General features: G+C 45.7%; 2 protein-coding genes and 1 long non-coding RNA gene across 9 annotated transcripts; 2 read left to right on the forward strand and 1 right to left on the reverse strand.

Annotated features, from left to right (window-relative positions):
* Positions 1 to 20,202: 20,202 nt before the first annotated feature.
* LOC115097028 lies at positions 20,203 to 77,915 on the reverse strand. Of its 3 annotated transcripts, XM_029612442.1 has the most exons (3): positions 77,806 to 77,820; positions 25,158 to 25,297; positions 20,203 to 21,726 (listed from the first exon to the last, which is right to left on the reverse strand). In XM_029612442.1, the coding sequence occupies exon 3, from the start codon at positions 21,681 to 21,683 to the stop codon at positions 20,775 to 20,777; it is 909 nt and encodes a 302-aa protein (XP_029468302.1). In that variant the 5' UTR covers positions 21,684 to 21,726; positions 25,158 to 25,297; positions 77,806 to 77,820; the 3' UTR covers positions 20,203 to 20,774. The 3 variants fall into 3 exon arrangements, with proteins under 3 accessions (XP_029468302.1, XP_029468303.1, XP_029468301.1); XM_029612443.1 differs by lacking the exons at positions 25,158 to 25,297; positions 77,806 to 77,820 and adding an exon at positions 77,895 to 77,915; XM_029612441.1 differs by lacking the exon at positions 25,158 to 25,297 and having other exon boundaries at positions 77,806 to 77,879.
* LOC115097029 lies at positions 34,528 to 48,802 on the forward strand. 2 transcript variants are annotated; one of them, XR_003858191.1, is made up of 3 exons: positions 34,528 to 34,646; positions 42,144 to 42,236; positions 48,333 to 48,802. It is a non-coding gene; the product is annotated as an uncharacterized LOC115097029 (long non-coding RNA). The 2 variants fall into 2 exon arrangements; XR_003858192.1 differs by lacking the exon at positions 34,528 to 34,646 and adding an exon at positions 41,943 to 42,007.
* Positions 77,916 to 78,707: 792 nt separating the features above from the next.
* On the forward strand, positions 78,708 to 362,314 carry MYBL2 (MYB proto-oncogene like 2). Of its 4 annotated transcripts, none has more exons than XM_029612436.1 (14): positions 78,831 to 79,593; positions 81,605 to 81,698; positions 96,873 to 96,944; positions 114,903 to 114,995; positions 121,275 to 121,495; positions 161,648 to 161,804; positions 192,193 to 192,468; positions 224,022 to 224,435; positions 252,572 to 252,711; positions 264,829 to 264,928; positions 303,937 to 304,050; positions 332,104 to 332,220; positions 343,143 to 343,289; positions 361,380 to 362,314. In XM_029612436.1, the coding sequence occupies exons 1-14, from the start codon at positions 79,574 to 79,576 to the stop codon at positions 361,506 to 361,508; spliced, it is 2,094 nt and encodes a 697-aa protein (XP_029468296.1). In that variant the 5' UTR covers positions 78,831 to 79,573; the 3' UTR covers positions 361,509 to 362,314. The 4 variants fall into 4 exon arrangements, with proteins under 4 accessions (XP_029468300.1, XP_029468297.1, XP_029468296.1 ...); XM_029612438.1 differs by lacking the exon at positions 78,831 to 79,593 and adding an exon at positions 105,999 to 106,102 and having other exon boundaries at positions 81,633 to 81,698; XM_029612440.1 differs by lacking the exon at positions 332,104 to 332,220 and having other exon boundaries at positions 78,708 to 79,593.
* The last annotated feature ends 214,402 nt before the right edge of the window (positions 362,315 to 576,716 follow it).

The raw sequence follows: 576,716 nt of genomic DNA on the forward strand, positions 1-576,716 counted from the left end.
TGAAGTTTTACTTCACAAATGATTTCCCTACACGGGTCTCCCTTCACGTACATTTTCATCAACACTCTGTGAGTACTATTCTGTGTTCTCCGGTCGGTTCCCCCAGGTTACCAATCGTTTTGCGGCCCTCTTTTTTCTCTCCCTTTGCCTATCATATTCGGTCAGCCCCATGATGCCCGCGGGTGTCCTTGCTGCGATATTCCACTGGTCCATCAGGGCTAGAGGAATCAGGGCAACCATGGTTCCCATTGATGCTATGGAGGTCACCGTTGATACCTCCATTGATGCCTCAGTGTCCTCGACTAACGAAAACACTCTATACTTCGAGACCTCAACCAGAGCCCCCGTGTAAACCTTAGGTGAAAAACAATGCCAGGAGCAGTAGAGGCACGGTGACCGTCCATCACCAATGTCATCCAGGACAGCGGTAGCACCTTCTTCGGTGCTGGAGAATGACCGGGCCGAGCACCATGGGAACAGTCACCAGCACAGTGACTGTTCGTCACCGACGCCATTCATGACATTGATGGCATCTTCCTCGGTGCTGGAGAATGACCAGGCTGAGCACCGAGGGAAACATAGTCACTGCCACGGTAAACGCCCATCACAGACACCATCCTGGACAACGGTGGCAGCTTCCTCAGTGCTGGAGAATGACCGGGCTGAGCATCAAGGGAAACATCGTCGCAGGCATAGACAGGGTTCCACGTTCGGTTCCGGCACCGATACCACATCGGCATCGATGTCCATCGAGCCAGTTGCGAAGCGGGCCCGGGTACAAGAGTCTCCATGCTCCTCTGCACCTGAGGCACAGAGGAGTTCCCCACCAACACTGGTGCCAGGCACTGAGCCACCATAGATGCATGTGGAAATGCCAGTAACGCCTAGCCTGCCTCCCCCTGTAGCTGCGTTACCTATACCAACTCCAGGGAGGAGCTGGACATCCTCGTCCGCCAGGCTGTCCTCTATGCCTTCCGGAATCTACAACCTCAAATTGACGCCGGCCCCCATACCGGCGTCTACACCGGAGCCATCGATATTCGCACCATTGCGGCACTGCCTTCGCTGCCCTCATCGGTACCCTAACGCCAGCCTAAGTCATTGACACAGACTCATCCGTCTGAGCCTCCACAGGCTCTTATACCTATCCCAGGATCCTTGAAGGGTGATGGGGACTCTAATCCCATCGAGACCTAAACCAACCTTCTCTCGGAGCCTTCTCCACCAGAAGAGTGGAGAAGATCCCTCCAAATGACATCCATTTCGACCTGGTCAATAAAGAGGACCAGAAGTTTTCGGGAGGGTCTAGGTCGTAAAATCTTTTGGGGATCCATGTTAGTGTCACATATTGCTATTTACCAGCTATGTTTGACACAGCACCAAGGGAACCTCACTCCCATCAACATGAAGTTCAAACAACATGTGATTGCTTCGAAACGTCCTCCCATTGCCAGCAACAGGACTCAGTGCTAGATGGTGAACCTGGCTTAAGGCCCCTGATTTACAGCCCGAAGTCCAAGATAAACTAGCTCATCTGCCATGCACTGCAGATCATCTCTTCATGCACAAGGTCCAGCAGACAGTGGCTCAATTGCAAGACCACCGTGAGACCCTGCGACAGCTCTCTACGTTTCTTGCAAATCCTCCCTCCTCGGCTAGAAAACCAGCGAAGAGGGATGCTAGAAGGACCTTTTACCACTCACACGAGTATTATCCAGCTCCCGCTTGAGACCAACGAGTCCACTTCAAAAAGCACGTACACGTCAACAACTGATATCCAGATCACACCAGTTCTGCCAGTCGGGCAGGCTTCTGGATTTTGAAACTTTGCCAGAGAACAGAACAGTCCATCCTACTGAGGACCAGGGCTAGGGACACCGTTCTCCAGACACAAGGCAGAGGATTTTAATCCCGCTATTTCCTACTTCCAGGGAAAACAGGCCACCTCCTCCCATCCTGGACCTCCGAAATCTCAACAAATTTCTTCAGAAAGAAAAGTTCAAAATGGTGTCTCGGCACCATGCTTCCCTTACTACAACAAGGAGGTTGACTATTCTCATGACCTTCAATATGCTTCATAGTGAGTCAACAGCATTTTCAATACCAAGTTCTGCCATTCGAACTAGCTTCGACACTTCGTGTATTACACCAAATGCCTAGCAGTGATTGCCTCTTATGTATGAAAAAACAACATTCACGTGTTTCCTTACCTGGGCAATTGCCTAATAAGGAGTCAATCCAAACAAGGAGCTCTAAATTCTCTAAGACTCACTATAAATCTAAATTTGCTGGGATTTCTGATCAACTACCATAAATCCCATATGGATCCGTCTCACCTCCTTGCCTCAATCAGAGCAGATCTGGGCACTACAGTCCAAAAGGCCTTCCTGCCCAACAACCATGCAGACATCCTATCAAACTGTCCACATCTCTATGCACATGCAACATAGCCTCAGCCCATCAGTTTATGTATTTATTTATTTGTTTTTGTATACCGACATTCGATCGAGATATTTATTTATTTATTTATTTATTTATTTAGATTTTTTATATACCGGCATTCGAGACAGCAGTCACATCATGCTGGTTCACATAAAACAGGGGTGCAAAGTAAACATAACAATAACAAAGTGCTGAAAAGGCAGTTACATATAACAAGGTGATAAGAACTTGGCTTAGAGGAAGAGAAAGGACAGGTTATTAATTTACACAAGTAAACGATAGGAGATATCACATCGGTTCACATAAAACAACAGTAAACAAGACATAGGCTGCATATTTTTATAGTGTAACTTATAATTAGTTCATTGTTAACTGTTCTAATACAAGTGCCAAGGAAAGTTGGTAGCTTGCATATTGGAAACATAACTTAGGAATGGAATACATTCATAGCTTTGGAACAGATTACAGAGAGCTGTTTTAACAGGGTGCAAGGCAACTTGGAAGAAAAGGGATTAATGCATGAAAACTGGGTGCAGATAAACTAGAACCGTGAAATGTAAGATTGGCTGGGGTGGGGTGAAGGGGAAGGGGGGGGGGGGGGGGAGACAGGGAGATCAGGGGAAATGTGAGTTGAATTTGAAAAAATTCTTCCCATTGCTGGGTGACATGGCTCCCATGGTCCACGTCACTCCTATGGCCAGATTAGCCATGGGAAAAACTCAGTGCACTTTAAAATTCAATGGCTCTAAACCATTTAACCGCTTTTGTCCCTGATCCATGTCACTGATCCAGTAACCAATTCCTTGGCCTCGGTGGCATCTGACTTGGGTTGGGGAGCTCATATTAACAACCTCCAAACCCAAGATGTGTAGACTCCGCTCGATGAACAGTCTCACATCAACTTCCTAGAGCTTTGAGCCATACGTTATGCCCTTTATGCCTTCAGACACTGCCTCTCACACAAAACTGTATGGATACAGACAGACAACATAGTGGCAATGTGGTACTCGAACAAGCAGGGATGCACAGGCTCTTATCAGCTCTGCCTGGGCCCGTGCACACTCCATGCACCTCCAGGCCACTTATCTAACAGGCATACCGAACATACTAGCAGACCATCTCAATCAATGTCTCCATCCCCACGAGTGATCTCTGAATCCATGTGTAGCGAGCAAAATCTTCTAGCGCTGAGGTCAACCAACCAATAGACCTCTTTGCATCCAAATTGGACCACAAAGTGGACAGATTCTGCTCCCTACACAGGCAACGAAATGCGTTAGCCATGGACTCCTTTGCTCACCCCTTGAACAAAGGTTTCCTATATACGTCTCCTCCAATACCGCTCACAGCCAAAAAACTCTTGTGAAGCTACAGCACAACGGGTTTAATGATTCTCATACCCTCGTACTGACCTCAACAAGTATACTTTCCCATAATTCTCGACCTATCAATCCAGGAACCAATTCGCCTGTCCACAGCTCAATCTCATAACACACAATCACGGCAATTTATACTATCCGAACCTTCAAAATCTTTTCACTAATGTTTTTCAGGTACTTGTAGTTTCACGAAAACCTTCCACACGTAAGTCTTACCATTCGAAATGGACAGGATTTACCAAATGGTGTACACAAAAAGGTATTGCCCCCTTTTCCTACCCCACTCCATCTCTATTAGGCTATATAGGGTACCTTTCGGATTCGGGTCTCCGGACATCCTCTGCACAGGTACACATCCATGCCATTTCAGCGTACCACCAAGGAGTAGGGGTTGCCCTGATAAGACTCAACCCCTAATGAGTCTGCTTATGATGGGCTTTCTTCAACTTAAGCCTCGTCTACCATCACCGGTTACGGAATGGGACCTAAATGTAGTGCTCACAAGGCTCATGCGTTCCCCATTTGAGCCTTTGCATTCCTATGACATTAAAAATTCTAACATGGAAAATTCTTTTCCTCGTAGCCATTACATCTGCTCAAAGGGTCAGTAAGTTACAAGCCCTTGTTGCATACTCACCCTACACTAGGTTCCTCCGTGACCGAGTGGTCCTCCATACTCACACTGAATTTCTTCCTAAGGTGGACACAGTCTCTCCTCTTACTCAGTCTATAGTCTGCCCACTCTTTTCCTAAGGCCTCACTCTCACCAGGGCAAGAGGTTTCTGCACACCTTGGACTATACGCGTGCACTTGTATTCTATCTAGACCGCATTGCAGTCCATAGGAAATCCACCCAACTCTTTTTGTTTTTTTTGACAAAAACAAGCTGGGAGTTACAGTGGGCAAACAAACTCTCTCCAACTCTAGCCATAGCAGACTGTTTGGAATTCTGCTATGAAAAAGCAGGCCTTCCTCTCCAGGGGTGAGTGAAGGCAGATTGTCCATGGCAACGTCAGTTGCACACTATCGTTCAGTATCAAATGCTGACATCTTTTAAGCTGCGACATGGAGCTCTTCATACATTCGCAGTCCACTACTGCTTAGATAAGGACGGCCGACAAGATTCTGCCTTTGGACAATCTGTCTTGAAAAACTTTTTTTTTCCAGTTTAATGCCCAACTCCTTCCACAACCACCTGCTGTGATTTCAGGCTGCCTCATCATTGCCATTAGCACCCCAATTATTGTGCCTGTTGCACGAGTTGTCTGCTATTGGCCTCTTGCAATATGAGTCAGCCTGTAGCTTGCTAATCACCCATATGTGAGGACTACCATCCTGCTTATCCTGGGAGAAAGCAGAGTTTCTTACCTGTAACAGGTATTCTCCCAGGACAGCAGGATGTAGTCCTCACGAAACTCACCCGCCACCCTGCGGAGTTGGGTTCGCTTACGTTTTATTTTATTTTTCACTCACACTTTTTTGCTACAAACGAGACTGAAGGGAGACCCCTGTGGACACGGGGATCATGGCATGCTCCGTAATAGGGCTCCGCCTAATGATGTCACCCATATATGAGGACTACATCCTGCTGTCCTGGGAGAACATCTGTTACAAGTAAGAAACTCTGCTTTTTGGTGCAAAGATGTGTAGATTTGGGGTTATGTGGTCACCTTTTGGGATGGATAACCTTTTTTTTTTTTTTTGCCAAAAAAAAGTTGATAGAGGTACATGTGAATGCTAATAGTTCAGGGCCTTATAGTACGGGTTGTGGAGTGCCACAGGTGTCTCCTTTGTCCCCTCTTGATTTATTTTTTTTTTTTTTGTTTTTAACACAGCCCTTAGGATGAGTTATTAATGAGTTGGCTTTAAGGATTAAATTTATGCTGATGAAGTCCAAATTGTCTGCCCATTGGAGAAGGAACCTAGGTCAGTATTGGGTAAAATGCAAGAAGGGCTGAGGTCGTTTGGTGTTTGGATGAGAGAAAATAGTTTGGTGTTGAATAAGAACAAGATGGAATGGATGGTTTTTAGTGTAGTTGAGCCAAAGAGAGTTTTAATGATGAGGGTGGGGGAGGAGTATCATGCCCCTACTTCAGAGGTTAGGAATTTGGGGGATTCAATATGATACTAACTTTTCTTTCGAACCTCACATTTCTGATGGTGAGGAGAATATTTTTTTAAATTGAGGTAGTTGAAGAAAATTAGAAGTGGGCTGAGCACTGAGGCTGTTCAAACTGTTACATAAGTGTTAGTTACTCCATTGTTTGACTATTGTAATGAGATTTTGTTAGGAGTAACTATGATAAATCTACACCAGTTACATGTTATGCAGAATATGGCAGAAGGCTGGTGTTTCAATGCCTAAGAAATAGTGCAACTCCCTTACTAGCTAAAATTACATTGGTTGCCTATTAGGGAAAGGATGTTTAAGGTTATGACACTGAGGGCAGAGAAATTAATCTTGTACAGTTACAGAGAAATATGCCAGTACAAAAGTTATGTGCAGCAGGTGAAAAGGGAGAGTTCTCCTAGGACAAGCAGGATGATAGTCCTTACACATAGGTGACATTGATGGATGGAGCCCGGCCTGGAACTTAATGACAAAGATTCTAGAACTTTCAAACATGTCCTACTGAGCATGTAGAGCTGTAGTCATCACTCTGCCCCCTAGCCAGAGTCCCTCAGTCTTTTTCTCGAGGAGCCGTGTGGTTGCGGAAGCCATGGGCTCACAGTATTCAGCTTTGCTGTCTGCTCACAGTTCTTGTATGTGATTTTTCTAGAGCTGCTGCTGTTTTCTTTCCTTTTCCTTAAGATTCCTCTTCTTTCTGTCTGTCTGCTGGGTGTTTGGTGAGCTTTCCCCTGTGCAGCCTGGCAGTATTATTTAAAAAAAAAAAAAAGGGGGGGGGGGCGGAGACTGCTTCTGCAGTTTTGTATCTGTCCTCTCCTTTTTCTCCCTTTCCCCAGTGCTGACAGGACTGATTATACAGTCTGTCTGATCCATGTAGCCCTGAGTTCTACGCATGCTGGAATTCCATGTTCCCTGTACGTACCAGGATCAGTCCAGACGGTGGGTTATGTCCCACGTCCAGCAGATGGAGTCAGAACAAAAGCTGCCGCAGCGCTCGTTCCTGCCTACCCTAACAGCTGGTCATGCCGCGCGCGGCGGCCTGTTCCTCTTGTGGCCAGCAGGGAAGCCGGCTCTCGGAGGGACTCTGTTTGTCCTGCCTTCCAGCGGAGGAAGGCAAGACTCAGCCTGGGAACGGCACAGGAGACCGGAGTGAGGAGAGCGCGTTTTGGCAGCGGCGGGAACGGCAGCCATTTTGTTTTCTGATGAAGAAGCCGGCTTGTCAGAGGATGAGGCAGGGGGCTCGCGCTCAGCGCTCCCTCCCGTTTTGGCCCCCCTGGCGGAGCAGGAGGGAAGACAACCGACTGGAGACTTCCCGGTCGGTTTTCCCCCGGGACTGCCTGCTTTTTCGCCGGAGTTTGTGGTGCTGATGCACCGGGCCTTCCTGCAAAGCAGCCAGCCTCTGGGATCGCCCTTGGGCCCTACACCCGCTAAACCGCCACGACTGGACGCCTCTTTGGGGGGACCTTCGGCGCTGAGGCTGGGACAGCCTCTAGGGACGACACAGGCATCCTCCAGGGCTCTCGTGGGGTCTGCACATAAGCCCGGAGGGGGACCCTTCTCAGGATTCGACCGGGGAGGATCCCAATGTGTCTGCCCAGGTGGAGGGCGATGACCCACAGGTTCTCCGCATATTTCAAGCTGAGGAGTTGGATGGACTCATCCCATATATTCTTCAAGAGATGGACATTGATCCTCCCCCGGAGCCGTCGGTCCCAGATCCTAAGGTGAGAAAGGGGGATCTCCTCCTGGCAGGGCTTCGGCCTCTGGCCAAGGCTTTTCCCACCCATCCCAGTTTCTTGCAGTTGATTTCCAGGGAATGGGATTCTCCGGAGGCTTCTCTCAAGGTCAGCAGGGCTATGGAAAAGCTCTATCCTCTCCCTATGGAGTTCCTCAAATTGCTTAAGGTCCCGGCAGTCATGAAGAATACTACCATCCCAGTTACGGGCGGCACTGCCTTGAAGGACCTTCAGGACAGGAAGCTGGAGGTCTATCTAAAGAGGATATTCGAGGTCTCCGCGCTCGGAGTCCGAGCGGCTATCCGTACTGCTGTAGCGCAGAGAACGGGACTGCGTTGGGTCCAACAACTGCTCACCTCGCAGGATCTTCCGGATACCGAGGCTCAGCAGGCAGACAGGTTGGAGTCTGTGCTGGCTTATGGAGCGGATGCCCTATATGACCTTCTCCGGATCTTGTCTCGTTCTATGGTGGCAGCCCGTCGCCTTCTGTGGCTCCGCAACTGGTCGGCGGACTCTTCTTCCAAAGCACGCCTGGGATCCTTGCCTTTCAAGGGCAAGTTCCTCTTCGGGGAGGATTTGGACCAAATTATCAAGTCTCTCAACGAGAATGCGGTTCATAAACTCCCGGAGGACAGGCCCCGCTCTACCAGGTCATTCAGCTTCTCTAGAAACCGGCCTCGGAACCAGCGGCGGGCACGAACTAACAGCCAGCAACAAGCGCCTCTGTATCCTTCCTCTCGCTCTCAGACCTGGAACCGGCCCTTTCGCGGGCGTAGGCCCGGCAAGGAGCCGCCGGATCCTCACTCTTCCGCGAAGCCAGCTCAATGATGCCAGGCGGACCCACGAGCCAACCCCAAGGGTGGGGGGTCGTCTCGCTCTTTTTTACAAGGAGTGGGTCCGCATCACATCGGATCAGTGGGTCCTGGACATCCTAAAGAACGGTTACGCATTGGATTTTGTCCACGCTCCCAGGGACAAGTTCCTCTTCTCCCCATGCGGGTCTCCCCTCAAACAAGGAGCTGTTCGACAGACCCTCGATCGTCTGCTGGCCTTAGGGGCAATAAGGCCGGTGGCCGCCTCCGATTTGGGTTGAGGTCATTACTTAATCTATTTCGTGGTGCCCAAGAAGGAGGGCAACTTCCGACCCATTCTGGACCTCAAGACCATCAACAGAGCTCTGCGGGTCCCGCGTTTTCGCATGGAAACTCTCCGCTCGGTCTTGGCTGCGGTTCACCAGGGGGAGTTCCTTGCATCGCTGGATCTGACTGAGGCATATCTTCATATCCCGATTCATCCGTATTACCAGAAATTTCTACGCTTCAAGATTCTGGGACAACACTTCCAGTTCCGGGCGCTACCCTTCGGCCTCGCCACGGCCCCACGCATCTTCACAAAGGTGATGGTGGTAGTCGCGGCGGCTCTCCGCCAAGAAGGGATTTTAGTTCACCCATACCTGGACGACTGGCTCATTCGGGCAAAGTCTCAACAGCAGGGGATGCAGGCCGTGAACCGGGTGGTTTTTCTCAGACGGTCACTGGGCTGGATCATCAATTACAACAAGAGCCATCTCACACCCTCACAGACGCTGAATTTTCTGGGTGCTCACTTCAACACGAAGGTAGGCAAGGTGTTCCTATGGCCGGAGCGCGCACAGGCGTTGTGCAAGCAGATTTGGCGATTCTCATCCCTCCCGGAACCCACAGCCTGGGATTACCTTCAGGTACTAGGGACCATGGCCTCCACGATCGACCTGGTACCGTGGGCCTTCACTCATCTTCGGCCCCTCTAGAAGGCATTGCTGTCCCGGGTGGAAGCCGGTTTCAAGGGATTACCAAGCAGTACTGCCGATCCCGGCGGCGGCTCGCCTCAGTCTCCATTGGTGGTTATACCCTCGCCACTTGGCTCGGGGAGTGTCCCTAGAAACACCGGACTGGGTAGTGGTCACCACGGACGCCAGCCTCACCGGATGGGGGGCTGTCTGCCACTTGAGCTCCATCCAAGGCACATGGACAAAGGAACAGAGACAGTGGCCCATCAATCGCCTGGAGACCAGGGCAGTTCGTCTAGCCCTGCAGGGATTCCTCCCGTTGGTTTGCCAAAGGGCGGTCAGGATTCTGTTGGACAACGCAACAATGGTGTCTTACATCAATCGCCAGGGAGGCACGAGGAGTCGCCTCGTCGCTTGGGAGGCGGAGAAGTTGATGCATTGGGCGGAGCTCAATTTGCTCCGCTTATCTGCCTCTCACATAGCAGGCGTCGACAATGTGCAGGTGGACTTTCTCAGCCGCCAGCGTCTGGATCCCGGGGAGTGGGAGCTCTCCAGGGCCGCAATGCGCCTGATAGAACAGCGATGGGGAAGCCCCGCATGGACCTCGTGGCCACAGCAGCAAACGCAAAGGCACCACGCTTCTTCAGTTGCAGGAGGGAACACGGCGCCGAAGGCGTCGATGTGCTTGTCCTGCCATGGCCTCAGCAGGTTCTCCTGTATGTCTTCCCACCGTGGCCTCTGGTGGGGAAGGTGCTTCGGCGGATAGAGACTCATCCAGAGCCGGTAATCCTGGTGGCACCAGAGTGGCCTCGCCGTCCATGGTTCGGGGATCTTCTACACCTTGCTCGCGAAGGACCGATTCGCCTCGGTCACCTCCCGAGGCTTCTCAGACAGGGTCCCATATTTTTCGAGGCGGCAGATCGCTTCTGTCTTGCGGCCTGGCTTTTGAGAGGTGCAGATTAAGGCGGCGGGGGTACCAGGAGGCGGTGATTTCCACTCTCTTACGAGCTCGAAAGACGTCCACCTCTGTTACTTACGTAAGGGTGTGGAAGGTTTTTGAGGATTGGTGCGTCTTGCGCTCCGTTGTCCCGGGTAGCGCCTCGGTCACTCAGATTCTTGCCTTCTTGCAGTCTGGTCTGGAGATGGGACTCGCATACAACTCCATTAGGGTACAGGTGGCTGCCTTGGGAGCACTTCTCCACAATGGTAAGGATTCGCTGCTCTCGTTGCATTCGGATATTGTCCGCTTCCTCAAGGGGGGTACGGCAGCTGAAGCCCCCGACCAGGCCACCCTGTCCTTCTTGGAGTCTCAACTTGGTACTCAGGGTGCTTGGTGACTCGCCCTTCGAGCCTTTGCGGATGGCCACCATCAAGGATCTTACTCTTAAGTCTATTTTTCTGGTGGCTATTAGTTCAGCGCACCGCATTTCGGAACTCCAGGCGCTGTCCTGTAGGGAACCTTATCTACGTTTCACGGACAGCGGGGTGTCTTTACGCACGGTGCCTTCCTTTCTACCGAAGGTAGTCTCGTCTTTCCATCTCAACCAGTCGGTTGAACTGCCTTCCTTCTAGTCGGAGGACTCTTAGACAACTGCGATCCTTGGACGTCAAGAGATGCCTGATGCAATATTTGGCATCCACCAATGATTTCCGGCTCTCGGACCATTTGTTTGTCCTTTGGTCGGGACCTAGGAAGGGTCGTATGGCTTCCAAGGCCACCATCGCCCGCTGGCTGAAGGGTGCGATTATTTCAGCGTACCTGACGGCCGGTAGACAACCACCGCTGACGATTAAGGCCCATTCTCTGAGGGCTCAAGCGGCGTCATGGGCCGAGAGTACGTCTGTGTCTGCGCAGGAGATCTATAGGGCGGCTACCTGGAAGTCACTACATACTTTTTCCAAGCACTATCGTCTGGACGTCCGTGCTCCCGTGTTCGGGTCCGTCGGAGATAGTGTCATTCGAGCAGGGCTTTCCTCGGCCCACCCGTCGTAGGGAAGCTTTGTTACATCCCACCGTCTGGACTGATCCTGGTATGTACAGGGAAAAGAAAATTCCTCACCTGCTAATTTTCGTTCCTGTAGTACCAAGGATCAGTCCAGACACCCTCCCTAGTTATTGGGGGGATTCTTTGTTTGGGAACGCCTCTGCTCGTCAACTCTATTCTTTCTGTCTCTTCCTCTGACATTCCCTGGTGCCCCAGGGGATGATTGAGGTTAAGGTTTGGTTTGCAAGTTCCGTTTTAAGTGGGTCAGCGCAGTTCAATTGTTAATTACAGTTTTGAACATTTACGTTTCTTGATCCCTCCCGTCTCTTCTCTTCTTGGCTTTGTAAGTCTTGTTACTGAGGATTGTAGTACCGGGAGTGAGGTCATATAGGACCTCCCCTCGAGCTTTTGTTCTGACTCCATCTGCTGGACGGGGGCCATAACCCACCGTCTGGACTGATCCTTGGTACTACAGGAACGAAAATTAGCAGGTGAGGAATTATTTTCTTTTGTTTCACTGACAGATATTAATGGATTTGGACAGAGGAGGGATGTGGACCATGCCATTCCTGGGGGTGAGAGCTCTGGATGAAGTAGCCTCCCCTTGGGAGAGAGGGTGAGCAGGAGCCTGGGCCAGCAGCGTGTTGCCACACTTCAGTGCCATGTCTAGTAATGGTTGCTAGTGCACATCTGTGATCAGCGCACTGTTTGTATGACATATCAGTGTCGGGACCTGTTATGCGCCAAACACACTTATGACACTTCTCCATGGGCACAAGTCAAGAATACTTAGATTGTGTAGAAATTATAATTTTTTATTGAGCAATATATATATATTCTTGGCAGATGTTGGATGCTATTTCTCTGACAAACTGACTAACCAACATCTCATTTGTATACATGAACTGATCCTTGTTTTACAGATAAAATACAATACAGTACTAGGTCAGAAATTCTTAAGTTGTGTGACCACCTGAAGTATCATTTACATAGGCTGTTATGTCAATAGCACGACAGAGTATCCCTACATTACCCTGATCAGTTCTCCAAGTTGGGGCCCATTTACCATCACTCTTTAGATAATCCTTTGTTCTGTTAAAATCTTGCTGCTCAGGGCAATTGTTACATCTTAGGCTGTGTGTGCTGTGTTTACAGATGCCCCTGTAATGACATTCTAACCAGAGGTTCTGAACCTTGCCTTCTGCTCTATAATTAGGCATCACAAATTGTCACCAGCTTCAACTGCTGTCCAGGTGTCCTTGGAATTCCTTCAGGTCAGGCTCAATAGGACATTTAAAGTTCACCTGGCCAGAAAAGCTAAGATAGCAGAGGATTCTGGGTCAGTTGCAGTCTCCCTGTTGAGCTCAAGCACACATATCAGACCGGGTCAGGGACCAGGCCCACCATTGTGCACCATGGTCATCCTTGACACATAGAGGTTCATGACTGCCCACAATGCCCTAAGGCCTCCTGTGCCATCAGTGGAAGTGGAGTCTTGCTGTATTGGCCTGAGCATCAAGGTGGCAAAGTAGCAGCACAAATAGACTCTGCCATTGATGCCTCTAGGTGGTACTGTCCTCGATACCTCAATGCCATAGACTATGCGGTGCTCTCACCGCCCACTGTGCCCAACACCCACAGGGCCCTCCATCCCATCAAGGTGTGTGCATGGTCACCCTCTAGGCGATTGAGGTTGAAACAGTGGAAGGCCCTTGATACCGGAGAGGTGCGTACCCTTGCTGCCGTGGCCACCTACTAGGTCATTGCGGTGCGTGGCCTCTATGCCAGTGCACAATTTTATTTTTTATTTAACATTTCTTTTATACCGATATCCGTTCGCACATCGTATCGGTTCACAGTGAACAAAAAACCATTGGGCAGTGCCCGTACATATAACAGATAACATAATATAATATGATGAACTAGGCAACATATAAATAATTTTTGGGAGAAGCCCTTATATATAACAGGCATCAATGGGTAGATGCTATGGAATATAACTATAACTATATACATGATAGTGCAAAGTACAAAATCAGCAGACATAAAGGCGTTCATACCAAGATATCAGTATAACATTCATGACCTCAATGCCCTTGCGATGTGGTGCTGCCCCAAAAGATGCCTTAGAGGCCATCAAGGTGCAGGGTTACCTTGGAGGCCCTAGCATCACCGATAGCTCTCATTAACACAGACTACATGGAGCACCACTCACCAGGCACTGGGTTCACCACTGAATGCCCTGGTCATTCTTGAGGCTATTGACCGCCAGGGTTCTTGGAAGCCCCCATGTGACCCTGCAGCTCTTGGGTAGCAGGGGTTTTTGGCCTTGAACAGATCGAGCACAGGGGTTGCTAGCTACTCGAGGCACCATGCTATGCTGGGGCATTCAAGTGTAGTGGTCCCATGCCCACGAGGGTCCTTGGTTCTGTCCTCCAAGAGACACTGAAGAAATGTTTTGTCTCTTCGTGGGCTACAGCTGTTGAACCTTGGCTGCCGATGAGCTCTGCTTTGGAAGCCGCACTGGGATGAGTACAATCAGTGTTAATGGGTACTAATAGGACTCATCAGCCTTAATACTTGCAAGGTCATCAAGCTTGTTGCATCAACGCCCTCAGACATAAGTGAGCAGAGGGGAACAGTTGATGGCACTGGTGGTCATTGGTTTTTTTCTGGATCTGTGTGTGGGCTGTAGATGTCCATACCAGTGGTCCATAGATACCTTCAGGCACTGGAGTTTCCATCATGGCCACCGGGCAGTCTGTGTCCACAGGCTCCTGTAGAGCCAAGAATGGTGCTAGATGCTGAACTGATTGGGGTACGCGCATACCCCCCGAAAACCTACCCCAAACCCCCCCCCCCCTGCGCGCGCCGAGCCTATTTTGTATAGGCTTGGCAGCGCGCGTAAGTCCCAGGGCTTGCATGGAGGGGCATGTCGGGGGGCGTGCCGCGAGTGACGCAGCATTTCGGGGGCGGGCCGCGAGTGACGCAGCATTTCGGGGGCGGGCCGCGAGTGACGCTGCGCCACAGGCGTGGTTTCAGCCCAGGGGCATTCCGGGGGCATGGCCGCAGCCTCCGAACCAGCCCCCGGACTGGAACTCGGAGTGCGGCAGCCGGCCCGCGCAAAGTTACACCTGCTTCCAGCAGGAGTAACTTTGCCGACAAAGGTAGGGGGGAGGTTTAGATGGGGGGGGGGGGGGGGGGGGGGGCGGCGAGGGAACTGAGGCAGGCTGCGCGGCTCGGCGCACGCAGGCTGCCGATTTTGGGCAGCCTTGCGCGTGCCGACCCCGGATTTTAATGGATACGGGCGGCTATGTGCGTATCTATTGAAATCCTGCATACTCTTGTTCGCGCCTGGTGCGTGAAGAAAAGTACGCGTGTGCGCAGATTTATAAAATCTGCCTCACAATGCTTTGGTCAAGCACTGTCAAAACCTTGAGCGCAGAGTAGTTATGTTTCCTTGTTGTGGGTTTGCATTGGCGAAAGCACCATGGGCCCTACGGGCACTGTCACTGCTCTAAGCATCAGTGGCTACAATCGGAGGCTGCAGGACATGATCACAGAACCTCATGGGCACCTTGCTGCTTTCATTCCCTGTGGGAATCTAAAGGGGAACCAAATCAGTACCAGAAAAAAATAGGAAGGATAAAGGTAGAATTCCCTCACATAAGTGAAACACCACAATAAGGGAAAAATTCTATACCATATAAAGAAATAATAAAAGCATTAATGAAAACTTTACAAACAGTTTACAATAACTGTCAAATTTATAAATATCCTACAATTACATCACTGGAAGTGTCATCCCAATATACCCAATTTAAAAAGAAGCTGTAACCCCCACACACCCATCATTCATACCACCCTGCACTCCCATATAAAAACATAACAGGAATACAAACATGAATACTTAAACATCAGCAAATATTGAGAAATAGGGTAATGTCCACTAAACTAGGATCTTCTCTACTTAGTGAATAATAATTATAAAAGAAATCTACTACCACAAATGTTTCAAAAGACGAAGTCTTCAATTCTTCCACCTTCTATAAAAGTCCATAGCTGATATACATTTGCCTGCTTTTTAATAACAACAACCCTCGTAACATCAGATGTTCCTGTTCCAGACAAAGAATTCTCTATTTCACCCTCGCATACAGGGCTTCTTCAGGGGAAATAAGATTCTCACCCCAATATTTTAATAGAAGGTGATATCACCTTCTAACATCAAAAAATAAAAAATTCATTTAGTGGATATTACCCCATTTCTTGGTGTTTTCTGACATTCTCCAATATTAGTTTGTATTCCTGTTATTTGTTGGTTTTATAGAGGAGTGTGGGATGGTATGAATGATAGATGTGTGGGGGTTATAGCTTCTTTTTAAATTGGGTATAGTGGGATGACACTTCCAGTGATGTAATTATAGGATATTTATCAATTGTATTATATATATATATATATTGTTTGTTTTTTTGACAAAGTTATTGTAAATTGTAAACTATTTTTATTTATTACTTTGTATGGAATCTAAGGAAACAAGTCCCAAAACAGTTTTGAGGGCCCGCTTCTCAAAGCGTCATCAGATACTGGAGGGGGCAATGCCATAGACTGCCACCCTCCACATATCTAACACAAATAAAGGATTCCCTTCTTTGACTCTTCATTTTACTATCATGCTTTGGCTATACAAGATTGTCCTCAGTTTTGTTCCTTTTTGACCTGGGGACACAGTCATCACACTGTTCTTCACTTGGCTGGGATTTACTGTGACATTGGGTCACAGCATGCGTGGTTGGGAAAGGCTAGGTATCGACTCAGAGTGCCTCAGACAATGGTAGATGGCATTCTCCATCTGTGCAGTCCTCAGCCATGCCAGGGTTCTGCCATCATCCCATTCTGGTCTCAGCCTCCTCATCAGTTCAGCACCACACGGTGCTGAGGAGCACTGGCAGGGAGGTGTCATCACACACTTTGTGCTTTGACATGGGGCAGCATGAGGCCAACGACTCTGGCATGTAATGCTCTCTCCTTGCTGTGGCATGGGATTCTACCCACAGGCATGGGATCACAGGTGTGCCACCAGCTGTAGATTGGGATACTACTGCATAAGTACCACTCCCACTGCTTTTACAGTAGAGGGCTCATTCTTTCAGTTGCTCTCTGCTGGCTGGGTGTCTGTGTGTGTTTTTCCCTATGGGCAGACTCAACAGGTTGTGTTCTGCAGCCACAGGACTGACCTAGGATGGCGTTCCTGGTCGGACCCTGAAGGGAGTAGACAGCGGGAGAGTAGTTCGGGAGTCCTCTCCTCCCTCAGCAGAGGAATGTGTCTTGACCTCTCCTTTGTCCAAAACCCCTTTTTTTTTTGGGGGGGGGGGGGGGGGGGGAGGGGGGCACCCCTGAGGCTCTGTCCTTGCAGGTTTTTCTCTGAACCAGGGCCTCTATTCTTGGAATTGGTGTATCTCCTTGGAGACCAGAGTCAGGGAATGGCAGCGGTAGTCATTGAACCATTTTTGGCTGGGGCCCCTCTGTGGATTACAGTATGACCTTCCCCATCTGAGGCTGGCTTGGTCGCTTCAGCACCTCAGTGATCAGTGATTGTGCCTCAACTCTCCTCTGGAGAGTTGAAAGGTCTCTCGCGATCTGGTGGCCCAGATCCCATTGCTTCCCTCTACCCTCTGGAAGGAGAGATTTGACTGGGTTCCCGGGCAACACATATGGGTTCCCCTTCGGATGCCTGACACTGCAACCCTTCGAGGAGTGTCCCTTGTTTCTCTGTTCCTGAAGGAATGGCACTGCACTGGCTGGCATTCGCTCTTGATGTCTCACCAGCCCCAAGAACAGGTCGAATGAAAGCACTCTCCCTCAGTCATTCTAAGACGCAGCAGGTCTATTCACAAGGGAGCCTGTCCAGTGTTGCTTCGCGGTGTTCAGGAGTCACTTTCATACCTGCTGGCCTTTGTGGGATTCTTTTCTTATGGGCCACTATCACCAGTCATTCTTGGGTGCGGGGCCTTCCTCTGTGATAAAGAGTTCTAGTCCATCAAATGTGTGAGCATGCCTTTCACCATATCCATGGCTGAGGGAGTTCGGGGATGATTACCCCACAACAGAGGCACTGCTCTTTGCTCACGGTAGCATGCAAGCTATTCTTCCCCTTTTTCAGGATCACCTTCTTTGTGGACAGGGGAGTCCTGGGACATGCAACAATTGTCCATTGCTGGACTGCATGCTCCCTTGGGGGGGGGGGGGGGGCACGGAGTATATGCATTCATGGCTGGGGTAGTAATACCTTAGCCAGGTGCTTGGCAATCTGTTCTGAGATGGCCCTGGGTTTATGGGCCAGAAATAAAGTCCTGTTCTACCAGGGTTTGCACATGCGATTCCAACTGGAGTTTTCGGATTTCTCTCCTGAGGCATTCACTCTCAATTTCTGCTGTTCCAAGCAGGCTGAGGTCTCTGTCTCGGTGGATAACTCCCTGCTGGATTCAGCAGTGAGTTGTTCGCTTGGGGATGATAAAACAACTTGGTGACTTGGCTTGCCCTGGCAGTCCACCGGTCTGCCTCCTTGTGTTCTTTGCTCCTTCAGACTTCTGTTTGTATTGTCAGGGGGAGGGGAGGACAAGCCAAGGTACTCATAGGGGCGGATTTTCAGAGCCCTGCTCGCTGGTAAGCCTATTTTACATAGGCCTACCGGCGCGCGCAGAGCCCCGGGACTCGCGTAAGTCCCGGGGTTTTCGGAGGGGGCGTGTCGGGGGGCGGGCCCGAATCACGCGGCGTTTTTGGGGCGTGTCGGGAGCGTTCCGGGGGCGGGCCCGGGGGCGTGGCTGTGGCCCGGGGCGGCCCAGGGGCGTGGCCGCACCCTCCAGACCCGCCTCCGGACCCGCCCCCAGGTCGCGTCCCGGCGCGCAGGAGGCCCGCTGACGCTCGGGGATTTACGCCTCCCTCTGAGCGTTCCCTCAGAGCGGCCTCGGAGGGAACGGGGGTAGGCTGCGCGGCTCGGCGCACGCCGGCTATACAAAATCGATAGCCTTGCGCGTGCCGATCCAGGTTTTTAGCAGATACGCGCGGCTCCGCGCGTATCTACTAAAATCCAGCGTACTTTTGTTTGCGCCTGGAGTGCAAACAAAAGTAGGCCTATTCGCGGAGTATGAAAATCCGCCCCTTAGTATATAGCTGCAGGGAAGGATGCACCAAGTTTTTTCATATATATTCTCATGCTCTGGCCAATACTGCTTTTTACACAGGCAGCTAGGTCTGATGCATCGGCACACAATGTCTGTCCCAGGCCCTGCCATGGTTTGCTGTTTGTTTTTCCAAGCGTTACTTGGGTTTCTTCTTCCCATTATGCCTACCAGCCAAACCTGGGCGCTCTTCTGCAGAAATAGTTTGTCCTTTGGATGTCGGTGGACCACAGTTTCTCTGCGGCGGGTGGGGGGGGCTCTTGTGCCCCAGTTTGTTTTTCAGTTATCTTAACACAGACAGAAACTGCGATCTTCATACAAGAGTCTTTTTCTTGTCTACATCTCTGGGTTCTTCCTGTATCCAGGAGGATCTAGACCTACTGTTGTCAGGGTTTACTTATTAGGAACCCTGCTTGTACAGTTTTCCATGATGCAGAGTTTGCTTCTGCTTGCATTTGCATCACTCCTGCTACGCAGAAGGTTTTGTGCCTCAGGCTTTTCTATGATTTTCTTTGTAGAACTCAACTCTTCTCCAGCTGGTGGGTCTACTGCCTCACAGGCAAAGGAGAGAGGTAGTGCTTCAGTACTGTTTGGTTTCCTGCTTTGTCCTGTTCAGGCAGCCTATAGCTATTAGCTAGGGCTTCACCCATGTGTGATGACTACTATCCTGCTTGTGCTAAGAGAGTTGTTTACCTGTAAAAGGTCTTCTCCTAGGACAGCAGAAAGTTGGATCAATAAGCCCCTGAGGCAGCTTGAGTGAAACGTGATATCATGTTGGGTTGTGCCAAACAGGGGAAATCTCTTTTTTACATAAATATTTAAAAATCTAAAAGTCAAAAAAATAGCTCAAATATTATAGAAACATAGAAATGATGGCAGAAGACGACCAAACGGCCTATCCAGTCTGCCCAGCAAGCTTTCACACTTATTTTTTGCATACTTATCTGTTACTCTGACCGCTGAGGTCAGGGCCCTTATTGGTAACTTTTTGGTTCTAATTTTCCTTCCACCCCTGCTATTGATGTAGAGAGCAGTGCTGGAGCTGCATCAAAGTGAAGTATCAAGCCTAATTGGTTAGGGGTAGTAACCGCCACAACAAGCAAGCTACTCCCACGCTTGTTTGTGAATGCAAATCCTTTGTCCCACATTTCTTCTTGCTGTTGAAGCATAGAGCAAATGTTGGACTGGTGATTAAAGTGTGCCCAAGAGTGGCGAGAACACTGATAGCCTGAAAAATGTGCTTCAGTATCCGCTGTGTAGTATGATGGTCCCTAGCAAAAATTAAATTGTTTGCTCTATCAAAATATTTTGAAATATATTATACTGATGTTTGTTTTTCATAGAAGATAGTATATCAGATTTTATCAAGGAAGACAAACCAATTAATGGTAGGCATAGTCTGAGTAAGCCTTGGTTTGGATTGAGGGGAGGTAAGAAGTTGGGAATGTTACATTTGAATCCTATACCGAAGTAAAATGTGTAAAAAAAAAAAAAAATTACTGGTTAGAAAAGAGCTTCATTGATGACCTTCATGTGTATGAACTACATGAACAATACCATTAAAAACAAGTGAAAAAAATGATCATATTGAAATGCCAGATGCTTTATTTATAAAAAGTAAAAATATAAACAATTAGGGGTAATCACAAAAATATAAGTAGTATTCAAACATTCTAGAAAAGGCATGACAGATTTCAGCAAGTGAGTTGTTACAGGCTACTACAAATTTTAAAATTACAAATATTAATGGCCTTCACAACAGTCCAAATATCTTCACATTTATCTCAAGTTTTTTTTTTTTAACCTATTCTCACTATTTCTGAGTGGTACCCTATTGTGTTTTTATGAATGTAAACCATATATTGCTTTACATAAATATAACATTTATTATGAGTTGTAATAAGAAACAGCAGCTTTCCCAATTAAAGTTGGAATAAGAGTCAAGAGGTCTACTGCAATAGCCCAAGGTAAGCAGACAGGCAATTTTTTTTTTTTTTTAATTTCCCTCCATTAATAAATTGTACAGCTTAACAATGGATGGTCCATGCTGTTCAGAAATTCATCTCTTTCCAGTCAAAAAAAGAAGTCCAGCAGTCCCACAAAAACTAGAAGTGCCAATAAATGTTAACTGAATAATGAAGTGGTTACTGAAATTCAGAGCTGCCCCTGCTTTTGGCCTGCCCCACTCTTTTGCAGCTTTGAGGGTTTGTCACGCCATCTGTCATCTGGAGAAGCTATGGCAAAATCAAATGGTTTGATCATGTGAGATCCAACCAGCAAGGATGTGGCCGACTCTGACTTGCTCAGCTGCTTTTCATAACTGAAAGACTCAAAAGCAAGATCACAATTTTTTCTGGGCTTTACACCAGTCCATGGATAACACATGGCAGCAGCTAATGAAGACATTTCCAATGCCTTAGCTTTATTGTACTCCACAGAGCAAGTTGGTGATCGCATTTCTTCTATGCTAGCCTCAAGAGATAAAGTGTTATCCAAAGCGGATGTAATTTCAGAAATCTCCCATATGAGTGGAGCTGGCTTTAGCAGTCCAGAAAGATCAATCAGGGCTGCAGAACTCTCCAGAGACTTGGAAGCCTGGGTTTCCATTAGTTTGGGGTTCTTCTCTTCCTTGCATGGTGTGGAAATTTTATTGTCACCAAACAAGTCAACCACTGAATTTTTTAATCTGCTGTTATGTTCAGAAGCAAGTGATGATAGATCAAAAATATGAGGGGCTAAAGCAACAGGAGTCTTGCAGAGTGAAGCAAGAGAATAGTTACTCACAGCCTGGCTGGGCATGTCACCTCCATTCGAGCTAGTGAACAGAGAAGACTCAGATGCTTTCAAGATAGGTTGAGAGGTGCTTTTTAAGATGTTTGAGTCTAGATTACTGTCCCAGGATTCTGTTTTAGGGGTGTTTGCTACTATATGGAAACTATCCAGTGAGGAGTTGTCGACACTAGAAATGCCAGCTACGAAGCCATTTTCCATGATATCTGTTATTGGCAAGTCTGATTTGGAAACTGAAATTCCAGGACTACTGCTGTTCCAGCGGGAGGTCATATTGCTGTGATGTAAGAGGACTTTCCAAGAGCTTTAGCAGTACCTGCGAACAGAAACATTTATTCAGTTTTTACAGTTGGGTAGATGGCCAATTCATTGTGTTCACCTATCTTATATCAGCCTACTATAAGAAAGTTTGATAGCAAAACATTAAGACTAGTATATGCTCCCAGGTTTAGCCTACTAAAAGTGCAACAGTAGTAAATTGCTGCTTTGCATTAATCTGCAGAACCAAGACGTCTCCTCTACCATTGTGCCTAAGTCCTTGTTTGGAAGCAGTGAAGGGACCTAGTTTTGTAGGGTACTTTAACTTGTTTTGACAGGTTGGCTTAGCTAATTGGCATTTACTGCTGTTAGGCCCCTCACTTCCCTTCCTTCTCACCCAGTGCTCACTTCTGGTCTAAGTTCCATCCCCTTGAACCACCTATCACTGTGAAATCACAGGAAGTTGTCATAGCCATGCCCCTAATCATACAACTATACACGTTTCTAATGGTGGACATCAAAGCTCTTTTTTTTTTTTTTTTAAACCAAGATGGCACCTGCTGTATGGCAGCAGAAATTACATCATGGTTGAACATGTGGATCCCTAAAGCTAGAGAATAGGGATGAAGAAATGAGTGCATGGGAGTAACTGGCTAGTGTCAGTTACTACCCTTAACCAATAAGCCTTCATATACTGTTGATGCAATGCCATCATTGCTCTCTGCTTCAACAGTAGGGGAAAATAGGAAAAGGGGAATTTGACTCAGACAGCAAGCAACAAGGATATTGAATTTGGCAGTTTGGGAAAATAAACATAGGGGTAACTTGCTGATGTGGGTGTTACTACTCTCAAATAATAAGCCTGAAACTCTTGATGCAAATCTAACATTGCTGTCTGATTCTACGGCAGAAGGTATCGGGGAATTGGACTCAAACAGCAAGCAACAAGTGCCCTGACTGACAGTCTGAGAAACTGATAAGTATGGGTGTGACCTGTGTGGCGCGGCAGAAACTGGGCAGACTGGATGGACTGTTGGTCCTTTTCTGCCATCATTTCTATGTTTCTATGTGCAGTAAGATCACCGTGAAGCATATGGAGAAACAGGAAATCACATCTGCTCATGGTCAGCAGTGATGATTCCTGTGAGATCATTAAACATGGCTGCCTCCACATGATCCACAGTGATGTTACTGCACATGCTCAACCGTGATATTTCCCATACAGCAGGCACCATCCTGGTAAAATGTATTTCTGGTTCCAGTATGTGTCAAAGACAAATAGAAATGATGTCATCAAAATGACAGCTAGAGGCAGGGAAAGGTTTAGACTGAAGTTTGCACCGATTGGCTAAGCCAACCTGTCAAAAGAAATTTGACAAGTATTCTAACCCTTATACTACTACTGACTACTAAGATGTTGGGTCATTTTTCATGCCTCAACAGCAGACTAGACTATGAAGGCTCTGTACCCTCATACAACCTTCCAAAAGCCATCCAGTTCAATAGTTTAATGTTTAAAAAATGTATCCAGTAGCTTGTCAGGACACCAAAATCTTACATGAGGAGGAAAGATTTCACATGTTAATGAATCTGGCATGCTAGATGAAGTGTGCATATTATTATGGTAGTAATGGGCAATTTCTCCATGCAGGTTTCTAATGGGGATCCTCCAAAATTAATGGATATTCATAGCAGAAAAAACAGATTTAGAAACCATCTCACACAGCATTTCAATATTGCTTTCTTCTCTTTATTAGAAAAAAAAAAAAAGGTTCATGCACTGCTGTACAGATAAGAACCCATTCTCTAGAGTTTATAATCTAATCAAGGTTTAGTGAGATCCAAGAATTAAATTTAAAATCTCAAAAACGGTAGGTTAATAGGTGGTATTTAAGAGAGGGATCATTTTATGTAGCATACCTAAAGTGAAATCTTACACAAAAAAAAAAAAATCTATATAAGAGAAACCAGAAGACAGGATGGGTGGGAGTCTGGGTTAGGCTAGCAAAATTAACCATTTTCCCCATCAATAAGCAGGCTGAATTAGTTATGCTCTCTGGGATATCCTCCAGCGGCTCTGGGCAGAGCTTTGGCTCTGTGTGACCTTTCCCGCGTAATGCCATCTTCCTTTAGTCTTTTTCTTCCGCGCTGCAGGCTGCACATGGAGCTACTCTCCTCATCTTCCTTTGATTTGTCATTGGGTTTTTTTCAAACAGCATTTTTCAGTCCTAGCATAGCCTCAAAGGCACCAGGCTTCAAATACTGTCAATGCGGTAGGATTATGTCCATCACGGATTTCAGGAAGAGGGCCTTCCAAGCAGGTTTGTTGAATGCAAAAATTCAACAGCATCAGTTTTACATAACCCAATATCTCTATGAGAGTTTGCAGCCCCTCAAGCCTCACCCGACTCTTCCTTAGCCTTTCTCCAATCTGGAAGAGGGTTTGCATCATCTACTTTGTACAGTATACAAAGCTTTCGAGACATCTGCCTGTATGTCAGTGGTGGCAATAGTGACCTTAGGAATAGCCTGGTTAAGAGCTAGTGCTATCTGGGAGGATATGCACAAGAAATTGTTAGACTCCCATGTAAGGGCGACAATTTATTCGGGGACAAGCTGCGAAAGATTGTCTCCCAGTTGAAGGTGCAGAACGTGGTGGTGCTGTCCAACAGAGCAGCAACTCTCTGCCATAAAGTATTACCAGAACTACAGGAAGGGCTATTACCAAAGGCGCCCCTTCAGACCATATCCAACAGAGTAGGCAGCAGCCACAACCACCACAGCCCAAGATTAGGTCAAGGGGCAAATGCCAAAGTGGCAGTCACAGAACAATAACTCCAAACCACAACAGGGTTTTTAAGGGTAATGGGCCACATCTACCATCATTAGTGGGCAGCAGGATATCGCAGTTGTACAACTCATGGGAAGTATTCACCTTGGATCGTTGGGTGTTAAATATCATCCATAAGGGATGCAGACTGAACTTCAGGACGGGCCCAACCCCTTCCACACCTTATCCCTCCCTGTCAGGCCTGCATACACGTGCTTGTGCTTCAAGAGGAAGTAATCACCCTCCTTTGACAGCGGGCAGTTCAACTGGTGCCTTCGCACCAGCAAAACAAAAGGTTTTACTCCCAATACTTTCTCATTCCAAATAAATCGGGGAGGGGGGGGGGGGGGTCTCGATCCAATTTTAGAGCTGTGGGCTCAAGTTCATTTGGAAAAAAACTTCAAAATGACATCCCTCAAGTCAATCCTATCTTTCTTGCAACACGATTGGATGTTGCTTGCTGGATCTCAAGAATGCTTACTCCCAACATCCCAATTCACCGTTCTTCATGATACTACTTATGTTTTCAAGACTATGTGCCATTACCAATACAAGATGCTTCCCTTTGGGCTGTTGTCCGCACCAAGGATCTTCACAAAAAGTGTTTAGCGGTAGCAGTGGCCCAATTGAGACAGAAAGGAATCCAATTATTCCCTTACCTGGATGATTGGCTCCTGGTTGCAGCAAAGCCAGCCACTCTCCGAGCACACCTGGGAGACAAGTTGCTTGGAGGGGCTGGGATTAGTCATCAGTTATGAGAAATCCAGCCTTCAGCCACCACAAAAAGCCAGGATAGATACTGTCGTGGGGAAAGCATGCTTAGTTTCAATGATTTTTATTGTGCACAAGAAAGAAAAGTGAGTCCTTTGACGTATGGACACTTATGCGACCCAGGAAATGAATCAGATACAGCCATTGTAGACAACACTTAACGCCTTCCCTATGATCTCACAATTCCCTTCCCTCCCCCCCCCCCTTTTTATCACCTATCATCCCTTCCCCACCCCCCAGCTTGTATAATGTCCATGTACAGGTAAGAAGAGTCCAAAGACCTGCTGGGTCGCAAAGCCATCCCTTAGAACCAGCAATTCCAAAAGGGGTAATGCATCGCAATCAATCATTTAAGATCAAGCTCCTGGAGTGGTGTGGTAAAGTCTGTATATAAGATTCCCAAATCCACAAGAATTTATAGCAGTGTAAAGGAGAAGTCTTGGAAGCCAAATTTGTCATCTGCATCAATCGAAGGGCATGCCTCCACATCCAAAAGAACGGTGCATCAGTGCACCATTATAGCAAAATGAGTATTTTCCCCACAAAACAGGCTTTCTGAACAAAATACACAAGCTTCTACCCCCTGGATCAATAAGGAAGAAATGCAACAAAATAAAAATACCTTTGGAGAGAGGGGGATAGGGACATCCAAGAGGTCTACCAGGTAAGTTGCAATTCAAGCCCAGTAATGCCGGATTGGATGGCATGCCCAGAATATGCGGGAAAGAGTACTGAGGGGCTCAGTACATTTCTCTCAGTGGTCTGTTTCCCTTAAATGAGCTTTGAACATAAGATGTGGGGACAGATACGCTCTCTGAAGGAACTTATATTGCATTTCCCTGTAGTACATTACATGTTACCTTTGATATCTGTTTAAAACAAGATTGAAGTATGACAGGTGTAATTGCAAACACACTATCTTTAGTCCATCTCTCCGCCAGAACTGCACTAGTATCTACATACATAATTCTTTTTAAAGCTTTATGGGCCATATCCAGATATAACATTTGCTGGTTTTCCAACAATAACGCTGTGTTCACAGCCCCAAATACAGCAGGTCGTTTAGAATCAAGCGGTAAGGATTTGACATAATGCTGTAATTGTAGGTAGGGGAATACATGGGAGGCTCACAAGCTATAGAGGTCTTTCAGTTGGAGGAAAGTGAGAAGTGCCCCCGCTCCATCCATAACAGTTACGACCGCGACCTACAGGTCCTGATAGGGGTGCGGCCACTAGCGCATAGGAGAGCGTGAGCCCCTGAACCATGGCACAAGTCAGAGAGGAGCCCCGAGTCACACCATGGGAGGTGAGCGCATGCAAGCACAAGCAGAGCAGGAACAAAGCAGGACTGGAACTAAAGCAAGGAACTCTGAACAGGCACCAAGCAGGATCAGCCCTCCGCTGGACCCACACGCACTAGCAATGCTGGGTCTCCTTGGTGCGTGTGGTCTCAGGAGTAGCCCTCCGGCCACTTGAAAGCCCTTTCAGACCCGCTACTTCGGAATGACGAGTGCATGAGACCAGACAAAGGGCAGGAACAAGATGAAGACTCGGAACGACTCCAACAAGGATTCAGGTTACTCAGAAGACCTCAGGCAAGGTTTCAGGACTCAGGAGAAAGTACTGGGTGAGAACTGCATCGCAGCGTGCCCTACACAGCTGCGGACCATGCTAAAGCGGAGCAGGTTCTGGCAGAGTCTTGGGCATGGACAAAAGCAGGCAAGGAATTCCGAAGACCGGGACAGGATTCAAGATTCTGAACTTGGAACATTAAAAATAAGGGTCTTCCGGAGACTTGCACTGCAGACGAGAAGAAGGCCTTGTACTATGAAGTGCCCTACACAGCCCCCCATGGGCTGGTCACGGACCACAACTGTGGCACGCCAGGAAAGGTAGATGCAGGAAACTGGGAACTGGTTGCAGAGGCGAAGACAAAGACATCAGGAACACGGAACAGGCGACGAAGGAGCTCCAAAAAGGACAAGACCAGGAACATCAGAACGAGGAGACCAGGAACACAGAACAAAGAGCCATCTAGACAAGTGAAGACCATGGAAGACCTGGACCAGCAAGGAAGAACATGGACAACCATGAAGTCCAGTCCGAAGGCCCTGAGGAATAGGAAATGAGCCCTTTTATAGGGCTGGAGCAGGAAGTTGAAGAATGAATGAAGACTTCTGGTGAGGCTGCAGGCTTTTCAAATAGATGGAAGAGGTGCATGCCAGTGCCTAGAGGAAGGCCCAGAGAGGAACAGGACCATGGCATCCCTGATACGCAGATGGAGGAGCAGGTCCAGATGGTGGCACTAGGCCATGAAGAGGAATCAGCGGCAGCAGCAGCCTCTGGCTGCTTGAAGGGGTCCTGGTGGCATCTTCCCCGCCACGAGGGTGGCAACAAGAGTGGCTCCCATGCCACAGAAGGGCAGGACTAAAGGCGGCCTCCTGCCGTGAAGGTGGAAAGCAGTGACGGCGGCACTCTAGGCCATAAAGAACAAGTGACAGCTGCGGCCTCTGGCAGTGGCGGTGACTCACAAGCCGCGAAGGACAAAACATCAGTGGCCCCTCCTGCTGCGAAGAAATGGCTTCGGCGGCCAGGCTGCGGGAAGCAGCAGCAGCGGTAAGTGAGAGGCCTGTTCACGGGATGGGGTCCGCGAGTAGGATCGTAACACATGGCCTAATTGGGTAATGCCCTGCTGGGCCCAAACATAGAAAGCAGCAGTTTGGGAGCCAGGTGTGAACTGAGGATTGCCCTGAATAGGGAGAAGGTAGGCACATAGCGACGGGAGCTGCAAAATTTTACCCACCGTTTCCATGCTTGCCTCATTGGCTCCAGTAAGATATTTTGTCTAAGTGCTTCCGGAAAATTGGCCAACGGCACTTGTAGTATAAATCATAAATCTAAAGGGGCCACCAAAGCCTGGTCAGTGTTAACATTTATGTACGTGGAGGACCCCCAAGAGCCATTCCCGCACTATGCATTAGTTACTGGCTAGGTTGTAAAGAGCCGGGGAAAGCGTTCTTACTAGACAACAGGGCTCAAACCCTTTGCAGCCTAGTGGCACAACTGAAGGGTTGTGTACAACCCTCAGCACACCAGATCCTGACCCTCCTGAGTCACATAGCAGCAGAAATATGTGTGGTCCCTTGAACCCGTCTGCACATGCGCTGTCTATAATGGGGCCTGAAGGCACAGTGGACCCAGTTCTCACAGCCACCGTCCAAGAAGATAAACTTGACCAGGGCTATGTGAAGAACATTGCATGGTGGTTGCAACCGGCAGCTCTTACCATAGAAGCCTTGTTCCACAGCCCAGCGCATCAATTGGTTCAGATTACAGATGCATCAACCAAGGGGTGGGGGGCCCATCTGAGGCACGTAAAGACACAGGGGTTGTAGTCCACATCAGAGAGGACTCAGCAAATAGGCCTGCTGGGACTCAGAGCGATAAAGAATGAATGCCTTTCACACGTTTTGCAACTTCCTGTGGGGAAAGAACATGGTACACACAGACAACTAGGTGGCCATGTTCTACATAAACATGAAAGGCGGGTCAGGTTCCTGGATCCTGTGCATGGATGCAGTTCAGATCATGGAATGGGTAGAGGAGCGATCCATCTCCCTCCAGGTGACCTATCTCCCGAGCATGGTAAACACCAAAGTCGACAAACTAAGTAGGATTTTTCATCCTCATGAATGGGCTCTGAACCAGGAGGCGGCGAACAAGCTCTTTGCAAAGAGGGGTCTCCCATACATAGACCTCTTTGCGATGATATGCAACCTGCAGGTTCAGGCATTCTGCTCAGTCTACCCCAGCCAGGAGCGATTCGCACAGGATGCGTTCCTCGTAACATGGTCAGGGGGACTACTACTACTACTACACTTACCCTCAGATACCGCTGATTTCCAGGACAAACTAGAGATGCATTGTGGATGTCAAAACCTCATCCTTATTGTTCCAGCTTGGCCCAGACAACCTTTATATGCCTATCTAGTTCAGCTATCCATTGTTGTGTCGCCCACTGAGATCTTCTGACTCAGGAAGAAGGCACACTTCACCCTATACACTCCTTGCTGCTTGGAGGTTGAAAGGAGAGCATTAAACCACCTACACTTATCAGAGGTCCAGGACATTTTAATCTTATCAAGGAAGATTTCCACTAGGAAGAACTATCAAGGCAAGCGGCAACATTACTCATCTTGGTGTCAACACAAGGAAATAGACCCTGAATCATTGCTGAAGTATCTGCATACCCTGTACTAGTCGAGGCTGGTGATGGCATCCTTACGTGTCCATGCAAGTGCTATTGCAGCGTATCACCCATGCAATGGGCTTCTTATTTCTAACCATCTTCTGGTTTCCTGCTTCATGAAAGGATCTTGAGGTTGAGGCTGCCCATAACCAAACCTCCAATTCCATGGGACCTCAACCTGGTTTTGGAACAGCTCATGCTCCCTTCCTTTGAAACACTGGATAGTAGCTACATGGAATGCCTGACATCGAAGGTAATCTTCCTGGTTGCAGTAACTTCGGCAAGAAGGCACTAGTTCACTACTTCCCATAGTTTCACCACAACAAGGTTGCCTTCCGAACACATCCCTCTTTTACCTAAAGCTTTCCACTTGAATCCAATCACATTGCCAACGTTCTTCCTAAAGCCACATAAGAATGAGAGGGAAATCCTTATTCACACTTTGGACTGTAAAAGAGCTTTAAGTTTACTATAAATGACAAATGACAAACTCATTCAGAGAATAGGACTTCTCAACTTTTCATGTGTCCAAAAGAGATCTGTCAAATTGGATCTCTCAGTGCATTCACTTTTGTTATTCGAAGTGAGCAGCAAGCCTTTCTGGCACACCAAAGGCACAAAGTAAGGGCCATAGCGACTTCAGTGGCGCATCTCTGCAAAGTACCATTGTTGGACATTTCATAAAGTAGCCACGTGGTCATCTCTGCATACTTTCACATCACACTACTGTCTTGACCAGCAAGCATCTTCAGACACAGCACTGGGCTCGGCCGTGTTTTAGTCAAGATAGTGAGACTGTCCACACCAGGTTGAGTGCATGGGGAAATATCCAGGACTACAGGAAACTGTTGCTCCCTACCTCTGAGTCTTCAAGTGTGTGGGACACAACCCTGAGCTGGGGACTCCCAGACCGCATGGCTAATTCAGCCTACTTATCAACAGGAAAAACAAACAAACAAAGTTTGCTTACTGTAAATTGTGTTTTCAGTAGATAGTAGGATGAATTAGCCATGCTGACCCACCTGCCTCCCTGGACAGCCTCTTGATCTTCGCTCCACTGGATGAGCTTGGTTATGGACTAAAGGAAGATGCAGGAAAGGCTACGCAGTAACACAGAGCCAAAGCTCTGATTTTTCAGAAACCTCTGCCAGGGCCGCCAGAGGATGTTCCAGACAGCATGGCCAATTCAACCTGCTATCTACAGAAAACACCATTTATAGTAAGCAAACTTGCTTTTTCCACTTCCTTTTCTGAAAAGTTAAAACAAAACAAAAAATAACCAGACTTCAAGCTGAAATTAGCAGATTAACATTCCTGCAGAAATTCCAGTGGAATTGGTGCTATGCATTGAGTATGTTTCATGTTCCTCTCCCTCCTTCAATTTACTTGGATCTGCCTCATCCCTTTCCCCTCAGCACTCCCCCCGGAAAAAAAAAATTCTGCTCCATTCCCTTAGATCTCCAGCTTCACCCAGAATCTCAAAATGGTGCTGGCTGTTGCTATTTTGGGACAGAACTGGCAGGGCAGGAACAATTGGAGATTATCCTATCTACAAGTCCAAGGGACAGGAACAAACTGTTTGGGGCAGAAAAGGCCACCATATTTTGGAAGTGAAACAAACAAAAACAAGTATAGATTTAAAAATAAAAAGCACATCCCTAATGTTCAGGGAGGGTCAGCAAGGATGCCACATTAGCATTGATCACTATAGAGAGGTGGTTAAATAAATCACATGTTTAAGGGTAAAGCTGAGAAAGATTAAGCCTCTGCTTTGTCATCAGTCCATTTAAACACAAGAACTGGTGTAAGCATCCCCAAACTATTTAACCAAAGACATTTGGAACCATAACAAAAAAAAATCCAGAAGTGTCATCATATACCCTGCTCCAGCTGAAGTTTAACTATTTAAGTGTTTTAAACCAGGACTAAGATATGGAGTATTTCCAGCTATTCCTAGTCAGAAAAAACCCCCACTGTTTTCAGCTTGATATTAAGATTGTTCTACAAGTCAGAAATTAAAACCTCAACCAACAAGGTTAAAAAAAAACAAACAAGTTTGAGGCAATTGTCTGACCTTCCTTTCTATATGGAAATTCCTTTCCATTGTGTGGCCATGTAACACCAAGCATGAGCATTAACATATAGGTGCCAGCTCAATGGGTGTTATAGGGCGGGGGGGGGGGGGGGGGGGTGCACTGTCCAGGGAAGGGGAATGTGTTAAAGTTCCCCTTGTTTTTAAAACTGGCATCCTATGTAACAGCTTGCAGAAATAAAAGTCGAAACAAGTTGTAGGTACTGCTCAGTTCCATAAAAAGATGATCTTATTTGGGACTAGCTTTTTGAAATCTCCGCATCCTTCATTAGAAGGAATTAGTGCATGGGTCTAACTTGCTGGTGCGGGAGTTACTACTCTTAACAGAAGGTATGGGGGATTATGACCCTTAACCAATAAGCTTTGATGCAAGTGCAACATTGTTCTCCGCTTCAATGGCAAGGGGAAAGAGGGAATTGGATTCAGATAGCAGCCAACTAGGGCCCCAACTTTTACAGGCTGGGGAACTGATAAGCAAGGGGATAAACTCGCATGGAGCGGCTGTTGCTACCCTCAACATAAGGCATGGGATTACAACCCTTAACCAATATGCCTCAGTTCCTGTGATGCAACTGCAACATCACTGGCCACTTTGACGGCAAGGGGTGGGAAGAGGTATTGGATTCAGACGACAACCAACACAGGCCCTGACTTTTATGGTCTGGGCAGGCTGATACACAGACATAAGGGAAAAAGCACAGGACTAATTCTATGCCCAAGTCCATAAACCAAGCAGCACTGTCTGAGTTTAAGAAGGCTCATCACCCAGTAACTTGCACAGCAGATACTACCAGAAGAAGCTTGCTAAGCAGACTGGATAGACCATTTTTGGTCCTTTTTTTGCCATCGTTACTATGTTATGTGACGTTAATGCAAAATGGAGGACCTTTATTTCTACATGTCCAAGCAGACTAGAATAGCCACATGACCAGTAGCTCTTCTTCAGGGGTATGCAGTTGCCACACATTCTAGATATTTTGACCTTTGGTTTCTTTTCCTCTCTTTTTCCTTTTCTTTCAGAAATTATCCTCACCTTTTCTTGCTTCTTACATTCCCCCCAGCCCAGCAACTGTCTCCTCCAGAGACATAGTGTGCCTGTGGCTAATGTCACAGAGGCCATAGGCACTGTTACCGAAGGATACCATTGAGAGCAGCACAGCTCCTCCAGAATTGGCAGCAGGGCTGGGGGGGGGGGGGGGGGGCCCTTAGGAGGAAGAGCAACAGTATGCCCCACAGAAGGAGCCAAAAGACTAGAGGTTGGGTCAGTCCCTACAGGCTGAAGTCAATCCATTGGCTGTGGGGGCTGAAGGAGACTACTGCTGCTTCAAAAGGGGGAAGTGAGAGAGCTGACAATCTCAGGGCATTTGGAAATCAAAGGTTCCCAGAGTATAGAGAATGGGGGATTTTTTTTTTTTTTTAAGTCTTTAATAATTTTAATTGGGCATTATTTGATGTGTGTTATACAAATTTTCTGAACACAAATTTTCCCATGCGGTTTAGTTATTGAATGTTATTCTATTATTTAGGTTTGAATTTTTATTGGTATGGTTTTACTAATTAATTTTGTCTGAGGAATGGTAATATTTGTTTTTGCACCATTGCAGTTTCCCGTAGGCCTAATACATATGGGTTACAAGTATCGTACTTTTTTGTAGAATTTTCTGGTTGGCTCCACGGCAGTGCATGTAAATATAATATACATATTGTATGTTATATTTGCCTCAAAACACTATTGAATATTCTTTTTCGTGTAAAATGAATTCTAAAAATGCATACTTTTTAAATGTGCGTGGGAAGGGTGTGATTGGGGGGGGGGGGGGGGGAAGAGAGAGAGTACAAGGCTGTAAGGTTTACCTATGGCATCTAAACTCCTTGCACCAGCCTTGGGCATTACTGTACAAACATTTTAACAGAGTTTCCCCAACTCATTGTGTTGTGTAATGAGTGAGGGTGCAGTTTCTCTCTTGGCCATAGCAGCCAGATTGCTTGGCTGTGGCTCTTCTTTCCTCAGAACCCCAGGTATGCTGTCTCCCCACCAAAAACACTTAACTACAGGAGCTTCACCAGTGGCAGGCCAGGCCCTTCCCTCCTCCCCCCCCCCCCCCACCCCAATGGCAGTAGCTTTGATTTTGATTTTTTTTTTTTTAATATGTAAAAGTTTTTTTGTCAATCAACGCAAAACAGTAATATAAAACATTAGCATAAATAACAATGTATAACTCAGAACAATGAGTTGTCTTTGGTAGTAACAATCTACATCGAAATGCAGCAATACATACAGAACCAAGATTGACCAATTTTTGGTATAAGTACATTCACCCCATCCCATTCTACCCACCCCCCACCCTCCTATAGATTTGATTTTAAAGTTACCATCCTAAAAACAGCTGTAGGTGGGATACAATACAAAAATAGTGCACACGCCTTTTTCAGTACCTTACATAAGTGTCAATCAATATAGGATAAGCAATAACACAAATATGGGACCATTGTGTATTGTATAAATTAAAAACCTACACCTAAATCAAGAGGTCAGGGATAAACAAAAGCCAAGACAACTAAATATTCAAAGTAAAAAAAAAAAAAAAAGTCTTCTCTCCCCCAACAAGAGTTCTCTCTCCTTTTGTTTATCCTTGGCATAATCATCTTCCCTCTCTGTGTTTTTCTACCCCTCCACCCCTAGTACATCTATCAGTTTTATTCCCAGTGCAATTACTGCCTTCCCAGGCAACCTATCATCCTCCTGCTGGCGCAATCAATTTTTTCCTCTCTCTCCAATCTATTATCCTCCTCCCTCCCTCATCCCCCAGCATAATTTAAAAAGTTGTTTGTTACCGGCGCATTTCAAAAGGTAAAGGCAGTTTGCAAAGTTAAAACATACAATCTATTTTCTCTTTCCCTCAAGTTGGCAGGAGTCAGCAAACAGCACCGCTTATCTACTACTGCCTTGCCTGTGAAGTCAGAAGAGCATGGGACCCTAGAGTCTTATCAGACCTACTGTTGCCACGTGATTCCAAGCAGAAGAGAAGGCAACAGGTAAAAAGCATTGCTTGCCAATTCCTGCCATCAGGGGATTGTTTTCATTCTCCTATTCCCTGCTCAAAGATGTTGTTGAGTTCAGCAGTGGCTCTGGCCTGTCCTTCCTCTTATTCCTGTAGGTGGCTTTGCCCTTGCCCCACTCTTCTGTGGCAAAGAATTTGCCAGCACAGGAAGGGCTTAACAGTGCTAAAGGAGAGGGAGGTGAAAGAAGCTATTTTAGCCAAAAGATCTTCATTAAAAAATTGGAAGAAGGATCCAACAGAAGAAAATAGGATAATGCATAAGCATTGGCAAATTAAATGTAAGATCTTGATAAGACAGGCTAGGAGCCTGGACTTCTTCTCCAAGAACTTATCTAAACCTTTTTTGAACCCACCTACACTAACTGCACCAACCACATCCTCTGGCAACAAATTCCAGAGCTCTGCTGTGCGTTGAGTGAAAAAGAATTTTATCCTATTAGTTTTAAATGTGCTACTTGCTAACTTCATGGAATGCCCCCTAGTCCTATTATTCGAAAGTGTAAATAATCAAGTCACATCTATTCGTTCAAGACCGCTCATGATCTTAAAGACCTCTATCATATCCCCCCTCAGCCGTCTCTTCTCCAAGCTGAAAAGTCCTAACCCCTTTAGTCTTTCCTCATAAGGGAGCTGTTCCATTCCCCTTATTTTGGTAGCCCTTCTCTGTACCTTCTCCATCGCAATTATATCTTTTTTGAGATGCAGCGACCAGAATCGTACACAGTATTCAAGGTGCGGTCTCACCATGGAGCGATACAGAGGCATTATATTTTCCATTCCCTTTCTAATAATTCCCAACAATCTGCTTTTTTTGACTGCCGCAGCACACTGAACAGACGATTTCAATGTGTTATCCATTATGACACCTAGATCTCTTTCTTGGGTTGTACCACCTAATATGGAACCCAACATTGTGTAATTATAGCATGGGTTATTTTTCCCTATATGCATCACCTTGCACTTATCCACATTAAATTTCATCTGCCATTTGGATGCCCAATTTTCCAGTCTCACAAGGTCTTCCTGCAATTTATCACAATCTGCTTGTGATTTAACTACTCTGAACAATTTTGTGTCATCTGCAAATTTGATTCTCTCACTTGTATTTCTTTCCAGATCATTTATAAATATATTGAAAAGTAAGGGTCCCAATACAGATCCCTGAGGCACTCCACTGTCTACTCCCTTCCACTGAGAAAATTGTCCATTTAATTCTACTCTGTTTCCTGTCTTTTAGCCAGTTTGCAATCCACAAAAGGACATCACCACCTATCCCATGACTTTTTACTTTTCCTAGAAGTCTCTCATGAGGAACTTTGTCAAACGCCTTCTGAAAATCCAAGTATACTACATCTACCGGTTCACCTTTAGCCACATGTTTATTAACTCCTTCAAAAAAGTGAAGCAGATTTGTGAGGCAAGACTTGCCCTGGGTAAAGCCATGCTGACTTTGTTCCATTAAACCATGTCTTTCTATATGTTCTGTGATTTTGATGCTTAGAACACTTTCCACTATTTTTCCTGGCACTGAAGTCAGGCTAACTGGTCTGTAGTTTCCCGGATTGCCCTGGAGCCCTTTTTAAATATTGAGGTTACATTTGCTATCCTCCAGTCTTCAGGTACAATGGATGATTTTAATGATAGGTTACAAATTTTTACTAATAGGTCTGAAATTTCATTTTTGTGTTCCTTCAGAACTCTGGGGTGTATACCATCTGGTCCAGGTGATTCACTACTCTTCAGTTTGTCAATCAGGTCTACCGTGATTTGATTCAGTCCATCTGAATCATTAGGTTCCATATTAGGTGCTACAACCCAAGAAAGATCTAAGAGTCATAGTGGATAATACATTGACGTAGTCAGTTCAGTGTGCTGCGGCAGTCGAAAAAGCAAACAGAATATTGGGAATTATTAGAAAGGGAATAGTGAAAACAGAAAATGTCATAATGCCTTGAATACTGTGTACAATTCTGGTCACTGCATCTCAAAAAAGATATAATTGCGATGGAGAAGGGCTAGCAAAATGATAAGGGGAATGGAACAGCTCCCCTATGAGGAAAGACTAAAGAGGTTAGGACTTTTCAGCTTGGAGAAGAGACGGCTGAGGGGGGGGGGGGGGGAATGTGATAGAGGTCTTTAAGATCATGAGCGGTCCTGAATGAGTAGAGGTGAATTGGTTACTTACTCTTTCAGATAACAGAAAGACTAGGGGGCACTCCATGAAATTAGCATGTGGCACATTTAAAACTAATCTGAGAAAGTTCTTTTTCAGTCAACGTACAATTAAACTCTGGAATTTGTTGCCAGAGGATGTGGTTAGTGCAGTTAGTATAGCTGTGTTTAAAAAAGGATTGGATAAGTTCTTGAAGGAGAAGTCCATTACCTGCTATTAATTAAGTTGACTTAGAAAATAGCCACTGCTATTGCTAGCAACGGTAACATGGAATAGACTTAGTTTTTGGGCACTTGCCAGGTTCTTAGGGCCTGGATTGGCCACTGTTGGAAACAGGATGCTGGGCTTGATGGACCCTTGGTCTGACCCAGTATGGCATGTTCTTATGTTCATGGGACCATTGGTGCAGCAGGCATCTTCTCCTGGCCATGCAAGGAAGATCAAGGCCCTCTCAACTGACTTGGGGGCTTTAAAACCTGGACCTAGCAGCATGCAGCCAAAGCTGTGCACCAAGGAGGCACACCCCTGGCAGAAGATTAAGATCACAAGCAAGGACATCAAGATTGTGATTTCTATTGCAAGCCTTACTTCTATATTTTAGGGAGCCTTTAACATAGAAACATAGAAATGATGGCAGAAAAGGACCAAATGATCCACTCAGTCTGCCAAGTAAGCTTATGCCACTTATCTGCTGCACTGTCCAAGTTACCCTCATGCTTATCAGTTTACTAGCAGGGCTGGCGCATTCTATTAGGTGAACTAGGAAGTTGCCTTGGGTGCCGACCATTAGGGGGTGCTGAAGAGCAGCCATGGAGGGCCACAGGCGGAGCCTATCCCGCTCGCAGCAAAGAAGAGTAGAGATTTGGCGGGCTGTGGCTGCTCACGGCCCAGAAAAGCACACACTCTGCAGGTATGAATGAGGTAGGAGTCTGGGCAGGCACAAGGTTCACCTAGGGTGCCTAAACCTTGCACCAGCCTTGTTTACCAGACCATAAAAGTCAGGGTCCTCGGATTCTGTTTGAATCCAATTTCCCTTATCCGTTGCAGTGAAAGCGGACAGCAATGTTGGAATTGCATCAAAATATCATGCTTAGTGATTAAGGGTAGTACGTGATGCATCAGCTAATTACCAAAATATTTATTTGTTCCCCAAACCTTAAATAATCTGGGCCTTGTTGGTTGCTGTCTGAATCCAATTCCCCTTTTCTCATTGTTGTTGAAACAGAGTAATGATGGCATTACATTAATAGTATTAAGGCTTAATTGTTAAGAGTAGCAACTGCCACACCAGCAAGTAACCCCTATGCACTCTCTTTCCAACCTCTAGCCTTTAGGGAGCCACAGTGTTTATCCAACTTTTCCGAAAGGACATTCCAGGCATTCACCAGCCTCTCCGTGAAGAAATATTTCCTGACATTGATTCTGAGTCATCCTCCCTGGAGTTTCATTTCATGAATCCTAGTTCTATTGCTCTCTTTCCAACAGAAAATGTTTGACTATTGTGCATCATTAAAATCTTTCAGATATCTGAAGGTCTGCATCATAGCTCCCCTGCACCTCTTTTCTTCCAGGGTGTACAGATTCAGATCCTTCAGCCTCTCCTAAGTCTTCCAATGCAGACTCCTCACGATTTTGGTCACGCTATCCTTTTTGAGATACGGGCACTAGTACTGAATGCAGTATTCCAGGTGAGGCTTCACCAAGGGCATTATCACCTCTTTTCTTACTGGTTATTCCTCTGTGCAGCCCAGTATTCTTTTGGCTTTAGCTATCGCCTTGTGTCATTGCTTTTCCATCTTCAGATCAGACACTATCAAACCAAGTTCCCTCTCCCAGTCCACACACAGTCTTCCACCGCCCATCACAAAAGATCTTTTGGATTGCTGCACTCCAGATGCATGACTCTGTACTTCTTGGCATTTAATCCCAGCTGCTAAATCTTTGACCATTCTTCCAGTTTTCTTAAATCACTTTTCATTCTCTCTACTCCTACAGATGTGTCCACTCTTTGCGGATGATACTAAGATCTGCAACAGAGACAAAATTTTACCTTCTATCCCTTCCGCCAGGTCGCTCAAAGATATTGAACAGAATCTGTCCCAAAACCGAACCCTGTGGCACTCACAGATCTTTTTCTTCAGAGTAGGTTCCATTTACCATTACACACTGTCTCGTCAGTCAACCAGTTTGCGATCCACGCTACTACCTTGGCACCCACTTGTTTTGTTCATGAGTCTATGTAGGACTGTATCAAAAGTTTTACTAAAATCCAAGTTACATAGAGCCTCTTCCTTTATCCAATTCTCTAGTCATCCAATCAAAAAAAAAATCAGGATTTGTCTGACAGGATCTTCCTCTGGTAAATCCATGTTGCCTCAGGTTGAGCAACCCACTGGATTGTAGATGGTTCAATATCCTTTACTTCAACAGAGCGAGCCTCCATTAAATTTTCCCACCACAGAGGGGAGGCTAACCAGCCTGTAGTTTCCAGCCTCCTCTCTGCTCCCACTCTTGTGAAGCGGGACCACCACCCTCTTCTCCAATCTTGCAGCACCACTCCCATTTCTAGGGATCTATTGAACAGGACCTTCAGCGGACCTGCCAGCACATCTCTGAGCTCCTTCAGTATCCTGGGATGTACCTTATCCGGCCCCCATGGCCTTGCCCAGCTCTTCCCATACATTATCTTCTGTAAATGGAGGTTTGTCTACTCCATCCCTATCCACAGTCTTGTCAACTAGTGACGGCCTTTCTCCAAGGTCTTCTTTAGTGAATACCAAAAAAGTATTTGTTTAATATTTTGGCCATTTCTTAGTCTCTCTCCACACATTGATCTTTGTCACAATCTATAGGACACCTAAGAAAGGATGAATCCATAGTGATCAGATCTGCTGATAAGGGTGGAGCTATTGTTTTAATGGATAAGATAGCATATGAGGAGGCAGCGAATCGAAAGAATTTGAGGCCCCTGGGTGTAATTTACAATTGCAGATTAGGGACATTCTGGAGGAGGGGCTCCGTGACAAATTTATTACAGTGAAGGAATTCAGGTATCTGAATTGGTCATAGTTTACTACACCCTATATATACTTTGTTCCAAAAACACATAAAAGTCCATGATTGACCCTCCAGGGAGACCTATTGTCTCAGGCATTGGATCTTTGTTTGAACCATTAGCTAAATTCATCGATAGATTGCTTCAACCTTTGGTTAAGAAGATTACATCATTTATTTATTTATTTATTTAGAAACTTTTATATACCGGTATTTGTGGGGACATCATACCGGTTCACATAATAACTGCAAGGTTGGAAAGTACATTTCAACAGGGATAGTAACTGGGCGCGGGGATAACCAATAGGCAGAATGAACGTTCATACGTTCGCGATTCCATGGATTTCATAAATCAACTGGATTCTATTCCTTTAGTTGAATCATCTTGGTGGCTGGCAACTGCTGATATTGCGCATTGTACACTAATATCCCTCAATCTAGGGCTCTTGATGTAGTTTATCAAAATGTTGGGTGTACTGGATTTCTCTCAGCAGAGAAAATGCATATGGCAAAGACAGCTGTAACATTTCTATTTTTCATTTCAGGGTAAGCTTTATAAACAAGTATAAGGAATCCCTATGGGCTCCCCTCTAGCACCCTCGGTGGCTTGTCTTTATGTTGCGATGTTAGAGGAGAGACATATAAATCCATCTTTGTCCTTTCAACTGGTTGCATTTTGGAAGAGATATAGACAATTTATTCTGATAGTTTTGAGCAGTTAACTCAATTTTTTGAATGGTTAAATTCAAGAGATCCACATTTGAAGTTTACTATGCAATATAGTACTAGCCATTTATCCTTTTTGGATTTGTTGGTATATAAAAATAATGGCCGTCTGTGTATACTAAGCCAACTGATAAAAATTCGTTACTCCACTTTGAGAATTTTCATCCTCGAAAATTAAGAGAAGATAATACCTATTGGTCAATTTTTAAGGTATAGACGTATTTGCACAACCATAGGTGATAAGTTTCAGTCTAAAATGCTTAATCAGAAATGTAAATCTCGGGGTTACCCTTATGAAGTGTTTAAGACATGCTTATAAGCAGCATTTATATGCCAATAGGGATAGCTGTTAATACCTACTCAGCGCAACCCCATGAATCGTGTTATATGTAGTATTCCATATTCAACCAGAGCCTTTTTGGTTAAATAAGTTATTTTAAAACATTGGCCTGTTCTGTTCTAAGTTCATTATCTGGCTTAACTGAACCCCCCCCCCCCAATCTTTGCGATGAAAAAGGGTAAGAATCTACAAAATTTATTAACAGTTATTTCTCCTCTAACCAGAGTACCTGAGAATAACAGAGGTCAGTTCAGATGTTCGGGATGTTCGGTGTATTGTAATGTTTTTGAAATACGTACATTGTCATTCTCAAATTGGGAAGCCATTCATACTTAAAAGGGTACTACACATGTAATATGATAGGGATTGTATATAGTATTTTATTCCACTGTAATCTTATATATATATATTTATATATATATATATATATATTTATTGACTATAACAAAAGAGAGGTGCACCTGAGAATAGCCACTGCCATTAGCAATGGTTACATGGAATAGACTTAGTTTTTGGGTACTTGCCAGGTTCTTATGGCCTGGATTGGCCACTGTTGGAAACAGGATGCTGGGCTTGATGGACCCTTGGTCTGACCCAGTATGGCATTTTCTTATGTTTCTTAGAGCATAAGAGTAGGTTGAGGACTGGGAAAGATGGTGTTCCTTTGGTAGAACATTAGAAAACATGTGCACATACAGTAGATCTTAGATTTTATGTATTATGCCAAGCACAACAGAGTAATAGGAGTAATGTGCAGTATTTGAGGCAGCTAGAACAGTTCAACTTTAGGTGGAATACGGTATCTCCGTGGGGGTTAAAGACATTGAGTAGAAGGCATTCTAATTGAAAGAAGTGTGATTGGGTGGTTTTGGAAACATCGTAGTGATGGGGTGAGGTAGATTAGAGCTGATTGGACAGTCTTGAGCATGCGGGTGGAGTCTTCAAAGTGACTGAGAGTTGAAGGTTTTTAAACATAGCCGCGGTGCTTCTTGTTTTAGTCGACCGATGGTGGTCATCCCGGTTGCAGCTTGTATGCTCCCAGGTCCGTGGGGTTTGAGGAAATATGAAGAGGCGGTTTATGCTTTAGTGGTGGTGTTTTTGATTGGAGTGTAGGTGAAGCTATACAGTGATGTTTAATAGTTTTTCAAATAGCTTTCACATTGTTTTTTCTTTCATAGAATGAGGCTGGCGGACAGTTTTTGAAAGTGAAGAATGTAGGATAAAGCGTGATTTAGAGTTGTGAAGATTTCAACGAGGACAGAGTTAAAACGGTAAGAAGCATGACAGTACGATGGTGATTGCTGTTTTATTACATCAACAAGGTAGTGGGTTTAAAAATATTTTAGGAATTTACAGAATTAAGATAGTGTTTAGTATGATTAGTTCCTTAATGCTATGTAGTTTGTCTTTCAGTGAGTATGAGGTTGGATTGAAGAGGCGATGCAGTTATCTAGTGAAATATAGTTTGTGGTGGAACAACTGTAACGAACAGGTTTTTTTAAGATTAAGCCCCTTTTGGGGTGAAACAAAGGCCCTTGTCAGGTAAAGGCCAAAGTGATTGAATTAAGAATAGAGTTGAGACACAGTCAACTAGATCCACCGAAGTTGGGAAATTGAATGCATATATTTATTTTGTATGTGCAGGATTGCATGGCTTACTGTAAATGAGCTGAATTCAATATGTTTTGAACTGATATATGTCTCATTGATTCTAACTACGTTTAAGAGGAATTATTTTAGCATGATGTCTTATAAATGTGAATGGGCATGTGTGTGAATAAGTATGTATGAGATTGTAATTGTGTAGTTTACATGGGGTGTGGGTTTTTTCAAAAGAAAATTAGTATATGTATGGACATTATAATATTGACAATTGTGTTTATGTATAAGATTTTATAAGGATTGTATTCTAAGATTTGCATATTTGTATCTTGTTTGCAATAAAAATGTGTATCTAATAACTTTGGTTTAGGATTAAATTGATACCCCTGTCCATGCTGGATGACATATTCAGTAATAGTAATGCCATTTTAGGTGGAATCTGAAGGGAAGTTGTGTCAAATGTGCGATGAGATTCCCCGACTGATATTTTGGCAGTGTTACTAGGAAGGAAGTCTCTGGTGTTTTAATGTTTATTTGCAGAGTTCTGAAATTCAGCCACCTCTGATTAAGTCACCATTAGTAACTGCTATTACTGGCTTTGAAAATGCTTTGAGTAAAAGAATTGCTAGTATTTCACATTCATTAACCAAGTTACATACTCTAGTAGAAACCCAGGCAGAAATAGGAGAGACTGACTGCTGTTGAGCCTAGTCAAAGATAAGTGGGGCTACCAGGTTGCCTTGATTGAGAATAAATATATGAAACATCATAACTTAGAAACATTGGAAAAATCAGTGTAAGAGCTGTAATTTGCTTATGTTAAACTAGTAAAAACCCATCCAAGGATGTGCAAATAATGTGATTTGTAGACGTGCAGAATATAATTTCCATACAAAAATAGAGAGGGGGTAGAGCTGGAAAGTACGAGGAGGAAGGGGTGGAGCTCAATTTGCATACCAGCAATGCAGGCACAACACAACTTTCCTCTTTATTATAGTTAGATTTTCCAAAGTTTCCAGTGATTTCACTTTCAGATATACTTGGAAGATACTATATGGAGAATTTGAAAGTTTCTTCAGAATCTATTCCAGTATTATTTTGTTCCTTCAGGGGGAATCTCTGGATCCAGTAGTCTCACAAAAGAGTGGAACTGTCAGATAGCCTTCAGTCTTATTGACTTTCAAGATTCCTAATAAGTTTTCTTTTCTAGGTCCACTTTGTTGGTTGTGTGACCCAGCTTTGCCCAGCACTGAAGTGTAATTTCCATCAGGGAGGGTTGTTTTTTTTTTCCCCCATTTTTTAATCTTCCCCTTGCCCTATCCCCATATTTTTGTGGGATGTGTCTGGAGATTATAAATGTCTCCTGGAGTATGTGATCAGGAGGTGGTCCCCCAGGTGAACTGACCAGGAGCAAAGGAATTAGATTTTGGAAATTGAAGATTTTGCTGTTTTTTTGGATTTGAACTGGTTCCTAAAGAAAGGGAACCCCCTAGTGTCTGGATTCTACAACTTTGTTGCCTTTGCTTATAGTTAATAGCAGGGGTGAAGAGTATGAAGAATTTTTAGATCTGACATTGCAGAGGAAGGAAGCTTTTGGCATGGTCTGTTTTGAAGACTGGTGTTTTGAAATAAGGGGTTTCTCCAGCTGTTTTCAGCCTTTGCATGCTGGCATTACACAGAGGACTACCCTTCCCTCTGATGGGAAGGGATGTGGATGCTGGTGCATGGGTAAGAAGAACATCTAGGATGAGTGTCATGGGCAAAGACTATGAGTTTTTCTAACTGATTTTTCTGAGGCCGTTTCTCATGTTTTCTATTCTAGCTTGCATTTAGATTTTCAAACTTAAGTAAACTTTTTGGTGAACACCATTGCTGGACTCTGATTTTTCACCAGGGGACCATTAATAGATTGAGTGAAGGAAGTAAGCTTTGTTTTGGTCTCCTTTCATCTGCTGGAGGTATCCCCTGCCCAGTGGATTAGGATTTAATGACTGCAGACATGACCACACCCAGGGGTCCAGGAAGTTAAGCCTCCCCCCTGCTGGATAGTCCCCAGCATCAGCCAGTAAGCCTCCTGGGGGTCCTGCTACTGTAGTTTATACATTTGAGCCAACAAATCACATCCCCTTAAGATTTGTTTTGTAGCAAACAGGATATGGTTTTGGAAGTCAGAAGATATCTGAAAACATAGCTAAGAACATGAGTTACCATACTGGGTCCATCAAGCCCAGCATCCTTTTTCCAAAATGATCAATCCAGCTCACAAGTATCGTGCCAGATCCCAAACAATAAATAGATCCCAAATGTGTCTAAGGCCACGCAAGGCCTAAGTTGTTTCTAATTAAAAAGACAAACAAAACAGGCGATTTCATTAGGGACATCTTAATATTTCCCTGCAAGATGGAAAAAGTTTGCAGGCAAGAATTTTTTTATTTTTTTTTTTAATTAACTGACCAATTAAATTTGTTTCTCTGGGTTAAGGCTACTTCCAGTTATGTAGGTGAAGTTTAGAATAGAACAAATTGCCTAATAAAAGGTAAGGATTTGAGGGTTGTGCTTGAATAATTCCTTCTAATTTGCACTGTATTGTGCCCCTCCTTTTTGTGGTCAAATTTAAAATGATAAAGGGGAAAATGCATTCAATCTCTAAAAATTTTGTTTTTGAGATCTCTCCATAACAAAATGTTTCATTCACAAAAATAAATGTATATATGTGGCACACTTTGGGTCAGCCACTAGATGGCTCTAGGTCCCTGCTTAGAAACTACATCCCTGTGAGCCTTCCATCCTCTTTAGCCCCTCCCAACCAGAAAGGCTGAGGCTTCCAAACCCAGCCTATGACTGCAGCTAGTTTAGTAGCCTGTGTGGTCTTTTGAGAGTCTCATAACAGTGAGGATGCAATTTTTATGCCCCTTCAGGAAGTTTACTTTGGAGATTTCTCTTTGTGCACGCCCTGCCAGAGGATCTCATATTTTTTGCACAGAGATAGATTTTTGCCAGATTCCCTCTAGGAACTCCCATATGAGGCTGAAGACCTGTGCGCCTCGCTCGGCTTCTTAGGTGAGACAAGTACCAGTGACAGTACCTACTGCGTGAGATTTTTGATGGCCAAGATGTATCCTCATTTTTCAGAAGGGACATTTGCATAAGTCTTGCACCCGTTGGAAAAGGCTTTCCCAAACACAAAGGACAAGGGTTGAAGACCTGAGAGTCCTAATCTACTCCCTATATGGGGCAAGCACCAGTGACCGTAACCTCCTATACCAAAACAACCCTAACTGCCAGCACTCAAATAGTAACAACCTTATCTATGAAAAGGTAACACTGCACATATTACATCAGGCCCTAGAACACCAATACTCTTCCTATTAGGAAAACAGAACAAATCAGACTACTATAGATCACTACAGATAAGCTATATGGTAGCAGAATACCTCACCTTGGTCACACATGGAAAACTAATACAGAATAAAGAGACCAGAAAGTATAAATAGAAACATGCAGAGAACTGAACTGGAACCCACAAGCCAGCCTCGATAAGCAGAGCAACAATGGAAAACCAGAAACATAACCATTCCTCTTAAAACATTACATAAAAATCAAGAACTATAAGTCATAATAGTAAAATCATAGTCATAATGAATAAATATTTCAAACCATTTAAATAGAATATCCAAAATTTCTCAAACACCAATAACATATTTCAAAACATCTGATGAATAAAAAAAAAATCCAATAATTAAAATGTTCTAATATTTCCCAAAAACACAAAATATTTCAAAAACAGTAGAAATCAAAATTACACATACCTGGGATCTTTTGATTTCTAGTCACCTTGAGATTGTTGTGGATTGGGGAAGTAGGGCCACACAAACACCCCCCATCTTATATACATGCCTTTGCTCTCACAAATACTTGCTCTCTTTCCCTCACAGACATTGTATGTGTGTGGAGTATGCCTGTGAGAACCTATGTGCGATACATAGGCTCTCACAGGTGCACACACATAGGCAATGCATGCACACAAGCTCTGACACTCATACACACCTTTCTCCAGGCCACAGTGGGATGAGCTCCAGCACGGCCCCGCAGGCTACTTTTTCTTTCGCCCCACCACCAGCTTTTCTGTGAAGGGGGGGGGGGGGGGGCAGGAGCCAGAAAGCCATGTGCATGCTTTCATTTTTGTCCACTGGCGGGTTGAGCTCTGCCGGTGGACCTACAGCCTCTCCTGCTGCCACCACTGCGCTCCCAGGTGTGCGGCCCTGTGCAAATGCATGGTGTGCACACTGTCAATGCCAGGCCTGACTGCATCTGTCTCTTCCTTCCCTACTGAAATACTTATTATCCATTAACATTAGTTAGAAAGTGTATCATGCATACATATATGCATATTTTTGTCCTCCATGGCTCTGGAGGAAAAGCAGTTTGGAGCTGCTCCAGAGCCAAGGTTCCTGAACAGTCTGGAGCTGGAGTAGAGTGTCTCTTGACTCTGGAGCCAGACTAGTTTTTTTTTTCCCCTCAATATTTTCCTGGAGGTACTCTTATCCACTCAGGTTTTCAGGATTGCCACAGAGAATATGTTTGAGATGAAGATTTCAATACCCTGGGTCTAGAATGTATGCAAGTCTCTCTCATGCATATTCTGAAGTCCTGACTCATTAGATGTGCCTCAAGGAGAGGGTTGGGAAACACTGTTCTAGAGAACTGGAGCCACTCCAAAGCTGAACAGGCAAACCTAGAGCATTTCCAACCCTATGCCACTGCTTGCAGTGTCCTAGCACCACCTACTGTACGTATTCAAATTAAAATCAACTTTTTTCAACTGAAAGGAAGTTGCCAGACACTCTTGGTCAGGGGGACAAACTTTTCCAGATGAAAAAGGCTTATACTGTTTAAAATAAATAAAAAGTGTTGATGGGATAAGATGTCAAGAGTGTTATGTTAAGTATTTAAAAGCTTGTAAAACACAAGGAACAAACACAGCACACATTAATATAAATGCCTAATGTGAGTAAACATTAAACAAACAAACATTCAAAAAAGTATATTTGTGTGATTTTTATACATTTGAGGCATCAAACTTGGAGCTTCAAAGTTTGTTTTTTTTTTTTTTTTATGTTTTATTAAATTTTGAAATCATCATGACATTACATCATCAAATCATAATACGGATATCCAGGATTATCATAATATAAAATACTTCAGATATTACTAACAACAATATAATTTTCTATAACCTGGAAATCCTAATTACCATGCAATAGCAGAAATCCAAATATTCATATAAGGAGCTAAATCGAGAAAAATTATCAAAATATAAGAAATTGAGAGTGTATGCTTCTCATTCAAAATGACAACTTACTTAAACACCTTTATTCTCAGTCATCTTTTTTGCTTCCAAAAAGGACTTCAATCCCTCTGGCTCAAAGTATATATATCTGGCATTTTCATATCTAACTAGACATTTACATGGGTATCTGACCACTAATTGAGCACCTACTTGTTCGGCAAGGGTTCTCAATTCTAAAAATTGTTTTCGTCTAATTTGGGTCGCTCTAGTAATGTCAGGAAAAATCCAGATTTGATGTTCTTGGAATTTTACTTCTCTATTCCTAAGGAACAGTCGTAAAATATTGTCCCTATCAGAGGGAAATGCTTCAAAGTTTTTAACTGATTAAGTATTCCACCCCGTGTCATCATATGCCAATCTTTTAAATGCTGCTTTTAAATATTGTTCACTTTCTTCTTGTCAATCTTCGGTGCAGGTCTCCTGATGAAGAATTTTCGAAACATCGATGTTGGGACTTGCAGTGCAGTCAAGTCGTCAAGTCCCTCATATGGAAGGATGCCGCTGAAATTTGCTGTGAAATCTTTTGAACTGACTTTAAAGAAGATTGAAGTTAAAGCCATTTTCTCATTGACTGACATGTGGGGCATCTCAAATTACATTTTATTATAGTGTTCAAAAAAATCTCTTGAATGTAAAAGCAACATTTAAAAGACTGGCATATGACAAGGGATGGAATAATTCATCAGTTAAAACTATTGATGGAGCTCCAAGTTTGATGCTTCAAAACTTTATTTAAAAAAAAAAAGTCATACAAAATATTTTTTTTGTTTTTCAAATGTTTAATGTTCACTCTGTTTTTCACATTAAGTATTTAAAAGCCTACATAATGTGGCATGTAGAGCCTGGACAATTTTTAAGTACTTGATAACTGTGGGATTAGTGACAAAAGCACTGTTAGTTAAATTGTAATTTTGTAAACTAAAGTTTGTTCAGATCTGAACATTCTCAGCATTGTCTCAATTTAAACTTTTTACATGATTTTTTAAAAAAATTCCTTATTTACTTCTGTCTTTTGATGTTAGACAAACGGCCGGATTTTAAATCAGCTATGCGCTTAGAAATGGCCACTTGCGAGGGCTGTGCGCTGCACGCATTTTAAACAGGGTCCAATCATGCGCATAAGTGCTGGGCCCTGACAAATGGGTGGGCCCGACCAGGACATTTCTCGCTGTCCCAGCGCGTGCAAGTTACTTCAGGTTGGGCCCAGGCTTTCTCAATGTGCAGTGGCATGAGACACAGTGGGGCGCAGGTGTCCCCACAGTTACTGAACATAAAGGACCAGTTAAAGACAAAAGGTGGTTTAACTGGAACAAGAACATACAGCAGATCAGTGGAGGAGCCCCTTGTCTGATTGCGCTCACACCTATGGAGAAGCACATCATCCAATGGCTGGGACCATGTGTTTGAGGGTATGGTTAAGCAGCTGGACACCACGTGAGTTGGAGCCACCAAGTTCTTGTTATGTCTGTCGGTTCCCGACGCCCTCTCTCCGCCCTCCTTACCTCTTTGTAGACTCCCTCTTCACCCGTGGGAAGATTGGCTGCCGAGGCGTCCTTCTGCAGAAGTCCTCCGGCGTCCCCAGACCAGCTAGACGCTGCAACCCGCCATGTTTCCTGGAGGCCTAGGGGCGCACGCGCGGCCCTGACTGAAGTACCAGTGATGGCGCGAACCTCGGGGCATTCCCCTGAGATGATGTCACCCACGACGGATATATAAGGTCCTAGAATTTGCTAACACATTGAGATAGCAAGGAATGGAATGGACTCGCTTCGGATTCCAAGCTACTCTGCTTCTTCGGGGGCCTCGCTCTCTCCTTTGTTTTTCAGGAGACAATCTGGAACCGGTACTCGCTCCTCGAGGGCCCTTGTTCCCAGACTTGCTCTGTATTCTCTTCTGCCTGGAAGTCCTCACTGCCAACTACATCAGTGAGTTACCATCGCTCTTCTCAGAGCTTTCCCTGGAACCAGGTACTCGCTCAGAGGGCCTATTCATTCCAGCTCCTGGGCTTCTATGAGACCATTGTGTGAGTGTTCTATCAAGGTTCCTTACCTCATCTCTGTATACCCTGCCTACTCACCATATTCAGTTTCTCAACAGCTCAGCCATCCAGGGATCGCCGTTCCAGTACCTGAGGGACTACGGCCCTGCCGGGAACTCCAGCTCACTACTGTCACCTCTGGTGGTTTCTTATATGGTTTAATAAAAGATCTAATGTGTGTGTCTCCAAACGCAGAGCCTGACCGGTGGTCCCTCTCAGGATCTTTCCCCGGGGGCGTGGGCATCTGCCACCAGCCCAAGGATCCACCCACAAATATCCCTATCTGTTTGCTAACTCCCTAACAGCTCTTCACCTGTAAATAGCAAAGCTGCTACAGTTGTGCACATCATTTGGCATAAAATGCTCACATTGATTGCCAAACAGTCCATGTGTGTACCTCTTGATTTTGGTACTTATCTTTGTTGCCACAGCTCTGGTCCAAAACTTTGCTGGTCCCAGCCATCAAGCCCCAGGGACCAGCAGTGCAACAGTACTTTTCAATGCCCTTTGCTTTTGGACACAGACAGTTCAGTGAGGAGCAGCAGCAGCCTCCTCAGCACAGCAACATCCTGCAAGCTCTTGGCTCAGTAAGCCCACCGAATGTGAGCTTAAACCTGTCAAGCTTCATTGTGGAACCCAGTCTGCAGTGGCACACAGTTGAGCTAGCATAAAAACTCGCTCCAGTACACCACATGGCCGCAGACACTTGAGTCAGAGCATCCCACCAGCCCTTTCATGCCACTTCTGGAGGCAAAATCCTCCACTCCGGCCACAACGAGCACAGCACCAGCACAAACCCCTGCACCGATAAAGGCCTCAATGCACAAGCAGCTCGACCAACTGGAAAGGTCCACCTCCAAATATGGGCCGAGCTAGTGCACCTGAAGAGGGCTGTGAACAGGCAGACCCAGGCCTTGCATGACCAGTTAACAGTCCACACAAGCTCTCTACACATTGCCTCAATAAATAACCTCACCAGCATCCTCACCCAGATTCTACAAAGAATGCCAGAGCCTTCACCTGTGACATTCCCAGCATTCCAAGACACCAAACCAAGTAGTAGTCCCCAGCCCAAGAGACGACCCGGTAAAGGCCCCTCAAAGACATGCCACAGCATGGCAAAGGGCCATGACTGTTCACAACTCCTACCCTGTAACGCCTAAAAATGTTGAGATTACTTACCTGATAATCTCCTTTTCCTTAGTGTAGACAGATGGACTCAGAACAAGTGGGTATAGTATGCTCGTGCTAGCAGTTGGAGACTGATCTGACGTCAGCACGGGTACATATACCCCCACAGGAAGTGAAGCAACTCAGTAATCTTCCTTGCAAAAGCTGTTATGGATATATGTGTACTGACCGATCGATGAAGTAGTGAAACAGGATTCCCCTGACCGATTGATAGTAGCTGGAGACCGCCAGCGTTCCCAACCGGAAGACGTCGACACCTGGTAGAGTGGACGCACTCATGTAAGAAGTGATAAGGCTTACCTTGAATCGGTGAAACCCCTGTATACCGGCAGCCGGGCGGGATGCTGAGTCCATCTGTCTACACTAAGGAAAAGGAGATTATCAGGTAAGTAATCTCAACATTTCCTAGCGTGTAGCCAGATGGACTCAGAACAAGTGGGATGTACAAAAGCTACTCCCGAACTGGGCGGGAGGCTGCCTGAGGACCGCGTAGGACTGCCCTCGCAAATGCTGTGTCCTCCCTGGCCTGGACATCCAGACTGTAAAATCTGGAAAAGGTATGGAGGGAGGACCATGTCGCCGCCTTACATATCTCCGCGGGCGACAGCATCCTAGATTCTGCCCAAGAGGCTGCCTGCGCTCTGGTAGAATGAGCCTTGACCTGCAGAGGCGGTGACTTCCCGGCCTCCAGGTAGGCCGCTCTGATAACTTCTTTGATCCAGCGGGCGATGGTGGGCCGTGAGGCCGCTTCTCCTTGTTTCTTCCCGCTGTGAAGGACGAACAGATGGTCCGTCTTTCGTACTGCTTCTGTCTTTTCCAAGTATCTGGGCAGCAATCTGCCGATGTCGAGATGGCGTAGCACACGCCCTTCTTCTGATTTCTTCAAACCCGCTGTGGTTGGCAAAGATATGGTTTGATTGAGGTGAAATTGTGAGACTACTTTAGGTAAGAAAGAGGGAACCGTGCGAAGATTGATAGCCTCTGGAATGATTCTCAGAAAGGGATCACGGCAGGACAGCGCTTGTAGCTCCGAGATGCGGCGTGCTGAACACACAGCCAGCAAGAACACCATCTTCAAAGTTAGAGAACGGAGAGACAGGCCCCGGAGGGGTCTGAAGGTGGATCCCGCAAGGAAATCCAAAACTATGTTGAGGTTCCACAGGGGCACTGGCCACTTCAGTGGCGGACGAATGTGCTCGACTCCTTTCAGGAAGCAGGAAACATCTGGGTGCGTGGCGATGGTCTTGCCATCCCTCCTGGGACCGTAGCAAGACAGCGCAGCCACCTGAACCTTGATGGAGCTTAGGGAGAGACCCTTCTGAAGCCCATCCTGCAGGAAATCCAGAACAATAGGGATTGTGGTCGCATGTGGATTGGTGCCATGAATGTCGCACCAGGCTTCAAATACTCTTCAGATCCTGATGTAGGTGAGGGATGTGGAAAACTTGCGAGCTCGGAGGAGTGTATCTATCACCGGCTCAGAGTAACCTCTTTTCTTCAGCCTAGCCCTCTCAATGGCCAGACCGTAAGAGAGAATTGAGCCGGATCCACGTGGAGGATGGGACCTTGACGAAGCAGGTCCCTGAGCGGAGGCAGGGGAAGAGGCTCCCCTGTCAGTTGTCTTCTCATGTCCGCGTACCAGGGTCTTCTTGGCCAGTCTGGTGCCACTAGAAGAACTAGGCCCCTGTGCCTCTGAATCTTGTGTATAAGGGCGCCCAGCAGGGGCCACGGAGGAAAGGCGTATAGCAGGGTCCCTGGAGGCCATGGCTGAACCAGGGCGTCGATCCCGTGAGAGAACGGATCTCGCTTGAAGCTGAAGTATCTGGGTACTTGAGCATTGGACCTGTCCGCTAGTAGGTCCATGTCCGGAGTCCCCCACTGATCCACAATCATCTGGAAGGCTATGGGGGACAGCTGCCATTATCCCGGATTTAGGCTTTCCCTGCTGAGGAAGTCTGCCACTGTGTTGTCCCTTCCGGCAATGTAGACGGCGGAAATGACCTGGAGATTCGCCTCTGCCCAAGCCATCAGTGGGGCTATCTCTAGGGACACCTGTTGGCTTCTGGTTCCGCCCTGTCGGTTGATGTATGCCACCATGGTGGCGTTGTTGGACATCACTCTGACTGCTCTGTTCCTCAGCCTGTGAGCAAATCACAGGCAGGCTAACCGGACTGCCCGTGCCTCTAGACGGTTGATGTTCCACCCAGACTCTTCTCTGTTCCACCGCCTTGGGCGGTGAGCTCTTCGCAGTGTGCTCCCCATCCACTCAGGCTGGCATCTGTGGTGAGCAGAGTCCACGTGGGGGAGGACATCTTCGACCCCCTGCTCGTGTGGTTGGACTGTAACCACCACCGTAGCTGGGTCCGCAGTCTGGCTGGTAGAGGTAGATGCACGGAGTAATTCCGAAAGCGTGGGCTCCATCGAGAGAGGAGGGAGCGTTGTAGTGGTCTCATATGGGCCCGCGCCCAGGGTACCACTTCCAGGGTGGATGCCATGAGACCGAGAACCTGCAGATAATCCCAAGCTATGGGCCGGCTGGCTCCCATCAAGGACCGTAGACGTGTCTGGAGTTTTAATCTTCTCTTGGTGGTGAGACTGACTTTGTCTGCCTGGGTGTCGAACTGGACTCCCAGGTATTCCAGTGATTGGGAAGGCTGTAGGCAACTCTTGCTTAGGTTGACTACCCATCCCAGGCTTTCCAGAAGGGCGATCACTCTGTTGGTTGCCCGATGGCTCTCCTCTCGGGATTTCGCCCTGATCAGCCAATCGTCTAGGGAGGGATGGACAAGGATTCTTTCCCGTCTGAGCGCCGCTGCTACCACTACGATCACCTTGGTGAAGGTCCGCGGTGCTGTGGCTAACCTGAAGGGCAAAGCCCGGAATTGGAAGTGTCGTCCCAGAACCTTGAAGCGTAGGTAACGCTGATGATCCTGATGGATCGGGATATGCAGGTAGGCTTCTGACAAGTCTAAGGCCGTGAGGAACTCCCCTGGCTGTACTGAGGTCTTGACTGAGCGCAGAGTTTCCAAGTGAAACCTCGGGACCCTTAAGTATCGGTTGACTGACTTGAGGTCTAATACGGGCCGGAAAGTGCCCTCTTTCTTGGGTACCATGAAATAAATGGAATTGTGCCCAGAATCCATTTCCCATGCAGGTACTGGGATTATGGCTTTCAAGGACAGGAGCCTCGCCAGGGTAACTTCTAATGCCTCCTTCTTGTGGATTGGACACGGAGACTCCACAAACCTGTCTGGAGGGGTGTGATGGAAGTCCAGATAATAGCCCTCTCGGATGATGGCGAGGACCCACTGGTCCGACGTAATCGCGACCCATCTGGGGTAGAAGAGGGTTAACCTGCCCCCTATGGCTCTGTCCCCCGGATGGATCGGCTGATTCTCATTGTGAGGCGCGGCCGGGACCTGACCCCGAGCCGGCTCCAGTCTTGCGCTGCTTGGTCCAAAAGGACTGGTTCCTGGCCTGAGGACGAGGTGCCTGGTAGCAACTCCTATAGGGAGTGAAGCGTTGGGAGCTTCTACCTCTGGAAGGCCTCGGAAAGATGCGCTGGTTCCTCTTGGACCTGTCTTCTGGTAGTCGAGGTACTGGAGAGGCGCCCCATGTGCTGGCCAGTTTATCTAGGTCGCTGCCGAACAGGAGAGAACCCTTGAACGGCATTCTAGTGAGACGTGTCTTAGAAGGAGCATCAGCTGACCAATTCTGTATCCAGAGCTGCCTCCTGGCTGCTACTGAGGATGAGACCCCCTTGGCTGTAGTACGGACTAGGTCGGAGGCGGCATCCATAAGGAACGAAAGAGCTGACTCCATGTCTGCTGCCGGAGCATTGTTCCGGACCTGTGACAAACAGGAACGCATCACCACTGTGCAGCAGGTTGCGATTCGCAGAGACAGAGCTGCCACCTCAAAGGTTTGTTTCAGGATGGTGTCCAGGCGTCGGTCATGAGCCTCCTTGAGGCCCGCCCCTCCCTCCACCGGAATGGTAGTGCGCTTGACCACAGCGCTAACCAAGGCGTCCACCTTAGGGCACGCCAGCATATCCTCGATTGCCGGGTCCAGGAGGTACATGCCGGACAGGGCCCGACCCCCTTTGAACGAGGCCTCCGGCGCATTCCACTCCAAATCTATCAGTTGTTGCGCTGCTTGCAGGAAGGGGAAATGGCGGGCTGTGGGACGAAGACCCTCCAGCAGGGGGTTCTGCGTAGATGCCTCCATGGTGCTGGGGCCTGGAATAGCCAACTCCGTCAGGCACTGAGAAACCAGGTCGGAGAGATCTTCCTTGGGAAAGAACCGCCTCATAGTTCGATATGGCTCTATCCCCGAGGGAAGGTCCCCCTCCTCGGGGGGGGTCGGACTCGTCCTCCGAGACATCAGGGTCCGCATGAGCCGGACTGCCCGGAGGCGTGCGCCAGCGATAAGGGCGAGAAGGTTCGGAGGCAGGGTCAGCCGGAGCAGCAGCAGGTCCAGGACGGGAAGCCGACTGCATCTGTACAAAGGCGTGGATCCCCTTAAATAAGTCCACCCAGGAAATGGAAGCGGTCTCCAGCCGTCGGGGTACCAGGTCCCCCCAGATTCCTGGCTGTTCTAGATGGCCCGCTAGGTCCGGTGTGGCCCCTGGGGAACTGTCTGTAAACCTCGGTTGAGACTGGTCCTGGCCTGAGGCTCCCACGGCCTCCTCACATTGGGCACAAAGGGAGTCTGGCTCCTCGCTCTGCGTGGCTCTAAGCTGGCACGCTGAGCACAGGCCAAGAGCTTTCACGCCAGACTCAGGAGGTGCCACCTCTGGAGACGCCGGGGCGTTTAAGTGTTCCATCGCGTCTTCCGAATGTAGGGTGCCGGCGCTTATGCTGTCAGCGATATGCGCTCAATAATATGAGCCCAATAACAATATGCGCTCAATAATATGCGCACAGCAATATGCGCACAATAACAAACAATATGCGCTCAATAATATGCGTACAGCAATATGCTCAATAACATACGCTTAGCAATATATATGCTGCGTTGCGCGCCTATCCACAGGCGCCTATCCGTGGGCGCTCAATACCTGAACAAGGCAGACAAAAATGGCGACCTCCACGGCACGCCGCATGCAGACAACGCCGCCGATCCTCGTACCTCGGAGACCAAAAGTAAGAGATGTACGCCTTACCTGATCCTCGGCGCTTCCCGGCTGTAACCCGGGCAGTCTCCGGCTGCGGGGGGAGAGGGGAAATGCCTTCACCGCCGCGCTCGAGGAAGTGCACCCGCTGCCTCTAAGCCGCCGAACTCGTCTCGCTCGGGGCCAAGTCCACTCCGGGACCGAGGCGCCTCTCAGCCAGGCCCAAGCCCTTCTCGCTTGGGGGCTAGATCCCTGCCGCAAACCGGCCACTGGACAGAGGCTCTTACCTCCGAGGGACCATGGAAATCACCTCGGGAAACTCGACTGGGGGAGGGACCCGAGGGTATCACCGCAGGAGTGCGGGGCTAGTCTTCTGAGATTTTGGAAAGTAGAAAGTAGTATTGGAAAACACGCTCAGCGAGCGTGCAGGCACTCCAAACTGCTTTGGAGATGGAAATTACTGAGTTGCTTCACTTCCTGTGGGGGTATATGTACCCGTGCTGATGTCAGATCCGTCTCCAACTGCTAGCACGAGCACACTATACCCACTTGTTCTGAGTCCATCTGGCTACACGCTAGGAAACAAGACTTGTTGAACAAGCCTGGCCAGACTTCTGGAGAGAGTTCCTGTGCCGACTAGATGGAGATTGTCTGTCTGCTAGTGTTGTTCTGCTACTTCTAATGCCCTCCCCATACTCCGGCCTCCTTGATGCCATCTCCAGTCACAGTGCAGCTGCTGCCTTTTTGCTCCTGTCTCCATGCTTTGCTCTACAGTCCTGGTCCTCCTGCCTACTATTTATCCTTTGCTGCCTTGGCCCTTAGGCTGTCCCTCCCCCCCATTTTGAGTGCACTTTTCTAACATGGACTGTCTGGGGATCTTTTGGTTATCATCATGTAGCTATGCTGTTATCAGCTCTAACATTAGAGCTGTACTGTAGCTATTGCAGTGCTACTTCCACTTTCTATGTTCTTCGCTGTAATCATGATTGTGAAAAGGATAATATGCTAATGCAGTATATGTAATGTTGCCATTTAACAATATATGTAGCAATCTGCACTCAATATGCTTTTCATTTCAGTTAGAAAGCAGAGTTGCTTACCTGTAACAGGCGTTCTCACAAGACAGCAGGATGTTAAGTCCTCACATATGGGTGACATCATCAGGATGGAGCCCAATCACGGAACACTTTTGTCAGAGTTTCTAGAACTTTGACTGGCACTACTGGGCATGCCCAGCATAGCACTAATCCTGCAACCAGCAGGGGTCCCCCTTCAGTCTCATATATAGCAAGAAGTACGTGCAAAAAATAAAATAAATCATAAGCGAACCCAACTCCACGGGGTGGCGGGTGGGTTTTGTGAGGACTAACATCTTGCTGTCCTGTGAGAACACCTGTTACAGGTAAGCAACTCTGCTTTCTCACAGGAGAAGCAGGATAGTAGTCCTCATATATGGGTGAATAGCGAGCTGAGGGTGCCAGAGCAATGCACCAAATGCACCCAAAGACGTGCAACAGGCACAACAACAGGGGTGGATTTGGGTAGGAGGGCATCCTGAAAACCCTGAACGGGTTGCTGGAAGGATGTTGGGAAGTTAAGCTGAGAATAAGTTGCGTAGAACAGACTGGCCAAAAATGGAATCTTGCCTGCCAGCCTTGTCTAGGCAATAATGGGCTGCGAATGTATGGAGAGAACTCCATGTAGCAGCACCGAATGGAGGTGCGCCACTGAGGTCACCATGGCCCTGATAGAATGTACTTTTACACTTTCTTGTAGCGGAAGGCCTGCTTGCTGGAAACAAAAAGCAATACTATCTGCCAGCCAGGAAGAAAGGGTCTGCTTGCCCACCAGATTACCCAATTTGTTTTTATTGGAAGAAACAAATAGTTGAGTGGCTTTCCTGTGGCTGATGTGCACGTTTGCAGTCCAAGGAATGCAGAGCTGTTCTCCTGGGTGTGAGTGGGGCCTGGGAAAGAAAGTAGGTAATATGATGGATTGATTGATTGAAGTGAAACTCAATACTATTTTTGGTAAAAACTTAGGGTGGGTGCGGAGCACTACCCCGTCATGCAGAATTTTAGTGTAAGGCGGTTAGGTGACCAAGGCCTGTAATTCACTAACTCTGCAAGCAGATGTTATAGCGAGAAGAAAAAGTACTTTCCACGTGAGATAGTGGAGATTGCAGGAGTGGAGAGATTCAAACGGAGGCTTCATGAGTCATCTTAAAACCACGTTAAGTCCCAAGCGGGGGCCGGAGGGTGCAGTGGAAGTTTTAGGTGGAGTAAGCCCCTCATGAAGCGTGTTACTAAGGGTTGTATTGAGATAGAGACATCTTTCCAGTTATGGAAAGCAGCTACTGCACTGACATGGACCCTAATGGAGGAAGTCTGTATGCCAGACTGACAGGTGCCAGAGATAGTCCAGGAACTTCACAATGGTACAAGTGAAGGGGTCTATGGACATGGACATGCACCAGACCGCAAACCTCTTCCATTTAGAATGATTAGACTGTCTTGTGGAAGGCTTTCAGGAAGCTATGAGTACTTGGGACACAGACTCCGAAAGGTTAAGGGGGGTCGGAGTGTTAGCCTTTCAACATCCAGGCTAACAGGAACAGGGCCGGGAGGTTGGGATGGCAAAGGTGACTGCTGTTTTGAGTTTCCAGCAGTGGGTCTGCCCCCAGACGAATGTGCTGGCATACTGAGAGGTCTTTGAGGATTGGAAACCAGACTTGGCATGGCCAGTGAGGGGCTATAAGAATCATTAAGCCCTTGTCCTTGCATAACTTCACGAGAGTCCTGGGAATGAGTGGAAGTGGAGGGTATGCGTAGAGTAGACCGCTGGAGCACGAGAGGGTGAAAGCATCCCTCGGCAGTGAGTGGTGGCTGCGAGTGAGTGAGCAGAAGTTCTCTACTTTGTTGTTGTGGATGGACGCAAAGATGTGCGGATAACCCCAGCGTTGAAAGATTGTGTTCGCTACTGTGTGGTTTAGAAACCATTCGTGCGGATGAAAGGTGCAACTCAACTTGTCCGCGCCTGCCCAATAGGTCGCTTTGGAGGTACATCGAGTGGGAAAGAGCTCACGTCCATATCTGTGCAGCTTCTTGACATAGAAGGTAGGAGTCCATTCCCCCTTGTTTGTTGATGTACCACATTGCCACCTGGTTGTCGGTCTAGTTAAGGATGGTTTTGTTGGATAGGCAATCCTGAAAAACCTTGGCATATCTGATTGCCTGGAACTTCGGGCATATCTGATTGCCCGAAGTTCCAGGAAATTTATCTGATATTTGGATTCCTCTGCAGACCAAGTTCCCTGGGTCTGCAGGTGGTCAACAGGCACACCCCACCCTAGGTTGAAGGCGTCAGTCATCAACGTAATTTGAGGCTCTGGAACCTGGAAGGGGAGACCTCGTAGGATATTGGAGTGTTGCATCCACCAGACCAGCGAGAGGCGGAGCTGTTTGGTGATGTGGACAATGTTGGACATTGGATGGTAAGACTGAGTCCACTGGGACTTTAGGGTCCACTGTGTTACTCTCATGGCTAGACGGGCCATTGGAGTAACATGTACAGACGATGCCATGTGACCTAGCAAAGTGAGGAAGTGACTAGCAGTTGTGTATCTCCAAGCCTGGAGTTGCTGTGCCAGGGTCGTGAGAGAGTGTGAGCTCTGTCTTGAGGGAGAAAGGCTTTTGCCTGTATGGTATCCAAGTCTGCCCCATGAAGGAGAGAATTTGAGATGGAACGAGCTTGGACTTGGAATAGTTGACCAGAAACCCGAGAGACAGAAGGGTGTGGAGGGTTACATGTAAGGAGGCTAGTGCATCCTTTTGGGTTGGAGCCCTTATTAACCAATCATTGAGATAAGAGTAGACATGGATCTTCTGACCCCTGAGGTAGGCAGTGACCACTAGAGATGTGAATCGGTTCGGATTCCGGTTCACATCGTGTTTTTTTTTCGTCCGGCCCAATCGTGGTTTTTTTTATCAGCTGCGTCCGAGCCGATAAACAAAAAACCCACCTGACCCTTTAAAACTAATCCCTTAGCTTCCCCCACCCTCCCGACCCCCCCAAAAACATTTTACAGGTACCTGGTGGTCCAGTGGGGGTCCCGGGAGTTATCTCCCGCTCTCAGGCCGTCAGCTGCCACTAATAAATATGGCGCCGATGGCCTTTGCCCTTACCATGTGACAGGGTATCCGTGCCATTGGCCGGCCCTGTCACATGGCGCGGAGTAAAGAACAAACATTTCTAAGCGATGGATCCAAGTTCACAAATTTACAAGTTTCTAAAGTTTTTGCATTTGATGGTTCATTGCAAGGAGACACAGCCTCGCCCCATTTACTTGTAATGGCCAGCCCTACTTACGTACGGGTTGAGGAGGACGTTGCCACAATTCTTTCATTGGCGGAAGCCTGTTGGGTGTAGAGGCCATGATACTAAGTGGAGACTGGACCTTTTTAAATGCTGGTCTCTCTCTTACACACCTTTGGAAGTTCTATGCGCTGGCCAGGAGGTCACTGTAGGTGAGGGGCAGCTTCCACTAATTCCAAACTTGTTCATTTATTCAGAACCCGATGTTGGGCTGTTGCTACTGCTTCCTGGGGTTTAACTGCCTAGGTTTACTGAGACTCTGGTGGGGTGAGGACACCTGACCTAGGACCATGCCACAGCGATGGAAGGGGAGTGGGGCCAGAGGAAGGGGGGGACTCTAGTACCTAGTGATTGGGACAGGGCCTGTCCTGAGCCTCATGGAGCAATGAGGGTTGTTACTGTTGAGGATATGATGTGTGTGGCTGCTTGGTGTGGTAGTGGATGTGTGTGGTAGTGGGGGGCAGGGCCATCTTGGGTTGGACTCCAGTTTCCGGTAAAACATGGGACACTGTCTGAAATTTACCCCCAGGGCCTAGGCTGGGAGACCTCGGGGGCACTGTGGCGTGTGTAGCGCAGGGCCTTAGCAAGCTCCGATTAGTGACTATATTGCTGCTCCTATATTATGGCACAAGTTAAAATGGTTACCTTGAATGTGGGTGGCATCCATTCCCTGATCAAGCAGACCAAATTATACACCATGTTTAAACGCATGAAAGCACAGGTGGCATTCCTACAGGAAACCCACCTAGGGGACAGGGAGCACGCAAAGCTACAAAGATTGGGTGGGTCAATCCTACTACTCCTCCTATAACAGACGGCAGAGGGGTTTGCCATCCTTATTCATAAAAACTTGCCGTTTCAGCTTGCGCGTACCTGTCGGGATGAGGAAGGCTGTACGTTATAGCGGCAGGCACACTGTATCAGCAAAAAATTGTTTTTTGTAATGTCTACATCCCTAATGTATACTTATGGGTTTTTTCACTTCCCTGATAAATGTTCTAGCTGATTTTTCCGATTATAGTTTAATGATGGGCGGCGATTTTAACATATCCGCGAACAGACACCTGGGCAATACCCCACCCAAACTTCCCACTAGGAATGATAGTACTGAGGGGATTAACCTGCTGTGCCAGGAATTACATTTGATAGATGCCTGGCGGGTACTCCATCCTCAGGACCGGGATTGTACCTGTTTTTCCCCATCCTCACCATATGTATTCTAGGCTGGACTATTTGTTGGTCTCGGATCAGTGCTTCTCTAAGGTCAAAGACGCTAACATTGGGACCATTTCCCTGTCAGACCACGCTCCTGTGACGATGGTCCTTCAGTGGGGCCCAACCTCCGTTCTCCTGGTACATGTGGCCAGATCTTTATATGGATAAGGAGTTCCATAGGTATTTTACAGGCATGCTGGAAGGAATATGTTGTGCATAATATGACTTCAGAGGTATCCCCCACGACGGTGTGGGATGCTGGGAAGGCGGTCATAACTTACGTAGCCAAGAGAAAAATCGGCAATGTAATGCAGAAATCTTAAGACTTACTGAGGTCCTTAAATCTGCACAAAGTGCCCATTTCTCTCAGTACCATCTCAGTTATCCAACAACCTCTATTTAAGCCTCGTTCATTATATAGTTTATTTAATTGTATTCACTGTTTTCCTATAAGTTCTATGTAAAGCCTCTGTTTTGCTGATTTTGAAGTTATAATGTAAACCGAACTGATGTTATCCTACGAAGTCCGGTATATAAAAACCACAAATAAATAAATATAAGGGACATGTCAGTTGATGCTAAAGCTCACGTAGACTAGGCTCAGGAGGCTCTGAATAGCCTATTATATCAGCGAGCATCCAAATCCCTCAAATACTATCAGTACCAACTATATAAGTATGGCAACCAAGCCAGCCCGCTTATGTCTCACTTGGTCCGGCCTAGAGGTCAACGGGCATCCGTGGTGGGCATTTGGGACAGACACGGGACACACCAGACCGTGCCTGATGAGATTGCGGCAAGGTTCTTTCAGTATTATGCATCCCTGTATGATACAAAGCCAATGAGTAAGGAGACAGCGGAAACGCTGTTTTGTGGGCTCCCATGGCCTCGCCTTACACAAAAGATCAGCTGGCTATAGTAAACCGCCCTATTATTACTCAGGAAATTTATGCCATAATTCAGAAATTGAAGCTGAGTAAAGCAGCTGGGCAGGATGAGTTTGGGTCGGAATATTATAAAAATTTTACATTTCGGAGTATTAACCCCCTGCAGTCCTATTATGGGGACTTACTGTGCACTAATACCCTACCAGCAGTCTCCAATCAATCTGTTATTGTGGTTCTCCCTAAACTGGGTAAGGACCCTCTGGAGGTAGGGTTCTATCGCCCTATCTCATTGCTATATGTGGATATTAAAATCCTTGCCTCAGTCCTAGCCGCCAGTTTAACCACTATTTTACCATGTCTTATTCATGAGGACCAAACTGGGTTCGTAGCGGGACGCCAAGGGGTGCGGAATGTACGACGTCTGTTGGCAGCTCTTAGCTACCAGGCCGAAGCACTGATCCTCAGCCTAGACACTGAAAAGGCTTTTCATTCTCTCTCATGGGAGTATATGCTTGGGTGCTACAGCAGTATGGTTTCTCGGGTGTCTATTTGCAATGGTTGCGAACCCTTTACAGCAACCCGAGCGCTACCATCTTGCTTAATGGACTACCTATGAGGGCTTTTTCTATCCATTGTGGAATCAGACAGGGTTGCCCCCTTTCCCTCTTGTTGTTTGTCTTGGCGCCCCTGGCCATATTCCTTAGACAGGAGCGGGCTATTAGTGGGATTAGTGTGGGTGGCCATCCTCTCAAAATGGCTCTGTTCGCCGATGACCTCTTGCTATTCATTGGATAGCCATGTACTAGCGTGCCCGCTATTGTTACTCTGTTTGACTGCTTTCATATGGTTTGCAGGTCTCAAAATTAGCTATGCCAAATCGGAGGCCCTATCTTTAAACGCCCAACTTCAGATACGTGAGGTGGGCCATTCCCTTTCTGGTGGGCACTGGGCAAACAAACATTTAGGGGTCTGGATCCCGCAGGACTTGAAGCATTTATACACTTTAAATATCTCTCCCTGCATTGCCAAGTTACAAACACAATTAACTTTATAGAAGCCATTGCCGCTCTCACTTTTTGGCAGATGCGCACTGGTTAAGATGGTACTGGTGCCCAAACTTCTTTACCTTATGCATATGATCCCCTGTTGGTTGACATCCGGCACCTGCGCTCCAGCATACAACACTTTTTTATGGCGGGGAAATGTGCACGGCTTGCTTATATGATAATTGTTGCAACAGTTGCTGCCCGACGGCTTTCACTCCACCTACCTTTCCTGCGACTCCTCCTGCTCTTGATGGACACCTGGCTGCTCGGCGTCCGGTCTGCTGTCCTCCTCCGGCGTCCCCGGACCGGCTTGGGTGCTGCCTCCTCCATGCTCTCCAGGTACCTTAGGGCGCTCATGCCGCTCGGCCCTCATTCTTAGTTCCTCATTGGCACGTTCCTCAGGGGCATCCCCCTGTGATGACGTTACGCTGCCCAGATATTTAAGCCTACTGTTTATTGGTAGCCGTTGAGTTAGCAAGGGTAATCTTATGGATGGGATTCGCTCTCCATACCCAGCTACTCTGCCTTCTAACTTCCATTGGACTCTTTCTACTAACGGGGTACCCGCTCCTCGGGGGCCTCTTTGCTTCTTTCAAGTCGCTGTCAGGTAACCGATATTCGCTCCTCGAGGGCCCATGTTGCCTGACCCACTGCCTGCATTTATCTCCTTGGAGGAATTCGCTACAGACACTATCAGTGAGTACTACTATCATCTACTCCTCAGAGCTGTCTCCCTGGAACCAGGTACTAGCTCCTTGAGGGCCTGCCCCCGTTCCAGTGCCATCTCTTACATGGAACTGCTGTGTGAGTACTTTGCCAACAAGTCTCTACCTCCAGGGATCTGGTACTTGCTCCTCGAGGGCCAGCTCTCCTTATCTCGGGGCTTCTCCATACTTGGGACTCCGTGAATGTTCCATTGTACTCACTTTTCTCCACTACACCACTGCTACTGGAGAAACCGCTGTTCCAGCGCTCTGGGGAATACTAGCCCAGCAGGGCTACATCTTCTACTCACTACTGCCACCTCTGGTGGCTTCTCAAACTGTCTAAAGAACTATCTGTGTTTGTGTGACAAGAGCTGAGCCTGACCTGTGGCCCCTCACGGGACTTCCCCCTGTGGGCGTGGTCAGCTGCCACACTGTCCAAGGGTCCACCCAAACCTCACTAACTATAACAATAATGGAGCACCCAGGGCTTAATATGCAAGACTTCCGGCTTTACAATGTAGCCAACTCCGGTTTGTAGGAGAGTGGCTTACGGGGTCCTATCATTACTGTGATGCGGGGATGCTGGATTGCATGTTGACCCCTGGCTCCCCACTGAATCTTATCCAATTGCGAGTGGAACAGCACCATACTGCAAGCTATCCCAGAATGTTGTTATATCCCTATATAAGAGCCTGGTGATGGGTGCACAAGCTGAACAACTTGCCAGGAGCTCAGTTCCTGTTAATCCCCTTTTTGAATAATGTAGAATTTCTACCGGGCAGAGATAGCAGTCCGGTGTTTCAGTCTTGGGCAGAGAATGGGGTACTCTTTGCTTTTCATTTGTACGATCCTGAGTCCCAATTACTGCTGGACTTTGATACACTGGCACGAACCTTTCAATTACCAACGAAACAATTTTATGCCTTCCTTCAAGCCAGTCATTACTTATGTTCTTTCGCCTGGACACTTGCTACTGTGGAAGCTGAGATGAAATTTGCCAGTGCCATTTTGACACCGCCTGCTTGGCAAACACTATTACGGGCTGGAAAAACTTGGGCCAGCTGTTTGGCAGCTTGGTTTAAGGATCTCTATAAATTGCTGCCTGATTTATGCCTCCGGGAAATACAGTTTAAAATTCTGCATTGCCTCTATTACGACGATGTCTGCAGTTTTAAATGTGGCTGACTGTCACCTTCATGCACAAAATGTGGTACTGTGGATGGCACACTGCTCCACTGGCTGGTTGAATGTCCACTACTCCAGTCCTTTTGGCAGGCGGTTCTAGCAGTGGTGGGATCTTGTATTGGAGTTTCTCTCAACGCAGCAAGACGTGTGTTATTAACAAGCGTATCGCCTAGGCTTCTGCCTGGCAGCCAATCCAAGGCCAAATTTGAGCATGTGGCTATCATGATGGCTTGTCGGACTATCCTGGCCGTCTGGACGGAGCTGTTGGCAATACCCACGGTCGATGCCTGGTTTGGCAGAATGGCTTCCTTTGCACAGTTGGAAAGACTGGATTTTTTTGGCTGGCAAGAGACAGCCGGACAAAATCTACTGTACCTGCTGGATACTTGTTTCAATGCCTTCCCTAAGGCTCTTCAGGATGGACTGAGACTTAATGGGTACACGCTGCACTGGTCCTCCAAAGGGGGGGGGGGGGGGAAGGGGAGTGGGGAGGTTAAGGTGTAAATGATGGTTGACTGTGGTGTGCTTGTGCTGTTACTGGGATGGGGGCTTTTGGTGGAAATGGAAAAAAAATCAGGGATTGGTGGTATTGTGGGGTCTATCCTTGGACATGTTACTATGGTTGTAAAGATTCAATGTACTCTGTTCCTTAGGTTGAATGTTCAGCATTTTTGTCTGTCATTTCCCTGTTAATAAAGAGTATTTTGACAAAAAAAAATAAATCCTGAGAATAGTCTGTCCACGGTTGGTAGGGCTGATCCCCAGCCCCCATGGGATCCTCAGATGGGAGAAACTGTGCTATTCCTGCTGGATCAGGCTGAGGCACCGATGGAACTGACAGCATCGATGGTGGCACTGACAGAGGACAATGCAGCATCAATGGAGGAATCTGTGACAGGACTCCTGACGGCCCGGGAGTGGGGTCCGGCCTCGGTGCGTCTTCATCTTCCGATGACAAAGGAATCGGAGTGGGATATACAGGTGTCTTCGGTCCCACCGGTGGAAGGGCACTGATCAAGGAGTCCAAGCTATCTAGTAATGGGTGCGAGGGCCGTGGGTATCGGGTCGGCTGGAATCAAGTGCAGGCGTCGATTGAGGCTGGAAGCCATGTAGTGCTTTTATGATGGCCTCTTGGACCATCCGGTCCAATTCCTCACGGAAGCCTGGGGTGTGTAACCCCAGCTCTGAGGTAGGCGGCAGCGTGGTGTGGCCGGAGGGTCCACCGATAAAAAGTGAAGTTGCAGCTCCCCGCTCCAATGACCTGGTCTCGGAGGAGGATGGGTGCTTCTCTGGATGGGTTTTTTTTTTTTTTTTTTTACTGGGAGGCTTTATCAACAGAGGCCTTGCCTGGATCGGCAGACTGAGCCTTATGATGGCAGTGCCGTCGTTTTTCCTCGATGTTCCCCTCAGTCCATCTCTGGTGCAGAGGACGAAGAAGTGGATGATTTTGGAGCAGTCGGCGTCAGGTGAGAAGCACCGGAATCCAGTCGCTGCAGAGGGGTCGATGGCGCTGGCTCAGACGACATTGAGGCCTTTGATGGAGTACGTAGTTTCACCTGGAAAAGAAAGAAACTCCATCTTTTCTGAGCGGGCCTTACGGCCCTTCGGTGTCATCTGGGCACATTTGGTGCAAGTTAGGACATCATGGTCCACCCCCAAACACAACACACAAACCCTATGCGAGTCGATGATGGACATTGTCAGAGGTCAATCGGGGCACCGACGAAAACCCGACGCCATGGCTCCGACAAAACTTTAGCTGCGGTGCGATCGATGGCCAGTAGGCCCAGAAGGGAAAACCCGACGGGAACAGACCACAATGGAAGGTAAAGCCTTACCTTCACGACCACGGATATGGAATCGATAGGGGGACCCCTGATTGGGTAGAATTTTTTGAAATTTGGAAAGTTCTGTGAGGAAAATTCCTGTCAGGAATCTCTAGAGAGCTCCTTAACCGCGTGGCTACTGCTGCACGGAAAAAAAAAAAAAAAAGACTGAAGGGGGACCCCTGCTGGTTGCAGGGTTAGTGCTATGCTGGGCATGCCCCGTAGTGCCAGTCAAAGTTCTAGAAACTTTGACAAGAGTGTTCCGTGATTGGGCTCCATCCTGATGTCGTCACCCATATGTGAGGACTACCATCCTGCTTGTCCTGTGAGAATATCATGTGCAGTTCCATATCTTGTTCTTGCAGAATGTGATTACCAAAGATGTTGACTTGCTTTCAATCTTTTGACATTTGTGGTGTAATAAAGTGTTAACAGATTTTAAAAGAATACTTTCTGCTTGTTTGTTTTTATTGTGTGCTTTTTCTTTTAAAGGGTTCACTAGGTCAAAGGTTTGGGATCCACATAACCTTGCATTCTAGAGAGCCAGTGGCCATTCCAAGTAGACACTTTTCTGGCAGGCAAGCCTATATAGCCTACTGCATACAACCAAATGCTCATTGTATGCGCCCATGGAAAACAGCAAGAGCTAAACAGGAAGCTCCTTACTGTGGAGCTTCAGTTGCCTTCTCTAGAGAATATACTCTTAGCTAACTTTTGGGAACATGGGTATGCATGTGAGATGGGCACAAGCTAGCTAGTGTTCCCTCACATGCAGTCTGGTGGAATAGGTGTAGAAATGTTTGGCTAGAAGTGCAGTAGCTATGTCATCTCTCTGTTGGGGATCATTCGATTGTCTAGCTTTGCAAAGGTCATAGTGCACCTATTACAAGCCATTGGCCTGTAACATTGTGAAGATATATTACCTCTGACCAAACAATGGCCCTTCTCTCTGGCTCTGGTACCAAATGCTATCTTGACCCAACTCTTCATTCAGAGGGCTACTTGAAAAGGACAGAGCACTAGGTCTGTTTTTATCTCTAGATAGCATAAATGTGCAGCTGCAGAAGTCTAGGACAGAGTACACAGTGTACATGTAAAACCTATGTGATGTTAAGGGCAAGTTACACTCACTCATCATTCCACAAGATTTTACACTGAGGCCATTACTTGGGTCCTCATGCCACCTAAGAGGCAATCTGGACAAAACTCTTTTTAGGTTCCACACTAAACAAGATGTCTTCTACTGCTGTTGCTTGGGAGCAGACAAACCTCGCATGCCAGGCTAGTTTAGGGGAAGCAGCCAGTCTGCTCTTGGGCTATCGGGTTTGTCTAACCTACACTACTCCCTCAACTCCTCCTCTGTTGTCACACAGCTGCTGTCACAGTGCTAGAGCAGCCAGCAAATATACAGAAGTGCATAAGGCACAGGCTGTGTAGAGGACAAGTGAGGTGGGAAAATCAGCTGCTAAACCTGTCCTCTAAATAAACTGCAGAAGTGTGCCACCACTTCTATGTAGGCACACAAAATATATTGAGCTACATATGGCAGCATCTTTGTAGGCATGATCTGCCAATGTATACATCTGGCAGAGTAAGGCGCAAAAGATGTGGCAGCCAGCATCTGTTCTGCAGAGAGGAGGATAAATAGGCCACAGTCTCAAAAAAAGGAAGCTCTAATAGGAGTGCTAGTACTCAAGAACCCCCTCCCATACCAAAGGGGGAAAAAAAAAAAAAAGACAGCAAACACTCTCTGGCAGCTGAAGCTCTTGGAGCCATGCACACCCCTAAACAGGACAATTAGGCCCACTCCAAGTACTAGGTGGAAGAGCATCAGGGTTTGGGGGGTAGAAGGGGTTATCTACTCATCCAGAAATGTGACACACCATACCTGAGATCTGACACTGTCAAGTTTCACATCCTCCTCTTTCAGCACAAGGAATAAACAGTGTGAGCCCATTTTCTCATCCAATGATACAGTTGTATCTCTGAGGCACCCGTTGTAAACAGTGGAAGCACAGGATCATTTGCGTCAAAAGAGTCTGTGCAAAATAGATGCACACAGACTGCTACTCTGGGGTATGCATAGGTTGACAATGGAGGGAACAATGAGGTCAACATCACCTCCAAACTCAGATGTAGACCAAGACTAACACAGCAAGTCACTCATCGTGTTGGCCCTTTTTTTGGGACAGGTTACCTCTAGTTTGTTCACCTACACATGGCCAACGAGTATGTTCCTAGCATATCCGAAATCCCCTCCCCATCATTGATGTCTGTGGCTGCCTGGTTCCTAACTGATAATGAGGGAGTCAGAGTGCAAACTAGGCACAGAAGATTAGGCACACTTGTCAGCATGACAGCCATCTGTGAGAAGCATATATGATGAGCAATTTGTCAGAGGTAGTGACATGTGCCCCGTAAGCACTATGATGGCAGGAAATACTTGTCTTGCAAGAGGCCAACACAAAGTGCATAAGCCATCATGCCAACCACATGACACCTCTGGGAGCAGTTGCTCCATACATTCAGTACAGTGACATATTTTCAAATGAGATAGCTTGTAGAGCCCAGAGGTCATCAGCTGACAACAGCTTCTCTAGCCTTTATGCTATCAGCTCTGTAAAAGTGACAAATACCACATGAGATACAGTCTATAGGGCAGCAACTTTTACAGCTTGGCCACAAGTCCTGGCAGCCATAAGAACATACCATACTGGGTCAGACCAAGGGTCCATCAAGCCCAGCATCTGTTTCCAACAGTGGCCAATCCAGGCTATAAGTACCTGGCAGGTACCCAAAAACTAAGTCTACCCCATGCTATGGATGCTAGTAATAGCAGTGACTATTTTCTAAGTCAACTTGATTAATAGCGGGTAATGGATTTCTCCTCCAAGAACTTATCCAAACCTTTTTTTAAACCCAGCTACACTAACCATATCCCCTGGCAACAAATTCCAGAGTTTAATTGTACGTTGAGTGAAAAAGAATTCTCTCAGATTAGTTTTAAATGTGCTATATGCTAACTTCATGGAGTGCCCCCTAGTCCTATTATCCGAAGGAGTAAATAACCGATTCACATCTACTCATTCAAGACCTCTCATGATTTTAAAGACCTCTATCACATCCCCCCTCAGCTGTCTCTTCTCCAAACTGAACAGTCCTAACCTCTAGTCTTTCCTCATAGGGGCTGTTCCATCCCTTTTATCATTTTGGTCACCCTGTGGATCAACAAGGGCCTCCAAGCCCCAGAAACATGGTGACTGACCATGGAAACTGCCCATTCTGCAAGCTATTCGGCCCAGGAGTCCTCAGCCTATGTGCTTCAAGGGTGGCCGGACAGCATAAGGACTATAGCTGATACTATTGCAACAAGCAACTAATCTGCATATTTTCCAGGTACATAAATTAAGCAGCATCACATGACTAGCTCTGAGCTAGACCAGCCAAGAGCCTTGCAGCACCGTGACATCTCCATATTTGACAGAGGCTACCTGTGATGGGTCAAGTGAGGCAAATAGCTTCTAACACACCTTTGCGGTGGAGACATGTGGGTGCTCTTAGAGTGATTAGAAACAAACATAATGTGACGTTGATATTGCTGAGATGACTTGCAAAAGCAAGTGAAGGCATAACACCATCTGATTCCAAATCCTGCCTTCACACAGTTTGACCAGCATCTTTGTCTAGCCTCCCCAAGAAGCTAAGCTAACCAACATGACATCAATGGCCAAGGCCCTGACCATCTGGACATGACAGTTGACAACTTGTCTAGGTAGGTGTAACAAGGTGCATGCAACCACAAATAGGTATGCTAGCTTAGAATGACCTGTGAGCCTTTTGGAAACGCCACATTGTTTCACAGGTGCATTACTAAAGGCTGGAACCGAAGGCCTGCTAGAGAAGAACTCTGCCTCAGTGGTTTTAGAGCCAGTGCTGACATCGGTGCTGTCAGCAGTGCCTTTGCAGGTCCATATGACAGCGCATCACAGGTAGAGGGGCATTCTTCTCGTGCACATGGTTGTCAATGGGAAGAGACTGTAAAATGGCAACTCTGCGATCGATACCTTAAACTGTCTACCTGTAGCTTTAGGCTGTGCCTTTAAACTTCTAAGCTAATTGTAATTTATAGGATTTCTAAAGCTGTTGCTGTCCATGTTCAAGGCCCAGCTGGAGTCCCATCATACCTACGTCACTATCTCACCCACATGCGAGGGCTAGGACAGGGTCCTAGGGATAGGACCACCAAGCCAAACACCACAAGCTAGGCCAAGCTATGTACGCTGTGTTAGCAGACCTTCAAGAACTCTTGCGACAGTGGTAATACAGCAGAGTCTGGAGGCAGGAAAACAGAGGTGAGGTCCACTTACAATGTTTTTTAAACTGCAATGAGAGTGGCTGCAGCGGACATTGGCACCCGCAAGATGGCCTGGCTCCATGCCTCAGATCTTTGGCCGGAGGTACAAGAAAAGCTGGCAGATCTACCCTGTATGGGTGAGAATCTCTTCGGAGATAAGGTCAGGGACGCGGTGGCCCAATTGAAGGACCACCATGAGACCCTCCAATATCTGTTGGCTAGTGCTTCTGACCTGCCATACTTGGTCAGAAAATCCTTGCAACAATGCTCAAGGAAGTCCTATTGCTAGAGGGGGAAAAAAAATACTCCCCTGCCTCATGTGCCTGCACACCCCACACTGGTTCCAGCAGTCGTTCCCATCAGCAGCAGTCCCCCCAGGCCTCAGCCAGTCCCCCAGCAGAGCCCACCATGGGGTTTTGACTGGGAGTGAAAGAGTGTGAGTCAGATTGCCATACCCTCGGCATCCAGTATCATTTTGCGTACTGCTGGCCCCACGTTACATTGGACCAGTGGGTTCTCACTATTGCTCGCAGAGGGTACTGGCTGAACTTCAGGGATGTCCCTGCGGACTCTTCCCCCCCCCCCCCCCATGTCCTTCATCTGCTCTTCAGGAAATACTTTTGACAGAGCCCAATTGCTGGAGCGGTAGAACCTGTTCCCCTCCGCCAGCAGGGCAGAGGGTTCTACTCTCGGTATTTCCTGATACCTGGGGGCCTATGCCCTATTCTCGACCTGAGAGCCTTGAACAAATTCCTTCAAAGAGAAAGGTTCAAGATGGTCTCTTTGGGTACCCTGATCCCACTCCTAAGAGGAGGCTGGCTCTGCTCCCTCTACCTGAAAGATGCCTACACCCACAATGCACTCTTCCCAGGTCACAAGAAGAATCTTCACTTGTGGTGGAAAAGGATCACTTCCAGTATAGAATGTCGCCATTCGGCCTTGTGTCAGCCCTCTGGGTCTTCACCAAGTACCTGGCAGTAGTGGGGGTGCACCTCCTACATCAGGGGGTGCACGTACTTGGATGACTGGCTGGTTAAAAGCACGACCCAGCAGGGGGCGCTTCAATCCTTACATCTAACCATCCAGGTGCTGCAATCTCTGGGGTTTGTCATCAATTACCCCAAGTCCCACCTCAGCCTATCGCCACACCTGGGCTTCATTGGGGCCAGACTGGACATGGTTCAGGTCAAGGAGATTCTGCCCTACAAATCGAATGCTTGCCCCGTCATTGCTGGCAAGCTTGGTCTGCAGCCGTCCACAGGTTTCTGCTCATCTGCTGCTTCGCCTTTGGATCACATGGCTGCATCTGACCATGTCAGCTGTTTGGCCCGCCTGTGCATGCACAGGGCACAATGGACCTTGCGGTCACAATAGCAGCAGGCATCCCAGGACATCAGAGCACGTGACAAACATGCCACCTCTCCAGGTCTCCCTGTCCTGCTGGGAGGATCTATCCAACGTGGAGCAGGGGTTCCTTTCCAGTTTCCCTGTCTCAGGTGATGCTTACCACTAATGCCTCCCCCTGGGTTGGGGGGGGGCATATGTGGATGATCTCCACATGCAAGGTCAGTGGATGGCTCAGGAATCTGTCAGATCAACTTCTTGGCGCTTAGTGCGATTCGCTACGCCCTTTGGGTGTTTCAAGACTGTTTGTCTAGATCAGGACTACCTTGTGCGACAGTCAGGTAGCCGCAGCAATGTGATACATCAAGTAGGAAGGCACTGGGTTGTTCCTCCTGTCAAGAGGTGGTGCAGATTTGGTCCTGGGCTCTGTTGCAAAGCATAATCCTGAGAGCAGAGAGTCTAGCTGGAGCAGAGAATGTGGTGGCGGACCATCTGAGTCAAACGTTCCAGCCATACGAGTGGTTGCTGGATCCAAGTGTGGCAGCCCAGATCTTCCACCAGTGGGGATCTCTACCTCCCCCTACAACTACAAGGTGAGCAAATTCTGCTCCCTGTTCAGGACAGATTGACTTCAGCCCGACACCTTTGCCCGACTTTGGAGCACGGGTCTCCTGTAGGCATAACATCCTCTTCCGCTGGTCATGAAGTCTCTTGAAGCTCCAGCAGGACCAGGGGACCATGATTCTTGTGGCCCCTTACTGGCCCAGCCTGCTCCTTCGGGACCTGTGGTCAGAGAACCCATCTGGGGGACCTCTCCAGATCTGATCACACAGGATCAGGGTAGACTGCGCCATCCAAACCTCCAGGCATTAGCCTTCCCCGCCTGGATGTTGAACACCTAGTCTTGCAGCCCCTGGACTGCTCTGACGACATGTCTCAGGTGTTGGTAGATTCCAGGAAGCCTTCCACCAGAAGTCTTGACTGAAGTGGAGAAGGTTCTCCATCTGTTTCGAGGGTCATGGCTCCAGAAGGAGTGTATAAATCAATATTAAAGTGTCTGGCACTTAATATTAATTCACTCCTTCACTTATTGCCCATTGGTCTTTTTCACTGATGTTTGTCAATGAAAGGACCAATCTCCTTTCAGAAGGCTGTCCTGGGAAAGGGGATTGGTCCTTTCATTGACAAACATCAGTGAAAAAGACCAATGGGCAATAAGTGAAGGAGTGAATTAATATTAAGTGCCCGACACTTTAATATTGATTTATTAACTCCTTCTGGAGCCAATAGTCAAGGAGAATGGATGCTGAATTTATCTGAGTCCATTTTCCTAACCCCTGCATGTGCGCTGATTAGGAAAACAGGACGCTGATAAATTCAGCATCTGTTTTCTTAACTGGCGGACAGCCACCAACAGCAGACCTCTCTCTGGCTCCTGCTGTCAAGGAGGCGTTAGGGGTGCGCAATCGCCCCTAACGCCTCTGACAGCACGAGCCCTAATTTAAATATTGCATCGCGCCCCCAGGAGAGGTGCCTGGGGGTGCATTATGAAAGCGGGTGCTGAACACACAGCGCACGCGTTCTGCACAACATTTCTGCATCAGCCCCCCCAGTGTGGTCAAGTAAATCCATTCCTTAAATTCCACTGTTAACACTGGCTGGGCAAGGGAGTTGCAGGAGAAACAAAAATATTAAAAAGAGATAGAAGAAAATTGCCAGCAGCCAAACCACTGGGTTTAGTCCCTTCATCCAGCAGTTGGAGGTAGAGTTGTTTTTTTGACGACATCACATGTAGGTCATGCTTGGAACAAGATATGGCCAGTATACTACTGTGAAAGTTTAAATTTAAACTACAGCAAATATCAAACACAAATTTTAAATCTAAAATTTGTCCTAATCTCAACAAAAACACACAAACGTAAGACGTATACTTTGAGATAAATTGTCAACTCACATTATGAGAAGCACGTTTAACTAAAAAAAAAAAAGTCTACTCTTTAAAATCTTTGGAAGAACAAAAAAAATCTCCATACACCACAAGGAGAGGGAATGTAAAAAAAAAAAAAAAAAAAAAAAGGGCCTGGGTCCAATTAGTGTTGAAAGGAAAAAAAAGTTTACTTCAGTTTGAATATAAGAATCCATACCAGACTTGAAAAGATAAGGAACATAAAAAAAGAGACTGTTAGGAAAGTTATTTCTTTGTTGTTCTCCTCCCTACTGTGCCAGCTTCCATATCCAACAGCCTTTCCCCCTGACAAAAATAGTCTTCAGAATCAAATCCTAATGAACTTCTAAAGAGCTCATCTCGTCACCCGTGCCTTCTACTGGTAGCTAGGGCAAAACAACTTCAATGACCAAGCCCCTCCCTTCCTTCAGGAACTGGTCAAGATCCCAAAACACAAGGCAGCAAATCTCTTTCCTCCTGGTCAAGCTACCTGAAGGATAGTAAAGACTAAAACACCTCACCTCTAGGGAAGGGACACTAACCAACTCCTCCTCTTACCTACTTGCCTGCCCTTTAAATTTCTGAGCATGCTTCACAGACATTTATAACCCACAAAAAGGTGGGGGATACAGCCAGGTGAGAACTCCAAAAATACACCCCAATGCCCATAATGTAAAAACCTATAGTGCCAGGCAAAGCCGGGTCATGCGAGAGATCAAAAAGATATTCTGGATGACTAAATAAATAGCTATATATTAAAGAGTACACTTTGAACTTTATTCCAAAAGTTAAAGGTAACCAATGACATCCTAGAAAAAAAAATTATATATATATATATATATATATATATATATATATATATATATATATATATATAAGCCTTTGTGACGTTAACAGCATTTGTTAGATGCTTGACAAAATCAAGATGACATGACAAAGAGCACAGCAGCCATTTCCATGACACCCATTGATAGTTTTTCTTCAAGAGGTCAGCTAACAAGGTTTCCCATGCTTGATTACTGCAGTTATAGTCATCCTCCAAGGAGGTATATGAACATTATTGAACAAACAAACAAAGTTAGTACTTTATAGTCTATATCATTAACAGACTAACTGATGGCTCCCTCCCCTGAGGAATCTCATAGGTAGGTGGGAGAAACAGGTAGTCTAGTGGTTATAAATAGATTGGTAACCTGAAGACCAGAGTTCTAATCCTACTTCACCCACTAATCTTGGACACCACTGGTATTTACTTAAGACCTTAAGAATCTGAGGCATGTAAGTTTGTTATAAACCAGGATTTAGAACGCTATCAAGTTTTTGGTTAATCCAGAATTGCTTGAAGCAGTCTATGACATCATCAATAACATTCCAACACAAAGTTATCAGGTTCTTAAACTCAATATGTTGTAACTGTTTGCATTATTAAACTTTGTAACTCATTTTAAGTGTCCCCACAGAAGGGCAAGTAATAGATTATAATAAAGTGAAATAATGGCTCCATTTTGAAATATGTACACATTTTTATCGAACAAAAAGTGAAATTAACACATAATTCATTCCCTCCCTCAAACATATGATTATCATCCCTACAAAGCCTTAATGATCCACTTCACATAGTTCTGAGCTACTGCTATTTTGTTCCTATTTGGCCCACCCAGTCTAAAAAAATCTAGTTCTTGAGTTTCCATATATTTAGGGCCAGATATATTATTTATTTAAGGCTTTTTCTATACCGAATTTCTTGATATAGATCAAATCAACTCGGTTTACATCGAACAAAGTTTAAACGATAACATAGCCAATAAATATATTAATATGAAACATATTGGCAGAGTCAAAAGTTACATTGAAACAAGGGCGAGCAACTGGGGATTGGAAAAGAAGAGGGGAGAAACAATATTTTACAAACAATAGGATACTATATACAGAGAGTGACGTGGTTAGTGTAGCTTTTCCCTCCCATTTGTATCCATTAGGAAAGCATTTAGTACATAAGGCCCTTGGCATTGCTAAAAATCAGATTTAGATACTTAGGGATTTTTAATAAGGATTTAATACTCCATTGGGACATTGCAAAGTAAAAGCATGGAACCTATTCTAAATGCTTTAACATTCTGAAATACAAGCAAAAACAAAATAAACCATCATTTGTAAAATAATTTAATGCTGAAAAAAATCTGTAGAAAAAGTTAATGGACTTTCTTAAAATGTTGTACAAAGTCCTAAACAGGATACTTTGATAAAGTATAACACATATTCAAAATTAGAAATTGACATTGAAACATAAAAGTCTTCCTTATAGTTCATAGAACAGAATAATAAATATTTATACATTTGTTTACATAAGAGGGAAATCTTGACCTCTCACTGAAATCTTTTGGAATAAAGTCATTCTTGGAGAAAAATGAATAAAAAGCAGCACCTTCCTTAGCCAAGAAGAAAGAATACTGGAAACTATTTAGAATAAGATACTAGAGTTAAGCGCTATTCTTTTATGTTTGTAAGAAATTTAAGTCTTAGACATATGATGGTTCATAAATCCTCATGAGTCGTTTACTAAAGCTGCAAAACCTATCATATAGTATTATAATTAAATACTAACTATGCCAGTTATATACTACTCAAGTTACACATATTTAGAGAACCACAACATAGCTTACTTCCACTGCAAATCTTTTCTTTCCTCAAAAAAAAAAAAGCTATCTCCAATACAGGTGCCTCTGCTTTTATAGCACTGATTAGTACTTGCCTCTCTTGTGGTTAATCCAATTAATACCAATGCTGGAGAGCGAGCGAGCATTTCATTGCTGCATCAATGAAACAACAAAATAAATTGAAGTTAATAAAGGAATAATGCTCCCTTGTTTTTACAAGGTTATAAATTGCTACATTTTCCAATAAAATGTGTGTACAGTATTCTGTTGCTACAGAATAGGATGCATGGTATAGTTAAATAATAAAGCCTTTGATTTATTCACAGTCGTGCAACTTGCTTTTCTGAAATCCCTTCTAAAGTGTCATTAGTGTAAGCTGTATCATAAAACAATCCACCATGATTCACATGGATCTTATACCAATTCTTAGATTTAAATACTATTTTTGTCAAGACACTATGGGCATTTATCTTCATAAGGGTCTGGTCTGACCGTTCAATGGCAGTGTTTGAATGCTTCCATAGGGAGAACCACTATTTGATTTCTGAACCTAGCTTGTTCCTTCAGCTGCTCAGGGCCGAGGATTTTGCAAGAACAGCATTCATAGAGCCCCGGCCACCCGGGAAAGGGGCACCAAAGAAGTCTGGGCACGTGCAGATAATCGATGTTCCCAAGTCTGCCTTCGGCTATCCTGCCTGAAGACGTGAAGGAAATAGAGAACAGCCGGTTGGGAAAACGAGCAGACTACTGGGGCCTTGCTATCTTTATATTCAATTATTACCCTCCTAAGGGTTGATTGATTACTAATGAAACATTTGAAAAGCAGCAGGAACACATCACATGAAGTTTAATATCTACATAATAATTTTGATTGCTGGTTATATGGTTCCTGTGGTCTGCAGATTCTGCTGCCTGCAGCTTTGCTTTTTTCCAGGCCGGCACAAAAATAATTCTAGAAGCAAAACCTTTCTCGGGGGGGGGACTACATTCCCCAGAAGTCTTAGCACTCTCGTAAAGGGAAACTGATAAACGCTGTTGTACGTTTAGGACGTCATCAAACGTCGTCCTCAGTTGCGCAAATCGGGGGTCTTTGTAAGCACTATCGCGCGCTCGGGAACGAACGATCTCGTTTTACTACAGCGCGCCCGATAGCGATGCGCCCTGAGCGGGTCCCGTGCCTGCCCCTCCCACACCCCCGGGATCCCTAGTAGGACCCCGGGGGAGGGGTTTGAGAAGAAAGAGATTCCCGAGCACCGCTGACTAACAGCCCAGAGAAGAAGACGGAGCTCGAGCGTCCTTGGCTCGCGCTTTCTTTCTCTTCTCTGCCCAGCCGTTGCTTTTTGACCCGCTGTTGTTGCGCGCGCACGCACGCACACGCGCTTGGCTCGCGCTTCTGTTTTTTCTCCTCTCCGCCCACGCCCGGCTCGCGCTGCTGCTCACACACATCTACCCCTCCCCCATCCTCTTTCTGAGCTGTGTTGCGCGCGCATGCTCAGGAGCTCCAGGGGAAGCCGGGAGAAGTTGGCGCGAGATAGAAAAAAAAATAAGACTTGTACTTTTCAACCGCGCAAAAGAAGAGAAGGGGTGCACGGGAGGAGGGAGCAACCCTGCCCGCCAAACTCCTAAAAAACAACAACAAAAAAAAATCTGGCGTCGTCTTTCCAGTCCCGAATCCCTGCAAGGGCCCTATGTTTTGCAAGTAGGCTACCCCCTTTCTCCTTTCCAGCTCGGCAACCGCCTTTATTAGCAGCAAAAACAGCTGGGCAGGAGGAGGATGGCTCGGCGCACCCGATGGTGAGTTACAGTCACCCCTTAAAACTTAAGGTCTTTAGAAAAATACAGCACCTTTGGTGCCTTAACATATATTTGGCGCTATGGTAGACGGAAGCTATTTTATTATATATGTTTTGGTGTAGAGCGGACAAAAATGATTAAGGAGAATAAGCCATTTTTTTTTCTCCTCACGTTTTGGTGTCGCTGGTAAATAACTTGTGGAATCATTCAGGGTCTTTATTATTATTATTTAATATAAACTTCATGCATCTATTACTTAAAGTTGCAGTGATTAATACAACTAGTTTATTATGTTTCAAAGTACATGGCTGATTAGCGCATACTGGTTTATGTACTTCAAGATATATACTTTTCATCTCCGTTTTGTGTGATATTTCAGAGTCTGCACATATAGTTTAGAAGTAACTTATAATTCTGGTTGTCTGCCCTTTGACTCTTAGGACATTGTAACTATTGTAAATGTATATTTAATTTCATGATCTACAGTCTGTTTTTATAATACTCTAGGGCTTAATGTGAGAATTGTAGAAATGTTGAGTTGCTTGTAATTTTGGAGCACACTGTCTCAAGGAAAACAAGAACTCATTGGCTTTTTTTTCTTTAAATGTCAGGATTGTTAAATAGTGTACAATTGAACTGAGTCTTTTTACAATCAGGGTGAAGGTGACATTCAAAAGTTTTGTTTTAGACTTGGCTCATTGTTAATGTGGATCATAGAATGCTAGAAGTTGAGTATTACACTGTTTTATTCAATTTTTATTAGTTTCCTGATTAAAGCTGGTATTTGGCATTTGTGGCCGTTTTCCTTCTTTTGTGCTTTTACTATATGTGTGTGCCTAGTAGTTAAGAAGAAAATAAATTGTCATACTGGGTCAGACCAAGGGTCCATCAAGCCCAGCATCCTGATTCCAACAGTGGCAAAACCAGGCTACAAGAACCTGGCAAGTACCCAAACACTGAGAAGATCCCATGCTACTGAAGCTAGTATCAGCAGAGGCCATTTCCTAAGTCAACTTGATTAATAGCAGTTATTGGACTTCTCCACCAAGAACTTATCCAAACCTTTTTTTAAATCCAGCTACACTAAGGGGTAGATTTTAGAAAAGTACGCCTGCGCGTACTTTTGTTCGTGCACCAGGAGCAAACAAAAGTACGCCGGATTTTATAAGATACGCGCGTAGCTTATAAAATCCAGGGTCTGCGCATGCAAGGGGGTGCATTTTGGGCACCTTGCGCGCGCCGAGCCCTGCGTGCGCTGCCCGTTCCCTTCCCCTACCTAACCCACCCCCCACAGCCCTATCTACACCCCTCCCTACCTTTTTCGTGAAAGTTACGCCTGCACCGGTTGGCCGCCGCGCAATTCCCCGGCCCGGGAGCGATTTCGGAGGCCTCTGTCACGCCCCCGAAATGCAACCACGTCCCCCAGAATACCCCCCGGAATGCCCTGAATGTCAAGCCGCCCCCCGACACGCCCCCCCCAGCAAAGCCTCGGGGCTTGCACGCACCGCCGAGCCTATGCAAAATAGGCTCGGCGCCAGGGGGGGGGGGGTTTAAAGGGTTACGTGCGTAACTTATGCGCGTAACCCTTTTAAAATCTACCCCTAACTGTACTAACTATATCCTTTGGCAACAAATTCCAGAGTTTAATTTTGCGCTGAGTGTGAAAGAATTTACTTTGATTAGTTTTAAATGTACTACTTGCTAACTTCATGGAGTGGCCCCTAGTCTTTCTATTATCTGAAAGTGTAAATAACCGATTTACATCTACCTGTTCTAGATATCTCGTGATTTTAAAGACCTCTATCATATCCCCCCCTCAGCTGTTTCTTCTCCAAGCTAATCAACCCTAACCTCTTTAGCCTTTCCTCATAGGGGAGCTGTTCCCTTAGTTACTTTTTTGTCATCTTTTGCTTTATCTTTCTATGGTCCTCCCCCCTTTTTTTTTTGTCCTGTGCGTTTGCAGCCATTCTTGTTTTCTTGCATGAAAATACTTTCATCATTATTATTTCAGTGAAGACCCAGAAGAGCTTCATTACCAGGACACAGACTCGGATGTTACAGATCAACGAGAGAATAGAGTAAAAGTGAAGTGGACCCCGGAAGAGGTATGTCATTCAGGAGTTCTGCTTGGGTGTGTTGCTAGGCCTCTAGAGATGGAAACCCTGGGGCATCCGGAAGAAATAGAATAATCTTACAAATGTTATGAGGGCAATTTAATTTGCCCATCTAAAAATTGCTGTCCGCAATGGCTAAAAAGTATGCACAAGGTTCACAGTGCATGTACTTTTTTTTTTTTTAACTCCTTTATTTATCAATTTCAATTTATACAAACACAGCAAACTGTTTTTCACAAAAGAACATCATCAGTCATAAACCCCCTCCCTTCCCCCAAAAGTAACTGAACTAGGTCCATCTGGAGTTGTACCTGCTGATCATCATACAATTATGCTTCGAGAGTAAGAGATCAGCTGTTTCTCAGCTGTTCTGGAATCAGTGATTGGGAAGTCCATATTCAACGCAATGCTAATAGGTTGTTCCTGGCTTTATGATTTAAAGACATCAAATATGGTTGCCAGACGCCCATAGAGTGTGCATAAGACCTGGATGAGGTGCGATGGGCCGTTAGGATCTCAAATGTGGCCATTCTGTGGAGATGAATCCTCCAATACATAATGGAAGGTATGTCGGGCACAGTCCAATGTTCTAGAATAGATTTCTTGGCCAGTAAAAAAGCTTTTTGCAGGAGCAGCCACTGAGCATCCGTTATTGGGTGAGTAAGTTCTTCTCGCATGTCGAAGAGACATAGCATTGGGTTCAGCGGGACAATATAATTCAACAAACGACTAATGTACGCTAAAACATCTTCCCAATACCCCACAAGTCGTGTACAATCCCAGAATAAATGATACAAGGTATATAAAAGCCTTAAATAAATAAATAAATATAAAGTATCCGGTACCAGATCACATTTTGTACATTTTTCTGAGGACAACAGTTTCATCCTGAAAGCCCAGGTTGTGGGTTTGTATAATCTATGGTAAAACTTGAACAGTGTTTCCCGAAATAACGTATGTTCAGAAAACTCGTTAAGATCTTTAAAACAGTGATGGAGCACAGAAGGCGTGATGGGTCGGCCTGTCTCTAGGGACCAACTCTCGGTGAGCTGCGGGAATACCTGTAACATCTGCCTTTCATGCAGTGCTTTAACAATACCGTAATAGCATAGGATAGAGATTTCCTCACCGGAGGTTCAAAATACATTTGCAATCTATCTGATAGCAGGGACGCAATTTGGGGTAGTATTTCTTTATCAAAGAAGTGCCGAATTTGGAGGTATGCAAAAAAATCCCTGTGGGGTATGCTATACACCCTATGTACATCTTCAAATGGCCTCATCGTAACCCTTTCATCTTGTACTAGCTGTCGAATATGTCTTATTCCCTTGCCGGCCCACTCAGAATACCAAAGTATCTATCCCAGGAAGGAACCTCGGGTGACCTGCTATGGACGTATATGGAGATACTGTCCAGGAAATCCGTAACCTGTGGCATAGCCATCGCCAGGCAGATCTGCAGGCCGACACTATAAGATTGATTTGAATAAAGTGAGGGAGTTGACTATTGGTGACATGCAACAAATTCCCCACCTGGAGTGGTGCATACCAGCTTTGCAGGAAATTGACAGGTGAAAAGTTCTTGAGACCTGTTAACCATTCATATACATGCCATAAGAGACATGCCATATTATACAGCCCTAAGTTAGGGCACCCTATTCCACCCTTCCTCCATTGGAGTTGCAATTTAGATAATGCCAATCTGGCCCTTTTATTTGCCACAGAAAATGTCGCAAGGCCTTTTCCAATTCTGCAAGATGTCCCTTACCAATGTGGATGGGGAGCATTTGCAGAATTTACAACCAGCGAGGGAGTTCTATCATTTTAAACAATTGGATCCATCCATTAAGGGATAAAGGTAGGGATGACCAATCTTTTAGCCTTTGCTTCGTTTTCTTCAGTAACGGTAAAATGTTACATTCATATAAGGATTGACAATCTACTGGAATTAGTACCCCTAAATATCTCATCTCTTTTGTGATCCATCACAATGGGAAAGCCCCAGGCCATTCCCCTTTTAACGTTCCTAGGACATCCAATGCTTCTGATTTGTCCCTATTGATTTTGAGACCAGAGAATTTCCCAAAATGAGTCTGAATATCCATAACCGAACAGGATCTAACAGGAATACCAAAATGTCGTCCGCGAATGCGGCAATCGTAAAATTGTTCTCCCCTTTAGCAAACCCTTATATATCTGGTGACTCAGCTATCCTTCTTAATGGGTCCATGGAGAGAATATAAAGGAGTGGGGACAGGGGGCAACCTTGCCTCGTACCCTTTTGTAATTCAAAATCCTCCAATACACCTCCATTTGCCACTATGGTGGAGCAAGGGTTTTGATATAAAAAGGAAATTCCCTGAATATAGGTCTCATCAAAGCCATAACGGCGTAGAACTGAAAACAGGTATTGCCAGGAGACCCTATCAAAGGCTTTTTCTGCATCAAAGCCCACTACTAACGCTTGTGTCTGGATGAATTTATAGTGCGCCATGGCAGTCCACAGCTGGGTTATATGTTTACTGGCTGTGCGTCCAGGGACAAATCCTACTTGATTTTGAGAAATAAGACTAGACAGAATTGTGTTTAACCTGGTGGCTAATATTTTAGCATATAATTTGAGATCGTAGTTTAACAGGGAAATGGGGCGATATGACGCTGGTGAGGTGGGATCTTTGCCGCCTTAGGGTAGTACCGTAATAAATGAGCGCTTAGTAGCTTGGGGGAATGCCCCTTGCTGTTTTGCCGCTTGATAAAAGTCCTGCAGAGACTGAGAGAGCTCTATCTTGAGTATTTTATAATAATTTGCATTAAATCCATCAGGCCCTGGTGCTTTATGGAATTGACTAGACCTTATTCCCTCTTATATTTCCCAACATGTGATGGCCTATTTAGTCTCTTCACCTGTTCTGGCGTCACCCTCGGTAGGTTCAAATTTTGGAAGAAAGCCTCTTCTGCGGCTTTGGCCCCTTCCACTCCCTCTGTGGCATATAAGTTAACATAGAAGTCCTGCAGGATATGGCAAATTTCCTCAGTAGAGGTCTGTCGTTTCCCATCCTCCGCAGTCAAGGCTTCAATGTAGTTATGCCCACGTTTAGTCCTCACTAAGTTGGCCAACAATTTGCCTGCTTTGTTCCCAAATCTGTATAGTTTATGGGAGGTGTTAAGTAAAGCCGTAGTGATTTTTTTATGCAGATGACTATTTAGGGCACTCAGGGCTTCTCTGTACGCTGTCCGATTGATTACTGACGAGACTGCCACATAGCGTGCTTTCACCTTTTGAAATTCCCTTTCTAGCTCTAGTATCCTCATATTGAGGAACTTGTTCCTCCTTATTTGGAATGTGATGATTTCACCTCAATACAGCTTTCCCTGCCTCCCAATATAGCAGCGGGTTGTCTTTTGCCATCTTATTATGGTCATCATATTCTTGCCGTTTGTCTTTGAGGAATTTCTGAAATTCAATATCATCTGTGAGATGACTGGGAAACTGCCATCGCTTAACCACTCTACCCCCTATTTTCCTTATATCTATCCATATCATGGCATGATCAGAGCATTCCACAGGGCCAATCACTGCCCCACTAATGCAAGAAATGTTTGTGGCACTTGTGAGTAGATAATCAATCCGGGACATGGAATCATGTGCTCTAGCTATATGCATGTAAGATCTATCTTCGGGATGCAAGATCCTCCATACGTTGAGGAGCCGTAAATGGTTGCATAGGTAAGAGATCCCCTTGTTGAGTCCCAGAGGTACACACTGGGTGTTTGTGCCTGTCTATCTACAGTGGGGTCCACTACACAGTTAGTCTCCCGCCAAGTACAAGGTTCCTATAGAGTGTTCAGCCAACACATGCATAAGAGTTTCAAAGAAAATATGAGAATATACATTAGGTGCATAAATACTGCCAATAGTGACCTTTTCCCCGAACAGCCATCCAGTGATTATGATGTAACGACCAGCTTTGGCTGCATGTGTGGGGATATGTTCAAAAGCCACCCCTTTGCCTACCAAAATGGCAACCCCCCCCCCCCCCCCCACCTTTCTGCCGACTGCGGAGGAATAATAGAACTGGTCAACCCAGTCTCTCGCTAACTTGCTATGTTCTTTGTCACTTAAATGCGTTTCCTGCAAGCATGTGATTTTGGTTTTATGTCGTCTAAAGGATGCCAGTACTTTAGATTTCTTAATAGGCAAGCCCAAGCCCGCCACATTCCATGAAAGCATGCGTGTCACCTCAGCCATACTTTATCCAAAACTTTAGATTTTGTAAACCAATGATACCTAGCCAAGGTGTGAGACTCCAGATTTCCCCCCAGCCTAGGGAATTCAGGATTCCTCCAATATGTACATTCATAAGTTCCCAGTGTCAATGTCTTACTCCCTTCTGCATTATTCTCCAGACGTTCCCCCTGGCCACCCAGCTTCTCATGCCAGGTTGTTTCCCAGTATTCCCACACCCCTCCAACAAAAATAGGAGGATGAGAAGCCACATTATGATCCGTTCCGGAGTCCCCCCCTTATTTCTGCATAAATTGAAAAACATATAGTGACCCCTCGCTCAAAACTTGATAATCAAAGAGATACTCAGGTATATGCCAAACCCAGGAGTAAGGATAATATGCAGCAAACCATCCCTGAGTCCAGGCATCGCGTAGATCTCGCCAGACCTACAGGGTGTTCACAAAGTCTTGGGCAGCAGCTACGTGTCAAAGGTCTGCCAGGCCCCCTGATGTTCCACTCGTAGTCTGGCAGGGTATTGCAGATTGAACCTCAATTGTCTGTTGTGGAGATCTGCACAGATGGAGGAGTAGGCCTTCCTATTTTGAGATACTAGAGTGGAATAGTCCTGGAATATCAGAATTTTTTTCCCATCGTATGTGAGTGAGGAGGCTTTCCTGTAGGCTTGCATTATCGCAGCCTTGTGGGCAAAATTGAGATATTTAGCTATGACCACATGTTCTGGACATGTTGGCAGCTCGAGCTCCCAGACTGTGTGCCCTCTCAACATAGCACTGTCCCAGTAGTTGATGTAGGTCTAATTCTTTGAGGAGCCATCCTTCCAGTAATTATTTTAATTCTTGATCAGACACAGTCTCTGGGAAGCTGACAAAACACAGATTACTCCTTCTGAACCTGTTTTCCAGGTCATCTACTTTGGTTTCCAAGAATTCTACCTGCTTTTCCAGCCACCCCTGTTGTGATTGTAAAGCCTGGGTGTCCATCTCCACGATAGCAATTCTGTGCTGGGTCTCCTCCACCTGCTGTTTAATGGCAGTCAGGGTTTCATTGCCGGCTGCAATTTGTTGTGAAAGCTCGGCGAATTTCCCTTACAGTGCCGCAGCAACGGCGCGGGACACCTCCTCTACCAGCGCGCCATGATTGTCTGCTGCTGCTGCACGAGGGCTCGGAGGCCCGTCCGCCATTTTGCTCTCAGCCGACTTGCTTCCTGCTTTCTTCTCGCATTGCGGTTTGCAGGCCATTCCGTCCCTGCTGCAATCGAGGAAATCCTCTATATGAGTTTGGGTCACCACGAGTGGATTTTCCAGAGCCAGACACCAAGGTTAGTGGGTTTGAGCAAGGGTTTTCTGAGCGGGCTCCGGGAGCAAGTCTGACAAGCATGTCACTCGCTCATCGGGTCACGAGATCTCGTACATGTACTTTTAAAGGTGTAGTCCTTTTAGATGTGTTTATGATGCAGGTAGGAAAATTGTGTGTGTACATGACATTTGCAGAAGCACGTGCACTATCTTGGCTGCTCACATAAAAGAAAAGGTGGATTTAAAATCAGATAAAAGATGCACATTAAAACTGTTTGAAAATTGCCCCATAGGCATAAATATTTATTTATTTAAAACAGATTTGCCGCCCTTCCTACGTTCAGAGCAGGGTACAGTGTAAAGCGTATACAGATAAATAAGGGGGGGGAAGAGGTAAATGCGTATATCTTAGGATGGAGAAGGAAATCACAAGCATTTATGGAGTGGGATCATTAGGGAAAGGGGGTAGAAGTTCATTTAAAGAAGGGGGTAGGGGGATAGGATAAGAGTATTAAGTAGTGTTTAAACTTTGGGATCCATGATTTTTTTTTTTATTTTTAAATTTTATTTATTTTCAATTGATTTATATTCCGCTTTTGAACCACTTCAAAGTGGATTATGTTCAGGTACTGAAGGTATTTCCCTGTCCTCAGAGGGCTGGACTTTGTTGTTTCATAGAGACATATTGCAGTGAAAATCATGACTTAGAGGTGTCCATATTTCCTTTAGAAAAGAAGGCAAGAGCTGCTGGGTTGATCAAATGCAATGACTTTCTGGTGACCAGTGTGACAAAAGCCAGTGGAATGTTCAGGAGCAGAAAAAGTTGTTATACTGTTGGTAGAGATGTCATCTGGAGTATTATGTGATTCAAAGTAGTAGAAACGAAACATAAGAATGTGAGGAACTGCAAGAGGACATTGCCAGATCTAAATGGCAGATAAAATTTTATATGGACAGCTGCAATGTGATCCATATGGGGAAAAATAATTCTAATTATGGGTACTTAATGTGGGCCCCATATTTAGTCATAACCCAGAAAAAGGGTCTTGGAGTTGTGGACAATATGTGGAAATCTTCAGTTCAGTATGGCATTGGTCAACAAAGCAAATAGAATGTTAGGAATTCAGAAAGGAATGGAAAATAAAACTGAGAATATCATAATGCCTCTACTAACCGCACCTTGAATATTGTGTGCTGTTCTGGTTGTACCATCTTAAGAAAGATATAGTGGAACTAAAAAAGGTACAGAGGGGGGCAACAAAAATGAAAAAGGGCATGGAATGGCCTCTTTATGAAGAAAAACTAAACAGGTTAGGGCTTTTCAGCTTGGATTAGAGGCGACTGAGAAGGGGATACAGAGATATCTGTAAAATCATGAGTGGGGGTGGGACAGGTAAATAGGGGTTATTTATGCTTTCAAATAGGATTAGGGGGACCTTCATAAAACTAGCAGGTAGCAAATTTAAAACAAATTGGAGAGAGTATTTTTTCACTGAATATATAATCAGCCTGCGGAATTTGTTGCCAGAGGGTGTGGTGAGGACATCTAGCATGACTAGGTTTAAAATGTATTTGGACAAGTTCCTGGAGGAAAAGTCCATAAACAATTAGCCAGGTGGATTCTGGGAAAGCCTCCACTTGCCCTGAGAGAGAGGGCAACAAGGAATGAGATCTACTTTTTGTGATCTGCTGGGTACTTCTGATGATCTAGATTGGCCTCTGTCGGAGACAGGATGATTTTATTTATTTATTTAACAGTTTTTTATACCGACCTTCATAGTAAATAACCATATCGGATCGGTTTACATTTAACAAGGGAATAACTGGAGTAACAATTCAATTAAACCATAGATAACAATAGCTAAGAATAAGTCAAAGTTACAATCAACAGGGAATAAAGAACTTGGAAGCTTGCAACAAGCTGGAAAGAAGATAAGGCAGGTAATAAATATAAAGTGATGCAATAGTGCGTACGGGTATAAAGCTTAAAGGTGCTTTAACCTGGAAGTGTCAGCGTCCATTGATTCGTGGATGTAAAAGCAGTCCGGTTAAGAGTGAAGGGTAACTAGTGATTGTCTGGTGGATCAGAGAAGGCTTGGTGAAGGAGCCACGTTTTAAGTCTTTTTCTGAAAGTTAAAAGGCAGGGTTCCAATCTGAGGTTTGATGGGATGCTGTTCCAGATAGATGGGCCTGCTATCGAAAAAGCTCTGTCTTTGGTCGTAGAGAGGCGTGTGGCTTTAGTAGGGGGACATTTCAGAGTGCCTTTGTGAATATCTCTAGTTGGTCTGTTAGAGGTGTGGAGTTTGAATGGGATTTCCAGGTCGAGTTGAAGTTGATGATGGATGGTTTTGTGTGTTATGGTGTTATGATGTGTGATGTGTGTTATGGTGTGTTATGATGTGTGTTATGATGGGTTCAGTGGATCTTGGTCTCACCCAGCATGGCACATCTTATGTTCTTATGCTCAGGTTTGGTGTCTGGTACTCTGGTTGGACATAGAGGAAATAATTCAGAGAAGGTTTACTAAAATGACTGGGTCTCTATCATAGACCCTGTGAGATGAGACTTGACCTAAGAGGTCAGAGCTGGGGATAAAGAGGGGGTAGATATGATAGATACATTCAAATATACTAAGGTCAAAAGGCAATCTGTATTTTTTTTTTTATTTTTTGTGAAAAGGATCATTTATTTATTTATTTATTTCGGATTTTTATATACCGACATTCTCAATACAAGTATCGAATCATGATATTAGGCTGGGGGGGTATGGCAGGGGTGAGGAACCTCCAGCCCATTTCTGAATTTAATTTGGCTCACAGCAAGACCTTGGAAATAGATGATAGTGACAGGAGCTCCTGCTCTGGTTCTTCCTGCTCTAACTTGCTCCTTCACGCTCCCTGGAAACAGATGAATTGCATCCCCTGCCCCCTCACCTTGAAAGCCACTGGTCACTAACGCAGCCTGTCATCTACAAAAGGCTCCTTAAGCCTGGGGTAGAATTAGGACATGTTTAATCATAGTGTTACGCTTTGGCACCTCACTTGCCCCGACGCCACCGGACCTGTTTCTTGGACACACTGCAAATGCCACTCAGCGTGGCATGGGATGCCGCCAGCCATCGCGCCTCGCGACTTCTTTAGGCATGAGCGTGCCCGCCCAACGGCTCTATTCTTAAAGGGTATGCAGCAGGAACTCGCCATGGCACCTTCTGATATCACTGGCTCCTTGCTACTTAAGGTTCTTTCCGAGGAGCTGCAGATGCCTCAGCAATGTGTGTTGTCCCTGGTCATTCCTGTGCTTCAGCCTGTTTCAGCCTTGCTCAGCTTGTCTTGTACAGCCTTGCCCTGCACAACCTGTCTCATCCAGTGTCGCTTATGTGTCTTTGTCCATCTGTGGCCTGATCTCCTTGTGTTGACCACCTTGCTTTGGACCTGACCACAATTGCCTGCCGCCTGGACCCGATTTCTTGCCTTGTACCTGACTGCTTGCTTGCCGCTTGTCCTGAACCTTGGCCCGTTCCCGATATTTCCAGTCTTCTGCCTGTCTGACCTCAGCATGCCCTTGGATTCTTGCACTCTTACTGCCCTAGACCCACCTAAGTCTTGCCAGCCATCAGAACCCAAGGGCTCAACTTGCGGAGGAGGCAGCTGGTATAGATGAAGCTCTAGTCTGTCCCGCTTCAGGGTGCATTAGCCAGCTGTCAGTGTAGATCTTGTCAATTATGCCACTCATTACACACACAAAAGGTCTGGGTGCATGGAACAACCTCCCAGGGATGTAGTGATACCTTGACAAAACAGTATTGGCATTCAAACAACATTGGAAAAGCTCAGAAGAGTCTTAGTGCTGGTGTAGTGAGCATGGATCTGGTGATCAAGTAGGGTCTACAGTAGATGGGCCTAGGGGTATGGATTTTCCATCATACTCTCTTTCTATCTTTAATGAGTGATATTGCTTAATGGACCCTTCCCTGTACGTACCTGGATCAATCCAGACCCTGGGGTTATGTCACTAATCCAGCAGAGGGAGACCGAGAGAGATTCTCCTGACTCTGACGTATACCCTGGGGTGCCACCTGCAGTCCGTCAGTATATCTCTGTCTCCCAGCAGTCTGTGGTAGTTTTTTTCTTGTTAGTTTGTTTAGGAATTCTTTTTAGTAAGGTTGCTAGGTCTTTTTTTTGAGACTGTTACCTTTTTTTTTTTTTTTTTTTTTTTAAAATCTTAAAGGAAGTTCAGCAGTCTAGCAGCTGCTTCACTGCCTCCTAGGAGGTCGAGAGGTCCTGAAGGGATTATCCCTCCTGGTTCTGAGGTTGCCGGAGTTGGGGAGGTTATTTACCCAACAACCACTCCGGGTCAGGGTGATACCGGGGGGCCTGGCTCACTCACCCTATTTGGAGCAGCTCCCGGGGTCTGCGGCATTTTGTCAGGTAAAAAAAAAAAAAAATTATTTTTCTGCCGGCAGCTTTTTTGTGGTTTGTTTCGCTCATTCAGTGCTCGGCGTCACTGTAGGTTTTCCTTTTCATTTTGGGGTATATTTTATTCTTTTTTCTTCGCGCTGTTTTTCAATTTTTCTCTCGATGCTGCGCGTGCATGGCTCTCAAGGGAGAGGCTCTGCTCTGCTTGTCTCCCCGGTGGGGAAGGCCTGTCTATTTCGGCTGCGAAGGATGCTAGTCGGCCGGCTCGTGCGGCCCCGAAGCCTCTGCATGGCTGCTCCCCTACTCTGGACCCGTTTTGCTGCAGTGCAGGTACAGAAGCTTTGCCGAGTACCTTGCGAGCAGCGACACAGTAGGCCATACAGGGAGCATCGGATCCGCCTCCCTTGTCACTGCAGCCAGCAGTTCCTGGTGGGGACAAGCCGCGCGAAGATGCAGCAGGCTTAGATGAGGAGAACCTCGAGGAGGTTGCAAATTCCTCCTTTTCAGGGGATTTTATCAGGTTTCTCCATAAGGCCTACAAATCCAAGAAGGAGCGAAGGAAGTGTAGAGAGAGCTCCTCTGGGCAGGTTCCGAAGGTTCGCTCCTCCAAACATTCGAGATCAAGCGGTTTTTGCTCTGATCCAGCTCCAAAGCGTCCTCTTCGCTCAGGGCCGACTCATTCCATGATTTCTACTTCGATGACTCTGAACAGGACCCATTGGATATCCCGGACAAGTCCCTGCCGGATGTGAATCTCGGAGGGGATCCTGGTCAGAGCAATAGTTCTGCCCCTCTCATAGCGGACAGGGATGATCCCAAAGTGGTCCGCCTTTTTAGGAGGGAGGAGCTTAGTCCTTTTATTCTGGCGATTTTACTGGAATTGGGTCTTGAGGCTCCGAAGAAGGACTCTCGGATGGGTGATATCGATCCAGTGTTGCTGGGACTTAGGGGTCAAACGACGTCTTTTACTTTCCATCTTTCTGTCACTGACCTCTTGTACCGGGAGTGGGACACTCCTGAATTAGGTCTTAAGGTAGGACGGGCAATGGACAAAGCTATATACATTACCAGAGGAGGCCTTGGAGGTTTTGAAGCTTCCCAAGGTAGATGTCGCAGTGTCAGCAGTAACTAAGAGGACTACTATCCCAGTGATGGGAGCTACGGCCCTTAAAGAGCTACAGGATTGTAAAATGGAGGTACAGCTCAAGCGAACGTTTGAGGTTTTTGCACTAGGTGTGCGGGCGGCTATGTGTAGCAGCTTGGCTTTGCGAGCAGGGCTGCGTTGGGTGCAGTCGTTGCAAAACAATTCTTCCTTCTCTGACGAGGAGGTAGCATAAGCTGGCCGATTGGAGGCTACTGTTGCCTATAGCGCAGATGCTTTATATGATCTTCTCTGGACTTCGGCTCGCTCCATGGTGTCGTCATTGTCAGCTCGCAGGCTCCTCTGGTTGATGAATTGGTTGGTGGACTCATCCTCAAAGGCTCAGTTGGGAGCTTTGCCCTTTAAGGGAAAATTACTCTTTGGGAAGGACTTGGAAGATATGATATTGTCCTTAGGAGAGAATAAGATTCACAAATTACCGGAGGATTGTCCTAGAGCTCGAAGTTCCTTCTCATCCCGCTTTCGTTTTCGGTCTGGTCGAAGATTCCGTTCTTCTCGTCCATCGGCTCCACCTGCAAAGCAGTCTTCGGGCAGGCAACAGAATTAGCCTCAGTCCTTTTGTTCGGTGGCTTCGCAACCGGTTTCTGGTTTCACCATGTTCTTACCTGGAAAAACATTGGGCAGTAAAATACACTCTGCAGCGTTTGAACGATCTTGGAGCTATTGTTCCAGTTCCTCGACCAGAACAGCGGAGAGGTTGTTGCTCAATTTACTTTGTCATTCCAAAAAAGGAGGGAGCTTTTCGTCCCATTCTCGACCTCAAAAGAGTAAACCGTTGTCTATGGATTCCCAAGTTTCGAATTGAAACTTTCAGATCAGTCATTGCCTCGGTACACAAGGGAGAGTTTCTGGCGTCTCTGGACCTCACCGAGGCTTATCTTTACATCGGCATTCGCTCAGATCATCAGAAGTTTCTTAGATTTTGCATTCTAGGACAGCATTATCAATTCAGGGCTCTCACGTTCGGGTTAGCCATAGCTCCCAGAACATTTACCAAGGTAATGGTTGTGGTGGCAGCACAACTTAGGAAGGAAGGTCTTTTTGTCCATCCGTACCTGGACGACTGGCTAATTCGAGCGAAGTCGGAGTCTCTTTGTCGCTCAACGGTCAGCAGAGTCATCGACCTCTTGCAAAATCCCTAGGTTGGGTGATCAATGAGTACAAGAGCCACCTAGTTCCTTTGCAGTCGCTGGAATTTCTGGGCACACTGTTCGATACTCTTCGCGAGAGAGTGTTCCTACCAGAACATCGCCTTCTCAAGTGCAAATCCGAGACTTATTGTCTATTCCTATTTCATGTGTACGGGATTATTTGAGAGTCCTCTGTTCAATGACATCCACTCTGGAGTTGGTTCCCTGGGCCTTTGCACATATGAGATCACTACAGTCTGCATTGCTTTCCCGCTGGAATCCGGTTTCAGAACAATACCACCTTCCCCTTCCAGTGAAGGCTCGATCCAGTCTGGATTGGTGGTTACAATTGTACAATCTACGGCGGGGAGTTCCTCTAGAGATTCCAGAGTGGACTGTAATCACCATGGATGCCAGTCTTTCAGGCTGGGGAGCGGTATGTCAGAAAACATCTGTTCAAGGACAGTGGTCCAGCGAAGAAGCATGGTGGTCGATCAATCGGTTAGAGATCAAGGCGGTACGATTGGCGTTGCAGGCTCTTCAACCTCTCCTTTGCGGGAAGTCTGTGTGGATTCTCTCTGACAATGCGACCACAGTAGCGTACATCAACTGCCGGGGAGGAACTCGAAGCCATCTCGTGGCGCGGGAAGCATGACAACTGATCACCTGGGCGGAACAACATCTGCTCAGCATCGTAGCTTCTCACATCACCGGAGTGTACAACGTCCAAGCCGACTTCCTCAGTCGTCGTCATCTCGACCCAGGGGAGTGGGAACTGTGCGAAGAAGCTTTTCAGATGATATGCAACAGGTGGTCCAGACCGGCAATGGATCTCATGGCAACATTCCAGAATTCCAAAGCCTTTCGGTTCTTCATCCGCATGAGGGAACGAGGAGCAGAAGGAGTAGACGCTCTAGTGTTTCTTGGCCACAGGACGTTCTTCTGTGTTTCCATCCTGGCCTCTGATCGGCAGGGTCCTGTGTCGGATAGAGGTACAATGAGTCGACGTTGTTTTAGTGGCACCGGAGTGGCCATACCGTCCGTGGTTCGTGGATTTGATCAGTCTGGCGCTGGATGGTCCTCTACGATTTCGGGATGTACTGTGCCTCTTGTCTCAGCAGGGTCCCGTTTGTTTGGAAGAGGTCGAACGCTTCTATCTAGTGGCATGGCTTTTGAGAGGCGCCGGTTAAAGAACAAAAGTTATTCCTATGCTGTGGTGGCTACTTTATTGCGTTCTCGTAAGCCTTCCGCATCATTGGCGCATGTGAGAGTGTGGAGCACCAATTAGATCCGGCGCAGGCTTCGATATCTGATATTTTGTCTTTTTTACAAGTTGGCTTAGCGAAAGGTTTGTCCTGCAGTTCATTATGAGTCCAAGTTGCAGGCCTTGGATGCTTTCGAGGCAAGGTACGTGGCGTATCTTCGGCGCATCCGGATGTGGCGCGTTTTCTCTGAGGCGCAAAGTATCTACGTCCTCCGTTCAGGAACCCTTGTCCTGCATGGAGTTTGAATTTGGTTCTCAGGGCTCTGTGTACGGTACCTTTTGAACCCCTCAAACATACGACTTTGAAAGATCTTGCGTTGAAGGTGGTTTTTCTTGTGGCCATTTCCTCGGCTCGTAGAATTTCGGAGTTACAGGCTGTCTCTTGCAGAAAGTCTTTTCTTAGGATTTCTGATACAGGAGTTTCCTTGAGAACTGTGCCTTCTTTTTTACCCAAAGTTGTTTCTTCTTTTCATCTAAATCAGTCGGTAGAGCTTCTGGCTTTTCCTTGTTTAGATCGTACGGATCCTTCATGTAAGGATCTCAAGAAACTGGATGTGCGACGTGTGCTGTTGTGTTATTTTGAAGTTACCAACAGTTTTCGAATATCAGATCATTTATTTGTTCTGTGGAGTGGTCCTCGTAAGAGTCATAAAGTTTCCAGGGCTACGATTGCTCGCTGGTTAAAGAAGAACATATGGTCAGCTTATCTTCTGGCTCGTTGGGATCTTCTGGAAGGTTTGAGGGCTCATTCCACTAGGTCGCAAGCTACGTCATGGGTGGAGTGTCAACAGCCGACGGCGTGAGTGCAGTAGATGGCTCCCTGACCCCCGCTGGACCACCAGAGAGTTTTGGCAAGTCTTAGGAGGGTGGGGGGTTGTAGTTAATTACATTTTAGCCGGGAAACAAATAAGAATGGAACTCATGAACGGATCGGGGGCCCCCATTGCCGAATGCCCCCTGATGAATACCAAATGTAACGTATGCGGTCCCTCTGCACATCCCTATTATAGAGTTAAGTTAGCCAGTTAGTTTTATTCTTTAGATTTCTGCTTTGATATCGTTCAATACTGACGGACTGCAGGTGGCACCCCAGGGTATACGTCAGAGTTAGTAGAATCTTTCTCTGTCTCCCTCTGCTGGATTGGTGACATAACCCCAGGGTCTGGACTGATCCATGGTTCTACAGGAATGAAAATTAGCAGGTAAGAACCAATTTTCCTTTATATGTCACCAGAATACTATTGAGGAGAGGAAACTAGGAATAAAAAATTGATTTATTACTGGGACCAGTTTACAAAGTCTTTCTGCAGTGGTTAGAATCTTTAGAGCACAGATTTTTAAACAAGCCTGTTCTATGTAATTTTTGTCATTTGCTATGATGTAATTTGTAGGTACCGTAAGTGCTAATGACAGTCTGGGCAAATTCACATTCACATTCCTGCTCACTTTTAAACACTAGTCAATTAGGTTAGGGTTTTTTCCCCCCATTCACTGCTCTCTCTAACAAATTATTTGGCCTCCTAACCCATTTGTTGTAAAGATGGATCACATTTGTGTTGTTTTTTTTCTCTAAAGCCTTTTATTGCAAAAATACTACTCCTTCATGCCCTGAAAATGCCAATGCTGTTCTGTCCCTGTTTTCGCTCTGCAGGATGAACGATTGAAAACACTGGTGAATCAATTTGGACAAAACGAATGGAAGCTGATAGCTAGTCTTTTTCCTGTATGTATATATTATTTTACTAGTCTGTTTTTTATCCAAATACAAAACAGCATAACTTCATAATACTGTATTGAGCCTTAGAATCCTAGCTGTTGAATGTACCCTTCTTCCATCTGTTCTTTCCTTTTAAAGTACATTCAGGACAGGGTTTCCACATGCATGCAGATGAATTGGTGAATTCTGATTTTCACAACAGAGGGAGGAGATCATTAGGGTCATCCTTTGTGCATGTGCTGTTTTTTGAGAATTTTGCTGTTATTACATAATTTGATTGAAATTAAATATCAGTCCTTCATATTGAATTTTTAATTAAACCACCAACTTTCTGGCTATTGTTTATGGCGATTTCCACAGGAAGTTAAGCAAAACTTTGGAATGCCATTTTATGCTCCCTGGGTAATAGGAATTCTTGCTGATTCCTGTGAATGTAGCCATGGCAAATGCCAAGATTGGCACTTGGTGCCATAAACTGAAACAGGATGTGCCCTTATATCCCCATTATCAACTGGATGGAAATAAAAGTTCTGCCTCTTCATTTCATCTTTGACAGCTCATTCTGTGCCCCTTATAAAGTTGCATGCCCCTGTCACACAATCCATGTTCCTGAATCTACCCAGATCAGGCCAGACCATTGGGTTATTCATCCCTTTCAGCAAATGGAATCAGAGAACAAAACTTTGAGGCACTGCTACTTAACTGAGAGTGCCACCTGCAAGACCTCAGTATTTCTCTGACTCCAGCAGATGGCAGAGATGTACCTGCAGGCTGTTAGTTTAAAAAAAAAAAATTTTAAATAGTAGTTCTAGGTTCCAGATCACGGACGCTCCTTGAGGTGTTGGGCATCTTCGTGGGCCAACCCTCAGGTGGAGCCAGTCCGATAGCCAGGGGCCGAGGCACCCTCTCAACCTTCTTCCTCTGGACAGGGAAGTACCTGCTTAATAAAATTTCTTTAAGTTCCTTGTTTAAAAAAAACAACAACAAAAAACAGTAACATAAAAGTAGCAGAAGAGCAGAGCTTAGCAGGAACTTTGGGGAGGGCCTAGTCAGCGGGAGCTGTCAGCCAGGGCCGGGAAGTGCAGAACTGAGTGTTGGTCGCCTGGCTGTTAACCCGGGAGGGAACCGCAGTGCCTCGTTCCTTGTGTAGTCCTGTGCTCTGGTGGGGCCGACTGGACTCTGTCAGCATTCCTGGGAGCTCCCTGGTGGGGATTGCATCCATTCCCAGCGACAACTCGGTGGACCGAGTCCGATGTGCGTCGCCACACGGGAGGCCTAGCGGGGGAGCACCGCAGGGCGTGATCAGGAGACATGGCGCCAAAAACTAAAATGGCCACCTGCCATGTATGTGGCATGGCGGCACTGGGTCTGAACTCGTGTTCCCTCTGCCCAGTGTGCGTTTCAGGCAGGAAGGCCCTTCAAGCCAGCAAAAATGTCAGCAGGGTCTGTTCCTGTTGCCTCCAGGGAGGCACTGCAGGAGACCACAGGGCGGTCGGGTGATTCTCCCCCCGCTCTTTCCCCAGTCAGGCAGGATGCCTCAGAAGGGAGGGTGAGGCGGCTGACAGTTCCCCAGGATCGGGGAAGATGAATCGCCTCCACTTCTCCTAACCTGGTTAGGAGAAGTGGAGGAAGAAGGGCAGGGGTTTGTCCACGGACTCTCGTGGCTAAAAAAGTCTAAAGTGGCTGCTCAGGGGACTGGCGATTTATTCTTCAGTGCCTGGGTTTGTGCCATGCGGCTGCAGAGGCTGGTCCCAGAGACGGTGAGGACTCGGATCAGTTGCAATTGGACCCCCTCGATGCAGGAGCTGTCTCGGATGCGCTGCCAACCCCCGATGTAGATGGGGCAAAAGATGACCCTGGTCATGACGAGTTCCCAGCCCCAGAGGGAGACGATCTGCAGGTAGTGCGACTGTTTAAAAGGGATGAATTGCGCCTCCTCATCCCGCAGGTGCTAGAGGAATTAGGAGTGAAGGTCACTCAGGAAGAGTCGGATGATTATGGTGTTAACCCAGTCCTGGATGGGCTGAAGAGACCCACTAGTGCTTTTCCGTTGCCCAAGAAGATCCGAAAGCTGGTGATCCAGGAGTGGGACTCCCCGGATGCTGGCCTGAAGGTGGGCAGAGTGATGGCCAAGCTTTACTCCTTAATGGAGGACTCCTTGGAATTGTTGAGGATCCCAAAAGTGGACACAGCCATCTCAGTGCTAACCAAGAAGATGATACCGGTGTCCGGGGCAGTGGCCCTGAAGGATGTCCAGGGTTGTAAGCTGGAGGTGCAACTCAACGGATATTTGAGGTCTCAGCATTGAGTCTTTGGGCAGTTGTCTGTGCCAGTTTAATGCAAAGGGCCTGTCTCTGTTGGGTTCAGAAGGACCTGATGCCAACTTCAGTGGCAGATGGTGGCATGTTGCAGGCCGTGCATCTGGAAGCAGGCATAATCTACGTGGCAGATGCTTTGTTCTATTTGGTGCGTACGTCGGCTTGCTGCATGGTCTCCTCGGTAGCGGCTCATAGGCTGCTGTGGTTACGTAACTGGTCAGCCAATTTATCGTCCAAGGTCCAGCTCTGTAATCTTCCCTTTTAAGGGGAAGCTGTTATTTAGTGAAGACCTGGATCAGTTGATGAAGGTCCTGGGGGAGTCCAAGGGGAAATAGATTGCCAGAGGACAGGAAGCCCAGTAAGAAGGTGTTTCCTTCTCGGGCTCGTTTTCAGGATTCCCGTCTGTTTTGTTCCGGCAAGTCCTCATCTGTTTCAGTCTCGAAACAGGGCGGCAGGCACCAACAGTCTTTTCGTGAAGTACACAGGTCGGGCAGAGATAGCGTCAGGCAGGGCACTGGGAGTGGAAAATCAGCCCAATGAAGCCAGTGGTCCCGTCAACTCCATAGAAGCTGTAGGAGGCAGATTGTCTAGCTTCTATGAGGAGTGGGAAAAGATACCTCTGGACCATTGGGTGCTGGAGGTGATACGAGAGGACTACACTCTAGATTTTTTGTGCCCACCTCAGGATGCCTTTGTGGAGTCCCACATGGCCTCACGTGACAGGTGGGAGGCAGTGTTGGGGACACTGCAAAGGCTGCTTGCTCTATAGGCCATTCTTCCTGTCCCTCTGGAGGAGCAGGGTCAGGGAAGGTATTCCATTTACTTTGTGGTGCCGAAAAAGGAGGGCTCCTTTGGCCCATTCTTGATTTGCAGAAGGTGAATTGGTTCCTTTGGGTTCCGCATGGAGACGCTGTGTACCATGATGGCAGCGGTTCACAAAGGAGAATTTCTCGCTTTCCTAGACCTAACTGAAGAGTACCTGCACATCTCCATTTGGCAGGAACATCAGATTTTTCTTTGCTTCAAAGTGTTGAGTCCATATTTTCAGTTCAGAGCCCTCCCGTTCGGCTTGGCAACAGTGCCCCATATATTCACCAAGGTGATGGTGGCTGCAGCTCTTCGCCAGGAGGGAATTTTAGTCCACCCGTATCTGGACAATTGGTTGGTTCAAGCGAAGTCCAGGGAGGAATGCGAGAAGTCCATCCGAAAAGTGATGGCCACCTTACAGTCTTTCGGTTGGGTTATCAATGTGCAGAAGAGTCAGTTGGAGCCAACTCAGTCGCTGGTTTACTTAGGGGCCCATTTCGACACTCAGCGAGGTAGGGTTTTCCTGGCAGCGGACCAGGTGTCGAAGTTGCAGGCTCCGATAAAGCGTCTTCTATTCTGGAGGTGCCCAAAGTGTGGGATTGTTTGCAGGTCCTGGGGTCCATGGCATCCATGTTGGACTTGGTCCAGTGGGCGTTCGAGCACATGAGACCACTGTAATGTGTGCTGTTGTCCAGGTGGAGTCCCTGCTTGGAAGAGTTTAATCTTCCCTTGCCTCTGCTTCGGGAGTCCAGGTCCAGTCTCTCGTGGTGGATGTCTCGTCTCAGTTTAGAGAAGGGGATGGATCTGGAGCCTCCGGACTGGATGGTGGTCTTCACAGACGCAAGCCTCTCTGGCTGGGAAGCGGTGTACTTGGGCCGGTCGGCGCAAGGTCTGTGGTGACTGGAGGAGAAGTTTTGGTCGATCAGTTGTTTCAAGACTAGGGCAGTCTGTCAAGCCCTGGAGGTTCTTCTCTCCCTGGTCCGGGCAACATGACGGCTGTGGCATACATCAATCGGCAGGGTGGCACAAAGAGTCATGCAGTGGCATTGGAGACCTGGAGATTATTTGCCTGGGTGGAGTGTCATCTCGAAGGCCTAGCCGCTTCACAATTAGCAGGAGTAGAAAATGTGCAGGCGGACTTCCTCAGCAGGCTACAATTGGATCCTGGGGAGTGGGAATTGTCCCCGAATGTGTGGAACCACATCTGTGCAAGGTGGGGCACTCCCCAATTGGATCTGATGATGACGTAGCTCAACTCCAAGATGGAGAGATTCTTCAGTCGCTGAAAGGAACTCTGTTCGGTGAGCCTCGATACTCTGGTGTGCCCTTGGCCGACGGGAATTCTTCTGTATGTCTTTCCTCCTTGGCCCCTCATAAGTTGGGTTCTTGGGCGCATAGAATCACATCCTGGGACAGTGGTTCTAGTGGCACCGGGGTGGCCGCGGAGACCGTGGTTCGCAGATCTGGTGTGACTTGCGGTGGAAGGTCCTCTCAGTCTGACTCATCTTCCAGACCTGTTGCGTCACGGTCCCATATTTTTGGATCGGGAGGATTGCTTTTGTCTCGCAGCTTGGTTTTTGAGAGGCAGAGACTTCGATTTGAAGGGCTACTCCGAACAGATCATCTCCACTCTTCTTCAGTCCAGAAGACCTGCTACCTCTATGGCGTATATTAGGGTCTGGAAACTGAAGTTTGGTGTCTTCATCTTTGTCTAGATCCTCTGGCGGTGGAGGTGTCGCATGTGCTGGATTTCCTGCAGCAGGGGTTGTCCAAGGGTTTGGCTTACAACTCACTTCGTGTGCAGGTGGCTGCCGTGAGTACGCTTAGAGGCAGGTTTCAGGGTAGGACTCTGTTCATCCGGATGTGGTAAGGTTCCTCAAGGGGGCTAAGCTGTTGCATCCTCTGGTGTGAAAGATCTGCCCGGATTGGAGTCTCAACCTAGTATTTTGTGTCTTTTGCAGACCCCACTTTGAACCCTTGAGAAGGGCTACCCTGAAGGATTTGATTCTGAAAGTAGTCTCTTTGGTAGCTATTTGTTCAGTTTGAAGGTTTTCGAAAGCTCAGGCTCTGTCATGCAGGGATCTGTTTTTGCAGATTTCTGGGAATGGAATCTCATTGGGAACCGTGCCTTCCTTTGTTCCTAAGGTGGTGTTTGCCTTTCATGTTAATCAGACGGTAGATCTTCTAGGTTTTCCAGAGTAGTTGAAAAATTCTCGGGATAGAGAAATACATCTTCTGGATGTGTGGCAGACACTACTTCGTTATTTGGAGTTACTAATGCTTTTCATTGCTCAGATCTTCTTTTGTCCTCTTCAGTGGACTGAATTGGACACAGCCTCTAAGGCTACCATATCTCGTTGGCTTAGGGAGACCATTTGTTCGGCTTGCATTTGTAAGGAACGACAAATTCCTGTCTGTTTGCGGGCACATTCCACTAGGTCGCAGGCTGCTTCCTGGGCTGTGTGTCAACTTCTGTTGCCACAGGAGATTTGTAGGGCAGTGTGTGGTCCTCAATTCATACCTCTTACAAGGCATTGTCTGGATGTTAGGGCGTGGGGAGAGTGTCCTGCGAGCGGGTCTTTCGGGGGCCCGCCCGGTTTAGGGGTGCTTGGGTACATCCCACTGGTCTGGACTGATCTGGGTATGTTCAGGAAAGGAAAATTGGTTTTTACCTGCTAATTTTCGTTCCTGTAGTACCACAGATCAGTCCAGAGGCCCTCCCGTTTGATGCCGAAAGATTGATTTTCTGCCAAGTTTTGCTGCTTAGTAGAGAATTTTGCTGTTTAATAAATAATTTTTCTCTTAGAGGGCAGTTACGGATTCCCCTCCTTGTCTTGTTTGGTTCTTGATGAACAAGGTTTATTTTTCAGGGGTATCCAACCTTTAGTTCCCTGTGTTTGTGTGAAGGGGTTTCTAAAGTATCTTGGCTTGGGTACAGGTCAATACTGAGGTCCTGCAGGTGGCACTCAGTTAAGTAGCAATGCCTCAAAGTTTTGTTCTCTGACTCCATCTGCTGGAAGGGTTGAATAACCCACTGGTCTGGACTGATCTGTGATATTACAGGAACGAAAATTAGCAGATAGGAACCAATTTTCCTTTATGAAGATACAACACTGTCACCCTTGATTGATTGATTGCAATCTCAAGCCATAGGGATGGCCTCATAGTTCAGGCTGTAGCGCTGTTTAGTGTGATGCACGAGACCCAAGCTAAAGTCTCCTACATAGCAGGGACTTGTCTCGGACACAAAATCGTAGGATGTGGCTGTTAGGCTCATCTAGTTGGCCCATTTCTTTTGTAGTACCAGTCTCTGGCTTTATCTCTATGTCCTCATGTTCTGTATTTATTTTTGGCCTCCACTACCTACACTGGTAATCTATTCACCTCTCCTTCTATGTGAAGAAATATTTTGTTTTGTTAACTCCAAGCTACACGCTTTGAGCCTCCTTATGACCTCTCTTTCTAGAACTTCCTTTGCAAAGAAAAACGTTTGCTGCTTGTGCATTATTTATACTGTTTGAATTGGAATGTCTATCTTACCCCCTTACCCTCTTCTCTTTATGGCTTGCATGAGCCTAGGGAGAGAGGAAAGATTTCCATTGCAGCAATTCCCTTTAGCCAAAGAGCAATGGAGAGGGTTAGTCTTAAAGGAGACTTCTCTTCGTGTTCGTAAGGGTTTCATTGTCACCTGGGCATGCTATGTAGGGAGAGGGGAGGTATGTTATAAAGAAAGAAAAATAGGCATAGCAGGGGGTATTATCTTAATTCTATTAATTTTATTAATCTCTAGAATTTATCAATTTTAAAATGTCTACTTCTAAAAATGTCAGTTGCCAGGAGCATTAGAGGTTCATGGAGAATTTTTCTGAAAATTGCAGAACTTTTTTTTTTGTCCGAGATTAGACATTAGCAGTTATGGTTATTGTATTTGCTCACATCCTCTGCAGGCATATATATGACAGAGTATCACTCCTTATCTTATTTACCCTTAGCTGGGAAGTATAGCCATGTCAATTTTCTGCTTATGTATTCTTCCTTTCAGACACTTCAAAGCGGATTACATTCAGGTACTGTAGGTATTTCCCTGTACCCAGAGGGCTCACAATCTGTACCTGAGGCAATGGAGTAGCAACAGGATTTGAACACTGGCTTCCCTGCTTTGCAGCCTGCTGCTCTAACACTAAGCTACTTCTCCACTCCCTCATTATCTGCAGATATTCCAAGGTCATGCTGTCCATTTTTTACTCCTTTTTTTTTATTGATCCTACCATATCTCCCTGGGAGCTGAAAACAGATATACTGCTGCTCTGTACAGGTCAACTTTGCTGTCTCCCCTTTTTGACTGTTATCATTCTATGATTCCATACCCAAACCAACATCCAAGCATAGCATTTCTGAGTAGATAAGCATAAGGGAGTCCATACTTAAACCAATATCCAAGCCTCCCATTTCCTTTATCCTGCCTCTTACCCTCCCCTGCTCTTACCAGTACCCTCTATATCCATCCCACGCATGCTTAAATACTGTCATCAGTTCTAGTTACCACCACTTCTGCTATTAGGCCATTTCAGTCATTCACCATAATCTAGTGTTAAAAAACAAAAAAAAACAAACAGCCTCTTATTTCCATCCATTCTCTCTAACTTTACAGTATGACCCTCCTGCCCTGGAATTTTCTTTCCATGAAAAATGCCATCATCTTGCAGTTTTATTAAAACCTGCTAAATATCTAAATATCTCTTACTTCCCCTTTCTCCTACCAGCAAGTATATACCCTGGGTTCCCTAAGTCTGTTTGTGCATGGTCTGTATCATAAGTTACATTTCCCTTCTGTAGCACCTTCAGTGTTTCTACAAAGGTATGACCTCAAAGCTGAATACAGTACTCGGTGAAGTCGCACCAGTGACCCATACACCTGCAATGCCATCTGCCTTTCCCACTGGCAGCAGCTCTCTCCATCAACCAAACCTACTGCTAGCTTTCCCTGTTGCTCTGTTACACTAATTGGCAACCTCCAGTTCATCTTAGCTTTATGATTTCTAGATCTTTCTTTGTTTAACAGTTCTTATGGAGCTTTGCACCCCAGATGCATAATGCTACAACTTCTTGATCATTACAAAGCCTCTGGATTCCTAATTGCTCCACAGATCAAGACATCTTTAGTGTTTCTATATTTCTAGTACACACCTATTATGCAAATCTGTGTCTGTAAACAGTCATGTTCTTCCCACAAGTACATTTGCAGTGTTGCTGTCCTTGTGGTTGTGTCACTGTGCATTGGGCTGTGTGACTGTCATGAATACTACCTTCATAGTCTTTGAAGGATAGCAGAATTTGTCATCTAGTTATCTTTTGTATAAACCTTTAGTGTTAAGGGGTGTTTGTCTGAGCACTACTATGTACAATTGGCTGCAAGTTTCTAATGAATATAACATATAGTTAAAAAGAGAATGGTATTTCTAGAAACATATTGACGGGTCATTTATATTTCCATGTAGTAATAACCCCTTAAGTTTCCCCCTTATGTCACTTTGAAAATGAGATTCCTCTTCAGCTAGCCAGGCCAGTCCAAAGTACTGGTTATGCACACCGACCAGCAGATGGAGACAGAGATGTTCAACTTCTGTCATTCTTTATAGAATCCTGTGCTGATTTCAGCCTGCCAATGTTCTCTGTCTCCAGCAGATGGTGGGAGTGAGCTGAGGACTGGTTAGTTTGGATTAGAAAAGGCACAAATTGTAAATTGAGTTGTGTGGCTCCTGTTGGTGAAAGTTTTTCACTCCCTCTCTGAGCAGAACCCTGGACTTAGGGGGCTTCCAGATTTCTGGCACTAGGGGTTTTGGCAGTTGTTTTCCTGCCCTCCCTCTCCCTTATTCTTTTTTCTTTCTCCTCCCCTCTCTCTTTGGTTGATTTAAAAATAAAAAATTTAAAAAAGGCCTAATGAGTGCTGCTGATAAAGTGGAAAAAAAAAGAATCTGGAGGGAGGCTCGGAGGCAGTGCCGCAACAGAGCTGATTCTCCATCAAAAGCTTCTCAGCAGGTGAGTGTTTAAACGAAGATTTACTGATCTGATTCTCTAAAGAGGTGGCTGAAAAAATAAAGGCAAAAAGATCAGTGTTCAAAAAGTACAATGGAACACAAAAAGATGCTCACAGGGAAATATATCTGGTGAAGATGAAACAGACCAGAAAAGTACGGTAATCAGGATGGCGAAACCTTGAGTGGAAGAAAGGATAGCCAAAAGTTAAAGTGAGGTAACAAAACATTTTTCAGCTATATCAGAGAAAGGAGTAAGGCCTGAGGTGGTATTTTGTAAGATTGAATTGAGACAAAAGGTCATTGTGTGGAGAAAGATGAGGACAAAGCAGAAACATTAAACAAACTCTTCATTTGGGTGTTCACTAAAGAAGACCTTGGGAAAGGACCATTGCTGATTGATAAGATCACTTACGGGCGTGGGGTACATACCACTCCTTTTATGGAAGATACTGTTTTTTGATGGAAATAGTGAAACTGGAAGTGGCCAATGTCACGGGGCCAGATGAGATGCATCCAAAGTTAGTGAAAGAGTTCAGAAAGGTGTTGGCAGGTCTGCTGAAAGACCTGTGAAATAGATTTAGCCTTACTTCAGTGGTGGAAAAACTTATAGAGATGCTTATTTATTTAAAAGTTTTTTATATACCGCACAAATGGATAAAATATATCTGTCTAGGCGGTTTACAAATGTTCAAAACTCATGCATAATTTTAAAAACAAAGACACAAACATTTATAAACAAAACAAAGATTTAGTACAGTGCATGGATTATGGAATATTATTATAGATGGAAAGCTTGGATGAATAGATGAGTTTTCAGTGATTTTTTAAATTCTCTGCGATTAGAAGTCAATCGGATACACTCTGGTAAAGAGTTCCATAATGTTGGACCTGCAACTGAAAAAACGCGTTTTCGGGTTAATGATAAGCTAACAGATTTTACAGAAGGAATTTCTAACATGCATTTGTCAATGGAACGTAATTGGATGGTTTATAAATTCGTAACAATGAGCATAACCAGATTGAATCAGAATTGTATATTAAGTTGTGTATAGTGGATAAAATTTCTGAAGGAGATGATAGTGAACTGTCTGCAATGAAGTGGGTTGCATAATCTGAGAAAACATAGTTTTATCAAGAGAAGATAATGTCTGACAAATCTGACTTTTTTTGATTGGGTGACTAGAGAATTAGACAAGAATAGCACTTGAGGTAATCTGTCTAAATTTCAGCAGAGTCTTTGATACTGTCCCACATAGGAGACTTATGAACAAATTGAAAAGCCTGAGAGTGGGTCCCAAAGTGGTGGAATGGATCAGAAATTGGTTGACTGACAGACAGTGAGTGGTTGTAAATGGAACCTACTTTAGGGAAGAGTTCAGTATCCTTGTGAAAGATGTTGCTGGAGGGTTAGAAGGAAAGGTTTTTTTTTTTTTTTTTGTGGATAGCGCGAAGATCTTTAACAAGGTGGTTGTGCATGAAGAAGTAGTGTGAATGAAAAGATCTAAAAATTTGAAAAGTGATCGCAGGTTTGGCAGTTGGGATTCAGTGCCAAGAAGTACAGAGTCACGCATTTGGGGTGCAGAAATCCAAAGGAGCTGTGCCTGATGGGGTGTGAAAGTTTGATGTGCACGGGCTAGGAAAGAGACCTCAGGGTGATGGTGTCTGCTTCACAGCCTTTAGATCATCAATGTGATAAGGTGGTGGCTAAAGCCAGAGAGATGTTGGGGTGCATAGAGAGAGGCAAAACTAGCAGGAAAAAGGATGTGATAATGCTCCTGTACAGGTTTTTGGTGAAGCTTTATCTGGCATATTGTGTTTAGTTCTGGAAACCATATCTCAAAAACGGATAGAGACATGAGGGAAGCGGTTCAGAGAGACAACTAAAATGGTGTGAGATCTGCACCAAAACAGTTATGAGATGAGATTGAAGTGCCTAAATATATATATGCTGGAGGAGAGACGGGATATGATACATTCTTCTAAATACCTGAGATTAATAATGCACAGCAATCAAACCTTTATTGTTGGAAAGAAAATTGTAGAACAAGGGGTCATAATATGAAGCTCTACAGGGGTTGATTCAGGACCAACATCAGGAAGGATTTCTTCATGGAAAAGGGTGGTGGCCAGATGCATGGAATACCCTCCTGGAAGAGAGAGTGAGGCCAAGGACAATAATGGATTCAAAAGGGCATGGGGTAAACATAGAGGATTCCTAGTGGCTAAATGATAGAGAGGAAGAAAAGGGTAATTTGCATTGACTGGAGCAACCTTCATAGAGCAACATTTACTGTAAGAATAAAATAGAAAAAAAAAAATTTCTGTGCAAATTGGATGGACCACTTGGGTCTTTTTCTTCTGTCAATTATTATGACTTATTACCTTGGGGCTGTTCTTTGCTTTTGGGGAGGGCCTTCTCTCTCTCCCCCCCCCCCCCCCTCCCCATGGCGTCCTCAAAGCATGTGAAGGAATTTGCGTTGTGTGCTTTTTGCAGTACTGGCTGGCAAGCAGTGAGATGGGGGTTCACCACAGCAGGAGGCAATCTGTGCCATTAATGCAGAGAGGAGAGAAGAATGGCACAGGCAGACTACTTTGTCAGGGGGGCCCCATGGCGTCTGGGCAGACATCAGCCGATTTCTGCTGGTGTACTTGCAGCAAGAGCGGTAGCCATTTTGGCAATGCTGCTTGTTGAAAGTGATTGCAGCCTGTTTTGTTTAATCCCCACGGCACAGGAATCAGTGGAAAATTACTCTGGAACCTCAGGAGCTTTGGGCCTTAAAGGACCAGTGTTGTTACCTGATATGAATTCTTCCTCTTCCTGGGCTTCTCTTTTGGCAGAGTTTTTAAAATGTCTCCATCAGATATATTGTATGGGGCAGGATTCAGCCTCAGACCCCTCGGCAATGCTGTCTTCCCCGCAAGTGCCTGACTCTGGGGGAACTAGCAGAGAGAGAGGGAGAAGAGATGAGGGAGAGGCTTGAGATAAATCCTCCAGATTGGATATGTCATTACTGGACCTTAGGTATTTGACGTCATGGAACAGTGAGTCAAACCTGGAAGAGGGGGAATGCCCTCGAGAGGAGTTGTATGGAGCTGCGATGCTCAGGCTCTTTTATAGAGATGCACTGATGGATTGATTTCTCAATCCTTGTAAGTCCTGAGTATTGCAGAGGATAAATGGCAGGAAGCTCCAGGGACTTTAGAAGATCCTATCATGGGTAGTGTTAGGAAGCCTATGAAATCTTTTTTCCCTTGCACAAGTCTGTAAAGGATCTGATAGATAGGCAGTGGGATTCCCTGTGGCTAATTTTAAGGGTGCTTGGTCTCTGGCAAAAATATATCCTTTTGGTTCTTCATGAACAAGCAAGGATAGTTTCCAAAGGTGAATGCTCTGGTTTGTGCGGTGACCAAAAGAACCACTATTCCAGTGGAAGCAATAGCAGCCCTTAGACACCCAGGATAAGGAAGATTTAGTAGGTGCTGAAGCAGGTCTTTGAAACCTCCAGCATGGCATTGCAGGTGGCAGCATGTCCCTATTTTGTGGCTAGGGCCAGACCAGGTTGCACATGATACAAGTCTTCAGGAAATTGGCTTGGTCCTTAAAGACATGGCTTGGCTAGAACCAGGGGCCATGTATATGGTGGATGCCTTTTTTGATTTGGCCAGTACTAAGGCCAAATGGCATATAACATTGCAGCTGACTCCATTTCTAAGACTAATTTGAAGTTTTTATTTGGAGAAGCTGGCTAAATTCTCGGTGACTCGAGGATAAACCAAAGGGTGCCTTCTGGCAGTCTAGGTCTTGAAATTGTTTTCATGTTTTTCGGAAAGGGCAAGCAGTATCGATACCCTGGCAGCAAAAAAAGCAAGTCATATAGTAGGTTCCAGTCCTTTTGGTCTTCAAGAGAGGAAGAAAAAATAAAGGTTTAGGGGCACATGCTGTCTCCCGAGGCTCTTTGTGAGAGTTTTAGGACCTGTTTCTGCTGCTAAAGATAGACAGTTGATCATCTTTTTACCAGAGATGAGTCCAGATAATTATTACCTTAGTTTGCTAGCACTAGAGATTATTTCAGCTACTGAAAGGGTGATGTAGTTGTTGCAAGATCTAGGATGGGTAGTTAACCTGTTCAAGAGCAGCTTACAGCCATATTAGACATTTGAGTATTTATGAGTGTTTTTTTGACACAGGTCAGGTGCTTCTCAGATCAATGCATATGGAAGCTTCAAGAGAAGGTTCACAATTTTGAGGATGGTAAGGAGGTAGTCTGTATGGAGTTATCTGCAGCTCTTGGAGTCCATGGTGGCTGTGTTGGATTTGGTCCCTTGGGTATGGGCTCATATGAGCTCCTTTATCCCGGTGGGATCTTCAGTCTCAGAATTATCAGCTGAGGCTTTGTTTTGGAACAGAGCTGGATCCACCTGAGCTGATGGTTGAATCTTGAGAATTTAGAGATAGGAGTGAAGCTTGAGTCTCCTCCATGGGTTACTGACATCAGACACTAGTCTTTCACACTAGGGAGCTCACTGTCTGGGTCAAATTGTGCAGGGAACATGGTTGGTAGAGGAGTTGTCATGGTCTCTACTTGATTTATGGACAAAGGCAATATGATTGGCTCCTCTCGTATGGAATCAGGCAGTGAGAATCATTTTGGGCAGTGGGACAGCATTGGTGTTCATGAATTGGCACAGTGGAACCAAGAGTCCTTGAGTAACAGCTGTACTGGAATGGGCAGAGAAGAATGTGCAAGCTCTCTTGGCTCTACACACAGCAGGACCAGAGAATGTTATGGTTGAGAAAATCCACCTGAACATCTTGGATCCTGGGGACTAGTCTATCAGCAGAGGCCTTTTTTTTTTTTTCTCAAATAGTTGCTTGGTGGGAGCATCCAGTGATGGACTTGATGGCTTCCAACAGGAATGTCAAGGTGAGTAGATTTTACAGCATAAGAAGAGGGGCTTATTTATTTTGTGTTAAAAGATTTATAGCCTGTGTCTTTCCTGTGGAGTACATGGTTGTTTTCAAAATACCACCTTCATAAAAATATTTAGATGGGTTGGTTCAGACTTGGCCACAAGTCGGTGGCCTTTGTTTTTCCATTCTGGCCGCCGGTAAGCAGAATAGTTCAGAGGATCACCAGACATTGAGGTCTAGTGATCCTGATGGCACTCAACTGGTCGAGGTGTCTGTGATTATGCAGATCTAGACAGGTTGTTGGGCAGAGGACCACTGCGGTTGCCACAGAGCAAGGCTTGTTGTCCCGAGGACTAGTGGATCATGAAGATATGACTTGATTTTTGTTGTATGGTTTGGCCCTTGAGAGGAAGTATAGTGGTGATAGGTTTCTCCCAGTCTGTGGGGCAAATGTGTAAGGTCAGTTGTGGGGTTTGAACTGCTGATCCTTGAGGTGGTGGACAGGAACTCTGTGGAGAGAGCTGTCCTACCTAATGAGATATTGGGGGAGCTGGAGTGTTAGCCTAGCCCACAATACTTGGGAAGATGTGCTCAACCAGGCTTCCACTAGCTACTGGTAAACAGACCCTGTTCACCCAGCTGCTTTTAAGTGCTAGCCAGCAGAAAGAGCTCTGCTGGCACAATGTCTCCCGAAGATTTTCTTTAGTCTGAGCAAGGCTGTGCTGAAGCATAGTGAGCTGGATTGGGTCTCTTCTATCAACTTACCTGGTAAGGGAGACTGCATTTGTTGTTTTCCCCTGCAAGACATAAGTTAGGGAACATATGTGTTGGTTTGACCTTTCTTATTTTGCAATAAAGCACCACTTTAAAGCGCAGCTATTTTGTTATCTTTTAGACTCTGACAAAATACTCCTGAGTTCCTGAAAGTGTTCCATGTGCTTGGCATATCCGAGAATTTGAAAGGTTTTTGAAGGTTTGTGTTTGGATATGGAGCTGTTGGCAAAAAGGACTTCTTCAGTTCCTTCAAGATGGTTCAGATAAGGGTTTGGCTTTCAAAGTGATTATCCCCTTGTACTGGTCCTTGGTGAGGTCTCACCTGGAGTACTGTGTTCAGTTCTGGAGACCGTATCTACAAAGAGACAAAGACAAGATGGAAGCGGTACAGAGAAGGGTGACCAGGAAGGTGGAGGGTCTTCATCGGATGACGTACGAGGAGAGATTGAAGAATCTAAATATGTACTCCCTGGAGGAAAGGAGGAGCAGGGGTGATATGATTCAGACTTTCAGATACTTGAAAAACTTTAATGATCCAAAGACAACGACAAACCTTTTCCATCAGAAAAAAATCAGCAGAACCAGAGGTCACGAGCTGAGGCTCCAGGGAGGAAGACTAAGAACCAATGTCAGGAAGTATTTCTTCACGGAAAGGGTGGTGGATGCCTGGAATGCCCTTCCGGAGGAAGTGGTGAAGTCTAAAACTGTGAAGGACTTCAAAGGGGCGTGGGATAAACACTGTGGATCCATCAAGTCTAGAGGGCGTGAATAAAGAGGAGGCAGCAAAACACTGCACGAAGCAGCAGTAGCCACATAGGCATTCACAGAGCGGGATGCCAGTGGTTGGTGTTCCACCTTCACGGAGCGGAAGGATGGAGGGCTGCCATCTCCAAATAAAAACAAACAAAAAACCAACAAAAAAAAACCAAACAAAAAACAGGGGTGGGTAAGAGTATGGGGCAGGGGTGTGGCCTGCTTGTTACAGCGGTTGCTACCCCTAATTGAGCTGGATGTTCACTTGGATGCAGATACGGCGCTGCTCTCTACATTGGTGGTGGGGTGGAAGGGAATTAGGGCTGGAGGGTACTGGAAGCCAATAGTAACAGGTGGGAGAGAGAAAAAGGGGAAAAAAATGGATAAAGTGCATAGCTTGCTGGGCAGACTGGATGGGCCGTTTGGTCTTCTTCTGCCGTCATTTCTATGTTTCTAATTCTCTGGGGTTTGGATTCTATGCAGACATGTTTCCTCTTTCCTTAGAGGAGTGAAGCATATCACACCTGTAAGGGATGTAGTCCCATTTTGGAGTTTGACTCTTGTTCTCATCTCTCTGGTGGGCTCTTCCTTCAAGCTTCTCAAGAAGATTCCCATTAAGCTACTTATTATCAAGACGTGTTCATACTGGCTATGAATTCAATGGGATGAGTGTCTGAGTTGCAAGCTCTGTTGTGAAGGGGTCGTTTCTGGTATTTTCCAATGAAATGGTTATGATTTGAACAGAATCTTCTTTTCTTCAAAGGTATTCTTGTCGTTTCATCTTAATCAGATAGTGTTCCTTCCTATTCATAGGCAGAGCTGGGGGTCTGAATACCCTGAATTGTATAGATTAGATGTAAGAAGAATGCTATTGAGATAACCGGTACTCTCAAATGATTTCAGGAGGTCAGATCATCTTTGTTCTTTACAGGGGTCCTAGAAAAGGAGAGGCGGTTTCTAAGGCAACCTTAGCATGCTGGGTGAAAGAAGCTATACCAGCAGGTTACGTTGCTGGAGATCATTCTGTGCCCAGACAGTTGAAAGTATATGCCACCAAAGCTCAGGTGGTCTAGTAAGTGGAGCTCCGTCTGGTTTTGCCAATGGAGATATGTAAGGCAGCAACTTAATCTTCTTTGCATTCCTTTTCAAGACAATATAGGCTGGATGTCTGGGCCAGAGAAGAGGCTTCTTTTGGCTCAGAAGTGCTGAGAGAAGATTTGATAGTGACCTATCCTTTGTAGAGATAACTTAGATAAATTCTGTATGTCTAAACTGATTTGGCTAGATGACTAGGAAGCTTAAATTTACACTTATTTGATAAATTTCCTTTCCTTGAGTCCAGCCAGACCAGTCCAGAGCCTACCCAAATCTGTCAAACCACAGAATTCCTTTCTTGCAAATTGCAGAGAATGTTCATGTGGCAGTTGCATATGATTGCCTGGAAAGGGTTTTTTTTTTGTTCTTATAGTATTCACTTCAGTGTTTTAATTCAAATTCTTTCTTCCTGGAAGTCTCCCTGGTTTGGAGGGAGAGAGAGTTTGTGGATACTTATCTAACTTGTTAGAGAATTCTGGCAGGTTAAAGTCAGCACAGGATCCTATAAGGCAGTGGTTCCCAACCCTGTCCTGGGGGCCCACCAGCCAGTCGGGTTTTCAGGATATCCACAATGAATATGCATGACAGAAAATGTGCACAACATGCATATTCATTGTGGATATCCTGAAAACCCGACTGGCTGGTGGGGCCCCCAGGACAGAGTTGGGGACCACTGCTATAAGGGATGTTATATTCTCATGAAACATAGGTATATAAAAATTAATAAAAAATAAATATCAGTGAAGCTGTAAGTCTGTCTCCATCTTCTGGTCCGTGTGCATAACCCATACATCTAGACTAGTCTGGCTGAACTCAAGGAAAGGAAATTATCAGTTAAGTGTAAATTTCTCTTGTTTATATTGCCTGTAATGCCCTTTGCATGTTGTCTTTGTGATTTCTCACTTGGCTCAGTTTCCCTGCTGAATTAGTTTACTGCATAGAAGAAATAAATATCATACTCAGGATGGCTTTTAGTGATGTCTGACATCAGATGCAGAAAGACACACAAATTCTTCTGAATAAGCACCATCTCTTATGTGTTTTGTACTGTACTGTGTCGAATAGTGCTGCAGGAGTGGTTTTTTCCTTTGTCCAGTTAATTGTAAGGATAGGAAAAGTATTTGAATGTGTAAACTGAGTAGACGTTTATAGAAGTCATGGAACAGCACCAGGCAAATGGGTCTTGATTTTAAAAAGAATCTGAATTTTAGCATTGGCTCATTGCCTATTGGTCAAGTTCTAACCTGAAACTTATCTTCCATCCTAGAACCGTAGTGATCAGCAGTGCCAGCATCGGTGGCTGAGGGTCTTACACCCTGACTTAGTGAAGGGACCTTGGACCAAAGAGGAAGATCAAAGGGTGACTGATTCTCGCATTTTTTTAAATTTCTGTATCCTTAACTTTAGGGTAATGAAGGAATTTCATGCCTCCGTGTAAAAATGTTTTTCCTGTAGATACATAATTTGGCGTAAACCCTAGTACAGATGACCCATATGTGTTCTGCATATTTGTTAGCTTTTGACTTGGTCTGTATAAGAAAATTAGGACTTACCTCTGTTAATTTTCGTTCCTGTAGTACCAAGGATCAGTCCAGACTCCTGGGTTTTGCCTCCGTACTAGCAGATGGAGACAGAGCAAAACTTGTCAGGCTCTGCATAAATACCAGGGTGCCACCCACAGCCTGCCAGTATTACATAATGTCAAAGCAGAACAACTCCCACTGCAAACTAACTATATACAGGAAGTAAAACCAGGGAACTCTTGGGTCACTAACCCCAACGAAAAAAACTTGACCCGCAAACTCGTGGAAAGGAATCTCCCAGCACCAAAAACTCCAGAGCAGCCTTAGGAACAGCAGACTCTCCGAACCTAATGCAGAAGGGGCGGGACTCTGGACTGATCCTTGGTACTACAGGAATGAAAATTAACAGAGGTAAGACCTAATTTTCTTTTCCCTGTACGTATCGGATCAGTCCAGACTCCTGGGATGTTCCAGACTCCTGGGATGTACCAGAGCTTAACTACTTGGATGGGACCCGGAGAGGCCCGCTCTCAAAATGCCTGCTCCGAAATTGACCTCTCTAGGATCCTGCACATCCAGTCAATAGTGATGGGCAAACGTATGCAACGACTTCCAAGTCGCAGCCCTGCAGATCTCCTGAGCGGAAATGTGATGACACTCCGCCCAGGAGGCCGCCTGGACACGAGTGGAATGCGCCTTCAATCCCAAAGGCACAGGACGACCCCCTAGAATGTATGCAGAATTAATGGCCTCCTTCAACCACTGTGAAATAGTGACCTTGGAAGCCATATTTCCCTTTTTTGGGACCCTTCCAGAGGACGAAAAGATGGTCTGACAGCCGAAAAGCATTCGTCACCTCCAAATAGCGTAAGAGAACCCTACGCACGTCCAACTTCTTCAGTTCCTTGGAATGGGGGTCCGAACTGTCAAGATCAGAAAACGATGGAAGCTCCACCGACTGGTTCAAATGAAAAGCAGAAACCACTTTTGGAAGAAAGGAGGGAACCGTACGAATGCTAACACCGGACTCAGAAATCCGCAAAAAAGGTTCCCGGCAGGACAACGCCTGAAGCTCAGAAACCCGTCTAGCTGACGAGATTGCAACCAAAAACACTACCTTCAGCGTAAGATCCTTCAATGTCGCCATCTTCAGTGGCTTGAACGGTGGCGCACACAAAGCCCTGAGAACTAAGTTTAGATTCCAGGATGGACAGGGGCAAGTCTGGGGGGGGGGCGCAGATGCTTCGCCCCCTTCAGAAACCGGGCAACATCAGGGTGTGATGCCAGTGTCCCTCCTTCCACTAAACCACGCAAACAACCGAGAGCGGCCACCTGTACCCGTAGTGAGCTACAGGACAGACCTTTGGCCAAGCCATCTTGCAGAAAGGCTAAAATATTAGAAACCGACGCCCACTTGGCTCGAATTGCGTGCGACACACACCACGATTCAAAAACTTTCCACACTTGTACATATGACAACGAAGTTGACGACTTGCGAGATCTAAGAAGGGTGGAAACCACAGCGTCCGAATAACCCCTGACTTTTAAACGGCGCCTCTCAAATGCCATGCCGCTAGACAGAAGCAATCTACCTGATCGAAACAGACAGGTCCCTGATGGAGAAGATTCGGGAACGCCAGGAAATGCAGAGGTTCCTCCACTGCCAGATTGACGAGGTCCGCAAACCACGGACGACGAGGCCACTCGGGGGCCACCAGAATTACCTCTGAGGGATGATTCTCTATGCGGCGAAGCACCTTGCCTATTAGGGGCCAGGGAGGAACAACATACAGCAGGACCAACGTCGGCCAGGGAAGCGCCAAGGCATCCACCCCCTCCGCCCCCCCGTTCCCTTCGGGCAAAGAAGCGTAGGGTCTTGGTATTTTGGAATGTCACCATCAGATCCATGGACGGCGTTCCCCCCCCCCCCCCCCCCCCCCCCGCAGATCATTTGGAATGCCCTGTCTGCAAGCTCCCACTCCCAGGGATCGAGCTGATGCCGACTCAAGAAGTCTGCGTGAATGTTGTCTACGCCCGCTATGTGCGACGCGGCAATGCTGAGAAGATGTCGTTCCGCCCACTGAATGAGCAGTCGAGCCTCGAACGCCACAGGACGACTCTGGGTCCCCCCCTGACGATTGATATAAGCCACTGTGGTCGCATTGTCGGAGAGTATCCGAACCGACTTTCCCTGCACCAGGGGGAGGAAGGCCTATAGCGCCAGACGCACCACCCGGGTTTCCAAGTGCTTGATCGACCAACGAGACTTGGTCCGGGACCATCTCCCCTGAACATACTTTCGCAGGCATTCCGCCCCCCCAACCGGAAAGGTTCGCGTCCATGGTAACCACCGTCCAATCCGGGGCCAAGAGTGAGACCCCCCCCGAAGGAGATTGTCCACTCATAACCACCAGCCCAGGCTGGAGCGGGCTATTGCTGTCAGGGGTAGAGGGAGATGAAATTGCTCGGATACCGGGCTCCAGCGAGAGAGCAACGCCGCTTGTAAGGGTTGCATATGCGCAAAAGACCAAGGAACCAGTTCCAACGTCGAGGCCATGGAACCTATCAACTGCAGATAGTCCCAAACCGTCGGTGGCATCATCTGCAGTAAGGCCCTGACCTGGCCTTGCAATTTGAGACTGCGCTCGACGGAGAGAAAAACCTTCCCCTGCCGCATGTCGGATAACGCTCCCAAAATCTCCAGAGACTGGGAGGGGCTGAGGTGACTCTTGGCCATGTTGACGACCCAGCCGAGAGAATGTAATAATTGTAGAACCCGTTGGATCGCTGACCAACAAAGCGACTCGGATTTTGCCCGGATCAACCAATCGTCCATGTACGGATGGGCTAACAACCCCTCCCGACGCATCTGCGCTGCTACCACCACCATTATCTTGGTGAAAGTTCTGGGTGCTGTTGCGAGACCGGCAACGCTTGAAACTGGTAATGCTGTCCCAGGGCATAGAAGCGGAGATGTTTCTGATGCTCCTTCCGGATCCCGATGTGTAAATACGCCTCCGTGAGGTTCAGAGATGCCAGAAACTCCCCCGGTCGCAAGGACGCAATCACAGACCGCAGCGTCTCCATACAGAAACGAGGAATCCGCAGACATTTGTTGACTCTTTTTAGATCTAGGATGGGCCGAAAGGATCCGTCTTTCTTTGGAATGACGAAGTATATGGAGTAATGTTCTCTTCGTTGCTCCGAGGCGGGCACTGGGAAGATAGCCCTCAGCTCCAACAGCGGGACCAACATCTGACTGACTGCCCACTGCTTGTCTGCATGACCGCACGGGGAGGGAAAGAATCTCGGAAGAGGTGGACGAAAAAAATCTAACTCGTAACCGTGATTTATCACAGATAGCACCCATTGGTCTGTTGTGATTGTGGCCCATTCCTCATAAAAGAGAGACAACCTGCCCCCTACCTTCGGCGCGGAGGGATGGACCAGCTGCACATCATTGTGCCGACTTACCACCGGGGGTCAAAGAAGCGGCAGCGGGTCTACCAAAACGCCTACCGCGAAAGGACTGAGACTGCTGCCTACTCCCCCCCCCCCCCCCCCGCACAAAAGGAGGAGGGAGTGGTACTAGGGCGAGCGGGGCGAGGCTTCCTATTCCCCCGAAACCTGGACCGGGTCTGAAAGGATCCCCTGGATCGCGACCTGTCCTCCGGGAGCCGGTATCCTTTATTGTCGCCCAGCAAACTGGATCATGTCATCCAATTCCTTTCCGAACAGGAGCTTGCCCTTAAAGGGCAATGAGCCCAGTCGCAACTTGGAGGCCCTGTCCGCGGCCCAGTTGCACAATCACAACAGGCGCAATCACAACAGGCGCCTGGCCGAGACTGCCGAAACCATGGAACGAGCCGAAGTCCTTAGAAGATCGTATAGGGCATCCGCGCTATAGGCCACGACCACCTCGAGGCGTCCCGCCTGTTTGGCTTCATCCTCCGAAAGCCCCTCGTTAGCATAAGAACATAAGAAAATGCCATACTGGGTCAGACCAAGGGTCCATCAAGCCCAGCATCCTGTTTCCAACAGTGGCCAATCCAGGTCACAAGAAGCTGTTGCACCCAACGGAGACCAGCCTGTAATGCACAGTTACTGCAAATCACGGCTCGAGCCCCCAGGGCGGACACTTCGAAGGTCTTCTTAAGCTGTAGCTCCAATTTTTGATCCTGAAGATCTTTCAGCGCTGTGGTCCCTGTGACTGGGATGATAGTCCTCTTTGTTACCGCTGACACCGCAGCGTCCACCTTCGGCACCCGAAGGATCTCCAGCGCCTCCTTGGGCAAGGGATAAAGCTTATCCATAGCCTTAGTGACCTTCAGGCCCACCTTCGGGGTATCCCATTCCCGGAAGAGGAGGTCCGTAGCCGAGAAATGAAAAGGGAAAGTTGTGGGGGGGCCACTCAGACCCAACAACACTGGATCCATGGAGCCCAAACGGGACTCCTCAGGAGCTGCCGAAATGCCCAGCTCACTCAAAATGGCTGGGATGAGCGGCGCCAGCTCGTCCCTGCAGAACAGGCGGATTACCCTCGGATCATCATCGTCCGCAGCCTGGCCCTGCCGGGACGCCCCCTGAAGCGATGTGCCCTTTCCCTCTACCCCCCTCGGGGGTGGTGAAGGCTCGTCCAGCGCTTCTTGATCCGTAGAATCAGGGGAAGAATCCGTGACATCCCGGGGGGAAACGCTCGCAAAGGATGCTTCGCCCTGGGCTGTCCCACTCCGGCCTTGACTGAAGCTTTTCCCTCGGGGGGGGGGGGGCCCGGGCCACGGGGCCCCCTGACTGTAGGGAGCGACGCTTATGGGCTTTGCGGGCCTTGAAAGCCAGATGCATTGCCAGGATGAACTCAGATGAAAAAGAACCGCAGGAACCCACCGAATCTGTGTCTGTGCCATCCCCCTGTCCACCCGCTGCTGCCCCCGTCGGGGAACCAGACCGCAAAACCGGCCTCTGCGGGGAGAGGGAGGGCGGAGAATTCCTGGGATTCGCCGTGGCCAAGATCACGAGGGGAGCCGGGGCCAAGATGGCGGGTTTTCCCGCGATTTTTGGTAAGCGCTGGGGAAGGGAAGAGGGACCCTCCCCGACCCCGATCGCTAAGGTCCGCCGGGGGGCAGGCCGAACACAGTCTATCCCGCGAGAGGTGCGAGCCGCCGGCTTAGCAGGCCATGCCATGTGGCATGCCCGGCTCCAACGCTACCAGATGCCGCAGAGAAAACGAAAAAATTCACCCGGTGAGAAAAGCACGGGAACAGGAAGGAGAGGAGCCGACCGTCACCGCACAAAGTGCTGAGAGTCACCGAACGACGCAGCCGCAAGGATCAAAACAAAAGAACACTTTTTTTTTTTTTTTTACCTCTGAGCTGTCCCTCGCAGAGTTCTGAAGCGGCCTGGTTGGGGTGAGTGAGCCGGGCTCCCCGGTATCACCCCGGCTGGGCTGAAAGGTAAGCAGGGTCCTTGACCCTTAGCCTCAGCAGTCTACTCAACCGGGGGGGAATGGTCCCCTCAGGACCTGACAACCCCCTGGGAGGACAGGCAGGCACACTTCCTTCTCCTCGCCTAAAGTCTTCTCAATAATAAAAATTCTCCCTTTTTTTTTTTTTTAAAGAAACTTAATTGAAAAAAGATCTAACTAACTACCAACTAGGGCTCAACCAGAATACAATCAAATTTTAAACCCAATCAGGCTGTGGGCCATGCATCCGCACCATCTGCTGGAGACAGAAATACTGGCAGGCTGTGGGTGGCACCCTGGTATTTATGCAGAGCCTGACAAGTTTTGCTCTGTCTCCATCTGCTGGTGCGGAGGCAAAACCTAGGAGTCTGGACTGATCCGGTACATACAGGGAAAAACAGTTAAAATAGTAATGACAAAATTGGTCAACCAAATGATATTATTTCATTTAATAGGATTATCTTCACAAATTAGCTAATTTGTGGATTCTACTTTTTAAGCACTCTTGTTCTAAAACTGTATCTGAAAAGTTTAAACAAAAATAGATGGCCTGCTTTGAGTTATACCATGGAGGACCAAAGAAAAATAACAAGATAAATACATTCATTTGTGCATTTTTATTTATCTCCCTTCCGGTATTTAAATTACATCATAGGTCATTGAATTGGTTAAAAAATATGGCACAAAGCATTGGACCCTGATTGCTAAGCACCTGAAAGGGCGGGTGGGAAAGCAGTGTCGGGAGCGCTGGCACAATCACCTGAACCCAGAGGTCAAGAAATCCTCGTGGACAGAGGAGGAAGATCGGATTATTTATGCTGCACACAAAGTCTTAGGAAACCGCTGGGCTGAGATTGCCAAGTTACTGCCAGGAAGGTAAGAAAAGGAGCCAGTGTATGATACTGACAAGCTTAGGAGCTTAAACTGAATGTAAGAATTCCCATGCTGAGTCAGACCAAGGTAGATTTGAGTCCAGTATCTTGTCTCCAACATTGGTCAGTCTGGGACACAAGTAGCTGGCAGATCCCCAATAGTTGATCTGTTTCTTGTATTTGACTCGCAGGGATAAGTGCTGGCCTTCCCAAGTCTACCTGGCTAATAGCTTGTTTATGGACTTTTCCTTCAGGAATTTTTCTATCCCTCTTTTGAACCCCACTGTTAGTTACCTTGACCAGATCCTCTGGTAACAGATTCCATAGCTTTATCGTGTGCTAAAATATTTCCTACGATTGTTTTAGATCTCCCGGTTGCTAGTGTCATGGAGTGTCCCTTAGTTTTAGTGTTGTATGAAATTGCTCATGACATCAACTTCTGTCTGAACGTGATTTAAACAGGAATGTTCATGGTCAAAGTACAAGGTGTTGACTAACCAGCCAGTTGGATATAACCCTCTGGCTGGGCAAAATGTTTTAGACCCAAGGAGACTGAGCTAAATTAGTAGATGGTTGGTTGCTTCTGCTGGGAGCATTCACCTTGTACCAAAACACACTTTGCTGCCAGTATCTTCTCCTTTTTGTATAATACAGCTAGCTTGCTGACGTCACATCTGCTGCTTCAGCAGCAGCATTCCCTCTTAAAATAAGGAAATTGTTTGCTTGGGCATAAAATGTTTTGTTCTATCAGTGTCTTTTTTTTGTCTCAATTTATTTTCTTACTGATATTTTATTCTTCTGTATTGGATTTTGGATTTACTCACCTTCAAAGCTCATGCTGAAAGCAAGTTATAGTTTGGGTACACTAGTGTGGGTTCCTTCCCCAAAGGGCTTACAGTCTGTGTTTGATACCAGAAGCAGTAGAGGGTTAACTGACTTGTTCAAGGTCTCAAGGCATGTCAGTGAAATAAGATTTGAAACCTAGCTTCCCAGGTTCTCAGCCTGCTGGTCTAACCATTAGGCTACTTTTTTTCTTTTAATTTCTGTTCATTAATAATTGTGTACTTTTTATGCCTTCTGTCTTTTAAAATATCCTTTATTAACTCAGTTTATTTCTCTACTGTTCATATGTAGAATGTTAGCAATGTGATGCCTTTGATGCATAATGGTACTTGTAGCTAACTTGGAGGAGCGTTTCGCTGATATCGCTTCAGGAATGAAATAGAAATTGGATTCCACTTCATCTTGCTACACCAGTCCAATTGATACAGGTGGGATATGCCCCACTACTAGCAGATGGAGGTAGAAAGCATTGTTATCCCAGGACAAGCAGGATGCTAGTCCTCGCATATGGGTGACGTCATTGATGGAGCCCTATTGCGGAAAACTTTCTGTCAAAGTTTCTAGAAACTTTTGACTGGCACTCTGAGCCCACTGAGCATGCCCAGCATGCCATGATATTCTCAGCCACAGGGGTCTCCCTTCAGTCTTCGTTTTTCCGCGCTGCTGTTGGCATCGCGGAGCAGGAGCCTGTGTGAGTTTTCTCACAGTTTGTCTGACTAAAAATCAGATTTAAAAAGCATTTATTCTCTCCCACATCGGGGTCTCTTGTGTTACTACTGGCTGGTGAGTAAATTTAGTCTCTTCTCATGAGAGGCTTCTATGAAAACTAAAAAGTCATGGGATAGGAGGCGATGTCCTTTCGTGGATTACAAACTGGTTAAAAGACAGGAAACAGAGAGTAGGATTAAATGGTCAATTTTCTCAGTGGAAAAGGTTAAACAGTGGAGTGTCTCAGGGATCTGTACTTGGACCGGTGCTTTTCAATATATATATAAATGGTCTGGAAAGGAATACGACGAGTGAGGTTATCAAATTTGCGGATGATACAAAATTATTCAGAGTAGTTAAATCACAAGCAGACTGTGATACATTACAGGAGGACCTTGCAAGACTGGAAGATTGGGCATCCAAATGGCAGATGAAATTTAATGTGGACAAGTGCAAGGTGTTGCATATAGGGAAAAATAACCCTTGCTGTAGTTACACGATGTTAGGTTCCATATTAGGAGCTACCACCCAGGAAAAAGATCTAGGCATCATAGTGGATAATACTTTAAAATCATCGGCTCAGTGTGCTGCAGCAGTCAAAAAAGCAAATAGAATGTTAGGAATTATTAGGAAGGGAATGTTTAATAGAACGGAAAATGTCTCTGTATCGCTCCATGGTGAGACCGCACCTTGAATACTGTGTACAATTCTGGTTGCCGCATCTCAAAGATATAGTTGCGATGGAGAAGGTACAGAGAAGGGCAGCCAAAATGATAAAGGGGATGGAACAGCTCCCCTATGAGGAAAGGCTGAAGAGGTTAGGGCTGTTCAGCTTGGAGAAGAGATGGCTGAGGGGGGAGATATGATAGAGGTCTTTAAGATCATGAGAGGTCTTGAACGAGTAGATGTGACTCGGTTATTTACACTTTTGAATAATAGAAGGACTAGGGGGCATTCCATGAAGTTAGCAAGTAGCACATTTAAGACTAATCGGAGAAAATTCTTTTTCACTCGACGCACAATAAAGCTCTGGAATTTGTTGCCAGAGGATGTGGTTAGAGCAGTTAGTGTAGCTGGGTTCAAAAAAGGTTTGGATAAGTTCTTGGAGGAGAAGTCCATTAATGGCTATTAATTAATTATACTTAGGGAATAGCCACTGCTATTAATTTCATCAGTAGCATGGGTTCTTCTTAGTGTTTGGGTAATTGCCAGGTTCTTGTGGCCTGGTTTTGGCCTCTGTTGGAAACAGGATGCTGGGCGTGCTGGACCCTTGGTCTGACCTAGCATGGCAATTTCTTATGTTCTTATGTTCTTTTTTTACTCTTTGGAGTAAAAATAATTTTCTCTCATTTTCATCGGCTGTCAGCGAAAATATGGCCACGGGATTTAAAAAATGTCCCAACTGTAATCGGACAATGTCCATTACAGATCCACACCTCGTGTGTGTCCTTTGCTTAGGTCAAACACACAACGTAACAACCTGTCCCAAGTGTGCTGAAATGACCGCGATGGGTAGAAAGGCCCGCCAAGAAAAGATGGAGCATTTATTCCAACTTTTGCCTTCCCCGTCTACGTAGTTGTCTCCGGCCGGAGTTTCGAAGCATTTAATACTCAAAAAGCATCGTCCAGAAGGCTCGGGGGATCGTTCATCACCGACCCCATCCGTAGCATCGACGAGGTCAGCGGCGGAACATTGACCAAAGCATCGCCATCGGCACTGACAACCATCGATCCCGGAGGTTCTTCTCTCCCCAGAGAAATCGACCGCGAAACGGCCTCAACTCCAAGAAACACAGACGCCTTCGATGCCGAGGCCTTCACCGCCTATCGATGCACCGATCATCGAACCTCCACAGGGTCACGTGTAGCTGCTTTGCTTGCACCAGCTATCACGGAGGAATTGACTGATTTTATCCGTCAAGCGGTGCTCCAAGTATTAAAGGACCAGCAACTGCCGGTGCCATCACAGATGCTGACGCTCCCGCCGATAGTGGAGCCTGCACCGAAGTCTGCACAGACACCGAGGTGGCCATCGATGCTGATGCCCGGCCCGATACTGGAACCAATTCCATCGATGCCAATGCCACCTGGGGCTCCAGGACAGCCGGAATTAGCTTGTTCCAGCTTTTGATGAACAGGTTCGATGCAATAGTCGGTGCCCTACCATCGATTCCGTCCAAGCCACAAGATGATGTCCCTGGAAGGATACCATTAGATGATCCATAGCCAGGTCCTTCAGGGCTTTCTCGACCACCAAGGTCTTCTCCCACGTCTCCATGTCAAGACGACCCGTACGATTCCTGGGAAGAAAGACATACATACAGATACTTCTTCTGAAGGGTTTATGTCTGATCCTTCTCCTCCAGAAGAACGAAAGAAATCTCCACCGGAGGATTTATCCTTTACAAATTTTGTCAAGGATATGGCAGACACCATACCATTCACTTTGGTATCAGAGGAGGAAACAAGACAGCAGACACTGGAAGTCCTTCAATTCGTGGACCCTCCAAAAGAAGTCTTGGTTATACCTGTCCACGAAGTTCTCCTAGACTTACAGCACAGACTCTGGGAACATCCATAAATAAGAGAGTGGACACCACTTATTTGGTACAATCTGTCCCCGGATACCAGAAATTGCAACTGCCACATCAATCAGTTGTTGTGGAGTCTGCACAAAAGAAATCTAAACGAATAAGACCTCATTCCTCCACTCCTCTAGGCAAGGATCGCAGATTCCTGGACTCCTTGGGCAGGAAAATCTATCAATGGGCCATGCTAAATGCAAGGATTGTGTCATATCAGTTATATATGACGCAATACCAGAGAAACCTGTGGAAACAGATGCAAGATCTCTCAAATTCGTTACCACAGTAGTATCAAGAAGCAGCTCAAACAATAATACATAAAGGACTTGAAGCTGGCAAGCATGAAGTTTGAGCCGCTTATGACAATTTTGAAACTGCTTCCAGAGTAGTGGCCTCCGGCATAAGTGCACATCGCTGGGCATGGTTTAAGGTCCTCGGTCCTCAGGCCTGAGGTCCAAGAAAAATTGGTTGATTTGCCATGCGTAGGGGACAACCTCTTTGGCTCTAAGGTGCAGGATGCTGTAGCCTAGTTAAAGGAACATATAGAAACCCTGCGTCAACTGTCGTCAGTTCCGCAGGATTCTGCTGCATCTTCATCTCGGCGCCCTCCTAGGAAGGAATCTCGAAGGCCTTTCTATAAGCAGAGGCGTTACTACCCTCCAGCATCAAGGGGCAGATCTTCACGTCCGCAGCAAAGATCTCAGCCCAGGCAACTTAGAGCTGCTAGGCCTCAACCTCCACCGCAGACGGGACCGGCTGCAGGCTTTTTAGGCCATCACCAGAGACCAAAACCATCTCCACAACCGGAGTTACCAGTAGGAGGCAGAGTTTCCTCCTTTTACAACCATTGGGTACAGATAACAACAGACCAATGGGTACTCTCCATAATATCTCAAGGTTACCAACACAATTTTGTCTCAATTCCAAGAGATTCTCTTCCAAAACATATTCCATTAAGAGAAAATCACATAATTCATCTACAAGCAGAATTATCCACCCTTCTGAGAACCAGGGCTGTAGAACCGGTGCCCCAGACTCAGCAGGGCAGAGGATTCTACTCCCGTTATTTCCTCATTCCAAAGAAAACCGGAGGCCTACGTCCCATCCTAGACCTCAGAAATCTCAACAAATTTCTGAAGAAAGAAAAGTTCAGGATGGTTTCTTTAGGCACCATGCTTCCACTTCTACAAACAGGAGATTGGCTTTGTTCTCTGGATCTACAAGTCGCTTACGCTCACATTCCAATATTCCCTTCTCATCGCAAATATCTGCGCTTCCTGGTGGGTCATCAGCATTTCCAGTACAGAGTACTACCATTCGGACTCGCTTTAGCTCACAAGGAAAGTGTCCACATCTTCCCTTATCTGGACGACTGGCTAATCAGGAGTCACTCTCCTGATTAGAAACCCCTAAGCAGCCAAAATATACATATTCTAACCTGTATTGTTATTATGTTCTCAGCTATTTGCCTCCTTCTAGTCTTTTTTCCAGCTACCTATGCTTCCAAGTTTATCCTCCTTGTTGATTGTAACTTTGCTCCTTCTGTTAAATGATTATTTATTATTTATTGTTAAAGTTCCTCCCTCTTCTTTGTAAACCGACTTGATATGGTTATTACCATGAAGGTCGGTATAGAAAAATGTTAAATAAAATAAAAATAAATAAACAAGGAGCAATAACTTCTCTCAATCGAACAATTGCTCTACTTCACTCTATGGGATTTCTCATCAATTATCAAAAGTCCCATCTCATTCCGTCTCACCTGCTTCAATTCATCGGAGCAGAACTGAACACCATCCTCTCAAAAGCCTTTCTACCCGACGATCGGGCAGAGACACTTTCCCTATTGGCAAACTCGCTACACTCAAAGAAACAAGCAACAGCTCATCAGTTTCTGACCTTACTAGGTCACATGGCCTCCACAGTTCATGTCACTCCTATGGCAAGATTAGCCATGAGAATAACCCAATGGACTTTAAGATCACAATGGATCCAAGCCATGTGGCCCAGTTTTGTAGGGGGTGAGGCTTCTTAGTCTTCCTTTGCGGTTGCCGGTGCCCTCATGGAGCCTTAATCTGGTTCTAGAATTTTGGCAAATTCCACTTTTTGGCCACTGCGTAGCCTCTCCTTGAGGTTAAAGTCTTGAAGACGGCATTTCTTGTGGTGAATTGTTCCACGCATCTGGTCCAAGCCGCGGGTTTTCTGGCTGGGAACAGTTCCTGAAGGGTGACTCTGGGGGCAGTCCAGCTTCTGACTTCCATTTTTTTTTTTTTTTGCCGAAAGTGGCTTCAGATTTCATTTGAACCAATCAATTTCACTGCCGGTGCTGGATAGGAGAAGAGATGTGGATGAATATAGTCTGTGATATATTGGAGGTTATTAAAACCTCTCAGGAAGGCTGACTGCCTGTTTGTTTTCCACAGTGGAGGTAAACAGAGTGAGTCAGCATAGCGGGCTTCATTAGCCCGTTGGGTTAAGAAGGTTATCACGGTCGTGTATGTGGATGCTGAGTAGCCTTTGCCTAAACAGGTTAGGGCTCATTCCACTAGAGTTCAGGCAATATCATGGGTGGAGCTTCGATTTTGTTGTCTTCTGTCGAAATTTGCCGAGCTGTGATGTATTTCTCCTTACACACTTTTTCCAGGAATTACTGACTGGCTGTGCAGGCCTGGAAGGACACTGCCTTTGTGTGTGGGTGATGCTGGTTGGACTGTGGGTACCCTCCTGCCCTGTTCGATAGTAGCTTTGGTACATCCCACTGGTCGTGGATTAACCTGTCCGAATGCTGAGAAATGAGAAATTATTATTTTAAGATAATTTCGTTTTCTCTCAGACAGATTAATCCACGTTCACATCCTTGGCTGCCGGTTTGTGGTTCTATGGTCCTCCTGAGTGGCTGCGTGTCTGGGGCTAACTGGTAAAGTGTCAGTTTTAGTCCCTAGATTAGTGATGTTTACCCTCTTTGTCTGAGCTTAGTGTTTTCTGTTGACTGAGTACTTGAGTAATTGTCTGTCTGTTAAAAGTTATAATCAAGTGTTAGTTTGTCCACAGTTGGCTTTTGCAGAGAATATTAGTTGGCTGATATCTGTGCTCGGGTATATATACCATGATGTCAACTTTGCTCCATCTCCATTTGCTGGTAGAGGTGCATAACCCACTGGTTGTGGATTAACCTATCTTCTCTAGAGCAGTGGTTCTCAACTTTTTTTCTGTCGGGACACACCTGTCAGATGGTTCTCACATGCATGACACAGTGACCCATGATAGTCATGGGGCTAGATGTAAAAGTACAGTTTGCATCCATGGGAACCCCCCTGACCCACAATAATGGATGTAAAGCAGAATTATGACATTCCCCGTACAACTCACCCTACAAAAAAGATATTCTTGTTCTGGTGTCATCTCAGTAACAGCAACTCAAACTCCTTCTACTTCCAGGCTCAATAGCCCTACTTATGAAAAGACAGCAGTTTACCACCAATGCATGTCCTCTTGAGAAAACACAACAAATAAGACTGATACAAACATTTACATGCTAGTAAAATATCTCATCTCGGTAACAGGCACAGAACCGAACTAACATACTCCCAGGATCTGTAGTAATGCACATAAACTAATCCGCACACAGTTACACCTGTATTCTGGAATACACTCAAATAGGAGCAACCCTATCTATGAAAAGGCAACACTACAAATATTAAATCAGGCCCTAAAAACCAATACACCTTTTATTAGGAAAACAGAACTAGCAAGCAGCTATAGATCCCCACACAGAAATAATTGTAAAACTATACTAATAAGCAGAATAAATGTTACAAAACAGGTATGAGCAGAATAACATCCAACAATTAAAAACTATTACAAATTCTCCAAACACCAATAAAATATTTCAAAAAAGCAGACATCACATAATATTAAATAATTTAAATGGCAGTCAATCAAGAAAAATAAACTTAAAAAGCCACCTTTACTTACCCCCTCCAGCAGCTCTCCTACTCCTCTTCCATGCAGGCCGTAGCACACACCAGAAGCAGCAGTAGTAGCTAAGCTCTATACTCATGGTCCTCTTCCTTAGGGCCCATGTCTCTCACACACACACACACACACACACACACCATACCAGTCATGCCCTCATGACCAGTTTCTGTCTCTCACATACCAATCATCTCCCAGACAGACAGACAGACACATACACACACACGTCACCTTCCTGAACAGTTTCTCTCATGCCATACACACACACACAGGCTTCCCACCCCCGTGTTCTACTTACATATACGGGCTTCTCACTCTTATAATCACTTTCTCTGCCACACACACACACTCACACTCACACTCACTCACACTTGTTCTCTCCACATGCACAGGCTTCTCATTCCCATAATCACTTTCTTTCTCTCACACAAACACACACCAGTCACCTGATGTCTCTCATGCATGTGCATATACAGGCTTCTCACTCCCATGCTCACTCTCTTCACATGCACAGGCTTCTCATTCCCATAAACACTTTCACTCTGTTACACATTAAACACACACCAGTCTCTCTCTCATTTCCATGCTTGCTCTCCACGTGCACAGGCTTCTCATTCCCTGAATCACATTCTTTCTCACATTCACACACACCAGTCTCTTTCTCTCACACCACCATCACCTTACCAACCAGTCCTTCGCTCATGCTAGCGCACACACAGGCTTCCCACTCCCATGCTTTCTTTCACACACACCCCCACAACACCAGGCTTCTTACTCCCATGCTTTCTCACATACTCAGATTTCTTTCTCACTCTCTCTCACACACCTCCCTGACCAATGTCATACACACACATCAGCTCTCTGACCAGTTTCTCTCAATCAAATACATTCCCTCACTTACAAACAGGCTGGTTGGCTGCTTCTCTCTCTTTCTCTCATTCACTTCCTTCCCCCCCCCCCCCCCAGCACAAATGGTAGCTGCAGCAGCCTCCTCCAGCCCCCGCAGGCCAAGAAAGAAGAATCCCATCGACCGCAGGAGGCTCATGCTGCTGTCTCCTTTCCCGATTACCAGCTGCTTCAATTACATGGGGGCCGATGCTGCTGCTGCCGCTGCTACTTGTCCACGCGGCACGGCTCTTTCTCCTTCCCGCGCACCGCACTGTGTATCACTTCCTGTTCCGGATCACGGGGAGGGGGGGTAGGTGTGGGAAGAAGAAAAGGCCAGCCGAAGGTGCCACAGCTTCTTCTTGCACTGCTGCAGTTCCCACTGGGCTTGAATGTGCTGATAGCCCGGCGGCAACGGCAGTGGGAGAGACCGGGAGCACGCGACACACCTGCCGAGAAGCGCTGCTCTAGAGAAAAGGAAATTATCAAGTAAGTAGTAATTTCCCTGTATGTACCCGGATCAGTCCAGACTGTGGGTTGAGCCTCCTTTCCAGCAGGTGGAGACAGACTAAAACTTGAAGGATGCCCTATATCAGGACAGAGCCTATCCTCTAACCCTTCAGTATTCGTCTGTCTCCAGCAGGTGTAGCATCTCCCCTTCGGTTCTCTGCTGTAGGCTAGTCAGCCTTTTCTTCTGTCTTTTGCTAGGCTCAAGCAAGTATTTCTTTTGGTTCTCGCTTGTTTAAAAAAAAACAAACAAAAAAAACAGAGAAAGGGAAGTTTGTCTTTCTTTAGTGATTTTTCCTTTTTCTGTGTGGGAGACGGTTCCGTCTCCCACACAGGCTCTCGGGGTCTCGTTCCCCCCTCTGGCTGCCGAGAGGGTTTTTGAACCCGCTGCTGCGCTCAGTAAAAAAAAAAAAAAAAGGAACAGTTTTAAACTTTAAACTTTAAATAAGTTGCAGGTACTCACCTACCTCTAACTTATTTGCAGCAGTTGACCAGCATTTTTTAATTTTTCTGGTCTTAGCAGGCCTAGAACCGGCAGCCAGACAGGCAGGAGGCAGCAGGTTTCCCTCCTGCTCTCTCCGGCCCTGCAGGCTGTCAATCAAAGCTTTTTTTTCTACTTTTCTTTCTTCAGCCGCGGCTCTGCTCTTCCCCGGCAGGCAGCCTGCCTCTTTTCTGCAGCCCCCTTCGAGTTTTTTTCGAAGGGGCTTTTCTATGCCTCCCTGCCGGGTGGGGAAGGTCCCTCCTCGGCAGGGATGGAAAATTTAGCTTGGGGATCGAGTCCCCAGAGCTTGGCTAGGCCTTTCCCGGGTCGGGTAAGCCCGGGAACGGCCGCCATCTTGGATTTTTTAACGGCTCCGTTTTCGGAGCTCCCTGGGGCTGGGGGGGGGGCCGATTTTTTTGCAGCTACCCCCCCCCCCCCCGATTTGAGCCCCCAGCCCCCCAGGAAGGGTTTCTTGCCACCCCCTCGTCTCCCCCTTCCCCTCCCCCACCCGGGATTTTTGGGGTCATTTTTTTTTGTTTTTTCCCTCCTCCGTAAATTCCCTTTAGTGGGCATACAGGAGGAGGTGGAAGGTCCCCCCCGGGACAAATCATTAAAAAAAAGAAAAAAAATAATTAATTAATTACATTAGTAACTAAAATTCCCTGCTCTGTGCTGTTGCTAGTTCGGCCGGCTGCTGAGCCCACGGGGTCACTTGAGGTGCGGGTGGTCCCAGAGGTGCCCCCTCCCTGTCCCCCGACGGATCCAGGTACTCCCGGATCCTATAACCAACCCGGGTGCGTTAGCTAATCTTCCTGGTGCCGCCTCTTGTCCATGGATGTGGCCTCGGTCCGGGCGGGATCCTGGTTTTGTCAGTCGCCTTTTTCCTTCCTTCCTGCCCAAACAGTTGTGCCTGCGGTTTTGCAGGCTCCCCAGTCGGGCTGTGCCTTGAACAAGCTCCCCTCTAGGTGGCATGCTTTGTTTGGAAAAAGAAACAAAAACCCCATAATGACTCCGTGGACTCCTCCTGCGGTCGCTTTTCAGGAGGGTTTTTCTGGTTTTTCAAGCGGCCCCGGTCTGCCTGCTGACCATGGTTCGCGAGGCTCCTTTGAAGCGCACTCTGATGTTTTAGCGCCGTGGATGTATTCCACTATTTGCTGCAGTTCCTGCTGTGCGCAGGTCTCTTATGGAGTCATCGGCAAGATTCCTCTGTGCCTGGGATCTCCCGTGGCCAGCGGCCGCGCATTCGACCCTTCGCCGCCTCTAGCCGGAGGCGCTTGCCTCGGAGATGTCCACCACACGGCTCCTGTAGCTGCGCCACTGGTCGGCTGCTCTGGCCTCCTCCGCCCGGTGGGGTACGTTGCCATTCAGAGGTAAAGCTGTTCCTTGTCCAGGACCTTGAGAGACTTTGGATTCCTTAGGGGATGGTAGAGGCCATCAGCTGTCGGTGGCCCGTCTGCAAACATCCTGGTCCTTTATACCCTCTAGTCCATGCTTTGGGGACCAGAGTTGGTATACCCTACGTGGGCACGGTGTCTCCTCAGGGGGGTTTGTCTTTTGTGATCGCAGTTTTTTTGTCGCAGCATTCTGTTGGGTGCCTTCTTTTGCGCGAGGGTTAGCCCACGCGCTCAATCCTTACGCCTGCACATACTCTGGAGTATCTTTGCCTCGTTTCTCGGTCCCCTTCTGAGGTGGTTGCCTCTCCCTCTTCTCCGCGGACTGGGTCAGGCTCCAGTCGGACTAGGGGGTCCTCGACGTTCTCAGACACGGGCACGTCTTCGCCTTCCTCGTGTTTGGCGGGATCCTTTTTTTCTGTTTCCCTTGGTGGTCGGTCCCTGCGACATACGGTGCAGCTAACCCCCGCCAAGCTCCTGTGTCTGGGCACGGAGGCCCCACTGCCAGCCAATGTACCTCCCGCAGGCCACTATCCTATTTTCTTCGTTCACTCTTGGACCTCACAAGAGTCCCCGGGCTCTCAGTTCCCGCTTCTCCACATGCGCTCCCTGTGAGCATACTCATGCCGTCCTCCCCCCGGGGCATTCCTCGGCCCACTCGTTTCTCTCAGTGGCATAATCCATTTTCCGTTTCTTCGTGGCTGCCATAGTCTGTTCGTGTCCTCCGCCGGGACTTCGAGTTCTGGACGCTTCCCTTTGATCTCGCGACGGAACCTTGCATTTTCACCAATGTCTAGGTGTTGATGACGGCAGCTCTCCGCTGGGCAGGACTCCTCGTCTACTCTTATCTAGGCGTCAGGGTCAAGGCGGAGGTTCTTGTTGGCGGGCGGTGTATCACTGGTTAGCTTTCTTTGTGTCCCTGGGGTGGATCCTGTATTTCTCTTAGAGCAATCTTCAGCCCTTCCCGGAGTTAGAGTACCTTGAGACTCCGCTTCGTCACCTGGGTAGGCAAGGTCTTCTTGCTTTGTGTGCGGGCTCTCAAGTTGTTTGGCCGGTCTCAGAGTCTGCCCTGGCTCCCTTCCTTGATGGCTTGTGTCTGCCTGTAGATCTCGCGCTCCTCGGCTCCCTCGCCCTTGTCCCTTGGGTCCTTGCTCCAATACGACTGTTCTAGTTAACATTGCTGTCCCGTTGGCAGCCACTGGCAGAACAGTCTCACACAGTTCTCCCGTTCTTGGGCTCTACCGTTGCCGTCTCGCAGGGGTGGATTCCCCTGCTTTTTCTTTTGCTACCGGGCCTACCTCTCCAAGTTCCCCAGTGGACGTTAGTGCCCACGGATGCTAGTCTTTCGGGCTGAGGAGTAGGCGGCCACTCCTAGTATGCCCAGGGGACCTGGCCAGCGTCTCTGTCTCGCTGGCACATTACGGAGTCTTGGGTGATGTTCCTGGCTCTTCTGGAGTTTCTTCTCTCATACGTGGCAAGACGCTATGGGTCTTGCCCGACAACTCCACCTCTGTGGCTTGTTTCCATCGCCCAGGGGGTGCTCGCAGTCCGTGGGTGGCCCTGGACACCAGCTTTCTCTTAGCCTGGGCAAAGCGACACCTACAGTGCCCGGCAGCCTCCCACTCCGCGGGCTAGGGAAACGTTCAGGTTGCTCTCTCCGTCGTCAGTCACTAGATCCCGGGGAGTGGGGACTCTTGGCTCAACCATGGTTTCCTCATCGACAGGTGGCCCCTTCCCACCTGGGCCTCATGGCGACTCTTCTCAATACCATGGTAGATTGGTTTTTCCGCTGGAGGGACCATGGCTCGGCAGGCGTAGTTGCCTTGGCTCTCCCTTGGCCGGCGGTACGTCTTTTTCTACTTCCCCCCCCCCCCCTTCCCCCCGAGTTCTCTGGTCGGGAAAGTTCTTGGACGGATGGTTCTCCACCGGTGTCCCATGGTTTTGGTAGCGTCCGAGGGGCCGTTTCAGGCCTTGGCTCACAGTTTTTTCTCAACCTAGCGACGGTCGGACCCCTGCGGCCACACCATCTTCCTCGGCTCCTTAGACAGGGCCCTGTATTTTTTCGACCAGGCTGTTCACGCTTGTCTAGCGCCCTGCCTTTTTGAACGGCGATGTCTCCGGTGTGAGTGTTTTCGGAGTAGGCCATCTTTGCCTTCCTTCGGGCCCGGAGACGGTCGACTCTCCGGCGTATGTGCGCATTTGGAACGTGTTTGAGTTTGTGCGAAGTCGGGTTTTTCGGCGTACTCCGCGCCAATCTCCTTATTCTTTTCTTCTCTGAGGCAGTCTCTCCGAGGATCCTTCTTTCGTTCTCGGCGCGTACCAGTCTACCCCCTCGCCTTTCTCCTGGGTCGAGTGGAAGGTCGTCCCTGTGCGGCCACCCGTTTGCGACTTGGACTTTTCATGGGCGTTAGGTATCTACATCCACCTTCTCGCCCACTTGTCCGTCGTAAACTTTTCACTCAATTGTGCGGACCCTTCTGTACGGCCCTGTTCGACCCTCTCCGTCTGGCTTTTGGTTTTATCTCCTCTGCTCGTCAGATCCAAGTGCTGTCCTGGCGCGATCCCTTTTCGCGATTTTCTGACTTCAGGGTAGCCCTCGTACGGGTCCTTCCTTTTTCGTGAAGTTTCATCTAACTTCTTTGTTCTTCGGTCGGCGGAGCTCCCCGCTTTCTCCTGCGTCTGGTGACGGTCCCCCTTATCTTGGTGCCATACGGGTCTCCGTTACCCCGCTTCCATACGAGTTCTCTTGCTCTATTTCCTGGTTCCCAATGGCTTTTCGTGCGTCTGTCCATCTTTCTGTTTCCTTGAATGGGTCCAATCTGGGTAAGCTGGCCTCTGAGTCCACTATAGCGAGCTAGTTGCAGGAAGTGATCTCTCGGTTGTTCTTTGTCATGGCCTGGCGGTTCCCCGAGGGTCTTCCGACTCATTCTTTGTGTTCTCGAGCTCCTTCTTGGGCGAACATTCTTTTGTTCTCTCCGTGGACGATTTGCACAGTTCATACTTGTGCGTCCTTATCTTTTTTTGCTCGACACTATTGCCTAGATGTGTAAGCTCTGCTTCGATTCTTTGGGGCTACCAGTGCTTTGAGTGGGACTGTCTTGATCCCACCCATTTTAGGGAAGCTTTGGTACATCCCACAGTCTGGACTGATCCGGGTACGTACAGGGAAAGGAAAATTAGTTCTTACCTGTTAATTTTCGTTCCTGTAGTACCATGGATCAGTCCAGACGCCCTTCCCTGTTTGTCTTTTTCTGTCCTCTCGAAGCTGTTGTTTTCTTGCAGTTCTGCAGAGTCTATCTCGTTTTTGTACAGAAATACTGAGCAAAAACACCGGAAGCCTTGGTTGTTCTCATGCCAAGAATATGCAAGAGCGGGTAGTTAGACCATGTTACTTACATTTTTCTACAGTTGCTCCATTTGAGCTTTATGGTTACTTGCTTGATCCTACTTGGTCTTCTTGTTTTCTGCTTTGACATACGTTATACTGAAGGGTTAGAGGATAGGCTCTGTCCTGATATAGGGCATCCTTCAAGTTTTAGTCTGTCTCCACCTGCTGGAAAGGAGGCTCAACCCACAGTCTGGACTGATCCGTGGTACTACAGGAACGAAAATTAACAGGTAAGAACTAATTTTCCTTTCTCATTTGTGCAATTTGGTGGTTAGGGCTCTCTTGCGCTGGATTCAGCAACTTGCAGAAAGCAACAAGACAGGCATGGAATCGGCTACGGCCTTTTTGGCAAGCTTACTGTATGACTTACTGAGGAGTTCTTCCAGATCAGTGGATTTATGTGTTGCTGTCAGGTGCCTGATGTGGCTTTGTAACTTGGTGGTGGATTCCTGATCTAAGTCTCACTTGAGGAAGTTTCCTTACAAGGGTACGCTGCTCTTTGGTGAAGATCTGGAACAATTGATTAAGAACCTTGGTGAGCCAAAGCCTCAAAGCTTCTAGAGGATAAAGGACTGTCCTTTTATAGGCCCATCGGAAGTTGAACACAGTCTGGGAGCCCAGGTGATATTGATCTAGTAGACAATTGTTTTTCGGGGCTCGAGAGGCAAGAACTAGTCCTATTGAGGATTTTGAAAGACAAGACCTGACATGTCTGTAGCTTCTGGTTATGGCTGCATCTCACAATGAGATGCAGTAGGTTCACTCTCTGGTAACTCCTGTGGGTGGTTGCCTTCAATGTTTTTACCAGGAGTGGGCTCGAACAACTCCAGACTAGGGTGTAGATGTGATTTCCTGGGGTTATGCCCTAGAACTATCTATCCCCATTTCCGACTTCTTTATGGTTTCTCCCTGCCCGTCAATGGCCAAGCAGTGGGTGGTTAGCAAGATTCTGGTATGCCTCTAGCTTTTGGGAGTGATCATCCTGGTTCCAGTTCTGGAACCAGAATGATTGGTACTTAATTTATTTTGCGGTTCCATGGAAGGATGGTTCTTTCCACCCTATCCTGGGTCTCAAAGGGGGGGAACTACATTCTGCGAATCACATCTCCACATGGAAACTCTGTGCTCTGTTTTCATAGTGGTATGCTACTCTCTGGATTTATTGGAGGCTTACCTTCATATTCCCATCATGCAGGCAGACCAGAGGTATCTTTGCTTTGCAACCTGCAGGAACCTTTTCTGTTTTTGGGTGCTCCCTTTCATTCTGGCAATGGCACCACAGGTTTTCACCAAAATTATGATGGTTGTGGCGGCATTTCTGAGACAAAAAGGGATTTTGGTCCAGTCATATCAGGATGACTAGTTGACCAGAGTGAACTCTTTCCAGGAAGCTGTTCATGTGGCCAGCTGGGTGGTCGAGGTCTTTAGAAGGCTTAGGCTCTGTGATCAGTTTTGCAAAAGGCAACCTTCATCCTTCTCAGTCTCTGGAAGACCTCTAAGCGCACTTTAATATTCAGTTGGGCTGGGCTTTTCTTTCATAAGAAAGAGTGAACAGAGGTTAATCTCTGAAGGCTTGGTGCTTCTCCACCTCTTCCAGGGAGGTCAGCCTAATGGATTCTAGTCACGACAGATGCAAGCCTGACTGTTTGGGTGGCTCATTGTTTGGATCAGATGGCTCAGGGATGCTGGTCTCAAGAGGAGGCATCCTGTTCGATAGACTGGAGACCAGGGCAATCAGGCTGGTTCTGTGCCATTTTCTGCCCATTCTACGAGGCAAGGTAGTCAGAGTGCTTTACAATAATGCGACGATGGTAGCATATATGAACAGACACGAAGGTACCAGAATTCTGGGAATCCCGGAGGAGACAGACCTGTACTTTCCGTGGGTAGAAGAAAATTTTGAGGTGTTGACAGCCCACATTGCAGGTGAATAGGTCAGGAGAATATGCAGGCAGGCAGACTGCTTCAGCAGAAATCTTCTGGATCTTAGTGAGTGGGAGCTCGGCAGGGAAGGCTTTCCACCTCTATAAACTGCTTGGTGGAGGCCCCCTCACATGGATCTAATGGCAATTCACAGGACTGCTAAGGTTCATCAGTTTCTCTGCTATTGAAAGGAGTCTAGGCCATCGGTGGCAGAGTAGCTTAATGTTTAGAGCAGCAGGCTTGCGACCAGGGAAACCAGGGTTCAAATCCTGCTGCTGCTTCGTCTGATCTTAGACAAGTCACTTCGCCCTCCATTGCCTCAAGTACAAACTTGACTGTGAGCCCTCTGAGGTCAGAAAAATATCTACAGTACCTGAACATAATCTGTCTTGAAGTGAAAAAATATAAATCAAAATAAAAACAAATATTTATTTTATTTTTAGGTTTTTACTATACCGATATTCAAGACAAGTCTTATCGTGCCGGTTCACATCGAACATGGGGAAAACCAACGATATATGAGAGAGTTACAATAAACAAGGGTGATGAATTCAGGATAATTAAGATAGTAGAATAGCTTAACATAGGACTGAAACAGAGTTAACAATGAAATAAATCAATAACTTAGTGTGAGTACGGAAATTGCAATCAATCAAATCTTAAGCGAGTTATTAAATCAAATAACATGGCGTGGAGAAGGAATTGGAATCCGAACTAAAGGGAATGGTGAAAAAGGCGGGCAAGGGAGGAGGAGATCGAGACGAGATCAAGGGGGATCGGGGAACAGAGGCAGGGTGGTGACCATTATTACAGGATTACATCATGAATACCGCAGGAATAATGAAGGTTCTTGATATCTTAATGGATTACAGCCATGAATACCGCAGGAATAATAGCCATTGATGCCTTGATTCCCAGGACAACTTCTGTACATCTTCTGCCCCTCATTGGCAGAGTTCTCTGCAGATTGGAGCTGGGAAAGCAACTGCATCATCCTAGTGAATCCAGATTAGTCTCAAAGACCTTTGTACACTGATTTGATGCAACAACAGATGAATGCCCTCTGTGTCTGCCGACTGCTCTAGGTCTCTTGGTGCAAGGTCCGATTGTCATGGGGGACCCAACTTTGTTTTATCTTATGGCATGGCTCTTGAGAGGAAAAGTCTCATGAAGGACTACTCTGCTGAAGGCTCGAAAGACTTCTAACTTTTTAATCTATATCCAGGTCTGGCACATATTTGAGGTCTTGTGTGAACAAGCAATTGGTATCTCCCTGGTGCTCTATTCCCTCTTCTAGCCTTTTATAGTGAGGCTTAGAAAATGGGTTGACCCTACATTTTTAAAGGTACAGGTAGCAATCTTGTCTTGTTACAGGGATACACTGGCTGGCGCCTCAGTAGTGGCCCATCTGATGTCTCTATTTTTTTTTTTTGGAAAATACCAAAAATATTAATAGCACCATATAATCTATTTATTTATTTATTTGCAGATTTTTCTATACCGACATTCGTTTAGTAACATCACATTGGTTTACATTTAACATAAAGGTTAGCAATGGCGCTTTACATTTGAAAAAATGAGATAAGTAGAATAATAAACAAGCTAGTTAATACAACATAAAGAACAATTGGGATACTTAGGGATTTATCAAATATCAACTTAAAGAACTTTTTTTTTTATACAAGGAATTATCAGATTTATTCCTCTTACCGGGTGACTACATATAACGTATTGAAGAATTATTTAATGAAGAAAAATTGCTCCAAAGAGTTTTTTTTTTTATTTTTTATGGCGGGAAGAAAGGTTTCATATAATTGTATTGTAACCCCAACCGGGTGATCTCAGTGTTATAATCATAAACGATCCTCCTCCATCCTATTTTGGATTATGTGTATAACATGCACCAATAGTGAAAAACATTTCCTTTTTTCTTTTTTTAAAAAAACAAGCTTGTTACCAACAACAGTAAAAATGTTTCTCACAGGACAAGCAGGATGGTAGTCCTCACATATGGGTGACATCATCAGGATGGAGCCCAATCACGGAAAACTTCTTTCAAAGTTTCCAGAACTTTGACTGGCCCCTACTGGGCATGCCCAGCATGGCACTAACCCTGCAGCCAGCAGGGGTCCCCCTTCAGTCTTCTTTTTTCTGCACAGCAGTAGCCTTGTGGTTTAGGAGCTCTGAACACATTCCTGACAGGAATGTTTCCTCACGGACTTATTTAAAATATCTTTGCCCCACAGGGGTCCCTCCTCTAACTTTCTCTGGCCGCGGTACTCCGGTAAGTTTTTTCGCCGTTTTTCGTTGATTACCTTCGAGTTTGGCTCTCGTGGCCTACTGGCCGTCGACTGTACAGCGGCTCGATTTTTTGTATGGCCATGGCGTCGGGTTTTCGTCTGTGCCCGGATTGTACTCGCACCATGTCGATCACAGACCCTCATAGAGTCTGAGTAATGTGCTTAGGCTGTGAGCATGATGTCCTGACTTGCACCAAATGTGCCCTCATGACACCAAAAGGTCGCAAAGCCAGAATGGAGAAGATAGGACTCCTCTTCCGTGCTCATACCACGATGCCGTCCATCGCATCGACATCATCAGAACCATCGAAGTCGCACCAACATCGACAACCGTTCGGTGACCGCCCGCCATCAACTCCCGTTTCTCCCCTCAAGATCGAGGGGATCGAAGGGAGAAACATTGCCATCGGCATTGTAAGTCTCGGACCGTCGAGGGAGCGAAATCATCGACCTCACCACCGTCCGAGCCACCATCGAAGAAGCCTCGTCCAGGAATGGCACCGACCACTCCTGCGACCGGGACATCGAGGCAACCCTCACCCGATCGGGGTTTGGGAGTCGCGATTCCGCCTGTAAAGGTGGTCCCTCCGACTGTGCCTCAGCCTCCCTCTTCCGTCACGGAGCTGGAGCTGATTGCCCCAGGTCTCCGGGAAGAACTGGACCGGCTGGTCCAGGAGGCCATCGACAAGGCGATGCAATGGCTCCAGGTCCCTCCGGCACAGACATCGGTACCGAGAGTGGAACCGGTCACTGACCCGATTCCGGCAGCGCTGGCACCACTGCTATCCCGGATGGAGGCGCTCATGACTGCCCTTCCACCAGTGATTCCCGGGTCTCCGATGGCTCCGGTGCGCTCCCCGATGACAGCCTCATCAGGAGGAGAAATACCGTTTCGCATCCCTCCTTCGGGAGTTCTGCCTCAGCCATCGATGCCATGTCGTCCCTCGCCACTGATTCATTCATTGGGAGCGATACGCACATCTGCGCCATCGATGCCTTCGATACCGGCACTGATGCCTTCCAAGCCGTCCACGGTGCCCCCGGTGATTCCTTTGATTTTCTCGGAGCCTCAACCGGGGCCTTTGGGTATCCAACCCCCTTCTCGTCCTACAGGTCAGCCTACTGATCCTTATGACACCTGGGGTGATGATACTTCCTCAGACACCGATGACTTACCTTCACCTCCCTCTCCTACTGAAAGTAGAAAGCGTTCTCCTCCAGAGGACCTCTCTTTCATTAATTTTGTGTAGGAAATGTCAGAATTGGTCCTTTCCAACTTCAGACGGAGCAAGATGATAGGCACCAGATGATGGAGCTTCTCCAATTCCTGGATGCCCCTAAGGTGATCACTTCTATTCCCATTCATCAAGTTCTTCTTGACCTTCTCAAAAAGAACTGGGAAAATCCTGGATCTATTGCCCCAGTACACAGAAAGGCTGACACTACTTATCTGGTACAGTCAGCCCCTGGCTTTCAAAAATCTCAGCTTGACCACCACTCAGTTGTGGTGGAATCAGCTCAAAAGAAATCAGAAAGGACAAAACCACACTTCTACCCCTCCTGTCAAAGAACACAAGTTCCTCGACAATGTTGGTCGTCGAGTGTTCCAAGGGGCCATGCTTATTTCCAGGATTGCTTCTTACCAGCTGTATATGACCCAATACAACAGGTCATTTTCAAGCAAATACAGGACTTCTCTGAAACCCTGCCTGACCAATTCCAAGAACATCTTCAAACCCTTGTTCACAAGGTTTGAAGGTCCCGAGTTACGAGGCCTTATCAGAAATCTCAGCCCCACCAGGCCCGAAAGCAAAAGCCACAAGCAGCTCCCCAGCCGGGGCCTGCTTCAGGTTTTTGATGTTCCCTTGGAGAGCAGCAGCCTGATCCCTCTGCCAGCCATACCAGTGGGAGGTCGATTGTGCCATTTTCACAGCATGTGGCAATCAATCACAACCGACCAATGGGTGCTAGCAATCATTGTTCAGGGTTACCACCTGAATTTTCTTGCTCTTCCACCGGATTCACCACCTCTACAAGCATGGAGAGTAAACGACCACTCTCTCCCTCTTGAGCAGGAGGTTTCCCTTCTTCTCTGGTTAAGAGCAATAGAACCCGTCCCTCTTTCAAAACAAGGCCTAGGGTTCTATTCCCGGTACTTTTTGATCCCCCCCAAAATCTGGGGGGCTTCGTCCAATTCTAGAGCTACGTGCCCTCAACAAGTACCTCCAGCGGGAAAAGTTCAAGATGGTAACCTTGGGCTCGCTTCTACCTATTCTACAAAGAGGAGACTGGCTCTGCTCTCTGGACCTCCAGGATGCGTACACCCACATTACAATAGCTTCAGCTCACATGTTCACGTCTACCCCTATCTAGACGACTGGTTAATCAGGGCCCCAACCCAGCAAGCCGCTCGATCGTCCCTGGATTTGACCCTACACACTCCAATTTCTCTAGGATTTCTCGTCAATTACGAGAAATCCTATTTAATCCCATCTCAAACCTTGTCATTCATTGGGGCAGACTTGGACACCTTACAGGCAAAAGCCTTTCTACCTCATCAATGAGTACAAACCCTCGTTTCTCTCGCTCACCAGTTGCAGTCTCAGCACACAGCAACAGCTCGACAATTCCTTGTCCTTCTCGGACACATGGCGTCCTCAGTCCATCTCACACCAATGGCCTGCCTGGCCATGAGTCACGCATTGGACTCTGAGGTCACAATGGATTCAAGCGACTCAGCCTCTGTCAACCATTGTTCACATCACCGACGCACTCCGTCTGTCTCTCACCAGGTGGAAAGATCGGAACCATCTCCTCCAGGGACTGCCTTTTCATCTGCCAGATCCTCAACTCATTCTCACCACCGATGCTTCCAACCTCGGCTGGGGAGCTCATGTGAACGATCTGCAGTCACAAGGATTTTGGTCTCCGGAGGAAGCCAAACACCAGATAAATTTCCTGGAGCTTCGAGCGATGCAATATGCTCTCAGAGCTTTTCAGGATTCTCTATCAAATCACGTTATCCTGATTCAGACGGACAACCAGGTGGCCATGTGGTACATCAACAAGCAGGGAGGCACAGGCTCCTTCCTTCTGTGTCAGGAAGCTGCCAGATTTGGGCGGAAGCGCTCTCCCGCTCGATATACCTCAGGGCCACCTACTTGCCGGGAGTACACAATGTCTTGGCAGACAAACTGAGTCGTGTATTCCAACCACACGAGTGGTCGCTCAACCCCTCGGTAGCGACCTCTCTTTTCCAGCAATGGGGTTATCCCCAAATAGACCTCTTTGTGTCCCCTCAGAACCACTAAGTGGACAATTACTGCTCCCTCATTCGGAGCGAGCGCTCTCAGCCCAGAGATGCATTCTCCCTCTCGTGGGCAACCGGTCTGCTCTATGCATTCCCTCCACTTACTCTTCTCTCGAAGACTCTCGTGAAGCTCCGTCAGGACAAAGGAACCATGATCCTGATAGCACCTCACTGGCCACGCCAAGTGTGGTTTCCCATTCTCCAGGATCTCTCTATCCGCAGGCACATTCCCTTGGGAATGTACCTGCTACTGATCACTCAGAACGACGGATGTCTACGCCATCCCAATCTTCAGGCCTGGTCCCTGACGGCATGGATGTTGAAAGGTTAATCCTTCAACCACTTAACCTTTCAGATTCGGTTTCTCGTGTCCTGATTGCTTCACGGAAGCCTTCCACAAGAAAGTCTTATTCCTATAAATGGAAAAGGTATACATCATGGTGTTCTTCGCAATCCCTTGATCCTTTTTCCTGTCCAATCCCAAGGTTTTTGGACTATCTCTGGCATTTATTGGAATCAGGTCTAAAGACCTCTTCCATCAGAATGCATGTCAGTGCGGTAGCCGCCTTCCATAAAGGTGTCGGGGATGTCCCTATATCAGTACAACCCATCGTAACTCGTTTTCTTAAAGGCTTACTCCATATCAAGCCACCTTTACGTCCTCCGGCCCCTTCTTGGGACCTTAATCTGGTTCTCGGGCGGCTCATGAAACCACCCTTTGAACCTCTTCACTCCTGTGACCTAAAATATCTCACATGGAAAGTGATTTTCCTTTTAGCTATCACTTCAGCTCTCAGGGTTAGTGAGTTACAGGCCCTAGTTACCTATCCGCATTACACTAAACTCCTGCAGGACCGGGCGGTACTCCGCACTCACCCTAACTTTTTACCTAAGGTAGTGTCGGAATTTCACATTAATCAATCCATCATACTACCTACCTTCTTTCCCAGGCCCCATTCCAATCCAGGGGAACAGGCTCTGCATACCCTTGACTGTAAATGGGCTTTAGCGTTCTACCTAGACCGTACAGTTGCCCACAGGAAGAGCACTCAGTTATTCGTCTCTTTCCATCCCAACAAACTAGGGCAACCTGTGTGTAAGCTGACTCTCTCCTCCTGGTTGGCGGACTGCATATCTTTTTGCTATCAGCAAGCAGGCATTCCTTTCCAAGACCGTGTTAAAGCACACTCTGTGAGGGCTATGGTGACTTCAGTAGCACACCTACGATCGGTGCCGCTTCCTGACATTTGCAGGGCTGCCACCTGGAGCTCACTCCACACTTTCGCAGCTCATTATTGCTTGGATAAGACTGGAAGACAGGATTCCATCTTCGGCCAATCTGTCCTGCGTAACCTTTTTCCAACGTGACGTACCAACACCCTTTTTCCAACGTGACGTACCAACACCCTTCCGCCTGCCCGGTGGGGTTCAGGATATCCTCTACCAAATTTCACCCCAGTTGTTGTGCCTGTTGCACGCCGTTGGGTACATTTGGTGCATGTTCGGACATCCTCAGCTCGGTACTCACCCATATGTGAGGACTACCATCCTGCTTGTCCTGTGAGGAAGCAAATGTTGCTTACCTGTAACAGGTGTTCTCACAGGACAGCAGGATGTTAGTCCTCACGAAACCTGCCTGCCGCCCCGCGGTGTTGGGTTCGTAACGTTTTGTTGTTTTATTTTTTCGGCACTACCTGTAGCTATCAAATAAGACTGAAGGGGGACCCCTGCTGGTTGCAGGGTTAGTGCCATGCTGGGCATGCCCAGTAGGGGCCAGTCAAAGTACTGGAAACTTTGACAGAAGTTTTCCGTGATTGGGCTCCATCCTGATGATGTCACCCATATGTGAGGACTAACATCCTGCTGTCCTGTGAGAACACCTGTTACAGGTAAGCAACATTTGCTATATTGTCTCGACTTATCTGATATCAGATGATGACCCGACGTGGCTACGTTTCAGATCCAATGCCGGATCTTTCCTCAGGGGGTGTTTCCTTATAAATTCATCGTCTGATAATCAATTTTACATACATTTGTATAAACAGTTGTTAGTCCAAATTCGAATCGGCTCACAGCCTTCTGCGTGAGTTAAAGACTCTGCCCAACTAAACGCTGATCTATACTGGCTGGTTTTAAACCTTGGTGCAGAATTGCTGTGCTTCCAATCCAAAACCACGTTGCTGTAAACGTCAGTACATATTCATCAAATCAACGAACCCCAATCGAGTTCCTCATTTAAACCTTGCGGAGCTTGTGTCTGTAGTGTAAAAATCCAGTATGCGTCGTGCCTATTGAGTAAAGCTCCCCGATTGCCGCCTCTTGGCGATAGTTGTACATGATCTGTGACAGTCCACTTTAAATCAGAAAATATTTGCCCATTTTGAACACAATGTGCGACAATCTGTGCAGTCAGCGTTGCTGTGTTTAATTTAGACTTGTGTTCATTCAATCTTGTTTTGATCTTACGAGTGGTCCTGCCTACGTACACTTTGGATCAGGTACAGATGATGGCATAGACCACATACTCAGAATTGCACATGGTGCTGGATTTTCGAGACACTTTATATCCAGTACATGGATCAGTCCAGTCGGACCCGTCTATGCTATTCTGACAATGTGGACATTGGCCACATTGATGGCCACCTACTAAGGTCTGTGCAAAGAGACATGGTTGTGCGTGAATAAGTTTTTATCTCTGATGTTAACGCCACGAGTAGTGACAATAAAAGGAGGTTCTATGAAAATATCTTGAAGTGCTAAAACTTGCCAATGTTGGCGAATCGATGATGCATTTATAGTAGTAGCCACTGACTGCTTCAAGACACAGACAAGTTAAGAACATAAGAAAATGCCATAATGGGTCAGACCAAGGGTCCATCAAGCCCAGCATCCTGTTTCCAGCAGTGGCCAATCCAGGCCATAAGAACCTGGCAAGTACCCAAAAACTGTCTATTCCATGTTACCATTGCTAATGGCAGTGGCTATTCTCTAAGTCAGTGGTTCTCAACCTTTTTTCGGCCGGGACACACCTGACAGATGGGTCTCACATGCGTGACACACTGAACATGTGACCATCATGGGACAAAATGTAAATATTCATTCTGCATCCTCAGGAACTCCCTCGACCCCCAAAAATGGGTGCAGAGCAGAACTAGGGCATTACCCATACAGCTCACCATACAAAAAAAGATATTCTGGATCTGATGACATCTCAGTAAAAGCAAAACAAACTCTTTTTACTGGCAGGCACAATACCCCTCCTTATGAAAAGACAGTAATTTACCACTATAAATATTTAACCAGGCCCTAAACACTAATACACCTCCTATTGGGAAAACAGAGCAAGCCAAGCTGCTATAGATACCCACTTAGAAATAATTGTAAAGCTATTCTAATAAATGTTACCAATCAGATGATGAACAGAATAACATCCGACAATTAAAAACTCATAAAAATTATTAAAAATTGTCTAAATATCAAAATATTTCAAAACAGCAGACATCAGATAACACCCAATAATTAAAATGGCAATCAATCAAGAAAAATAAACTTAAAAAGCTGCCTTTACTTACCCTCTCCAGCAACTCTCCTACTCCTTTCCCTTGCAGGCCAATAGCACTCGCCAGAAGCAGCAGTGGCTGCTGAAGCTCTGTCCTCACAGTCCTCTTCCTTAGGGCCCACAACCAGTCACAACCAGTCTCTGTCTCACACAGACCAGTAACCTCCCTAACTAGTATCTCTTCCTCACACACACACCAGTCACCTCCCTGACCAGTCTCTCTCAATCACACACATGCAAGCTCACACATACTCTGTCACTTACAACCACACACACTGCCACTTATGCACCCATTGAATCACACACACAAGCTCTCACTCATGCACCCAGGCACCCATTCTACCACACACACACACACACTACCACTCATGCAACCAGGCATGCATTCCAACACACACACACACAAAGCTGCCACTCACCAGCCAGGCATGCATTCCAACACACACACACACACACAAAGCTGCTACTCACCACCCAGGCACCCATTCTACCACAGGAACACAAGCTCTCACTCATGCAATCAGGCATGCATTCTAACACACATACACAGCTGACACTCACGCACCCAGGCATGCATTCCAACACACACACACACACACACACACACAAAGCTGCCACTCATGCACCCAGGCATGCATTCCAACACACACATACATAAAGCTGTCACTCACGCACCCAGGCATGCATTCTAACACACACACACAAAGCTCCCACTCATGCACCCAGGCACCCATTCTACCACACACACACAAGCTCTCACTCACGCACCCAGGCACCCATTCTACCACAGGCACACAAGCTCTCACTCATGCACCCAGGCACCCATTCTAAAACACACACACACACACACACACACACAAGCTCTCACTCATGCACCCATTCTACAACAGGCACACAAGCTGTCACTCATGCACCCAGGCACCCATTCTACCACACACACACAAGCTCTCACTCACGCACCCAGGCACCCATTCTACCACAAGCACACAAGCTCACATGGAGCCTCTTCTCATTGTTTGGCCTCCACTTCTCAGCCACCTCTGGCCTGACCTCCCGCAGTACGCAACGTCTCTCCAGCCGCCTCCCGCAGTGTGCAGGGTCTCTCCGCTCTTCAGCCGCCGGCAGCGGCGCACAGCGTCTCTTCGTTCTTCGGCCCCGCCGCCGGCAACGTGCAGGTCTCTGCGCTCTTCAGCCACCGGCAGCGGCGCGCAGCATCTCTTTGTTCTTCGGCCCCGCCGCTGGTGACGCACAGGTCTCTTTGCTCTTCAGCTGCCGGCGGCGCGCAGCGTCTCTTCGTTCTTCGGCCCCGCTGACGTCGGCGCGCAGGTCTTTACATTCTTCGGCCCCGCTGACGTCGGCGCGCAGGTCTTTTCATTCTTCGGCCCCGCTGGCGTTGGCGCGCAGCGTCTCTTCATTCTTCGGCTCCGCTGACGTCGGCGCGCAGGTCTTTTCATTCTTCGGCCCCGCTGATGTCGGCGCGCAGGTCTTTTCATTCTTCGGCCCCGCTGGCGTTGGCGCGCAGCGTCTCTTCATTCTTCGGACCCGCCCCTAGGGAGAAGGGAAGCACAAGCGGGGCAGTGGAACACCGGGAGCCGCGACACACCTGCCGGAGCTTGGCGACACACTAGTGTGTCGCGACACACCGGTTGAGAACCACTGCTCTAAGTGAACTTAATAGCAGGTAATGGACTTCTACTCCAAGAACTTATCCAATCCTTTTTTAAACACCGCTATACTAACTGCACTAACAACATCCTCTGGCAACAAATTCCAGAGTTTAATTGTGCGTTGAGTAAAAAAGAACTTTCTCCGATTAGTTTTAAATGTGCCACATGCTAACTTCATGGAGTGCCCCCTAGTCTTTTTACTATCCGAAAGAGTAAATAACCGATTCACATCTACCCATTCTAGACCTCTCATAATTTTAAACATCTCTAGCATATCCCCCCTCAGCCGTCTCTTCTCCAAGCTGAAAAGTCCTAATCTCTTTAGTCTTTCCTCATAGGGGAGCTGTTCCATTCCCCTTATCATTTTGCTAGCCCTTCTATGTACCTTCTCCATCGCAATTATATCTTTTTTGAGATGCGGCGACCAGAATTGTACACAGTATTCAAGGTGCAGTCTCACCATGGAGCGATACCGAGGCATTATGACATTTTCCGTTTTATTCACCATTCCCTTTCTAATAATTCCCAACATTCTGTTTGCTTTTTTGACTGCCGCAGCACACTGAACCAATTTCAATGTGTTATCCACTATGACGCCTAGATCTCTTTCTTGGGTTGTAGCACCTAATATGGAACCCAACATTGTGTAATTATAGCATGGGTTATTTTTCCCTATATGCATCACCTTGCACTTATCCACATTAAATTTCATCTGCCATTTGGATGCCCAATTTTCCAGTCTCACAAGGTCTTCCTGCAATTTATCACAATCTGCTTGTGATTTAACTACTCTGAACAATTTTGTGTCATCTGCAAATTTGATTATCTCACTCGTCATATTTCTTTCCAGATCATTTATAAATATATTGAAAAGTAAGGGTCCCAATACAGATCCCTGACGCACTCCACTGTCCACTCCCTTCCACTGAGAAAATTGTCCATTTAATCCTAATCTCTGTTTCCTGTCTTTTGGCCAGTTTGCAATCCATGAAAGGACATCGCCACCTATCCCATGACTTTTTACTTTTCCTAGAAGCCTCTCATGAGGAACTTTGTCAAACGCCTTCTGAAAATCCAAGTATACTACATCTACCGGTTCACCTTTATCCACGTGTTTATTAATTCCTTCAAAAAAGTGAAGCAGATTTGTGAGGCAAGACTTGCCCTGGGTAAAGCCATGCTCACTTTGTGATTTTGATGTTTAGAACACTTTCCACTATTTTTCCTGGCACTGAAGTCAGGCTAACCGGTCTGTAGTTTCCTGGATCTCCCCTGGAGCCCTTTTTAAATATTGGGGTTACATTTGCTATCCTCCAGTCTTCAGGTACAATGGATAATTTTAATGATAGGTTACAAATTTTTACTAATAGGTCTGAAATTTCATTTTTTAGTTCCTTCAGAACTCTGGGGTGTATACTATCCGGTCCAGGTGATTTACTACTCTTCAGTTTGTCAATCAGGCCTACCATATCTTCTAGGTTCACCGTGATTTGATTCAGTCCATCTGAATAATTACTCATGAAAACCTTCTCCATTACGGGTACCTCCCCAACATCCTCTTCTAAACACCAAAGCAAAGAAATCATTTAATCTTTCTGCGTTGGCCTTATCTTCTCTAAGTGCCCCTTTAACCCCTCGATCATCTAACGGTCCAACTGACTCCCTCACAGGCTTTCTGCTTTGGATATATTTTAAAAAGTTTTTACTGTGAGTTTTTGCCTCTATAGCCAACTTCTTTTCAAATTCTCTCTTAGCCTGACTTATCAATGTCTTACATTTAGCTTGCCAACGTTTATGCTTTATCCTATTTTCTTCTGTTGGATCCTTCTTCCAATTTTTGAATGAAGACCTTTTAGCTAAAATAGCTTCTTTCACCTCCCCTTTTAACCATGCCGGTAATCGTTTTGCCGCCTTTCCACCTTTCTTAATGTGTGGAATACATCTAGACTGTGCTTCTAGAATGTTATTTTTTAACAATGACCACGCCTCTTGGACATTTTTTACTTTTGTAGCTGCTCCTTTCAGTTTTTTTCTAACAATTTTTCTCATTTTATCAAAGTTTCCCTTTTGAAAGTTTAGCACGAGAGCCTTGGATTTGCACACTGTTCCTCTTCCAGTCATTAAATCAAATTTGATCATATTATGATCACTATTGCCAAGCGGCTCCACCACCATTACCTCTCTCACCAAGTCCTGTGCTCCACTGAGAATTAGATCTAAAATTGCTCCCTCTCTCGTCGGTTCCTGAACCAATTGCTCCATAAAGCTATCATTTATTCCATCCAGGAACGTTATCTCTCTAGTGTGTCCCGATGATACATTTACCCAGTCAATATTGGGGTAATTGAAGTCTCAAAACCAATACGCTACAAGCTACAATTTTTCATTTTTGTGCATTTATTTGTTTATGACTGTGGGACCATCATAACACCCGCGGTTTGTCGGCAGTAAGCCTGAGTCTAAACCGCAACGGGTCACATTTAATCATCGGTCCTTTGAAGTCCTACTTTTATTATTAACCAACGAGTTTTTTTTCTTCTTTTTTATATTTTTATAAGATAAATGTGAGACGGTACTTCCCTTACTTGCCGATAGCGCTGCCGCGCTTTAGAGATCAAGTTGTTCAGGAGGATGTATTTATCCGTGAAGATGGCGTTACCATGCTTCGGGTCCAGAAGACACTTATGTAGTCCAGTCCGACGTACGTTTCGCACCAAGCTGCTTCAGGGACTGTTGTAGTATCTGAAATCTATTTTCCTGAACTTTGAAAGTGAGAGGTTTAAATTCCGTCGTTTTCACACGGTACTGAATACCTTTTAAGAGTACAGTTAAAACAGGAAATATGGTCATTTTTACCACAATGCATGAATACTTTGTCTGATTTCGCACAATTACATTACTGTATATATATATATATATATATATATATATATATATATGTATGCACATCCCTAAATGGATTTAAAAGCTGGAGCTTCAAAGCTCCAACTTACCACATTCTGCCGCCTGATCCTCTTGTCGGCGTTCTGCTGAGTTGCCGCGAGATCTGAGCTGATCATATGCAATTCACCATACTGCACCTGTGTGTTTGATTTGGCAGACGAGTGGATTCACATGAAGTGAATCCACTCTATTTCCTTATTGAGGCCCCGAGGGGTCATTGTTTGTAATTGGAAAATTCAGCGCTGTTCACACTGTCGGAGCTGCTTAATCCTATCCCCTTTTCTCCAATGCATTTTAATCACCTCTGAGATGGTCCATTTGATTTCAGAGAACACATGATTGTGATCTTTAAAATGTGCTACAAGTGGTTCCTCAATTCGGCCCGTGTTTAGGCAACATTTGTGTTCTGTCAATCTGGTTCGAAACGGGCGCTTGGTCATGCCCACGTAAATAAGTGGGCATGGACAGAATATAGCGTACACTACAAATGAAGTTCTGCACGTCGCTTGAGGCAAGGACACCGTCCGTCCGGATGGTAAATTAATAGTTGTCTGTGATGATTTTAGAGCACAATGAGCACAATTGTGCAAGTATTAACATTGTCAGTAATCCGCGGAGGGTCATAAAAGCTGGAATGCACCACTTGGTCTTTAATGTTTCTACCCCGGGTGTATGCAATACGGATAGGTTCTTTGAATAATGGGTGGATTTCCTGCAGGATTGCCCAATGTCTTCTAATGGCTTTACTGATAAGTGGTGAGGCCAGTGGTGAGGCCTTGGTTATGAAGTGGTGCTTCATAACCAAGGTCTGCAGGTTCAAATCCTCATGTTTTGGTAAAAATAAAAAGTCCCGATTTGAATAAAGGGCTCGTCGATAAGCTTTTTTAACACTGGATGGGGGATATCCTCGTTGTAGGAATCTTTCTGCCAAATCTTGAGCTTGTTTTTTAAACTCAGAGTTATCCGTGATACATCACACATGCTCCTTTTGAAAGCCCACCTTCTATGACTGCATCTATTGTCAAACTCAAGTCAAAATGGAGTCCACCACCTCCAGGAGATGCAGCCATCAACACGTTTCACACGTTGGTGATGCACGATGTTGAAAACATTGAATAATCACGACCCCACTCTTACTTTAACCTCACCCGAGAGGAGTCACAAGCATTACACCGGTTACAAAACAGGCGTGATATCGTAATAAAGCCGGCAGATAAGGGAGGTGCAGTCGTTGTTATGAGCGCAACATCATATTTACAAGAAGCACAACGTCAACTTTCAAATACAGCATTCTATCAGACACTAGACATGGATCCAGCAGACAGCATTCAAGCCGAAGTCACTCAAATTGTTGAACATGGGCGTCAACAGGGGTTCCTTACTAATAGTGAATGTGAGTTTTTGATTAACAAACACCCTAGAATCCCAGTACTATATATTGTACCAAAAATCCACAAGAACCTACAAAATCCTCCTGGGAGACCAATCGTCTCGGCCAAGGAGTCGATATTGGAACCAGTTTCAATCTTTCTGGATAAAATATTACAGCCCTTCGTATCACAAGCACCGTCATACGTCAAAGATACATCACACATGCTTCAATTTTTGTCTACCATTTCCTTAACTAGTAATATTCTCCTAGTCACCATGGATATAGAGTCACTATACACAGTGATTCCTCAAGAAGAATTACTTACAGTCATATCTGCTGTATTGAAAAATCGCCCTCAACCACAACGCATACCGACCTCATTTATCATTGAGCTTTTACATCTAGCATTGAGCCATAATTATTTTATGTTCCAAGAAAAATTCTTTTTACAAATTCGGGGAACAGCCATGGGGGCAGCAATGGCACCAAACGTGGCTAATCTGTTTGTCACAACGTTTGAGAAACAACATATACAGCAGAATCAGTGGTCGTCAAATTTGAAACATTGGAAGAGATACATAGACGACGTGTTCATTGTATGGGAAGGATCTCAGGCAGCCCTCTTAGAATTTCATTCCTGGCTCAACAATTTGGATTCATGTCTTCAATTCACTATAAACTTTCACCATCACCAAGTGTCATATTTAGATATTCTCGTCACCAGAGATGGAGATTCAGTTACCACCACCCTGTATTGCAAACCCAATGATCGGAACAATCTGTTAAGATTTGACAGCTTTCACCCTAGCACATTCAAATTAAATCTCCCAGTGGGTCAATTCAGGCGTATACGATGCATATGCACGGATAACTCTGAGTTTAAAAAACAAGCTCAAGATTTGGCAGAAAGATTCCTACAACGAGGATATCCCCCATCCAGTGTTAAAAAAAAGCTTATCGATGAGCCCTTTATTCAAAGCGGGACTTTTTATTTTTACCAAAACAACATGAGGATTTGAACCTGCAGACCTTGGTTATGAAGCACACACTGGCCTCACCACTTATCAGTAAAGCCATTAGAAGACCTTGGGCAATCCTGCAGGAAATCCACCCATTATTCAAAGAACCTATCCGTAATGCATACACCCGGGGTAGAAACATTAAAGACCAAGTGGTGCATTCCAGCTTTTATGACCCTCCGCGGATTACTGACAATGTTAATACTTGCACCAATTGTGCTCATTGTGCTCTAAAATCATCACAGACAACTAGTAATTTATCATCCGGACGGACGGTGTCCTTGCCTCAAGCGACGTGCAGAACTTCATTTGTAGTGTACGCTATATTCTGTCCATGCCCACTTATTTACGTGGGCATGACCAGGCGCCCGTTTCGAACCAGATTGACAGACACACATGTTGCCTAAACATGGGCCGAATTGAGGAACCACTTGTAGCACATTTTAAAGATCACAATCATGGGTTCTCTGAAATCAAATGGACTATCTTAGAGGTGATTAAAACGCATTGGAGAAAAGGGGATAGGATTAAGCAGCTCCGACAGTGTGAACAGCGCTGGATTTTCCAATTACAAACAGTGACCCCTCGTGGCCTCAATAAGGAAATAGAGTGGATTCACTTCATGTGAATCCACTCGTCTGTCAAATCAAACACACAGGTGCAGTATGGTGAATTGCATATAATCAGCTCAGATTTCTCAGCAACTCAGCAGAACGCTGACAAGAGGATCAGGCGGCAGAATGTGGTAAGTTGGAGCTTTGAAGCTCCAGCTTTTAAATCCATTTAGGGATGTGCATATATATATACAGTAATGTAATTGTGCGAAATCAGACATAAAGTATTCATGCATTGTGGTAAAAATGACCATATTTCCTGTTTTAACTGTACTCTTAAAAGGTATTCAGTACCGTGTGAAAACGACGGAATTTAAACCTCTCACTTTCAAAGTTCAGGAAAATAGATTTCAGATACTACAACAGTCCCTGAAGCAGCTTGGTGCGAAACGTACGTCGGACTGGACTACATAAGTGTCTTCTGGACCCGAAGCATGGTAACGCCATCTTCACGGATAAATACATCCTCCTGAACAACTTGATCTCTAAAGCGCGGCAGCGCTATTGGCAAGTAAGGGAAGTACCGTCTCACATTTCTTATAAAAATATAAAAAAGAAGAAGAAAACTCTGTTAATAATAAAAGTAGGACTTCAAAGGACCGATGATTAAATGTGACCCGTTGCGGTTTAGACTCAGGCTTACTGCCGACAAACCGCGGGTGTTATGATGGTCCCACAGTCATAAACAAATAAATGCACAAAAATGAAAAATTGTAGCTTGTAACGTATTGGTTTTGAGATAGTGTGGCTCGTTGCACTTTGATAATTAACTGTTCATTCTATTGTGGTAATTGAAGTCTCCCATTATTACCGCACTACCAATTTGGTTAGCTTCCCTAATTTCTCTTAGCATTTCACTGTCCATCTCACCATCTTGACCAGGTGGACGGTAGTATACCCCTATCACTATAATCTTCCCCGACACACAAAGGATTTCTACCCATAAAGATTCAATTTTGTATTTAGTCTCATGCAGGATGTTTATCATGTTGGACTTTATGCCATCCTGGACATAAAGCACCACACCTCCTCCCGGGTGCTCTTCTCTGTCATTGCGATATAGCACTGTCCCATTGGTTATCCTCTTTCCACCATGTCTCTGAGATGCCAATTAAGTCTGTCATCATTCACTGCTATACATTCTAATTCTCCCATCTAACTTCTTAGACTTCTGGCATTAGCATATAAACATTTCAAAGTTTGTTTTTGGTTTGTATTTTCATTCTGCTTTTTAATTGATAGGGATAAGTTAGAATTTTTTAGCTCTGGTGAGTTTTTAGTTACAGGCACTTGGACTATTTTTCTGATTATTGGAACCTCACTGTCCGGATGCCCTAATTCTAATGCATCATTAGTATCCTTTGAAGATACCTCTCTCCGAACCATGCACTGATGAGCGACTGTCTGCTTTCCCCTTTGTTCTAGTTTAAAAGCTGCTCTATCTCCTTTTTAAAGGTTAGCGCCAGCAGTCTGGTTCCACCCTGGTTAAGGTGGAGCCCATCCCTGCACCAAGGTTTAAAACCAGCCAGCATAGATCAGCATTTAGTTGGGCAGAGTCTTTGACTCGCACAGAAGGCTGCGAGCCGATTCGAATTTGGACTAACAACTGTTTATACAAATTTCTGGAAAATTGATATACCGACGATGAATTTATAAGGAAACACCCCCTGAGGAAAGATCTGGCACTGGATCTGAAACGTGGCTGCGTCGGGTCATCATCTGATATCAGATAAGTCAGGACAATATACATTTTTACTGTTGTTGGTAACAAGCTTGTTTTTTTAAAAAAAAGAGAAAAAAGGAAATGTTTTTCACTATTGGTGCATGTTATACACATAATCAAAAATAGGATGGAGGAGGATCGTTTATGATTATAACACTGTGAGATCACCCGGTTGGGGTTACAATACAATTATATGAAACCTTCCTTCCCTCTATTTTTTTCGGAACATTAAGATATTGGATCCTCCTTTCAGGCCTTTGGTTCCCCCGTGGGACCTGAATCTGGTGCTGAGGGCCTTAGTGGTACCTCCTTTTGAGCTTTCGAGACATGTGACTTTTAAGGATTTCTCCATTAAGGTGGCTTCTCTTATAGCTATCTGCTCCGCTCGCCTTATTTCATAACTTCAGGCTCTGCCCTGATGGGCTCCCTTCCTGATCATTTCCTTGGATCTGGTTATTTTCCATCTGGTGCCTGTCTTTCTTCCAAAAGTGGTCTCCCTGCCTTCCATGTCAACCAGTCTTTTTCTCTCTTGGCTTTTTTGTGCGAGGACTGTTGGAGTGAATATAGATGCTTGGATATCAGCAGGGTGGTTCTGCGGTCTCTAGCTGTGACTAATGCCTTCGCAAGTTGGACAAATAGTTCATTTTGTTTGGGGGGAGACGACACAAGGGTGAGGCAGCTTCCAAAGCTACACTAGCTTGCTGGATCAAGAAAGTGATTGATTGCATTGGCCTACATGCTCAGTGGTAGAAAACCTCCTGAACTGGTTCATGTGAACTCTACAAGGGCGCAGTCTTCCTTATGGGCGAAGCAGTTGCAGTGTGCCTATGAACATTTTATAGGGTAGTGTCTTGGTCATTCTTGCATACCTTTTTATGAAGCACTGCAGGCTGGATGTCTTGACTAGGGAGGGCACAGCTTTCAGAGCTGGAGTTCTCAAAGTGGCCCTTATTTCACTCCTTGTTTAGTGCAGCTTTGGTACTTCCCACTTATATTAACTGGATTGGTGGTGCAGGATGATGTGGAAAGAGAAATATGCTTACCTGTTAATTTTTTTTCAATTAGTCCTGCTACAACCAGTCCAGGATCCTACCAGGAAGTATGGCCGCCTTATTTTAGATATTTTAGACTTTGGGTTGTTAGCTGTTGACTCCTTTCTGTTCTTCCCTTGTGGAGGGTTTATTTTTTCTACGCAGTTATGAGGCAAATATGGAGAATGGTGAGGATTTTATTTTTAATTTGGTTTTATTTCTTGAGTTCTTTAAAGTCTAGAAACTTGCTATCGCCTGTCCACATCCTAGGTAAGTTAAACTCGGCAGCAACACCGAAGGTGGTGGAGGGCCTACCTGGATGCAGCAACATCTGGCCTGTATACAGACACCAGGGGCAGCAGGGAATCACGCTGCAGGCGCTCCACCCCCCTGTGAAATGAGGAAGCCGGGAAGTTGCCAGTGCCAGGGAGACAAATCCGCCCACCATCCCAGGCAAGTTAAACCCGGCAGCAACACCGAAGGTAGCGGAGGGCCTACCTGGAAGCAGCAACATCCGGCCCATCACTGACACTAAGGGCAGTGGGGAATCATGCTGCAGGCACTCTTCATCACTCCTCCCCCCCCCCCCCCCCTGCAAAATGAGGAAGCCGGGAAGTCGTTGGTGCCAGGTAGGCAAATCCGCCTACTACTTGCCCACCATTCCAGGCAAGTTAAACTTGGCAGCGACACTGAAGGCGTACGACAAAGGAGCTTTTTCTCCTTCATGTGCAAACCTAAAGTGATTTATACCGTTACTTACTGACCCCTGGCTGGCTCTACTACCATAATGGAACAAATATACCATATCGATCTCACATGAGGACAAGGTCTATATGGAGAGCTAGGAAGGAAAGCTTGAAAAAAGAAACATAGGAATACTAAAGATGATCCTCTCCACAGTAAGTGACAACTCCTCCTCACTCTCTTCCTGCTTCGTTTACTATGCTCCTATTGAATGCTCAATCTCTATCCAAAAAAAAAAAATCCTACTAATTAACGATCTACTAGTGCAGTGGTTCTCAACCTTTTTTCTGTAGGGACACACCTGACAGATGGTTCTCGCATACGTGACAAGCTGAACACATGACTGTCATGGGGCTAAATGTAAAAGTACAGTTTGCATCCACAGGAACCCCCCAACCCACAATAATGGATGTAAAGCAGAATTACGACATTCCCCGTACAACTCTCCCTACAAAAAAATATTCTGGTTCCCTTGTCATCTCAGTAACAGCAACCCAAACTCCTTCTACTACCAGGCTCAATGGTCCTACTTATGAAAATCCACACACACAGATGAAGAGTAGACAAAGTATACAGTCCCAATACTTCAGTAAAGTTATTCAAGCAGAAAGTCTTTTCTTGTTTTATAATTTTATAAATGACTGCTCCACAGACTCAATACTGTATATACAAGTTGTCAATCAGGTCCCCCTACACGGACCGTGTTTCGCTTAATGCTGCATTGGGAGGGACTAACGCAGTGTGTAATTTCAACCACTACAAATAAACGAAAAAATGCATCTTACAAAAGGCATAACATGGGGCTGTAATTAAAGGGCAAAGATAACAATTAGTGCTGGGACACATACCTTACACATAGTCCAGATTCAGTTCTATGGAGAGCAAGCAGTGCAATCAGAGACGCTAATTTAAAGAGCTGTATTTTGGCGTGAAACGGAGCGCCAATGAGAACGCACCAACACAGACATACAGCAGCCAATCAGGGAGCATCAAGGAACTTTCACAGTACAGTCAAATAAAACGAAACCCTTCTATTTCGTTGTTCAGTCCCTTTGGAGTTAAACAATCCAATTTGTAGATCTACTTGTTCCCTATGTAATAAAATTTCTGCAAAATTGCCCCCCCGTGGAGGGGGAGGAATAACATCAATAACAAGAAATTTTAAATCAGATTCTGTATGTGCATGGGAAATCCAATGTGGAACCAATGGTGCTGTTTCTCGACCGGTCCGGATGTTGGACCGGTGTTCAATAATTCTAGTATATACAGACCTAGAGGTTTTGCCCACATACAATTTGGGGCAGGGGCAAATAATCACATAAATGATCCCTCGTGAAGCACAAGTTGTGGAAAAATTTAGATTACAAAAAAATTAAGAGATGGGATGTTGAAAAGTAATGCTAGGAAGAGCATGTGGACATACCGAACAATGTCCACAAGGCAAAAAACCGGAATGAATAGTAGTGTTAAGGGGACTAATATCAGTAAGTTGGGAATGTACTACTATATCTCTGAGATTGCAGCCTCGGTGAAAAGTGACCCGTAAAGGAAAATTAAGACAATCGTGTAATGTCAAAATGGGCCAATGACGTTTAATAATGGTTGTGAGGTCACGGGTATGGGTAGAGAAGGGTAAGATACAATATATCCAACCATCAGAGGACAGAGTTTGGGGAATAAACAAAAAATCAAGGTTAACAAAAAGTGCACGTTATGAAAAGACAGCAGGAACACAACTAGATGAGAATCTAATAATGAAAATGCACATCAGTAAACAATTCAAATCCAGTTACGCCAAGTTATGCATATTACATCGGCTGAAACCATTATTAACAATGGAAGACTTCCATACAGTATTGCAAACTCTAATCTTCTCAGACCTAAAATACTGCAAATCATTACTACTAGGTCTTCCAGCGTGTCACTTAAAACCACTACAGCTATTATAGAATGCTGCAGCAAGACTCCTATTAGGATCCAGGAAATATGATCACATTACACCCTCACTGATCTCACTGCATTGGTTACCAGTACAATCCAGAATTTATTATAAAGTACTAACAATAATTTTCAACATCATTCCAATTACACCTGCTTGTTAGGAGTGACACTACAACCTTACACACCTCAACGAACACTAAGATCCCAAAATAAAGGACTATTGACTATTCCAACAATAAGGAGCATTCATCTGACGCAAATAAGAGATTGCATGTTTTCTGTAGCTGGCCCAAAGCTATGGAATTGTGTGCCAGAGATGTTATGTATTTTATATGAAAGAGATTTACAAGTGAGCTAAAAACATAGTTATTCATAAACGCTTATAAATTAAATTAAAAAAACACCAGAAAATAGAGCCTGAAAGACAATAATCAAACCTGAAAACAAATCTAATGAGAGATTATATGATGTGAAAATTCTTATTTCAATTCCCTGTATTCCCTGCAACATTATTAGTTTAGTTATTAATATGTAATAGAAAATTCACTAGATAGTATTCCTATGCAGGCATTAATATCTATCGCCGTAACCAATCATTGTTTGTCGAATTTAACTATGAATGTCACTTTGTAAACAGTTGTGATTTATACATATAGCAACACTATATAAAATGTCTAAATAAATACATTTATATTAGCCTGTTTCAGGGCTTTGTCAAATACTGGATTTCCACCAAGCAGCACCACCTCTAATTATTGGTGATGTCATGCTGAGTAAAAACAATGCTCTCTGCCTCCATATGCTGATAGGGGGGCATAACCCACCTATTTAGACTGGACTGGTGTAGCAGGCATAATTAACTAACAAAGTGAGAATTTCTCTATAATGTGAGAATCTTAATGATATATTTATCAAGGGAATTATCTAAAAACAAAATTGACACTGCTTTAAAACTGAATAGTCATGTTAATTGTTTACAGCAATGGCAGAACTGAAATTTGAACTTGTGCTTTCCTGAGTATGTGTGTGTATGTGTGTGTATATATATATATATATATATATATATATATATATATGTAGAATATATTCATGTAATTGAGAGAGAATAGGGATCTTTTATTTTTAAGGATAGACAGTCTACCTACCTTGTCTAGATGAACAAGTGGGAGTAATTTCAGGTCCTGTTTGATGCCTACATCTAAGTACTGTTTTAGTTCTTGTAACTTGTTTCTGCCTCCTTCTAACAGGACGGACAATGCTGTAAAAAACCACTGGAACTCAACTATTAAAAGGAAAGTAGAGACAGGAGGGTACCTGAATGAGACAAAAGATGCCAAGCCTCTGTGTCTGCTGTTTGAGATGGAGGGCAAAGATGATTCCAATTACCAAGCATTAGAAGATCCGGTATTGTACCACATTGCTGAATTTATTGCTAAACTTCCAAAGTCAAATTGGGAAAAAAGAGCTTATTCTGGGCTTGAGGCTTCCTTCATATGTGTAGTGTGAGCAAGTTCCACAGGCTATTGTGTGACTGAGATATTGTTTTAATGGTATTGCATATGTTCTTCCTCCAGCCTGGGCACTGTCCAGGGCAATGACTTGTTGGGACCTACAGAGCATCAAACTGCTCCTCTTTGCTGGACAAATCATAAAGTACTAGATCAGTATCTGACAAGAACAGCTTCTCTATTTTGGGGCAGGGGATTGTAAGTCTGATCCTTTACCTCCCAGATTGCTAGCATCTGGTAAATAGGCTCTTGCTTCTTTCCTGGAATCCAGAATTGCCCATCATACTAAGCCTGAGGCTACAACCTGTGTGTGTGTTCTCTTTTTCCAAGTCCTGGAATTGCAAGTCCTCTCCATTGTATATAAGATGAGGCAGAACTGATCCATGAGATCCCCTTATAATGGCACCTATGAGAGAAAAAAGGCATTTTCCATTTCATCCTGCTATACCAGTCCAGACAGGTGGGTTTTATCCCCTTACCTGCAGATGAAGGGGAGAGTACATAGCTTTCTTAATGACATGATCACCACTACATAGAGGTGGTGCAGCACGGAGAAACCCAGTATGTTCTGCTTCCAGCAGATGGTATGATAGATGGTGGTGCAACAGGATTTTGCTTTTGGCCTGTCTCCTGCTTGGAGGGATTTGTGCATTGGCTATTTTTTTTACCTTGGACCAGGCACCTGGTTTCAGCCAGAGTAGCAAGCCCCTTGAAGGTTCCCATTTCTAGAAGGGACTTGGTAGAGCTCAGGAGGGAGGTTCTTACATCTAATGGCACTTAAAAAAGATTGTTGGACTAGCAAGCTTCAAGGTTTGGAAGAAGATCTGGTATTGTACCACACTACCACCAACCAACCTACTCCTGGACTGTTTATGAGGAACTCTTTGGGGGGGGGAAAAAAAAAAAAAGTAAGCGACAAACTGGAGCACTGCTAAAGCATAGGGGTGATTTGAATGACCTATTTCTAGCTCAGGTAAGTGTTTGGAGGATGGGGCCAGGTATCTTTACCATGTCTCAATACCAAGACTTGCTATTGCAGCAGCAATTTGTACTGGTGCATGAAATGGGCGTACTGCAGCTGGAACTGTGGGGCCTGTGACTGCAAGCGATCTGTGGCTGCTATGGGACTCTTTTGCACTGCTTGCATAAAGAATGGGAAGGTCCCTGGAGAGTATTCTACAGCCTCTGGGTAGGCATTGGGTGCTTCTTCTAGTGTGGGGAAGGAGTCTCTCGCAGAATCATGATCAGGGGAAGCCTTTCAGTTGCCGGGGTTAGTGGGGAAACTCTGCCATCTGAGGCCTTTCCCCTGCAGCCATTTCTGCTTCTCATAAGGTGTTTCTCAGAAATGCCCCAAGATTTTGGGGATTCGATTATTAGGAATGTAGATAGCTGGGTGGCGGGTGGGCGTGAGGATCGCCTGGTAACATGCCTACCTGGTGCGAAGGTGGCGGACCTCACGCGTCACCTAGATAGGATTTTAGACAGTGCTGGGGAGGAGCCGGCTGTCGTGGTACACGTGGGCACCAACGACATAGGAAAATGTGGGAGGGAGGTTCTGGAAGCCAAATTTAGGCTCTTAGGTAGAAAGATTAAATCCAGAACCTCCAGGGTAGCATTCTCTGAAATGCTCCCTGTTCCACGCGCAGGTCACCAGAGGCAGGCAGAGCTCCGGAGTCTCAATGCGTGGATGAGATGATGGTGCAAGGAAGAAGGATTCAGTTTTGTTAGGAACTGGGGAACCTTTTGGGGAAGGGGGAGTCTCTTCCGAAGGGATGGGCTCCACCTTAACCAGGGTGGAACCAGACTGCTGGCGCTAACCTTTAAAAAGGAGATAGAGCAGCTTTTAAACTAGAACAAAGGGGAAAGCCGACAGTCGCTCAGCAGCGCATGGTTCGGAGAGATGTATCTTTAAAGGATACTAATGATGCATTAGAATTAGGGCATCCCGACAGTGAGGTTCCAATAATTAGAAAAGTAGTCCAAGTGCCTGTAACTAAAAACTCACCTGAGTTAAAAAATTCTAACTTATCCCTATCAATTAAAAAGCAGAATAAAAATACAAACAAAAAACAAACTTTGAAATGTTTGTATGCTAATGCCAGAAGTCTAAGAAGTAAGATGGGAGAATTAGAATGTATAGCAGTAAATGATGACATAGACTTAATTGGCATCTCAGAGACATGGTGGAAAGAGGATAACCAATGGGACAGTGCTATACCGGGGTACAAATTATATCGCAATGACAGAGAGGAGCATGCGGGAGGAGGTGTGGCGCTTTATGTCCGGGATGGCATAGAGTCCAACAGGATAAACATCCTGCATGAGACTGAATACAAAATTGAATCTTTATGGGTAGAAATCCCTTGTGTATCAGGGAAGACTACAGTGATAGGGGTATACTACCGTCCACCTGGTCAAGATGGTGAGATGGACAGTGAAATGCTAAGAGAAATTAGGGAAGCTAACCAAATTGGTAGTGCAGTAATAATGGGAGACTTCAATTACCCCAATATAGACTGGGTAAATGTATCATCGGGTCACGCTAGAGAGATAACGTTCCTGGATGGAATAAATGATAGCTTTATGGAGCAATTGGTTCAGGAACCGACGAGAGAGGGAGCAATTTTAGATCTAATTCTCAGTGGAGCACAGGACTTGGTGAGAGAGGTAACGGTGGTGGGGCCGCTTGGCAATAGTGATCATAATATGATCAAATTTGATTTAATGACTGGAAAAGGAACAGTGTGCAAATCCAAGGCTCTCGTGCTAAACTTTCAAAAGGGAAACTTTGATAAAATGAGAAAAATTGTTAGAAAAAAACTGAAAGGAGCAGCTACAAAAGTAAAAAAATGTCCAAGAGGCGTGGTCATTGTTAAAAAATACCATTCTAGAAGCACAGTCCAGATGTATTCCACACATTAAGAAAGGTGGAAAGAAGGCAAAACGATTACCGGCATGGTTAAAAGGGGAGGTGAAAGAAGCTATTTTAGCCAAAAGATCTTCATTCAAAAATTGGAAGAAGGATCCAACAGAAGAAAATAGGATAAAGCATAAACATTGGCAAGTTAAATGTAAGACATTGATAAGACAGGCTAAGAGAGAATTTGAAAAGAAGTTGGCTGTAGAGGCAAAAACTCACAGTAAAAACTTTTTTAAATATATCCGAAGCAGAAAGCCTGTGAGGGAGTCAGTTGGACCGTTAGATGATCGAGGGGTTAAAGGGGCACTTAGAGAAGATAAGGCCATCGCGGAAAGATTAAATGATTTCTTTGCTTCGGTGTTTACTGAAGAGGATGTTGGGGAGGTACCCGTAATGGAGAAGGTTTTCATGGGTAATGATTCAGATGGACTGAATCAAATCACGGTGAACCTAGAAGATGTGGTAGGCCTGATTGACAAACTGAAGAGTAATAAATCACCTGGACCGGATGGTATACACCCCAGAGTTCTGAAGGAACTAAAAAATGAAATTTCAGACCTATTAGTAAAAATTTGTAACTTATCATTAAAATCATCCATTGTACCTGAAGACTGGAGGATAGCAAATGTAACCCCAATATTTAAAAAGGGCTCCAGGGGCGATCCGGGAAACTACAGACCGGTTAGCCTGACTTCAGTGCCAGGAAAAATAGTGGAAAGTGTTCTAAACATCAAAATCACAGAACATATAGAAAGACATGGTTTAATGGAACAAAGTCAGCATGGCTTTACCCAGGGCAAGTCTTGCCTCACAAATCTGCTTCACTTTTTTGAAGGAGTTAATAAACATGTGGATAAAGGTGAACCGGTAGATATAGTATACTTGGATTTTCAGAAGGCGTTTGACAAAGTTCCTCATGAGAGGCTTCTAGGAAAAGTAAAAAGTTATGGGATAGGTGGCGATGTCCTTTCGTGGATTGCAAACTGGCTAAAAGACAGGAAACAGAGAGTAGGATTAAATGGGCAATTTTCTCAGTGGAAGGGAGTGGACAGTGGAGTGCCTCAGGGATCTGTATTGGGACCCTTACTGTTCAATATATTTATAAATGATCTGGAAAGAAATACGACGAGTGAGATAATCAAATTTGCAGATGACACAAAATTGTTCAGAGTAGTTAAATCACAAGCAGATTGTGATAAATTGCAGGAAGACCTTGTGAGACTGGAAAATTGGGCATCTAAATGGCAGATGAAGTTTAATGTGGATAAGTGCAAGGTGATGCATATAGGGAAAAATAACCCATGCTATAATTACACGATGTTGGGTTCCATATTAGGTGCTACAACCCAAGAAAGAGATCTAGGTGTCATAGTGGATAACACATTGAAATCGTCGGTTCAGTGTGCTGCGGCAGTCAAAAAAGCAAAGAGAATGTTGGGAATTATTAGAAAAGGAATGATGAATAAAACGGAAAATGTCATAATGCCTCTGTATCGCTCCATGGTGAGACCGCACCTTGAATACTGTGTACAATTCTGGTCGCCACATCTCAAAAAAGATATAATTGCGATGGAGAAGGTACAGAGAAGGGCTACCAAAATGATAAGGGGAATGGAACAACTCCCCTATGAGGAAAGACTAAAGAGGTTAGGACTTTTCAGCTTGGAGAAGAGACGACTGAGGGGGGATATGATAGAGGTGTTTAAAATCATGAGAGGTCTAGAACGGGTAGATGTGAATCGGTTATTTACTCTTTCGGATAGTAGAAAGACTAGGGGACACTCCATGAAGTTAGCATGGGGCACATTTAAAACTAATCGGAGAAAGTTCTTTTTTACTCAACGCACAATTAAACTCTGGAATTTGTTGCCAGAGAATGTGGTTCGTGCAGTTAGTATAGCTGTGTTTAAAAAAGGATTGGATAAGTTCTTGGAGGAGAAGTCCATTACCTGCTATTAAGTTCACTTAGAGAATAGCCACTGCCATTAGCAATGGTTACATGGAATAGACTTAGTTTTTGGGTACTTGCCAGGTTCTTATGGCCTGGATTGGCTACTGTTGGAAACAGGATGCTGGGCTTGATGGACCCTTGGTCTGACCCAGTATGGCATTTTCTTATGTTCTTGCCAGGTTCTTATGGCCTGGATTGGCCACTGTTGGAAACAGGATGCTGGGCTTGATGGACCCTTGGTCTGACCCAGTATGGCATTTTCTTATGTTCTTATGTTCTTATGTTCCCTGGTGTTGATTCCTGTAGGAAGATCATCTATTTTAGCTGCTTGGGGTGGGGACATGCATTTTTCCAAGGAATTCTCACCTGAATTTTTTTTATTTACTATGTCGGGCCTTCTGTGCCATTCAGAAGCCTGGAGGTACAGGTCAACCATCTCCATTGGGTCCCCCCTTCAGGGCGCAGCCTGGGTAATCAGGTTGTGTTCGGATTTTCAGTTGAGCAATCCCGAAGCGGCACAGGAGTTTCCTGAGGACCAGCTGGATTCATTCAGCTATGATTCTCTGGAGAAGGGCAAGGTTGCTTCAGATAGAGAAGACAATTCTATTATCACCATTTTTTGCATAGAGTTGGAATATTGGCCCGCATTCATCAAGTAGTTTCTTCACTTAGAATTGCAGCTCCCGATGTTGAGAGTCCCTAGACTGGGATCACAATACTGAGAATGTAAGTTGACTAAGGCATTCCCTCTTCATTCTGAGGTGGAAAAAATAGTACTTTTGGAATGGGAGGCTCCAGAGAGTGGCTTCCAAGGGAGTAAAGCATATGGTCAAGTTGTATCCCCTCCCACAGGTGAGGATTCAGCATCTGTTTCAGATGCCATGGGTGGATACCTCAGTCACTGTTGTTACTAGGAGGACCACTCTCCCTGGGGAACCTAGTGCTTCATTTAAGGATCCACAGGATAGGAAGATTAAACTTCCTTTGAAACACATTTTTTTTTCTGCAGCTCTGGCAATCCATGTCTTGGATCTACTGTAGTATGGTCACTCAAGCATTGTTGCAATGGATTCAGCAACTTCTGGAGAGAGATGAGGCAGCCCAAATGGAGTGAGCTGCAGCGTTTTTGGCTCATGCCCTTTATGATCTCCTCAAGGTCCCTAGCCTTAGGGATAGTGGTGAGGCGAATCTGCAGACCCGTGGTTCAAATCTAGGCTGGCTAAGGTTCTTTTTAAGGGATGGTTATTGTTTGAAGAAGATCTAGAACAGCAAGTGAAGAATCTTGGCGTTCTTTAGGTAGTTCAGCTTTAGAAAGAGCTTATCAGCCTGGTAGAGGTTGTTGATATTTTCGTGATTCCAGATGCTATAGACCTGGCAAGCAGATATAATTTTATTCTTTCTGGCCTCTGGGCAGGGCTCGGAGTGTCGTCTTTTTTTTTTGTTTGTTACAAAAAAGCCAAGACCTGACCTGCCTTCTTCCACAAGAGCTGGTTGTATTTTCCAGTGAAGTGCTGTGGGTTCATGCTCTAGTTCTCTCTGTAGGAGGTTGCTTGCAGCAGTTTTACCAGGAGTGGATCCACATATATCATAACAGTGGACTTTTGACATAATCTACATTGGATATTCTCTGGAACTTGCCACTCCATTTCCCGATGCCTTCAATGTTATCCCCGTGTTCTTCCGCTCCAAGAGAGATGCAATCCAGGCCATTTTTGAAAGACTTCAGCTGCTAAAGGCTATAGTTCTGGTTCCTCACTCTGACCAGGGTTGCGGACAATACTCAATTTCATGGTTCCCAAGAAGGATGGGACGTTCAGACCTATCCTATATCTGAAGGCTGTCAACAAAGGCCTTTGTATTTCACATTTGGAATGGAAACTCTTTGCTCCATCCTAGTGGAGTGAGGAAAGGCGAGTTTCTATCATCCCTGGATTTGAGGCATATTTTCAGATTCCAGTCAAGCCAGAAGATAAAACATCTACATTTCTGCATTCTTCAGCAGCATTTTCAGTTCCCTGTACTTACCGGATCAGTTCAGACTCCTGGATTTTGCATCCCCTCCAGCAACTGGAGAGAGAGAAAGATTTGAATGACTCTGCCTTATATACCAGGCTGCCACCCACAGTCTATCAGTATTATTCTGTCTCTTGCAGATGGTAGGGGGGTAACACTCACAGTCTGTTCTGATTCTTTAAAATAAATAAATAAATAAAATAAAAAATAGTGACAGAGATTATTTGGTTGGTATGTTCTTTTGATTAGATTTATTTCCTTAAAAAAAAAAAAAAGACACGTTGAAGGTGCCTTGAGGTCTCTTGCCTCCCAGGGGGTTGGTAGGTCCTGAGGGGACTATCCCCCCTGGTCGAGAGGACAGCTGTGGCTCAGGGTCGAGGGCCCTACTGAACCCATAGGGCTGCCCAGCTTGGGGTGATACCGGGGAGCCCGGATCACTCACCCCCAGCCAGACCATTTCAGGACCCGATCGCACGGACAGCTGAGCAGGTTTTGCAAATTTATTCACCACGGCGGTCAGGGAACCTTGTGCTCAGTTTAAAAAAAAAAAAAAAATTCTTAACTTCTTTTTGTAGTTTCCGTTGGCTCCCTAATGCCGCGCGGTCAGTCGTGTCGAGTGTGCAGCTCCAGGTGCGTGTGCCTCTCCAGGGATGGGCTATGCTCAGCCTGCGTCTCTGGAGGTGAAGGAACGTCGGAGGCTCTCAGGGGGGTAGTTCTTCGCTGGCAGTCGAGTTCGGGGCTTTGCCGACGTTGGTTTCTCGGTTCTTGCTGCTGAGGGCGGGAAAAGCTGCCATTTTGAGCTCTGGCTCAGCAATGGCTCAGATTGCGGTGGGAGAAGGGAATTCCCTGCCCCCCCCCCTATCTCTTCAGCAGCCAGTTCCGTGGTCGGTCTCCCCTGCAAGGCCAGATGCTGCAGGGCGAGATGTAGATGCTGACACGGATACAGCTTCAGATTCTTCTGCATGTTCTTCGGATTTTATCCTAGTGATGCAAGAGCTTTTAAAGCAAAAAAGGCAGGTAAGAAGTCCGCTTCTCACCCCGGGAACTTCTCGGGGTCACTCCACAGGGAGAATAAGAGACCCCAGTCGCTGGACCTAGGGGGGTCTTTAAAAGGGAAGCATCCTTTGCGGTCCCTGCCACACCGGGATGATAAGGATACTTCTTCGGATACCCCGGACCAGGAGGATCAGGATATGCCGACCCAGCCCCCGAGAGGTGTGGAGGGTGACGGCGATCAGCAGCTGGGAGCTACTCGGCAGACCCACATCATCGAGGGCGATGATCCAAAGGTGGTCCGCCTGTTCAGAAGGGATGAATTTGGCCCCCTCATTCCTGCCATTTTGGGGGAATTGAGGCGCCCCCTAAAGAATCTAGATTAGGATCTATGGATCCAGTCTTATTGGGCCTGAGGGGTCCTCCTACTGCTTTTCCGTTCCATTTCTCGGCTACGGACCTGCTTTTCTGGGAATGGGATACCCCAGACTTGGGGTTAAAGGTTATGAAAGCGATGGATAAGCTTTATCCTCTTCTGGAGGAGGCTTTGGAGATCCTGCGCGTACCGTAAGTGGATGCGGCAGTTTCGGTGGTTACAAAGAAAACCACTATTCCAGTGACTGGATCCACGGCCCTTAAGGACCTACAGGATCGAAGGCTGGAGTTGCAGCTTAAGAAGATTTTCGAGGTCTCTGCCCTGGTGGTCCGGGCAGCGATGTGTAGCAATTTTGCTTTAAGAGCCGGACTCCGCTGGGTGCAACAGCTCCAAGCCAATGAGGGACTTTCGGAAGAGGAAGCTAGGCAGGCAAGTCGCCTGGAGGCGGTGGTGGCTTATAGTGCGGATGCACTTCATGATCTTTTATGGACCTCCGCTCGCTCCATGGTCTTGGCAGTGTCGGCCCGAAGGTGGTTATGGTTGCGGAATTGGTCTGCGGATGTGTCTTCCAAATCCCAGTTGGGTTCTTTACCTTTTAAAGGCAAGCTGTTATTTTGAAAAAAACTTGAAGACATGATTCAGTCCTCGGGCGAAGTCCAAAGACCTGTGTCTGGCAGCGATCCGCCGTGTGCTGCAACTGTTGGAGTTTCTCGGCTGGGTGGTAAACAGAGCCAAAAGTCACTTAAGCCCCTCCCAATCCTTGGAATTGTTGGGAGCTTTGTTCGACACACGTCAGGGGAACGTTTTTCTAACGTCGGACCAAATTACAGGGACAAGTGAGGATTCTGCTGGCAAAACAGCCTCCGCGAGTCTGGGATTACTTGCAAGTCCTAGGATCCATGACATCGACTCTGGAATTGGTTCCATGGGCATTCGCTCACAATGCGGCCTTTACAATCCGCATTGCTTTCCCACTGGAGTCCAGTTTCTGAACAGTTTTATCGCCTCCTGCCGTTAATGGAGTCCACTCGGTCTAGTCTGGATTGGTGGCTGTGCTCGGACAATCTGGGCCGTGGGGTTCCCTTGGTGATTCCAGAATCCGGTTGGGGAGCAGTTTGTTTGCGGAAGTTGGTCCAGGGACTATGGTCTCCGGAGGAGTCTCAGTGGTCGATCAATCGTCTGGAGACCAAAGCAGTTCGTCTGGTGCTGGAGGCCTTCCTCCCTCTGGATCAGGGGAAGGCGGTCCGGGTGCTGTCCGACAATGCGACCACGGTGGCCTACATCAATCATCAGGAGGATACAATGAATCACCTGGTGGCGTTGGAAACTCGCCTGTTGGTTAGTTGGGCAGAACAAAACCTTGTAAGCATAGCCGCGTCCCACATAGCAGGGGTCGACAACGTGCACGCGGACTTTCTGAGTCGAAATCAGCTCGATCCCGGAGAGTGGGAATTGGCGGACAGAGCTTTTCAGCTCATTTGTGACAAATGGGGCACACCCTCAATGGATCTCATGGCGACATTCAAGAATACCAAGGCCTTGCGCTTCTTTGCGTGTCACAGGGACACCAATGCAGAGGGCGTGGACGCTCTTGTCCTACCATGGCCAACGACTGTTCTGCTTTATGTGTTTCCTCCGTGGCCTCTTATCGGCAAGGTGCTCCGGCGAATAGAGAACCACCCGGCAGATGTAATCCTGGTGGCTCCCGAATGGCCTTGCCGTCCATGGTTTGCGGATCTTGTCAATCTCGCAATGGAGGGACCCGTTGTGGTTTCCACACCTTCCGAATCTGCTACGTCAGGGGCTCGTTTGTTTCGACCAGGTAGATTGTTTTTGTCTAGCGGCATGGTGTTTGAGAGGCAGTGTCTAAAGAACAAAGGTTACTCAGATGCGGTAGTGACTACTTTGCTGAGATCGCACAAAGCCTCGACTTCTCTATCTTATGTGCAGGTCTGGAAGGTTTTTGAGTCATGGTGCGTTGAGCGTAGTATTGTTCCCATCCGGTCGTCCGTGTCCGACATTCTAGGTTTCCTTCAGGCAGGGTTTGCTAAGGACTTGTCCTGCAGTTCTTTGAGGGTCCAGGTGGCAGCTTTAGGCTGCTTACGAGGGAACATATGGGGAGTGGCTTTGGCTGCGCATCCTGATGTTTCTCGCTTCCTTAGAGGAGCAAAACATTTACGCCCGCCAGTGACTTCTCCATGTCCGTCCTGGAATTTAAATGTAGTTTTTACGGCCTTATGCGTGCCGCTTTTGAGCCTTTGAAGAGGGCAACCCTGAAGGACCTCACTTTGAAAGTGGTGTTCCTGGTGGCAATTTCTTCTGCGTGTCTGGTCTCCGAACTGCAGGCGTTGTCATGCTGGGAACCCTTTTTGAGAATTTCTGATTCAGGGGTTACTTTGCAGATGGTTCCATCTTTTCTTCCAAAGGTGATTTCTTCCTTTCATGTGATTCAGACTGTGGAACTCCCGTCTTTTGCTGATATGGATAGGTCGGATCCCCTTTCGAGGGATTTGAGAAAATTGGATGTTCGCAGGGCTTTGTTGCGATATCTGGACATGACTAACGATTTTAGAGTCTCTGATCATCTTTGTCCTCTGGAGTGGTCCAAAGCGGGGTAATATGAAGTCAAAGACCACGATAGCCCGGTGGCTGAAAGAGGCAATAAGTTCTGTGTATTTGCTTCCTGGTCGGCCTTTACCAGTGGGGCTTAAGGTGCATTCCACCCGTTCCCAGGTGGCTTCCTGGGCAGAGTGTCAACAGATTTCCCTGCAAGAGATTTGCAGGGTGGTTACCTGGAAATCTTAGCATACTTTTGCGAGACATTACAGACTGGATGTCCAGGATTCGAGGGAAGGAAATTTCGGAGCCGGTGTGTTGTGAGCGGGCCTCTCCGGATTCCATCCCCGGTAAGTAACAGCTCTGGTACATCCCAACAGTCTGGACTGATCCGGTACGTACAGGGAAAAGAAAATTAGTTCTTACCTGAATTTTCGTTCCTGTAGTACCAAGGATCAGTTCAGAGTCCCGCCTGCTTAGTGCATAAAGGTAATGGAGAGTCCGCTACGTTTCATTTGCTCTGCAGAGGCTTCTGTTTTTACCGTTTTTAACGGGTCTGGTTCATAGTTGGGGTCAGTGATCCATATTAAGTTTTCGGTTCATGTACATAGTTAGCTTGAGTTAGTCATTCTGCTTTGACATTGCGTAATACTGGCAGACTGTGGGTGGCACACTGGTATTTAAGGCAGAGTCATTCAAATCTTTCTCTCTCCATCTGCTGGAGGGGAGGCAAAACCCAGGAGTCTGGACTGATCCTTGGTGCTACAAGAACGAAAAATTATCAGGTAACTAATTTTCTTTTTTAGCCCTTCTTTTCAGGTTTGACCACTGCTCTGCAAACATTTAGAACATCATGGTAGTAGTGACAGCCTTCTGAGGAAAGAGGGTATCATGATTCATCCTTACCTAGATGATTGGCTGATTAGAGCCAAGTCCTATTAGGAAAGACTCCAAACATCCGACAGAGTGGTCCAGGTTTTAGAACTCTTGGACTCTGTAGTCTTGCAAAGAGCAAATGTTTTCCTTTTCAGACCTTGGAATATTTGGGCGCCATATTCGACATGGAGATGGGATGCGTATTTCTAATCTTGGAGAGAATAACCAAGTTCGTGTGCCAAGTTCAGGAGCTCGTGACTCAGAGGACCTTGAGAGTGTTGGGCTATCTACAGCTTCTCGGCTCCATGGTAGCCATATTGGACTTAGTACCTTGGGCCAAGGCCCACGTGAGGCCCCTTCAGTGTTTGCTAATGTCCTGCTGGTCTCCCCATTCTCAGGAGTATGAGTGTCATCTCTCAACAAAAATCGGTGCAGGGCAGTTTTTTTTTTTTTGTGGGCGACTCTACAGAATCTTTTTAGGGAGTGTGAATATGGATTCTATCTCACAACAGATGTGAACCTGACAAGTGGGGGGGGGGGGGGGGGGCATATTGTCTAGATCAGGTTGCTCAAGGTTTGTAGTATCAGAAGGAGGCAGCTTGGTCCATCAACAGATTGGAGACCAGAATAAGGTTGGTCTTTTATCAGTTTCTTTCGCCAATTCAGCCTATATTATAGTAACATAATAAAGAACGGCAGATAAAGACCAAATGATCCATCCAGTCTGCCTAGCAAGTTGCTTATGTTAGTAACTGCCACTCTGTGCAGATTACCCCCATGCCTCCTGTTAAGGACAGTAGCATTGCAGGCCATGAGAATGTTCAGGCCAATTTTCTAAGCAGAAATCATCTGAATACCAGCAAAAGGGAGTTAAGTTGGGATGCCTTTCAACAGATCATGCTTCAATGGGTCTGCCTCACATGGATTTGATGGCAACTCACAAGATTGTCAAGATGCATTGGTTTTTCAGCAGTGTCAAAGATTTTGGAACCAAAAGAATAGATTCCCTCATTCAGCCTTGACTGATAATGGATGTGCTGTACATATTCCCACCTTGGCCATTGATAGGCAGTATCGTGCAGAGGATAGAATTGGTGAGGATTCCCAATCTGGTGGCTCCGGATGGCCGAGGAGGCCATGGTTTGCGGATTTTATGAAGTTGCAAATAGATATCCTCTCTAACTCTCAGTAGCACAGTCTCCTGGTTCAGGAACCAATCTCCATGGAGGATCCTGCACCATTTTCTTACGGTTTAGCTCTTGAAAGGTCATGACTGAGAAAAAAGGTTACTTTCCTTCTGTTTTTACTCTTTTGAAAGCTTTTAAGTCTTCAACCTCCTTGGCCTATGTTTGGGTCTAGCATCCAAGCTTTTTATAAGGAAGAAGTAATTTTCTTCTTGGGCAAATATCCCTTCTGTTTTAGCTTTCCTTCAGAAGGTTCTGAATAAGGACTTAGCTTTAAATTTTCTTAAAGATTCAAGTAACCACCATCTCTTGTTTTCAGGAGTAGAGTCCAAGGAATCTCAATTGCTGCTCATTTGGTTGTAGCCCGTTTTTTCTTCGAGGTGTGAAGAGACTTCATTCACAATTTCGACCAGTGGTGCCTCTGTGGGATCTCAACTTGGTACTGAAGGCTCTAGTGGCATCTCTCTTTAAACCTCTGAAATATTGTTTGATTAAGGACTTATTATTGAAGACAGTTTTTGGGTTTTTTGGTTGTTTTTTTGGTAGCTATATGCTCTGCCAGTTGTATTTTGGAAATTCTCAGACTATTTCCTGTAGAGATCCTTTTTTGATCTTTGTGTCCGATTCAGTGTCCATTCATACTATATATTCCTTCCTTCTTAAAGTCATATTGGTATTTCTCCTCACCTCAACCAGTGTGTCTTTACCAGCATTTTCTTAGGAGGAGTGTCGGGGCAGGAATAAGTTGCTAAGATTGTTGGATGTTTGCCGAGTTCTCCTTAGATATCTGGAGGTCCCACATGCCTGTCCATTCTGTGGAAAGGTGCTTGTTCTATTTGTCGGACTGTAGAAATGAAATAGCTTCTAAAGCAGTGATGGCCAACCTTTTGAGCTCAGTGTGTCAAAATTCATAAAAAAACCGAGCATAACTCGGGTGGTGTGTCACTTCTAGAAAAATCCATAATTTTGTGATATTTGTAGCTCTAATCAACAAAGTTATAATTTTAATATATATACTGTATTTATTAATAAAGCAAAAACAAATAATTCTTTACCTTACCTGCTTAGTGACTTTTTTGTTGCTGAATTTCATTGGCTAAATCTTCAATTGAAGGTTGGTATTTCGTACACTTCAAGTCCAAGCAAGCGTTACAAACTTCATCTGTCAGTCGGTTTCTTTTATTGGCTCCCATTCATGTTCACAACACTCCCTCCCCATCTCCCAGGCATGCACACATTCATTCTCAGACACACAGACCCCCAGGCAGGCACCCATGCATTCACACACATACACCCCCAGGCAGAGTCCCATTCATACACATTCACACACTAAAGGTAGACCCCCCCTCTCTTTCTTTTGCCAGCAACCTCAGAACCTCTCTCATTCCTCTGCTGCCACTGTCATTGATGCCACATGGCTATTGCGGAGGTGCCGATTGCTGCTACTGACACTGAAGTCCATTCTGCTGCCTCCTCTGTGCAGGCCCCGTGGGCTTCCACTTTCTCCATGCTGATCTCGTACATTGTGAGATCCGTTGAGAAAGTGCTATTCTTGCACATTCCCAAAGAGTACATGTGCCAATCACTAAAAAGTACATTTTTTTTTTTTTTGCCTTTGCTGTCTGATCTTAGTTTTCTAATTGGTTGGTTACAGGCTTTTTTTTCACCTTCCCTTTCTTATTTTTTTGCCAATTCCTTTTATATTGTCTTTTTTTCTGTTTCTTTTTTCTCCATCTTCTTCCCTCAAACACACAGTCAGGTTCTCATTCTCACATGCATTTCTCTTTCTCACACACACAGGCTCTCACTGGCACATGCTCTCTCTCATACAATCATTCATACACACAGGTTCTCACTGGCACATGCTCTCTCTCATACAATCATTCATACACACAGGCTCTCACTGGCACATGCTCTCTCTCATACAATCATTCATACACACAGGCTCTCACTGGCACATGCTCTCTCTCATACAATCATTCATACACACAGGCTCTCACTGGCACATGCTCTCTCTCTCTCACACACTCACACACACACACACACACACACAGGCTCTCACATGCTGTCTCTGCAAACATTCAGGTCCTCTCTCTCAACTCACCTCATACACGCACACACACACACTCTACGGGCCCTCAGCCTCTCTCTCACCTCTGGGCCTCCTCTTCGCGGGTCGCCGCAGGATGGGCTCTGCAGCGGCCCTGATCTTCTCGGGCCGCGGCAGCCCTGCTACCGGGCCTCTTCCTCTTCTTGGGCCGCTGCGACTTGGGATTCGCAGCGACCCGCGGCGGCTCCTCCTCTTCTGCACGCGCTGATTCGCTTCCTCCTTCCTGCCCACGCGGCTCCGGCAACGTTTACTTCCGGGGCCGCACAGGCAGGAAGGAGGAGCATCAGCGCGTTGTCTTGAGCCTCATCGCTGCGACGCATGAGCCTCCCTGCGCCCGGGGGCATTGGTGGAGGGTAGGGGGAAACTAAAAAACACATTTAAAGGCTCGGCGCAGCTGAAAAAGAAAAGGCTCGGCGCAGCCGATAAAAAAAAAAAAAAAATTCCTGATAGTCCTCGAAACGCTGCGCGTGTCAGCCAAAACGGCTCAGCGTGTCACCTCTGACACGCGTGTCATAGGTTAGCCATCACTGTTCTAAAGCTTCTCTAGCTTTAGCAGACACCTCCAAGCTAAAACTGCACCTCAAATCAAAAGCACTTACTGACCTTTGATATCGTCCAGTTGCCTCGACAGTCTATAGTGATTGAGTCTGCTATGAAAAAATAAAAAGATATGGATTCTCACATGTTTTCCAGGAAAAGACCACAAAATAACAGATAGCATTGCACTTTGAAAAATGTTCTTGCCAAAGTTATCTGCTTGCATTGCTATCCACCAGTTTTATATGGTGCAATATATCCATGACTTGCATTAAAAAATGGAAGTATTTCCTACTTGCCACTGAGCAAGGCAACTACTATCCACAGCCACTCCTAGGTGCAGAAGAGAGAATTTGTCATCTGCTTCGATCAGTCTACAAATCTTTCAATTCCATTTCACATGCCTCCTCAGCCTCCATGGAGTTGACACATTGCATGGCTTTGAGCAAGTAGCATCTGCGAGGACATCCCATGGAAAAACTAGCAAACCTCCCATGCTTGACCCCCAATCTATTCAGCAAGAAGCTCCAGGAGATGGTCGTTCACTGCCACATTTGGTCCTTTATCTGCAGTCTCTCTTAAAAGCTCTCCTTGGTGTGGTATTGCTTCTACCTGTATAAATGACCATACTTCCACAGGAGGCCATACAGGTCTTTTCAACAGTATTGTCTGCTGTCCTTTTTGGCCCAATTTCAACGAATACTTCTGGCCAGGCCTTGACAAAAGGAACTCCTGTTGACCAAAAACTGTATAAAAGGTCCACTCCAAACTGGGCCTGTTTTTGATCCCTCAAAACAATCTGTTCCTGAACTTCCCAGTAGGGGGAAGAATCAAACATTTTTTAGAAGAGTAGTGTCAGATCACCAGGGACCCCTGGGTTTTCCAAATTGTGCAATCTGAGTTCTAGTTGCATTTATCCTGGCTACCTTCCCTACCGCATTGTTCAGTGCTCCATTTTGATCTCTCATATCTACCGCAGCTCCCTTGGAAATCCCGTCACTACTCCAACAAGTGATAGAACCAGTCCCAGCAACTCAACATATGTGGGGGTTTCTATTCCTGATATTTCCTTATCTCCAAGAAAATTTGGGGCATTGCAGCTGTTCTGGATGTAATTCAGAATTAACTCTCAACACTATCCTTCCTTATATAAAGGACGACGAATGGATGTGTGCCTTGGATCTAAAGGATGCATACACTCACATACCCATCAACCTTTTACATTGGCACTTCTGCTTTCAGGTGGCTCTTTCCCACTATCAGTACAAAGTACTTCTGTTAGGCCTCTCCTCAGCCCAGAGGTCTTTTATGAAATGCGTCACGGTACTGGCAGCTCATCTCCATTACCTGGGAATACAAGCCTTCCCATAGCTGTATGATTGGTTCATCACAGTGAAATCGCGAGAGAGAGCACAGCTAGGAGAGCACTTCCATCATAGATCTTCTACACTACTTAAGTTTTCTGGTCAGCTTTGGGAAATCAAACATAGAGCCCACTCATAGATTCAGGTTCATTGGAGTTTGGATAAACTCACTGCAGGAAAGAGTATTCCTGCCTTCCGACTGAGCGAACACCATGATTTTGCTCATTTTCAACCTTCTCTCTTCTCTATCTTGTTAGCCTGAAGATGCCTTATAGTCTTATGCCACTTATCTGTTGGGTGTCTCAAGCATGCTGATGGATCACCTCGAGTGTTTCAACCACACAGGTGGTCTGTACAGCAATCAGTAGCCGACAAACTCTAAAGCTTATAAGGTGTTTTGCATCACAACAGAACATGAAACTAAATCAATTTTGCTCAGTTCTGCCAAGTGATCATAGACTAGCTTAAGACATTTTCATCTTCAAATGGGGCAAAGCCTCATGGTACACTTTTTCCACCATTACTGTTTATCGTAAGTTCAGTGCGAAAGGTTCTTCTGGACCGCACTTAGCTGATCCTCATGGCCCCCATGTGGCCCAGATAGATCTGGTATGCATATCTTGTGCAGCTTTCCAGCAGTCCTCCCACAAATCTGGGAACAGATCCTGCTTTGATATCTCAGGAAGACAGGACATTGTATCATCCTAACCTTTCAGTTCTCAACCTTGTAGCTTGATGTTGAGCGCTCAGTGATCACAGATCTCCACTTACCTACAGAGATTGTGAACATGCTAGTCTCATTTAGAAAGTCTTTTAATAAGGAGAAATTATGCCTTCAAATGGAATAGGTATTCTAAATGGTGTCAACAAAATGCTTTAGATCAATTTTTTGGGAACCTAAGCATCTGCTGAAATAGTTGCTCCACCTTTCTCACTCAGGTCTCGTTACCTCTTCTGTATATGGTAAGATGCTATAGTGCTGAGGTGCAAGTGCACCTCAGCACTATAGCATCTTACCATATACAATTAGATGGCAAACCAATCTCTACTCATCCACTGATCTCATTTCATAAAGGGCCTATGGCATGTCTAGCCCCAGTACAAAAGCCACCTGTTCTGTGAGACGTGAATGTGATCCTTTCCCAACTAATGAAGCTTCCTTTTGAGTCACCGGAGTCAGCATCTCTAAAGTACTTGACATGGAAGATGGTGCTCCTCGTTGTAATAACTTATGCTAGAAGAATCAGAAAACTCCAAGCCCTTGTCCACTATCCTCCATACATGTAGTTCTTCCACAATGGGGTGTTTCTTCTTAAATGCTCGAAGTGTCTGCTGAAGGTAGTCTCTGCTTTCCATCTTGATCAATCTATTGTATTGCCTACCTTTTTTTTCCTAGGCTCCATGCACATGAAGGCAAAAAAGCCCTCTGAACTGCAGGAGGACCGTGGCATATTACAAGAAACAAACTCAACTGTATTGTAAAACTTACAAACTGTTCATCTCATACGACCCCCAAGAAGCTAAGAGTAGCAGTCACCAAGCGTACCTTGTCTAACTGGCTGGATGAATGCATTCAGCATTGCTACACCTTAGCAGGATTGCATGTCACAGACTCTGTGAAAGTCACCAAGTGACAGCCATGGCTGGTTCCATTGCCCATCTTCAAGAAGTACCTTTTGAAGATATCTGCAAAGCTGCAACTTGGCCTTCCATTCGTACCTTTACGTCGCACTACTGTCTTGATAATCTCTCAAAGTCTGACACTAAATTTGGCTGAGCAATTTTGCAAAATCTGTTCTTGCTGTAGTCCAACCTCCACAATGTGGGTTGAGGTTCATATCAAGTAAGCAGTCCAGTCCACTGAAACCCTCAGTTTGGGACTTATTAGATGTTCAACCTGCTTATCGATTGAATAAAGCAAGTTTCCTAGAATCTAGACAGACAGATTCAGGACCAGTGGGTTATGTACCTCTACCAGCAGATGGAGACAGAGCAAACTGACGGCACATTATATATATATATATATATATACTCCTGCAGTGACAGCCAACCAGTATTCTCGGTGGACATGCATTTCCCTACTGGGGATTGCTAAAAAATTTAGAGGAGAATTAATTCCCCCCCCCCCCCAAGTTGAGAAAGCTTGAGGTGATTTCCATGGACCCTCAGATGAGTGCCTTGGTCTGGTAGCTGGTTCTTAGCTGGTGTGGACTTAAATGAATTAAGCAGCTGAAAGGCAGCGGATACAGGAAACCAAGCGTGGCGGTGACTGTATATGTCTTCTCCCCCCGCAGCCGGATACTCTCTATACTCTGCCGAGAAGGCTGAGCTCAGGTAAGTGGTGTTTTTTTTTTTTTTTAAGTCAAAGGATAGAGGGGTTGTTGTAGGACTTCCTCCATACTTGGCGCGCCACTCCGATCCCACTCCCGAGGGGGCTAAGGGAACTGGGCAGCCTGGCAGGTTGAGCAGCCGGGGTGGGCTAAGCCCCATGTGCGCCATGTAGTAAACTGTGGCTACATTTTTTGTGTGCTTATTTTTTCTGCGCAATTGGCTGCCCTCTACAGGACCGTTGGTGCATGCAAGTGAGTCTTTGTGCCCCCAGTTTCTTTTGGGCAAACTGTATTTGCGCACATATCTGGATCTCAAAGGAGTCAACCATCATTTGCGGGTGACTCATTTTTACATGGAATCATTGCATTCTGTGATAATGGCTGTGCAGTCAGGAGAATTTCTGACTTCCTTGGATCTGTCTGAAGCATACCTCTATATTCCCATCTGATTGGAGCACCAACATTTTCTGCGTTTTGCGGAGTTTGGGTGCTCTTATCAGTTTTGGGCCCTGCCTTATGGTTTAGCCACCACTCCACCACTCCCAGAACTTTTTCCAAGGTTGTGGTGGTGATGGCAGCAGAGTTGAGAGAGGATGGGATCCTAGTAAACCTGTATTTGGTGACTGGCTGATTCGCGCCAAGTCTCTGGAAGAGAGCTGCCTGGTGAACAGCAAGGTGATCTCCCTGTTGCAGGAGCTCAGTTGGGAAGCAGTCTTCACCCATCTCAGTCATTGGAGTATCTGGGTGTTGGGTTCGACATGAGGCAAGGCAAAGTTTTCCTGCCAGAAGCTCGTATTCAGAAGTTGATGACACAGCTGTGTTTCTTGGTGAACACTATTTGCCCATCAGAATGGGCCTATCTACAGGTACTCTGTTTGGTGGCAACCCTGGAAGTGGTGCCGTGGGCAAGGGCTCATATGAGTCGTCTTCAGCACTCCCTGCTGTCTAGTTGGAACCCGCAGTCTCAGGACTATTTGATTCAGCTCCACCTGTTGATGGAAGTCTGTTCTCATCTCCAGTGGTGGTGTTAAGTGGATCATCTGAGTGAGGGAGTTTCCCTGACATCACCGGACTGGTTGGTACTCACGGCAGATGCGAGCCTCCAGGGTTGGGGAGCTCACTATCAGGAACGAACTGCACAAGGGTGCTGGAATACAGAAGAGTGTCTCTGGAACATCAATCGGCTGGAAGCCTGGGTGGTCCGTTTGGTGTGCTCGCAGTTCAGTGGCAGGCTGCAGGGTCAAGTGGTCCAAGCAGTGTCTGACAATGCAATGAGAGTAGCTTACATCAATCAGCAGGGAGGAACCAAGAGTCAGCAAGTGTCACAGGAGGTAGACCAACTTATGGAATGGGCAGAAGTGCATGTTCAGGAAATCTTGTCCTCACACATTGCAGGAAAAGACCATTTTAGAGCAGACTTTCTCAGCAGGGAGAGTGTGGATCCATGAGAATGGGTATTGTCTGACAAGGCATTTCAGCTGAAAGTGGATTGCTGGGGCCTTCCATTTCTACAAGTGTTGGCGACTTCTTGCAATGCGAAGGTTCCTCGATTCTTCAGTTGCAGGAGAGATCCAAAGTCCTTAGGTATCGAAGCACTTGTGCGGATCTGGCCGGAGGACAAGCTGCTGTATGCCTTCCTCCGTGGCCCCTGTTGGCCAGAATAGTTCAGAGGGTCAAAGGCTGCAGTGGGATGGTTCTTTTGGTAGCACCAGATTGGCCCAGGAGACCATGATATGCAGATCTGGAAAGGCTCCTGGTAGACTACCCCCCCCCCCCCCCCTTCTGGCTCTCAGGAATCTGTTGCAGCAGGGACCTGTCCTTCTTCATGAAGATCTGACTCTGTTTTGTCTTACAGTATGGCCCTTGAGAGGACTCGCTTGTTGAAGCGTGGATATTCTACTGCAGCAATTGCCACCTTGCTACGAGATCGAAAGCTCTCCACTTCCTTAGCCTATGTGTGGGTTTGGTGATTGTTTGAGGCTTGGTGTGAAGATTGAGGAGTTCTTCCTCGTTCAGTTAGGATCCCGCTGATTTTGGACTTTTTGCAGGATGGGTTGAATAAAGGGTTGGCCCTTAATTCCTTGAAGGGTACAGGTAGCGGCTCTTGCCTGTTTTAGAGGCCAGGTGAATGGTAAATCCTTCAGCTCATCTTGATGTGGTCTGTTTCTTGAAGGGAGTGAAACATCTTCGTCCTCCCTTGCGGTTACCGGTACCCTTGTGGAGTCTTAATCTGGTGTTGGATTTCTTGGTGGGTCCTACATTTCGACCGTTGCGTAGCCTTTCATTGTAGTTACTGACCTTGAAAATGGTGTTTCAGGTGGCGATATGTTCTGCACGTTGAATTTCTGAGCTGCAGGCCTTGTCTTGTCAGGAGCCATTCCTTCAGGTGACTCCAGGGGTGTTAAAGCTGCGTACTGTTCCTTCCTTCTTGCTTAAAAGTGGTCTCAGAATTTCACTTTAATCAGTCCATTTCCTTGCCGACTCTGGATAAAGAAAGAAATGTGGAGGAATATCGCCTGTTGCATCCCTTGGATGTCATGAGAAATGTTGTGAGGTATCTGGAGGTTTCTAAACCTTTCCGAAAGAAGGATTGCCTGTTTGTCCTTCATGGTGGAGGTGTAGGGTGAGCCGGCTTCACGTGCTACAATAGCTCGCTGGATTAAGGAGGTAGTCATGGCCACGTATGTGGCCACTGAAAAGCCATTGCTTAGTCAGGTTAGGGCTCAGGCAGTGTCATGGGCGGAGGTTAGATTGTTGTCTCCCGTCGACATTTGCCAGGATGCAATGTAGTCCTCCTTACACACCTTTTCCAGGTATTATCGTCTGTGCAGGCACGGATGGACTCTGCCTTTGCACCTGTGGTTTTCACTGGGCTGCGGGCAGTTTCCCATCCTATTCAGGAGTAGCTTGGGTACATCCCACTGGTCCTGAATCCATCTGTCTAGATTAAGGAAAAATGAAATCATCAGGTAAGTAGTAATTTCTCATTTGCTTACTCTAAGCTCTACTGGCTTGGAGCCATGAGTGTTTGGTGCTGCCAAATGGCGTCACCGGCATCTAATGGATAATTCATCCTGCTAGCTACAGAAAACACAGTTTTTATGTTAAGCAAATTGACTTTACCTGTTAATTTTCTTTCCATGAATCTTGCTATACCAGTCCAGGATCCTCCCAGTAAGCTTGGCCACGAAAGGAGTGTTTTATCTCGTACATAATTGCTGCAGAGAATATTTCCTCATCTGTCCCGTTCTTTCTCCTAGGACAAGCAGGATGGTAGTCCTCACACATGGGTCACATCATCGGATGGAGCCTGGCATGGAGAACTTGTATCAAAATTTCTGGAATTTTGACTGTGCATACTGAGCATGCCCAGCATGCCATATACTACGTGTCCACGCGGGGTCCCTCTTCAGTATTTATTTTTCTGTGGAGCTTTCACCTTGCAGTTGAGCAACTCTGCTTTCTCTTAACTTTTTCATTTTCCCTCTTCTAATATATGTGTTCCTATTTGAGTTTAGGATCGCGACAGGTATTATGGGCTACAAGGATCTTCTCTTCCGATTTTGAAGTGTTGACAGTTTGAATTCTTTTTCTTGCATTAATGTTTTTGATTAGTGCGTTGTCATAGATATACTGGGTTTCTCTGTGCTGCATCACCTCTATAGTGGTGGTATCATCATTGAGAAAACTGTACTCTGCTTCCTTCTGCTGGTAGGGGAACATAACATACCTGTTGACTGATTTAGCAGGATTCATGGAAACAAAAATAACAGATAATCCAAAATGTTTCCTTTAAAATCAAATTTAGGATTGTAGGTTGTTCATTGTTGTTCACTCACTTGATAGCTCTATGTTGTGAGAGAAGTTAATGAACTTTTTAGCAAAAGAGCCTTAGTGTTTCATAAGGAATAAATTGTTATGAAGATCTCTCAAATAAAAAAAAAATTAAAAAACTGTGCAGAAACATAGTAGCCTATAAGGAATCTGAAATATCTAGCATCACCCTGGTACATTACAGAGAAAAAGCCCTTTGATTTAGTTTTTGAAGTTATTTTATAATTAGTTACAGCTCAGTAGTGGGTCTTAAATGTATGTTTGGAACTACTGGCTTGGAGGAGGCCCTAGCAGACTATTAAAATAATTCTTATGATATGGTTTAATAGTAGAGGATAATATCTCTTGAACTCTTGCATTTCCCATTTTATAGCCAGATTCCATAAGAACATAAGAAATTGCCATGCTGGGTCAGACCAAGGGTCCATCAAGCCCAGCATCCTGTTTCCAACAGAGGCCAAACCAGGCCACAAGAACCTGGCAATTATCCAAACACTAAGAAAATCCTATGCTACTGATGCAATTAATAGCAGTGGCTATTCCCTAAGTAAACTTGATTAATAGCTGTTAATGGACTTCTCCTCGAAGAACTTATCCAAACCTTTTTTGAACCCAGCTACACTAACTGCACTAACCACATCCTCTGGCAACAAATTCCAGAGCTTTATTGTATGTTGAGTGAAAAAGAATTTTCTTCGATTAGTCTTAAATGTGCTACTTGCTAATTTCATGGAATGCCCCCTAGTCCTTCTATTATTCGAAAGTGTAAATAACAGAGTCACATCTACTCGTTCAAGACCTCTCATGATCTTAAAGACCTCTATCATATCCCCAGTTCTTTACTGGAGCCAAGCACTTTAATTAAAATTAAACAATGAAGTACATTTTCACTTTTCATTATGATTAACTTTAAAATTTCCTTAGTTGTAGCAGAATCCTCTGTGCTTCTCCAAAGTGCAAAAACGGGAAGGTGGATCAGTGTTCAAGTCTAACATTAGTGATCTAAATCTGGTGAGCAGAGCAATATGGGATTTATTGGGTTCTCTAAATAGTGGTATTAATGAGAAGCACCAGTAAAACATGTATAAGGTAGAGGATGATAGTAGAGCCCAGATGCAGATTGTGGTCACTGGGAAGTCAAAGGTCAAACTGAGCCAGATCTCACAAGAATCAAGTGCATATCCATTCCACCTCAGGATGAGCACAAATTCTGATTTTACCAAGAGCTTGATTTAGTATAAGTTTGAAAATAAAGTAGTTTGGTTTTTTTTTTTTGGCAATTACAAATGTAATATGACTTGGGATGAATGAAGATGAATTATAGGAAGATTAGTTCTTATCTGCTAATTTTTGTTTTTGTAGTACCACAGATCAATCCAGACTCCTGGGTTTTGCCTTCCCTCCAAAAGATGGAGACAGAGAAAGTTTTACTGACACAGCCATTTAACCTGAGATGCCACCTGCAATTACAGTATTAATCTGTACCCAAGCCAGAAATGAAAGAAACAAGACCAACAGCTTTAATAACTAATCCCCTTGAATGAGCAGAGGGAAGAGGAAAAATTGAATTGAAAACTGTGCCCACACATAAACCTTGTGTAGGATTAACAAAAAAAACCAACCTGTGCCATTCTTCAGAGTAACTACACAAAAACTGATCGTTGGACTCTCCAAATCTCCCTTTCCACAGTGGGCTGGACTGATGTGTGGTACTACAGGACAGGAACAAAAATTAGCAGATGATAACCAATTTTCCTTTCCCTGTACGAACCTAGATCAGTCCAGACTCCTGAGATGTACCAAAGCTTCCCTAAACAGGGTGTGACTCTGAGAGTCCTGCTCGAAGCACACTTTCATCAAAGCTCAGGGCCTCTGGCGCCTGGACATCCAAACAATAATGCTTGTCGAAAGTATGCAAGTACTTCCAAGTAGCCGCTCTACAGATCTCCTGTGGTGAGATTTGCTGGCACTCTGCCCAGGAGGCTGCCTGAGAATGGGTAGATGCGCCTGAAGCCCCTCTGGAACAGGGCGACCTTGACATATATATACCCAGAGCTAACTGCCTCTTTCAACCACTCACAATTGTGGTTCTTGAAGCCTTATGACCCTTTTTGGCACCACACTAGAGCACAAAAAGATGATCTGACAAACGGAAGCTGTTCGTAACTTCCAGGTACCACAACAAAGCACACTTTATATCTAACCGTTGTAACTCCTTAGCTTGAGGAGACATAGTACTCTGATTCAGGAAGGACGGGAGTTTTTATTGACTGGTTTAAATGGAATGACGACACCACCTTCGGCAGAAAGGAAGGAACCGTTCTCAAGGACACATCCTCATTCAAAATTCTCAAAAAGGGCTTCCTGCACAATAGTGCCTGATGCTCGGAGATTCAGCGTGCTGAACAGATTACCACCAGGAGAACCACTTTCAAGGTGAGATCCTTCATATTCTCTCATCTCAGAGGTTCAAATGGAAGCCCCTATGTTAGGACTCCAGGAAGGGCAAGGCTTCCGAACTGGAGGGCGCAAATGCTTCGCTCCCTGAAGAAAACGCACGTCGTCTGGGTGAGCTGCCTGAGAAACTCCATGAACCTTACCACGAAGGCAGCCTAAAGCCACCACCTTAACTCAGAGGGAAATAAAAGATAAACCTTTGACCCAAATCCTCCTGCAAAAAGGCCAGGAAATGTACCACCGAAGCTTGCATGGGAGCCACCTTCTGCTCGGAACACCAGGCCTCAAACAGTCTCCAGACTCTCACATAGGCCAGGGACTTGGAAGTCTTTCTAGATTGCAAAAGGATAGCAATGACTCCTTCTGAATAACCTTTATCTCTCAAACGCTGCCTCTCAAAAGCCAAGCCGCTAGACAAAAGCAATCTGCCTGGTCGAAACAAACGGGACCTTGGTGTAGAAGGTTTGACAGATGAGCTAGCTGTTGGTCCATCCACTGTTAGGTTGACCAGGTCCACAAACCATGGACACTGTGGCCACTCTGGAGCAATGAGGATCACTTTGCTTGGATGATTCTCTATGCGTCTTACGATCTTGCCTACTAATGGCCACGGAGAGAACACATACAGAAGGATGTCCGCTGGCCAAGGCAGAACCAGGGCATCCACCCCCTCCGCTCCTCTTTCTCTTTGCTGGCTGAAGAAACATGGAGCCTTGGCATTGTGGAAGGTCGCCATCAAATCCATGCACTGCGTGCCCGATCTCCAACTGACGAGGCACAACACTTCCTCTGACAGCTCCCACTCTCCGGGGTCCTGCTGTTGCCGGCTCAAAGTCCACTTGCATGTTGTCTGTGCCCGCTATGTGGGAGGCTGCCAATCGCTCCAGATGATCTGCCCGAGCGATAGAGTCTGGGCTTCCCAAGCTACAGTTCGACTCTTGGTGCCCTCCTGTCGGTTGATATACGCCGCTATAGTCGCATTTTCCGACAAGACCCTCACTTGCCTTCCCCTCACCAGGAGTAGAAACACCTACAGGACCAAGAACACAGCTCTTGTCTCTAGACGATTGATGGACATCGAGGCTTTCTCTGCCAACCACAGTCCTTGCACCGACTGGTTGTGACACACCACTCCCCAGCCGCGGAGACTGGCATCTGTGTTGACAATCATCCAGACTGGAATGTCTAGGTCTGCACCCTGTTGTAATGTGTCCAGGAGAAGCCACTAGGAAAGACTGGATCGAGCACACTCCGAGAGGGGTAGAGAAAGCTGAAGCTGCTCTGACAGCGGGTCCCAGCGAAACAGTAAAGCTGACTGTAGAGGCCTCATATGAGCAAACACTCACGGAACCAGTTCCAAGGTGGAAGCCATAGACCCGAGAACTTGTAAGAAATCCCAGACCTTGGGTACCCATGATTTCAACAACCTGCAAACTTGAGCTTGCAACTTGGAAATCCACTCCTCTGTAAGGAATACCTTCCCCACCCTCATCTCGAAATACGCCCCCAGGAATTCCAAACTCTGGAAAGGGACAAGATGACTCTTGGATAGATTGAATATCCATCCCAACAACCGCAGGTGCCAGAGTACGAAGTCCACTGCCTGCCACAAAGGGTTTCCGATTTCGCCTGAATCAGCCAGTCTAAATAGGGGTGAACCAGGATCCCATCCCTCCAGAGAGCTGCAGCCACCATGACCATTACCTTAGTGTAAAGGCTCTGGGTGCGGTTGCCAGGCCGAAAGGCAGGGCACAAAACTGAAAATGTTCTTCCAGAATCATGAATCTCATGATCTGGCAGAATCCCTATGTGCAAGTATGCCTCTGTTAAGTCCAGAGACGCTAGGTACTCCCCCTTGTGCACCAAGGCAATCACAAACCGCAGGGTTTCCATTCAGAACTGAGGAACCTTCAGGGCCACGTTCACCTTTTTTAAATCGAGGATTGGCGGAATGTGCCCTCCTTTTTGGGAACTATGAAATAAATGGAATAACGACCTGTCTCCCACTCCTCTAGGGGGACAAGAACAATGGCTCCCAGCTTGCGCAGGCGACACATGGTCTCTCAGGCCACCAATTTCTTTTCTTTGTAAGTGCACAGGGAGACCAAAAATCGATCTTTTAGTGGCTGAGCAAATTCTAAAGCGTAACCGTGCCTTATCTCGCTTAAGACCCTCTGGTCAGACGTGATCTTGGTTCACTCCTCGTAGAACAGAGCCAGTCAGCCCCCAATCACCAGAACCGAGGAGTTAGACCAGCCTCGCACATTGGGCTGATCTGGCTCCCCCTCCACCCTGAGAGAAGCCAGCCCTGCTAGATCTATGCCCCCGAAAGGACTGGTTCCAGGACGACTGTCCACTCAAGATCTGCCTCTGCGTACTTTCAGACGCTCTGGATGGCCGAAAACGTTGACTCCCTCTAAAGCGGATATGAAACGGAAAGGAATTTTTACATTTCGGCTTATCTTCAGGCAATTTGAGGACCTTATTCTCACCAAAAGACTTGATCATCTCCTCCAAGTCCTTGCCAAAGAGCAACTTCCCTTTACAAGGTAAGGCTCCCAACTGAGCCTTGGACGAAACGTTGGCCAACCAATTCCGCAACCAGAGGAGTCGCCAGGCCGAGACCACCAATGCCAGTGTCCTGGAGGAGGTCCTGAGAAGATCTTACAAGGCATCAGCACTATAAACCACAACTGCTTCCAGCCACTCTGCCTGTTGGGTCTCAGATTCAGACAAGGACCTGTCCAACTGCAACTGCTGTACCCAGCGCAAGCCTGCCGTCAACATAAAACTGCTACACATAGCAGCCCAAACACCAATTTTCTCGATGTATACCTCCAACTTCCTATCCTTAAGAGCCGCAGATCCAGTAACCGGAATTGTTGTCGACTTAGTGACCGCCGGAACAGACGCATCAACCTTTGGGACTTTCAGAAGTTCCAGGGTATCCTCAGGCAAAGGATACAGTTTATCCATGGCTCTGCTGACCTTTAGGCCTGTATCAAGAGTATCCCACTTCCTAAACACAAACGTGCTGACGTACTTGCGAAATGGAAAGGACCTCACTGGACCCCTGAGGCCAACGATGACTGGGTCCACTGATCTCAATTTGGAGTACTCTCGCGGAACTTCTATAAGAGTTCCTCCAGAACTGCGGGTATCAGGGGACTTAGCTCCTCCTTGTGGAACAACCGTACTGCTTTCGGGCCATCGCTGTTGACGGATGGTTTCTTCGATCCTGATCCGTCAAACCCAGATCCGATCCCAGAGGGTCCTTCACTGACGGGTCATCCGCTCCTAAAATATTGGAGGAGCTGTCTGAGGTGGGCGGCAGCATCGTAGTCTTCAGGAGCTGCCTGACCCTTGTGGCCCTCTCCTCCTCAAAGGGCCTGGATCTCTTGGCTGGCAGTACGGTGGCCCCTTTCTCTTACTCAGGGTGGCTGCGTGGACCTCCGAGCCTTATAGGCTTTGTGCAACAGCACAAAATCTGAAGAAAAAGAGGAGGAGGAGGAAGCATCACACATGTTCTTGGGGTCCTCCTCACTTACTGAAGGGACCCCATCGGTGCCTTGACCTCCCATGGAGGCCACTACTACCAGAGATAATGGGGGAGGAAAATCCCCCTCCCCGCTCCGCGCAGCCACCCTGCTGCCATTCCCACACTTAGCGGTAAGGGACTGTCGGTGGGCTGCCGTGCCAGCGAGAGCCTCCCAGCCTCATGGCGCCTGGCCTACTTCACTGCCACCGTGCTCCCCTAAGTGCCCTCCCCAATAGAGAGGCACTGGGAGCATTTACCATCGTGCACGTGTCCCTGCAGGCTGCACAGGTCATGCCATGCCACACGGCATGAAAAATGGCACTGGGCAGTAAGCTCAAAAGCTTCTGGAGGAACAGGGAGAAAGACAGAGCCCCTCGAACAATTGAGTAGGGCTGAGCCAACGGCGAGCCATCCCACAGCCGCCCACGACTGCACAAGCTGCCTGTCCGGGCTTTAAAGGGATTCATGTGCTTTTATTTTTTCCAATAAAAACTTTAACAAATAGGGAGGCATTTATTTCTTTTCTCAGAGAATGGCTGCAGGCTCAGTCCCTCCCCCAAGACGAGTGACCCGGGACCCCCAGTTTTCAGCCCAGTCTGATACTCAAGGAGCGAGCTTAAAAAAGGGTCGCTGACCCCCTGCTCTTCTTCTTAAACCAGAGGAGATGGTCCTACCAGGCCCTAACAACCCCCTGGGAGGCTGAAATCCATAGTCCAATCCTTTTTTTTTTTTTTTTAACTCAGACTGCAAGCTTTGCACCTCCACCATCTGCTGGAGATAGAAATACCGAAGGACTGCAGGTGGCATCTCAGGTTAAGTGTCAATAAAACTTTCTCTGTCTCCAACTGCTGGAGGGGAGGCAAAACCCAGGAATCTGAACTGATCTGGATACGTACAGGGAAAGAAAATTTTGTCAAATAAAAATAGGAAGAAAGGAATAGGTTACACTTTTTTATTCTTGGGCTCTGACAGTACTCTGCCATCCTTTTCTCTCTTACTTTAACTTCCTGCATTTCCCTTCATCAGACCTAATTAGCAGACTTGAGAGCTAATTTGCCTTTCTTTTTTTTTTTTTTATTCTGTCTGCATGGTTCACATTACTGTCTTAGTTGAAGTTTGCATGTTCATTAGTATCCTTTTGTAGTCATTTAGTTCTGACATGTAATCCAAGAGAAATCTCAAAGAAATGTTTATAAGAGAATGTGTGTTGTATTCATTGATTTCACTTTTTATATTTTTAAATAGAAGAACATTTTAACCAATTGGCCAAGCAGTGCCCTGGAAGTGAATATGGCAGCACTTGAGGATGATATCAGTGGCTTCCAAGAGCTGCCTCCAGAGGAACTGACAATAAAGGCAGAACAGGAGAGTGAAGATGAGTCATCTGAGACACTAGAGGCTCCAGTGGTAGCAGCAGCATCAGAAGGTACCTCCCCAGAAAAGTGGGTGGTGGAGTATGTAAACTTCCTGGGTCCATCCTCAACCCCAGCTTTTACAGAAGCACTGGACCTAATAGAGTCTGTAAGTATCAGAGTGATATCCATCCCTTATTTCCTCTATCTCTCTCTCAAAAGCATTAACAAAACAAAACAACCATTGTATAAGAAGTCTTTTATTTCGAGAAGACCTTTTGCTAGCCATTAGGCCCTCCTCAATGAACCATTGTACAGAGTCTGGTGTATCTTGTATTTTCTCTCACATACAGGACAAAGTACCACAGCAACCTGCAATGGCTGAAAGTAGGTTATGCCTCTTTGAACAGCTCATTCTTTATTGTCCCACCAGATCAGTCCAGAACTGCATGGATTTGCCTGCCTATCAGCAGATGGAGAAAGACAACAGATTTGCTGATGACACTCCACAATAGTGCACTATGATGCTTTCAGCACTTCAGTATTTCTCTCTCCAGCGAATGGTAGATGGGTAAATCCTGCAGCCTGGAAGTCTTGGGGACAAATTGCTGCTAGGAAGTTTCTGGTTTTTGTGGTGCACTTCAGTGAAGTAGTGATAAATGGGTTTGGTGGCCCTTTCTTTGGGGGACTGATAGTCGTACTATCTCTTTTCCTCTCCTGCCCTGCCTGATTGCTGGCTTCCTATGTCCCCTTGTCATGTGTGGAAAGTTGAGTCTGGTCCCTGGGGGGACAAAGAAAGCCACAATCAGGGATCAGCAGAGGAGACTGTCCTTTGTCTTTTAGGGAGGTATTGATTTGAATTTGTTTTCATTGAGGGCAATAAAGTTTTTAAAGAAAAGGATATTCCAGATGTATTCCACACATTAAGAAAGGTGGAAGGAAGGCAAAATGATTACTGGCATAGTTAAAAGGTGAGATGAAAGAGGCTATTTTAGCTAAAAGATCTTCCCTTGTACGTACCCGGATCAGTCCAGACTCCTGGGTTTGGCCCCCCATCCAGCAGATGGAGACAGAAGTTTAACAACAGACTCCGCCTTAACTGGGCTGGTGCCACCTACAGTCTGGCAGTATTCTGTCTCCAGCAGGTGGAAGACGGGCCAAACCTACAGTCTGAGTTAGGGCCTAGCGTAGTTAGTCAGGGTTAGGCAAACTTTAAAAAAAAAAAAAAAAAAGATAAAGTAAAAGAAATAAAGCAGGAACAGAGACTGACCACAGTGTGTTCCTGCAGGTCAAGGTCTCCCGCCTCCCAGGGGGTTGAGAGGTCCGGAGGGGACCATCCTCCCTGGTTTCAGAGGCAGTGGGTGTTGAGGGTTGAGGACCCATCATCAACACATACCGCTACTGGGGGTGACCCCGGGAAGCCCAGCTCACTCCCCCCGGTAGGTTCAGGACCCAGAGGCGCCGACAGGTACGTTAAAAAAAAAAAAAAAAAGTCATTGTTTTGTTTGTGCACAGTTTGCCTCCGAGAGCCGCTCCGATCGCGAGGGGGGTGGTTTTAGACCGTCTCGCCGCGTTTTCGGGGTGCGGGGGTTAATTTTTTGTCCCTACCATGCTGCGTTGAGCCGCGTGTCGGGTCTGCGGCATGGTGTGCGTGCGCGCCTGTCAAGGGAAAACTTGTGCGCCGCGTGTGTCTCCGGCGGCGAAGGTGCCTCGGCGGCTCCGAAGGGAGTCCTGATTTGGGTCCAGTCCGTTATGGGCGCATTTGGGCAGCTACCCGATGCGATCCCTGCCCCGTTCCTGGACAGCGTGGGAACGGGCGCCATTTAAATGCCTCAGTCAGGGACCCTGCCTCCGGGCGCCATTTTGTCTCCCTCCCCGGCAGCGCCAGCATTGCAGAGGGAGGAAGTTTTACCTCTCCGTTTGTCCCTGAAGCACGGAGTCCCTGAGGGGGACAGGTCCGCGGTTGGAGGCAGGCCACAGGCTGACCCGGATGTTGCAGGGGCTGGAGATGATTCTTCGTCAGAGTCTTCTTTTTATTCTGATTTCGTGCTCCTTATGCATAAGGCATTTAGGGCCCGCAAGGCAGCAAAGAAGAGACCTATTTTGGGGAATTCACAGCCCGGTCCTTCCAAGCGGGCCCGGACTCCGCAGGATGCGGATTCCTTCCCGGTCCAGTGCCCGAAGCCCTTGAGAGCACAGGTGGTTGTCACAGATTCCTCCCCTTCAGAGTCAGAGGACCAGGAAGAGCTGGAGGGGACCTCTCAGCCCCCGAGGGGGGTGGAGGGAGACGCAGGGTGACAACAAGCAGTGCTGAAGGGAGCCCATGGGACGGATAGGGATGATCCAAAGGTAGTCCAACTTTTTCGCAGGGATGAGCTAGGACCACTTATCTTGGCTATCCTGGGGGAACTAGGTATTCAGCATCCGCAGGAGGAGTCTCGCCTGGGCACTACAGACCCTGTGGTATTGGGGCTCCGGGGCCCTCCTACCACTTTCCCTTTTCATTTCTCAGCCACAGACTTAGTTTTTAAGGAGTGGGACACTCCGGATTTGGGACTGAAGGTGGTGAAGGCCATGGATAAGCTTTATCCCGTACCTGAGGAGGCTTTGGAACTTTTGAGGGTTCTGAAGGTGGATTCAGCCATGACGGCAGTCACTAAGAAGATCACCATTCCGGTCACTGGGGGGCATGGTCCTGAAGGACCTGCAGGATCGTAAGCTGGAAGTCCAACTGAAAAGGATATTTGAAGTCTCCACCCTAGGGATTTGGGCGGCGAAATGTAGTAATTTTTCGTTGCGAGCAGGTCTCCGTTGGGTTCAACAACTCCTGGCCAGCGAGTCCTTATCCCAGGAAGAAGCCCTACAGCGGGTCGTCTGGAGGTGGTCATTGCCTACAGTGCGGATGCCTTTCATGACTTGCTTCGCACATCGGCCAGAACCATGGTGTCAGCGGTATCCGCTCGGCGTCTCTTGTGGCTTCGGAACTGGGCCACCCTATGTAGATCTAATGGTAACGTTCAGGAACACCAAGCCGCCCCGCTTCTTTGCCCGCCGCAGGGAACCGTGTGCAGAGGGCGTGGACGTGCTGGTTCTCCCATGGCCAGTGGGCGTCCTTCTGTATGTGTTTCCTCCTTGGCCTCTCATCGGCCGCACTCTTTGCAGAATAGAAGTGCATCCATCGGAGGTCATTCTCGTCGCTCCCGAGTGTCCAAGACGTCCGTGGTTCGTTGAACAGATCAATCTGGCCATCGACATCCCCTTGAGGTTTCCGGATCTACCTGACATTCTACATCTGGGCCCGGTTTATTTCAATCAGGTCGAATGCTTTTGTCTATTGGCATGGCTTTTGAGAGGCAACGTCTGAAGTCCCAGGGGTATTCAGATGCGGTGGTTTCCACGATGTTACAATCCCGTAAAGTTTCCACCTCCTTGTCTTATGTCAGGGTCTGGAAGGTTTTTGATGCTTGGTGTCTCGCTAGAGGTGTTGTCTACCCGAGCAGGGGTCTCGGATGTCTTGGATTTTCTCCAGGATGGTTTATCGAAGGGCTTGTCCTGTGTTCTTTGCGAGTGCAAGTGGCCGCGATTAGTTCCTTGCGTGGTAACATACATGGACTAAGCCTAGCGGCGCACCTGGATGTCTCCCGATTTTTACGTGGGGTGAAGCATTTGAAACCTGTCCGGGAACCGTGTCCGTCTTGGAATTTGATTCTTAAAGCCTTGGGTGCAGCACCCTTCAAACCTTTGCGTAGGGTTATTTTGAAAGATCTCACCTTGAAGGTAGTATTTCTGGTGGTGATTGCCTCAGCTCGTCGGCTGTCAGAGCTCCAAGCGTTGTCGTGTAGGGAACCCTTCTTGCGGATTTCTGATTCGAGTGTTTCCTTACGTACGGTTCCATCCTTTCTACCCGAGGTGGTATCTTCTTTCCACTTGAATCAGTCAGTGGAACTGCCAGCCTTCTCGGACGGGTCGGACCCCGATTATAAGGATTTACGGACCTTGGATGTTCGGGCTTTGCTTCGTTACCTGGGTTACTATTGAGTTTTGGGTGTCCGATCATCTTTTCGTACTCTGGAATGGACCTCGTCGAGGTAATATGGCTTCTAAGACCACGATAGCTCGTTTGTTGAAGGAGGCCATAAACTCTGCTTACTTGTTAAGTGGGCGACCATTACCGGTGGGCCTTCGGGCTCACTCTACTCGATCTCAAGCTGCCTCCTGGGCGGAAAGTCATCAGGTGTCTCCCGAGGAAATTTGTCGAGCGGCTACGTGGAAGTTGCTCCACACCTTTGCTAGACATTACCATTTGGATGTTCAGGCGTCAGGGACGGGGACATTTGGAGCAGGGGTACTGCGTGCGGGCCTCTCTGGATCCCATCCCAAGTAGATGAAGCTCTGGTGCATCCCAGGAGTCTGGACTGATCCGGGTACGTACAGGGAAAGGAAAATTAGTATCCTTTCTTGATAATTTTCATTCCTGTAGTACCACGGATCAGTCCAGAGTCCCGCCCTCTTTAGGGTCTTATCAGTTTGGAGAGTCCTCGCTATTGTATTCCTGTCTAGTTTTTTGCAGACCGATTGCGTTATTCTGCAGCCCATGGGTGCTGATCCCATCTGGGGGGTCCATGAGCCAATTTTTCCGGTTGTTCGGTTTCTGTATATAGTTTGGGGTGTTTTTTTATAATCCATTCTGCTTTGACATTTAGTAATACTGCCAGACTGTAGGTGGCACCAGCCCAGTTAAGGCGGAGTTTGTTGTTAAACTTCTGTCTCCATCTGCTGGAGGGGGCGCCAAACCAGGGAGTCTGGACTGATCCGTGATGCTACAGGAACGAAAATTATCAGGTAAGGATACTAATTTTCCTTACATTCAAAAATTTGAACAAGGATTCAACAAAAAACCCCCAAAAAAACAGGATAAAGCATAAGCGTTGGCAAGTTAAATGTAAGACAGTGATAAGACAGGCTAAGAGAGAATTTGAAAAGAAGTTGGCCGTAGAGGCAAAAACTCACAATAAAATCTTTTAAAAATATATCCAAAGTAGAAAGCCTGTGAGGGAGACAGTTGGACCGTTAGATGATCAAGGGGGTTAAAGGGGCACTTAGAGAAGATAAGGTCATCGCGGAAAGATTAAACTATTTCCTTGCTTCGGTGTTTACCAAAGAGGATATTGGGGAGATGCCTCTTCCGGAGAAGGTTTTCATGAGTAATGATTCAGATGAACTGAACCAAATCACGGTGAACCTAGAAGATGTGGTAGGCCTGATTGAGAAACTAAAGAGTAGTAAATCACCTGGAACAGATGGTATTCGCAACCAGATGACACCCAAAGGGTGTCGGGCGCGCCTCAATAAGCTGGAGAAACGTTTCGGGGCCCCGAACTATACTCCCTGTGCATCTGTTCCATTGATGCCCAGGGATCGCGGGGAGCCGATCGATACGCTTCCCCTAGCAGTCCCTCTTGCTAGTACTTCCAAGGATCGAGGAGACTGGGATAGATCCTCTATGATCTCCATGGTCTCGAGGACATTGGGATCTTCAGCTTCCTCGACACTTGAGAAAGACCGGGCCGAGCATCGAAGGAGATCTTGCAAGCATCGCCACCAGTCACCATCAACGCATGGTTCCGAAGCGGCATCAGCAGCAGCCGAGCCACCATCGAAGTGGCACCGGCCATCGGAGGCCCCATCCTCCGATGCTTCCGGTAGCCCTAGGCGTTCCCCACTGACACCGGTGCTGGGCACCATGCTACCTCAGAGAGCCAGTGTCGCCTTATCCCCCTCCATCAGTTCTGGCCACTACTGACTTTCAGGAGAGCTACTGGTGCCACCGGCCCCCATGCCAGTGCCCGAGCCTCCGCCATTGATGTTAGCACCACTGCTAGAGCGTCTGGACATCCTCTTGTGCGCCCTTCCATCGCAGCCAGTGCCCAAAGGACCTTCAGTTCCCCAGTGGCCACCGCAGTAAGATGCACCCCGGGAACAGCAGACCGGCAGGGAGCTGAAGCTCTGCCGGCAGAAGATGATACATGGCATCAAAGTTAGTACAGGCCATTTCCTTCTCATTTGTTTAGATATATTAGATGTTTCATGCATTTGATCTGCACCACCATACTGATTGGGCTGAGTTGGGAGAAGGAGGAGGGGACGGTGCGCGAGAGGGAGAGACGCTACATTCGTTCTAGGGGGAGCTCCGTACAGAGCCCGTCATGGGGACAGATTTTTTTTTCTTATTTTCCTCCTCTAAATCCTAGGTGCGTCTTATGGTCAGGGGCGTCTTATGGACTGCAAAATACGATAGTTGCAATGGAGAAGGTACAGAGAAGGGCGACCAAAATGATAAGGGGAATGGAACAGTTCCCCTATGAGGAAAGACTAAAGAGGCTAGGACTTTTCAGCTTGGAGAAGAGACGGCTGAGGGGGGATATGATAGAGGTGTTTAAAATTATGAGAAGTCTAGAACAGGTAGATGTGAATCAGTTATTTACTCTTTCAGATAATAGACTAGGGGGCACTCCATGAAGTTAGCATGTGGCACATTTAAAACTAATCGGAGAAAGTTCTTTTTCACTCAACACACAATTAAACTCTGGAATTTGTTGCCAGAGGATGTGGTTAGTTCAGTTAGTGTAGCTGTGTTTAAAAAAGGATTGGATAAGTTCTTGGAGGAGAAGTCCATTACCCGCTATTAATTAAGTTGACTTAGAAAATAGCCACTGCTATTACTAGCAACAGTAACATGGAATAGACTTAGTTTTTGGGTACTTGCCAGGTTCTTATGGCCTGGATTGGCCACTGTTGGAAACAGGATGCTGGGCTTGATGGACCCTTGGTCTGACCCAGTATGGCATGTTCTTATGTAGAGCTAGATGCCCTTCTTGTGGCAGGCACGGTGGAACCGATCCCTCACCATCAACAGGGCCGAGGGTTCTGTTCAAGTTTTTTCCTCATTCCGAAAAGGAATGGTGGCTTGCGCCCCATCCTCGACCTCAGGGGGATGAACAAGTTTATAGTAAGAGAAAAGTTCAAGATGGTCTCTCTGGGCACGCTGATCTCGCTCCTCAGAATAAGAGGCTGGCTTTTCTCCTTCAATCTCAAGGAGGCTTACACACACATTGCAATTGTCACCAGCCATCGCAAGTACTTCCACTTTGTGGTGGGGAAAGTACATTTTCAGTACAAAGTGCTGCCCTTTGGGCTTGCATCGACACCCCCCCCCCCCCCCATGTTTTTACCAAATGCTTAGCGGTGGTGGCCGCCTACCCCAGGTGTCACTCAGTGCATGTGTTCCCCTACCTGGAACCTTGCATGCTCTGACCTTGATGATGCAGACAGTGGGGTTCGTCATAAACCTCCCCGAGTCTCATCTCTGTCTGTCTCCCCAGTTAGACTTCATAGGTGCCAGGCTGGACACTGCAAGTGAAAGCTTTTTTGCCCTGAAACTGGGCGATCGTCATTGCCTTGCTGGCCACCCTTGTCCAACAGTCAGAAGGTGCCAGCTCGCCTTCTGCTCTGCCTGCTGGGCCACATGGCAGCCTCTGTCCATGTGACCCCTCTGGCTTGCCTCCACATGAGGAATGCCCAATGGCCCCTACAGACCCATTGGCAGCAGGTTTCTCAGGATATTGAGGCGCCCGTCTTGGACTCAGGCTCTCTCAGAATGTCTCTTTCCTGGTGGGAAGATCTCTCCAACCTGGAAAGGGGTCTTCCCTTCCAGCCCCCTCCGCCTCAGGTGATTCTAGCTACAGATGCCTCCCCTCATGGCTGGGGGGCCCACGTGGACTGTATCCACATGCAAGGTCTATGGACTGCCTCCGAAGCCCACTGCCAGATAAACTTCCTGGAGCTTCGGGCAATCCAATATGCCCTATGGGTGTTCAGGGATAGGTTGTCGTCCAAGGAAGTCCTGATTCGGACAGACAACCAAGTTGCAATGTGGTATATTTATTTTATTTATTTAAACATTTCTTGTATACCGCTTATACATGATATGGTCTAAGCAGTTTACAAATTAAAATCACATACTTAATTCAAGGTGAGAAACATAAAACAATAGTAAATACAATTAAATTTAAAGTAGATTAAAATTTAAAAAACAAGGGGGCGCTATTGAGCAGCGCTAGCTAATGGCCGCATAGGGGTTGAGCTCCCTCCCCAAAGCTTGTAATTTGCTCCATATTGCGCAGATATCCGAGAATTTTGGTGATTAAATCCTACAAGTCGGTGGTGGAAAGGGTCGGGATGATGACCAAGAAAAGAGCGGCTGACCTCCGTCAATTCACGTTCAGTAAATCGCAGGAAGAACTGCCTTCCGAGGACGACAAGCAAGCCTTGCAGCCCCGGTCTGAAGTAATGGCAGAGACCGAACTGGATTCCGGCTCCGCGGCGGCGGGAGACCGAGCACCGGGAGGCTTGCACCCGGACATACCTACCAGGTCTGAAATACGTTCATGGTTTTGCGAAATCCGGGCGGATATAAAATCTTACAAGGCTGACCTTATTGAGCGCTTGGTGGAGCTGCGTGAGGATCTAAATGCGGTGGGGCGCCAGGTGGACGATCTAGACGTGCATGCTGACAATCAGAGTGCACATTTGGATACGCTCACTGATGCCGCGAAACAATCGACTACCAAGATTGAGGCTATGGAGGAGAAGCTGGAGGACCTCGAAAATAGGTCCCGCCGCTCTAACTTGCGCATACGTGGAGTGCCGGAGACTGATACCTACAAGGATAGCGAACACACGGCGGCGGCCATTTGCAAAGCCCTTATTCGAGAGCATGGAGTCCCCGTGGGGGATTCTCCTATCGAACCGGACTTTGTGCTTGAACGCGTGCATCGCGCCCTAGGGCAAAGAAGGGATAACCAACCGCGGGACCTTGTCCTCAAATTCCTCAACTTTAAGCATAAGGAAGAAATTATGTCCCTGGCGCGTGCACATCCCGGCTGGGCCTGGCAGGGCCTATCAGTCACTTTTTACAATGATTTGGCGCCAACCACGCTTCAAAAACGTTTTCAGCTTCGGGACGCTACGGCAGTTCTTCGGCAGGCGGAGATAAAGTATCGGTGGACTTTCCCTTTCGCGTTATTATACCAGCATAATGGGATCACATACAAGGTTAAGTCATTGCAGGACGCCGCTCAAGCATTCAAGGAGGCAGGGCTGTCGTTTTCGTTTTCCACGGAAGGCTTACCCAGCAAAAAAGCAGCGATCGACGCCACGCCACGTTGGAGGAGACCCGGGGTTGGCAAGGGTCAGCTCCGGCGGCAGGCTTCCTCAGTCAGCGCTGACCCGGCAGACAAGGGCTGATGAATTTTGGCTACTCAGTGGATAAGGATTGTATGTTTGTGGGCCATTAGTGCCTGCCCACATTGGACGCTGGCACACAGGTTTGGTTGAATGTTGCTGGTTGCCTGTTGTGGTATCCTTTACTGCTTTTTTGGCAGCCCAAGTTGGGCTTCTCGGATTCCTGTTTTTAGCACCTTTTACAGTTTTTTCTGGACTACAGTTGTTGATTTAACTGGGCTTGGGGGGGGGGGACCCTTTGTGGGTCACTGGTGTTGCTACTTGGTACCCCCTGGGTAGGGGCTCGCTGAGCGCTGAGCGGGCCTGTTTCGAGTTATACCCACTAGAGGTAGAGTGTCCTATGACCATGTGTTACACTCAGCACCTTTGTTAGCATTTGTTAGTACAGGATTGGGATCCCATCACAGCTCCTTTTCTTTTCTATTATACCATGGTTATCCTGTTGGGTCGGGGGCTGATTCTTAGCTGGACTTTCTCCTTTATTGCCCCTAATGGTTAAACTACTATCCCTAAATGTCAAGGGGCTAAATACTTGCAGGAAACGCTATCTGCTTCGGAAGGAACTGCGTCTCCAAAAGGCAGACATAGTATATGTGCAGGAGACACACCTCAAACCACGATATGGCCGCCTTTTGGACCACAGTGCTTATCCCCATGTGTTTCACGCAGGTTGCGGTGCCGGTTCAAAGTATACGGGCACGGGGATCTTACTTTCCGCCTCCCTAGTGTATGAATATATTTCTCATGTTGCGGACCCGGCAGGCCGCTATCTCCTGTTGAAGATTAAATTGGGTCCTCAAGTGTACACCCTCTTATCTGTTTACGCTCCCAATAAGGACTGTGGTCCATTCATGGCTTCCCTCCATAGTTTGCTTTCGGAACATGCTGAAGGTGCTCTCCTAGGTGGCGATTTTAATGTTTCTTTGCAACAGGGCTTAGATACTTCGAACCCCTGCAGTGTTCCATCCCGGACATACCGGAGGCAGCTTAAATCCCTGATAGCTGATTGGTCTCTTGTAGACGTGTGGAGACACCGCTATCCTTCCTCACGCTCCTATACATTTTATTCCTCCCCTCACGATAGCTACTCCCGCATTGATTATTTCCTGGTGGATAAGCAGCTAAGCAATAGGGTACGCAAAGTGGATATTGATGCTATTTCCTGGTCGGACCATGCCCCTATTACCTTAGACCTGGATGTGAGTGATGAGGACCAAGGGGTTAGCTTCTGGAGGTTAAATGAATCCCTCTTACAGGATGAGGCTTTCCTACGGGGGTTGGAACCGCAGCTACTTGAATATTTCTCTTTAAACACCACCCCGGAGGTTAGCCCAGCACTGGTGTGGGAGTGCTCCAAGGCTTTTGCCCGGGGGCTTTTGATATCTAGAGCAGCGGCCTGCAAGCGGCGGCGCCAGCAAGAGAGGGTGGCGCTGTTAACTCGACTTCAAACACTCACGAGGGAACATATGCAAACGTTATCCCCTCGGTGCTATCAAAAATTATTAGAGGTCAAATCGGACCTCTCTAAATTGGACAACGCCCAATGGCTGCATGCCATGGAGATTACTAAACAGGTTTATTTTGAGGGCGGGGATAAGGCGGGTCGCTTGTTGGCTCGTAGCCTGAAGGCCAGGTTGGCTCACAATTCTATCACTAAAATCAAATCTGCCCAGGGACAGATGCAGACAGCTTCTCGGGACATACGGGAGGCATTCACCGATTTTTACGGTCGGTTATATGCCGCTGATGCGGCTATTTGCCCGAATAGCATAGCGGCATATCTGCAGGATATATCTTTGCCTAGTTTAACCCCCCAGCAGCAGTCGTCCCTGGAGGCACCCATTACAGTAGCGGAGGTTCTGGCAGTTATCAAAACTCTTAAGCCTGGTAAGGCTCCGGGTTTGGATGGGCTGTCCGGGGTTTACTATAAAAAATGTGCGAATACTGTGGCTGAACCCTTCGTACATTTCTTTAACAGCTTACGGGATGGGGGGGTCTCTGGCCCATCAGGCGAATGTGGCGGGCATAACTGTATTGGCTAAGCCGGGCAGGGATCCCACGCAATGCGCGTCTTATCGGCCCATCTCCCTTATCAATGTGGACCTTAAGATTTTGGCCCGTATACTGGCGCTCCGGCTTAATGCCTGTCTCCCCTCTCTTGTCCATAATGACCAAGTGGGATTTGTCCCCCATCGTATGGCGGCTGATAACCTGCGGAAGGTATTGGACTTAATGTGGTGGGTACAAAAAGAACAGATCCCTGCAGTTTTGCTTTCCTTAGACGCTGAAAAAGCGTTCGATCTGGTCCACTGGCCCTTTTTATTCCACACTTTGCAACGTATGGCATTTGGACCCTACTTTTTACAGTGGATACAAAAATTATACGACCAACCTAGAGCCCGGGTTAAGGTAAATCGTGGTTATGGGAAAGCCTTTGAGATTCACAGAGGCACCCGACAGGGATGTCCTCTGTCCCCTCTTTTATTTGCACTTTATTTAGAACCCCTCACCACTAGAATCCGTGCCTCTAGGGGTATTCAAGGGGTTGAGTTGGGGTCCGCCCACTACAAACTCTCCTTATTTGCGGACGATGTGCTGCTTATACTGACCGACCCGGTGTCGTCACTTTCTGAGGTCACGAGAGAGTTGGATCGGTTCAGTGTTGTTTCTGGTCTAAAAGTTAACTTGGATAAGTCTGAGTTGCTAAACGTCAATCTGCCTCCACGGACGGTGCAACAGATTAAGGATAGATATCCATTTAAGTGGGCTCGTTCTCATATAAAATATCTTGGTATTCGCATCTCATCCCAAATCTCTGACTTATTTCGGCTGAATTATCAATTGCTAGATGACAAAACTACTATTGATATGAGCCGGTGGAATAGGGGCCCATACTCCTGGTTAGGCAGAATTGCCATTGTTAAAATGAATATCCTACCTAAATTTCTTTACCTATTCGCGTCCCTGCCGGTGTATCTTCCTACCCGCCTATTTCGCCGATGGCAGCGCAAGATTTTTTACTTCATCTGGCGCAGGCGACCCCCGCGATTTTCCCGAGACCTTATGTATCTCCCCAAACAACAGGGTGGTCTGGGGGTCCCGAACATGTTGTGGTATTACCAAGCAGCCCAGCTCAAACCTTTGTTGGATATTAACCGCTCTCACCATCCCAAACAGTGGGCACAGTTGGAACAGGCCATGGTGGGTCCTATGGTTCTCGCCTCATTGTTTTGGTTGCCAAGGGTCGACTGGAGGCCCACTCGCTGCATTCCTTGGGCTCTTGACACCACATTGCGTGTTTGGGGCCAAGCACGCAAGCAGTTAGTAGGGGACTTTACTTATTTTTATCAGTCCTCACTAGCCTATACTACTCGTTTTAGCCCGGGACACACCTCCCCATTGTTTCACTTCTGGAGGGAGCGAGGTATTTTCACTATAGGGCATTTTTTCTCCCAAGGGGCTCTCATCCCTTCCGCACAATTAGCGCTAACTTATACTCTACCGCCTCTAAATGCTATGGCCTATATGCAGATTATTCACTTTATCCGATCCCTGCAGCGATTGAGCACTCTCAGGCCGGGCCGCTCTATGTTTGAATCATATTTTTTGTATAGTAATGTTCTCCGAGGTGCCATCTCCAAGCTGTATCAACTATTCTTCCAGCAGGGTGTTACACAGTGTACTTTTGTTAAGAGGTGGGAGATGGATTTACATCTACAGCTAGAGCCACGTGTCTGGGGGGATGCTCTGCACCAAGCTAGACATTGCTCGATATCGGCCAAATTACAGGAAAATTGTTTTAAAATGATGTACCGTTGGTACCTCACCCCCGACAAGCTATGTAAATTTTATGCCCATCTTGGGGATGAGTGCTGGCGCTCCTGCGGCGCTCGTGGGATATACCTGCATATATGGTGGGAATGCCCTAAACTTACTCCACTATGGCGTGAACTTTTTGATTGGTTACAGACCCTTCTTGATACTGTTATCGTCCTAGATGTCAAGGTGGCGTTATTAAATATCTTCCCGGACACCATGCCCCGGAAATATCAGAAGTTTTGTGCGGCTCGGTCTCTGATAGCTTCCCATTGGAAATCCGAGGCTTTGCCATCACTCCGGGAGATTATAGATAAACTTCACTATTTCTATCGTATGGCCCACCTAACGGCTATTAAGCACCGCCGTATACCTGCTTTTCAGGCCGCCTGGAAACCTTTTTGTGATTCCATTACAGCGGCACCTTAACACCCCAGCTGCTAGTCGAGCTCTGTCGCATTGCTATGTTGCTTTCCTGGCGCAGTGAATCCTTTGTAAGGTGTGTTCAAGTGTAGTTTCCTGTATAACTCTATACCGAACTCTATATTAGACCCTTGAAATGTGTTCTGTAATGTGTTCTGGTCTGTTATCCTGTACTTCAAGTTATTTCCTGTACACGCTCTCTGTTTTCGTGCTGTTTCTCCTGTACACATATGATACTCTACTTTGGGGGGGGGGTGTTGGGGGGGGATGGGTGGGATTGGGCGTGACTTCATCTGGAAGGCAAGCTGTGACATAGTCACCTGTTTTATAGCATTTGTTTTTGCTGTACGATGCTTTTATTGCCTATATAATAAAAATTGTCAAATTCAAAAAAAAATAAATTTAAAAAACAAAACAAACATGTCATGAGACAAGGAGCATAGCATGAGCGGAGTAGTAATATTAATCTATATAGGTTACATTGAAGGCCATGCAACAAAGATATGTTTTTTCAATTTTTTCTTGAATTCCTTTCGGTTGGATATGGTTCTGAGAGAGGTCGGGAGATAATTCCAAAGTAGAGGATCTGCCACTGAGAGAGCACGTTTCCTATCGTTTCCAGTCTTGCAATTTTAACTGTTGGAACCTCGAGTAGATTTTTTATTTTTTATTTTTTTTTGCAAAATCATTTTTATTGCAAAGACATGCATTTCCACAAGAAAATTGATACCAACAAGAGAACAATCAGTACAGTGGTTATGCAAGTCTCCTTTTAAGTAAGCAGAGTTTTAGAGAAAGCGGTTTTTCATGAAAACTCCTCTGGTTGCCAGCGAAAGGCCTGCAGGTAGCAGCAAGCTTGGAGGTAAGCAAAGAAGAACTTACGTGGCAACTTGTAATTTTCAACCATACTCGCATATTGTAGCACTTGAGGGGCGGCGTCTTCAAAATAGTGGAAGGCATACATAAGGCCATGACGAGCCCAGGGCTTGAATATCCCATTTGTGCTGGTACCAGGCTAAAAATCAGTTACCCACCAGAGGGGTAAACAACGAAAACAAGCCTGGCAGTTGGTAGAGACGACGTAGCCATTGCCAGGCCTTTCGGCATGGATAGAAAAAACATTTGGGAATGGCTAGTGATTGTACCTTGGCCGCAGGGGCCTGAACTACATATAAAGGGGACCAGGGCAAAGTCATACAGGTTAACATCCCCTCTTCGCAGTAAATATATTCATTAAGAATCCATTCCCCAATAAAGCGCAGCTGACATGCGACGTTGTAAGCTCGGAAGTCAGGCAGGCCCAACCCTCCCTGAGCTTTAGGGTGCACCAGAGTTTGATATTTAATCCGGGCACGCTTACCCGCCCATAAAAATTTGATCAGCCCCCCCCCCCCCTGCAGTTTTTTAAGATCTTAAATCTTGAGCCAAAGAGGGAGCATGTGCAACTTGTATAGCAATTTAGGAACAATCATCATTTTGATTAAAGCACAACGCCCAGAGAAAGTGAGGGGAAGAGACTGCCAAGCCTGCAACTGTCGCCCCAAAGTAGCCAAGATTTCACATATATTTAACTCATAGAGCTTACCCAATTCTCTTGGGCTCCAAACCCCTAAGTATTTCAGCTTCCTAGGTGCCCACGTAAAAGGAAAGGAGCCTGGCCACGTCATAGGGAGCTGTGGATGTAGGGCCAATGTCTCGGACTTGGAAAGATTTATGCAAAGGCCCGCTATGTCTCGGAACTGTGTGAAAATCGAGAGTATAACTGGCACACTCTGGGCTGGCCTACGAATAACAAATTGTCATGCGCAAACATAGCAATTTTAACAGGGTGGCCACTCAAACTAATCCCCCAAAATCCTTTTTCCCGCCGGTGCTTTTCAGCTAGTGGCTCAATTGCTAATACAAATAGCAGGGGGAAAAGTGGACATCCCTGCCGTACACCACATTGTAGGGGAAATGAGACCGACATGGCGCCGTTAAGAATTCTAGCACTAGGAATTGTTGTATAGGACTTGTAACCACACAACAAACTCCCCAGCAATCCCATATTGCTGGTGCACCCAAAACATATAATCCCAGGATAGAGAATCAAAAGCCTTTTCGGCATCAAAACTAAAAATAAGGGCTTCCTCCTGCGAGTGGTAATTAAGAGTGGCAATGAGCCTTCTCACATTTTGCACCCCCTGGCGACAAGGGACAAAGCCGGTCTGATCTGAATGCACCAAGGTAGGCAAGATAGTATTGAGCTGGGCTGCCAGGACTGCTGCAAGGAATTTTATGTCCACATTAATGAGAGAGATGGGCCTGTAAGATCCCACATCTTGTAAATCCAACCCCTTCTTTGGCAATAAGATGATACTTGAGCAGTTTTCGTCTGGCGGGAGGCGTTGAATCTGGATTAAAGAATTATAATAGGATACTAGACTAGGCAATAATGGGAACTTTAGGGTTTTGTAAAACTCATTGCTTAGCCCATCAGGACCAGCCGCCTTATTCTTTTTCAAAAATTTCAGAGTCCACTATGCGGGTATTTAATACAGAAAGATTGTCACCAAGTAGTTGTGGCCAATTAAATTTTTGAAAAAAAAAACCTCCGACTCTGGCCGAGGGTGAGGTTTAGAATTGTATAATTTCTTGTAATATGCCACAAAACTGGCTTCAATGTCTTGCTGATGAGTATGATAAGCGCCATCACTACCCTTAACCCCAGTAATAAAGGATTTTGTTCTGCAAGGTCTAACTAAATTCGCAAGGAGTTTGCCCGGAGCATTCCCATGTTTAAACAGCTGATATTTAAAATATCTTAAGGATTTCGATGCTTTTTGATGCAAAGCAGTGTTTAGGGCTTGATGTAGACGGTCTGCCTCTTGCTTGTTTGCTGTGGTGGAGTCCCGAACATAATTAATCTGCGTGCGCTTTAACCCTGAGGTGAGACGCAGAATTTCTGCATTTCTCTGCTTATTACGTGTGGCAACGTAAGCTATAATTTTCCCCCTCATTACTGCTTTTCCAGCGAGCCATAGCGTGTGTGGGGCAATGTCTGGCGTATTATTAAATTTAATATATTCTTCCCAGCCCTCTTTAATGTACTCCTGAAAGCGCGCATCAGAATCCAAATCTGGGGGCATTTGCCAGGAAAAAGCCCATGTCATTGAGGTAGACGACCTGAAGGTGGTCCCCCTGTTTAGGAAGAAGGAACTCAGACCTCTTATTCCCGCTATTTTAGGGGAATTGGGTATCGAGGCTCTGCAGGAAGAATCTCAGTTAGGATATACTGATCTGGTGGTGTTGGGCCTGAGGGGCCCTCCTACTTCTTTTATTTATTTGCTTTTTTATACCGACATTCAATTCAAAATATCACATCGGTTTACATTGAAACAAATTGTCATCAAATACTATTGAGGACATAATACAGTAAAACAGTTCAAAAACATAACAAATGGAACTAAGAAACATCGTAAAAAAAAAATTAAAAAACCCCTATAGATTAAAAATAGATCTATATAAAGCAATAACCTATCATTGTCACACAAATTTCAATATATCGCAAAAATAAAAGGAAAAAACCATAGATAAGGGGATGTAATCTATTGTATTTGTTGGGGGAAAGCTTTGATAAAAAGCCATGTGTTGAGATTTTTTCTAAAGGTAGGTGTAGAAGGGTCGGTCCTTAATGGCGATGGTAGGGAGTTCCATAGAGTAGGACCAATTATAGAAGGGGCCCGGTTTATAGTAGCTGTTTTGAGAATTTTTTTGCTGGTGGGAATAGTGAGTAACCCAGTGTCTGTTGAACAAAGCTTTCTAGTAGAAATACAGTTACTGACCTACTGTTCAGGGAATGGGACACCCCTGATTTGGGGTTGAAAGTCACGAAGGCAATGGACAAGCTATATCCTCTGCCGGAGGATGCTTTGGATCTTCTTCGAGTTTCCAAGGTGGATGCAGCGGTATCAGCAGTCACTAAAAAGACCACTATCCCAGTTGCTGGGTCGACGGCCCTCAAGAATTTACAGGACCGAAAGCTGGAGCTTCAGCTCAAAAAGATCTTCGAGGTCTCAGCTTTTGGAGTCCGAGCAGCGAGGTGTAGCAGTTTTTCTTTGAGAGCTGGCCTTCGCTGGGTGCAACAACTACAGGCCAATGAATCGCTGTCGGACGGGGAAGCTCTTCAGGCGGGGCGTCTTGAGGCTGCGATCACTTATAGTGCGGATGCCCTATATGATTTGTTGAGGATGTATGCCAGGTCCATGGTTTCCGCTGTCTCTGCGCACAGGTTACTTTGGTTAAGAAACTGGTTGGCTGATGTTTCATCCAAAGCCCAGCTAGGTTCTCTGCCGTTTAAGGGCAAATTACTTTTTGGTAAGGACCTAGAGGATATGATTCAGTCCCTGGGAGAAAATAAGGTTCACCGGCTGCAGGAAGATAGGCCTAGGCTGAGCGGTTCTTTTTCTTCTAGATCTGGCTACCATGGAAGTCGGAGGTCTCGAGACCCCCGGTCTTCCGCTTCCTCTTTTAGACAAAATCCTAACAGATAGCAGTCCTGGTCTCAGTACTTTCGTGGGTGACGCTTCAGTAGACCGTGTAACACCCAGTCTGCACAAGGAGGTAAACCTCCACAATGATAGGCGGCCGGTCTATTCCTCTGTTCCGGTTGTAAAGGGCAGACTTTGTTTTACGAGGAGTGGACCAAACTTACGTCGGACCAATGGATTTAGATTTTGCACGTCTCCTCCAGCACCAGTTCCTGGTCTTCCCATGCGGATATGCAGCAAAGCATTGAGCAGTAAAGGAAACGTTGCAGCGTCTTCTCAACTTCGGCGCGATTACGCCTGTTCCTCCGGCGGAACAGCGAAAGGGCCATTTACTTTGTGGTAGCAAAAAAAGAAGGGGCTTTCCTGCCCATTCTCGATTTAAAGCGGGTCAACAGATGTCTTCGGATCCCCCGCTTCCGCATGGAGACGTTGCGGTCCGTCATTGCTTCATTTCAAAAGGGGGAGTTTCTAGCATCCCTAGATCTGACGGAAGCATATTTATACATCTGAGTCCGGGCGGCCCACCAGAAGTTCTTGAGGTTTTCCATACTAGGACGGCATTATCAGTTTTAAGCTCTACCTTTCGGCCTTGCTACCGCACCCAGGACATTCATCAAGGTAGTGGTAGCAGCTTAGTTGCGGAAGGAAGGATTATTGGTGCATCCATACTTGGACGATTGGCTAATTCGAGCGAAATTGGAGTCGCTTTGCCGTTCGGCTGTCCACCGTGTACTTCAATTATTACAAGCGCTCGGGTGGGTTGTCAACCTTGTCTAATTCCCTCGCAGTCATTGGAGTACATGGGGGCTCTGTTCAACACGCAACAGGGGAGAGTGTTCCTCACTACAGAATGCATTGTCAAGCTTCAAGGCCAGATTCAAGTCTTGTTGTTCAAGCATCCCCTGCGAGTTTGGGATTACTTGCGGGTCCTAGGCTCCATGACATCTACTCTGGAATTGGTTCCGTGGGCTTTTGCTCATATGCGTCCTTTACAGCCAGCCTTGCTTTCTCTCTGGAACCCAGTCTCTGAACAATTTCATCTACACCTACCTCTGACAGATCCGGTGCAGTCCAGTCTGGATTGGTGGTTACTCCAGGATAACTTGAGACGCAGGGTTTCCCCAGTGGACCGAGGTTACCACGGATGCCAGCCTTTCCGGTTTGGGAGCGGTTTTTCTGGGGAAGTCCGTGCAGGGTCAATGGTCCTGAGAAGAATCTCTATGGTCTATCAATCATCTGGAGACCAGAGTGGTGCGCTTAGCATTACAAGCCTTCCTTTCCCTCCTCCAGGGGAAATCGGTCAGGGTGCTGTCGAACAACGCGACCACGGTTGCTTACATCAATCGACAAGGAGGGACCAAAAGTCAGCCAGTGGCAGTGGAGACTCGACAGTTAATCAGCTGGGCGGAGCAGAACCTGGTCAGCATAGCGGCGTCTTACATAGCCAGGGCCAATAATGTTCTCGTAGATTTTCTCAGTCGTTACTATCTCGATCCCGGAGAGTGGGAGCTACCCTACGAAGCCTTTCAGGTCATTTGTGACAGGTGGGGCACACCCAGCATGGATCTCATGGCGACGTTCAAGAATGCCAAGGCCCCACGCTTCTTTGCTTGCCGCAGAGAGATAGGAGTGGAGGGGGTAGATGTCCCAGATCTTCCCTGGCCAACAAACGTCCTGCTTTGTGTTTCCACCTTTGCCTCTGACAAAGTGCTCAGGCGAATAGAACTACACCCAGTGAACGTGATCCTCGTAGCTCCAGAGTGGCCGCGGCGTCCATGGTTTGCAGATCTGGTCAACCTGACTGTGGCGCAGGGTCTTTGTGGTTTCGGGATCTCCCGAACCTTCTACATCAGGTCTGTTTCGACCAGGCCAATCGCTTTTGTCTAGTGGCATGGCTTTTGAGAGGCAGCGTCTGAAGGGCAAAAGTGGTTCTGAGGCGTAGTGACCACACTTTTGAGATCTCGTAAAACGTCCATTTCCCTGTCTTATGTCTGGGTATGGAAAGTCTTCGAATCTTGGTGCGTAGAGCGAAAGGTTGTTTCTACCCGGGCGTCCGTGTTGGATATTTTGTTTGCAAGCCGGATTAGCCAAGTTCTTATCCTGTAGTTCCTTGAGAGTGTAGGTGGCAGCCCTTGGATGTTTACGCGGTACCATACAGGGGTAGCGTTGGCTGCGCATCCGGATGTGGCTCAATTCCTTCGGGAAGCAAAGCACTTACGTCCGCCGGTAACTTAGTCCTCACAGCTTTGGGAGCTGCGCCCTTTGAGCCTTTGAAGAGAGCGACGTTGAAAGACCTCACACTAAAGGTGGTTTTTCTAGTGGCTATTTCATCGGCTCGTAGGGTATCCGAGCTTCAGGCGTTATCCTGCAGGGAGCCCTTCTTAAGGATTTCAGATTCTGGAGTATCCTTGCGAACGGTTCCTTCATTCCTTCCAAAGGTAGTTTCCTCTTTTCATTTGAATCAATCAGTGGGGCTTGTCCAAAGTGGTATAGTGAAATTGAAAGGTGGTAATGATCAATGTGTGGAGACAGACGAAGAAATGGCAGAAATATTAAACGAATACTTCAGCTCTGTGTTCACTAAAGAAGACCTTGGAGAAGGACCATCTCTACACAACAAGAAACTGGAGGGAAGTGGAATAGATGAAAATCCTTTTACAGTAGAAAATGTGTGGGAAGAGCTAAAGAACCTGAAAGTGGACAAAGCCATGGGGCCTGATGGGATTCATCCAAGGATATTGAGGGAGCTCAGAGATGTTCTGGCGGGTCCGCTGTGTGACCTGTTCAATAGATCCCTAGAAACGGGAGTGGTGCCGAGAGACTGGAGAAGAGCGGTGGTGGTCCCGCTTCACAAGAGTGGGAACAGGGAGGAGGCTGGCAACTACAGGCCGGTTAGCCTCACTTCGGTGGTGGGAAAAGTAATGGAGTCTCTGCTGAAAGAGAGAATAGTGAACTATCTACAGTCCGGAGAATTGATGGACCAGAGGCAACATGGATTCACCAGGGGAAGATCCTGTCAGACAAATCTGATTGACTTTTTTGACTGGGTAACCAAGGAATTGGACCAAGGAAGAGCGCTCTATGTCATATACTTGGATTTCAGCAAAGCTTTTGATACGGTTCCGCACAGGAGACTGGTGAATAAAACGAGAAGCTTGGGAGTGAGTGACAAGGTGGTGACCTGGATTGCAAATTGGTTGACGGACAGAAGACAATGTGTGACGGTAAACGGAACCTTCTCTGAAGAGAGAGCGGTTTTAAGTGGTGTACCGCAAGGATCGGTGTTGGGACCGGTCCTGTTCAATATCTTTGTGAGCGACATTGCGGACGGGATAGAAGGTAAGGTTTGTCTTTTTGCAGATGACACTAAGATCTGCAACAGAGTGGACACGCCGGAAGGAGTGGAGAGAATGAGACGGGATCTAAGGAAACTGGAAGAGTGGTCGAAGATATGGCAGCTGAGATTCAATGCCAAGAAGTGCAAAGTCATGCATATGGGGAGCGGAAATCCAAATGAACTGTATTCGATGGGGGGGGAAAGGCTGACGTGCACGGAGCAGGAGAGGGACCTTGGGGTGATAGTGTCTAATGATATGAAGTCTGCGAAACAATGCGACAAGGCGATAGCAAAAGCCAGAAGAATGCTGGGCTGCATAGAGAGAGGAATATCGAGTAAGAAAAGGGAAGTGATTATTCCCTTATACAGGTCCTTGGTGAGGCCTCACCTGGAGTACTGTGTTCAGTTCTGGAGACCGTATCTACAAAAAGACAAAGACAAGATGGAAGCGGTACAGAGAAGGGCGACCAGGAAGGTGGAGGATCTTCATCGCATGACGTACGAGGAGAGATTGAAGAATCTAAATATGTACACCCTGGAGGAAAGGAGGAGCAGAGGTGATATGATACAGACTTTCAGATACTTGAAAGGTTTTAATGATCCAAAGGCAACGACAAACCTTTACCATAAGAAAAAAATCAGCAGAACCAGGGGTCACGATTTGAAGCTCCAGGGAGGAAGATTCAGAACCAATGTCAGGAAGTATTTCTTCACGGAGAGGGTGGTGGATGCCTGGAATGCCCTTCCGGAGGAAGTGGTGAAGACCAGAACTGTGAAGGACTTCAAAGGGGCGTGGGATAAACACTGTGGATCCATAAAGTCAAGAGGCCGCCAATGAAGAGTGGGTGACTCGCCAGAATGATGGCTACTGCCTGGAGACAATACCCTTATTCAATAAACATACACATGGTTACTGTGACTCCAACATCACTCTAAGCTTCAACAGCAAGAGGAAATGTGGAAAAAAGGATTTGCACTCACAAAGACAGGAGTAGCTGGCTTGTTACGGCGGTTACTACCCCAAACCAAATATCCAAATTACTACCTCCACCTTCCTCTATTCCTGATGCCTTTCAACTAGCTTGATCACTCCATTCTTATACTTCACTTCAATGCATATCCAGCATAGTTCTCTGCTTCAACAGCAGGGGAAAAGAAAAACTGTTACTTCACACATCCAGCAGAGCTCTCTGCTTAAACGGCAGGGGAGAAGAAAAAAGGATTCACACTCACAAAGCGGGGAGTAGCTGGCTTGTTACGGCGGTTACTACCCCAAACCAAATGTGCCTGATACTTCACTTTCAATGCATATCCAGCATAGCTCTCTGCTTCAACGGCAGGGGAGAAGAAAAAAACTGATACCTCACGCATATCCAGCATAGCTCCCTGCTTCAACGGCAGGGGAGAAGATAAACAACCAATAAGGGCTGTATAACATAATCTGGGTAAAAACAAATAAGCATGGGTGTAGCTTGCTTATTGCGGCGGTTACTACCCCTACTACCTCTAACTACTCAAGCTAGATATTTCACTTGGATGCAGCTCCATCACCGCTCTCTACATTAATGGTGGGGGTGGAAGGGAATTAGAACCAAGAGCTAAGAGAAACAGATAAGTATGAGAGAAGAAATGAGGGAAGCTTGCTGGGCAGACTGGATGGGCCATTTGGTCTTCTTCTGCCGTCATTTCTATGTTTCTATGTTTTCAGAGCTGGACTGGTCGGATCCCCTTTCTAAGGACGTAAGGAAGTTAGATGTTCGCAGGGCTTTGCTGCGTTATCTGGAAGTTACGAAGAGTTTTCGTGTCTCGGATCATCTTTTTGTGCTCTGGAGTGGTCCAAAGCGAGGTAATATGGCTTCTAAGACCACAATTTCCTGATGGCTGAAAGAGGCTATAAATTCCACGTACTTGCTGCGTGGAAGACCCTTGCCGGTTGGACTTCGGGCACATTCTACCCACTCGCAGGTGACTTCCTGGGCAGAATGCCAACAGATTTCACCCCAAGAGAATTGCAGAGCGGCTACATGGAAGTCTTTACATGCCTGTGCGAGGCATTACAGGTTGGACGTCCAGGCCCCGGGTTTGGGAGGATATGGAGAAGGTATGCTGAGAGCCGGCCTCTCCATATCCCATCCCAGGTAAGAAAAGCTCTGGTACATCCCAGGAGTCTGGACTGATCCGGGTATGTACAGGGAAAGGAAAATTGGTTCTTACCTGATAATTGTCGTTCCTGTAATACCACGGATCAGTCCAGAGTCCCGTCTGCTTGGCGCACAGAGGTAATGGAGAGTCCGCTCGTTCAGCATTTGTTTATTTCTGCTCTGCAGATCAGTTTTGTTCACCATATTCAACGGGTTCTTTTCCCATTTGGGGTTAGTGATCCAGTTCAAGTTACGTGTTGGTTGTAAATAGTTTAGCTTTGTTTTGAACCATTCTGCTTTGTTACTGAGTAATACTGACAGACTGTGAGTGGCACCTTAGGATATAAGGCAGAGGCTGTCAAAACTTCTCTGTCTCCATCTGCTGGAGGGGAGGCAAAACCCAGGAGTCTGGACTGATCCGTGGTACTACAGGAACGAAAATTATCAGGTAAGAACCAATTTTCCTTTCTTCAAGAGGGTGTGCTTCCGTCTGCCATACTAAATAAAGTTGACAACAGATGCCTCCACGAAGCATTAAAAAGCATATGTTGCTCCTGTCAACACTTGGTCTCCCCAAAAAGGTCAATATCAAATCAATCTATTCCAGTTGTAAACCATAAGAAACGCATTGTGGGTGTTCACACACCATGTTTAGAGCAAGAGCATCCTCATTCAGATAGAAGACCAGGTAGTCATGTTTTATGTGAACAATCACAGGGGAATGGGAAAATGGCTCCTATGCCAGGAGGTGCAGACAAGAATTCATCCCGACTGCAGGCCTTCTATCTTCTAGAGATCTCAAACTTGCTCGCAGATCCGGCTCGGCATAGTATTTCGTCCACAAGAGTGGTCTCTGGAACAATCTGTAGCAGACAAAATCTTCAGATTATAGGGTCAGCCAGCAGTGGACCTGTTCACCTCAGAGGAGAACAGAAAGGTAAATCCAATTCTGCTCACTTCTTCCAAGTGAGCTAAGAAAAACTCAGGATGTTTTCCTCTTCAACTGGGGGCCAAGCCTCATGTATGCTTTTCCACTGATATCGCTTTTGTCCAGAATTTGTGCAAAAAGTTCTTCAGGATCTTGCTAGACTGATCCTCATTGCTCTAGTCTGGCCCAAACAAGCATGGTATGATTATCTCATGCATCTTTCCAGCTGTCCTCCCATCCCGCTGGGATCAGATCTGAAGCTATTAATTCAAGAGTGTGGAACTCTTTATCATCCCAACCTTGTTGCCTTCAACTTAACAGCCTGGCGGTTGTGTGCTTGATTATAGTAGATCTCGACCTACCTACAGATTGTCTATCTCCTGACTATCTAGAAAACTATTAACTAGGCACAGCTACACCTTTTAAGTGCAGTAGTGGTGTCTACATAACACATTTGACCCTTTCTCATGTCAGCCTCTGCATCTGTTACATTACTCTCTTCATCTTTCAAACTCAGATCTTGCCACATCTTCGGTGAGAGTGCACCTCAGTGCCATAGCAGCCTATTGATGTGGACAGTACAAAGATATCTACTCATCTACTAATATCTTGATTCATGAAAGAACTGGTAAATGCCAAACCCTCAATTCAAAAACTACCTGTACTGTGGAATCTTAATGTCTGGAATTTGCTTCACTAAAGGTTTTGACTTTTTCTTGTTGCCATCGCTTCGACAAGAAGGGTCCGTAAACTCCAGGTTCTTGTTCATTATCCTCCTGATCTGCAGTTCTTTCATAACAGGGTGGTTCTCCACACTCTCTCCCAAATTTCTGCCAAAGGTGGTCTCCCCTTTTCACATCAGCCAATCCATCATATTACCTATGTTTTTCTTAAGGCTGTATGCTCATAATGGTGAAAAAGCTCTTCATGCTTTAGACCAGTGGTTCTCAACCGGTGTGTCGCGACACACCAGTGTGTCGCCAAGCTCCGGCAGGTGTGTCGCGGCTCCCGGTGTTCCACTGCCCCGCTTGTGCTTTTCTTCTCCCTAGGGGCGGGGCCGAAGAATGAAGAGACGCTGCGCGCCAACGCCAGCGGGGCCGAAGAACAAAAAGACCTGCGCGCCGACGTCAGCGGGGCCGAAGAACGAAGAGACGCTGCGCGCCAACGCCAGCGGGGCCAAAGAACGAAAAGACCTGCGCGCCGACGTCAGCGGGGCCGAAGAACGAAAAGACCTGCGCGCCGACGTCAGCGGGGCCGAAGAACGAAGAGACGCTGCGCGCCAACGCCAGCGGGGCCGAAGAACGAAAAGACCTGCGCGCCGCCGGCAGCTGAAGAGCAGAGAGACCTGTGCGTCACCAGCGGCGGGGCCGAAGAACAAAGAGATGCTGCGCGCCGCTGCCGGTGGCTGAAGAGTGCAGAGTCCTGCACGTTGCCGGCGGCAGGGCCAAAGAACGAAGAGACGCTGTGCGCCGCTGCCGGCGGCTGAAGAGCGAGAGACCCTGCACACTGCAGGAGGCGGCTGGAGAGACGTTGCGTACCGCGGGAGGTCTGGCCAGAGGTGGCTGAGAAGTGGAGGCCAAACAATGAGAAGAGGCTCCATGTGAGCTTGTGTGCTTGTGGTAGAATGGGTGCCTGGGTGCATGAGTGAGAGCTTGTGTACCTGTTGTAGAATGGGTGCATGAGTAAGAGCTTGTGTGTGTGTGTGTGTTAGAATGGGTGCCTGGGTGCATGAGTAAGAGCTTGTATGTGTGTGTGTTAGAATGGGTGCCTGGGTGCATGAGTGACAGCTTGTGTGCCTGTTGTAGAATGGGTGCATGAGTAAGAGCTTGTGTGTGTGTGTGTGTGGTAGAATGGGTGCCTGGGTGCATGAGTGACAGCTTGTGTGCCTGTTGTAGAATGGGTGCATGAGTGAGAGCTTGTGTGTGTGTGTGTGTGTGTGGTAGAATGGGTGCCTGGGTGCATGAGTAAGAGCTTGTGTGTGTGTATGTTAGAATGGGTGCCTGGGTGCATGAGTGAGAGCTTGTGTGCCTTTGGTAGAATGGGTGCCTGGGTGCATGAGTGGGAGCTTTGTGTGTGTGTGTTAGAATGCATGCCTGGGAGCGTGAGTGGCAGCTTTATGTATGTGTGTGTTGGAATGCATGCCTGGGTGCGTGAGTGGCAGCTTTGTGTGTGTGTGTTGGAATGCATGCCTGGGTGCGTGAGTGGCAGCTGTGTATGTGTGTTAGAATGCATGCCTGATTGCATGAGTGAGAGCTTGTGTGCCTGTGGTAGAGTGGGTGCCTGGGTGGTGAGTGGCAGCTTTGTGTGTGTGTGTGTTGGAATGCATGCCTGGGTGCGTGAGTGGCAGCTTTGTGTGTGTGTGTATGTTAGAATGCATGCCTGGTTGCATGAGTGGTTGTGTGTGTGTGTGGTAGAATGGGTGCCTGGGTGCATGAGTGAGAGCTTGTGTGTGTGGGGTACAATGGGTGCATGAGTGGCAGTGTGTGTGTGTATGTGGTAGAATGGGTGCTTGGGTGCATGAGTGAGAGCTTGTGTGTGTGGTACAATGGGTGCATAAGTGGCAGTGTGTGTGGTTGTAAGTGACAGAGTATGTGTGAGCTTGTATGTAAGTGACAGCATGTGTGTGATTGAGAGAGACTGGTCAGGGAGGTGACTGGTGTGTGTGTGTGTGTGAGAAACAGAGACTGGTCAGGGAGGTGACTGGTGTGTGTGTGTGAGGAAGAGATACTACCGTGTTTCCCCGAATATAAGACAGCGTCTTACTTTCTTTTTACCCCCAAAAGTCCCACTATGTCTTACTTTCAGGGTATGTCTTATATTGGAAAAAAAACCTGAGTGTTCAAAAAAAAATTATTTTTAAATACCTGTCGGAGGGCCGCGTGGGTCCAGGCGGTTGGCGGCGGGAGCCGGGTGGTCGCGTGTTAAATCTAGGCCGCGGGCGGGTGGGCGCTTGTTCCAGGCGGCGGCGGGGGGGGGGCGGGTGGACGCGCGTTAGTTCGAGACGGCCGGCGGGCGGTCGCGTGTTAAATCTAGGCCGGGTCGCACAGGCGTGCATTCATTCACTGCCGGTGGGGGCTGCCTCGGCAGGGGTCGCCTGTGCGACCCCTGCGATTCGGCGCTGGGGGCTGCCGGTGGGGGCTGCGGCAGTGAATGAATTCATTCATCCAGGCGGAGGAGCCGGCTGCTTTCGCCGCTGCCGGTTGCTTTCGGCTGCCGGCTGCTTTCGGTGCTCAAGGCAGTCACATGCTGTGACGTCACAGCATGTGACTGCCTTGAGCGCCGAAAGCAGCCGGCAGCGGCGAAAGCAGCCGGCTCCTCCGCCTGGATGAATGAATTCATTCACTGCCGCAGCCCCCACCGGCAGCCCCCAGCGCCGAATCGCAGGGGTCGCACAGGCGCTGTGGGCCTGTGCGCGCATTCATTCACTGCCGCAGCCCCCACCGGCAGTGAATGAATGCGCGCCTGTGCGACCCGGCCTAGATTTAACACGCGACCACCCGCCGGCCGTCTCGAACTAACGCGCGTCCACCCGCCCCCCCCCCCCCCCCCCCCCCCCGCCGCCGCCGCCTGAAACAAGCGCCCACCCGCCCGCAGCCTAGATTTAACACGCGACCACCCGGCTCCCGCCGCCAGCCGCCTGGACCCACGCGGCCCTCCGACAGGTATTTAAAAATAATTTTTTTTTGAAATGACAGGTACGTCTTACTTTCGGGGGATGTGTTACATTAGCCGATCCCCCTAAAATTCCCACTACGTCTTACTATCAGGGGTGTCTTACTATCGGGGAAACACGGTAGTTAGGGAAGTTACTGGTCTGTGTGAGACAGAGACTGGTTGTGACTGGTTGTGGGCCCTAAGGAAGAGGACTGTGAGGACGGAGCTTCAGCAGCCACTGCTGCTTCTGGTGAGTGCTATTGGCCTGCAAGGGAAAGGAGTAGGAGAGTTGCTGGAGAGGGTAAGTAAAGGCAGCTTTTTAAGTTTATTTTTCTTGATTGATTGCCATTTTAATTATTGGGTGTTATGTGATGTGTCTGCTGTTTTGAAATATTTTGATATTTAGACAATTTTTATGAGTTTTTAATTGTTGGATGTTATTCTGTTCATCAGCTGTTTTGTAACATTTATTAGTATAGTTTTACAATTATTTCTAAGTGGGTATCTATAGCAGCTTGGCTTGCTCTGTTTTCCCAATAGGAGGTGTATTAGTGTTTAGGGCCTGGTTAATTACTGTCTTTTCATAAGGAGGGGTATTGTGCTTGCCAGTAAAGAGAGTTTGCTTTGCTTTTACTGAGATGTCATCAGATCCAGAATATCTTTTTTTTGTATGGTGAGCTGTACGGGTAATGCCCTAGTTCTGCTCTGCACCCATTTTTGGGGGTCGACGTGGTTCCTGAGGATGCAGAATGTATTTTTACATTTTGTCCCGTGATGGTCACATGTTCAGTGTGTCACGCATGTGAGAACCATCTGTCAGGTGTGTCCCGGCCGAAAAAAGGTTGAGAACCACTGCTTTAGACTGTAAATGGGCTTTGGCATACTACAAAAGAATAACACAGCCCCATCATCAAATCAATCAACTTTTTGTATCTTACAACTCAAACCATCTGGGAGCTGAGGTCACCAAGCTAACCTTATCTAATTGATTAGCTGAATGCATCTAACACTGCTATCATTTAGCAGGATTACTAATCGGAGATTCGGTTAAAGCTCAATTAAAGAGCTATGGCCGCCGCTGTAGCTCTTCTTCATTGAGGACATCTGCAAAGCTACAACATGGTCTTTTGTTCATACATTTACATCCACTACTGTCTGGGTAGCCTATCGAGTGCTGACAAATTCGGACAGGCAGTTTTGCTTAACCTGTTTTCTCTTAGTGAGAAACCTGATCCCCAGTTTCCATGGTGGGGATTGGATTGTTTACTAAGTAAATACTGCGCCTCGTTAACAGCTGTTAACGCGATTTGCGAATGCAAATTAGTCATTTGGTATTCAGGGGGCGGAGTCGGGGCGGAGCATATGTAAAGCGGGAACCTGTGTATCGTGTGCGGCGAAACAGCCGCAGTGTTAGCGCGGCTGCTATCGCGGCTAATAACTACAACTCCAACCTCGCGTTATGGACTGCGTTACAGGCCTGAAAAGGATTACTGCCATCCACGATAGTCCCAGACAGCCTGTTTCAGGCTCCGAGAGAGAGAGAGAGAGAGCCTTACTATAGTGCCTATGCCCTACATAGGTATTTTAACCCCTATAGGAGGGCCACCTACTAACTTGGGGTGGGGATTAGGTATGAGCGTCGGGGGTTGGGGGCCACTTTCGCATTCCACATGAGACCTACGGACAGAACAGTGGTCTCTAGTGCAGATTTGCTGGCTGTCGGAGTGAGGACGCTCACTCCAAGAAGTGGTTTGGGCAACGTTCTCTCTACCTAGCTTGATGGACACTCTACCTGGGCAACAACATGCTAGGTGGAGAGAATGTTGGCCAAATCTCCGCTTGGAGTGAGCGTCCTCACTCCGGCCTATAGGGGTTAAAATACCTCTCTCTCTCTCTCTCTCTCTCTCTCTCTCTCTCTCTCTCTGCTCCTGAAACAGGCTGTCTGGGACTATCGTGCACTGCGATAAAAGAAACCGGCAATTATCGTGCACCGCGATAAAAGACTGAAAGAATCATTGTGCAGTGGGAAAACATCGCGTGCGGCGCTAATGTTTTCGCGAATGGCGAAACCATCGCCGCACACGATGTTTCCCCACTGCACGAAAGAAGCCTCATTTGCATTGGTAACGCCCCCTAATGCGTTACCAATGCGATATTGGAAAATAAGGCCCTTACTTTGCTACTGCCTATATGAAATGGCTCATTCATCCTGCTTATCAACGGAAAAAGCAAGTTTGCTTATTGTAAATGGTGTTTTCTATAGATAGCAGGATAAATTAGCCATTAAATACTTTCCCTTCTTCCTGGAGAGTCAACTACATAGCTAGATTTAACAATGGTACTGACCGAGGAGGCTCATGAGGAAATGCCCATGTGGGAATTTCTGCACAAGCTCAGTAGAGCTCAAAACTCTTCTGTCTTAGAGAGACAAGTTCATTTAGTGCTGCTGAATCTTGTCATCCACATGCAATAGCTAATTCATCCTGCTAACTACAGAAAATATCATTTATGGTAAGCAAACTAGCTTTTCTTTAGTTTACAGCAATTGGAGAAATCGGGAATATATCTGAGGCCAGGAGCCGGCTTCTGAATAATCAGGGTCATTTTTGTCAAGGGAGGTCTTAAAGGATCTGCAACACGCATTTTTCATGGGGCAGAATTTGGTTCTTGGGCTGTTGTCCTCCTAGTCTTCTGATCAGGCATCAGGGCAGTCTGGTTCTGGTCAGAAGAGACCCAGAAAGGGGGAGGAGGAATATTTTGAGACTGCATCTGGACTGGTCTGGCTAGATGATAAGGAAGGAGAAATTTACTCTTACCTGATAATTTCTTATCCTTGAATCCAGCCAGATCAGCTAGAATCTTCCCTGACTGCCAACTTGTATTCTACTGTATGGCTATAGTGTCTCTTGCTTTTTAAGTGGCTCACATTGACAGATGTGTTGGTGGGGGCCAAGATTGGCTTTCACTTTTCAGGTAAGTAATTTTGTATGATTTTGCCGATCAGGTTCTTTTATCTATCTTGTTATGCTTTTCTGATTATTCCTTGGAAGCCCTTTGGTTCTGGGCCGGGACTTACCTACTTTCTTTTTAACTTGTCATATAGAATAATAGCTGGCTAAGCACAGCATGGAATTTTATAAGGGCTGATGTCAACAAGCCTGTTCTCTCTTCATCTGCTAGTTGGAAAGCATAACCCACATATCTGGACTGGTCTGCCTGGATTCAAGGAAAGGAAATTATCCAGTAAGAGTATATTTCTCCTCAGGAATGAGGAAAGACCTTTCAACGACATTCTTTCGGATTTACTGCTGCTTTAAACTGTATTGTTGGAAGTCAAGAAACTTCTGTTACTATGTCTAAATTTGTCATGCTTTGAATATTAAAATAGTCATTCTTGGTGTTAAAGAAGATGGTGAAAGATATGTGGAATTTGGTTTTGTCATTTTGCCTTTTGGTTTTAAATGTAATATTAAAAATTTAAGCTACAGCTCTATTCACAGTAGCACTCTTAAAGTTCTGAAAATCCCACCTGAGTATGCATCTTCGTTTCACTATTAGTGATGTTACACTTTTTTTTCTTTTTTGGGTAAGGATCCAGATGGCTGGTGTGACCTGACAAACTTTGACCTGCCAGAGGACCCAGCAGGTGGTAATAGCAATAGCAGCAGCAGCAGCAGTAGTAGTAGCAACAGCAGTCACAGCCCGATCTGCTTGAGCCCTGTCAAGCCACCACCTTTGCTGCCCAGTGTGACAGAGTACCGTTTGGATGGGCACATCATTTCTGACCTGATCAAAAGCAGCAAGGGGGAGCTGATTCCCATCTCGCACTGCACGGACATGAACTTTGGCACACCACCCTCCATGCTAAAGCGGCAGAAAAGGAAGATTGCACTCTCGCCAGTCACAGAGAACAGCACTAACTGCAGCTTTTCGCTCATTGAATCCAGCAACAGCATGACACCTAAAGGCACACCAGTGAAAGCGCTACCATTCTCTCCATCCCAGGTACAGTGCCAAACTTGCTGTGTCCGATGGCAAAGGAACTGGTTAATTGATTGGAGTGGCACAGGCATGCAGGGCCTTCCACCTCTAGGTTACCAATTCTGAACTGAGGAAGATCAGTAATAACTTAAAAGCAAATTTATAAAAAAAATATTTAGAGAAGCACCTGGACCCAGTGCCACAGAAGCTTACTGGTTTGTGCACAGGTGTGAACTTAAGGTAAAGATGTGAAAAATTGATTAATAAAACCTTTATTTAATAAGTGAGAGCTCTATGCACCATACTGCAAGTAAGATATATTTGGTAATTTGCCATAGGTTTCTTGTGACATAGTAACTGTGCCCAAAAAAGTAGGTGAAAAACCGTATACAAGTCTGCGTGTGCTGGTATCATAAATGCCTGCGGGTTGACACTCAGCAGGGCTCAAAGCCTTAAGCCAAGTGAAAAGCCAGTTCCCAATCTAATCATATAGCAGCTTAAGTTTGAAATTTTTGAGAGATTATTTTTAGTTATGTAATTAAAAACTGGACCAGTTTTAAATCCTCCCTTCTACATGTAAGTAGACTAGCCTGGGGTGTTTATCCACTTTGTAGTATGTTAGATACTAATAGTATCTAATTAGATAAAGTATCTTTGCAATATGTTAGTATCTAACACTGCAAAGTGGATAAACAAGCCAGGCTGTTCCTCTTACATGTAGTTGGGAGGGTTTAAGATGTTCCAGTTCTTAATTGCATAACTAAAAAAAGTTTTTCAAAAATTTTGAACTTAAGCTGGTAAATGATTAGATTGGAACATGGCTTTTCACTTGGATTGAGGCTTTTGAGTCCTGTTGAGTGTCAACCCATAGGCATTTATGATACCAGCACAAACAGACTTGTATAAGGTTTTTCACCTACCTTTTTGGGCACATCAACATTTGTAGATGCGGTGGTTTGGGGTATTTATGGTTGCTTAGCCTTGACATTAGCAGCTGATAGAATATATGGCACTCAATGTTTGGAGCAGCAGATGGTATTGTAGTGACCCCACAGTCAGTTGAGTTTTCAGGATATTTTCGTTTCATTTACTACTTATATACTGCAAAATCAGAATCCTGCCCAATGTGGTATTCAACAGTATAAAAACCATAATCCAGCATAAATACATTTCCCTGTATGTATCCGGAACAGTCTAGACAGTGGGTTAAGCCTCCTGTCCAGCAGATGGAGCCAGAGAAAAACTGAAAGGGCATCCCATATAAGGACAGCGCTCACCCTGCACCCTTCAGTATTTCTCTGGTTCCAGCAGATGCAGACGGATGAACCTTCGGTTCCCTCTTCTTAGTGATATTTATTTATTTCTTCTTGCAAAGTCTTCTGTTTTCTCTTCGCTGGGTCAAGCAAGTATTTCTAAAAAAAAAAATATATATACATACATACATACATACATACAGGAACAGTAAATTTTCTTTTCTCTGGGGACACTTCTGACTCCAGGCTCTTGTAGAGACCTAGGGGGGGGGTTCCCCTTGAGTAATTCAGCCTAGGTCTCTTTCCCAGTAGCCTAATTCCCTGCCTAGGGGTGATACTGATGGTCCAGTCACTCCCCCTCTTTTGCACTGGTGACTCTGAGATGTGATTATTCTTCGGGTCCTTTGCAGAGATGTTTTAATTCCTCTGCTGTGGCACAAACCCTTCAGCCTGTTTAGCTGTTTCTCAAAAGAAAAAGAGACAGCAGAATTTTTTACTTTCAGTGTAAAAGTTGGAATAAGGCAGTTCTTCACGGCTCTGGGCCGTCTGCCAGGGAAAGCAGTGACTCGAGGCCATTCAGTCGGCTTCCCCGCTTCGCAGCAATCAGGCTCAGCTGTTTCACACACAACTGACTTCCCGATGCAGTGGTCAGCGTTTTGTCTTGCCTGTGGGAAGCCTGTCTCACGGCTCTCGCGCGACGGGCTCTGCTTGCCCGGAGGGGAGGGACCCTCCGTGGCTCCTTTGAAGTCGACGACCCAAGGTTGGGTCGGCAAGCTTGCGTCCGGGCCATCCTCCACACAAAAAAACCGCGGGAGCGGCAGCCATTTGTGCTCGAACCTCACAGCAGACTGATCCTCAGAGGGGAGAGGAGCCGGATTTTTGTCGTTTACTGCCTGACTTAAGCCCTATGGGATCTCCTGATGCTGATTCTGACCCTCCCTCCCTCCCAGGGATTCGGCAGAGCACATACCCCTTTTTCACCAGAATTTGTACTCCTTTTACATAAGTCTTTTTTAGCAAGCTTGGAGGTGAAGGAGGATCCCACTCCAGGCCCCCCACCGGCAAAAAATCCCTCGTTTGGTTGTTAGCCAGGGCTCTGGTGTCCCAGACTCGCAGGGTACTACGAGGGTCAGGACTGTACCTGGTGGGTCGGACCCACCTGACCCTCCTCCTCCCACTCCGCTGCCCGATCCAGATGCCGACCTGGATCTTTCTCTTGATAATCCCCCCCGTGGAGGGAAATGACCCACGGGTTTTGAGGTTGTTTAAGCGGGAGGAGCTGGACCCGCTTATTCCTTTTTTTCTGGATGAACTTGGAATCGATGTGCCCGCCTCTGCCTCCTCCTCCCGTACCGTTGACCCGGTTCTGGCGGGTTTGAGGGCTCCATCCCATACTTTTCCCTTCCATCCTATGCTTATGTAGCTTCTGCTCAGGGAATGGGAGGCTCCTGAGTCTGGTCTCCGCATGAGCAGGGCAATGGATAAGTTATATCCCCTCCCGGATACAGCTCAAAGTCTCCAAGGTTGATGCTTCGGTGTTGGCTATCTGCTGTCACCAAAACAAGCCACAGCCTTAAAGGATCTTCAAGATCGCAAGTTGGAAGTACATTTCAAAAGGATCTTTGAGGTGCTGGCTTTAGGTGTCCGGGCGACGGTTTGTAGCAGTCTCATGCAGCAGGCAAGCCTCAGGTGGGTTCAACAACTACTCAGCACCCGGGACCTCCCGCCTGCAGAAGCCGAACAAGCGGAGTGGCTCGAAGATGCGATTGCATATGGGGCTGATGCCCTTTATGATCTCTTCTAGGTGCAGGCCAGGGCTATGGTCTCAGCGGTCTCCGCCAGGCGGCTCCTCTGGCTGCGTATTTGGGCAGCGGACTCCTTTTCCAAGTCTGTTAGGCACTCTCCCCTTCAAGGGTAAGTTGCTTTTTGGGGAGGACCTGGAACAGCTTATTAAATCCTTAGGTGATAACAAGGTTCATAAGCTGCCTGAGGACCACTCTAAACAGTCAAAATCCTTTTTTCCTTTGTGCTCTCGATTCTGGAGTTAGCGCAGGTACAGCAGAACGAGGGGGTCCTCTCAGCAACCTGCCTCTTCCAGATCGCAGACATGGTCTCATTCCTTTCGAGGACGTCGACCGTTCCGGGATGGCAATCCCATGGATCCGCCGCCAAGTCCTTGCAATGAGATGAGGCAGGCCCATTCCTTTGCTCCCACCTTAGGTGGACGTCTTTCCCTTTTTCTTGGGGAATGGGCCAAAATCACCATGGATCAGTGGGTCCTCGACGTGATCGACAAAGGTTACGTGTTAGAATTTGCTCGGGATCTTCCCGACAGCCATCTGATCTCTCCATGCGGCAGTCAAAAACGGCCAGCGGTGTGCCAGACTCTCGACAGGCTCCTGGAACTCGGGGCCATAGTCCCTGTTTCTCCAGAGGAACAGGGATCCGGGCACTATTCCATCTACTTCATCGTCCCCAAGAAGGATGGTTCCTTCCGACCGATTCTGGACCTCAAGAGAGTCAACCGGGCGCTCAAGGTTCCCCATTTTCAGATGGAAACCCTGAGGGCGGTCATTGCGGCGGTTCGCTCCAGCGAGTTCCTGGCTTCGCTCGACCTCACAGAAACTTACTTTCACATCCCGATTCGCAAGGAACACCAGAAGTATCTTTGCTTCGACATACTGGGCCGGCATTTTCAGTTCCAAGCTCTCCCGTTCGGGTTCGCCTCTGCCCCTCGCATGTTCACCAAGGTGATAGTGGTGGTGGTGACCTTTCTCTGGAGGGAGGGGGTCTTGGTCCATCCCTACCTGGATGATTGGCTAATCCGGGCGAAGTCGGAGTAGCTCTGTGTGATGGCGGTCAGTCGGGTGGTATCTGTGCTCACCTTCCTCGGGTGGATAGTCAACTACTCCAAGAGCAACCTCTTGCCCTCTGAAGTTCTGGAATTTCTGGGAGCTTGCTTCGACACTTGCGTGTCCAAGGTTTCCCTGCCCGAGGTCTGTGCACTCAAGCTCATGCAGCAGGTTCAGCATCTCTTATCTCTGTCAATACCCACGGCCTGGGATTAGCTTCAAGTTCTGGGCTCTATGGCTTCCACTATAGATCTGGTGTCCTGGGCATTTGCGCATATGCGTCCTTTGCAGAAAGTTTACTGGCCCGTTGGAAGCCGGTCTCTGAGGTGTTTCGGGCGCCCCTACCACTTCTCGAGTCTACCATCATCAGCATGCAGTGGTGGCTCTCTCTCGACCCCCTGTCAGGGGCATGACCCTGGAGACTCCCCAGTGGATTGTCATGATGACGGATGCCAGCCTCTCTGGCTGGGGAATGGTTTGTCAGTCTCAATCGATGCAGTGCTTTTGGTCTCTGATTCAATCCAAATGGCACATCAGTCATCTGGAGGCCCTGGTGGTTTGACTGGCACTCAAGTTCTTCCTTCCCTTGATCCGTCACAAAGCGGTGAAAGTTCTTTCCGACAATGCCACCACGGTAGCTTCCATCAATCGCCAGGGGGGGCACCAGGAGTCGCCTGGTAGCCCTGGAGACCAGCCTATTGTTCGCTTGGGCGGAGCACCATTTGGACCACCTGGCGGCTTTCCACATTGCAGGAAAAGAGAATGTTCAAGCCGACTTCCTCAGTCATCAGCATCTCGACCCCGGAGAGTGGGAGTTGTCAGACGAGGCAATGGATCTAGTCATCCGCAAGTGGGGGGTCCCCCACTTGGACTTGATGGCCACCCTGAAGAACGTGAAGGCTCCTCGGTTCTTCAGCCGCAGGAGAGAACACTGTTCGGAGGGCGTGGATGCTCTGGTCCTGCCCTGGCCCAGCGATGTCCTCCTTTATGTATTCCCTCCTTGGCCTCTGGTGGGAAAAGTTCTCAGAAGGATAGAACTTCATCACGGCCACTCATTCTCATAGTGCCGGAGTGGCCTCTGAGACCTTGGTTTGCGGACCTCGTGAATCTCGCGTCGGATGGCTCACCTCCACAACCTCCTGCGACAAGGTCCAGTATTTTTATACCAGGCAGGTCGCTTTTGTCTTGCGGCCTTGCTTTTGAGTGGCGGCGGCTGACGAAGAGGAGCTACAAGGAGGAAGTGATTTCCATGCTGTTGTGGGCCCATAAAACCTCGACATCTTTCTTATGTTCGGGTTTGGAGGGTTTTTGATATGTGCGTAGAGGCTGAGGTATCGACGCGCAGGGCCCCGGTCTTTCTGGTTCTTTCCTTCCTTCAGAACGGGCTCTCTTAAAGGGTTGTCTTTCAACTCCTTGCGGGTTCAGGTTTTAGCTCTTTGCTCCCTCTTGGGCAGGCTGGACGGTTACTCTGTGGCTGCCCATCCAGATGTCGTTCGATTTCTTAAGGGGGGGGCTAAGCATTTGAATCCGCCGGTCAGGGCTACTTGCCAGTCTTGGAATCTTAACCTGGTCTTACGGGTTCTCTGTGTGGCACCTTTTGAACCCCTCCATTGGGCCACGCTCAAGGACCTCATGCTTAAGACTGTGTTCCTCGTGGCTATTTGCTCAGCCAGGAGGGTTTCCGAGATGCAGGCTTTATCCTGCCGGGAGCCCTTCCTGCGATTCTCTGATTCGGGGGTTTCTCTAAAGACGCTCCCTTCTTTTCTGCCAAAGATAGTTTCCTCCTTTCATGTCAATCAATCTGTGGAGCTCCCTGCCTTTTCTCCGGAGGATATTGCTGGCACGTTGGGTGCTGATCTCCAACGCTTGGATGTTAAGCGTGTTCTCCTTCAGTACTTGCAGGTTACTAATGATTTCAGAGTCTCCGATCATCTCTTTGTTTTATGGAGTGGTCCTCATAAAGCTCAGAAGGCCTTTAAAGCCACCATTGCTCGCTGGCTAAAGGAGGCGATCGCATCGGCGTATCTTTGTCGGGGCCGGCCAGTTCCGGAGGGACTAAAAGCCCATTCTCTGCGTTCGTAGGCTACTTCTTGGGCAGAGAGCCAGTTGGTGTCTCCTCAGGAAATTTGCAGAGCGGCTACCTGGAAATCTATGCATACGTTTGCTCGGCATTATCGTCTTGACGTTCAGGCGCCAGTTTTTGGTTCTTTTGGCAGACGTGCACAGAGCGGGACTGTCGCCATCCCACCCTACTTAGGAAAGCTTTGGTACATTCCACTGTCTGGACTGATCCAGGTACATACAGGGAAAGGAAAATTGGTTCTTACCTGCTAATTTTCGTTCCTGTAGTACCACAGATCAGTCCAGACTCCCTCCCGTATTTCTTTTGTCAGTCCGCTCGTAGTTTTTTCCTTTTCAGCTCTGGAGAATGCCTTCTTCCTTGCAGAACTTTGATGTAACATGATGATTTGGCTCCAGATGATTCTAACACATAGAGATGATTTTTCTTGCACTGTTCAATGTTCTCATTATATTAGCCTTGTTGGTTGTGTTACTTGCTTTATCTTATTCTGGTTCGATTTGCGTTTGTTTTTTCTGCTTTGATAACGCTTATACTGAGGGGTGCAGGGTGAGAGCTGTCCTTATATGGGATTCCCTTTCAGTTTTTCTCTGTCTTCATCTGCTGGACAGGAGACTCAACCCACTGTCTGGACTGATCCGTGGTACTACAAGAACGAAAATTAGCAGGTAAGAACCAATTTTCCTAACTCATCCCTGTATTGCAGATTTATTTCATGCATATTCATTGTGGATATCCTGAAAACATGATTGTCTGTGGGGTCCCCAAGATCATCAGCGATGGTGTGGATGGGATGGTGGGAAAGGGCAGCAAGTGTGGGGATATAGTAGTTGAAATGAGGCTCTGTTTTTGGACCAGCAGGATTGAGGAACAGATCTGGACAGGTCTCTGTGTACTAAAAGCCAATACTATGCATGTCTGGTTATTGTTTCTTGATTCAGATTGCCAGAGTTTCAAATATAGTATTTTTCCAATTGAGGAACATTAGAAAACTTAAAACGTGGTTTGATTCTTCTGCCATTAGGCTCTTTCCTCTTCAGCCAGCCAGACCAGTTCAGATGTATGGGTTTATTTTTCCCTACCAGCAGATGGAGACATTTGCTGACATCACCACATAAAGGTTCCTGTGTTATTCTCTGTCTCCAGCAGATGGTAGAGAAGCATCAAGTGCCAAATGCTGAAGCTAGGCCTAGGTCAGGAATTTAGAAGAAGATTGATTTCTCTTGGGACAATAGACTTTGGTCTGCTCCTCCCCCAGTTTAATACAGCCAAGTTCAGGGGGCTTCTAGGAGCATCAAGATGCTCCTGGGCTGGAGGCTGACTGGCTGTGGGTCTTCTATCTTGACTGCTCTTCTCCTCCCCCCATCAGCTCCACTTTCTCTCTCAGCTTCTTCTCTTCCTCCAAGTTAGTTCCAATAAAGTTAGAAAAACAAAAAGAGCATAGTGTATAGGGACCTGCAGGACCCACCAGTTGGTGAAATCCACCACTGTGACAGAGGGTTGTGTTGAAGGGGAGAGGAAGTACTTGCTCTGGGGGGAGAGGGAGGAGAGGGAGAGGCCAAGCCAGGGTCCACCAAGCACAGTGGCTTCTGTAGTGCATACAGGGCCTATTGCACCACCATGAGGATCAACAGCTTGTGGTGTTGTGCCTGAAGGAGTGGAAAAGAACCTATCACCAGCTGCCTGCAGCTCTGGAACATTTCATGGTGGCAGCCCTGGCTTAAAAGGGAGTTCTGCTGGCATTCTGATGGCCATGGTGGGAGCAGTGGCCATATTGGAACTTTGTGGCCCACTGATGGAGTTTATTATAAACTTTTACAAATTTTAAGCAACAATTTTAAAACATTGATTTATAAAGAAACAAAATTACAGTTTTGCAACCAGTCCCTACAAATATGCCCTACACCTTTTCTTGTTAAATATATATGCATATAACTATACAAACCATAAAATCATACAAACCCTCACATTTAACAAATTAAAAGCATATCAAATATATGTATTATCATTATAAATATATTATGGAATGCCCCTACAGAAACCACTGTTTCACCAAAAATCAGCTTCTTCAGGGGGCTGTTTGGAAATGAGTGAACAGAAGTTTTAGAGCATGTTTTCTAAGGAAAGTGTCAATGGCACATTTGTAAGGATTGGTTGCAAAATTGTAATTTTGTTTCTTTATAAATCAATGTTGTAAAATTGTTGCTTAATTTGTAAAAGTTTATAATAAAAGATTTTTTTGTATCTTATTGGATTATTATTCCCTTGGGCTATTCTAATATGGTAATTTAAATAGGGACTATTGTTTTGTACCTTCTTCTACTTGTATTGGTGTCAGCTGCCCCATTAGAGAGGCACCTTGGGGAGCACCTGGAGAAACTGAGCTCTGAGAGCTTCTGGGGTACCTCCTATTGCCCCCATTCCCTCTCATCAGCTGCAGAATTTGTGCTTTTATTACCCCACACATTCCACCTCGAGGATCATGGGTCCAGTGAGGAAGTGCCCTGAGCGGGGGGAGAACCTAGGATCAAGAACAAGAAAGGTCCTTCAGTTCTGACTCATCTGCTATATCTGTTTAATACTGGCCAGCGGAGTGAAATTGGGGGGAAGTGGAAGATGGGAAGATTTCTTCCAAAGAGAACAATAAGTTCTCAGTGATCCTTTTGTTTAGGAAGAAGGAGCTACGCTTTGATTTGTTCAGGCTTTAGGTGATTTGAGCATAACGGAGGATAAGGGAGAAGAGACTAAGTCTGTAGGATACCTTTGTAATGGCAGATACGAGGGTTGCAAAAGCCTTCCTTCTCCATCAGGTAATCATAGACCTTATCTCTGTGGAATGGGTTATTCCAGCTGTTAGTCTGAAGATTGGAAAAGCGAAGGATAAGCATTCACTTAACGTTGAAAGCAGAAAAGAAGTTGAAGGCCTCTTGGGTGGTTGGAGTGCTTACTGTACCTGTAGAGAAGTAGGACACCTCTCAAAGATATGCAGGATCTTAAATCAAAGCTTTGCTCAGGCAAGTCTTTGTGGTCTGCAAGCTAGGTTTTCAAGTGGCAGTGTGCAGTAGCTTGGAGGCCTAGGTGTGCCTGCTTTTGTCTGAGAAGTTTCAGGAAAATTCCTTTGGAGCTTCCAGGGCAGAGTTGGAAGAGGCAACTCAGCTGGAACCTGGGTCTTCTTAGTGGTTGCCTCGTTTGACTTTATTCGAGCTTCAGCTAGGAGCATGGCTACTTGACGATTTGCTTATGGTTGAGGAAATGGACTTTGCTTCTAAAATATCTTGCTAAGCTCCCATTTAAAGGAAGACTTCTGTTTGGGGAAGGCCTTGATAAATTGTAAAGACGTTGGAGAGTTTCTCACAAGCTTCTGGAGGATAAACCTAGAGGGACTTCTTGGAGTTCCAGCTAGAAATCACTTCAAGGATTTGAAGTGTTACTGCCAGGGAAGTCTTCAGCCTTCCATTTTATGTCTCAGCTCTTTCAAGGCAAGGGGAGGTGCCGGGGTGTGCTCAGAATTCTCAATCAAAGGTTGGGGATCCAGAATCTGGAGCTGTGAAATAGGGGGGGGGGGGGGGGATGAAATGCCTTTTTCTGGAGACAGTCCAGTAAAAGACACATTCCCTGTACGTACCGAATCAGTCCAGACTCCTGGGTTTTGCCTCCGCAACAGCAGATGGAGACAGAGCATGATTTGACTGGCTCTGCCCTATATACCAGGGTGCCACCCACAGTCAGCCAGAATTACTCTGTCTTCAGCAGATGGTCCGGGTGCTCCACTCACAGTCTGATTTAAAAAAAAAAGGGAGATAGGTAGGTTTGGTTTGGTTTTATTAATGGTTTTGAATTAAGTTCTTTCTATTTAAAACAAACAAAAAAAAAAAAACTTAACTGAAGCAAGGAGGACTCCCGCTTGATGGTCTTCGCCTCCCAGGGGGTTGGCAGGTCCTGAGGGGACCAGCCCCCCTGGTTGTGCAGGCGGCTGGGGCTAAGGGTCGAGGGCCCTATCTGTGCCTTGTAGGCAGCCCAGCTTGGGGTGATACCGGAGAGTCCGGATCACTCACCCCAACCAGACCACTTCAGGACCCATTGGTGGACAGCGGAGCAGGTCAGGCGGCATTTTTTTCTGTAAAATGAAGAGAGTGACTATGAAAGATCTCACGTTGAAAGTGGTATTTTTAGTAGCAATTTCCTCGGCACGTCAGGTATCCGAAATGCAGGCGTTATCATGCCGGGAGCCTTTCTTGCGGATCTCAGATTCTGTGGTTAGTTTACAAACTGTACCATCTTTTCTTTCAAAAGTGGTGTCCTCTTTTCATTTGAATCAGTCCGTGGAACTTCCTTCATTTTCCGATTTGGATCGGTTGGATCCTCTTTCCCAGGACTTGAAAAAATTGGATGTTCGAAGGACACTCCTGCGTTATCTGGAAGTTACTAACGCTTTTAGGACTTCGGATCACCTCTTCGTTCTTTGGAATGGGCCAAGGTGGGGTAATATGGCCTCAAAGACCACGATCGCACGGTGGCTGAAAGAGGCCATTAACTCCGCTTACTTGCTTTCTAGAAAGCCGTTACCGGTGGGGCTCAAGGTACATTCCACTCGATCCCAGGCGGCTTCCTGGGCTGAGTGTCATCAAATCTCACCACAAGAGATTTGCAAAGCAGCAACTTGGAAGTCATTGTATACTTTTGCGCATCATTACAGACTCGATGTAGAAGATCCACGTGGAGGGAATTTTGGGGTAGGCGTGTTGAGAGCGGGCCTCACCGGTTCCCGGTACATCCCAGGAGTCTGGACTGATCCGGTACATACAGGGAAAAGAAAATTAGGTCTTACCTTCGATAATTTTTGTTCCTGTAGTACCAAGGATCAGTCCAGAGTCCCGCCCGCTATGTGCATACAAGTTCAGGAGAGTCCGCTACTGCTATGTGTTGTGTTGTCCTCTGATCTGCGGATTGTTCGTACCCTTCTTTGCGGGTCTGGTTTTTCTTGTTGGGGTCAGTGATCTATAGGTTGTTACATTTCCTGTAGATAGTTTGCTTTGAGAATCATTTTGCTTTGACATGACATAATACTGGCTGACTGTGAGTGGCACAGTTCTGCGCATTGAATTTCTGAGCTGCAGGCCTTGTCTTGCCAGGAGCAGTTCCTTTGGGTGACTCCAGGGGCAATACAGCAGTCTACTGTTCCTTCTTTTTTTGCCAAAATTGGTCTCAGATTTTCACTTGAATCAGTCCATTTCTCTGCCGTCTTTGGATAAGGAAAGGGAGGAATATCACCTTTTGCGGCCCTTGGATGTCAAGAGACATGTCGTGAAGCATCTGGATGTTTCTAAACCTTTCCAAAGCTTTGTCCTTCATGGTGGAGGTAAATAGGGCGAGCCGGCTTTGCATGCTACAATAGCTCAGTAGATTAAGGAGGTAGTCACAGCTGCATAAATGGATGCTGAAAAGCCATTGCCTACTCAGGTTAGGCCTCATTCCACTAGGGCTCAGGTAGTGTCATGGGTGGAAATTAGATTGTTGTCTCCGTTGACATTTGCCAAGCTTCGAAGTGGTCCTCCTTACAAACTTTTTCTAGGTATTATTGTCCGGATCTGCAGGGCCCTGAGAATGCAGCCTTTGCATGTGTGGTTTTGACAGGACTGCAGGCAGCCTCCCACCCTATTCGGGAGTAACTTGGATATATCCCACTGGTCCTGAATTCATCTGTCTGGGTGCTAGGAAATGAGAGAATACTACTTAACTGATGATTTTCTTTTCCTTAAACCAGACAGATGAATCCAGCTTCCTGCCCTTGGCTGCCGAATTATTGTGCTATGGTCCTCCTGTGTGGTTACATGTTCCAGGGGTTAGTGGTAAGTGTTAATCCAGTCCCTAGACTAGTGTTAATACATTTTGTCTGAGCTCAGTGTTTCCTGTTAGCTGAGTGCTGAAATGGTTATCTGTTATTAATCAAGATTTTGCTAGTCTTTCCACAGTTGGCTTTTGAAGAGAATACTGGCAGGCTGATGTCGCTGCAGGAGTATATATACTGTGACATCAGTTTGCTCTGTCTCTATCTGCTGGTAGAGGTGCAAAACCCACTGGTCCTGAATTCATCTGTCTGGTTTAAGGAAAAGGAAATTCTCCTAGGACAAGCAGGATGGTAGTCCTCACAAATAGGTGACATCCTCAGATGGAGCCTGGCACGAAAACTTCTGTCAAAGATTCTAGAACTTTGACTGGCACACTGAGCATGCCCAGCAGCATACCACTGTCCACACGTCCACTTGGGGTCTCTCTTCAGTCTTTTCTTTTCCGCGGAGCTGTTGTCTCGTGTTGGTGGAGCTCATCCCTTTTTTTTTTTGTTTGTTTTTTAGGAAAATGTGTGTGTTCCGCTTTGCGCTGGGTCTCTCTTCGGTTCCCCATTGTTTTCGTGTTGGTCGATGAGTTTTTGCCCTCCTTCAGTGTCCACCGGTCGTCGTGCCTTTGCGGTCTTCTGTGCATCTCAAGGAGGCTTCGGGATTCTGTCAATGCCTTCAGTGTCCCTGAGCTATGTCCTTAACAGATCTGCACGAAGTGTGCATCCTGTGCCTGGGGGCATCGCACAATGTTCGGGGCTGTGAACTGTACGTGCAGTTGACTCCAAAAGGCCGTCTGGCCAGGCTGGATAAGATGGAGAAGGTTTTTCGTTTGAGTAATCTGCCCTCTCAAACCAGTCTTCAATGCCATCAATGCCCAAGGACCATGGGGAGCTGTTTGTCCTCGACCCTTCAGTGACCACTCCTTCCCTGAGGCCTTCGGGAGAGAGAGGCTCTGGAGATCAGCCTGTGTCTCTCTCCTCGAAGTAGCAGACTTCTGGATCATTGTCCTCTGTGCAGGGGAAAGACTGGGCTGAGCACTATGGGAAGTCTTGGAAACACTGTCGCCAGTCTCCGTCCTCACATGGTGCCAGACTTGAGCTGGCCACTGCGCTTGCCGCCTTGCTCCCGAGGAGCCCCTTCCTCCCTTGATTCTGGTGGCCCGAGGCCATCCGCACTGATCTCTGTGTCGGACACAGATCCTCCTCTGTGCCCCGAGGAGGAGCTGGCCTCTCTTCTCCTTTCTCAGCCTACCCTTTCAGTGGAGGCTTTCGAGGCAGAGCTTGAATGTCGGTTGCACCTGGTGGTGGAACGCGCTTTGCATGCCAGGGAGCTGGTGCCCTCCCCGATGCCTGTGCCAATGCCTGTGGTGTCAGGGTTTGAGCCATCGTTGGACCAACTCTGTCCTCCTTGGTATCCTTCCCACACAGATGGTGTCGGCGCCCTGCGCTTCCTCGGAGGCCCTTTGGGCACTGAAGCATAAGGTGTCCGAGCTAATCCTTGTCTGGTTCTCTTCTGGGGACAAGGGTCCGTCTGTTTCTTCAGCACCCCTGTGCCCCGCCCCGTGCTGCCCAGGTCGGTGCCTTGCCCTCAAGTCCCCACATTGGCTTTGGGTCTCTCAGTGCCTCCACTCCGGGATAGGCCCGGGCGGCCTCGATGAGGCTGAGGACCCTTATGATTCTTGAGGAGGTGATACCTCCAATTCCTCGGGGCAGCTTCCAGTGGTCTTCCCTTGGATCCCTTTCCCTCGGAGGAGCGCATCGATCCCCACTGGAAGACCTCACCTTTGTGGGGTTTGTTCGGGCTATGGCTGAAGCCGTACCCTTCCAGCTTATGACTGAAGAGGATGCCCACCACAAAATGCTGGAGATCCTCCAATTTGTGGATGCCCCGAAGGAAATGGTGGCGGTCCCTGTTCACAAGATTCCCTGGGAACTGCTCCTTCGGCTTTGGGAGCACCCCCTCTCCGTGGCCCGGTGAACTGGAAGGCAGATGGGATGTATCTTGTGCAGTAGGCTGTGGGCTTTGACAAGCGTCAACTTCCCCATCAGTCTGTTGTGGTGGAATCTGCACTGAAAAAGGCAAAGAGGTCGAAGACTCATGCCTCTGTCCTATCTGGCAATGAAAACGGGGCATGGGATGCTATGGGTAGGATAGTGTTTCAGGGCTCCATGTTGGTAGCCCGTATCGCTTCCTACTTTATATACATGACCCAATATACCCGTAACATCTGGAAGCAAGTCCAGGAAGTTGCAGATGGCCTTGCCCAGCAGCCGCAGAAAGCCCTTATAACTATTGTCCAACAGGGCCTTGAGTGTGGGAAGCATTAGGTATGTGCTGCCTAAGACATCTTTGAGACAGTGTGCCAGGTAGCTGCCGCCGGCATCTCTGCCTGGCGCCTCGCTTGGCACCAGGCCTTGGACCTTTGCCCTGAGGTTCAGGACTGGGCTGGCTGACTTGCCTTGCACCGGGGATAAACTTTTCAGTGACAAGGTGAAAGATGCAGTTGCACAGCTGAAGGATGACCATGAGAACCTCCAGCAATTGTCGGCTACTGCCTTGGCCTCTCCGTCGACTTCTAAGAGGTGGCCATGGCCTGGACCGAGGAGGCCTTTCTGTAGGCAGAGGAAGTACTACTTGCCTGCCTCTCGTTCTCGGCCACAGCAGACAAGCGCTAGGGGCAGATCTTGACAGTAACGGGGTCCCAGGCCTCAGTCAGTGCCCCAGGCTGCCCTGCTTATGGAGTTTTGACTGGATGCAAGGTGGCATAAGCCAGTGGTCTCGGCCAGTGCCAGAGGACCCGTCGATCGGGGGCTGGCTCCGCTTCTTTGCAAGCCGGTGGTGACTGTGACTTCGGATCAATGGGTCCTGTCCATCATCTGGCACAGCTACAGGCTGAATCTCAGGGCTGTTCCACCGGATTCTATCCCGTGCCTCCTTTGGGCTCCCATCTCGCACCCAGATTTGCTCCTAGCAGAAGTCTCTGCCCTGCTAATGGCTAGGGCAGTAGAGCCCGCTCTTGGGAGCAGTGGGGACGGGGGTTTTACTCCCATTATTTTTTGATTCCAAAGAAAACAGGAGGTCTCCATCCCATTCTCGATCTTCCTTTTGAGCATATTTCTCAAAAGAGAAAAATTCAAGATGGTATCCTTGGGTTCCTTGATTCCCCTCTTGCAAAGAGGAGACTGGCTTTGCTCCCTCAACTTGAAAGACGCTTACACCCACATTACAATCTTTCTCAGTCACAGAAAGTATCTCTGCTTTGTGGTGGGCTGCCAGCATGTTCAGTACCACATACTCCCGTTTGGCCTCGCCTCCACGTTAGGGGTATTCAGAAAGTGCTTGGCCGTGATGGGTGCCTGTCTACGTCAGCTAGGATCCAGGTCTTTCCATACCTGGACGACTGGCTGGTCAAGAGCGGCACTTGGGCAGGAGCATTGTGCTCACTGCGTGGGACCATTCGGCTATTGGAATACCTGAGGTTTGTAGTCAGTTTCCCAAAGTCCCATCTCCATCCGTCGCCACAGCTGGATTTCATAGGGGCCGTGTTGGACGCGGCGCAGGCAAAGGCCTTTTTGAGCCACAACAGGGTGTGTGCACTGATGTCCCTGGCGGAGGAGGTCCAACAGAGTCAACTGATGTCTGGATGGTGAATGCTGCAGCTTCTGGGGCACATGGTTGCGACTGTCCATGTCACCCCTTTTGCCCGTCTGCATATGCGCCAAGCCTAGTGGTTTCTGCGTTCTCGGTGGCAGCAGGCCACTCAAGACCTTCAGGTCCGCATCCGGATTTTCCCCTCTCAGGTCTTCCCTGTCTTGGTGGAGATCCCCATCCAATCTGCAGCGGGGTGTGCTAGTTCAGGCTTTCCCCCACCCAAATTGTGCTTACCACGGATGCATCTCACCTGGGGTGGGGAGCCCAAGTAGATTGCCTCCACACCCAAGGTCTCTGGACTGCCCAAGAAGCTGTGTGTCAGATAAATTTCTTGACGCTGAGGGCGATCTGTTACGCACTCTGGGCCTTCTGGGATCGGCTATCCAACTACGTGGTCCTCATTTGGACAGACAACCAAGTGGTCTTGTGGTATATCAACAAGCAGGGGGGGGGGGGGCACTAGGTCCTTCCTTCTCTGTCAAGAGGTGGTGCAGATCTGGACCTGGGCACTGTCTCAGGGATTGTTGCTCCGGGCTGTGTACTTGGCCGGTGAGAAGAATACCCTAGCGGACAGGCTGAGTCATACCTTCCAGCTCCACGAGTGGTCCCTGAAGCAGGAGGTGGCAGATCGGATCTTATGTCTCTGGGGAACCCCGGACATGGATCTATTTGCCTTCCCCTGCAACAGGAAGGTCCCTCAGTAGTGCTCCCTGTCCAGGTTGGGCGGCAAGCCAGCCATGGACGTCTTTACCCTTCACTGGGGGACAGGCCTCCTGTACGCGTACCCTCTACTTCTGTTGGTAACAAAGACTCTCTTGAAGCTTCTCCAGGATGGGGGACTATGGTCGAGACAGGTTTGGTTCCTGCTCCTGTGGGATCTTTCCTGGTGGGACCCAATCTGTCTTGGGACTGCCCCAGACCTCCTCATGCAGGATCAGGGTAGGCTGTGCCCCCCCCCCCATCCTCCGGGCCCTCATCCTCACAGCCTGGATGTTGAAAGGTTGATCTTGCAGCCTCTTCACCTCTCAGAGGAAGTGTCGCAGGTCCTTGTGACTTCAAGAAAGCCTTCCACAAGGAAGTCTTAATCCTTGAAATGGAGGAGGTTCACAGTTTGGTGTGAGCAGAAGGGCCTCAACCCCCTTCTCTTGCCTGACCTGGGAACTCCTGGCTTATCTGCTGCAATTCTCGGAAGTTGGCCTTAAAATCAACTCAGTTAGGAGTGCATCTGAGTGCCATAGGCACTTACCACCAGGAGGTAGATGGTTCGCCCATCTCAGTGCATCCGATAGTAGGGCAGTTCATGCATGGGTTGATTCAGCTGAGGCCTCCCCTACTGGGACTTCACATGGTGTTGGCTCAGCTGATGAAACCACTGTTTGAACCGCTGTGTGCTCCTCTATTCTCAAGTATTTGACCTGGAAGGTCATATTCTTGTTAGCAGTCACATTGGCATACAGGGTCAATGAACTGCACGCCTTGGTGACTTATCCGCCCTACACAAGGTTTTTCCATGACTGGGTGGTTCTGCACACTCACCTCTAGTTCCTGCTGAAAGTGGTAACAGATTTCCATCTTAACTAATCCATCGATTTGCCCACTTTCTTCCCTAGGCCTCATTCTAACCAATAGGAAAGGACACTGCACATATACGATTGTAAGAGGGTCTTAGCCTTCTACTTGGACCAGATGGCAGGCCATAGACAGTCCACCCAGCTATTTGTCTTTTTTGACTCTAACAGACCTGGGGATGGCTGTTGATAAGCAGACTCCACCTGGCTAGCAGACTGCATCTCCTGCTACGACTAGGCGGGACTGCAGCTGGGGGGGGGGCCACCATGGCACAGCTCATTTTGTTAGAGACATGGCCCACCTGTGTGCAGTTTCAATAGGGGAGATCTGCAAGGTGCCAACATGGAGTTCTCGCCACACCTTTGCAGCTCATTATTGTCTGGACAGGGATGGCCATCATGATAGCAGATTTGGCCAGTCTATCCTCAAAAATCTTTCAGTTGTGAACCCAATTCTTCCTGCCTAAGGTCCTTAGTTTGAATTCAGGCTGTCCCCGCTGTTACCAACAGCACCTCTGTTGTGTGCCTGTTGGCATCTGGTTTGGTGACTGTTGGTCCCATTGTTTTTTCAGGTCCACCCTGTAGCTAGGGATTCACCCATTTGTGAGGACTACCTTCCTGCTTGTCCTAGGAGAAAGCGAAGTTGCTTACCTGTAACAGGTGTTCTCCTAGAACAACAGGATGTTAGTCCTCGGGAAACCTGCCCGCCACACTGCGGAGTTGGGTTCTCCTAGTTTGTTTTATTTTTTCGTAATCTACTTACGAGACTGAGGAGAGACCCCATGTGGATAGTGACATGCTGGGCATGCTCAGTGTGCCAGTCAAAGTTTCTAGTGCCGGGCTCCATCTGATGATGTCCCCCATTTGTGAGGACTATCATCCTGCTGTCCTAGAAAACCTGTTTACAGGTAACAACTTCGCTTTATTTATTTATTTGTTTATTTATTTAGGAGTTTTTATATACCGTCATTAAGTTATTTACCATCATAACGGTTTACAATAGTGCACCTATTTATTTATTTATTTATTTAATACCTTTTTTTATACCGGCATTCGTAGGACACATCATGTCGGTTTACAAATAACTGAGAAAGGAAATTACAATGAACAGGGGAGGGGGTTAACTGGAGGATATGCAAAAATATAGGAGAGGAGAGTCAACAGGCAGCGTTAAAGCTATTTGCATTCAATTAGAATTAGATATGCAAAGGAACTAATGTACAAAGTTAAAGGGCATGTGCACTTGAGACACTTAACATATGGAACTTATTTACAGTAAGAGGGGGGGGGCAAGTGCACGTAAGTACGGTTAGCATCTGGTGTAGTGGGGGTAGGGAGGGAAGGGGGTTATAATGAGAGGAGGGGGGAGGAGGGAACCGGGTACATAGGGTGCAAGTGATTTCAGGGAAAAATTGTTAGAGGGGTGAGGGGGCGAGGTAGGGGGAGGCTAGGGGCGCTAGGGGAGGGAGCAGGGGGGGAGTAGGGAAGGTTGGAGGGGGGGTATAGAGGAGTGGAAAAAGGGAGGGAGTGGGGGGGTACTGTGATGGTAAATTGAGGTTGGGGAGAAGGAAATAGGCTAGGTTGGGACAGGTAAGTAGTAATTTTTCAATATCAATCATAAAAGTAAAACCATACTAATAAAAAGAATATTTAAAAACATGAATAGAACATCTAATAAGTAAAACTTCATTAAACATGTTTATAAAATTTCCCAAATTACCAATATAATATTTCAAACCAACAGACATGTCAAATAACATCCAATAATGAAACTACAGTAATATGGATTTCAGAAATCTCCCCCTTTTCATACCTGGGATGTTTTGATTTCCAGCCACTCACTGTTCTGAATTGAGGGAAGGAGAGCTGTACAAACTTTATCCTCACTCCCTCATGCACAAACTCACATGCACAGTCAGTCACACAACCACCCAAACATACACATAGTCATTCACTCATACCCACACACTGGTAGTCACACATACATATACAGGCTCTCAACCTCCTATACGCACCCACACAGCCTCTCATCCACAAACATGCACCCAGGTAGTCATCCACGGACCCACAGGCAGACACCCACCACAGGTTCTCACTCACCCTCTCACCCCCCACCCACGCCAAAGTAGTCACCTACACAAACAGTCAACCCCACACACACACACACACAGCCTCTCTTACATAGATAATCACGCAGCCTCTAACCCACAAATACAGACCTCATCCACACATACACCCTGACCACCTCACACAGGCTGTCACCCACCCACACTGGCTGTCACCCCTCCTCTCCCACGCGTGCTCCCTCTTTCACTCTCTCAGGGCCTGAGCTGCTGCTTCATCTGCCAGCAGGATAGGGTCTGCTGGTGGCCATCGTGTCCTCCTTTCTTTGGCTGCCAGCGGGATGGGGGTCTGCTGGCAGCCACTGCTTCCTTCTCTCTCTTTGGCCGCCAGTGGGGTGAGGTCTTCTGATAGCCATCGCGTCCGATCTCTCTCTTTAGCCACCATGGACAAGCTTCACGGTGGCCTGCCAAGTTCTGGGGTGGGCAATAGCAGCAGGAGTCATGTTTATCCAAATGTCATTTCCTGCTGCCACAGGATTGGTCTCTTGGTAAGAGCTCCGAGACCTACTCCATGGCAGCAGGAGATGATGTTTGGATAAACGCGACTACTGCTACCCGTTTGGGGGGGGGGAGTATATAGTGAGGTGTGATGACATTGATCGAATCGGGCAGGCGTTCGATTTATCCCTGCCTGATCTAATGTATAAATTTGGGGTGGCACTTGCCACCCTATAGCAATACCTCTGGGCTGGGATTCACTGAATCCCTTGAAGGCCCTGACTGCAAAAGAACATAAGAACATGCCGTACTGGGTCAGACCAAGGGTCCATCAAGCCCAGCATCCTGTTTCCAACAGTGGCCAATCCAGGCCATAAGAACCTGGCAAGTGCGCAGAAACTAAGTCTATTCCATGTTACTGTTGCTAGTAATAGCAGTGGCTATTTTCTAAGTCAACTTAATAGCAGGTAATGGACTTCTCCAAGAACTTATCCAATCCTTTTTTAAACACAGCTACACTAACTGCACTAACCACATCCTCTGGCAACAAATTCCAGAGTTTAATTGTGGGTTGAGTGAAAAAGAACTTTCTCCGATTAGTTTTAAATGTGCCACATGCTAACTTCATGGAGTGCCCCCTAGTCGTTCTATTATCTGAAAGAGTAAATAACCGAGTCACATTTACCTGTTCTAGACCTCTCATGATTTTAAACACCTCTATCGTATCTCCCCTCAGCTGTCTCTTCTCCAAGCTGAAAAGTCCTAACCTCTTTAGTCTTTCCTCATAGGGGAGCTGTTCCATTCCCTTTATCATTTTGGTCACCCTTCTCTGTACCTTCTCCATCGCAACTATATCTTTTTCTCACAGGACAAGCAGGATGGTAGTCCTCACATATGGGTGACATCATCAGGATTGAGCCCAATCATGGAAAACTTCTGTCAAAGTTTCCAGAACTTTGACTGGCCGCTACTGGGCATGCCCAGCATGGCACTAACCCTGCAGCCAGCAGGGGTCCCCCTTCAGTCTTCTTTTTTTCTGCGCAGCAGTAGCCTTGCGGTAAAGGAGCTCTGAAGAGATTCCTGACAGGAATTTTCCTCACGGAATTATTTAAAGTTAAATTGCCCCACAGGGGTCCCTCCTCTAACTTTTCTCTGACCACAGTACTCCTGTAAGTTTTTACCTGTTTTCCGTCGATTACCGTCGAGTTTGGCCCTTGCGGCCTACTGGCCGTCGACCGTACCGCGGCTCGATTTTTATCAATGGCCATGGCGTCGGGGTTCCGTCAGTGCCCAGACTGTACTCGCACCATGTCTATCACAGACCCCCATGGAGTCTGTCTAATGTGTTTAGGCCGTGAGCATCGACCGGTGACCGACCGCCATCGACGTCTTCACGGCCATCGACACCCTCAAACCCCCCTCAGGATCGAGGTGATCGCAGGGAAAAACATCGCCATCGACATCGTAAGACTCGGACCATCGAGGGAGCGAAATCATCGACCTCACCACCGTCCGAGCCGCCGTCTAAGAAGCCCCGTCCAGGAAAGGCACCGACCATTCCTGCGACCAGGTCACCGAGGCAACCTTACCCGATCGGGGTTTGGGAGCCGCGATTCCGCCTGTAAAGGTGGTCCCTCCGGCTATGCCTCTGCCTCTGCCTCCCTCTTCTGTTCCGGAGCCGGGGCTGCTTGCTCCAGGTCTCTGAGAAGAACTGGACCGGCTAGTTCAGGAGGCCATCGACAAGGCGATGCAACGTCTCCAGGTCCCACTGGCACCGATTATGGAACCTGTCATCGACCCGATTTCAGCAGCGCTCGCACTGCTGCTATCCAGAATGGAAGCGCTGATGACCGCCCTTCCTCCGATGGATCCCGGGTCTCCAATGCCTCTGATGCCCTCCCCGATGATAACTTCATCGGGAGGAGAAACACCGTTCCACATCCCTCCATCGGGTGTGTTGCCTCAGCCATCGGTGCTGATACGTTCGGTGCCACAGAGTCATCCATCGATGCCTTTGATGCCATCATCGGTACCTCCGGTGATTCCTCCGATTTTTTCGGAGCCTAGACCAGGACCCTCAGGTATCCAACCCCCTTCACTTCATAAAGGACAGTCTGCTGATCCTTATGACACTTGGGGTGGTGATACTTCAACAGACACCAATGACTTACCTTCACCACCTTCTCCCACTGAAAGTAGAAAATGTTCTCCTCCAGAGGACCTCTCATTCATAAATTTTGTGAAGGAAATGTCTGAGTTGGTTCCTTTTCAACTACAAACAGAACAGGACGATAAGCACCAGATGATGGAGTTACTCAAATTCCTGGATGCCCCCAAAGTGATCACCTCTATTCCCGTTCATCAGGTCCTTCTTGATCTCCTCAAAAAGAACTGGGAAACTCCTGGATCAATTGCTCCAGTACACAGGAAGGCTGACACTACTTATTTAGTTCAGTCAGCCCCAGGCTTTCAAAAATCCCAGCTGGACCACCACTCAGTTGTGGTTGAGTCTGCTCAAAAGAGGGCAAAAAGGTCAAAACCTCACTCGTCTACCCCGCCTGCAAAGGAACAAAACTTCCTAGACAACATTGGTCGAGTATTCCAAGGGGCCATGCTCATTTCCCGAATTGCTGCCTATCAGCTTTATATGACCCAATATAATAGGGTCATCTTTTAACAAGATACAGGACTTCTCCGAGTCCCTTCCAGAGCAATTCCAAGACCAGCTACAAACACTTGTAAACAAAGGATTTGAGGCAGGCAAGCATGCGATTCAAACATCTTATGACGTTTTTGATACCTCTACCAGAGTGTCTGCAGCAGCCATTTCGGCAAGACGGTGGGCCTGGCTCAAGTCTTCTGACCTCCGCCCAGAAGTGCAAAACCGGTTATCCAACCTACCATGTATCGGAGATAATCTGTTCGGAGAACAGATCCAACGAATGGTGGCTGAATTAAAGGACCATCATGAGACTCTCAAACAGCTCTCTTCGATGCCTTCCGACTTCTCCTCAAGACAGCCCTTCAGGAAGGACTCTAAGAAGTTGTTCTACCGTCCAAGGAAGGCCTATCCGCCACCAGCAAGGTCCCGTGCTACCAGACCTTATCAAAAGCCTCAGCCTCGCCAAGCCCGAAAACAAAAACCACAAGCAGCTCCCCAACCAGGACCTGCTTCAGGTTTTTGACTTCCGCTTGGAGAGCAGCAGCCAGATTCCTCTGCCAAGTGTACCAGTAGGAGGTCGATTGTGCCACTTTCACAACATGTGGCAGTCAATCACGACAGACCAATGGTTATTGGCAATCATTGCTCAGGGTTATCGCCCTGCCACCGGTCTCCCCACCTCTACAGATGTGGGGGAAATCCGACCACTCCATTCTTCTGGATCAAGAGGTCTCCCTCCTTCTCCAGTCAAAAGCAATAGAACCCGTTCCACACTCGCTGCAAGGCCTAGAGTTCTATTCCCGGTACTTTCTGATCCCCAAAAAATCGGGGGGGAAGGGGGTGTTTGTCCAATTCTGGACCTACGTGCTCTCAATAAGTACCTCCAGCGGGAAAAGTTCAAGATGGTAACCTTGGGATCGCTTCTCCTCTTCTACAAAGAGGAGACTGGCTCTGTTCTCTGGACCTCCAGGACGCATACACCCACATTGCGATAACTCCAACTCATCGCAAGTACCTGAGGTTTTTAGTAGGCCCCAAGCACTATCAATACCGGGTGCTTCCATTCGGCCTAGCGTCTGCACCACGAGTCTTTACCAAATGTCTCGTAGTTGTCGCAGCTTTCCTCAGGAAGGAAGGTGTTCATGTCTACCCCTATCTGGATGACTGGTTAATCTGGGCTCCAACCCAGCAAACTGCTTGGTCGTCCCTCAATTTGACTCTACACACTCTAATTTCACTAGGATTTCTCATCAATTACAAAAAATCCTATTTAGTCCCATCTCAAACCTTGTCGTTCATTAGGGCAGACTTGGACAAAAGCTTTTCTACCTCAACAACGAGCGCTAACTCTCATGTCTCTCGCTCACCAGTTGCAGTCTCAGAATACTGCAAAAGCTTGCCAATTCCTTGTCCTTCTCCACACATGGCATCCTCAGTCCATGTCATACCAATGGCCCGCTTGGCCATGAGACTCGTGCATTGGACTCTGAGGTCACAATGGATTCAAGCCATTCAGCCTCTGTCGACCATTGTTCACATCACCGACTCACTCCATCTGTCTCTCTCGCCTGATGGAAGAATCAAAACATTCTCCTCCAGGGATTGCCCTTTCAAGTTCCAAATCCTCAAATCATTCTCACCACCAATGCTTCCAACCTCCGGTGGGGAGCCCACGTGGCTGATCTGCAGACACAAGGGTCTTGGTCTCCAGAGGAGGCCAAACACCAAATAAATTTCCTGGAGCTTCGAGCAGTGTTCTAAACATCAAAGTCACAGAACATATAGAAAGACATGGTTTAATGGAACAAAGTCAGCATGGCTTTACCCAGGGCAAGCCTTGCCTCACAAATCTGCTTCACCTTTTTTGAAGGAGTTAATAAACATGTGGATAAAGGTGAACTGGTAGATATAGTATACTTGGATTTTCAGAAGGCGTTTGACAAAGTTCCTCATGAGAGGCTTCTAGGAAAAGTAAAAAGACATGGGATAGGTGGCGATGTCCTTTCATGGATTGCAAACTGGCTAAAAGACAGGAAACAGAGAGTAGGATTAAATGGACAATTTTCTCAGTGGAAGGGAGTGGACCGTGGAGTGCCTCAGGGATCTGTATTGGGACCCTTACTTTTCAATATATTTATAAATGATCTGGAAAGAAATACGACGAGTGAGATAATCAAATTTGCAGATGACACAAAATTGTTCAGAGTAGTTAAATCACAAGCAGATTGTGATAAATTGCAGGAAGACCTTGTGAGACTGGAAAATTGGGCATCCAAATAGCAGATGAAATTTAATGTGGATAAGCGCAAGGTGATGCATATAGGGAAAAATAACCCATGCTATAATTACACAATGTTGGGTTCCATATTAGGTGCTACAACCCAAGAAAGAGATCTAGGTGTCATAGTGGATAACACATTGAAATCATCGGTTCAGTGTGCTGCGGCAGTCAAAAAAGCAAACAGAATGTTGGGAATTATTAGAAAGGGAATGGTGAATAAAATGGAAAATGTCATAATGCCTCTGTATCGCTCCATGGTGAGACCGCACCTTGAATACTGTGTACAATTCTGGTCGCCGCATCGCAAAAAAGATATAATTGCGATGGAGAAGGTACAGAGAAGGGCTACCAAAATAAGGGGAATGGAACAACTCCCCTATGAGGAAAGACTAAAGAGGTTAGGACTTTTCAGCTTGGAGAAGAGCCTACTGAGGGGGGATATGATAGAGGTGTTTAAAATCATGAGAGGTCTAGAACGGGTAGATGTGAATCGGTTATTTACTCTTTCGGATAGTAGAAAGACTAGGGGGCACTCCATGAAGTTAGCATGGGGCACATTTAAAACTAATCTGAGAGAGTTTTTTTACTCAACGCACAATTAAACTCTGGAATTTGTTGCCAGAGGATGTGGTTAGTGCAGTTAGTATAGCTGTGTTTAAAAAAGGATTGGATAAGTTCTTGGAGAAGTCCATTACCTGCTATTAATTAAGTTGACTTAGAAAATAGCCACTGCTATTACTAGCAACGGTAACATGGAATAGACTTAGTTTTTGGGTACTTGCCAGGTTCTTATGGCCTGGATTGGCCACTGTTGGAAACAGGATACTGGGCTTGATGGTCTGACCCAGTATGGCATGTTCTTATGTTCTTCATGTTTGAGAGTAGTAACCTTCGTATTGAGCAAGTTACCCCAATGTTTTATACTCATACTGCTCAGATCAATGTCTTGTTAGATGATATCTGAATGTAAATCCTATTTCTTCATTCCCCCCTGCTGTTGAAGCAGGGATCTACGCTGGATATGCATTGAAAGTGAAGTATCAGGCTTAATTGGTTTGGGGTAGTAACCACCGCAACAAGCAAGCTACTCCCATGCTTATTTGTTTACCCAGACTGTGCTACCTTGTTGGTTGTTGCCTGAATGCAAATCCTCTTTTCCACATTTCCTCTTGCCGTTGAAGCATAGAGCAATGTTGGAGTCGCATTAACTGTGTGACCGTTTATTGAATAAGGGTATTAATCACCAGGTAGTAGCCGTCATTCCCGCAAGCCACCCCCATACCTCTTCTCTTCATTCCCATGATCCATAGTGTTTATCCCATGCCCCTTTGAAATCCTTCACAGTTTTGGTCGTCACCACTTCCTCCGGAAGGGCGTTCCAGGCATCCACCACCCTCTCCGTGAAGAAATACTTCCTGACATTGGTTCTGAGTCTTCCTCCCTGGAGTTTTAAATCGTGTCCCCGGTTCTGCTGATTTTTTTCTAACGAAAAAGGTTTGTCGTTGACTTTGGATCATTAAAACCTTTCAAGTATCTGAACGTTTTTATCATATCACCCTGCTCCTTCTTTCCTCCAGGGTATACATATTTAGGTTCTTCAATCTCTCCTTATAAGACAGTCGATGAAGACCATCCACTTTTTTGGTCGCCCTTCTCTGGACCACCTCCATCCTGTCTTGTCATTTCGGGGATACGGTCTCCAGAACTGAGCACAGTACTCCAAGTGAGGCCTCACCAAGGACTTGTATAAGGGGATAATCACTTCCCTTTTCTTACTCGATATTCCTCTCTCTATGCAGCCCAGCATTCTTCTGGCTTTAGCTATTGCCTTGTCACACTGTTTCGCTGACTTCAGATTGTTAGACACTATCACCCCAATGTCTCTCTCCTGCTCTGTGCACATCAGCCCTTTACCCCCCCCCCCCCCCCCCCCCCCCCCCCCCCCATTGAGTACAAATCTTTCGGATTTCCACAGCCCATGTGCATGACTCTGCACTTCTTGGCATTCAATCTCAGCTGCCATAACTTCGACCACTCTTCCAGCTTCTTTAAATCCCATCTCATTCTCTCTACTCCTTCTGGCGTGTCCACTCTGTTGCAGATCTTAGTATCATTCGCAAATAGACAAAGCTTACCTTCTATCTCGTCCGCGATGTCGCTCACAAAGATATTGAACAGGACCGGTCCCAACACCGACCCATGTGGCACTTCGCTCATCACCGCTCTCTTTAGAGTAAGTTCCATTTACCATCACACATTGTCTTCTGTCCTTCAACCAGTTTGCTATCCAGGCCACTACCTTGGTACTCACACCCAAGGTTCTCGTTTTATTCACAAGCCTCCAGTGCGGGACCGTATCAATTGAGGTTGCTTACATTGATAAGGGCAAACCTTTACCCAAACAGATCAGGGGATCATTCTACTAGAGCACATGCAACTTGGTTGGCAAAGTTGCATTTGGTCTTTCTGAAGAATATCTGTAAAGTAGTGTCTGGGTCCTCTTTGCATTCTTTTTTTGAGGCATTATTGTCTAGATGTGAAAGTTGGGGAAGACACCACCTATTCTGGAGTAGCTTGGATACATCCCATTTGTCTGGACTGGTCTGACTGAAGAGGAAAGTGAAATATCTTATCTGATAATTTCCTTTCCTTTCCTTGAATCTAGTCAGGATCCGCCCTGTGTTGCTGCCAAATATGCCTTTCTTTCAAACTTTGACATGGTTAATGCTGCCTTTTTTGGTGTTCTTCCTGTCTTCCTGGTATACAAGTAGATTCACCTTCAAGAGCTGATATATAGTTTGACTATTGCATTTTTCATTATATATATGGTTATAAAGGGTTTTAAATTGTCTGATGGTTAGCTAATTATAGGTAATACTATCAGGCTGAAATCAGCATGGATGCCTACAAGAGGTGTTGTCAGTGAACATGTTGATCTGTCTCTATTTGGTGGTTGGTGAACATAATCCATTTGTCTAGACTGATCTGATTGGATTCAAAAAGAGAAAATTATCAGGTAAAAATAAAATACAGCTTCCTCAGATTAATCTAGAGTCTACTCCTTTTCCCCTTCAACCCATGAACACTTGTTTCAGAGCCTCCTTTCCATTGCAAGGCCTGCCTCCTTTGCATTTATTCCTTGGATATATTTAAATGTCTGTATCATATCTCCCCTTTCCTCCAGTCTGTACGCATTTGATTTGATGAAGACTGTTCACCACTTTAGTAGCTGTGCTATGGACTGGCTCCATTTAGTTTATATCCTTTTGAAGATGTGGTCTCCAGAATTATACACAGTACTCCAAATGAGATCTCACCAGAGACCTTAGTTTCTCATTTTCCTAAACTATTCAGATATGCAAGAATTTATGACTTACCTCTATATGCAGTCTTAAAATACCTGCTTTTTATTCAGTTTCTGAATTTCTGGACCAAGCAAGACACTGTGGAGCTGGAGAACCCATCATTGACATCCACACCAGTTTGCAGTCAGAAGGTGATTGTGACCACACCCCTGCACCGGGACAAGACACCTCTATTGCAGAAAAACTCTGCGTAAGTCTGCCAGATAGGCTTGATCTGGGCCTTCTGTATATTGTCTGAGGGACACACAGCAAAGAGCAATAAGTATATTTTCCGCCAACATATTTTATCTCGCACTGGAAAGAATTTTGTAGCTAAGAGCAAGGATAATTTGATTTTTTTCTTGTTTTTTCCTAAAATATGCTTGTCTATAGACCTGGGAGGTAACTTAATTAAGGATATTATTTAGGCATCTTCTGTATGTGCACCCAATATAGGCAAAGCAAGTCCAGATTTAGTTAAAGCAGTTGTAGATTAACAAAGCATGTGCATGTCTTTAATTCTTTTGTTCCATTTGCACCTGAGGTTTTCCTTAGGAAAGTTCATTGCAGAAGGGGTGGTGGGGGGGGGGGGGGGGTTAGGGAGTGTTGCCCAACAGGCAGCATTTTCAGATTGTTACCTAGACAATGTGACGTGCAAGTGGTGATTGTGAGTGTTAACCCTGACAATTTTTAATCTTCAGTGTTCATTTTCTCAACATTCAGACAAGTTAATCTAAGACTGGTGGGTTGCTCAGTCTCCATCTGCCAGCAGATGGAGCAAAGCTGACGTCACGGTATATATACCCCTGCTCTGACATCAGCCCCCCCTCCCCCAGTATTCTCTGTCTCCAGATGGTGCATCTCCCTACTGGGAATTGCTTTTTTTTTTTTTTAAAGAGAAAAGGAGATTAATCACACACCACTTCTCCTGAGGGTAATACCTTGTGGTCCCTCCCTCAGTTGAGTTGTCCTGAGGTTATATCTGATGACCCTCCCTCAGTCAAGTGCCTTGGGCTGGTAGCCGTTTTCCAGCGTGGACTTAGCTACCAGGAGAGAATCAGCTGAGAGGCTACCAGGTAGAGGAAACTGAGCACAGCGGTGAAGGCATTAGTGCTCCCCCCCCCCCCCCCCCGCTTCCAGAGACCAATTCTGTATTCAGCTGGCTGAGCTCAGGTAAAGAGTTAAAAAAAAAAAAAAAAAAGAAAAAGAGAGATTTATGGATTCCTCTTCTGTTTCTGCTCTCCAAGCCTTGATGTGCTTTCCTGGCTCTGTGGGGGACTTGGCGAGTAGTGGTAATTTTGATGGGTTGAGCAGTCCTTTGGGCTAGGCCCCGCTCTCAGGCTTCACTGGGACGCCATGTGGTAGGCTGCAGCGGCATTCTCGTGCTTTCATCTGTGCAAGTTGACAACAGTGCCTGACGTTGGCTCATGCCTGCATGTCCAGGCTGAATGTCCGTCTGGACCTCATGGTTGGACATTCAAGTTTTTGGCATGCGTAGTACGCGTGTTCAATGGAGTGTATATATGTTTGTGTGTGTGTCATTTTTTGACATCTGTTTTTGGGCGTTCTGTCTGGGCTTAATGTGTACGGGCACACAAGGGGGACAAGCCTTGGAAGGTCTGTTCTCCTGGATCCAGTGGCAGGAGAGCAGTTGTGTTTTCAGAAAGTGTATGCGCTAGTATATTCCGTCATCAAGCAGACGACCATTCCGGTAGAAGGAGGCCTAGCATTTAAGGATGCTCAGGATAGAATTGAGGCTATCTTTAAGGAGGCCTTTGAGGCAGTGACAATGAATTTGCAGATACTTTTACTGCTCCGTGGTGACTTGTTTTGGTTTAGTTCTATCTCAAGAAGTCGATGAGACTGGTTTGAATTCCTGGGCAGTGATGGAACCGGCAGCCACCTTTCCGGTAATGCGGGCTGTGACCTGGTCTATACATCTGCCAGAGGGGTGGCTTCGGTGTTAGCGGCCAGCTGTGGCTGCATAATTGGTCAGCCAATGCAATTTCAAATCCTGATCTTACAAAATTGCCCTTTAAAGGATCACTCTTATTTGGGAATGAGTTGAAAAAAATGGCCAATAAGTGGGGTGAGTCCCAGGTTCCTCGATTGCCAGAGGATAAGCAGGCGCTGCACTCATTCGGCGTGAGAGGCTGTACTAGGGGTTTCAGATGTTTTCGACCCTACAAAGAAGTTTCTCAGAGGGCTAGACCTTTGGGTTGGTCTCAGTCCTTTCAGCCCAGGTAGCCCAGACCGGGCGCAGGCTTGGGTGGCAGTTCCCACCAATGAAGGTGTACCGACCCACCTCCTGGAGCAGGAAATAGGGGGTTGTCCATCTCTGTTTTATCTGAGGTGGGTCAGGATCATGTCAGACCCAGCTGCTTCTGGAGGTGATTAGGGGCGGCTATGCTCTGGAGTTTCTCAGTGTACCTCGGGACGTCTTCATGGAGTCTCCCTGCAGCTCCCCACAAAAGAGGCAAGCAGTGGAGACTACGTTGGCAAGGCTCCTGAGCTTGCGGCCAGTGCCCAAATCACAAGAACATACGTGCCATTATTCCATTTATTTTGTTGTGCCCAAGAAGGAGAGTTCTTTTCAGCTCATCCTGGACTTAAAAGGGAGTCTGTCGTCATTTTGCTAGTGACTAGTTTCTCAATTAAAACCGTATGATCGGTGATAAATGGTAGTACAGTCAGGGAAGTTACTTACACCTCTGGATTTATCAGAGGTGTACCTACATATTCCCATTCGTCTGGAGCATCAAAGGTTTCTGTGGTTTGCCTTTGAGGCAAAATCAGTTTTGAGCGCCCCCCTTCGGTTTGGCCACTGCACCCAGAACCTTCTACAAGGTCATGATGATGGTAGCGACAGCGTTGAGAGAGGATGGCATTCTGGTGACTAGCTAATTCGGGCCAAGAGCTTGGAAGAAAGTTTCAAATCTCGTGCAAGGTGGTCTCCTTGCTGCAGGAGCTAGATTGGGTGTTGAACTTGGTCAAGAGCAATTTACAGCTGTCCTAGACACTGGAAGGATTTCTGTGTTTCATTTCAACACGAAGCAAGGCAGGGTTTTTCTGCCTGATATCTGCATTCAGAAGCTGATGGCTCAGGTGCGACTATTGATAAGAATTAGTTCGCCCCACTGTCTTACCTGCAGGTGCTCTGTTTGATGGTGGCCACCTTAAGAGATGGTTTCATGTGCAAGGGGGCACATATGTGTGCTCTACAGCACACGCTGCTTGCATAATGGAATCCACAGTCGCAGGGCTACTCAATATGGCTTCGGTTACTGATGAAAATCGGCATCCAACTGAAATGGTGATTGCAGGCGGATCATCTAAGGAAGGGAGTTTCCTTGCAAGCTCTGCAATGGCTGGTGCTCACGATTGATGCAAACCTCCAGGGTTGAGGGATCACTGTCAGGAATTGGTGGCTCAGGGGCATTGAAGTGCAGAGAAGTCGCTCTGGAGCATCAGTCATCTGGAAGTGCATGCCGTTCAATTGGCATGTTTGCAATTCACTGATCGCTTGCATGGTCAAGCAGTCCGAGTAATGTCAGACAATGTGACGACAGGGAGGCAGCAAGAGTCAACAAGTGCTGAAGGAAATAGACCAGTTCATGGTATGGGCAGAGGTACATCTCCAGGAGTTCTGTCTCCCACACTGCTGAAAAAGACAATGTGAGAGCTGGTATTCTCAGCAGAGAGTCTGGATCCAGGAGAATGTGAATTGTTGGACGAACCAATCCAGCTAATAGTGGGCTGCTGGGGCCTACCATATCTAGACTTGCTAGCTTCATGCAGTGCAAAATTTCCTTGTTTCTTCAGTTGCAGGCGAGATCCAAAGTCTCTGGGCATCAATGGCCTAGTGCAGGAATGGCTGAAGGGCAAGCTTTTGTATGCCTTTCCCCTGTAGCTCTTGTTAGGCAGATTGGTTCGGAGGATCGAGAGACACGTGGAGATATAGTGCTTCTGGTGGCTCCCGACTGGCCCAGAAGGCCGTGGTAGGCGGATCTGCAGAGATTCTTGATCAGCTCTCCTCTCCAGTTTCCACTCCAAAGAGATCTGTTGCAACAGGAGCCTATTCTTAATGAGGATCCGACTCAATTTTGTCTTATGGTGTGGCTCTTGAAAGGGCTCGGTTGCTGAAGCATGGATATTCCATTGCTGTGATTTCTACCTTGCTTCGAGCTCAGAAGTTCTCAACCTTCTTAGCCTATGTTCAAGTTTGGTGAATGTTTGAGGCTTTGTGTGAGGAATGAGGGGTTCGTCCTTGTTTGGTTAAGATCCCACTTATTTTGGAGTTCTTGCAGGATGGGTTGATTAATTCCTTGAAGGCATAGGTGGCGGTTATTGCCTGTTTTCAGGTTCGGGTGAATGGTGGACCTTTGTTAGCTCATCCTGATGTGGTCCGGTTCTTGAAAGGGGTGAAGCATCTTTGTCCTCCATTTTGGTTGTCTGTGCCTTTGTGGAGCCTTAATCTAGTTCTGGATTTTCTGGCGGGTTCCACCTTTCGACAGCTATATAGCCTCTCCTTGAAGTTACTTAACTTGAAGACTGTTTTTCTTGTGGCAATTTGTTCTGCGTGTAGAGTTTCCGAACTGTGGGCTCTCTTTTGCTGGGAACCATTCCTCCAAGTGGCTCTGGGGCGGTCCAATTGCGAACTGTTGCATTTTTTTGCCAAAAGTGGTTTCGGACTTTCGCTTGAATCAATCAGTTTCCCTGCTGATGCTGGACAGGGAAAGAGATGTGGATGAATATAGTCTGTTGTGGACCTTGTATGTCAAGTGACATCTCTTGAGGTATTTGGAGGTGTATAAACCTCTTAGGAAGACTGTCTGGCTGTTTGTGCTCCACAGTGGGAGTAAACAGGATGAGCCAGCTACAATAGCCCACTGTATTAAGGAGGTTGTTATGGTCACAAATGTGAATGCTGAGCAGCCGTTACCTAAATGGGCTACAGCTCATTCTCTAAGGCTTGTAGTCATGAGCAGAGCTTCGATTGTTGTCTCCTGTCGAAATTTGCCTAGCGGTGACATGGTCCTCCTTACACACTTATTTTCCAGGCATTACTATCTGGATGTGCAGGCCCAGGAGGACGCGGCCTTTGTGCTTGCGGTGTTGGTAGTACCACGGGCAGCCTCCTGCCCTATTTGGTAGTAGCTTGTGCACATCCCACTGGTCGTGGATTAGCCTGTCTGAATGCTGAGAAATGAGAAATTGCTACTTACTTGATGATTTCCTTTTCTCTAGTGAAGACAGGCTCATCCACTTTCCCACCCTTGGCTATCATTTTATGGTTCTATAGTCGTCCTGAGTGGCTGTGTTCTGGGGATAACTGGTGTCAGTTTAAGTCCCTAAATTAGTGATGTTACATTCTTTGGCTGAGCTCAGTGTTTCCTGTTGCTGAGTGGTTGTCTGTTAATGGTTATAATAAAGTATTGTTAGTTTGTCCACAGTTGGCTTTTGCAGAGAATACTGGTGGGCTGATGTCAGAGCAGGGGTATATATACCATGACATCATCTTTGCTCCATCTGCTGGTAGAGGTGCATAACCCACTGGTTATGGATTAACCTGCCTTCACTAGAGAAAAGGAAATTATCAGGTACGTAGTAATTTCTCATTAAAGCCTACAAAAGCCAAAGAAATAATTTAATACAGTAAATGTGTATAGTTTTTACACCCAGTGACTCATCACAAATATCTTCTTTGTTTTTCTTCCTCCTTTATCTCTATCTGTCTGGTTTACATTATACTACGTCCATGTCCTAAGTTGTACATGGAAAGACATTCCGTATGCTCAAGATGAGAATTTCAGAGCATTATAGCTGTATTTAGCAAGGCTGTTTTGGTTACAGAATTGCATGTCTGTCGCACACAGTATCATGGATCTCTGCTTTTAAACCATTGAATTCTATCAACTCTCTGCCTGTGGAGATAATTTCTCTTAATTTTTACTTTAGCATGAACAACGCTGGATATATACCTTAAACAATCCCTTCACCCGTCTGACCTAAACCATGAGATTAAGTGGACCATTTTTCTATGATATGCTCTGTTAGGATTGTTTTATGTATCTGCTGCTTATTGCTAATTATATTCATGTTCTCATGAATCCTTTGGTATTTCCTTCTCCCATCCCCCCTCTCTCTATTTCCCCCTCTTCCTGTTTCCCCTTGCCACTTCTCAGGATATGAAACCTTTTTTCATTTGCATCTTTTTGAATGCCCAAATACAGCATATGTCTTTACATTTTTCTATTCCCTGTACGTACCCGGATCAGTCCAGACTCCTGGGTTTTGCTTCCCCTCCAGCAGATGGAGACAGAGAAGTTTTGACAGACTCTGCCCTATATCCCAAGATGCCACCTACAGTCCGTCAGTATTTCTCTGTCTCCAGCAGATGGTGGAGGTGCAAAACCTACAGTCTGTTCTAGTTACTTAGTAAAAAAAAAAAAGTAAAGAAACTTAGAGAGCACTTTAAAAAACAAAAAAACAAAACAAAAAAAAAAAAAACCAAACAGGAAAAAGAACAGGATGAAGAAGACATTCGTCGGCCTCCCAGGGGGTTGCTAGGTCCTGAGGGGACCATCCCCCTGGTGTTTGAGGCAGCTGCGGCTAGGGGTCGAGGGCCCTATTGCCACCTTGCAGCACTGGGGGTGATACCGGGGAGCCTGACTCACTCACCCCAGGAGGACCAGGACCCATAGACAGCCGGGAAAGTTTGTTTAAAAAAAAAAAAAAAAAAAATCTGTGGAACTCTTCCTTCTGTTTTTTTTCTCAGACTCTCTGGTCGCAGTTGGTCTTGTGCCGTCGTTTTCGCCGGCTCAAAAAAAATAAATAAATAAATAAAAGGAGAAGCCCTTTTTTTCATTAGAGATGCCGCGGAGGTCAGCATGTCATGCGTGCGGAGCGGTGCGCAAGCGACTCTCGAGAAACAACCTGTGCTTGGCCTGTCTCCCGGGGGGGGGTAGTGGTTCAGGTCCACACGGGCTCCTGAGCATTTGGAGAGCTGCAGCATCCTTCTCCTGATCCGTTCCCGCTGAGTGCGGGAACGGGCACCATTTTTAATTCCCTCATGTCAGCAGCAAATCAGTGGGGCTTGGCTCAAATGCACCAGAGGAGAACCCCAATGGGGATTCAGATTCCTCTTCTTCCTCCTTTTCGTCAGATTTTGTTTTATTATTGCATAAGACCATGAAAGAAGACGTCTGAAAAATCTTTTTTTCTCAGAGCCACTTCCCAAGTCCAGAAAGCGGTCCAAGCTTGCGGAAAACGCTGGGTCCTCTAAGGTGAAGTGTCCATTAAGGTCAGTGGTGCCCCTGAACGACACGGATACGTCTTCAGGCTTCGGACCCGGATGATCAGGACCTGCCATTCCAGCCTCCACGGGAGGGTGGAACAGGATGTGGACCAGCAGCAGGGTGTTGTGCGTGGGTTTCATGTTGTGGAGGGAGACGACCCGAAGATGGTCAGTCTGTTTAGGAAGGAGGAGCTTGGGCCTCTCATTCCCGCTATTTTGGGGGCATTGAGGCTCCCCAAGAGGAATCCCGGTTGGGATCTACAGATCCGGTGTTGTTAGGCCTGCATAGTCCACCTACTTCCTTTCCTTTTCATTTCTTAGTCACTGACTTGCTCTTCCGGGAATGGGACACCCCTGATTTAGGGCTGAAGGTTACTAAGGCGATGGACAAGCTATATCCTCTGCCGGAGGATGCTTTGGACCTTCTTCGAGTTCCCAAGGTGGATGTGGCGGTGTCAGCAGTCACTAAAAAGACCACCATCCCAGTTTACGGGGTCGACGGCCCTCAAGGATTTTCAGGATCGAAAGCTGGAGCTTCAGCTCAAAAAGATTTTTGTGGTCTCAGTGCTTGGAGTCCAAGCTGTGATGTGTAGCAGTTTTTCTTTGAGAGCTGGCCTTCACTGGGTGCAACAGCTACAAGCCAACGAATCGCTGTCTGAAGGAGAAGCTCTTCAGGCTGGGCGTCTTGAAGCTGCGATCGCTTATAGTGCAGATGCCCTTTATGATCTATTACAGATTTCTGCCAGGTCCATGGTTTCTGCTGTCTCTGCACGTAGACTATTGTGGTTAAGAAACTGGTCTGCGGATGTTTCTTCCGAATTCCAGCTGGGGACTCTGCCTCTTAAGGGCAAGTTACTGTTTGGAAAGGAACTGGAAGACATGATTCAGTCCCTGGGAGAAAATAAGGTTCACCGGCTGCCTGAAGATAGGCCAAGGCCGAGGGGCTTCTCTTTCTTCTAGCACTCACTTTTGTGGGGGTCAAAGATCTCTAGCGCCACGATCGTCCACTTCCTCTTTTAGGCAAATGCTGACAGACAGCAGTCCTGGTCTCAGTCCTTTCGCGGGCGGTGCTTCACCAGGCCTGGTACACCCAGTCTGCGCAGGGTGGTAAGCCTCCTCAATGATGTGCGGCCAGTCTATTCCTCTGTTTCGGTCATAGGTGGCAGATTGTCTCTTTTTTACGAGGCATGGACCAAAGTGACATCAGACCAGTGGGTCCTTTCCGTGATAAGACATGGTTACGCTTTAGATTTTGCACATCGCCTTCGACACCGGTTTCTAGTCTCCCCATGCATTTACGAGACAAAGCGCCAGGCGGTACGGGAGACATTGCAGCGCCTTCTCGAGCTTGCGCAATTACGCCAGTTCCTCCTGCAGAGCATTGGAGGGGCCATTACTCCATTTATTTCATGGTACCAAAGAAAGAGGGAACCTTCTGGCCCATTCTCAACTTAAAGCAGGACAACAGATGTCTTTGGATTCCCCGCTTCCGCATGGAGATTTTGCGGTCCCTCATTGCCTCAGTTCGAAAGGGAGAGTTCCTAGCGTCGCTAGATCTGATGGAGGCATATTTACCATCGGAGTTCGGGCCGCCCACCAGAAGTTCCTGAGGTTTTCCATCCTAGGAAATCATCATTATCAGTTTCGAGCTCTGCCTTTCGGCCTTGCTACCGGGCCCAGGACCTTCACCAAGGTAATGGTGATAGTGGCGGCACAGCTATGGAGGGAAGGCCTGTTGGTGCATCCATATCTGGATGACTGGCTGATTCGAGCGAAATCTGAGTCTCTCTGCCATTCGGCTGCCCACTGTGTGCTTCAACTATTAGGAGCGCTTGGGTGGGTTGTCAACCTTTCCAAGAGTCGGCTAGTGCCATTTCAATCCTTGGAGTTCCTGGGGGCTCTGTTCGACACGCAACAGGGCAGAGTGTTTCTTACTACGGATCGCATTGTCAAACTGCAGGGCCAGATTAGTCTTTTTTTTCCAAACATCCTCCGAGTTTGGGATTACTTGCGGGTCCTCGGCTCAATGACATCTACTCTGGAGTTGGTCCCATGGGCCTTTGCTCACATGCGTCCTTTGCAGTCAGGGTTGCTTTCTCCAAACAATTTCATCTACTCCTGCCTCTTACTGATTCAGCGCGGTCCAGTCTCGATTGGTGGCTACTCTCAGACAACTTCAGCCGCGGAGTCCCGTTGGTAGTGCCCACGTGGACAGTGGTTACCATGGATGCCAGCCTCACCGGTTGGGGAGCAGTTTGTCTGGGGAAGTCTGTGCAGAGCCAATGGTCCTGAAGAATTTCAGTGGTCCATCAATCGCCTGGAGACCAGAGCGGTACATCTAGCATTGCAAGTGTTTCTTCCGCTTCTCCAAGGGAAGTCGGTCAGGGTGCTGTCAGACAAATGCGATAACGGTGGCTTATATCAATCGCCAAGGAGGGACCAAAAGCCGGCCAGTGCAACAGTTGGTCAGCTGGGCGGAGCGGAATCTGGTCAGCATTGCGGCGTCTCACATAGCCGTGGTTGACAACGTTCATGCAGATTTTCTCAGTCACCATCTTGATCCCGGAGAGTGGGTTGGCCGAGGAGGCCTTTCGGCTCATTTGAGACACTTGGGGCACACCCAGAATGGATCTGATGGCGACTTTTCAGAATGCTAAGGCCCTGCACTTCTTCGCTCGCCGCAGGGAAACAGGAACGGAAGGCATAGACGCTCTGGTTCTTCCCTGGCCGAGAAACATTCTACTGTATGTCTTTCTGCCTTGGCCTCTGATCGGCAAGGTGCTCAGGAGAATAGAACTTCACCCGACAGAGGTAATCCTCATAGCTCCCGCGTGGCCGAGGTGTCCATGGTTTGCGGATCTACTCAATTTGACAGTGGCGGGGCCCCTGCGGTTTCGGAATCTTCCGAACCTTCTACTTCAAGGGCCAGTCTGTTTAGACGAGGCAGATAGCTTTTGTCTAGCGGCATGGCTTTTGAGAGGCAGCATCTGATGAGTAAGGGTTATTCTGACAAGGTAGTGACTACGCTTTTGAGATCTCGCAAAACGTCCACCTCACTTGCTTATGTCTGGGTGTGGAAAGTCTTTGAATCTTGGTGTGTAGAACGTGGGGTTCTTCCTATTCGGGCATCTGTGTCCGAAATTTTGTGTTTTCTTCAAGCCGGTCTATCCCAAGAGCTTATCGTGTAGTTCCCTGAGAATGCAAGTGGCAGCTCTTGACTGCGCGGTACGATCCAGGGGGTAGTGTTAGCTGCGCATCCGGATGTGGCTCGTTTTCTTCGAGGTGCAAAGCACTTTTATCCCCTGGTCAGACATCCTTGTCCTTCCTGGAGCCTAAACTTGGTGCTTACAGCTCTGTGTTCTGCGCACTTTGAGCCTCTAAAAAGGGCAGCACTGAAAGATCTCACGCTAAAAGTGATTTTTCTGGTAGCTATCACTTCAGCTCATAGGGTGTCAGAGCTTCAGGCATTGTCATGCAGAGAAACTTTCCTGAGAATTTTTTATTCTGGAGTCTTCTTGGGGATGGTTCCTTCTTTTCTTCCAAAGGTTGTTTCCGCATTTCATTTGAATCAATCGGTGGAGCTCCTGTCTTTTCCAGAACTGGACCGGTCGGATCCAGTCTCTAAGGACTTACAGAAGCTGGATGTTCGCAGAGCCTTGCTGTGTTATCTAGACCGAACAGTTTTCGTGTGTCAGACCATCTTTTTGCTCTGTGGAGTGGTAGGAAAAGAGGTAATATGGCATCTAAGACTACGATAGCCCGCTGGTTGAAAGAGGCTATAAGTTCAGCAATCTTGTTGCGTGGTAGACCCTTACCGGTGGGGCTTCGTACCCATTCTACCCGTTTGCAGGCGGCGTCTTGGGCGGAATGCCAACAGGTCTCACCGCAAGAAATTTGCAGAGCAGCTACTTGGAAGCCTTTACATACCTTTGCGAGGCATTACAGACTGGATGTCCAGGCCCCGAGTTCTGGGGGATTTGGAGAAGGTGTGCTGAGAACCGGTCTCTCTGAATCCCATCCCAGGTAAGTAAAGCTCTGGTACATCCCAGGAGTCTGGACTGATCCGGGTACATACAGGGAAAGGAAAATTAGTTCTTGATAATTTTCGTTCCTGTAGTATCATGGATCAGTTTAGAGTCCCGCCCGTTTTTATGTGTAGAGGTAACAGAATGTCTGCTCATTCATCATTTGGTTTTTTCGAGTCTGCAGATCAATCTTCACTGTGTTCAACGGGTTCTGTTCCCATTTGGGGTTAGTGATCCACTTCAGATTAGGTTAGTTGTATATTATTTGTATTCTGTTTGAATCTTGTAAACCGTTGTGATGGCTGCACTGAATGACGGTATATAAAACTCAACAAATAAATATATAGTTAGTTTGGTTTTGAACCATTCTGCTTTGTTACTGAGTAATACTGATGGACTGTAGGTGGCACCTTGGGATATAGGCAGAGTCTGTCAAAACTTCTCTGTCTCCATCTACTGGAGAGGAGGCAAAACCCAGGAGTCTGGACTTTATCCGTGGTACTACAGGAACGAAAATTATCAGGTAAGAACTAATTTTCCTTTTTAGTATGTCAGCTGTGCCCTAATATTTGAGTTATAATGTTTAATTGTTTATAGAGTCAAGTCCTCCCCGATGCAGCAGTAGCAAACATTTGTTCCATGTTGGGGACCGATTTGTACTTCATCCTGTTAATTGCATGTTCACATTATGGAAATAAAAGCCTTTGATGAATTTGTTTGAAACTCCTTTTGACATTGTAAATTTACCACACTCCTCTTTATTTTTACCTTACAAACTAGACCTAGTCCTCAGGAGTATATTTGAAGAGCTCTACTGTACACTTTTTAGGTGAAAAATAAAAAGCATTTTGACCTTAAATAAAAAATATGGGAAAGAATGCACATAAGCCTTCCTGTATTTGCACCTCAAGTTGCACTAGGGGAGAGAGACAGGTTCAGCAGCTGCTATTCTGGGGAAGGTTTACTGTTCAGTCCCAAAGCTCTGAGCCACTTTTTCTTTCCACAGTTTCATTACACCAAACCACAAGTACATGATGGACAGCACACCTCACACACCTACTCCATTCAAGAATGCGTTGGAGAAGTATGGGCCAATGAAACCTCTGGTATGCATATAGTATAATATTTCTGGAAGCATGGTTAAAGATTTCTGAATGCTGATTATGGGAGGAGAGAGAGGAAGGTGGTATATAGAGTGGCATAGCATTACAGGGATTTTTTTCTAATTACATTTTTATTAGCAGTTGAGTAATAACAGTATACCAATATATTCAGCCAAAAACATGGCATAGTTTCAAACTTGTTCCAAAAAACGTTGCGAACAAATTTTAACTAATTAAAGTTCAGAGATGAAAAAAGTAATTTTCAGGAAACACTTAAAAATATTTATAATGCTGAATATGATTTTTACTCAGCATGAATGCCAAAATGGTTGCAGCATGTAAGGAAAGCCTAAAAGACTAAATTTGACTCTCTTGGATAATATATTTTTCTCTGGATAACTAATTCCTTGGAGGGGTCCCCGAGGCAGCAGGATGCGAAACATGGTATCATGTCTGTTTCTGGACTCTAAAAAAGGGGGAAGTACCTCTATTTTATTCTTACTAACATTTTAAAAAATTCCATAAAAATTTAAAAGAAATTATTGAATATGGACCGATGATTAAAGGAGACCCCGAGTGATGAAAATACTGAGTAAAAATAATATTCAGCATTCGCGGGGTGGTATGAGGATCCAAATTATAAATTTTGAAGTGTTTCCTGAAAATTACTTTTTTCATCTCTGCATTTTAATTAGTTAAAATGTGTGTGCAACATTTTTTGGAACATACAATTGGTCTCGTTGACAAGAGGACATTTTTTTTGGAATATTATAGTTTCAATCAAATCCTTATTAGAGAAGTACACCACAATATCATAAACAGCAGATCGATAAACAATGACATTGGCTGGTAACAAACAAAAATACATCTCATAAACCGCCCCTTTTGAATTTTAACGCCTCTCACAACCAAACCCCTCAGTTAAAATACCTTGCTGCTCCCCTTCAATAGGATCTACACCCAACCAGTTTCTACCCCACGTACTTATTTATTTATTTATTTTATTTGTTTTGTGTTTTTCTATACCGGCATTCGCGATAAGAATCACATCATGCTGGTTTACAATTAACAAAAGGGGTGTAAAAAGAAGATATAATAAGAACATTAACAGGTGCGGAACGAAAAACGCAGTTACAATATAACAGAGAAATACACAACTGGGAGCATTGAAAATCGATAGGAATTTAACAAAGAGAAAGAATTTACAAGTTTATGGTATTTACTAAATTATGGACTTTTGCAGGGATATTGTTTACCATAATAAGCAGGGCCGGTGGAACCACTAGGCGAGCTAGGCCTGTGCCTAGGGCACCGAGACTTAGGGGGCGCTGCAGCAGGCAGCAGAATTTTGAGAGGGCAAAAAGTGCCCTTTCAAAAATTCTGCCAGCCTTTGACTCGCCTAGATGGAGACCAAGCGCCGAGATTAGGGGGCGCCGCGGCAGGGAGGCAGGGCGAGTCGGGAGCTGGCTGCCTGCCGTGGCGCCCCCTAAGTCTCGGCGCTGATCTTCTTTCTGTGAGTGTGGTTGTATGTGAGAAAGGAACCTGCCAGTTTAAAAACATGAAATATGATAATACATATACCTGAACTTTTGAAAAGTTGGATGAAAGATAAAATTACTGAATTTTAAGCATCCCTCTTCTGGAAAATAAAACTTAACTTAAAAATTGGGTAGAGACAAATACTAAAGCAAAAAAAAAAAATTAAAGTATTTAAAAGGTTCATCTCAGCAAAATCACAAATTTAAGAAACTGATGCCAGGTGGTTTTTTTTTTTTTTTTAAGCATAATTTAAGCATGAAGACTAGAATAGAATCTGAAATGGTTTTGCTTTTTTTTTTTTTTAAGCCTTTAGAAAATGTATATTTTTAAATGACTAAGACTGGGAATCTTCCCATTTAAAAGGGAAGCTGACTAAGGATGTCTTTCTGTTCCATATCTCCCACATGAATAATCATACGACTGATAGTTTGAAGAAAGACACTTGCTTTATTGCCTGGAAGCATAAAACAAGAGAAGCTGTACTGTGTGGGTGGCTGTCCCTTGGGAGGACAGAACCTGAAGGAAGGGTGTCATTTCGCCTTTTGATAGGAATGTGGTTTTCTTATTTAACGGTTGGGAGCATCACTTTCACTTTTAGTAAAAGTGAAAAATGCTGCAAGTCTGAAAGCAAGGTGCTTCCGTGAGAGTGTAATATGTATGTGAGACAGGGAGGGTGCTTCTGTATGTGTGTGGTGTGTATGTGAGTCAGGGAGGGTGCTTCTGTGCATCAATGTGTGTGCGCGAGAGAGATGGAGCATGTTTTTGACTGGCTTGTGGCTGTGAGAGAGGGCATGTATGTGATTGATCCTATTTGTAAGTGAGATAGAACATGTGTGTGATTGAAAGCCTGTGTGTAAGTAAGAGAGAGCAAGAGCATGTGTGATTGAGAGAGACTGGCCAGAGAGGTGATGTGTGTATGTGTGAGAGAGGCTGATCAGGGAGATGACTGGTGTGTGTGTGTGTGTGTGTGTGTGTGTGAGAGAGAGAGAGACTGGTTGAGGAGATGATTGGTGTGAGACAGAAACTGGTCCTGAGGGTGCGACTGGTGTGTGTGTGTGAGAGAGAGAAGAGACTGGTTGTGATCCCTAAGGAAGAGGTCTGTGAGGACAGCTTCAGCAGCTACTGCTGCTTCTGGAATGGCCTGCAAGGGAAAGGAATTAGGAGAACTGCTGGAGAGGGTAAGTAAAGGTGGCTTTTTAGGTTCATTTTTCTTGATTGACTATCATTTTAATTATTGGGGTAGTATGTGATGTGACTGCTGTTTGAAATATTTTATTGGTGTTTGGTAAAGCTTTCAAATTTTGCATGAGTCTTTAATTATTGGATATTCTATTCATCAGCTGTTTTTAAATTATTTTATTTGTGTGATTTTATAATTATGATTGATTTATATATCTTGATTTTATTGATTGTTTCATGAGGAATGGTGAAATTTTTGTTTTTCCATTGTTACACTGTATAGAGTCTGGCGTGATGCGTTTTAAAGTTCAGTTTTTGTCTGCACATTTCTATTTATGCTTTATGTGACTTTATTCTGTATTTGGTGAGTTTGTGTTCTGCATGCAAAGACTGAGATGAAGCATTCTTTTAGCATGTGGTTTTCTGTAGGGATCTGTAGTAGCTTGGCCTGTTCTGTTTTCCTGATAGGAGGTGTATTGATATTTTAGATTCTGGTGTAATATTTGTGGTATTCTTTTTCATAGGTGGGGTTGTTATTCTTTGAGTGTTGGCAAATAGTACTGTGTTGATACGGGAGGACCATGCTGAAATATATCATAACAAGCCGTAAAGCCCGTTAAAACGGGCTACATCCCTCTGTCTCTCACCTCCCCCTCATTCTCTCTCCCCTCACTCTTCACCACCCCCCTCCCCCACCCCCACCCACTCCTACTCCTCTCCACCCTCCCTCTCCTCTCACTCAGTCCCTCCCTCCTCTCCCTCACTCCCTCCCACTCAGTCCCCCCTCTCCCTCCCTCCCACTCACTCAGTCCCCCCTCTCCCTCCCACTCACTCAGTCCCCCTCTCCCTCCCTCCCTCCCACTCACTCCCCCTCTCCCTCCCTCCCACTCAGTCCCTCCCTTCACCCGCCTCCATTTCCTTCCGACGCCGTACTCGCGACTCCTCGCAGCCCACACCCACCTCCATTTCCTCCCGGCGCCGTAAGCGCGACTTCCCGCAACCCTCACCCGGCTCCATTAACTCCTCCCGCTCCTGCCGGCAGATCTTGGGGGGGGGGGGGGTGTCACTCCCGCGCGCGCGGCAGTGACCCCCCCCCCCCCCCCCGAGATCTGCCGGCAGATCTGGGGAGGAGAAGTAGCGGCACCGCGCGCGCTGCTTCTCCTCCCGCTCCTGCGGCCCCACCGCCATTTTTTTTCTTCTGACCGACGTCCTTGCCCGCACATGCGCAGTAGAGCTGTGCTCTACTGCGCATTTGCGGGCCGTCGGTCACAGGCCATTTATAAGGTAGATAGGTATGATGCCATATGAATTCCAAGATGCAAAGTTTTCTTGTTGGCATCACAACAGTGCATGAAATTATCACAACAACTTGTATATTAATTTTATCTTAGAATGTCATTTTTCATGTAAAATATGTTATAAATGCATAATTTAAAATTGTTTATGGGGAGGGGGTGCCAGACCGTAAGGTTTGCCTAGGGTGCCTAATACCCTTGCACCGGCTCTGATGATAAGGTAAAGTCAGAGTCGGTTAATGGATAGTTAAGGTTCAGTTAGGGTCTGGAAAGGCTTTCTTGAATAGCCACGTTTTGAGACTTCTCCTGAATGTTGGAAGGCAGGGTTCCTGTCGTAGATCCAGTGGAATGGAGTTCCATAGAGGAGGTCCTGCTGTGGAGAATGCCCTGTCTCTGAAGGTTATATGCTGAGAAGTTTTGGTGTGTGGTACCTGTAGGGAATCTCTATAGGCCTCTCTGATGGGTCTGGAGGAGGTATGTTTTCTGAATGGGATTTGTAGGTTGAGCGGAGAGTGTTGATGGATAGCTTTGTACATAGAGGTAATGGATTTATATATGATTCTATAGTGAATTGGCAACCAATGTAGGTCTTTTGAGAAATGGAGATATGTGATCTCTTCTCCTAGTGTTTGTCAATATTCTGGCTGCCGTATTTTGAACCATCTGAAGAGGTTTAGTGTGAGATGAGGGTAGACCTAATAATATTGAGTTGCAATAATCTAACTTAGAGAAGATTATTGCTTGCAGGACTGTTCTGTAGTCATGAGAGTGGAAAAGTGGTTTTATTCTTTTTAAGACATGAAGTTTATGGAAGCAGTCCTTGGTAGTTTGGTTAATAAATGATTTTAGGTTTAGCCGATTATCGATGATAGCTCCTAGGTCTCTTACTTGAGGTGTTTGTAAGTTGGCTGGTGGATTTGAGGTGATGCTGCTGTTTTCCGGGGCTATTAGTAGGAGTTCACTTTTTGAAGAGTTTAGGATTAAGTTTAGGCTGGAGAGGAGGCCATTGATTTCTAGTAGGCATTTTTCCCAAAATTCTAGAGTTTTTGTGATGGATTCTTTGAGGGGGATGACGATCTGGACATCATCGGCATATAGAAAGTGTTTTAGGTTCAGTTTGGTTAACAACTGGCAAAGGGGGAGAAGGTAAATGTTAAAGAGCGTGGGTGAGAGGGAAGAGCCCTGCGGAACTCCTAGATAAGAGGGATAACGCTGAGATTCTTATACTATCATTATTTATCCTTCCACTGTATATAAGGTCTCCAGATGTTCCCAAAGCTATTTAATTTATCATTTCGTATGGCTGAGAATTTGACCATATAATATACCGTATTTTCCAGCGTATAAGACGAGTTTTTAACCCCTGAAAATCTTCTCAAACGTCGGGGGTCGTCTTATACGCCGGGGATTGTCTTATAGGGCGAATAATTACCATATTTTTTGCTCCATAAGATGCACTTTTTTCCCCCAAAAGTGGGGAGAAATGTCTGCGTCTTATGGAGCGAATATAAAAAAAAATAAAAATCTAACAAAACCCCCCAGACCTGCCAAAAGTCCCTGGGGGTCCAGGAGCGGTCCGGGAGCGATCTCCTGGACTTGGGCCGTCGGCTGCCAGCAATCAAAATGTGACATACCGTGTTTCCCCGAATATAAGACAGCGTCTTACTTTCTTTTTACCCCCAAAAGTCCCACTATGTCTTACTTTCAGGGTATGTCTTATATTGGAAAAAAAACCTGAGTGTTCAAAAAAAAATTATTTTTAAATACCTGTCGGAGGGCCGCGTGTTCCAGGCGGCGGGGGGGGGGGCGGGTGGACGCGCGTTAGTTCGAGGCGGGCGGCGGGTGGTCACGTGTTAAATCTAGGCCAGGTCGCACAGGCGCGCATTCATTCACTGCCGGTGGGGGCTGCCTCGGCATTCATTCACTGCCGGTGGGGGCTGCCTCGGCAGCCCCCACCGGCAGTGAATGAATGCGCGCCTGTGCGACCCCTGCGATTCGGCGCTGGGGGCTGCCGGTGGGGGCTGCCGGTGGGGGCTGCGGCAGTGAATGAATTCATTCATCCAGGCGGAGGAGCCGGCTGCTTTCGCCGCTGCCGGCTGCTTTCGGCTGCCGCTGCCGGCTGCTTTCGGCGCTCAAGGCAGTCACATGCCGTGACGTCACAGCATGTGACTGCCTTGAGCGCCGAAAGCAGCCGGCAGCGGCAGCCGAAAGCAGCCGGCAGCGGCGAAAGCAGCCGGCTCCTCCGCCTGGATGAATGAATTCATTCACTGCCGCAGCCCCCACCGGCAGCCCCCACCGGCAGCCCCCAGCGCCGAATCGCAGGGGTCGCACAGGTGCCGAGGCAGCCCCCACCGGCAGTGAATGAATGCGCGCCTGTGCGACCCCTGCGATTCGGCGCTGGGGGCTGCCGGTGGGGGCTGCCGGTGGGGGCTGCGGCAGTGAATGAATTCATTCATCCAGGCGGAGGAGCCGGCTGCTTTCGCCGCTGCCAGCTGCTTTCGGCTGCCGCTGCCGGCTGCTTTCGGCGCTCAAGGCAGTCACATGCCGTGACGTCACAGCATGTGACTGCCTTGAGCGCCGAAAGCAGCCGGCAGCGGCAGCCGAAAGCAGCCGGCAGCGGCGAAAGCAGCCGGCTCCTCCGCCTGGATGAATGAATTCATTCACTGCCGCAGCCCCCACCGGCAGCCCCCACCGGCAGCCCCCAGCGCCGAATCGCAGGGGTCGCACAGGTGCCGAGGCAGCCCCCACCGGCAGTGAATGAATGCGCGCCTGTGCGACTCGGCCTAGATTTAACACGCGACCACCCGCCGGCCGTCTCGAACTAACGCGCGTCCACACGCCCCCCCCCCCCCCCCCCCCCCCGCCGCCGCCTGGAACAAGCGCCCACCCGCCCGCGGCCTAGATTTAACACGCGACCACCCGGCTCCCGCCGCCAGCCGCCTGGACCCACGCGGCCCTCCGACAGGTATTTAAAAATAATTTTTTTTTGAAATGACAGGTACGTCTTACTTTCGGGGGAATGTGTTACATTAGCCGACCCCCCTAAAATTCCCACTACGTCTTACTATCAGGGGTGTCTTACTATCGGGGAAACACGGTAGTAAGGGCAAAGGGCTGTCGGCTGTCAGTAATGGCACCGACGGCCCTTTGCCCTTACTATGTCACAGGGGCTACCGCTGCCATTGGTCGACCCCAGTGACATAGTAAGGGCAAAGGGCCATCGGCGCCATTTTGATTGCTGGCAGCAGACGGCCCAAGTCCAAGAGATCGCTCCCGGACCGCTCCTGGACCCCCGCTGGACCTCCAGGGACTTCTGGCAGGTCTTGGAGGGGTCAGGAGGGTGGAGGGTTGTAGAAAACTAATTTGGAGATGTTGTGGAGGGGTCAGGAGGGTGGGGGGTTGTATTTAATTAATTTGGCAGGTCTTGGAGGGGTCAGGAGGGTGGGGGTTGTATTTAATTTGGCAGGTCTTGGGGGGTCAGGAGGGTGGGGGAAGCTGAGGGATTAGTTTTAAAGGGTCGGAGTGGGTTTTTTGTTTATCCGCTCGGGTGCAGCCGATTAAAACAAAACAAAAAACCCTATCGGGCCGGACGAAAAAAAACCCACGATGTGAATCGGAACCGGAATCAGAACCGATTCCGGTTCAGATTCACATCTCTATTACTGGTACCTCCTTCTCTGCCTCTCAGATCTCGCACATGCACGTCTGCGCCGCTTCACTGCAGTCCTCAGGAGCGAGATCGGAGAGGCAGAGAAGGAGGTACCTGTAATAGGATACAAGGGTGGGCCAGAGGGATGCGTTACTGCTCTGATAGTCTTGGAGACTGGGAGGGCTGGGCTAGCAGGGAGAGCTGACCAATCCAAGCAGGATTTGTATACAACAACCAGCCAATCGCCGGTAAGGTACATCGCTTGCCGTGATTGGCTGGTTGTTGTATACTGGGTACCACATACAGTATGGTTATGTAGTGACACAGAAGGGTAGTCTTATACGGCAAGTATATCCCAAACTCTATATTTTAACTTGAAAAGTTGGGGGTCGTCTTATACGCCCAGTCGTCTTATACGCCGGAAAATACGGTACTCTTTCAATCCTAGCAGAAACATCTACCATTGATGGCATCATTTGTTTGTGCCATCAAAAAGCAATTTCACACCTGGTTGCTATAAAAATTTGCAACATCAAACATTGCTGACTATCATTCCCCACCTTAGCTGGTATATTCAGCAGACACATTTTAAGGTCCTTTGAGATTGAATACCCAACCATATTCTGCACCAGGCTCAACACTCCATCCTTCAATTTACCCACCTCTGCACACTCCCACCACATGTGAAAAAAGGATCCTACTAATCTACTTCCTTTCCAGCACTTATTTGTAGAAGGTAACATTTACCTACTCTAACTGGAGTCAGGTACCACTTATCTCTGTTATATCTCACAGTTACATTTTGTATTTAATTTATTTATCACATGTTATGATACATGTTCTCATTTCTTTACATTGTCTGTTAAGCCTGTTGCTATTTTACTGTTTATAATTATATGACAAGTGTCACTGTATTTCATATTGTCTGTAAAGCCTGTTGCTAATTTACTGTTTATTGTGAACCGAGGTGATGTTATTAACGTGCCGCGGTATATAAAAATTCACCAAATAAATAAATAAATAAATAAATATCTGTTTTCTTTTATTAGAGCTGAGACAGGTGCTAGGAAGCACCAATCCCATTCACTATCCCCAAATCTCTCCCAAATATGCCTCCCAGGCTCACTGATAATCCATTTTCAGGGTAGGATCTCCATTTAACAACCCATAAATCCTAGAGAGAGATCTTTTAAGCCCACTCGCTTGTTCACAGAAACCTACAAAAAGTATTTAGACATTCCTTATTCAGAACTTAGGAGTGTTATTGGACAACCGGCTAAACTTCAAGGCACACATCAACAAAACAACCAAAGACTGCTTCTATAAACTCCAGGTTTTGAAAAGGATAAGACCTCTCTTCCATGCTCAAGACTTCAGAACGATCATCCAGGCAGTCATTTTTTCAAAATTAGACTATTGCAACTCCCTATTGCTAGGTCTGCCTTCTTCCTATTCCAAACCATTACAGATGGTGCAAAATTCAGCAGCCCGACTACTAACTGGCACAAGAAAAAGAGACCACATATCTCCCATCCTGAAAGAGCTACATTGGCTACCCGTATACTTCCGTATCATGTACAAAACCATATGTATCATTTTCAAAACTATACATCAATGCACTTCCCTCGATCTTCAATTTCCTCTACAAGTGTACAACTCGACAAGACCTACCAGAGATGTTTATAGAGGCACACTCCAAGTTCCCCCTGCAAAAACGATTAGACACATTACCCTAAGAGATCGCGCCACCTCCACAGCTGGCCCCCTTCTGTGGAATTCATTGCCCACAGATCTCAGACTGGAACCTTGCCTCCCAACTTTTAGGAAAAGACTTAAGACTTGGTTATTCAAGTAAGCTTTCCAAGACACAATTTAATGACACAATCCAAGGACACAACCCAAGAACTCCTCAAAACATTCAGCCATTAATCATGCCATTTGTACATAACTTGTAATGTGACTTGTATATCGTTTAACCATTTATTCTTTCCTTTTTCTTCCTCTTCACCAAGTTCTGCCACCCTTGTTAATTGTAACTGTACTTTCGGTCACCTGAGTTCTAGTTTGATGTATTTAATGCACTCCCGTTTCATGTAAACCAGCAAGATATGTTCTCGTGATTGCCGGTATATAAAAACCTTAAATAAATAAAAATAAAAATAAATAAACTTACCTTTTCTATGCAAAAAAAATGGGCTAGCTGATCATAGGAGAAGCGATCATTCTGTGATAACAAGTAAACCTGTTGCATTTTTCAAAGGACATCAGACTCTGACCATCCCATAACTGCTCCATCCTAGTTATCCCCTTCCCTTTCCATCTCACTATTACACTAAATTCCAAACCTGGGCTAAAATGTTTATTGTACAGGAATGAGGTACGATGAAATACTTTCCTAGTTCCCACTAGCCTCTTCCTCCACTTTCTCCACACTTCCTGAATCAACCTACAAAAGGGTGATAGTCCCTTAGTAACCAGTGTTCCGCCCTCCCACACCCTAACCTGTAGCAGAGATTCACCTGCCTCGGTTTGCGCAATATTTACCAACATCTTAATTCCCATTGTTGTATGCCATTGTATCAAGGTACTCAACTGAGCTGCTGCATAATACCACATTAGATTAGGTATTCCAAACGCCCCTCTTAATTTCCCCTGATAAAGGATTTTGCTGGACATCCATGGAGGCTTGAAGTTCCATATAAATCTAAAACAAAAAAATAGAATCAGTTAATCTAACAATATAGAATACCTCTTATATATAAATTGTTTTGAAATATCTTTTCACAGAAGACTTTAACAAAAATAAAGTTAGTCCAAGAACCCTTTCAGCCCTAAGATTACAAATTGTCAGGTCTATCCTGTAAAGTGCGTCCGCGGTTTCCCCGTCCCTAACCGGCTCTCTACTCACTTTCCGGCCGCGTTAGCCCTTCCTGCGATGCCGAATCCCCTTTAACCTACTCCTACCGCGTCCTAAATTCCCCGGGCAACCCCTTCCGCACGCGGCATGTATATTGCATGCAAACGAGCGAATTAGCTATTCCCTAGCATCCCGTAACCCGCGCCCCGACTATCGCTAGTTTTCCCTGCCGTTTTGTCACGCGTTTAACCTGCAAACTTACCGCCTACCCTGACCCCTGCGGTAGAGGCAGGGGTAAGGGTAGGTGGCAAGCTTTCCCCCAGCCCCCGCTCACCTGCCCCGGCCGCGATCATGGGTGCCGGTCTCCGTGGCAGCCCCAGTCCTCTCCCCTCCTCCTGAAGCCAAAAAAAAAAAGCGAAAAAAACGTTGCAGCCCCCCTCCGATGTCAGATCCCAAAAGTAAGTCGCTTTTGGAAAAAAACCAAAATTGTCCCTTTTGGAAAAAAAAAACCAAAATTGCTTTTGGGTTTTTTTTTGCTTCGCCGCTGTCAGTGTCTCCCCTCCTCCCGGAGCAAGGCTGCTTTTCGCACCCTGCTCCGGGAGGAGGGAAGAGTGAAGCGGCGAAGCGACTTACTTTTTGCTTTTGGTTTTTTCGCGCTTTTTTTTTTGCTTCACCGCTGTCATCTCTTCTCCCCTCCTCCCGGAGCAAGGCTGCTTTTCGCGCCCTGCTTCGGGAGGAGGGGAGGGGGGACTGGCAGTCCCGACTTCCTGGAATCTGTCATTTGAAATGACAGATACCAGCTTGGCGTGAAGCCTTAGGCCCGCGCACCCAGGATACTGTATAGGCGCTCTATCCAGTAAAATGGGTTGCGCGGGCCTAAGGCTTCACGGACGCGGTTTACATTTAAATAAAATTAGTGTTCAGGATCGAGCGGTAGGTGAGCTGCACTGTGCGTACGGCAACCGCGGGTGCCGCAGGCACTAACGCAGCTCTTCCTACCGCTCGGTACTGGATAGACCTGTGCGCAAATGATTGTAATATGTTTTTAATTGATATACAGACCAGGCACACACTAAACTTCTACACATTTCAATCATGCCTACAATAAAATGAAAACATTGTAGCTACTCATAGATATGTGTTCAAATTTCTGAACCTCCTTTATGGCTGCAATGTATACAAGTTTTCCAAAATAGTTTACATCTTGTGATTCTGTATATATTGTATCTGTGATTGAAATTTTATTTTGGAGCCGTAAACGAGAAGTGCTTTAAATCCACTCGTTTTTTCTGACACCATCTACACTTCAGACTCCAGCTAGATAAGCATGCCAGCTGCAATAGAAATGGTCCAGGTGCTTGATAAATGGGGATTATAGTGGATTTGGATGGGAGCCTCAGACTTAGGCAGCTATCTCACCTGATGACATCACTTCCTTCAGCATTGCAGTTTTTATGGTGTGGGAAAAAATTTCCTGTTCAGATTTTTTACCTACCGAACAGTGATTCCCTGTATGTACCCGGATCAGTCGAGACAGTGGGTTGAGCCTCCTGTCCAGAAGATGGAGACAGAGAAAAACTGAAAGGGTATCCTATATCAGGACAGTGCCACCCCTGCATCCCTCCAGTATTTCTCTGTCTCCAGCAGATAAAGGAAGGTGAACCTGCAGTTCCCTAGCATTGTCTGTTCTTTTCTCTGTGGTGATTTCTTTTCCTTTCCTCCTCCTGGGTTGGTTCCTGGATCAAGCAAGTATTAGTTATTTCAATTTAAAAAAAAAAAAAAAAGAAAGTTTTCAAAAGAATTCAAAATTTTGTGACTGAGACAGACCTGTCTCATAGCTCTTACTGGGTCCCAGGGGGGATTTTTCCCCTTGAGTGTTCAGCCTGGGATCCCTCATTCCCGGTACCTGCTTGCCTGTCTGGGATGATACTGGTGGTCCAGTCACTCCCCTTGTGCCGGAGACGTCTCATGCCTCTGGTCCCAATGCAGAGCTGACTTGCTCTGTTGGAATTAAGGATTACATTCAACAAAAAACCAAAAATAATAAGCACTTACAGGCACCCACGATTGATTTGAAGGGCTGTGAGAACAGGAACGGAGCAGGACCGTTTTCGCCGGCTCCTGCTCACATCTTTACACGGCTCAGCTGCTTTTACTTTTTTTTCCGCTGCAGTTTTTTTTTCCTTATGCCGCACTCAACTGCCTGCCTAGCATGCAGGGAGCCTGCTTCACGGCTCTCCCGCGATGGGCTGTGTTCCCTCTGTTTGCCCGGCAGATGGACAAGCTCTATCCTCTACCAGACCAGTGCCTCAAGATTCTCAAGATCCCCAAAGTTGACGCGTCTGTGTCCGCGGTCCCTAAACGGACCACCATCCCGGTTGTGGGGGCAACCGCGTTAAAAGATCTTCAGGACCGTAAGTTGGAACTCTATCTCAAGAGGATTTTTGAGGTCCTGGCCTTAGGTGTCTGGGCGACAGTCTGTAGCAGTCTCATACAGCGGGCAAGTCTCAGGTGGGTTCAACAATTACTCAGCACCCAGGACCTCCTGTTTGCAGAGGCGGAACGGCTCGAAGCTGCGGTCGCCTATGTTGCTGATGCTCTTTATGATGTCCTCAGGGTGCAGGCCAGAGCCATGGTTTCCACGGTTTCGGCCAGGCGCCTTCTCTGGCTGCAGAATTGGGCAGCGTACTCCTCTTCTAAATCCCAGCTGGGCCCTCTACCTTTCAAGGGTAAGCTGCTTTTTGGGGAGGACCTGGACCAGCTTATTAAATCCTTGGGCAACAACAAGGCTCATAAGCTGCCTGAGGACCGCCCTAAACAATACAAGTCCTCCTTTCTTTCGCGCTCTCGGCTCAGGGGTCAGCGCAGATACAACAAACCGCTAGGGATTTTCAAAGAAATACTTCCACAAGATCTCAATCATGGTCTCATTCCTTTCGCAGGCGTCGCCCGTTCCGAGATGGTAACCAACAGGGCGCCGCCGCAAAGTCGTCACAATGAGATGCGGCCAGCCCATTCCTCCGTTCCCAGCTTAGGTGGACGTCTGTCCCTATTTTACGAGGGATGGGTCAAAATTACCTCTGATCAGTGGGGTCCTTGAAGTCATCAAAAAAGGCTACACTTTAGAATTTGCTTAGGATCTCCCTGACCGCCACCTAATAACTCCCTGCGGCAGTTGGAAGCGCCCGGTGGTGTGCCAGACTCTCCACAGGCTTCAGGAGTTTGGGGGCCATAGTCCCGGTTCCCCCGGAGGAACAAGGATCCGGCCAGTATTCCATCTACTTCGTCGTCCCCAAGAAGGACTGCGCCTTTCGACCAATTCTGGATCTCAAGAGAGTTAACAAGGCACTCAAGGTGCCCCATTTTTGGATGGAGACCCTGCGGGCGGTCATAGCATCGGTTCATACAGGCAAATTCCTTGCCTCCATAGACCTCAAGGAGGCCTATCTTCACATCCCAATCCACAAAGAGCACCAGAAGTATCTTCGCTTCAACATCCTGGGCCAGCACTACCAGTTTCAGGCACTCCCGTTCGGGCTCGCCACTGCTCCTCGCACATTCACTAAAGTAATGGTGGTGGTGGCAGCCTTTTTCCGACAGGAGGAAGTCTTAGTTCATCCCTACCTGGACAACTGGCTCATCCGGGTGAAGTCTGAGAAGCTCTGTGCGTCAGCCTTCGGCAGAGTTCTCTCAGTTCTCGCTTCCCTCGGGTGGATAGTCAATTTCTCCAAGAGCAACCTCGAACCGTCACAGGTCCTGGAATTTCTAGGGGCGTGTTTCAGACACCTACGTGTCCAAGGTTTTGCTGCCCGAGGCCCGGGCGCTCAAGCTGATGAATCAGGTACAACATCTCTTATCTCTCTCGGTACCCACGGCCTGGGACTACCTCCAAGTTCTGGGCTGTATGGCTTTCACTATCGATTTGGTTCCATGGGTGTTTGCGCATATACGTCTCTTACAGAAAGCTTTGCTGTCTCTGTGGAAGCCGGTCTTGGAGGCGTTTTGGATGCATCTGCTGCTCTCCGAATCTACAGACGCCAGCATGCAGTGGTGGCTCTCGCTCGCTTACCTATTGAAGGGCATTCCTCTGGAGACTCCCCAGTGGATAATTGTAATAACGGATGCCAGCCTCTCCGGCTGAGGAGCGGTCTGTCAGAATCAGTCGACCCAGGGCCAGTGGTCCTTGATTCAATCCAAATGGTACATCAACCGGCTGGAGGCCTGGGCTGTCTGGCTGGCACTCAAGGCCTTCCTGCCCTTGGTCCGTCACAAGGCGGTGAGGGTTCTCTCCAACAATGCCACCACGATAGCTTACATCAACCGCCAGGGGGGCACCAGGAGTCGCCTGGCGATCCTGGAAGCCAGCAAACTGCTCTCCTGGGCAGAATGACATTTGGAACGACTGGCTGTCTCCCACATCACGGGGTAGGAGAATGTTCAAGCCGACTTCCTCAGTCGTCAACATCTAGATCCTGGAGAGTGGGAGTTGTCAGAGGCAATGAATCTAGTTGTACGCAAGTGGGGAGCTCCCCACTTGGACCTGATGGCCACCTTGAAGAATGCAAAGGCTCCCAGATTCTTCAGTCGCTAAAGGGAGCACTGCTCGCAAGGCATGGATGCCCTAGTCCTGCCTTGGCCCAGCGAGGTCCTGCTCTGTTTTCCCGCCAGGGCTTCTGGTGGGAAAGGTACTCCGGAGGATAGAACTTCACAAAGGTCCAATCATTCTCGTGGCATCAGAGTGGCCCCGGAGGCCGTGGTTCGTGGACTTGGTGAACCACACATCAGACGGCCCTCTTCGTCTCTTGTCACCTCCCAAACCTTCTGCGACAAGATCCTGTGTTTTTCGATCAGGTGGATTTTTGTCTAGCGGCCTGGCTTTTGAGCGGCAGCAACTGAGAAAGAAGGGTTATAAGGAGGAGGTTATATCCACTCTGTTGCGGGCCCGTAAGACTTCTACCTCTCTTGCTTACGTTCGGGTTTGGAGAGTGTTTGAGAATGTGTGTGCCGCGTCCGGAATCTCGGACGTAAGGCTCCAGTGTCCCAGGTCCTTTCCTTCCTCCAGAATGGCCTCTCAAAAGGCTTGTCTTTCAATTCCTTGTGGGTACAGGTTTTGCCCGTCTGTTCTGTCTTAGGGAGTATCGATGGTTACGTGGTGGTGGCGGCCCATCCGGATGATGTTCGATTTCTCAAATGGGCCAAGCATTTGAATCCGCCTGTTCGGGCTACTTGTCCTTCTTGGAGTCTTAATTTGGTGCTTCGGGTTATTTGCGAGGCATCCTTTGAACCTCTCTGGCGGGCCACGCTGAAGGACCTCACCTTCAAGACGGTATTTCTAGTCTCTGTTTGCTCGGCCAGGAGAGTGTCCGAGCTTCAAGCCTTGTATTGTAGGGAGCCCTTTCTGCGCTTTTCTGATTCAGGTGTCTTCCTCAAAACGGTACCATCCTTCTTACCAAAGTTGGTCTCCTCTTTTCACGTGAATCAGTCCGTGGAGCTTCCTGCTTTCTCTCAAGATGACATTGCGAGCACGCCTGGCGGTGATCTACGGCATCTTGATGTAAAGAGAATGCTACTGCAATACTTACAGGTTACAAATGACTTTTGAGTCTGATCATCTTTTTGTCTTATGGAGTTGCCCCAATAAGGGAAACAAGGCCTCTAAGGCTACAATTGCCCGTTTGCTAAAGGAAGCGATTGCGTTGGCGTATATTTGCCGTGGCTGGACGGTTCCGGAGGACTTAAAGGCCCATTCTTTGCGTTCACAGGCTACTTCTTGGGCTGAGAGTCAGTCGGTTTCTGCCCAAGAAATCTGCAGGGCGGCTGCTTGGAAGTCCCCTGCATACCTTTGCTCGTCATTATCACCTCGATGTATAGGCACCAGTCTTTGGCTTCTTCGGAAGGGAGGTGCTTCGAGCAGGACTGTCTTGGTCCCACCCTACTTAGGGAAGCTTTGGTACATCCCACTGTCTGGACTGATCCAGGTATGTACAGGGAAAGGAAAATTGGTTCTTACCTGCTAATTTTCTTTCCTGTAGTACCATGGATCAGTCCAGACTCCCGTCCTGACTACTATTCTTCATCCGTCCACTTGAAGTTTGCATTTACAGGTTTTTTGGAAATGTCTCCTTACTATATGAGCTATGCGGTACCGGAAGTATCTGCTATATTGCTAACTATGTAAGAGCATTCTTACTACATGTTTGAATTTCCTGGTTTTCAAATTAAAAGTTAGTTGTTTACGTGCTTGATCTTATATTGGTTCACCATCTATTTTTCTGCTTTGATAACATATATACTGAAGGGAAGCAAGGGTGGCACTGTCCTGATAACGGTACCAGTTTTTCTTTGTCTCCATCTGCTGGACAGGAGGCTCAATCCACTGTCTGGACTGATCCGTGGTACTACAGTAACGAAAATTGGCAGGTAAGAACCAATTTTCCTATATCTTGGACCAGCTTGTAGATCCGAAGGGCAATTTTCATTGACTAAAACTTATCTGGCGATCTTGGGCTATTTTCAGCTGCCCAGAGTTGCAGCTGAAAATTTGTTTAAATCTAGGCAGCCAAAATTTGTGTCAAATATTTTATTATGTTTATTAAAATAACATGAAACAGTACACCTGGCAAGAGTAAGAAGCCAAAATTTGACTGCCTAGATTTAGGACGGCCTTTTCTGTGCTGTAGTTAGGCAACTAAGTCTCCCTCACCCTATTCCAGGAATGCCTTAGGGGCTGCCTGTTTTTTCAGTGGCTGAATGTACTGCCAAAAAAGTGGGGGAGATGGAAATCTCTTTCCTGCCTATCCCTCTGTGGGATCTAGCTAATGCCATAGCGAAGTGGCTAGATCCACTGAAAATGCACCCCTTCATTTTTGCATATTTAACTATAGATTTCATCTGAATTTCATTTTGAATGGCAGCAATTTAGAAGCTGTATTGGTCATAGACAAAGCTGGTTCCTATTTGTCCCCCAGATCAGTTGAGATGCATGGGTTTTCTACCTACCAGCAAATGGAGACAGAAGAAAAGCTTTGACGCTGTGCTACTTAAATTAGCATGCCACCTGCAGTCCCTCAGTATTTCTCAGTCTCCAGAAGATAGTAGAGGTATAAAACCTGCCAACACCATACTGTTTGGTGGCTCTGGATTGGCCCCAGAGGCCGTGGTATACTGATCTGCAGAAACTGCTGGGGGGCAGTCCCCTCAGATTGCCTCCTCGGAAAGATCTTCACAAAGATCCGGGTCGATTTTGTCTTACGGTTTGGCCCTTAGAGGGCTAGGTTGTTGAAGCGTGGTTATTCACTTGCCTTGACTTCCACCCTGCTTAGGACCAGCAAATTTTCTCTTGTCTCTGGCCTATGTGAAAGTTTGGAGAGTTTTCGAGGTCTAGTGTACAGAACGAGGTTCTCAGCCTCTTAATGTGGATATTCCATCAATTTTGCAATTTTTACAGGAAGATTGCACAAAGGTTTGGCCCTTAATATCTTGAAGGTTCAAGTGGCAGCCCTCACTTGTTATAGGGGGTGAGTTAGTGGTGGGCTTCTGTCTTCCCATCCCAATGTGTCTCGGTTTTGAAGGGAGCTACATCCTCCCTTGGAACTGCTGGTGCCTCTGTGGGACCTTAATCTGGTCCTGAAGTTCTTGGCAGGTCTTACTTTTTGGCCGCTATGTGGCCTTTCCTTACACCTGCTTACCTTGAAGACAGGTGATGTATTGTCCTCTCGCACTGAGGACAAATCTCCCAGGGCTACTGCCCAGGAGGGAAGGGTTAGGCCGGCCATCATAGTTGGTGATTCGATTATTAGAAATGTAGATAGCAGGGTTGTTAAACTTACTCTGTGCTTATGGCCAGGGACACAAGAACACTTAGACTCAGTAAAAAGTATAATGTATTTTTATTAGTCAATATAAGTGTTCTCGGGAGATGCTGGGTACTGGGTGCCCTTAATCTTTCAAATTGACCAACATCTCCCGAGAACACTTATATTGACTAATAAAAATACATTATACTTTTTACTGAGTCTAAGTGTTCTTGTGTCCCTGGCCATAAGCACAGAGTAAGTTTAACATTTTTGGCACCTGGGTGGCTGGTGGACATGAGGACCGCCTGGTAACTTGCCTGCCTGGTGCGAAGGTGGCAGACATCACGTGTCGCCTAGATAGGATTATAGACAGTGCTGGGGAGGAGCCGGCTGTCGTGGTACATGTGGGCACCAACGACTTAGGAAAATGTGGGAGAGAGGTTCTGGAAGCCGATTTTAGGTAGGAAGCTGAAATCCAGAACCTCCAGGGTGGCATTCTCTGAAATGCTTCCTGTTCCACGTGCAGGTCCCCAGAAGCAGGCAGAGCTCCAGAGTTTCAATGCGTGGATGAGACTATGGTGCAGGGAAGAGGGATTCAACTTTGTAAGGAACTGGGGAAAATTTGGGGGAAAGGGGAGACTTTTCCGAAAGGATGGGCTCCACCTTAACCAGAGTGGAACCAAGCTGCTGGCACTAACTTTCAAAAAGGAGATAGAGCAGCTTTTAAACTAGAACAAGGGGGAAAGCAGACGGTCACTCAGCAATGCATGGTTTGGAGAAATGTATCCTTGAAGGATACTAATGAAACAGGAGAGTTAGGGCATCCCATCAGAGAGGTTCCATTAAAAGCAAACATAGTTCATATGCCTATATGTAAAAAATCACCAAAGCTAATGATTTCCGAATTATCCCACACAGAAAAGCAGGTTGTTAAAACAAGCAAAATCCACACTTTGAAATGTCTGTATGCCAATGCTAGAAGTCTAAGAAGTAAGATGGGAGAATTAGAGTGTATAGCAGCAAATGATGAGATTGACATAATTGGCATCACAGAGACTTGGTGGAAGGAGGATAACCAATGGGACAGTGCTATATCAGGGTACAAAATATATCGCAATGATAGAGAGGATCAACTTGGTGGGGGTGTGACACTTTATGTAATATATGATTGCTTCATGGAGCAATTTGTTCAGGAACCAACAAGAGAGGGAGCTATTTTAGATTTAATTCTTAGTGGAACGCAGGATTTGGTGAGAGAGGTAACGGTGGTAGGGCCACTTGGCAACAGTGATCATAACATGATTAAATTTAAACTAATAACTGGAAGGGGGACAATAAGTAAATCTGCAGCTCTAACACTAAATTTTAAAAAGGGAAACTTTGATAAAATGAGGAAAATAGTTAGAAAAAAAACTGAAAGGTGCAGCTGCAAAGGTTAAGTGTTCAACAGGCTTGGACATTATTTAAAAATACAATCCTAGAGGCGCAGTCCATATGTATTCCGCACATTAAGAAAGGTGGAAGGCAAGCAAAACGATTACCGTCATGGTTAAAAGGTGAGGTGAAAGAGGCTATTTTAGCCAAAAAAAATCCTTCAAAAAATTGGAAGAAGGATCCATCTGAAGAAAATAGGATAAAACATAAGCATTGTCAAGTTAAGTGTGTAAAACATTGATAAGACAGGTGAAGAGAGAATTTGAAATGAAGTTGGCCATAGAGGCAAAAACTCATAATAAAAACTTTAAAAATATATCCAAAAGCAAGAAACCTGTGAGGGAGTCAGTTGGACCATTAGATGACAGAGGGGTTAAAGGGACTCTTAGGGAAGATAAGGCCATTGCAGAAAGACTAAATGAATTCTTTGCCTCCGTGTTTACTAATGAGGATGTTGGGGAGATAGCAGTTCCGGAGATGGTTTTCAGGAGTAATAAGTCAGACGAACTGAACGAAATCACTGTGAAACCTGGAAGACGTAGTAGGCCAGATTGACAAACTAAAGAGTAGCAAATCACCTGGACCGGATGGTATGCATCCTAGGGTACTGAAGGAACTCAAAAATGAAATTTCTGGATCTATTAGTTAAAATTTGTAACCTATCATTAAAATCATCCATTGTACCTGAAGACTGAAGGGTGGCCAATGTAACCCCAATATTTAAAAAAGGATCCAGGGGCGATCGGGATAAATATAGACCAGTGAGTCTGACTTCAGTGCCTGGAAAAATAGTGGAAACTATTCTCAAGATCAAAATCCTAGAGCATATAGAAAGACATGATTTAATGGACACAGTCAACATGGATTTACCCAAGGGAAGTCTTGTCTAACATCTGCTTCATTTTTTTGAAGGGATTAATAAACATGTGGATAAAAGTGAACCGGTAGATGTAGTGCATTTGGATTTTCAGAAGGCGTTTGACAAAGTCCCTCATGAGAGGCTTCTACGAAAACTAAAATGTCATGGGATAGGAGGCGATGTCCTTTCGTGGATTACAAACTGGTTAAAAGACAGGAAACAGAGAGTAGGATTAAATGAACAATTTTCTCAGTGGGAAAAGGGTAAACAGTGAAATGCCTCAGGGATCTGTACTTGGACAGGTGCTTTTCAATATATATAAATGATCTGGAAAGGAATATGACGAGTGAGGTTATCAAATTTGCGGATGATACAAAATTATTCAGAGTAGTTAAATCACAAGCAGACTGTGATACATTACAGGAGGACCTTGCAAGACTGGAAGATTGGGCATCCAAATGGCAGATGAAATTTAATGTGGACAAGTGCAAGGTGTTGCATATAAGGAAAAATAACCCTTGCTGTAGTTACACGATGTTAGGTTCCATATTAGGAGCTACCACCCAGGAAAAAGATCTAGGCATCATAGTGGATAATACTTTAAAATCGTCGGCTCAGTGTGCTGCAGCAGTCAAAAAAGCAAATAGAATGTTAGGAATTATTAGGAAGGGAATGGTTAATAGAACGGAAAATGTCATAATGCCTCTATATCGCTCCATGGTGAGACCGCACCTTGAATACTGTGTACAATTCTGGTCACCGCATCTCAAAAAAGATATAGTTGCGATGGAGAAGGTACAGAGAAGGGCAACCAAATGATAAAAGGGATAGAACAGCTCCCCTATGAGGAAAGACTGAAGAAGTTAGGGCTGTTCAGCTTGGAGAAGAGACGGCTGAGGGGGGGATATGATGGAGGTCTTTAAGATCATGAGAGGTCTTGAATGAGTAGATGTGACTCGGTTATTTACATTTTCGAATAATAGAAGGACTAGGGGACATTCCATAAAGTTAGCAAGTAGCACATTTAAGACTAATCGGAGGAAATTCTTTTTCACTCAACGCACAATAAAGCTCTGGAATTTGTTGCCAGAGGATGTGGTTAGTGCAGTTAGTGTAGCTGGGTTCAAAAAAGGTTTGGATAAGTTCTTGGAGGAGAAGTCCATTAATGGCTATTAATCAAGTTTACTTAGGGAATAGCCACTGTTATAAATTGCATCAGTAGCATGGGATCTTCTTAGTGTTTGGGTAATTGCCTGATTCTTGTGGCCTAGTTTTGGCCTCTGTTGGAAACAGGATGCTGGGCTTGATGGACCCTTGGTCTGACCCAGCATGACAATTTCTTATGTTCTTATGTTCTAGTGGCAATCTGTTCTGCATGTTAGGTTTCCGAGTTATGACTACGGGAGCAGTATGGCTTCAGACTGTGCCTTTTTTGCCAAAGTGGTTTCAGAGTTTCATTTCAGTCAATCCATTTTCCTGCCCATGTTAGACAGGGACAGAGATGAAGGTGAGTATTGTCTCTTGTGTACCTTGGACGTCAAGCGACATTTGCTGCGATACTTGGACGTTATTAAATCTTCAGGAAGTCTGATCACCTATTTTGTACGTCATGGTGGCAGTAAACAGAGTGAACCGATGATGCAGAGTTCCGTTTGCCAAAGCAGACTAGACCACATTCCTATTGAGATTTGCCGAGCGGTGACGTCGTCATTATACACCTTTTCCAAGCATTACTGCCTAGATGTTCAGGTTTGTGAGGATGCCATGTTCGCACAGGCTGTTGACTGGATCACAGCTTCTCGCCCTGTTCAAATGTAGCTTTGGTACATCCCACTTGTGGGGATTGGCCTGCCTGAGTAGAGAGGAAGGAGAAATTACTACTTAACTGATAATTTCCTCTAAGGAAGGCAGGCCAATCCCCAACCCGCCCTCTGCTGATGAGTTTTGTCTTTGGTTTGCCCTTGAATTGTGGACATTGCAGAGTTTGTTCCTGCTATTGGTTTGAAGAGTAAGTGGCTTATCCAGCCCCTCAGTTTAGTGAATGTTAATTCTTTTGACTGAGCTCAGTGTTCCCTATTGGTTGGAAGCCGGAGTGGTTGTTAATCATTTTCGAGTATAATCAGTTTATCCACAGTTTCGCTTTTCCGGAGACTGCTAGCAGGGCTACAGCGTCGTAGATCTAACGTGATGGGGTATGAAATGAGTGAATCAACCCTAGGGAGAGACCTTTTAAGTGAAGGCTTTTGTAAAAAGCCAAGTTTTCAATAAGAAGCTAAAAACTTGGCTTTTTACAAAAGCCTTCACTTAAAGGTCTCTCCCTAGGGTTGATTCATTCATTTCATACCCCATCACGTTAGATTTACGACGCCGTAGCCCTTAATTCTCCTGTCTGGCTCCACTTACTTCAATCTTCACCCATGTTTATTAAGTCGGTTGTAATTCCGACTTTGTTGATTGTTGTTTATTTATTTATTATTTGTAATAATAATGTTAATTTTAATCCTAAATCGTCTTCAGCTTTATCTATAAGTTCTCAGCATTAGCTGTAATTTCTCATGATGTTAGACCTGTTATTTGTTCCCTCTTGTTTGAAATAATGTTCAATTGTTCGATGTAATTTCCAACTTTGGTTCTATGTAAACCGACGTGATATGTACCAGTACATGAACATCGGTATATAAAAGCTTTTAAATAAATAAATAAATAAATAAATAAATATCCATGATGTCAGCTTGTACTCCATCTCCATCTGGTAGAGATGCATAACCACTTGTGGAGTTTGACCTGCCTTCCTTAGAGGAAAGGAAATAAGTAGTAACTTCTTCTTTATGTGCAGGCACAAAATCGCATTTGAACGCGGCAGGACTGTGCAGTCACTCTGTGACCGGCAGGGAAGTCACCTCTGGCTTGAGGAGTGCTTCTTCTGAGGGGAGGAAGCTCTTGTCGGCTGAATCAGGGAAGGGCTACTCTCTCCTGCAGTGTAGGAGTCTGTTCCCGTGGTGCAGGAGACATCAGGGGAGGCACCTGCTTCTCCTCCTCCCATACCTTCAGTTGTGCCTGACCTCGAGAATGACCAAGAAAGGTCAAAGGGAGCTGAAAATTCCTCAGGCAATGACTGTTATTCAGCTGAAGCTCTTTTATCAGAATTTTTGCTATTAATGCTTAAAGCTTTTTTAGCAAATAAGGGGACGTCTGAGAAACGCTCCTGTTCTGTCTTCCTTGGCAGAGCAAGGCTAGGAAAATTTCCTCCAGGGGGGTCTAAAGAGCCCCTGCATATGCCATCAGAAACAGCAAACTGGTGACGTATCGGATTACTTGGAAGGGGACGAGGATCCATCGTCAGAGCCTCTGGTTGATAAGGACAATCCCTCAGATCAGGAGGAAGTCCCTGTGGCAGAAGGGGGACAACCCCAGGGCATTCAGGCTCTTCCTAAAGGAAGAATTGTTTCCTCTCTTTCCTCAGGTGTTGAAAGAGCAGAAAGAATCTGTTAAGAAAGGGGGGGGGGGGGGAAACCCATCACGGAAGACCTTGTGGGGTCAAGTGAAGGCTTTTCCATTGTATTGGACTGTTAAGCAGGTGTCAGGGAGTGGGATATTCCTGAGACTGGCTTAAAAGTTGGTAGAACAATGGCAAAACTTTACCTGCTGCCAGAGAGCACGTTGGAGCTCTTGAAGCTACCCAAGTGGTGACCAAAAAGCCTACCATTCTGGTGGCAGGAGTCAGCTGATCTGAAGCATATTCGGGACTGGAAGTTAGAAATACATCTCAAGAGGATGTTCGAAGTTTTGGCGATGGGAAGCGGTGTGCAGTAGCTTCATGGCACGAGCCTGTTTGTGAGCCTGTTTGACCCAGCCGTGATACTGCTGGGTCCCCACAGAATCACAGGAACCAGCTTTAAGTGAGCAAGTGACTGGTCAGGCACGTGTACCCCCCCTCTCCTCCACCTGCCCCCGGCGATCCTCCTCCAACTCGCTCTGCACCTCAGTCTGCGGAGTCCCCCTCTACTGTCAGAGCCCAGACTTGCACTTTGAACTGCACAGCACAAATATCGTAACGCACAGTTCAAGGTGCGAATCAGGCCCCAGGAGGCAGTCAGGCACTTCCACTGTCTTCCTCTTCTGGCCCAGATCACTGGGAGAAGGGGGGGGGGGGTGAAACAGAGAGGACCACTAACTCTGTTTTCCCATACTAGCTTTTAAAAACACCCCTCCTCTTTTTCTTCCAGTGTTAGCTACCTCTTCTATTCCCCAGGCCCGCAAAAACCTGAACTTAACTCTTCCTGCTCTGTACAACATCCAAGCCGTTAATGCAGTCTGTGCAACTAGGAATTCAGTGTGCACTTCCCACTGCATTACACTTGCTTTAGACCATTTCTACTGGGATTTCATTAGGGCAGAAAAATAGTTTCTGTTCTCGCACGTTATGAAATGAGAGGGAATGTAACACAAATTGCTGTTTGTTTTTTTGTTTTTTTTTTTTGTATTAACGCTTTTATTGCTGTAAGAAATAGTACAAGCAGCAAAGCAATTTCAAACACAACAGCAAGTTATCTGATAAACAATAAAATGCAATACAACATCAGATGAATAAGCTTCTTTAGTACCCCCTCCCCCCCCCCCCCCCTCCCGCATGCTATGTATGTACTGTCAACACGTGTCTGAGCGAAGCTCCAACTATCTCAGTCAGGATGTTAATATCCAGAATGAACTAATAGGTATCTTCCAAGAACTATACTTTTTAACTCTGAGACGGAATACGTGGGCTTTCGAAACCACTGGGGGTTCCTTCGTGCATCTCTGAAGAGCAGGTTGGTGGCTGTTCTCCTTGAAACAGGTTTCTGCTCCCTTCCCGTCCCCCATTTCCTTCCCCGTTTGTTCGGAAGGTTATGATTATTGAGTTAAAGTTTTAGACTGGCCCTGCCTGTAGGCATTCTGCACTACAGTTTCCAAAATACCAAGGGACTTCTAAAGGCCTGATGATGGACACGTCCAGTGTTTTGGAAAAATTAATTAGAAAACCACTTCTGTGTTGATTTTTTCCAAGCACACTATAGTCTGTTGTTTCTCTGTTTACTGCAGAAATTCTCAGAGGAGCTGGTGGAATTCAGCAGTTAGCTGGAGGAAAAATCAGAGCCATGCGTCTTCTAGTCAGAGCTAGAGTTTTCCACATAGCTTGCAAACAGACCTATAGTTTTGTGGTAGGGACCTGATGCTTAAAAAAAAACCTGTTTTAATGATTTAGCTGCTATTTTAGCACCATTTTACTGAGTGATACATTTACCCAGTAAATTGACATCTTTCTAGCCTGATTTAGGACATATGGTGTATTTAGGGCTACATTCAGATTGAGATTCCTACTTGAAAGGCGACTGGGGAATCCAGAGGTTTCTGCCTAAGACCATAATACACAGGCTGGTCCGGTGGCCCAGTGGCAGTGCTGTGCCACTGCCATGTGGAAGGCCTAGGGTGACCCTGCTGTCCCAGGCTAAGGATGCTGCGGATGCAGCATTCACGTCCCGGGGGTGTGTAGGGGCAGCTGACTTAAGCCATTGATCACTGGTGATACCAAGCAGGCAGGCTCAGGGTTCTACATTCTGGAGGGAGGCCTGGATTGTGGCAGCTGGCCCAGAACTTATCACCGAGATGAGTGGGACTCAGCTGGGAGGGGAAATGACCCCCAGTATTTGTGAGTGAAGGCTTATGGAGCCGTAGCCCAATCGAGGCTGACTCTAATGGACCTGAAAGTCCAAAAGGAGCAGTAGAAAACTGCTGGGCCAGAAGAAATACTTGGGCATTAATATTCAAACCTAAATGTTTAGGTAAGTTATCCAGATAAGACTTATCCAGCTAACTTACATGAGATGTTCAGCAGCACGTCTATGCCACTGAATATCCCTGTACAAATCACAACTTAGCCGGATAACTCGGCTAAGTTAGACCACCTCTATGACAGATCTAAATTACCTGGTTAACTTAATGGGTAAGTCCATGGCTAAATTAATTGGATAAGTACCGCTGCCCTGAAACACTCATTGCCTGCCCACAAGATATCCGGCTATCTACTTATCCGGTTGCAAATTTTCAAGAAAGAAATACAGGATAGAGTAGAACCATGTCTGGATCTTTTATTTAAGTACAATATTGATCATTGTTTGTTTGCAGGATAGGAGATTCCACTTGCCCTGAGCAAATGCCGTATTTCATGTTGAATATTTTGAACAGAAAAGCCCTCAGAATTCTGCTTGTTTTTCAGTGGAGCTTCAGAAAATTCTGTCCACATAACTGGAGATTTTTGCATGCAATAAACAAACAGAAAGGGGACTGGGTCCAGGGAACTCTGGATTACAGATGAAATGTTGTCATTTTACAGCCATATGATGATTATTTAGACAAATTTATGTAGTGTAAAAATAGGAATTCTCCTGTCAAAGCAGGGATCAGCAATCCCTGACATAAGGGCCATCCATTTTGCTGGATACTTTGCCCTCTCTCACCCCTGCTACTCAGAACCAAAGAGTATTGCATTAAGGAGGAGGCATTGGCCTGTCCTGGCCCTGCCTTGCATGCTGCTCCCTACAAGGCTGCCCCTATTTGCACCAGCTGGGATACACCTGTTGGCCGCAGCATTTTCATAACCTCTATCCTCTTAAGATCACCACGGTTTAACTCTTTCCCCCCCCCCCACCTCCTTCTCCACCCTCGCTACTTCCTTCAAAAAAATACTCTCCTATACGCACCTGCCTCTCCAAACGAATGTCATAACAGTGACTCTAGGTCTTTCCAAGACAGCTCTATTGACTTCACATACGAGTCTTCTAAACTATTTGTATATAAGTTGTACTCTCCCAGTTCTTTAATTTTCTCCAAGTTCATCCCCCTTGTTCTATGTAAGACATTATAATCCATTCTTTATATTGTCATTGTAATTGTTGAAATGTGAACCGAAGTGATTAGTAACATTGTTACCTGAACTGCGGTATATAAAACTGTTAAATAAATAAAATAAATAAATGTAGCAACTGAAAGTGAAGTGACTAGAGGTGGTAAGAGCATGCAACTAAACACAGCTGGTCCACTCTTCCCCAGTAGTCATTGGTGGGGGGGCGGCGGCAGTTGGCCCTCCCTTACTAGAAGTGAACTAAGATAACTACTGACCAGTGGGTCCTGACGGTCATAAAAGGCTACGCGTTAGAATTTGCTTGTCCAATACATAAAGCTTACATGATCTCCCCTTGTGCTTCCAGTCACTTGCCACTGCCACTACTTGATCAGCTGCGTTATCTGGAAGTGATAGTCCCTGTATCTCTAGGGGAATGGGGCAAGGGAAGGTATTCCATTTATTTCATGGTTCTGAAGGAAGGAAGGAAGGTATCTAGCGGCCCATTCTACATCTAAAGAAGGTAAATACAACCTGAGAGTTCAGTGGCTCCAGATAAAGACTCTGCATTCAATTATTACAGCAGTCCACAATGGCGAGTTTCTGGTTTCTCTCAATCTCACGGAAGCTCATCCAGGAGGAGCATCATAAATTTCTATGCTTCATGGTGTTGGAAGAGCATTTTCAATTCTGCACGTTTGTTTGGTCTAGCAATGGCGCCTCTGATGTTTACCAAGGTGATAGTGGTGGCGGTTGCTTTTTGGAGAGAAAGCATCTTGGTGCATCCTTATCTGGATGACTTGCTTGTTCAGACAAAGTTAAAGGGAACTCTGTCAGTACTGGTTTAACAAGTCATGCAGAAGTTGCAGGCTCTAGGCTGGGTTGTGATTCTGACAAAGAGCAACTTACTCCAACAACTGGGTGGGAACTATCTAGGTGCCTGCTTTGACATCATCCTAGACAAGCTGTTTCTTATGAGAGAGAGAGACTGCTGAAGTTGCAGGCACAGGTCCAGAAGTTGTTGTAGCTTCCAGTACCCAGAGTCTAGGATTATTTGCAGGTCCCAAGTTCTATGACATCTACACCAGATCTAGTTCCCTAGGCATTTTCACATATGCGACCTCTTCAGAGAGCACTGCTGTCCTGTTGCTTCTTTCATTTGGAGGAGTTTCCACTCCATCTTACCACTACAGGGGGAATCCAGGTCCAGTCTCTCCTGCTGACTTTCTCAGGCCAATCTGGAGGAAGGCATGGAGTTGGAGATCCTGGATTGGGTGGTAGTGGCCACGGAAGCCAGTCTGAAAGGCTGGGGAAGCCCTCTGTCAGGAGAAAATGGCGCAGGGATGGTGGTTGGCAAAGGAGGCTTAGTGGTCTATCAGTTGTTTGGAAATGAGAGCAGTTTGCAAGGAGTTGCTGTATGTTTTTCCTTCATAATTTCACATTCGAGCAGTGAGGGTCCTGTTGGACAATGTGACAGTGGCTTATATCAACCATCAAGGAGGGATCCAGGAGTGTAATGGTTTCCCAGGAGGTTCAGGAGCTTTTTCAATGGGCGAAACAGCATCTGGTGACCCTGGCAGCTTCTTATGTAGCTGGGGTGGACAATGTTCAAGTAGATTTTCTGAGCAGAGAAGTATTGTACCTTGGAGAATGGGAACTCACGGAAGAGGCGATGCTGTTATTCGCGCCATGTGGGGAATTCCCCAATTGGATTTGATGGCATCGAAACAAAACACCAAAGTGAGTCACTGTTTTTAGTCACTGGCGAGAGATCAGAGCAGGTGGTTGTGAGGCTCTAGTTCACTCATGGCCACACAAGTTCCTTTTGTACATGTTTTCTCCCTGGTCACGAATAAGCAGGGTTCTGAGATGTATCGAGACTCATCGGGGAAAGGTGATTCATGTGGCTCCAGAGTGGTTTGCAGATTTGATCAATCTGGATGCGAGCGGTCCTCTTTGTCTTGGGGTATCTTCCCAGGCTGCTTCATCAAGGGCCAGTTTTCTTGGAAAAAGAAACTCGCTTTTGTCTCGTGGCTTGGATTTTGAAAGGAATTGTTTGAGATTGAAGGGATATTCTGAGGAGGTCATCTTGACCCTGCTTCAGGTTAGGAGGTCTTCCACATTCTTGGCATATGTTAGGGTGTTTAAAGTATTTGAGACATGGTGTCTGGAAGAGGGAATTGCTCCTCTTCGTGTGTCAATTCCTCACATTCTAGCCTTTTAACTGTTTGGGCTACAGAAAGGGCTTTATGAGTCCACATGGTGACCTTGGACTGTTCTAGATGAGAAGAACAAGGATTCTCTTTTGCTTCTCATCCGAACGTAGTTCAGTTTCTTAAAGAGGTGAAACATTTGCATTCTCTGGTGAGGTGAGTGTTTCCCTCATGGAATCTTAATTTGATTTTGTGGGTTCTCTCTGATCCACCTTTGGAACCATTGAAGAAAGCATCACTGAAGGTTTTATGCTGAAAGTGGTCTTGGTAGCAATTTGTTCAGCTAGACAGGTTTTGGAAGTTCAGGCTTTATCGTGTAGGGATCCCTTTCTTTTGATTTCTGTGGCTGGGGTATCTGTACACACAGTGCCTTCATTTTTGCCAAAATTGGTATCTGTGTTTCACCTAAGTCAGATGATGGAGCTTCCTGCCTTTCCATATTTGGATCCTTCTTCTCTTTATGCGAGGGAGCTTTACCTGTTGGATGTGTGTATAGCGCTGTTGCGGTATTTAAAGATCACCAATATTTTCGAAGGCTGAATCATCTGTTTTGTTTGGAAGAAAGACTAAACAGAACAAAGCCTCTAAAGCAGCGATTCTCAACCGGTGTGTCGCCAAGCACTGGCAGGAGTGTTGCGGCTCCTAGTATCCCACTGCCCCGGTTGAGCTTCATTTCTCCCTTTTTCCAGTCCCCACGGGCCAATGGGAAGCCTCCTTTCTTCCTGCCCTCACTGCCCAATAGAAAGCCACCTCCCTGCCCCCATGCAGGCCAATCGGAAGCCTCCTCCCTTCTACCTGACAGTGGAGTAGGAAGAAGGGAGGAAGCCTCTGATTGGCCGGTGAAGCAGGAAGAAGGGGCATCGCATATCTCGGGGGTAGGGTGGTTTGAGGGGGGCTGAAGGAATGGTAGTATCGAAGCCCGACTCTGACCCTGACCGAGCAAGGCCGTCATGGGAGCTCATCCCCGTGGTGGCGAAGAAGTCTGACCCCCCCCCCCCCCCCCGACCAAGCAAGGCCGCCACGGGAACCCAACCCTGTGGCGGCGAAAAAGAAGACCCACTGGAGTAAAGCCACGGCAGAAATGGAGCCCCACCCCTGCAGGGAAGGAAGAAGAGGTTTGGCAGTGAGGCCCAGTGCATGCATGTGAGAATAGGAGTGTGGGTGTGAAATGGTGAGGGTGTGGGTGTGTGGATGTGATTGGATACCTAGGTGAGAGCTTGTGTGGGTGGGTGTGAATGGGTGCCTGGGTGAGAGCTTGGGTTTGTGCCTGGGTGAGAGCTTGGGTGTGTCTGGGTGCAAATGGGTGCCTGGGTGAGAGCTTTTGGGTGTGGGTGTCTTGGTGTGAATGAGTGCTTGGGTGAGAGCTTGGGTATGGGTGTCTGGGTGAGAGCTTGGATGTGTGATTGAGAGAGACTGGTCAGGAAGATGCCTGGTGTGTGTTTGTGATTGAGAGAGAGACCGAGACTGGTTGTGGGGTCTAATTGGTGTGTGTATGAGTGACTGGTTGTGGGCTCTAAGGAAGAGGTCCGTGAGGACAGAGCTTCAGCAGCCGTTGCTGCTTCTGAGTGTTATTGGCCTGCAAGTGAAAGGAGTAGGAGAGTTGCTGAAAAGGGTAAGTAAAAGTGGCTTTTTAAGTTTATTTTTTGTGATTGACTGCCATTTTAATTATTGGTTATTATGCGATGTCTGCTGTTTTGAAATAGTTTATTGATATTTGGACAATTTTTAATAATTTTTGAGTTTTTAATTATTGGATGTTCTGTTCATCAACTGTATTGTAACATGTATTAGTATAGCTTTACGATTATTTCTATGTGGGGAACTATATAGCAGCTTGGTTTGTTCTGTTTTCCTAATCTGAGATGTATTAGTGTTTAGGGCCTGCTTTAATATTTGTAGTGTTGCCTTTTCATAGATAGGGTTGTTACTGTTTGAGTATATTCCATAATACAAGTGTAACTTTGTGCGGGTTAGTTTGTGTGCATTATTATGTTAGATGTTATATTTCTCTTTCCATTTCTCCAGGTTTGCACTGCATGCAGAGTGGCTTTTTTGGGTTTCCATTCCAGTTTTTGTCTCCATATTTATAATTTATGGTTTTTCTGTACTTGGTGAAGGTCAGTTCTGGGTGTGTGACCGAGGTGTGAGGTATTTTACTAGCATGTAGGCATTTGTATCAATCTTATTTGTTGTGTTTTCTCAATAGGACATGCATTAGTGGTAAATTACTGACTTTTCATAAGGAGGGCTATTGTGCCTGGTTTGTTTTGCTTTTACTGAGATGTCATCAGAACCAGAATATCTTTTTTTGTATGGCGCGTTGTACATGGTAATGCCCTAGTTCTGCTCTGCACCCATTGCTGGGGTCGAGGGGGTTCCCCTGGATGCAGAGTATATGTTTACATTTAGCCCCATGACGGTCACATGTTCAGTGTGTCTCACATGTTAGAACTATCTGTCAGGTGTGTCCCGGACGAAAAAAGGTTGAGAACCACTGCTCTAAAGCAATCACTGCATGCTGGCTGAAGGAGATCATTATGACTGCTTATTTATAAGGGTCATCCGGTTCCACTGGGGCTATTGGCCTATTCTACAAGGGTGCAAGTAGTGTCCTGGGTGTAGTGAGTTGGTTTCTCCACAGGAGATCTGTTGAGTTGCAACCCTGGTTGTCACTACGCACTTTAACAAAGCATTACTGGCCAGATGTTGAGGCACTAGAACCAGCTAGTTTTGGCGAGAGTGTGCTGTAAGCAGGTCTTTTAGGTTCCTGCCTGGTTTAGGAGAGCTTGGGTACATCTCATGCATCTGGACTGATCTGGGGGATGAATAGGAAAGGAAAATTTAGTTCTTACCTGCTAATTTTCGTTCCTGAAGTCCTACAAATCAGTCTGCCTTTCTGGAAAAACTGCTCATGTCTGTACATGTATATAGTAAGAAGTTCATTGTTGGGAGTTTTAAATCTCCTTTATAGTCTAGGGGGCTCTGCATGCTGAGCTTACCTCCTTCCCTGTTTGTTTGGAAGTTTGGGGGGGGGGGGGGGAGGGTATTCATGAGGTTATTATATCTTGGCTTGGGTACAGAATAACACCGAGGGGGACTGCAGGTGGCATGCTAATTTAGTAGCACAGTGTCAGTAAAGCTTTTCTTCTGTCTCCATCTGCTGGTAGGGGAGAAGTCCTATGGGACTACAGGAAGGAAATTAGCAGGTAAGAAGCAATATTCCTATTTGCATGCATCCATCCCCTAAAGAAAGGACTTGTATGATCTCAGAAGTTGGTTGTGCATAATTGTCTTTGAGTGCTTCCTTTGGATCATTTAAAGGTATTACATGATCTTCAAATAATCTAGTTGCGTTTCGAAAGATCTTTAAGTCAGTTTTATCCATACTTATTATATACATATTTAGAAATGTTTCTTCAAAGATTTCTTTGCAAGGATGCTTCATGCATCCAGAGTTTCCTATTAATATGGAAGAATATTGCAGACTTTCCCTGTACGTACCTGGATCAGTCCAGACCATGGGTTAAGCCCCCGTTCCAGCAGGTGGAGACAGACCAAAGTTCTAAGGGCAGCCCATATAAGGACAGAACCCACCCTGGAACCCTCAGTATTTGTCTGTCTCCAGCAGGTGGAACAGCTCACCCTTTGGTTCCCTGTTTAGCTTGCCCTCTGTGTTTTCTTTCCTCTCCTTTCTCTGAGGCAAGCTCACGCAAGTACTCTTTTAATTTACTTCTTAATTTTTAAATATATAAAAAAAAAAAAAAAAAGAGATTTTTTTTTCTCTGACTGACTGTGTCAGGGCAGACATTTCTGTCTCCCTCGCTCTTGGGGTTCCTAGGGGGGCTTTGCCCCTTGATTTCTGTCAGCCTAGGTTCCCTAGGCTGACAGACGTTGACCTAGTGTGGGTGATACTGGTGGTGCCAGTCCCTCTCCCCACGTTTTGTATCTGCTGCCGTGCTCCGAGATGCCCATACCTCGGTGGAGCTTCAGGGAGGATTATCATACCCCTGCCTCTGTGAATGCAATGAATTATTAATGTGAATAAACTGTTTTTGTTTTCCCAAACTTTCACAGAATATATTTTTTACTTGTCTTTGTTTAAATAAAAAAAAAAAAAAGCAGCAGTTTGATTTTGTGAGGAGGGAGCGGGGTTCAATCTCTTGCCCAGCTCCTCAGGGGCTCCCAGCTCAGCTGTTTTCAATTAGCTTTGCAGCCGCTTTCCTGCTCCATGCCGCGGCCACCTTTTTGTTTAGCTTGTGGAGAGTTGGCCTCCTGACTCTCCCGCAATGGGGTATGCTCCAGGTGTATTTCGGGGGGTGAAGGCTCCTCTTCTGAACTGCCAAATTTTAGACCTCGGGGAAGGGCTCCCCGACGTGTTTCTAAGCCGTTCCCGTCCCAGGGAACGCGCGTCAGCAGTGGGCATTTTGGGTGATTCTGATGAAATACTTCCTGCTTCTCCGGGGGCTGGGGATCCGATTTTTCCCCCCGATTTGAGCCCGATTTACTCTTGGGGGGGGGGGGGGGGGCTCGGATCCCCCCGGACCCGTTTTTCCTCGGATTTTGTCCTTTTAATGCATGAATCTTACTTGGCCAGCTTACAGAGGGGGGTGGCCCCCCCCCCCCCCAAATTGTTCCCCCTTCCTCCGAAACCTGCTCTTTTTCCTGTGCCGTCCCCCTACTGTTGTTCCGGACCCTCAGGGCCCGGTTAGGGTTCATGTGGTCCCAGGTGCTCCCCCTCCCCTGGCGGCCCCCCCCCCCAAGCCTCCTTTAGACCCGCTTGACCTAGGGGACGATGATACCACGGCTCAAACCCCCCCGCTAGAGGGTGACGATCCCCGTGTCCTGCGCTTATTTCAGCGGGAGGAACTGGGAGCCTCTTATTCCCTTCGTTCTCCAGGAACTGGGAATTGAAGCCCCACGAGATGATTCTGTGGCGGCAGCGATGACACCAAACACAGACCCGGTCCTGGCGGGACTCAGGGCATTACCGCGTACTTTCCCGTTTCATCCAATGCACCGTTTGCTTCTCCTCCGGGAATGGGAGTCCCCAGAGATGGGGCTTTGAGTTGGTAGGGCTATGGATAAGCTATACCCGCTCCCTGAGGACTGCCTGGACATGTTAAAGATTCCTAAGGTAGATTCTTCTGTCACTGCAGTGATGAAACGTACCACCATTCCTGTGGTGGGCGCTACAGCATTACGGGATGTGCAAGACCGTAAGCTTGAATTTTATTTGAAACGCATCTTTGAAGTTTTGGCTCTCTGAGTCCGGGCAACTATTTGTAGCAGTCTCATGCAGCAGGCAAGCCTTAGGTGGATGCAACAGTTACTCAGCACCCAGGATCTCCCGTCTGCAGAGGCTGAGCAAGCTGAATGCTTGGAGGGCGCTATACCCTATGGGCGGATGCCCTCTATGACTTGCTTCGTGTCCGGGCAAAGGCTATGGTTTCTGCGGTCTCGGCCAGACGTCTTCTCTGGCTACGTAATTGGTCTGCTGATACTTCTTCAAAAGCTCAGTTGGGCACTCTTCCTTTCAAGGGCAAGTTGCTTTTTGGTGAGGACCTGGAGCAGCTTATTAAATCCTTGGGTGAGAACAAGGTCCACAAGCTGCCAGAGGACTGTCCCAAACAGTCGAAGTCTTTTTTCTGACTCGCACTCTCTTTAGGGGAAACTGCCGCTACGGCACCAGGGCTTCCCCAGGGGTGGTGTCTCCAGGTCCCAGTCTTGGTCCCATTCCTTTCGCGGCCGTCGAGGCTTCCGGGATGGCCATCAGCAACACATGACCACTAAGTCAGCTCCCCAATGAGATTCGGCCGGTCCATTCCTCCGAACGAAACTTAGGTGGGCGTCTTTCTCTGTTTCTCGAGGAGTGGGCCAAAATCACAACCGATCTCTGGGTCCTCGAGGTGATAGAACACGGCTACGCGTTAGTTTGGCAGGGACCTGCCGGATCTATATATCGTGTCCCCTTGCGGCCGTTCCAAGTGACCTGCGGTCTGTCACACCCTGTTGAGACTTCAGGATTTGGGGGCAATCCTTCCGGTACCGGTGCAAGAACAGGGCACCAGCCAGTATTCAATTTACTTTGTTGTTCCCAAAAAGGACGATTCCTTTCGCCCTATGCTGGATCTCAAAAGGGTCAATCGGGCTCTCAAGGTTCCCCGTTTCAAGATAGAAACCCTGCGCGCGGTGTTTGTGGCGGTCCGTCCCGGCGAGTTCCTCGCTTCCCTCGATCTAACAGAGGCTTATTTTCACATCCCCCATCCATTGGTAGCATCAAAGATTCCTTCGCTTTCAGATCCTAGAACCAGCACTTCCAGTTCCGGGCCCTTCCCTTCGGTCTCGCCACCGCTCCCCGCACCTTCACCAAGATCATGGTTGTCATTGCGGCAGCTCTCCGACGAAAAGGGATTTTAGTCCATCCTTATCTAGACGATTGGTTGGTAAGGGGCAAGTCTGCTGCCCTCTGCACACACGCGATAAACAGAGTTTTAGCCCTACTCACATCTCTCGGCTGGATAATCAACTACTCCAAAAGCAATCTTCGGCCCTCACAAGAGCTTGAATTCCTTGGTGCTCTTTTCAACACTCGGGTTGGGAAAGTTTTTCTTTCGGACTCGCGGACTCTCAACCTTATCGATCAGTTGAACACTTTTATCTCTCTACCACTTCCCACGGCGTGGGATTACCTGCAAGTTTTAGGGACCATGGCTTCCACGATCTATCTCGTCCCCTGGGCGTTTACTCATATGCGTCCTTTACAGAAAGCATTGTTATCCCATTGGAAACCGATGTCCAAGCAGTACCAAGAGATTCTCCCTCTCTCCGACTCTACCATAGCCAATATACAATGGTGGTTCTCCCCGGCACATCTTCTCAAGGGGGATGCCTCTTTTGACTCCCTCTTGGGTCATTGTGACAACAGATGCCAGCCTATCCGGTTGGGGGGCTGTCTGCCAATCTCAAATGACTCAAAGTTTCTGGTCCCTCTCCCAGTCTCGGTGGCACATCAATCATCTAGAAGCCCGAGCGGTTTGCCTGGCTCTCAAATTTTTTTCTTCCTCTGATTCGCCACAAAGCAGTCTGGGTGCTATTGGACAATTCCACCACGGTGGCTTACATAAATCGACAGGGGGGCACTCGAAGTCGTCTAATCGCGCTAGAGGCCAGCAAGCTCTTTCTCTGGGCAGAGAGGCACTTGGATCGGCTGGCGGCCTCCCACATAGCGGGCAAGGAGAATATTCAAGCTGACTTCCTCAGTCGACAACATCTCGATCCCGGCGAATGGGAGCTGTCAGACGAAGCGATGGACCTAATTGTGACCAGGTGGGGTCTCCTTCACCTGGCCCTCATGGCGACGCTATCCAACGCCAAGGCTCCCCGGTTCTTCAGCCGGTGGAGGGAGCATTGTTCGGAAGGGGTGGATGCGCTGGTTCTTCCCTGGCCCTCCGATGTTCTTCTCTACGTGTTTCCACCGTGACCATTAGTGGGGAAGGTTCTACGGAGAATAGAACTCCATCACGGTCCGGTCATTCTCGTGGCCCCCGAATGTCCCCGATGGCGGTGGTTTGCGGATCTGGTGAATCTCACTGTGGACGGACCTCTTCATCTTGGTCACCTGTCCCATCTTCTGCGGCAGGGTCCTGTATTTTTCGACCAGGCGGATCGCTTCTGTCTAGCGGCATGGCTTTTGAATGGAGACGTTTGAGACGAAGAGGCTATAAGGATGAAGTTATTGCCACACTCCTCAGGTCTCGCAAACAGTCGACATCGCTTACCGACGTCCGGGTCTGGAAGGTTTTTGAAAACGTCTGCGAGGAGTTGGATGTTTCGGCACGTTCGCCTTCGGTTGCGGTTATTCTCACTTTTCTTCAGCGTGGTCTCTCCAAGGGTCTTTCGGTTAGCTCCCTATGAGTTCAGGTTTCGGCTCTTGGTTCCTTCCTGGGCTCTATCGAAGGTCGGGCAGTCTCCTCTCATCCGGATGTTGTACATTTTCTCAGGGGTGCTAAGCACCTGAAGCCACCTGTCCGGTCTATTTGTCCTTCGTGGAGTTTTAAACTTGGTTCTTCGAGCTCTTTGTTCGGCACCGTTCGAGCCTCTCCGTTGAGCCACTCTCAAAGACTTGACTCTCAAGACTGTCTTCTTGGTCGCTATTTGCTCTGCCAGGAGGGTGTCTGAGCTTCAAACTCTATCCTGTAGAGATCCTTTCTTGCGTTTTTCGGACTCGGGTGTTTCTCTCAAGACCGTACCTTCTTTCTTACCTAAGGTTGTTTCGTCTTTTCATGTTAACCAGTCTGTGGAACTTCCTGCTTTTTCGCCAGACGATATCGCAGTGTCTGGTAATAGTGATCTTTGTCGCCTCGATGTCAAACGAGTCTTATTGCACTATCTTGAGGTCACTAATGATTTTCGGGTTTCCGATCACCTTTTTGTCCTGTGGAGTGGACCCAACAGGGGGGGAAGCAAGCTTCTAAGGCTACGATCGCTCGCTGGTTGAAGGAGGTGATTTCTTCGGCCCACATTTGCAAGGGCCGACCAGTTACTGAAGGCCTAAAAGCTCATTCTTTACGTTCTCAAGCAACTTCTTGGGTGGTGTCTCAATCAGTGTCGCCGCAAGAAATATGTAGGGCGGCTACATGGAAATCTCTTCATACTTTTGCTCGTCACTACCGACTCGATGTTCAGACTCCAGCCTTTGGTAAGCAGGTGCTTCGAGCGGGACTGTCTGGGTCCCACCCTCTGTAGGGAAGCTTTGGGACATCCCATGGTCTGGACTGATCCGGGTATGTAGAGGGAAAGGAAAATTAGTTCTTACCTGATAATTTTCATTCCTGTAGTACCACTGATCAGTCCAGACACCCGCCCGTTCTTCTGGCCACTCGAATTTTCTTCCTGTTATTTTTGATTTTTTCCTTCTTATAGGACTCTTTTTTTGATCCCTGCATCATCTTCCTGGAATCTACTAATAGGCACCGGAAGCATCGTTACGATGATCGGGGGTAGATATACAAGAGCGTTTAGTTACACAGTTCATTCAATTGTTCTGTTATTTTGTTGGTTTAAATTAAATTACTAGTTATCCTGTTACTTGCCTGATCTTGTATTTTCTGCTTTGACAATGGTTATACTAAGGGTTCCAGGGTGGGTTCCCTCCTTATATGGGCTGCCCTTAGAACTTTGGTCTGTCTCCACCTGCTGGAACGGGGGCTTTAACCCATGGTCTGGACTGATCCGTGGTACTACAGGAACAAAAATTATCAGGCAAGAACTAAATTTCCTTTTTTTCATATATAATTAAGTGTTCTTTTTCCAGCCTGCCACTCCCCACTTGGAAGAAGACCTGAAGGAGATGCTGCGCAGCGAGGCTGGCATTGAGCTCATCATTGTGGATGACACGAAGCCGGAAAAGCAAAGGAGGAAACAAGCGGTAAGCACCCGTTTATCCTGTGGCAGAAAGTGGGGATCTTGAAACACCTGGTTATTTCTGCCTTTTCAATATAACCAATAGTGATCATAATATGATCAAATTTGATTTAATGACTGGAAAAGGAACAGTGTGCAAATCCAAGGCTCTCGTGCTAAACTTTCAAAAGGGAAACTTTGATAAAATGAGAAAAATTGTTAGAAAAAAACTGAAAGGAGCAGCTACAAAAGTAAAAAAAAATGTCCAAGAGGCGTGGTCATTGTTAAAAAATACCATTCTAGAAGCACAGTCCAGATGTATTCCACACATTAAGAAAGGTGGAAAGAAGGCAAAACGATTACCGGCATGGTTAAAAGGGGAGGTGAAAGAAGCTATTTTAGCCAAAAGATCTTCATTCAAAAATTGGAAGAAGGATCCAACAGAAGAAAATAGGATAAAGCATAAACATTGGCAAGTTAAATGTAAGACATTGATAAGACAGGCTAAGAGAGAATTTGAAAAGAAGTTGGCTGTAGAGGCAAAAACTCACAGTAAAAACTTTTTAAAATATATCCGAAGCAGAAAGCCTGTGAAGGGAGTCAGTTGGACCGTTAGATGATCGAGGAGTTAAAGGGGCACTTAGAGAAGATAAGGCCATCGCGGAAAGATTAAATGATTTCTTTGCTTCGGTGTTTACTGAAGAGGATTTTGGGGAGGTGCCCGTAATGGAGAAGGTTTTCATGGGTAATGATTCAGATGGACTGAATCAAATCACTGTGAACCTAGAAGATGTGGTAGGCCTGATTGACAAACTGAAGAGTAGTAAATCACCTGGACCGGATGGTATACACCCCAGAGTTCTGAAGGAACTAAAAAATGAAATTTCAGACCTGTTAGTAAAAATTTGTAACTTATCATTAAAATCATCCATTGTACCTGAAGACTGGAGGATAACAAATGTAACCCCAATATTTAAAAAGGGCTCCAGGGGCAATCCGGGAAACTACAGACCGGTTAGCCTGACTTCAGTGCCAGGAAAAATAGTGGAAAGTGTTCTAAACATCAAAATCACAGAACATATAGAAAGACATGGTTTAATGGAACAAAGTCAGCATGGCTTTACCCAGGGCAAGTCTTGCCTCACAAATCTGCTTCACTTTTTTGAAGGAGTTAATAAACATGTGGATAAAGGTGAACCGGTAGATATAGTATACTTGGATTTTCAGAAGGCGTTTGGGGCAATTTTCTCAGTGGAAGGGAGTGGACAGTGGAGTGCCTCAGGGATCTGTATTGGGACCCTTACTTTTCAATATATTTATAAATGATCTGGAAAGAAATACGACGAGTGAGATAATCAAATTTGCAGATGAGACAAAATTGTTCAGAGAAGTTAAATCACAGGCAGATTGTGATGAATTTCAGGAAGACCTTGTGAGACTGGAAAATTGGGCATCCAAATGGCAGATGAAGTTTAATGTGGATAAGTGCAAGGTGATGCATATAGGGAAAAATAACCCATGCTATAATTACACAATGTTGGGTTCCATATTAGGTGCTACAACCCAAGAAAGAGATCTAGGTGTCATAGTGGATAACACATTGAAATCGTCGGTACGGTGTGCTGCGGCAGTCAAAAAAGCAAACAGAATGTTGGGAATTATTAGAAAGGGAATGGTGAATAAAACGGAAAATGTCATAATGCCTCTGTGTCGCTCCATGGTGAGACCGCACCTTGAATACTGTGTACAATTCTGGTCGCCGCATCTCAAAAAAGATATAATTGCGATGGAGAAGGTACAGAGAAGGGCTACCAAAATGATAAGGGGAATGGAACAACTCCCCTATGAGGAAAGATTAAAGAGGTTAGGACTTTTCAGCTTGGAGAAGAGATGACTGAGGGGAGATATGATAGAGGTGTTTAAAATCATGAGAGGTCTAGAATGGGTAGATGTGAATCGGTTATTTACTCTTTCGGATAGTAGAAAGACTAGGGGGCACTCCATGAAGTTAGCATGGGGCACATTTAAAACTAATCGGAGAAAGTTCTTTTTTACTCAACGCACAATTAAACTCTGGAATTTGTTGCCAGAGGATGTGGTTAGTGCAGTTAGTATAGCTGTGTTTAAAAAAGGATTGGATAAGTTCTTGGAGGAGAAGTCCATTACCTGCTATTAAGTTCACTTAAAGAATAGCCACTGCCATTAGCAATGGTAACATGGAATAGACTTAGTTTTTGGGTACTTGCCAAGTTCTTATGGCCTGGATTGGCCACTGTTGGAAACAGGATGCTGGGCTTGATGGACCCTTGGTCTGACCCAGTATGGCATTTTCTTATGTTCTTAGAAGGGTTGTACTGCTTTTCTTGCTGCTGCTGCTGCCTTCCCTCGAAGTTTCCTAAAACTGTATTGGTTTATCAGTGGCAGCATTTAAGCTTGATTTGGCAGATTTCTTTTTTTATCCTTCTAAGAATAAGGTGTTGGAATTGACTGATTTAAAGGAGGAATTATTTTAATTTCCAGAAAGATGATTCTTCTAAAGTGTTTCCTGTAGTATGCAACACAATATTTGTTGCTCCCTGCTTGCTCTCTAACCTCAGCTAATTCCCTTCAGATTATATGCCTGTGATCTTGTCCATAATGGGACCCACTGTGGGAAGCATGTGGCCAAATGTTAGTGGAGGAACCAGGATTTGGATGAAAGTTTAGAAAAAAATATATTATTTTTTCTCATCATCCATCCAAACCAGTCCCAGACGCATGGGTTACGCTCCCCAGCCAACAGGTAGAGATAAAGCTAAAGGCTTGCTGCCACCTCTTATAGGTTCCTGTGCTGCTGTCAACCTGCCAGTATTCTATCTTCAGCACATAGTAGGCAAGGATATCCATTGCTGAGTCTGGGATCTGGTTTTTATAGGCTGGGTATTGAAGTGCCCTCCCATCTTGCATGAATGTTGGGGGCATTGGTATTTCTCCTTTACTGTGGTCTCTCCTACAGATGTTTTGTCCCCTCTCTCCCCCCCCCCCCCCTTTCCACTTTTACCTGGGTTCCTTGGTTTTAAAGTTTGAAAGAAAAAAAAGTTCAACTCATAGAGAGAGATTTCGGGGTAAGCTGCTTAGGTGAGTCTTTGGGGCTGATCTTAGCATGTGGAAAGGTATTTTGCTGGTAATTTTATTCTTGGGGAGCGAGAATGTTAGTGTAGGAGCACAGAAAAAAGTCCCTGTTGTGTGCAGATTGCGCCACATGTCTGACCTTGCTGGTGGGGTGGGGCGGGGGCAATAAAGTTTGCATGGAGGAGAGGGAAAGAGCCAGACAATCGGAACAGGTCATTTGGGAAGAGCCACTTCCTGCCAGCAAGGCTGCTACTGTGGCAGGTCTGGTGATTATCTTGTATCTGTGAGAAAGGCAGTTTGGCTAGGGACCCCCCTCCTCTCTCTTGGCATTGGATTTGATTTTAGTGGCCTCAGTGGATGCAGAGGCTGGTTTGAGCAGGACTTTGAGCCCTTGTCCGCATTAGCATGGTCCTTTCTTTCAGTACAATTTTTGAAGTACGATCAGGTTTTTTGCCTGGGACATTCTGCAGCTCTGTGGCCCTCGGGGGGCCTCTTTCTCCTTTCTGGTCCCATGGGAAAAAGAGAGCCAGGAAAGAGTTTGAGGAGGATTTGGAAGAGGTCCAAGCTGAGTGGGCCTGAAGGTGAGCTGGAAGAAAGGAGAGTATATCTCCAGGGAGGAGGTTGACTCTCCTATGGTGCATTTGTCATAAAGAGGATCTTTCTTTATCGTTTATTTATCCTTAGGGATCTTGATTATTGCCGAGGGGGAAAAACGTGAGGAATCTGAATTTGCGGAGGATCTGAATAATGTGGGTCTACAGAAGCCTCATAAGTCCTTTCCCTTAATTTGATTCATGAGTTAATCTTGGAGTGAGATTCCCCAGAATCTAGTTTAAGGGGAGGAAGGGCCATAATGAGGCTTTATTCTCTCGGCAAAAGGGAAAAAAGAAAAGCTAAGGTGGATGTATTGGTTTGTACAGTCACCAGATGGACCATAATCTCTGTAGAAGGGGATGCTTCTTTAAAGGATGCCCAGGATAGGAGGATTGAGGCAGCTCTCAAATGTGCCTTTGCCGCTGATCTGTCTCTCCAGACTGCAGTTTACAGTAGGTTCCTGTTTGTACCCTGGATCAGTGCAGACAAGTGGGTTTATGCATCCCTACCAGCAGATGGAGACAGAGAATAAAATCTTTGAGGCACTGCTACATAACAGAGTGTAAGTAGTGACCAGAAGAAGAAGATCGGTAAACACCAAGGATTCTTTATTAGCATAAACAGTCATCAAAAGCCCGGCTCAGGCCGAGTTTTGCTCTATTTTGAGATGCTTCAGGGGCTATTATAAACAAAACAAATAAACATATATAAACACATTCGGAGCAGTTTTCAATGGATCTTGTCCTGCTTCTTCACAAGGTCTATTTGGCTGAGAAGGAGGCAGGATCCAGGCGGCCACTTCCCAGGAAACCCCTTGTGACTAAAAATCCTTGGGGGGGGGGAAAGCAGGTGGACTCTGGAGGGATCCTACATCTCCTTGGGCTGGGAAGGTCCATGGCTGAGGACAGGGACAAGACAGGCAAGTCGAATGGGCCCAATCAGCAGCAGGGTACTGCGGTGGAGCCGGACAAGGACATGGTCAGCGATTTGGTTGGATCCTTTTGGATGAAGTCCTGACTGCTGAGGATGACTGCCTTTGGGTAGTTCAGTTGTTTTGCAGGGAGGAGTTAGGTCCGCTGGTTCCCCAGTGTTGTAAGATTTGGGGATTAGGGGGTGAACCCTGTCCTGGAGTGCGGGGGGCCTCCTAAGGCGGTTTTTCCTTCACCCAAGAAAGTGAAGAAGTCGGTGAATCGGGAGTGGGAGTCTCCTGAAGCGGGCCTGAAGGTAGCCAGAGCTATGGCTAAGCTATATCCCTTGCCAGAACAAACCTGGGATAATAAAGGGATGACCTGGTCCTGGGGGGATTAAAGAGACTCTCTTAAGGCCTTTCCGTTCCTGACAGTGAAGAAGCTGGTAGATCGGGAGGGGGAATCTCCCGAGGTGGGCCTGGAGGTAGCAGGAGCTACGGTGAAGCTATACCCCTAGCCGGAGCAGATCTTGGAGTCCTGGAGAGTTTCTAAGGTGGATGCAGCCGTGTCGGTGGTTGCTAAGAAAACATCCATTCTGGTAGCCGGAGCGGCAGCTCTAAAAGATGTCCAGGCTTGGAAACTGGAGATCCTGCTCAGACTGAGGTTTCAGCTTGAAGTCTTTGTGCCGCAGTGGGTGGAAGTTTGATGCAGAGAGCCTGTCTGTGCTGAATGCAGAAGGCAAGCGGTAAGGGACTGTGGCTGAGGCAACGCAGGCAACCCACTTGGAGGCAGGAGTGGCCTCTGTTGTTGATGCTTGGTATGATATGATCCGGACTTCTGCCAGAAGTAGGGTCTTGGCAGTAGCTGTGAGGAGACTCCTATGGCTACGAAATTGGTCGACGGATGCGCGGATGTCGAACCTCCCCTTCAAGGGAAAGCGGCTATTTGGACAGGATATGCAGTAGCTCATGAAGCAATTGGGGGCGTCAAAGGGTAATAAGGTGCCTGAGGCCATAAAAACGCCCAAGAAGTTTTATTTCTCCGCGAGCTTGATTTCAAGAAGCAAGGCGGTTTCGCACTAGGAGGAGCCCTGTGCCAACGGTACAAAAAAAAACCAAAACAAAACAGGGTTCGGGCAGACAGCAGTCCTTTTGAGCCCAATACAAGCCTCTGAGGGACGGTAGGCCCCAAGGGGTAGGCAGAAGTAAGATTGGTCATTGAAGGCAGGCTGGTCTGCTCTTCTCCTCTCCAGAGGCTAGTGGAGGAAGGCTGTCCCTCTTTTACGAGTGAGTGGACCAAGATCACATCAGACCAGTGGGGCCTGGAAGTGGTGAGAGATGGCTATGCCTTGGAATTTTCTCATCCGCTCAGGGACGCCTTTGTAATCTCCCACTGTGTCTCCCGGGCTAAGCAAGAGGCGGTGCGGGGGCATTGCAATGGCTACAGCTCAATCACACCATTGTTCCAGTGTCACCTTTGGAAAGGGGGCAGGGTCAATCCTCCATGTAGTTCATAGTGCCCAAAAAGAAGGGGACTTTTTGGCCCATTCTCAATCTGCAGAAGGTCAATGCTGCCCTCTGGGGGTTGTGTTTTCGGATAGAGACGTTGCGCACAGTGATAGCGGCAGTGCGCAAAAGGGAGTTTGTGGTGTCTTTGGACTTGTCTGAAGCTTATCTCCATATCCCCGTTCGGGCTGGACACCAGAGGTCCTTTGGGTTGGCAGCTGCAACACGCACGTTCACATAGGTGATGGTGGTAGTGGCAGTGGTGCTCAGGAAGGAAGGAAGGTATCCTGGTGCACCCGTACCTGGACGATTGGTTAAGATGGGCGAAGTTGGAAATGGATTGTTGTCGCTCAGTCCAGTGATTCCGGCAGCTCCTGGATTCATTGGGCTGGGTGACAAATCTGGCAGAAGCCATTTAAAGTTGACCCGGTCGCTGGAATATCTGAGGGCACGCTTAGATACCTGGCTGGGGAAGGTTTTTCTGTCTACGGGGTAGATAATGAAGTTGCAGAGTCAGGTCCTTCAGCTGTTGCGTTTGGCAGTTCCAGGGTTTAGGATTATTTGCAGGTCCTGGGTTCCATGGCTTCTACACTGGAGTTAGATGCTATTATCCCATTGGAATCCACATTCGGGAGAATTTCAGCTTCATTTGCCGTTGCCAGAGGATGCCAGTTCGTTTCTCGTGGTGGCACTCTTGGCACAATCTCGAGAAAGGGATGGATCGAGAAGTGCCCGCCTCTCTGGTGGGGGGGGACGGGGAACAATGTGTCAAGAAAAATCGGCCCAGAGAAGGTGACCTGGTCCATCAGCTGGAAGCCAGGGCAGTGCGCAGAGCCTTACTGGAGTTTCTCCCCCTCATTCAAGACAAAGTAGTTTGAGTGTTCTTGAACAGTGTTACATCGGTGGCTTATAACAACTGCCAGGGCAGAACAAAGAGGCATCTAGTGGACGGTTCCGTTTGATTGGCCCATCTGTTGGGGCTGTTGTGGAAGGGAGCCGTATTTTGTGACGGGGTGGATCACTTATGTCTAGCAGCTTGGCTTTTGATAGGTAAAGGCTCTACTTGAAACATTATTCGGAGCCTGTGATTGCGACTTTGCTTCAGGCAAGGCAGACTTCCACAATTTTTAAAATTATATCCAAAGCAGAAAGCCTGCAAGGAAGTCAGTTGGACCTTTAGATGATTGAGGGGTTAAAGGGGCATTTAGAGAAAATAAGGCCATCGTGGAAAGATTAAATGATTTCTTTGTTTCAGTGTTTACTGAAGAGGATGTTAGGGAGATACCCGTTCTGGAGAAGGTTTTCATGGGTAATGATTCAGATGAACTGAACCAAATCATGGTGAACCTAGAAGATGTAGTAGACCTGATTGACAAACTGAAGAGTAGTAAATCACCTGGACCAGATGGTCTATAACCCAGGGTTCTGAAGGAACTCAAAAATGAAATTTCAGATCTATTAGTTAAAATTTGTAATCTAAATATGTAGATATAGGTGAACTGGTGGATGTAGTGTATTTGGATTTTGAGAAGACATTTGACAAAGTTCCTCATCAAAGGCTTCTAAGAAAAGTAAAAAGTCATGGGATAGGTGACTATGTCCTTTTGTGGATTACAAACTGGTTAAAAGACAGGAAACAGAGAATAGGATTAAATGGACAATGTTCTCAGTAGAAAAGGGTATACTGTGGAGTGCCTCAAGGATCTGTACTAGGACTCATTCTTTTCAATATATTTATAAATGATCATGAAAGGAATACGACGAGTGAGGTTATCAAATTTGCGGATGATACAAAATTATTCAGAGTACTTAAATCTCAAGCAGACTGTGATACATTACAGGAGGACCTTGCAAGACTGGAAAATTGGGCATCCAAATGGCAGATGAAATTTAATGTGGATAAGTGCAAGGTGATGCATATAGGGAAAAATAACCCATGCTGTAGTTACACGAAGTTAGGTTCCATATTAGAAGCTACTGCCCAGGAAAGAGATCTAGGCATCATAGTGGATAATACTTTGAAATTGTCGGCTCAGTGTGCTGTGGCAATCAAAAAAAAGCAAACAGAATGTTAGGAATTATTAGGAAGAGAATGGTGAATAAAACGGAAGATGTCATATTGCCTCTATCGCTCCATGGTGAGACCGTACCATGAATACTGTGTACAGTTCTGGTCGCTGCATCTCAAGAAAAATATAGTTGCGATGGAGAAGGTGCAGAGAAGGGCGACCAAAATGATAAAGGGGAATGGAACAGCTCCCCTATGATGAAAGACTAAAGAGGTTAGGGCTATTCATCTTGGAGAAGAGACAGCTGAGGGGGGATATGATAGAGGTCTTTAAAATTATGGGATGTCTAAAATGGGTAAATATGAATCGGTTATTTACTCTTTTGGGTAATAGAAGGACTAGGGGGCACTCCATGAAGTTAGCATGTAGCACATTTAAAACTATTCTGAGAAAATTATTTTTCACTCAACGCACAACCACTGGAATTTGTTGCCAGGGGATGTGGTTAGTGCAGTTAGTGTAGCTGGGTTTAAAAAAGGTTTGGATAAGTACTTGGAGGAGAAGTCCATTACCTGCTAATAATCAAACTGACTTTGAAAATAGCCACTGCTATTACTAGCATCAGTAGCGTGGGATATTCTTAGTTTTTGGGTACTTGCTAGGTACTTATAGTCTGTATTAGCCACTGTTGGAAACAGGATGCTGGGTTTGATGGACTCCCTGGTCTGACCCAGTGTGGCAATTTCTTATTTTCTTATGTTCGAATGTGGAGAGTCTTTGAATCTTGGTGTTTACAGAGCAAGGTGCAGCCTTTGAAAATGGATGTTCCACAGATTCTAGTTTATTTTTGCAAAGCAGTTTGACTTATGGTTTGGTCTATAATTTCTTTCGGGTTCAGGTGGCAGCCTTAGGTTCCCTTAGAGGTAGAATTTAGGGAAGACTGTTGGTATCTCCCCCGGATGTGGTTCGTTTCCTCAAAGGGGCAAAATGTTTGCGTCTTCCCATTCAGAAGATTTGTCCAGCATGGAATCTGAACTTGGTTCTTTTTTTTGCCTGGGGTGGTTTCCTCCTTTCATCTTAACCAGGCCTTTCCGAATTCGTTCGCGGATGCTGCTTTGGTGAGAGAGCTTCACTTGCTGGATGGGCACACAATTCTTTTGCAATATCTTAAGGTGACAAATGCCTTTCAGATTTCTGAGCATCTTTTGGTCCTGTGCAGAGGCACTAAGAAGGGAAGAAATGTGTCTAAGGGTACTATTGCATGATGGCTGAAAGAGACAATAGCTTCGGCTTACATCTGTAAGGGCTGGTCGGTGCCGGAGGGGTTGAGAGCGCATTCCACCAGGGCTCAGACAACCTCGTGGGCAGTGTGTCAACTGTTTTTTCCGCAGGAGATTTGTCGTGCGATGACGTAGTCTTCGCCTCACACTTTTACCCAAACATTACAGCTTGGCTGTGCAGGCGCCGGAGGAAGCGTCTTTTGGGGAAAGTGTGTTGCGCGCGGGTCTTTCTAGTTCCCGCCCAGAATAGAGGAGCTTGGGTACATCCCACTTGTCTGGACTGATCCTGGGTACGAACAGGAATGGAAAATTGGTTCTTACCTGCTAATTTTGGTTTCTGAAGTACCACGGATCAGTTCAGAGACCTGTCCACATTTTTCGAAAGACTTCTTCATTTCTGGATGTTGCTGAGCTGATATGGGATATATTCAGAGTAACGAGAAGTGTACATAGTTTCAGGTGTGCATTCTGTCAGGTTAAGAGGGCCTAGTTTTTTTTCAGGAGGCTCCCACCTTTAAGTATCTGTTCGCTCCAGGTTTATTGAAGTTTAAGGTAGACATCTTGGCTTGGGTACAGGTCAATACTGAGGGACTGCCGGTGGCACTCTCGGTTATATAGCAGTGCCTCAAAGTTTTTATTCTCTGCCTCCATCCGCTGGTAGGGATGCATAAACCCACTTGTCTGGACTGATCCGTGGTACTTCAGGAACGAAAATGAGTAGGTAAGAACCAATTTTCCTATTGTTGGCTGAGCTTCGCTTAGCTCAGCTTATCCAGGAGAGTTCTGGTATGGTACTGTTCTTGAGGCAGCCCAGCGGGAGCCCGGGGCAGCTTTTTCTAGTTGGTGCTTCTTATGATTTTGTTCAGACTATGACTAGGTATATAGCCTCCATGGTGGCCAGCCGGATGTTTGTTATAGATGTCAATTGCTCTTTGGATGCCATTGCTAAGTGAAGTTTCCATTTAAATGAATCCATCTCTTTGGAGAAGTCTGTAAAAGCCAGGTTGCCAGAGGATAGGTCAAAGGGGATGTTGTGCCCTGAGCTTGCTAGGAAACAACATCGGGACAGAAAAGAGGGTAAATCGTCAGATAGGCCAGTGGTCCCCAACCCGGTCCTGGGGGCCCACCAGCCAGTCTGGTTTTCAGGATATCCACAATGAATATGCATGAGAGAGAATTTGTCTCAGGTCTTATTGTAGATTCCAGCCCTTTTGTCCTATCAAAAGAGGCTCCAAAGATTCGGCAGCCAGTGCTCGGAGTTCTCAATGAGAGTGGTGGGGATCCAGGCTCTGGTGCAAGAGATAAGAACGCTTTTGACAGCCTTCTACCAGAGATGGGTCCAAATTACTTCAGATTATTTATTTAGATTTATATTCCGCTTTTTGGCACTTCAGAGTGTACATCAAGGATTACATTCAGGTACTATAGGTATTTCCCTATCCCCACAGGGCTTACAACCTAACTTTGTACCTGAGGCAATGGAGGATAAAGTGACTTACCCAAGGTTACAAGGAGCGACAGTGGGATTTGAACCTTGGTTTCCCCTGTTCATAGCCCACTGTTCTAACCATTAGGCGGCTACTCCACTCCTGGGTGGTCAGTATTCAGAAAAGCAGACTAGTCCCATCCTAGACTGTAGAGTATCTGGGGCATCGATTGACATGAAGACAAGTTGGGTTCACCTTATGAAGGAAAGGATTTGGAAGTTGCAGGAACAAGTGAACCTCCTGTTGAGTTCGTATTTCCTGATGGCCTGGAGGTATCCCTGTTTTCTGGGTTCTATGGTGTTGACATTTGGAGTTGGTTCCATGGGTGAAGGCTCACGTGAGACCCTTTCTGAGGGCCTTACTGTCCAGATAGTCTCTTCAGTCTCAATATTATCCCAGGACAAGCAGGATGCTAGTCCTCACATATGGGTGACGTCACTGACTGAGCCCTATTGCGGGAAAAACTTTCTGTCAAAGTTTCTAGAAACCTTTGACTGGCCCAGTGAGGCCACTGAGCATGCCCAGCATGCCATGATATTCTCTGTCACAGGGGTCTCTCTCTAGTCTTCGTTTTTCCGCGCTGCTGTAAGCATCGTGGATCAAGGAGCCTCGTGAGATTTTCCTCACAATATACCTGACTGAAAAGTCAACGAATTCTCAAATATTTTCTCCCATAAGGAATCTCTCTCAGTTTTCCACCGGCCGGTGAGTAAACTTAGTCTTGTTTTTACTTTTAGTAAAAACTTTCAGTTTCTTTTCCCATTTTTTCATCGACTGCTGTTGACAAAAAATGGCTTCCGGATTTAAAAAATGTCCGGTTTGTAATAGAACAATGTCTATAACAGATCCACACCTAGATTGTGTTATCTGTTTAGGAGATAAACACGATGTTTCATACTGCCCTCAATGTGCAGAGATGACTCCTAAAGGAAGAAAACTTCGACAGGAGAAGATGAAACATCTCTTTCACCTTCAGCTCCTTCCTTCTCCTTCAACATCAACGAAGTCGTCTCCGGTGAGAGTTACAAAGCGGATTTTATTGAAAAAAAGTCGTCTGGAGGGATCGGGAGATCATCCATCGCCATCGACGTTGATGGCATCGATAAGGTTGGAAGTCAAGCATCGACCAAAACATAGTCAACGACATTGACACACATCAACTCCAGCGACACCCCTCTCTCCGGAGGAACCGACTGCTAAACGGCAAAAATCTCAAGAAACTCCGCTACCTTTGGCGCTGGGGCCTATACCTGCATCGATCGAACCTCCACAGGGCTCTGCGGATGTGATATCGACGCCTACACTGCCACCACGTACAGCTGCTCTGACTACACCGGCTGTATCGCAGGAATTGTCAGATTTTATCAGACAAGCGGTACTTCAGGCCCTGAAGGAACACACACCTACTCCGGCGACTTCGGTGCCATCACCGATGTCGGTACCTTTGCCGATGCCAGTGATTCCACCGAAGCCGGTAACTATACCGATGCCAACGACCCCGTTGATGCCGGTACCCATGCCGATACAGACGATTCTATCCATGCCGTCACCTACAACAATTCCAGTTAAGGTGATGCCGGCATGACCACCGAAGATACCAACACCATCGTCGATTCCACCGCCGTCACCATCGATGCCAATCTCTCCCGGGGACCCAGGATGTCCAGAAATGGCACTCTACCAACTTCTGATGAAGAGATTCGATGAGGTGGTCTGTACACTTCCTTCCAAACCGGGAAAAGAACACCATTGGAAGATCCACAACCAGGACCTTCAGGAATTCCTAGACCGCCTAGAACTTCCACAATCTCTCCACCTGGACAGGATCCATATGATACCTGGAGTGATACTCACTCAGATACTTCATCTGAAGCTTTCATGTCTGATCCTTCCCCACCAGATTCAAGGAAGAAATCTCCACCGGAAGATTTCTCATTCACAACCTTTATCCAGGAGATGGCTGACACCATCCCATTCGCCTTGGTCACAGAGCAAGACGTAAGGCAACAAACATTGGAGGTTCTTCAATTTGTAGACCCTCCAAAACAAGTGGTAGCTATTCCAATCCATGATGTGCTTCTGCAATTACAACATTGGATTTGGGAACATCCATGCTCAGTACCAGCTATTAACAAAAGAATGGACACCACATATTTGGTCCAGTCTGCTCCTGGCTACCAAAAATCATAGCTTCCTCACCAGTCAGTAATGGCAGAGTCTGCGCAGAAGAAGTCCAAGAGGATTAGACCACATTCCTCAAATCCCCCAGGAAAAGATCACAGATTTTTAGATTCCCTGGGGCGCAAAGTCTATCAAGGGGCCATGTTGAATTCCAGGATATCTTCATATCAATTATACATGACCCAGTACCAAAGAAATTTGTGGAAGCAAATGCAGGACTTTATTCCATCACTTATAGAAACATAGAAATGACGGCAGAAGAATACCAAATGGCCCATCCAGTCCGCCCAGTAAGCTTTGCACTTTTTATTTATTTATTTTTTCCTCATACTTCTGTTAGTCTTGGCTCTTAGTAACCTTTTGGTTCTATTTCCCTTCCACCCCCACCATTAATGTAGAGAGCAGTGTTGGAATTGCATTTAAGTGAGTATCTAGCTTAATTAGTTAGGGGTAGTAACCGCCACAATAAGCAAGCTACACCCATTCTTATTTGTTTACCCAGACTATGTCCTTGTTGGTTGTTGTCAGTATAAAGATCCACTTTTCTTCATTCCCCTGCCATTGAAGCAGAGAGCTATGCTGGATATGCGTGAAGTATCGGTCTTTCTCCCCTGCCGTTGAAGCAGAGAGCTATGCTGGATATGCGTGAAGTATCGGTCTTTCTCCCCTGCCGTTGAAGCAGCCCAAATGATCATTCATAAAGGGCTAGAAGCAGGCAAACATGAGGTCCGTGCGGCCTATGATGGTTTCGAGACAGCTTCGAGAGTGGCGGCATCGGGTATACGTGCCAGACGTTGGGCATGGCTTAAAGCCTCGGATCTCAGGCCTGAGGTCCAGGACAATTTAGTAGATCTCCCATGTCTTGGAGATAACCTCGTCGGGTCCAAAGTACAGGATGCAGTTGCTCAATTAAGAGCATACAGAGACCCTAAGACAGCTTTCATCGATCCCGCAGGATCCATCTACGCAGTAATTCGTAGGCCTCAAAGGAAGGATTCTAGAAGACCTTTCTATAGACAGAGGCGGTATTACTCCCCTACATCTAGAAGCAGGTCTGCTAGGCTGCTACAAAGGGCTCAGCCTTGACCATCCAGACCTCAACCTCCACCACAGACTGGTCTGGCTGCTGGTTTTTGAGGCCATTTCCAGGGAACACAGCCATCTCTCCAATACTCATCCAGAGCTTCTGGTAGGTCATCGAGTATCCTCCTTTTACACCCATTGGGTTCAAATAACAACAGACCAATGGGTACTTGCAATCATATCTCGAGGTTACCAACTCAATTTCCTCTCAATTCCAACAGATTCTCCTCAGAGACCTCTTTCTCTCAGCGAAAATCACATAATCCAATTTCAAGTAGAATTATCCACCCTTCTGAAAGCCAGGGCTGGTAGAGCCAGTGCCCCAGACTCAGCAGGGCAGAGGATTCTATTCCCATTATTTCCTCATTCCAAAGAAAACCGGAGGCCTACGTCCCATCCTAGACCTCAGAAATCTCAACAAGCTTCTGAAAAAAGAAACGTTCAGGATGGTGTCTTTAGGCACCATGCTTCCACTTCTTCAAACAGGAGATTGGCTTTGTTCTCTGGATCTTCAAGACTCTTACGCTCACATTCCAATATTCCCTCCTCATCGCAAGTATCTGCGCTTCATGGTAGGTCATCGACATTTCCAATACAGAGTACTACCATTTGGACTTGCCTCTGCTCCCAGAGTATTTACCAAATGATTGGCAGTAATAGCAGCACACTTGCACAAGGAAGTGTCCATGTCTTTCCCTACTTAGACGATTGGCTCATCAGAAGTCAATCTCAACAAAGAGCTCTAACTTCTCTCAGTTGAACAAGTACTCTACTTCACTCCATGGGCTTTCTCATCAATTATCAAAAGTCCCATCTTACTCCATCTCACCCGCTTCAATTCATCGGAGCAGAATTGAACACATCCTCTCAAAGGCCTTTCTACCCGAGGATCGAGCAGAAACACTTTCCCTACTGGCAAACTCGATTCACTCAAAGAAACAAGCAACAGCTCATCAGTTTCTAACCTTACTAGGCCACATGGCTGCCACAGTTCATGTCACTCCTATGGCAAGGCTCGCCATGAGAGTACCCCAATGGACATTACGATCACAATGGATCCAAGCCATTCAACCACTGCATTCTCCAATTCAAGTAACCCACCAGCTACGTTCCTCTCTACTTTGGTGGGCGAACAAGGACAATTTGCGCAAGGGCCTTCCCTTCCAACAACCAGTCCCACAGATAACTTTAACTACAGATGCATCCACCTTGGGTTAGGGAGCTCACATAAACAATCTCCAAACCCAAGGTACTTGGACAAAACTCGAAGCAACATTTCAAATCAATTTCCTGGAACTTCGAGCTATTCGTTATGCGCTGCATGCGTTCAAGAACTGCCTTTCACACAAGACTGTTCTGATCCAAATAGACAACACAGTAGCCATGTGGTACATCAACAAACAGGGAGGTACGGGCTCGTATCTCCTTTGTCAAGAAGCTGCACAGATTTGGGACTGGGCCCTAAGACACTCAATGTTTCACCGGGCCACTTATCTGGCAAGCATTCACAACGAAGTGGCAGATCGACTCAGTCGTCAATTCCAACCACACGAATGGTCCCTGGATCCCTTAGTAGCAACCAGGATATTTCAACGTTGGGGACAACCAACAATAGACCTCTTTGCGTCACATCTGAATCACAAAGTGGACAGATTCTGTTTTCTACACAAACAGAAAAACCAGCCAGCCAAGGATGCCTTTGCTCGCCCTTGGAACTCAAGCCTTCTATACGCGTATCCTCCGATACCGCTCATAACCAAAACTTTAGTGAAGCTACAACAGGACAAGGGGTCCATGATACTCATAGCCCCATATTGGCCTCGACAAGTATGGTTTCCCACACTTCTAGACCTCTTGATCAGGGATCCCATTCGCCTGGGTGTAGCTCCCACTCTCATAACTCAGGATCAAGGTCGGTTGCGCCATCCCAACCTTCAATCCCTATCCCTGACAGCATGGATGTTGAAAGCTTGATTTTACAACCACTCAATCTTTCAATCAATGTATCTCAAGTGCTTATAGTTTCACGTAAACCTTCAACACGAAAGAACTATTCTTCGAAATGGAAAAGGTTTACTTTATGGTGCAGGTAAAAGAGTATTGATCCCTTCTCCTGCCCCACAACTTCTCTATTAGACTACTTATGCCATCTTTCAGACTCTGGTCTCCAGACTTCATCTGTAAGAGTACATTTAAGTGCAATTTCAGCCTACCATAATAAGATGGGAGATGCACTAATATCCATACAACCGCTTGTCAGCAGGTTTATGAGAGGTTTAACTCAACTTAAACCACCAATTCGGCCACCAGTCACAGAATGGGACCTGAATCTGGTCTTAAGACTCATGCGTTCTCCTTTCGAACCCATGAATTCCTGTGATGTTAAATTTCTCACATGGAAGACTATCTTCCTCATAGCCATTACATCAGCTAGAAGGGTTAGTGAGTTGCAAGCACTTGTCACATACTCACCCTATACAAAATTCCTACATGACAGAGTGGTTCTCCGGACACATCCAAAATTCCTCCCCAAAGTAGTTACGGTTCCACTTGAACCAATCCATAGTTTTACCCACATTCTTTCCAAGACCTCATTCTCACCAAGGAGAACGGGCCTTGCATACCTTGGACTGAAAATGAGCACTGGCATTTTACTTAGACCGCACTGCAGTCCACAGGAAATCCACTCAGCTCTTTGTATCTTATGATCCAAACAAACCAGGTAAAGCAGGGGTAAACATACTCTATCCAATTGGCTAGCAGATTGCATACAGTTTTGCTATGAAAAAGCAGGCCTTCCTCTCCAAGGGCAAGTAAAGGCACATTCAGTAAGGGCAATGACAACCTCAGTAGAACACTATCGTTCAGTGCCAATCCTTGACATATGTAAAGCAGCAACATGGAGTTCTCTTCACACCTTTGCAGCTCATTACTGTTTAGACAAAGAAGGATGACAAGATTCAACCTACGGACAATCTGTCTTAAAGAACTTGTTTCCAGTTTAATCCCAACTCCTTCTACATCCAACCTGCTGTGATCTTCGGCTGCCTCATTTTCAACAACAATACTTCACTGTTGCTTCACTACAAAATGACTCAGCCTCTAGCTTGCAAATCCACCCATATGTGAGGGCTAGCATCCTGCTTGTCCTGGGATAAAGCAAAATTGCTTACCTTGTAATAGGTGTTATCCCAGGACAGCAGGATGTAGTCCTCACGAAACCCACCTGCCACCCCGCGGAGTTGGGTCCTATACGTTTTATTATTTTATTTTTGCTAACGCTTATTGCTACATACGAGACTAGAGAGAGATCCCTGTGGCAGAGAATATCATGGCATGCTGGGCATACTCTGTGGCCTCACAGGGCCAGTCAAAAGTTTCTAGAAACTTTGACAGAAAGTTTTTCCTGCAATAGGGCTCCGTCAGTGACTTCACCCATATGTGAGGACTACATCCTGCTGTCCTGGGATAACACCTATTATAAGGTAAGCAATTTTGCTGTATAGCAAGCGGCTGATATTGCCAGAAGATGCCAAGTGCAGTTTTACTTGATAGCTGGTGTCAAATCATGTATTTATTTATTTTTATTTATTAAAAAAAACATTTTGTATACTGCTATTCAATACATCTCAGTGGCTTACAATAAAACCATTTTCCTAGCGTGTAGCAGATGGACTCAGGACCAATGGGTATAGTGTGCTCCTGATAGCAGTTGGAGACTGAGTCAAATTTCAATCTGACATCACCACCAGCACATATACCCATGCACAAAGCTCTGATCCTCAGTTTTCTTTTCCATCTCCAGTTCGGGACTTCACACCCGCTTGCACAGCGTTAGAAAACCAAAATCCAAATTTAAAGAAGGAAGGAAAAAATCTTACCTACAAATGAGCCCCGCTCTCCTGCAGTGATACCTAAGGGTCCCTCCCCCAGTCGAGAATTCCTGAGGTGATTTCCGAGATCCCTCAGTCGTTAGCCTCGGTCCCGGCGTGAACTTAGCCCACTGCAAAGGGAGCGGCTGAGAGGCAGCCTTGGTCCCGTTGCCGCCCGACGAGGACTTAGCCCCCTGAAAAGGGAGCGGCTGAGAGGCAGCGGGTGCAGACCGATTAAGGCAGTGAAGGTATTCCCCCCTCCCCCCGCAGCCGGAGACTGCCCGGCAAGAGACCGGGAAGCGCAGAGACAAGTCTCCAGTCTCCGAGGCGCACAGCTCGTCCATCTGGCGTCCGTCTAATCGGGTTGAGCAGCCCAGTCCAGGTTAGACCCCGATCTGGCGCGAGGGTCCTCCCACGTGGAGACCCTCTGGGGGGGCCGTCATCTTGCTTGCATGGTCACCGGCGCCATTCAGGACCACCGGCAACAAAGCCATCAAAGGCCTCCCCTTAGGGGACACAGATGAGTCGGAGGAAGTTTCAGAACCCCCAGAACATGGGGAAATCCCTCCTGGATTGGAACCATACCGAAACATGATGCATTCCTCTCCAAAGATGAGCTACCAGATCTCATGGCCACGAGCCTGAAGGCATTGGCCATCCCGGATACAGTCGCACAGCAGAGTCCAAGGCCGTATCTAGTCAGGCTTCATCAGGCCGCACGCCATTTCCCAACACTACAGGCTGTTCAACAACTGATCGACCTGGAATGGAATGCTCCAGAGGCCAGCTTCAAGGGAGGTCGGGCCCTAGAAGCCCTCTACCCCTTAGACCCCTCAGCTAAGGAACTTCTGAGATTCCCAAAGTCGACGCCCTGGGCTGCGCCACCACAAGGCGCACCACGATACCAGTCGAGGGAGCAGCAGCACACAAAGATGCCCATGACAGATGGCAGGAATTCACCCTCAAACAGTCCTTTGATGTGGCAGCTATGTCCTTACAGATCACTGCCTGCTATGCCGTGGTGATACACGCCTGCCTGGCTATGTCCAGGGACGTAACTACACAAATCGAAGCATTAGATCTGGCAATATCTTGCCGCATGGATGCGAATTCAGACCTGGTACGCACCACAGCCAGGGGCATCTCGTCCGTAGTGGCAGCCAGAAGACAACTCTGGCCTCGAAGTTGGTCATCTGACGCGACCTCCAAGACAAAACTCACGAGAATGCCCTTCAGAAGCGAACTGGACAAGTTAGCCAACAAGTGGGGCGTGTCCCCAGTACCCTGGTTAGCGGAGGACAGAAACAAGAAGAACCTACGCCCCTCTCCCCGGGCACCCAAGGGCAGAGGATCTCAGCGTTTTTGACTATACAAAAACACGCACCTCGCCCCTCCAGCAGGGAACTGTCTTTTCGGAACAGACACAACAAAAGAGGAGCCGGCTCGGGCCCAGGCCCCAGCCGCAACACTCAATGAGAATCAACAGACCCATCTATGGGAAGAACCCATACGGGCTTGCCTTACTATATCAAAGATGAGTCGAAATAACATCGGACAACTGGGTCCTAACCATCATCCGAGAGGGATACTACCTGGACTTCCACAGCATTCCTCCAGACAATTTGATGAATTCACCATGCCACTCCCCCGCCAAAAGGATGGTAGTGGAAACTACACTGACAAAGTTTCTCACCCTAAAGGCAATAACACCGGTGCCCACGTACCAACAAATTTCTGGGCACTGTTCCATCTACTTCATCGTTCCCGAGGGAACATTCCGGCCCATCCTGGACCTCAAGACCTTCAATCGCTACCTGAAGGTACCCTGCTTCTGCATGGAAACCCTGCATTCGGTCATAGGCAGTACAACCGAGAGAATTCCCAACCTCCCTGGATCTGTCAGAAGCCTATCTCCACATACCGATCCATCACAACCATCAGCGTTCCTACGCTTCGCGGTATTGGGCCATCACTACCAGTTCCAGGCCTACCCTTCAGGCTAGCTAGAGCCCCCCGAATGTTTAACAAGATCATGGTGGTAGTAGTGGGACACTGAGGAAAGAAGGAATCCTTGTGCATCCATACCTGGGCAATTGGCTGATCAGTGCGAAATCGCAAGAGGAAAGCTATCAAACAACCACCAGAATCATGAACCTACTGCAGAGCCTCGGGTGGATCATCAACACATCCAAGAGGCGGCTGCAGCCCTCCCAATCTCTAGAATACCTGGGAGTCCGGTTCCACTCCCAACGGAACAAGGTTACCATTCCTCCTACAAGGAGAAGAAAATTTATGGAACAACTGCGAGCATTGCTGAACTCCGCTCTCCCCACGGCATGGGACTACCAAGCTCTCGGACTCATGGCCTCGACCATAGAAGTTGTCCCGTGGGCAAAGGCTCACATGCGACCCCCTACAGCATTCTCTGCTCTCACGGTGCAACCCGATGTCTCAGAACTACTCCTCCCCCCCTCCGACTATCGGCGGAAGTTCGGAACCAGCTACAGTGGTGGCTGCAAGAAAACCACTTGAGCGAGGGAATAAGCCTATCCCCACCGGACTGGACCTTGCTCACCACGGATGTGAGCCTGCGACGGTGGGAAGTCCACTGCCAGGAACTAACTGCCCAAGGGCAAGGGGACAAAAGAAGAGTCGGCATGGAACATCAACCGACTGGAAGCAAGAACAGTCAGACTAGTCTGCCTGTGATTCAGTCACAGACTCCGGGGCAAATAAGTCAGTCATGTCGGACAATGCCACAACAGTGGCCTACATCAACTGCCAGGGGGGAACCAGAAGCCAGCAGGTGTCTCTGGAAATGGAACCCCTAATGAAGTGGGCGGAAACAAACCTACATCGCGAGAAAAGACAGTCACTGCGGACTACCTCAGCAGAGAGCATCTGGATCCAAGGGACAGGACACTGTCCACTGCAGCCTTCCAGCTGATAGTAAACCACTGGGGGACCCCAGCAATGGATCGTCTGGCAACTGGGTTCATCACCCGAGTTCCCAAGTTCTTCAGCCACAGACGGGAACCGCTGTCTCAGGGAATCGTCTCCCTCGTCCAGACATGGCTACAGGGGGTCCTACTGTACGCCTCCCCCCATGGTCACTCCTGGGCGGAATCACCTGCATGATAAAACACCACAGAGGGATAGTTCTTCTAATGGCCCCAGACTGGCCAAGAAGACCGTGGTACGCGGACATGCGAAAACTTCTGGCGGGGAGCCCTCTGCGCCTGCCTTCACACAGGGATCTACCCCAGCAAGGACCAATCCTACATGAAGACCCAACGAGATTCTCACTTACGGTCTGGCCATTGAGAGGTCTCGCCTGATAAAGAGTGGATACTCAGGACCAGTGATTGACACACTGCTCCATGCGCGCAAGTTCTCCACCTCCTTAACATATATATGAGTATGGAGAATATTCGAAGCCTGGTGTGAGGACCGCGACATATGTCCGCGGACAGTCAAAATTCCCATGATCCTGGAATTCCTGCAGGACGGTGTGAACAAGGGGTTGCCCCTCAACTCCATCAAGGTGCAACTTGCCATCCTGGCCAGCTTCAGACCCAGGATGGATGGCACCAGCCTGGTAGCTCACCCAGACATCTCCCGCTTCTTGAAAGGGGTCAAGCACATTCGACCATCTCTAAAGTGGCTGATACCCCTATGGAATCGCAATCTAGTGTTAGACTTCCTAGTGGGAGGTTCTTTCAGGCCAACTCGTGGTCTGTCCCTACGGCTCCTGATCTTGAAGACAGCATTCCTCGTGGCAGTCAGCTCAGCCCATCAAATCTCCGAACTTCAAGCACTATCATGCCAGGAACCGTCCCTCAGATTCATGCTGGGATACATACAGCTGTGCACTGGACCCTCCTTCCTGCCAAAGGTGGTTTCTCACTTCCATCTAAACCAAACCATCTCACTGCTATCTCCAGACGAGCATAAGGACTCGGAAGACTCACGCCTTCTTTGCCACCTGAATGTTGGCAGACTCCTAGTCCGATATCTGGAAAGATCGAACCTGTACGAAGGACGGACCATCTATTCCTCCTTCACAGCAGGAAGAGGAAAGGGGAAGTAGCCTCGCGGGCAACCATAGCCCGCTGGATCAAAGAAGTACTCAAGGCGGCCTACGTAGAGGCAGGCAAGCCTCCACCTCTACAAGTCAAGGCCCACTCCACAAGGGCCCAGGCAGTGTCCTGGGCAGAAACCAAGATGCTGTCACCCTCAGAGATCGGTCGGGCGACAATGTGGTCCTCCACCCACACCTTCTCGAGATTCTATCGCCTGGATGTTCAGGCCAAGCAGGACACAGCATTCACAAGGGCAGCCCTAAATGGGCCACGGGCAGCCTCCCACCCGGTTTGGGAGTAGCTTTTGTACATCCCATTGGTCCTGAATTCATCTGCTAACGCTAGGAAATGGAGAAGTTACTTAATAATTTCATTTTCCTTAGTGTAGACAGATGGACTCGGCACCCCGCCCATAGCTGCCTTGTAATCAAGAATCCTCGGGGGAACCTCCCCCCAAGAGCAACACAAGCAAGAGTAAGCCAACCCTTGCCTCTAGTTCAGACACCTAGATTACCAGGTGTCGACGCTTCTCGGTTGAGTGCCCTGGCGGTCTCCAGCTAGAAACCATGTCAACCAAGCCGAGTAATCAAGTATCAAGTTAATCAAGTTAACCAAATTAATCAAAATTATCCAAACACACATATATCATAATTGCTTTTCGAGGAGAAAACTGAGGACCAGAGCCTCGTGCACGGGTATATGTGCTGGTGGTGATGTCAGACTGAAATCTGACTCCGTCTCCAACTGCTATCAGGAGCACACTATACCCATTGGTCCTGAGTCCATCTGTCTACACTAAGGAAAATGAAATTATAAGGTAAGTAATTTCTCCAATATAATAAAATTACATAAGTTAAAACAAAGAATACAAATGATACATCTTGGGGAAAAAATACAGAAAATAAAACATGTTAGAAAATATATACATCACTATTCATTATAGAACAGCACCTTCCAGTGCAAGGTCTTAAGCCCCTTTTACAAAAAAATGTTTACATTACTTCGTAATTAGGCATTTTGGTAGGGTATTTCAGAGAACGGGACCTGCTATAGAAAAAGCTCTTTTTCACCTCCCTGATGTGTGCCAGCCGCACTATTGGGACTTCTAACAAACCCTTGTTTTGCGATCTCAAAGTTCTGGATGGAATTTAGATATCTAATCTGGAACCTACCCTTGGAGTATTTGTATTATTTATCAATTTATGAATTAGTATGAGTGTCTTATATTGATTCTAGCTATGACTAGGAGCCAGTATAAGTCAGCAAGAATGGGAGTGATGTGATCATATCTTTTTGTATCTGAGAGCAATCTTGCAGCGGAATTCTGTAGTAACTGGAGAGAATGCAAGGTTGAGGAGGGAATGCCCAAATATGTTACAGTAGTCTGTTCCAGAAAAAAATCAATGATTGTAAAACTGTTCTAAAGTATTTCATGTATAAAAGAGGTTTTAAATGTTTCAACATCTATAGTTTCATATAACCTATCTGGCAATAGGCTTGGCCTTGGAATCTCCACCATTTATCTTGCTAACACCAATGTTGGTCTTCATATTCCTCTCTCTGTGCTGGGCTGCATAGAAAGAGGAATATCTAGTAAGAGAAAGGAAGTGATGATCCCCTTGTACAGGGCCTTGGTGAGGCCTCACCTGGAGTACTGTGTTCAGTTCTGGAGACCGTATCTCCAAAGGGACAGACAGGATGGAGGCGGTCCAGAGAAGGGCGACCAAAAAGGTGGATGGTCTTCATAAAATGACTTATGAGGAGAGATTGAAGAACCTAAATATGTATACCCTGGAGGAGAGGAGGAGCAGGGGTGATATGATACAGACTTTCAGATACTTGAAAGGTTTTAATGATCCATGGTCAACAACAAACCTTTTCCGTTGGAAAAAAAATCAGTAGAACTAGGGGTCACGATTCAAAACTCCAGGGAGGAAGACTCAGAACCAATATCAGGAAATATTTCTTCACGGAGAGGGTGGTGGATGCCTGGAATGCCCTGCCGGAGGAAGTGGTGAAGACTAAAATAGTGAAGGATTTTAAAGGGGCATGGGATAAACACTGTGAATCCATAAAGGCTAGAGGATGGGAATGAAGAGAAGAGCCAAGGGGTTGGCATGCTTGAATGGAGGCTACTACCTGGTGATTACTACCCTTACTCAATCAGCCTTCGCATGGTTAATGCAACTCCAACATTGCTCTTTGCTTCAACGGCAAGGGGAAATGTGGAAAAGAGGATTTGCATTCAGACAACAGCCAACAAGGACCAAACTTCACAGTCTGGGTAAACAAATAAGCATGTGGGTAGCTTGCTTATTACGGTGGTTACTACCCTAAACCAGTTAAACCTGATATATCACTTTGAATGCATATACAGTGTTGCTCTCTGCTTCAACGGCAGGGATAAATGTGGAAAAGAGGATTTACATTCAGACAACATCCAACAAGTCATTGATCTGTGCAGTCTGGGTAAACAAGCATTAGGGTAACTTGCTTGATGCGGCAGTTACTACCCTTAACCATTAAGCCTTATGCTCACCCTTGATGCAACTGCAGCATTACTCTCTGCATCAATGGCAGGGGATGGCAGGAAATTTGAATCAGTTACCAACAAGGGCCCTGAACTTGGTGGTTGTTGAAACAGATAAGTATGGGAAAATAAGTGTGGGAGCTTGCTGGGCAGACTGGATGGGCAGATTGGTCTTTTTCTGCCGTCATTTCTATGTTTCTATGTATGGTTTGTTAGGGGGCATATTGTTTGTCTGGATCAGGTAGCCCAGGGTATCTGGTCACCATAGGAGACCAAGTGGTTGATCAGCCATTTGGCAACAAGCAATCAGGTTGGTGCTCTTGCAGTTTGCCTCGCTTCTGGAAGGTCAGGTGATATGGGTCTTACCTGACAGTGTGACAGCTGTGTCTTATGTGATTCGGCAAGGACAAACCAGGAACTGGCAGATGGCTCAGGAAGTTTCTCTGTTGAAGCAGTGGGCAGACACACATGAAAGCTCTTTCGGCCTCTCACATAGAAATGTTCATATGGATTTCGTCAGCCTGTCTCTTAGAACCGGGGGAGTGGTCTCTTGCAAAGGAGGCATTTTAATTAATAGACATGGAGCATGCCAGTGATGGATCTGATGGCCTCCCACAAAAATGCTTAGGTGTCTGCCTTCAGCCAAAGGATGGAGTTCAGGTCGTTAGGGTAGATGCTCTGATTCAGCAGTGGCTGCAGAAGGGGCTTATCTGTGTTTTCCCCAGGTCCTTGTTGGGCAGAGTTTTGCAAGAATCTTAGGGACACAGGGGCCTCATGATCCTTGTAACTCCAGATTGGCCAAGTCACCCCTGGTATAAAGATATAGTGCACATGTTGGAGGGGGGGGAGTCTGTGCGGTTCCCACAATCCAAAAGATGGTTGTTGCATGGTCTAGTGATTCACAAGGGTCTGTCTTATTTCTCTTATGGCTTGGCCCCTGAGAGGGCTCGTTTAGTCAAGAAGGGTTATTCCCAGGTAGCGAGTATTCTCCTGAGAACTAGATACTACTTTAATGTCTATGAGAATCTGGAGAATTTTTGAGAACTGGTGTCTGGACAAGTTTTTTTTGCCTAAGAGTGCTTCTATACCTTGGAATTTCTGCAGGATGGTTTGAGTAAGGACTTGAATCTAAATTCTCTGAAGGTACAGGTAGCGATTGCCAGATGTTTCTTGCTTTCTTACAGTGATTAAACATACCTGACCTCCAGTATGAGCTGCTGTTCTGACTTGGGATCTAAACTTGCTTCTTATATTTCTTAGCGATCAGTTTGAACCTGCGAAGAAGGCTTCTCTCAAGCAGCTCATGCTGGAAGCCGTGTTCTTAGTTGCAATATGTTCAACAAGGCGGAATTCTGAAATTTAGGCACTCTCTTGCAAGGAGCGTTTCTTGTCTTTTTTTCTAGGGAGGTGGTTTCTGTCCATATGGCTCCCTCCTTTCTTCCAAAAGTGGTCACAGCTTTTCACCTGAGTCAGGTAGTCTGTTTACCATCTTTTCAGAAGGAGGTGTGCAAGGAGGAGTTTCAGCAGATACATCTTTTAGATTTTAGACGTAAAAAATCATTCAGGAAGTCTGATCATCTTTTTATTATGTTTAGTGGTCCTAGGAAAGGAGATGAAGCTCATTGGACATCGATAGTCTGCTGGATAAAAAAGATTATTGGTGATTCCTGTGTCAGTAGAAGTCTTCCCCTACCTTGACATGTGGTGGTGCATTCTACCAGAGCATAAACTGCATCATGAGCAGAGCTTCATTTAGTCTCTGTCTGAGATTTGCAGAGTGGTGATGTGGTCTTTGAATTGTTTTGCAAAACATTGTTTAGATGTCTGGGCTAGAGAGTCTTCCTTTGGCTTGGTAGTCTTGCAAGTAGGTGTAGCAGTTTCCTGCCCGTTGAGGAGTAGCTTGGGTAGGTCCAATGCATCCGGACTACTCTTGATGGATGGATGAGGAAGGAGAAATTTGGTCCTTACCTGATAATTTCCTTTCCTCAAGTTCAGCCAGATCAGCCCAGAAACCTCCTAAACTGCTGTTCTAGTTCCTTTGGGATTTCAGAAAGTATGTTTTATCCAGAGGTTCTGGCAACATAACCTATATGCTTTCTTTTTGTTGATCCTGTCTGATGCCTGGAAGATGAGTGTTAGGCATGTGGCTCAATTTTGGTGGTGTGAAGTTTGTCCTTTTCCTTGGAAGGCATTAGGGACTGTTATTTTATCTCTTTATAGCTTGGACATAGAATGCATGGGGCCCTATAAGGGATGATTTCAGTGAGCTTTTAGTTTTCTGTCTCCATCTACTGGCTGGGGAGCATAAACCCATGTGTTTGGTCTAGTCTGATTAGACTCGAGGAAAGGAAATTTAGGTAAGACTAAATTTCTCCTATTCCTAGAAAGGGTATTGAGCACACTAATTTTAGCTTACTTGACACTAATTCCACATTTTAGTTACTTGACTTGTGGTTGAAATTATACTTTATGAAAAATGTTAGAGAGGGGAACAATGTATACTCCAAAAAAAGTCTTAACACACCAATGCCTCACATCTTGGTACGCAAAAACTTGTATGAGACAACAATGAAGTCCGGTCATATACACCATCAGATAAGTGTGGTTACTTTTCAATTTGTATAATTGGTCCCCTGAAGCAGTCTACGCATGAAACATTAGCTAATGTCAGATTTTTCTAGTGGGACTGTATGCACTATAGTTTTGGGATATTTGTGGCCATTACCTTGAAGCTGTTTTGTAAGAATTAAGATTAAACTCTATAGACATTTTAAAATCTTTTTAGATACAAATTTAAAACCTTCATTAAAAAAAAAGCTGCTATATTAAGAGACTTAGGATTGGGTGGATGATTGAGAGGTCACATGATGATCAAATACCCCATGTCTGGCTTGTTGACACACGTTTAACAAAAAGCTTTTTATTTTCCTGAGGAATATGGATGCATTGAACCTCGTATAAGGATTGGCGTGTTAAGATTTTTTGGAGTATGCATTGTTCCTATCTTTCTAATATTTTTCATAATTTTTGATGAGTTCTCTTTTGCTCTCCTTTTTGTGTGAAATTATACTTTAACAGGTTTGAATTTAGGATAAAATGTTTCTTCATTACTTCTGCTCAAGAAACATAAAGTGATGTCAGTGTGAGATATTTAGCAGTGTGCAAGCATGACATGAAATCAGGGGTAAAGCCTTCAGCAAGGGCACTAACTTCAGGTGTCTTACTGCACATTATAAAATGATAGCTACTTAATATTTTTTAAATATTGAAACCATGCTGTACCTGTTCTCTTGATAAATGGAAGATTTTGGTTACAAGGACTGTCAATCTGGCTCATTTTGCAAGCACTAAAATTCATTTAAAGTAAATGTAAAAAAAAAAAAAAAAAATTCCCCCCCACCCTTATTTTCTTTGCACTGGTTTTGCTTCTGTACAGCACCACAGAAGTCCCATCAAGAAAGTGAGGAAATCTCTTGCCTTGGATATTGCAGATAGGGAGGTGAAGCGAGCTGTGTGCAGCATAATCACACCTAACTGTTCAGAGACCAAACAGGTAAGTGAAGGGATCACTATAGAGAGATGAAATCTAAATTCCCTGTACGTACCAGGATCAGTCCATACTCCTGGGTTTATGCATCCCTGCCAGTAGATGGAGACAGAGAAAGTTTCACTGATACTGCTTGATAAGCCCTGGTGCCACCTGCAGTTCCTCAGTATTTCTCTGTCTCCAGCAGATGGTGACTTGTGCATACACCTGCAGTTTCTGGTGTTTTTTTTGGTCTTTTTGGTCTTTCTTTTTTTTTCCTCAGAAGCCTTTCTCCCAGGGGTTGGTTTCTCTGGGGGACCCCTTACCTATTTGGTTGAGGTGGACGAGCTGGAGGTCAGTGACTTTTTTGTAAGCTCGCTCCGGCTCCCATCCATGGGGTACAAATCTGGTGGTCCAGATCCCTCCATTCACGAGGCCGCCTATGTGGTTTTTGAGCTCTGGTCAGCTGCTTTTTTATTTTTTATTTTATTTTTTTTAGGGCGCTCTCTCCTTTGTTTTCAGGCTGAGCTGAAGCTGGACAGCTCCCCTTGGCCTTAGGAGAGCAGAGCCCCTGTTCTTTTAGTAAAGTTAAAAAAAAAAAAAAAAAAAAAGAACCTTGAGACCTTCCGTTTTGAGCAGGAAGCGGCTGGAGCGGGGTGGTAAATATGGGCTCTACGGGCGGCCTGTTCGCTATTGGGGTTGCGTTTTTAGGGGGATGGTTACTTTGTGCTTGAGAGACTCCGGTTTTGGCTGCGTGCTAATGGTTTGGGGCTGGGCCAGCCGCACGTTTCCTGCACGCCTCAGCTGTCTCTCTCTCTCTCTCTCTCTCTCTCTGTTCGGTGTGCATACTGTCGGCCCCCCCCCCCCCCCCAAAACTGCTCATGTTGTTGCTGCTGGGGATGGTGTTTCCCGCACCTGGGCCCTGTAGGGGGGGGGCATGGGAGCGTGGATGAGATGCTGCCTATTGGGTTGGCTCAGTCGGGGGGCACTTTAGCTTATGGAGTCAGTTCCCAGTGGATTTTTGCCTGAATTTATTTTTCTGCTCCATCCTGCCTATTTGGCGCAGCAGGAAGGGTCAGACCTTCAGCAGGTGGGACTGGCCCCTCCTTCTTCGTCCCCGGCCATTCAGGCTTCTAAATCGGGCCCTACTCAATCTCTGGGTAGTCTGGCCCCCGGGGTTCATCGTTTATTGGGACCACCGAGGTCGGAGGGGGATATGGAGGATTCCAGAGGGTCCTCGGAGACTCCCAGATATGCAGGACTCCCCTTGTCTGGGCGCCCGGGCCCTGATTTGCATGGCGGACGATCCGGATGCTGGCGATCTGGGTCAGGGGGATGATGTCGCCGATATGTCAGTATCTGGGGACGATCCCAAGATTCTTCATTTGTTTCACAGGGACAAATTGGCCCTCTTGATTCCACAGGTCCTTGGGGAGCTCAGGTTGAAGCTCCCTCAGTCGGACTCAGACCTGAATGGGGTGGACCCAGTACTGGACAGGGCTCGTAGTCCTCCCTTGGCTTTCCCCTATCTTAGGTCCGTGCAGAGGAGGGTGGATCAGGAGTGGAATTCTCTGGATTCTGGCTTAAAGGTGGGTCAAGCAATGTCGAAGCTCTATCCCTTACCCGAGCAGACTTTAGAGCTTTTCGCTATGCCGAAAGTGGATGCTGCGGTGTCTGCTGTCATCAAGAAGATGACTAGTCCGGTGGTGGGGGGCCGCAGATTTAAAGGATGTCCAGGACCATAAGCTAGAGATTTATCTCAAATGGATCTTTGAGGTTTCTACTTTGAGCCTTCGGACGGCTATTTGATCTATCTTCATGCAGTGTGCATGCTTGTGTTGGGTGCAGCAGCTGCAAGGAGACCAAGCTAACTCCAGCGTGGACGGTGGTCACATGGAACGCTTGGAGGCATTGGTGGTGTATGTAGCAGACACCTTGTATGACTTAGTGTGGACCTCTTCTTGGCTTATGATCTCTGTGGTGTCGGCCCAGAGATTGTTGTGGTTGCAGCACTAGTCAGCGGATGTTTCTTGTTTGGAGAGGATTTTGAGCAGTTGATAAAATAATTAGGGGACAATAAGGTCCACAGGTTGCCAGAGGATAAGCTGAAGTCCAAATAGTCCTTTCTATTTTGGTCCTGTTCCCAAGAAGGCAGAAGGTCTAGTCATGCAAGGGGGGGGGGGGGGACCTCAGCCCCACAGAGGCAATTTACAGGCCATGGTCAGTCCTGGGTGCAGACTTCGGGGAGCTCAGAGGCCCTTTTAGAGCCCCCACTAGAAGAGGGCTCCAGGGGAAAAATCCTCCCAATGAGGAGAGGCCGGGCCACTCTGTCGGTCCCTTTTTAGGGGGGTGTCTAGTGTTTTTCTACGAGGAGTGGGCCAATCTCACTCAGGATCAGTGGGACCTCTCCGTCATAAGAGACAGTTACGCTTTAGATTTTGCTCATCCTGTCTGTGACCTCTTTTTGGTCTCCCCCTATGGTTCGTTGGCAAAACGATGCGTGGTTCAAGAGACCTTAGACAGGCTTGCAAGGTTTAGGAGCCATGGTGCCGGTTCCCCCGGAAGAATGGGGCACCGGTTGGTACTCCATTTATTTTGTGGTTCCGAAAAAGGAGGGCACTTTTCGCCCCATTCTGGACCTAAAACGGGTAAATGCAGCGCTGAAAGTCCCGAGATTTTGCATGGAAACCCTTTGGTCAATCATTACGGCAGTTCACAGTCAGTTCCTAGCTTCCTTGGATATAACAGAGGCAAATCTTCATATCCCCATTCATCGGGACCATCAGAGTTATCTGAGATTCATGGTTCTGGGTCAGCATTTATAGTTTCAGACCCTTCCTTTCGGGCTAGCCATGGCGCCACAGACCTTTACCAAGATTATGGTGGTAGTGGCAGCAGCCTTGCGGTGCAAGGAAGTTTTGGTACATCCTTATCTCGACGATTGGCTCATAAGGGCAAAATCGGAGGCCAGTTGTCATACGGCAGTCAGGAAGGTCATTCAGCTCCTACAATCGCTAGGCTGGGTGGTGAATTTCACCAAGAGCCATCTCAACCCATTCCAGTGTCTTGAATATTTGGGGACCTGGTTCGACATGAACATGGGCAAGGTGTTCCTGACAGAGGAAAGAGCATGCAAATTGCAGACACAGGTCCACTGTTCATTGGCGTTGTGGGTGCCAAGAGCCTGGGATTATTTTTACAGGTTCTGGGCTCCATGGCCTCCACTCTCGAGTTGGTTCCCTGGGCTTTTGTGCATATGAGACCATTACAGAAAGTTCTGTTGGCACAATGGAATCCGCTGTCAGAAGCTTTTTAATCAGCCAGTATCACTGGATGTCCCTACGTGGGAGAGCCTCTCTTGGTGGCTCCAAACATCTCACCTACTTCGAGGGGTTGATCTAGAGGTACCGGATTGGATCGTTCTCACTACCGATGCCAGTCTTTCTGGTTGGGGGGCAGCGTCAGTCGGCTCAGGGTGTTTGGTCGCCAGAGGAGTGCTCCTGGTCTATCAATCGCTTGGAAACCAGGGCAGTGCGATTAGCGTTGCTGGCCTTTCTGCTGATGGTCCAAGGTTGTTCAGTCAGACTCTTGTCAGACAATGTAGCGACCGTGGCTTATATCAATTGACAGAGCGGAACCAAGAGCCAGATGGTAGCCCAGGAGGCTCAGGAGTTAATTCTCTGGGCAAAGGTACAATTGACCCAGATAGCGGCCTCTCATATTGTGGGCAATGAGAACATCCAGGCGGATTTTCTAAGTCGCAGTCTTCTAGATCCGGGCAAATGGGAATTGTCAGAGTCGGCGATGAAGCTCATTCATGAGAAGTGGGGTTGCCCACGTGGATCTGATGGCGTCTCGCCACAACGCAAAAGCACCACGCTTTTTCAGCTGCAGATGAGACTATGGAGCCGAGGGAGTCGACACTCTGGTGGTCCCTTGGCCTCAGGGGGTTAAACTTTACTTGTTTCCCCTGTGGTCTCTGGTGAGGAAGATCTTGCACAGGATAGAGAGACATTGGGGACATCATATTGGTAGCTCCGGAGTGGCCACGTCGTCCCTGGTTTGCGGATCTCGTCAACTTGGTGGTGGATGGTCCAATACGGTTCAGTCACCTTCCTCATCTGCTCCATCAGGGTTCATTACTTTTCGATCAAGCAGATATCGCTTCTGTCTCGAGCTTGGCTTTTGAGAGGCGATGTTTGAGGCGCAGGGGGTACCCCGAACCAGTTATTACTACTCTACTCCACGCTAAGCACACATCTACCTCGTTGTCTTGTGTCCGAGTCTGGAAAGGTTTTGAGGCTTGGTGTGTGGCTAAAGGGCCTCCAGCTTTACGTGCTTCGGTGTCTCAGATTTTATCCTTCCTCCAAGATGGCTTGAGCAAGAGCTTGGCATTTAACTCCGAGTTCAGGTAGCGGCTCTGGATTCTTTACGGGGCGCGATTGACGGGGGATCTTTGTTCTCTCATCCTGATGTCATACAGTTTCTTCGAGGAGTTAAGAATTTACACCCTCCGGTGTGGAGGGTCTTCCCATCCTGGAATCTTAATCTGGTCCTTCGGGTTTTGAGCCTATTTGCAGGGCGACTCTTAAGGATTTGACCTTAAAGGTTGTTTTCCTGGTAGCCATTTGTTTGGCGAGGAAAATACCAGAGTTGCAGGCCTTATCTTGTCTGGTCCGTTCCTACAGATTTCAGATTCGGGTGTGTCCTTGCAGACGGTTCCATCTTACTTTCCCAAGGTGGTTTCAGCTTTTCATGTTAATCAGACGGTCGAACTTCCAGCTTTTCCTGATTTGGATGCTACTTCTCCTCCTGTGAGGGAACTCAGGCGTTTGGATGTTCGGAGGGCCTTACTGAGAGATCCCGAGGTGACCAATGACTTTCGGAGATCCGATCACCAGTTTGTTTTGTGGAGAGGCATAAAGGTTCCCATGCTTCCAAGGCTACCATTGCGAGATGGCTCAAGGAGGCTATTGGGTCAGCCTTGATATATGTGCCTGAGCTTGAGACCAACATGGCGACAGCAACTGACCCAGAATCCTCTGCTATCTTAGCCTTTCTGGCTATGTGAACTTTAAATGCCCTACTGAGCTTGACCTGGAGGAATTCCAAGAACACCTGGACAGCAGTTGAAGTTGGTGACAATTTGTGATGCCTAATTATAGGGTCACAAGAGCAGAAGGCAATGGTTAGAACCTCAGGCTAGAATGTCATTACAGAGGCAACTGTAACAAGGGCATCTGTAAACAGAGCACACAGCCTAAGATGTAACGATTGCCCTGAGCAGCAAGATTTTACCAGGACAAAGGACTATCTAAAGAGTGATGATAAATGGGCCCCAACTTGGAGAACTGGTCAGGGTAATGTAGGGTTACTCTTATCATGCTGTTGACATGACAACCTATGTAAATGATACTTCAGGTGGTCACGCAACTTAATAATTTCTGACCTAGTACTGTAATGTATTTCACCTATAAAAGAAGGATCAGTTCATATATATGACGAGATGCTGGTGGTCAGTTTGTCAGAGAGTGGGCATGCAGCATCTCCCAAGAATACTTATATTGCTCAATAAAAAAATTATACTTTCTGCAAAATCTAAGTGTTCCTGTAGCTCATAACAGCCTACATTCTCAAGGGCCAGCAGGTGCCTGATGGTTTACAGGCTCATTCTACTCAATTGCAAGCAGCTTCGTGGGTGGAGGCTCAGTTGGTGTCTCCACAAGAGATTTGTTGGGTGGTTACTTGGAAGTCGCTACATACCTTTTCGAGACATCGCCTAGACATCTGGGATCCGGAAACTCATTCTTTTGGCAAGAGTGTTTTGCGAGCGGGACTCTCCAGGTCCCACCCCAGCTAGGGAGCTTTGGTACATCCCAGGAGTCTGGACTGATCCGGGTACGTACAGGGAAAGGAAAATTGGTTCTTACCTGCTAATTTTGTTCCTATAGTACCACGGATCAGTGCAGAGCCCACCTGCTTTATGGAGGAGGAGAGTCTTCCGCTCAGCTGTGGTCTTTTTGCTATACAGATTTTTATTCGGAGCTTTCGCAAGTGCTTCAAGTTTTTCTAATTTTTGCAAGTGAGTTTTTGTGCTTGTATATATATCAGTACTGAGGAACTGCATGTGGCACCAAGGCTTATCAAGCAATGTCAGTGAAACTTTCTCTGTCTCCATCTGCTGGCAAGGATGCATAAAACCAGGAGTCTAGACTGATCCATGGTACTACAGGAACGAAAATTAGCAGGTGGTAACCGATTTTCCTTTCCTTAACATAGATCTGTCCAGACTCATGGTTTATGTTGTCCTGCTAGTAGATGGAGACAGAGCATCACAATTTTTTTTTATACTAACATTACTGATATTAGAGTTGTGTAGATAAAGCACTTGTCAGTATTCTCTGTTTCCAGCAGATGGTGGATAAGTGCTGGACTGCTGCAATTGGATTCATTAGCTCCCAGACCTTGGTCTCTGGACCTTGATCCCTGGTAGAGCAAGTTTGTCATGCTGCTCCCAGGGCATGAGTTTTTGGACTGCATCCCCTGGTGGAGCAGATTCTTTGGCTCGCAGGGAGACAAGTGTTTGACTTGTTTCCCTGGTAGAACAGAGCCACCCAGTCTAGGCTCCCTTGGGGAGAGGTCCTTGGTAGGACAGGACGGGTTAAATGGATCACAGGATTCCAGCTGGGCCCTGGTTAAGCCAAAATAATTCCAGAAGAGGACCTTCTTTGGGTGACTGAGTCTTCCCTCAAGGACCTAGGCTTTTTTCTGCCTCCACCGTCTCTGCTTCCGTTGCTTTTGAGCTTTTTAAATCAGCTTAGTTAAGCAGTAGAATAAAGCTGCTTTAAAAAAAAAGTCTTTTCCTGCAGGAGTATGCCCTAGGGGAGTTTTTTGTTCACGCTTTGAAACCTCCCAGCCTCCTTGAGTCATAGTGGTTTCCAATAAATGGTCTGGAACTGTTTAGGGAGCTGCAGGGAAGATGGTCAGGTGTGTGTGAATGTTGCAGCAAATGTATTTTTTTTTCTCTCTGTATGGCTGAAATGGAGGCTTAGTTGGGGGAGCTGACATAGCAGGTTCCCGCTCTTCCAGACATGCAAGAAAGCTTTAAAGCAGGGGAAACAAGCAGCTTCTACTAACATGGAATTCTGTTTTGGCTGGATGGCTGTCTCTTTTTTTGTTTATTTAAATTTTCCCATGGTTCTGCTCTGGTGTACTGTTCATGGGGGGGGGGGGGGGGGGGGAAGAGTACTCTTCAAGGTATTTCTCCTCTTTCCCAGGATCGTATTGTCTCTAACCTTTGTTATTTAATGCTCCAGGCCTTCTCTGCCAGTAGCATGGCAGTGGAAGCAATTACTTGGCCCAGGGCATCTCCCAGCCTCTCTTCATGCCCTAATGCCCTAGGCTGTCAAGGGAGTGCTTTTGGATCCAACAGGGGTCAGCTTTCCTGGGATCTTATCTTAGTTTGAAGAAGAGGGTTGGAAGAGAAAGATACCAAAAACCTCCTGGGTAGCTGGATGGAGGAGAGGTATCCTCAGAAGGGGGAGGTCTTTTCCATTAATCTCTGTAGGAGGCTAGAACTCATTCAGTTTTCTTTGCTTCAAGTGTCCAATTTAAGGTCAGGGTGCTACAGAGGGCAATTCCTCATCAGGGCGGGGGGGGGGGGGGGGGGGTTAGACCACCCAAGACCTTTTCCCTTCATAAAGCTGTCAAATGCATGGTTGTGGCAGTGTAGGAGTTCCCTGATGATGAACAAGACCATAGTCCTGCTGTTCTCTGATCAGAGGACTGGGAAGAGTTGTTTCAGACCGTTGGGTTTGATATTCTTTGTGTCTGTGGTAACTCATAAGGCAATGATTACAGTCAAAGATAGGATAGCTTTCTGAGATCTGCAAGATAGAAACATTGACTCTTGAAACAGATTTCCTTATCCCACCAGACCAGTCCGGACACATGGGCTAGATTACTGAACTCCCTTATACAGGGGTTCAGGCAGTGAGCATCAGTCCAAGAGATAAAGCCTTTAGCTGGAAGGAGGAGTAAGGATTGTGGAAGGGTGAAATGCAGAAAGCCTATTGTAGGCACAACTGTTTGACTGATATTTGCTGAGCTGGTTTAATAGGCAAATACTTTAGTTTGTTATACTGAACTTTAAAGTTACTTATATTGAATATATTGCTAAGGATTCTCCAAATAATCCTCCCACCACCGTCAAATAAACAGCAGTATTTGATTAGAGTACTGGCAGCTTCTTGAGCGGGGCATCACATGATACTGCTAGAAGATATCTGCTCGGCAACAGCCTGGTCTTCCTTGAATTAGTTTACTAGTTACTGCTTGGATGTGTGCACTTGAGACGCTGACACTTTGGGGGAAGGGTCTTAAAAGCAGGATTGGCAGGATCTTATCAGGTTTGATGATTGCTCAGGTACATACCATACATCTATACTTGTTTGGTGGGGTGTTTAGGAAGAAATATTTGGTCTTACCTGATAATTTCCTTTCCTTGATTGTACTACCAGACCAGTCCAGGAACTTGCCCCTTTATCTTTTAGCCTGTTATGCTGAAGTTTAGTGTTGGACCTTCTCCCCATGGTTGGTGAGAGTGAAAGCTGGTTAGTAAAGGTTAAAGGATCCCCAGCTCTTTGGAGGATAAAAAAAACCCTAGTTTCTTTGTTTTAGAAATTCTGGATTGTTGCTGGTTGCATGAGTCCTTACTAAGGGAAGTTCAACATTCTAGTTCTCTGTTTCTCCATCTGCTGATAGACCAGCAAAATCCATGCATCTGGATTGGTCTGGTAGGACTCAAGAAAATTAGCAGGTAAGAACCAAGTTTTTCTTTCTCTGCTTACAGCCTTTGCTATTCAGCCTTCTGTGTTGAGGTTAAGTGGCTCATGTTGTATTGCGCTTGATCTACCAGCTCCTAGAGAGTCTGGAAATGGCTTGTTTAGCTTCCAGGGCTGCCTCTTTTTTTTTTTTTTTGTCTGATTCAAAGTATGATCTTATCAGCGTTTTTTCTTGGTCTGTTTCTTTTGTTGCAGTGCAGAGGTGGTTGCTGCTATATAATTGGATAGTGGATAAAGCATTTAGGGCCTGTATTAGCAAGCTTTCCTCGAAGGGATGTCGTTTGTCTCCAACCTTAATACAGGCTGGGCATGTCACCCTGGTCCTAACATTCAGCTCTTCTCGCGTTACAATTCCTTCGCACCACTGTCCCTGGTCTTTCCCTCTTATTGGTTGTGACACGCAATGACATGCCTCCTTTTCTGGTCTAGTATTTGCCCCCTCCATCTGTCTTCTGTCACCATCCTTAACCCCTCCGGTTCAGATATTCACAATTTATTCTTTTTCCCAACTATGTATATGATCATAGAAGTATGAAAACATGTTTTCACTCTCCTGCCCCCCCCCCCTTTTTTTTTTTACAGCATTAGAATGTATTTTTTAAAAGCGATACAATGCCTGTATTGCATAGCACGCTGTTCCCTGCCATGCATCTTTCAAAGCAGCAGGATATCAGCTCTAATTACTGTAAACAAAGGAAAAAGCTCACAGCAGCTTAAGACATACATTGCTTTGCATTAAGCATTTTAAAGGCAGCACTGGTATCTGGTCACACAGCTTACACAGGAAGATCACACTTTTCCAGACTTTGCATTAACCCTTTTGTTCTCTGTCTATGATCAAGCATTTTTGAGCACGGCCCTGTCCCTGTATCAAGCAATTTAACCCTTTAGGCACTATATCTGTTTCTCTATGAACTCTGTGTACTACACACCTTCTGAGCTCTGTTATAGGGAGTCTGACATGGTAGTCTTTCTTTGCCGTCTGTTCAGATGTACCTGCTAACTCACTGGTCCCTTCAATTGCAGAACTCAGAGGTTTGTTTCACCCTTACTCTCTCTCTAAGGGAAAGGCTGTCTTGGTGATCTGTTACCATATGCCTGTTGAAAGAGATGGATCTAGAGCTTCCCAGATAGATTATGCTCCCATCAGATGTGAATCTATTAGGCAGGAGAGCTCACCAAAATGAAGTCCATAAACAGGTGGGATTCCAGGGCTGCCAGGTTGGATCTGTTATAAATTCTGCCATTAGTGAAACGGTTAGCAGTTTGGGTGCTTTCAGGCAGTGCCACAACATTAGCTTATGCGACAAATGGGGCTGTCTTACTGAAACCCATCCAAATGTCTCTGAATTGGGAGGTAAATCTTTTTTTTTTTTTTTTTACTTATCTGGTCTCAGCACCTACTGGCTGAGTATAGAGAACCTCTCCGGCTGTGGGGGAGAGGACTTTGGCCGTCACCACCACGCTAGGCTTCCTGCACCCGCTACCTTTCAGCTGCTTAAACAGAAAGTCCATGCCGGGAACTGGCTACCGGACCAAGGCACACCTCTGAGGGATCTTGGAAATCATTTCAGGAATTCTCAACTGGGGGAGGGACCTTTAGGGGCTCAATTTTTTCTCCAATTTAAATGTAGAATTTCTCCTTCCAAAAAGTACAGCAATCCCCATAGAGATAGCTGCGTCCACCAAGTGCTAGAGACTGAGAAAATACTAAAGGACTGAGGTCACTGCAAGGGTGTATCTAGGACGACGTCCGCTTTGAAATTTGACTCCATCTGCTGGCAGGGGAGCATAACCCATTGGTCCTGAGACCATCTATCTACACTAAGGAAAATGAAATTATCAGGTAAGTAATTTTTCTAATTTTGGTTTCAGCATTTTTTTTTGTCTTCTCCACCTTTTGGTTTTTGATTGTTTTACTGTTAAGTGAAATGGGCTTCTAGAGGTTTTTAGGTTAGGCATGGAGAAATCCTAGTGTTATATAAGCTGTATAATGAAGCAGAACTAATTACCACCTTTGAAATGCCAGGTTACATTCTACTGTCGTCTAGTTATCCCTGGGGTCAGTAATGAGTGGCTTTCCCTTTTCTCTGTTGCACGTTATAGTTTGACAGCTTTCTGTCAAGGTCCTTAAATGAGTCGTCATCGAGCATTAAGGAGGAGAACAGTGTGCTGGACAGAGCATTTCTACATGCAAAAAGTGAGGCCCCCTCGTCTTCGCCGAGTACATTGAAACTCAACGCACCAGCTCCGGTAAGTGACAGCCAGATGTTCCCTGTACGTACCAGGATCAGTCCAGACGGTAGGTTATGTCCCCCGTCCAGCAGATGGAGTCTGACAAGGCTTCTGAGGGTGCTGACATATAAGCCTGTGCACCCTCTACCAATCCTCAGTATCTTCCTGACTCCAGCAAATAGGAGTAGGGGAGCCTTGCTCCCCCTGGTTAGAGGACTCCTTTCTTTCCTCTTTCTAATTCTTGGCTCTTGTGGTTGGATCAAGTTAAAAAAAAAAAAAAAAAAAAAAAAAGGTTATAATGGGTTGGGAGTTATATGCGCTTGCAGGCAGTGCTGTCTTGTGTCCTTACCTTCTCTATATGTTTTCTCTCACAGGGTAAGTGATTCCTTGTTCTTTCGGTTTCAGCAGCGTTTTATTTTTCAGATTCCTGGATTAGGGTTTCAGCAGCGTTTTGTTTTCACATTCCCATATTAGGGGGTGAATGTTGGAGGTTTCAACCTCTCCCCCCCTTGCCGCGGCCTGACCCGCGGTCCCATGAGGCGCATTCCACAGGACCGCCTCAGCAGAGAGATTATATTCCTCTGCTGTTACCTCCTGGGTCAGCAGGGTTAGCGGATGCGTGTTTCTCCCTCCCCCCCCCCCCCCCCCCCCCGTGGCACGATCTCTCTCAGATCATCAGTGGCGCAGTCTCCACCCCTCCCTCCCACCCCCCCGCCGGGCATACCGCGATTGGCGCGTGCGGGGAGCCAGGATCGCGGCTCTCCCGCGAGGGAGTGTGCATGAGGTGCCTCCCTGGTGGGGAGGGCACCTCTCAGCCGCCAGGCCGTTCTTCTGGGCGCGAGTCAGCACGCCTCTGGGAGCATGGGTGGCCCCGTTCTAGCTTCACGCGGGAACGGCGGCCATTTTAGAATTGGAGCTGTATGGGCAGGAGCCCTCAGGAGATGAAGGGGAGGATTTCTCGGAGTTTCCCCCACCGATCCTCACTCCGATACCTCCATTAAGCCTCCAGGGGCAACCGGGTGACCTCCTCTCCCCCAGGCCCCCCTGCCTTTTCAGCAGAATTTATTCTGCTCATGCATAATGCATATTTACAGCGCTTGGAGCAGCCTAAGGAGCCCACGGGGGGACCCCCGCCTCCCAAGGTCCCCAGGTCAGCGGACCCATCAGCGGAGGGCCAGGATCCAGTGGGGGGGGGGGGGGGGGTCCTCCTCCAGGGTGCGATTTCTACTGCCACCATCAGGGGCCCCGGACCAGGGGGGAGGCACTTCCCCTCCCCGTCAGGACGACCCCCTCCTCGCGGCTCAGGTGGACAGTAATGACCCGAGGGTACTCCGGATTTTTCAGAGGGACAAGTTGGACGCCCTCATACCTCATATTTTGCATGAGCTGGACATCGAGCCCCCTCCTGATCCTCCGGGGCTGCCCACACTCATCGTCTCGTCCACAAGCCTTTCCCACCTTCCTACAGCTTCTGGCCAGAGAATGGGATACTCCCGAGGCCTCGCTCAAGGTCGGCAGAGCGATGGAAAAGCTATATCCCATCCCTGAGGATTTCCTTGAGCTCCTTAAGGTACCGAAGATGGACTCCGCAGTGTCGGCGGTGAGCAAGCAGACGACGATTCTGGTCACAGGTGGCACAGCCTTGCGTGACCTACAGGACAGGAAGCTGGAAGTTTACCTTAAAAGGATATTTGAGGTCTCGGCTTTGGGGGTACAAGCTGTAATCTGCAGTTCCCTAGCTCAAAGAGCGGGTCTCCGCTGGATTCAGCAGCTCCTCACATCACAAGATCTGCCCCCAGAGGAAGCAAGCCAAGCGGATCGCCTGGAGGCAGTCATAGCCTATGGGGTGGATGCTCAGTACGATCTGCTCCGGGTCCTGGCGCAATCCATGGTTTCGGTGGTGGCGGCTAGGTGTCTCCTCTGGCTTCGCAACTGGTCGGCTGATTCTTCCTCCAAGTCCAGTCTGGGGTCCCCTCCCCTTCAAGGGTAAGTTTCTCTTCGGGGAGGACCTGGACCAGATTATCAAATCATTGGGAGAAAATGCGATTCATCGTTTGCCAGAGGATCGACAGAGATCTTCCAGATCGTTTAATCCCGCAAGGAGCCGCTTCCGCACCCAACACCGCTATCGCACTCCCAGACAAGCGACGCCTAGGACTCCTTCTTCCAGATCGCAGTCGTGGCCTCGCTCCTTTCGTGGCCGCAGACCACCTCGGGAAGGAAGGACCCAAGGGGCTCCCTCCAAATCCTCTCAATGATGTCAACCTTGCCCACTCCTTGACACCCCGGATCGGGGGACGGATATCTCTCTTCTATGAGGAGTGGGTTCGCATCACGTCCGATCGGTGGGTCCTAGAAATCCTAAGACGCGGTTACACTTTGGAATTTGTGAGGCCTCCAAGGGACAGATTTCTATTCTCCCCCTGCGGTTCAAATACCAAACAAATAGCCGTTCGCCAGACGCTGGACTGTCTCCTATGTCTGAGGGCTATCCTTCCCATCCCCTCCGGAGAGGTGGGCTTGGGGCACTATTCAATCTACTTCGTGGTACCCAAAAAGGAAGGATCCTTTCGCCCAATTCTGGATCTCAAGGAGGTCGTCAAGTCCCTCAAGGTTCTGCATTTTCGAATGGAGACTCTGCGCTCTGTGATTGTGGCGGTACATTAAGGGGAATTCCTCGCCTCGCTCAACCTCACGGAGGCTTACTTGCACATTTTTATCCTCGGAGCATCAGCGGTTTCTTCGCGTCAAAATCCTGGGTCAGCATTTTCAATTTCAAGCCCTTCCCTTCGGCCTTGTGACTGCCCCTCAAACATTCACCAAAGTCATGCTGGTAGTGGCGGCAGCTCTTCGGGAGGGGATCCTTGTTCATCCGTATCTGGACGAGTGGCTCATTCGGGCGAAGATGTTATCTCAGGGTCAAGCAGCGGTTGCCCGGGTAGTTCAGCTCTTGCAGTCCCTAGGCTGGGTAGTCAACTTCTCCAAAGAGCAGTCTCCGACCCTCACAGTCGCTGGATTTTCTGGGAGCCCGTTTTGACACAGCTCAGGGCAAAGTTTTCTTGCTCCCGGATCGGGCCCAGTCTCTACGGGAACAGATTCAGCACTTTACCAATCTTCCGTCTCCCACAGCCTGGGATTACCTTCAAGTCCTGGGATCCATGGCCTCAACTATCGACCTAGTACAGTGGGCCTTTGCTCATTTTCGACCACTACAAGGGGGCACTACTTTCTCGATGGAAACCGGTCTCGTGGGACTATCAGTGGATAATCCATCTACCTCGGCTAGCCAAAGCCAGCCTGGACTGGTGGCTGGATCCACTTCATCTGGCGCAGGGCAGGCCACCTGAAATTCCAGACTGGGTGGTGGCCAGCTTAACAGGTTGGGGTGGGGCCGTGTGTCAAAAGAGTTCAGCGCAGGGTCAGTGGACCAAGGTCCAAGCAGCGTGGTCAATCAATCGCCTGGAAACCAGGGCAGTACGGCTGGCCCTCATACACTTTCTGCCACTCATACGGAATCAGGCGGTCAGGATTCTCTCGGACAATGCAACCATGGTGGTGTACATCAACCGCCAAGGCGGCACGAAGAGTCAACATGTTTCGTTGGAGACGGCCCATCTGATGTCGTGGGCAGAAAGACATCTCTCACACCTGGCAGCCTCTCACATTGCGGGCGTGGACACCATTCAGGCGGACTTCTTGAGTCAACAGCGCCTCGATCTGGGGGAGTGGGAACTCTCCGAGACGATGCAGCTCCTCACTCATCGCTGGGGGACACCTTGGCTGGACCTCATGGCCACTCTCCTCAACACCAAGGCTCCACGCTTCTTCGGTCGCAGAAGGGAGCACGGCGCAGAAGGCGTGGACGCTCTGGTGCTCCCCTGGCCGCAGCACCTCCTACTATATGACTTCCCTCCATGGCTGCTAGTGGGCAAGGTACTTCGGAGGATACAGCTACACCACGGTCTAGTCATCCTGGTAGCTCCCGAATGGCCGAGACGCTCTTGGTTCGCAGACTTGGTCAACCTCGCTCTAGATGGTCCGCTACACCTCAGCCACCTTCCGTGTCTCCTGCACCAGGGACCTGTATTTTTCGACCAGGCAGAACGCTTCTGTCTTGCAGCCTGGCTTTTGAAAGGCGACTGCTTCAACACAAAGGATACCCTGATGCAGTAGTCATGACTCTTCTCAAGGCGCGGAAGACTTCAGCCTCAGTCGCCTATGTGAGAGTCTGGAAAGTGTTCGAATGCTGGTGCGCCTCTCCCGACACTCGACCCAGAATGGCTTCGGTTCCTCAGATTCTCGCGTTCCTTCAAGAAGATCTTGATAAGGGGCTCGCCTACAACTCCTTGCGTGTACAAGTTTCTGCTCTGAGCTCCTCAGTGCCGTCGCCCGCACATTCTTCACTTTCATCTCGCCCAGACATTGCCTGCTTCCTTAGAAGGGCGAAGCATTTTCGGCCGCCGGTCAAGGATCCCGGTCCTTCATGGAACCTTAACTTGGTCCTCAAAATCCTGGCGGGGCCTCCCTTCGAACCAATCCGGGGCGCCACCCTCAAGGACCTCACTCTTAAGACTGTCTTCCTGGTGGCCATCTCTTCTGCGCGCAGGGTGTCAGAGCTGCAAGCGCTATCATGTAGAGAACCTTACCTACGTTTCACAGATTCGGGTGTCTCCTTGCAGACAGTCCCTTCATTTCTACCCAAAGTGGTCTCGGAGTTTCACCTGAATCAGACGATAGAACTCCCGTCCTTTCCTGCGGATGAGCCACGGGCTCTCCTTCATCTGGATGTCAAGCGCACCCTGATACGCTATTTGGAGGTGACCAACGACTTTCGAGTTTCGGACCACTTGTTTATCCTTTGGTCAGGACCGAAGAAGGGCTCTAGGGCTACGAAGACTATGATCGTCAGGTGGATCAAAGAGGCCATCGTGGCTGCATACATTGGAGCGGGTCGCACACTTCCTCTGGGTGTCGAGGCTCATTCCATCCTTTCTCAGGTGGCGTCCTGGGCAGAACGGCAATCAGTCTCCCCGCAGGAGATCTGCAGGGCGGCAACCTGGAAATCTTTGCATACCTTTGCAAGACATTATCGGCTACATCTCCAGTCGTCAACTTCAGGGTATTTTGGGACAGGGTTATTCGAGCAGGGCTTTCCGGGGCCCTCCTATGTAGGGAAGCTTTGGTACATCCCACTGTCTGGACTGATCCTGGTACATACAGGGAAAAGAAAATTATTTCTCACCTGCTAATTTTTGTTCCTGTAGTACCATGGATCAGTCCAGACGTCCCTCCCTAAGTTTATTGGAGTCTGGTGGTTTCCTGCCTGCTCGATCTAATTTCTACCTTCGCTATTTCTGTGTTTTGCCTCCGTTCCTTTGAGGCTATTCTACAGTTCTTCTTGCAAGTTCCAAGTTGTTGCGACAGTTCCTTTAGTCATTGATTCCTTTGATTGTTACACTTGATCCATCCTTTCTCATTTTGTTCTACTAGCTTTGATATTCTCTATACTGAGGATTGGTAGAGGGTGCACAGGCTTATATGTCAGCACCCTCCGAAGCCTTGTCTGACTCCATCTGCTGGATGGGGGACATAACCCACCGTCTGGACTGATCCATGGTACTACAGGAACGAAAATTAGCAGGTGAGAAATAATTTTCTTTTATGCTACATGTATACAAAAAATAACTAGTGCATATATTTTCAATGTATGAGAAATATTATCAATTTAATCTTATACTAAAAATTTTTTAAATTTTCTTTAGAAAACATTTTTCTTTAAATGTTGTATTCACATTTTTCACCAGTGCTGAGGTCATTTCCTCTTTAAAGAAAATGTTTAGTATAAGATTAAATATCAGATTGATAATATTTCTTATATATTGAAAATACAAAAAATAGACTAGTGCATATATTTTGTTTATTAGACACTAGAGTTTCCCTGATTATTTTCTATGCTACATGTAGTAACAGCATTTTTGAAAACATAAAAATGAGCACAGGGTGGGACTGTGCTCAAGCAGTAGAAGTGAAAAATTAAGGTGGCAGTGTAGCCACAGTACTTGATTTGTTCTGGCTTGCTGGACTAACATCTCTTACACATACCATCTTGATTACTTAAATGTGGGTCGTTGGCATTTTATTTATTTATCAGGTTTTATACACCGACATTCATGTGGAACATCATGCTGCTTTACAATTAACAATAAAGTTGGAGAAATTACAATGAACAGGGAGGGGGGAAGGGGAGAAGGCTAGAAAGAGAGAGGGGGAGAGTAACAGAGGGAAAAAGAGCTAGCGATGGAAATTCAGAGGAACAATGATATGATAAGGAGGGGAGAACATAGCTTCTATAAGTGATTACAAAAAACCGGAAGAGTATAAGCAAAAAAAAATAAAAAAAATTAGCAGGTGAGAAATAATTTTCTTTTATGCTGCATAAGAACATAAGAAATTGCCATGCTGGGGTCAGACCAAGGGTCCATCAAGCCCAGCTTCCTGTTTCCAACAGAGGCCAAACCAGGCCACAAGAACCTAGCAAGTACCCAAACACCAAGACGATCCCATGCTACTGATGCAATTAATAGCAGTGGCTATTCCCTAAGTAAACTTGATTAATAGCAGTTAATGGACTTCTCTTCAAGAACTTATCCAAACCTTTTTTGAACCCAGCTACACTAACTGCACCAACCACATCCTCTGGCAACAAATTCCAGAGCATGGTTTAATTAAATAAAAAAGTTGGTCGAAGGGCAACTGTTTCCTTATTGTCCCCCAGATCAGTCGAGACAATTGTTCCCCCTCCACACCCACAGATGGAGACAGGAAAGCTTTACTGTACTGCTGGTACATAAGTCAGTCAGAGTATTCTCTGTCTAACCTTCAGTTGGACTTGGATTCCAAATTGCTTTCAGGGGTGTTAGGTCCTGGATTGGGATCATCACCCGTGATAGAGTAGGGGCAAGCAGGGGGATAGGTGACCCTTGTTTTAGCCGGTGCCCTGACCAGGAATGGGGTTTGACAGCCAGTGGCTCTGGCCCCCTCAATTCCTGCCCTCACCTTCCTCTCACAGGCTGATCCTTTTCAAGACTTCTGACAGGAAAGTACTGTTTAATGTGCCTTTCATGTTTGGTTGGTAAGAAGGTGCCATCCCTATAAATGGTTTAAAAAACAAACAAACCCCACTTTCTCCATTAGCAAACCGAGTTGGGGGGAGGGCATAGTGTAGGAGTTGGATGACAGGTGTGTGTGTGTATATGTGTAGGGGATGTGAGAAGGCATGTATATTTGGGGAGGGGAAGTTGGGGGGGGGGGTCATGGGGAGGTATGTGCTCATGCACACACAAGACGTGTATTGCTGTTGTGTGCTTGTGAGGGAGGGATGTTGTCGAATATGGGATTTCTGTGTATGTGTCTCTGGGGTGGTGGTGAGTGGGTATAAATGGCACTCTCGCCCTATTCCACTCCCCCTCTCAGCTTTACCAGCTCAGCCATTATCTGCTTTATTTTACTTTTGCCAGCTCCCAGTCATCTTCAGCTGGCAGGGTCTGGGCTGCTCCCTACCCCTGTGGCTCAGTTTGTCCAGCTCCTGCTAGCCTGTCCTCTGCTTTCCCTGCACTCTACAGGCCGCACACATGCATCTAAAAGTGTACAGATGATGCACTCTCATCAGTAGGCACTCCTGCTCTAGAAAAACACCTAAAAAGAGCAAAAATAAGGAGAAAAAAATCAAGGAAACATTTTTCATGATGCCTAAAATGTATTTAAAATTTTCTTCTCTTGCCTTGAACCACCCAGCTCTCTGTATTATTCCAGTATCTTTACTAAATGCATGCAGATTAAATGCTTCTGAGTTTGCATTAGTTAAATCACACTACATCCTATGAAGCACGCTCAAGCTTTTGCTGTAACTTGAGCTACTATAGATATCACAATTGATATTGCTTACTTCATAATGTATAGTGTATTTTCTGTGCCATTCTTGCTTGTGATTAACATTAGCCTAGGGCCATCATTACCAAACTAGTCCTCAGGAGCTGCATACAGTGGATTTAAGAACCAGTTTAATCTAGGGAAATATATTTTCTCCTAGGACAAGGATGGTAGTCCTCGCACATAGGTAACATCAGATGGAGCCCGGCACGGAAAACTTCAGTTTCTAGAACTTTGACTGGCACACTGAGCATGCCACTATCTGTGTTGCCACTCAGGGTTCCCCTTCAGTCTCTTTCTTTCCGCGGTGCTGTTGCCTCGCAGTTTGTGGAGCTCTGCTCTGTTTTTTTTCAATTTTTCTTCTGCGCTTTTTTCCTTTGCATCCACACTGGGGGGCCCTCCTTCCCCTAGTCCCTCTAGTCAGTAGGGTGGCACAGTAAGTTTTTCTACCTTCTTTGTGGTCTTTTCCGGGGGTCTTTTGGAGTCTGTGTCCGCTCTACGCAGACTGCTTGCCGGTCCGAAGCATGGCTTCCTCCGGTTTTCATCTGTGCCCCCACTGCCCGCAGACCATGTCTCTGACTGATCCGCATGAAGTTTCTATTCTTTGCCTGGGGCATCGCACGATGTCTGGGGTTGCCGGTTCTGTGACCAGATGACACCGAAAGGTCGTTGGGCGTGTTGGATAAAATGAAGAAACTTTTAGGCTCCAAGAAATTAGGGCTGTCCCTGCCGCGTTAGGTGCATCGACGCTGCAGGGTTGGGGGGAACCCTTCAACACCGAGCAATTGATTTCTGTCCCCCCTCCAGAGAGGGAGCCAGGGATCGACTGCTGTTGGTGTCATCGCGTTCCAGAACGTCTTGATTCCTTGCCCCCCTCAGCTCTGGGAAAAGATCGGGCCGAGCACCGTGGGAGGTTGAGGAAGCATAGTCACCGGTTGCCATCGGCGCATAGCGCCGGTTCCAGAAAGGCACTGGCATCGGCTGTGTTGCCCCTGAAGCGGCCCTGCGGAGACGAGGCTTTGCTCTCGATCGAGCTTGGGAGTTTGAGGTGCTCCCCACCGATACCCATGTCTGTGCTAGGCACCGATCCCCCCCTCGTTTCAAGGGCGATTTGGTGGCACCTGCTCCTCCTGCACCCACCTTACCTACGGTGACCTTCAAGGAGGAGTTGGATCGCAGGGTTCAATTTGGTACCCTTAGGGGTATCGAACCGCTGGCCCCATCGGTGCGGACTCCCTCGATCCTAGCACCGCTTCTGGAGTGCCTAGATGTCCTGCTGGGCACCCTCCCTATGCAGCCGGTGCCCGGGGGCCCCACGACACCCGGCAGCCATCATGGCCTCCCCCCTCCGAGGTGCGATACCCATTGCCAGTTCCCCCGAGGAAGAAGGTTTGACGCTTCCAGGGCCATCGGGGCCTCTGGTGCCACGGCTGCCACTCCCAGCTCTGGAGCCGGGCCCTTGGGGGCCATGATGTCATCTGTGCCCCTGGTGCCTCCGGAGTCCAGGCTAAGGACAGTGAGCACGGGTCCCCCACTGATCTCGCCCAGAGTTTTCAGTGAGGAGAGGCTCCGTATGACCCATGGGGGGAATGATACTTCTGCGTCCTCCTCCAATGTCTCAGAGGATGTCCTCTCGGAATCATCTCCTCCAGAGGAGCGGTGCCAGTCTCCACCAGAGGACTTAACTTTTGCCAGTGTTGTCAGCTCTTGACTGAAGAGGGTGCCAGTCACCACATGCTGGAGGTGCTCTAGTTTGTGGATGCGCCAAAAGGGGTGGTAGCTATTCCCATGCATAAGATCTTCAAGAAGTTGCTCTTGCGTTTCTGGGAACATCCTGTGCCCGCATTACCGGTAAACAGGCTGATGCTGTCTACCTTGTACAGAAGTCCCTGGGTTTTGAGAAGTGCCAGCTCCCCCATCAGTTGGTGGTAGTGGAGTCTGCCCTCAAGTAGGCCAAACGTTCTCGGACCCGTGCTTCCGCGTCCCTGAGTTGGGAGCATAGGGAATGGGATGCTCTAGGTAAGGCGGTGTTCCAGGGGGCAATGTTAATAGACCATATTGCCTCCTACCAGCTGTATACGGCTCAACATTCCCGGAACCTCTGGAAGCAGGTTCAGGAGTTGGCAGAATGCCTCCCTCAACAGCAGCAGAGTGCATTCATGGTGCTGGCCCAGCAAGGCTTTGAGTGTGGAAATCACGAAGTGCGTTCCACTTACAAAGTTTTCAAGGCGACAGCTTGCATGGCTGCAGCGGGCATTGGAGCCCGCAGGATGGCCTGGCTCAGAGCTTTGGATCTCTACCCAGAGGTCCAAGAAGAAACTGGCGGACCTCCTTGTACAAGGGATAACCTTTTTGGGGATAAACTGTGCTGTGGCTTAACTAAAGGATCATCATGACACCCTCCAGCATCTTTCGGCTAGTGCCTCAAACTCCCCCCCCCCCCCCCCACCCCCCTGCTAGAAGGTCGGTGAGGCAAGGGGCCCGTAGGACTATCTACCACCAGAGAATGTATTGCCCTCCGGTTTCCTGCAGACGTTCTCAGCGTGTGTCCTGTAGAGGCCGCTCTAAGCAGCAGCGGGTCCCTACACCTCAGCCAGTGCCTCAGCCAAGCACCACTACAGTGTTTTGACTGGGAGAGAGGGAGCGCAAGTCCAGTTGTCATGCGCTCGGCACTAGTCTCTCCAGTAGGAGGCCGTCTGCAATTCTTTCTGGATCGCTGGCTAGCGATCACCTCGGACCAGTGGGTCCTCTTCATCATTCGCCAAAGATATTGTTTAAACTTCCTGAGTGCACTTGGGATACTCCCCTGTGCCCCTCTTGGGTCAGTCTTCTCATCAGGAAATACTGCTGTCCAAGCTCTCCGCCTCATACAGGCCAGGGCGGTCGAGTCATTCCTCTGAGGCAGCAGGGAACGGGGATTTTACTCCCAGTATTTCCTGATACCCAAAAGGACCGGGGTAGACCTGAGAGCTTTAAACTGTTTTTCTCAAATGAGAAAAGTTCAAATGGTCTCCCTTGGCACTCTGATTCCTCTCTTGCAGAGGGTATAAGAACATAAGAAAAATGCCATACTGGGTCAGACCAAGGGTCCATCAAGCCCAGCATCCTGTTTCCAACAGTGGCCAATCCAGGCCATAAGCACCTGGCAAGTACCCAAAAACTAAGTCTATTCCATGTTACCATTGCTAATGGCAGTGGCTATTCTCTAAGTGAACTTAATAGCAGGTAATGGACTTCTCCTCCAAGAACTTATCCAATCCTTTTTTAACACAGCTATACTAACTGCACTAACCACATCCTCTGGCAACAAATTCCAGAGTTTAATTGTGCGTTGAGTAAAAAAGAACTTTCTCCGATTAGTTTTAAATGTGCCACATGCTAACTTCATGGAGTGCCCCCTAGTCTTTCTACTATCCGAAAGAGTAAATAACCGATTCACATCTACCCGTTCTAGACCTCTCATGATTTTAAACACCTCTATCATATCCCCCCTCAGTCGTCTCTTCTCCAAACTGAAAAGTCCTAACCTCTTTAGTCTTTCCTCATAGGGGAGTTGTTCCATTCCCCTTATCATTTTGGTAGCCCTTCTCTGTACCTTCTCCATCGCAATTATATCTTTTTTTGAGATGCGGCGACCAGAATTGTACACAGTATTCAAGGTGCGGTCTCACCATGGAGCGATACAGAGGCATTATGACATTTTCCATTTTATTCACCATTCCCTTTCTAATAATTCCCAACATTCTGTTTGCTTTTTTTGACTGCCGCAGCACACTGTACCGACGATTTCAATGTGTTATCCACAATGACACCTAGATCTCTTTCTTGGGTTGTAGCACCTAATATGGAACCCAAGCATTGGTGTAATTATAGCATGGGTTATTTTTCCCTATATGCATCACCTTGCACTTATCCACATTAAATTTCATCTGCCATTTGGATGCCCCATTTTCCAGTCTCACAAGGTCTTTCCTGCAATTTATCACAATCTGCTTGTGATTTAAACTACTCTGAACAATTTTGTGTCATCTGCAAATTTGATTATCTCACTCGTCGTATTCTTTCCAGATCATTTATAAATATATTGAAAGTAAGGGTCCCAATACAGATCCCTGAGGCACTCCACTGTCCACTCCCTTCCACTGAGAAATTGCCCCAATTTAATCCTACTCTCTGTTTCCTGTCTTTTAGCCAGTTTGCAATCCACAAAAGGACATCGCCACCTATCCCATGACTTTTTACTTTTCCTAGAAGCCTCTCATGAGGAAGTTTGTCAAACGCCTTCTGAAAATCCAAGTATACTATATCTACCGGTTCACCTTTATCCACATGTTTATTAACTCCTTCAAAAAAGTGAAGCAGATTTGTGAGGCAAGACTTGTCCTGGGCAAAGCCATGCTGACTTTGTTCCATTAAACCATGTCTTTCTATATGTTCTGTGATTTTGATGTTTAGAACACTTTCCACTATTTTTCCTGGCACTGAAGTCAGGCTAACCGGTCTGTAGTTTCCCGGATCGCCCCTGGAGCCTTTTTAAATATTGGGGTTACATTTGCTATCCTCCAGTCTTCAGGTACAATGGATGATTTTAATGATAAGTTACAAATTTTTACTAATAGGTCTGAAATTTCATTTTTTAGTTCCTTCAGAACTCTGGGGTGTATACCATCCGGTCCAGGTGATTTACTACTCTTCAGTTTGTCAGTCAGGGCTACCACATCTTCTAGGTTCACCGTGATTTGATTCAGTCCATCTGAATCATTGCCCATGAAAACCTTCTCCATTACGGGTACCTCCCCAACATCCTCTTCAGTAAACACCGAAGCAAAGAAATCATTTAATCTTTCCGCGATGGCCTTATCTTCTCTAAGTGCCCCTTTAACCCCTCGATCATCTAACGGTCCAACTGACTCCCTCACAGGCTTTCTGCTTCGGATATATTTACTGTGAGTTTTTGCCTCTACAGCCAACTTCTTTTCAAATTCTCTCTTAGCCTGTCTTATCAATGTCTTACATTTAACTTGCCAATGTTTATGCTTTATCCTATTTTCTTCTGTTGGATCCTTCTTCCAATTTTTGAATGAAGATATTTTGGCTAAAATAGCTTCTTTCACCTCCCCTTTTAACCATGCCGGTAATCGTTTTGCCTTCTTTCCACCTTTCTTAATGTGTGGAATACTTCTGGACTGTGCTTCTAGAATGGTATTTTTTAACAATGACCACCCCTCTTGGACATTTTTTACTTTTGTAGCTGCTCCTTTCAGTTTTTTTTCTAACAATTTTTCTCATTTTATCAAAGTTTCCCTTTTGAAAGTTCAGCACGAGAGCCTTGGATTTGCACACTGTTCCTTTTCCAGTCATTAAATCAAATTTGATCATATTATGATCACTATTGCCAAGCGGCCCCACCACCGTTACCTCTCTCACCAAGTCCTGTGCTCCACTGAGAATTAGATCTAAAAATGCTCCCTCTCTCGTCTGTTCCTGAACCAATTGCTCCATAAAGCTATCATTTATTCCATCCAGGAACGTTATCTCTCTAACGTAACCCGATGATACATTTACCCAGTCTATATTGGGGTAATTGAAGTCTGTGATACACTACTCACACAAGAGAGTCAGTGGTTAACCACAACACAAAATCAAATAACCAAAAATGTGGAACCCAAATTATCCAATGTGAATAATAGCCTATGAAGGTGTCCAGCAAGCCTTGACGTTATATGTCACTTTCAAGTAGACACTAACCGGTCTTATCAATCATCCACCTTCATCATTTTTTAATGCAACAAATTATTTTTTCTTTTTTCTTTTTTCTTTTTGTTAACAGTCCTCCATTCATGTAAACAACAATGACTCTTTCTATTAATAGCATTGCCCTACACTGGCCGGTTTTTTCGCTGGGTAAGCGTCCTCAGGGTCATGTAGAATCAATTTCTAGCGAGAGCCATGTATCTTCTTAGACATGGCTCTCGCTAGAATTGATTCTACATGCCCCTGAGGAAGCTTACCCAGCGAAAAACCGGCCAGTGTAGGGCAATGCATTAATAGAAAGAGTCATTGTTGTTTACATGAATGGAGGACTTGTTTTACAAAAAGAAAAATTAATTTGTTTGCATTAAAAAAATGATGAAGGTGGATGATTGATAAGACCGGTTAGTGTCTACTTGAAAGTGACATATAACGTCAAGGCTTGCTGACACCTTCATAGGCTATTAGTCACATTGATAATTTGGGTTCCACATTTTTGGTTATTTGGTAATTGAAGTCCTCCCATTATTACTGCACTACCAATTTGGTTAGCTTCGCTAATTTCTCTTAGCATTTCACTGTCCGTCTCACCATCTTGACCAGGTGGACGGTAGTATACCCCTATCACTATAGTCTTCCCCGACACACAAGGGATTTCTACCCATAAAGATTCAATTTTGTATTTAGCCTCATGCAGGATGTTTATCCTGTTGGACTCTATGCCATCCCGGACATAAAGTGCCACACCTCCTCCCGAGTGCTCCTCTCTGTCATTGCGATATAATTTGTACCCTGGTACAGCACTGTCCCATTGGTTATCCTCTTTCCACCATGTCTCTGAGATGCCAATTAAGTCTATGTCATCATTTACTGCTATACATTCTAATTCTCCCATCTTACTTCTTAGACTTCTGGCATTAGCATACAAACATTTCAAAGTTTGTTTTTTGTTTGTATTTTCATTCTGCTTTTTAATTGATAGGGATAAGTTAGAATTTTTTAGCTCAGGTGAGTTTTTAGTTACAGGCACTTGGACTACTTTTCTAATTATTGGAACCTCACTGTTTGGATGCCCTAATTCTAATGCATCATTAGTATCCTTTAAAGATACCTCTCTCCGAACCATGCGCTTTGCTCCCTCCATCTCACATCGAGATCTACCACAGTCACCCGAGATATCTCCATTTTTTAGTGGACACCAGGCATTTTCAATACAGGGTGCTGCCATTCGACCTTGCCTCGGCGCCTCGCGTCTTCACCAAATGCCTGGCACCAGTGGGAGCACACCTGTGCCGTCTGGGGGCACAAGTGTTCCCCTACTTGGACAGCTGGTTGATCAAGAGCAATTCTCAAGAGAGAACCCTTCAGTCTCTCTGCATTGCCATTCAGGTGTTGGAATTTCTCAGGTTTGTCATCAACTATCTGAAGTCCCATCTGACACCATCAGTGCACTTAAATTTTATTGGCGCTCACCTGGACGAGGCAGAGGCCAAAGCATATGTGCCCCGTGGCCGAGCATTTATTCTACTTTTCTGGGTTTGGTGCGCCGGAGCTTGTGGATCACTGCCCACCTCATGCTCCGCCTTTTGGGTCATATGGTGGCCACAGTCCATGTTACACCCTTTTCCCACGTGCGCAGGGCGTAGTGGACCCTGCGGTCCCAGTGGTAGCAAGTCTCCCAGGCCCTAAATGCAACTTCTCCCTAGTTCCATTACCCTTGTTTATTGTAACTTTTGCCTTCTCCATGTTAATGTTAAAGTTATAACCCCCTGTTCCTTGTAAACCGATATGATATGATCTGTATTATGAATGTCTGTATAAAAAAACACTAAAATAAATAAATAAATGTATATGTGTCACACCACCGCTCCAGACCTCCTTGTCCTGTTGGGAGGACCAGGCCAATTTGGAGCAAGGGGTCCTTTTCCAGTCCCCCTCCTTCCAGTTTGTTCTCACCACCGATGCATCCACACTGAGATGGGATGCCCATGTGGAGGGACTCCGCACCTAGGGCCTCTGTTCGACTCAGGAAGCTCAATACCAAATCAACTTCCTATAGCTTCGGGCAATTCGTTACGGTCTATCAGCGTTCCAGACAGACAATCGGGTGGCAATGTGGTACATCAACAAATGGGGGCATGGGGTCATTTCTCCTGTGCCAGGAAGCAGCTCAGATTTGGTCCTGGGCCTGATCTCAGGGTATATTGCTTCGAGCAGTGAACCTGGCGGGTTAGAGAACATAGTAGCGGACCCAACGGGTGGTCCCTGGATCCGGTGATAGTGAACAATGATCTTCTGTCATTGGGGGATCCCAGATGTGGATCTATTTGCCTCTCCCTTCAACAACAAGTGGAGTCTTTTTGCCCCCTTTATGGGGAGGAGGGCAAACCAGCCTTAGATGCCTTTGCCCGCCATTGGGCAAGGGGGTTCTGTATGCATATCCTCCACTTCCACTAGTGATGAAGATGCTCCTGAAGCTCCGGCAGGACGTGGGAACCATGATCCTCATAGTCCCCATTGGCCACGGCAGATTTGGTTCCCACTCCTGCAGGACCTTTCTGTCCGGAGCCCGATCAGTCTGGGGACTCCCCAAACTTAGTCACATAGGACTGGGGCAGGCTGCACCTTCCCAACCTCAGGATATTGTCTCTAACGGCCTGGATGTTGAAAGTCTGGTCTTGCAGCCCCTGGCATTGTCTGATTGTATCTCGAGTTCTGGTTGACTCCACGAAGCCTTCTACTAGAAAGTCTTACAGCCTGAAGTGGAGGTGGTTTGCTGTCTGGTGAGAGCAGCACGGGATGGACCCGTTTACCTGCTCCACCCTGAAGCCCTTGGATTACCTGTTGCACCTGTCGGAAGCTGGTTTAAAGACCAGCTCAGTCAGAGTGCATCTCAGTGCCATTGGGGCTTATCACAAGTTGAATGGTATGCCCATCTCAGTACAACCCTTGGCAAGACACTTCATGTGTGGTCTGCTTCAGTTGAAGCCCGCTCTACGTCTTCTGCCTGTATCCTTGGACCTTAATGTGGTCTTAGCTCGCCTCATGAAGGACCTTTTTGAGCCTATGCACATGTGACCTGAAATATCTGAACTGGAAGGTCATATTCTTGGTTGCTGTGACTTCAGTGCATCGGGTCAGTGAACTTCAAGCTTTGGTGACGTACCCATCTTGTACGAAGTTCTTCCACAATAAGGTGGTTCTCCGTCCTCACCCTAAGTTCTTGCCTAAGGTGGTATTGGACTTCCATCTGCACCAGTCTGTCGTCTTGCCCACCTTCTTTCCCTGACCTCATTCGCACTCAGGCGAATAGGCGTTGCATACTTTGGATTGTAAAAGGGCCTTGGTGTTCTACCTTGAGAGAAAGGCAGGCTATAGGCAGTCCACACAACTCTTCATCTCATTTGTTAAGAACAGAATGGGAGTCGCTGTGGCCAAACACACTCTCTCTACTTGGCTAGAGGACTGCATCTCTTTCTGCTACGTGCAAGCGGGTCTTCAGCTTGGGGGCCATGTTAAGGTTCACTCCGTCAGAGCCATGGCAACAGCAGTGGCTCACTTAAGAGCAGTCCGCGTGACGGAGATCTGCAGAGCTGTAACATGGAGTTCTCCCGCCATGTTCATCACTCACTCTTGCTTGGACAGAGACGGCCACTGGGATAGTAGCTTCGGCCAATCTGTCTTTCATAACCTTTTTCAGGTCTAAACCCAACTCTTCCGCCTAGGGCCCCCTTTTTCGGATTCAGGCTGTCTTCCTCCGTTACCAATAGTACCTGTGTTGTGCCCATTGGCACCTGTTTGGTGACTGTTGGTCCGCCTCATTCAGAAACAGCCTGCAGCTGTTAATTCACCCAGGTGTGAGGACTACCATTCTGCTTGTCCTAGGAGAAAGCAGAGTTGCTTACCTGTAACATGTGTTCTCCTAGGACAGCAGGATGTTAGTCCCCATCGAAACCCGCCCGCCACCCCATAGAGTTGGGTTTTGTTTTTAATTTAATTTAATTTTTTCTAATTCTCTGTAACGAGACTGAAGGGGGACCCCACGAGGCTGTGCGGATAGTGGCATGCTGGGCATACTCAGTATGACAGTAAAAATTCTAGAAACTTTGACAGAAGTTTTCCGTGCTAGGCTCCATCTGATGATGTCACCCATGTGTGAGGACTAACATCCTGCTGTCCTAGGAGAACACCTGTTACAGGTAAGCAACTCTGCTATATATTCATTAGGGATATCCTGATTGGTTGGGTCAAGACTGATTTTAGAACTAGCCTAAGGAATGTATACATTTTTAGTGCACATTTCTGTATATGCAGTCATCTTCCTTGTTCTGAGTCTGATATATAGTCTTACATGATTGATATGTACAGGATTTTCATCTTCAATACATGCATCTGATTTATTCCATTTCCTCTCCTTGTTTTGAAAAGATGTCCAGTGCCTGGAAAGCAGTAGCTTGTGGAGGAACAAAAGACCAGCTGATCATGCAACAGAAAGCCAGGGCCATCTTGAATGCTTTCAAGCACAGCCACACATCTCGAACGCTAATTTTATCCTGAAGTGGGCTTTTTTGTTTATGTAAGAAAAGACTTAGAAACATTTTTTTTTTTTTTTTTTAAATTGACGAAATGAACCATGCAACATGAACTCATAATAAAGAGATTAAAAATCCCCTTCAGACCTACAGAGAAACTGAATATATTTGTAGGCTGTTTTGTGGAGGTTTGCATTTGAAAAGGATTGGGACAAATATTCTCTCAATTGCACTCTCCGTTGCCTAATTGGCACCAGACTTTTTTGTATTAAAGAGCAGACCATGCATAGATAAGGCTTACAATGCAATGTCCATGAAGCCTCACAAAGAAGAAATGGACCTGCCTAGAGCTGGACCTTTTTTGTAAGTTAAGGGGATCCTTGATAATGGAAAGGCATTTGACTTCATGTTGCGGCAGATTTTTGATACTGTATTCCAGTCACTGCCTCTGAGAACGATGACTATGTATTTGAACCCAGGTCCTACAGTTCAGAAAGTCTGCATAAAAGTTAAAGTACTGTAAGAAAACTCCTTTGTGGTGAGTCATTCTGAGAAACCTTGCATACTGACATGGTAAGAGTGGCATTTCCTTCTTCCTGGATTGGTCATTCACCTGTGAGCTATGCGAGCTGCTGCTACTGCTGCCACTAGCCTTTCCTTTTGTTCTCTCTTTGTTTTTTGCTTAGTTTCAAAATGTTTTGTGTCATACTTATGTACAGTATAACTGCTCATAAACTGAATAGTGCATTAAGATGTCACCTCACATTACAAATTGAAGTGTATCCATTGTACAGTTTTTGAAAGCAATCAAAATAAACTGTTTGAAAAACTTCTTTTTAAAAAAAAAAACCTGTCTATATACAAAGCAACATGTATGCCCTCTTGAGTCATGTTAATGGTAACCACCCTTCTTTTCTTGCTTCTGTTTGTGGTTCTTGGAGTTTGAGTATGGCAAGATGCCTAAAATTTGGGGTCCGAAGCTGCTACTGTTGCTGTTTCTGGCCAGGGTTGGGGAGAGACCACTGCTCCTATTGTTACCAGCCCAGGCCAAGGAAAGAATTGAAGCTAAAGAGAAAAAAGTAAAACACAAATATGAAGTAAACCAAAAAAAAAAGTTACCAAGAAAAGCCCAAGTTATCAGAACAATGATTCCACCCCTGGAACATGGACATATCCATTTGGCAGGGCTGCACATTCAGATACTGGATATGGGTAATTGATCCAGGACAGATGTCATTTCATTAAGAATGTTCTGAAAGGATCTTTTTGTTTACATTTTAATTTTAATATTTCCTAGCGTGTAGCAGATGGACTCAAAACAAATGGGTATTGTGTGCTCGTGCTAGCATTTGAAGACGGATCTGACGTCAGCACGGGTACATATACCCCCGCAGGAAGTGCAGCAATTCAGTAATTTCCGTCTCCAAAGCAGTTTGGAGCTACCTCACGCTCGCTGAGCGTGTTTCCAAATTCTAATGACTAAATTCCTAGAAGAAACCTATTGAAGCAAGCCCCGCACTCTTGTGGTGATACCAGGCGGTCACTCACCCGGTTGAGTTTCCCGAGCTGATTTCCGTGGTCCCTCGGAAGCGAGAGCCTCGGTCCGGTGGCCGGTTCGCGGCAGGGACCTAGCCCCCGAGTGAGAAGGGCGCGGCTTGGCCCCCGAGAGAGACGAGTTCGGGCGCGGCCTGGAGGCAGCCTCGGTCCCGGCGTGGACTTGGCCCCCGAGCGAGACGGGTTCGGGAGCGGCCTAGAGGCAGCGGGCGCACTTCCTTATGCGTGGCGGTGAAGGTACTCACCCTCTCCCCCCACAGTCTGAGACCGCCCGGGTCACAGCCAGGAAGCGCCGAAGACAAGGTAAGGCGTATATCTTTACTTGGTCTCCGAGGAAGTGTGGATTAACTGGGCCTGCCTACAAGGCAGCACGCCAAGGAGGTCGCCATTTTGCCTGCCTACTAACCTTCGCCGATAATTGCTAAGCGCACGCGATAGGCGCACGTTGTTAGCGCACGCGATAGGCACATGTTGTTAGCGCACGCGATAGGCGCACATTCGCATATTGTAAGCCGCCCGTTTCTAGGCGCACATTTATAAGGCGCACGTGTATAGGCGCATATTTATAAGTCGCCCGTGTATAGGCGCACATTTCTAAGACACCGTTCATAGGCGCATGCTGTTAAGCGCCCTTGTTAGGCGCACTTTATTGGGCGACACCGAATTTCAGGCGAATGGAGCATAAGAGAGCCCATGCGGCCGCAGAGCCGGCACCTCCAGAATCTGGCATGAAAGCTCTAAGCCTCTGCTCAGCATGCAACCTCAGAGCCACACAGAGCGAGGAAGCAGACTCACTATGTGCCCAATGTGAGGAGGCCATGGGAGTTCCAGGACAGGACCGGCCCCAGCCCAGCGGTTCCTCAGGGAGCACACCGGACTTAGCAGGCCGCGGCGAGCAACCGGGGAACCCGAGAGACCTGGTGCCCCTACGGCCAGATCCGGCTTCGCTTTCCTGGGTGGAATTATTCAAAGGGATTCATGCCTTTGTCCAGATGCAGTCTGCTCCTCGAATGGGTCTTTCCGTCCCGGCTGATCCGGTCCTTGGACCCTCGAGACCTAGGCGCAGCCTCTCACCACCCGACAGCCCTGCTTATGGGGATTCTGATTGCTCCCAGGAAAGTGAGGAGCCCCCTGAGGAGGGTGAACTTCCCTCGGAGATAGAGCCATATTGGACCATGAGGCGCTTCTTTCGGAAAGAGGATCTTTCAGGCCTGGTCTCACAATGCCTATCGGAACTGGCCATTCCGGGCCAGGATACCCCAGGGGACCCTAAAATGAACCCCCTGTTAGAGGGCCTGCGCCAACCGGCTCACCATTTTCCCCTCCTACAGGCAGCACAGCAGCTAATCGATCTGGAATGGAAGGCACCGGAGGCCTCATTTAAAGGGGGTCGGGCCTTGGCAGGCATGTACCCTCTGGATCCGGCGTCCAAGGAGCTGCTGGCGTGCCCCAAGGTAGACGCCATAGTCAACGCAATAGTGAAGCACACCACCATTCCGGTTGAGGGGGGAGCGGCCCTCAAGGATTCGCAGGACCGCATGGACACCATTCTGAAACAAGCTTTTGAGGTAGCAGCCATGTCCCTACGAATCGCGACCTGCTGCACCGTGGTGACGAGCTCCTGTTTATCACAGGCGAGAAACAACACCCAGGGAGCAGACATGGAATCAGCTCTCGCATTTCTCACTGACGCAGCCTCCGACCTCATCCGTACGGCAGCCAAGGGAGTATCCTCTTCAGTGGCAGCCAGGAGACAGCTTTGGCTACGTAATTGGGCGGCCGACTCGTCCTCCAAGACACGACTCACAAGAATGCCTTTTAAGGGTTCCTTACTGTTCGGCAGCGATCTCGAGAACTGGGCTACTAAATGGGGTGCCTCCCCATTACCCCGTCTACCAGAAGACAGGGCGAGGAGGAGCCAGCGTTCTTTTTCTAGATCATCTAGATGTAGAAATTCGCAGCACTTCAACCCTTACAGGACTCGCTATCGAGCACCTCGTTCGCAGGCCAGGAACCAGTCCTTTTGGACTAAGCACAACAAGAAGAGAACCGGCTCGGGTTCTGGCCCCTGCCGCACCCCACAATGACAATCAGCCGACCCATCCGGGGGTAGCAGCCATAGGGGGCAGGCTAACCCTCTTCTACCGCAGGTGGGTCGAGATTACTTTGGACCAGTGGGTCCTCGCCATCATCAGAGAAGGATATTACCTAGATTTCTTTCGGCTTCCGCCGAACAAGTTTGTGGAATCTCCTTGTTCACCGCTCAAGGCAGCGGCACTAGAAGTGACCTTACAGAGGCTCCTGGCCCTAAAAGCCATAATCCCAGTACCTGCGGGAGAGATAAATTCTGGGCACTTTTCCATTTATTTCATAGTACCCAAGAAGGAGGGCACTTTCAGGCCCGTCCTGGACCTCAAGTCAGTCAACCGACACCTACGGGTCCCCAGCTTTCGCATGGAAACTCTACGGTCGGTCAAGAGTTCAGTACAGCCAGGGGAGTTTCTCACCTCCCTAGATCTGTCTGAAGCCTACCTGCATATCCCAATCCATCGGGATCACCAGCGCTATTTACGCTTCAAAGTCCTGAATCAGCACTTCCAGTTCCGAGCTTTACCCTTCGGGTTAGCCACCGCGCCGCGGATCTTTACCAAGGTAATAATAGTAGTGGCAGCGGCACTCAGGAAGGAAGGAATTCTCGTCCAACCCTACCTGGACGATTGGCTGATCAGGGCAAAGTCACCGGAGGAGAGCCACCAGGCAACCAACAGAGTTATAGCTCTTCTGGAAAGCCTAGGATGGGTAGTCAACATAAACAAGAGCTCCCTACAGCCGTCCCAGTCGCTGGAATACCTAGGGGTCCAATTCGACACCCGAGAGGACAAGGTCAGTCTGACCTCCAAGAGAAAGTCAAAACTCCAGAGTCATCTACAGGCCCTGCTGAGCACCAGCCGGCCCACAGCTCGGGATTACCTACAGGTCCTCGGCCTCATGGCGTCCACTCTGGAGGTGGTGCCATGGGTGCGGGCTCATATGAGACCGTTGCAACGCGCCCTTCTATCTCGATGGAGCCCACGATCACAGAACTACACCGTACGCCTGCCTCTACTGGCCAGAGTGCGGTATCAGCTACGGTGGTGGTTGCAGCCCGGCCACTTGAGCCGGGGGTCAAGAATGTCCTCCCCAACCTGGAGTCTGCTCACCACAGATGCCAGCCTGAACGGATGGGGAGCACACTGCGAGGAACTCACCGCCCAAGGGCGGTGGACCAGAGAAGAGTCGGGGTGGAACATCAACCGACTAGAGGCACGAGCAGTCAGGCTAGCGTGCCTGCGATTTGCCCACAGACTTCGCGACAGAGCGGTCAGAGTGATGTCAGACAATGCCACCACGGTGGCATACATCAATCATCAGGGCGGAACCAGAAGCCAACAAGTGTCCCTGGAAATAACTCCCCTGATGACCTGGGCAGAAGCAAATCTCCAGGACATCTCCGCCGTCCACATTGCCAGGAACGACAACACGACGGCAGACTTCCTCAGCAGAGAAAGCCTAAACCTGGGGGAGTGGCAGCTGTCACCCACAGCCTTTCAGATAATTGTGGATCAATGGGGGACGCCAGCCATGGACCTCTTAGCGGACAGGTCCAACGCTCAGGTTCCCAAATATTTCAGCCGCAGGCAATATCCTCGGGCTCAGGGGATCGAGGCCCTGGTACAGCCGTGGCCTCAGGGGATCCTGCTATACGCCTTTCCTCCGTGGCCCCTGCTGGGCGCCATTGTACACAGGATTCAGCGACACAGAGGCCTAGTTCTTCTAGTGGCCCCGGACTGGCCAAGAAGACCCTGGTACGCAGACATGAGAAGACTACTGGCAGGGAACCCTCTACCTCTGCCTCCCTACAGGGACCTGCTGCAGCAAGGTCCCACCCTCCACGAGGATCCGGCTCAATTCTCTCTTACGGTCTGGCTATTGAGAGGGCTAGACTGAAGAAAAGGGGAATCTCTGAGCCGGTTATAGATACACTCCTCCGAGCACGCAAGTTCTCCACATCCCTAACATATATCAGGATCTGGAGAGTTTTTGAAGCCTGGTGCGACTCTCACGGCACCAATTTGCATGCAGCTAAGATTCCTATCATCTTGGACTTCCTACAAGATGGACTTCAGAAGGGTCTGTCCCTCAGCTCCATCAAGGTTCAAGTAGCAGCGCTGTCTTGCTACGGTCCCAGGAGTGACGGCAACACCATTTCCAAACACCCAGACGTCTCACGTTTCCTGAAAGGAGTCAAACTCATTCGCCCACCACTGCAGTGGCCAGTGCCCTTGTGGAACCTCAACCTAGTATTGGAATTTTTGGCGGGATCAGCCTTCAGGCCCCTTCGAGGCCTGTCCCTCCATTTGTTAACCTTGAAGATGGTGTTCTTGCTGGCTGTGTGTTCAGCACGCCGCATCTCAGAGCTACAAACACTAACCTGTCGTGATCCATTTCTCAGAATCACTCCAGAGGCTATCCATCTTCGCACAGTTCCATCCTTTTTACCCAAAGTGGTCTCCCACTTTCACCTTAACCAAACCATATCCTTGCCTACCACGGAAGGTTTGAAGAAGTCGGAGGAAGGTCGAATGCTACGCCATCTCGACATCGGCAGACTGCTGTCCAGATACCTGGAAATGTCAGAAGCAGTACGAAAGACGGACCATCTGTTCATCCTGCTCAGCGGGAAGAAGCATGGGGAAGCGGCCTCACGGCCAACCATCGCCCGCTGGATTAAAGAAGTTATCAAGGCAGCCTACATAGAGGCGGGAAAACCACCGCCTCTACAGGTCAAGGCTCATTCTACCAGAGCACAATCGGCCTCTTGGGCAGAAGCTAAGCTGCTGTCGCCTGCAGAGATATGTAAAGCGGCGACGTGGTCCTCCCTCCATACCTTCTCCAGATTCTACCGTCTGGACGTCCAGGCCAGGGAGGACACAGCATTTGCGAGGGCAATCTAAACGGTCCTCGGGCAGCCTCCCGCCCAGTCCGGGAGTAGCTTTTGTACATCCCATTTGTTTTGAGTCCATCTGCTACACGCTAGGAAATGTAGAGATTACTTACCTGATAATCTCGTTTTCCTTAGTGTATGCAGATGGACTCAGCATCCCGCCCGGCTGCCGGCATACATGGGGATTCACCGACTCACAGTAAGCCATGTTTTCTTATAATAGGCCATCCACCCTGCCGGGTGTCGACGCCTTCCGGTTGAGAACACTGGCCGTCTCCAGCTATTATCAATCAGTCAGGGTAATCCTGTTCATTTAATTGATCGGTCAGCTACAGCTTTTGCAAGGAAGATTACTGAATTGCTGCACTTCCTGCGGGGGTATATGTACCCGTGCTGACGTCAGATCCGTCTCCAACTGCTAGCACGAGCACACAATACCCATTTGTTTTGAGTCCATCTGCATACACTAAGGAAAACGAGATTATCAGGTAAGTAAATCTCTACATTTTATATTTAAAAATAATGGTATCTTTTTAAGTTATTAAGCTTCAGCAATGCCATTTTGAAAAGATTTTTATTTTTAGGAACAAGACAGAAGCAAAACTTTTGCCGCCTCCTACACAGCCTGAAATATAGTCTCCATGTTTCCATTTTCTATAATGGTCAGCTGCTTTTTTGTCTTTTAAAAAAAAAAAAAAAAAAAAAGTGATCATGTTTCAGCTCTGTTTATTACCATACTAATACAGTACTGATGGTGGAAAAGGACCAGATGGCCTATCCAGACTACCCAGCAAGCTTCTTATGTAGTAGCTGCTGCTCCATGTAGGGTAGTAACTGCTGTTCCCTGTACATACTAGGATCAGTCCAGACCTTCCAGCAGATGGAGTCAGAGAAAAAATCTGAAGGCACCCCCTGATAACCCAGTGTGCCACCTGTGATCCTTCAGTATTTCTCTGACTCCAGCAGATGAAGGATGGCATAACCTGCCATCCTGATCCTTTTACAAATTTTGATTTTTCATTAGTGTGAGGGATTATTCTTTGTATCCCTAGTTTCCTTTGGCTAGATCAACTGTTACTTAAAAAAAAAAAAAAGAGGAAGTAGTGTTCGAGTTTAATAAGGTCAGTCAGCAAGCAGTCTGCTGCAGACCTCCCAAGGGGGGGAGGGGGGGGGGGGCGGTCTTCCCCCACTCGGTAGCAGGCAAGGCTGGGCCGGGTGCCCTACAGCCTAATTTCCCGGAGAATTTTGGTGCCTCAGCCCAGTGAGTGGGGGGATTTACCGGTGGGCCAGTCGTCCCCCCCCCCTAATGATACAGAAAAGCTTCATTCATCTGTTAAGAGCCCAAGGACATGTCATTCCCCTAGTTTGCCGGCTTTAAAAGTTAAAGTTTAAAAAAAAAAAAGAGCATTTAAAAGTTTTTAAACATAGCCGGTTGTAATCTCCCAGGTCTCCGGAGGGGGTAAAAGGCTTACCCGGCGAATATTTCTGTGGCAGCTTGGACGGCCATGCCGCAGGGAGTGCGCTGCTCCACCTCTGGAGAGCCAATAGCACGGCTCTTCCGCGAGGGACTTTGCTCACATTGCATCCCGGGGGGAGGGCCTTCTCATGTAACGGGTGCAGGCAAGCGGCCATCCCTTACGCGATTGCGAGAGTTAGAAAAAAGTCTCCATGCTCGCAATCTGAGGCTAGCCCCATCCCCGAGAAGCGCGGGAACAGTGGCCATTTTGCCCAATTCCGGGTCTGATACTGCGCAAGGCTCCAGGGGAGGGGAATCCCCTCCGTGGCTTTCTCATAATTTAAGCCCTGAAAGGCCTTGCGGTTTGGGTGTTGACTCCCCGCCTCTGGGGGAGCCCTTAAAGTGGCAGCACACCTTTTCTTCTCAATTTGTATTATTGTTGCATAAAGCTTACATGGAGGCTGAGGCAGATTGGAATTTGCAGGAGCCTCCACCTGCAAAGCTTCCTAGGCCTGCAGAGGGTACAGCGGCCCCTAGGGTCCAGCCACCTCGTACAGTTCCTGATGCTGTGGTGCTGCCATCCCCTGTCCAGCCAGATCCTGATCCTCAGGATCCTCCCACAGGCGATGACGTTGACAATGCCGCTCCGGTTGATGGGGATGACCCGCGAGTGCTCTGGTTATTTCGCAGGGAGGAGCTGGACCCCTTGATCCCTCCTGTACTTGCGGAACTGACATTTGTGCGCTGCAGCCTGTGGCGGTGGCTTCCTCGGGGGATCTGGTCTTGTCGGGTCTTCAGGCCATCCCCTAAAACCTTCCCTTTTCACCCAATGCTTTTGCAGTTTATGACTCGGGAATGGGATGCATCTGAAGCCAGCCTGCGAGTTAGTGGAGCCACGGAAAAGCTTTATCCGCTTCCAGAGGAGTCCTTGGATTTGCTTAAGATTCCTAAGGTGGATCCGAAGTAATCTTGACCCATTCCTCATGAAACAGAGAGAGGCGACCTCTGATCTCCGGAACGGAGGAATGGGCCAGCCCACCTTCATTGGGTAGACTTGTTTACGGAGAATTCGTGGGAGGGTCCATCACGAGGAAGCAGTCTACTGCGAAAGGAATGAGCCCAAGACTGGGACCGTGCCGACAATTGTCGCGGAGGAAAGGACAGGGCCCTACCTGCACAAAAATGGCATTGACCCTGAAAACGAGCCGAAAGGGTGAGAAGACCTGAGCTTGTCCTCCGGGAGCTTGCAAACCTTATTGCCCCCTAAGGCCTTAATTAGGTGCTCCAGATCATCACCAAACAACAGTTTTCCTTTATATGGGAAGGAACCCAGCTGAGACTTCGACGAGACGTCAGCCGACCAGTTGCGAAGCCAAAGAAGCCTCCTTGCCAACACCGCTGAGGCCATCGTGCACAAGGATGTACGTAGATCATACAAAGCATCTGCCGTATAAGCTACTGCCGCCTCCATACGGTCTGTCTGTTTTGCCTCCGCCGGGGGAAGCTCCTGAGTTGTGAGCAACTGCTGCACCCATCTAAGAGTAGCTCTCTACATGAGACTACTACACACGGCTGCCCTGACGCCCAGCGCAGATACCTCAAAAATCCTTTTGAGAAGAACCTCCAGCTTCCTATCCTGGAGGTCCTTAGGAGCTGCCGCTCCCGTCACAGGAATGGTTGTGTGCTTAGCGATCACCGAGACGGCCGGGTCCACCTTGGGAATCTTAAGCAGATCCAAGGACTCCTCTGGAAGCGGATAAAGCTTTTCCGTGGCTCCACTAACTCGCAGGCTGGCTTCAGACGCATCCCATTCCCGAGTCATAAACTGCAAAAGCATTGGGTGAAAAGGGAAGGTTTTAGGGGACGGCCTGAAGACCCGACAAGACCAGATCCCCCGATGGTTGAAGTTACCAGCTTTTCCGGATTTAGATCGGAACTCTCCTCAAGCTCATGCCTTGAGGAGACTGGATGTCTGCCGGATACTTCTGCGGTACTTGGAAGTGACTAATGCTTTTCATTTGTCAGACCATCTTTTTGTGTTATGGAGCGCTCCTAAGAAGGGATGTAAGCCTTCCAAGGCTACTATTGATTCCATAGCCAGCTGCTTCTCTCAGAGCTCAATAGAGTCACTCCAGACAGAGGCCTCCCCAGCACTGCATAAGAATTTCCTCCTGGCTTGCCTTCTTCTTTCCTGTGTCTGTAGCTTGCCTCCACTTCTCTGCAACCCTCCTACCACTCTAGTAGATTCCCATTGATGGCAGGCTACACACTCTGCTGCTTTTATGGTTCCCTAGGCTCTTCTTACCAATTCGGGAAGGGGGATGGGGACCTGAAGTAAGCCATACTGTTCCCTAGGCTTATTAAAAAAAAAAAAAAAAAAAAGAGAGAGAGAAAATTAAGCCCTGGCTGAGACTGAGGAGAGCCACTACTCCAAAGTAGCATAGCTCCAGGTGGAATCCTGCTTTCTCTTGAGCAGCCATGGTTGGTGCAAGAGTATTAGGTGTCATAGGTGAATCTTACAGCCTTGCATACACTCCTGGCCCCACCATTCCCACAAATAATTACAAAGTATGCATTTATAGTAACAGATTTTACATGAAAAAGAACATTCAGTGTTTTAAGGTAAAAATATCACAGCATGTATATTTACATGCATTGCTGTGGTACAATGCAGAAGATTTTGTGAAAGACACCTCAGCCATATGGTATTAGGACTATTGTAAAGCATATTGGCTTTCAGAAAGCTTTAAGTAAACTGAATTATAATATGGTAAATCTCCCATATGAAAGCAGTACTAACTGCCAGCAGTCAAACAGTAATAATCCTACTTATCAAAAGGCAAGACTGCAAATATTACAACCGGCCCTAAAACAATACACCTGATATTAGGAAAACAGAACAAACCAAGCAGTGTTAAATCCCTATGCAGAAACTACAAGCTAACAGAATACTTCACTCAAGTCTCATATGCTGAACACATAGACCCTCACCAAATACAGAATAAAGGCCTGGATTTATCAAAATGCACTAAATATTGCATGTGATAGGAAAAGGGTGTGTTTTATGGTAATTTATCACAAAGTGTGCTATCAGCACTTTGATAAGTGCCAGAATTGTTGTATTTCCTACATACAACCACTGGGGGGACCATTTTTAGTAGTTTAAGCTGCTAGAGAGACAGCCTAGCTCTCAGGGCCCTTATTAAGAGAGAGAGAGAGAGAGACTAGCCATAATGCTCTCATACTAGGTAGGTATTTATATCTCTATAGGAGGCCCACCTAGTAACTCGAGGTGAGGTTTAGGTATTAGTGTAGGGATTAAGGGCCACTTTGACATTCAAAGTAAGACGTACAAACAGAACAGTGCTCTCTTGTGAACATTTGATGACCTTCGGAGTGAGAAAACGCACCCAAAGATGAGATTTGGGCAATGTTCTCTCAATCTAGCTTGATGGACTCTCTACCTGGATAACATCAAGCTAGGTTGAGAGAACATTGCACAAATCTCTCTCTGACTGTATACAGTGCAAAAATATTTCAGAGCATTAAGTTTTCCAAACATACTTAGGAACTTTAGACTCCAGTCATCCTGAGATAGTCATGGGAGTTATGCACACAAATTCTCTACTTTTATACACACATTCTAACATTCATGTTCATTCTTACACAAACTTCCTTATATTCTCTCACATGCATGCTGACTCGTTCATACACATGTTCACTGGTTTAAATAGTCCTCTTGCTCACAATTATGCACATTGGCATGCTCGTTCTCTCTCACTAACACACATGCTTACTGGTTCACAATCTCGCTCACATATATGCTCTGTAAAGCACAGCAAATCTGACTGTTATGTAGTGCAACAATGGAAAAACAACATCATTCCATATAAAACATTAAGCAATAAAGTCAAGAGATATAAAACATTCATAATATTAAAAACCATACTAATAAAAAGAATAAATGTCAAGCAGGCAACAGCCAATGAACATCCAATAATGACTCAAACCTTTCTAGTATTTTCCAATTACCAAATATTTCAAACAGCAAACACAAGAAATTACAACCAAAAATTTAAAATAGGATTAAAAATCTCCAGCTCTCTCCATTCCTGGGATCTTTTGATTTCTAGTCACCCAAAGATTGTTGTGGATTGGGAGAGGGGGCCTCACAATCTTTTTAACACTTCTCCCCCTCACCTCCCTCATACACATGCTGTCACACACAGTTGCGCTCTCTCATATATGCTGTCACATCACAGGATCTAACTCTCATACATATGCAATCTCTCATAAACACAGGTTCTCACATGCAGGCTCTCGCTTTCATACGCACGCAGGCTCTGACACACACGTAGGCTCTCATAAACATATGCAGGCTGTCTCCTACATACACACAGGTTTGCTCTCTCACATACACATGCAGTCTAACTCTCACACACACAAGCATACACACATACACTTTCATACCTCTGCCATTTTTCTGGTCCTTTGCCGGTTTTTTGAATCACAGTGCTGCTGCTCACTCCTCAAAGGGAGCTGGAAGGAGGTTTTGTGGCCTTGCAGGTCTCTCTTCAGGCCACAGCAGGATGGTCTCCACCGCAGGCCCAAAATCTTCACTTCTGGCCATGGCAGGATGGGATCTGCCACAGCCCTGCAGGCCTCTCTTCTCGCAGCTGCAGCACGTGCTTTGCTGGTGTATGTGGGCAGCTTGATCATCTCTGCCGTGGACTCGCAGGCTTCTTTTTTGGCCGCCGCAGCCCCTCTCCTTTTATTGGCTGGGATTCAAGCTTAAAAAAAAACCAAACCATTTGATGGGAGCGACTGGTCTACCAGGGAAAGCCTGATTCCCCCAATAGGCCATTCTACCCCCTGGTTTTAGCATTGACTGTGTAAAAAGAATTGCAAGAGTAATCCATATTTAAAACAGATGGGGGTAAATTTTTAAAACCGTACACGTGCCAGGCCAATTTTCAAAGGCTCGGCCACACGTGTAAATCCCCAGGACGCGTGTAATTACCAGGGCCTCGGGGGCGTGGCGTGGCTAGAGGTGCCCAGAACAGCAGCCATTTCTCGCTGTGCCAGGGGATTGTGTGCCAGCACGCGCAACTTGCTCCTGTCCCGAGGCAGGAGCAAATGGTAAGACAAGGATTGGGGGGGGAGAGGAGGAAGCGATTGGTGTGCCAGGAGACCCTCGGAACCAGTGCTGAAAAGCTGTAGAGAAAAGAAATCAACTCCTGGACGAGGAGCAACGAGGCCAGGACCCAGCGAGCGGTTCCCCCAGTGACATCATCGGCAGGCGCCTGTAGGACTGTATAAAATCTTGGCCCCTGCGGCACTTCAATCGAGGAGAGGAGGAAGCGATTGGGGTGCCAGGAGACCCTCGGAACCAGTGCTGAAAAGCTGTAGAGAAAAGAAATCAACTCCTGGACGAGGAGCAACGAAGCCAGGACCCAGCGAGCGGTTCCCCCAGTGACATCATCGGCAGGCGCCTGTAGGACTGTATAAAATCTTGGCCCCTGCGGCGCTTCAATCGAGGAGAGGAGGAAGCGATTGGGGTGCCAGGAGACCCTCGGAACCAGTGCTGAAAAGCTGTAGAGAAAAGAAATCAACTCCTGGACGAGGAACGACGAGGCCGGGACCCAGCGGGTGGTTCCCCCAGTGACGTCATCAGCAGGCGCCCGTTGGACTGTATAAAATCTAGGCCCCTGCGGCGTGCAGCCGAAGCCGCGTGCCAAAGGGGCGCGCCCCTACATAATTTTTTCTTTTGTTACTTGTTATGGGTAGAAAGCAGAAATCTAAGAATTTTACCTCCTCGCCTGTGACTCCAACGCCGAGAAGGATAGGACACATGGACTCCCATATAGTACATATTGGTGAGTCCAATGTTCGGGACAGTTTAGAAGGTAGCTCCTTATTAGGCGTTACCTTAAGTCCCAGGTCCTCGCAGCCCCCAGAACAGCCAAGGGAAGGTATACATGAAGTCAATGTTATTATAGACCCCTCAGCAACTGCTCCCCTTATTATTTCTCAAGGGGAGAATGTTCCAGGGGAGGATATAATTTCTAGTATGAATACAATGGATAATGTTATTACTACAAATAAGATAATTCAATGTCCAGCTGTGATCTTTGAATCAATTAATGAAGAGGTAGATACAGAGGTTGAACCTACGAGTGTATCTTTAATAGATTTATGCAAATTGAATGTTAGAATTGATAAAAAAAACTTTCTACTTCTATTTCTAAGATACATATTTTCTCTGTAGAAACCAGAGAGAAGTTTGTAAACTTGGAAAGTAGAACAAATAAAATCGAACAAGTAGTGATGAACTTGAACCCATTAGTTACTAATTTGCAGGCTTCAAATATATCCTTCATCAAGGATAACACTATACTGCATAAAAGGATTGAATTGCTTGAAAATGAAGTACGTTCATATAATCTTAGGTTATTAAATTTTCCTTTCTCAAGGTTGATGTCGGCTTTTGAATTGTATAAGAAATATGCAGTAGAGATTTTATCCTTTGATACAGAGAAAATACCAACGATTTCTAAGATATATTATTTACCTAGAAGGAAAATATTGTCGACACAAGCTGGGGATATAGATTTGTTGAAGTCCAGGAGTCTCTACTTTTTTAGAAGACTCAATGGACAATATCTTATCCAGAGCAACATTGCTTATACAATTTTCTTTAAAACAAGAGAAGGACCAATTTTTCCCCAAATACTTTCAAGTGAAAGATATGAATTTTTGTGGACAAAAAATACAGGTCGTTCCAGACGAGTCTCGAGTAACCCAGGCACGTAGAAAACAATTTTTAACTTATAAGCAATCAGCTCTAGATATAGGAGCTAATTTTTTTCCTGAAATTCCCATGCAAATGTCAGAAAGTATTTCAAAATAATAAATTTATATTTACTGATCCTTTACACTTGGAACGTTTCTTAAGGGTTAAAACTCCAATTAGTATTAATGTGCTGTTTTCTGAATAGATTGCTAAAGATAAATTGGCATGTCCAAAATGTTTTTTCTTCCCCTCCTAGATGTGGGCTAGATGTCCTGAAAGTGTATATTGTTGTTTATTTATTGCTAAGTTGTGAAGCTTATTCTTGGATTTCCTGATTATGTCGATGTGAAGGATATAATAATTCAATAAAGTTTAAATTACAAAAAAAAAAAAAAGATAGGGCTGGGGGTGGGAAGGTGAGTATAGGGGGTAGGGAAGTTCCCTCCCAGGCCGCTCCCAAATTGGAGCGGAATGGGAGGGAACTGCTGAAGGCCGTGGGCATCAGTGCTTGCAGGTTGCACAAATGTGCACCCCGTTACACGGGCCGACCCCCGATTTTATAAAATGCGCGCACGTTATAAAATTGCGTGTCCAAGTGTGTGTGCAAGATTTTAAAATCTACCCCTTAGCTTTTTGGTAGAGGGAGTTGTGGGGAATCATTAGAAATGGTCATTGATTTTTCATTGAAATAATTTGCTAGCTTATTGTAATATTCAGAGGCTGTGTTTGTAGGTTTATTCTGTGCAGTAGTAAAGGATTTAGCTGTTAAATAGCTTGGCTGAATTACTTCCTGCAGATTGGATTTTACTGAATAGTAACAGTTTTATTTATTTATTTTTTTTGTAGAATTAACTAGTTTTTCTATTCTTTATTTATTTATTTAAAATCTTTTCTATACCATCGTTTAGTAATGCACCATCACAACGGTTTACAGAGAGGCACGTAAATTTATATTTGGTTAAAATCTTACTAACAAAGTGCCTAAACATTTATCGGTAACATGTTTTCATAAATGCTCTTTTATGTTATCTCAGTGTTAATCTCTCTTTTGCCTTCTCTTCATTCCAAGTTGCATTTTATCCCTGTTTTATTGTAACTGCTACCTTATTCTTCTATCACATGTTAATGTTTTTAAGTTATTAAGTATTTATTCTGTTGTCACACCTTGTTATTTGTAAACCGGCATGATGCGACTCCCATCGCGAATGCCGGTATATAAGAAATTTAAATAAATAAATAAATAAATAAATGTGGTGATACAGGATTCTTTCACTATTGTCATTTCAAGTGAAGGAGATTGATCAAAGTTTAGTAATCGAGGGGGGACAGTACACTAAACACAAAGTCATCAGCAAGATGGTTATGAAAGCAACGTCATAAGGAGAAACATCATTCTTTTTCTGTGATGGTGATAAAGAGGGTTTAACAATAGCCAATAACCCTCCACCATGATGGTTAGGTCTAGGTTGAGAAAAGGGGGTATAACCATTTGGACAAAGCTGATGTATTATCACATCAGTTTCTAATAACCATTATTCAGTAATGACCATGCAATCCGTTTTGGTTGATTGGATGAGGTTGTTAATGAAAGAGCTGAGGTAGTTAATATGAGAGATAAAGGGCTGGATTTGATATGAAATGAATAACTGGTAACACAATGAGCTACATTGGAATGCTTTATTTTTTTATTTTTTTACTATTTATTTTATTAAAGTTTTTGAATATACATAATATCAAAGAACAAACAATGCACTGTACATGAAAGCCTGTGACAACATATGACTCACTAACAATAAATCACATTTTCCACAAAAAATAGACGGTGTGTGTTATTGCAACCTGGTATAGTTAAACTAGTAAAGGCGATTCTCTCCAATTCAATAGGGATATCAAATCTGCTTATAAGTATCTGCTCCGTTCTGAAGCGTATAAGTTAATTGTTCTAATACAGTAATTTCAGCTTGTTTAGTTTCCCAGCAGCTTCGCGAAGGAATAGTTTTCCATTGGTGGGCAATCGTTAAGCGAGCTGCCCACCAATTTCCGATGGCTTCTCATTTCTCATCTATTAGCCCATCTTCCCATAAGGAATAGAGGAATCACTTTTCAATGGCATCTTAAAGATAGTAGAAATACTGTCAGTGACCATAGTCCAAAATTTTTGCCCCTCAATATGTGCCCACCACATATGTAAACAGGTTCCCTCCCTTCCACATCCTCCACAGCATGTAGGACTAAAGCTGGCATAAAAACGGTATAATTTATACAATACTTCATATCCTTTTTGCAAATAGATATATTCCTTGTGGCTTTCCAAATAGCTTTCCAATCTCTGACATCCAATTGAAGCCCTAGATCAGAATTCCACATTTTCAAAATCCGATTAGCTGTGGTAGGCTCCTTGAGCTCAGAGTGCATAGAGATATACAAAACTGAAATGAGCCGTCTGAGCCGAACCCTGCAGCTAAGCGCACCCTCTACCCCCTCGCAGTTGCTCACTGCTTCACAGTCCAGTGAGAGTGACTTACAATATCTCTTCGTAAGTAAAAATAGAGTCCCTGGTAGAATTTGGAATTCCCTCGCCACATCTGTGAAGGCTTTAAGGTGATCCTCTTTGATTAACTGCCCCAAAAATCAAAGACCTTGCCATTCCCATTGTTCCAGTCAGGTGAAAAGGTGTGCTTAGATAAATCTGGATTGCATGACAGGAGGGTCGTATAGGACCATTGTGCAGCCAAGGCTGGGATTTTAGATTTGAGAAACCTCCCCACTTGCAATGTATGAGCGAGGATAGGATGAGCTCGCATACATTGTATGTATTGGTAGCGTTCCTTGATATCTCCGCAGCGTTTGACACAGTAAACCACTCCATCTTATTAAATCGGCTATCAGACATTGGAATCACAGGATCAGCTCTCAGATGGTTTGACTAATTCCTCAGCAATAGAGGCTATAAAGTTAAAGTCAATAATAAGGAATCACCATGCACCAATTCCCCACTTGGAGTCCCCCAGGGCTCCTCTCTATCTCCCACCCTGTTCAATATCTACCTCCTCCCTCTCTGCCAACTGCTCACGACTCTAAACCTGAAATTCTATATATACGCGGACGACGTACAAATTTTGATCCCCGTAACAGATTCTTTGGCAAAATCAGTCAAGCAATGGGATACCTACCTACAAATGATTAACCTTCACCTTACAGGTCTTAACTTGGTGCTTAATAAACAAATGTCTCACCATCATCCATAAAGCTATATACAACAGTACACCCATCGACTTACACAACCCTCTCACACTGCACTTCTCTACCAGACCCATCAGAGAAGCATACAAAGGTACGCTACACACACCCCCCCCCCCCCCCCCCCCCAGCCAAATTCACACACCTTTCATCCACTAAAGATCGAGCCTTCTCGGCAGCAGCACCAACCATCTGGAACAACATGCCCACAGACCTTAGACAGGAACCTTGCACACAAACTTTCAGAAAGAAACTCAAGACATGGCTATTTCTACAAGCCTTCCCCGATCTATGACATCCTCTACTGCTACAACTAGGTATAGGATACCATGTATAGTGGATTACATTCAGTCCTGAATACTAGAGTCTATTATAGCCTTATGTATATATCTGTATATTATTTATTTCTGAGACTAAATACTACCTATTTCTATGCTAGCCACTACTCTGGCTTTTCCTCCTCCCAGTTCAAGTACCCCTGTTTATTGTAACTTTTCACTCTCTCCCTCTCTCCTAGCCTATTGTTCACGAAGTTGTTAATTTTAATGTTATTGCACCACTGTTTATTGTAAACCGATACGATATGATTGGTATCATGAGTGTCGGTATAAAAAAAGACCTAAATAAATAAATAATAAATAAATAATACAGCCAAGATGGAACTCCTTCTTATCACACCAGAAGACGTTGACCTCCAACAACAGTCACACGCTAACTCTCAAATCACTCAAGCAAGAGACCTGGGAGTCATAATCGATAAACACCTGAGTTTAAAGAAGTTCATAAACCACACTACCAAGGATTGCTTCTATAAATTACAGGTGCTCAAAAGACTCAAGCCTCTACTATACCATCATGACTTCAGAACTGTTCTCCAGGCTATTTTGTTCTCCAAGGTAGATTATTGTAATTCTATTCTTCTAGGTCTCCCTGCATCTACCATAAAACCCCTCCAGATGCTTCAAAATGCGGTGGCGAGAATCCTGACGAACACTAATAGGAGAGATCACATTACACTTATACTCAAGGATCTGCACTGGCTCCCAGTTAATTTTAGAATCCTTCACAAATCTCTCACTATTATTCACAAAAGCATCCACCACCAGGTCCCCCTTGACCTGCAATTTCCGCTCAAACTACACATTACAGCTAGACCTATTAGGGAAGCCTATAAGGGATCTCTACACGCCCCTCCAAACAAAGTCGTACACCGATCAACCTCAGAGAACAGGCTTTCTCAACAGTGGGTCCTTCCATCTGGAATGCCATACCCCTGACCTCCGGTAGGAATCTTGTCTTTTGACTTTAAAAAAAAACTCAAGACATGGTTGTTCGGTCAAGCCTTCTCCTGTTCCTAGACCAGCATTGCTATTGCATAGCCATGACATAGATCAGACGTAGGCCTCCCAAGCTCTCCCTACATACATAACTGTAATTAGCTATCGAATACTGCCCCCTCTACATTTCCACCTCCCAGTTGCATTCCCTTGTTTTATTGTAACTTTTTACCTCTTCTAGTTATGGTTTAATGTTTATTGTTATTGTTAAGGTCTTTGTTCCCTGTAAACCGATCTGATTTGATTTGTATCAAGAAAGTTGGTTTAAAAAAGCTTTAAATAATAATAATAAATGTATTAGACGTAGGTAGTATATTTTTTATTTTTATTTATTTAAGAGCTTTTATATACCGATAACCATTTGCACATCATATCGGTTTACAAGAAGCAGTGATTAATTATCGTAACATAACGTTTACATAGAACAATTGGTAGAATATATGGTTAACAAAAAAAGGTTAAATAATTGTCTATATGTATATGTAAAAGAGAACCTAAACTGCAGCCTTTTGCCCCCCTCTCCCTTTCCAGAGAAAGCCAGGCGTCTGGGGGGAGTCTACTCCCAGCCAAACCCGTATGCAAGCTAGGCAATAGGACCAATAATACCATAAAATATTTTGTAATTTAAGGCCTCCCCTCTCCCGTAAGGAACCATAGCATCATATTTAAGATGAGGGTGTTTGCCTTTCCATAGAAAAAAGGAAATCTCACTCCGAAGATCTTGCAAGACTTGCAGGGGCACATCACATGGCAGGTGCATAAAGGGGTACAACACCCGCGGCAGAATGGCCATCTTGACTAGGTTTACCCAGCCAAAAAGAGAAATTGGTAGGGAGACCCATCTTCTCAGATCTGACTTAATGGACTGAAAAAGGGCAGTATAATTAGTTTTGTACATCTGCACATAATTTTTGGGGATCCATAGGCCTAGATATTTAAACCCTTCCCAAGCTTCTTGGAACCCTGCCAAGGCCTGTGGACACCGCCTTTTTGGGCCAACCAAAAGATATTCAGATTTAAAATAATTTATCATGTACCCTGACACCTGACGAAAGTTATCAAAAAGGTCTATCAGTACCAGTAGAGATTTAGATAATTTTGTGAGAAATAAGAGAGCATCATCGGCATAGAGAGATATTTTGTGACTAACATTAAAAAATGTAAACCCTACAATATCAGTAGATTGTCTAATGGCCTGGGCAAGGGGTTCGATGGCCAAGTTAAACAATAAAGATGCATGGGGCACCCCTGTCTGGCTCCCCTTTGTATTGAGATAGGGTTAAATAAGACCCCATTGGAAACAATCCTGGCAGTGTAAAGCACTTTGAGCCAGGCAGTAGTCATCTGGAAGGCCGAAATGCCTCAGCACCTGGAACAAATATGGCCAGGATACTCTGTCAAAGGCCTTATCAGCATCCATAGAAATAATAGCTCCAGCCAACTTTCTGGAGGAGGCATAGTGAAGGAGGTTAAATAGACATAGGGGCAGATTTTCAAAGGCCCGAGCGCGCCGGTGCGCGTAAAGCCCCGGGACGCACGTAAGTCCCGGGGCTTTTGTAAGGGGGCGTTTCGGGGGTGTGTCGGGGGGCGGGGCCTACTGACGCGGTGTTTCGGGGGCGGTCCCGGGGGCTTGGCGCCGGCCCGGGGGCGTGGTCGAGGCCTCCAGACCAGCCCCCGGGACCGGAGGACGGAGCGGGGCTGCCGGCCGACGCGCGCAAAGTTACGCCAAAGGTAAGGGGGGGGGTTAGATAGGGCCGGGGGGGGTGGGTTAGGTAGGGGAAGGTGCAGGGAGGGCGAAGGAAAGTTCCCTCCGAGGCCGCTCCGAAATCGGAGCGGCCTCAGAGGGAACGGAGGCAGGCTGTGCGGCTTGGCACGCGCAGGCTGCCGATTTTGCGCAGCCTTGCGCGTGCCGACCCCAGACTTTATAAGATACGCGCGGCTACGCGCGTATCTTATAAAATCAGGCGTACTTTTGTTCGCGCCTGCTGCGCGAACAAAAGTACGCGCTCACACAACTTTTTAAAATCTGCCCCATAGAGTGTTATTAGTTGACACGTACCCTTTAATAAATCCAGTTTGATCCAGGTGTACCAACCCCACCATTAAATCTTCCAGTCAGAGCTGCAAAATCTTTGCCAGAAGCTTAACATTGGTGTTAATGAGAGAGATAGGGCGATAGGAGGTGCAGTCAAGAGGGTCCCTGGAAGCCTTGTATATTAACACTAGTAAAGCTTCTATCAAATTCCCCACTCACGCTCCTGGGTCACGCAAATAATTGAATAAGTCTTTCAATAGGGGAGCTAGTTCAGGTAGTAGGGCCTAATAAAATTTGATGGGATAGCCACCTGGACCAAGATTCTTCTCTCCCTTAAGGGCCTTAATAGCCCTTTCCACCTCTAGCATAGTAATACCCACCGATAACCCACACACCTCAACCTCAGAAAGTTGTAAACCCTCTATGAAAGATGTAACTACAGATTCCGGTGGTTCGGGTATTGCTCTATAGAATGCAGAAAAAATGTTCCACAAACAGAGTATTAATTGCCATGGGTGAGTATTGTACATTCCCCTGGCCATTTCGAAGCCCAAAAATAACAGAGCTAGTATCCTGTGTATGGATTACTTTGGCCAACAAAGAGCCTGCTTTATTGACCGACTCGTAATAGCGTTGTTTAGTATACCTCATATTTTTCTCTATCTCAGTAACTCATAGAGCTTTCAACTGGTCTCTTGCTAACTCGAGTTTTTTCAAAGTTTTTGGGAAACAGTCTTGTTTATGCTTCGCTTCCAGGCCCTGGATCTGTTTTTCCAATTCAACCTGTTGAGCTTTCCACTCTTTATTCTTATGACTTGCATACACTATAATATGACCCCTATGCACCGCCTTTAGAGTTTCCCAACGGAGTGTGGGATTATATTCAGTTTCAGGATTGTGGCTATGAAAGTCAGTGATTACAGTTTTGTTTGTTCTGAAATTATTTTTGACCCAGTAAGGAAACATTAAGCCTCAAGGGCCTAAGCACCCCTGCCTGCACCCCAAATTCATGGGAGAGAGAGATGGCATAATGATCTGTGATTGTGCAAGACAGAATGTCAGATTCTAATACGGAAGCAATCAGGATCTTGCTACAAAGAAAAAATCAATCCTGCTGTAAGTGCCATGTCTGGGAGAGAAATAAGTGTAGTTTCTAGGGCCCAGGTTACGTGCCTTCCACACATCAATTAAATCATAAAGGTACATCAATTCCTGAACCTCGTTCCCACCCATTATTGAATTGCCTTTCCCTCCAGAGCGGACCACTTGAGCATCTACACATTCATTCCAGTCTCCCCCAATACATAATCTAGTGGTATCAAATTTAAGAAGGGCTTGACGTAATTTAGTTTGAAATTCCCTCCATCCCACATTGGGTCCATAAAGATTAGCATAATTAATAGTTTGACCATATAAGCTCCCTTCTAGAATAACATATTGTCCCTCCAAATCACAACAAAATTTGTGTATTTTAAAAGGAAAATACTTATTTATCAGGATACAGACCCCTAGACATCGAGAAGAATATGAAGTTGCATATACATTACCCACCCAGGCCTTCTTCAATTTTTCATGCTCTAGGGCCTCTAAATGAGTTTCTTGCAAACATGCTAGGTCTGTTTTTTCCTTTTTCAAAAATTATAGAATGCAAGACCGTTTTTAGGCATAGAGATCCCCTGAATATTTAAAGAAACAATTTTAACGGTCGCCATGAGGGAAGAGAACATCAAGAGTTAGGAGCCATGTAACAGGCGTCCACTGAAGTGACCAGACCCTGCGGGCTGGAAAGCAAGCAAGGCTTAAATATGTCTTTAAATCTCATACAGTGCAGAAAAACAGCTCTCCCCAAAACAACTCCCACCCTGCTCCCCCCAAACAACCCAATTATACTCTCATGAACCTAATGGTGTGTTCTGGTGCCTCTCTTCCCCTCTCCTGACCCCAAACTATAGCCGTTAACAGGTAGTGAACACTCCCAGAGGCTATTACCTCGGACCAGAAACCGACCAAAACTTATAAAACTAAGCTCCGATGACCTAACCCCCTCCCCCCGGGGTATGCACAATATATAAAAAAAGAAAAATACACGGTTGTCTCTCCCTGCACAGCAACACTCTAATAGGAATTTGAGGTATATCCCAGCTGTGAAGAGTGGCTTGGTGCATGTCTGGTGAGAAAGTAGAGACAACTGTCCCCATTCCCATAGTGTACAAAAGGAAAATGATTTTTAATAAAAGAAAGTGAGTGTGAGCTCTAGAAAAGAGAAAATAGTCTCCAAGATCTCATGACACTGTCTCTTTGGAAGAATTGGATCCACCAGAGTTTCTGCACAGTCTGAAGCCTCCTTTGCTTACTCGTTGCAATTTAGCTGTTTCTTCTCGGTAGGCTGGTCGGGTTACCACCTTTTTGGTGCATGACAGAACCATGATTCTTGCAGCACATAGGATAACTTCTGCCTCTTCATGGGTTTTAACCCTCAATGCGACTCCTTCAATAGTAAATGATAGTCCAAAAGGAAATAACCACAGATACTTTACTTCCTCCTTACGTGGAATAGCTGTGGTTTTGCACAGCTCTAGGCACTTTCTCAGGGTGCCAGGAGCCAGATTTGTATAGATAGCGACAGGGTGGTCATTCCACATTCAAACAGGCTGTTTCCCAGCGATGTTAGCGATCTGACCCTTTAACCGATATACATGGAAGCATGGAATGATATCTCTGGGTTTGTTGAGCACGCAGGGACTAAGCACTTGGTGCACTTGTTCTAATTCCATAGTATACGCAGCTTCCTCCCCGTCCTGAGACTGGAGAAAATCGCCTTGCAAATGCTGACAATGATTGCTTTGCACTCCTCATCTTTGGAGGTCTCCGGTATCCCCTGGAAGCGCAAGTTACACCTCCTAGCCCGATTTTCTAAATCTTCTAGCTTGTCCTGTAAATCAGCATGATCTTTCTGCAGCAGGTGAAATTTCCCATCGAGCTGAGCTAGGGACTCGGCCTGGGCGTCCACTTGGGTTTCTGTCTTGTCCACCCTGCGGCCTAGCTCGCTAAGGTCCTCTTTCAGCTCCGTGATTAACTGAAAGAGTTCTTGCTTATATTGGCAGATATCAGAGCGGAGGTCACCAAACCAGTCCCAGAGTTCCTCCCGTGTGGGCTTGTCACTGCCTGCCTGCTGATGACCGACAGGCATGCTGTCTTTGCTGTGCTTCAGTGAGCTGCGGCCATCTTGGGTTGACTCCTCAGCCAACTCACTGCAGCTCTCACCATTTTTTTTTTTAAAGAAAACTGCTGCAGATTGACTTTATTTTTTCCCGCCATCGTGTCAGAGTTTTAGCACCTTTGTGCTGAGGGAGCCGCTTTGGTTCGTCACTGGGAGACTTAGTTTTGCTGCAAAATTTGCCCGGGGGAGGCCGGAGCGCATGATCAACCCTCCAAGCTGCTGGCTGACGTCACCGGAAGATTCATTGGAATGCTTTTTTGATAGATCATATTTTCCTTAGGAGATGGTTCTAGGGGGCCATGTACCTGGTGGGTGTGGAGCATGTCCTCATAGACAGACTGAGTCTGTCCTGGGAACCCCATGAGTGGTTCCTGAAAGGGGGGGGGGGGGGGGGCAGCAGGGTAGTAAATCAGATTTTCCTCCACTGGGAAGCCCCTGCAGTGGATCTGTTTGCGTCCCCTCAGAACAGGAAGATCCCACTATTCTGTTGCAAAGTGGGCATGCGGCAAACTAGCCTCTGATGTCTTTGTCCTAGATTGGAGCAGAGGACTGCTATATATGTATACTCCAATTCCACTAGTTGCAAAACTCAGAGGACAGGCGATCATTATATTTGTAGGCTCCTTTTATCCGAGACTGATCTGGTTCCCACTCTTCCAGGAAATACCTAACGGGTTGGGCTGGTGCAAGGGGATTAGGCACCCTAGACCTTGCATGCCCCCCCCCCCTCCAGTCAAAGCCCCAACTCCTCTCTCTCACAAGCGATGGCAGTCCCACATGGCTTGTGAATGGCGGAAAAGAGGAGTGAAGATTCAAATCCCCATTCCTCTTGCCGCTGCCGCTCGTGCCCCCTAATAGTCTGTGCCCTAGGCCCAGGCCTAGCTCACCTAGTGCTTCCGCCAGCCCTACCAGCAGGGAACTGATCAGATTGGCGACCCCCCCCCCCCCCCCCCCCCCAGATCTCATCACTCAGGATTAGGGCAGGTCCTACCATCCCAATGTCAAGTCTCTGTCATTCACCACTTGGTTGTTGAGAGGTTGATGTTGGAAACCCTTGAGTTATCTAACAAAGTGTCCCGGTTTCTTTTAGCTTCAAGAAAGGATTTTCTAGTGGAATCCTATGGATTTGTGAAGGAACATAAGAACATGCCATGCTGGGTCAGACCAAGGGTCCATCAAGCCCAGCATCCTGTTTCCAACAGTGGCCAATCCAGGCCAAAAGAACCTGGCAAGTACCCAAACACTAAGAAGATCCCATGCTACTGATGCAATTAATAGCAGTGGCTATTTCCTAAGTAAACTTGATTAATAGCCATTAATGGACTTCTCCTCCAAGAACTTATCCAAACTTTTTTTTAACCCAGCTGCACTAACCACATCCTCTGGCAACAAATTCCAGAGCTTTATTGTGTGTTGAGTGAAAAAGAATTTTCTCCGATTAGTCTTAAATGTGCTACTTGCTAACTTCATGGAATGCCCCCTAGTCCTTCTATTATTCGAACATGTAAATAACCGAGTCACATCTACTTGTTCAAGACCTCTCATGATCTTCTTGTGTGGTGTGACAAGATAACCCGCATCTCAAAAAAGATATAGTTGCGATGGAGAAGGTACAGAGAAGGGCAACCAAAATGATAAAGGGGATGGAACAGCTCCCCTATGACGAAAGGGTGAAGAGGTTAGGGCTGTTTAGCTTAGAGAAGAGATGGCTGAGGGGGGATATGATAGAGGTCTTTAAAATCATGTGAGGTCTAGAATGGGTAGATTTGAATCGGTTATTTACTCTTTCAGATAATAGAAGGACTAGGGGGCACTCCATGAAGTTAGCAAGTGGCACATTTAAGAGTAATTGGAGAAAGTTCTTTTTCACTCAACGCACAATTAAGCTCTGGAATTTGTTGCCAGAGGATGTGGTTAGTGCAGTTAGTATAGCTGTGTTTAAAAAAGGATTGGATAAGTTCTTGGAGGAGAAGTCCATTAACTGCTATTAATCAAGTTGACTTAGGGAATAGCCACTGCTTTTAATCGCATCAGTAGCATGGGATCTTCTTGGTGTTTGGGTAATTGCCAGGTTCTTGTAGCCTGGTTTGGCCTCTGTTGGAAACAGGATGCTCGACTTGATGGACCCAGCATGGCAATTTCTTATGTTCTTTCTCCTGCTCCACACAAAAATTGTTTGATTATCTTCTACGGTTATTTGATTCTGGTCTCAAGACCAACTCCTTAAGAGTTCACCTTAGTGTATTTGGCATTTACCATCACCATGTAGAAGTTAATCCCATTTTTTTGGGCAAGCCCTCTGTGCACAACAGAGATTTAAAAAAAATAAAAAAGAGGTTTCTGGCGTAAAAATAGCAGTATGTCATCTTTTTGTCTTCAGAGGGTCCACCTAGTAGTAGATAAACCACAGAAACTAATGAAAAAATTAAGAGGATTCTCAGCTGCTGCAGAGGGTCCATGGATGACATCACCTTGGCTTAAAACTGCACCAAAGAATTTATCTTTGCCTGAAGATTCAGCACTATTGCTACCACCATCGTTGGTCCTAGTGCTTAGACTAAGGGTGCACACCTTTTTAACCTGGGCATTGAAAAGGTCAGCCAGCGAAGCTGCCAGAACTTCTCTTAATACTCTCGGATGTATCCCATCCGGCTCCATCGCTTTATGTACTTTAAGTTAAATTAGCTCCTCACTTTTTCTGAAAATTGATTGAGGTTTACCTCACTTCCAGTCTTATTTGTGTTCAATTTATTCAGTCCCGTTCCTGGCCTTTTCACAGTGAACACCGAACAGAAATATTTGTTAAGCAATTCTGCTGTTTCCTTATCTTCCCTTCAGCTCGGAGTATTACAATGCCACTTTTGCACTTCCTTCTATTACTAACATTAAAAAAAAAAAAAGTCTTGTCCCCCTGTTTTACCATATTTGCTATTTTTTCTTCTTTTTGAATTTTTGCATTCCTGATTACATTCCCAGCTTCTTTTAGCTTTTCCAATTAGTGTTGCCTGTCTTTGTCTTTCTGTGATTGGTTGAACAATGTTTGCCTTTTGATCAGGGTGTACCCCTGTGAGCAAGGAACGGTGTGGGGGTTGGGACAGAAAGGGTTTCTTCATACCTCAGTTATTTTTTTTTCTTAAGACTTGCAAAACATAAAAGATTGTCCCCTCTCTTATACAGGTGGTCTTGCAGAAAATCACTTTCACCCACTGGCAACAGTGTATTCTCCTTGTTTTGTAGCAAAAAGAGCAGGGATCGCATTAATTTAAAATAAAAAATTATTATCCCACTCCTCTCAAATTTGGTCTCAGTAAACTGCTCCTGGAATCTTCATCTCGCCTTGAATCGGCAGTTTTCTTCTGCTTAGAGCTGCCACCTGGATCCATGTCATAAAGAACAGGCTACTCCAGTCCTGGCTTTAGCCCACTGCATACAGGGACTTGTAATTCAGGGTTTAGTGGGTTATGGCACCATAAGCCTTCATTTACAATTACCCAGGATTTTCCCATCCTGTTTTTATAATCCCTCACCTATCGCAGGGGATGAATGTGCTTTAAAATTAATCAGTAGATGTCACCGCTGACTGATGGCTGAGATTCCCTTCCCCAGCAAGGGCTGTGGATATCTCTGCAGCATCACCAGCCCTGTCCGGCATAGGGAGAAGTTGGGACCAGGAATCAAACCCTGATCTTACACATCTACAGAGCACTACTGCCAAGACACTGGGCTGACCCTTTCCTGTCCTTTATAAGAGAAAAAAAGGGAGACGGGCACAACTATGCTTTAAAAGTCTTTTTATTAATCTAAATTAAATTAGGCAGCTCGTCGGCAGCAAAATACTTTTTCAATGCAACCATTACTCTTTTGTAGGCCTGGCATTTTTCCATTTTGTAGTCTAGTGAAATTCTTTTGAAAACCTTGACTACTTTATCCCTGTATTACATAGGGATTTTTATTTGGGGAATTCTGTCATTTTAAAAACCTCTTGCACTTGCCTGTAGAAGTCCATTTATTCTGATTTCACCACTGAGTGGAGCTGTTGTTCCAGCAAAAAAAATAAATAAATAAAGTGCCGATAACTGTGCTCAGAGTATAGGGCACAGATATAGGTAGCTGTCATCTATAAAATCTCAGGATGAAGTATACAGCATGGAGAGGTAGCTTTCTACTGTGATGTAATTACATGACTGATATAAGTAAGGGCCATTGCACTATGAGGATCATAAGGTAAGCTCTAAATTAAAATGAAGAGGTCCTACTAGCAATAACCAATGGGTGAAATTTTTAGATTTATATATATAGGGATCAGTTTTCAAAAAGCAGCTAACCAACAAAGGGAAATTGAAAAACTGCCCCAGGAATGTTCCTGTAAAAGCCTAGGGGTAGATTTTAAGAACTGCGCAATTGTGCACCTTGCGTGCGCTGAGCTGCGCTGCCTTCCCCCGTTCCCCCCACCCCTAAACTAATCCCCCCCCCCCCAAAAAATTAGGTTGCGCACCCTGGCAGCCTGCCGGCACGCGATCCTCCAACATAGCGGCAAATGGCCGCTGTGTCGGAGGCCTCTGGCCCCACCCCTGCCCTGGATCGCCCCACCCCCGGACCGCCCCTTTAATAAAGCCCCGGGACTTAGACACATCCCAGGGCTTTTTACGCTCATCACCGGGCCTTTATAAAATAGGCCCAGCATGTGTAAGGCACTCGACGCGCGTAAATCTTTTAAAATCCGGCCCCTAGTTTTTTAACTAGCTAAATTTAGGCACCATAATCGTTTAGCTGGGGCCATTTTTAACCAGTGAGATTTAACTGGCTGACTCCTGAAATTAGCCAGTTAAACCTGATGAAAATTGACTCCCTTATGTATACAATAAAAATAGAACCTCAAAAGACTAAGGTTTGCAAGTAAGCTTTCACGTTATTAACAGCTAATGGACACATCTAGTGGTTGGGGACTTGACCCTTGGAATTCATAACTATAAACTTGTCCAGGGCTTCCCAAACCTGTCCTAGTGACCCCACAGCTTTTCAGGATATTCACAATGAATATACATGCTTGCTGGGCAGACTGGATGGACCGTTTGGTCTTCTTTTGCCGTCATTTCTATGTTTCTATGTAGAAGTCTGCATACATTGAAGATCCAGTTAATACAAATTTGGTACATGCACATTCATTATGGTTATCCTGGCTAACTGGCTGTGGGGTCCCCGGGACAGCTTTGGGAATCTTTCTCTGCTTAGTTCAGAGACCTATACTGTATTGCAAAATATATTTTGAAATTTTGGGCACCTTAATAGACTAGTTATTTACCCAATTAATTTTCTTATGCACCTAAAAATGGAGATGTGCAAAAAAAAAAATTGTGTTGAAGAATAGTTCTGCATGATGCAGAACTAAATATCTCCTAAGCTGCCTTGGATATCTTTTCTGTATCAGAATGAAAAAAATATGCTGTAGGCTGAATGACCCTAGACATTCAGCTATTTCTGGAGCTCAAATATTTTGCTGAACCAAGGCATTTTGTTTGACACAACGGATTCTAATGCACCTTATGACAGATGTCAATAATATGGAGAAGTAGGGTAAAATTATGAAGAAACAATTATAGAAAATACACAGGTTTTGTAGAAGGCTTAAGGCTTTTGTTGGCCAAGGTCAAAGTCCCTGGTTTCCTGTGGCAGATTTTTCAAGTTTCTGTGCCAAATCACCTTAAGGAAAAGGAATACCAAATGCTTATAAATTAATTAATTAGATAAAAAATTAAAAGGATAGCAAATTGTGTACCAGATTTTTCAAAATTCTTCAGCAATTATGTGGCAAATTGCATAATTTTGTATATACATTTGTGCTCATAAGTTTCCATACCCCTGGCAGAATTTGTAAGGTGTAGCATTTTAAGAAAAAATGAGTGATCAGACAAAATGTCTGTTATTTTTAATGTGTTTCAAATTAAACTATTATGCATCACAGAATAGCACAATCATTAAACAAATCATAGCAATAAGGGAAATAACAAAATGGTCCTGTTCAAAAGTTTGCATACGCTTAGTTCTTAATATCATGTATTTTCCCTTTTGCATCAATCACGGCTTGCAGTCTTTTGTGATAGTTGTGAATGAGGCCCTTTATTTTCTCATGTGGTAAAGCTGCCCATTCCTCTTGGCAAAAAGCATTCAGATCCTGTAAATTCTTTGGTTGTCTAGCATGAACTGCATGTTTGAGTTTTCCTCAGTGGCTTAGTGATTTAGAGATCAGGAGGTTATGATCTCTGTTATATGTAAAAGCATTCTTACCTGCTAGTTTGTTATACTGTAAACCGAAGTGATATGTAATTGTCTACATGAATTTTGGTATATAAAAATGTTAAATAAATAAATAAAATAAATGATGGCCACTCCAGAGCCTTCACTTTCTTCTGCTGCAGCCACTGAAGGGTCGACTTGGCCTTATATTTTGGATTATTGTCATGTTGGAAAGTCCAAGTGTGCCCCATGCGCAGCTTCCTGGCTGATGAATGCAAATTCTCCTCCAATATGTTCTGAAAAGATGCTGTATTCATCCTGCCATTGATTTTGACTAAATTCCTGTTCCACTGTAGCTTACACACCCCCAAGACAGCAGAGATCCACCTCCATGCTTCACGGTAGGGATGGTGTTGACTCCTCTCCAAACATATAGCATTTATGGTTGGGACCATAAAGTTCAATTTTGGTCTCATCACTCCAAATTATTTTGTTCCAGAAGGTTTGAGACTTCTTTAGGTGCTGCTTGGCATATTGTAATGGGCTGTTTTGTGGCGGTGTAACAATGGCTTTTTTCTGGCAACTCTACCATGCAGACCATTTTTGTTCGTCTGCTTACTGTACATGCTGAAACACCCACACCACTTTGTTTCAGAGAAGCCTATATGTCAGTAGAAGTTGCTCGTAGGATTTTCTTTGCATCCTGACAAATTTTCCTGGCAGTTATGTTTGAAATCTTTCTTGTTCTACCTTGGTATTAACAGAACTCAAAATTTTCCACTTCTTGATCAGAGTTTGGACAGTACTGATTGGCATTTTCAAATCTTTGGATATCTTTTTATATCCTTTTCCTGATTTATAAAGTTGAACTACTTTTGCTCGCAGATCCTTTGACAGTTTTTTTGCTTTCTCCTTACTTCATTAACCACCAAAGTCAGTGCAGTCCTGCATGAAATACAGAAGGGCTTCTCAAGCGCTAAGAAACTCAACTATTTATACACACTCTAATTATAGTCAAACAAGGCACAGGTGTGGATACCTACTCTTCATTACCATCTCAATCTATGTGTGTCAACTTGAGTGTGTATTATCAGCCCAAATATTCAAGGGTAGCCAGAGCATGCACATTTTATCTCATGCATATTCATTGTGGATATCTTGAAAACCCAACTGGCTGGGGGTCCCCCAGGACAAGTTTGGGAACCTCTGCTATAAGAGAAGATGCTAGTAAACTAATATATAAAGCATTTTAATAATCCAACAAGGGCAAAATTAGTGCCTGACGAATAGTCCTAAAATCTGCTGGAAACAGAGTCTTGATATCTTGTAGAACCCATAATTTGAAAAAACCAGCACAAACCATGGAAGAAATTTTGATTTTTAAAAGAGAGGTTTTGAATCAACGTAGACAAACAAGGGGAACCAGGCTTCTTTGTCCTTTATTTACATATTTGTATAACGCGCAAATCCACAGATTTGATCAGAGAGGCTTACGAAATATACTACTATAAAACAATCACATATACAACATGAAACATGGTAAATGGTAAATATAAAAATATATTCTTTAAACAACTGCTGTCCCTGATTAATTCAAATACGTACTTTAAAAAAAGTGCCTTTAATTTTTTCCTAAAATAGATAGTTGACATTTTTCCCTAAGTTCAATCAGCAATGCATTTCACAATCCAAGACCTGCTATTGAAAAGATATACCGTAGTTTCTTGAATTTTATATTTATTGCAAGTAGGTACTAAAAGGTAAATTCTGTTCTTGTGATCTCAACAGTCGTGCAGGCACATAGGGGACTATTAAGTCTGACAAACAGTGAGTTTCCTCTCCGTAAACAATTTTATGCAAAATTACCCAGGGGCAGCAGAATTCCTTTTGGATTGGGTGGGGGAACCAAGCTACAGACTGGAGGAAACTTCTGGTGGCTGAAATTTGATTAGGTTATGGCCCAGGTGGCCTAATCTCCCGACACCTAAGAAATTACCAGTATTTTAAACTGGATCTTCAACTTTAAGGGGAGTGAATGGAGAAGTTTTAATTGTAGTGTAATTCTTGCACAGTATTCACTACCTCTAATCAGTCTGGCCATCCTATTTGCACCAGATATAACCTTCAATTGTTTTTCTGGAAGTTCAAGAAATAATGCATCGCAGTAATCTAATCTAGTAAGGACCATTGTTTGTAAAATTAACCAAAAATCTTCTCTTGCTATAAAATTCCTTAACTGTCTTAAAAGGTATAATTTATAAAATTAAGACTTTGTAGCCATGCTGATATGAGACTTAAAAGTTAATCTTGTGTGCAACAGCATTCCTAAATCATGAACTTCACGTGAAATAGACACGTTGTCCAGCTTTTTAACTGGTGAATTCTCAGGCACAGATCTCCTGAGTCGTAAAATTGATTTTTGCAAATTTAACTTATTTTTGCCCATCCAGTTGTTAACAGCATTTAAGCATTTATTCAGATAGTCTATTGGCAGCTGATTACCAGAATCACATTGTACTATGAATTGTATGTCATTAGCAATAAACAAAATATCTCAATCCTAATTACAATAGAATTTTTCCCAAGAGTTGCATATAAAAATTGAAAAGTGCTGCAGACAATGCAGACCCTTGTGATACTTCAGACTTTATTGCTTTCCAGTCAGATCCTTTGTTTCCTATTCTAGCCTACTGTTTTCTGTTGGTTAGAAAAGATCTAAACCAGGCAAGCACTTTCTTTAATGCCAAAGGACTGTAACAGAAAAATTATAATATGACAAAGTGTGGAAGGCTGAGGACACATCTAATTAACAACACTAATGGACCACCATTCATCTTCCACTTCAACTGGTCAGCAGAGGAGCACAGGAGAGTTTGTAAGGCATGTGGCAGGAAACACGCACCTCTCAACTCAACCGCACTGTGTTTGGGCTGTGTCTCCAGGGGAGAGGGAACCTCCACGGCGGCAGCTAATGCCAGGCAAGTCAGCCGGTCGGCAGGGCCTGTACACAAGCTCCTGGAGGGGGCTAATAGAGCAGCAGCCATTTTACATACATGTGGCAGAAAACAGGCAGCTGTAAAGGAGCCCAGAGAATCCCCTCCCTTGCTGTCGCTGATGGTCCTAACCACTTTGAAAGACCAGGAAGTGGGGACAGCCTGCTGAGGACATGGAGGAGGATGGGTCCAATAATTTTGAGGATTTCTCCATGGATTATGTACTGCTCCTCCACAAGGCCTATTTGGCTAGGAGGGAGCAGGGAGAAAGCTGGTTCAGGAGTCTCAGCATCCCTCAAACAGTGCTAGGATGTGTCTACAAGGAAGGCCAGGGGGTCTTCTCCGCCAGCTGGGGCTTGAATCCTTTTTGGACATTGGAGAGAGGTGAACTCCATGGATTCGGATGGTTCAGATGAACCTCAGGGGGATCTTTGAGAAGATCCTGCTGATGATCTTGGAGACAGTCTCATGGCTGCAGATCAGATCCTAGCAAACATGTTTCTGATCCGGAGAAAGTGTCACTCATGGTTGTCCAGTTATTTTGGAAGGAGCAGTTGCGTCCTCTTATTACCCAGCTTCTGACTGGGATGGGGATTAAGGTCTCTCAGGAAGAGTCAGATAATGAAGGGGTGGACCCATTCCTGGATGGGCTATGTGGACCTCCAAAGGCTTTTCCATTGCTCAAGAAGGTGAAAAAGCTGGTGAGCCAGGAGTGATATACTCCTGAACTGGGCCTCAAGGAAGGCAGGACAAAGGCAAAGTTATATCCCTTGCCGGAAGAAACCTTGGAGCTGTTGATGCTGCCTAAGGTGGATGCTTCGGTCTTGGCGGTGACCAAGAAGATGGTCATCCAGTTGAAGAGGATGTTTGAAGTTTCGGCCTTGACTCTGCGGGCGGCAATCTGTGGCAACCTTATGTTTGCGTTGGATGCAGAAGGCTCAGGAAAAGGAGTCTTTCCCCTTGACTGATTCCAAGCAGGTGGCCCAATTGGAAGCTAGGGTGGCATATGTGGCAGATGTGCTGTTTGATTTGGTCCAGACAACGGCCAGAAACATGGTTTTGGTGGTGACAGCAAGGAGACTCCTGTGGTTGCATAATTGGTTGGCAGATGTGTGGTCCAAGACACAACAGTTCAATCTTCCCTTTAAGAGAAACGTGTTGTTCAGGGAGGACCTGGAACAATTGATAAAGCATTTGGGGGAGTCTAAGGGGAATAGGTTGCTGGAGGATAAGAAGAGCAGCAAGATGGTTTTCCTGCTCCACTCCCTATTCCGGGATATAAGGAGATTTTGCTCCAGCAAGACTTCTTCTGCTTTGATCAATAGGCCTGCAGGTGATAAGAGACAGCTATGTTTTAGAATTTTTTGACTGGCCAGAAAAGCCTACATGGTATCCCATTGCACTTCCCGTGCCAAACGAGAGATGCCGTCTACTCGTGATTGTGCCAGTACCGCCGAAGGAACATGGTCTAGGGAGGAACTCTATTTACTTCGTGGTTCCCAAAAAGGAGGGCATCTATTGGCCCATTCTGGATCTCCAGAGGGTCAAGCGGCACTATGGGTGCTGCGTTTTCATAAGGAGACATTGCGGACAGTAAGAAGCAATCTGCAAAGAGGAGTATCTGGTGTCTTTGGATTTGATGGAGGTTTTTCTGCTCATCCACATATATTCAGAGCATCAGACGTTTCTGCAGTTTATGATGCTAGGGCAGCATTTCCAGTTTTGGGCTCTCCCTTTCAGATTAGCAACAGATCCGTGGACTTTCACGAAAGTGATGATGGCTGCGGACCTGAGAAAGGAGGGGATTCTAGTTCACCCTTATTTGGATGACTGGCTCATCTGGGCGAAGTTGAAAATGGAATGCAGTCAGTCGATTTGGCAGGTCATGGAGAAGTTGAAATCTCTGGGCTGGGTGAAAAATCTGACAAACGGTCATCTAGTGCTGACCCAGTCACTGGAGAACCTGGGAGCATGATTCAATACTAGGATTGGCAAGGTGTTCCTTACTTCAAAGAGAGTGGGGAAGTTGCAGGCACAAGTGGTTTGGCTCTTACGCCTTTTGGTGCCCAGAGCTTGAGATTATTTACAGGTTCTGGGCTCTATGGTATCCCTGCTAGATTTGGTGCCGTGGGTATTTGCTTACATGCTTCCACTCCAGAGGGTGCTTTTGTCCTGTTGGAATCTGTTGTCAGAGGAGTTTCGGCTGCCTTTACCACTACAGGTAGACTCCAGATCCAGTCTCTTGTGGTGGCTATCTCACCACAGTTTGGAAAAGGGTTGGATTTGGAGACTCCAGACTGGGTGGTGGTGACCACAAGTGCCAGCCTCAGAGGCTGGAGGGGGGGGGGGGTTGTCTTTGAGCACAGACGGCTCAAGGTGGTTGCCAATGTAAGTGTCCTGATCTATCAATAGTTTGGAAATGAAGGTGGTTTACAGGGCATTGTTTCCTTCCACAGGCCTATGGACGTCTGGTGAGAGTTTTTTCAGACAATGCAATGACTGTGGTGTATATCAATTGTCATGATGGGACAAAAAGTTGCGGTGTGGCTCTGGAGGCCCAGGAGCTATTTATTTGGGAGGAACAGTATCTGGTTGGGATAGCAGCATCGCATGTTCCTGGAATGGACAATGTGCAGGTGGATTATCTCAGCAGGCAGCAGTTGGACCCAGGGGAATGGGAGTTGTCCGTGGAAGCCTTAGACTTCATTCGAGCCAGGTGGGGCAGTCCCCAGCTGGATCTGATGGCATCACGAGGCAATACCAAGTTGGCTTGGCTTTCCAGTCGCACACGAGAGATTGGGTCCAAGAGGATCGACACCCAGGTTTGTCTTGGCCAATGAGGATCCTATTGTATGTGTTTTCTCCATGGTCTTTGTAGGCTGCGTGTATTATGACGCATATAGCGGCACCCATGAAGGGAAGTTCTAGTGGCTCTGGAGTGGCTGCAACACCCATGGTTTGTGGATCTGGTTCATCTCGCAATAGATGGCCCCATCAGATTGGCTCACCTGCAGGGATTGCTTCGACAAGAGCCCATCTTCTCAGATCGGGTGGATTGCTTTTGTCTCACAGCTTGGCTTTAGAGAGGCGATGTTTATGATTGAAAGGGTACTCTGAGTCCGTTATTGCTACTTTGCTTCAGGATAGGCGGCCTTCCCTTCTCTGGCTTATGTCCGGGTGTGGAGAGTGTTTGAGTCCTGGTGCTTTGCAGAAAGTACGGACCCTTTGTGGGTGGACATTCCTCAGATCTTGGCCTTTTTGCAGCAGAGCTTGATAAAGGGACTGGCCTATAATTTGCTATAGGTACAAGTGGCAGCCTTAGGATGTCTTAAAAGCAAGCTGCAGGGGAGATCGCTGACCTCTCATCCAGACGTCATCTGTTTTCTGAAAGGAATTGAACATTTGTGCCCACCAATTCATAGGATGTGAATGGAGTAGAACTTTAACTTGGTTCTATGGGTTCTACCGTATGTGGACCTCCATTTGAGCCTTTGTGAAGGGCGTCTTTGAAGGATCTCACCTTGAAGTCTGTCTTTCTGGTGATGATTTGTTTGGCCAAATGGATTTTGGAGCTTCAAGCTTTGTCCTGTAGAGACCCTTTTATGGATGATGGAGTGTCTTTGTGTATTATGCCTTCATTTTTACCAAAGGTAGTCTCCTCGTTCCATCTCAACCAGGCGATTGGGCTTCCTACATGTCTGAATTTGTCATTGGAGGTGCCGCTTGCAAGGGAACTTCACTTATTGGATGTTTATTGGACTCTTTTGTGGTATATTTTGGTCACTAGCAGTTTTCGTCGATCGGATCATCTGTTTGTCTTGTTCAGTGGAGCAAAGAAAGAAAGTAAGGTTTCTAAAGCCACGATTGCTCGTTCTTATGTTGGTTAAAGGAAACTATTTTTTTGACCTATCTCTGTAAAGATTGGATGGCCCCGGAGGGGTTGTGGGCACATTTTACTAAGGGGCTGTGGGCACATTTTACTAAGGTACAAGCCATCTCATAGGTGAAGTGTCAGTTGGTGTCACCTCGGGAGATCTGTAGGGCTGCAACATGGTCTTCACTTCACATTTTCACCAGTCATTACCAATTGGATGTTCAGGTGCCAGAAGAGGCAACATTTGGGAAGGGATGTTGCGAGCTGGTCTTTCAGGTTCCCACCCAGTGTAGGGGAGCTTGGGTAGATCCCACTTGTCTGGACTGCTCTGGGGTATAACTAGGAAAATAAAATTGGTTCTTACCTGCTAATTTTCATTCCTGGAATACCCCAGAGCAGTCCAGAGGCCTGGCCCCTTGGTTTCAAAAGACCTTTATTGCTGCAAGTAGTTATTAGTGCAGAGCTTACTAAGTGTATATAATTAAATCTATAGGACTGAAGGGTTTTTGCTTCCTTAGATATGAGGGGTCCAGTTCAGGGGACTCCAACCCTAAGTTCTCTGTTCACCTAGACGGGAAAGTTTGATTTGAATTTGAGAGTTTCACTCTTCTTTGGCTTAGGTACAGGTCAATACTGAGGGTCTGCAGGTGGTACTCTCGTTTATGTAGCAGTGTCTGAAACATTTTTATTCTCTGCCTCCATCTGCTGGTAGGATTGCAGAACCCACTTGTCTGGACTGATCTGTGGTATTACAGGGACAAAAATTATCAGATAAGAACCAGAACTATATCGCTCGTGGGTAGAGCTTTATCTTTTTTTCACAGGGTGACTAACAGATTATTTTCAATAAATCGGGCACATGACCTTCTACAGATGTATTGATAATTGTTATCAATTGCTTAGCAGACTGTTCTTTTAAAATTTGTATTATGGCAAATGGACACGGGTTAAAAAAAAAAAAAGTTGTGTGTTAACTTGAGGCTACAATTTTGATAGTTAAGCTTCCCACAACAGGGAGAAACATGACCAATCCACAGGCTTGCTACCTTTCTCTAACTTCAGTTCTTTTGTTCAACTGGAAACTTGGACTGCAACTTTTCAATCCACAAAATAATCTGCCAGTTTATTACAGTCAAGAGAAACTTTGATGCCCTCTTCTTTCCTTCACCACCATAAATAACTCTTTTGGTTGATTTAATGATTTCTTAGTTGTAAATGTTTTGTCTCTTGTACTTCTGCTTCATAATTTTTCATTACCAAAACATTCTTTATCCTCTTACCTCTTCTTTGTTCGCCAAATGTGCTGTTTCACATTTCCTGTCTCATAACGAATACATCTTTAGTAAAACAGAGCATGCAGTGGAGTATTCCTATTCTGCTTTACTTTCAATGGGGCAATCTGATCATATATCCTAATAATCAGAGTACCAATTTTCTACTAATTCATCAGAGTTATTAATATCAAATTAGCCTTCTTGTTTTTTCCATACATTTTTAAATAAATTCAGTTCTATTTTTCACCTATATACTTTACCACTCTCTTCTGGTTGCAATTGTTCCTTGTTATCAACATAAAGGACTATGAAATCTTTAAATTGCATGTCTTTCCTATTTTACCCAGGTTGACTAGTTTTTCAGGAGAAAAATAAAATCATAGCAGTTATATTCATAGCCCCCATAAAATCTTGAACCCCTCTTGCTGTATCAATATCAAAATGGAGGTTAAAATCACCAACCATAATTATACTTTTTATTGCAAATGTAACATTGCTAGTGCCTCTGCTATAGAATAATGACCATAACTGATAAATCCGGAGGGTAATATACTAAATACCTACGAGGAAACTTTAATTTATAATCCTTCAATGACATCTGGAAACTCAAAGGATAATCATCTCACATTAAACAATGAGTTATAAAATGCTACAAATCCTCCGACTTCTTACCCTCTCTAGCTTGCTCTTCAAATAAATACCCTGGGGCAGGGGAGCACAATTGGTTTAATCACATTATTTGGATTACACCATGATTCAGTTATTAGCAAAATATCCAATTTATAATTCCCAATCAGTTTAGTTATTTCTACATCTTTCTTCATGGCTGATCTAGCATTAATAACAATATATCCTATTGTGAGATTACAACTAACATCTTTTGTACAATACCTAACTGGATAAGTCAGACATCTGTTATGGTGATAGAAAGTATTCACTTTCTTCTTAACCCTAGTTCCACTGTCCAATCCCATAATTGTTGGGCTATAACCAGAATATTTATCAATAATATCCCGATTCCCAAGTGGCATCATCTTATTTAACATATGTGAATGGAGATCGCTATGAAGAAAAACAGTGAGCATGAGACCCGCCCCCTTGTGATGTTATCCAGCCCAGCGTCGAGCTGGTAAACGGCGCCATTCCACCTGGCGTCGCGCGACAAAGGGGCACTCCCCTTTGTGCACCCCTTCGTGCAACCCTCTGTGCTACCTTTTTTCGTTTTTTTTTTCTTTTTAACTTCTATGTTTCTTCCACTTTTGTTTACCTTTCTCTTTTTTCATAGTTGTTATCCCTTGTTAACAATTTTCATTGTTATTAATGTTAAATGTATTTGACAAAGGTAACTTTTTTTCCTGCATCTCCTGTTTTAATGTAAACCGGTATGATTTGTATATATATATTTTTTTTATTATATGTTTATTAGATTTTAACAATATTTATAAACAAATAAACTTTGCATGGAAATTCTGCATAAGATTACATATAAGAAATATATTTTCTCCTTACATCATCAAACAGGAAATGTATATATATATTTTCTTTCCGCTATTCCAAAGAAATATTTGGAGAGGAGATAGAAACAACACACGGGAGAAAATTTAGGAAATAATTAACAAGTAAAGCACTCCTGCACCTACCTATCTTTAAATGCACGGGTAACTTACGGCACGACCCTTTTGGCATCTAAGAATTCTCTCAAATGATCAGGATTATAAAATACATATACGTTCCCAGAGTATTTAATTACACATCTTGCTGGATATCTTAAAAGAAATTCTGCCCCCAGAGTACGAACTTCTGGGCGCATTTTCAGGAAATCTTTCCTGCGTAACTGGGTTACTCTGGATAAGTCAGGAAATATACGGATGAGAGCTCCTATATAGGGAACATTCATTTCTTTAAAGTAATGCTTCATTATTAAGGTTTTATCATATTCAGAGTACAATGAAACAAACAAGACCGCTTTCTAATACTTCTAAGCCAGTACTCTCTAAATACTCAGACAGATTTTCAAAATTTCCCATATCCCCTATTGGAGATATCTGGATTGGACTTTGTCTTTGTTTCAAAAACAGAATTTTTTTAACTGATGGTATCTGTTCTTCCGGAATCTTTAAAATTTCCTTCAAATATCGTTTGAATGTTATTAATGGTAGCTCTCCCACTACCTTTGGGAAATTTAAGACTCTTATATTGAGGTGCCTTAAATAGTTCTCCATAGTCTCCAGTCTCCGCATAGAAACTGCTTGTTCTTTCCTTGACGCCACATTTAATTCTGTTAAATGTTTTAGATCATTTTGAACTTGTATTATGTCTTTAGTTTGCTCTTCATTTTTTAACTTAACTTGATTTTCCAAAGCAGAAATTTTTTGTGAGTTCTCATCCGTTTCACGAGTGAATTCGTTTACCACTCTGTTCATGCCGACTATTAAATCCCAGAGGGACTCAATGGTAATCACAGCCGGTCTTATTACCTGTAAGGAGCTTCTCTGACCTCTTACCGCTCCCCTTTCTCCTTCTTCTCCTGATGTACTTCGAGGGGAATCCTCAACAAGCTCTCCGGCTTGTATCGACTCCCTTAGCGTCGCGGGAGGAGGAAAGAGAGGTCCTTGCTCCATTACCTCGGCAATGCTCCCACCGGTCTGAGACGTTCCAGCGACGTCATCCGCGGGCGACTCAGACTGCACGTCGGGGCTTGGAGGGGTAGCTCTCGGCTGGTCCCGTGGCGCCGGCGGAGTCAGTGATACATCCCCAGGCGGGGACGTTACTTCCGCTCCGATCCCACCAGCGGGGCTCAATGCTCCTTCTTGAGGTAGGGTGGTCGTCGCGTATTGTAAGATGACACGCTGTCCGCTTGGTAGTGCGGGTTCAGGTGGGTAGACCCGCACTTTACCTTTCCTCTTATGTGGCATCTTGATGAGGAAAAATCTTTTAGTTTAGGTTAAATCAGGAAAATCCGGGAGCGTCTGAAAGCGCAACCGTTCAGGAGGCCATCTTGGATCTCCTCCTATGATTTGTATATTATACAAGAATGTCGGTATATAAAAATTAAAAATAAATAAATAAATATCTAAAACACTAAAAAAAAAAAATGCAACCCAATACCTAAATATTAAAATAATCAGCAAGCGCCAACCACTATTACAGTAAATAAGCATTATAATAACTGATTAATCAGCATCTACAATTTCACAGATGTATAGCAAATACCTGGCCCACTTGAGACAAACAAAGGGGTAGGGACAGGGGCCTGCTAGTGGGCTGTACCTAAGTAGGCAGAGGGCTGTCAATTATTGATTACCTCACCTGCAAATGAGGGAGGGTAACAGCACCAACTTCTCGGGGTCCAGAAAACTGCAGTGATTCTCTTCATGGTGCTTTAAAATGCTTTGTGTACTTATAAAGCTGTACATCTTGTTTGATGTTCTGCATCTGCACACTGGGGTAGATTTTATAAAAGTACGCCCGCACGTACTTTTGTTCGCGCACCAGGCGCAAACAAAAGTACGCTGGATTTTAATCGATACGCGCGTAGCCTTTAAAATCCGGAGTCGGCGTGCGCAAGGCTGCCCAAAATCGGCGTGCGCAAGGCTGCCCAAAATCGCCTCGGCTAGCCAGCGCGCAATTGCCCGGCCCGGGAGCTGTTTCAGAGGCCTCGGCCATGCCCCCGAATGACGTGCCACTGCAACACGCCCCCCTGACACGCCCCAACACGCACCCCCAGGAAAGCCCCGGGACTTATGCACGTCCCGGGGCTTGCGCGCATAAGTCCCGGGGCTTTCCTGGGGGTGCGTGTTGGGGCGTGTCAGGGGGGCGTGTTGCAGTGGCACGTCATTCGGGGGCATGGCCGAGGCCTCTGAAACAGCGTGTACCCCTTGGAAAATCTGCCCCTGTATATATATGCTTCTATGTTACACTGCCACCTGTGTCAACTCATGATATTCTTAGCTTAGAGTGTCTGCATTTGTAGAGCTCCTTTTCCTGATTGGTTATTTTTTGAATGATTCTGAGCTCTCTATTGGATCTATTCCTGTTTGCTCTCTCTCTCTGTGCATTCTCTTGCTTCTTCCTATTGGTCCCTTGACCCTAGAAATGCTTGGGAGAGTTTACTTCCTGCAGAGATTTCAGTTGGCAAACTAACAGCTCTCTTATATCCTCTTCAGACTCCTAGAAGTATCACTCTTTTCACCTTCATCTATTTCCCATCTGCTTCTTGTCCCTTAACTAGTAGTTGCAGCTTCTTGTACAATTGCAGTTGTCTACCTATGACTGAGCTTTCATAAATTCTCATCACAGCTGTACCATTTTTTCTATCTGTGCAGCTATTCTTAATACCATGCCATTTGCAGTGTGTTAGTATTTATCATTCAATAAATGTTTTTGTATTAAGACCTGAATTCTCTCTGATATTTGAAAGCAGGGAAAGGAAGCAAGGATTAGCTGACTGTTTAGCAACTCATGCAGAGGCATATGATTATTGATGATGTCATCTGCAACTGAGGAGGGACAGTGGTGACATCACAAACTCCTTGGTCTCAAGAAGCTCTCAGCATCTAATTGTGGGGTATTCACAAAAGAGCTCACCTAGAATCCCTAAACATTCTGGTTGACCTCCTCGGTCAAGTCCTTCTTCCTTACAAGTGGTCGCTAGATTGGCTAGTGGCAAACAGACTCTTTGCCACATCTCAAAAAAGATAAAGGGGATGGAACATCTCCCCTATGAGGAAAGGCTGAAGAGGTTAGGGCTGTTCAGCTTGGAGAAGAGACAGCTGAGGGGGGGATAAGATAGAGATCTTTAAGATCATGAGAGGTCTTGAACGAGTAGATGTGAATCGGTTATTTACACTATCGAATAATAGAAGAACTAGGGGGGCATTCAATGAAGTTAGCAAGTAGCACATTTAAGACTAATCGGAGAAAATTCTTTTTTACTCAACGCACAATAAAGCTCTGGAATTTGTTGCCAGAGGATGGTGGTTAGTGCAGTTAGTGTAGCTGGGTTCAAAAAAGGTTTGGATAAGTTCTTGGAGGAGAAGTCCATTAATGGCTATTAATCAAATTTACTTAGGGAATAGCCACTGCTATTAATTGCATCAGTAGCATGGGATCTTCTTAGTGATTGGGTAATTGCCAGGTTCTTGTGGCCTGGTTTGGCCTCTGTTGGAAACAGGATGCTGGACTTGATGGACCCTTTGTCTGACCCAGCATGGCAATTTCTTATGTTCTTATGAGAGTCAGCCAACAATAGACTTTTGCTACAGAAAGCAGCAAAAAAGTTGTAAAGTTTTGTTCGATTCTTCCAAGCAGATTCAGTTCAGCTCCCACAGCTTTCCTGCTATTCTACGATGCAGATCTTTTATATACCTATCTTCTGATCCTGTTTATTGCAAAGGTAGTCCAGAAAGTGCTATGGGATTGTGCAAGAATGATTCATATTTTTCTGGGATGACCAAATGTGGTTATTCTGTTTCCTGAGGTTGTCCAAACAATTTCCGGTTTCACTGCAAGTGTTCCGGTCTCTCAACAATCAGGAAGATGGTTGTCAATGCTATCCAAACCTTATGACATGAATGTTGAGCACATGGTAGTTTTTCCCCTGCTTCTTCTCTAAGAAGTGAAACTTATCCTGAACTCAGCCAGGAAGCCTTCAACGAGGAAGACTTACAGCTTCAAATGGAAAAGATTTTTGGTCTCTGCCATTCTGGATCTCTGGACCCGCTTATGTGCAGCCCCTGGGATCTACTTCCCTATTTGTTTTTCCTTTCTTTGTCAGAACTCAGCACGCTCTCGGAGAAAGTGCAGCATACCATCAACAGGTGGAAGGAACCCCAATTTCTACTTATCCTTTTGGTGTCCAAATTTATGAAAGGATTGTGGCACTCTAAGCTTCCAGTTGCTTGGGACCCTAATATCATTTTGCCCTAAATTATGTAGTCTGCATTTGACCTTTTTGGAGCTGGTTCCTTTGAAGTGTAACCCTGGCTAGGGTTACCAAGCAGTTTATGGAGGTTTCTTGCTCTCCAGGGTTCAGTGAGAAGTCAGAGTGTTCTGCTACTGCAGAGCTTGTGCAAACTGTATGATCCTTCCTGTTAAGGAGGGGTTGGAGGGGGATTAGCAAAGGTTTCAATTAATGTTGTGTGATGAGAGGAGGTGGCATTCCACCAAAGGGGATGATGTGAAGAGAGAAACAGCACTGAGAGACTTGTTTGGAGAGGAGAAGAAAGGTGTGGGGTCCTGGACCATGATCCTAAGCAGAAAAGTAATCTTTCTGGTGATTGAAATTATTCAAGACCACTGGTGTGTCACCTATAAGGCAGATTTCACCCAAAGAAAAGGGAGATTTTGTCATCCGAGAAAGCCCACAGTGGAGATATTGACCTAGTTAAATCAGGATGTGTATATGGATATCCTTCATCTAGGTCAAAGAAAATTCTTATGTATCTTAGTTGGGGGATCATCACAACTAATTCAAGAGAAGAAATGTTGATTGGAGATTTTAATCTGCTGGATGTGGATTGGAGTATCCCTTCTGCAGAATCTGCAAGAAGTAGAGCGATAGTGGATGCCCTTCATGGGGCTTTGTTCAAACAAATGGTAATGGAATCCAAAAGGGAGGATGTGATATTCGATCTAGTGCTCATTAATGAGGATAATGTCTCTAATGTCCAGACAGGTGCCCACCTGGGCACCAGTGATCATCAGATGGTAAGGTTTGATATTACAAATAAGATACAGAGAAGTCACACAAAGACCCAAGTTCTGCATTTCAAAAATACGGACTTTGATATATCTGGAGGAAGAGCTAGAAGACTGGGAGAAAATGGGTGAGGTGAAACAGTGGGCCAAATTAAAAGGAACTATTATAAAGGGAACAAATCTATGTGTTAGAAAAGTAAACAAATGTACAAGCAAAAAGAAACCTATTTGGTTCTCAAAGGAGGTGGCTGAAAAAATAAAGATAAAAAGAGCAGCGTTCAGGAAGTATAATCGATCCCAAAAAGAGGAACCCAGGGAAGAATATCTGGTGAAACTGAGGGGAGATAAAGAAAGAAATCAGGAAAGCAAAAAAACAAACAGAAGAAAGAATTGCCAAAGAGGTAAAGAGGTGACAAAACATTTTTCATATATATCAGATAAAGAAGGAAGGCCTGAAGTGGTATAGTGAAATTGAAAGGTGACAAAGAGCAAGGTGGATAGACAGACAAAGAAATGGCAGAAATATTAAACAAATACCTCAGTTCAGTTTGCAGTTGTGCCTTTCAGTTTTTTCCTAACCATTTTCCTCATTTTATCATAGTCACCTTTTTGAAAGATAAATGCTGTCACTTGAGATTTCTTTTGTGTGTTCTCTCCAGTTATTAAGTTAAATTTTATAAAGTTGTGATCACTATTGCCAAGTGGCTCCAACACTATTACCTCTCGCACCAAATCTGTGTTCTACTAAGGACTAGGTCTAAAATAGTTTCCCCTCTTCTTGGTTCTTGTACCAGCTGCTCCATGAAGCAGTTATTTATTTCATCTAGCGATTTTAATTCTCTAGACTGTCCTGATATAACATTCACTCAGTCAATACTGGGGTAATTGAAATCCCTCATTATTACTATGCTGCTGATTTTGTTAGCTTCCCTAATTTCTTTCAGCATTTCATTGTCTTTTAGTTCATTCTGTGAATAAAGTGAGAAGCTTGGGAGTTGGTGCCAAGGAGTTGACTGACAGGAGACAGCAGGTAATAGTAAATGAAACCTACTCGGAAGAGAGAACGATGTAGTGCCACAAGGATTGGTATTGGGACCGGCTCTGTTCTATATCTTTGTGAGCGACATTGCAGAAGGGTTAAAAGGCAAAGTTTTGTCTATTTGCGGACATGCCTGAAAGAGTAGAGAGAATGAAAAGTGATTTATGAAAACTTGATGAGTGGTCAAAGATTTGGCAGTTGGGATTCAATGCCAAGAAGTACAGAGTCATGCATCTGGGATGTGGTAATCCCAAAGAGCTGTATGTGATGGGGGTGAAAGACTGATATGCACAGACCAAGAGAGGGATCTTGGGGTGATAGTGTCTGGCAATCTGAAGGCGGTAAAGCAATAGCTAAAGGCAGAAGAATGCTGAGCTCCATAGGTGATTTATAAATAAATTGAGTACACTTGGTGTGGGCCTTAGAGTGAGTGACCAGCTATGTAGGAGGTGAAAAAGGGTGCTGGTAAATGAAGTTTATTCTGAGGAGGAAGGCATTGCTAGTAGTGTCAGGGATTGGTTCTTGTACTGGTTATTTTCAACATTTTCTTGGGTGACATAGAAGGATTGTCAAGAAAGATTTGTCTTTTTTCCAATGATACCAAAATCTACAGCAGGATAGACAGGTAGGAAGATGTGGAAAACATGAAGAGGGGTCTAGCAAAGGTCTGATAGCTAAGATTTAATGCCAAAAAATGCAGCATAATGAATTTAGGATGCAAAAAGCTAAGGAAGATATGCAGTATTGGAGGTAAAATTTTTCTAAGCATGAAAGGAAAACAGGATCTGGGTGTGATCATATCAGATGATCTTAAAATGTCCAAAAGGTGGATAAAGCAACAACAAAAGCCAGAAAGATGCTTGGCTGCATAGGAAGAGGAATAGCAGAAAAAGGGAAGTGATATTACCCTGGTATACATCCCTGGTGAGACCTCATTTGGATTACAGTGTACAAATCTGGAGACCACACCTTCAAAAGTATATAAACTGGTAGGAGTCAGTCCAGAGTTGGCTACTAAAATGGTCAGTGGTCTTCATTCTAAAGCATATGGGGATAGACTTTTAAAGATCTAAACATGTACACTCTAGAGGAAAGGTGACATAGGGGAAATATTTGGTGAGAGGGGTAACTGTGGTGGGGCCACTTGGCAATAGTGATCATAACATGATCAAATTTGAACTAATGACTGGAAGGAGACAATATATAAATCTACAGTTCTAACACTAAATTTTTAAAAGGGAAACTTTGATAAAATGAGGAAAATAGTTAGAAAAAAACTGAAAGGTGCAGCTTTAAAGGATAAAAGTGTACCACAGGCGTAAACATTGTTTAAAAATACAATCTTAGAAGCACAGTCCAGATGTATTCTACACATTAAGAAAGGTGGAAGGAAGGCAAAACAATTACCAGCATGGTTAAAAGATGAGGTGAAAGAGGCTATTTTAGCCAAAAAAAAATCCTTCCAGAATTTGAAGAAGAATCCATCTGAAGAAAATAGAAAAAAGCATAAGCATTTCCAAGTTAAGTGTAAAACATTGATAAGGCAGGCTAAGAGAGAATTTGAAATGAAGTTGGCCGTAGAGGCAAAAACTCATAATGAAATCTTTTTTTTAAATATATCCGAAGCAAGAAACCGGTGAGGGAGTCAGATAGACTGTTAGTGACCAAGGGGTTAAAGGCGCTCTTAAAGACTTAAAGGCTATTGCAGAAAGACTAAGGGGTAGCCTATTTTGCATAGGCTCAGCGGCGCGCGCAAGCCCCGGGACGCGCGTAAGTCCCGGGGCTTTGCAAAGGGGGCGTGTCGGGTGGGCGGCACAAATTTTGGGGCCGGGCGGGAGGCATGTCGGGGGCGTGATGCCGGCCTGGGGGCGTGGTCAAGGCCTCCGGACCAGCCCCTGGGTCGGGTGATGGCGCGCCAGCAGCCCGCTGGTGCGCGCAGATTTACGCCTGCTTTTGGCAGGCGTAAATCTGCCAACAAAGGTAGGGGGGGTTTAAATAGGACAGGGGGGGGGTCGGTTAGGTAGGGGAAGGGAGGGGAAGGTGAGGTGAGGAGAGGGAACAGGCAGCGCGCGCGCTGGGCTCAGTGCTCGCAGGTTGCACAAATGTACACCCCCTTGCGCGTGCGCCGACCCTGGATTTTATAAGATACGCACGGCTACGCGCGTATCTTATAAAATCCAGCATACTTTTGTTCGCTCGCGCGTAAATTTATAAAATCTACCCCTAAATGAATTATTTGCTTCTGTGTTTACTAATGAGGATGTTGGGAAGATACTGGTTCTGGAGATGGTTTTCAAGGGTGATGAGTCAGATGAACTGAATCAAATCACTGAGAACCTGGAAGATATAGTGGGCCAGACTGACAAACTAAAGAGTAGCAAATCACCTGGACCAGATGGTATGCATCCCAGGGTTCTGAAGGAACTCAACAATTAAATTTCAGATCTATTAGTTAAAATTTGTAACCTATCATTAAAATCATCCATTGTACTTGAAGACTGGAGGGTGGCCAATGTAACCCCAATATTTAAAAAGGGCTCCAGGGGCGATCCAGGAAACTATAGACCAGTGAGCCTGACTTCAGTGCCAGGAAAAATAGTGGAAACTATTCTAAAGATCAAAATCACAGAGCATACAGAAAGACATGGTTTAATGGAACACAGTCAGCATGGATTTACCCAAGTGAAGTCTTGCCTCACAAATCTGCTTCATTTTTTTGAAGGTGTTAATAAACATGTGGATAAAGGTGAACTGGTAGATGTAGTGTATTTGGATTTTCAGAAGGCATTTGACAAAGTCCCTCATGAGAGGCTTCTAAGAAAACTAAAAAGTCATGGGATAGGAGGCGATGCCCTTTCATGGATTACAAACTGGTTAAAAGACAGGAAACAGAGTAGGATTAAATTGTCAATTTTCTCAGTGGAAAAGGGTAAACAGTGGAGTGCCTTAGGGATCTGAACCTGGACCAGTGCTTTTCAATATATTTATAAATGATCTGGAAAGAAATAGGACGAGTGAGGTTATCAAAATTGCAGATGATACAAAATTATTCAGAGTAGTTAAATCACAAGCGAATTTATGATAAATTATAGGAGGACCTTGCAAGACTAGAATATTGGGCATCCAAATGACAGATGAAATTTAATGTGGACAAGTGCAATGTGTTGCATATAGGGAAAAATAACCCATGCTGTAGTTATACAATGTTTGGTTCCATATTAGGAGTTACCACCCAGGAAAAAGATCTGACATCATCGGGATAATACATTGAAATTGGTGGTTCAGTGTGCTGTGGCAGTCAGAAAAACAAACAAAATGTTAGGAATTATTAGGAAGGGAATGGTGAATAAAATGGAAAATTTCATAATGCCTCTGTATCGCTACATGGTGAGACTGCACCTTGAGTATTGTGTACAATGCTGGTCAACGTATCTCAAAAAATATATACTTGGACTGGAGAAGGTACAGAGAAGTGCAACCAAAATTATAAAGGGGATGGAACAGCTCCCCTATAAAGAGAGGCTAAAGAGGTTAGGGCTGTTCAGCTTGGAGAAGTGATGGCTGAGGGGGTATATGATAGAGGTCTTTAAAATCATGATAGGTCTAGAATGGGTAGATGTGAATCGGTTATTTACTTGTTCGGATACTAGAAGGACTAGGGGGTAATCCATGAAGTTAGCAAGTAGCACATTTAAAACTAATTGGAGAAAATTCTTTTTCACTCCATGCACAATTAAGCTCTGGAATTTGTTGCCAGAGGATGTGGTTATTGCAGTTAGCGTAGCTGAGTTTAAAAAAGGTTTGGATACCTTTTTTAAACCCATTAACTGCTATTAATCAAGCTGACATAGGGAATTGCCACTGCTATTACCATCAGTAGCATGGGATCTACTTGCCAGGTACTTGTAGCCTGGTTTGGCCTCTGTTGGAAACAGGATGCTGGGCTTGATGGACCCTTTGTCTGACACAGTATGGCAATTTCTTATGTTCTTATATGATTAGAGACATTTAAATATCACAAAGGTTTCCATGCACAAGATAAGAGCTTCTTTCAACAGAAAGGAGGATCTAGTACAAGGGGTCATGGCATGAGGATGAAAAGGAGTACACTCAGGAGTAATCTTAGGTAATATTTCTTTACAGAGAGGGTAGTGGCTGCATGGAACGGCCTCCTGGAGAAGGTGGAGGAGAAAAAAAACAGTATCTGAAGACAAAGCACCTGGCTTTTCAAAAAGGCCTACTATTATTGAACTGAGTCCTTGCTTTGCGTTCTAGTTTAATCCCACAGACACTCATACTCTGATTTTTATTCCTATTATACAAAGTTTTTAACATGGATTTGTATTCTTTCAGTTTTAATGTAAAGCAATATGCTGAATTAATGTTTGAATGTAAACCGAGGTGATGTTTCTTCCGTGCCCCGGTATATAAAAAATCCGTAAATAAATAAATAAAGCATGGGAAATACAGAGTTTCTCTGAGGGAGTGATAGGACTAGTAAAGCTAAGTTAGTCGGGTGAACGGGTAGACTAGATAGGCCATACAGTTTTTTCTGCTGTTATGTTTCTATATGGTACACAGCAGAATATTTACCACTGTTCCAACATCTTATTTCTGCTAAGTTAAAATACCCCCTGCAGGTATTGGATGCAAACAAACAGAAAGGGATGACAATACAGGTAATCCAACGATCCTTTAAAAGAGGGATGGAACAGCACATAGTCACAAGATTCACAATAGCAACAAATTGGAATGAGTAAATTGTCTGCAAACCAGACAATGGGATACCATGACAGCAATGGTAAAATGAGCTATTTCCCAAGGCTTGAAATTGCTGGGAATTCAAAAGAGGAATTTAACTATCCTACAGGAAGAAAATAATAAACTCACTGGCAGTATAAAAAGCTCAGGAAAACACAAGTAAATTGTCTTCCTTCTCTCTCTCACATCTCAATTTCATTTATCACACCATTAGATGAAGAAATTATCTCTTTAGCGTCTTCATTCGTAGGCTGTGTGTGAATATGTTTGATGTGTATTGAAAATATTTGACTTGCCACCTAAGTAAATGGTGACTGGACCTTGGCTGCTTCACAGACTGTGCCTGATTGACATAACTGGGACAGTATGAACTTGGTCGTCTTCTAATTATGGTGGTGTTATGGTTATTAAAAGCCAAATCTATCTCCCTGCATCTGTTTCTGTCTGGGTCACAACTCTTTGCTTGGAATTTAACATTTTTCTGCACTTTTATTGTGCAGAGATGGAAGTAATAGCTACCACAAATCTATTTTCCTGATCAGTACAAAATTAGTAATATTGCTTTTCTAATGAAATCCATTTAGAACATCTGCAAACATCATGCAGTTATAATTGGTTTTGTCTCATTTTAAAATGTCATTTATTCTGATAATTGTACCACACACAACCCCTGCACCCCCCACCCCACCCCCAAGATGTATGGCTGATGAGATCCGTAAAGCTTCTAGGCAAAACAGGGAGGAGGCGGGGTGGGAGACTGGACACTGGAGTTAAAATAGAACAGGATCCAAATGGAGAGAAGAGTTTCCAGCATTCTCACTAAGGAGAGGAGGTTAGCTAGACTACTAGCACTAGAAATGGTATTGCCATTCTATTGTACCTGCATCAGATTTTGGCCTAGTCAAGCTTTTTTTTTTTTTTTTTAATTCTTTATTTCTCATTTTCAAAATACAATTTTCATTCATTGTATTTAAAAGAATGCACAAGATAAGAGTCAAAGATACAAAAATAAAAGAGAGAAAAAAAATTACAAGAGTATAATAAACTTAATATAAACTCTGTCTTATTTCCATATCAATCAATTGGAGAGTTGTTTGAATCTCCAGTATGAAAAACAGTGGGAGAATAAAAGAAATATTCATTTTAATGAAAACTAGGTGGCAAACCCTATACCTTTAATTAAAATTTTTTTTTTTACCCTTACTGGACTATCAGAGAAGATGTAGGGGGTTGTTATTTCCTCTGTTCAATGAATGACAAGTTGATCAGGGAGGAAAAAAATAAAAGATTCATCTTGTTTATTAATAAAACATTTGCAAGGGAAACGCAATTTAAAGGAGAAACCCATAAAAATTATCTCTTGCCGAAAAGATAAAAAAAATTTCCGTCTTTGCTGTGTAATCACAGCTAGGTCCGGAAATATTTTAATTGGTTTCTCCAGATAAAGAATGGGAAATCTGTTATAATAACTCTTCATAATTTTATTCAAATCTTTAATTGAGAAAAAGGTCACTAACAGAGTTCCCCAATCAATTATCTTAACATTTGAATCTTCCAGAAATCTCGTTAAGTCACCCTGAAACATCTCCTCAGATATATTTCTCAATCTACTAGTTTTAGGAAGGAAATAGCAGTTATTCACAATAGGTGATTCACCAGGAACAAGCCCCAACACTTCATGTAAAAATTTTGTTAAGGTGACTAAGGGAGTTTCTCCCGTCACTCTAGGAAAATTTAAAATCCGAACATTGAAGCGTTTTGCATTGTTTTCCAGTGCTTCTAACCTTTTTGCTATTTGTTCTTGATCCTTAATAACTGCCATATTAAATTCTTGATTTTTTACATCTTTGCTTTCTAACTTCCTAATCCTATCATCAGTACTTTTAAGATGAGCTTGAACCTGTGTTGAATCTTGAATATATCTAGAATTGTTTAAGTCAATTTTCCCTTCTAGTTCTTTAATATTCATGGACATTGCCGCCATCGTCTCCCAGATTGAGTCCAGTGTTATCAGCTCAGGTCGTGTAGGCATTTCCACTTTTTTGCTGCTTGATGGAATAGCTGCTTCAAAAACAGTCCTAGGTTCTATAGGACTTGTAGCGTGGGTTTGTACCACTCCCGCTACTTCCTCCTGAACACTGGTTTCATTCAGGACTGTATCAGTGCCTTGCCTGGTTGTCCTCTGAACTGGGGGAAGTCCAATGTTTGGACTCAGAGAAGCCTCCTCTGTGGAGTTGGGTTGTCCTCCCACACTACCCAACTCATCAGGCTCCTTGGCACTCTGAATGATAGGTGGAGGGGAGACCATAAAATTTGTGATTGTCTGTTGAATGGGGGAAGCTATTGGAGGGGGCAGAGAGGGAAACACCCTCACTTTCCCCTTCCTCTTAGCTGGCATATTGTTCACACCCACGCACAGGCCTCTACAAGGTCTCTAAATTGCCACCTCTTCTGGAGTCAAGCAGGATCGGGATATTCAGGAAAAAAAAAAATTAAACAGTACCTGGAGCAGTGAATAGCGGCGAATTCCAGCAAAGTCCATTAAAGGCGCGCGCCCCTTTAGCTGCGCGCCGCTGGCAGGCCGATTTTAAGGGCCGCTTCCGGGTCCGGTCCAGGGATCCTCCCATTGAACGCCACTCCTCCTCTGCTGCCGTTGAGGCTCCGATTCACCCCCGGGTAAGCAGGCAAGTTGTTCTCCAGTGCAAAACGCAAAACTCTGCCTCCCTCTCCACTCTTTAGTCAAGCACTTTTAACCCTTAACCAAACAAACTCTGACCCTTATCTTATGTTTTAGAGAATGCATTGAGGTGGATGATGGAAAACGAGGGCAGAACTAACCTTTCATGCTGACATAGAGGTTAGGCTGGTAGCAATAAGTAACAACGCATTTTGGTTTGAGTTGGAAAACATAATTCTGTATTGTATAACCAAAACCCATTAGTACTGGCTTGCTTCGTCCTATGACCCAGAGGGAGCTGTCACTCAAATAAGTAGATTGTGCAGTCCCAAGGAATTGGCTTGGCTTGGGAAACAAATGGATTTGTACAGTAATTTCATGCGAGATGAAAAACTAAAACTCCCTTGTGGATGGAGCAGCTGTACTCTCATTATCCATGGCTTTGAATGACCTTATTCCCACTTAAGTGACAAATATCATAAATCTAATATTAAAAGAAATATCCCCACATGAAAACGTCTTCTAAAGAATTCATTCCATTTACCAAATGAATCAGGAATATTTGGAAGTACAGTACAGAAACACTGCAATAGCTAAATTATTTCTCCAAGACACGTATACTGCTAATTAAAGAATAAATGCAAGGGAAACATGAAAGAATAAATGCAAGGGAAACATGAGTGTTCCATGATTTGGACTTTGCTAGGGCATCACCCAACAGAGTCAAAAAAGTGAATGCCAAAATATGAACCAACAAAATCTAAACGTTCACCAAAAATAGACAAATGCATATCAACAAGTCCTCATGCAGTGAGGACGTTCATAAATTGACACAGGTATTAACCAACCTGTGTAGCACAGTTTTAATCATCAGTCACATATGTGTTGCTTTTGATTCTCTCTTTAAATTGTATATAAAAATAGTGAAATATCATTAAAAAAAAGAAAATAAATCACTTTCCTTCCCAGACGGGACATCTGGACTGGTGCAAATTGACTGTACTGGTGGGGTTTCCATCTTCCACCAGCAAGAGGAAAATTCATGCACCAGTGGGGTTCCCACCCCACCCCCACTGACAAGAGGGAGACTGACCCGGTGCAGTCTGATGTGTCAGTGGGGTTCCCACATCCCATCAGCAGGAGAAAGACCCACGTGGGAAGAGAGAGTGGCCCAGTGCCATTTGATCATGTGTTGATGGGGGTCCCAACTCTCACCAGGAGGAAAAAGGCCTATGTGCCGGTGGGATTCCCATCCCTGCTGTGAAGAAGACAGACTCTGGACCAGGGGGGCAGTTTGATGTTACAATGGGGGTTCCAACCCCCCACTAGCAGAAGGAAGTTCTGCCAAACCATGGGTTGGTGGTGAATTGCTAGTGGGAAGAAAAGATGGGTGGGGGGCGGGGGGACAGAGGGTGTGATTGAGAGGGGAAGGGGATGCAGAGTATGAGTGTGTGTGTGTGTGGGAGGGGCTGAGAGAAATGGGGAAGGAGGGAATGTGTGAGAATAAAAGAAAGGGTGTGGGTAAGTAAGGTGGGATGGGAGGGGAGGAAAATGGAAGGGGAAGGGAGGCTGAGAGAAAGGAAAGGGGGGAATGTGTGAGGGTAGGGCAAGGGGTGTGGGTAAGTGATAGAGAAGGGGGGAGGTGGGAGGGGAGAAAAAATGAAGAGGAGTGAGTGAAAGAGAAAGGAAGATGGGATCAGGATTGTTGCTATTGCTATGCTATGGGAAGTGGTGGTAGGAGTAGCGGAAGAGAGGGAGAGGGCTGGTGGGGCTGCTATGGCAGAAGAGAGGGGGGCTCAGCAGCTGAAGAAATGAAAATGAGACGAGGCCACGGTGGGGCTGGCAGAGCCCCTCCAGTCAGTGTTTGTTAGAAAGTGTGAGATAAATATTCAAAGCCATTTAGGTGGATAATTCACAAGTTATCCATCTAAATGGCAGGTTTTGAATATTCTCCTTTCTTAGCTGGCCAAAAGTTAGCTGGATAAGTCATTATCTAGCTGTGATTTAGGTGAATAAGAGAGGAGTGTGCTGAGGGTGTTCAGGGGCTATATAGCTGGTTAAAGTGACGCTGCATTACTTAATAAAAATAAAATAAACTAGAAGAAGCTTGTGGGCCTAGTGGCCTGAATGACAGCCAGTCCTCTCTAAGCTATGGTAAGCGGCCCTACTGGGCTGAGCATCCCCAGCCTGCCAAACCCCTCTAAAAATGTTGAAATACAAAAAAGTGGTGGTCTGGTGCCGGCCTCTCTCCCTCTCCAGCCCAATCCTAACCCTAACCCTAACTATCCCACTCTCCCGTTACCTTCAATCTGTAGGCTCTTCAATCCAGATTGTGATAGCAGCCTAGTGAGACACAAGCTCCACACGTTTGCCATTGCTAGGGAGTTATGCTGGAAGCATATGCATCCCTAACCTTAGCTAAATAGCTTATCCATTTTCCTGGTCTTTGAATATTGGCCTCTGTCTGTATATATGAGAGAGAGCACATTTGTCTACCCTCCTTCCTCCCCCACAAATCCACTACAATTTAGGGGTCCTCCCACAAATCCACTACAATTTAGGGGTGACTGGAAACCAAAATTTCCAGTTATGGAAAGCATAGAATTTTTTTTATTTTTATTAGTATTAATTAGTGAGTATTATTTGATGTATCTGCTCTTTTGAAATATTTATTGGTGTTTGGGAAATATATTAATGTATTTTTATATGAGTTTTTAATTATTAGATTAGCTATTTTAAAATATTCTTTTTATTAATATGGTTTTATTATGAATGATGCTTTATATTTTTTATTTTGATTGATTTTTTTTTAATAAGTAATAATGTGTCAGCCCATGAGTATCTTGTGGGGAGAGAGGCAATGTTTACTCGTGAGGGCAAGTGGGAGAACAGAAGATTATTTCAAGGTCTTATGGGTAATTTTGGCCAATTTATTCTTCAGGACTTGATCATTCAATAAGGCCTGATTCCTGGGGTCTGTACAATGTGTGATAATGTAGTTTCACCCCTATTACTTTCAATTTTCTTTGGGATTCCAAGCCATGGAATGACCTCAGTTATGACATAGCTTTTAACTACAGGAAATCCCTCAGTCCACCCACTAAACGTACAAACGACATGTAAAATATATCTCCATTTTAACACTAAGGGCATCACACAATAAAGTCCATTTGCAATCTAAGAAAAGAGCCCCAAGGGACCGTTTAGGTGCAATAGCACAACCCAAAGGCTTTTTCCTATATTGTAGACCTTGCAGATACTACACCTTTATATAATCCTCAAAACAATATTGCTCTATCGCCCCCCCCCCTCACCCCCACCCCTTGCGTGCATGGAGACTTGTAGGAGTCAGGCAAGCAAGGGAAGGCCGAATTGTGGAAGGGGCCAACGGAAGTCCATTGGGGCCCCACATGAAACAGTTAGGGGAGAGCACATAATGTTGATGCCTGCATACAGGGTCATGCATGTTGTGGTTTAGGAACATAAGATGTGCTATGCTGGGTCAGACCAAAGTCCATTGAGCTCAGAATCCTGTCTCTGACAGAGACCAGTTACACGTACTCATCAGATTCCCAATAGTTGACCTATTTCTTAGATCTCCCGCCCAGGGATAAATGCTGACTTTCCCAAGTCCACCTGGTTAATAACTGTTCATGGACATTTCCTTCAGGAACTTATCCAATCCTCTTTTGAACCCCACTATGTTAGTTACCTTGATTACATCTTCTGGCAACAGATTCCATAGCTTGATTGTGCACTGAGTAAAAAAAAAACCAACAAAAAAACCCCAAACTTCCTACGGTTTGTTTTGAATCTGCCGGTTGCTAGTTTTATGGCATGCCCCCTACTCCTAGTGTTGTTTGAAAGAATAAATAACCATTGCCTATTTACCCATGCCACTCCACTCGTGACTGTATAAGTTTTAATCAAATCCCCTTTGATGTCTCTTTTTTCCAAGCTAAAGAGCCGTAATTTCTTTAGCTCTACTCCATAAGGGAGCTTTTCTGTCCTCTTTATCATTTTTGTCACCTTTCTCTATTTTTTCTATGTCCACTATGTCTTTTTTGAATGACGTGACCAGAACTGCACACAACCACAAGGTGTGGTTGTATTATGAATCTGTACCCAGCGCATTATGATATTCTCAATTTTGTTCTCAAACAATTCTAACACTGGCAAACATATTCTAGCCTTAAAACTAGCAAACAATATAAACAGACAATAACAGTTTAACCCTCCAAGAATTTTTTTTGGTGTCAAGATATAAGCGCTTCTCAGCAAGTCCAGACTTACATACTTTATGGTGTCTCTATTCTGTATTTGGTGAAGGTCTTTCTGTGTCTGAGGCCAGGTATTCTATTAGCATGTAGTTTCTGTGTAGGGATCTAGAGCAGCCTGTCTTGTTCTGTTTTCCTAAAACAAGGTGGTTTGTGGTTAGTGTAGTTAGTGTAGCTGGGTTCAAAAAAGGTTTGGATAAGTTTATTTATTTTATTTATTTAAAACCTTTTATATACCGGTGTTAGTGTGTACATCACATTGGTTTACATAATAACAAAAGCTTAGAAATACATTTAACAGGGAAAAACAAGGTATGGGCCGGGTGAACACATGGAAAGGGATAGAAGTATAGAGCAACTGGCAAATGGTTCTGAACCTAGATAATTATAGGTTCTTAGCGTCGGTTCTTAACATAGTGAAACTATTGATACAAATTAACTAAATAACAACAGCATTTTTGCTTATTATTATATACATTATGTACAAGAATGAATAGGTATACAGATTACAGTGGTATTAGAGATGAGGCGGGGGATGATCTGGGGAAGGCAGATTGTAGCTAGTCGGGGAATGCCTGTGTGAACAGCCATGTTTTTAGTTTCTTTCTAAATTTGAAATGGCAGGATTTGAGACGGAGTGTTGATGGCAGGAAGTTCCAATGTGAGGGGCCTACGATAGGGCACGTTCCCTTGTGGTGGAAAGGTGTGCCAATTTTAGAGAGGGCACATGAAGAGATCCCTTGTTGATTGATCTGGTGGGGCGATTTGACTGTGTGGAGGTGAAAGGGTGGTCAAGCCAGTTGGAGTGGTGGGAATAAATGGCTTTGTGGATGATTATGAGCGTTTTGAACAGAACGCGAGAATGGATGGGGAGCCAGTGCAGGTCTTTGAGAATGGGAGTTATATGGTCGGTTTTACGGACACTTGATATGATTCTTGCCATGGCGTTTTGGAGCATTTGTAGTGATCTTATGGTGGAGGAAGGGAGTCCTAAGAAGAGTGAATTGCAGTAATCCAGTTTTGATGATAGGGTGGTTTGGATCACAGTTCGAAAGTCATGGGAGTGTAGTAAGGGCTTGAGTTTCTTTAGCACCATAAGTTTGAAGAATCTGTCTTTAAGGATGGAGCTGATGTGTTTCTTCATGTTTAGTTGTTTGTCAAGGAGAACTCCCAGGTCTCTAACAAATGGTTGTGTGGTGATGAGGTTGAAGGCTGGGTCAGAAGTAAAGGATGGTTTAGGGGTAGAGTGGTGAGAAATGAATAGAAGTTGAGTTTTTTTAGTGTTGAGTGCAAGGTGGAGATTGCTGAGAAGGGAGTTGATTGATTTGAGGCAGGTTTCCCAGTGAGTTAAGGCATCTGATATGGAGGTGTGTATTGGTATGATGATTTGAACATCATCAGCATATAAGAAGAATTTTAGTTTGAGATCTGAGAGTAGTTGACATAGTGGGGTGAGGTAAATATTGAAAAGGGTGGAGGAGAGGGAGGAACCCTGAGGGACTCCATGGAGGAGGGGATAGGGGGCGGATAAGTCATTACCTATTTTCACAAGAAATTTTCTGTTGGAGAGGTAGGAAGAGAACCAGAGGAGGGCTAAGCCTGAGATGCCGATGTTTTTAGATGGGTGATGAGATAGTTGTGGCATATGGTGTTGAATACTGCTGAGATATTGAGAAGGGCAAGGATGTAGCTGTTCCCTTGGTCCATGCCTCTGAGGAGGTGATCGGAAAGGTTGAGAAGGAGGGATTCCGTATTAAAGTGTTTACGGAAGCCAAATTGTGCAGGGTGAAGGATTTTATGGTCTTCGAGGTAGTCTGTCAGCTGTGAGTTGACAACTCTTTCCATTATTTTGGCTATAAATGGAAGGTTTGAGATGTGGCGAAAGTTGGCGGGATCCTTCGGGTCCAGGGAGGGTTTCTTAAGGAGGGGCTTAACTACTGCTTGTTTGAGTGTGTCAGGGACTGTGCCTGTGGAGAGGGAAGAATTAATAATGTCGGATATGGATTTAGTGATGGAGGTTGGGACTGATAAGAGTGCTTTGGTGGGGATGGTGTCACTGGGGTAGGAGGAAGGTCTGAGCTTTTTTAGGATGGATTCAATTTCTTTAGTGGTGGTGAGGTCCAGGGAACTTAAGGATATGGTCGGGGGGTCAGTCCTTGATGTTGTGGGGTGAGGGGGTTGGTGAATCTGGAAAGGAGGTTTGCTATTTTGTCAATGAAGAATTGTGCCAGTTCTTCACATTTGGCATGGGCTTTGGAGTCAGGAGTCATGTGCGGGGTGGATTTGGTGAGGCTTGAGGCATAGGAGAAGAGCGCTTTGGGGTTGTACATGTATTGGTGGATCTTTGAGGCATAGAAATCCCATTTGTGTTTAAGTGTGGTGATTCTATAGCAGTGGAGGGCCGACTTGTAACTGGATGTATGTTGTGGGGTGGGATCCTTGCTCCATGTTCGCTCTTTTTGTCTTAGTTTGCTTTTCAATGTTTTTAGTTCCGGGGTGTACCACGGGTTAGAGTGTTTGGACTCCGTGTTTATAACACATTTGGAGATTGGGAAGAGTTTGTTGGCAATCTCCAGTGTGAGATTGTGCCATGAGGTAATGGCCGAGTCAGGATTGGTGCAGTCGAGATTGGGTAACGAGGCTGCTAGTGCTGCTAGTTCTTGGAGGAGAAGTCCATTAACGGCTATTAATCAAGTTTACTTAGGGAATAGCCACTACTATTACTGGCATCAGTAGCATGGGATCTTCTTAGTGTTTGGGTACTTGCCAGGTTCTTGTGGCCTGGTTTGGCCTCTGTTGGAAACAGGATGCTGGGCTTGATGGACCCTTGGTCCGTCTCAGCATGGCAATTTCTTATGTTCTTATGTTCTTGGTGTTTAAGGCATGGTGTAATCCTTTTCATAGGTAGGATTGTTTCTATTTGAGTGTTGGGATTCAGTGCTGTTTTGGTTTGGGAGATTTACTATATTGTAATTGTAATTTACTCATGGGTTTCTCAGGTGCAAGCCCACACCCAAAATGAGTTACAGTAGGTATCATACCAAATGGGTTTCCACTGTCTTTTTTTTTTTGTAGGTTTTTCTGGTTGGCACCACAGCAGTGCATGTAAATATAATACACGTTGTTATAAGTGACATTTTTACCTCAGAAGATTTTACTTTGAATGTCCTTTTTCATGTAAAATCTGTTATTATAAATCATTTTTATGTATGGAGAGGGCTATGGGAGAAGGACAGGATGTGGCGCAAGGTTGTAAGGTTCACCTACAGTTTCTGATATTCTTGCACTGGCTCTGATTTGAAAAAGAATAAATAAGCATTAAAAACAGGAAAAAGAAAACACAATTCTTTTTGCACAGGGCAATCAAAATCCTAACACCGGGCCTGGGTGGGGTGTGAGCGAGAGGGGAAGAAGGGAAAGTGTAGGAAAGGTGAGGAATGAGTGAGAGAAGGGGGGGGGGAGAAGAGAAGTGAGTGAGAAAGGGAAGGAAAATGGAATGGCAGTGAGAATGAGAGGGGAAGAAGGGAAGGTGTGAGTGAGGTAAAAAAAGGGACACGGGATGAAAAGGGTAAAGGAAAGGAAGCAAACTGTATGGGGATGTGTGAGTGGGAAAGTGTGCCACACACACAGACACCCCCCCCCCCCCCACCATTATTCTCACTTCTCCTTCCCAGCTTCCTGGAAATATTTTCACTGTTTGCCACTTCTCTGGGAAACCTGACTCCTTCCTTCCCCTTCCTCAGCATTTCAATTGACTGAGCAGGCCAGACGCCAAGGGACTCCCACCTAGCAAAACTTCAAAGGGGGACCCTACCTTGGTCTTCTCAGTGATTAGACCTAAGCCATGGCTTCGGGGGGTAAAGTACCATCTCATCCCTCGCCTCGGGCAGCAGATTGACTTGAGCTACCCCTGAATCAAGCTGATGATAAAAATAGGAACTGTGACTTTTATGTATCCATTTTATAACATACAAGTGTATATGTGCACATGATATAAAATAGCCTGGACATGCGCAAATGTGTGCAAATATTAAGTGGACGTGCACATGAGCGTGCAAATGCCGCTTCTACCGTGTAAGTGGGGAAATTTTACAAGGGATGCGTGCAGACGCAATGTGCCATTTTCCCAGTTGTTCCCAGTTCTCCCAGTTTAGGAATAGGACTTGCAAACCCCCTTAATTTAATAACCTCCCTTCCTCCTATTTGCCCCAACTTTTAAAACCCCGCTGTCTAGCCTTGATTTTTTTTGTTTTACAAGTTACATGCCATCCATAGCAGAAGGGGGACCCCGGTGAGCGTGCAAGAAGACATAAGTATTTCTGCGCACATTTCTTGGCCAGGCCCTGACACGCCCACGCTATGCCCAGACCAGACCCATGTTCCACCCCTTTTTAGAAATGTTTGCCTTGTGTGTGCATTGGGAGATACTCGTGTCCATGGGCGTCTTATAAAATCCGCTCGGCGTGCACAGGGCTTTTAAAATTTACCTGTGAAAGTTTAATTTCATTCCTAGGTGCAGATTATTAGCCAGATTAATTCATAGGCAATCATAAACTCAAACATCAAACCATAGCATACAAATTTCAGGAACTAGTTCCTCCTGACTTGATACTTTAAAAAAAAAAAAAATGAAAATTATGTCGTTCCCTGCATAAGAAAAAGTGTGTGTACTAAAACATATGCATTTACTTTTGGGATGCATGGTATTTTATAAAGTGTTTGGCTCCCGCCTCACAGGTTATAAAATACAGCCTTAACTTAATGTGCATATACTTATGTGTGTATGTGCTGGCTTATGCACACTGTTAAAAATGATTCACTAGATTCTTAAGTACAAAAGTTACAAAATATTGTTACTTACTTTCCAACTAGAGTGACTGCTACCTTTGTCACCGCCATCTATGGCTGCTTTTGCCTCCATCTGGCCAGGATACTACTTGCCCCCGTCCTTTGAGTCATCAATCTCTGCAGGTTTAAAGGGCTGGACTGCATGGAGCGCTGGAGGCGCAGAATGATAGAGGAATATGCATCTTGTGCGAGCACAAAGAAACGCGAAAAAAGGAACTTGCCGTTTGTGCACGTCCTTTCTGCAAATCTTTGCACAGTCAGAAATTGGGATCTTGTTGGGGTTTGTTTTTTTTTTTTTTTTTTTTTTAAGTGCTTGGGTGGAGTCCCTGTTTTTAATGTGTCCACCATCTGAGGAGTTATGCCTTGGCAACCCGATTTCTGTCGTCACGGGCCAGGGTCAGTACAGGTAAGCAGTGTAACAAATTTGGCTGCTTATCTTGTTTACGGAGCATTCCTTTAGCCACCCATAAAGTTGAGGTGAAACATTCAAACATCTTGATTTTCCTGTTGAATGCCAGATCTTTTCGTAATAGAAAGGCAGCTCTCTATGCATAGCTAAACGAGGATCATCCAGATATTTTCTGTATTACAGAATCACGGGTACTGGAAACAGATAACATTGTTGTATTGCAGATAAGTCCATTGATTGTAGAATACTTTAGATGAACTTCTCTGTAGTCCAGATTTTTAAAGAAACAGTTGCAGATGCTTGGGGTCCAGCACGCCATATAGATTCAGGGTTATCTTGCTTCATGTAAATGATGTCCAAACGCTCACAATGAAAAAAATCTCCTCTCTATATTCAATAAAACTGTGACAAATCTTCTGAAACTTCCCTAAACTAAATTAATCAAAACAAAATGTATCTAAAAAAAAAAATCACTAATCCTCTTGCTAAAATAAACACAGCAAAAAGCTATCGGGTGAATTTTAAAAGCCCTACTCATGCCAAAGCTGGGAGATATGTGCGTACATTGTCCCAGCGTGCGCCACCCATGTTTTAAGAGGCGTCCGGGTACATGTATATCACCTTGTACGTGAGTAAATTCTTTTTTTTTACATAAAAGGGGCGGGAAATGGGCATTCCAGGAAATATAAATGAAACCAGTGCATAAGTATTTACACACAACAGCTGTGTCAGGGGTCCCTATCCTTATAAATTTACTTCTGCTATAGATGGTATATGTAAGTCATGAAACATACAAAACTAAGCTAGTCAGCGGGGTTTTTAGGGTCGGTGTTAATAGGGTAAAAGAGAGGCAAGGTTAGCTAGAGGTTTTAGGACGTTCTCTCTTTTACTGGGGAGAACTGGGAACAAATTGTAGAAACAGATAAGTGCGTCGGTATGCATGTCTACGAAAATCCCCCGCACTTACTTGATTGAGACAGCATTTGCACACAGATGCGTGCATCAATGTAAAATTGTGCACAAACATATGTGCGTATAACCGATTTTATACCATGCGCACATATATGCACGGATATTATAAAATCGCTGCGTCCATGTGTGCAAGCCAGCAAATGTGCATACATGAGCTCCTGGGCGCAGGTCTTAAAATTCACCCTTGTGCTTGTTCTTGCTGCCAGAATAGAAAGGCAGCAAAGAGAAACTACATTAATTGTTGTTTGTTTTTTTCTCAGTCTGCAGCCAAGCTACCTTGATTGCAGCTAGGTAGAGAGTGCATCAAGCTAGGTAGAGAGAACATGGTACAAATCTACTCTTCCTTCACCTTTCATCACTTCAAATCATATTAAATCTTCACTGTTGGTAACTGTGCTGTGCATATGTATGACTGTGCTTTACAAGGAGGTTATTAAGTTTAATAAATGAAAATTAAATGAAATCAGATTTTGCTTTGCACCTATGACACCCTAATGTGTGAAGAAAAGTTTTAGATATCCACAGATCAGAAGTAAACCATGGAGATTTATGCTTTTCTGATCTAAAATTCAGCTTTAGAGGCACTACTTCATCCATTACCAAACTAAGCATCATGCCAGATGGTAGGTGCCAATTTATCCAATTGAGGCAACTATTTTAATATTAAGAGGTCCAAAGCAGCATGACCCCTCCTCAGAATCGGTCGATTAGATGTTTTAGATTACTTCCCTACTTCTGGCCATTGTAGATTTAAAGAGACGATCATTCTAAGACACTTCAGAACAGGAGATGGAAGGGACACCTAATAGGAATTTCTTCATTCAAAAAAATTAAATCAAGTGTGTGTTCCTGGTGATGTATAGGTTCATGTCTCCTTTGTTCCCAGCCAAGTGCAACCAATGAGAATGGATAAAAAAAAGCCCCTTACAAACAGCCAGCATGGAAACAGTGTCAACATGCATATTGAAATTGCCAAGAACTATAGCACAACTAAGGTCAAAATTAACTGACAGTAAAGCTTCAACATCTGGGGAATAGTCTGATATCATAAGGACAAGTGGGCAATAAAAAAAGGCAGATTCCCCAGGTCTTGAAGGACAAAGAAAAAAAAAGATTCATAATGATGATCTAAGTACAACAGAATATCACCCTTCAGTTGTAGGATGACATTACGAGAACCTCCACCTGTACTCCTATCATGGAGAAGGCATAATAACTCGGCCAGCGCGCACAACCTATGCCTGCCTGGAGGCAGGTGCAACTTATGAATTAAAGGCTGGGGGGGGGGGGGGTTTAGGTAGGGCTGGGGGCAGTTTAGGGAGGGGAAGGTGGGGGGCGGAAGGAAAGTTCCCTCCAAGACCGCTCCGATTTCGGAGCGGTCTTGGAGGGAACAGGGAAAGCCAATGGGGCTCCCTTAGGGCTCGGCACGTGCATGTTATAAAATTGGGCGAAGATTTATGCCCGCCGGGTTGCGCGCACAAATCTACGCCTGTGCGTAGGTATTAAAATCTGGCCCATGGAGTTTTGAGAAGTTTTTTTTTTCCCCCTTTTTCTTGAATTGGGAGGAAATCTGCTGCTACCTTTTCTTCCCAATGGCTGTAAAAACAAGAACTCATTTCTCTTCCATAGATCCTCTCATCCAGAGAAATCTCATATATTTTGGACAGGAGATCAGGAGTAAGATGTTCGTAACAGGTGGAGATCCCCACTGGAGTCTTCACCCCGGGACACAGAACAAAGACTGTTGTTTTTTATTTTGTTTTTTGTTTTTTTTTTTTAAGATCTGGAAATCACTTGGACCTTGGGTATTCTTAGAATATCCCCACCTGTCTAGGACACTTAGGGGGCAGATTTTAAAACCTACGTGCAGGCCTACATTTGTGCGCGCTACCCAGCACGCACAAATGTACCGCCCAAATTTATAACATGTACGCGCAGCCGCGCGCATGTTATAAAATCGGGGGTCGGCGCACGCAAGGGGTGCACAGTAGTGCAACTTGCGCGCGCGCCGAGCCCTCGGGAAGACCAGCTGGTTTTCCTCGTTCCCTCCGAAATCGGAGCAGCCTCGGAAGAAACTTTCCTTTCTGCCCCCCTCCCTTCCCCCTACCTGTCCCACCCCCCTGCCCTAAACCCCCCTTACCTTTGTGGAAGTTACACCTGCCGGCCGAGTGCTGGCACGTGATCCCTCGGCCCAGCGACCGTGCAGAGGCCTCTGGTCATGCCCCGACCGCACATACCCTGCCCACACCCCACCCCTTTTTTCAAGCCCCGGGACATACGCGCGTCCCGGGGCTTTATGCGCGCCGCCGGGCCTTTTGAAAATAGGCCCAGCGCGCGTAACCCCCCCCACACGTATAAATCCTCCTGGATTTACGTGCGTAGGGCTTTTAAAATCTGCCCTTTCCAAAATCTAGAGAGTAAGAAAATCTCAGGATTTAGTGCTGAGGGACACAGAGAGTGATAGAGACGAGACGTTTAAGGAAATAGACCATTCTGGACATAGATGTAACTGAAAATTGTTTTGTTACTACAAATTGATTACATTGCACTAATCACAGTAAAGTTTTAATTTGGAACACCCAACCAGAGTGTCCTGACTGTTCTATTCATTGCATCTACTCTTGAATATCATCAATAACACACAGTGATGAGATCTCTACCCTTGCACCTTGAGCCTTAAAGGTTCAGCCGCCCCCTCCCCCCCCCCCATTTGAAAGCACCCCCCCCCCCATTTGAAAGCATCCATGCCTTGGGGTGAAAAGACTGGTGACTGTGAATTAGTTCTTAGCTCTGTGTGGCCGCTGCCCCTTTTTGGTCAATAACCCTAAATTGGGACTACATACAGCAAGATAATTCATGACAAATAAACATTCAACAAATAAAATACAACAAACAACATGATACCCTTCTCCCCCAATCTCCCAAGTCTGCCCAAGATAACCCAGGCCACCATGGAACAATACCAACTATTCAATATGGATTCTCTTCAGAAAAGGCTACTTGGTCACCAGTTGCTAGAATGGTCTTGACATTGTCCCTTTCAGTAAAAAAAATATATAAAAAAAAAAAAAAAGTGCCTGGACTTCAGCATATGCCTTGCTGCTGTTCTTTTTCATTGTAATGTTGTATGTTTAGAGGGTTTCTCAGCTACCGCTGCCCCTCAAACAGAGTGCCCAGGAAGAAAATGTTTATTATGTATTTCTGGAAACTCGCTGGGATTTTACTGAAATTACCAGGTCTCTGGAGACATAATGAAAATCTCCGGGTACTGCATGTTGGGTTGGAAGAATGTAGCAGCTGAATTGGGCCAACATGGACTGGAGGGCAGAGGAAGGCAGTGGCAGCTAAACTGGCCTGTGGCAGCTGCGGTAGCTGCAGCTTCAGAAGTGGGAGGGTTTAGAGCAGGGGTGGGCAATTCCAGTCCTCGAGGGCCACAAACCTGTTGAGGTTTTAGGATATCCTAATGAATATTGTGATGTAGCGCAGCCCAGCCGCAGGCAGGAGCTGACAAGCTGCCATAAGAGCAGCAAGAGTACCAGAGCCAGACAGCAGGGGGCGCAAGGGAAGAAGACAAGAACTATGAATCCCAGCTTCCCTGAAACACCACCAGACAAGGGAGGAAAGCCTGAAGGCGAACAGGTGAAGGGCATAGACGCTAATGAGGCAGACACCGATGAGTCCATGGAGGTGGAGGAAGAGGGCGTGCCCCCTTGGTGGGACTGGCCACAAAAAGCCAGCTCTTCAGAGTCAGAGGAGGAGGAGATGGAGGTAGGTTCAGGGATAGAGGAGTCCTCCAGTTCAGGCATGGATACGGGGTAATCCAGGTGGCTGGGTGAAGGATACTCTTTCCCCTAAAGAAGCCTGTGGGGTTAGGGCTTGTAATAGGGTTGAACAGAGGAGGTAAATGAGTGCTCTGAACTAGTACTGCTTATATGGGAATCAGAGGGCTGGAGGGGGAGGGGACAAACCCCATGTAATGCCTCCAGTTGTTACTCATTAAACTGCTTTGAAGGAACTATCCAGCTCTTTGTGTTGTCTCTGGGGATTGGGGGGACTGTGTACCCCCAACCCTGCCTGAAAGGTACCCAAAAGCCCAGCGAAACCAGGGCCAGCAGAGGCACGGACTCAGGGAGTTATGTGAACATATCAAACTCCAGGGACCGGGGCAACTGGTGGCGACTCAGGACTGGAGACGGAAGAGTGGCGCTCGAGGCCTCACGGACGGTGAGCCATCACAATATGCATGACATAGATTTGCATACAACTGAGGCAGAGTGCATGCAAATCTCTCTCATGCATATTCATTAGGGATATCCTGAAAACCAGACTGGTTTGTGGCCCTCGAGGACCAGAACTGCCCACCCCTAGTTTAGAGGCTGATGGGGAAGGGAATGGGCCTAAGGGTGGGGTTGGGTCTGGGGGTGAGAAAGTTGAGAATACTGGGATTGTGCCTGGGGGTGTGGCAGAACAGAGAGAGCACCTGAGTCATTCCTGGAAGAGAAAGACATAGAAACTGAGAGTGTGTGTGTGTGTGTGTGTGTGTGAAATAGAGAGAGTCTGAGGTGGGAGAAAGGAAGACGAAAAGAGAATGGGGCGGATTTTCAGAGCCCTGCTCGCGTAAATCCGCCCAAAACCGGGCGGATTTACGCGAGCAGGGCCCTGCGCGCCGGGAAGCCTATTTTACATAGGCCTACTGGCGCGTGCAGAGCCCCGGGACTCGCGTAAGTCCCGGGGTTTTCGGAGGGGGCGTGTCGGGGGGCGTGTCGGGGGCGGGCCCGAACCGCGCAGCGTTTTCGGGGCGTGTCGGGAGCGTTCTGGGGGCGGGCCCGGGGGCGTGGCCGCGCCCTCCGGACCTGCCCCCAGGTCGTGTCCCGGCGCGCAGGAGGCCCGCTGACGCGCGGGGATTTACGCCTCCCTCTGGGAGGCGTAAATCCCCCGACAAAGGTAAGGGGGGGGGTTTAGACAGGGCCGGGCGGGTGGGTTAGGTAGGGGAAGGGAGGGGAAGGTGAGGGGAGGGCAAAGGAAAGTTCCCTCCGAGGCCGCTCCGATTTCGGAGCGGCCTTGGAGGGAACGGGGGTAGGCTGCGCGGCTCGGCGCGCGCCGGCTATACGAAATCGATAGCCTTGCGCGCGCCGATCCAGGATTTTAGCGGATACGCGCGGCTCCGCGTGTATCTACTAAAATCCAGCGTACTTTTGTTTGCGCCTGGAGCGCAAACAAAAGTAGGCTATTCGCGCTCGTTTTAAAATCCGCCCCAGTTTGCGTACACATCCTTCCTGCTTTCCTCCCTCCCCCATCAATCTACACCAGTTTCAGCGTGATAGAACTCAAACGTTCCTAGTTAAATTAATAAGAGCTGCCCTTAAATATACAGGCTACACCACCTCGCACACAATAAAAGAAAAAAGTTTTATCTCCAAGAGATCTTTAAAAATCCCATCCTGTCAATACTCGCTAAAGACTGCAAAATAATTTTACAGCAGCAAGTATATAAAAATAACATAAACTGACCTTTTGAAAGGGATGGAAATTGTTCTCTAACCATACTGAGCTCAGCATGATTAAACTGAAATTACCTTCAAACTAAAGTCAAAGAGCCAATATATATATATTTAAATTTTAACTGCGGCCACAGACATACGCAATCTTTCTTTCTGTTTGTGGCTTTTTATTTTTTCTTTTGCAGGTCCCTGGAAGTTGTTTTAAGCATGCTATATTTTCAGTAGAAAAATCATGTGCACGGCCCATTTTGACTTAGTTTTACTACCCTAAACGAGGGAAATCATAGGCAGTACCAGTAGCACTGCCTAAAATATATTTGGGGGTGAGGTTTCTGGCTAAAAAGTGCCAGCCTTCCTAGAGCCAATAACGAGATAACATAGAAAAATAGAGGTGTTTTGTAAACTGTAGTACTTTATGCTTCTATGACTCTTTTTTTTTTTTTTCTATATTTAAGATTTTGATAATTATTCAACGAGGCAGTTGTCATGAAACCTGGCCACAAAGATTGCTACATGAAGAATGCACACACAGTAACAAAATTTTAGTGCACATTAGTTAGGGCAATTCTTTAGAGGAGTCTTTTTTGATATGTAGTGTTTGATGAGTTTTATTTAAATAATTAAAAAAAAATTATATATATATATATATATGACAGGGCTTCTGGTTGGCCACCTCTGCTTAAACCATTGGCTGTGGGAGTGGCAGGCTGGAGCACTCCAGAGAGAGCTATGCTGGCTGTGGAAAAATGGGGAAGCAGTATTATAGGAGGTGAGGGAGCCCTTCCTATAAAATATTTGGGGGTGGGGTTTTTGGTTAAAAAGTACCACCCCCACCCTACAGCAATAACCAGGCAGTACAGAAAGATGGGCTTTTCTATAAACTAAATTACTAAAGCTTACAAGTTGCAGTATTTTTGTTTATGTTTCTATGACTCGTATTTCTCATTCTATATTTCATATTTTGAAAATTATTCAATGAGATAGCTGTCATGAAACCTTTCAGCAAGGATTGGTGCATGATGAATGCACATGCAATGACAAAATGTAATGAATAGTAGGGCAATTCTCTAGAAGGCTCTTTATCGTTTTTTGATGTGCAGTATTTGATGGGTTTTATGAGGTATTTTTAAGAATCAAAATAGGAAATAAGACAAAATTTCCTATTTTGTTTCGGGTCATTTTCAAAACAGAATGATTGCAATTCCGACAAAATTTGGTCAGAATTTCATCCCGTTTTGAAAATCAGGAAAACAAAAAAGTTACTCATTGGGCTTAGGCCTGAAGCTGGGGCCTCACATAATAGAGGATAGGCCAAGACTGAAAGCAGGGGCCCTAGACTCTGCATGAGTATGACGCTGGCACCTTGGCCTAGGTCTAGAGCCGAAGCTAAAGCCTCGCTTAGGTATAGGGCTGTAGCCTACACCCAAGTGTGACGCCAGGATCTCAGCCTAGGCACTGGCCCAATGCCAGGGCCTCGTCTGGGACGCGAGCAAAGGCCCAGGCCTGGGAAATTTCCTGACCCCACTTAAATTATCTGTTGGGAATCTGATGCCATGTCCAGGCCCAGGCCTGATGCTGGGGCCCAGTCCAGAGGCTGGGTTGTGGTGCCTGGGTCTAGGCCAGGGCCCTGTTTCAGATCCAATGCGTGGGCCGGATCCCAAAGCCTGGGCCTTGGTTTGGCCAAGACCTGGCCCCAATGAGAGAAAGCAAATGAGCGAGAGGGTTTTATTGAGTCTGCAAGAGAAAGCAAATGAGAGAGTGTGTATAATTGACATATGAGAGAGCGCCTCTGAGCTTGTATGTAATTGACTAAGCATGTGAGAGAGCGCAACCAAGCATGTGTGTATGGTTGACCATGTACACAATAACCCTTTCCCTGCTAATCCATGACTATCTCAGGACATTTAGAAATCAAAATTTCCCAGATATGGACAGCAGGAGATTTATTTTATCCTTAGTTTTAATTATTGGATATTTGATGTATCACTTGTTTTGAAATATTTTATTGGCATTTGGAAAAGTTTCATATTATTTTTTAAATATTGCATGTTCTATTTATTCAATTTTTTAAAATATAATTTTTAATAGTATGGTTTTACTGTTATGATTTATATTTCTTGATTTTGTTGTTTGATGTTTTATGAGGAATGGTGATGTTTGTTTTTCCATAGTTTTACTACATACAAAGTCTGGCTTGTTGCAGTTTCCAGTTCAGTTTTTGTATGCATGTTTCTAGTTATACTATATGGTTTCTTTATTCAGTATTATTTGGTGAGGGTCTCTCTGTGTTTAGCATATGTGAACAAGGTGTTCTGCTAGCATGTTGTTTCTGTATAGGGATCTAAAGTAGCCTAGCTTGTTCTGTTTTCCTAACAGAAGGTATATTTGTGTTTTAGGGCCTGGTGTAATATTTACAGTGTTGTCTTTTCATAGGTTGTTACTGTTTGAGTGCAGGCAGTTAGTAGTGTTTTGGTGTGGGAGATTCATTATATTGTAATCCAGGTTATTCATGGCCTAATCCCATATGGGTTCCAAAATAATTTTATATTATTTTTTGCAGGGTTTTCTGTTTGGCACCACAGCAGCACATGTAAATATAATGTACATGTTGTAAGTGATATTTGTACCTCAGAATGTCTTTGTTCATGAAAAGTCTGGCATTATGAATGCATAACTTTTAATTGTGTGGAGGGAGGGTGTGCCTTTGTGGGGGGTAACACCTAGTGGTTGGATTGGGGGTCCATGATTGCAGGGTACTGAAGGGAGCCCTGCTGCACGGCCCCCAGCCCTGGACTGACACTGCAATTCCTGGAAGGGATATAAAATAAAGGGGAAAAAGATCCTTAGTAGTTGTGAATGAAGGCTCATGGTGCCAGGATCTAAGTACTGGTTCCGAATGACATGGAAACCCAAAGGAGAAGGAGAAAACTGCTGGGCCAAAAGAAACTCAAAGCCCCTTACATACAACAGAGTCTCCCAGTTTGTGGTGTTATATGTTGTGTTAAGGGTGATGGCGCACTCTTTCACTTGGCCATAGTTGCTAAATGGACTGGCTATGGCTTTGTCCAGGCCTCCCAGCTTCTCCAAGGGATGTCCCTGCCTTGCTACTGTACCTATTCTTTGTCTCCATTGGAATGCGCCGTGATAGTTTGGTGGCAGTGGATGACACATTTCTTGCATCCCGCCTGCTCTGGAAGACTAACTGCAACCAATCCTCCACCCCATTGCCAGGCCCCATGTTTCCTACTTCACTCCTTTCCTGCCTCATCTGTATCCCCTTGTTCATTAGCCTTACTAACTGTAAAATAGGAGGAGGCGGAGAGCAGCCTTGTGGCGTGCCATCATGTCCTCCCTTCTTCCCTGCTGGAGCCTGAATTCAATAACAAGCTTTGAACCACATGGTTCATTATGAGATGTTCAGGTCCTTGCAGAGGACGAGGGAGGATACAGAGGTGCCCTCCTCCTGTTTTGCTGTTAACAGAGATGGTGAGTGAGGGGATATGGGTGGAGCAGGGAAGGAGTGAATGCATAGAACTGGGATCATGTGAAGTGGGTAGTGAGTGAACCATGGGGAGGGTGGAATTGAGTAAACTGGAGAAAGTGGGGGCTTTGTGGAGTGGAAGAGGGAGTTAACTGGGGTGAGTTAGGTGTTCATTGGGTGGAGTGGGATTGCGGTAAATGAAGGGTTTGTTGGGTATGGAGACTGAACTGGGGTAAGTAGATGGTTTGTGGGGAGGAACCAGGTGAATGAGGGGTTTGTGGGAGGAAGAGAGTACACTGGGGTGAGTGAATTGTTTATAAGGGGATCCTGATAAATGCAGGATTTGTGGGAGTGAACTGGTGTGAATGAGCAGTTTGTGGGGTGGGGTTGGGAACCAGGTGAATGCAGGATTTGTGGCGAGGGGGAGGAATGAACTAACTGCATGAAGATTGCGAGGGGGCAGTGACTCAACTGGGGAAAAAGATGATGGTCATAATATGGAATGATTCTTAATGAACTGCTTTTTGGATTTCATATTCTGTTATGTACCTTTTTGACTATACATTATGGGCTCAATATTTAAATGCTGCTTAGCCAGAAAGGTAGGATTTATCTGGCTACATGGCAGTTATTGAATATCCGGCTATGTTCAGTGGGCGCTACTTAGCCGGATAAATCAGTTATCCAGCTAAGTAGATAACTGGATAGTCAATGGGCGGGGATAAGTACCTAAATTCTGCCTTATATGGTTAAGTTAACCAAATAATTTAGACCTGCTCGATAGGACGTCTAAAGTTATCTGGACATAACTTACCTGGATAACTAGAGTTTATCCGGTTATATTGAGCAGCACAGCTGTGCTGCTGAATATTCCTTGTGAGTTATCAAGATAAGTAATATCCGGATAACTTAGATAACCGGGTATCTTTGAATATTGGGCCCTATAAATTCAATGATGAAGACAATGCTCTTGAATTTTAAAAGTAAGCAGCTTTAGTTTTGTTCATTGTGTTATACCTTGTTTGATGATTAACTGACATGAAAGCTAAAAGGTTCTCTATAATGTTGAGCGAAAAAGGCAGCCAGGTGGACCCAGCAACATGAACTAAAAAGGGAGTCATGGAAAAGATGACATGAAAGATGGAAAAGAATCAAAGGATTTACTTTTAAGGTATGTTATGAAATTATTATATTAAACATGCTTTTATGGTCATTTTCTGTCTTGTTTCTGGATAAATACTTTTCATCTGGAAATTGTTTGCTTCTCATGAAGGTTGATTGAATTGCTTGTTAATTCTTGTTTTATGCTGGCATGCAAGTGTAAGTAACTTGTGTACAATGGTTTGCAATGTTGACTATATGTTATAACCAAGCTATTGAACAGTATTATTCATTACCTGGGACCTGTGAAAACTATACATTATCTAAATGACCATTATGGCACAATTCGATTTCAAGAAGATTCCAATTTACAAAGCCTCATGCCTCTCTGCCTTACTTAGTAGTCCTGACCTCTTGGATTCAGGTAGAGAGCCTTTCCATTCAGGGATGACCTTCATTTAATGCAGACCTTGTGGTAATACAGTGAGAGATGATGACATGAGCTTTCTGTACTATCAGACACGCTTGTTTGATATTATTACACATAAGGATAAATACCATGGCTGATCTTATTGAAAATGTTTTATCATGTTTGTGCTTGAGATTCAGTAAATGGTAAATGTGTAATCAAAAGTAAAGAGCAAGCAGTGTTTTCTTATTTTTGTAATTAACACTTTAAATAAAGGATCTGTATGCGCTTTGTTGTATGTTAGGCTCATAATTAGATTACATTATAGTTTCTTAAGAAAGTAATATAACAATACTTGTTCAATGAACAAGAATAACTTTTGTCCCTGAGGCCTTGGGGTCACAATGACCATTGTATCCTAATGTCATTATCAATATTGTAATAACTGGTGTGGTATAATGTTATTTCACTTCAAAAAGCCCCCTACACCGTATTCCAGAGACCCTTACAATCCAGTACTCATCAAGTAGAACAATTGGTCAACTGGTCATATATTTCAAAACAGATTCCAATATAACACACTTTGTGAAATTTGCTTCTTTTCTTACCAAATGTTTTGTAGGACTGACACTCAATGGGCGTATAAAGCTGAAAGTCCACTTTTCTTTATTTCAATTTTTATAAATCAACTTTTATATTTAAATTATCACAAACAAAGTCCCACTTTTTCAAAGCAATATATCTTATTTTCTTTCTTTTTCTTTTTCAAAGTGAGCTTCACACAATAACTCTACTTATCTTGTCATTCAAAGTCCAGTCCAACCCCGACACGATATCATGTTTCGATCGTCCGTCTGCCTCAGGGGGTATTTCTTTCCAAATGCTCACATCTTTCTTCTCTTCTCAAACTTGAAAATGGGACAAATTGAATGTCTTCATCTAAACTGTCGGTCTAACTAACTCCATTAAAAAATCCCTTTATATATCTAGCTTAAAACATGGCAGAAGGAGGAAACTCCTCAAGCTCTAAACCGGAAGTAAGATATAAGGCAAGGAGTAGTTCTCAATCCGAGACACCATCTCTCATTAAGTTCCAAACAAATGTAGTGAAAGACTTCAAACAGGTCCACCTACTTACAACACCCAACTAGATGGTAAAAAACAAACAAACCACAGTTTCCAATGAGGTCCACCATTTCAAAAATGCCATTTACAGCTTTATGTAATGAAAGTCTTCAAAGTGTGTTATATTGGAATCTGTTTTGAAATATATGACCAGCTGATCAATTGTTCTACTTGATGAATAATGCTATTTCAGACAGAATAGAACTTCCCAAGCCTTGCACCTTGCTGCCTTTCCAGGGAGTTCCAGCCTCTTGGTTTGAGGTGAGTGTTAGTATACAGATGCAATAAAATTTATATCATAGATTACACAAATAATCAAATTAAAAACACAGGAAGGGTAACTTTAGAACAAGCACATATGCGGATATGTGGACATGTGCATGAACACATATATATTTTATATTATGCATGTTTGTGCACGCATAGGATATAAAATACACACATGAATCTAAAATATACGCAGTATGTAACGTTGAACATAGCTGGATAAGTACCACGTTAACACTTATCCGCCTATCTTACTTAGCTGGATAAGTAGCGACAGCAAGGCCGCCAGTTTCCCGGAGAAATCAAAATGTATCCAGATAAGTGGTGCAATACAGCTCTACTCACGTATTTGTGCTCCTAATTTTAATCATTTATAAATGAGAAGGTTTAACTTGCGTAGTGTTCTTAGCAAATGTCGGCATTCACGAATATACTTCCTCGAATTTTGTAATATGTGAGTGGGAAGGAAATTAGCAGATTTACCTTTTGGTCTACCAGTTTCAGCTGTCCCATCTGCAGCTCGGAAACACCTTCCTGGCTCTTCAGCGTGAAGTCCCTCCCATGTCACCCAGACCCCTCACCCAGTCAGTTTTTCACTTTTAAGATGTTTACGATCACTTACACCTGATATTAAGCAGCAGTAAATATATGCAAGTAAAAGACTAATGCAAGTCACGTAGGCAGGTTTTAAAAGCTACTTATATGTGTAAAGGGCCGGATTTTAAAAGCCCTACGCGCGCCGGGCCTATTTAAAAAAGGCCTGGCCACACCCGCAAAGCCCCGGAATGCGTGTAAGTCCTGGGGCTTTGGGAAAGGGGAAGGGGCCGGGCTAGAGGCTCCCAGCACAGCAGCCATTTGCTGTTGTGCCAGGGGATCGCATGCTGGCAGGCTGCCAGCGCGCGCAACCTGCGCCTGCTTCAAGCAGGCGCAAAAGGTAAAATAACTTTTTTGGGGGGGAGGTTAGGATAGGGCTAGGGGGGCAGGAAGGTTAGATTAGGGGGGAGGGAACGGGGAAGGCTGCGGGTGTCGGCGCGTGCAGTTTGCACAAATGTGCACCCCTTTACTTGCGCCAACCCCCGATTTTATAACATGCGCACACCTGCGCGCGCACGTTATAAAATTGGGCGTCCATGTGTTCGCGCCGAGTAGTGTGTGCACCCAACCTTTTAAAATCTACCCCAAATGGCCCTGCCCCGTAACTCCCCTAACATGCCCCTTTTTTTTTTCGCGCCTTCTGTTGCTCACACAGATGCGTATACGCATGTACTTTGTGTTTAAAAGTACTAGTTGTGTGCGATCGGCCTGTATGCTCGCATCTATGGGCCTTTTTAAGGAAGCAAGTCTTTAAAATTCACCTCATAATGTTGACACCTTGAAGCCATATACCAGTTCGAACAAAAATTAGTATATGTACAGTTGTATTTCCTGATAAGATCAAACTTGTGTACACAAACTGTCATGCTTAATGAATAAATAATGTTTGAATGTAAAGCGCTTAAGATGAAGTAAAATTGTAAATTACTTAGCCACATTAACTACAACAATAAAAGGAATTTACAGAATACATGCAGTGAGATGTTGAATTACGATAATATCAAAGGAGCGCTTTTCCACTTTTCTACTTGAGTTCCCAATTCTGGCATGAGGTATAGGCCAAACCTGACTATATATAGCTGGTAACGAGCTGAATACAAGAGTACCAGTTTCAACGTTTTTGGTGCTATGATTATGAAATGCAAGAAATTCACCTGCAGAGTATGCAAACAAACAATAATTAGCTTTTAGTGGCTACAAAAAAGGAATGGACTAATGAGAAAAATGCTCTGATTAGAGCAAAAAACTTGAATAGAGTTGAATCCTTAGCCATTTAAATACATAATTAAAAGATTTAGATTAGGAAGAATGCCAATGATATTTGTTGAAGTTAAGTTCTGAAAAAGAAAGGAACTAGGAAAAACTGAAAGTCTTGTGTACATCAGGCATTTGTACATCAGAAGAACTACTGAAACATTTTTATTCACTTTCACCAAATATATGCCGTGGCCTACAGAGAAAATATCAGAAACCTTTTAGTACGTAAAATCTTCACATTGCATTGACCTTTCATTATCTCCTATGACAGAATCCTGTGTATAAAGACAGCCAACTAATCTGGTAAAGTTTAAAGCTGTTTTATGCATGACAGTAAAAGCTGGGAGGCTGTTTCACTGCACTTGGATCCTGGACTGTTTCCAGAGATGACTTCTCCTGGAAGGCTGAGAGCAGCGCCAGGAGTGAGGGAGAAGCGAGAGGGTGTTCAGAGAGCCTCAGAGCCCCCATTTTTTCCAGCAAGACTCTCGAATGGGAACCTTAAACAGGGGGTGTCTGAACACTGGCCTCGCTGAGGGAAGCAGCCCCTGAGTTTTGGAATGGGGGCCAAGCAGTAGCGCAGCTCGGGGTCTGTCCATGTAGCCTGGGCATCGATGGAGTTTTTTCTGCCCTAAATAAAAGGGTTTCCTTTGCAGCCTCAAAAGCTCAATTCGGATCTCTCTTTAAGCGCTAAGCCGCCAGCACTTTCGCTCTTAGTTGGCTGAGAGGAGACATCTGTTTAGCAAGAGCAGAAACAATGACTGCATTTTTCTTTCTGTTATGTATACCTGCAACTATTTTACTTTAGCAATCAATGCAAGCGATCGGGATCAGCAGCTCGGTCTGCAGGCTGCCTCTGTTCCCTGGCATCGCAGGTCTATTTCAACATCTACAAAACCCCTTAAAGGGGACTCATCCCCCCCCTCTGCGGAGGGTGGATAATGCTCCCTCCAAGGAGTGACTAGGTGTGTGTGTAAATTTCTTTTTCATGTGAGTAACAATTTTTTAAACCAACAATTTTTGAATGCCGGTATTAGCATTGCATTTCTGTATATAGCACAAAGAAACATTTATCTGAGCGACTATATAAAAGCTGTGAGCGATGCTCTGAAATGTATGAGCGATTGCCCACGAACTCAGCTTAGAAGGAACTATGGTGGATATCCATGTAACAGGGAGTTTTTTTTCCATGGTAAGCTTTTTTTTTTTTTTTTAATAACTGGAGCAAGCTACAAAACACATCAACAAGGGGATAATTCCACATGAAGTAGTGCACAAGTATTCTGCTAACCCAGGGTCCTACTGGGAACCCCCCCCCCCCGAAACAGGAATTAGAAATTTTAGTGATGTCACAATGGAATTCAAAATTCATACAGTGAGGAGGATAAATGTTGATTCCATACTGACAGGATATTGAAGCCTGAAAAAAAACCAGAGCCAATTGAGTGCTCTTTATGCTACTGATGCCACCTTGCTTGCATGAAAATTTCACTCTGGACATTATTTATTGTAAGTGTCAAGTGATAAACTCTAAAAGAAAAATAGACACAGGATTACAGCCAGAGTAACCGACTCATTTCCTGTAAGTTATCTGGGGAAATCATATTCAGGTCCAGCTGCTGGAAAGCGGTGAATGGGATGGGGCTGTGGCAATACAAGGATGAGGTGGCAAGGGCAGGTGCCCCAGGCGTAGTCCAGAAGGGACCACAGTGTGGCCTTAATGTGCAAGAAGCTGTCGGGCCGGCCTGGTGAGCACATGCTGGCTCACATTCCGGGACTCTCGCTGCCGTGGTCCAGCCCCATCAGGATATCCAAAATGAACATTCATCCGCTAGGTTTGCCTGTCCATAGTCTAAGGACCCCCATCCATTTACATACTTTGGATATTCTGTAAAGCAGATCTGTTTGTGGCTCGTGACGACTAGAATTGCCTATCCCTGCAATAGATACAACATGGAACTACACCACTGGACAGCACAGCAGACAGTAAAATCAACTATGTTGTAACCAGTCACGCTTATAAAATGTAAAGCATTATAGCAGGGGTGGAAAACTCTAGTCCTTGAGAGCCACAAGCAGGCCCCGTTTGCATGCACTGCCTCCACTGTAGGCAAATCTATTTCACGCACATTCATTGTGGATAGCGTGAGAACCTGGCCTGTTTGTAGCTCTCGAGGGCCGGAGTGGGCCACCCCTGCACTTTAGGGTCATCGAGCGCCTTGCAAAGATTAGCACTAACCGCAGCCCCAATCCCTTAAATTCAGTGACTGGTATTTGATATTACGGGCACAATAAAATAGGAGAATGATTAAATATATGTATGAAATTCTTGTCTCTGCAGTTCTTTTTATCATCCCTTCCATGAATTTAAACAATGGTTTCAAGACCTGCCTCCTAGGCAATGCCATTGCCGTCCCTCTCGACAGCACGACAAAGCTCTCAAAGTAATGGGGGCAAAAAGATGAAAAGCGGACAATGAAAGAAATAGAAAACTGTACATGCAATTCCTGCTCTTTAGAAGATTATTATAAACAAGTTTGCTGGTTTCCAGCAAAAATAGGGGAGCATGCAGATAAGAGTAACTTACTGTTATTTAAAATGGAAAAAAAGCTGTGTGCTGGAATCAAAGGAAGATGCAAGGGAAATGATAATATAAAAGAATCACAAACTCGTTTCTCTGCTGAATGCAGCGAGAGGAGCAAAGCTGTAAATAGTAAAGAACTGTTTTCGTAAGGGAAGGGAAGATTCTGCTCCTGCAACTATGTACCCTGAGAGGACCTTACTCCAAACCAGGGCTGGTGCTATCCATGGGCACACAGAGCTCATACCCCGAAGCTATTGGCTAGTGCCCCCAATCTGTTTACTTCTCTGAAGAGAACAGGAAGGGGAGGGTCTAGAAAAGGGGAGCAGAGCCATTGTTTTCCTCTCTGCAGTGTCTGCTCCAAGCCACATCCTTCCCCCTCCTGTCCCTAAAGGAACGGGAGAAGGTGAGACTAAGCAGACGCTGCAGGCAGTATGAGTGAGGGAAACAGGAGCCAGAGAGCTGGCGAAGGGAACAGAGCAATTTGTTTACTGTTTTTCTGTGTCCTGTGCTCTTTCTTCCCTCCCATCCTGTCCCCTTGTTTCAACAGGAGTGGAGGGGCTGGACCAGATACAGCCAAAGTCACAGCCTGTGATGTCAGGACTCCGGACTTATCTGAAGGCAGAGTAGGGAGGTGGGAGGCGGCATTCTAGAACCCAATCAGGGACCTGAAAGTGCTTGATGGGGCGAGAGAGGATACAAAAGCTGAAAGCTGGTGAGGTGAAGAAGGGGTTAATGCTGATGGTGTGAGAAAGGAATGGAGAGGGAGGATAAATGTGCAGGGAGATGGGGAGGGGGGGTTCCATGATGGGGAGGAGTACAAGAACGGAAGGTGAATGCAGTATCCTCCCTCATCTACCAATGCAAACCTATCTGAGATGACCAAAGAGAACCAGGATGTGGGGGTGCGGGTGCTTGAGAATCAATTGGGAGGAGGAGATTTATTTATTTAAATGGTCTTTATGTTCTGCTTATATCAGAATAACTGTGCTAAGGGAATTACAATAGAACACACATAATAAAACTAGACAATACACGAAAATGTAAACCAGACATAAAATGCAAAGAGCTTGGCAATAATCAGTAACAAAATTCACTAAAAATCAAATGTCTCTTGGAATAGATAAGCCTTCGATTTTATCCTGAGAAGCACATAATTCTGAATTTGTTGCAACCCACTAGGAAGACTGTTCCAAAGAATGGGGCCCAGAACAGAAGATGCCCGGGGGTGCATCTCCTGAAGGCGGGCATCTCTTAAATTTGGAACAGGAAGTAATAAAATATCTGTGGCACTAAGTGAGTTTGTGGGAGAGTGTAGGGGCACAATACATGAGGATGGGGTGCAAAAGATAATTCATATGCTGATCCAGGAAAAGGTTTTAGAATCTGCCTAAAATCCCATGATGGGAATGTAATTTTTAGTGTTAACTTATGTTCTATGTAAAATTTAATTTTGCTATACGTAGATGGGTGGTGGAGGGTTAGATTTGTGAAAGCAAGGAGTGGCTCACCAAGTGGAAGAAAACTGGTGAAAGTCGCTCGATAAGATGCCGGTTGCAGATCGTGAAAGAATCAGCCAGCACGGTGTATCCTCTTGGCTCTTCCAGTGTAGTCAGTGTCCGTTTCCTAAATTGCCCCAATAAGGCCAGCAGTATCTCAGTAACACTAGCGACTTATGTTTTTAAGAGGTTTGTTCTTCACTCAGCTATGTTAAACCTGTGAAGAACAAAGGGGAACACAAACAAAGGTCAGCCTGCATCATCTTCTATGACAACACAGGCAAGGCAGGAGTGACTGGGGTTCATTCCAGCATCTGTTGTACTTGGGAGAGATCAGGGCTTCACCTTTTACACTTGGGGGGGTGGAGTCAGGGAAGAGGGACTCATTTATTTAGTCGGAAGGGGCTAAGAGAGTTGGGTGGGGTTTCTGTGCCCAAAGGTGGAGTGTAACTCAGGGCTTCAAGTCCCTTTAGCCTTTATTAGGGGGTGAACTCTCAGTAGTAGTTCACTACCTTTCTGGAGCTGTAGTTAACTACAATGGCTTAACATGGATCACATTTATCATGATTCATGTTAAGCTGTTTGCATATTAATCACCTGGTTTGCATGCATTTGCATGTGATTCCGCTCTTTTACATTTTGTGCATTTTGGGCCTGATGTAGTCACAAAATCAAAGAAAGGAAAAATCCAATCCATCACATATCACTCAACAACAACAATAGATAGATAAATATGGGATCATACAAGAAGTTCATCAAAACACAAAAGTGTCTTTCTACTTCAGGCACTGTTTTATTCATTTACCAAAAGCAAGTCCTATTTTTGATATGTAAATTAAAAATAACTTCAAAAGTCACTTAGAGTCCATATGTGGCCTTAAAAGTTCTTCAAACAATCAATCAGTTCATAAGCAAAATACTCTCAAATGTACTTCTTAGTGATAGCGATTTCAATGGTTCTTTTGTAGAAAACTGTGTTCACAATGCTTAGACTTTATGTGGCCTTAAAGCGCTTGAAATGATCCCTCAATCAATCGCTAACCAGAATATTCTCAAATGTACTTAGCTTAGTGATGGTGACTTGATGGTGGTTTTGCTTCTTAGTTCAATAATGGTGACTTCAATAGCATTCTTATTGCTTAGAGAACTGCCATCACAATGCTTGGATGCTGATGCTGGACAGTCCCATGGAATAACTCAACATTGATGTTCTGACAGATCCCGTCTGCTTCAGGGATCTCCATGTGATATAATTCTAAAAACAAAAATCATAACTTATGTAAAAAAACAACCTCTAAAGAGCCATCTCTCCAAACCTACCGCTTATACCACATTCAAATGTGGATTTTTATCTCACAAAACATTGCAAGACCAAACTCTGTCCCCTAATTAAATAGTGACATGGGGCTTCCCCATATCAAATCATCAAAAGACTGAAAATGACATCAAGCCAATCAGAGCACTATATTCATGCATTCTAACCAGAGCACTGTATGGACATACATTGGTAGTTTTCTTACTGGCTCAAAACACTGTTATAGAGATACTTCTCTTAAAACAAAGCAATTAACTAAAGAATGTCACATGTTGAAAAATCCCAAAATAGCACAAAAGATTGCCCACTCAATTTCTTTGTTTAATCCTAATGGTTCAGCTGTTCCTAGCTTAAACATCCACCACTGTTCACTTTTATAAAGAAGAAAATCACAGTCCCCTCCCTTGATGATTCTGGTGGTTTAAAAAGAATGAGAAAGTCAGATCCTCAAATGTAAGGGAAGCACTGATACAATGGAGCAAGGATCTTAGAATTTTTAATACAATTCTGCTACTCGATGAGTCTAATAAGCAGTGCCTGCTTTTATCTTATCTACATAAAACAATTGGCAGGGACACCAAATCACATAGATTACCCCCACTGTCATGCATATTTTTATGCTCCTTTCTTCAGTAAAATTAATGTATTACCACTAAGTAATTGTGGACAAAGACAACATGCCCACATGGATAATGCTCATGTACAACCACATCCTTAATATTACATCCTCTTTGTAAGACAAAACTGGTGGCTCTTGAAAAACTTGATATAACTGTAAAATATGCCAGTGTTGTCTAATACATCGTAGAACATGATAGATCTCTAGTTAAAACGATAATGTGCACACTAAAGAAAATCCCTTTTGGGGTTTCTTCCCTGTTTTCAACAGCAAATCATGACTAGCTCATCGGGCATGTTGTTAGGATCGCCATATCACCATTCTTGGGTAACCATGTTCAAGGAAACAGCCATGCATGTCTTTCACTTGAATCTTGAATTCCTGCACAGATGACCAGAGATTTTGCAGCCTGAGAAATTGTACCTACCAATAAATTGAATCTATTCACAGCTGAAATAGCTTTACTGTGATTTTTTTTTAATTATTGCGACTGTTTGTTTTTTGCAGATCAGGAGGATGTGGCTCATGATTTCTTTATAGTGTCTAATCGATCTAGATACGTTCTGCTTGGACCCATTGATTCAGTGATCTCGACTTTTTTGAGTTTAGTGAAAAGAGATATATGTTTTTATCCCAACCAAATAAGAAGTGCATGTTTTACAATTGGACTTGACATGAATGGACATCTTTATGGGAGTTAAGAAAAGATGCCTCCATTGTCATAAAGGCAGCAGACAAGGAAGGGGCTATAGTTATCATGAACAATCAGGATTATGTCTTTTTACTATCCACTGGACAGTGATTCTACTATCTTAATTAAAACATGCATTGATAAATGCCTTGATTTGGGGTTTGAAAGGGCTTATATCACTCATAAGGAATATAAGTTTTTAGTGTGGTTAGTGAGGGGGAAGGAATGGGCCATCACCCATGTGGAGGTTGCTTTGTGTGTCCCCATTTGTTTGATGGTTGTGTTTTGCCTTTCAAAAAATTATCCAAGTACAAATTAAGGGGACTTACTGCATGTGCAACCAGACGAGTCATATATATTTTATGGTGCACGTGCCCTCTAATCTATATTAGTAAAACCACACATTTGATCCGTACAAGGATAATAGAGCATTGAAGCTCAACAACACCACAATGAATTGAAGCACCATTAGTGGTTCATAGCCTAGATAAGGGACACATGTTTTCAGATTACATCTTTGCGGTTCTAGAAACAATTAAGGAAAATATATGTGAGGGCGATTTTGATGCTTTACTTATCCGCAAAGAACATTAGGAACCGTAGAACCACATGGCCTTAACAAGGATATAGAATGTGGCATGTGTTAATGTAGCATTGCATATGACAATAGAAATGACGTTTACATACGTCATTTGTAACTGTACTTACAATGTCATCCATGACCCTCTTTGATTGCATTTATAAAATCGAAGTGCTTGCGGCCTCACTTACAGCTGGTTGCTATATTATGAGGGTCGGTGAAGTGAGAGGGTAAGGTGACCCATAGTGCTTATGTGTGCTTATAAGGAGTGGTGGTCCTAATAAGGTTGTTGTGGTTAAAATAGATAAGGAAGATCAATATTTAGTATTTGTTTTTGTGTGTTTATATTGCAGAGTAATAACCTCTGATGCAGGCGGTGGAGTCTGCCGAAACATGGGCTCCTCTCAGGTGTTATAAGCATGGATGTGGATGGTTGAAAGAAAAAGTGACCGCAGGATCTGAATTTAGTTTGCCAAAGATAAGTGATTTTTTAATTGGAGACATTAAGAATTTTTTAAGAATATAAAATATTTGATAATAAGGAAAGGAGCGTGAATAGGGACTGGCAAATTAATGATATTCAAGTGCTTACTGGTGATACAGCCTGAGGCCCATTGTGTGGCGAGAGGCGGTGGATGCACTTTAGATGAGTATGTTATAAGATTTTCTGATGCCATGCCATAAGGTTTATGTTGTCAAATGAATGATTGAATATATCTTTATTAAGGCAAAAGTATTGCCTCTTTCAGATTTGAATTATTGGCTTTTTTGAACACACATGGTTGGTTAAATCACCTTATCAACATCATATTAAACTATGGTGCCATTTTATTGATTATATTTTTATGTTATGGGGTGGAATTTCAGAGTTGTTGAGTTCTTTTTTTTTTTTTTTTTTCACTGGCTTGATGACTATGGCAGAAATTTACGATTTCTCTATCAGGCTAATTAACAGTCAGTTCCATTTTTAGACGTTCAGATTTCTTTGATGGAAGGTTCTTTTCAATTTTCAATACACTGAAAGTCTACAGGCAGGAATACATAGTTGATTTATAATATTCCTTTTGGCCAATTTCTCCAAAAGATATGCGTGACTGTTTCTATGAATGTGGTTAACTAAGAATGGTAGTACGGAGAGCCGATCAATATGCTAATGCTGGGCTCATCATGATTTGCTGTTGTAAAGAGGGCATAAACCTAGTAAGGGATCCTTTTTAGGGGCCGATGCTATATTAAACGCGGAAAGCGGGCGCTGACTTTTCAGCACCTGCTTTCTTAACGTGCACATGGCACCCGCAAGGGAGGGGCGCCATGCTATAAACAAATGAGGGGGTCGTGCTAGCAAGGAGGCACTAGGGTCGCTCGCGCGACCTTAGCACCTCCTTGCTAACGTGACCCCAACGCGGCTGCTGGTTACGAAAACAGACGCAGTAAACTCGGCATCGGTTTTCATAACCAGCCGTCTGCCAGTAATGAAAACGGACGCCGAGTTTGCCGGCGTCAGTCTTCATAACTCAGGGGTCTGCCGAGGTATTTTTGTTTCTTAAGTAAAAAAAAAAAAAAAGTACAGAAAAGCAGTTTTTTCTGCTTTTCTGTACTTCTTTTACATGTGCTCAGCTATTAATGCCTGCTCCAGGCAGACGTTAATATCTGAGAGCTAAACGTGCGTGTGAGACGCACACTTTTTTTTTTTAATGTGGAGTGAATGAGTAATAGCCTCATTCACATGCATTTGCGTATGCTGAGCGCTATTGCATTCACTCCGTGTCGGACGCGCTTTAAATAGGCGCTAATCCCCCTATTGCATTAGGGGGCGAATTAGCGCCTATTTAATCCGCATCCGAGTGCGAGTATTGCATTGGCCCCTTAGGGTGCATATTACCTTTTTCATTAAAGGTGCATCATATTCAACAGTGTATTAGATAACATGGCATGTTTTCACATTTTTCAACAGCCACCAGTTTTTTACCTTATAGATGATGCAATATTAAGGATGTTCTTGTATTTTCTTTTCAATTCCTCCTATTCGTCAGGCAGAGGATGGGTTGATACATGGGCATTATCCATGTGGAGCATGCTCTCTTTGTCCACAATAGTCTAATGGTAATTTTGCTGAAGAAGGCATCTTGTTTAGGGCTGATTCGGTATTTAACGCACCTTAATGAATTATCGCAGTTTAATAAATAGATCCTTACATGCTCTAACCAGCACACCGTACTACATATGATAATAAAATGATGAATAAATGACGGAGGCTTTCGCATCACCAGACTGAGATGGGAAGACAGCTCTCTAACCTAATTCTTGTACTATGCAGTATCCGGTGGAGAAGACGTGTGCCGCACTGAGCTGTGATATGAAGAGAATGACAGTGGTCAGGATTAAGGTAGATAGGTATAACTTATCTGTGGGGTCCTGTCTGAAGAGTCATTTTGTGGTGATGTCAGCCTGTGCCTTAGGTCCTAATTTGTTTAATCAGCATTCTTTTGTCTGTTTTTGATGCTTGAGTCATCCCTTACTCCAAGGTCACTTTGCCAGGTGTCAAGATCAGGTTGATAGATATGAAACAATTGATAGTACAATATTATGTAAATAATATATACCACAGAAAGTACACCAGCATGATATGTGCACGTTGGGGATAAAAGCATTCCAATATCTTAATAGTAGGAGCTGTAACATACAGTTCCTACACCCCGGGGTACCCTAGACCACAAGAGTGTCTTAGATTATATATGCAGATCTAGTAAATGCTAAATGTACTCTCCTTATAACCAAGCAACAAAATATGAGACCTAGTATTCCATCAACAATTATATGCTGGGAAGAGCTTTCCTATAGTAGTTCTGTTGTGTTTTAAAAACGAGTCATATAATCTCGCACCTAGAAAAAGTGTGCACACTGGATGCTTTGCCAGCGTAACATTGGCTGAATATCCTCTTAGACATGAGGCAAAGCAGAAGAGAAGCAGCGCTAATGTGCAGTCTCAATTTCCATACTGAGAGCAGAAGCTCCCTCAGCTCATTCTGACAGCTATTTTGGAATGTGACTGACTGCTCATTTCAAACTTCTAAAATCCCAGAACAGCATCTCACCGTCTCTTTTGTTCAGTGGTGCTTCACTGATAGCAATTTGCACTTCTGTTCACTTTGTTTTTCTTGTAGGAACTCTGTTAGAAATACTGTAATCCTGGAAAGAGATTTCTTTTCATGCAGCTGTTTCAAGGAACAGTCCCACACCTATCGGGTAAGTGCTGTTGAGAGACTGAGCCTGGCAGTAAGAGTCCCCGTAGCAAACTTTGCATATTTTTGAGTGAGCAAATAATTTAACAACTGATATAGCATCATGGGACTTTCAGCCATCCGAATGAACAGACTTACTAAATATCTCAATGTGTCTTATTCTGTGTTAGATCCCCTCATGTGCATTGAGGCAGGCAGCCTCTTAGGCTTGGTGAGATGAGATGCAGAAATGTAGGAAGAGACACAAAGGTAATACATTTATGAAGACATATTTTTTTTAGGTTTCAGATTGCAAAAGAGATAAAATTAGATATGGAGATATATTCTTGCTTTCTTTTTTCAAGAGAATAGGTAATAGATTGACAGCACTGAAAAATGAAGTTTGTCCATAGAACAGAAGCTGTACACATGAAATTCAGGACACTTTTCAAAGAAATCTAGGTGCCTAGATCCCTGGGTTTGAAATATAGCCACAAACTTTCACAAGGTGGCTATGAAGAGCTGCTGTTAAAGTAGGCATTCCCGGTGGTGTGTTTGAGCCGGAGCGGGGAGAGGAGAAAACTACACATGCATAATCAGTTCCACTGGTCTCCTGTGACTCCGTGGCTGCGGGAAGATATGCAAAATCCATCCTGTCCTACAGAATCTATGCAAACGTGCCAGATTGCTGCAGAATTTCAGAAACTTTTGCCGCAGAATTTTCTAACTCTTACTACAGAATTTACCCTTGAGCTGCCGCAGGGAACTGAGGACTGTGCATATAACTGAATTTTCAATCATGTGCACATTCATTCTCCTCAAGAAACCCAATCACATATACAGCAAGGGCAAAGTATTTGTACTTTTGTGCCCACCTATCTTTACACTTTTTTTTTTTTTAATGAGAATCTACCTAGGTAGTTTGTCTTTGAATACTAGCTAAAGACGCACTGGTACAAAAGTACCCGCATGCTTTGTCACTCTGTGGCTTATTGACATTTGCTCTCTATATTGCCTCAGCCCTGTCTTATGCTAACCTACAGGAGAAAGGGTACTTCGGTTTCCACAGCTATTCAGTCTTTGAGTCTATGTACCAACATTATGAAATATTTCTGATAATCTTCCATCTCTAACAGGGCTTCCGGCCTAATCCAAAGTTTATTCTAGAAAATTTTCTTAGTGGTGTTGGACTGCTGGTTCAGAATCACTGGTGGCTGGTGCCATCATTTGTAGCTGCTCTGTATATGCCTCCCACTAGCTGCCAATTGTGTTTTAGTCTCTGCAATGATAATCCTCTCCGGAAGTGATAGAAATTCTGGCTCTTGCCTGAAGCTTGCTAGCAGACTGTTCTGTAAGCTTGCAGAAGGTAACATTGCTGAGTAGCACCTCGGGCTCTCTCTCCTCTGGTAGCTGTAAGCGCTGCTATTGTGGTGCTCTGAAATCTGCCTACCCCAAAGGGGATCACACCAAGGTAATACTCACTGAGGGTTAACAATTATATAAGTCCTCTACAGCATTTACCCAAAAGAGGGAGCCGCACCTGACCATCAAACCCCAATCTCCTGGAACTGGTGCAGAGTCAAACAGCTGGGCCTCCTAACAATGTGGAGACTTGATATTTGGCCACCATCCATTCATGCTGGATTTGATTCAGCTCTGTATTCCTTGCCAATCCACTGAGTCATCCAGTCCCCTGCTTACCTTTCAGTTCACCCCTGCTGTGAAAGCAGGCCTTAATAAAAGGGCAGTCTCCCTTTTCCCCCACAGCTTTTGCTTAGACGGCTCTATTGTGACTACAGAAAGCCATAAAATCTCAATTATTCGTGGATGAACAGATTAAAAGGTGTGTCCCTGGTGACTAATTTTCTAAGAGGCTGCGCTCACGTTCCTCTAATGCTGTTCTCACTGCGAAATGGAATTTTGCAGTGAGCATGTGGAACTGTCGCATTAGAAACATCAACAGCCTTGGGTCTTATAAAAGGGCTTAATGCAAATATAAGCAGGCAGTGGATTAAGAGTGAAAAGGGATTTGACTTCACAGGCTCAGAAAAATGATGCTCCATTACAGGCTTATCCCATCTCGACGAAGCTATTTTGGTGGGGTTGGCTAAGGTAATGAAGATAAACATGCATGCCCCCAGCCACATTTTTTCTCTCTACATGCGGGCTTCTACCTGAGATAAGGCACAAAATTGGCTTCAGTTGTTTATATTTACTGATGATGCAGTGGCGTACAGCTTGATGGTTTTTCACTGCTTGTATCTTAACCTGACATGTTTGATGGCGAATAGCAAGGGCTTTAAATTTTACCTCTTCCTGTTGCCCCTCTGAGTTCTGCTGATGAAGTCCGTTCCTAAAGTCACAGAGCTGCTGCCAACATTATTTTTGAACAAATGTATTTTTCTACTTATTTTCTCTCCTCTCTTCGAAGGGTTGTGCTGAATACAGGGGAGGGGGGTGCACAGTGTCCCAGGGCTAGAGCTCACTTGCTGTCTGTACCGGCCCTGGAATACTTGGGGGTCCTTTCCAGAAGGGGGGAGGGACAGGGGAGGATAAATGCTGCAAGGTGCATAGGGGAAATAGTTTCTCTTTTTATTTCTCACCCAGATGCACTCACAGTTTGGATGGACATGGCCAGAGCCGTAGCCAGGCCATTTGGCACCTATGGCCAGGTGAAAGAGTGCGCCCTCCCCCTTAACACAACATACAACACCACAAACGGGGAGATTCTGTTACATGTTGGGGGCTTTGAGTTTTCTTTTGACCCAGCAGTTTCCTCCTGCTATTTTGGGCTTCCAGGTCAGTCGGAACCAGTACTTAGATCCGGGTACCACGAGCCTTCTTTCACAACTAGTGAGGATCTTTTTCCCCTTTATTTTATATCCCTTCCAGGATTTGCAGTGTCAGTCCTGGGCTGGGGGCCGTGCAGCAGGGCTCCCTTCAGAACCCTGTACTCATGGACCCCCAATCCAATCACTAGGGGTCACCCCTCCCGCCCAGGCACTCCCTCCCTGCACACAATTAAAATTATGCATTCATAATGCCAGACTTTACATGAACAAGGACATTCTGAGGTGCAAATATCAGGTACAACATATACATTATATTTATATGCTCTGCTGTGGTGCCAACCAGAAAACCCTGCAAAAATGTAAAATAAGCAAATAAATAAATAAAATGCATTTGGAAACCATATGATATTAGGCCTATGATAACATGTGTTAGGTGTAGGCTTGGGCCTCAGAAAGCCATGAATAAACTGGATTACGATATACCACACCAAAACACTACTAACAGTCCATACTCAAACAATAACAATCTACCTATGAAAAGACAACACTGTAAATATTACACCAGGCCCTAAAACACAAATACACCCTCCTATTAGGAAAAAACAAAACAGTCCAGGCTACTATAGATCCCTACACAGAAACTACACGCTAGCAGAACACCTCCCCTTGTTCACATATGCAGAACACAGACAGACCCTCTTCAAACACTGAATAAAGAGACTATATAGTATACACAGAAACATGCATACAAAAACTGACCTGGGAACTGCAACAAGCCAGACTCTGTATGAGGTAAAGCTATGGAAAAACAGAAACATAACCATTCCTTATAAAACATCAAACAACAAAATCAAGAAATATAAATAATAACGGTAAAACCATACTAATAAAATGTAGAATATTAAAAAAAACCCCTGATTAATAGAACATGCAGTAATTAAAAATTCATATGAAACTTTTCCAAATGGTAATAAAATATTTCAAAACAGCAGATTTATTTATTTATTTTATTTGTTGGGTTTTTTATACCATCATTCGGCAATGCCATCATAATGGTTGACAAAACAGTGCATCAATCATACAATATTCCAAAAAAAAAAATAAAAATTAAAAGCTAACAATTACAAAAAATATATTGCACATCCAGAAAATACTATAAAATCTTAAAATACATAAACCATGGCTATTAATAATAAGAACTTCTTAAAATTATCATTACAATAGCACGAAAATCAATTAGAGTTGGAATTAAGAGTTGGGAATGCATAGGTTCTGGGCCATGTTACAGTTGGGGGGAGTTGTGAATCAGGGGTCTTGATATGCTGTTGCGAAAAGCCATGTTTTTAGGTTTTTGGGGTTTTTTTTGAAGGTTTTGAGATTTGTTTGCAGTCGCAGGTCAGCTGGGAGTGAGTTCCAAAGTTTGGGGCTTGCAAGAGATATAGCACACTCACCTACTTGTGAGAGTTGAGCTGAGTGGACTAAGGGGATTGTTAATATCCCTTTGTTTGCTGAGTAGAGATTTCTTTGTGGATTGTGGAGTTTAATTGCTGCATTCAACCAGTCGGTCTTTTCTTCATATATGATTTTATGTACTAAAGTAAGGGTTTTGTATTCTATTCGTGATTTTATTGGTAGCCAATTAGAGTGGGTGTGATGTGTTTGTGTTTTTTGGTACCAGTTAAGATCCTTGCTGCTGTATTCTGAAGTATTTGAAGAGGACGGATAGTCAAACACCCAATAATTAAAACTAAGGATAAAATAAATGTCCTGCTGTCCATACCTGGGAAATTTTGATTTCCAGATGTCCTCATTTATCATGGATTAGCAGGAAGAAGGTAGAGGGTTATTGAGTACATGGTCAACCATACACACACTCACGCTCTTTCGCTCTCTTTCCCATGCTCAATCATACACACAAACTCAGGCGTGCTCTCTCATATGTCAACTAGCAACTGTACCCATTCTATGCCCGGGCGGCGAGCCTTTTTATTGGCACATATGCTCTTGTATGGAAGCGTTAGCTGAAAAGGAAAAGCTAACTTGTTTTCACCCAGGGTAAGGGACGTGGAGGCACATTTGCTAAAGCCAGGGTTGGAAAAGTTTATTTACCAAGCTGTCTCTCGCACTCCCCCACACCCCCTCTCCTCTCTCACACACACATTCTCTCTCCCCGGCATCCCCCTCCCCTCATATAGGCTCCCTCTCTCTGAAACCCACACTCAAGCATCCCCCCACCCACCCTCTCTTACCTCTCATGCTCTCTCTCACACCCTCCCTACCCCCCCTCACTAACCATGCTCTCTGTCACCCCCCTCACACACACATTCTCTCTCACCAGCATGCCGCAGGACCCGCTCCGTTCGCGGCGAAGATGAAGGCCTGGTGCGCCGTTCGCGGCACATGGGGGCCTTCCATTTTCGCCTAGAGCAGAAAATAGCAGCGGAGACCCCGGCATGCCGCGAATGGAACGCATCCCGCGGCACACGCTCCATTCATGGAAAAGATGGAAGCCTGGGTGTGCCGATCGCGGCACATGGGGGCCTTCCCTTTTTGCCACGAACGGCGCGCCGGGCCTTCATCTTTGCCGCGAACGGAGCGTGTGCTGCGGGATGCGCTCCGTTTGCGGCATGCCGGGGTCTCCTCTGCTATTTTCTGCCTGTCCCGCGATGGCCACTGTCCTTCCGGTTTTGAATAGTCTTCCGGCGAGGGAGGAAATCAGCGAGGTGAGGGAGGAAATCTGCGGGAAGGAGGAATTCTGCGCAAAATCTGCATTCCGTAGTAGTTCTGAATTCCCCCAGGAGTACCTCTTGTAGCTGGTGTTGACATGGCCGCTGCACTGCGTATATGAGCCTCCAAGGCGGCCAGGGAGCCGCTTGCGCCATCTATCGGCGGGCTGGGGAACATGCGCGAGCACTGACAGACCCACTACCAAGCCCGATATATTATGGATTATACATACACACACACACTCATTTTCTCTCTTGCATGCTCATTAAAATCCTCTCGCTCGTTTGCTTTCTCTCACATGCATATATGCACACGCACATGCTTGTTCACTCTCTCTCATATGCTCATCCATACACACACATGCTCATATACTCTCACATGCTTAATCATGAACACACTCATATGCTTTGTCACATGCTCAATCATATGCTGTCACATGCTTAATCGCACGCACGTTTATATGCTCTCACATTTTTAACGTACACACAGGCTCCTGAATGCTCTCTCACACATGCACAATCTCACACACACATGCTCTTTATTTTCACCTCTGGAAGCAAAGCAGCTGCCTCCGTCTTTCAACCCTTGGGGGCCACCAGACTTCCTCTTTCTTCTCACCTCCAGGTTTGCTGCTCCTGCTTGCGACTGTGGGGAGGGGGGTTGGAGCATGAGAAGGGAGGTCAGTGTTTCTCCTCACTGTGGGGGCGAGGAGGGAAGGACGATCCTTCCTGCGATATTACAGGCTGCCCCTTTCCTCACTGCTGCGGCGGGGGGGAGGAGAGGAGGCCGATGAGGGCCTGCGGGGTGTGAGCTGAGCTGCTTCTCATTGCCAGAGCTGGGAGAGGAAGGAAACCGACGCTTTTCACGGACCTATGGGCTGAGCTTATTTTCACTGCCAGGGCTGGGAGAGAGTGAAGGAGGCTGATGCTTTTCGCAAGCCCCGTGGGCCAGTCTGTTCTAGTGCTCTTGATGGCCGGTGCAAGGAGAAGGAGGAGGAGGATGGGGCCGCGCTGATCTTCACTGCCGAGGTGGAAAAGGGAGGAGGTTGCTGAAGTTTTTTGCTACTGTACTCCTCATTGCTGGCAGTGTAGGAGGGAGGAGGCCAAAGCTTCCCGCGCAATGGCGCCTCTGGAGGATGGCACCTATGGCTGTGGCCACATCGGCCATAGGCTAGCTACAGCTCTGGGCCTGGCTTTAGGGTCACCTTTCGTTCTCAGGAAGACACTGGACAGACACTCCTGTGGGGTGATCTAACAAAAATTTGCTACAACAAAACTTATCTTCAAACTGATCAACCACAAATCTCCAAATAATCTTCTCCAAACTGCAAATGTACTTGTGTTTCAGACCCCCACAGGTAAACTGGGGTCCCTACAGGGAGCTGGCACTGGCAGCTGGAAAAAATTCAGCCCTTTCAGTGCTAGGATAGTGGGCTCCTGGTGGGGGAATGGAATCTCCTTTTCTTTTCTGGTGGTCGACTGGACCTCTGGGGTAGAAAGTCCCAAAACAATAACAAAAAGGTAAAGTCTATTTCTTTTACAAAAAAATCCCATTCCCTGTTTGCACTATGCCAGGGAATGGCATAGTGCAAACAGGGAATGGCATGTCTCTGTCCTGACCTCCTTCAGGCAGTATGGGGGAATCCTCCCAGAGGCAGGAACAGAATCCACACTTTAAAAATGTCTCCTCCCCAAAAGTCTCCCTCCTGAGGCAACCCCTGCCAGTGCGGTTGGACACTGGGCCAGAGAAACTGTCTTCTCCTTCCCCCCCTGGATTCAGGCTGTGCAGCCTAAAGTTGGAAGCTTCCACTGGGCTCTCCTCCCTCCTCCTCTAACCCAGTCCTTAGGACGCACTCAGCCAGTCAGGGTTTCAGGATATCCACAATGAATATGCATGAGGTAGATTTGTATGCACTGCCTCCATTGTATGCTAATCTTTCTCATGCATATGCACTGTGGATATCCTCAAAATGTGACTGGCTAGGTGTATCCTGAGGTCTGGGTTGAGAACCCCTGCTCTAACCAAAAAAAAACAAACCTGAAACTGCCACTACAACTTCCCTCCTTGTCTGCTGGTGGACCAATCCGAGCAGCCTCCATGGAAGTGCTTTTAGGCATAGTCTGCCAACTCTGACTTCCCACCTAGATCCCAAATGAGGGTTTAAACTAGGGGCTGCAAATAGATGGGGGGGACCTAGAGGGTCATTGCATACTGCTTGAAAAAAGTGCTGGTTTGTTTGGCTAGAGGACACACAGTATGAGCTCTGGAAAAATTAATGTAAGTTTCACATCTCTGCTCATCAATGTGCCTTAACCCTGTCCCCACCCCTAGTGGGGGAGGAAAGAGTGATTCAGTTTCCATGCTGATTTGGTTCTTGGCTTCTCAGCCGAGGTTCTAGCTGTGGTGTGGATTTAATAACGTGCACATTTGCCCACCGAAACTGCCCGTTCTTCCTGCTCCAATAGTACATCCAATGCATAAATACAGCAGAGGGAGTTACAATTATAGGCATGACTGTCATCAAAAGATGTAAAGAAACAGAAAAACCAAACTCGCCCCAAATATAAACAAAAGCAACACACTTATTCCAGAAGCACTTCAAATGTTTCAGTCTTGCAATAAGCTTTCCATCAGGGAATTGTATATACTCACCCTCACCAACAATCCTGGTACCGCTCCTCACATTCTCATGCAGTCATGTCCTTACCTTGGAGAACCTCTCGTAGTGGGTAGAATTAACGGGCCGATACAGTAAAAATCGCGCGCACAGGACACTCTCCTGTGCATGCGATACAGTAAGTTTAAATTAGGGCCGGCGGTAAAAAGAGGCGCTAGGGACACTAGTGCGTCCCTAGCACCTCTTTTCGGACAGGAGCGGCGGCTGTCAGTGGGTTTGATAGCCATTAGCCAACGCTCAATTTTGCCGACGTCTGTTCTCGAGCCCGCTGACAGCTACGGGTTCGAAACCGGACGCCGGCAAAATTGAGCGTCCAGTTTTCAACCCGCGAGCCACGGGCCTATTTCAAATTTATTTATTTTTATTTTTTTACTTTTTTAACTTTCGGGACCTCCGACTTAATATCGCCATGATATTAAGTCGGAGGGTGCACAGAAAAGCAGTTTTTACTGCTTTTCTGTGCACTTTCCCGGTGCCAGCAGAAATTAGCGCCTACCTTTGGGTAGGCGCTAATTTCTGAAAGCAAAATGTGCGGCTTGGCTGCACATTTTGCTTTCTATATCGCGCAGGAATACCTAATAGGGCCATCAACATGCATTTGCATGTTGCGGGCGCTATTAGGTTCGGGGGGGGGGGGGGTTGGACTAGCGTTTTGGACGCGCTATTACCCCTTACTGAATAGGGGGTAAAGCTAGCATGTCCAAAACGTGCGTCCAATCGCGGGTTAACTGAGCTCTGCCGGAGCGCACTGTACTGTTATCGGCCTGTAAGATTGCAACCCTTCCATGTGATGTCATGGGGGAGTGGGGGGCTTCTGGTCTATAAATAATGTTTCTAGCAGAAGAATCAAACAAATAAGCATGTCATATAGACATGGGAGGATTCTGTGCAGAAAACTGCAAGCTGCATTGTCGTTTAAAAGCATTTCCTCTTGCAAATTAATCAAATGCTTTCATATGAAGATGGCTTTCGGATTTCTCAAATTCTTTTAAAATGAACTTTTCGCGCATCATTACTTAAGATTTATTTGCTCTTGGGTATTCTCCTTTGCTCCAGTTTTAACATCACATTTTGTTACCGTTATAACGTCAGTATCATGATATTTGTGATTGTGACGCCATCAGCCAAAAGTGAACACCAGTGAAGATGCATCCGGCCTCCACGAATCCAAGGAAACTGAAATTTTGTTTGGTGCACATTTTATCCCGTGAATGAACAAGAGAAGGATAATAAAATAAATGCTGGAAAAGTGACTTATAATGTTCAAGTACTTAAACACCTGTAGGCGAATTAAAAAAGCCCTTTGAGTGCCAAAGCCGGGAGACATTGCGCTCAAGTTTGGCTGGCGTGGGCTGAGCAGATTTTATAAGCCCTCCCCCCCCCCCCCCATGTATGCGCGTGTCTCCCACTAGGTGCATGAGTCAAAAGGGGTGGGACAGTGGGCGTGGCGAGATGTGAGCATAAATACTTATGCGTACTGTTGCGAGCTGGGGTTCGCCTGCTGCATAATTTCACTACTGCTACGGATGGCGTGTAACTTAAAAAAACAAAAATAATCTAGGCTGGTCAGCGGGGTTTTAAGGCTGGGACTAACAGGGGGTTAATAAATTAGGGGGGTTTGGAAGTCCTAAACTGGGCGAACTGGGAAAACACTGGCATTGGCGCCCATCCCTTATAAAATTCCCCCACTTACGTGGCCGATGTGGCATTTGCGTGCACGTGTGCATGTCCATTTAAAAATGCGCGCGCATGTACGCGAGTCCTGGCTACTTTATAACATGTGCGCATATAAAAAAAAAAACGGAGGCGAGCCGGCATTCGTGCGTACATCTGTGCCTGCGGGGCTGTTTCAAAATTACCGTCCCAGTAATTCCAGCCTTGTAACTGTACCTGATACACAATGTATCTTGGGAAGTATGGTTTCAAAAGACTGCATGTCCCGTGATGTTAAGGGATCTACTGAACTACGTCTCCCAGGACACCTGTCAGACCAAACATGTCCTGTCTCTTTAGCAACATTTCTACCATTTTCTGTCTGGACCAATTGAATACATGAATATGGTTCATACTTCAATACCAATGGGAAAACAAAACAGGAGGCAGAAAATACAGAAAAATCTTTTCAGAGCAAGGAGCTGCTGCTTTAACAACACCATCAATTCATCGTAACCTCTGTAGATCACTGGGGACAAATTGGACTGCTTCCTTGCTTGGCAAACGTTTGCTCCCCCACCTTTTTTTCTGGTGTAGTACTGGCATGCAGAGATATTTCAAAATGAAAATAACAGACAAACAGTATTTACTATGATGCACTTGAAAACATTAGATCCTTAGTGCTGTCTAATAAAGATAATAGGGTGCTGCTGGTGTGTCTTACACTCTAAGACTGTCACTATGCACAGGTTTGCTTTGTCTCACTCGGCTCACCTCACAGTCCAAACCAGTAGTCTGTGCTGGTCTCAAGCAAGTAAGATATACTGGCAGCAGGGCCTATTAAATGGGAGTGGCATCTGCTGAGAAGCATAGGAACCTTAGCACGATGTGAAATGCAGACTTCAAGTGGGTCAAGTGAAACGTCAGCTGGCTCCAGGTCCACAGGCTGAGCCGGTGCTGGTTTTACGCTCCTGGCAAGCACATCTAAGCAAGGCAAGGCTACAGGTCTATATATGCAAAGTTTCTCAAGCCAGGACTGGCTTTGTTTTTTTTGCTGTTGACCTGGAGCTATCTGGTTAACCCTGCATGGATGCCACTGACAAGACAGGTTGCATCCCAGGTGAATTCTATACTTTTCGGCAGACGGCAAATGTGATTTCATCTTTTTGTCCAAACAACACAGTCCCCCTCCACAATCTATACAGCCTCCTTCAGAGAATGAAGGCGTTGGAAGGCTTGCAGCGTCAAGCTTGACATTTTAGCATTCCTCTCCGATTATTGCTTTTTTTCTTTTCCCCCTTTCTTTTAATTTCTATCCCGTTAGAGATGCCGATCAATTTAAGTCACAGAAAAGAGACGGGCTGCTGAAAATACTGCATTATCGATTAAGCGTTTGGAATCAATATGCTTCAGCAATATTAATACTGCAGCGCAGCTTGCAGGGTAGTGGCTACTGGAACATTTTCCACCACCTTAAACTTCTCAAGGACAAAGATAAATCAGTTTCACACCAAGTCTGAATACATTTGTGTAATAATCTCTTTTGATGCAGGGTGAAGGTTACCTTATGATTATCTCCCTAATTACAAGACAATTGGTTGTATCATTTTATCTAAATTTGTATCAGCTGAATTATACAATGCCCTTGTTTTATGCAAATTTTGGCACCATCGCTTCCCTAACCTTCCAACCTCACCCTCTCTCAGATCCAGGTCTTTTGGCACATAAATCTTAAGGCATGATGGGAGCTGAATTTAGCTCTTAACAGTGAAAAAGAAACCCCCCCCCCCAAAAAAAAAACAAACTGGTAAATAACATTAGTGATATACTGAGCAGGTGATAAAAATGAAGTGACCGGAGAAGGTGTGGTCCAAAGATCTGCTTCAGGAAGAGTCTTGTTGAAGGAATCGCCCATGAGCCAAACCAGAAAAAGGCAATTAATCTTTATCCATGAATACTGTGCCCCCTTCTAGAGTAAACTGGTTAAAGGAGTGTAGCAAGAAATACAATACAACAGAAAATCAATCTGCTGAATGAATACCATTTTCTGCATAACAAACCAAAACATATTTCATAATACTATGCAGCTCTTTTATACGCCCTTCCAATTAAGCTTCCATTAGACAGCCAAACTGCACAATCTTCTGTAATCTCAGCATCCTCCTCTCATATATAGATTGGCGTGTAAGAACTTCCTCAGGTCACCTAAGCATCAATGTACTTTTCTCAAGAATAACTTCCAGTGTGATTCTTTGGGTAGGGACCCCTTACATCCCCCACTACATACATTTACCTCCTTTAGAAAGGACTGTTTTTTTGTTTGTTTGTTTTTCTTGCAGTGAGGAGATGGCATGCTCTGTTTTTTTTCAGAGGCTGCTGGGATTGTGCCTGTGGGGGTATGTAGAGACCCCTGGAGTTTCCAGAGAGTTCAGTGAGCGAGGTCTCCTATAGCCGCACAGTCAGCAATGGGAGCTGCTGTGTGCAGGGAGCAGCTGCAGGCCCAAAGGAAAGGGTTTGTGAGCCATCTCGCCCTTGTTCAAGGAATTAGAGAGGAGACAGCATGTCCAAAGCTTTCCATTCCCAAAATATGAGACCGTAAAGCTGAGGACTAGGAGTGAGAGTTTTAAGGTTCTTTACCTAGTATTCTGATCTCCGAAAGGGTAGGTTGCAGATTATTTGACAGAATAATTACAGTGATAACATCCAACTCTGTCGCTCACAGGGAGTTTTTTTGGTTGAGCCTCACTGAAAGAGGTCAGATTGTTTGGTTCTAGAAGAGCGGCCAATGTAATAAACTGAGTGTTAAAACTGTCCTAATTTTTTTTAAACTCCAGATGCAATAAGCCAAAGGTATGCTTATTGCATCGGGAGTTTAAAAGATGTGCATAAACCTGGAAATGTACACAAAGATTAGTGCACAGCAAAACATTTATGCGTAGAACCTGGTACATGTACATCCTGTGTTCTGACACTAGGTGTCGCAATTGTATGATGGTGGCACTTCCCTTCCCACCAGGGACTGGGAATGCTGTCTCTGCAGTACCACAACCCCAGCTGAGAGCTTAAGAAATATGAAACAAGATGGTTTTATGAATTAGTACAATAAAAGTAGACAGATTACAAATGTGGCCAATCAACAGGCAATTAGAAGGCCAGCCAGGCATTCCCACTGTAGCTCTGTGATATAATCAGCTTTTAAGGACAAACAAGGCTCCTTGCCACACCTCGTCCCATCCCATCATGACTCTAATGCAACTCAGATGTTTTCATTTTTAGGTCAAATTAATCCATTTAATTTGCAAATCAAATCTTCATAAATGCATGTAATGAGACTTTTCACTTGATATCTATTATTAAATCAATATGGAAGAAGGGAAGAATGATGTGCTTTCTGAGCGATATCTCCTGCACAGCCTCTTTGTTAGGATTTTGCCTGCTACGCAGCCTTATCCTACCTTCATGACTCCTTCCCACCAGCAGAGGCCCTCAGTAGGCCTCATGCCTAGTCTTGCCAAGCTCCTCCTCACTGCCCTTGCCACGCCCAAGTTGCAGCCCTATGTAAACCAGCCCTGCCTGTTATTCCTTGTCTTCTCATGGTGTCACTTCTGATTCTGTGACTTGACCCTTGTTCTTGCCATGCCTAGCCTTGTGGCCTTCGGGCCTTCTAGTCTTGCATTGAGGCCCTCAGGCCTATCCTACCTTATTCCCTGTCTCTTGAGGCCTCTGGCCTATTCTCTCTTGTATCCTGCCTTGGGGGACTTCAGGCCTATTCTGTCTGTTCCAAACCTTGCTGCCCTCAGGCTTCTGTGTTCTTTGTTTGGTGTTTCCCTTTCTGCCTTGCTGGTCTTGTCCTGTTTGTTCCAGTATCCAGTCCTGCCTGTACTGGAGTCCTGTCCTTGCCTTGTCTCAACCTTGTCTTGTCTAGTTCCAGGTCATGCTTAGTATCCAGCCTTTCCTTGTTCTGCCAGCCAAGCCTGCTCAACTTGTCCAAGCCTTGTCTCCAGCCTACCCTATCCAATCTTTGCCTGTCTGGCCCTGCCTGTCTAGTCTTGCCGTGCCTACTTGTGTTCCTGCCTATGTGGACTCACCACTATGATGTACTGCCGCCACAAAGACCTGCTGGCCCGCAGAACCCAAGGGATCAACCTGCAGGGAAGGGGGTTGGCTAGGCAGAAGACTGACCCTTGACTGGTCCCGAGTCCTGCCTTGCAGTCCCGTTCCACTCCCAGGTGGGTTTCCTGGACTCCAGGGCTCGTAACACTCTTATTTCTGAAATGCTATTTTAAAAAAATGCACATGAATGTATTAAAAGCTTTCTAGGATTCCAAAGTTCTTGTTTGGGTAGTAGAAAGCAACTGGAGAAAGTACACCAAAAAGGGGCCACAAGAAAGCACAAGGAGAAAAGATGAATGGAGAGAGAATCCATAATATACTGTCTATATGTATCTATGGGCGCACAAGTACTTTGTACTCGCAGACTTGCACCAACGTTTCAAAGGATGTGCCTTTCACTTTGAAAATTGCAAGGGTACAGTGTGCCCATGAACTTTTGCATCTTGTTCCTTTGTGCGGGTACAAATGTGCATGGATTTGAAAATACAATGTATGCGTGTTAAAAAGCATGCCCAAGGTGGTCGCGGGGGAGGAAAAGGTACTGTTTTAGATGCTCACGATACGCAGGTATAGGGCATTGTAAGTTGTCCTCCTCATGTGCTGCCCATTGACGCGACGCCTTGATTTGGCTTGCATGGACTTCCCTATCCATTTAACTGTAACATCACCCGCTGTAAAGCAGTGCTCCTGCACAGAAAAACAATGGTGTGCGGGGACGAATGGCGTTGACTGTGGAGGAATTTGAGACACGCAAAGTGCCCCCACGCGGCGCATTCACCTCTTGTGCATTATTTCGCACATCCTTAGCAGCAGGGGAGCATTACCCACTGCTTCTCCATTCCGCTTCCTTGGATTGTGCTATTAGTTTATTTAATTAATTAAATGAATGGGGCCTCCCAGCTCACTAGGTTTTTATTAATGACTGAATCGGGTAGGGCTTTTCCTGAATTTGAATCGTATGGCTTGCTTTGTCTTATTCCCATGGCGTACGCATTGTCCTGTACTCCGCTTTGATTGACTTGTTTGAATTCAGCGGATTACGAGAACTTTTAAACACATGAAAAAAGATGCGACTCTTTCTGCACAGAAGATTCGGCACCATGTCGAAAGTTTTCAGGGACAGTAGAAGGTTCTAGCGAAATGATTCGCACCACCAAAAAAAATGTACTTTTCACAGGTCTTTAGCAGTAATTAGTTGATGAAAGGAATAAACCCTGTGGTTCCCTACTGACTTATTTATAACCTCTGGTTTCCCCATTACTGACTCTGGTTTATTTTATTTATTTATTTAGACATTTTACATACCGTTGTTCCATGTATAGGTCACAACAGTTTACAAAGTGACATTCATAGTCATAACTCAACAAACAAATAATGATTTCTTACAAAGGTGGTATTCATAGACAGGCATTCAAATTTATCAAGTGACATTTCTAGTAGATATTAATAATAGATCTGGTACTTAAGGCAAAGAGTATTGGAAAATAAATCGCAGTGATAGTTTTCACATCTTAGTCAGTGGGTTGTTTTTGAGAATCTTACATTCTCTCGTTTGATTGTTTTCTTCATGACTCGATTATTATCTTATGTCCTTTTTGACTCTGTGGCTCTGTATATTCTGAAGTTTTCAAGTTAATTTATATGCATTTTTGAATAGCCATGTTCCCCTCAGATTCCGGAAATTCTTTGCTAGCATCATCCCACTCCAGCAACGCTGGACTGGTAGAGCCTGCCCTTGTGTTACTTTCCCAACTGCCTGCCTGGTAATCAGGGCTGGTGCAAGGGCATTAGGCGCTCTAGGTGAACCTTCTGACTTGCGGCTCCCCCCCCTTCAGACATGCCGCCCCCCCACTGGTCTTGGCCCCGACTCCTACCTCATTTGCAGCCCGCCGAATCTCTACTCCTCTTTGCCGTGAGCGGGACAGGCTCCGCTCACAGCCCCACACGGCTGCTCTTTGGTGCCCTCTAATGGTCGACGCCATAGGGAGATCGCATAGTTCGCTTAATAGAATGCGCCGGCCCTTCTGGTAATGAAAGGCGTCTGAGGTGAGGAAAGAATTGCAGATTTTTTTTTTTATGTGGAGCAGTACCTAAGAGGAAAGATCTGAGTTCAGCCCAGCCAGCCATTTCAGAGATTACCTTCAGCCACTGCAGTATGGATCTCCTTTATACGTTTATGCATATCTTTACTTTTATTTTTTTTGCATTCTGCAGCCAAAAAACACATATGACTCATTCATCAGACACTGTGCTTTGATTCCTGAAATATATTTGCTTTATACATGCCATGCCAGTGCTCTATTCAAAATGGTGCCAGAGCACTGGCGGGGTAGGAGTATCTGGGGTTTATTTCTGCCCCGTGAAGATGCTTGTGATTGTGTGTAAGCTGGAGGGAAGGTAAAAGGCCCAATGAGACTTTATTTTTTAGAATTGTGATATTTTTTGTGATGGGGAGGGTGGTCCTGCTGTTGCCTTTTTTTTTTTTTTTTAAATAACAAAACAAAATGAACCTCCCATCACCAAAATTAAATCAAAATGGAACAAAAATATCTCTTTGTACCCCCAATATACTGTATACATATATATATATATAGGTGAAACTACAGTGGCTAAATCTAGATTATAAAGTGAGAAGCATAAAAATGTGAAATACCAAGTAGAAAGCGCTTATATCGCCAGAAAATTAAAAAATAAACTATTATTACAGAAATGGCTTCCAATGAAAGACCACGAAGCAATCAGAAAATCTGGGAAAAAGTCAGTTCAAAACTTACTAGAGGGCCAATGCAATACCAACATGCTAAACATGTGCATTCAAACTGGCCACACTTTCCTGGGCTCGCGCTAGGGATTAATTGTTCATCCCTGGAATTCTATGGCATCGAACACCCAAGAGTCATAGCTGCGTGTGGGTCAGGAAAATGGACGCTCATAAATCGAGCATCTCTTTTCCTAACCTGAGCATTTTAAAGACTTTTTTTTGTTGTTGTTGCATCTGTGGTTCCTCCTGCTTAGTATCACGACAATATTAAGTCGGAGGAACCCCAGAAAAGCAGTATTTTGTTCTTTTCTGTACATGACTAGGGGCGTCTCAAAATGAACGCCAGTTCCGGTATTATTTTTTGAGCGTAAAAATGTGTAGTCCAGTGTGCGGTAACTTTTTATATTGGGCATACTAGCTAATAGCCTCATCAACATGCATTCATATGTGATGAGTGCTATTAGCTACGTGCTGGTTTGGACGCGTATTTTGGACGCACTAATCCCGGTATTGCATTGGCGTAAGTCCAGGGCATCCAAAATGCGGAACGCTGACTGTAGCGCCTGATATTGCATCAGCCTGTATGTGAGTAGCATGCCAACTTGTAAAACCCTCACACAATGTGCCAACCGGCTTCAGCTTTCTTAATCATGACTTGCATAAAAACCCCTGCTTTAAAAGTAGATAATTTTCAAGACAATAACTCTAATTTTAAGTGCCAGTGATGAGCAAAAAATATTTTTATATTTTATGATGATCATTTTTTATATAATTAAAATTAATCTGAAAAAACTGCTTCATTTAGTCTGCTGATCTGAAAAACTGCTCCGTTTAGTCTTGCCTTATAACAAAAAAGAAAGCATCACATATATTGAGCTTTTTGCTGCTAATGTCACTCCATGTTTAATAATACAGCCTGGTGTAACTCAACCGCTAGAAGTACCCAACTGAAGGTCTTTGTTTCGCCATGTAAGAATGGCTTCCTCAGGGGGGGATTTTAGAAAATTGACATATAAGAACATAAGAAATTGCCATACTGGGTCAGATCAAGGGTCTATCAAGCCCAGCATCCTGTTTCCAACAGTGGCCAAACCAGGCTACAAGTACCTGACAAGTACTCATACACTAAGTAGATCCCATGCTACTGATGCCAGTAATAGCAGAGGCTATTCCCTAATTCAACTTGATTAATAGGATTTAATGGACATCTCCTTCAAGAACTTATCCAAACCTTTTTTACACCCAGCTACACTAACTGCACTAACCACATCCTTTGGCAACAAATTCCAGAGCTTAATTGTACATTGAGTGAAAAAGAATGTTCTCTGATTAGTTTTAAATGTGCTACTTGCTAACTTCATTATCCAAAAGAGTAAATAACCAATTCACATCTACCCATTGTAGACCTCTCATATTTTTAAAGACCTCTATCATATCCCCCCTCAGCCATCTCTTCTCTAAGCTGAACAGCCCTAACCTCTTTAGCCTTTCCTCACAGGGGAGCTGTTCCATCACCTTTATCATTTTGGTCGCCCTTCTCTGCACCTTCTCCGGTGTACCTATATCTTTTTTGAGATGCAGTGACCAGAACTGTACATAGTACTCAAGGTACAGTCTCACCATGGAGCGATACAGAGGCATTATGACATTTTACGTTTTATTCACCATTCCCTTCCTAATAATTCCTAACATTCTGTTTGCTTTTTTGACTGCCACAGCACACTGAACCAACAATTTCAATGTATTATCCACTATGATGCCTAGATCTTTTTCCTGGGTGGCAGCTCCTAATATGGAACCTAATAATGTGTAACTACAGCATGGGTTATTTTTCCCTATACGCAACACCTTGCACTTGACCACATTAAATTTCATTTGCCATTTGGATGCCCAATCTTCCAGTCTCGCAAGGTCTTCCTGCAATTTATCACATCCCGCTTGTTATTTAACTAATCTGAATGATTTTGTATCATCTGCAAATTTGATAACCTCACTCATATTATTCCTTTCCAGATCATTTATAAATATATTGAAAAGCACTGGTGCAAGAACAGATCCCTGAGGCACTCCACTGTTAACCCTTTTCCATTGAGAAAATTGACTATTTAATCCTACTTTCTGTTTCCTGTCTTTTAACCAGTTTGTAATCCACGAAAGGACATCGCATCCTATCCCAAGACTTTTTAGTTTTCTTAGAAGCCTCTCATGAGGGACTTTGTCATACGCTTTCTGTAAATCCAAATACACTACATCTACCAGTTCACCTTTATCCCCATGTTTATTAACCCGTTCAAAAAAATGAAGATTTGTGAGGCAAGACCTCCCTTGGGTAAATCCATGTTGACTCTGTTCCATTAAACCATGTCTTTCTATATTCTCTGTGATTTTGATCTTTAGAATATTTTCCACTATTTTTCCTGGCACTGAAGTCAGGCTCACTGGTCTATAGTTTGTTGGAAATGCCCCTGGATCCTTTTTTAAATATTAGGATTACATTGGTCTTCAGGTATAATGGATGATTTTAATGATTGTTTACAAATTTTAACTAATAAATCTGAAATTTAATTTTTCAGTTCTTTCACAACCCTGGGATGCATTCCATCTGGTCCAGGTGATTTGCTACTCTTTAGTTTTTCAATCTGGCCTACTACATCTTTCAGGTTCACAGTGATTTGGATTAGTTCATCTGAATCATCACCCTGGAAAACCATCTCCGGAACCAGTATCTCCCCATCTTCTTTATTAGTAAACACAGAAGCAAAGAATTCATTTAGTCTTTCTGCTATTCAAAGGAGTGAGTTTAATAGAATAAGGCAAACAAGCCTTGCAATCAACACTTCATAGAAAAATTCCTTTCAGCGTTTTATTGTGAAACCCAAATTAAATCTGATGCTGTAACAGCAGTCTCGAGGAGAGGAACAGTGCACCATGGCTCATTCTGAAACCCACTTTGATAAGCCACCAGGTGCTGCCTTCAACGATGACCATGTCTGCCTTCCCTCCCCGCCCCAGGAATTATGAACGCTGCAGCCACAGCATCTGTAGCATCCCAGTGGAATGCCTGATGCAGTGATTGAATTGGGGACCTGCTGCGTGGCAGGGTGCATCTCTGCCACTGGGTCAGTCCCTTTCTGTTTCTTTTATTGCAGAACCATCCAATGATGCTGTGGCAGTTGAGCTTCGAGTCCACGCAGCTTCGAGTCCACGCAGCTTCCTCAGCATATCTCAGATGAAGTCGAGATATAAAAGGATTGGATAAGTTCTTGGAGGAGTTCTTGGAGGAGAAGTCCATTACCTGCTATTAAGTTCACTTAGAGAATAGCCACTGCCATTAGCAATGGTTACATGGAATAGACTTAGTTTTTGGGTACTTGCCAGGTTCTTATGGCCTGGATTGGCCACTGTTGGAAACAGGATGCTGGGCTTGATGGACCCTTGGTCTGACCCAGTATGGCATTTTCTTATGTTCTTATGTTCTTATGTGTGACTTTGAAGGCTCGTTCATTGTCGCCACTTCTGGAAGGTAAGCGTTGCTCTTCAAATTTAGTAAAAACATCACACCACTTATTTTGTTTTCATTAAACAAAGGAGCTAGAAATGTTTTTGTCCTTCAATTCCATTTTTAGCATTATTTTCCTTACTCAACAACCATCATAAAACAGGGTTTTGGGCGGGGCTTCCCAAACCTGTTTTGGGGACCCCCACCAGTCGGATTTTCAGGCTATGCATTATGAATGTGCATGAGATACATTTACTGGGGCTTCAGTATATGCAAATTTATCTCATGCATATTCCATGTGGATATCCTGAATGGCTCTGGGGGGGTCCCCAGAACAGGTTTGGGAAGTCCTGGGTAAGAAACAGCAAGAGTGCAAAAAAAAAAAAAAGGCAGAAAAAGACTGAATGAAATAAAAAAAAAATGAAAGAATTAAAGAGATTAGATCCCATTAAATATCTGCCACTTGCACATCAAATCCTGTTAAATGCTTTCAGATGAAAAGTTAGTCCTAATGCATGCTGGCAACTTCCAGACAAAACCCCATTAAACAGCATAGGCTCAGAAATCCAGGGCCTGTGGCACATTCATTAGGAACATCACACCCTGTTAAATGTATTCAGCTTGAAGATTAGGCCCTATTAAATGCAGGCAGTTCAAAGTTAAGGTCCAATTATGCATAAGGTGACTGGAGGAAGGGAGCTCAGGAGAGAGAGGAGACAGCTCAGCAGGCTGCTGGCTCCTGACTGATCGAAAAGACATTAATCCCCTGCCTTTATCTGAAGTAATTCTCAGTTGCTTAGTCAGTGCACAAGGAATTAGGGATACAAGGTCCTATAGTGTGAAGTTTTGCCAAACCTTGGGAGCGGGGGAGGGGGGGGGACAAAATTTGTGGATGTGTTTGAGCCTCTGCAGGAGAAATTCACGGGGGTGGAGTGTAAAATGAATTTAATTTACAAATTTGCATTCTGGCTTTTCAAGTACATAGGCATTACAAAAGAATGCACAGTTACGTATTACATCATAATAAAATACTTCAACACATCTAAAATAAGGTTAAAATAATGCAGGCAGTGGCAAGAAAGCTTAATCCCCTTACCAAGGATCCCTAACCAAGATCGCATACATTTATTGTGGTCACGTACATTTATTGTGGTCCTGTATGTAGGCCCCTGGTCACCTGTAATTCCGCGACCGCAAAACCTGACCCTTGCCATGGAACTCTCCGCAGAGAGGAATCGTCACAGATTTAATGTGGACAAGTGCAAGGTGATGCATATAGGGAAAAATAACCCATGCTGTAGTTACACGATGTTAGGTTCCATATTAGGAGCTACCACCCAGGAAAAAGATCTAGGCATCAAAGTGGATAATACTTTGAAATCGTTGGGTCAGTGTGCTGCAGCAGTCAAAAAAGCAAACAATGTTAGGAATTATTAAGAAGGGAATTGTTAACAAAATGGAAAATGTCATAATGCCTCTATATTGCTCCATGGTGAGACCGCACCTTGAATTCTGTATACAATTCTGGTCGCCGCATCTCAAAAAAGATATAGTTGCAATGGAGAAGGTACAGAGAAGGGCAACCAAAATGATAAAGGAGATGGAACAGCTCCCCTATGAGGAAAGGCTGAAGAGGTTAGTGTTACGAGCGCGGAGGCACGGTCATTTCTGAAACAGGAGATGTGAACCCTTGGACCACGGCACAACTCAGGGAGGAGCCCCAAGACGCACCACGGGAGGTGAGCTGGTGCGAGCACGGGTAACAAGGAGCAAGGCAAGGCTGGAGCGAAGACAAGGAGATGAAAGGTCTGACCCTCTACCTGACCTGTACACCCCAGGATGACCAACAACGCAATGTTGATCAACGAACCTTCCTCCGACTGTTCCACGCCCTTTTGGACCTGCCGCTGGATAACGGCAAAAGGCGGCAGGCTGGACAGAGGACGAGGGCAGACGGAGTCCTTAGAACACAGAAGACTTTGGACGAAGACTCAGTTGAGGACACTGTAGACAGACTCAGGCGAGGACACTGTAGACGTGGAATCAAGGCATAGGAACAAAGTGCTAGGTCGAGACTGCGACGCAGGCGTGCCCTACACAGTCCACCCGCGGGACTGGTCGCGGACCACGCTGGACTCGAAGCAGACTCTAGGAGTGATACTGGAAGCTGACTAGAACATGGCAAAGATACTGAAGAGGCCTGCACCGGGGCGCACCCTACACAGTCCACCCGCATGACTGGTCGCGGACCACACTGGAGCAGAGCAGATTCAAACAGAGTATTTGGCATGGACGGACACAAATGCAAGGGAGCTCCGAAGACCTGGACAAGATTCAAGCACAGGATTCAAGATTCTCAAGGATTCAAAGACAACTCAGGATTCAAGACTAGGACTGAAGCAGAAGTCTTCCGGAGGCTAGCACTGCGGAGATGAAGTTGGCCTTGTACCGTGAGGCACCCTACACAGCCCGCCCGCGGGCTGGTCGCAGACCACGACAACGGCACACCAGGAAAGTGGACATCAAGGAACCAAGGCATGGAGGCAGAGGTGAAGGCAAAGGCGTCAGGAAGGACATCGGACATCAGGAGGTACAAGCGAAGGACATCAGGAACACGAAGACATCTGGAGACACGGACGAAGGGCATCAGGAACATGAAGACAACTGGAGACACGGAAGAAGGATATCAGGAACATGGAGACGAAGCCGTCAAAGTAGGAGAAGACCACGGAGGACCTGGACCGGAGAGAAGACACAGGCGACTGTGGAACCAGATCCGAAGGCCCGGAGTGATTGAAGAGAGGCCCTTACATAGGGCTGAAACAGGAAGTTGTCATCAGGTGGAGCCCGGGGCATATCCAGCCACGGGCCCTTTAAATACAGTGAAGAGGCGCGCGCCGGCTCCTAGGAGGAGGCCCTGAAGAGAAGCAGGACCCTGGACAGCGGCATCCCTGCCGCGCAGAAGCAGACGAGGAGCAGGTAGGCTTCGGGGCAGCCTCAAGGCCACAGGATGACGTCGGAGCGGCAGCGGGATCTCCCCTGCCGCTCAAGGAGGGACAGACTCGTGGCTCCCTGCCACGAGAGGAGGGCCTAGGTGCGGCGGTCCGGACTGCGACGGCGCAGCCTCCGGGCCACATGGTTGATCGGCAGCCGCAGCTAGGCTGCAAAGAGCAGGGGATTCGGCGGCGGTCTCCCTGCTGCACGAGGTGTCCCGGCAGCGGCAGCAAGCTGCGAAAACAGTTGGCAGTATCGGAGTTGGTGAGTAGGAGGAGAGGCCTGCTCGCAGAGAGTAGCTCTGTGGGCAGGAATTGTAACAGGGCTGTTCAGCTTGGAGAAGAGACGGCTGAGGGGGAATTTGATAGAGGTTTTTAAAATCATGAGAGGTCTAGAATGGGTAGATGTGAATCGGTTATTTACACTTTCGAATAACAGAAGGACTAGGGGACATTCCATGAAGTTAGCAAGTAGCACATTTAAGACTAATTGGAGAAAATTCTTTTTCACTCAATGCATAATAAAGCTCTGGAATATGTTGCCAGAGGATGTGGTTAGTGTAGCTGGGTTCAAAAAAGGTTTGGATACATTCTTGGAGGAGAAGTCCATTAACTGCTATTAATCAAGTTTACTTAGGGAATAGCCACTGCTATTAATTGCATCAGTAGCATGGGATCTTTTTAGTGTTTGGATAATTGCCAGATTCTGTGGCCTGGTTTGGCCTCTGTTGGAAACAGGATGCTGGGCTTGATGGACCCTTGGTCTGACCCAGCATGGCAATTTCTTATGTTCTTATGATTTGTGGAAAACCAAAAGACAGTGGTCATGCAATGTGCCCCTTCCCTGCCAATTGCCTGCTTGCATGGTAATATGGCAGCAGGAGGTGGAGCGCTGCACAGACACACATCAAGCAGAGCTCTTAGTTTCCAGTGCTAGCTCAGAGGTACAGTAAATTCCATGGCGAGAGTGCAAATCGTCTGGGGCATATTTGCATGTATTTATATATTTTTACATATCAAATAATGTACATTTTATTTTACAGTGCAGAAATGGGGTACTTTTCCCACCTATTTGGTATGTCTGGATGTTTTATTTTATTCTTTTTTACTTTTAATTAATTATTTTCTCTGCAGGGTCAGCCTCTTGCTACAACTTTACGGGCCGATACAGTACAGTGCACTCCGACGGAGCACACTGTTAGCTGGCATTTGGACGCGCGTTTTGGACGCGCTATTACCCCTTACTGAATAAGGGGTAAAGCTAGTGCGTCCAAAACGCGCGTCCAACCCCCCCCAAACCTAATAGTGCCCGCAACATGCAAATGCATGTTGATGGCCCTATTAGGTATTCCCACGCGATTCAGTAAGCAAAATGTGCAGCCAAGCCGCACATTTTGCTTTCAGAAACTAGCACCTACCCAAAGGTAGGTGCTAGTTTCTGCCGGCACCGGGAAAGTGCACAGAAAAGCAGTAAAAACTGCTTTTCTGTGCACCCTCCGACTTAATATCATGGTGATATTAAGTCGGAGGTCCCGAAAGTTTAAAAAAAGTAAAAAAATAAAAAAATAAATAAATAAATTTAAAATGGGCCCGCAGCTGGCGGGTTAAAAACCGGACACTCAATTTTGCCAGCGTCCAGTTTCCGAACCCGTGTCTGTCAGCGGGCTCGAGAACCGACGCTGGCAAAATTGAGCGTCAGCTGTCAAGCTTGCTGACAGCCGCCGCTTCCGTCAAAAAAGAGGTGCTAGGGATGTGCTAGTGTCCCTAGCGCCTCTTTTTACCGCCGGCCCTAATTAAAATAAATTAAAATATTGAATCGCGCGCACAGGAGAATGGCCTGTGCTCGTGTAGGTAGAGCGGGCGCTCGCCTGCTCTCCCGCGATTTTACTGTATCGGTCCATTAGTGATTAGAGTAGAGTAATGGACTCGGAACCAGGAGATCAGAATACGGTTCCTACTTGTGCCACTGCCATTCACTGTGACCTTGGACAAGTCACTTTATCTCCTGATGCCTCAAGTAAGCTCTTTGGGGAAAGGGATCCAGTGGTCTAAAGTGCCAAGTAACTGCAAAAATAAACTCTGCTGACACTTAATACCAGACGCTTAAAGAAAGTGATGGAAGAAGGTAGCTGATTAGAGTAAGTCAGCATGGAAGAGTTCAAGGTGGATTTTCTTCCCTGAGCTGCCATCGTCAGATAATTAGTAGGCATATGCATGCTGACAAGTTTTGTTTGGTTTAGCTGGTTTTTTTGTATTTTGTATTTTTTTTTAAATTACATTGTATTTTTTATTTTTAGTGCATGCACACTTAAATACATTTACTGCATGTTATTAGTCAATAAAATACAGCAGCCAGCCCCTCCTTTCTGCCACAAAATTTTTATAAAGCTTCCCCACCCCCCCCCCCAGGCTTCTTCTCCATCTCTCCCATCTTCTCAAACCCCCCACCTTAATCTAATCCAATTCCCCATGACCCAAATGAGGCAGGAGTGATCTCTTCTGCCCCCTGGTGCCATACTCTGAAATGGCACCAGCCTCAGGTCAGCCGCCACCATCCTGAAGTACATTACCAACTGGCAATCACTCCTGGACGTCAGGGAATAAGATAAGGTTGAGGGAGGAAGCATGGAGGGGGAAGCACATGGAGCTTTTCAATATTTTTGCAGTGCGGGACTAAATCTGTGGGCAGGTTGTAAATGAAATGAAAGGAAACATGAAGGGAAATTTTTTTTCTTTCACTTTCTTTACAGACAAAACAACATGAGATAGGAGATGTCGTTGACACAGCCTATGTTGTTTTAAACGAAAGCACATCCCTAACAATTAGCATTCTAACGATTATCATCGCCCCAAGAAAAGAAACATCAAGTTCTGATCCTCAAAGCCATTTCTTTTTACTGAAGTGCAGGAATGTTGGAAAATAGCACTTTATAGCCGGTAAGCTGCATGAATCTCACCTGGAGGTAAGAACAGCTACACATGGACTACCCAAAATTCAATGCAGTGAACAATCTTTATTACTATGAACCCTTCCTGCATGCAAGCCAAACACTCATTGCCATGCTCTAATTAATGCCTACCTTTTAAATGAGAGCAATTAAACATGCCGTAATGCAGAAAAGCTCACCACTGGAGAGGCAGAATGTAGCATTATAAACACAAAGTATCACTAGTAAAGTTGCTATGTAGTCAGTTAACAATGCTTTTATTTTATTCTGCTACGTATGCTCCAATAATTGGAATACAGCTGGGTAATAAAACAAGAAAACAGAGACTATAATAATATTGAATGACACTCAATCAGAGCTCATGCATTCAACCAGTGACATGGACTACTAAGGGGAAAACCATATTAAACAAGCTGAATATTTCTTTTAATCCATCACAGATTTAATGTGCTGATAAAGTGTTAGATGACAATGCTCAACAGGCACAGGGTTTTCAACTACTAGGACTCCCACACACGTCTTGCTGGCAGTGAGTGGCAGTTCAGAAAAGCCAAATGCAGATGCACACAGCCAGGAACAAAAGAGCGAAGAGAGAGAAGCAAGCAGAGCCTATGTTATAGAAGTATGGGAGCGAGCACTTTCTAAGCAAGTCAGTGGTCTCCATGGAGCATCAGCCAGGACTGCAGAATGAGAGAGGAGGGGTGGGGAGTCCTGACTGCAGGGAATGTGCCATCACTCAAGTCTCCCCTATAGACAAGCAGTAGTCAAGGGCCAGTACAAAAATATTTGGCAATCCTAGGCGAGCCTTCAATCATATACCCCCCTTTCTCCAGCTTACCTAGTAGAGGCAGCTCCAGCACAGCGTTCCCTTTTGGCTTTCTAGGACAGAGCTTCTCAACCTTTTTTTTTTTTTTTATATCGGAGTACACTTTCAAGTTTGCTCGATCCGCGGGGTGCACTGAACCAAATTCTTTCAATGTTACATATATTCATACCCGCTGGTTACTGGTCATGTGACAGTGAAAATGCCAGGAAATGTACTTTTTTTTCCCTTCCCTTCCCAAGGGCCAACCCTAACAGCATACTTTCTCTCTAAACTCAATCCCCTTCAAGATCCAATCCCAATCTCTTTCTCCCCAACCCCCAGTGTTCCCTTTAAGGATTGGTTTGATGTGCTGTGTGCAAAAATGTTTGGTTACATTACCATGTGAGCACTGCTTTCTTTGATGCAAAATGCCTGTCAATTTTATGCTCACAGAAACCCAGTCTTTAAAGGGAACATTGGCTAAGTCCTGCCTTTGCTTAAAATAATCGCCTAATATCTACCACAACAGTGAAAATAAAATATGTATGAAAAACATTTTTCAACAATAACATTCAAAACAGCTTTCTGCATGCAGGTGAAATTTAATAAATAACAAACCTTTGTTAAAATAGAAATGAAGAAAGGATGATAAGCCAGTGATGAAAATTACCATCATTTTCACAGTAAGAATTAATGTTACACAAAACAGACCCTCACCAAAACAAAACAGAAAGGTGATAAAGTACAAATAGAAATGTGCCAACATAAACTGAACTGAAAACCACAAGCCTGACTGTATTATGCAGTGCAACATTGAAAAAACAGAAACATCATCATTCCTCACAAAACATCAGACAATAAAATCAAGACATAAACATTCAAAATATTAAAATAATACTAATAAAAAAAATAAATGTTAAAACAGCCAACAAAATCCAATAATTAAAAGAAAAACTTGTTATAAATTTCCCAAAACACCAATAAAATATTTCAAAACAGCAGAAATATCAAACACCACCCAATAATTAAAATAAGAATTTTTAAAACTCCTGCTTTCCATACTTGGGATTTTTTGATTTCTAGTCACCCTGAGATTGTCGTGGATTGGGGGAGGGAGGGCCACACCAACTTTATCTTCTCTCTCTCTCTCTCTCCCACACACACAATAACACATTCATTCTCTCACACATTGTCTCACTTATACATGCCTATGCTCTCACACACACTCCCTCTCTCTCATATACACAGGCTCTCTGTCCCTCATAGACAAATTTTGTGTGAGAGCCTATAGGTGACACTTAGGCTTTCACAGCCAACCACGCTCACACAGGTACACACATAAGCAGGCTCCCAATCTCTCTCTCTCACATACAGGCATACACACACAAGCAGTCTCCCAATCTCTCAATGTCTCTCTCTCACAGGCAAACACACACAAGCAGGCTGCTAATCTCTCTCTCTCTCTCTCTCTCTCAGGCACATACACAAGCAAGCTCCCTACTACTGCTACTGCTACTGCTGCTACTACTACTACTACTACTACTACTACTGCCGCTGCCCCCCAGAAGACCCGGAGGCCTTTCTTCACTTTTACTTGAGTATGTGTTACCTTGCCGATATTACTGCTGCTCTGCTGTTCTTGGTTTGTTTGTTTTTTTTCCCGGCTCTCCCTCCCGCCTCTTCTTTTTTTCTCTCCACAGAAGCCGCTGAACCCCCGAGGTCGGTCCCGGAAGCCAGCCCTGAGCCCCTCCCCCTTCGGACAATGCTGCTGACGTCAGATGCCGGAAAAGCACGCCAGGGGGGAGAGTTTAAAGGGCCGCACCAAGACCGGAGGCGTCGCGCGCCGGCGTCACGCACCAAAGGAGCACAACAAAGGGGCATGCCCCTTTGTACACCCCTTCGTACGCCACTGAGAATCCACCGGACAAAAAAACGAAAATATACTCAGAATGGACAACATGAAGATAGTCAATGTCAAACAGGAACCGGAAGGACACATAATCACAACCTGCCTGAACAAAGGTAAATATGGAAAGAATTACACAAAGATTCAGAGAAACAGAAACACAGCAAATATAAAACAACAGACAAAACAGAGTAATCTCATTCAAGTAAAAAGGACAAACACCTCAACCAATCCCCTAGCAAATAACATAGAACATAGAAACATAGAAATGACGGCAGAAGAAGACCAAACGGCCCATCTAGTCTGCCCAGCAAGCTACGTACTTTATCCATTTTTATTTCCCTTTTTCTCTCTCCCACCTGTTACTATTGGCTTCCAGTACCCTCCAGCCCTAATTCCCCTCCACCCCACCACCAATTTAGAGAGCAGCGCTGTATCTGTATCCAAGTGACATCCAGCTCAATTAGGGGTAGCAACTGCTGTAACAAGCAGGCCACACCCTTGCCCCATACTCTTACCCACCCCTGTTATTATTTTTTGTTTGTTTTTTTTATTTTTTTTTGGAGATAGCAGCCCTCCATCCTTCCGCATAACTTACTAATGCTAACCCTCCTTTTAGTTAATGCTCAATCAATAACTAAAAAATTCCCAATTATCACAGACCTACTATATGACATAAAACCAAACTTTTTAGCAATCACAGAATCATGGTTAAAACACTCAGACATAGTCCTAAAGAACCAAATAGCACACAAGAACTATGACGCTTTCTCAATCCCCAGAATAAATAAAAGAGGGGGAGGTCTAATGCTAATAATTGAAAAAAAATTCAAATGTAAAACCAACAACACCTCCAAAGAACCATGATATCACCCTATTTGAAACTATAAACTTACCAATTTTCTTGATATACTGCCCACCTAGCCTACTAGAACTAAATATCTCCCCACTAATTGAATTCCTAACACACTTAAACACTTCAAAACCCACCATTGTACTAGGCGACTTCAATCTTCACATAGACACAAAGGCCCTTATCCAACATCTGCCAAACACTAATGGATATTATGACGGCACTAGGATACACTCTAACCACCGACAAGGCCACTCACAAAGCAGGACACTCTCTCGATATATCATTCATCAACCACAACCACCTGGAACACATAAAATCAGACTGTACACAAATCCCTTGGTCAGATCACTTCCTAATACAATCCGCCGTTAAATACATTGATCCCCAATCAACACAGAAAAAAAAAGAACCCATTAAATTTAAATATTGACCACCCTATAACTTAGAAACCCTGAGAGACAGCTTAGAAGAAAACCTAACTAATTTAGATTACACCGACTGCCACTCTGCTACCAAAGCATGGATGCAAATAACAAAAATTCTAGCTGAGGAGACAAACCCAACAAAATGGATAAACATCAAGGAACCCAAACAAACAAACCCCTGGCATAATGAAAAAATAAAGGAAGTCAAAAGAAATCTAAGGAAAAAAGAAAAAGAATGGAAAAAAGAGAAAACAACCGAAAACCTAACTAAATACAGAAAGCAACTAGCCTACTATAAAAAAGAAATTCTAAATATAAAGAGACAGTACTACAGCACTAAAATAGAGAAATATGCAAACAACCCCAGAACCTTATTTACCATAGTAAAAAACCTGACCACTGATAAAGCGGACTCTACACAAAACCTACCAGTAAATAGATGTAATAAAATAGCCATGTTTTTCAATGACAAAATCAAGAACCTAAAATCTAAAATTCCAAATACAGCAAAACAAGAAATTAAAATGAATAAAGGAGATGTCATACCATGGATGACATTCAATGAGACATCAGAACTAGAAATCGAATCGATACTAAAAAAAAACCTAAATCCCGCTCCACATCCAAATGATACAATACCAACCATAGTCATAAAAAAAGTAGTGAACACAGTATCCCCAACATTAGCAAAGATCGTGAATCTATCCTTAGAGGAAGGAACCATGCCAGAGACACTGAAAGGGGCAATAGTTAAACCAATTTTAAAGAAAAAAAACAGCGATCCACATAACCTAAGCAATTACAGACCAGTATCAAACCTTCCCCTAATCGCTATATTAATAGAAAAAACCATACAAAAGCAACTTGCAGAACACCTAGATAGCAATAATATCCTATATCCATCACAACATGGCTTTCGAAAACACTATAGCACCGAGACACTACTGCTTGCACTAACAGATAACATCATGAGAGGATTAGATAGTGGTAAACATTACATCCTCGTGATGCTAGACCTCTCAGCAGCCTTTGATACCGTGAATCATGACATACTTTTAAATGGATTAGATGAAATAGGATTAAGCGACAAAACTATAAAATGGTTTAGATCATATCTAAGCAACGGATATTTTCAAATACAAATCAAAGACATGATGTCAGAAAAGATTAACCTTCAAACAGGAGTACCACAGGGGTCAGCCCTATCGGCCACACTCTTCAACATATACCTCTTACCATTATGTCACCTACTGGCTGGTCTGGGAATCACACACTATATTTATGCAGACGATATCCAATTAATACTACCCATTGACGACACAATTGAAAAAACACTAAAAACAGCAAACATGTATCTAGATATCATCAAACAACTACTAAACCAAATGGACCTAGTAATTAATATTGAGAAAACAGAATTTATACATTTAGAACGAAAAAAGACTGAGATCATTCAGAACCCAATTATACTCAACAACAACCAAAAAATTGAGTTAGCAGATAAAGTACGGAACCTTGGAGTAATAATTGACACTGAACTAAGCTTAAAACAACATATATCTCTAAAAGTAAAGGAAGGCTACGCTAAACTCATGGTGCTTAGAAGACTTAAACCACTTCTAACAACTGCCAACTTTCGATCAGTACTGCAAGTGTTGATCTTTGCAAGCACTGATTACTGTAACGCACTCCTACTAGGGCTACCATACACTTCACTAAGACCACTTCAAATATTACAGAACACAGCTGCTAGAATCCTGACCGGCAAACGGAAAAGAGATCACATAACAGAAACACTGAAGGAATTACACTGGCTACCCATTGAACAAAGAATTCAGTACAAAACACTTTGCACCATACATAAATTAATACATAATGAAAATGCAGAATGGTTGAACACAGCCCTTCGCATACACGTCTCAAACAGAAACCTGAGATCAGCCAACAAAGCACTTCTTACTATCCCATCAATCAAAACAGCAAGAATAACACAAGTAAGAGAGAGAGAGCACTATCCCTGGCAGGACCCATACTATGGAACACCATGCCCTTGGAGTTAAGATTACAAAGTAACAATAAAACTTTCAGAAAAAATTTAAAAACCTGGCTCTTTAAAGTAGCCTATAAAAAAAGAGAAAGGAGAATAGCACCCAGGGGAATGCAGGTACAAACAAAACAATGGAACAACAAACACATAACCAAAACCAATATGTGCATTATTTTTATTTGTGAATTAGTTCAAGTTTCATTTGTACTTCATCAATAAAGGTTAAAAGTACAATGAGAAAGCTAATCTCATATCCTAATCTGATACAATGAGAAATGGACAAGACTCATTACACTCTCCAATTAATATTATTTACAAACTATGTTACCGATCCTTAATGGCACCTGTTTAACTTGATACTATAGCATAATTTTTATGTGCTTTAATGTAAACCGTTGTGACGGTATCCACTGAATGACGGTATAGAAAAATGTTAAATAAATAAATAAAATAAATTTCTATAGCGCTACATGACATACGCAGCGCTGTACAAACATACAAAAAGACAGTCCATGCTCAATAGACCTTACAATTGAATAAGATAAACATACAGGACAAGAGACTTGGTTAAAAGAAAAGAAAGTTCGTCAAGACTAACTCCCAATCTCTCTCTCTCTCTCACACAGACACATACACAAGCAGGCTCCCACTATCTCTCTCTGTCGCACAGGCGCACACACAAGTAGGCTCACAATCTCTCTCTCACAGGCACATACCAGCAGGATCTGAATCTCTCTCTCGCGCTCTCTTTCTGTCTCATAAGCTCAAACACACAAGCATGCTCCCAATCACTCTCACACACACACACATAAGCATGCTCCCAATCACTCTCACAGGCAAACACACAAGCAGGCTCCCAATCCCTCTCTCTCACACACTCACACACAGACTCTCTCTCTCCCTGGGATGAGCAGGCAGCAGCAGCTACCTCCTTGGACCCAAGCAGCATCACTCATTGCGCTCTCACGCATGCTAATGCCCACACATACACGCAAACTTTCACACATGCTATTGCTCACAAACACACCTCTTGCACACCTACTGCACATACACAACCTCTTGCTTGTGCTATTACACTCACTTGCAAGCTCTCACACATTCTCTCTCTCCTCTCCCCCCCTCCCCCCCTCCCCCCCGTGAATGTGTGTTTTGCCAGCAGCTCAGTCTCTTCTCTTTAGCCTTGCTGCAGCCACCTCTCTTCCACTGCGAGTATTGACCTTCTCTCTTTGATGTGGCAACGTTTTCTCATTGGTTAGGTGGACCAGGCCTGAGACGGCAATGTTCTTTCATTAGCCACGTGGCCTGAGCCCGACACAGCAACATTTTCTCTTTGGCTGCGTGGCCCAGACATGACCAGGAACCTTCTTTCTTCAGCCGCACGGCCCAGGCACATTCAGCAGCCTTCTTTCTTCAGCCCAGGCCCAGCCGAGATTGAAAAAAATAGCGTGGCTGCTGAGACTCAGGGCATTGAGTTTGAGACTTGCGGCGCGAGCCCCATGTGCCTGGGGCCAACGGCGCCCCTGATGCAGTGAAACACTATAGTGGAGAAAGATGGGGGGGGGGAGGGAGATTACCACAGCACAGCACGGATCTTGCTGCGGTACACGGGTGTGCCACGGCACAGTGGTTGAAAATATCTGCTCCAGGCAACTAACTAGTTTGCTTAATGAAGCACCGGCCCCAAGGAAAAGGTGGATATACTGACATTTTAAGAAGTTCCTGTGTGTGTTTGCCTCTCTCCTAAATAGGATTTTAGAGAACGCTGGGAGGAGCTGGGTGCTTACAAATGACATAGGAATTAGGAAGGTATAGGAGGCAGGTTCTGGAAGCCCGGTTTAGGCATCTATGTAGGAAACTGTGATCTGAAACCCCCACCTTAGCATTCTTAGATATGCTTTCAGTTCCAGGTGCAAGACAGTGGAGGCAGGCTGAGCTCCAGGGTCTCAATGCCTGGATGAAACAATGGTGCAGGGAAGAGGGTTTTAGATTTATTAGGAACTGGGAATCACTTTTGGGAAGGGGGAGCCTATTCTGATGGGATGGATTTTACCTTAACCAGGGTGGAACCTGGCTGCTGGTGCACATTAAAAAAAAAAAAAAAAAAAAGAGGTAGAGAGGTTTTCAAAACACATCAGGAGCCCATGGTGTGGAATGAAGTCCTTTACTACTTGCAGAGGACACTGTTAAAACAAGGAAGAGATGAATTTAAAAGGAACGCAGCCAAATATGAATGATTCCAATAACATGAATCACCTGTTAATAATGTAACCCCACCCCCGGTATACAGGTCCAGCACAAGTGGGGCCATAAAGTTATTTTTAATTGTCTTTGGGGCTACCTCGTCTGTCTCCCTTACATCCCGAGGTGTGGATTCTTCTGATCTCTCAGGTCCCAGTGCGGGGTGACTGACCTCCTCTCCTGAATTCCCTGGGTAAGGTGAACTTCTAGACACTGTGGGCTGTGTGCCCAAAGAAGTCGCAGGGACCACTGGATTAGTGCCCAAAAATAATACTTTACTGTAAACCATTCTGGATTGATGGCACAATAAACAGACTTGGCACCCCTACAACCTTTCTGGCTCTTTGGCAAAATTCAGTGTCCTCTGTCTGTGCAAGAGTCTTGTGAACAGGCCGGGAATCCAGCCACCCTCCTTATGTTGTGTGGTGATCCCCCTTCGGCCAGGGCCCATTTAGTGGACAGGAACCCCTTCCCAGATGGCAAAATTTGTCTCTGCACAGAGAGCATGTTTTTCTTTCTCTCCAACCTCCTATTTCAGATGAATTCGTACTCACAGTTAGCTGTCTTTTTGTCTGGATAGGGATCCTGGATGGAACTGCAGGTCTCACAAGTCCACGGATGGGCAGGAAGAGGGGCAGAAAACACCTCCTCCCAGGTCTTGAAATTCACTATTTTCTGTCCCAAAAAATAAATAACACTGGATATCCCTTGCAGCGGGTCGCCACCTCAGAGGGCAGGTCTTCCCTAATCCTGGACATCTTCAACACAGTGTTCCCCAATCCCTGTCTCAGAAAGGCCCAGGGTCCAGCAGGGTTCCTACCAAGCAAATTGTCCAAAATCCAAATTATTCCCTGGGCAACCTCTGTACCTCTGAAGGAAGCCCAGCAGGAATGCCCAGACCCACTCTGAAGGATCTCAGATGGCTTCCAAGTCTCCAAGTAGGCCCAAATTTAATTTAGAAAAATCTTCAACCTTCCACTCAAACCTTCAACTAAGACTGACCCCAGAACCCTTTGCAGAACTCTGCTATGTAACCTCCTGCAGGGGATATCCATTACAGCCCTGCAATGGGAGGGCTGCCAATGAATGGCTCCTCCCCCAATCATCTTTCTCTATCTCACTATTGTGTATGATCCCAGGGCTTGCTGGTAACCCAGAAAGTGCCCCAGTTACAATAATGAGCAGGCTGAAGATGCATCAGTTAAGCCAGTTTTTAAATGATGCCTCATCTCTGTAAACAACTGATGATATTATGAATGCTCTGTATTTTGAGTTGTTTTATTAAGATATTTTATGTGGGTTTTTTTTTATGTGAACCGCTCTTAGCCATAGCAGACAGCAGTATAGAAATGCTAATAAAAATAAAGGTAAGTAATAGTATAGATTTAGTTGTCTGTGTGCAAATTCTCGAGTCTTAAAAAAAAGACTGGAGAGTTATAATGTATGGAGCTAATTTTCAAAGGAGTTAGATGCTTACAATTAGCATATAGTGTATCATACCAATTTTCAAAAGTGCATTTACTCACATAAAACCTTTTGACAATTCAGCTCTATGCAGTGAATTTTCAAAAGTGTTATGTGTGTAGTAGCAATTTTCAAAAGTCAATTTCCGTGCATAAACTGCATTTACACACATAAACCCTTTTGAAAATGACCTCCTATGGCTCTAAATGAACATAATAGATGGCAGTTTTCAAAAGCCGTTTACCTGGTTGAGAGGCAGTCTGAACATTGCCAACCCTTATCCCAGCTAAACGTATCTGCAAGGTTTCACACTGCACATACTTTTAGCTTCATGAAGAAGGAAGTCTTCCAAGAGGTGTGCTGTCTACAAAGACAGCATTTTCAAACCTGCATGCATTATTTTCCATGCAAAATTCAGCGGAAGAAAAAAGCAGGTGCAAATGTCTGCACTTTCTATGCTTGGTAATTTTCAGCATCCAGGCATGTGCTTATTTTCTCTGTGAAGCGCCATGGACTTAGCAGGAGTGCAAGCAGTTTGAAAATGGCCCCCATAAGGCATCTCAGAGAACTAAAGGAAAGAAGATAACCAATAGGACACTGTGATACAAGGCTACAGAACATATCAAAATGGCAGGAGAGATCAAACTGGGGTGTGTGTGTGGGATGGGGGCAGGGCACTATTGGTTAAGGATGACACAGATTCAAGGAGAATAAACGTGCTGCAGGAAACAAACTACTTTTTGGAATCTTGACGGACCGTGAGAGTAATTTTCAAAGACTTATGTGGGGGTTGTGTGTGCAAAATTGGCACATATGGACTAAGTAGTCTGTATGTACAGTAAGTGAATTTTCAGAAGGGAGAGAGTATGCGGGTACAGTTGCTGCAGAACAGAAAACTATGACGGTAATTTTAAAATGAATGCACATTAGAATTTTTAATCGTGAGCATGATTGTTGTAAAATACACCAACCGAGTGTAAGTATGCTCCTAATTTTAAGAGGTAACTTGAGCACAGCTAGCGCACCTGTGTCTTCTATAGGACTTTGTTGGTTTTTATGTGCGTATGTCAGAGGATTTTAAAAATATGCTCATGCGAGGCACATTCCCAGTTTTACAATTAGTCCACCAGTCTTTTAGATCCCTCTGGTTTTTCATCCTGCATGCCGCCCAGTTGACCCAGACCCTTTCACCTTGTCCTATAAGTCCTAAAACCCAATATCTTCAGACTTGCTCCTTATCAGGAGAGCAGTAAAGTTTCGCAGATATCCAGCGTGGTTTTTGGTTTTAAAATACGGAGGTATGCACTTAAGTCTTGGCCCCACTACGGAACGTGCATGCCCCACTCTTTTCCCGCCCCCTTATTCCTCACACGTACATGGGTACGTACATGTGCATTTTGCAGATTTTTAAAATCTGCGTTGCTTGTACGTGGCCCACATACATGCATATGTGGGCATTTTTGTGTGAGCAACACTTCTAAAATTAACCTGTATGTGCGTACAGGTGTTTTGAGTGCAGTCTGGAGTGGGGTTAGGAAAGATGTGCTCATTTACATATTTTATAAAAGGAATATACGTATCCATCATCAAAGATGCGTGTATGCTTTTACACCCGCTAATCAAGCCATGGATATTAAATCTGACTTTTCTTTTGTCTGCATATGTTTTTTTTCTGGTGGGGAGTAGGGTCTGGAGCAAATGGTGGAGGGTATAGCTGAATTGGTGGAGAGTGTGGATCAACTGATGGAGGTCTTGGCGAACTGGTGCTTGGAAAACATGCACAAGGTACATGCATACATCAGTCAACTTTAAAAAATATCTGCCTTTGCACATAAACTGAGGGTTATTATTTGCTTATGTTACAATTATTTAATGCATAAAATATATGTGTATGCTTTTATAAAATGCATAAGCTATACGGATCCCTGCATTCAAATAATGTGCATGTATTGAAACATATTCCCGTACTTTTGGGTCTGATACAAGTATTATTTTATAAGTTGTGTGGCTCCTGCTACACAATTTATAAAATACAGGCAAACTTCCTAATGGATGCAGTTACCTATGAGTGTGTGTTGAGTTATGCACGCTATTGAAAATTACCCTCAGACATTCCATGTGTGATGGGAAAGACTATAGCAGTGAGGGTATAATACTGCCCACCTGACCAGGTTTATGAAATAGGTTAATAAAACTGGGAACACAATAATAATGGGAGAATTTAACTATCCCAATGTTAACTGAGTGAATATCTCATCAGGTCCTGCCAGGGAGATAAAGTTTCTGGATGCCATAAATGTTTCATGGAGAAGGTTGTCCTGATACTGAACAGAGGGGGAACTATTTTAAATCTAGTCAGTGCAACACAGGACCTGGTGCTGGGGAAACTGTGGTAGAGCTGCTTGACAATAGTGATCATAACACAATCAAATATGACATAATCACTGAAGGAAGAATAATAAATAAATCTACTGCAATAGTATTTAACTTTAAAAAGGGAGACTATGATAAAATGAGAATATTAGAAGGAAAATAAAAGAAGCATTTGTGAGGGTTAAAAATTTGCATGAGGCAAGGGAGTTGTTAAAAAAATGCTACTTCAGTGCCCAGATAAAATGTATTCCATCCATTAAGGGAGCATTTTTCAAGACCGTCCGCTCAGGTACCAAGTTCTCTCTCCATATTGTAGTTTCCCATTCTCGGCCAGATGGCCAGTAATGGAATATCCCAGCTCAAAGCTCAGACTCTACACTTGTACTTCAGCCAAAAAGAAGCCAAGAAGTGATTTGCATTTTGTTGAAAAGACTTCCAAGATCTCTGTTGAAGATCTCCAGGGATTTGGCAGACACATTAAATTGATGCAGAGATGCTGAAAATACTACAGATTTCAGCAAAAAGGCGGTCCTCTTAAAATGCCAACACCAAGGAGCATATACTAGAACCCCAAAAAACCTTTAGCTTTAAATCAGAACTGCAGACTTTGAGGGGCTGGAGTAGAGGGCTGAATGCAATATGCCAGCTCCATGAGTTATTTATTTATTTAAAGAATTTTTATATACCGGGGCACGTAGCAAAACATCACCTCGGTTCACAGTGTAACATAACAATAATAAGTTAGGTAGAGATCTATTGCTTCAGAGGAGTAACAGAGCAAAAGACCAAAATGGCCCATACAATCTGCCCAGCAATGTGTTTTTAGGGTTGTAGCTGCGGCTCCTGACAGGTTACCCCCATGCCTTTCTTGGAAGCACAATTACAAGCATTTCAGTGTGGTTTGGGGTTGAAGTACTAAGGGATATCCTCTGTGTTTATCATAAAGCTTTTTTTTTTAAATATATTTTAACAGAATCTTGCCTGTGGTGATGTAGCTGTGATTCCTTTAGCTCTAACCCTCTAACGTCTTTCTTTAGTACCAGAAAGTTGCATAAGTAAATGTTCCAACACAAAACCTTCAAACCAGTGCTCAAGAGCTGAAGCAGAAGAGCATGTAAAAGGATTTTCAGATCCTTATTACAGCTGTCGGCAGAGCTCCTAGAATGCTGAGCACATTCCTTTTATAAGTAAGGGCAGTTCAGAGTGAAGCTGGCTGATCTTAAATCTCCAAGGTGTAAGATCTGGCTATATAGAATAGCCTGAGGTCCACAGCACGAGTGTTCATGGAGTCATGGCCTCTGTCAGATTCTTACAAGCGTGGAAATTCTCCTGCACACCTTGTCCCTGCATTGGGCTGACCTGCAGTATCACAACCAGGGGCCCCTTTACAGGACTGGTACTCACCCATCTTCCTGCGTAAGAAGGACACGAGAAGGCAGAGCAGCTTGCCTCTAAATGGCATTTTTCTGTAAAATCCCCCCCCCCCCCCCCAATGTAATTCTTTTCTAACTTGTTTGCAAGGATGTGAAGGAACACCGCGATCTGAGATGCAAACAAGCTGAAAATGAAGCTACTTACCACTATTTCACTGGCCAAGTTTCATGGAAAGCAGGCACTGGAAAGGAAAAGATTTGCAATGCAAAGTGGTTTGCATCTCAATTCTAATTAACAAGGCATTGCATTTGCACCTGGTTTCGGAGCTGAATTTTTGGAAAACAAAAGCAGATAGCACAGCAGCACAATTCCAGGGACTTAGTGTACATTAGAGGGCAAAAGTCTGAATACTAGTGAAATGTATGTGGCCCACCAGCCACCTAATCCCTGGAAGGTCAGCTGCATAACTCAAGGCCACTCTGTCCTTCTATAATGTACATAGCAAGATATTTTTGGACATTGCTCCATGGTGGCACTTCACTTCGCTGACCACGGCGCAATCCAACCCATTTCAGTACAACCCCTTGTAACACGCTTTTTAAAGGGCTTGCTCCACCTTAAACCTCCACTGTGCCCTCCGGCCCCTTCCTGGGATCTCAACATGGTTTTGGGGCGGTTCATGAAACCGCAGTTTGAGCCTCTCCAATCCTGTGATCTTCGCTATCTCACATGGAAAGTGATTTTTCTTTTGGTGATCACATCCGCTCGCAGAGTCAGTGAGTTACAGGCCTTAGTCACCTACTCGCCTTACTCTGCACTCACCCTAAGTTTCTGCCTAAGGTAGTATCAGAGTTTCATATTAATCAATCCATTATACTACCCACTTTCTTTCCCAGGCCCCATTCAAATCCAGGAGAACAGACTCTGCATACCCTTGACTGTAAACGTGCTCTAGCTTTCTATCTAGACCGTACAGCTGCCCACAGAAAATCCACTCAATTGTTTGTTTCCTTTGATTTGCCTTCTTGAGCAGATGGAGTAACACATATCAACAACAAGAAACATTAACTGGGCTTGTAAGATCTTATTTTCAGAAGGACATGTGCATTACTTTTGAAATGAACTTGATTGTCCAAGTTGTGGATTTAGAAATGGTTAGTGGTTCATAGTAACATGTTAAATAATAAGCATTCCTATCTCTACTTGTTTTAAAATTATATTTCTATACTCACAAAATAAAGGTGTGTGTTTTGGGGGTGGGGTGGGTGGAGGGGTGATTGTCGTATTTCAGTGATGTCTATAATATTGGTAACCCTGTGCTTTTAAATTGTTAGTTCTTCAGCTATCTCCAGGAAGGCGTGGGAGGGGGCTTTATGCAAAGCCAGAAAGTGAAGGATCCACTTTATTCGTTCATGACACTGTAAACTAAAGTTCTTAACACATGAAGTGACAATTATAGAAAGGTCTGTTGTGTGATCTGAATCTGCCAATAAGATGGAATGCACTGAGATATGAATCCAGCCGCCGGGAGAAAAATTAGTCGTGATTTTCTGCAAACAGAGCTTTGAAAGACTGTTAAGAGTCCCTCCTTGCCTGCCTAGCTGCCCCTGACCATTTTCTTGCTGGAGTTTGCTTGAGGCCAATAAGCTGGCCGGTGTCTTTGATTCATGAAAACAGCTTAATGCTGTTGTGTTGACTCATTATCTGTTGCAAATGCTCATCTATTCTATTTTTCCATTTCAGTTTTACCCAGGGTGGGGTGGGGAGGGGATGGCATTTGTCTTCTTAATTACAGCGTGACAATCAACTTCCAAACCCAGACATCCTGAGAGATAAAAGCCCACTAAGTCCAGTCAAGTATGACTTTCAAAAACTATTGCTATTAAGTAACTACATCACTAACAATAGCATCTGAATATAAGTGGAGGCGAATATGAACTTCACAGGAACTTCTCTATAAAGGCTTCTTGGTAGACAAAAGCAGTGTCAACTCTGTAAAGAGCTGTTGATATTATAGATACCAGCAGACTGTGAGATTGGCTCGTGTGTGGGAGGCTAGCTAAGATTCATTTCTTCAATCTGCTTTTCCACTGTAGTAGAATCCCAGATAGTCCCTATTCTTAACTTTCATTGCTCACTCCTGCTTTTTTCCCCCTTAAATAATGCAATCCCACACATGTCTAGATGCAAAGAAGCACCAAAACTTTTATTAGACTCAACAAATCCTATCCTCTTAAAATGTTTTTGTTCATAACTAGGAGTTTTAACAGTTTTCTCTGTTCATGGGATGTGGACTCTTTTGCAAAACAAGACGGAGGCAAGTGGCATCTTATAGATCAACATATTTATTATAGAGGCATAAGCTTTCGAAGACAAGTGTCTACTTGGTTAGATGCATGAAATATAGTGGAGGAGGTATGTATATATATTCATCTTGATAGAAGAGATGGGTGGGGAACAGGAGAACAGTGTATACAGAGAGGACATTAATGTGTTGGCCCTCTTAAATTGAGGGTCTGATGAGCAGAGCCAAGTGATAATCTGTCACAGTTAAGCTAATTAGCACCTGTAGTGCGTCAGGAAGCCATTTTAATGATCATTTTCTAGTTAGGTGAATTAACACCTGTAGTGGGCACCGGCCCTGCTGCAACAGCAGCAGCAACTTCTGGAAAGGACTTCAGCATGGGGCTTGAGAGTCCTTGTGAGCTGGGAGGCTTGTAGTACCCTGCCCCTTGCACAGGCTTCCACGGGAACAGGAAGACCATGCAAGAGGATGGGGTGGGGCACTGAAGGGCCTCGGAACACACAAGGCCTCGCAAGCCTCATGCTTGCGAGGCCTTGTGTGTTCCCTTCCTGAAGTCGCTTGTGTGTTCCCTTCCTGAAGTCGCTGCTGCTGCAGGGTTAGCACTGGTATGTCAATGACTCCAAAGTGAGGGGAGAGCATTGGAAGAAAGAAAGATCTGGACAAGGGTGATCAGGGATGGAAGAACATCTCTCACCCCCCTTTGCTTTTGTGCACCCACACAGTAAAGCCAATCCTCCTCTCTGATGCTGCCTTGGCCTTCCACAATCTCTCTGTCTGATGTGTTTGGCTCTGCTGTCCTTCTACCTTCAGCAACTTGACAAGATGGTTCCGGTTTCTGGTCCCACTCCACATCAAGGGCTTTTTCTACACAATCGGTACTCATTGGGGGGGGGGGGGGGGGTGTGATGTCACATATTATGAGCACGATCTTGTCTCTGCCAGGATGCATACATTCATTCTTCCTCATACTTGCTCACAAAAGCCTGCCCGTGGAAACAGCAGCCATTTTGAAATCACCAAAAATTGAAAAATTTTACAAAACAGCTGCCCTACATAAGATAAATGAACATAGATTGGAGATCCAGTATATAAATATTTAAAAGTAATAGGAGTAATACTATATGCAGATTTATCTCATACATATTAATTGTAGATATCCTGAAAACTCAACTGTGGAGTCACCAAGACAGATTTGGGAAATCCTCTCCTAGACATTGCTTTTAAGATCACTGCAGTTAGGTCTACCAATAGAAAGCGATCTAATGGATTGGTGTAACCCAGCACATTTAGGGGACAGATGAGAAAGGGTGGGCATGGAGATTTGTACTGTTTTATCATACTGGTTTTTTTTATTACACAATCAAAAAAACAAATTTATAAGAAGTCATACAATATATTTACGAAAAACCAAGATAAGTTGAAAAAGTTAAATCATGCCCAATTAGACCTCTATTTGGGGACAAATCATTAAGGAAAAAGAAATCATTGTAATACAGGTGTAACAGGGAAATATCATACTATTTAATCACTTTTATTTTTTTACATGCTCTTTCATTTTTTGGCCTTGGTGCTCATCCTCTTAACAATTTTTTTTTGTTCTTTTTCTCTCTTTATATATCTAAGCCAATCTCTGTAAATGCATTACACTAGTGCATGGAATATGGCATACCATACAACAGTAACATTGTTCAGCTTGCCAGCCAAAAAGCGGTCAGGGATAGCTCATACTTTCTACTCTAATACCGAGTTCATCCTTTCAAGAAATATTAGTGTAACCTCCTGTTGGCAAGGAAACACAGCACTGACGCTGAATTCTGCCTTTTCAATTATAAAAGAAAAAGATGCAGACTTTTCACTCTACATAAATCTTCTGCTTGGATTTTTGGGCTTATCGTAGGGGCTACCCAGCTTACATGGCTGAGCAATTTATCAATTTTTAAGTAAGCTAGCAAAGTGGGCAGTTGCTTCTGAACTAACTCATATTTTAGATGCACAAAATTTTTTAGATGGAATGCAGTCTGGTTTCAGAAAGAATTGCAGTACTAAAACTTCTATTTTGGCATTCACTGATGATCTAAGTAGGAATTTAGATGAAGGGACTGATTCAATGGTGGTTCTTTTGTCTCTCTCTGCTGAATCCTGTTGGATGGTCCTACCCCTCGAACCATTCCCTTCAGGTAAGGATAGGGAACTCTGTCTCTTCTCCATGGAAATTCAAGTTTGGGGGTTCCCAGGGGATCAGTGTTCTCACTATTTTATTCAATATGGGGAATCTGATATGGAATTTTGACTTGAAATTTTTCTCTTATGCAGATGACCTATAGCTTTATTATGAATTAGGAACTTCATGTATGCAGGCAGTTAATATAAGAGGGAGCTTCAACTGACCATGGTATGGTTAAAATTGAATAAATTGAAGACTAACCCACAGAAAACAGACCTTTTTCTGCCCTAGCCATTCTACTGGAAGGGGCTATTTTACCTTTACAAGATGAAGTATATATATTGAAAGTTTCTTCAGATTCAGAACTCTCAATCACATATCTCATCTGTGGTAAAATCATATTTTGCTAACCTTCATAATAATTGCAGACTCGGGCCATATCTCTCCAGCAATAGATTAGCAATTGCCATTCAAACACTCATTATTAACCATCTGAACTATTGTAATTCTTTGCATGCAGGCCTTACATTCTCCACTCTTTATAAGCTTCAAGTAGTGAAAAATACGGCAGCTCAGATACTACGTAATTTGAAATTGTTTGATCGTATCTTTCCATGGATAAGAACAGAGCAACGGCAAGGTGAAAAAGGCGATGGCAAAAGCCAGAAAGATGCTTGGGTGCATAGGGAGAGGAATGGTCATCAGAAAAAAAGGAGGTGATATTGCCAGAGACAGATTTAGTATTTTGGCACCCCTAGGCACTGTTGGTGCTGTCACCCCATCACTCACCTCTCCCCGAAGGTTGGACAAGAGGGAATAAAAGGTCTATGATTCAGTCCCCACTTTTCGCGTGGCAGTTCAAGGATAGATTCTGTGGCAAAAATGTAAAACTTCTGAAGCAAATTGGCAAATGTTTCCATCTTTTGTATTACATTATAAAAATACATTTGTTTTCCAATATAATTATTAGTATAATTAATTTTATTTTTCTTGGCGAAGAAAAGTGATCTCAAGTATTGGTACAGGGAGGATAACTCAGGGATGGGCGGAGGAAGGGAGGAGGATCAGGAATGGGGTAAGGAGAAAGGGGGAGGAGCTTAAGAAGGAAAAAGGACTAGGGATGGGGATGGGGAGGATGTGTTATGCTCAGGCTTGTGGACCCTTGGGCCGATGAGAGGATGGTATACCTTGCGGAGGATCCGTAGGTTCTCTCGTTGGGTGGCGAGGCAGAACAGAAGAGGATCGCAGTTGACCCTCGGCTCTGGGGGTGGAGACGACTGCAGGCAGATGAAGAGGCTAGAAGAGGATCTGTGTCTTCACCCCTGGAAGTCTGTGGTCCCCCCAGGTGGAGCCCGTAGGGATCCAGACCGCTGGGACTTAGGTGGACCCCGAGGAGTCGCTGTATCAGTGCAAGGGCTGACTAGAGCTTCGCCCTGGAAGTCTGCGGTCCCCCCAGGAGGAGCCCGTAGGGACCCGGACCGCTAGGACTTAGGCGGGCCCTTGGAGACGGAGTCCAGGAGGGGTCCAAGGTCAGGTGCCAGAGAGTCGTCGCTATCAGTCCGAGGTCACACACCGAGGGATCACCACTTGCCAGTCCGAGGTCACACCAGAGAATCACCGCTTGCCAATCCGAGTCACACACCAGAGAATCATCGAAAGCCAATCCGAAGTCAGGAACCAAGAAGACCAAAACGAAACAGGAACAGGGATCCGAAGCTCAAGAACTCACCGAGGCAAGCAGACTAGACAGCACTGGAGGACGTTGCCAAGTCAGAGAATGAGCAGAGGAAGCTCCCTTTTATACTTCCTCTGCTCAGGCTGATCCAGGACAGGTTAGGCTTGTTAAAGGGATCAGGTCCCTTTAAAGTTGTGAAGGGGGTGCGGCCTCGACCCTAAAGATGGCAGCAGCCATCTTTGATTTCCTCCGCGGAGGAACAGCTGCAGGAACGGCGCAGGGCCAGAGCAGGGACGGCTCTCTCCCAGACGGTCAGGCCGGGGACCCGCGCCAGGGTACTGAGCACCCGGTCAGGGGTTTCCCCTGAGGCTGCCGCGGCGGGTCGCCGCCGCGGACGAGGTAGGGGACCGCGGTCGTGGCCTGCCACAGCTGCAGGACACAACAGGATGAGGAAGATTAAGAATCTGAGATGGGGAAGTGGAGGGAAAGAGGGATATTCCTGTATTGAGGAAGGAAAGGAGGGAGTAGGAAGGGTTGAGGATTGAGTTCCAGGATATGGGGGATAGAATCCAAGATCAAAGGAGGGAGAATTTAAAATACACTTGGTGGGAAGGAGAGGAAGGGGATGTCCCTATCATGCTCTGGTCCTGCTGAGACTTGCATCTCCTTTCTAACATCCCACCCAATATGCTACTCACAAACACACTTGGCACCAATCCCTTCTCTCTCACACACTCTAAAACTGTCCTCCTACCCATTTCCCCTATTTCTCACACACAGACGTACACTCCCCAGCTGATCCACCTCATCCTGCAGCCTCTCTTCCCACTTCCAATCATCTCTACTCAGCCCCTCCTAATCTCTCTAAAATGATCCCTCTTTGCTCTGTCTGCTGCAAGCTTGTCCCCTTTCCTCTCCTGTTCCCTGAATGCTGCCTGGAGGGCCGGGGCTGGATCAGGAAACAGAGTAATGTTTTCTGCTGAAAGGCAGCAAATCTTCAGCCAGGCTGCTCCCCCCCCCCCCCCCCCCCCGATTTTTGCCACCCTATGCACAGGGCTAGAAAGCCTATTGACAAAATCCAGGCCTGTATAAGGCCCTGGTGAGAATTCATTTGGAATACTGTAGGAAGTTATGGAGACTGCATCTTCAAAAGGATATTCACTAGTTGGAGTTGGTTAAGAGGGAGGCTACTAAAATGGTCATTGGTCTTCATTCTAAAGCATATGTATGCCCCAGAGGAAAGGCATGAGAGAGAAGATATGATAAAGACTTTTAAATACTTCCAAGGTTTTTAGTGCAGAGGAGGCAGGTCTCTTTCAAAGGAAAAGAGATTCTAGAACAAGGGGTCATGGGATAAGGGTGAAAGGGGGGTAGCCTTGGGAGTAAAATAAGGGAATATTTCTTTATAGAGAAGGAAGTAGATGCCTGGAAATGTCTCCCCACGGAGGTGGTGGAGACAAGGACAGTATTTGAATTCCAGAAAGCATGGGATTAACACAGAGGATTTCTGAGTCAGTGGTAGGAATTGTAAAGCTGAATAGTTGGTGTGGATGGGCAGACTAGAGAGGCCATAATGTATTTTTTCTGCCATCATATTTCTATGCTTTTATCATTACATACTCTTCAGTGCCTGCCTATTTGCCTCACAAATCTGCTTCACCTTTTTTGAAGAGGTTAATAAACATGTAGATAAAGGTGAACCGGGAGATGTAGTGTATTTGTCAAACACCTTCTGAAAATCCAAAGTTCCTCATGAGACTTCTAGGAAAAGTAAAAAGTCATGGGATAGGTGGTGATGTCGTTTCATGGATTACAAACCTGCTAAAAAAGACAGGAAACAGAGAGTAGGATTAAATGGACAATTTTCTCAGTGGAAGGGAGTGGGCAGTGGAGTGCCTCAGGGATCTGTATTGGGACCCTTACTTTTCAATATATTTATAAATGATCTGGAAAGAAATACGACGAGTGAGATAATCAAATTTGCAGATGACACAAAATTGTTCAGAGTGGTTAAATCACAAGCAGATTGTGATAAATTGCAGAAGGACCTGCGAGACTGGAAAATTGGGCATTCAAATGGCAGATGAAATTTAATGTGGATAAATGCAAGGTGATGCATATAGGGAAAAATAACCCATGCTATAGTTACACAATATTAGGTTCCATATTAGGTGCTACCACCCAAGAAAGAGATCTAGGTGTCATAGTGGATAACACATTGAAATCATTGGTTCAGTGTGCTGCGGCAGTCAAAAAAGCAAACAGAATGTTTGGAATTATTAGAAAGGGAATGGTAAATAAACGGAAAATGTCATAATGCCTCTGTATCACTCCATGGTGAGACTGCACCTTGAATACTGTGTACAATTCTGGTCGCCGCATCTCAAAAAAGATAAAATTGTGATGGAGAAGGTACAGAGAATGGCGACCAAAATGATAAGGGGAATGGAACAGCTCCCCTATGAGGAAAGACTAAAGAGGTTAGGACTTTTCAACTTGGAGAAGAGACGGCTGAGGGAGGATATGATAGAGGTGTTAAAAACCAAGTTGTTTTCCACCCTGTTCATTGTAAGACATAACTTATGTCATTGTTTGTTTGATGTTGGAATGTAAACCAAAGTGATTAGTAACTCTGTTACTTGAACCTCGGTATATAAAAGTTATAAATAAATAAATAAAATCATCAGAGGTCTAGAACGGGTAGATGTGAATCGGTTATTTAGTCTTTCAGATAATAGAAAGACTAGGGGGCACTCCATGAAGTTAGCATGTGGCACATTTAAAACTAATCGGAGAAAGTTCTTTTTCACTCAACGCACAATTAAACTCTGGAATTTGTTGCCAGAGGATGTGGTTAGTGCAGTTAATATAGCTGTGTTTAAAAAAAGGATTGGATAAGTTCTTGGAGGAGAAGTCCATTACCTGATATTAATTAAGTTGACTTAGGGGTAGATTTTCAAAGGGGTACACGCGTACCCCCCGAAAACCTACCCCAAACCCTCCCTGCGTGCGCCGAGCCTATTTTGCATAGGCTTGGCGGCGTGTGCAAGCCCCGGGACGAGCGTAAGACCCAGGGCTTGCATGGAGGGGCGTGTCAGTGGAGCGTGCCATGAGTGACGCGGCGTTTCGGGGGGTGCCGCGAGTGACGCGATGTTTCGGGGGTGTGGCGCCGGCCCGGGGGCGTGGTCGAGGCCTCTGGACCAGCCCCCGGGTCGGGTGATGGCGCGCCAGCAGCCCGCTGGTGCGCGCAGATTTACGCCTGCTTTCCGCAGGCGTAAATCTGCCAACAAAGGTAGGGGGGGTTTAGATAGGGCCGGGGGGGGGATGGGTTAGGAAGGGGAAGGTGAGGGGAGGCGGAGGGAACAGGCAGCGCGCGCTGGGCTCGGCGCGCGCAGGTTGCACAAATGTGCACCCCCTTGCGCACGCCGACCCCGGATTTTATAAGATACGCACGGCTACGCGCGTATCTTATAAAATCCAGCGTACTTTTGTTCACGCCTGGTGCATGAACAAAAGTACGCCCGTGCGTACATTTATAAAATCTACCCCTTAGAAAATAGTCACTGCTATTACTAGCAATAGTAACATGGAATAGACTTAGTTTTTGGGTATTTGCCAGGTTCTTATGGCCTGGATTGGCCACTGTTGGAAACAGGATGCTGGGCTTGGTGGACCCTTGGTCTGACCCAGTATGGCTTGTTCTTATGTTTATTTACAATTAAATCAACAGTAGATAGTGACACTTCCATTTATTTATTTATTTATTTATTTATTTATTTAAATGTTTCATATACCGTCATTCCACGTGAGAATTACTAGTTCATAACAATTTACAGGTAAAACATTCATAATTGAGTGTTACAAGGTGGACAAACATTCATGATAAATGGAAGTATTACAATGGTAGACATATAACATGAAAACATAGCTGGATTACAGGGGTTTGCAGGGGGGGTGTTATTGTTCAAGGCTTATTTTGGGTATCTGAGTCATGGGGAACTGGGGGTTTCTGTCAAGTAGAAGGCGTTTTTGAATAGCCAAGGTTTTACATCGTTCTTGAATTTCTTTTTGTCCGTTAATTTCTTCTGGCATGGAGTTCCATAGTTTTGGGCCAGCAATTGATATAATTCTCTCTCTAGTTTGCATTAGTTGAGAATTTCTTAAGTTTGGGATTTCTAGGAGGCTTTTGCTCTGTGATCTGAGAGTTCACGGGGGACTGTGTGGTTTAAATGTTATTCCCAGCAGATCGTTTTTGTTCAGGTTAATGTTATTGAATATTATTGTTAGAACTTTTTAATGTATTCTTGACCGTACAGGAAGCCAGTGCAATGCCATCTGTGTTGGGGTAATGTGGTCAAATTTCCTTGCCCCAGAAATTAGTCTAGCTGTGGCATTTTGCAGTAGTTGCAGAGGTTTTAAGTGGCTTGCTGGAAGACCTAGAAGTAATGAATTACAGTAATCCAGGTCTGAGAATATGAGAGATTGTAAAACTGTTCTGAAATCTGTTGTGTTTAGTAGAGGTTTCAATCGGCTCAGAATCCGCAGCTTGTGAAACCAGATCTAATCAGTTTGCTTATATGGGCTTTCGTTGTTAAATTTTCATCAATTTGAACCCCCAGGTCTCTCACTCGGGTTGCTGGGGTTACTTGGCAACTTCTGAGATCTATCCCTGGAGGTATAGATTTTGGTGACTTGTGGCTCAACTAAATTATTTCAGTTTTTTCGGGGTTCATCGAGAGTTTCCATTGAGCTAGATTTTCTTTTCTTTTAATCATATATTCAGAAATTAGTGATGTTGTTTTTTCAAATGATTATGTTAGAGGGATATAGAATTGTAGATCATCCACATATAGGAAGACGTTTAATCCCAGGTCTGTTAGTAATTTTCGTCTGGGCAGCATGTAGATATTAAATAATGTTGCTGATAGCACTGATCCTTGCGGTATGCCTGTTGTGCTTTAGAAGATGTCGGACAAGTGATTGTCGAGTTTTACTTGGAATGATCTATCTGTGAAGAAGGAGGTGAACCATTTTAGCACATTTCCATCAATCCCGATGTTTTACAACTGTTGGCATAGCAGGTTATGGTCAACAGTGTCGAAGGCAGCTGTTAAATCAATCAGGACTAGGTAGTATGATTTGTGCATCCTGTTCCAACAAAGAATTATATATATATATATATATATATACTTTCCCCCACAGTTATCCAAATCCCTCCTATGATACTCTTCCCAAAGAATAGGCATGTAAGAACATAAGAAATTGCCATGCTGGGTCAGACCAAGGGTCCATCAAGCCCAGTATCCTGACATTCTTGCATTATTGAGGAACACAAACCATATGTCCACAATATATCAAATAGGACTATCTGTCTTCACAGCATTTAGAACCAGGCTTCGTGCCTTATGTGATAAAGACCACATGTATGTGATCCATACATCCAAAAAAGCTTTCTTCTTCCAGATGTCTCCAAACTTGCTAACATATTTCTCCATGACAATGCATTCCTCCGTTGTGATAGTGAGGGAAAGTCTGCTGATCTCCAATATTGTAAAATAGATCTCGTTGCGAAGAACCAAACCTTTCTGATTCATAGCTTCTGATGTTTATTTCCACCCTCCAAGATGAATACATCAACAAAAAAGGATTGCTGCCACATGTAGTGGCAAATGAAACCCAGATAAGCCTGTATGTCTTTCCAATACTGGAGCCAGCTTTTTCTGCACCCAGGGCAGATATTCAAAATTATGCCCCTCCCCTCCCTTAAGTTACCAGTGGCTGCTCTAGTACAACACTTTTTCTTTGGTGGCAAAGGCACAACTGTCCCTTTGTGGCGGCAGCTCCAGCACAGCACCCCTCTCTCTCTCTCTCTCCTCCAGTATCCCTGTCTTTTTTTCTTTCCCCATCCCTCTGCTCTTTCCTCTGCATCCCCCAATCCACTCTGTGCCCTGCATCCCCCTTTCTCTCCCACCCATCTCTTGCCTAAAAGCTTCCCTCCTCTCCTCCTCACCACCTGCACAGCAGCAGCTCCTCTTCCGCTACCCCTGCCTAGCATCCCCTCTCTCCCACCTACCTGTTCAGCAACAGAAGCCCCCTCTCCCCAACCCGCTGACCAGCAGCATGCACTTCTCCCCCACAGCCTCCTCCCCAACAGCAGGAGCCCCCTTTCCTTCATCCCTCTTCCTAGCAGCATTGTCCCCTCCCCCTCCTTCCCAGCAGATGCAGCTCCCTCTCCTCCACTCCTCTGACCACTGATACTCTCGAAACACTGCAGCTTCAAGTTCATATTGCTGACAGCTTGCAAACAAATGGAGTAAAGCTAACAGCGTCTATCACAGGACTTGATCTTCCAGGATTTTTTACCAACCATAAGTTACCATCTGGAGTTTTCTCAAATAAGTGCCATAGCTATTTTTACTTGCAAGTGTAAAAACTTGAAAAATAACAAACAAAAACCAAAAACTTTTTAACTTATGAGCTACGGTTAATTCAAATGACCTATGATTATACCGCTCACGCCATTTTGGACAATAGTCATTCAAACAATTAATGCAGTCCTTTTGGTGCCATTATGATGGTCATTTAAAGAACAAGCTTTGGTATTTATACTTTTAAACAGTATTTTGTCTTGTGGAGCTTGAATATATTTCATTAAATTTCAGTTTTCTATTCTGTACTTCTCCAGAACAGGACCCAGAGTTGTTTACAACTATATAAAATACAATAAAAATAGCAAATCCAATAAAATGAAACAATACATGAAACATTAAGTCTGAACCAGTATGCCACTTCTTATGTTCTATGTTCTGATATGCACTGCCTTCTCATAATTCTCATAATTCCTATTATCATTCTGCATTTCTATTCACCACATCCCCCATCCCTCAAGACCTGATCAGCAATGAAGCAGAGGTTACAAGATGGCAGCAGAGCCAGAGTGGAAGGAAGTCAGACTTGGGGTCATTGATGAATTACAGCAGCATGGCAAGAAGGAAACAGTAACTGCAGTGTGAGTAACTCACATCTGGAACAACTGACTAGCTAGGTCTGTGCATGTTTGCCTTTTACTGAATCAGATGTTAGAAACTTTGCAAGACATGGAACATTTGATCAATATGTATAAATTTCTGTTTAAAATAACAGACTGTTCACTGTGTGTGTGTGTGTGAAGATACTGCTTGCTCTGGTTAAGGAAGAAGATGGAAGAAAAGTATCTTAGAGGGTCATGCTAGGCATAGCTTTTTACTAAAGCCTGGGAATTGCCTCTGCTTGGAACTTGTTGTTGACTTTGCATCTTGCCTATGAGTTTCAGTGAAATCTGTGCCTTGTCCGTGGATGTGTAGTGGAGTCTGCAAAAACATTGCTTGAAAACATAAGAATGTTTTATTTTATATATATATATTTTTTTTTTTTTTAATTTTTGTGGCCATATTGCATCTTGTGGGGGCATAAAAGGATATGTAAACTGGAGAAGCAGGATTTGCAGCCCTATCTCTGTACCAAATACATTTGCATCTCATAAATGTGAAATATCAGTCTCAAATCAGTAAAGGCAATTTTCAAAAGGGTAAATCGGCCTGCCTGAAACTTGCTCTCTGCTGCCCAGCTAAAAGTACATGTGGGTTAAATTAAAAAAAAAAAAAAGTTATTCCCAAGGGTGCATTCTAAGTTAAGGGAATAAATCAGCTCGCGTACATGTGGGTTTCCAAATGGTGTGCGCTATTCCCCTCCCCCCCCCAGCCACCCACACAAATAGCCATTGCAGAGTCCGTGGATGCTTGTAATGCACCTACCTTTGCTAGCTTATTCTGAAAGATAAAACCATCCAATTGGTTTCTCTTTGAAAATGATCTGCAAAGTGTGTGCGACAAAAGTACCCACGCGCTTTGAAATTACTCTGGCTTATTTGAAGATCGCCCCAAGTATCTCTAAATAAAAGGCGACAATAGAAATGACATTACTGAAACAAACATATATTGAAAAGAACTGCACTGCAGTGATAAGAGGTAGAGAAATTCAATTTGCTTTAGCCCTGTTTGCATGCTGCGTTCAGGACCGTACTGAGTTTTACGAGGTTTGTAGATTGCAACAGTTCATTAATTTTATTATTGTATGATGAGCATGGCCACAGGACGCGCACCAGCTGGAGACAGACATTCGATGTCACAGCGTTAACAGGTCCCATAATGCGCATTACTGCAGTGCTCAGATAAAGAGTGCAATATGGCAGCCTGGCAGTGAAGTACCTACAAGCCTGCCTGCGGTCTAGCAGGACACCCCAGATAAGGTCAAAACAAGTCACCCCACGGTAGTGCTCTGGGATTTACTCAGCACTGTGTTTTCATTTTTCCATATAGTAAGGCTTTACAAACTACAAAACAGAAAAAATGAAATGCTTTATCTAGCCACTCTGTTCTAGGATTCTTTGGCATCTTGATCATTTTTGATGCCTTGTTTTACCAAAAAAAATAAAAATAAAAAGAAGAAACTTAAAGAGGAATTGGACAGGAGACAGGATGATAGCCATCTGAGTTTTGTAGGAGCTGCAAACTCCCATGATGCACTGGGAAATGATGATGTCATTCAGCACTGAGCTGGAGGAGGAATATATATGCAGTATATATATCAATGCCAGATGCAGAAAAAAAATATTAAAGATACTGATTTTTAATACAATAACTGAGATGTAACATCTTCAGAGTCTGGAAATGGATGAATAAAGGTGGCCACTGAACACATTAATGGTGTCCCAAAAACACTGTGATATTGTAAAATAAAAGCCCTCTCTTTAGTCATTTCACGGATAAAAAAGAAAAAAAAAAACCTTTGCTTTTACATGCCATGAAATACCATTACTCTACGACTGGACATCATAAAAAAAGATCAAATTCCTGGGTGACTGCAGGAGCTCTACCACACATGTAGTCAAGCAAGATGTAAGACCTGATCAAAACAGAACAACATAATATAAGGTTTGCCAAAACCCCCCCATGTGAATTATTTTAGATGTTCTTCGAGGTACTTTAAAACAGAAAAAAATAGTGATGTCTTTCATTATATTTACTTTTAAAGCAGTTTCCCCACTTCTTGAGTGATTATAAATTTTGGGTATTCACAAATACTTCATCTTAGCATGCCACCCTATAGTGCTGAAAGGACAGCTCCTATCCAAGAGTCGTACTCCCAGTGGTAGATTGTAGACCTTCCCCCGTGCCCTGCCATTCTTATGAGTCATGGGGCACTTACAGATGGACCAAGCGAACTTGATTGGTTACTAATTGGATGCCAGCAAGCCAGACACAGTGCACAGTATACTTCCAGCACTGCTAGTCTTCTCTAACATTCTTCCACTGAACCACTTCAAAACAGGGTTTTTTTTTCAAGTTTTCAAAAGTAATTGCAAGTAAAAATGTCTTGAACCAATATAAAAAGTCATCGTGCTTGCTTAAATTTGCAGTAATGTGGAACACTAAATGGTACCAGTAAAAGACAGCGAAGCGCCTCCAGCATGTTTCAAACCCTTCTCAAAATTAGCACAACATCCCAAAGTCCCAAAATAAGACTCACTATCCCAACATCAGCTGATGTTTTGACCTGGGACTGCTTCAGGGGAAAAGAATGACGATGTTATAAGAAAAACGTATCTATTGTTACGGTGCTCCATTTTGGACAGACTTCTGCATTAAAAATAGACATTCCAAGGGTGCGATTGGGGAAATGATACTAGGTTGGGGAGAAAAATAATTACATATAGTTCATTTTCAAAATATATGTAGATGATTTACCCACAGTGAGTGAGTGAGTTAGTTTGTTTGTTTGTTTATTTATTTATTAATTAAACAAACAAACATCTTTTATATACCAGTATTAGTAGGGACATCATACCGGTTCACAATTAAACAGCAGAACTGAAATTACATGATAACAAGTAGACTTGCTCTTCTGCTTTGGACCCTTCCAATCACTCCCCCTCATGCACCCCCCATCACCATGATCACTGATGACACCGCCCGATATTGTGCCCTCCCAGTGGGCTTTCAGTGCAGATCACACTCCCCATCAGGTGATTATGCATCCTAGGGGCCCTCCCTCCTATGAATTATGCACCTCCTGCTGATGCCTCACCCAGATACCACATACCCTGACAACTGGCAGGCTCGCCCCCCCCCCCCCCCCCCCCCCCTTACCAGAACAGACTAGAAAATCAACTGAAGAGGGCTTTAAACTAGGATCATCAAGGATGGGTAAAAAAAAATCCCTCAGGTAAGTACAAGTCCTCAGGTGCGTAAAACATTAAATATTTGAATAGAAATAGGAAAATGATGTGGCCACCCTGCTTTGGGTGTTATTGCTGAATTGGGTGCAGGGGGCACACTCAGTCCCAGGGCTAAGTCACCAGCTCACCATTACCAGGTCATTGATTGTTTGAGTGGGTTTTGGGGGAGGCGGAATCTCCAGAGTCCAAAGCATGGCAGGGTGGAGGGAAAAATCTCCTGTACTCTCTTTGTACTCACAACAGCTGCTTCCTCTCTATGGTCTCTTGCAGTAGGACTCAAACATTCACTGGATTCTCGAATGGGGTGTCCCAAAACAAAATCTTTACTATAACCAGTCTTCAAAATTAATCACAGGAGTCATCTTAGTTAATCTTCAGAACCACATAAGTGTCCCTCAAGGTAGCAGGCACTAGAACCCATCCTTCTAGGTGGTGGAAGCCAGACGCCTAGCGAGGACACGGGGTCTCTTGTCTTTCTCTGATGTCTCCTAAGGTCTCCTTGGTTAGTGAGTCCCACGAGCAGCAAAACTGTGTTCTTCAGCACTTCTCCCAGGCAGAAATGTTCCCCAGGGGAACTAGATAGCGATGTGCCTCTTTCCCCTTTCTAGGTATCAAGCTGTGGGCCTTAATATTGGAGACTGGGGAAATTCCAACTGCACACTCCTCCTTCCACAAAAATAACTCAAATCTCCCACACAGATTTCTCCCTCTGCCCGCTTTTATATAGGCTGCCTGACCAATCCAGCAGCCACAATGGAGGTACTGGTCAGGGATGGTCCATCCCTGCTACTTCCTATATCCTAACTCAAGCTTGAGCTATGGACAATTAGTGGCGACCAAGAGGGTCTCTGCAAGGACAACATCTGAAAAGCCATATATTAGGGATGTGCAGGCCAAAGAATTTAGTTCTAGTTTTTTTTTTTTTTTTTAGTTTTTCATTTTTCAGTTTGTTTAATGTTTATTTAGGTTTGGTTTCTTTCCCAAACCAAAATAAACATTAGCAAAACACCCCTCCCCCCAAAGCAAACAAAAAAAATTCTTGAAACGAACTCCAACCGCCATCCTTTCTGCCAAGAAGGCTCCGGGGCTTGAGCCTACCCAACTGGGCTGAGCCAAACCTAGCCAGGGTCTCCCAGGACTCCTCCATTCTTTTTCCTGCCCTGCAAAGAAAGCTGTGGGGCTCGGGCCTACCCATCTTGGTTGAGTTGAGCCCAACCGGACCCTTCCCAGCACTTCTACCCCATTTCCATCCCTGAAAGATTTTCCAGGGCAGGGGTGACCTCCCCAGCCCCTATTTACTTGTTCTGTGGGAGTCCAGCAGAAAGAAAGGGGCCGGAGTGATGCCCATTCACGCCTGTCCCAATGCAATCCTTTTAAAAATGTCATTGGAAACTCCAAAGTAACATCACTTTTGTGCTGGTCTCAGGGCCAGCCCGGCACCCTTGTGTTGTACAACAACGAAAGGGGCTGCAGTCTTTGGCCACTGGCAAGTGACTATTGGTGTGATGGCTTGACTAGATGGGCTTGGAGGGAAGGTTAAAAATGGGAAAAAAAAACTCTGAGTGGAATGAAGACTCCATGGTGCCATAGCCTGAGAAAGGACTGATACTGATTTAGTTGGAAGCCCAAAGGGGAGGGAGGAAAACACTAGATTAGAAAAGAAAAAAAAAGGAAAGAACAATCTTAGGCTTTGCAGCGTCCCTTAATATGAGAAGGAATCCTGAACCTTCAGCTGCCCACCTAATAAATGTAAGAAAAGTATTTGTATTACATTACTGCTACTATTGTCTTTGCTATATCTGTATATTATCTTTGCTGCATTGCTTTCTGAAGTGTAAACCGAGCATTAGTAATAAAACACTGCTTATCCTGGAATCTACAGTTGTGCTGACTCAGAGTGTGAGTGTGGGATGAAGTGCTTTGTGCTGCGGATCCTGTCAGGAAGGGGGCCTGCAGGATACCGGTCTTATGTTTTGGGTGGCAGATCCCGCCTAGGGAGTTGGCTTGGGGAATCTGGCCTTGTGGTTTTTTTTTACCACATCCACAGAGTGAACCTGCAACATAGCCCAGTCTCCAGCACTATAAATTCCTGTCAGATTGAGGATGGAGAACACCTATCAATATTCTGGGGCACCACTGCAATAGATTTGTCCAGGGCTCCAGACCCCCTAAGATCCAGCCCTGTGTGAGAACCCAAAATTCTCTATTCGTTTGTGAGTTAGAATCCCAGAGAATAAAGGCAGGCGCCGCTTTATTGCAAACAAGGGCATGCTTCTGGTTCCAATGAAAGACCTGCCACATGACCCAGTCCAAAGGAAACATAACGGTGAATGTTCTTCCATCAATACAGTTACAGTGTCCTCCAAACATGACATCATCAGCTCTCATTTTGGAATGGCCTGGACATATGCAGTATTCAGACTTCAAGGAGACTCATGGGTAATTACACTAATACTGGCTGAAGTCCCTTCCACCAGGAGCTGAAAAGTCTTTGTTCCCTTGACCTTTTGCTAATCCCAGTCATTAAAATGGGGGCATTGCATGCAAATCCTTCTAATGCATATTCATTGTAGATATCCTGAAAACCTGGCCTGTTTGTGGCACTCGAGGACTGGAGTTCACCATCCCTGCTCTAGAATGAGGGGGGTCATGGGATAAGGATGAAAGGGGGTAGACTCAGGAGTAATCTTAGAAAATATTTCTTTATTGAGAGGTTAGTGGATGCATGGAACGGCCTCCCAGCGGAGGTGATGGAGGCAAAAATGGTAACTGAATTCAAGATAGCATGGGATAAATACAGGGAATCTCTGAGGGAGTGATGGAAATTGTAAAACTAAATTAGTTGGGCAGATGGGCAGACTACATAGATCATAAAATCTTTTTCTGTCATCATGTTTCTATGATTCTATCCTCCTAGGGGCTTGAACAGATCCAGCCTGGGAGTAGGCAGGAAAGCAAATATCTTCTATATTGGGCAAGAGCTAACCTGATATGCTGGTCGCACCTCCACTGCCACTTGAACTGTTCCTGATCTCTAAAGAAGAGACCTCTAGGGCACTCACAAGCCGTATATAAGGAGTTTTTTATCAAAAGGGAGACGCTAAGATTTTAGGGAGTGCCTGGTTGTACTATGAAGGGGCTACATTAGTAACCTAGAAGATGACACCAGAAAAAGAACAATCAATCCATCCAGTCTGCTCAGTTATTCCTGTCCTCGCTGCTAAGGATTTAGCCAAGTCATCAGCCATAAAGCACGACTGCTAGTAAGATACAGGTCCTTATCCAGGACAATTATGGCCATCTTCCTCATTTCTTATCCACCATCTTGGGTTGTTGCACACAGAGGATCCTCATCTAAATAGCCAGCAATTATAGCATAGCCATTGCCCAACTATCCAGCCTCCTACATCTCCTGCATAGCCTGCCAGACACACCTACCTATGTCATCGCCTGTGTTTCTGCTAGGACTACTAAGTATTGCTATACTTTCAGCCTGCCAGACAGACCCAGCAGCTAATTCTATCATCGTACCACCTACTATTTGAAATTCTAATTACTAGTTCCGATACTGCCTCAGCATTATTTGCACAAACCGTAGATATTTAGGTTCTATGGTCGTCTTTCCAAAGCCTTCTATAGACAAACTGAATAATTATTATTGCACTTTATGCATTAGTGTATATTTGTTTTGCCTCAAAGGAGGCAAATATCAGGCGACCATGCCAAGGTTTGAGACAAGGCTGCAGTGCATCAAAACAAAGTTTGGATCAACATTAAAACATTTTATGAAAAGCTTTTAATATTGGGTGTTGGAGGGCCAAAAGCCAACCTGAATCTCAAATTTCAAAACTGAGAAAACAAAATGAATAAATGTCATTTTTCTCTCTCCTTGCATCATGCTTGTTTTTCTATTATTTTTAATTAGGTAGGGTCCCGTGTGATCCCTACGAAGGCCTGTAGAAAGGCATGAGGAACGTATCATCTATGTCACAGCAACCCCATGTGAGGCTACTGCAATGGTTGCTTCCTAAAGGAGTGGTGGATTTTTTGGTTGAAAGTCAGAGGAGAGGATTCGTTCTATTCAATTCCTTTTTCTTTGGAAACTCCTAGGCTCCAGTCAGTAGGGCAAGGAATTTTTTAGATGTAAAAGATGCTCCCAATTGTTTTACCTCTTTCCAAACAGGTTTTCCCCCTGTTTGGAATTTCATTTGAAAGGAAGTTTCCCACCGTTCTTTGGAAATGGTTTTCATTTTCCTATCTGGGCCCTTCAGCCCGAGACCGTTAGTGCTTATCCGGCAGAATTTTTGAGGTGGGAGGTTTATCCAGTGTCCAGCGTGGATTAGTGGAGTCATGAAAGAAGAGAACCTGGGGCTCCCATCCGGTGTTACCCACTACCTGTGCCCATCTGGTGGAGAAGTGGATATCCAGCAAATGGATTCAAGGTATTTGATTTGGGAGTCTAACCTTGGATGACAACCCTACCATTCATAGAAACCAGGGAGGCTTCACAGTTCTAACCCAGAATAAAGAAGGGACCCCGATGCTTGATTTAAAGGATCAGAGAAGCGCAGATGCACATATTTACTAATGTGAAATGTTGAAGGATATCATTCGGAAGCTCTTTGTGATATTTACTCCAAATCATCAATAAAGTTGCCTCCAGTTTGCTTATTGGCAACTATTAGAGAAGCTGAAAGTTCACACCCAAGACGCAGGAGGTTTTCCTCTCCCCTTATAGAGAATCCTGTAGGACTGGGGTTTAAGAGAAGTGGGAAGGCCACTTAGCTTCAGATACTGAGTGTGTGTAATCCATGGACTCCTTCATAAGACCCAAGTCTGGGGGTTGCACTTATTTATGTGAATAGACTATTGGATGACTGGATGGAGAGGTTTTTAGGGATTGACTGGATACCTTCAGGTGGTGTTACCTGGGGTGAGAAGGGGTAGAGGATTGCCATTTGTAATGAAAGTAGATTTAATCATATATCAGTTGATACTGGATGAATTGATTAACCATGTTTGAAATGTTGTAGGATTTGGACATTTGGCAGTTTTCAAATTTGTAATGCTGAGCCTCCTTGAAGCAATGTTTCCAAGAAACGAAAAAATTAGAAGAACCGCTAAAATGATTAATTATAATGAGGGCTATCTATTTATCTGTCTGTCTACGTTTTTTGGTTGGTGTAGTGGAAGCTCATACTGGATCCCATGAACACACACTCGGTCATGGATAAACTAGCCAACAGAGCTATCAACTTGTAACCAGAGCTTCCTTTTCTTACCATCTTCTCATATAGTGTTTTTTTCATTTTGGATTTTGATAGGATTCTGAAAATGTGAAAACAACTTAAGTCCTATATACAAAATTCTCACCGAAAAGGTGTGAAATTGTAGTGCTAAAAATGAATTATAAAATGCATAATATGAAATGAATGAAATATCCACTTTTCAACTCTCCTCACCAGCTTTTCCAAAAGGAGACAAGCAGGTTTCTTAAAGATAAACACTATTTCTTTATCTTCTTTCTTTTGGTATTCATCATGGTTTGTAGAGTATGATACTATAGTAATTGTAAACATTTTGTAATAACCAGATGAAGGAGTGCCTGGGCTGTTCGGTTTTCTCTCTTTCAAACTTCATGCTACATTTGAACCTGTGTCTGCAGAAATGCATGCATGCCGCATATGGTGCTGCCTGCTTTAAAAGTGTGTAGGGCGTGTGAGGGCAAATGGAGGAGCAATAGTGTTTGTTGCACCACCTCCTTTTTGACCCCCCCCCCCCCAATCCCCTTCTGCCACTGAGATCATACTCATATTTTCCTGACCTGAGCTGTGTGTTCATGCAGTTTGTCATCCCGCTGAGTGAGGTGCAGTGACAGCACTGCCATCACCTGAGCAAGTGCACCGCAGACAGATGCCTGGGCTGTACGTGCTGCGGCAGAGGCCAATGGGCAGGTAGGCTACTTCTGTTCTATGACTTACAGATGAGGAAACATCACAGCTACTAGTCATAGTATAAGCCTGCAGCTGTGAGAATGGCCTTCACTTCTCTTTAGCTGCTGTACTGCTTCCTGCCCTAAGATGGCAGTGGCTATTCACCGGTATTAGAAGAACAAAGTTCACACATTCCCAGAGCGTTTTTCCTTCAAGTATTTTCTTGCAAACTTTCAGAATGATATACAGGAATGGTGTAATACAGGATGAAGCCAGGTGCTGGTGATAGAATCAATCAATGCTATTGATAATTCCTAGCCTTCTATCTGAGCGATCGATGTCTTCTATTTTTCCTTTTTTCAAATGCTGCCATGGCGTCGCCCCCAGCACTTACTGGAGCAAAGCAGAGAGCAGCAAATAAGAAAAAAACAAATTCCAAGATTTGACAAGGAGCAGAATGATCTCACTGACGTTGGCAATAAACAATTAAAGTCGTCTTGAAATTGTGGGAAAACATAATGCTGCAAATGAGGTCACACACGTGGAGAAATGTGGCCTACTGGATAATTTGTTATGCTAATTTTACTCCTGCTGTGAAATGACCTGGGGTCACCATGGAAATTAAATTTATACCCACAGCCCTGCTAAACTGTTCTACCAATTTCAGGCGTCTTCAGCATGTTGTACCTTCAGCAGGCTGTACAGGTACCTCCAGACCAAATACATTTATTCCATCCATTTTCCAGCTTGACCTCAGAATAAGGGAAAATTCAGGGTCTAATGATCATTGTACCCAATTGAATCATACTAGGACCAGTATCCTGGATTTCAGGGAGGTTGACTTCATGAGGATCAGTGATAGCATTAAGGATGCCCTATCAGGTCCTGGGCAGCAGAAGAGAGAGGGCTGAGGCACACCACCGCGCTCCTCCTCTTGCTAGCTCAAGGGGATGGGGCAACCAAAAGGGGAGGGGAAACATCGTGGGAGGTATGCAACTGCACACACAGACAGACATCACCCCATATCTTGGCCAAGCTCAGCCCCCACCTCTGGACCTCTGCGACTCCACAGGGACTGGCCAGTTTTGTGGCAACCAGGAGCCCTGTTATTTTTTTCTGCCATTATCTGCGGTGGGGTACATTTTCAATAAGTTACTGAACAGGTGATTTTACGTGGTTATCTTTAGCCAGCTAGATATGAGGCTGGTAACTAATTGAAATCTAGGCAGACATGTATTTACAATTAGATTTAGAACAGACATTTGTTCAACCAGATTTGTGCAGGAAAATGTAGCCGGTTATCCCCAAAAAAAATCCATGCTGACTGGTGAAATGGAAAAGGTGTGACCTGAGACCACCTCCAGAGCCACCTAGTTTCTGACCAGCAAAATCTCTGTGCTCCTTGCAGTTTTATGCTAATAAACTTAGTCAGCTAGAGGTGGGGAACAGTTTTAACTGGTTAAATTTAAACTGGCTAATTTCCAGAGTTAGTCAGATAAACCTCTTGAAAATTGATCCCCTATTTTTCTCTGGTATTATATAATCCACCCGACAGGGGTAGCACCTGCACTTAGACCGTCACGGCAATAGGAGGCGCTAATGCTGACGTCACTGATGTTGGACTGCTGTTCAGGTACAACACTAAGCAGTGAAGATGATAGTTTTCTTTCTTAGGAGACTGTTAATCCCAAGTTGCAGGGAAAAAGAAATAAAACATCATGTTAGCACTGGGAATGAGCGAATTGTTCCTGAAACCCATCTGAAGTGATAGGCTAAGGGCGCTGGGCATGGGGAGTGTTTCAGTTTGTGGAGGCTAATTGGAGTCAAACCCCAGGACAAGATACCAATCATTTCGGATGTAACCCTTTTCTTCTGAGGAGCCTCTCCTCTTAAGGGCACACACAGGAATTTAAATTGTTTGGGGCTATTTTTCCTTTGCCACAGGTCTCCCTCCACTTGTAATACCCCAGGGGTGAGTTCTTTCTGTGGGGGAAGGCAGATGCTTGTGGCCCAGGCTGCGAGGTGCCTTCCGTTCTGGTGTGCAGCTGGTTAGTGCAATTCTGAGGCTGATCAGGACAATAAGTGCAGGACACAGGACTGGGTGTTCAAAATTATCTTTACTGATTTAGTGAAAAGGTAATCAATGTCCAGGTGATGTAAATGTCAGAGCGTCCCTTCTCTGCCTCTGTGCAAGTGCTGCCCTCCGGGTTCCAGGGGATTCCTAACTCCCTTTAAGTGGGAGAGTAGTGGTCCCCTACTCCTGAAGGGTCCCAGGCTGTGACAGATTCCCATTTGATTTTTTTCAGTCCTTCTTGGATCCAGCAGACTTCACACTGTAACCCAACCTACGTCTATGTGCCGTTCAAAGATCCTGTTGAGGGTCTTCTCTGATGCTCCTCAGTCTCTTAGTTGTGGCTTTTCTTCTTCTTCTGAGCCTCCCAGAAGGGAAAGCATTAAATCACTCAACATGAGAGAAGGGATGAAACAACCTCCCTTCACCTTAACTAAGGTATCTCTCGGACTGTTTCAAAATCTTCTGAGCCCACTGCCCCTGCAGCCCTTCACTGACTTTGGAAGAGAACTAACAGGGCTCAGTGACCTGGTCTCTGGATCCAGGGGGTAATCTTTCCTCAGAGCTCCCGACTGTAACTCAGGCAACTATTGGTTAACACAGTCCAAATCCTTAATAAATTCCCTTGATCTCTCTATAGTAACTCCTGACCTTGCAAGAAGTGCACAGGCAGGTGCTTTTCTAAAGTATCTGGGGTGAAGCGTTAGGCTTCACCAAAAAGGAAAGGGACCAACTCCAATAGGACTCCTCTCTCCTCACCCCTGTGAGTCTCAACCTACTCCCCTAATTATAGCAGGATCCACCCATTCAGCTGCCTCATAGAGGAGGAGCTGTAAAATGATATTCCCTCTTGCTCGTTGTTCTTTCTTCAGGGACTAGGTGACATCTAGCGGTCAACCCATAGGGGTGCCACATGGATAAATCTGGGGCATTCATGGCTCATCTCTGATCTCCGTGTTCTCCCACTTTGCAAGTTTGTGACTCCGTTCAGATGTAAATATTCACAAATTTGCGGGTTTCCCCAGCTAAGGTTATTCTAATCAATATGGTACAATTTGGTTGTGGCAAAACAATGGATAAAAAAATCAGTTGTATTTGAACCTGGTTTAAGTTGACTCTTTTCCCTGAGTAAATTGATTCAAATGGTCACAGATCTGAACCAGGTCAGAAGAGGTTCACCTGTCGTCTCTAATTAGAAGAATTCTACCTGAATCTAGCCTAGAACAGGTCCATCTCTCTATGGCAGAGGTTCCCAAACCTGACCTGGAGGACCCCTAGCCAGTCAGGGTTTCAGGATATCCACAATAAATATGCATGAGATAAAATCTGCATGCTGTGGAGGTAATGAATGCAGATTTATCTTATGCATATTCATCCTGAAAACCTGACTGACTGGGGGGGGGGTTTCCTCCAGGACAGGCTTGGCAACCACTGCTCTACAGTTTTTGTTTTACAGAAATAAAAGTCTCCCTCCCCCGCTTCCTCGTTCTGAACACTTTTAGGCCTTGCCTAGAGTAAACAAGGCTTATGAAAATCCAGTCCCTCCTGTTCTGGGCACCATCAGAAGGCCGTCTGATGCTAGGAGGCCTTCCACCACCTGCTCATTTAACAATGACCACCAAAAGACTTTCATGTGGCAAATAACATTTTCAGCACAAAACTGGATTTGAACCAGCGACCTAGAACTAGTGGCAGAATATTCACATGCCAGGCTGCTGAAGCATCCAGTTCTTTTTGATACAGAACCATTACCCGACACAGAGAAACATCTGCACTGCCTGACTTTGCATTCTGCCTATCTGTGCATCTGGTTAGCTTTACTCACCTGCATGTATCTGTGCTTCGTGTCTGCCTCCCCATTCCCTGTTTCATATTAACACACAGAATCCATAAACTCTCTTTCTGACTGCAAAGATGACAAGAAGGGGGGACAAAATAAGGTGCCCACCCGCCTCTTGTCATTTTTTGCTTCACCACACTAACACGGCTCTCTTTCTGAGTACATATAATCCTTCTTTAGTCTTTCATGAATACTGGGCTGCTTACAAACTACATGGGGGAAGGCAATTTTCAAATGTTATTGATTGGGGGGGAGGGGGGGGGGGGAAATAGAGCATCTGAAAATGATCCACCCTGGAGCAGTGTGCACAGGGATCAACAACACGCCTGCGTTTATCAGTGGGGGAAAAATGGGTGGGATCAGAGGGTTGGGCTGGGGGAGGCAACCAGGCAGATAGTTTTTCCTTTTTTTCAAAAACTAGGCACGTTGTCTTTCATGGGAAAAGTATCCCCAGAAAAGCAGGTGCAAATCTCTGTGGGAGCAATTTTATACGTGCCTTCGCTCCCTTTGAGAACTGGGGCAGAGTCTGCAGGGAAAAGTACCCGGGACGCGTAAAGGTCCGCACTGTTTTGAACCTTGCCCCTCACCCCTAATTTCTAAAAGTCTGAGCATGCTGACATCAAGGAGCTTCCGAAGCAGATGCCACCCTCTCTAAATGGTGCTTGTACCGTACACTTAGCTCCGCCTCTTTTCTTTACGTCTTCCTTCATAAATGCTCCTTGCCTGTCTGAACACACACTTGGCATTCCTCTGGTGAAAGGAGGTCTTAGCTGTCTGGTGGGAGATAAAACCCACCGAGTCACGTGCTTTTGCTTATACGTAAGAAATGGGGTTAGCATTTTTTCACAGGTCCGCTCCGACGGATAACGATGGGAAAGAAGAATGCATTACACCATAGCAACGGGATGACCGGGCGGATTCTGAACGAGGGATCTCATCACGTTCACAGAATCAGCAAAGGAAGCCCTCTAGTGACAAGCGCAGACATACCTACAGCACAGTTTCTGTCGTGTTTACTAATTAGCATGTTTTGTAAAACAAAAAAAAAAATATATATCTTTATGCAGCTTCCGGAAAACACAATCCAGAGCAGTGGATGGCAGAAAAAGACCAGCTGGCCCATCCACTCTGCCCGGATATCCCTGTCTACCCTGCCAAGGATATATTGCAGTTGCCAGCTGTAGAGCATGATACTGTGCCTTATCTGTGACAGAAAACACAAGGATGCCCCTAGCACTTAGGTGGAGGTCTTGGCTAATATGCAGAACTGTTGAAATGAAAGATTAAATATTGGTAAGCATTGCAAGATCTTACAATAAATACTGTAAGTTTTGCTTCTTCCCTGTAATTTTCTTCTGCTTTTAAACCAAAACTTGTGATTGTCACCCTCTTCGTTTATTTCTATGAGGTACAGTACAATGCATTGTCGGGTATCTGTACAATGAAACTGGGCTTACAAAAATCTTTCTTTAAAATGTTGAGCCTGAGCCCTCTTCCTGCGAGATCCTACTCAATTGAAGCACCAAGTACAAGTTAAAAAATCCAGTTTTATTGTCTCTTTAAAAAACATTTTCTCTTCTTTAATCCTGCAGCCTTTGTTATCTCCCTCCCCAGAAAGCACGCCTGAGTGGAACTGGGCCATCTTTGCCAGCCCGAAAGCTGGAAGCGTTATCTCCACTGACATGCACCCTCAATGCTGCTGGCTGACCAGCAGAGGCCGCCACAGTAACAACAGTCATTTTTCCACCTTTCTTGGGCCTGAGTGTGCCATCTGCATGGTGTGGCCAGGCCCACTAGAGCCCCTGCAGTGTGTGGCATAAGACTTTGGCTTGAGCCACACCTTTATCACCGTTTTTTGGTGTCTTCTTTCCCCAAATCCATATATGAGTACATTTGGCTTCTTGATGACTGAAAGTAGAATGAAAGCCTCTTCTGTAGATAATGCTACCAGTACTACTCTTGCTCCAGCAGGGATTATCTCTGAGGTGACAATCAAATTAACAGCTTCCTCATCCCGGGAGTGAATATAGCACTTCCACGGTACACCCTTATTCTGCTGGCCCAGACAAACAGCTGTTCCTGTGCTATAGTGGGCTTTGGGGCTCAACTGGTACAACTTTACTGCAGACCCATACTAGGGAGGGGCGAGGGGGGGGGGGGGGGTCCGCCCAGAGTGATAACAGGGGGAGGGGTGCCATTGCTGCCAGCATATATGAAGGTCCTGTGGCGGCACGGAGAAGTAACATGCTGGTGGGGTTCCTACTCCCCGCCAGTAAAAGAGAGGCCCTGCGGTGCCACCTGCCTTTTCCCGGAGCTGCAGCAGAAGAAGAGCCTGTGCCGTTCCGTTGGCCCTTCCCCGGAGCCCGTGAGAGAAGAAGAGGCCCTGCCATGCTGCTGTCCCTTCCCCAGAGCCCGCGACAAGAAGAGGCCCTGCCGTGCTGCTGTCCCTTCCCTGGAGCCAGTGGCAGAAGAAGAGGCCCTGCCTTGCTGCTGTCCCTTCCCCGGAGCCCGCAACAGAAGAAGAGGCCCTGCCTTGCTGCTGTCCCTTCTCCGGAGCCCGCAACAGAAGAAGAGGCCCTGCCGTGCTGCTGTCCCTTCCCCGGAACCCGCGACAGAAGAAGAGGCCCTGCCGTACTGCTGGCCTTTCCCTGGAGCCGGTGGCAGAAGAAGAGGCCCTGCCATGCTGCTGTCCCTTCCCTGGAGCCCGCGACAGAAGAAGAAGAGGCCCTGCCATTCTGCTGTCCCTTCCCTGGAGCCCACGACAGAAGAAGAGGTCCTGCCATGCTGCTGTCCCTTCCCTGGAGCCTGTGACAGAAGAAGAGGCCCTGCCGTGCTGCTGTCCCTTCCCCGGAGCCCGCGACAGAAGAGGTCCTGCCGTGCTGCTGTCCCTTCCCTGGAGCCCACAACAGAAGAAGAGGCCCTGCCGTGCTGCTGTCCCTTCCCCGGAGCCCGCGACAGAAGAAGAGGCCCTGCCGTGCTGCTGTCCCTTCCCCGGAGCCCGTGACAGAAGAAGAGGCCCTGCTGTGCTGCTGTCCCTTCCCTGGAGCCCACAACAGAAGAAGAGACCCTGCCGAACCGCCGGCCTTTCCCCGGAGCCGGTGGCAGATGAAGAGGCCATGCTCTGCAGCCAGCCGCCGAAGAAGAGGTCCAAAATGTGTGTGAGAGAGCGAGAAATTGGCCCTGTGAGATTGAGTGCCTGTATATGAGAAGGTGTGTGTGTGTGTGTGTGTGTGTGTGTATGAGAGGGTGCCTGTATGTGTGTCTGTGACTGCCTGTGTGGGTTTCTGTAAGAGAGTGTGCCTATGCCTCTGCATATGTGCCGGTATTTATGTGTGTGCGAGGGGTTAAGGTTTGTGCGCTCTCCTCCAATCCACAACAATCTCAGGATGACTAGAAACCTAAAGTTATCAGATATGGAGAGCGAGAGATTTTTTTTTATCCTTGCTAGTTTTAATTATTAGGTGTGATGTGTCTGTTATTTTGAAATATTTTATTAGTGTTTGGTAATTCTATTCTTCATCTGTTTTGATATATATAATTTTTAGTATTGTTTTACTATTCTGATTGATTTATATTTCTGGATTGTATTGTTTTGAGGAATAGTGATGTTCTGCTGTTCCATTATTGCACTGCATACAGAATCTGGCTTGTTGTGGTTTCCAGTTCAGTTTGTATCTGCATGTGTGTGTGTGTGTGTGTGAAAGAGAGAGAGAGAGAGAAAGGGTGCATATTGTGTGCGTGCATGTGTGACCCCAGTCTATGTCAATCTTAGAATGACAGATATGGAGAGCAGGAGATTTTTTAAATCCTTATTTTAATTATTGGGTGTTTATTTATTTGTTTGTTTGTTTGTTTAACTTTTTTATAGACCGACATTCATTGGGAACATCACGTTGGTTTATTTGATGTGTCTACTGTTTTGAAATTTTTTTTATCAGTGTTTAGGAAATTTTAAAATTATATATTTGGGGGGAGGGGGGTGCCAAAGGAAGTATTCCTGGGTCTCACAGAAGGCAATTCAAGCATTTAGTAAAGAGGTTTTGAGGAAAAAGTTTTGAGAAGGCGTTTTGGATTTTGACGGACCAGTGCCTGAAGGAAGGGCCGGGACAAAGATTTTTTCACCCATTCAACCAGTTAACAGATTGGGTGAAGAGAAGGATGTAGATTTTTGAGCCAATAACTCAAGACTTGTATTTTTGATAGTTTGAATTACAGTTTTAGAGTTTGACTTTTGAACCCAGTTTGGATATTCTTCTTGGGGCATATTTTTTCCAGCCCAGAACTGGAACTACACTCTAGTTATCCCACTCTCACTGGTGAGGATATTTTCAATCAGGATGAAGATGCAAGAGAAAGAAGGGAAGTGAACAGATTAAGGATGGACGAAGAAATCATTTGTATTTTATTGCTCATTGGATGTATGCTGATTCTTATTTTTGTAAATCTTGACCTGGACCTTCTTCTTTTAACTTACAGTAAAGGCCATCTTTTATTTGAACACCAACTATGGATTCCAGGGTTTTCCTTGAGTGTGTCCCACGTGGACACACTCAAGGACCCTTTGGTGATTCCTGGTTTCTTCTTGTGGTGTTCATTTTGGCTTCCCTGCTCTTATTTTTCACTATCTGGCACCACTTGGAACTATTTGACCTAGAGTGTGGTCACTGAGATAGTGATCAACAGTGCTTTGGAAGAGAAATCTTCCTCCCCATCTGGACCTGAACCCGGACCCGGACCCATAGCACCCCTAGTCTAGGATAAAGCGCTGGAATGGAGGATCCGCTATATACAAAAACTGAGTGCAAGATCCAAGGTAGGCATGGGGAGGAGTGAGAGAATACTAGGGGAAGCGGTATTTTTTGTAGCAGGGAATGTTTTATCTTTGTTTATTGGTTAAAACCTAAAATCAGAAACCCTAATCATAATGCGTAATGATCATTGTAGTCCTCATTTTCTACCAAGGACAAATAAAGTAACTTAAAAATATCATTAACTTACACAGATGTAGCGTGCCCACATGTGGGCAATATCACTGCTATTCCTTTTTTCAAAATTTAATGAAATCACAGAAGAGCTGAACTCCCCCCCGCTCCCCCCCTTACAAGTAAAATCACACAGTGCAACAGATGAATTCAATCTTGTCATTTGGAGTTTATTTAGCAATTTTACCTCTACAATAAAGATAAACCAGGCATCATCTTGCCTGACTGAAAATATCCAGTTCATTATTTTCCCATTAGTCCTGCATCAAGGTAGCAGAAACCTTATGTTATTAGAAGAATCAAGGGAAATTTAGTATGTCCTAGCAGGTTTATTTTCAATTCACAGTGAATGCATATAATTTACTTTAAAGATATGTATATGCTTGATCTTCAGATCAACTTTTATTGATTAAAAAGCTCCATTCAAACATTTCATTTTGCTGTGGGTTTTATGTGCCAGAAAAACTCTGCTCCACAATAGCTCAGTGGTTAGAACAGTGGAACAGCTTTAGTGGCTGAGAACCAGGGCAGCCCAGGGTTCAGATCCTGCTGCTGCTCCTCGTGACCTTGGGCAAGTCATTTTACTCTCCAGGGTCGGTGCAAGGGTATTAGGCGCCCTAGGTGAGCCTTCTGCCTGCTCCCTCCCCCCACCCTCCGGTCTCAGCCCTGGCTCCTACTGCACGCCCGCCAAGTGTGTGCTTCTCTGGGCCGCGAGCAGGATGGGCACTGCTTGTGGCCCACCGAATCTTTACTTCTTTGCCGCGAGTGGGATAGGCTCCGCTTGCGGCCCAACATGGTTGCTCTTCAGTGCCCCCTATGGATCGGTGCCCGAGATGACTGCCTAGTTGCCTAATAGGATGTGTTGGATCTGCCTCTATTGCCTCAGGTATACAAACTTAGGGAGCCATTTTCTAAGCATTTTCCCCCTAGATGCAGAATGGGCGAGAACCTTTAGTAAATGCCCCCCTTAGATTGCAATTATGAGGATAGGGAAATACCTGCATTACCTGAATGTAACTCACCTTCAGCTACCAATGAAAAGATGTGAGTTCAGTCAATAAATATGCAACCCCCTTTTGGGATAGCAGTTCGCAACCAATGGAGCCACAAAATAACTTATAGTTCTTGGAGCTGGATCCACTTGCACTAGCTCTCTCACAAGTATCTTACCCCATGGCCGAATTCTTTTACTGGGGGGGGGGGGCACAGAATTTCTCCTCCAAGGCCCTGAGTGGCAGGGGTGATGCTGTAGCTCTTTTACCTGGCAGAGTTATAATTCCTTTACCACTGTGAATGCTATAGGTGCCAATAACATGCAGGAGACTCTGATGGAGTGTCCAAAATTAAACTTTACTGAAAAGGATTTTTGTCAAGTTAATGGCACAAATCAATCAGTTCTTACCCTTCCTCTTTCTGTGCAAGGGTCTCTTTCTACCAGGACAAGGGAAACACTCACCTTCCAGGGCTTGGATAAATGAGGCTCCCAGGTGGGCAGGGGGTGTCCTTGTTTGGGCAGAAAATGCCCTCCACGCTGGTCAGTAAAAGGATAGCACTGTCTCTGCACAGAGTCCCAATTTTCTCTTTCCCTAGAGGAGAAGATTCCAAGTCGGGGTCCTCAGGATTATTTCAAGTTTGATTTACTCGCAGTTCTTCCAGTGTCTCTCTCACTCACTCTCCCGATCCCTAGATGGAAGGAGTCCACACAAGAACTTATCAGCTCTCAGATGTTCCTCCTTCAGGGTAGGAAGGGGGCAGCAAAACTCTTCCTTCCAGGTCTAACCAAAAAATGTATTTTCCCAAAACTGAGTCCAAAAACCACCAGAAGGTCCTTGCAGTAGGTCACCACCCCTACTTCTGTCCTCCAGGATGGTGAAAGGGGGTAGATCTTCCCTATCCTAGACTCCCCAGGGAAAGGTTTCCCCATGACCTCTCTCAAGGCAACACTCAAGGGTTTTACAAGGCTTCTAACAAAGCAAAAGTCTTTGAAAAATCCCAAATCAACCTGGGATGCAAACCCTACCCCCCAGTGAATGGACTGGAAGAGCGGCTTTCCAACCTCCTTCAAGGACACCAGGCTGGAGTGCCGGGGCCCAAAAATCCCAAAATAGGTAAAAACTCCAAACCCCTTCTCTTTGAAAATCAGGCTGCACTGCTCCAAGTTCTCAGAGAGCTGCTTATATAACCACAAGGGATGGCTATGCCAGCACCCTCAAAGGAAGGGCCTGTACACGAATGATGCCTCCCCTTTACCACTAGGCTGTACTGTTCTTGCTAAAGGAGTTAACTAGGGCCTCTCAGCAGTGATCTCCAGAGGGCCATTGCAAAGAAATAAAATAAGACTTAGGGAGAGCAATTTTCAAAGCCATGTACTCGGCTAAAATTATGGGCCGAGTTCCATAGCATGCCAGACTGATAGGAGGTGTTCCCAGGGGAGTCTTTTGGGCAGGGTCTGAAAATATATATTTATTTAATATATTTATTGCCTAACTCTAGGGCCCAAGGCAATGTACAGTCATACATAAAATATAATAATCAAACTAATACACAAAACAATCTATAAAAGTAGAATATAATCACCCTCAAAACAATCCAATCCTTGGGTCCTAGACTACATGGAAGCAGTCTTCCACAGATGGCCAAAAGCTAGCTCAAAGAAATGGGTTTTTAACTGTAGTCCCTACCCCAGGATTTTTAGCTGAAGTACGTGGAGATCAAATTCAGTCTCGAGTCCATAGAGCTTTGGGACGTGGATTCTCCAAATGGGAGAAGACCAAAATCCCAGGCCTTAGGCTGCAAGGGGAATCTCTCTCGCTTTCTGGGTGTACTCATGGTCTCTGGGATGCTGCAATGCCTCTGGCCAGTAACCACATTGGTCGCTCTGGTGCGGTGTTCCAAAAAGCAAACTTTACTGTAAAAAATCCTGAGTGCTTATAATTTGGCACCAGTTATGTGTTCTCATGTCCAGACCAGTCTTTACAAACAAAAACGGAGCAATCCACTGCACCACGGAATCAACACATCAATCAAACAAGATGCAGATCAAAGTATGTCCTTGCACTCCAATGTTCCATACAATCCTTTAATGAGAACGGCAACTTCACTGTGATAACAAGAATAACGCTTTGAAATAGGTCCCCCGACACGGACCCTGTGTTTCTCCCAAAGGCTGCGTCGGGAGGGACGAGAGAGCAATGCTTTACAATCTTAGACATCGTTATTTGAAATGTACAGGGAGAGCCATGTCCAGACCAGTCTTTATCCATCATCACGATCCTATTCTGAGTGAATGTCCCTCCAGGTGGCTGGCACTAAATTAACCTCTCATCCCGGGATTTGGGAATCAGACTTTTAGCAGGGCAAAAGGGGGTCCCTTCCCAAGATGAAGTCACAGGTGCTCTCCCAGAGTCCCATCCATTCAGTCCTCTCTGTTTCTGGGTAGAGACTCTGATGCAGGTCTCCAACTAAACTCCTTTTCCACCCTCCTCACTTTTTTCAGTTGTTGACAATGGATCCCTTAGGTGGAAAGTCCAAAATGCAGCAACAAATGAAATCCTAACTCCCATCTCCTGGGCAGGAATGATGGCATAACTTCCTCTCAATAAAAAGGAAACAAAATTCTTCTCCAAAACCCCCAAAATCTCTTGTGTCTGGGAACTCGACATGAAAATCTTCTCTTGTGTCCCTATGTGTTGTAGGAATAGGAACAACAGATCCTCTCGTCCTTGACCTCCCTTAGGCAGGGGAAAAATGTGTCCCAGAAGCAGGACCAGGAACCCACAAACAACTTCAAAAACCACAATTTTTTCAAAATATCAGCTGAGACTAACCCATCCAAGACCAGGGATGCATCTTTCCCCTACTCTCAGTTATTTGGCTGTGAGGCCTGAAATCGGGAGACACAATAAAGGGCTTTCCTCTTCCTCCAAAATCAACTCAAAAAATGCCACATTGTTCTAAATACCCTCCTACAGTTAAGCAGGCGGGAGACACCATTCTCAGCATTTTTGGAGGAGGTGCTGGTTAGGAATGGTACGGTACCACTTCACTACCTACCCAAAGCTTGAGCTAGGGACATCTACAGGAGATCTGGCGGGGGTCTCCTCATAACAATTTCCTGAATCTAATGTAGCCTCCCTCCATTCAGAGAGACCTAGGGAAGGAGTTCCAAACTTTTAGTGCATTGCAAGTAAAGGCACAGGCCATGGTCCCAGCAAGCCTACCTTCCTCTACTGTAAGAATAGCAAGAGGTAGATATTCACTGGACCTAAGGTGGCATTATTTTCCATAGAAATTTTAACTCTCAGAAAAAGCTGGTGCAATAGTCTATGATTACCTTGCACCCATGGCAATTTTTCAAATTGAAATTATGGCACATGTGGAGCTTTCTCATCCGGTCTTTGAACCAAGGTGGACAGTTTGAAAATTGCCCCATGAGGGGGAGGAGTCAAGATGGCATGAACAGCTGAGTTCACTCTCATGGCATTTTTTTTCCCCTTTTCCTAAGCTGTTCCTTTTTATGCCACACAAGAGGAAGGGATAGTTGCAGATTTATCCATCGGCAGCTACCTTACCTTCCTTGATACGACAGAGGATGATGCATATCTCATCAGGGGAACAAGAGTTTGTTTTTTTTTTTGGGGGGGGGGAGTCTTGCATCTGTAGTGGGTGGAGGAGAGTTAAAACTGCATGGGGAGGATGTTTCTTTTACCCCTCCTGAACAACTACCAACATGGGAGCAGACTGCTACTGCAACAGAGATCCTGCCGTTAGCTGATGATGCCGAGACAGGAAGTACCCCAGAGGGAGCCTATGCTTGTTTGGAAGCTCCTGAAGTTTCTTCAGGGTCCCCAGGGGTCATAAGTTTGAAGGATCCAATGGAGATAAAGGAAGTGGGGAAGCTGTTTATCACCATTTTGAGATCAGTCAATGTTCGCAAACTCCTGTCAGTTAAACTTTCTGTAGTTACACAGGATGCGATCTGGTCAGTCTTGGAAAGATTGGATTTGTCATTGACTGCTGCTGCTTCTTCAGATATTAATGCCCTTGTACAGAATGTGAAGGAACTGGCACATAGTCAAGATTTCTTCTTAAAAGATTACAAAGGGAGAATCATAGTAGTGGAAGATGAAATCAAAGGGTTGAAATCTGTGAATATGGCCTTGAATCAGGATAAAGAACTACTGCACTGAAAGCTATAACAGATTGGAAAACTTAGCAAGGCATTTAATCTTTGCCTGTTGAATTTTCCAAAAGTTACAAGTATGTAGCCACAAGAAAATTTAAAGAAATATCTAGAAGAGGTTTTCCATATTCCAACAGGTGGCTCCCCACTGGTTAATAAGAATTTCTTTTCACCCGGGAAAAACCAAGGAGCTAACCAGATATCTGGGCCGGGAATGGCACAAATATTTGCGACTAGCCTGGACATAACAGCTATGTTAGAGAGTTCGGTTCAGGATGAATACAAGAGAGTGGGATTTGAACATGGTCGTGTACCTTTACTTTTATACGTTCAAACTTTGTTATGGGACAGAGGATATGGATTTTTCCAGAGATGGCTATAGGTCAACGCAAGAATGGAGAAAGCTTTTGTTTGCTATGGGCCAAAGATGAGAGAACTTGGGGCTATTTTCCTATAAAGATATCCTTGTAAATGTATTGTGAAATCTATTGTGATGTCAAATATTCCTCTAGATCAACTAAGATTTTTCCTGGATTCCAGAAATATTATAGGCTAGATCAGTTTACTTGCCCTATGGTTATGTTCATATTAGATTGTATCACTCTGCATGTTTTTCCTTTTCCTTTAATGGTTTCTTTTATATCTCCTGTCTTCTTCTCCTCCCCCTTTTTGTGGTCTATTGTGGAAGCCTGGTCTATTAATGGTATTAATGGTGTTATTGTATACTTTGCAAATTAGATTTATGATTGATCTTGACCAGTAACCAGTATTCTTTATGTAAGATCATCTTGTATTATATTTGTGAAATCTCCATAAATAGAAAATAAAATAAAAAATAAAATTTCCCCTTGATGATATATGTGTGACTAGGAGTCTTCCAAACCTGTAAAAAAATCCCATATGGTATATGGTCACCTATGGTGGAAAACAATAGTACTGAATGGGAACTGGAGGACTCCTCACTGTAGCCTCATTCTTCAAAATTCCTGAGCCTTATATGTGGCCAGATATCTGGACTGTGACAAGAAAATAAATTCAGGCTGAGTTTGTGGGGGGAGGGTGGGATAGTTTTTTTTGTTTTTTTTTGGGTGGGATAGTTTTTGACTCAGTCTTGTGGAGGTTTCCTGCTGTGTGTAATATTTTGCACACTTCAGAGTTTTGCTGGCATGAGGCCCGGATGCCAGATGGCGATGGAAACTTGTAGGATGGCATTTATTTTTAGTCATCCTTCTGTGAGCACTGGGAGCAAACTGGGCAGAAAACCCCATATAATATGACTAAAAGCTATAACTGAACTTAGGTTTCAAAATACTTTCTCAACACAGGTCTCTATGATCAGCATTAACTTTTTTTTTTTTTTTTTTAATTTTTTTACCCATTAGTTCCTGGAGAACAGCTAGGTAAAAGATCTTATTGCAGCTTCCAGAAAAAGTTTCAATATTTAAGAGTGCAGGGTGAGGAAAGGTGAAAAGGATCATTTTCCATTCTTTAAAGTCATTTTATAGTTTTATAGAATTATTGCTAATGAATTCAAATCTCAATGCACAGCTACTAGGGCAGGGGTGAATTGCAAACGGTGCTTACTATAAACCTTAAAACTAAAATGCCTGGTGATAAAAAGAAAGTTTTCCAAAAGTGTGGATCATATTTAAGACTCTTTGGTGCATCTTGACAATTCTTGTACACTTACAGATTGTTTTTACCTTCCATGTTCTGTGCAGCTGTTCACTGACTTTCAGGGAGCTGAAACCAAAACTGTGGCAGAATTTAGGCTTCCTTGGGACAGATACAAAGGACATGGTAAGAACAGGGGTGAAAGGCTGAATAAGAAGCATAGGGGCTGATGCAATAAAGTCGCATAGAAAGCGGGTGCTGAACAGTCAGCGCCCGCTCTCTTAACACGCCCCAGGCGTTGGTTTTCGTGATGGGTCCGAGTGTCAATTTTTTTTTTTACTTTTGTTTCTTTTATTTTTCATCCTACTTAATATCACAACGATATTAAGTAGGAGGCAATACAGAAAAGCAGTTTTTTCTGCTTTTCTGTACTTTTTTTTTTCATGCGCATAGCTATTAACGCATGCTCCAGGCAGGCATTAATAGCTGACAGTTAAATGTGCGTCCGAGACGCACATTTTTTTTTTTTTTTTTGCATCGGGAGTGAATGCCAAATAGCCTCATTCACATGCATTTGCATGTGATGAGCGCTATTAGATTCACTCTGCGTTGGATGTGCGTTGAATATGCGCCTATTCTACCCGCGTCCGACTGCAGATTAACAGTACGCTTGGCTGAGCGCACCGTATTGCATCAGCCTCATAGAGTGGGAGATGGCCTGCGTGATATCAGCCAGCACCATTTTGCATGGTGAAGCCAGCGGGACAGGAGGCAGGAGTGCTCCCCAGCCCCCTTCAGCTTTTCCCTGAGTTGGGAAGAGGTGAGGGTCCCAGCCTGAGGGGAAGAAGGGCAACATGGAGTGGGATTGGAAGGGGGGGGGGGGTTAAAGCAGCCCAGAGGGACCTCACTCTTCAGTTGCGGTCAGGGGTCAGACATCATGGCCCATATTGGGCCCTGCAAAAGCTGCTGCAATAGCATGCTTGACTCGCCTATTCCTTACCTCCAATATCTGGGTGATCACCTTAAAAAAAGGAAATCCTACAGTAGCTAGAAAGAACTTGAAAGATCTTAGACACAGGGAGAGCAATAGAGTCTCCCTCATGGAGTTACCAGTACTTTATACCCCTGGGGACGGCAAGCTCCTTGCAGAGTTTCTCTTTGAGAATGGAGGCTGGCTGCAATGGAATATACGCACGGTGATTTCAAAATGCAATCATCGCGTTTACTTTCCCTCTCCTGATCTGTCCACACGTCTTTCTTTACATCTGGTGTGAACAACACATATTGTTACCCGCACTGAGAGGGGGCACCAATCAAAATGTTTTTGTAAGCAGGTAAACCCGCATTTACTCCAGTAAAAACACTGATTTTTGTGCCCATAAAGCATGGAACCCAATATTCTGATTTTCTCAAGTGACTTTTCGCAGTGCTGAAACAAAGCGTGCAATGAAAATAGCTCTACGTGAGCCTGTATCAAGTTATGTGATCTTGCCGTCTCCTCTGAGGAAGAGTATTCTTTTTTTTTTTTTTTAACAAAAACTCCTATATATTCCCAATACGTTTATTTGCTAATAATAAACATTTCCATGATTCTAATAAAATAAAATTTGCTTTGAATCACTCATTTCTTCCTTCGCACTTGTCAAGTCTTGTTGTGCACATTAGAGTTACATTAGAGTCCCTGGAGAAACATCTATTGCTATGATAACATCTGTACAAAGTGCTGTCATTTTAACCACTAAAATTAACGCAATGGAACTGGGGAGATTAATTATAAACTGTTTGGAGTCCCAGGACTCTGGATGGAAGAAAGAAGGAACTCAGCGGCATGTCTGTTCCCGTAGAAATGAGAAAAAATTAAATTAACCTCAAATCCATGCGAGAATATTTCACATTGCATCCATCTGTCAGCTTCCTAAGATGCAGAGACCGTCAGAACTTGGGAAATACAATAGGATGCAGCTGTAATGAACTTTTAATTGTGCATTTGCAAGTATACAGTAGCAGATATTTTTGGTTCCCATATCTTTACATTGAAGGGTGAATTCCAATGCTGATTCACCTTGACTAACTCTCCATTCAACTCCTCTGCCTGTGTAGAAGGTCTATAGATAACATCTGTACAGGACCACTGGATGGACTAGCCAGAGTAGCAGCCACCCAGATCACCCCATTTTTGGAGTAATTGCATTAGTAGAAGAATTGCAGCGGATTGCTCCTTGTTTTTTTCTGCCATATGGGGCAGGAAGAGGAAGTTGTCATGTATGGCCCTGTCAGCAGAAAGAAGGAGGTGCGATTGCTGTGGCTGGTAGGAGCAGGGGCAGCGTCAGTTCACACAGCTGAAAAAAGGAGCAGGAACAGCATTGGCCCATGCAAAAGGAAGAAAGAGGCATCATACCATCAGCTGTGCAGGCCGAAGGAGGAGGCTGCTGCCGCTTGTACAGTCTCGGGTGGAGAAGAGAGAGTGTGTGAGCATATTTGTAAGAGTGAGTATGTATGTGTGCATGAGAAAGTGAGAGAGTGTGTGAGCGAGCATGTACGTGTGAGAATGAATATGTGTGTATTTGTGTGTGTACATAAGAACATAAGAACATGCCATACTGGGTCAGACCAAGGGTCCATCAAGCCCAGCATCCTGTTTCCAACAGTGACCAATCCAGGCCATAAGAACCTGGCAAGTACCCAAAAACTAAGGAGCAGATTTAAAAAAACTACGCGTGCGCATACTTTTGTTCGCGCAACCGGCGCAAACAAAAGTACGCCGTATTTTAAAAGATATGCACAAGGCTCAGAGGGAACTTTCTTTCCGGCGCCCCCCACCTTCCCTTTCCTTCACCTAACTAACCTGCTCCCCGGCCCTAATTCCCCCCCTACCATTATTTCATTTCGGGGCTGGTCTGGAGGCCACAGCCATGCCCCAAAATGCCCCCAGGCCGGAACCATGCCCACGGCCCTGCCCCTGGAACGCCCCCGATGACATGCTGGTCGCGACACGCCCCCGACACGCCCCCCATGAAAGCCCCGGGACTTACGCGCGTTCCGGCTCTTGTGCATGCCGCCGAGCCTATCTTGCATGCAGAGGGTGGAAGGGGCAGCATTTTGGCGTATCTTATGCGCGTAACCCTTTGAAAAGCTGCCCCTAAATCTATTTCATGTTACCGTTGCTAGTAATTGCAGTGGCTATTTTCTAAGTCAACTTAATTAATAGCAGGTAATGGACTTCTCCTCCAAGAACTTATCCAATCCTTTTTTAAACACAGCAATACTAACTGAACTAACCAGGTCCTCTGGCAACAAATTCCAGAGTTTAATTGTGTGTTGAGTGAAGAAGAACTTTCTCCAATTAGTTTTAAATATGACACATGCTAACTTCATGGAGTACCCCCTAGTCTTTCTATTATCCGAAAGACTAAATAACCGATTCACATCTTCCCGTTCTAGACCTCTCATGATTTTAAACACCTCTATCATGTCCCCTCTCAACCGTCTCTTCTCCAAGCTGAAAAGTCCTAACCTCTTTAGTCTTTCCTCATAGGAGAGCTGTTCCATTCCCCTTATCATTTTGGTCGCCCTACTCTGTAGCTTCTCCATCTCAATTATATCTTTTTTGAGATGCGGCGACCTGAATTGTACACAGTATTCAAGGTGTGGTCTCACCATGGAGCGATACAGAGGCATTATGACATTTTCCGTTTTATTCACCATTCCCTTCCTAATAATTCCCAACATTCTGTTTGCTTTTTTGACTGCCGCAGCACACTAAACCGACGATTTCAATGTGTTATCTACTATGACGCCTAGATCTCTTTCTTGGGTGGTAGCACCTAATATGGAACCTAACATTGTGTAACTATAGCATGGGTTATTTTTCCCTATATGCATCACCTTGCACTTATCCACATTAAATTTCATCTGCCATTTCAATGCCCAATTTTCCAGTCTCACAAGGTCTTCCTGCAATTTATTACATTCTGCTTGTGATTTAACTACTCTGGACAATTTTGTATCATCTGCAAATCTGATTATCTCACTTGTCATATTTCTTTCCAGATCATTTATAAATATATTGAAAAGTAAGGGTCCCAATACAGATCCCTGAGGCACTCCAGTGCCCACTCCCTTCCACTAAGAAAATTGTCCATTTAATCCTACTCTCTGTTTCCTGTCTTTTAGCCAGTTTGTAATCCACGAAAGGACATCTCCACCTACACCATGACTTTTTACTTTTCCTAGAAGCCTCTCTTGAGGAACTTTATCAAACGCCTTCTGAAAATCCAAGTATGCTACATCTACCAGTTCACCTTTATCCACATGTTTATTAACTCCTTCATTAACTCCATTGCAGTTGATATAATATATCAATTGCAATGGAGTTTCGCTCTGTCCTCGGGATGTGTTCATGGAGTCTCCCTGCCACTCCCCTCAGAAGAAGTAGGCAGTGGAGGGTACATTGGCAAGGTACCTCAGTCTGAGGGCTGTGTTTCTAGTGCCCATGTCTCAAAAAAATATGTGGCAATAGTCCAATTATTTCGTTGTGCCAAGAAGGAGGTGTTGCATTCGTGCCTCTTCTCGCCCCTCGCTCCACCCTCTCTACCTGGGTTGCGACTCCCTTCGGCTCTGACGGACAGTGCAGCCGCGGCTTCTCTCCGCCTCTTGGTCCCGGTTCCCCTGGGCTGGCCTGACGCTTCGGATCCGCCATGTTCCCGATGTCGTAAGGGTGCGCGCGTGCGTTCCAGACTTTGTACCAGCAAGGGCACGAACCTCGGGGGCGTCCCCCCGTAGTGACGTCATCCATCTGCACTTTAAAAGGTCTTTGTTTGCTAACCCCTAACGAATTACAAGGAACTCCAACGGGACTTGCTTCGGCAGTCCACAATACTTGCAACAACGATCCGAGTCAGCCAGGGAACCGTCCCCACTGCTTGGCCTTTTCAAACTTACCAGGAGTTCCCGCTCCATGGGGGCTCCACTCTCTCTTCTTGATTTCAGATTGCCAGAACACTCGGAAGACTCCTCATTTCCTGGAAGCGATCGTGGACGTGAACACAGTGAGTTCTATTACATAGGAATCAGTACTCGCTCCACGAGGGCCTACATTCCTATTGCTCTGAAGACTCCCTTCCTTCCAAGACGTTATCGCAGGTACAGAGATCAAGAGTTACATTGGCAAGATTACAGATAGGAACCGGTACTCGCTCTTCGAGGGCCCATGTTCCTAGAATATCACCGACGTGATATCTTTGATGAGCGGCGGTATATAAAAAACTATAAATAAATAAAATAAATAAATAAATAGAATCTTATACAGACTCTCTTCTACTCTAGAAGCCATTTCATATATAGCAATTGGGAGTTCTTATTACAGACTGTTCGTGAGAACCAGTGCTCGCCTATGGCTCCTGGTCCTGTAGCATAGAGACCATTGCAGACATCTACTATTGTGAGTGTACCATCTTGTATCCAGTATACCCTGTCTACTCACTACTTCTAGTCTCCTCCCCTTTGGAGAAGGAGAGCGTAACAGGAGGGCACTTTTTGTCCCATTTTGGATCTCAAAGGTGTCAATTGTCATCTGCGAGTGAAACATTTTTGCATGGAAACCTTGTGCTCAGTGATAATGGCTGTCTTGTTAGGGGAATTTCTGACTTCTCTGAATCTGTTCAAGGTGAATCATCACCTTCCTATCTGACTAGAACATCAACACTTTCTGCGGTTCGCAGTTCTGGGATGCCACTTTCAGTATCAGGTGCTGCCCTTTGGTCTGGCCACCACTCTCAGAACCTTTTCCAAGGTAATGGTAGTAGTTGCGGCAGAGTTGAGAAAGGATGGGATTCTAGTACACTTATATTTGAACGACTGGCTGATTCGAGCCAAGTCACTAGAAGAGAGCTGCCTGGTGACTCGCAAGGTGATTTCCCTGTTGCAAAAGCTTGGCTGGGTGATGAACCTGGCTAAGAGCAGTCTTCAGCCTGCTCAGTCATTGGAATATCTCGAGGTTCAGTTTGACACGAAGCAGGGCAAGGTTTTCAGAAGTTGCTGGCCCAGCTCCGTCTGTTGATGAACACTCTGTGCCTGATCATACGGTCCTACCTACAGGTACTTGGCTTAATGGTGGCGACCCTGGAAATGGTATCAAGGGTGAGGGCTCATATGATGGATGTTATCTCTTCCCACAATATGGTTTATTCTGTATCTTTGTGATTTCTGTATCTACTGTTTTTAATAAAAATAAAACTAAAAAATATAATGCTGTCAAGACTCCACTGTGGGCACTATTATATGTAGCCAGCTCCTATACCAGTAGCAGGGAGTGAGAAGCATGAGTCCCTTGTATGAGATCATAGAAATGCTAATTTTGAGACTTGCAGGCATGGAACTCAGAGTAGATGCAGCAGTCCATCTCACACACCAGGTTGGGGTTCTCAAGGCTTGCATTTTTTTTTAGGTAGCAATTGTAAGTATTTACAAAAGAGGCAAATACATTGTTTGCAGCTAATTCTTCTATTCTTCAGACCAGGTGGTTATACACAGTCCTCTCCTTCCTTCCCAGCTAAAGGACTAATTCAGTATGGTGCGCTCGTCCGAGAGCACCTTTAGCCCCGGTTTGGCCGCGCGTTTTCGACGCCGGCACACCATCCCCCGGCACAGGCCGTTGTGCCGGAGGACTCGGGACCACCTCGCGGACCGCCCCCGAACCTCCGCCATACTCCCCGGATCACCCCCTGGCCCCCTGACCCGCCCCTTCCCGCCCCTTTTTTGAAGTACGTGCGTCCCGGGGCTTGCGCAGGCTCGGCGCACACAGGGGCAGCTTGGGGTAACCCTTTGAAAATCTACCCCAAAATGTGCAGCGAAGCCACACATTTTACTTTCAGAAATTAATGCCTGCCCAAAGGCAGAAGTTAATTTTGGCCAACACAGGGAAAGTGTACAGAAAAGCAGAAAAAACTGCTTTTCTGTACACCCTCCGACTTAATATCATAGCGATATTAAGTCGGAGGCCCCAAAAATAAAAAAAAACCCAACTAAAAATCGGCCCATGGCCCACGGGTTGGAAGACGGACGCTCAATTTTGCTGGCATCCGTTTTCCAAACCCGTGGCTGTCAGCGGGTTCGAGAACAGACACCGGTAAAATTGTAAATGCCGCCCCGTGCAGGTTACCCCCATGCATTCTCTTTAGGGGTGTAACTACCGCTCCATGTAGGTTATCCCTATGCATCCTCTTTAGGAGTATAAATGCCGCTCCCTGCAGGTTACCCCATGCCTTCTCTTTAGGGTTGTAACTGCCACTCCATGCAGGTTATCTCTATGCTTTCTCTTTAGGGTTGTAACTGCCACTCCATGCAGGTTACCCCATGCCTTCTCTTTAGGGTTGTAACTGCCGCTCTGTGCAGGTTACCCCTATGCATTCTCTTTAGGGGTGTAACTACCGCTCCATGCAGGTTACCCCTATGTATTCTCTTTAGGGGTGTAAATGCCGCTCCATGCAGGTTACCCCTATGCATTCTCTTTAGGGGTGTAAATGCTGCTCCATGCAGGTTACCCCTATGCTTTCTCTTTAGGGTTGTAATTGCCGCTCCCTGCAGGTTACCCCATGCCTTCTCTTTAGGGCTGTAACTGCCGTTCCATGCAGGTTACCCCTATGCATTCTCTTTAGGGTTGTAACTGCCACTCCATGCAGGTTATCCCTATGCTTTCTCTTTAGGGTTGTAATTGCCGCTCCCTGCAGGTTACCCCATGCCTTCTCTTTAGGGTTGCAACTGCCGCTCCATGCAGGTTACTCCTATGCATTCTCTTTAGGTAGAATGTAACAATCAGTATAATAGGGGCTGCAGAATCTCCTTCTCTCTTCCATCTCAGGAAGAATGCAGTCCATCAGTGCCACAAATGACAAAGATTGCTTGCTTTTTTCTGACCCTGGGAAGTCAGGCTCCCTCCCACCCTCCATATGCTTCCAAAGAGCCTGGCACTGGCTCCCGCATGGGGGTTGCTGATGGGGAGGAAGAGTAGCTGGCTCCCATGTGGGGCTTGCGGGGAAACCCCTGAGAGACTCTCCCCTGTGGCTGGTAACTAAGAGCGGCAGCTACAGGACCTAGGAGGAAGGGATTTTGAGCTGCTGCTGTTGCTTGCTGATCCACCCTGGACCTGGGAAACTAGTCCAGGACCCCCTGCACCCAGAAACTCCGGGTCTGGGATACGCTGGCACAGCACCATAAACCTACACTAGATCCAGAAATTTGAGTTAACTTTGCTGCACCTCTGAGCCAGGAGTTAAATTTCTAGTGTCAAAAAAATATGTGCGTTAAGCCTTAACACACCTCACTGCATTGGGGAATAATAGCTAATGCCTTCATTGGTGAGTCTATTATTACTCTCATTTTTGTGTGTATAGTTTGTGTGCTAAAATCTTTATTAAATCATGAGTTTACGCACAAAAAATGTGCACACAAACAGGAATAAATACCTAGCCTAGTGCACCTTATTACGTAGGTCTCGGTGAGCAGAAAACTCGAAAATTCCAAGGAATGAGGCCAAAGATCAAACAAATCAATTACCCAAGAAGTATTTTAATGTCCAGATTAAATAAGACCCTGGGTCTTTTTTTTTTGTTTTTAATATGATTTTCATGATTGTTAAGACTTGTGACATCGCACCGCTGCTTTCCCGCAACTATTGCAATGTGACTATATATAACCTCTTGTCAGTCAAGTGAATTGTAACTTTCATCCATCAGCAATCGCTGCTGAGCCAGTAAGACAGACATGCATGGGGGAATCTGAAAAGTTCCATACTTTCTTAGGGTGTACTTATGTTATCCTAGCTGCCTGGATTTTATTTTATTTTTTATACATCCTCTCTCAGTTCATAAAATTTCTTTCAGTGGCCTCCATCAACATTATTTGAGCAGCGGGTTAAAATTTATCTGAGATCTTTTAATATCATATGCACTGGTCTGAAAAAAAAATGTATCACACACCATTTTTTTCATTGTTTTCTGCTGGCAGAGATAATTTCATATTAACACCTCACACCTTATCTCCCAATAACACTTCGGTTCCTGTAATCTTCTGACAGTGTAATTTCTGCAGCCCTGTCTCCCCTCTGGTGCCGAATCTGCTGCATTGAGAAACAGCACCGTCTGCTCAAAGAAGACATTTTGGCTCCATACTGAGTATTCCAGGTCATCCAAGCTTTCTTTCTTTCTTTTTTTTTTTAATCTAAGGATTATGAAATGAATACAGAATTTATAGCTGCAAGGAGTGGAGGGTTTTTTTTTTTGTTAACTTTAATCTGAGGCTTCATTTTGCCCTATGGAGTTTGTTAAAAGTGCCGGAACAAATAAGAAATTTATGAAGAGCAAACCAAGCGAGGAAAAGTGCAAATAAATGGGTCACAACGAAATCCAGCAACAGAACAGCAGCGCTGACGCGGGATTCACATTTCACAGCACAGTCCAGGCTCACAGTTGAAGAAAAAGATAAAAGGCCTTGTTGCAATGAGAGGAGAGGAGGGGCTATAGCAGGGCATCTGCAGTAGGCGGGGGGGGGGATTTTGTAAACAGTTCGCACTGGGTTGCTTTTTACCTGCAGACTTTGCTCCAACTTTCCAAGAGAAAGCGCATGCGTACTTTCACTGTAAAACTTGCTGTGGGTACGAAGTGGCTGCTGGACATTTGCTCCTCCTTTTGGTGTGGGTACTTTTCCCGTGGAAAATGTATTTCTTCCATTTCTATACCGCCTGTCTAATAAATGGCTCCAAGCTGGTTAACAATACGTACAACATAAAAAATACAATACATTATAATGTGATAAAACCAATTGACCAAAACAAACTCAAAATTAAAATAATGTAAAAACATAAGATAAAATCAAGTAAAAAAAAACAATTGTAATGCGCATAGATTTGAACATTCAATCTACGCACGCTATTCTCCTCTGCTGATCTAAGCTCGCCCGCAGGAGCTCCTGCTCTAACTGCAGCTAAAAGTACATATTAAGGAACAACATTCACAGGGTAATTTTAAAAGGAACGTGTGTGCGCCCATAAACGTATGTATTAGCAATTTTAATTTGTGCATGCAAGTATGCGTGTATCATTTAAAATACTCCTCCCTCGCGTATGTGTGCTAATGATCTTAAGAGGTGGTTCGAATAAAGGTCCCGTGTGTATTTCCTCTAGGGCTTTAACAGCTTTTATGCACGTATGCAGGTGGATTTTAAAACATGCTCATGTGAGGGAAAAAACAGTATTTTAAAGTAGTCCACCGGTTTGCCCAGTTCATATCGAGGTCTTCAAGACCCTTCTGGTTCTTCAGCCTACAAGCTCCCCACCTGACCATGGACTCTCACGCAGTGTTAAATGCCCTAAAACTCAAGATCTCCAGACTTGCTCTTCATCAGGACCAGAAGTACATTTTTGTGGATAACCAGCTGACGCATGCCATGGTCAATTTTTTAAAATTCAGATTTACGCGCGTAAGTCATGACCCTGGCCTGGAACCAGAGGCGTACCGGGGTGGGGGTGGGGGGGTGGGGGGGTTGAGAGGACAGTCCGCCCTGCGTGGCAACAGGGGGAGGGGTGCCATTGCCGCTGGCTGGAAGGTCCTGTGGCAGCAGAGAACAGTGATACGGAGGGGGAAATCCCGCCAGCAAAAGCAAGGACCTGCAGCAGTGGCAGGAGCTGGCGGTTCTTCTGGAGCTGGCGGCTGAAGAAGAGGCCCTGCGGTGCTGCAGCTGAAAAAGGGAGAGACTGGCCCTCTGAGCAGGCCTGGTGCCACCGGGTATGCAAACTGTGCAATTGCACAGGGCGGCACACCCTGTGGGGAGGCCATCGGTGGACTCTATTTCATCGGCGGCCTGGAAGAGGAATCGGCCCATGGGGCTGCCGGTGGTCCCCATCGCACCAGCGACCAGGAAGAGGAATCGTCCCATGAGGCCACTGGTGGACCCCATCTCACCAGCAGCCGAAGAAAGAAGAAGGAGCACGTTCTCCTAATACTTCTCGGTGCCGGTGTTCACTTTCCAAAACACGTGCAGCTTTCACGTTTTCTATGCTGATCTCGCGATGCAGAGATCAGCATAGAGGAAGTGCTAGGCTTGCATGGTTTGATTAGCACACAAAGTCAAGCAGCAGAATGGCTTCTGGTGGTATGTGTGTGTGTGAATGAATGAATGAGAGTCTTATTGGAGTGTGGGGATGTGGTGTGTGTGAATGGGAGCCTGACTGGGGTGAATGAGAGCCTGATTGGAGGTGGGGAGGGGAATGGGACCTGACTGGAGGTTTGTGTGTTTATGAATAGGAACCTGTCTGGGCGGTGTGTGTGTGAATTGGAACCTGTCTGGGGTGTGTGCGTGTATTTCTGTGTGCATGAGAAACTGACTGGGTTGTGTGTGTGTGTGTGTGTGTGTGTGTGAATGGGAACCTGTTTGGTGTGTGTGTGTGTGTGTGTGAATGGGAACCTGTTTGGTGTGTGTGTGTGTGTGTATGGAAACCTGCCAGAGGGTGTATGTGTGTGTGTATGGGAACCTTTCTGGGAGGTGTGTGTGCATGTGTATGTGAACCTGTCTGGGCTATATGTGTGTATGGGAACCTTTCTGGGAGGTGTGTGTGTGTGTATGGGAATCTGTCTGGTGTGTGTGTGTGTGTGTGTGTGCGTGCGTGCGTATGAGAACCTGTCTGGTGTGTGTGTGTGTGTGTGTGTGTGTGTGTGAATGGGAGCCTGCTTGGGTGTAAGTGTGTGTGAAGAAAATTTGTGCTGCCTCACTAATCCATGCCTTACTCAGGATGACTGGAAATAAACATTTTTAGGTAAGGAGAGCGGTGAATTTTCCATCCTTATTAGTTTCTTATTGGATGTCTATGTCTGCCATTTTGAAATAATTTATTGTTGTCTGGGAAATTTTAAAATTTTGTATGAGCTCTTAATTATCGGATGTTATTCTATTCCTTAGATCATTACAAAAAGAATATTTCCAAGTATGGTTTTACTAATATGATTAATTTATATCCTTGATTTTATTGTTTGATGAATGATTTATGAGGACTGGTGATGTTTCTGTTTCTCCATTGCTGCATTGCATAGATCCCGGCTTCTTGTGGTCTGTGGTTCAGTTTCTGTTTATAGTCTCTTTATTCTGAATTTTGTGTTTAATTGAGGTGGGGTATTCTGTGTTAAAAAAAAAATGAGGAGGAGGGCAGCACAGTAATTGTTCGCTCAGGGCAGCAAAAATGCTAGCATTGGCCCTGCCTGTGAGAGTAAGTGCCGGTGTGTGTGTGTATATATGAGGGAGGGTGTGTGTGTATGAGGGGATGGGTGTGTATGAGAGGATGCCTGTGTGTGTTTGAGATGGTGAATGTATGGAAGAGTAAGTGTGTGTGTGCCTGTGTGTATATATATGAGAAGGTGCCTGTGGATGCCTATGTGTGAGAGGGTGCTTGTGGTCTGGGGTGGGGGTGAGAGAGAGCAAGCATGTGTGTGTGTGAGTGTGTGTGTGTGTGTGTGAGACAGGACTCATGTGTGAGAGACACAGAGGAAGCATGTATGTGGGTGGGGGTGAGAGAGAGGAAGTGTGTGTGTGTGTGAGACAGGAATCGTGTGTGAGAGATACAGAGGAAGCGTGTATGTGGGTGGGGTGAGAGAGGAAGTGTGTGTGTATGAGACAGGAATCGTGTGTGAGAGATAGAGGAAGCGTGTATGTGGGTGGGGGTGAGAGAAAGAGGAAGTATGTGTGTATATGTGAGACAGGAATCGTGTGTGAGAGATACAGAGGAAGCATGTATGTGGGTGGGGGTGAGAGAGAGGAAGTGTGTGTGTGTGAGTGAGACAGGAATCGTGTGTGAGAGATACAGAGGAAGCGTGTATGTGGGTGGGGGTGAGAGAGAGAGGAAGTGTGTGTGTATGTGAGACAGGAATCGTGTGTGAGAGATACAGAGGAAGCATGTATGTGGGTGGGGGTGAGAGAGAGGAAGTGTGGGTGAATGTGAGACAGGAATCGTGTGTGAGAGATAGAGGGAAAGGGGATAGGGGAAAGGGGAGACATTTCCGAAAGGATGGGCTCCACCTTAACCAGAGTGGAACCAAGCTGCTGGCACTAATTTTCAAAAATGAGATAGAGCAGCTTTTAAACTAGTACAAGGGGGAAAGCCGACTGTCATTCAGCAGTGTATGGCTTGGAGAAATGTATGCTTGAAGGATACTAATGAAACAGGAGAGTTAGGGCATCCCAACAGAGAGGTTCCATTAAAAGCAAACATAGTCCATATGCCTATATGTAAAAAATCACCAAAGCTAATGATTTCCAAATTATCCTAAACAAATGAAAAGCAGGTTGTTAAAACAAACAAAAAACACACTTTGAAATGTCTGTATGCCAGTGCCAGAAGTCTAAGAAGTAAGATGGGAGAGTTAGAGTGTATAGCAGCAAATGATAAGATTGACATAATTGGCATCACAGAGTCTTGGTGGAAGGAGGATAACCAATGGGACAGTGCTATATCAGGTTACAAATTATATCGCAGTGATAGGGAGGATCAACTTGGCGGGGGTGTAGCACTTTATGTCCGGGAGGATATAGAGTCCAACAAGATAAAGATCATACAAGAGACTAAATGCTCTGTAGAATCTATATGAGTAGAAATCCCATGTGTGTTGGGTGAGAGTATAGTGATGGAGTATACTACCATCCACCTGGACAAAATGGTCAGACAGATGATGAAATGCTAAGAGAAATCAGGGAAGCAAACCAATTTGGCCGTGCAATAATAATGGGAGATTTCAATTACCCCAATATTGACTGGGTAAATGTAACATCAGGACTTGCTAGAGACATAAAGTTCCTGGATGCAATAAATGATTGCTTCATGGATCAATTGGTTCAGGAACCAACAAGAGAGGGATCTATTTTAGATTTAATTCTTAGTGGAACGCAGGATTTGGTGAGAGAGGTAATGGTGGTGGGGCCACTTGGCAACAGTGATCATAACATGATCAAATTTAAACTAATAACTGGAAGGGGGACAATAAGTAAATCTGCAGCTCTAACACTAAACTTTCAAAAGAGAAACTTTGATAAAATGAGGAAAATAGAAAAAAACTGAAAGGTGCAGCTGCAAAGGTTAAAAGTGTTCAGGCTTGATACAAAAATACAATCCTAGAGGCGCAGTCCATATGTATTCCACGCATTAAGAAAAGTGGAAGGAAGGCAAAACGATTACCGTCATGGTTAAAAGGTGAGGTGAAAGAGGCTATTTTAGCCAAAAAAAATATCCTTCAAAAATTGGAAGAAGGATCCATCTGAAGAAAATAGGATAAAACATAAGCATTGTAAGTTAAGTGTAAAACATTGATAAGACAGGCGAAGGGAGAATATGAAATGAAGTTGGCCATAGAGGCAAAAACTCATAATAAAAACTTTTTAAAATATATCCAAAACAAGAAACCTGTGAGGGAGTCGAATGGACCATTAAATGACCGAGGGGTTAAAGGGGCTCTTAGGGAAGATAAGGCCATTGCAGAAAGACTAAATGAATTCTTTGCTTCCATGTTTACTAATGATGTTGGGGAGATACCAGTTCCGGAGATGGTTTTAGCGGTGATGAAGCAGAAGAACTGAACAAAATCACTGTGAACCTGGAAGATGTAGTAGGCCAGATTGACAAACTAAAGAGTAGCAAATCACCTGGACTGGATGGTATGCATCCTAGGGTACTGAAGGAACTCAAAAATGAAATTTCTGAACTATTAGTTAAAATTTGTAACCTATCATTAAAATCATCCATTGTACCTGAAGATTAGAGGGTGGCCAATGTAACCCCAATATTTAAAAAAGGCTCCAGGGGCGATCCGGGTAACTATAGACCAGTGAGCCTGAGTTCAGTGCCGGGAAAAATAGTGGAAACTATTCTCAAGATCAAAATCGTAGAGCATATAGAAAGACATGATTTAATGGAACATAGTCAACATGGATTTATTTATTTTAAGTCCAGGTCTTATCGTACCGGTTTACAATGTAACTGGGGAAATAGTTAACAACTGTATAGAAGATAAAGTTACAATAAACAGGGAGCAGAACTTGGGCTTTGGAAGACAGGAAAGAATACAAGCTAATACAAGAATACAAGCTAATACAACTGGAGAGAACTAAAGTAGTCAATTAAACATATAACACATATGATGGTTGCTGAATTCCATTGGTGATTTATCATAGGTAATTATTGGGAATGGAATTTCCTGAAGAAAGTGGAACGGGTGAGGTACCTAGGGGAGGTGGCAGGGCAGGGAGCTGGGCGAAGGGGGAGGGAGGGCGGGAGGAGAAATGGGAATGGGTGGAAGGTGAGAGAGTCGATATTGGTTGATTGAGGCTCCATCAACCGTAAGCTTGGGCAAACAGACAGGTTTTCAGTTTCTTTCTGAAGGATAGATGGCATTGTTCCTGGCGTATCTTAGGGGGCAAATACTACAGAACTCGGCTGCCAGAATACTTACTGGTAAAGGCAGAAGAGATCATATCACCCAAACACTTGCAGATTTACACTGACTCCCAATAGAACAGAGAATTCAATTTAAAGCACTATGCACAGTTCATAAGCTAATAAACGACGAAAACTCGGACTGGCTAAATACCGCATTACGACTACATGTCCCCCAAAGAAACCTCAGATCAGCCAATAAAGCTCTACTAACCATACCCTCAGTCAGAACAGCAAAGTTAACCCAAGTTAGAGAGAGAGCACTATCTTTGGCAGGACCATTACTGTGGAACACATTACTACTAGAATTAAGACTAATGAAAGAAATAAAACTCTTCAAAAAAGGCTTAAAAACATGGCTCTTCAAAAAAGCATTTCACAGTGAGGTAACGAAATAACACATACACACAGCAGGAATTCACCAAGAAAAAATGATTTGTAACCTGTTACAAGAAATTCGGTATATAAAACTGTTAAATAAAATAAATAAATAAATAAAAAGCAGTATTGCTTACTTTTGTTATTTTCTCACAATTTAAGTATTAAATTATAAAGACAGTTAATAGTAAATGGTAATCACACCCTTTCCCAATTAGAGTATATTATCGAACTATGTAACCGTATAATAATGGCACCCTTTGTATAAATTAGAAACCACATATTTGTGCCTAACTGTAAACCGTTGTGATGGTGCTGCACTATACGACGGTATAGAAAAGTTTTAAATAAATAAATAAATTCCAATGGAGTGGACCCACTGTTGAAAGTGCTCATTTATGAATGGATTTGTGGATTTACCCAAGGGAAGTCTTGCCTAACAAATCTGCTTCATTTTTTTGAAGGAGTTAATAAACATGTGGATCAATGTGAACCGGTAGAAGTAGTGTATTTGGATTTTCAGAAGGCGTTTGACAAATTCCCTCATGAGAGGCTTCTACGAAAACTAAAAAGTCATGGGATAGGAGGTGATGTCCTTTCGTGGATTACAAACTGGTTAAAAGACAAGAAACAGAGAGTAGGATTAAATGGTCAATTTTCTCAGTGGAAAAGGGTAAACAGTGGAGTGCCTCAGGGATCTGTACTTGGACCAGTGCTTTTCAATATATATATAAATGATCTGGAAAGGAAAACGACGAGTGAGTTTATCAAATTTGCGGATGTTACAAAATTATTCAGAGTAGTTCAATCACAAGCAGACTGTAATACATTACAGGAGGATCTTGCAAGACTGGAAGATTGGGCATCCAAATGGCAGATGAAATTTAATGTGGACAAGTGCAAGGTGTTGCGTATAGGGAAAAATAACCATTGCTGTAGTTACACGATGTTAGGTTCCATATTAGGAGCTACCACCCAAGAAAAAGATCTAGGCATCATAGTGGATAATACTTTGAAATTGTCGGATCAGTGTGCTGCAGCAGTCAAAAAAGCAAACAGAATGTTAGGAATTATTAGGAAGGGAATGGTTAATAGAACGGAAACTGTCATAATGCCTCTATATCGCTCCATAGTGAGACCGCACCTTGAATACTGTGTACAATTCTGTCGCCGCATCTCAAAAAACATATAGCTGCGATGGAGAAGATACAGAGAAGGGCAACCAAAATGATAAAGGGATGGAACAGCTCCCCTATGAGGAAAGGCTGAAGAGGTTAGGGCTGTTCAGCTTGGAGAAGAGACAGCTGAGGGGGGATATGATAGAGGTCTTTAAGATCATGAGAGATCTTGAACGAGTAGATGTGACTCTGTTATTTACACATTTGAATAATAGAAGGACTAGGGGACATTCCATGAAGTTAGCAAGTAGCACATTTAAGACTAATGGGAGAAAATTCTTTTTCACTCAATGCACAATAAAGATCTGGAGTTTGTTGCCAGAGGATGTGGTTAGTGCAGTTAGTGTAGCTGGGTTCAAAAAAGGTTTGGATAAGTTCTTGGAGGAGAAATCCATTAACAGCTATTAATCAAGTTTACTTAGGGGCGGATTTTAAGAGCCCTGCTCGTCTAAATCCGCCCAAATCCGGGCGGATTTAGGCGAGCAGGGCCCTGCGCGCCGGTGAGCCTATTTTACATAGGCTCACCGGCGCGCGCAGACCCCGGGACTCGCGTAAGTCCCGGGGTTCTCCGAGGGGGCGTGTCGGGGGGGCGGGCCCGGTCGTCGCGGCGTTTAGGGGGCGTGTCGGCAGCGATTTGGGGGCGGGTCCGGGGGCGTGGTTACGGCCCGGGGCGGTCCGGGGGTGTGGCCGCGCCCTCCGTACCCGCCCCCAGGTCGCATCCCGGCGCGCAACCGGCCCGCTGGCGCGCGGGGATTTACGTCTCCCTCCGGGAGGCGTAAATCCCCCGACAAAGGTAAGGGGGGGGTTTAGACAGGGCCGGGCGGGTGGGTTAGGTAGGGGAAGGGAGGGGAAAGTGAGGGGAGGGCGTTAGAGGATTCCCTCCAAGGCCGCTCCGATTTCGGAGCGGCCTTGGAGGGAATGGGGGTAGGCTGCGCGGCTCGGCGCGCGCCGGCTATACGTAATTGATAGCCTTGTGCGCGCCGATCCAGGATTTTAGCCGATATGCGCGGCTCTGCGCGTATCTACTAAAATCCCGCGTACTTTTGTTTGCGCCTGGAGCGCCAACAAAAGTACGCCAACGCGCCTTGTTTGAAAATCTACCCCTTAGGGAATAGCAACTGCTAATAATTGCATCAGTAGCATGGGATCTTCTTAGTGTTTGGGTAATTGCCAGGTTCTTGTGGCCTGGTTTGGCCTCTGTTGGAAACAGGATGCTGAGTTTGATGAACCCTTGGTCTGACCCAGCATGGCAATTTCTTATGTTCTTATGTTCATGTGTGAGAGATACAGAGGAAGTGTGTATGTGGGTGGGAGTGAGAGAGAGGAAGTGTTTGTGTGTGAGTGTGTGTGAGACAGGAATCATGTGTGAGAGATAGAGGAAGCATGTGTGACAGAGAGACGGGGAAATGTGTGTCTGTTTCTTCACACACACACACACACACACGCACGCACACACACACTCTCTCTCTCTCTCTCTGAAGCTCCCTCTGTTTCTCACCAAGCGTGTATGTGTGTGAGAGGCAGAGGGAGCATATTTTGGAACGTCATGTCCTGCTGCTATGGTGCCAGTCTTGCGAGAAGAGCTGCAAGATAGCTGCTCCTCTCATGAGGTTGGCCTCGTGCAGCAGGAGATGCCATCATTCAAATCTGTTCTGCTGCCGGCTCGAGTGGGGGATCTACTTGTGATGCAGTGGATCGGGCAGGGATTTGGGTGACCTCTGCCCAATCCAATAACTAAATCTGAGCTGGCAAGCCTCCCTTAGTGGCTCCTATGCTGTGGGCAGTCTGCTGGCCTTTTTACTTCGACCACTTTGCTGCTCCTGCTGCCTGCTCACACGAAGAGGAGGGGGAATCCTGACTAAGAAGCTGCACCAGGGAGTGGGAGCAGGGCTAAGAGGTTGGAAGTGACTGGATGAGAAGGTGGGGGAAGGGAATTGAGAGCGGGCAGGAAGAAAGTGGGGAAAGCATAGGAAGGAGTGAGAAGAGGGGAGGACAGAGGCTATAGAGGAAGGGAGGGGGATTAAGGGGGAAAAAGCTGACTTAGTGACTCACTAAGGGGGGAGAAGAATTTCTAGAGGGACAGGGATGGGGAAGAACTGAGGTAATGTGAGAAGGGGGAAGGAAGAGGATGAAAAGTGGGAGAACAAGCAAGATAGTGGGGAGTATGGGGAGGAAGAGCTGAAGTAGTGAGGGAAGGGGATGAGAAGTGAGAGAAAGAGCTGAGAAAGTGAGGCCACATGTCATCCAGAAGCCTCATCCCGTCCACTGGTAGCCTAAGCAGAGAAGAGGCTGCGGGCTGCCAGCGGACCCCATCTCACCAGCAACCAAAGTGGAATGGAGGCCACCTTGTTATCCTGATCCGATGGAGGCCAAATTGAAGAGGTGGGCTCAAGGCTGCCGGGGGAGCAAGTGGAAGAAAAGAAAGTGAATTCCCTATGTGTGAGAGAGCATTTATGTGTGTATGTTTGAGAGGGACCACGTAGGTGTGTGTGTGTGAGTATGTGCGGGCGCATGGGAAAGGGAGTGCATATGTGTGTGTGTGACAGAAGGAGCATGTGAGAGAGGTAGTATGAATGTGTGGGAGTATGTGAGCAAGAAAGAGTGTGTCTGTGTGAGTTAACATATGTGTGAGAGGGAGCATGTGTATGTGTGTGTATGTGCATGCATATGTGGGAGAAAGGCAGGAGGAAGTATGAGTGTATGAGCATGAGTATGTATGAGAGAAAGAAAGTGTGTGTGTCCACAATAAACTCAGGGTGACTGGAAGTTCCCAGGTATGAAGAGTGGGATATTTTATTTTTATTCTTATTAGTTTTAATTATTGGGTGTTATTTGATGTGTCTACTGCTTTGAAATATTTTACAGGTGATTAGGGAAATTTAGAAAGCAATTTATATAAGTTTTTAATTATTGGATGTTTATTCTTCTGCTGTCTTGAAATATTTATTTTCATTATTTATGTAGTATTACTATTATGATTGATGTTTTATATTTCTTGATCTTATTGCTTTATGTTTTTTGACGAATGGTGATGTTTCTATCGTTGCACTGTATACAGTCTTGTTTTAGTTTCCAGTTCAGTTTTTGTTTGCACATTTCTGTTTATACTTTAAGATCTGTCTTTATTTTGTGGTGGATTTTTTATTTAGTGATGGACTGTCTGTTCTGCATGTGTGACCGAGGTGAGATATTCTGCTAGCATGTAGCTTCTGTGTAGGGATGTATAGCAACCTGGCTTGTTCTATTTTCCTAATAGGAGGTGTACTGATATTTTAGGAGCTGGTTTATACTTACTGTGTTACTTTTGTTAATGCTTGAGTGCTGGCAGTTAGTGCTTTTTGGTATGCGAGGTTTACTATATTATAATTGTTTACGCAAGGCTTTCTGAGGGTCAAGTCCACAACCAAAATGCATTACAATAGGCCTAATACCATATTGGTATTTTTGCAGGGTTTTCTGATTGGCAGCACAGCAGTGCATGTAAACATAATATACAGGTTGTTATAAGTGATATTTTTATCTCAAAAAACTATACTCAGAGTGTTCTTTTTAATGTAAAATCTGTTCTATGTGCATAATTTTTAATTCTGCATGTGTGTATGGATGGGCCTTTAAAGTTTGCCTATGACATCTAATACCCTTACATCGGCCATGGGCTCCAGAGGAGAGGGGAGTAGATCTGGGTAGGGAGGAATGTCAGATTTTAAAGTTTAGAATTTTGGAGGGAGATATATGAACTGGGTGCTGGGAGGGGGCAGCATAGTAATTTATTTATTTATAGATTTTATATATCGAAGTTCAGGTAACAGAGTTACTTATCACTTCGGTTTACATTCCAACAGGCAAGCAAACAATGACAAAAATTGTCGTACATTGAACAGGGAGGCGAACAACTTAGATAAACATAACTTGCAATAACAAGAGTAAAAAGAGTAGTAGTAGCTGGAATTGTGGGGTTACAAGCCTGCAGGGGGGGGGGGGGGTGGGATGGCTGAAGGAGGGGTAATTGTTCACACAGGACAGCAAAAAAGCTAGCATTGGCCCTAGAACAGGTAACACTTCTGAAAAGACAATGGCCTTTATCATTTGCCCACGCTGCTTCTCCCAGAATCTGGAAATCTGTTTGTAGTGCTTGAACGCTGTTTCTAGTAAGGTCATTTGTCCCCAGATGGTTGATAACATCGATTTTACAGTCCTTACTTTTTCTTTGATTGCACTGACAATCTGGTTTGCATTACTGCCAGCTGAGGATCCTGGATGGCATTTAACTAATGTGTGTCCCTCATACTGAATCCCCACGTTGGTATCTCTGATAATAGAGTTCCCCAGCAGAAGGAGTTTTCTGTTTCAATGTGTAGTAGTAATTTGGGGTTTGGGTATACATTTTATATTTTTGATACCACTCAGTGTATGGCAGAAGATGATGTTCTGACCCCAGGACCTGCAATTGGGATTTGTGCACAGAAAAAAATGCTTTGCATGCAACAAAGCATGTTTTCTGTGCACAAAAAATGGTTTTTTTTTTCCACTGAGCATTTTTGTGTGTGCAAATCATATTTAATGCACACAAATCATGTTTTGTGCACAAATAATGAGTTCTGTGTGCATAAATCACATCTGAGAGACTTCCCTGCTCCCCTGAGTTTAAAATGTGTGTTCAGCCTGTCCCGAGTGCAGACTTTAACTTGGGTTATGCGCACATTTTCCAGTCAGTGCACTTTTTAAATTCCTGATGCATTAGCATACCCTTAGCTTACCGCATGGGGAATTAAAAACATTTTTAACCAATGCGTTAAGAAATTGTGCTTTGAATTTCAGCACATTTTAACCCAAGTTATTGCATCGGACCTGTGGTTAGGTGCCTGGATTCCTTTGGAAAGTGACCTCTTGGTGTTGTTTGTGGTTTTCATTAGTGTTAGTGGTGTGTGCATCTGAACGATGGATGTAACTACAGAATTATGAGTGCAAGTGTACAGGGTAGGTCCTAATAGTGTATACTTGTGAGAAAGAGATATGAATGGGGGGAGGGGGAGGGAGCTGGGAAGACATTTGTGTATAGGGTATTGAGATTTTTTTGCAGTGATAGGGATTGTCAAATATGCTTTTCAAAAGATAAGGGGTGGATTTTAAACATACGTGTGTGCGTCCATGTGCGCATGCTACCTGGTGCGTGCAGTTTTATAACATGTGCGTGCCGGCGCGTGCACATGTTATAAAATCCAGGGCGGCGCGCAAGGGGGATGAAATAATGCAATTTTCGCGCGGCGAAGCATTGCCGTCTTCACCAGTTCCCTCCCAGTCCGCTCCAATTAAGAAGCGGACTGGGAGGGAACTTCCCTACCCCCTTCCCATACTCCCTCCCTCTTCCCCTGTCCTCCCTGACCCCTTAAAACAGCCTCCCTTTTTTTTTCTTTGTTTCAGAACTTATGCGTAAGTTGCGCGTGCCAGGAGGCGATCCCCCAGCACAGCGGCAAATGGCCGCTGTACCTGCCGCATCCAGCTCTGTCCCTCCCCGCCCCTTCCCACCTCCCGGACCGTTCCTTTTGCGAGGCCTGGCTCTTGTGCGTGTAACAGGGGTCCCTTCTAAAATGTGCGCAGTGCGCGCAAGGACCAGCCGCACGCGTAACCCCCGGATTTTATGTACGGGGTTTTTTTTTAATTTGGCCATAAGTGTTGTGATGTGCTGCAACCATTGTGAGACTGTCTTTTTAAAAACAGAAAGAAATGGCTCCATTCAGGAATCTTTTTGCAACTTTTTACTATGCCTTTTTTCTATTTCCATTCCAATGGAGTTGGTAAGCTAGAGGTCAATATTCAAAAGCCATTTAGATGGCTAACTCACAAGTTATCTTTCCAAATGGCAAATGTGACATATTCTGCCACTTATACATCTAATTTATAGCCGGATAAGTAGTTATCCGGCTATAAATTAGCCAGATAAAAAAAAGGGGCATTTTGGGGGCATTCCAGGGAGGGGCTGAGATATCCGGCTAACCTAGCTGAATATCAAGTATATCTGGCCTTGTGTGTCCAGATAACTAGCTGCTTAACCGGATATCTTCAAAGATATTCGGTTAATTAGAGATCTGTAAAAGGTAAAAAAAACCCCAAAACAAAACATAAGTAAAGGGGCCTGGGGCCTGTTTCTCTCGATCCCTTTTTCAAATTAAAGATGAACTTCATTCATCTGCCACCCCTCAAACCCTCTAAAGAATGCTGACATGTCCCAGACCTCCCAACCCCGTTACCAATTTAAACAAATTATAAATCTTCCCCTCCAGACCTTCCCCACCCATCCATTGTTTAAGATCTGGCTAGTACATCCCCCTCCCCAAATTCTTCCAGACCCCTTCTCCGTCCCCCCCCCCCCAGTCCATGCCGGGAGCAAGGTATTTCCTTATCTGCTCCCGGCACTCCATCGCTGAGTCTGTCAGATTCAGCACTGGAAGCGTGAGTAGTGTGTATTCCTAACTTATCTTCCAGCTTTTGCAGCTAACTCTGCTCTGCCAGATACGCCCCCGGAATGCCTCTGACTTATGCACATCCAGATGTGCACCTAGAATTTAGGCACATATGGTGTTGAATATGCCCGGCTAGCCATTTAGACGGATAACTTTTCAGTTATCCATCTAAATGGCTTTTGACCTCTGTATTTTTATGTGTATGGAAGTGAGTATGTTGCTTTTATCGTACACTGCTGTGATATATTATGCATTGTTTGTTTTTAGATTAAATCACCTTGACTGAACATTGAAAGGTGGCACATCAAATAAACTAGCTAACGAACTAGACTTGTCCTGTTTTTCTTAGAGCAATTGAAAATACAGGTCCTTGGCTGGAGTGGGGCAAATCCAGATCTGGGTCGAGCCCCTCCCTGATGACTCTGCATGAAGTCAGCTGGACAATGCCATTGTTTAGCATCTTGTGCCACAAGAACCCACTTAGTTAAGCATCTTCTTTTGAAAGGATGGTGCAGTTTAAGGTACAGGCAGGTTGGTACGTTTCTACTTTAACCTGCTGTCTCATAATAGACAAAATTGCGGTCACAGGCCTCGATCATAATATCAGTACAGAGTGTGCTCTCCGCGCTGCCATTATTGCTGATATTATGGCTTTTATTTAATATTATATGCAGCTCAGCGCCTCAATAATAGGAGCAGCTCATTTGGTGCAAATTATCAAAAGTGTCAAGAATAAGAGAAACCACAGCCTGGGACAGGCTGTCAATAGATGCTGCTGGAAGGATGGCAAACACACCCAGCTCAACGAAGCAGAAAATAGACCGCTAAAAAGAACTGGTAAAGACGAAATTGCTATTGTGTTTTTAAGTTTAGCATATGCTTTCATTTTCTGTTGAAACCCTCTTCCTCCTCCTCTTCCTCCTTTGCTCAGCAATCATGCCAATCGGCCCTGCTACAAGGAGCACACCAGAATCAATGTTCTCTTTATCTGGATGTATTTAAATGCTGTCAAAGGTAGTTACATGCAGCAAAGCTAAAAGAGAACCAAAACCAAGCCATCCTGGTTTTAATTTAGTGAAACAGTGGATCCGGATGACTAGTTTTCCAATCTAGACCTTGAGATTCCCCAATCGGTTGCCATTGCTGTGCTGCCCGTGTGTAATATTCATCCTCTAAGCCCCTGCCCCTTTGCGTTGGAATCCTAGTGATCCTCCCGCTGCAATGGCTGAGGCAGGATGGAAGGCGAAGGGGCTTCAGGTGTTATCAGAGGAGTCACAAGAAGTAAGGACTCGGAGGGGGGAGGGGAGGAGAGGAAAGGAATTCTCCTTCCTGTGGGGTCTTCCAGTATTAGGGATCCACCCAGCGAGTCTCCCGGGGAAGAGAGGGAAGGCAGAACCCAAATAAAAAAACAAAAGCAAGCAGATGAAATTCTTACAAATTCTGAGCCGTGACTCCGATTTATTAGAAGAAGTTTAACTACCAGCAAGCAATGAAAACTTCATAAAAGCACGGTGCAATTTTTCACAATTAATACAATTTGTTTTTTTCTTTGGTTACAGCTAACAGTTACTTTAGAAGAGAACCAGTTCTCCCAGCTTTACCATAAAACAATCAGATAAGTATGGTTTGAGTATTAACCGCTATACTTTCTATATCAAGGATTTAGTAATTAATGCTGCTATGAAGAAAGCGAACCTTTGTGTCCCAATTCTGTCTTGCAGGTGCAGCAGAACAAAATCAGCACTCTCTAATTGCAGGTAAGTAGATAAGTGTTTTTGTGCTGTTTCTTTTCTGTGTTGCTTGACTCTGTCTTTTTCACCTTTTTTCTTTCTCTCTTTCTCTTTCCAGTGAACGCTCCAGTCCCTGTGGATTCTGAGGCTTTTGTACTGTGTGTTCTTCATTTATGTCTCAGGCACAATTACTTATAAAAGACAAGCTGCGCTGTGTATGCAGTGCAGCGATTATAAGTTGGGGGGAAGCGCATGAGAAGGACGGCAAGAAATTAAAAGGGGGAGGGGAAGGCTAGAGCGAGAAAAGGCGGGAAGAACAGGCTAGGAAGGGGAAGGGAGGGGGAAGGGAGACTGGCAGTTGGAGTGAGGGTTCTAATAGGAGGCACCGATTGGGTGGCAGCGGATGACGTCAGAAGGCAGGCATCAGAATCGGGCGGCAAGCAAGGAGAGAGGAGCACCGGAATCTTGTCCCGCCCGCCCGCCCTTGTATTGGAGAATGTTTATTAATGCTTTGAAGTGATGTTTGTCGCAGTGGTGGCGGAAAACCCAAGCCCAGGTTATGTTGTAATGTGCGGGGGGAGGGGAATTTGGTTGGTGGAGGTGGGGGGGGGGGAGAGAGCCTCGTGTAGTTGGGGGGGCTGCTACACGGGAGGACCGGAGAACCGTGGGGCTAAGGTTCCCGGTATAGCTTGCTCTCGCTGGTAGGAGGCGGAGCAAGTGGAAAGGGGAGAAGAGAGCTCTATCATTGGGGTTTAAGGTGGTGGAGGACACGAAAAGGGTGGGGGAGGAGGGGGTGTGGCGGAGGGGGATTTTGTTAAAGTTAAAGTCAATGTAAGGGCTCGGGTTAGATTCTTAATAAACTGCGGCCTATTTTAAAAGCCAAAAGATAGTCATGTATTTATTGGGGGGGGGTATCTGACGGGAATCGAGTGCAGTGTCTTCCCTCCCAATGTTACAGCTTCTGCAGTGATTCTATCCTCTCTTTCTTTGAGTTGTTAAAAAGTTTGTGTAGCCAGACTTTGTCTCAAGTATACACTTAGCCAATTTTATTTACGATGAATCTTCATACCCTCTACTGCTGATAGGGGGTATGGGTTGCTACTGCTGATAGGGGGTATGGCTTGCTAGTGCTGATAGGGGGTATGGCTTGCTACAGCGCAGTTCATGGGTGTGGCTTGAGTGCCAGAGGGTCCCGACTGTGATTCTCATGTTGTATTGGGTACGTTGCCTCCAGAGCAGTCAGAAACCTATCTATACTCTGTAAATAACAAAATAGCATGTTCCTCCAATACACTAAGGGGCAGATTTTATAAAAGTACGCGCGCGTATACTTTTGTTCGCGCAACCGGCGCGAACAAAAGTACACCGGATTTTAAAAGATATGCGCGTAGCCACGCGTATCTTTTAAAATCCTGGGTCGGCGCGCGCAAGGCTGCGCAAAATTGGCAGCCTGCATGTGCCGAGTCGCGCAGCCTGCCTCCATTCCCTCCGAGGCCGCTCCGAAATCGGAGCGGCCTCGGAGGGAACTTTCTTTCCAGCACCCCCCATCTTCCTTTTCCTTCCCCTAACTAACCCACCCCCCGGCCCTAACTAATCCCCCACCTTTATTTCAAAAGTTACGTCTGCCGGCGAGCCATGTTCTGGTCCGGGGGCTGGTCCGGAGGCCGCGTCTATGCCCCCGGAACGCCCCTGGACCAGAACCACGCCCGCGGCCCCACCCCGGAACGCCTCCCGATGACGAGCTGGCCGCAACACGCCCCGACACGTCCCCCCAAGAAAGCCCCAGGACTTACGCGCGTCCCGAGGCTTGCGCGCGCCACCGAGCCTATGCAACATAGGCTTGGCGCGCGCAAGGGGTGGAAGGGGGCAACTTTTCAGGGGTTACGCGCGTATCTTACGCGCATACCCCTTTGAAAATCTGCCCCTAATTGTGTTAATCTTCCAGAGTTACTAGGAGTGACAACTAATAGAAACTGGCTAGCTGATTGTGAAAAGCAAAAGCTAATTAAATATCCTTATTCTAGCTAGCACAGAGGAATTAAATTCAGATGCTTGCTCGTGTATGGTGAGGATTATTTTCATACTTTCTTTCATTCACATCTCACAGTATTACTACAGTGTAGGGGCGGATTGGCCTATCGGGGGATCGGGCTTCCCCCGGTGGGCCGGTCACTCCCATCACGTGATTTTTTTTTTTTTTAAACTTCCCGGCCAAAGACAAGAAGAGGGTCTGCTGGTGCTGCGGCCCGAAGAGAAACCTGCCATGTTGCGGCAGAGCTATCCTGCCACAGCTGGAAGACAGCCATGTGGGTCTGGAAGAGAGGCCTGCAAGGCCGCAGCAGAGCTTCCACCAGAGCCCAAGCAGAAGGGATCATGAGCTGCCGCCGGAGCCCAAGCCAGCGGCAGCTGAAGAAAGTGAAGAGAAACCGGAGTGACATCCGAGAGGAAAAAAGAGGCCACGAGCCGCCGCCTGAACCCAAGCCAGTGGCGGTCAAAGAAAAGGAAAGGAGGCCATGGGCCAACGCGAGAGCCCAGGTTGGCGGTGGTGGAAGAATGGGATAAGGGCCGGCAGCAGCGTTAGTGGAGGCTGGCAACTGCGGCTGGGCCTCTTCTTCTTCCCTCACCTGCCCCCCTGGCCCGGAACAGGAAGTGACGTTCAGTGGAGTGCGCAGGAAGAAGAAAGAGCCATGCCGCATGAAACAATAGCAGCAGCAGCGGCAGCCCCAAGCAGTAGCATGGGCCCGAAGCAAAATTAGTAGCAGCCAGAAATCGGCACAGGAGACAGCAGAATTAGCCTGTGCTGATGGGATTCTTCTTTCTTGGCATGCGGGGGCTAGAGGAGGAGGCTGCTGCAGCTACCATTTGTGCTCGGGGGTGGGGGGCAGGAAATGAGAGAGAGAGAAAGCCAGCCAGCCTGTCTGTAAGTGAGAGCATGTATGTGTGATTGAGAGTAACTGTGCAACTGTGACTGAGAGCCTGTGTGTAAGTGAGAGCATTTGATTGAGATCATCTATGTAAAAGTGTGTGAGAGACAGCATGTGTGTGATTGAGAGAAACTGGTCAGAGAGGTGATGTGTGTGTATATAGAAGAAACAATGGAAGTGACTGGTCTGACTGGAGTGTGTGTCTGTGAGAGAGAAAGTGATTATGGGAATGAGAAGCCTGTGTATGTGGCGAGAGCTAGCATAGGAGTAAGAAACCTGGGTGTGTGTGAGACACAGCATGGGAATGAGAAGCCTGTGTATGCATGAGAGAGAGAGACTGATCGGGAAGGTGACTGGTGTGTGTGTAAGAGACTGGTTATGAGATGATTGGTGTGTGAGAGACAGAAACTGGTATGTGAGGGTGACTGGTATGTGTGCGTGAGAGAAAAAGAAAATGATTATGGGAATGAGAAGTCTGTGCATGTGGCGAAAACTAGCATAGGAGTAAGAAACCTGGGTGTGTGTGAGACACAGCATGGCAGTGAGAAGCCTGTATATGTAAGATAGAACATGGAAGTGAGAAGCCTGTGTGTGTGTGTGTGTGTGTGTGTGTGTGTGTGCACATGAGAGAGAGAGACTGATCGGGAAGGTGACTGGTGTGTATGTAAGAGAGAGACTGGTCGGGAGATGATTGGTGTGTAAAAGACAGAAACTGGTCATGGGGGTGTAACTAGTGTGTGTGTGTGTGTGTGTGTGTGTGTGTGTGTGTGTGTGTGTGTGTGTGTGTGTGAGAGAGAGAGACAGAGAGATTGGTTGTGTGCCCTAAGGAAGAGGATCATGAGTACAGAGCTTCAGCCACTACTGCTTCTGTGTGTGCTACTGGCCTGCATGGAAGAGGAGTAGGAGAGCTGCTGGAGGGGGTTAGTAAAAGTGGCTTTTTAAGTTTATTTTTCTTGATTGACTGCCATTTTAATTACTGAATATTATGTGAGGTGTCTGCTGTTTTGAAATATTTTATTGGTGTTTGGAGAATTTAAAATAATTTTTATGAGTTTTTAATTGTTGAATATTATTCTGTTCATAGTTGTTGTGATATTCTGCTTATTAGTATAGTTATACAATTATTTCTGTGTTGGGATCTATAGCTGCTTGGCTAGTTCAGTTTTCCTAATAGGAGGTATATTGGTGTTTAGGGCCTGATTTAATATTTGTAGTGTTGCCTTTTCATAGGTAGGGTTGTTACTGTTTGAGTGCATTCCATAATACAAGTGTAACTGTCTGCGGATTAGTTTATGTGCATTACTGCAGATCCTGGGAGTATGTTAGGTCGGTTCTGTGTATGTGACCGAGGTGAGGTATTTTACTGTATCGGTCTTATTTGTTTTATTTTCTCAAGAGCACATGCATTAGTGATAAACTGCTGCCTTTTCATAAGTAGGGTTATTGAGCCTGGTAGTTGGAGTTTGTGTTGCTGTAACTGAGATGACAATAGAACAAGAATACATTTTTTGTAAGGTGAGTTGTTCGGGGAATGTCATAATTCTACTTTACATCCATAATTGTGGGTCAGGGAGATTCCTGTGGATGCAAACTGTACTTTTACATTTAGCCCTATGATGGTCATGTGTTCAGTGTGTCACGCATGTGAGAACCATCTGTCAGGTGTGTCCCGACAGAAGAAAGGTTGAAAACCACTGTGCTAGAGAACAACTAATTCATGACCATCTCAAGGTGACTGGAATTAAAAGTTCCCAGGTATGGAGTACCGGGGATTTTTTCTATCCTTATTAGTTTTAATTATTGAATATTATTTGATGTCTGCTGTTTTTGAAATATTTTATTGGTGTTATATACACATTTTTGAAAATTTCCCTGAGTTAAATTACTGGAGGTTCTATTCATCAGCAGTTTTGAAATATATATTTTTAGTATGATTTTCCTATTGTGATGTTTTATAGTTCTTGATTTTATTGTTTGATGTTTTATGAGGAATGATGGTATTTTCTGTTTTTCCATTGCTGCATTGCATACAGTCTCACTTATTGTGATTTCCAGTTCAGTTTGTCTGTGCATTTCTGTGTATATTTTATGCTCCCTTTATTCTGTATTTGGTGACTCACCAAATTGTATGTGTAATTGGGTACCCATGGGTCAGTATGGAGAAAAATCCCCCGGGCCACTATTTTCCCACAATCCGCCCCTGCTACAGTGTACTGAGTACAGGCTCAGGTGCTCATCAATATGCAGTCAAGACCAGTGGCTACATATTTATAAACACAATCTGAGAAGGTGCCACCAAGTATTTTCTCACTGGGGATGTTTCAAATACTAAAGCACTTCTGTGAACGTCTGTGCACTCTGCCTGTATTCTCAACCTGGAGCTGTGTCAGACTATTTCTGCCCAAGATAAATTACAAAATGGTTCCTCTCACTTTAGCAGCAGCTCTGCTGTTTGACACCCCTTTCTTTTCTTTTAGTTATCTCAGTGGGTTCTATTATCAGCTTTGCTGTAAGCAAGCTTACAGGTTCCTCCTATATCCAGCCTGTCTCTCACCACAGCACACTATTACAGTAAACTAGACCTTGACCTGGGTCAGACTCTGGCTCTCATAAATCATTTCAATTGGAGAAATAATACTCCTTTAGAAGATGCGTGTTTTCTCCTGTAGTACAGGAGCTGTACCCTCTTCTTGTTAGGGATCACTTATTATATATTTCTTAAAAGCAAGCCATAACAGTGGCATGTACCGTCATATGGATTCATATGTATAGTGATTGGGAAATCACTCATTCCATCCCCATTACCTTGGTCAAATTTCCAGTCAACTCTTATAGTGCTATCAATGACTGATGAAAATTCACCATGATACAGCCAGGTTAATTTAATATTAGTGGTTAAACTGCCTACCCTGAACCTTACCTGGAATTTACCTTGTTTTTAAAACAAATATTACACTAACACGGTTGCACATACTTCAAACATCCATACTGGAGATGTGTGCCTTCCTCTCTGTGCTCCACTGTTGTGTATTTCTGGGATATAGTAAGGGCAAAGGCGATCGGTGCCATTTTGAATACTGGCATCCGACGGCCGGAGTGCAGGAGGTTGCTCCCGGACCCCCACTGGACTTTTGGCAAGTCTTGTGGGGGTCAGAAGGGTCCCCCAAGACTTGCCAAAAGTCTCTGGTGGTCCAGCGGGGGTCCGGGAATGATCTCCTGCATTCAGGCCATCGACTGCCAGTAATCAAAATGGCGCCGATAGCCTTTGCCCTTACTATGTCACAGGGGCTACCGGTGCCATTGGTCAGCCCCTGTCACATGGTAGGAGCACAAGAACGCGCTGATGGCCATGTGACAGGGGCTGACCAATGGCACCGGTAGCCCCTGTGACATAGTAGGTCAAAGGCTATGGCGCCATTTTGAAACTGGCAGCCGAGGGTGTGAGTGCAGGGGATGGCTCCTGGACCCCCCGCTGGACCACCAGGGAGTTTTGGTAAGTCTTGGCGGGGTCAGGAGGGTGGGGGGTTTGTTTAAATTGGCTCATTTAGGCGACCGAATAATTCGGCGAAGATTCGTTGTATTCGTGGGGAATCGCGATGCGTTTCGCTTCCCCACGAATACAACGAATAGGGCCCTATATGTTGCGGATTCCCGATTCGTAGGGAATGAATGCACACCCCTAGCGTCCAGCATAACATCGAGAGTTTCTTTAAGAGTGTCCACCATAAGTGGGGGTCCCACTGTAGGCCCTGGTTCACCCGTGCTCACCTCCATCTTCGGCTCCATGGCCTTCCCCTTGTCTTTTTCCTTTTCCTTCTTTCCTCCGCTAGAGGCCATCGGTGGCTGGGTTTTGTTCATGCTGAGGTAGATCTTTAAAAAGTACGCCGGATTTTATAAAATATGAGCGTAACCGCACGTATCATAAAATCCGGGGTCGGCGTGCGCAAGGCTGCGCAAAATCGGCAGCCTGCGCGCCGAGCTGCGCAGCCTGCCTCCGTTCCCTTCCCCTACCTAACCCACCCTCCGGCCCTACCTAAATCCCCCCCCCCCACCTTTGTTGGGCAAGTTATGCCTGCTTGAAGCAGGCATAACTTGCGCACGCCGCCTCGCATCCCCCGGCACAGGCTGCAGTGCCGGGGGACTCGGGACCGCCCTCCCGGCCAGCCCCGAACCGTCACCACGCCCCGGACCCGCCCCAGACCGCCCCTGACCCCTGGACATGCCCTGGACACGCCCCCTCCCGCCCCTTTTACGAAGCCCCGGGACTTATGTGCGTCCCGGGGCTTTGCGCGCGCTGGCGGCCTATGCAAAATTGGCACGCCGTCGCGCGAGTGCCCTGCGTGCGTAAATCCGGGAGGATTTACGCGCGCAGGGCTTTTAAAATCTAGCCCAAAATGAACAATCAACATGAGCTGAGGTATATTTAGGGTTTAATAACCGGTTTCACGTCCAACGATGAATGATGCTGGTAGATACAGGGGCAAGGCTCCCAGAGCTAAGGGAGAACACATCCTCCCTAGCACATCGCCCCACGTGACCCCCCTTTAATATACTTTTAACCTATGGACACCCCCATCTTTGTATGAAGTTGTAGAAAAGAAAATTTGGGAATTTTGAGAGTTTGAGGCTGAGATGGAATCTGAATTCTTTTGTAAATGAGAAACTTATGGGCCGGATTTTAAAAGCCCTACGTGCGTAAATCCAGAGGATTTACGCGCGTGTGGGGAGGGGGGGTTATGCGTACTGGGACTATTTTAAAAAGGCCCAGCGACGTAAGTAAAGCCCCAGAACGTGTGTAAGTCCCAGGGCTTGCAAAAAGGGGGTGGTCCGGGGCAGGGCATGGGCGAGGCGGTCCACTGGCAGAGCAGGGGCGGGGCAAGAGGCTCTGGGTTCCCAGCACTTAAAAATCACTCCCAAAAATTGGATTATTACGTATTTATGATTTTGTTTCTATTATGTTAGCACACTTTAATTGCCTTATTTAATCGTTTGAAAAACATGTTATCACTTGAGTGTGAATTGGAAATTAATAAAGTATAAATATATTTAAAAGAAAAAAAAAATCACTCCTACAGCATTATCACCCTCTCAAATGCTGCTCCTGCTACACTGATAAGTTTGGGGCTTTTTTTTTTCTTCAGCTGCAATGATGTGGCCAAAGTCCTGCCCCTGTTACTTATTCCTCCAGGACGGGACACACAGGATTCTTTCTCTCCTTCCGATGCAGCTTAGATCAGCTGATAGCTGCTTCTGATTCCTATGACTCAGGGCAGGAAATCCTCCCTTTTATCTACAGCACCCTGCTGCTAGATAATGCTGTTTCCTGAAGTAAGCATACAGCAAAAAAGAAAAAAAAATGCTGTTCTTCTCCTGACATTGCCTCAGCCCAACAGTACAGTATGAGCCAATAGCCTGGTAAATTTATTTTAAATTTGCTTTCCCAGTCTTTTCCTTCTTCCTGCTACTTTTTCATGAGCCTGGGATGCCTCAGTATAACCTCCCTTCAGACATAAACAGGATAATGGACACCCTATGCAGGGGCGGATTGGCCTATCGGGGGATCGGGCATGGTCGCTCTGGTCACGTGGTCCGCTGAGTGCGACCGCGAAAGAGCTGCGCCCGACAGACCACGGGGTATCTCCTGGGCCGGCCTGGGCGGAAAATCCCCAGGCCGATTTTTACCCTGACTCTGCCCCTAACCCTATGAACTCCAGAAAGAAGCTCTCTGTGCCACAATGCAAGTATTAAAAAGAGTATCAGCAGTAAATCTGAGACTGAGATCATATCCTGAATTACCGATCTGGAAACCCTGTGAAAAGGATTACCGATCTGGAAACCCTGTGAAAAGGATTGTAGCCCAGGGTTAAAAATTAAAGAAGGGGAGAATAATTTTTGTTTTTTAAATAAGACTTCTTGGTCTCTGGAGAGCTACTGGGAGACAGCTGCAGTACCCTGGAGACTTTTACAGCCCTGGGGAAATACAAGAAGTCAAAAGCAGCTAGTCTACTGCTGTAAAAGCAGGAAAGGAAGGGAAAAAAAGAGAGACTGAAGCAGGCATTACTTGCGCACTGATATCCTCCTGCTGGCAGAAGGGATTGTGCTGGGATGGGCTGGGGGTTGGGGGTGGGTGGGGAGGAGATCCCCAAAACACACACAAACCGTGATTCATTAGAACCATCAAGGGCCAACCCATGCATACTGGGTCAGACCAAGGGTCCATCAAGCCCAGCATCCTGTTCCCAACAGTGGCCAATCCAGGCCATAAGAACCTGGCAAGTACCCAAAAACTAAGTCTATTCCATGTTACCATTGCTAGTAATAGCGGTGGTTATTATCTAAGTCAACTTAATTAATAGCAGGTAATGGAGTTCTCTTCCAAGAACTTATCCAATCCTTTTTTAAACACAGCTATACTAACTGCACTAACCACATCTTATGGCAACAAATTCCAGAGTTTAATTGTGCGTTGAGTGAAAAAGAACTTTCTCCGATTAGTTTTAAATGTGCCACATGCTAACTTCATGGAGTGCCTCCTAGTCTTTCTATTATCCGAAAGAGTAAATAACCGATTCACATCTACCCATTCTAGACCTCTCATGATTTTAAACACCTCTATCATATCCCCCCTCAGCCGTCTCTTCTCCAAGCTGAAAAGTCCTAACCTCTTTAGTCTTTCCTCATAGGGGAGCTGTTCCATTCCCTTTATCATTTTGGTCGCCCTTCTCTGTACCTTCTCCATCGCAATTATATCTTTTTTGAGATGCGGTGACCAGAACTGTACACAGTATTCAAGGTGCGGTCTCACCATGGAACGATACAAAGGCATTATGACATTTTCCGTTTTATTCACCATTCCCTTTCTAATAATTCCCAACATTCTGTTTGCTTTTTTGACTGCCGCAGCACACTGAACCGACAATTTCAATGTGTTATCCACTATGACGCCTAGATCTCTCTCTTGTAGCACCTAATATGGAACCTAACATTGTGTAACTATAGCATGGGTTATTTTTCCCTATATGCATCACCTTGCACTTGTCCACATTAAATTTCATCTGCCATTTTGATGCCCAATTTTCCAGCCACGGAAAACATACAAAGCACACGCCACCCGCACACTTAGAGGCTCTAAACATCCCCCTCCACGATGTATAGAAGAGCTTGATGGTCCCAACCTAATACCCTCCACAAGTACGATGGGGTCTTGGCAGCCCAGACATAATACCCTCCACAGAACTCCTGGTGCTGCTTTGCACCAACTCTCTCCCCAGCCTCTGTCCAGCACCAGTATACTCCCTGATCCTCTTTCTCTTACCTAGCCCCCAGCTCCTCCCCTCCCCATCCTCTGCCAAGCACCAGTACCCCCTAACTCCCTCCCTAGCTTTCTTGCTCCCTTTCTTCATGCCCTCCTTCTCTTGCTCACTTCCTGCCCCTTGCCCCTTGCCCCTTCCTCTCTCTTTCTCATTCCCTGTAAAGGGAAATTTGGATTTTTAGTCTCCTTTCCCAAGAATGCTCAAGGTGACTACAGCATTGTCAGAACTCATGTACAATTCCCTGCTACCTGGCCTATAGACCTTACCTTTTTAAGTGGGTACTGTGTCCCTGTCTCCCATTCTTCCTCCTTTTTGTCCCCCTACTTCACACCCTTCCCTCTCCCCTGACCCATTTTTCCTGCCCCCAAACCTCTCTCTGCCCAGCATGTTAATGTAAATCAGTTATTTATTCTCTCAGATAATAGAAGGACCAGGGGGCACTCCATGAAGTTAGCAAGTAGCTCATTTAAAACAAATCGAAGAAAATTCTTTTTCTCTCAGTGCATAGTTAAGCTCTGGAATTCATTGTCAGAGGATGTGGTTACAGCAGTTAGTGCGGTTACTGCCCCTGCTTCACCTCCTGCTGCATTTCATTGGCTGCAATTGGATGCATGTTATCTGACTGTCCTCTGTTTCCCTCATTTACACTAAATCTATCCGGTTCGAAGCAGCAAAAGCACATGGCTCTCTGATAGGCTGGAGGGACGATGCAGTACAACTGGGGGAGGGAAAACAGTTTCCTTGACTTCTGTCAAAGGCTGCCTTGATCTATGGAGACAATAATTTTACAGTTGTCTGTCTATGAGTATATATCACTCTATACCTGCAGCACTCTTAGACAACTTTTGAGGCAGCCAAGTTCAAATGACTCTTTATCAATTGAGGCCTTATTATTTTGACTTCCAAACATATGAGAATACCTCCAAATATGAAATCTCTTAATGTAAAAAACGTTTAACTGACGGAATTACAGATATCTTCCATATTTTACTATATGTTATTAAACATATAGCAAACGATATAGCAAACAAAAGATATAAAGCATAAAGCAAACGATATAGCAAACAAAAGATAGCAAACGAGCGCTATCTTCAGCAGGCCCCCACCAGTGGAATATGCTTCCCCCAGATCTTAGACTAGAACCCAGTCATCAAGAATTCAAAAAAAGATTGAAGACATTTCTCTTCCAACAAGCTTTCCCAGACGATTAATTTTACGGTGACGAACAGACTTCCCAATTCCTAAGTATCCTAATTACCCTAATTATGGACACTGCATCAAGTACTAATTTTAGAACCTGCTACTGGACAATTACCGTTGTGCTCAAAAATTTACTATATTTCATATATATATTTGGCATTGCTTATATTTATATTTATTGATACGTTAAACAGTTAAACTGTCTTTATAAAATATTATATTGCTTTATTTATTTCCAGTTAAACTATTATTACTTTATTTAGCACTATGTTAAATTGTCAATCAGTTATACTGTTCCATATGTTCCTCGGTTCCATGTAAAGCTCCGCTCTCTGTTGAGCAGTTCTTTGTTTTATGTAAACCGGATTGATTTGTAGTCCTTACAAGAACTTCGGTATATAAAAATTAAAAATAAATAAATAAATAAATAAATAAATAAATATGTCATAAATCATAGATGCGTCAGCATAATGAGGACTGAGATTAGAAGTCATTCTGTGAAAATGAAATCCTTGTGTGCGTATGCACGTTTACTCTGCAAGCATCAGATCTGCTTTGTTTTTTTGATTCCGTAGTTTCCTCCTGCTCCTTTGAGCTGCCAGGTCAGTCAGAATCAGGGTTGGGATCTGTTGCCATGATCTTTCTTTTGCAACTACCCGTAAATATTTTCCTCATGGTGTATCCCCCCTCCCGGCTTAACTTAGTCCGGTGATTGCTGCAACAGTTTTTTGGCCAGGACCACGCACTAGGGATCCTTCTGTAATCCTGCAATTTGGGCCGTACATCTTGCCACTAGGTGTTACTACTGTGTGATGACTTTGATGCCCTGCTCAAATTGCTACACCAGCCAAATTAAAAATATTGGTTCAGTCTGCTAATGAAACATTTATGAACAACCCTAAATAATTATTGTTGTCTGCTATCACTTTGTATATTATTGCTTTTTTTTTCATATTATTGCGAGTGGGCTAGCTGGCATGACTTTCTTTGGAACGTCTTTATCTTAATATATGAGTAATCATAATGTATTTTATATCTTTTGTAAAGAGGTTATGTATTCAGTTATGTAACTGCAATATTGGCTATTTATTTATTTTCAGTTATAATCCACCCAACAATCAATGTTCTCAGAGCAGTGTGCCATTATACATGTTTCTTATTTCCATGCAGCAAATACAAACCTCAACATGTAGGCTGTGTATAAATATAGAGGCATCTTCAACCACACTGCTAGCATCATGTTCAGAATTACTTTCAGGAGTAGGAAGATGCTTTTATTCTAGAGACTGTGAACCAAGGACAGTTCTTTCAGAGACCAAAAAATGACTTGTTTTTCAAGTAGAGTCAGTCTCAGACAATGCAGCACAGCTAGTGATTTTATGCACAGGGAGGTCTGATGAGTTTCACAGAAATGCTAAAAGTTGCAGAAGCAATTTGACAGTCTGAGACCTTGTGCTAACTGCAGTATGCATGGTGTGTTGGGGTGGAAGAGGGAGTCAGGTGGGAGGATATGTAAAAGTGCCTTTCCATTCAGGCATGCTACTGAATACATAAATTAACCTTCCCCATTGCCTGACAAACACTTAATAACAAATACAACCAAAAATAATTACCTCGCTGTAAATTGGATATTAGCATATGAATTATGTTTTAATATGTGAAAGGACTTTCAATTCCATATAAAACTGATGCAGAAATTGACTGAAACAGAATAACAATTAAATTACACATTATAAAAACAAGGATTATCTTCTGGAGTTTGAAGGAAGAAACTACCGGGGAGAAATTCAAGTGGTGAACAACTTATGAAAGTGAATAACACCAATAATTGCTTTCTCTGAGGAGACAGTAGCCCAAGCTTATAAAGCCAGGGAATGTTGAAGTGTTTGCATATGAAGCTTATAAACTAGATCCTAAAATGTTTCTATTTGAGATCCATGCTTGCACTCTGATAAAACAGCACAGCTTACTACTATATTGTATAAAAGCAAGTTTGCTTACCGTAAACGGTGTTTCCGTAGATAGCAGGATGAATTAGCCATGCTGTCATGGGAACTGTCTATCAGGGCCCAGGAGGCGGAGCTTAAGTAGCAGAGTGTAGAATTTCGAGACTCTGCGGCTGCGCGTGTGCTCCCGCGCGGGAAGAACCAGTTCTCCTCAGTCTGTGATTAAGCTTAAGGTTGATGAGTTAGAACGACTACCAGGGAGGTGGGAGGGTCAGCATGGCTAATTCATCCTGCTATCTACGGAAACACCGTTTACGGTAAGCAAATTTGCTTTTTCCCGTCGATAGCAGGGCTGAATTAGCCATGCTGTCATGGGAGTCCCAAGCTCCCGATCACGCTGTGGACTGATTGTCGCGTGATGATATGAGTGTGGTAGTCGGTTGTTTTTGAGGTAAGACATGCAGAATCGCTTGACCCAGTGTTGCATCTGCTGCTGACTGTTGGTCTATGCAGTAATGAGAAGTGAACGTATGTAGAGAAGACCATGTGGCCGCTTTACAAATATCTACTGGGTTGACACTTTTGAGATGAGCTACAGAGGTAGCCATAGCTCGAACTTGGTGCGCTCGAGGAAGCGACTGAAGTGGGGAATTTCCCTTGTTGTGACAATACTGTATACATTGAACAATCCAGCTTGAAATTGTTCTTTTAGCCACGGGTAGTCCCGGGGCTCTTGGGTTGAATGAAACAAATAATTGAGAGACTCTGCTTGTAGCATGAGTTCGTCTTTTATAGTAAGCCAGTGCTCTCTTACAGTCCAATGTGTGCAGCAAGCGTTCTCTATCGTTTGCATGAGGCTTTGGAAAAAAGATGGGTAATTCTATGGATTGATTGAGATGGAATGCCGAAATTACTTTTGGAAGAAAGGTAGGGTGCGGCCGTAGGATCACCTTATGATGATGAAATTGTAGATATGGTTCGTAATGTACGAGCGCTTGTAATTCACTTACTCTACGTGCCGATGTTATCGCTACCAAAAATACTACCTTCCAGGTAAGATATTTAGTATGCGCAGATTCCATCGGTTCAAATGGGGGAAGCATTAGCTGCTCTAAAACGATATTCAGGTTCCACGGAACCGGTGGTTTCGCTGTCGGTGGACGAAGGTGCATTAATCCCTTGATGAATCTGGATAACAATGGATGTTCAGCAATGGAATGGTTATTCACCGGTTGGTGATAAGCTGCAATTGCACTCAGGTGTACCCTGATGGATGAGGTCGCCAAACCATCATCATACAGGGCACGTAGATAGTCTAATAAAAGAATTGGTGAGCAGTCTATGGGTGGAATTCCTTTTTGAATACACCAGTTGGAGTATCGTCTCCATTTGAAGGTATAGTTGCGTCTAGTGGATGGTTTCCGTGATGCGAGAAGAACTACTTGTGCCACTGTTGATATGCCTTGTGCTGTCAGTAACGTCCGCTCAATCTCCATGCAGTCAGGTGGAGGGAGGAGTGGAGTGGATGGATTAGCATTCCTCCGTTCTGACGGAGAAGGTCTGGACGGTCTGGAAGACGTATCGGGTCGGTTATTGACAGTCGCAAGAGATAGCTGTACCATGGCTGTCTTGGCCAGGCGGGGGCCACCAGGATTAGTTGACTGTTGTCCAAAATGCATTTTTGCAGCGTTTTGGTTATTAGTGGAATTGGTGGAAAGGCATATAGAAGAGCTGCTGTCCATGGAAGTAGGAAAGCATCCTGGGCGAGGCGTGCTGAGCTGGGGCGAATGGAGCAAAATCGCGGTAGTTGGGCATTCTCTTCCGTCGCAAAGAGGTCTATCGTCGGGGTCCCCCAGCGATGAAAGATCTGTTGAGTCACCTCTGGGTTGAGGGACCATTCGTGTGGATGGAAAATGCGGCTTAACCTGTCTGCTCTGTCGTTTGCTAATCCTGGCAGATAGGTTGCTTGAAGATGGATTGAATGGCGGTGTGCATGATGAAATATCTGAAGAGTTTCCCTGCAAAGGGTCCATGAACCGGACCCGCCTTGTTTGTTTATATAAAACATCGCCACCTGGTTGTCGGTGTAAATCATTACTCGTCGCCCTTTCAATTGTTGTTGAAAGGTTCTCAGTGCATTGCGTATTGCTCTGAGTTCTAGTAGATTGATTTGCAGACATTGTTCCGATGGCATCCATAGACCCTGCGTTTCCAGGAGGTCTAAATGTGCTCCCCAGCCTGTCCGAGACGCATCCGTTGTGAGGACTGCATTGTGTGGCGGTGAATGGAATAGGGCTCCTTTTGTCAAGGTGTGGTCTAGAAGCCACCATTCTATGTCTTTCTTCATCTGAATCGTGAGTGTGACTCGGTTCTGCAATGGTTGTATGTGTTGTTTCCACTGTCTTTTGAGACCCCATTGGAGTAGTCTCATGTGCAGTTTTGTGTTCGGTACCGTGAAGTTCGCTGCTGCCATGTGTCCTAAGACTATTAGGATTTGGCGAGCTGTCGGGTATCTTGTTGTCCGCAGTGATTGAAGAAGGTACCGAATTGTTACCTGCCTGTCCAGTGGCAGGAAAGCTCTCGTGCGAACAGTGTCCAGGCGAGCTCCTATGAAGTGGAGAACTTGCGTTGGTTGTAAGTTGGATTTGGGGTAATTTATGAGCAATCCCAAAGTTTGAAGGCAGTTGATTGCAATTGTGAGATGATGCAATAACAGTGTCGGGTCTGACGCTACCAGTAACCAGTCGTCCAGGTAGGGAAATACTGTCAGACCTTTGAGTCGGAGGTGGGCCACCACCACTATCATACACTTGGTGAAAACTCGGGGTGCTGCCGAGAGACCAAAGGGGAGCACCTTGTATTGGTAATGTTGGCTGTTGTGTAAAAAACAGAGGTACCGCCAAGAGGATCGGTGGATTGGAATGTGAGTGTACGCCTCCTTGAGGTCTATTGAGCACATCCAGTCCTTGGGTTGCAATAGCGGAAGAATGGATTTCAACGAAACCATTTTGAACTTCTCTCGAACTATCCATTTGTTCAACTCCCTGAGATCTAAGATAGGGCGGTTGCCTCCCGATTTCTTTGGAATTAGGAAATAGGGGGAGTAAAAACCTTTGTTCCATTCCATTGGGGGAACATATCTGATCGCCCTTTGTTGGTAGAGTTGTACGATCTCCTGTGCGAGCTGAGGTTGAGGTGTTTGAAAACCTCGTTGTGCTAGATGTGGAATTGGGGGATTGTTGAGGAACTGAAGCTGATAGCCATTCTTCACTATGTCTAGCACCCACTGATCCGTTGTTATCGATTCCCAGGCAGGAAAGCGGGCTGTGATTCTGCCTGGGGGTGCTGTTGAGGGAGGTGGTGGTGGCCTGATGACTAAAAAGATTGGGAAGGCTTAGCCGCAGGTGTTGCCTGTTGCTGCGGTTGTTGTCTTTGTGACCTCGGTTTACCTCTCCTTTGTTGCTGTTGAGGAGTCTGAGTTTGTTGCCTTTGGTACGTTGGATAAGGCTGCATTCTGAAGGGCTGGTAATTCCTATAAGGACGTCTAGAGAAAGATTGGCGACGAGACGTTTGATAGTACTTCCTTGAAGGAGTTGGCGTGGTTATCGATTGAACCGCCAGCGCTTGTTCTTTTAGCTTGCTTACAGTATCATGGAAACGGTCACCAAACAGATTGTCGCCCATGCAGGGAAGATTGGCTAGTCGATCATGTAGATCATCACGAATCGAGCTAGCTTTCAGCCACGCCAGTCTGCGTGCTGCTATTGCAGTAGCCGATGCCCTTGATGAATTCTCGAAACCTTCATAGATTGCCCTCAGCAAATGTCTGGAGCATTCTTCCATGTCAAGAATAGGGGACGGAATGTCTTTCCCCGCGGTGAGAAACATACCTTTTGTTGCTTGAACACATTCATACATGTATTGAACCATGTAGAATTGATGGTGACAAATGCGTGAAGTTAGCATCGCATTCTGATAAACTCGTTTGGCGAAATCGTCCAAGCATTTATTGTCCTTACCCGGTGGGTTTGAGGCGTGTGTCCTTGCTTTCTTGGCCCTTTGTAAAGCTGACTCTACGACTAAAGAGTCGTGTGGTAACTGGGTGTTGGAGTATGATGAAGTTTTTTGTAACTTAAACTTGACGTCCGTCTTCCTTGAAACTGCTGGGATCCCGAAGGGTGTCTCCCACGATTTCTGTAGTACCTTGTGCAGGACACTGTGGGGGGGCAAAGATGTAGGCTCCCCTGGTGTGTCAAATATTTTTAATAACCCTAAGGTTTCCTCCCTGGGTTCAGGCAGCTTTTGAACTTCTACTTTTAAGATGGAGCCCATTTTTTCAACGAATTTGGGGTAGGAGAGATCCTCCGGGGGAGAATACGGCTCCGCTGGTGTTTCTGGCGGGTCTGAAGGATAGCCAGTAGATGAAGAAGGTGAGGAGTGCGATGATAGAGATACATCCTGTGAGCCCTGATGCGCAGGAGACGACGGATGTGTACGCACTGGCTCAGACCTTGGTAATGGATCCACCGGCTCTTCTAGTGAGGTGTCTGCCGTCCTTGATGGGCCAGACTTGTCCTCTGGTGGTAAGACAAAAGAGGTTTGCAGTGTCTCAAAAAATCCCGCTAGGGAATGCGAGAGATCCCAGAATGCTTTTTGGGTCTGTTGCGGCATATCACGACGAGTACGAGGGGATAGTGGGAGGTTCGGACCTGAATGATCCCGTCGAGGAGAAGACTTAGAACGTCTGTGTTCTGAATCGCTGAAACTTCTACGAGAGGAGCGTCTAGTAGAAGACTTAGAAGGTGTAGGAGAGGAGGACGATGTAATTTGAATTGTACGTTTCTCCAACGGTGTTAATCGTCCCCTAGATTTTGAGGAAGAGGATGGTATTGAACTACCTCTTGTATGGTCCGAGGAGGAATGCCGTCGATGCCGTTTGGCATATGCGGAGGAAGATGATGATGATCTATGGCGTGAGACCTTCGTTTGGGAAGTTTCACTATCTGCCGAAAGATCTCTATCCGAACGAGTAGGTCTGGATGGAGTGCGACTCCTATCGTCCGAGGACTTTCGGGAATGTCGTGATCTTTCCCGTCTTTTGCGGGACCTTGTTCCCGACGCCAGTTTTGGCGCTTGTATTGTCGGCTCTGGATGTACATCTCCCGGCTCCGATATCGGCTCAGACGGCGCCGGTTTACTCGGCCCCGGTTTCGGCTTAGACGGCGCCGATTTTGACGGACCCGGTTTCGGCTCAGATGGCGCCGGTTTTGACGGCGCCGGTTTTCTCGGCTCCGGCCTCGGCTCCGACGGCCCCGGTTTTCTCGGCTCCGACGGCGCCGATTTTCTCGGCTCCGGCCTCGGCTCCGACGGCGCCGGTTCTCTCGGCCCCGGATGTGGATCCGACGGCGCCGGTAGTTTATGGCTCCGTTTCAGGTCTGACTGCGCCGGTCCGCGATCCTCCGATTTCGATGAACTCGGGGATCTATGTGTCTGAGAGGAGAGTCTTTTAGCCTGCTCCGGCCTACTATGGCCCGTCGAGCTGTGGCGTTTTACGGGTCCACGGTGACCTTTGGACGTCGAATGTTTAAGAGAACCAGATCCCTGGTTGTCTTCTCTCCTTCGCTTACCTCCGGTCCCGGAGGTTTGTTGGTCCCAAGAAGATGATCTTCTTTTTTGAGGTGGCGCCCGTACTCCAGTACCGGGGGAGGAACAGATGGTTGACGGTCGATTAGTCAGTTTCAATTCCATCATCCGGTAGGCCCGATGACGCCGTGCCCTCGGGGACATTTGTCGACAGAAATAACAAGTCTCTTGATTATGATCCGGTCCCAGGCAGCGGTAACAGCGATCATGTCCGTCTGTGACGGACATGACCTTACCGCAGGGACAGGGTTTGAATCCGGACTGTTTTTTGGACATTTTGAAACTTTCTGAGGAGAAAGAAGCTCCGCGTGCACTCCTGCGCGCGGAAAAAAACAGACTGAGGAGAACTGGTTCTTCCCGCGCGGGAGCACACGCGCAGCCGCAGAGTCTCGAAATTCTACACTCTGCTACTTAAGCTCCGCCTCCTGGGCCCTGATAGACAGTTCCCATGACAGCATGGCTAATTCAGCCCTGCTATCGACGGGAAACCCAGTCTCTTTTCCATCCTCTCCTGCCAAGCCATCTTTATCTTCACACTGTGATTATTGTAAAACTAAACCACTTATATTTTCTGATCTGACAAGTTTATTTTAAGCATAGAAAACATCAGCACATGATCCAGATCTCTCAGCTGACCTTCAGTGTAAGAATGACACACTCATAGAAAGATAGTCACCCTCATGAGCAAGTTGTTCATCCTCATAGCCTTCTTCCTTATCATTCATCTCCAGAGATATAATCTTCCCTTTTATCATTCATCTCTAGAGATTTCAATGGTATCGCTCCCTTAGATTTTGCACCCCCTTACAATTCACTTCCTTAGACTTCAATGACATCACCCTCTTAGATAGCACTTTCTTTTATCATTTACCTCCATAGACCTTAGTAGTAGTATCCCCTAGATATCTCTTCCCCTTATCAGTCCTCCCCAGAGACTTCAGTGGCATTGCCCCCTTTACATAGCTCTTCTCTTTATTATTTACCTCCAGAACTCTCAATGGCATCATATCCTTAGATATTTTTTCTCTCTTATCATTCACCCCATAGACTTAAATGGTGTCACCTTCTTATGTTATTATCGATTGTTTCCTCATAGATTACTGACTATATCTTCCTAAATATCATTAGAAATTTGTAAAGTAAAAGTCACAACATTTTTATGTATTAGTAACTTAGCAAGTTGACATGTATGCATGGCCAGATGGTGTATCAATGTGACAAGGCAATAACCAAGGCCAGAAAAATGCTGGGCTGCATAGAAAGAGGAGTATCCAGTAGGAAAAAGGAGGTGATAATTCCCTTGTACAAGTCCCTGGTGAGGCCCCACCTGGAGTACTGTGTACATTTCTGGAGACCGTATCTCAAAGGGGACAGAGATAGGATGGAGGCGGTCCAGAGAATGGTGACCAGAATGGTGGTGGTGGTGGTGGTGTCTCCACCAAAAGCCTTATGAGGAGAGATTCAAGGTCCTAAATATGTACACTCTGGAGGAGAGGAGGAGCAGGGGAGACATGATACAGACTTTCAGATACTTAAAAGGCATAAATGACCCAACTAATAACAAACCTCTTCTGTTGGAAAGAAATAAGGAGAACTAGAGGTCATGGAATGAAGCTTCAGAGAGGACATTTCAGATTGAATGTCAGAAATATTTCTTTACGGAGAGGGTGGTAGATGCATGGAATGCCCTATCGGAGGAGGTGTGAGGACCGGGACAGTGAAGAATTCAAAAGGGCAAGGGGTAAACACTTTGGATGCCTAGAGGTAAGGTAAGTGAAATGAGGAAATAGGCACATTAGAAAAGATCCTTTATACAGTTAAAAACATCTGACAGCAGAAAACTAAAACATGATCTATATAGTCTGAGGGGAAAAAAGGGGGAGGGGCAGTTTGGGAAAACTAGAAGGCAAAGGGGTTACATGCTAGTGTAAAATGTAAATCAAATGGCAGAAGAGGAAGTCTAGGAAGGGAGTGACTTACTGATGAGACCCATATTACCCGTAAACAATTAACCATGACACAACTGGGATAATCCCAGCAGTGCTCTCTACCACAATGGCAGAGGACATCAGGAAATTGATCTCAAACAAGTAACCTACAAGGCACAGACCCTGATGGTCTGTGAACCAAATAGGATGTGAACTTGCTGGACAGACGAGATGGGCAGTTATGTCCCCTTCTGCCATCATCTTCTAGGTTTCTATTAGCCTGGATTTTTGTTTTGAATGGAGATTGATTGTGTGATTTACTTACAAAGTAAATTACAACCTTATCTTGGGTTATCACCTAGTGGTAGATAACTCAATGTTAGCTCACTTGTATCCATTAAGTTCAACCTTCTATGGCTTGCCTATTAATCCATTAATTATTGTTGCCAGAATATATTGCATTAATATATCAATTATCACTTATTAGTAGTAAGTCTTAATCAAGAAAAGACAGTATCACTCATTCCCAACATCTTATGCTTTATGAGCTTTAATGAAATAAAGTTCTTGGAAATAGTGATGAAAAAAAGATAAATTATTGGATGATATATGCAAGGACAGACCTACTGTAAGAGATCTGGAATCAGAGAAATATGCAGGAAATATGATTTCTTTTTTTGAGGAAAATAATAAATCAATTCATATCTGTGGATATGTTACCACAAAGGAAATATGGGAATGCTATAAAATTTATATGTAAGGTATAATTTAAATAGAAAACTGTTTCTGCTTTGCAAATTATACAGTATAACACTGAAAGGGTCCCAGGAAATACGGAAATATATTAAAGTAGTGTTAGAAATCACAGAGAGGTTAAAAGGATGGGAGAAAATTTGAAATATAATCATTTCAGCAATATTACTGTGCAGATTGCCTCACATATATGACACCCTGATAAATGCATTAGAAACCAGAATTTGAATTAGTATCAGATTATATGAAAGGGAAGCTCATAGATGAATTTGTTTACAGAGTTGATGGATTAAAAGGCATGCACCATGATACAGCTGTGCATGGGGAAAGAAGAAAAAGAAACAATTTTCCAACTGCCCTCACATAGGGGAGGGGTTGGTGGCTGAACACAGCCTAGAAAAGCAAAAATTCCTAATACAGCAGAGGGTGAGGTTTGTGGGCAGGCACAACCCAGGAAAGCCAAAAACTCTTTCACAGAAAAGGGTATAGCTAATGGCAACCATAACCTAAGCTATGTTACTAATACAGAATAGCGGAACACTTGAAAAGGAACTGCCCAGCCTGTAAACCTGATAGCTACCAGCCATTAGCATGTACCAGCCATGAGACAATCCAAACTGCCAAATCTATTTATTTAAAAGATTTATCATTTGCTTTTACACAGTTCAAGGTGAGTTACAGATAAAGCATCCATAATAAACACATAGCCAAACAAAACGGACAAACTATATAAAAAACTATAATGGGAGAGTGGTATAGCTTAACACAGTCTAAAAAGTAAGTATAAAATGCAGCCAGTTGAAGATAAAATAAAAGACATAACTTCCATATTCAAAGGCCTGCCTGAATATAAACCTTTAGCTGCATCCTTAGAGGTCCATATTCAAAAGATAGCCAGCTAGGGAAATTAGCTGGATAAACATATCCAGCTAACTTAGCTGGGATATTCAGTGGTGCAGCTGCATCACTGAATATACCCAAATAATTTTAAATTAGCCTGATACTGCTTTTTGACCTCTTCAATAGGTCTAACTTATCTGGCTAACTTAACTAGATATATCTAAATATCACTACTTATCTGGATAAAAAGTAGCTGCTCCCTATTATTCCCCATCCCACCCACCAGTTACCCAGCTAAATGCTTAGATAGATAAGTAGTTATCTGGCTAAATAGCAGCCACTGAATGCAGGCAGATATTCAGATGCTGCCACTTGGCTGGATATATTTGAAGTTATCCAGCTAAGTAGCACTGAATAATAGGCCCAAAATGTTCATATGCCAGACTTAGCACATAAAGACTCAGGAAGATATTGCGAGAGAATTGGTCCAACTACCAAAAAAAAAACATGCTCCAAAGTCTCTGTAAGGTAATTAAGGGAAAAGGAACCTCTAATAAACTGCTCTGAGATGACCTTAGGGTATGTGAAATGTGAAAACAGCCAAAGAGACTCAGAGGGTCCAGTAAGTAGCGATATCTAGACTTATCCTGCTATTCTTCAGGTCTAACAGTTAGCTAGATAAATTTATCTGGCTAACAAAGTTATTTGGGTATATTCAGTGGCAAGCTATGCCCTTAATATCTATAGCTGGACATGTTTATCTGGCTTACTTCCTTAGCTAGCTATCTTTTGAATGTAAACCTCTGAATGGCTCCCTCAGAGCACTGCAACTGAATGGTGTATTAGTTTGGTAGCATTGATTACAG

Source organism: Rhinatrema bivittatum, chromosome 8, assembly GCF_901001135.1.
Source record: "Rhinatrema bivittatum chromosome 8, aRhiBiv1.1, whole genome shotgun sequence".
In the NCBI taxonomy this organism is placed as follows: domain Eukaryota; kingdom Metazoa; phylum Chordata; class Amphibia; order Gymnophiona; family Rhinatrematidae; genus Rhinatrema; species Rhinatrema bivittatum.

Coding starts and splice junctions, on each gene's coding strand:
- LOC115097028 (XM_029612443.1), bottom strand. CDS start 21,683: ATGACCTCCCGCTGGAACAGCAGTAGTCCTGGAATTTCAGTTTCCAAA.
- MYBL2 (XM_029612436.1), top strand. CDS start 79,574: ATGGCTCGGCGCACCCGATG. Junction 161,805..192,192: donor ACCAAGCATTAGAAGATCCG/GTATTGTACCAC, acceptor ATTTTTAAATAG/AAGAACATTTTAACCAATTG. Junction 252,712..264,828: donor CTATTGCAGAAAAACTCTGC/GTAAGTCTGCCA, acceptor TTCTTTCCACAG/TTTCATTACACCAAACCACA.